At 41.1% G+C, this 576,716-nt stretch overlaps 1 protein-coding gene across 1 annotated transcript; it reads left to right on the top strand.

Moving 5' to 3' along the window:
• The first annotated feature begins 227,450 nt into the window (after positions 1-227,450).
• Positions 227,451-527,647, top strand: GRIA3 (glutamate ionotropic receptor AMPA type subunit 3). Its single transcript, XM_059050062.2, is given in 17 exon segments — positions 227,451-227,704; positions 228,870-229,028; positions 308,412-308,455; positions 308,457-308,652; positions 375,698-375,885; positions 412,775-412,828; positions 432,051-432,212; positions 436,689-436,856; positions 441,753-441,857; positions 442,674-442,781; positions 444,402-444,608; positions 457,913-458,289; positions 468,360-468,558; positions 503,849-504,096; positions 504,659-504,773; positions 521,252-521,499; positions 525,514-527,647. Coding segments are annotated over 16 exon segments (2,667 nt in total). The 5' UTR covers positions 227,451-227,613; the 3' UTR covers positions 521,498-521,499; positions 525,514-527,647.
• The last annotated feature ends 49,069 nt before the right edge of the window (positions 527,648-576,716 follow it).

The raw sequence follows: 576,716 nt of genomic DNA, 5'->3' as shown, positions 1-576,716 counted from the left end.
AGAAATAAAGAGCAAACAAACAGTGATGAACAACACAATAAATGAAATAAAAAATTCTCTAGGGCTTCCTGGTGGCGCAGTGGTTGAGAGTCAGCCTGCCATGCAGAGGACACGGGTTCGTGCCCCGGTCCGGGAAGATCCCACATGCCGCGCAGTGGCTGGACCCATGAGCCATGGCCGCTGAGCCTGTGCGTCCAGAGCCTATGCTCCGCAACAGGAGAGGCCACAACAGTGAGAGGCCCGCATACCACACACACACACAAAAATTCTCTAGAAGGAATCACTAGCAGAAAAACTGAGGCAAAAGAACGGATAAGTGACCTGGAAGATAAAAGAGTGGAAATAACTACTGCACAGCAGAATAAAGAAAAAGGAATGAAAAGAACTGAGAACAGTCTCAGGGACTTCTGGGACAACATAAAACACACAAACATTGGAATTATAGGGGACCCAGAAGAAGAAGAGAAAAAGAAAGGGACTGAGAAAATATTTGAAGAGATTATAGCTGAAAACTTCCCTAATATGGGAAGGGAAATAGTCAGTCAACTCCAGGAAGCACAGAGTCCCATACATGAAAAACACAGGGAAAAACAGGCCAAGACACATATTGATCAAACTATGAAATATTAAATACAAAGAAAATATATTAAAAGCAGCAAGGGAAAAGCAACAAATAACATACAAGGGAATCCCCATAAGGTTAACAGTTGATCTTTCAGCAGAAACTCTGCAAGCCAGAAGGGAATGGCAGGACATATTTAAATTGATGAAACGGGAAAACTTACAACCAAGATTACTCTACCCAGCAACGATCTCATTCAGATTTGAGAGAGAAATTAAAATCTTTGCAGACAAGCAAAAACTAAAAGAATTCAGTACCACCAAACCAGCTTTACAACAAATGCTGAAGGAACTTCTCAAGGCAAGAAACACAAGAGAAGGAAAACACCTAGAAAAACAAATGAAAACAATTAGGAAAATGGTAACAGGAGCATACATATCGATAACTACGTTACATGTAAAAGGATTAAATGCCCAACCAAAAGATAAAGACTGGATGAATGGATAAAAAAAACAAGACCCGTATATATACTGTTTACAAGAGACCCAATTCAGACCTAGGGATACATACAGACCGAAAGTGAGGGGATGGAAAAAGATGTTCCATGAAATGGAAATCAAAAGCAAGCTGGAGTACCAATTCTCATATCAGACAAAATAGACTTCAAAATAAAGACTATTACAGGAGATAAAGAAGCACACTACATAATGATCAAGAGTGCACTCTGGGCTTCCCTGGTGGCGCAGTGGTTGAGAATCCGCCTGCCGATGCAGGAGACGCGGGTTCGTGCCCTGGTTCGGGAAGATCCCACATGCCGCGGAGCGGCTGGGCCCGTGAGCCGTGGCCGCTGAGCCTGCGCGTCCGGAGCCTGTGCTCCGCAACGGGAGAGGCCACAGCACTGAGAGGCCCGCATACCGCAAAAAAAAAAAAAAAAAAAAGAGTGCACTCTAAGAAGAAGATATAACAATTGTAAGGATTTATGCACCCAACATAGGAGCACTTCAGTACATAAGGCAAATGCTAACAGCCATAAAGGGGAAATCGACAGTAACACAATCATAGTAGGGGAGTTCAACACCCCACTTTCACCAATGGACAGATCAGCCAAAATGAAAATAAATAAGGAAACAAAAGCTTTAAATAATACATTAAACAAGATGGACTTAATTGATATTTATAGGACATTCCACCCCCCAAAAAACAGAATATACTTTCTTCTCAAGTGCTCATGGAACATTCCCCAGGATAGACCATATCTTGGGTCACAAATCAAGCATGGGTAACTTTAAGAAAATTGAAATCGTATCAGGTATCTTTTCTGATCACAAAGCTATGAAACTAGATATCGATCACAGGAAAGAACTGTAAAAAACACAACACATGGAGACTAAACAATACACAACTAAATAACCAAGAGATCACTGAAGAAGTCAAAAAGGAAATTTAAAAATACCTAGAAGCAAGTGACTATGAAAACACGACGACCCAAAACCTATGGGTTTCGGCAAAAGCTTTTATAAGAGGGAAGTTCATAGCAATACAATCCTAACTGAAGAAACAAGAAATATCTCAAACAACCAATCCTTACACCTAAAGCAAGTAGAGAAAGAAGAACAAAAAAAGCCCCCAAACTTAGCAGAAGGAAAGAAATCATAAAGAGCAGATCAGAAATAATGACAAAGAACTGAAGGAAAGCATAGCAAAGATCAATAAAACTAAAAGCTGGTTCTTTGAGAAGAGAAACACAATTGATAAACCATTAGTCAGCCTCATCAAGAAAAAAATGAAGACTCAAATCAATAGAATTAGAAATGAAAAAGGAGAAGTAACAACTGAGACTGCAGAAATACAAAGGATCATGAAAGATTACTACAAGCAACTCTATGCCAATAAAATGGACAACCTAGAAGAAATAGACAAATTCTTAGAAAAGCACAACCTGCTGAGACTGAACCAGGAAGAAATAGAAAATATAAACAAACCAATCACAAGCATTGAAATTGAAACAGTGATTAAAAATCTTCCAACAAACAAAAGCCCAGGATCACATGGCTTCACAGGTTAATTCTATCAAATATTTACAGAAGAGCTAACACCTACCCTTCTCAAACTCTTCCAAAACATAGCAGAGGGAGGAACACTCCCAAACTCATTCTACGAGGCCAACATCACCCTGATACCAAAACCAGACAAAGATGTCACAAAGAAAGGAAACTACAGGCCTATATCACTGATGAACATAGATGCAAAAATCCTCAACAAAATACCAGCAAACAGAATCCAACAGTACATTAAAGGACCATACACTATGATCAAGTCAAGTTTATCCCAGGAATGCAAAGATTCTTCAATATATGGAAATGAATCAATGTGATACACCATATTAACAAACTGAAGGATAAAAACCAAATGATCATCTCAATAGATGCAGAAAAAGCTTTTGAGAAAACTGAACACCCATTTATGATAAAAACTCTCTAGAAAGTGGGCATAGAGTGAACCTATCTCAACATATTAAAGGCTATATATGACAAACCCACAGCCAACATCATTCCCAATGGTGAAAAACAGAAACCATCTCATCTAAGATCAGGAACAAGACAAGGTTGTCCACTGTCACCACTATTACTCAACATAGTTTTGGAAGTTTTAGCCACAGCAATCAGAGAAGAAAAAGAAATAAAACGAATCCAAATCAGAAAAGAAGAAGTAAAACTGTCACTGTTTGCAGATGACATGATACTATACCTAGAGAATCGTAAAGATGCTACCAGAAAACTACTAGAGCTAATCAATGAATTTGGTAAAGTAGCAGGATATAAAATTAATGCTCAGAAATCTCTTGCATTCCTATACACTAATGATGAAAAATCTGAAAGTGAAATTCAGAAAACACTCCCATTTACCACTGCAACATAAAGAATTAAATACCTAGGAATAAACCTACCTAAGGATACAAAAGACCTGTATGCAGAAAACTATAAGACACTGAGGAAATAAATTAGAGATGATACAAACAGATGGAGAGATATACCATGTTCTTGGATTGGAAGAATCAGTATTGTGAAAATGACTATATTACCCAAAGCAATCTACAAATTCAGTGCAATCCCTATCAAACAACCAATGGCATTTTTCAGAGAGTTAGAACAAAAAATTGCATAATTTATATGGAAACACAAAAGACCCCAAATAGCCAAAGCAATCTTGAGAAAGTAAAACGGAGCTGGAAGAATCAGGCCCCTGGCCTTCAGACTATATTACAAAGCTACAGTCATCAAGACAGTATGGAACTGGAACAAAAACAGAAATTCAATGGAATAGGAGAGAAAGCCCAGAGATAAACCCACGCACATATGGTCACCTTATCTTTGATAAAGGAGGCAAGAATATACAGTGGAGAAAAGACAGCCTCTTCAATAAGTGGTGCTAGGTAAACTGGACCTCTACATGTAAAAGAATGAATTTGAACACTCCCTAACACCATACACAAAAGTAAATTCAAAATGGATCAAAGACCTAAATGTAAGGCCAGACACTATAAATCTTAGAGGAAAACATAGGCAGAACACTCTATGACATAAATCACAGCAAGATTCTTTTTGACCCACCACCCAGACAAATGGAAATAAAAACAAAAATAAACAAATGGGATCCAATCAAACTGAAAAGCTCTTGCAGAGCAAAGGAAACCATAAACAAGATGAAAAGACAACCTTCAGAATGGGAGGAAATATTTGCAGACGAAGCAACAGACAAAGGATTAATCTCCTAAATTTATAAGCAGCTCATGCAGCTCAATATCAAAACTACAAACAACCCAATCCAAAAATGGGCAGAAGACCTAAATAGACATTTCTCCAAAGAAGATATACAGATTGCCAACAAACACATGAAAGGATGCTCATCATCACTAATCATTAGAGAAATACAAATCAAAACCACAATGAGATATCACCTCACACCAGTCAGAATGGCCATCATCAAAAAATCTACAAACTATAAATGCTGGAGAGGGTGTGGAGAAAAGGGAACTACCTTGCACTGTCGGTGGGAATGTAAATTGATACAGCCACTATGGAGAACAGTATGGATGTTCTGAAAAAACTACAAACAGAAGTACCATACGGTCCAGCAATCCCACTAATGGGCATATACCCTAAGAAAACCATAATTTGAAAGGAGTCATGTACCACATTGTTCACTGCAGCTCTATTTACAATAGCCAGGACATGGAAGCAACCTAAGTGCCCATCGACAAATGAATGAACAAAGAAGATGTGGTGCATATATACAATAAAATATTGCACAGCCATATAAAGAAACGAAATTGAGTTATTTGTAGTGAGGTGGATGGACCTAGAGACTGTCATACAGAGAAGTATGTCAGAAAGAAAATAACAAATACCGTACACTAAAACATATATATGGGATTTAAAAAAATTTAAAATGGTTCTAATGAACCTAGGGGCAGGACAGGAATAAAGACGCAGACATAGAGAATGGACTTGAGGACACGGGGAGGGGGAAGGGTAAGCTGGGACGAAGTGAGAGAGTGGCATGGACATATATACACTACCAAATGTAAAATAGATACCTAGTGGGAAGCAGTCACATAGCACAGGGAGCTCAGCTCACTGCTTTGTGTCCACATAGAGGGGTGGGATAGGGAGAGTGGGAGGGAAACACAAGAGGGAGGAGATATGGGGATATATGTATATCTATATATGTATATGTATATATATCTGATTCACTTAGTTATAAAGCAGAAACTAACACACCATTATACAGCAATTTTACTCCAATAAATATGTTTTAAAAAGACATTCATCAGCTAAATACTCTAATATACCTAGCACCTGACAACACGAAAATAGGAAATCTGTTGCCTTAATGGGAAAAACAAAAAGGCATTTTAATTTAACTTGTAAAAATAACTTAGTAGCCAGTGAAATACATCTGAACCATGAAGGGAAAGAAGTGCATCTATACTAAATGGAGAAAGAAAAAAAAAAAAAAAACACTTTAAAGATTAGACAGCACCATTCAGAATTAGACCAATGCTGAATACCATTTCATATTCAAACTAACGGAAGGGAACTATTTAGTAACGGCATTTGTTTCTCCCTGTGTGATGCTCCTACATACTATTAGAGCTTACAAAAGAATGGGGAATGCTGCAAATGAGTGCATATCTGACAGACACTGTTCTAGAAGTTTCTGGGGAAATCTGATGATGTGTTGGAGCTATCCAAAGATAAAACTGCTGAAGTAAGGCAAAGAGGATCCAAGGAGTTTTGAAAACTGCTTAGTGAAGAAGGGGTAGAAGGAAAACAAATAATACACATTATCTTATTTAAAACTCACAATAACTCTGTGAGATAGGTACTATTATTACTTTAGAGATGAAGAAACAGAAGATAAGAAAATCATGGATGACTAGAATTATAAGAAAATTTTATATTATTTAATTTTCCCTATTCATTGTATAAATGTATAAAGTAGGATCAGAGAGAGAAGGTGTTTTTAATAAAGTCGCATAGCTGCTAAGCAGCAGGGTCAAGACCAGAATGCTTGTGACTCTTAATCTGGTGGTTTACCCACTATTACAACCTCCCTTCCTCTCTAGCTCAAATCCAACCCTTCCACCTCACATATATCCCTTTACTCTTCTCTCTAATTTGTCTGAAGAATGAGATTTAATATTTTTATCTTGTATTCATCTATTTTTAAAAATAGTATATAATGAGTGTCAGGACTGTTCTAGGCACTGGGCCCTAGAATTGAGAATAAAATAGACAAAACAGAATTCTAATTCTGTTGGCATTTAAAGTCTAGTGAACGACACAGACATTAAAGAAATTGTCATCATATAGATAACTACCAACTCTGACTGCTGTTAAGGAGTACTACAGAGTATATAACAAGGGGAATAATTTGATTTGAATGGGCTAAGTTCAGGAGGGGCTTTTCAGAGAAAACGACTATTAGTCAGAGATCAGAAATACAAGAACTTGGTCAATCAGAGTCCTGTGTTACCACTCTGAGGCCTAATGTGTTTAACAGTTTTACTCATTCAATAAAATTTAGTATTTAACCATTTAAATATACGGCAGCAGTCATTTCATTTTCAACCATCTAGTATAGTATCATGAGCAACTGGATGCTTCAGAAAAGTGTTCTGATGGTAATTATGGAAAAAGAGTCAAAGTCAGTCTCAAAGAGCATAGGTGATTACTCAAACATTGATTAGTTAGCTTCACCTAAAGATTTGCCAGCAAAAAGTTTACAGAGTGCCTTTAAAGTAAGGACATGACTTGAACAAAGGCATTAAAATGCCCCTTCACAAATCCCAAGTGAAATGATCAAACAAGTCTGCCTAATGGCATTATCAATAATCTCAGTTCCCTTACCATAGATTTCTGCCGATTGTATCACAGTGCTAATTTAAACTTATAAATGTTAGCCACTCAGGTTAAGTTAGGATAAGATCATTAAAATAGCACACAGCTAAAGAGAGAATGCAAGAGGCATTCACCCACATGTTTGAGTGACATACACTAAGATGAGATAAATCCTCCTCATTCAAAAATGAATGAAATGGACTTGAAACCAACACTAGGTCAATGAAATTCTGCTGCAGCACAAAAAGGAAGGGGGAGAAAGTGAAGCAAGTGGTGGAAGAGGAGCATACTTTTGAAAAAGATTTGCTATAGGAAAGAGAAGTTAATTTAAAATAGTATCTGCTTTGTACAGAATAAAATTCAAGGAAATTCAAACTCGACTCATTGCAGATTGATTAAAAGACAAAACAATTAGATTTTAAAAGGAAATTGGTTCAGCCAAAGAACGTAAGGAAGCAAATAATCATGTAACAGATTTTTAAATGATACTATAAGATTTTGCTTTGGCATTTAATAAAGAATCTACTCTTGAACATCATTTTATGTTACTTACATAAACCTATGCAAAGAAAAAAAAAACCCTAAAACTAGATAGAGATACTTTCCTGACTAGCAAGAAAGGGAAAGGGAGAGAAACTAGATTTCTTTTAATGTACCTTGTTTTTGTTTTTACTTTGGAACAATGGAAATGTTCTACATAACTATAAAACAAAATTAAATTTAAAAAGCAATTGTTAAAAAAAACAAATGAGGGGAAGAGAGAAGATGGCGGAAGAGTAAGACGCAGAGATCACCTTCCTCCTTACAGATATATCAGAAATACATCTACACGTGGAATTGCTCCTATAGAACACACACTGAACACTGGCAGAAGACCTCAGACCTCCCAAAAGGCAAGAAAACCCCATGTACCTGGGTAGGGCAAAAGAAAAAAGAAAAAAGAGACAAAAGAATAGGGATGGGACCTGCACCAGTGGGAGGGAGCTGTGAAGGAGGAAAGGTTTCCACACACTAGAAGCCCCTTCATGGGCGCAGACTGCGGTGGCAGAGGGGGGATGCTTTGTAGCCACGGAGAAGAGCGCAGCAACAGGGGTGTGGAGGGCAAAGCGGAGAGATTCCCGCACGGAGGATCGGTGCCAACCAGGACTCAACAGCCCAAGAGGCTTGTATGCTCACCCGCTGAGGCGGGCGGGGGCTGGGAGCTGAGGCTCGGGCTTCAGTCGGATCCCAGGGAGAGGACTGGGGTTGGCGGTGTGAACACAGCCTGAAGGGGGCTAGTGCGCCACGGCTAGCCGGGAGGGAGTCCGGGAGAAGTCTGGAGCTGCCGAAGAGGCAAGAGACTTTTTCTTCCCTCTTTGCTTCCTGGTGCGCAAGGAGAGGGGTTTAAGCACGCCATTTAAAGGAGCTCCAGAGACGGGCACAGAGCTGCCAAAGAGACAGGAGACGTTTTCTTGCCTCTTTGCTTCCTGGGGCACGAGGAGAGGGGATTAAGCGCACCGCATAAAGGAGCTCCAGAAACGAGCGTGAGCCATGGCTGCTGGCGCGGACACCAGAGACAGGTGTGGGACACTAGGGTTACTGCTGCCACCACCAAGAGGCCTGTGTGCGAGCACAGGTCACTCTCCACACCTCACCTCCCGGGAGCCTGTGCAGACCACCACTGCCGGGGTCCCGGGATCCAGGGACAGCTTCCCCGGGAGAACGCGTGGCACGCCAAGGGCCGGTTCAACGTCACGCTGGCCTCTGCCACCGCAGGCTCACCCCACATCCGTGCCCCTCCCTCCCCCCGGCCTGTGCCAGAGCCCCCATATCAGCTGCTGATTTAACCCCGTCCTGTCTGAGCGAACAGCAGACGCCCTCGAACGACGTACGCACAGAGGCAGGGCCAAGTCCAAAGCTGAACCCCAGAAGCTATGCAAACAAAGAGGAGAGGGGGAGGTATCTCCCAGCAGCGTCAGAAGCAGCGGATTAAAGCTCCACAATCAACATGAAGTGCCCTGCATGTGTGGAAAAACTGAATAGACAGCGAAATATCCCAAGCTGACAAGGTGGACTTTGGGAGCAAGATATATTAACATTTTCCCCTTTTTCTCTTTTTGTGAGTGTGTATATGTGTGCTGCCGTGTGAGATTTTGTCTGTATAGCTTTGCTTTCACCATTTGTCCTAGGGTCCTGACCAACCCTTTTTTAAAATAATTTTTTTCTTAATAATTATTTTTTATTTAATAACTATATTTTATCCTACTTTATTTTGCTTCCTTCCTCCCTCCCTCCCTTCCTTCCTTTCTTTTCTTTCTATTTTTTCTCACTTTTATATTGAGCCGTGTGGATTAAAGAATCATGGCGTTCCAACCAGGTGTCAGGGCTGTGTCTCTGAGGTGGGAAAGCCAACTTCAGGACACTGTTCCACAAGAGACCTCCCAGCTCCACGTAATATCAAACAGTGAAAATCTCCCAGAGATCTCCATCTCAACACCAAGACCCTGCTTCACTCAAGGACCAGCAACGAACAGTGCTGGATACCCTATGACCAACAAATAGCAAGACAGGACTATAACCCCATCCATTAGCAGAGAGGCAGCCTAAAATCATAATAAGGCTACCATATCCCCAAACACATCACCAGACATGGACCTTCCCACCAGAAAGACAAGATCCAGCCTCATCCACCAGAACAAAGGCACTAGTCCCTCCAACCAGGAAACCTACTCAACCCACTGAACCAACCGTAGCCACTGGGGACAGTCACCAAAAACAACGGGAACTAGGAATCTGCAGCCTGCTAAATGGAGACCCCAAACACAGTAAGATAAGCAAAATGAGAAGACAGAAAAACACACAGCAGATGAAAGAGCAAGATAAAAACAGACCTAACAAATGAATAGGAAATAGGCAGTCTACCTGAAAAAGAATTCAGAATAATGATAGTAAAGATGATCCAAAATCTTGGAAATAGAAAAGACAAATTGCAAGAAATATCTAACAAGGACCTAGAAGAAATAAAGAGGAAGCAAGCAATGATGAGCAACACAATAAATGAAATGAAAAATACTCTAGATGGGATCAATAGCAGAATAACTGAGGCAGAAGAACGGATAAGTGACCTGGAAGATAAAATAGTAGAAATAACTACTGTAGAGCAGAATAAAGAAAAAAGAATGAAAAGAACTGAGGACATTTTTAGAGACCTCTGGGACAACATTAAACGCACCAACATTCGAATTATAGGGGTCCCAGAAGAAGAAGAGAAAAAGAAAGGGACTGAGAAAATATTTGAAGAGATTATAGTTGAAAACTTCCCTAATATAGGAAAGGAGATAGTCAATCAACTCCAGGAAGCACAGAGAGTCCCATATAGGACAAATCCAAGCAGAAACATGGCAAGACACATAATAATCAAACTGTCAAAAATTAATTACAAAGAAAACATATTAAAAGCAGCAAGGGAAAAACAACAAATAACACACAAGGGAATCCCCAAAAGGTTAACATGTGATCTTTCAGCAGAAACTCTACAAGCCAGAACGGAGTGGCAGGACATATTTAAAGTGATGAAGGAAAAAAACCTACAAACAAGATTACTCTACCCAGCAAGGATCTCATTCAGAATTGATGGAAAAATTAAAACCTTTAGAGACAAGCAAAAGCTGAGAGAGTTCAGCAGCACCAAACCAGCTCTACAACAAATGTTAAAGGAACTTCTCTAGGCAAGAAACACAAGAGAAGGAAAAGACCTACAAGAACAAACCTGAAACAATTAACAAAAGAGTAACAGAAACATACATATTGATAATTACCTTAAATGCAAATGGATTAAATGCTCCCACCAAAAGGCACAAACTGACTGAATGGATACAAAAACAGGACCCATATATATGCTGTCTACAAGAGACCCACTTCAGACCTAGGGACACAAACAGACTGAAAGTGAGGGGATGGAAAAAGATATTCCATGCAAATGGAAATCAGAAGAAAGCTCAAGTAGCAATTCTCATATCAGACAAAATAGACTTTAAAATAAAAACTATTACAAGAGACAAAGAAGGACACTACATAATGATCAAGGGATCGATCCATGAAGAAGATATAACAATTGTAAATATTTAGGCACCCAACATGGGAGCACCTCAATACATAAGGCAAATACTAACAGCCATAAAAGGGGAAATCGACATTAACCCAATCATAGTAGGGGACTTTAACACCCCACTTTCACCAATGGACAGATCATCCAAAATGAAAGTAAATGAGGAAACACAAGCTTTAAATGATACATTACACAAGATGGACTTAATTGATATTTATAGGACATTCCATCCAAAAACAACAGGATACACATTTTTCTCAAGTGCTCATGGAACATTCTCCAGGATAGATCATATATTGGGTCACAAATCTAGCCTTGGTAAATTTAAGAAAACTGAAATCGTATCAAGTGTCTTTTCCGACCACAATGCTATGAGACTAGATATCAATTACAGGAAAAGATCTGTAAAAAATACAAACACATGGAGGCTAAACAATACACTACTTAATAACGAAGTGATCACTGAGGAAATCAAAAAATACTTAGAAAAAAATGACAATGGAGACATGACGACCCAAAACCTATGGGGTGCAGCAAAAGCAGTTCTAAGAGGGAAGTTTATAGCAATACAATCCTACCTTAAGAAACAGGAAACATCTCGAATAAACAACCTAAATTTGCACCTAAAGCAATTAGAGAAAGAAGAACAAAAAAACAAAAAATTTAGCAGAAGGAAAGAAATCATAAAGACCAGATCAGAAATAAATGAAAAAGAAATGAAGGAAACGATAGGAAAGATCAATAAAACTAAAAGCTGGTTCTGTGAGAAGATAAATAAAATTGATAAACCATTAGCCAGACTCATCAAGAAAAAAAGGGAGAAGACTCAACTCAATAGAATTAGAAATGAAAAAGGAGATGTAACAACTGACACTGCAGAAATACAAAGGATCATGAGAGACTACTACAAGCAACAATATGCCAATAAAATGGACAACCTGGAAGAAATGGAGAAATTCTTAGAAATGCACAACCTGCCAAGACTGAACCAGGAAGAAATAGAAAATATGAACAGACCAATCACAAGCACTGAAATTGAAACTGTGATTAAAAATCTTCCAACAAACAAAAGCCCAGGACCAGATGGCTTCACAGGCGAATCCTATCAAATATTTAGAGAAGAGCTAACACCTATCCTTCTCAAACTCTTCCAAAAGATAGCAGAGGGAGGAACACTCCCAAACTCATTCTATGAGGCCACCATCACCCTGATACCAAAACCAGACAAAGATGTCACAAAGAAAGGAAACTACAGGCCAATATCACTGATGAACATAGATGTAAAAATCCTCAACAAAATACTAGCAAACAGAATCCAACAGCACATTAAAAGGATCATACACCATGATCAAGTGGAGTTTATCCCAGGAATGCAAGGATTCTTCAATATACGCAAATCAATCAACGTGATACACCATATCAACAAACTGAAGAAGAAAAACCATATGATCATCTCAATAGATGCAGAGAAATCTCTTGGCAAAATTCATCACCCATTTATGATAAAAACCCTGCAGAAAGTACGAATAGAGTGAACTTTCCTCAACATAATAAAGGCCATATATGACAAACACACAGCCAGTATCATTCTCAATGGCGAAAAACTGATACCCTTTCTACTATGATCAGGAACAAGACAAGGTTGCCCACTCTCACCACTCTTATTCAACATAGTTTTGGAAGTTCTAGCCACAGCAATCAGAGAGGAAAAAGAAATAAAAGGAATCCAAATTGGAAAAGAAGAAGTAAAGCTGTCACTGTTTGCAGATGACATGGTACTATACATAGAGAATCCTAAGGATGCTGCCAGAAAACTACTAGAGATAATCAATGAATTTGGTAATGTAGCAGGATACAAAATTAATGCACAGAAATCTCTGGCATTCTTATACACTAATGATGAAAAATCTGAAAGTGAAATTAAGAAAACACTCCCATTTACCACTGCAACAAAAAGAATAAAATACCCAGGAATAAACCTACCTAAGGAGACAAAAGACCTGTCTTCAGAAAACTATAAGACACTGATGAAACAAATTAAAGATGATACAAATAGGTGGAGAAATATACCATGTTCTTGGACTGGAAGAATCAGCATTGTGAAAATGACTCTACTACCCAAAGCAATCTACAGATTCAGTGCAATCCCTATCAAACTACCATTGGCATTTTTTACAGAAGTAAAACAAAAAATTTCACAAATTTGTATGGAAACACAAAAGACCCTGAATAGCCAAAGCAATCTTGAGAACAAAAAATGGAGCTGGAGCAATCAGGCTCCCTGACTTCAGACTATTATACAAAGCTACAGTAACCAAGACAGTATGGTACTGGCACAAAAACAGAAATATAGATCAATGGAATAGGATAGAAAGCCCAGAGATAAACCCACACACATATGGTCACCTTATCTTTGATAAAGGGGGGAAGGATATACAGTGGAGAAAAGACAGCCTCTTCAATAAGTGGTGCTGGGAAAACTGGACAGCTACCTGTAAAAGTATGAGGTTAGAACACTCCCTAACACCATACACAAAAATAAGCTCAAAATGGATTAGAGACCTAAATGTAAGGCCAGACACTATCAAACTCTTAGAGGAAAATATAGGCAGAACACTGTATGACATAAATCACAGCAAGATCCTTTTTGACCCACCTCCTAGAGAAATGGAAATAATAACAAAAATAAACAAATGGGACCTCATGAAACTTAAAAGCTTTTGCACAGCAAAGGAAACCATAAACAAGACCAAATGACAACCCTCAGAATGGGAGAAAATAGTTGCAAATGAAGCAACTGACAAAGGATTCATCTCCGAAATTTATAAGCAACTCATGCAGCTCAATAACAAAAAAACAACCCAATCCAAAAATGGGCAGAAGAACTAAATAGACATTTCTCCAAAGAAGATATACAGATTGCCAACAAACACATGAAGGAATGCTCAACATCATTCATCATTAGAGAAATGCAAATCAAAACTACAATGAGATATCATCTCACACCAGTCAGAATGGCCATCATCAAAAACTCTAGAAACAATATATGCTGGAGAGGGTGTGGAGAAAAGGGAACCCTCTTGCACTGCTGGTGGGAATGTAAATTGATACAGCCACCATGGAGAACAGTATGGAGGTTCCTTAAAAAACTACAAATACAACTACCATACAACCCAGCTATTCCACTACTGGGCATATACCCTGAGAAAACCATAATTCAAAACAAGTCATGGACCAAAATGTTCATTGCAGCTCTATTTACGATAGCCAGGACATGGAAGCAACCTAAGTGTCCATTAACAGAGGAATGGAGGATAAAGAAGATGTGACACATATATACAATGGAATATTACTCAGCCATAAAAAGAAATGAAACTGAGTTATTTTTAATGAGGTGGATAGACCTGGAATCTGTCATACAGAGTGAAGTAAGTCAGAAGGAGAAAAACAAATACCATATGCTAACACATATATATGGAATCTAAGAAAAAAAATGTCATGAAGAGATTAGTGGTCGGACGGGAATAAAACACAGACCTACTAGAGAATGGACTTGAGGATGTGGGGAGGGGGAAGGGTAGGCTGTGACAAAGTGAGAGAGTGGCATGGACATATATACACTACCAAACGTAAAATAGATAGCTAGTGGGAAGCAGCCGCATAGCACAGGGAGATCAGCTCTGTGCTTTGTGACCACCTAGAGGGGTGGGATAGGGAGGGTGGGAGGGAGGGAGACGCAAGAGGGAAGAGATATGGGAACATATGTATATGTATAACTGATTCACTTTGTTGTAAAGCAGAAACTAATGCACCATTGTAAAACAGTTATACTCCAATAAAGATGTTTAAAAAAACAAAAACAAATGAAACAAACTTAATTATTTATCAAATTGTTGGCATAACTACAAAAATAATTATTTCAAGAGACTTTAAAATACAGTGCAGATAGTCCCCGACTTAATGGTGGTTCGATTTATGATTTTTCAACTTTTTGGTGGTGCAAAAGCAATATGCATTCAGTAGAAACTGTACTTCAGATTTTGAATTTGGATCTTTTCACAGGCTACCAATATGCAGTGTGATACTCTCTTGTGATGTTGGGCAAGCTGCAGCTCCCAATAAGCCATGTGATCATGAGGGTAAACAACTGATATACTTACAGCAAGTCTGTACCCACACACCCAGTCTATTTTTCACTTTCAGCACAGTATTCAATAAATTACATGAGATATTTCCGTAACTTATTATAAAATAGGCTTTGTGTTAAGTGATTTTGCCCAGCCGTAGCCTAATGGAAGTGTTCTGGGCACGTTAAAATAGGGTAAATGCATATTCAGCTTATGATGTTTTCAACTTATGATGGGCTTATCAGGATGTAACCCCAGCGTAGGTCAAGGAAGATCTGCAGTTTGTACATCACTAGTGGGATTTGCTCTAAGGATAAAATTTTTGTTTAATCTGCAGAGTATTCTCAAATTGCTCTCAGTAATCAATTTGTTAGTAATAGTATCAGTTGGTTTCAGTAATCACTTTATTAGTAATATATTTATATTGTTTTGAAAGTATAAATACCAAAGAAGCAATTATATTAGTGTAATAATGACCCAAGCTTTTAATATAGGATAAAATGAAGCATATAATTAAAAGCAGTTAAGTAAAACTCATAAATTTGAACTGAAATATGATAGTAAAATCATGATATGTTATTTTAGCTTGGTCCACTGAAAAGTTTTAAAAGATGATGGCTATGTTCTGAGTACAGGAGATACAATAGCAGACAAGATAAGATGGTCCCTGCAATGCCCAGAGAGGAGCCCAGTGAAGAAAGCATACAAGTAAAAATGCACATACATTTCAGTAGTTCAGTAAGTGGCACTCAGTAATATGGACAAGTACCATGATAAGCAGAGTTTCTCTATAATGCAGGGTAAATGGAAATGTAAAAAGAAGAATGAATTAAAGTTGCTCTATATAAAGGATGGCAAACATGGAGATAATTTCCATACCTAAAGAAGAGGTGGAACAAATGGAAAAGAAGCAAGAGGCAAAGATATAATCTTGAGATGGACAAAGACCAATTAGTGAGGAGTACTGTACACCAATAAACACATGGGAAATGGAAATGAAAAAACAATTCATAAGGTAGAAATACATAAAACAAAACACAAATTAAAACAAGACCAATTTGACAGTTGAAAAGCCCTATCACAAAGGTTGAAAGTATAATATCCTATAATTGTGAGGGTTTAATGAAATAGGTAATAACACAACTATTGGTAGGAAAATAAATTGCCCAATATTCCTGAAAATATATTTGTTGTATGCACCCACCTACTCCCTACAAAAAATAACAAATGCAAAAAAAATCACATACCTTTGACCCAGCAGTGCAATCACTAAGAATTTATAAAAATGAAATAATGAGATATTCTTCTTATATTATAATAATAGTAATAATACTCAACATTTATTGAGAGTTTTTAATATGACAGACACATTTCCTTGACAACCCAATTGGCTGTTAATATTTTCAATTCCATTTTACAATTGAAGAATATGGGGGTTAGAGAAGTTAAGTAACTTGCCAAAATCACAAAGCCAGTAAGCATCAAATCCAGGATTCAGATACCGTGTACCTCTACAGCCTGAGCTCTTGCACTATCCCCCTGTTGTTGTAAATAATATAGTGGTTAATAAATTATGGTATATCCATATGAAAGACTGCCATACAGCCATTAAAATCATAGTGCCTCGTATTTAGTGACAGGAATATGTTCATAATTTGCTAAGTGAAAAATGTTTTACATTTTAGAGCACGTGTCCACATATTTTAAAATGTATGCCATCCTAAGGGTACAAAAACAAAAAAGTGTCTACATCTGTGCCAACAGAGGATAACGGAAAAGGCAGAGACAGAAATAAGAAATAAGCTTGCTCTGTCCACCTTTCTCAATACAGCAGGCTTATGCTTCTAGTTCAATGCAGGCATTTGAGGTCATGTCCATTGTGAGCAAGCAGCTGATAGCAATGGTGGGGGTTTTCCTGGTATCCCCACACATCCATGTTTCCTGAAAGCCGTCTCCTGACATTCTTTACTAATGGTTATGAAAGCAATGGTCTTTCCAATGGTTATGAAAGCTTTCAATTCCCTGAATCACTCTATGTACCTCTTCTGAATGGACATTGATTGATACAGGATTTAGTATCAGGAGATGGTGATACATGCCTACTAAGAGATGCCAAAGGCAACACAATCTCTTGAAAGGAATTGCACTGCTCTTCGTTAGCAGTACCTCTGTGCTTCAGTAAAAGAGCTCTGTATGAATATCTGCAAAGGAAAAACAGATTACTAGCACTAATCAACCCTATGAACTTCAAAAAATTCACCCAGCAGACTTGTACCTAAATAGAGATGTTGAATTTGAGTGTCTTCAGGACCCTCCTTGGGGAAAATTGGTCTTCATCTACTGAGGTCTGCAGTAAATAGATCTGACTTGCTTCTTATAAAAATTTTTATTGTTATTATTATTTATAGACAGCTTTATTAAAGTAGAATTAAATTGAAGATTTAATTAAGTCAACTAAGTCAAGTTGAATGCCTAGAATAAAGGGCCAAAAGGGAACAGCAGTGAGAGAACGTAATAATAATAATACCTTGGATTTATATAGCTCTCATCCTCCCACAAGCACAATGTGAATGTGAACTGCATATATAAGTGGATGAAGAATTAAGTGCAGTTTGGGTTTTTCAAGTCTGCATTTAAAAAGCTGTGGCAGGGCTTCCCTGGTGGCGCAGTGGTTGAGAATCCGCCTGCTGATGCAGGGGACACGGGTTCGTGCCCCGGTTCGGGAAGATCCCACATGCCGTGGAGCGGCTGGGCCCGTGAGCCATGGCCGCTGAGCCTGTGCGTCCGGAGCCTGTGCTCCACGCAACGGGAGAGGCCACAGCAGTGAGAGGCGCACGTACTGAAAAAAAAAAAAAAAAAAAGCTGTGGCAGAAGAGACTAGCAAATGGAGAGTCAAGATCTTAAGACCAATTTGAAAAAGCTTCTCATGGAAACACAAAATCCGTGTTTGCTATTCCTGTTAAAGGGGCAGCATCCTCAAATAAAGCCAAGACTTATATGTCAAAGACAAGGGAACCGGGCTTCCCTGGTGGCGCAGTGGTTGAGAATCCGCCTGCCGATGCAGGAGACACGGGTTCGTGCCCCGGTCCGGGAAGATCCCACATGCCGCGGAGCAACTAAGCCCGTGAGCTATGGCCGCTGAGCCTGTGCGTCCGGAGCCTGTGCTCCGCAACGGGAGAGGCCACAACAGTGAGAGGCCCGCATACCGCAAAAAAAAAAAAAAAAAAAAAAAAAAAAAAAAAAAAAAAAAAAAAAAAGACAAGGGAACCAAAATAAATGAACAAATAAGAGAAGATATATCAGTGGCTGTCCCTCAGATATGGCAATTAAAATACTACTTTTTCCATGAACTATTTCTCAACTGCCCAGCTACAAGTGATCTCAACTCCCCAAAGGGTTTTGCACTGGTTTCATGTGGTGCACACTTAGCACATTTTACCTTGTGTTGGAATTATTTATGCATATTCCTGTCTCATTCACCAGACCGTTAGTTCCCAACTTAGCGCTCTTTAGAATCACAGTAGGCATTAAAATCTAGAATTTGGTCACCTTATTCTCAGAGTCTTATTCAATGAGTCTTGGGTGGGCCCTAGAACCACTATTTTAGTATGCACTTCTGGTAATCCAGTGTGGGTAGTTTATGCCCAGTCTGTGACTTCTTTGAGGCCAGGGACCTCGTTCCATATTATATACATCTGGATTTAATTGAAGCATTTTGTATAATGCTATGCACATAATAGATATCTCAGTAGGTATTCATAAAATGGATAAATGTACATGAAATAACTAAATGTATCAGGTTATCTATTTAAGGGATAAAAGAAGAAGTATAATGTTCAAGTGCTGTGAAGTTCAGGAGAAGGTAATCTTATGGGCTAAAATGACATAAGTGCTCCTGGAGGTAGGTGTTCCTTAAGTTGGTCTCTGAAAACAGGGTATTTGGAAGAGGCAGGGGGAGGTGCGGGGGGGAGGCAAGGAAGGCAGTAGAAAGAGTAAGCAGTGGTACAAATGTAGGACTATATGGGTTATGTTTAAAGAATAGTTATTCGAAGTTCCTGTCTATATTTCTTCCTTTTTCAAAGTCAGAAGTTATAGATTCCCTTTAATTTAATGCATGATCAACAGATTTTGACTCTGCTCTGCTCCCAAAAGAACCAAATGACTTCCCTTTTTAGAACATGACTCCCAAGTGTCTTCAATTTAAAAATCCCAACTCCATACACAGACCTTCAGGATCCAGCCTTTCACATATTTATCCTCCTGAATACACACGCGCGCACACACACACACACGCGCACACACCGTCTTTTCCAATTTTACACAACTGCCTGCAGTTCTTAAAGATATAGTGTCTCTATGCCTTTCTCCCTCTTGTACCACATTTTCTAGCCAGAGTAACTCTTCACCTCAAAACAAACATCAGCTATCACATCTTCTAAGACATTCTTTGACTACATATGAAGGTCCCTCCCAGCACTGGATTAAAGTACCTCCTCAATGCTACCATAGCTTCCTGTGCATTCCCAGTCATATCACATATTTACTCTTTTTTTTTTCTACAAATGTATTATCCTCCACAAGCATAGTCAGAAAAGAGAAGAGAATATCTATAGCCTAGGAAATCCTCTCTGTGGCAGGCAGCCTCTGAGATGGCCCCTAGTAATCCCCACCTCCTGGTATGCATACCCTTATGTGATTCCCTGCCCTTGAGTGTGGGTGAAATGTTTGGCTCTTTGTAATCAGTAGAATATCGCCGAGGTCATGGGATTCTACTTTCAAAAGTAGGCTACAAAAAGACTATGGCTTCCATCTTGAACACTCTCTAGTAAGCTCTCCCTCGTGTCTCTCTCAGTCTCTCTTGCTCTCTCTCTCTCTTCTCTCCCTCCCTCTCCCTCTCTCATCATCATCATCATCATCAGTTGCCATGTTTGGAGCACACTCAGATCCATGTAATGAGGAACCAAAGCCTGTCGGCCACCACATGAATGAGATGGAAGCTGATCTCCTCAGTCCTGTCCACAGCTATGTGAGTGCGATTAGAAGCAAATTCTCCAGTTCAAGCTAAGACTTGCTATGACTACTACTGCTTTGACCAATGACTTGGCTGTAACCTCATAAGAGGCCTGTATTGAGAAACACCCAGCCAAACTGTGCCCAGGATTCCTGCCCCACAGAATCTGAGAGTTAAGAAATCTTTGTTGTTTTAAGCAGCTAAGTTTGGGGAAATTTGTTATAGAGCAATAGATAACTTTTACATTTCTCCTTTGTTTCACTAATACTATTCTGGGTCACTCTGGGAGACAGAATATGAAGTTTGGTTTCCTTCTTTCTTAATTTTTTAAGACTTTATTGACATATAATTCACATGCAATTCAATTCACTTTTCTAAAGGTGTACCATTCAATGGTTTTCAGTATATTCGGAGTGGTGCAACCATCACCACAGTGCATTTTAGAACATGTTTCTTCATTTGCAGTATGCTCTTGGGACAATTTCCAGAATCCTTAAATTTTCAAAAAATAATTTCCACCAGTTTCTCTGAGGAGCAGGTCCAAAGAGCTCCTCACTCTTGTGCCGGAAGTGGAACCCCTCTCCCCTTTCTACAGATAATGAGGACCTAACTCAACCTGGCGCAGGCTCAGGATAAAAGATGCCAGATAAACTAGGTATTACTTTTTGAGATTTCTCTCCTGAAATATATCCCTTTTTGCATAAGTCCAAAAACAGCTACAAAGAAGAATTAAGGCCTTCCACAAAAAAGATGTGAGAAATATCCTGGTAGAGGATCCTCTCCTGGGGAGAGGAGATTTGCCTCTTTTTAGGCTAGAAAGGCTGTGCTTAAAGTACTTGTCCAATCACTTGGGGAAAAAAAAAATTCTTTCCCAGTAACAAAAACAATTCCCAGACTTCTGAGGCACCACTGGATCTATGCTCAAAATTTCCAGACACCATGGCCTTTAATAGATTAACATTAAATGAGCTTAGCAACTTGGAAATGCAGACTGCAATCCCAGGAATATTTATTGACCACCCACTATGTGTAGAGAACTATCCTTAAACATTCTGTGCTTATTAAAAAAAAAAATGTCAATGACATGCAGAGCTTGTGAGTTAGAGAGAAAATGGATATTCCTGAAACAGCCAGAAAGATCATTTAAAAACAGTATTAATAAGTTTAAGCAATATACCACTCTATAAATGGCAGAATAGGTGTGAAAACTACGTTCTGAGCATAGCAGTTTAGTAAGGGAAGTTACATAAGAGAAGGCATGTTCTGGTATGGGTCTTGAAAGAGGTGACATGGATTAAGGTTTATATGGTTAAAAAAATGCAATTAACACTATATATAGGCAGTTAAATAATCTAACCCTAATCTATCTATCTGCATTCATATTTACTCGCAGAATAGCAAATACAATGCTTTATTACAGAATAAATAGTAAGTTAGATATATTTTAGAATTTTGAAAAGAGAATAAGAGAAATGATGGTTTCATTAAGTATGTTAATTTTGTTTAATGACACTTGCCAGACATTTAATTATTGGATGTTACACAGAATGTGTAGACATTTTTTCATTGTAAAAGCTTAAAATCCTGTCATCTTGTCAACAGCCACGTTTACACTATGTCCCATTTTTTAAGGCAGAAGCTATAGATCCACCTCAATTTAATGCACGATCAACAGGTTTTCAATGCTAACAAATAAACTGGAACACATACCGTAAATGCCTAACACCGTCCCAACAATATTATAAGATTTCAACAGGCCCAATTGACTGCACAGTGAATTTGTGAAAATGATAAAGACTTTATCTTTGTAACAGTGAAAGAGGGAGAAATCGGTTATTTGAGTCCCCGTCTTCATTAAGCCTAAACAATTGTCCAAAATGTGAGAAATTCAATCAGTTGGTCTGAAATAACAGCCAGAATTCATGCTAGACTTCTTTCTCTCCAATCCTCACACACCCCACTCCCCCAGCCCAAGTTAACTTCCATTATATTAGTGTTAAAGAGCAGGGGATATGGGTGTATAGAGATCTAAGTTAATATCCCAGATCTGCCACACAGCAACTGGGTGGCCTTAGGCAAGTTATTTAACCTCTCTCCACTGTAGTCTCCCCACCTGTTAAATGGGAACATTAAACTCTATTTAATGGGTTTGTTAAATGGACTGAGTTAATATAAAGTATATAATGTTTAGGTACAGTGGTCAAACACACAATTAATGCTCAACAAATAGCATGAGATACTTGATAAGTAGTGGGTTGGCCAAAAGGTTCATTCAGGTTTTTCCATAGATGGCTGTGGTAGCGTTTAGTTGTCTAACTTCATTCGAAACAATTTCGTTAGATTGCATTGTGACAGCTGTCATATCAGCGTGCATTTTTAAAAAAACTTAGCAAAATTGGAGAAGTTTTTGTGTAGCCATTTTAATATTGAAGACAGAAGAAAAAAAGCAACATTTTTGGCATATTATACTTTATTATTTCAAGAAAGGTAAAAACACAACTGAAACACACAAAAAGATATGTGCAATGTATCGAGAAGGTGCTGTGACTGATCAAATGTGTCAAAAGTGGTTTGTGAAGTAGCGTGCTGGAGATTTCTTGCTGGATGACGCTCCACGGTCAGGTAGACCAGTTGAAGTTGTCAGCGATCAAATAGACATTAATTGAGAACAATCAATGTGATACCATGCGGGAGATAGCCGACAAACTCAAAGTATCCAAATCAAGCATTGAAAATCATTTGCACCACCTTGGTTACGTTCATCGCTTTAAAGTTTGGATTACACATAAATTAAGTGAAAAAAACCTTCTTGACCATATTTCTACTTAAACATAACAAAAACATTCTGTTTCTAAAACAGTTGTGACAGGTGATAAAAAGTAGACACTGTACAGTAATGTGGAACGGAAGAGATCACGGGGCAGGCGAAATGAACCACCACCAGCCACACCAAAGGCCGGTCTTCATCCAAAGAAGGTGATGTTGTGTATATGGTGGGATTGGAAGGGAGTCCTCTATTGTGAGCTCCTTCTGGAAAACAAGCGATTAACTCCAACAAGCACTGCTCCCAATTAGACCAACTGAAAGCCGCACTCACAAAAAGCGTCCGGAATTAGTCAACGGAAAAGGCATAATCTTCCATCAGGATAACGCAAGACCACATGTTTCTTTGATGACCAGGCAAAAACAGTTACAGCTTGGCCGGGAAGTTCTGATTCATCCACCATATTCACCAGACATTGCACCTTCAGATTTCCATTTATTTCAGTCTTTACAAAATTCTCTTAATGGAAAAAATTTCAATTCCCTGCAAGACTATAAAAGGCAACTGGAACAGTTCTTTGCTCAAAAAGATAAAAAGTTTTGGGAAGATGGAATTATGAAGTTGCCTGAAAAATGGCAGCAAGTAGTGGAATAAAAGGGTGAATACGTTGTTCAATAAAGTTCTTAGTGAAACTGAAAAATGTGTCTTTTATTTTTACTTAAAAACCAAAGGAACTTTTTGGCCAACCCAATATTTGGTGACTAGATTGAATAAATCTAAGTGTCCATAGAGATATCTTAACTCAAAATAATTCAGGTGTAAGTATTTACCTTAGAGTGGAGTCATTCATAAGTGGGTCTTAAGGACTTAACGTGTCCCCCCCAAATTTACATATTGAAACCCTACCCCACAATGTGATGGTATCAGGAGGTGGGGCCTTTGGGAGGTAAGTAGGATTAGATGGACTCATGAAGGTGTGAAGCCCTCATGGATGGGATTAATGTCCTTCTAAGGGTCACAGTAAAGCTTCTTTCCTCCCTCTGCTCTCTGCTCTCTGATACAACAAGTCAGAAGTCTGCAACCTAGAAGAGGGTCCTCACCAAACTCGACCATGCCGGCACTCTGATCTCTGACTTCCAGCCTCCAGAACTGTGAGAAGAAAATTGCTGTTGTTTATAAGCCACCCAGTCGATGGTACTTTGTTATAGCAGCCCGAAGACAGTGGGTTAGAACTCTAATAGCTATTCAGTCAGGTAAGAATTATAACAGACTGAGATTACAGGGCAACTTGTAGGGCTTCACAACCAGTTAATCACAGATTGCCACAATGCACTAATTCCAAGAGCTACTGCATCTCACTCTCCTTATGGCCCACTAGCATTTGTAATGTAAACTAAAAACTCCCTCCATGTAGCCCCCATCATAGTTAGCAGAACCTCTCCCTGCTACAGGCTGAACTTGTCCCTAGGGTAATGGGTTGGAGTTTCCAAACCCAAAGGGGTTTTTTAAAGATTTTTAATTTTGAGATAAAATTCACATAACATAAAATTCATCATTTTAACCATTTTAAAGTGTACAATTCAGTGTTTTTAGTATATTCAAAATCCTGTGCAATCATAACCAATATCCAAGTCTAGACCACTTTCATCACCCTATAAAGAAACTTTGTGCCCATTAAGCTCTCACTTTTAATTCCCCACTCCCTCAAACTCTGGTAACCACTAACTTGCTTTCTGTCTCTATGGATTTATCCATTCTGCATAGGTATGTATAAATGGAATCATACTGCCTTAGTCCATTTGAGCTGCTATAACACAGTACCACAGGCTGGCTGGCTTATAAACAACAAACATTTCCTTCTCACTGTTCTTGGGACCAGAAAGTCCAAGATCAAGGTGCAAGCATTCTGATGAGATCCCTCTTCCTGGCTCATAGCCAGCACCTCTGGCTGTGTCCTCACATGGTGGAAGGGACCAGGGATCCCTCTGGAGCCTCTTATAAAGTATTAGCTCTATTCAGAAGAGCTCCACCCTCATGATTTAAGCATCTCCCAAAGGCCCCAACTCCTAATGGCATCATCTTTGTAGGTTAAGATTACAGCATATGAATTTTAGGGGGACACAAACATCCAGACCATAGCACATATAATATGTGACCTTTTGTATCTGGCTTCTTTTACTCAGCATGTTTTCAAAGGTTCATTAATGTTGTAGCATGTATTAGGGCTTCATTCTTTTATGGGTGAATAATTGTCCATCAAATGCATTAGATGTAAAAACATTTGGATCATGTATACTTTGAGTTATTATGAATAATTCTGCTATGAACATTCATGTACAGGTTTTTGTTTGGACATATGTTTTCAATTACCTGGGTGTATGCCCAGGAGCAGAATCACTGGGCCACATGGCAATTTTATGTTTAACATCTTGAGGAACTGCTATACTGTTTTCCACAGTACCCTCACTATTTTACTTTTCCACAATGTTCTCACTATTTTACATTTCCGCCAGCCATGTGTGAGGGTTCCAATCTCTCCACACTCTCACCAAAAATTATTTTCCTTTTTTAAAAAATTCTAGCCATCTTACTTAGTGTGAATTCATATCTCATTGTGGTTTTAATTTACATTACCCTGATGACTAATGATGTTGTTGGGCATCTTTTTATGGGCTTGTTGGCAATTTGTATACCTTCATGTATTCAATTGTTTTCCCCATTTTTAAATTGGATCATTTGTCTTTTTGTTGAGTTCTTTATATATTCTAGATACTAGACCCTTATCAGATATATGATTTTCATTCTTTCAGTTGTCTTTTCACTATCTTGATACTGTCCTTTGATGTACAAATGCGTTTTTATTTTCAGTTTTGGTGAAGTCATATTTATGTTTCTTTTTAGTTTCTTGTGCTTTTGGTGCCATATTTAAGAAATGTTGACTAATAAAAGGTCGTGGAGATTTATACCTATATTTCTTTCCAAGGGCTTTTTAAATTTAGCTCTTACACTTAGATATTTGATCCAGTTTGAGTTAATTTTTACATGGTATGATATAGGATTCTAAATTCATTCTTTTGTATATGGATATCCAGATGTCCAAGGATCATCTATTGGAAAGAATATTCTTTCTCTCTTGAATGGTTTGGAGCGCTTGTCAAAGATCAACTGATCATCAATGTATGGGTTTATTTCTGAATTCTCAATTCTATTCCATTAATCTCTATATTTATCCTTATGCCAGGGCCACAGAGTTTTGATTACTGGATTAATTATTGAAATTGAGAAATGTGAATCCTCTCACTTTGTTCTTTTTTTCTGATTGTTTGTACAATTTTGTGTCCCTTGTAATTTCATATGAATTTTAGGATAAGCTTGTCAATTTATGCACAAAAAAAGGCAGTAGGAAATTTAATAGGGATTACACTGAATCCATAGATAAATTTGGAGAGTGTTGCCATCTTCCTATCCATGAAAATGGATGTCTTTCCATTTAATTTTTTTCAACAATGTTTTGTAGTTTACGGTATTTAAATCTTGCACATCCTTCATTAAAGTTATTCCTAGGTATTTTATTCTTTTAGATGCAACCAAGCTGAACTTAATAACGTTAAGAGTTTTTTGTAGTTTCATTAGGATTTTCTATAGAAAAGATCATATCAACTGCAAACAGATATAGTTTTACTTCTTCTTTTCTGATTCAGGGGCCTTTTATTTCTCTTTCTTGCCTAACTACCCTGGCTAGAACTTCCAGTACAATGTTGAACAGAAGTGGTGTGAGCAGAAATTAAGGGGAAGGCTTTCAGTCTTTCACCACTAAGTATAATGTTAATTGTGGGTATTTCATAGACTCCTTTTATCATTTTGAGGAAGCTCCCTTCTATTCCTAGTTTATTGAGTATTTTTATTATCAAAGGGTATTGGATTTTGTCAAATGATTTTTCTGCATCTAATGAGATAATCATGTTGTGTTTTTCCTTCATTCTGTCAAAATGGTGCATTACACTGATTGAACTTTATACACTGAACAAGCTTTGCACTCTTAGTATAGAGACTTAGGATAAAGTCCATTTGGTCATTTGGTATATAATCCATTTGGTATATATAAAGTCATTTGGTATATCATCATTTGGTATATAATCCATTTGGTATATATATAAAGTCCATTTGGTATATAATCATTTTAATTTGTTGCTAGATTTGGTTTTCTAGTATTTTGTTGAGAATTTGTACATTCATATTCAGAAGAAATATTGGTCTATAGTTTTCTTTTCTTGTAATATCTTTGTCTGGATTTGGTATAAGAATAATACTGGCCTCATAGAATTAGCTAGAAAGTGTTCCTTCCTCTTCTATATTTTTGGAGAGTCTGTGAATGATTGATGTTAACTCTTTAAACATTTGGTGGTATTCAGCAATAAAGCCATCCAGTCCTGGGTTTTGTTGTTGTTGTTATGGTTGGGAGATTTTTGATTACCAACTCAATCTCTTTACTTGTTATAGTGCTATTCAGATTTCTACTTCTTGTGTCAGTTTTGGTAGTTTGTGTGTCATAAGAAATTTTTCCATTTCATCAAGGTTATCTAATTTGTTGGCATACAATTTGTCCTAGTATTGTCTTATAATAATTTTTATTTCTGCAAGATCAGTTATAATGACCCCACTTTCTTTCCTGATATTAGTAATGTGAGTACCTCTCTATTTTTTATTGGTAAATCTAGCTAAAGTTTTCTCAATTTTGTTTTTCTTTTTAAAGAACCAACTTTGAGGCTTGTTGATTCTTTCTACTGTTTTTTATTATCCAGTTCATTTACATCTGGTCTAATCTTTATTATTTTCTTTTCTCTATAGAGACAGAAAGTAGATCAGAGGTTGCTTGGTAGTGGGTGGGAATGGGGAATGAGTTCAGATGGATTTGAGGGATCTTTTTAGAGTGATGAAAATGTTCTAAAGTTGTAGTAATATATGCACAACTCTGCACACTTACTAACAATTACTGAATTGTAGGCTTAAATGTGTATATCATACATTTTATAATATGCAAATTGTACCTCCATAAAGCTGTTTTTTAAAAATCCCCAGCTCTGTCACTTAGTAATTAGGTGATCCTGGGCAAAATATTTAATTTTTATGAGCTTCAGTTTCCTCATTTGTTAGATGAGAATGAGAGTTTCCACTTCACAAGTTTATCTTGAGAGTTAGACATAATGTACATCATGTATACAGAATTAGAAATGATGTATATAAAGTATCTAACACAACTCTTGATGCATCATAGATTTTCAATAAATATCAGTTACCTTTCCACTTCTGTTAAATGGTGGTGGTGATGATGATGATACTGATGAGGAGGAGGAGAATCTCACTCTGCTGAAGCAGATCTTTGAGGCACATACAATCCACATTCAGCCCAGATTCAGTTGGGAGAACATGAGAGTAGAACCAAACTGGTACTTAAAAAAATGGTTGATAAAGTGTATCCTGAAAAGCACTTAGATTTTTTTAAATGATTTGTAATGTAAAACAATCTTGAGGTAAAACTTAGTCTTAAAGAGAATACCATGTTTTATTTTAGTTACCAAGTTCATAGTTTGGTTCAGGTCTCTAGATTGGGGGAAGGAAAAATGTTATGGCTTGGGCCTGATTCCATAGGTCCTAAATTGTGAAAGACAATGAAGCCCTCAAAATTTTCACCTTGAGAGTACTTTCAAGACTTAAGTTCCCCCCAAATGGCTATTTTAGGGCTAGGGCCCAGACTACATTTTGCACTAAAATAGTCTCTACTCACTGCTCAAAGTCTACAAAGGGTAGGAAATGGTGGACTGTTGCAGAGCTCTACTCTGAGCAGTTTGGAAACTAGGCGATCACACTCAGCCTTGGGAGTGACTTTTCTTTGGAAAGATCTGATACAGAAGAATGCCAAGTACCATCCCAGGTTCCTGGAAAAGTAGCCAAACCTGATGAGTCTACACTGATGTAGTTCTCAATGGTTTCCCATATGGGAGTTGTTCCACTCCTCACAGAGCTACAGAGATATACAGTAAAGGCAAAAGAGAGACAGGAGGCAGGTCAGGGTACTAGAATGGCCCTTTCTCAACAACTGCTTGGAAAATATGACCACCATTTGAATTCCCTCTACCCTGGGGCTAAGCAATAGGGAAAGAAAATAAGATATAAATTCTTATAAAATCCAAAAGTTGAGGGAGAAAAGGAAAAGAAAGACCTGACACTGTGTGGCAATATAGGAAGTATATTTTCAGGGTGTCTCCCATTTCCACATTAAATCTCCTCTCAAGGACTTGCCTCTTTCCTTAGCTTGGCATTCAGTCATAGATGTACTACTAAGTAGCTGTGACTTTCAGCACATAACTTGAACCTCTCCGGGTTTCACTTGCTTCGTATGTAAGATGGGAAAAATAATAAAATTTCTCTTACAGAGTCCTTATAAGGATTCAAGGAAGTAATAAAGCAACTGGAAAACACCTAGTTCAGTGCCTGGCACATAAAATATGCTTAGTTAAATTCCTACTGAATTCAAAGTCCATCTGATTAACTTCTGTCACTTCAGATGATAATGAGTGCTATGTTTATGTGTTCTCCCCACCATATAGCATGCATGCATTTTAAGTCTTTTACTGTCTCAAGTTAGAAGATTTACTAATTACTAATGGCTAGTTCAGGGAAGACAGAGAGCAATAAAAAGATTTTTGGTGGAGTGTTGAGGAAAGCAAAGGGCCCTTTCACTTTCCTTTGGCCATCAAGAGAAACAGTAAAATAATCATCCCCAGGTGACCTGTCAGGGTCAAAGTTCTAAGTCCTTGCAAGGATGTGAATGTATGACATCACTACAATGGAGTAAAGAATTATGATCAACAATTCCATCTAACACGGAACAAAGTAAGAAAGGGCAGTGAAAACTGGAGCCTAGGTCAATGGTATACGTGGGGCATGGAGGTAGAGAGAGGGACAAGAGTTGTAGGGAGAGGAATTCACATAAGACATGTAACACAAGGCTACATTATGGGTGTTTCTGATTTCCAGGACAAGGTATTTGGAATAGTTGAGCTCTTCAACTGTTTACTTAAAAGAAGAATCTGAATCAATGTGAGGTAGCTCTATTTGCTTATATATGCTCTAACAAATCTTGAAAGACTAAGTGAGTTTGGCAAGAAAAGAATGAGTATTCGATGAGATGATTTTAGTGTAATTCCTGGGGCCTTCCTAGAACCATCGGTGAGGTGAGTCTTGGCAAAGGAGCAAATTAAATAATTGTGTCATTAAGCAACATGCATATTCATGCAGACGCTGTTGTTTACACATTCTTTTCTGTCATGGCTAAATAAAACACAGCACCATTTACGTGCAAATCACCACATAATTATTCTACCACACTTCTAAATGACTGGAGGGGGTGTTATTGGGTACAGGCTTTCCAAGACCCTGGGAATTATGGTGAGCCATCCAATAAAGGTCAGTTGGTGTGCTCCATCAGATCAAGAAACAAAGGATAGCAAGACTGTGAACCCAGGGAGGCAAGGCTTCTATAAATCACAAGGCCTGGGCAAAGAGGAATCAGAGGTGATTCTTCTCCACTGAGAAGAATGAGGCAAAAGGGAAGAGGACTGGTATTACTGTCTACAGTTTATCAGGTGCTATGCTAGGAGTTTTATACAAATTACTTCAAGTAATCCTCTTAATAACCTTACGAAATATTCAGTCTTATAGTCCCATGTTACAGATAAAGAAACTGAGATTCACCTGCCTTGGTGACACCAGCTAGTATGCCATAAAACTGAGCTCAGTTCTCTCCGAATCCAAAGTCCTTCTACCGCAGCATGTTATCTCCATACAAAAGGGACAAAAATATTGGGGAAAATGGCCAGGCAAACAGTACGCAGTGAGTTCACAGGAAATAAGCAAAGGTTGAAGTAGGGGGAGGTGAAGGTACAAGGGAACAAATAGGAGAAGCTAGAAAAAAAGTAGCACAAAGAACAAAAGAACAACCATAATTTGTCTTTCTATGTCTCTCCCTCAAGGTAAGAACCAATCCTGAATGAGACTGGCCTGAAACCCTGAAGAGGACAAATAGGACAAAGAAGCCTGAATGCTCAGCACCACTGGCTGGCCATCTGGACCCTGCATTCAGAGCATCCTCTGTCAGAGGCTCTTCCCTGATAGACCTTCATGTAGATATTAGCACCACTGGCTTCTTTGGCCTTTCAAACTAGTGAGTAGCCTGTGTAAATTTTAAACTGCAGAGAAATGCCATTGTGTGAACTCTATGTTTGTTCCTCTGCTGGCCCACTGAACATTAATGTTTGCAGAAAAAGCTGTTTACAGCTACTTACTCTGGTCTTCTAAGCAAAGAGCACTAGAAGATTAGTATTTGTATTAGGAAGGCACCATATCGAGACCCTAAGGAGAAGAGCATCAGATAGAGCTTCTCTTTCTCTGAAATCTGCGATGATTTTTGAGAGCACTGGCTTGGGGGTGTGGGGAGGAAAGGCAGCCCAGGATAATACCAAAAGATAAAATTTACTGTAAATTTTTGTGTGAACCTGTTTGGTGTCGGTTGGGAATTCTTGAATTACAGGAATTGGTGAGATAAAAGTCTTTTCTGTTTACTAGCATGGCTGACCACACATGTAAGCGATCTGATTTTAGGCATTTTCTCACAGAAACATAAAATTGGAAACAAAACTGCATCCTTAAGATTCAATCCATCCTACTGAAAAGCATTTTGATCCCTGTTAAAATGTAAACATCTTTGGGCAGGGTAACTCTTTTATACGTTAACTCTTTTATCAGCTGTACTTTTCTGAAGTTTTTCATCTAGAACAGGGTCAGCAAACTTTTCCCATAAAGGAGCAGATACTAAATATTCTGGTTTTTCCATGCCTACTCAACTCTGTAATCATAAGGAAAAAAGCAGCCATAGACACTATAAAAAGACAAGTGTGGCAGTATTCCAATAAAACTTTATTTACAAAAAAAAAAAAAAAAAAGAAAGAAATGGCCAGCCAAATTTTGCCAATCTCTGACCTAGACAGAAGTTTTTTGAGCAGGAAGGCTAAGGTTCCTGGTCAGTGGAAGTAGGAGAAATATGAGAGGTTGCTCTACAGGGCATCTAAGTGGGTTAAAGATGACATAGGCCATTATTAGTTTTTCAAATAACCAAAATCTAAAGGAAGATTCTATCTAGAGAATATGGACCGGTGTACAAAATGATACAAGAATGTACATTTTTCTGGAAAGAAAAAAAGGTCCTTAACTTTTATCAGATTTTCAAAAGCATTGATGACCCCATACAAGGTGAAACCCCACAGCATAAAGGGGAACATCTTGTCCTGAAAATCTACCTTCCCCAGTCCAGCCCCTAACCCACATCAATGACCACTGAAGTCATTGAAGTTCATTGAAGTTCAATGACCACTGTTATGTCCACTCACATATGTTTCAGCAATCATCCTACAGAAAACATATGTTTCACTACCTCCCCCTTCTGCTAGCTATTTACTTATAATAATTGCAAAAAAAAAAGCATATAGTCATCACTAAAAGGTTGAGTCTAGGACTCTACCCATTCTTAACCTGATCCTGGCTAATGAAAATAAAATGATATACTTCCCGTTAATGAGCCAATTAATGTTCTACCAGACACTGTGCCTATCTTTCATTTTCATTTTATTACGGGCCTAAATTGATTCTACACATAGAGCTATGATCATCAGAATCAGCCCTACTCAAAGTTAGCAGAAGTAGTGGAGTGAGGGTGAAGGTTGAGGTTATGGTTTGAGGCATAAAAAGGCAAGCTTTGGGTTCCGGTTTCGGATCATGCAAAGAGCTTGGAAATTGTCACTCTTGTCCTTGAAACAATAAAAAGCTGGACAAAAAGAATCATTAACCTTTCTTTGACCCATGACAGAGCTGAAGTTGCAGAGCATATACCACCTCAAAATCTAGAGAGACGGTCACATCCAGAGTGACATAATCCTTAAATTTGCTTACCTGGAACAAAACCCACTGAAACCCATAAGCTTGCAGGGACACTTAAATGATCATTTTGACAAAGTTCTGAAGGCTAAGTGCAAACTACCTGGAAAGTGAGAAACTCATGGGGGCTGCAGTCTTAGGAAGGCTCCTCACACTTTGTGGGCTTTCACTCCAGGAATTTACCAGGTTCTCACAGTGAGGATATGAAAAAGATCTCCTCGTGGCCCCGGCTGATCATTACTAATAAATAATTAATATAATTTTAAATGTTTTTAAAAAGTATAAATGATATGCTAGGAAAAGAGATAAAATGAAACCACATAAAATATTCAATTAAAACCAGAGAAAGTAGAAAAAGAGGGTAAAAAGAAATAGAGCAAATATGAACCTAATAGAAAACAGTTGCAAAGATGGTATCTATAATCCAACTATACAAATAATTAATTTACTTTTGAATCCTTTCAATATACCATTTAACAATATGGTGTGGAGTACAGGGATGTTCTGTAATATTCTTGTAACTTTTCTGTATATCTAAAACTATTCTAAAATTAAAGTTTATTATTAAATGTTATTTTAAAAAGGCAACTTCATCCCAAAGGATATCTCGCCAGCCCACTACCATAGAATCTGAAGTGCCACCATAAAGAGCCATCACTTCTAATTCTTATTTTGTAAAGGAAGCAGTCCTGGGTATCACGTTAAGCACTACTGCTGTCTTGATTAACACTTGAGACTGATGTTTTTCTCTCCTATAGCTGCTAAGGAAGAGACTGAAGGAACTAGGCTTCTCACTGAGAAGGGAGGGTTAGTATGGAGCTGGCATGGCCAGGAAGGCAGAAAGGAGTAGCGTACTCCAGCAGGGATTACCAGTCCTGAGGCCCCAGGACCTAGGTTTGTGAAAACCCATGGAAAAAATATGGTAAACAGGCAAATTGAAGCAGTTCAAACTAGCATGTGGAGAACAGGGTATGCTGGCTCCTGCTGACTCTTACCTCAAGGGCCTCAGCTTGGTGTAACAGTACTTCTTATAGTGGCACTCTCTCAAAGCAGTCCACAACATCTCAAATTAAAAGCAGGCTCTCCCCGGTGATTTATTACTGTAGAACTCTACACAATTGGGAATTGGGAATTTCAGTAGCACTTGAATGCCTATTTTGTCACAAGTTACACAAAGGCTAAAAAGAAATGGTAAAGGGAATGGATAATTATGGAAATACGTACATCTGACTTTGAATACAAAGTCAGATGCTTCGCCTCCCAGACATGTTCCAACTTGTGTCTGGGTTCAGCTTAGCATAGGTGAAATCTCACCTAGCCAAATCAACATGCTTGTGAAAATATCCAGGGGATGAGTGTGTGAGGATCAAATTTTTATCAAGCAAATGCTGTTTTCTCCTTGGGTTTAATATCACTTCAGGAATGTTTTATGTTCACATCTCCTAGATCCTCTAACACGAGTTACAAATCTCTCTGCCTCTTCCTCTAGTTTACCTGTCAACTAGTTATATGTAATTCTGTAAATAAAGAATTAAAAACAGTAGGAAAGCTTCTTATTTAATGGTCTGCCACTGTGAGTCCTTCCCCTTAATTCTTCTGGCTATGTCAATTATCCCTCCCTTATGCATCTGCAGGCCTTGGTTTTCTTAAGCAGAGCATGTCTGTCATCCCATGGGTTTTTCACAGAGGAGCGTTTTACAGGCAGAGCTGGACAAAAAGAGAAACAGCTTGCTCCAACACTTCCCAGGTCTAGATAATCATCAGAATCACGTGGAAAGCTGTTTAATATACAGATTTCCAGGCCATGCCGATCACCTACTGAATCCCTGGAGGGAGGGCCTAAGAATCAGTATGCTAAAAAGCATTTCAATTCTACATTTAATTAAATAAGGACACCCCTCCCCACCTCTGCCCAGTGATTCCAAAGATTAAGCACTTTTGAAAACAGTGGTCTAGTCCAAATTCCAACTAAAGGTTTGTAGTCAGGACAACAGAGCCACATTGAGCAACTACGTATGGTTGGGATATTTCTGAGGAGCTCAGTACCCTGTTGATAGAGGAGACCTAAGTAACAAATGGTTATTAGATCCTACTTATGTTCACAATTTTCCTACCTGGAGGACAGGACCAAGTTTACCATCTTTTCTACAATCAATATAAGGAGTGTATTTGCCTTTGCTTCAGTTCAAGCAAATTAACCTTCCTAGTTCTTAATTCAATCTTACCTCAGCCGCTATAAACCACTCTAGAGTATCCCATTTTTTCACCTTACTCTGCCACACAACATGGGGTCAGTACCAAAATTTAAATACCAATTCATAATTCACCAACTATAAACAGAAACATTCACAGGGAAGCACCTAGAATTTTCCAGAGCAGATGACTCTCTAAACTTGGTTAGGCAAATGCCCAGGAGGCCAAATCACTAGGCAAAGTATTATGGCGGTTGAGCTATAGCAATCCTTTCACTCTCAGCCAGAAGAGCTCCAAGAGAACAGGTTCCTCTACCCTATACAATGGTCTCCGAATGTAACTTCCAAGTATAGACCTTAGAATTTCATTTTCTGAGATGTACTATACTGAGCACTGCACTTGAAATCAGGAGACATCCAGTTAGGTGATCTTAGATAAATCATTTTTCCTCTTTGAACCTTAGCTTTCACATCTATAAAATAAAGGAATTAAACTGAACAAGCTTTTAGAATTACAACTCTAATTTTTAATTGAACCGAGTAGGGCCATTTGTAGTATGAGTTCTGGACTTCTCAGGGTTCTAGTTATATGTAAGCAATCTGAAAAGGAACTCTGAGAATTACTTGGTTGGTATTAAATTCAGCCCCGAAGAACTTCTAACTTTTCATCCCAGCTTACCTTGCATCGGACTCACCATCTTGGCCAGTCAGCTACCCAGTCACAAGTCAAGGGAGCCAGGGAAAAGAGTCTGTTAACAATGCTGCTCATAGCCTGAGAGAGCCAGTCAGGAAACCCTTGACTTTCAACATAATTGAGTTCCATGAATGTCAAAGGAAATGGTATAAAAGTTATTATCCCAATCCAAAATCCCCAAAGTGAGATAAAACCCTAAGAGTCTTTCAACTGGGACAAGGTTTGTTCAACTTTAGCATCTGGTGGTAGCAATCAAGACAGAGCCCCATGCCTACTGGAGCTCTTCAAGTTGAATGACCAAATTAACATGGTCAGTGGTTAGTAGGCTCACTCAAGCTCTATGGAAGGATATCTCTCCCTCTCCTTCCTATTTGGGTCCTTATTCTACTTGGTCTCGACTGGATGATTTCTTTGTTCTCCAGATCTTTGCTGCCAGTTTCCCAGTTATCTTCGTACTGGGGTTATCATTTCTGCTGAAACAATCCTCTCTTTCTGGCCAAAACACAGGCACAAATTTCTGTTTGGTTTGGGGGTAGTAATTCCTTCCTTCCTTCCCTTCCTTCCTTCCTCTGCCTTCCTTCCTTTCCCTTCCTCTCTTTCCTTCCTTCCCCCCTCCCTCCCTCCCTTCCTTCTTTCCATTTTTCCTCTGGTGTGGGTTGGCAGGAGGAAGCGAGGGTATTATTTTGGTCCCAAAGGCATAGCTCAAGTTTCTCACACTATAAAGCTAACCAGCCTCATAAAACATCACAATAACATCCTCACCTCTTCTACTGAAAGCCCATAAATAACAGAAGAAGCCATGGGAAGCCCATATCCGCCCAAAGCATACAAGTATCCTTTTATAATAGTGTTTCCAGAGGTTAGGACCCACACCCAAATATATCACAATACTGAATGACATGGTTAGGTTAGAGAGCCATGGTTCGATGGGTAGTGATGCAAACTACCTTCATAGCATGCTGTCCTTTATCTGAAAAAGGAATTTCCCATCACCAAATTAGGCTACCTTTCTAGGAAGCCATAAAGTTGCTGACTACCCACAGTGTCAGCACAAATTCACCATATATGTATTACCAAAATGAATGGACTATTTTTTTCACTGTTTGGGTCACCATTGCCATAATTATAAAAGTCAGCAAAAAAACCTCTGGTGCTTAAGGGTATGCTAGTTCTAATGCACATCCAAAAGGCTAATGGGACCTGGGTGGGTGGGAGGGGGATAGAATGACCCTGAAAATAAACTTTTCTCAGGTACAGACCTTCTCATACTCTAGACCTTCTCTGCATTCTAGGGACCCAGATTAAAGGGCACAATGTGAAATAGGAAATGGACACCCTGTGGAAGATGCCTCTATTCTCAGACTAACTGGGTAAGATGTGAATGAACCAATATAACCACTAACCCAGCTCCTCGTCCACAAAGACTTCCAATCCTCTCTGCAGGGATCATTCAGTCCCATGCTTCAGCCTCCATGCTGTTCCAACCTCTGGAATCAATCAGAACCCTAGCCAAGGAGAATTTAAGAAACTCATAAGCAGTATCCCCGGCTGCAGATCCTCCTCTGACATAAAGCTGGTTTTTTGGTTTTGTTCTTTATGATCAAGTTCTGTCTTATTTTTTTGCTCCAATAACTGGACCCTCCTTATATGTGTGCGTGCTTAATGTATCTGAGGAACAGCAAGGTGGCTGCTGTGGCTGAAATGGTGTGAACTAAGAGGGGAATAGCAAAGGGATGAGATAAGGAACTAGAGACCCAATGATAGTCCATTGTGAAGACTCTGGATTTTGCTAAAAGTGAGATGGGAAGTCATGGGGTTTTGAGCAGAGAAGTGATAGGAGGTGACATAGTTTAACAGCACCACTCTGGCTGTTCTGTGAATAATAGATTTCACGGGGCAAGGGGAGAAGCCAGGAGGCCAGTAAGGAGATTACTGCTCTAGTCCAGGTGAGAGGGGACAGTGGCTCAGACCAAGGACAGAGCTTCTGCCTTTGCCGACCTTACTGCTGCTTAGGTTTATAGAACCCATCCACTTCTGTGCTCTCTCCCAGCCCAGCCAGTTAACTGTGTCATTAGCTGAGGCCAGTGCCGCCTCAGGCCAGTTCTAGACACTTCAGGATTGGTACCTGTTCTGTGCCCGGAGACTGATGAAAAGGCTGCAATGGTGCTTTGTTAGCCAGGAAACTAGAAACGACCTTGCCCTCATAAGCAGAGGCACCAACCTATGAGATCTCAGGTAGGCCCCCAGAAATTCAAGATGCCACCCTCACTCCCACAGCACAGCTGAGTGTCCTTCCCTTCAGTAGCCCTGAGTAAGGAAGCTGTACTACTGTAATACTGTTCTGAATGCTTGTTATGCAGCAAAGCACTGTGCAGAATTCTCTACATGGATTATTTCACTGAAACCTTTCAACAAAACTATGACACCGATTCTCTTATTACTCACTCGTGATGGGTAGTTTTATGTGTCAACCTGACTAGACTACAGTATCCAGGTCTTCAGTCAAACACTAATCTAGGTGTCACTGTAAAGGTATTTTGTAGATGTGGCCAACATAGACAATCAGTTTAAGTAAAGGAGGCTCGTGCCTCATCCAATCAGTTGGAAGGCCTTAAAAGCAAAACTGATTTTTTCCAGAGAAGAAAAAATTCTGCCTCAAGACTGCAGCATCATCTCCTGCCTGAATCTCCAGCCTGTTCTACAGATTTCCGATGTGCCAGCCCCCACAGTCAAGTGAACCGATTCCTTGAAATATATATATCCTACTGGTTCTGTTTCTCTGGAGAACACTGACTGATAGACCATTGTGACAGATGAATAATGAGATTCAAAGCAGTTAAGCAAGTTGCTCAAGGTCACAATGGCTACTAAGCATAAGGGATCGGATGCAAGTAGACGGACTCCAAACCAAATACCCCATCCCCTGCTTCCTCTAAAATGTCTAAATCCATTTTTTTTTCTCATTGTTTGATCCTGAGACATCTCATAGTACTTCAAGGGTCTGTGTACTTATTATATTAGAATATTAATAGCTTATTATTATTATATACTTGTTATTATTATTGCTATCATTTACCAAGTCATTCCTTAATGCCAAGCACTGTGATGAGCATTTTGTATGCACTGTTTACCTTATGTAATCCTGACAACAATAGTGTAAGGTAGTTAATATTACCATCATTTTATAGATGGTAAATATGAAGATCAGAGACGTTATGTAACTTGTCCACAGTCACACAGCTAGTGGAAGGCAGAGTTGGGATTCAGTATCATTGCTCTGGCCTGACTTCTGAACTAGTGTGAGTAGAACCAGTGACTATCCAGCCTTAAATTTGAAGGAGCCATTGTTAACCCACTAAGTCAGTTAATTATTTTTATAGGGCCATGTCTCTACTTGCTTAGGGTCCTTGGCTCCTGACCCACTTCCAGAATCAATTAAATTTCTAGAACAGTCCCTAAAGGTACTGGATCTTTCATTTATACTCTGGATTAAGTAGCTACCATTACTGGACCCTGTCCTAGTTAGGCACGATTTATGAGGTCAATGGCTCTTATAAAGAGGCATTAAGAAATAGAAAGGCCAAGTCTTCTGACTCCATGGAATAAGCTTCGAAGTCAGAACACTTAGGTTCAAATCTCTGATCTCTGACCTTGAGAACATCAGGCAACTTTTCTGAAACTTAGTTCCTTCATCTGTAAAATGAAAATAATTGCTACAGGATTGCTTTGAGAATTAGAAAGGTAATATGAGGAAAACATTAGGCCAGAGTATAGGCTCACCAAATGTGAGCTATATACAACCAATTACAAAACCTTCAACCCTGGCTGTTGGGGGCCCAAGCTGAGCTGGGCACCTAAGCAGGCACCCTGGGAGTTCTGACAGGGCTCCAAACTGGAACAAATTGCTCATGCACAAACACAGCCACGTCTGTATAATTCACTGGGAAGATCTTATGCTCAGTAAGCGGTATTTTAAAGCCAAATAGCCCCAAAAACAGAGTTAGAGAAAAGACAAATGATGTGTTCTGAACATGATTCCAGTACTTTTAGTATTGTGTAGTAAGAGACACCATTCCATCATTAGTTCAAATCAAGTCTCATTTTGTGAGCGCCTACTCTGTGTCAGATCCTGTGCTAGGTATTGGGGTTATAGGAAAGAATAAGACATCATCTTGCTCTCAATCAGCTCCTAGTCTAATGGGTTCGTGGGTGTGAGAGAATGAAAATAGATAGACAAGGGTATTTTATGTAGTCAATACTTATGTGACACTTATTTTATGCCAGGTACTCTTTTAACCACTTATTAGTCTTATATTAACCCAATGAAGTAGTTATTATTATTATTCCTATTTTACAGATGAGGAAACTGAGACATAGCAACACAGAGTAACTCATCCAAGGTTACATTGCTAATAAATGGCAGAGCCAGAATTTGAATATACCACACTATACTACTGTACTCCAACAATACTTCCTTTTTACTTATCAGGACACCTCCTGGGGATGACTGGGAGAGCCCCCAAAGGCTCCAGAAACTCAAGAGGATTAGTGCAGTTTAATATCCTCTAAAAATTGATCAGGGCAAATTCCCTAATCACAAAGCAGAGGATAACCGGAACATCAAATAATAAATTTTAGTGTACCAACCCATAGAATAGGCAAAAACATGGGAAGTTGTCTCTTTATTAGTTATCTTTTACTGTATTAATAATTACCCCAGGGACTTCCCTGGTGGTGCAGTGATTAAGAATCCGTCTGTCAATGCAGGGGACATGAGTTCGAGCCCTGGTCTGGGAAGATCCCACATGCCATGGAGCAACTAAGCCCATGCACCACAACTACTGAGGCTGAGCTCTAGAGCCCGCGAGCCACAACTACTGAATCCGCACGCCACAGCTACTGAAGCCCGCCCGCATGCCTAGAGTCTGTGCTCCACAACAAGAGAAGCCAGCACAACGAGAAGCCCATGAACTGCAACGAAGAGTACCCCCTGCTCTCAACTAGAGAAAGCCCACACATGGCAACAAAGAATCAATGCAGCCAAAAAAAAAACTACCCCAAAATTCAGGAGCTTAAAATAATAAATATTTATTATCTCACAGTTTCTGTAGGTCAGGAATTTGTACATAGCTTAGCTAGGTGCCTCTGGCTCAAGGTCTTTTATGAGGTCACAGTCAAATTGTTAGCTAGGGTTGCAACCTCATCTGAAGGCTCAACTGAGGGAGGATCTACTTCTGAGCTCACTCATGTTGTTGGCAAGATTCAGTTTCTCACAAGCTATTGGTCAGTTGGCTCAGGTCATCACTGGATGTCTACCTCAGTTCCATCCTGGGCCTCTCCCACAGGGCAACTCACAACATGGCAGCTGGCTTCCCTCAGAGTGAGTAAACAGAGGGATAGAGATAGGACACTCCCAAGACAGAATTTACCATCTTTTTATAACCCAGTGGCATCCCTTTACCCCTGGCATGTTCTATTTGTTAGAAGAGAGTCAATAATTTCAGTTCATACTGAGAGGGAGAGGATTACACAGGACATGAATACCAAGAGTTGGGGATCTTTGGGGGCCATCTTAGAAGCTGTCTAGCACAGTCTTTAACATCATCCAAAGGCAGGAAGCTCCACATCAGCTCTCCCAACAGATCATTAGTCTGGCTTGTTGCCTTCAGGTACTAGAGTATCCTGCACCACTGAATTCAGACGAAATTCTTGTACTGAAAATCAGACACCAAATCTAATAATACAAGCTACATTAAGATTTTACTTGCACTTCTATGATCTTCATTAGTTTCACTCATGCCCTTACTTCTAGTTTTTGCCAGACATGCCTTTAAAAAGTGCTATAAAACTCGACTGTTCCTTTCTTAACTTGTCACCTTTTCTGTTTCATCCTTCAAAAGACACCTCTTGACTCAGCTTCAGGGAAACTTCCCTAACGAATCTTGCCTGGCATAAGGGGATTTTTTGCCTGAGACCCAAGTTAGTTCCTCTAAGAGATGAATATAGGCAGAGAGCAGCAGGTTATTTGTGGAATTTGGAATAGACAAGGCTGATGACACTTTTTCCCTGCCTCACATAGAAGCAGGGGTACCCACAAGTCTCTAAGTTTTTATTACATGCAATTAATACTTGTGGAAACAAGGTTACACTCACTGGCAAAAAGAACAAAGTGATGAGGGTTCTCCCCTAAGATAAGCGCTTACTTCAGTGTTTCTAGCTTATTGTTTCCAATATTTCCAATTTGGACTCTGGGCCTACATGGATCTCCTTAACTCTTCCTTCCTGTCTTAGCTAGCCTAACAATTATTGACCTCTAAGCTGCTTAGCTGTCTGACACTGCTGCCTTTGGTTAATTAAGCTTGCCTATCAGCAAAGTCAACCTGATATTCCTTAGTTTGCTGCTCCAAGCTGCAACTTTTTGCTGATTCCACTTTATCTAACCAAATTACAAGTTCTGGTCCCTCCTAGCCATCCTCTATCTTGCTGCCACCTATTCCATATTGTAAAAACTATCCTCGTTCACCTTGAGCAAATTATCTGCCTGTATCAGGAAACTGATGCCTTTAGGCAGAGACTCCTTGTTAAAACCTCACCCAAGCCTGTTCTGTCTAGGCTTTATATCAAACTTGAAAATATTATTTCCAATTCCCTGTATCTACCATCAAATTTACCTGTTTCCTGGCCAGTGCCCTCAGCACGCTCTACCTGATAAACTAACTCATGCTGAGTTGTTGATCATTGGGAATTCCTTGATGAATAACCCTATACAGAAGGATTCCCACTTTAGTTACTGAAAACAATGCCAGAGCACAAAGTTAATAGCAGTAGAATTTTTGGCACTCTGACAGAATAGTGGAATTATTATCATTATATAATGAAATAACAGTGGTACCCTTCAAGTTATACTACAGGTGCCCTCCTGCTCCACTTTTGCAAAGGGCAAGTCCTCATAGAATGTTTATAAGCTAGAAAGAAATTCTGTAAAAAGGCATCTCATCACCAACGTGATGATGAAGCTGTTTTTAAGCTACATACCTCTAAATATTTGGACGTATCCTTAGAAAACCAAGAGTTTCTCTGAAAGTCTTAATTTTCTTTGAAAAATTAAATGGCCAATAGTATACTGCATGGAAATGTATACAACTTTACCAATTTTCCAGACTGACATCTTCTGACTGGTTCCCCTTTTAGACCTTTGAAGGTACAATTACTGCCAGCTATCTAATTCCTATGGAACATAAAATTACCCAAAAGAATCATAAGTATTCCATCATCTCCACTGTAGAGAAAAATCAAGCACCATTTTTATTTGGCATTGTTTCCAAGGTGCAGTGTATTCCAAACTATGAAAAATTTCTTCATAAATGAATTTGTGGAAGTCAACTCATTTGCAAGTTAGGAACTGCTTATGTTACATATGTGGCATTTTCCCCAGTTTTTAAACACTATGCTAAAGAAGATCTCGTGGTTCTTGGCTAATCAAAAGAAATCAAAATCTTTTCCATGGTGATATTTTCTTCATCTCACCAACATGGAGTGAGAGACATAGACCACCAACTCCCAGACTGGGTATAAGGACGCTTGGTGCATTACAAAAATACCCTGGGTAGGTCAAGGCATATTGAACTGTCTCAATCTCTCTTGCTTCCCACATGTACACACTTTCCCAGAGGACCCCTAAATAAACAAAATCTACCTGAAAACTTTAAAAGGCATTATTAATATCATTCCCTTTATAAGAAAAGGGAAGAAACAAAACCAAAGCCCGGATTAAAAATTGAGTCAGAGATCACTCACAGGGGATATCTTAACACCATGCAAACTGATTCCCATCTCCTTTCCTTGGTGTCTGGAATTCAGAGACTGATCTCCTTAATCTTGCTTCCATGGCCCTTCAAAGTCAGGCTCCAGTTTAACTTTCCAGGGTCTTCTCTGTTTCTTCCTACACATAAATCCTCCATACCAGCCAGATGTCCCCTTCATTGGTCCCTGAACATCAGTTCTTATGTGCCTTTGCTTGCATCATCTCCCCTGCCTGATTGTCTCAAATGGCTTCTCTTTAATGACAGGAGGAAGTCTGGTATATTGAAAGGAGAATGAGTTCTGGAGTGTGACAAGCCAAGGGGTTCAGTTCCTGGCTTTGCCATTTAAGAGTCATATGCCTTTAGGTAAAGTTTCTTAGTTTCTCTAAACCTCAGTTCCCTAACCTGAAAAGTGAGGATGATAATGTTGCCTATCTTGTAGGAATATTACGTGGGTTAAATGAGATAATACACGAAAGGCATCTAGCCCATATTAGGGCTCCAACAAATAGGACAGATCATCATCATTTTTCATTTTCAAAGTCATAACTCATAGCTCAACCACCAGCCAAGTCCACAGGGATATCCATTTTCTATGAGCTCTAATATCTTACTGCATCTATATCTCATGTCTGGTACTTTAATATTATTAGTTTTATCATAGGTGCAAATATCTTATCTAGCCAAGTACACTGAAAGCTCATTTAGGGTTAGGATTATGTCAACCTCTCTATTCTCCCAGATAATCTTTTCTACAGACGTAGAATGCCCCAAATATTTGTTTCTTATCTTAGATTATAGATGCAGAGTCAGTAAGCACTGACTGGCAGGTGATGATGTAGGGCTTGAAGGATAATAAAATTAAATAATAAATAATGTCGCTTGCAACTAACATTTCATTGAACACTTATAGTTACTAAAAACAATATACAGGCACTTGACACATATGTCACTTCATTCTCGCAAAAGCACTGTGAAACAGGTATTATTAGCTCCATTTTACAGATGAGGAAACTGAGTCTCACAGACGTTATGGAACTTTGGGGGGATTACACAGCTTGTAAGTGGAGGAGGCAGGATCTAGATCATTTGACTCTGGATTCTGAAAAGTTCTAAACGAACCAACATATTGCCTTACTAAAAGACATATGCTATCCTAAGGACCTTTTACAAATTATTGAAGGTCACTTCGCTGTTGGTAACCAGACTGTGCTTTGCTGAGGTGAAAAAGTGTACATATAGGAAGATTTTTCGCATTCATCATTGGAAAAAAAAATGGAGTTCTAGTACACCAGACCATTCCCACACTCATCCACTGCTGTAATTCGTGATCATTCTTGAATTGAAGATCCAATCTATGTGAGAGAAGAGGGAAGGGTGATCAAGAGGAGGCAGATAGATGGGCAGATGGCTGGAGGAGTAGATAGCCATGTGGGAGATTACAGGGACTGTTGCCTGCTGTGTCCCAGGAAGCCTCAAGGTCCATCAAGGAAAGAAAACGATTGGGAGACGCTTCACAGTACAACACACCAAATGGAATAAGAGCCTATTCATCCGGTTGGAGCAAGAAAAAAGTAACAGTGCCCACTTCCTGTGTGGGTGTTCTTGGCCTTTACCAGCAAGGTGTGTGTTTAAAAAAAGATTAGTACAATAGGGCATGAACAGTCCTATTGTAAACAGCCGCCTGCATAGACTTGGCAGATTTTGTGGAACAGTTCCGTCTGACATTTAAAGTGTGGCAAAACTACTTAAATTCAATTTAAAAATAAGTTTTCTATAGCCCCTTATTTTCTTCTTATAAGCATGAGCTCAATGAAGATGGCATCATGAGCTTTACAGGATGCCCCTCAGAATGAATGCTTGTCAAAGACAAGAATATGTGGCACTAACGGATGGCAAGCTGATTAGGCTGCATTGATTCCCAGGCTCGTGCCTGTGAAGAATATTCTCTCAAGAAAGAAAACTTGTGGGTGGAATTTGGATTGTGGTTTGGACTGGGATGCAGCTCCAAACCACTGCAGCCAAGTTGACAAAAGGAACATGAACAAATGTTTTCATCAACAAATGGTAAAGAGCAAAGGGAACAGAGAGGGACATTTTTTGTAATGTCGCTGAGGGACTCAGACCTGCATCCTGATTTCTTCACAGCCGTTGAATTTGGTTAGAAAAAGGATTGCAGAACTCTGGTTGAATAGGTCATACAGCATAGCTACTAGCTTATTCTTGTTCCCCAGCATAAAGATTTGAAATGCTTCTTGAGGAACTCAATAGACAGACTTCTTGTTTTCTCCAGTGAGATACTGGCTCAAAAGCATCCATCCACGTCCTCCAAATTATCGCCCTGCTTTCTTCCTGATCCCTTCTGCTAGAACCATTGGCCAGGAGCTAGAGAATATACTATCACTATATAACAAAAGCTTCCTTGTTTTGAGTATTGCAGAGGGAAATTCCACCTTTCTCTCCAAACTTTTCCCTCTTTCTATCCCCTTAATAGCACCTTCACAAGGGAAGAGGACTTAATATGCTTATTGGTCAAAGCTTGAAACATAGGTCATGTTACATTTGAACAGTGGATATGGTTATTTTCCCAGAATCCATTTGTGGCACACTTTCACTTATACTTCTAGGAAGGATCTAAACTGTTGGTGCAGGTTTAATCACTCTCTTCTTCCATATCTTCCTCTTTCTTACATTCCTGCCTCAGGGACAAACTTGGCATTCTTTTTGTCTTCTTTCTGTACCTCTCCATGTAGCTGGTTGGGTCAATGGATTCAGAGCCTTTCTTGAGATCTGGCTTCTCTCTCATCCCTACTCACTCTCCACTTACCACCTGTCCCAAGCAGGCATATCTAAGTACACAGGTCCTAAGATTAGGATTAGGGAGTGGGGGTGAGTAAGAGACTCCATTAAGCCCCTAGCTTAAACCCCATCATCCCATTCAGTTTTTTTGCAAGGATTACTGAGTACTAGCCAGCTATCAATGAAGTAGTAATTAGATTCCCATTTGGTTATTGTTCTTTGCACATAGCTTCCTTGATACAGAACCCTGCAAGAATGAGGGCTCATTGAGAGGGCAGGAACCAAGGATTTTAGAGTCCGGGGCTATATTACCAATCTGAGACTATCAAAACCCATCTATAACTACTATTCTGGAATTGGAAATATATCTTGCCTAGATTACTAAAATAGACATCTCTCTGTTCCTCCCACCTCCATTTTCACTTTTCTCTTGCCCATCCTTCTCATTATAGCTAGAGCAAACTTCCTAATTAGAAAATCTTTTCATATTACTCCTTTCCTTAAACACATTTGTTTGTTTTTTTATCCTTACCGTGACTTTGAAGACTTGCTAATCTGGCCCTGGTCAACTCTAAATGAGTGGGTCTCAAAATCTGTCTCAACAAGAGTCACTTGGTATTTTTGTCCTACCCCAGAAATAGATTCAGGAAATCTGAGGAGAAGCCAGGAAATCTGCAAAGGGACAAATGCCTTAGGTTATTCTGACACAGAGCTTCTGAGCACCACACTACGAGAAGCACTTTCTTGTGGTGGTGACCTTCCCTCATCATCTTGTTCTCCGCCTTGGCTGACTCTCTCTGCTCTTCCTGAAAGACTGTCCTCATAGACGGATAACATCTTGAGTAGGAATAAACCTGAAAGATCACTGAAGTGCCTTTTACACTGCAGGTAGGCATCCCCTCCACAGCTTGTCTCACAGGTAGGTCTCCAGCATCTACACTTGCTCACGTTGTTGAATGGCTCTACAAAAGTCTAAATTTCGTTCAACATGAGGATCATCTTTGGACAGTGGAAAGAGCACTAGATCTTAAGTCAGAATTTCGATCCCGACTGCCCCTTTTTAGCTGGGTCATCTTAAGCAAATCACTGGATCTATCTTCAGCTCAGTTTCCTTTTCTGTAGAAAGCGCTAATGTGAAATTCAGTGCAGTGTAACAGTTAAGAGTATGGACTGGAGCCCAGACTGAGGGGAAGCAAAAATTGGCTCAACGAGTTGCTAGATGTGTGATGATGGACATGTTACTTAACCCCTCTAGGCCTCAGACTAGCCATCTGTAAGGTGTACCTGATAATAAAAATAATCAACTCATGTGGTGAAATGTAAATGAGTTTATATGTGCAAGGAGGTTGGCATACAGTAAGTACAAATTAAGTATTAGCTATTACTACTGTCTATTATTATATATCGGGGTAAAATTCCTTCAGTAACTACCTACCTCATATGGTTGATGCAAAAATAAAAATCATATGAGATAATGTATGATAAAGTGCTCAATAAACGATAAAACGCCATGTAAATGTTATCAGATTTATTTGGCATCTGTTCTAAAACTAACTTCAGACTGCACAGAATAAGTCTAATACCTATTCTACATAACAATATCTGAAGATAGCTTACCATGTATCCCCAGGCATGACAGCTTCAGTGTTTTCAACCATTCCTTATATCACACAGCTTTATGGCCTCTTCATCGTCTTGGTCATATTTTATGTATGCACTATATTTCATTATTTATTTTTATTCCTCAAACATTTCTTGAACACCTACTACATTCTAAGTACTATGCTACGTATTGGAGATATAACAATGACTGAAACACAGTTCCTACCCTCAAAAAATGTTGTCCAGTGGTCAAAATGCTTCTTAAAATATAACATCAGAACTAAATGTTACCAAAGGACTGACTGGGCCAATGTACCTCTCTTATTGTGTATAATACATATTTATCACTGTAGACTGAGGTTCCATTAGCATGGCTGATCAGTGTTGACTCATATTAAGCATAGCATCAAATAATCCTCCAGGATTTACACATTAAAACTCCTGTAGGACCACATCTTCCCCACCCTGAATTTGTACAGATGATTGTAAACCCAAGAGTTACGACTTGAAATTTATACATATTAAATGAGCTATTATCATTTTCATCCCATCCTTCTAGACTATAAAAGCTTTAATATCTACAGAGTTAATAGGCATGCTGTCAATAAATTCAGTCACTTCATTGATAAAAATGATGAGAACACGATTAGAAATTTCCTTTCTGATTCACATAAATTCATTAGCATGTTTGCATTAGAATTATTCAACTATGTATGGAATCCCCTAACACAATTTCCATAGAGCTCACATTCCAGGCATTCAAATAATAGTAGCTAATGCTTATTGATCAATTACTACATACTGCTCTAATGTCCTTAGATACTGTTCCAAAAATTTTACACGTATAAACATGCCTTACCCTCACAACAATCCTGTGAAATAAGTGCTACTTCTGTTTTGATTTTATAGATCAGTAAACTGGGGAACTAAGAGATAATGTCAAATGCCTGAGAACCCACAGCTAATAAGTGATAGAGCTATGATTTTAAACCTGAAGTCTAGTGTTAGAGCCCACATACCATCACTGTGATATTCCTCTTCTTGTTGTTGAACAAATGAAATGGAATTAACTAGGCATAACTTAACCCTCAGTGAGGCCATACTGAGAGCCCTCATGATCACTACTGCCTTTTTGTAACATTTGCAATTGATTTCTTTATGAATCCACTAGAGATTTCCACTAAGGATTGATGTCAACAGCACTAGAATGAAATTTCTAGAATCTGAACCCCCTCCTTTTAAAACAATCAGATTAACATTACTTTTGTAATTGCATTCAGTTAGAGACCTCTTTCATTTGATTAATATGGTGTTTCTCTGACCTATGATTACACAGCCTGCTTGCATGTCATAATTAAAAGTCAACTTCCAGAATTTCATTAAATATTTAATGAGTGTCCTTGGCAGAAAGGCAGAAAGCCTAACTAAAATCTGGAAAAATGGCTCTTTAAACCCATTCACTGAGAAAGAAAATGAAGCAGAATACAAGAAAGTTTATATTCCAAGCAGACACTGGTAATTATCACATTGGACCACGCATCTGTCTAGCTACCTTCTGTTCACAAGATGAAATTAAAACTGTTGGTGTGCTGGCTTCCTATTCCTGTTAGTTACAGTCTCCTCTTATGTGCCTGCAGGTAGGGATGCTCTGCAATGCTGTTTCATTTCACTGACATTTTAAGAAAGCAGAATGACCCTTCTGTTTTTATTTTCTTGTCCCTAATAGGGTCTGTTACCAGATCACCCCCAGAAAAAGCTATTTATTGCCATCTCTTATTGTTTTTCTTTTTATATTTCTGCTAACTTTCCGTGGAGAAAGTTTGAGCACTTAATTGGGTGGGGGGTAGAAAAATAGGAAAGAAGGAAATAAATTGCTGGCATTTATACTTGGATATGCACTGTGGCAGCATTTTGGCCAAAATTGTTCAAATTCTTATCAATTTTATGGGAAATTATTAACCCCCAAAATTGTAAAACTAAATCCTCAAAAAATTTTAGACCATCATTTTTCAACCTGTGTACTATACAACATGAAAACAGAGTTAACTTTTTAAAGTGTATTTGGGAGGAGGAAGTTGAATTCTCAAACTAGTTTTGGGAAATTAGTATAACATATTTTCTATATAAGTGAATATTATTTACAATTTCAATCAATTTTAATTTTTCAAGTATTTACAATTTCAAACATTATTCACAATTTCAATCAGGCAAATGTTTATTGAGCACCCACTATGTTTCTGGTACTCCTGCAGGATCTGGATATAGAATGGTGAATAAAGCAGATATGGTCCCTCCCCTAATGGAGCTAACATACCAGAGAGACAGAAAATATACAGCTCAATGAATAAATAAATGAGATCATCTTATATAATAATAAATACTTTGAATTTAATAAAACAGAGGGATGAGATGGAACATGGCAGGAAGATGTGTTGAACCCACCTTAGATAGAACTATGAGGGAAGAGCCCTCCAAGGAGGTGATATTTGATCTGCAGTTTATGGCTGTTCCATTGGAATAGCAAGGGGAAGAGTTAAGAATACAGAATGGTGGGGCTTCCCTGGTGGCGCAGTGGTTGAGAATCCGCCTGCCGATGCAGGAGACACGGGTTCGTGCCCTGGTCCGGGAAGATCCCACGTGCCGCGGAGCGGCTGGTACCGTGAGCCATGGCCGCTGGGCCTGCGCGTCCGGAGCCTGTGCTCCGCAATGGGAGAGGCCACAACAGTGAGAGGCCCGCATACAGCAAAAAAAAAAAAAAAAAAAAAAAAAAAAAGAATACAGAACACCTACTGAATGGTGGCAGAAGACCTGAGACTTCTCAAAAGACAAGAAACTCCCCCACATACCTGGGTAGGGCAAAAGAAAAAAGAATAAACAGAGACAAAAGAATAAGGATGGGACCCACACCTCTGGGAGGGAGCTGTGAAGGAGGAAAAGATTCCACACACTAGGAGGACCCTTCACTGGCAGAGACAGGGGCTGGGTAGGGGGGAAGCTTTGGAGCCACAGAGGAGAACACAGCAACAGGAGTGCAGAGGGCAAAGTGGAGAGATCCCCACACACAGGATCAGTGCCAACCAGCACTCAAGAGCCTGAGAGGCTTGTCTGCTCACCCACCGGGGCGGGCAGAGGCTGGGAGTTGAGGCTTGGGCTTCAGAGGTCAGATCCCAGGGAGAGGACTGGGGTTGGCTGCGTGAACACAGCATGAAGGGAGCTACTGCGCCACAGCTAGCTGGGACAGAGTCTGGGAAAATGTCTGGACCTGCTGGAGAGGCAAGAGACCTTTGTTTCGGGGTGTGTGAGGAGAGGGGATTCCTTCCCAGTGTGCCCACAGAAGGCAGAGCACCACCTAAGCAAGCTACAGAGATGGGCACGAGCTGCTGCTATCAGCCTGGAACCCAGAGATGGGCATGAACCGCTAATGCTACTGCCGTTGCCCACAAGAATCCTGTGTGTGAGTGCTACTCATTATCCACAACACCCCCAGGAGCCCTGCTCAGCACATCACTTCAAAGATCCCGAGATCCAGGGACAAATTCCCCAGGAGAACACATGGCACACCTCAGGCTACTGCAATATCACGCCGGCCTCTGCCACCTCAGGCAGGCCCCTCATTCCAATTATGACTACAGTACCCCCTGCCTCCCCCCGGCCTGAGTCAGCAAGAGAGCCCTAATCAACTGCTGCTTTAACCCCCTCCTGTCTGGACAGGGAACAGACTCCTGAGGGCAGCCTACATGCAGAGGTGGGGTCAAAACCAAAGCTGAACCCCAGGAGCTGTGAAAACAAAGAAGAGAAAGGGAAATCTCTCCCAGCTGCCTGAAGAGCAGTGGATTAAATCCCCACAATCAACTTGATGTACCCTGCATCTGTGGAATACCTGAATAGAAAACAAATGTTTCCAAAATTGAGGTGGTGGACTTTGGGAGCAACTGTAGACTTGGGGTTTGCTTTCTGATCTAATTTGTTTCTGGTTTTATGTTTATCTTAGTTTCATATTTAGTGCTTTATATCATTGGAAGATTTGTTTATAGGTTTGGTTGCTCTTTGTTTTTTTTACATGTATACATATTTTTTTTCCTTTTTCTCTTTTTGTAAGTATGTATGTGTATGCTTCTTTGTGTGATTTTGTCTGTACAGGTTTGCTTTTACCATTTGTCCTAGGGTTCTGTCTGTTCATTTTCTTCTTTTTGCTTTTTTGTTTTTGTTTTTGTTTTCTGTCTTCCTTTTCTTCTCAGCAGTGCAGCTGGCAGGCTCTCGGTGCTCCAGCTGGGTGTTGGACCTGAGTCTCCAAGGTGGGAGGGCCGATTCCAGGACACTGGACCACCAGAAACCTCCTGGGCCCACATAATATCAATTAGCAAGAGCTCTCCCAGAGATCTTCGTCTCAACACTAAGACCCAGCTCCACCCAACGGTCAGCAAGCTCCAGGGCTGGATGCCCCATACCAAACAACTAGAAAGACAGGAACACATCCCACCCATTAGCAGAGAGGCTGCCAAAAGTCATACTAAGTTCACAGGCACCCCAAAACACACCACTGGACGCAGCCCTGACCATCAGAAGAACAAGATACAGCCCCACCCACCAGAACACAGGCACCAGTCCCCTCCACCAGGAAGCCTACACAAGCCACTGAAGCAACCTCACCCACTGGGGGCAGACACCAAAAATAATGGTAACTATGAACCTGCAGCCTGTAAAAAGGAGACACCAAATGCAGTACATTAAAAAAATGAGAAACAGAGAAATATGAAACAGATGAAGGAGAAAGGTAAAAATTCACCAGACCAAACAAATGAAGAGGAAATAGGCAGTCTACCTGAAAACAAATTCAGAGTAATGATAGTAAAGATGACCCAAAATCTCAGAAATACAATGGAGAATATAAAAGAAACATTTGGGCTTCCCTGGTGGCGCAGTGGTTGAGAATCCGCCTGCCGATGCAGGGGACACAGGTTCGTGCCCCGGTCTGGGAAGATCCCACATGCCGCGGAGTGGCTGGGCCCGTGAGCCATGGCCGCTGAGCCTGCGCATCTGGAGCCTGTGCTCCACAATGGGAGAGGCCACAACAGTGAGAGGCCCACGTACCACAAAAAAAAAGAAACATTTAACAAGGACGTAGAAGAACTACAGAGCAAACGAACAATGATGAACAACACAATAAATGAAATAAAAATACTCTAGAAGGAATCAATAGCAGAATGACTGAGGCAGAAGAACGGATAAGTGACCTGGAAGATAAAATAGTGGAAATAAGTACAGCAGAGTAGAATAAAGAATAAAGAATGAAAAGAATTGAGGACAGTATCAGAGACCTCTGGGACAACATTAAATGCACCAACATTCTAATAACAGGAGTCTCAGAAGAAGAAGAGAAAAAGAAAGAGACTGAGAAAATCTGAAGAGATTATACTTGAAAACTTCCCTAATATGGGAAAGGAAATAGTCAATCAAGTCCATGAAGCACAGAGAGTCTCATACAGGATAAATCCAAGGACAAACATGCCAAGAAACATATTAATCAAACTATCAAAAATTAAATTCAAAGAAAAAATATTAAAAGCTGAAAGGGAAGAGCAACAAAAAGCATACAAGGGAAACCCCATAAGGTAAACAGCTGATCTTTCAGTAGAAACTCTGCAAGCCAGAGGGGAGTGGCAGGATATATTTAAAGTGATGAAAGGGAAAAACCTACAACCAAGATTACTCTCCCCAACAAGGATCTCATTCAGATTCAACAGAGAAATTAAAAACTTTACAGACAAGCAAAAATTAAGAGAATTCAGCACCACCAAACTAGCTTTACAACAAATGCTAAGGGAACTTCTCTAGGCAGGAAACACAAGAGAAGGAAAAATCCTACAATAACAAACCCAACACAGTTCATAAAATGTTAACAGGAACATACATATCGATAATTACCCTAATGTAAATGGAATAAATGCTCCAATCAAAAGACACAGACTGGCAGAATGGATACAAAAACAAGACCCGTACATATGCTGTCTACAAGAGACCCACTTCAGACCTACGGACGCATATAGACTGAAAGTAAGGGGTTGGAAAAAGATATTCCATGCAAATGGAAATCAAAAGAAAGCTGGAATACCAATACTCATATCAGACAAAATAGACTTTAAATAAAGACTACTTTTTCAGACCTTCAACATGGCGGAGGAGTAAGACATGGACATCACCTTCCTCCTCACAAATACATCAGAAATACATCTACATGTGGAACAACGCCTACAGAACGCCTACTGAACGCTGGCAGAAAACCTTAGACTTCTCAAAAGGCAAGAAACTCCCCACGTACCTGGTAGGGCAAAAGAAAAAAGAAAAAAACAGAGACAAAAGAATAGGGATGGGACCTGCCCCTCTGGGAAGGAGATGTGAAGGAGGAAAACTTTCCACACTAGGAAGCCCCTTCACTGGCAGAAATGGGGGGTAGGTGGGGGGGAAGCTTTGGAGCTACAGAGGAGAACGCAGCAACAGGAGGGCAGAGGGCAAAGTAGAGAGATTCCTGCACAGGGGATCGGTGCCGACCAGCACTCAAGAGCCTGAGAGGCTCATTTGCTCACCTGCCAGGGTGGGTGGGGGCTGGGAGCTGAGGCTTGGACTTCGGAGGTCAGATCCCAGGGAGGGGACTGGGGTTGGCTGCACGAACACAGCCTGAAGGGGGCTAGTCCACCACAGCAAGGCAGGAGGGAGTCCAGGAAAAAGTGTGAACCTGCCTAAGAGGCAAGAGACCACTGTTTCAGGGTGAGCCAGGAGAGGGGATTCAGAGGACCACCTAAACGAGCTCCAGAGACAGGCAAGAGTCTCTGCTATCAGCGCGGACACCAGAAACAGGCATGAGATGCTAAGGCTGCTGCTGCAGCCACCAAGAAGCCTGTGTACAAGCACAGGTCACTATCCACACCTACCCTCCCAGGAGCCTGTGCAGCCCGCCACTGCGAGGGGCCGGTGATGCAGGGGACAACTTCCCCGGGAGAACACACAACATGCCTCAAGCTGTTGCAACATCACACTGGCCTCTGCCGCCACAGGCTCGCCCCACTTCCATACCCCTCCCTCCCCCCAGCCTGAATGAGCCAGAGCCCCCTAATCAGCTGCCCCCTTAACCCTGTCCTGTGTGAGTGAAGAACAGATGCCCTCAGGCGACCTACACGCAGAGGCAGGTCCAAATCCAAAGCTGAACCCCGGGAGCTGCGCAAACAAAGAAGAGAAAGGGAAATCTCTCCCAGCAGCCTCAGGAGCAGCGGATTAAATCTCCACAATCAACTTGATGTACCCTGCATCTCTGGAATACCTGAATAAACAATGAATTATCCCAAAACTGAGGCAGTGGATTCTAGGAGCAACTGAAGACTTGGGGTTTGCTTTCTGCATCTAATTTGTCTCTGGTTTTATGTTTATCTTACTTTAGTATTTAGAGTTTATGACCATTGGTATTTGTTTATTGATTTGGTTGCTCTCTTCCTTCCTTGTTTTTTTAATATATAGATATATATTTTTTTTCCTTTTTCTTTTTTTGAGAGTGTGTGTGTCTATGCTTCTTTGTGTGATTTTGTATGTATAGCTTTGCTTTTACCATTTGTCCTAGGGTTCTGTCTGTCCTTTTTTTAAATTACTTTTTAATTTTTTTAATTTTTAATATTTTTTTTATTTTTCATTTTAATAACTTATTTTATTTTACTCTTTCTTTCTTTTTTTCTCCCTTTTCTTCTTAGCTGTGTGGCTGACATGGTCTTGTTGTCTGGCCAGGTGTCGGGCCTGTGCCTCTGAGGTGGGAGAGCCGAGTTAAAGACATTGGTCCACCAGAGACCTCCCAGCTCCACGTAATATCGAATGTCGAGAGCTCTCCCAGAGGTCTCTATCTGAATGCTAATACCCAGCTGCTCTTAACAACCAACAAAAAAAAGTGCTGGACAGCCTATGCCAAACAACTAGCAAGGGAGGAACTCAACCCCACCCATTAGAAGAAAGGCTGCCTAAAATCATAATAAGGTCACAGACACCCTAAAACACACCACCAGACACAGTCCTGCCACCAGAAAGACAAGATCAAGCCTCATCCACCAGAACACAGGCAGTAGTCCTCTCCACCAGGAAGCCTCCACAATCCACTGAACAAACCTTAGCCACTGGGGGCAGACACCAAAAACAACAGGAACAACGAACCAGCAGTCTGTGAAAAGGAGACAACAAAAACAGTAAGTTAAGCAAAATGAGAAGACAGAAACACACAGCAGATGAAGGAGCAAGGTAAAACCAACCAGATCAAGCAAATGAAAAGGAAATAGGCAGTCTACCTGAAAAAGAATTCAGAGTGATGATAGTAAGATGATCCAAAATATTGCAAATAGAATGGAGAAAATACCAGAAAAGTTTACCGAGGACCTAGAAGAACTAAAGGTCAAACAAACAATGATGAACACAATAAATGAAATTTAAAATTTTCTGGAAGGAATCAATAGCAGAATAACTAAGGCAGAAGGATGGATAAGTGACCTGAAGATAAAATGGTGGAGAAGGAAAAGACCTACAATAACAAACCCCAAACAATTAAGAAAATGGTAATAGGAACATATATATCAATAATTACCCTAAATGTAAATGGAATAAATGCTCCAAGCAAAAGACACAGGCTGGCTGAATGGATACAAAAAGAAGACCCATATATATGCTGTCTACAAGAAACCCACTTCAGACCTAGGGACACATACAGACTGAAAGTGAGGGGATGGAAAAAGATATTCCACGAAAAAGGAAATCAAAAAAAAGCTGGAGTAGCAATTGTCTTATCAGACAAAATAGACTTTAAAATAAAGACTATAAAAAGAGACAGAGAAGGACACTACAAAATGATCAAGGGATATATCCAAAAAGAAGATATAACAATTATAAATATTTATGCACCCAACATAGGAGTACCTCAATACATAAGGCAAATGCTAACAGCCATAAAAGGAGAAATCAGCACGAACATAATCATAGTACGGGACTTTAACACCTCAATTTCACCAATGGACAGATCATCCAAAATGAAAATAAATAAGGAAATACACACTTTAAATGATACATTAAACAAGATGGACTTAATTGATATTTATAGGATATTCCATCCAAAAACAACAGAAATACTTTCTTCTCAAGTGCTCATGGAACATTCTCCAGGATAGAACATATCTTGGGTCACAAATCAAGCCTTGGTAAAGTTAAGAAAATTGAAATCGTATCAAGTATCTTTTATGACCACAATGTTATGAGACTAGTTATCAATTACAGGAAAAAATCTGTACAAAATATAAACACATGGAGGTTAAACAATACACTACTTAATAACTAAGAGACCACTGAAGAAATCAAAGAGGAAATCAAAATATACATAGAAACAAATGACAATGAAAACATGATGACCCAAATCCTATGGGATGCAGCAAAAGCAATTCTAAGAGGGAAGTTTACAGCAGTAAAATCCTAACTCAAGAAACAAGAAATATCAAAAATAAGCATCCTATCCTTACACCTAAAGCAAACAGAGAAATAAGAACACAAAAAAATCCCAGTTAGCAGGAAGAAAGAAATCGTAAAGAACAGATCAGAAATAAATGACAAAGAACTGAAGAAAACAATAGCAAAGATCAATACAACTAAAAGCTGGTTCTTTGAGAAGATAAACAAAATTGATAAACCAGTAGCCAGACTCATCAAGAAAAAAAGGGAGAAGACTCAAATCAAAAGAATTAGAAATGAAAAAAAGTATCAACTGACAGTGCAGAAATACAAAGGATTATGAGAGATTACTACAAGCAACTATATGCCAATAAAATGGACAACCTGGAAGAAATAGAAAAATTCTTTGAAAAGTACAACCTTCCAAGACTGAACCAGGCAGAAGGAGAAAATATGAACAGACCAAACACAAGTAATAAAAATGAAACTGTGATTAAAAATATTCCAACAAACAAAAACCCAGGACCAGATGGCTTCACAGGTGAATTCTATCAAACATTTAGAGAAGAGCTAACAACTACCCTTCTAAAACTCTTCCAAAATATAGCAGAGGGAGGAACACTCCCAAACTCATTTTACGAGGCCCCCATCACCCTGATACCAAAACCAGACAAAGATGTCACAAAGAAAGAAAACTACACGCCAATATCACTGATGAACATAGATGCAAAAATCCTCAACAAAATACTAGCAAACAGAATCCAACAGCACATTAAAAGGATCATACACCATGATCAAGTGGGGTTTATCCCAGGAATGCAAGAATTTTTCAATATATGCAAATCAAGCAATGTGATACACCATATTAACAAACTGAAAGATAAAAACTATATGATCATCTCAATAGATGCAGAGAAAGCTTTCGACAAAATTCAACACCCATTTAGGACAGAAAGTCTTCAGAAATTGGCCATAGAGGGGAACCTACCTCAACATAATAAAGGTCCTATACAACAAACCCACAGCCAACATTGTTCTCAATGGTGAAAAACTGAAACCACTTCCTCTAAGATCAGGAACAAGACAATGTTGCCCACTCTCACCACTATTATTCAACATAGTTTTGGAGGTTTTAGCCACAGCAATCAGAGAAGAAAAAGAAATAAAAGGAATCCAAATCGGAAAAGAAGAAGTAAAGCTGTCACTGTTTGCAGATGACATGATACTATACATAGAGAATCCTAAAGATGCTACCAGAAAACTACTAGAGCTAATCAATGAAGTTGGTAAAGTAGCAGGATACAAAATTAATGCACAGAAATCTCCGGCATTCTTATACACTAATGATGAAAAATCTGAGAGTGCAATTAAGAAAACACTCCCATTTACCATTGCAACAAAAAGAATAAAATATCTAGGAATACACCTACCTAAGGAGACTAAAGACCTGTATGCAGAAAATTATAAGACGCTGATGAAAGAAATTACAGATGATACAAATAGATGGAGAGACATACCATGTTCTTGGATTGGAAGAATCAACATTGTGAAAATGACTATACTACCCAAAGCAATCTACAGATTCAATGCAATCCCTATCAAACTACCAATGGCATTTTTCACAGAACTAGAACAAAAAAATTCTAAGTTTGTATGGAAACACAAAAGACTCCAAATCGCCAAAGCAATCTTGAGAAAGAAAAACAGAGCTGCAGGAATCAGGCTCAGTGACTTCAGACTATACTACAAAGCTATAGTAATCAAGACAGTATGGTACTGGCACAAAAACAGAAATATAGATCAGTGGAACAGGATAGAAAACCCAGAGATAAACCCATGCAAATATGGTCACCTTATCTTTGACAAAGGAGGCAAGAATACACAATGGAGAAAAGACAGCCTCTTCAATAACTGGTGCTGGGAAAATTGAACAGCTACATGTAAAAGAAAGAAATTAGAACACTTCCTAACACCATACACAAAAATAAACTCAAAATGGATTAAAGACCTAAATGTAAGGCCAGACTCTATAAAACTCTTAGAGGAAAACACAGGCAGAACACTCTATGACATAAATCACAGCAAGATCCTTTTTGACCCACCTCCTAGAGAAATGGAAATAAAAGCAAAAATAAACAAATGGCACCTAATGAAACTTAAAAGCTTTTGCACAGCAAAGGAAACCATAAAGAAGACCGAAAGACAACCCTCAGAATGGGAGAAAATATTTGCAAATGAAGCAACTGACAAAGGATTAATCCCCAGACTATACAAGCAGCTCATGAAGCTCAATATCTAAAAACAAACAACCCAATCCAAAAATGGGCAGAAGACCCAAATAGACATTTCTCCAAAGAAGATATACAGATCGCTAACAAATACATGAAAGGATGCTCAACATCACTAATCATTAGAGAAAGGCAAGTCAAAACCACTATGAGGTATCACCCCCCACACTGCTCAGAATGGCCATCATCAAAAAATCTACAATCAATGCTGGAGAGGGTGTGGAGAAAAGGGAACCCTCTTGCACTGTTGGTGGGAATGTAAATTGTTACAGCCACTATGGAGGGCAGTATGGTGGTTCCTTACAAAACTAAAAATAGAACTACCATATGACCCAGCAATCCCACTACTGGGCATATATCCTTAGAAAACCTTAATTCAAAGAGTCATGTAGCACAGTGTTCATGGCAGCTCTATTTACAATAGCCAGGACATGATAACAACCTAAGTGTCCAAGGGCAGATGAATGGATAAAGAAAATGTGGCACATATATACAATGGAACGTTACTTGATCATAAAAAGAAACAAAATTGAGTTATTTTTAGTGAGGTGCGTGGACCTAGAGTCTGTTATACAGAGTGAAGTAAGCCAGAAAGAGAAAAACAAATACTGTGTGCTAATGCATATATATGGAATCTAAAAAAAAATGGTACTAATGAAACTAGTGGCAGGTTTAATAAAGATGCATTTGTAGAGAATGGACTTGAGGACATGGGGTGAATGGGAAGCTGGGACAAAGTGAGAGAGTGGCATGGACATATATACACTACCAAATGTAAAATAGATAGCTAGTGGGAAGCAACCGCATAGCACGTGGAGATCAGTTCGGTGCTTTTTGATGACCTAGAGGGGTGGGATAGGGAGGGTGGGAGGGAGATGCAAGAGGGAGGGGATATGGGGATATATGTATACATACAGCTGATTTACTTTGTCATACAGCAGAAACAATACAACATTGTATAGCTATTATACTCCAACAAAGACATTTTTAAAAACAAAAGAAAGAAAGAAAGAAACAGCAAAGAAGCCAATGTGGCTGCAGCCAACTGTTAAGGTCAAGGAGGTTACCAGATGATGCTGAAAAGGAAGCCAGGGCCAGCCCATGTAGGGCCTTGTGAACTGTGGTAGGGATTAAATGATTTTGAGCAGGAAAGTGGCCTAACTCAATTTACATCAAGACTTTGAGAAGTCCCACCTTAAAGAAATCTGCTTAGAATTTTTAATCCAGTAGTTCCCAAGCACATTTGATTACTAAAGACTTTTATCCCTATAGAGTACATTGTAACATCTTGCATAATAGTATCCCATAGGACACCAGTTTAGGAAACACTTGAGATAAGTCTGTGAGTGAAATAGCCATTTTGCAGTATTACGAATGTTTGAGGATGTACTGAGAATAGAGATATATAGATGAATACAGGCAGACAGATGATGTGGACAAATACAGACATTTTTGCTCTAGTTTTAGAAAGGATACTGAGTAGATCATAGAGTTGGGAAGAAGGAGGTTAGAGTTCTTATATTCTTACAAAATAACCATATTTTCTTTTCTCAAACACTGAAACTGTTATCAGGAGGACTTCTATTTTACCTGTCTTCTCTCCAACCTTTGCTCATAGAGGGTTCTGAAGGAAAAGCAGTTGGACCTAGAGCAATGTTTGTGTGGTTTGCTTTAAGAAATAAATCAGTAATGCCCATCATTTCTTACAATATGCATCTTTCAGGATAGGAAAGGAGAGGTAGAGGAGTAAGTAAGAAGAGACAGCTGAGTAGTAGGTAAGAGAAAGGGAATGTTCAAGTTGAATCTGTGGGGCTCACAACGTGATGGATGCCAGGGTCTTTGCACAAGCAATGTCATTTCCTCTGTGTCATTCGAAGGATGATAACAAGGTGAACTTGAAGAAAGAATCAGAAAGTGATGAGAGACAGTCTAGTTAAGTTGTTAAAAGCATGGTCTTTAAAATCAGGCTTGGTTTCCAGACCCAGCTCTGCCAGTTGCTAGCTATGTTTCTTCGGACAAGTTATTTAACCTCTCTGAGACTTGGCTTCCTCATCTATAAACTGAAGATGATAATTGTATCTAGCTCATAAGAATGTTGAAGGTATTAAGTGAGATTATATATGTAAAGAGCTGAGTGCAGTGCCTGTTATAGTATATATTATAAGATGTTTCTGTTGTCAAATTTATTAATGTCTAGGCCTTTCGGAGAGAGGAGATTGAAATGTAGTTCAATATTATCTGATGGAAGTTTCTGTAATAATGGAAATATCCCTTATCCGAACTGTAATAGCTTAGCCACTAGCCACATGGGACCATCGAGCATTTGAAATTTTTCTAGTGCAACTGAGGAACTAAAATGTTAGTTCCATTTAATTTAAGTTAATTAAAATTTAAACTTAAGTAGCCATGTGTATCTACTGGCTACCATATTGGACAGTGCAGCTCTAGGTGCTCAGAATTCTGAGACTGATGGAAAGAGATAATACTTGAAACACCTCTGCATTTGGAAAGGGAAGAAGTAAAGAGAAAAAAAAGAGGGTAGATTATAAAGGGGAGACAAAGCAAAGGAATGAAGCTTCCAAAAGAATTAAGATGCAAATATAAGAAATGCCATTCTTGCTTCTATCATCCAGTCAAATAGTAACTTTTATAAGATGTCACCTATGGCATCCCTTTAAGAAAGTGAGGACTAGGCCCACTACATACATAGCTTTTGCTTGGATCTAGAATTTAATTTTTTTTTCTCAGCCCTTCTTGACCCTTTTTCTATTTTCAGCCTGCCTCATTTCCTAAGGTAATGGGTTCCATATGTTTACCACTTGGTGGATAAAGTGGTATTTCTACTTTATTGCTTTCAAGCTACCTCCTCTAGCTCCAAGTAATAGTACTTGTCTTTGATGAGTTCCAAGTGCCTTAAAGATATCCCCAAAGAACCCAACAACAAGTGAATATGTCGATTCTTCCCCTGAGAGTCTTGGCTAATATAACTGCATTGGGTCCTCAGGGCACTCAGGGTCAGATGGGGCACTCTGAAGTGTCCTGGCTTGTCCTAGCCTGTCTTAGCACTTGAAACTCCTCTGATTACAGTTTTCTGTTGGGTAAAATCTTTGCTTTTAGAAACCCATTAAAATGCGAGAATGTCATACTTGAAGCCAAAAACAACCACTTAATACCTTTGACTTACTTTCTTTCCACATTGAATTTTAAGGACCTGGAACTATGTGAGTTTGGATTTGGAAAGAGCATATGAGGAAAGGCCCTGATCGTGAAGGGTCTGCTGCCTAGCATGGAGTACCACAGGAGAATAAGTTAAAAAGTCCTGTGCACCAGTACAGGAAACAAAAAGAGACAACTAAAGAAGGGCATCAAATAACACCAATGTCAACAAAAGTTAAGATTTTACCTCCTCCACAATGGGACTCTTTTTGTTACTTCATTGTTTCACAACAGTGAACCAAGTTACAGGGTTCAGAAGCCACAAGGCAAAGCTGTTCCAACTCCCTTCACAATCAACTGATTGAAATGACTCACTAGTGATAAACAGTAAAAAACAAAAAAAGTAGTGTTTCATTGGACTGATCATCTTCCTGATAATTTTATTTGGCCTTTGAGTATCTTCCAGTCAATCTTCTTTATGTGGAGATTTTAATTGACTCCAGGAAGCCCTCAGTTTGGCCTTTTTTTAACTCCATTCTCCCTGAATCTGTCAGTAAAATAGCAATACATCATTTTGCCTCAGGACTACATCTTGTTAATGACACTGGCCCAGTACAAACTGAGTTCAAAGATAATCAGTATTCAAGTAATGACACTGTTTATAGGACACTATGTTTTCCATTAAATTTAACAAACAGTTCTTGAGCATCTACTATGTAGGGCTATGAGGGACATGAACATAAATTTTAAAAGAAATTCTTGTCTTTGAGAAGCATATGAGATGGAATATGATCTTCCTCTTCTCTAGGTCATTCAATATTTATCACATTTTTATTTAGTATCTACTATGCCAAAAACTTTGTTAGGAATTGGGCAGTTAGTGGAGAACTAGATAGATACATTCCCTGCTCTCAGGGAGCTTTGCATTCCACAGATATTTGTGATGTATTTTGGTGTGAGACTCAGCTCATCTTAGTTTACCTACCATGAAGGTCATTTATTTGAGTATTTGCCTTATGTCTCCTTTAGGAAAGACAGCAAAGGTAGAGATGGTATTTAACATAGGGTTGGAGAGTTTTTTGAATGAAGAAAAGGTGTGATCAAATATGAACTCTCAGAAGCTTAATCTGTCATCCTGTATGTTGGATGGCTAGGAGATGAGAAAGAAAGTAGGGAGAATGTTAGGTTTCTGTAAAGTCCAAACAAAAGACAATGAGGGCCTTTATTAGGAGAGTGTCAATGGGCATGGAAAGGTGAATGAGTAGTTTTAGGTTGGAGAAATTGAACAGGATGCCAAAGTTGGGGTGGAAGAAAGAATTAATCATATTTTGCCCATCAGTTAGAGATTAAAGATTCGTAAACAAAATTTGTTTAAATTTCTGGGGGTTCTCTGGAGAGCTTAGCATTTCAGAAAGGGCTCAGCAGTGTTAAAAAGAAACTGGGAGTTCATTTAATCTTTACTATTATCTACTATGTCCTAAGCACCTTTCAAGGCACTGGGGATAAAATGGTAAAGGAAAGTAGGTATGGTTCCTGCTGTTAAAAACAGTCTTTTGATGTAGACAATAATAAAATAACCATTAATTCAATATACACTTAATGAGTGTGTACTCTTTTACAGACTCTAAGTGCTAAAAATACAACAATGAGCAAAACAGACAAAAATCTCTACCCTTATGGAGCATATATTACAGTAGAGGAGACTGACCCTTCAAAAGTAAAAAAAAAAGATTATTTCAGATAATGATAATTGCTATTAAAAATGTGACTAGGTAACAGGATATAGTGGCAGAGGTGATGAGGTTTACTTTAGATAGGGTGGCCAGAGAAGGGGTCTTTGAGGAGGGAGCAAATCATACAAAATATCCAGGGGAAGAGCATTCTAGGTAGAAGGAAGAGCAAGTATTAAGGTTCTCAGAAGGAAAATAACGTGGCAGGTCCAAGGGTCAGAAACAAAGCCAACGTGGCTGAGGTAGAATGAGCAAAAGGAAGAGAGGTAGAAAGGGGCAGGCTTTATGGAGGGTTCTATAGGTCATGGTAAGGAGGCCGGCTTCACCCTGAGTATATCAAGGGCTTTAAGAAGTAAGCAACGTGATTTAGTTTACAGTTTTAAAAGGATCGCTCTGGCTGCTGTGCTAGGAATAGACTCTAGAGGGGCAGGAGTAAAAGCAGGGAGACCTATTAGGAAACTATAAATACACATGTATATCTGTACCTCTTTTATCTTTTTATGGCAAAACAATGTTTCTCCCTTATAAAAAAAAGTGCACCCATAATATATTTCCTCATCACTCATCATTTTTTGTTCCAATGCAGAGCAATAAAACAAATCAGAAATTACATCAAATTTTGGCTATTTAGGCAATTCACTCATTCATTCAACATAAATTTATTGAGTGGCTACTCAGTGCCATGTACTCTGCTAGACCCTGGGGATACAAATCTGAACAAAACAGAAATAATAACTTCCTTCGTGGAGTTTTTGATCTTGTGTGGGAGATGTATATCTATGAGATAATTATACAGTCATAATCACAAACCATGATAAGTGCTATGAAGGGAAATAGGCTGCTCTGCAAGACATCTATTACGTGAATTTTTTGCAGTGAGCATGTGGTCATCTGCATTGCTATTTAAGACTAGGACACACGTGAAAGCAGAAAATCTATTTAGGCAAGACGTTAATTCAGATTTTTAATCTATCATTAGACATGCACTGTCAAGTTTTAATTATAACTGCACTTCCAATATCAGGAAAAGAATGAAGTATAACTGACTATATTAAAATAAGGGAGTAGCTCCGAAAAGGAATTACAACAATGCCATAGAAAGCCTCCTCAGCACATAGCACGGGACTGGAGGGTTCTGCAGGAGAACATTGATCAAGCAAGGACTCTGCCCTAAAGAAGCTACAGCGTTACGTCCTCCAAGAGGCCTTTCCTGATTGTCCCTACCATTCCAAGTCCTGGTAAGACACCCTTCTCTAGCGTCCAATAGCACCTGCTCTTTATGACTCCATGACTCTAGACTCTATGGCCATTGTTTTTTAACTTGTCTTTCTTCCCTGACTCGACGATGAATCCCATAAAGCCAGTGGCATTGGTCAACTTGTTCACTGAGGTGTCCCCACATTTCAAATAAAAATGGCACATAATAGGTGTTCCATAAATGATGAATTAACAATACAAGGTAAACAATACAAGCTAAAAAGTAATAAACATCATGAGTGACATATAGATAAGTTGCTATGGACATTCATTGGGGGGGAGTGGGCACTTCTAACCAAGATGAATTAGAAAAGGGTTGGTAGAGGATTATTTTCGAGCCGGTCTATGAAGATCAAACAAGATTGGATGTGGGCATGAGGGAAAACATCCCATGGGAAGCGAACAGTGTGAACAAAGGCATGGAAATGGAAAAAAATCCATCTAAAAATTGTTAAACTAAAAGGTTAAACAAAGAGAACATGAGAGGAAGTGGTGGGAGGTGATACTGGAAAGGTAGGTTAAGGGCTGAAGTGTGAAGGGCCTTGCTTGTCAGAACCAGGGGTTTGATCATCTGATATCTGGTCCAATCCACTACAACACTCAGGATTTGAAATCAGAAGATAGGGATCCTGGTTCTAGCTCTGCCATTTGTCAGCTATGTAACTCAAGGAAAACTATTAAACTCTGATGGTCTGAGACTGTGAATCATTGATATACAAAAATGGGAAATACAGCAAGGAAAAGGAGGAAGATAGCTCATTTTTATATCTGTCAAATTTGAGGGTACCATATGATACCCAAATGGAGATGTCCAGTGAAGAGTAGAGATATTTGGGGGAGGTTAGAAATATTGATTTAGTAGTCATAAAAGTAGAACTGATAGTTGAACTCAAGATTTTTAAATAAAGGGAAATAGCAATCAAAGTCAATATTTGAAAAAGGATTTTGTTCAAAAATGCTTTTGATCAATTTAGATTCATTTCAAAAAATATATTTGAAGAGCAAAAAATCTCAGACTATCCTTTTACTATTAGCCTTCTGCTGCTGTATACTCTCATAGCCATGGAGATAACAGCTCCCTAAACCAACTCCAGACATACACAATGTTTTAGGCCTCGCAAACCTATATTTCCTCTCATCACAGAAGCCGAACATCTCTAATGAGAGAAGTTACCAGATTATATATAACATCGTTCTTCTCATTGTCATCTGAAGCTCATCCATGCTTTTTGAATCCCAATACAAATTATTTTAGTCTCAAAAAAACTTCTTTAAAATACTCTCAGAAAGTAGCAATGTTCTCCCCATAACTCCATTTATATCAGGGAGTTCATCTTATCAGAAGTAGCTGAATAAAGGGACACTCAGCCCCCTTCCTTCACTCTATGCTCTAAACTCTCAGGAAGACCATGGCATATAAGTTTAAAGTGTTAGCTTCAAGTCACCTAGTCTATCTCTGCTCCTGGGGGTGGGCAGGTAGGTGCTAAACAATACCTTGCAGACACCATGTGAACCTCAGCCCCACGTAACTGGGATCCTGATTCCCTGTTGAACAATTGCCAACTTTTTTTTACTTAGGGACTGAATTTTGTCTCTGTACTTTCAGCTACAGCCTGGAGACATGCTTCAAACCTGAAAGATGCTTCAAACTAGAACCCTATCTCCTGACTCTAGTGTCACTAACTCCTGTACTATTGTCAAGTTCCACCAATGAGATCACCCTTAGGTATTTCTGCTGACCACCAATGGAGCCAAATTCCCCTGCACCAGATCACTTTGGACCTTGGGTCCCCTCCCAGAGTGCAGTTCTACAGGTGGGTCATTCATTTTAGGCCTTGGCACTGCCACATCCCAAGCTTCTTCTGTTTCCCCACTAGTCTGGGCTGCTGAAGTACCATGCACACCTAGCAACTGAGCCACTAGAAATTTGTCAACAAATGTGTCGATGACTCAGTGCAAATCCATTCCCCACTACTGGAAGAACAACATTATGTGCCACTTGTATTTTCCAGTTTATGAGGCTACGCCAAAATGCATCTTAATTGAATAATCAGCGGTGGATCAGCAATACAGACTTCATATAGGAGCCTACAATGAGAGACTTCACCCTTCACATACATACACAAGAGCTTGGGAATAAGGGAAATAAAGATTGCCTTCAGAATAAGAAAACACTTAATGAATTAGAATAATAATAGACAAAATCATTTTTAAGAAACTGAATTTTTACAGGCCAGCAGAATTAGACCTTAACCTGATTAACTTTATTAATATAGAGGAATAATTTGTCCACAAGAGGAGAATTGAACAGACTGAATAGGAAATATGATAATCGAACAAATTTGACCTTTGACAGTACCCATCCAAACATTGTCCAGGGGATAAAATACCTTAGCCAAAGGATTTTGCATTCTGATTGCATTAGCAAGACTCTCCATCTCAGTTATGATAATGTATAGAGAAAGTTGAAATCAAGTACGTTATTCCCATTGACAAGATCTCCCTTTACTTGAGATATGTCAGTCTATCTTAGTTGTATGTCATTAAATATTCATTTAACTCACCTTGACCTGATTCAAAGGTCATCACTTCACATTTAGGTGACTTGCTAAAGGTCTCACAATTTTTATTTGATTTCCCATATCCATATGTGGGTCATAAAGACTTTATAGATTCCAGTTCCTGTAAAATTTCTCATTGTGATTTAATATGTTGGTACTCTGATCGTGATTTGGCTTCCAGTGTAAATTGTCCTGAAGGCAGAGGATTTCTGGTCATGCCAAAACAAGAATTTTGGTCTGTAACAATCATGTTGTTCATCATTCATTAATACACTGACGTCCTAGTTTTATGCATTACTCTTGTGAGAGTAGTTAGTATGTATCTGCCTCTGAGTGATGGATCCATTCTCAATATGCTGACAACACCAGATGTTCAAGCAAACAGGCTGATGGCTAGGTCTCAGACCAAAGTACAAGACCCAGTTTACTAAATGCTACCCTGTGAGATATTTTGGGAGACAGTCAAATGGCATCACCCAGGCAAAGTACCAGCCATCTCCAATATCATTGTGCTTACTAGCAAACATTTTGTTGAGTCGCTATGATTGTTCATATTATAATTTTCCATAGTTTAAGTGCACGCATTGAGCACCATGTCAAGAGTCTTACATAAATTATTTCCAATATTTAAGTAACTATGTTATATAGATATTATTATAATTTTTCCAATTTACAAATGAAGAAACTGAGGCACAAAGAGGTCAAGTAATTTGTCTTTGGTTCCACAAAAAGTAAATGGTCAAGCTTGGATTTGATCCCTTGTCTCCAACTCTAAAATCCATACTCTTTCAAGACTATTATAATTGTTTTATGTCATCAATGCTGCTTTTGATTTGCTTACATATACACCAACTTATTTGCTCAAAAATCTGCTTTGCATCTTATTCCTTACTTCTCAGTTCAATTTCCTTCTTCCTGAAGTATATCCTTTAGTAGTTCTTGCAGTGATAGTCTCTTAAAAGTAACCTCTAAGTTCCTGTTTATTTGAAAATGCCTTTGTTTTATTCACACTATTTGTATTAATTAGTATTAGAATTAGCTGCAAATAACAAAAAAGTGTAAACAAAATAGAAGCATATTTCTCTCTTACATTAATGTAGGACATTAAGGGCCAGTACGGTAACTCCATGATTACCAAAAACCCAGATACAAATCTACCTTGCTGTTCTGTAATTCTCAACTTTGGGCTTCTACCTCAGGATTCAAAATGTCTGTGGCAGCTCTAGCCATCACAGAGGATTTGACAGCCTTATCTCCCTGTCCTTACTCCTGTTGGCTGGAATTTGGATATGATGGTAGAATTTCTCACGTGGAACACCTCGCAGCAAATGCCAGCACCTTGTATTATTGTTTTTTGCCTTATATTTCTGGACTATGCAAAGGGTTTAAGTTCAAATTCCAAGGCCACCTAAGGGCAAGCCCATGATTACAAATTCTCAGAAAAGACATTTTTCTCTGCCAAAACATTTTTCTTTGCCTGATACAGACGAACTCCCTTGACATCTTCTGCTAAGGAGAAGAGTTTTCCTAGTACATGCTTTCACTGCACATAAAATAATTTAATAGACCTAGTTTTATATGGAGGTCTCAGTCTCAACTCTGACACTATGCATGGGTGTTAAAACACAGACCTTGGTTACCAATATCCAAACTTCCAACATACCCAGGGAAACCAGTGCTAACCCATGGGTATCACTCTAGTTTATAGTTTCCTCTTTGTGTTTAACCCCTGGAAATGTATTTCTGTCTTGAAAACTCAACTACGCCTTGAAAACTATGTTTGTTCTATTCATCAAAATGTAAACTCCACAAGGTCAGGAACTTGTGTCTGTTTGGTTCACTTCCACAGCACTTAGAACACTACCTGGTACATAGGAAAGGTGTTCAATAATATTTGGCAAATGAGTAAGTTAATTTTAGCCAGCATTTCTGGTGTTTTGTAGCTAGGAGTGGGGTGAGAGTTTCCGGATTATCTAGTATATGATATTTATAGAAATGGAAGTCGAATCCATGCCCTTTCCACTGTGCTGTGTTATCGTTTACATTTTCAGTTACAGTGAGATTTTCAGAGTGTGTTTCCAAAGTCAACATATGACAACTATAGCCAGAGGGAAATCATCTTCTTCAGGCTCATCTTAACCATCACATTCTATTAAGAAATTGGATTCTCCAATTGCATAGGTAGAGTGCAACCAGATTTTGCCTATAGGTAAATTCTAATTCAGCACCAGCTGCGAACTAAGAGCTTGCCAGAAGTTTCCTTAGAAAGTTCTCTAGATACAGCTCTCTGTCATCAACAAAGCTTCATATGTTACCCATGAGTGATAACAGATCTATCTACTGAACACTCACTACGTGCCACGTACTCCTGCAAATGCTTTACATTTACTAACTCATTTACAGATGTAGAAACACAAAGAGGTTAAGTAACTTGCAAAGGCAACACAGGAAATGGCAGAGCCAAGGTTTCTCCAGGCATAATGGCTCCAAAGTACATGAGCTTAACAATTATGCTATGCAGCCCCATGTTTACTTGCATTATCTAGTCTCATCCCCTATCCCATTCTAACAGGAATTTTAACACTCAATGGTAAAATATAATTATAGGGCGAAATCCCTTTATTCTTTTTTCATGAAGACAGAAGTTACAGTCTATAGTATCACCTGTCACCAGCATTGCCACAATAGGGTTTGTCAGAGCAACTGAGGAGGTGTAAACAATGGCTAAAGTACACTTTTTTGCCTTCCAGCACATAGAATGACTCAGATTTCTATTGAGTGAAGGAGACGTAAGGGAAAAGTATCATATTAACTCTTCAAAATTGGGAGGGAAGGTGCAGCGTGAATACATATATAGTATCTATCACTCAAATGCCTCACTCAAAAAAAAGGAAAATCTGTTTTTTTTACTATAAGACTCTTTTTGGGTTCTTCAGTCAGGAAAATGATTTAGTCTGATACCCATCAATGAATATATTAGACTGGCTTCAACTAGCAGCTGCAGAGGAAGATTTAGAGAACAGTTAGTTTAAAGTCGGAAAATCACTAAAATATCCAGGCAACGTATCAACCTTGCTCTGAGTTTACTAAACCCAATATACGGAACTGTTTAAAGACATTAAGAATGATGCATGAATAATGCAAATCGATTCAACTTTATTACTTTTTCCATACTGCTTTCTTAATGGCCCAACTTTCAGCTGCACATTCACACTACTATATGAGGGTGCATTTCAGCAGTTAATTCTACAGTAATTACAGATAATAAGGATTCAGCACACTGAGGAAATATCTCAATGCGAGACGGGCTATGTGAGATACAATTAGAAGGTACCATATATAAACACTGGTCCCATTTTGCAGAAGAAACGGACACTGAGTGAAATAAGACAGAGATATTGGCTGCAGAGAAGAGGAAAATGCTAATATCAATAAAAACTTGATATGTTCTAGGCACTGGATATGAATTTTATTATATAGATTTATTGTAGCTAATATACACAAAAACCCTGTGGTGTAGTTACTATTGCTATTCCCATTTTATAGGCGAGGAAACTGAGATACAGAATGCTAAAGTGACTTTCTTAAGGTCATAGGATTAATAAGTGCTAAAACTGATACCTGAACTCAACCCATACTCCAGAGTATGCTCTTAGCCACTCTCCTATACTGCCTCATATAGCAAAAGAAGTAAATATTTAAAAATAATTCACCAAAATTTTATGAAGTGCCTCCTATGTGTCTCCCACTGTGATAAGCACTGAGAGCGTAAGCAGCAGCATAGAATTGAGGAGAATGGGTGCAAATGGTTTCCAGATATCTTGGAGATTAGTAAGGCTCCAAGATGTTCTCAATACAAGTTTCTAAAAACGTCATAGAAAAATTGGAAAATGACATTTATTGTATCATAAAGTCAGCCCTCCATGGGCTCTGCTCCAGCAGCAAGACGTCATCTCAGTCTGTCAACATGGCATGCAATGAATGCAGCCCAAAAAAGAATATCTGGACAGGTTCTAAAATCCTTAAGATTCCCATGGAGGTTCTCATGTTTGAGAAGCATTTCAGACCATGTATTCAAGAGGTGGTCATGTTCATTTTATTTTCATCAATGTTGTCCCATTTGGAATCACTCAATCCATAAGTATGTATGAGTCTCTACCACTGTCTCAGACATTATGAGTCCAATAATGTATAAGACACAGTGCTTAGCAACAAAGAATCTATACTCTAGTGAATAGACAATGAACTCCCATGAAACAATTACTAGAAAAGACATTCATGAGAAAATGCTCAGTTATTCAGTACAAAGAAACGCTTAAGGGAATGAAACTGAGTTGAATTGTTCAGAGAAGTCTTCATGGAGACTAAGACCCTAGCAAGGACTTGAAGGATTGAGGACTTGAAGTAATGGGAGAGGAGAGGAACAAGGCCACTCCTAGTCTGAAGGAACAGTCTGACATAGGCCTTATGTAGCAGTGGCATGATACAGGGACCTGAACAGAAACTAGAGCCATGCCAGATAAGGACCCCAGATCAACCAATACAATCTGAGAAGTAAATGTGTTAACTCAAGGTATTAATCAAACTAGAGAGCCCAGAAGCCAAAGACCAGAGATGGAGGCAAGTACTGGGAACCAGAGAGTGCCAACAGCTACCAGGACCCAGGCTATGTATTCTGTGGCCAGACTTACCTAGGTTTGAATTCTACTTTGCCACATACTATCTAGGTCAGCTTATATAACTCTTCTGAGCCGACTTTCTCATCAGTGGAATGGGGATAACAATACCTACCATATGGTGTGTTATTGGGGAATTGGTGAGACCGTATATATGAAAGAGTTTTAATACTGTAAAGTTCTGTATGAGTGTCAGTTATTATTAGCTAATGTTGTATGTATAGCTGTTGTTATATGTAGATAGGACCAAAATTTGGGGGATCTTCTAGTCAGGAAAGTTGACAATGATTCTCAATATGAGATGTGGGCAACTGCCTGTAGGAGTACATTAGAATTTCTGGGGGCTTGTTGTTTGTTCATTTGCTCTTTCTCCTTTAGAATCTGATAAATTCCTTTCCCCCAATAAATGTCCAATTATCACTACAACAGGGAACCACTTTACTGATAAGCTGATAAGAGCCTGTCATATCCCCAGTATGTTGAGACAGTAAAAAGGTTAAAATCCCATTGATCTAGGAACTTTTTTCAGTATTTTGAGTATGAGGTGATAAATGGTAGCAGTAGCAATGGAAAGAAAGGAACGAGTTTGAAAGATATTGGGAGAGAAGATGAAAAAAATAGATAGGAAACATTTTGGAGTACTAAATACATGATATTTTACTGTCGAGCAAAATGAGCAAGTAAGAAGCAGAGGCAGAATTTGAACCTAGTTCTGACTGACTCCAAAGAAAGAGAACTCTTTCCTCAGATCAGATGGGAAGGAAAAAAGGAGAATGAACGATGGCCTTTAGGGTATTTTAAACTGAAAGACTGCAGAGAACAGAAATCGACAAGCTTACTTAACTGTTTTTTTTTTTTTTTTTTTTGGCGGTACGCAGGTCTCTCACTGTTGTGGCCTCTCCCATTGCGGAGCACAGACTGCGGACGTGCAGGCTCAGCAGCCATGGCTCACGGGCCCGGCCACTCCGCGGCACGTGGGATCTTCCCGGACCGGGGCACGAACCCGTGTCCCCTGCGTCGGCAGGCGGACTCTCAACCACTGTGCCACCACGGAAGCCCAAAATCGACAAGCTTAGAAGGTAAACTTATCTACAAGAGAATGCTGTATGAGTTCTGAATTATATGACATCAGAATCTTAGTATTTAGAAATCAGTTTACTCTTAAATTTCAGTATTCTCAGCAATTGTCTCCTAAGTCAGCCTCCTCCTGATTCACTCTGTGATGTACAGACCATGTTTTTGCCCTTTCAGTCCCAATCAATAGTGCTTAGGGGTGATTGATTAGTAGCAAAGTTAACTCTGTGCTAAATCAGGCATGTCCTTTTTAACTGAAGGTGCACATTTGGGGGACAACCAGATAGGGGAAAAGGTGCCATCTCAAATCCTTGAGAATCTACCATATAGGCAACCAACAGAATTATCAATCCAAACTGAATGAACTAAATGCATAATGTCTGAATACTCGGTTTATAATGCATATGATTTTTTTCAGCACATTATTTGATTTTATTTGGTTTGATAGTTTTGAGTCAAGTTCAGACAAAGGTATGCAGGGCATCTTGCTGCTGTTCCTCTAGTTGGAATTTGTTAATTGATAATTCTTCACTTTTACTTTGTTTTACTTTCTGCCCCTGATTCATTAAACAGGGAAAGAAAGGTAAAACAGAATTGAGATTCAAATTATTCAACAGGATACAACATGTATCCCAAATGAACAGAGCCAAACTAAAGGAGATTCTGATGTACAGTTGACCCTTGAACAACATGGGTTTAAACTGCATGGGTCTACTTATATATGGATTTTTCTCAATAAATACTACAGTACCACGTGATCTATGATTGGCTGAATCCATGGATGGAGAACTGTGGATACGGTAGAATCACAGGTATAGAGGAACCATGTATGGGAGGGCCAACTATAAATTATATGCAGATTTTCGACTGCTCAGAGGGTCGGTGCTCCTAACTCCCTCGTTGTTCAAGGGTCAACTGTATATTTAAAAAAATCAAGTGAACAAAGGCAAACTGAGAGGAGACTTTCCAGAGATTCACACACACACACACAAAAAAGAACGGAAGTCTATGTTGTCCACAATGTCAATATGAGCCCAAATTATGGCATGACTGGTAAAAAGCCCAAAGGAATCTTGGGTTTATTTACTCAAAAATATTTGTTGTGCACCTACCATGTATTAGGCACTGTATCCTGGGTATGGCCAATAAGGAAGTAAATCATCAGGAAAGAATTTTAAAAGAATAATAAGACTGACTTTAGTAGTTCTCTTTTATTATTAATATGAGCTAGCAATTGTAATAATTTAGAATTATTTAATTCTAAATAATTTCTCTCCCTGCATGGGAGAATCACTCCTACCAATCTTCCTCCTGCCTCCAACCCTGGGTACACTTCTGAAATCCAGATTTTTGTGACTGTAAAATTCATGTTTCTCCCATTAGAGCTGTATCTTTCAAACTTTTTGGACCACAAGCCTCAGTAAGAAATATATTTTACATATGACCCAGTATAAACACACATACACACACACAATGATCACATAACTGACATAAAAATTTCATAAAATAATACCATTACTGTGGGCAATGCACTCTAATATTTTCTATTCTGTTCCAAAAAAAAGAAGAGAGAGAGAAAGAAAGAAAAGGAAGGAAGGAAGAAAGAGAGAGAGGAAGGAAGGAAGGAAGGAAAAGAAAAGGGGAAAAAAAGTGAATCTTTTCCTACTAAATTTCACAACTCATTATGTTACCCACAGTTTGAAAAATAAGGCACTATAGTGTAGTATACTGTTCTTCTGTCCAGATACAGGTGGACAGAATGCAGGATGGCAGGGAGATATCAGCCTGGGCTTAAGCATTAACCATAGGAATTCTCAAAGTAGAAAACTGCAGGACTGACCTTGCACACTCTGCCTCTGAATTGTTTCTTGATTATATTATGCTTCAAATAGCTTTTATTTACCTAACCCCCAAAACCTTGGGGGAAAAAAGTTGGTGTTTTTGTTTGGGTTTGGTGTTTTGCAGCCTACCTATAATATTCAAGTTATATTCTGACACAATTCTGGTCGGCTGTGACATGGTTAGCTTTTGAGGAAGAAGCAAAAATCTTAATTTGCTTCTCTTTGAGGAAGACAAAAATCTTTGAAATTTATTCAGGGCAGGAGCGAGGCAATGGGGAAAGAATTTACACTGTAATCCTCAAAGGAGTAGAACATGAATTGAATTAATGTTTCTTCAGGATATGGGATTCTTTTCTTATGAATAAAACCTTTTGAGATCAGGTAGGAAGTTGTAACCATTTTTCTCTTTTATTACTTTTTCTGATACGTTGCTTTGAATATTTGGTTTTATACTGGCAGTGAAGGATGACCAACAAAGTAGCCTGACTATTTAATACCATTTTCCTGAGTTGATTCTATTCAGCAGGGTCTTCTCTAGTATGGACAGCTGAAGGAAACAGATCAAGTTAGTTTCAAGAAACTAACAAGTTTAGTGTGATATGGTTCTTTCAGTAGTTAGTAATAATCCTTACTAAAGAGTTTTGTAATAGCCATTTAGTTCAATCATGTAACTGTTTCCCTTGACCATCTTAGAGGTTCATAGGACCCCTTATTCATGTGCTACCTATGTCCATGGTCCCTCGTTAAGTAGAGCTGAAAAATGTAGCCCATTCTAAGTGTGTTTCTTTATGAAACTATGAGATTGATGGGTTAATTCAGACAAAATGATCAAATAATTCAAAACGAATCAAAATGAAGGATGGATTAAACTTCACCAGGGTTGGATAAAACTTGGGTGTAGATTGACAGACCACTGTGACTGCTTTGCTTGATTTGCAGTCATGTCAGTCAAAGACTGCCTTTTTGTTCCCCCTGGTGAAGTTCTGTTAGGTCTCTTAACTAGCTTATATAGCTCCTACCTAGGATACATTAATTCAAACTACTTTTTTGGCTGGTTTCGACTGTCTTGACCAGCTGAAGAAGGTTTGAGTTAGTTAATAAGAACTAAGACTTCCCCGGTGGCGAAGTGGTGGAGAATCCGCCTGCCAATGCAGGGGTCACGGGTTCGAGCCCTGGTCCGGGAAGATCCCTACATGCTGCAGAGCAACTAAGCCGGAGTGCCACAACTACTGAGCCTGTGCTCTAGAGCCCGCGAGCCACAACTCCTGAAGCCCGCGTGCCTAGAGCCTGTGCTCTGCAAGGGGAAGCCACCAAGTGAGAAGCCCGCGCACCGCAACAAAGAGTAGCCCCCACTCGTTGCAACTATAGAAAACCCGCGTGCAGCAACAAAGACCCAACGCAGCCAAAAATAACTAAATAAATAAATAATTGATTAATTTTTTAAAAAAGAACTAAGATGAATAGTGGTTTGATTACAATGACTAGCTTGCCTGAACTACTTGGTTGTTGCACTACAACCAGTCAGCAATTTGACCAAATCAGTATTTGCCTAAGTTGACTAGTCTATTCAATCTGAAGTTGAAATAACTATGGCAGGTAGGAAAACCTGAAAAAAGTATTTTTAGTGAATTCTTCTAATTACACACCATCTTAACCATTTTTCAGAAAAGAGTAAACTCTCTGTATTAGATAAGGTTCTCAAGAGAAAAAGAACCAAATAGAAACCATGAACCAACAGGATTCTCAAGAGAAACAGAATACTGTAAAATTATATTTTACACACACACACACACACACACACACACATGCAGTTATGGAGGCTGAGAAATCCCAAGATCTACAGTCAATAAGCTGGGGATCCAGAAGAGCCAATGTGTAGTTGCAGTCTGAGTCCAAAGGCTTGAGAACCAGGAGAGCCAATGACAAAAGTTCCAGTCTAAAAGCTAGCAGGCTCTAGACCGAAGAAAGGCCAGTGTTTCACCTGAGTTCATAGGCTGGAAAAGACCAATGTCCCAGCTCAAGTAGTCAGCCTAGAGGAGTTCCTCTTACCCAGCCTTTGTGTAGTATTCAGATCTTCAGTTCATTAGATGAGGCTAATCCACATCAGGGAGGACAATCTGCTTTACTTAGTGTACCCATTCAAATGTTAATCACATCCAGACCCTCACAGAGACACCCAGAATAATGTCTGGCCAAATGTCTGGCTATTCCATGGCCCCATCAAGTTGACACATAAATTAACCATCACTCTCCCTGATTGTTTCTCTGCTGGCTGACTTTTAAGGGAGTCCCATGATACTGTCTCCTTAAAGGTTTTATTTACATGATATGAGTTGGCTTCACTTATAGCTGGAGTCTACGACAGTCTAAATGCTTTGGTATATGGAATATCAGGATGCCCCTCAGACTAAAGATATTCCCCATCTCTAACCTGACAGAATTCCTGAAATTTCACCATTAGAGTTATTCTTCTGGGATAAAGCAAAGTGGGTCACATGCACCAAAATGCAAACATCCATGGAAGGCAAACACAGTAACTCCTTATCGGTATTGACATAAATTAGTCTGTACAAGTTTTCAAGTGTTTTAAAAGAGGTCCCTTTGTAAATGGGAAATGGAAAAGGAACATTTGAAGACAGAATATCTAGGTTCTGAGAACAAAGTGCATGTGTGTGGGAGTGGTTGGTCCTGACGCATCTTAGGGGCAACTGGGGGCACTCAGCAACAGGGAAGAGATACATGAAACATGGAAACAGCACCCAAAGGACAAATGGGAAGGAATCAAAGATGTGTACTATTTTATCATTTTTTCTGAACCTGTTTTGATTGTATGACTAGGTAGGTCAAAAATGACCAAGCAATTCAGTCAATAACATTTCCTATGGTTATTACTATGGTCTGGTAAAAGGTAAAGACTGAGCAACAGTTTGCTATTTGGGGGCTCCAATGGAATCAATCATCTGGCCACTCACATGCAAATCAACTCTTATTTCCTAGACCCAGTCTGCGACTTCCAGCAACCCTGTCACCTTATCCATCTTTTCTCCACTGTCACAGATTTCCCTAAGGCTCAGTTATGTTTGTGAGGTCTTTATGTAAACATCTCAGTCTCTGTGCCTAAGAACCAAAAGACTCCCATGGTTAATACAGAGTCCTAGCTTTGGAAACTCATTCATGATGGGAGGGGCACACAGTAAAATTGTCCAAACCTCCTAAAACCATGGAACATTAGGGAAGCAGGAGGAGGCTGCTCCACCGGATCTATTTTCTGTTCTCTTTAATTCATCATTGTCCAAACACCAGCACTGTACAAGATCCAGCAAATCTTACCCAGAAGACCTACCACAAGTAAAACTTAACTGTTCTTTCTGCCTTTTTACTGGCCAGTTTAGAATGTTTTGCAGGTGGGCAAATGATATTAATTATCTGCAACAAAGGGGGGGATGTTCCTAAATGAACCTAAAGGTAGAACATAGCCTAATATATTATGTAGAATGAGTTATCAGCAAGCACTAATAGTCTTTATAACTGCACCAGCAGATGCTGTGTAGGTAAGTGCAGCAATTAGTTTGTGCTTACTGAGAGGGCCCCCGGTATGCTGACTGGAAAGTATTTGTATCTTTTTCCATTCAAAAATGATTGAGAAGAAGAGCAAAAATTGGGACAGGGAATAGGGACACAGTGACCACACTGAGAAATGCAATTCTGTGAATGCACTTCAAAATCATCTTGGAGACCACAGATAGACTGTGGCAAAATATTGTAGTAGAACCTGTGGGTATCTATTGACCTCATGAAAAGCAAAAATTAATCAATAATTTACATTGGCAAAATCATCTGGGCAAGATCCTCCCTTAGTTGAGTACAGTGTCAGTGCCTGGTGAACGGTTAATTTGGAGAAGAGGAAACATCGCCATTATATTGACAGAAGCCACCTCCTGTTTCCATCATGCTTTTGCTGCTAAGAAAAAACAGCCCTGATTTCCAGGAACAGGTCTGACACTTAGGCTTAAGTGTTGTTAGAACCTGGCCTGGTGCTCACGGCTAGGTCATGTTGTTCTCCTGCTGGGTATGAACAATCTCACAGAATGCCAAGATTAGACAAGGTCACTCTGTGACCACAGTAAAGAGAAAAAACTTCATAATTTTCATCTAAAAACAAAAAAGAAGAGTATTTCCAAAATCACAAAATACTTAATAACACCTTTCTCTCCTGGCTAATATAAGTGACCACTGCTTCTTCACCAATTACAGCTTGAGCCTAACTCTAATCTGTCCTCCCTGTAGATAAGATTTATTGAGATATCCACTGAGAGAACTGTCCCCACTTCCTGACAGCACCCACCAGAGAGAATCCTTGCTTCCTTGGACCCTCCCCCAAATCACCTAACCAAATCCCAAATCCTATAATAAGTCCTTTCTAATGCTCTCTCACTGAGACACCCCCATGGTTCTCCATGGTTTGTGTTCTCCCTACTTGCAAGGAGTATTAAACCCACCTTATTGAATTACAGGTATGTTCCAGGTGATCTTTGGCTGAACAACATGACACCACCTTTAAAAAGAAGTGGGAAGCTCGGTGGGGGGCAAAGTTTGGTAGGGTGGCTAAAGCAACAAACTCTGATCTCCCTATCTTTTGCTCTTCTCCCTTTGTAACTTCCAGTCAGTAAGAATCTACAAAAAATGAAATTAATACCAAAACTATAATAAATGCTTTAGTTATTCTCCCTTGGAGACTCCCAGCAGATAAGACCTCTTGGCAAACTTTCCAGCCATTAGTTTGTAGACTGTATAAGTCAGTGTCCACTTTCCAGGGGACTTTGGCTATTTCAGCTGTTGTACTTATGTCAGTTACTCACTATATGCAGGAAGCCTATCCCAGTAAGTATCTTTTCACACAGTGGTTTCAAAGTTATGGTTTATCTTCTGGTAAGATAGGCCAAAGAAACGTTCCTTGGGTAATTTTCTCTAAATCATTCCATTTTTATCGAACTCCCACTACTTACAAAGTACAATTTTAGGTTCTGGAAATACCATGATAGATAAGACAGAGTTTTTGTCCTCTGGAGCTTAAATTCTAGTTGGAGAAACAGAAAATAAATAAGAAAACAAGTAATTCAAGTACCACCTCCTCATTTTTCTTGACAACCCAGCTCAATTCAACTCTCCTTCCTCTGAACTCTTCTTATATTAATGACTGTGTCACAGATTTTTGTGTTTGCTTATTCATTGTCTTAGAATTGTTGAAGGAACAAGTTATGTTTTTTGAAAAATAATAAGAGAAGCTTCCATGATGCACAGCTGCTAATTTTCAATATCATGTGGAAGAAGTAGTATACTTGTGATGAGTGATCTTAAGGAAAAGAACTTGGTGGCTACTCCAGGAAAGCAGAGTTGAGCCCTACACAAGCAACTACCTTCTAAAAGTCAGCTCTCTGAATACCAAGTAGATGACCCCCAGAATTAATTAGATCCCTATTGCTATTGAGTATTCAAACAGATATCAAGCAACCTCTTGACTGATATGGTTAAGGAAGGAGTATTCAAGCATCAGAATGTAGGTTGAATTAAATGCTTTTTAAGGTCCCTTAAGTTTCTAAGAATCAATGATTTGTGCATTGTTCTCTATGTATATAAGGCACCTTCCTATTATACTGCAAGCTAATTGTGAGCAAGAATCTTGCCTTTCTTCTTATTATTTTATTCCCCAGATCCCTACTGTGTATAACACAGTTCTAGGTCTACCATGAGAGCATAATAATTACTTCCTCACTTTATTATTCCCACTAGAAGAAGGCCACTGCTAACTGGGCCACAACCCTCTGGGATTTCCAGCAGTAGTGGACAAGATGTGAGTTGAAAATATAGTGCTGAAGACATTATGCCACACTCCTTTTCTTTTTCTTTTAGGATTCTATTCTTAAGGACCAAGTGTTCCAAGATAATAGGCCATGTGTTTTCAATGGTCTATGTTTTCACAGACTCATTGCCATATTCACGCAAGTTGCCAAGCTCTCCAAGTATTCCTATCTTAACTACCAACCATAACCTCGAACCTGACAGTGGAGAGCCTTATTATTCTTTTCTGTACCTCATTTTCACCATCCTATATTCATATTTTATCATTTCTCCTACTTATTTCATCAGAAGAAATAAAGAGGGAGGCATGGTAGTTAGATTGATATTAACCCAAAGTGGCAGAGGACTACAGATGCACTAGGCTAGGTCCTCCTCTAGCTGATTGATGAGGTGACCACTAATTAGCAGCTTAAGGCTAACACCTGGGAAAAACCATGGCCTGTGAACAAAGCTTGTGATTCATGATTCCCTCCTTTTAACTTTACTGCTATTATCTCACAGGAGACCACTGTTGTAAGCTTGTTAAGCACCGAAAGGCCATTTGAGAAGGTAGATTGAAGAGTCAGTTATGAAGGGAGACCTAAAACTTGCTTGAGAAACAAATTATGATTAACCGAATGCAAACCTGAAGTCAAACACAACAGTCAGGACACAATTAAATGCAGCTGTGTTCCTTTCCTTCCGCCTCAGAGCATCAGCTACAATCACTCTCTTTCCCTCCTATTGACTTGTAATAAAATCTTGTTGGATGGGCATAATGGGAATTTGCAGAGTGGAGGGACTGTACGGTGTCTGGGTACACAGATGGTAATCATCTTTATTTATCTACGACCCTGAAGTCACACCTACCCCAAGATAACCACCAAAGAGACTATTAGCTTCCGTTCTGCCTTGAAATCTCAATGGCAATAACGAGTGCCTTCTGACACGTGATCAGTCCTCAAAATGATCCTCTTGCGCCGTGTTTTATCTAGCCTCATATTTTATCAGGGTCGATATTGCCTGGGAGTTGAATCCTTGAGTTGAATGAGCCAAGGCAAGATTTTTTTCCTGTTTCTACTTTGACTTGTTGAGAGTGACTCAAGCTATTCAACTGAAGTGGGTAGCTTGGGATATTTTGTTAAGCGTTACTTGTTTGAATACCAAAGGCTATGTCTACACGTACAAATCAGGCTGACCAAATTCAGAATGCTGACTGCTTGATTTCAACTAACTGAAGTCAGTGACTGGAAAGGAGCAGAGGTAATTCTAATAAATGCCCAAAGTCAAATTTTGACTGAATTGTTGAACCCATCGAACGCATGATTCAGGTGACTCATAGGCGAAGCTAATGTCTGCATTCTTTCTTTCTTTTCAAGAAAAAACAATGCAGAAAGAAATAAACTGAGGTGATCTTAATATAGCATTAACCACAATATTGGGCATACTAAAGGCATTCAGTAAATAACTGTTGACTGGGTAATCTGCCAGCATACCTTTTCAAAACAATAGCCTAACCTCTCACAGTCCCGCCCTAGCCGCTTTGGGGATTGGAAGGCTTAGTCACATTTCTAAGGATAGAACCAAAGTAAAATGGGTCTTTGCTGGCGAGGAGGTGGGGGGCAGTGTTTGTTTTTCTAGAGACATTTTATTATCTCTGCCTAGGTTTAGCATTTCATAACGCCTGTACTTTTTTGTTAGCCTGTCTGTTAGACTTCATGAAGAAGCAAATTAAAGGATCAAGAATTTTCTTTAGAGAAAAAACCCTATGGAACATAATAATAATATTTCACTTCAGCAGTGGCATAATTTGCCGAGTGTTTAATAATGTAACTTTCGCAGAATGAAGAAAGGTCAGACTTCTATCCCTAAATCACCTTCATGATAATGGCAGTTTTTGTTCTCCTTTACCACTGTAAGGTCAAGCCTAGCCATCAAGAGATCAATGTTTTCATTATTTAGTACTTGGATATGATTTAAATGCCTTTTCCCCTAAGTTGAGTGCTTTCTTCCAGATATCTCCCCAAACTTCAGATAACCTAATTATGGAAGAAAAGAAATTTGGAGTGCATTTCCCTCAGTTTATCCCTCATTGCATGGTACACGAAAATAAGGTGAAACTGGTATTCTGTCTGTGCTCACAGGAGCTATGATTAATGAATCTTAGATCCACTAAAAACAGTTCTTTAAAAAGATCCCACCACATTTAAATATGTTCTGCACTCAGAACATATTTAAACAAAAGTAAAAATGGGATTCCGAAATATATGAAAATTGTTTAAAAGCATCCAGACACACGGGTGTCATCCAATAGCAGTAAACCTACACTCACTGTGGGTTAAATAAATAAACCATATTTAATATGTCACACATGTATACTATCTACTCTAGGGAGGGAATCTATTTAAGCTGCTCTTGTTTATCACACCTCCTCTCAAGACTAGCCTCGATGAAGAAGCCGAGTGGATGATTTCACATGTCAGTAGTTTTCAAACTTGTGGATAAATATTACCTGGTAGGTATGTTACAATGCAAATTCCCAGGTCTTGCCCTCAAATATTCTGAATCCGCTAATTTGGTAGAGTGTCTGTTAATCCACGTTTTAAATATGGCCCTTCAAGTGAGTTCAACACAGTTGGTCAGTAGGCCACCCTTTGGGAAACACCAGCAAACATGGTGTGTGTAATTAAAGTATTCAAACATGGTCACTGACCTATCACTGAGCCTAGAAATTTTGTCATTTGAAAGTTAAAATGTCAGATCAGATCCTCCTGGAGTAACACAGCAGACATTATGGCAAAATGTGTAAGATTCTTTCCATTTGACACAGGGTCCCGGGAGCTAGGATGGCTATTCCTCCATCTCTGATTTTTTGATCCTATCTATGGCTCCTGATAGATGGTTTCATGACATCCCACTGGTCAGACCCTTGGGCTGCTGCCCCAATACTCTGAATCACAGCTATAAAATCACCACTACTTAGGATTCCTACCTTCTCTGCAAAGGCCAATAAACTTTTAAAGCTCCACATTTTCCTTGGAGACTATTTGAATGCTCCTAAGATTTGAAATGGTTGATCACTCCCTACTCCTTGAAATACTTTCTTCCCTTGGATTCTATGCTTTCTTGGTTAAAAAAAAAAAAAAAAAATGGAGTTCTCTGACTGAAACAGAGGTAGGAGTGAGGGTCCCTGAACCATGCCCCCTGAGCCTCCCACTTGCCTTCCCTTTCCCATAATGGCCTTCTAGTAAATCAATATAATCCCCAAGGTCTCTAGAAGTTTGGAAAGTACAAACCATGAGAAAACATGTTCCAAGAACAATTCTAGGTGATGGTGATACATGTATAGTATTTGCATTTTAGATCACTCAGGGATAAATTAAATTCTGTCACAATAATCAGATGACTATCACTAACCAAAGATGTGCATGTATTTTTCACACACACACAATCTGTGCATCGTTAGGAAGCTTATGTTTCCATTAGGAGAAGTGAATAATAAGAACAAAAATAATAACAACTAATATTTACAGGGTAAAGTCTATGTGTCAGGTACCATACTGAGTGCTTTACCTCCTGCACATCATTTATTGTTCCCAGCAACCATGTGAGATAACTAGGACTACTCCTATTTCACAGATGATGAAACGGGGTGGAGAGGTTAAGCAGTTTGCCCATTTAAGTGACAGATTTGCGCACAAGCCTCACTGACCCTAAAGCCTTTGCTCTTTTCAACACTCTATGCAGCACTGAAATACTGGCTCAACAGAATGTCTAAAAGCATTTCAAGCATTTCCTTGAAATTCTGTATTTATCACCAGTAGAAACAATACAGCAGTAAAGCAAAAAGATTTGAAAATAAAAGCTGAGCCAAGTAGCATTGGGAAACAAACTCATAACAAGTTGGGTGTTTCAAAGCAAGGGAGTCCAATGTGCCACAAATCTTTTCAATATTGAACCACTCAAATGCTCTCTCTAATCAGCAGCAGTGCAGACATTTTGGGTTTCACTTTTGATATGAATGTGAAAACTCTGGGTCTAGTATCTCAACACAGCTGTTCCAAGGCCCCTAGGGAAGGGCACTGAGAAAGAAGGCAGTGTGGGCATAGTGGAGATTTTGCCAGATGGTTCCTCTCCACATCAGACTCTTCTCAGCATATTTTATTTATTTAACCCTATCCTGCCTGGTCCCTCACAGAAAACAGTTTTCCTCTAAAGGCAAATTTTCCCCAGATCCTTGTAGAACTTGACTTTTTTTTTTTGGTACGCGGGCCTCTCACTGTTGTGGCCTCTCCCGTTGCGGAGCACAGGCTCCGGACCCGCAGGCTCAGCGGCCACGGCTCACGGGCCCAGCCGCTCCGCGGCATGTGGGATCTTCCCGGACCGGGGCACGAACCCGCGTCCCCTGCATCGGCAGGCGGACTCTCAACCACTGCGCCACCAGGGAAGCCCGAACTTGACATTTTAATAGGCACCATCATGCATTCTAATTCCATCGAGAATAGGTCAGCTTTTTTTCTTATACCCTCAGTCATTTAACAGCTTTCCCAGCAGGCTATTTCTTTCATGTAGTCTACCCCTTATTTACTTACCTAAGTTCTCAACCCGAGATCGGCGTGTCTCTCTCTCTCTCTGTCTCCCTCCCTCCCCTCTCCTTACTTCTTCTATCTGTTCCTAGCTCTTGGGGAATCTTCCGGTTTCTAACCTTCCAATGACTTGCCTTTTTCTCCTTTCCAGCATGTCTGTCCTGTCTGTTTGCCTGGTCTGGAAGGTTCCACTTACCTTAACCTTCCCTCTCTGTGGGAAGCTATGATTTAATTGCCTGTATGAATCTGCCTCCTTGTCATGTCCACGCTTCCCCCCAATACTTAAATGTTTCTATTCCAGAGTATTCCCACTATTCTGTCCCCCAGCTCCATTCTTAAACCATAAGTTTCTGAGCCCTACCTGGAGTGTTGTGTGCCTTGTACTAATCCTATACTCTTGTGATTTTCAAACTACTAGACGTCTTGGGGGTTCTACAGAGTTACTCCAAGACCACTACAGAATAAGGGGGAGACTCAGGATACATGTCTCTGGGACCCCCACCAAGAGCTTTAACAAGCACAGCTCCATTTTTATCTTTTTTTTAATACTGTTTCACAGAAAATTTCATTTGAAACAAATAATCTACCAAAAGTATGAGACATATATGTGTGTGTATATACATATATATATATATATACATATACCCTTTACCATTAGCCTAGACTTAGTAACTTTTCCATTAATTTATAACTCAATTAATCTACAAGCCTGGGGCTGACAGGTAACAAGCCACAAATTACTCTGTAAACAAGATAGGACAACAGTTCAAATCAGAAGATGGATTTGAGCTCCATGCTGTCAGCATTTGGTATTGTTGAATTTTTGGTTCATTTCAAAGAAAGAAACATAGGTATAGGTTTGAGAGTTCCAATAAATGTTGCATCATTGGGCAAAGGGTAAGCTTCAGGTACCTCTACAAGAAATATGAACGCAATAATAATATTAAAGATTTATTTCTGTAACCAGCTAAGGCACTAAAGTTTGAAGTATTGCAGAAAGGAACTGTGATTGACGATAGCATCCTCGCCACCCTGTAATTTTTTTTAACATCTTTATTGGAGTCTAATTGCTTTACAATGGTGTGTTAGTTTCTGCTGTATAACAAAATGAATCAGTTATACATATGTTCCCATATCTCTTTCCTCTTGCATCTCCCTCCCTCCCATCCCTCTAGGTGGTCACAAGGCACCGAGCTGATCTCCCTGTGCTATGCGGCTGCTTCCCACTAGCTATCTATTTTACATTTGGTAGTGTATATAGGTCCATGCCACTCTCTCACTTTGTCCCAGCTTACCCTTCCCCCTCCCCGTGTCCTCAAGTCCATGCTCTAGTTAAGTCTGCGTCTTTATTCCTGTCCTGCCCCTGGGTTCTTCAGACCTTTTTTTTTTTTTTAGATTCCATATATATGTGTTAGCATACAAAAGACCGAGATACGTTCGTTTTTAGGAAAACTTGATATGTGACAATTATTCTCTTGCTAATATTTGGGCCACGTACCTTAAATTGTCTGGTGTACTTTGTCTCTAAAAGGTTAGATAAATGGTGGTTGCTCAAGGATATGAACAATGAGGGCTGAGGCCTGGCGGCAACCAAACATACCTCAAGGCAGCTGGGAGAAGTCCTGCTCCTCTAACAGGGGTCATGACGATGTCCCAAATCAGCAAGAAGCAGTTACGGAAGAGGATCTGTGCCCCTCGGTGCCCCTCAAGAATGAGGAGCAGGACAAAAGGCGGAGGAGGGATTTGTCACTGGCAAAGGCCACTAACAATTACTGGGGAATAACAGTAGAATCTGGGTAAGCAAATAAAATCTGACCTTTTTTCTTTTCTCTTCGTTTGTGCGTAGTCTTGTTTCACTTGCTCACAGGGTGCCACGTGGGGACGCCTCGCACCAAGCACTTCACAGCAGAGTCCCTAGTGTGGAACTGTCGGCTGCACCGACACCTCAGTTCAAGATGGCTGCGGCGGCCCACGTGCAGAGACGCTGCGCCCACACTGTGATCTGGAGCCAAATGCAGCACAGCTGCGTCAGCCCTACAAGGACTCCACCCCGCCCCTCCCCCACCCCCTGAGAACCCTATAAAGCAGCCCCGCCCACAGCCTGAGGCAGGGGAGTATGTGCTCTTGAGTGCAAGCTCACACCTGGTCCATTCTTTCATCAGAGAATAAATCTTTCCTTTGTTTCTGAACTGACCTCAGTCTTGTTCTATTGGCTCAAATGACACCCCAGCAGGAGGGCACTCATTAGAGCCCAGCTCCGGAGGGTTGTCAATAGTTGATCTGATGGCTGGAGATTCAACAGAAATTAGGTTTTTGAAAAAGAAGGGAGGAGAAACCTGAGGAATGTGGGGTGGGGTATATGAGGAATAAAGAAAATCAGCTACTTGCAAGGGGTTCAAGGCAAGTAATACCTTCAAGGAAAGCCAGGTTTCCTTTAGGACAAAAATGAAAAGAGCGTTCATAGACACAGTTGTAAACATTCGGGATGTTGCTCCTAGCAGACCATGATATGCAAGTAATGCATTAAGGTGGTTGAGGGGATCAGGGAGGAGTGGGATATTGGGTCAGATTAAGGGAATCTGTGAAATGTGGTATTACCTGGGCTTTGGCCATCTGGGAGTAGCTGAGGTAAACAAATTCACAAGGTATGAAGTGATTAGTCCTGGGATTGGGTCCTGTTTTAGTCCTTCTGAGTTGCTATGACAGAATATCATGGACTGAGTAGTTTAAAAAACATTAATTTATCACAGTTCTGCAGGCTGGGAAGTCTAAGATCAAGGCAGTGGCAGATGTGGCATCTGGTGAGGACCTGTTTCCCAGTTCACAGATAGCCATCTTCTTGCTGTGTCCTCACATGACAGAAAGGGCAAGGGAGCTCTGTGGGTCTTTTTTATAAAGACGCTCGTTCCTTTCATGAGAGCGTCAGCCTTATGATCTAATCACCTCCAAAAGGCTCCACCTCCACATACTATCACATTGGGGATACAGATATTCAGTCTATAGCAAGTCTCTTATGGGAAGGTTGGTAATTTGATCTAATTATAGCTTTTTTCTAGGGGGTGGTCTCCTGTGGAATTTCTAGTATTGAGGCTGACAGTGTTGAGGGAGGCTATTACATTAAGCACAAGAAACAATACATATCACCCTTAGTCCTGCAGTGGATAATGTTGCCACCTTGAGAGGGGTGGGCTTTCATGCAGCACAAGGAAACTGGAGCCCCCCCTTAAATCCAGTTCTGGAAGGAGGAAGCGGTCTTATCAAGAGTCTTTGGAGCTTTGAAAGACTAGTTTAAATACAGAAGTCCTCAGGGGCTTTTTAAAATAAATTTTATAGAATTCATAAAGGCCTCCTTTACAAACTTCAGTGGCATTGTTGGAAAGGAGCATACCAGGAGCTCTTTGGACCACTTTTAAATCCTTTTAGATGTTTAGAGGTATTACAGTAAGGGGGGGAACTGTACAAGATGGCAGAGTAAAAAGACCCTATGCTCACCTCCTCTCACAAGCGCACCAAAATCACAACTATTTGCAGAACTACCTTGATGAATAAGGTATTACAATGAAAAAAAAAAAAAGAGATCATGTGCTAAAATAAGTTTGGAAACTGCTAGGCTCAGCAAGGTTAAAGAGGTTTCTTTTTTGCAGAACATAGTGGAATCCTTAATATGGAATTGTGCAATGTGAATTGCCTAAAAGGGAGATAGAATATTCAGGTAAACAGGAATATAAGCCATGAAGGGATTGATCCTCCAGAATCATCAACCTGACCCAGGTTTAGAGAAGAGGATGGGAGAGCCTTGGACTCTAATCCTGTGCTCAAGAGAGGAAACAGGGTCTATGTATAGACTTGTGCTACCAAAAATGCATAAATGAATGGGACTTTTGTCAATTCAATCCTATTTCTCATTGGTCTGCACAATCTCTTCTGAAGGACTTTCAAATGTTAGTGGCTCCCAACACTTTTGTTTTTAGCTTGACTTCCAGCAGTGAATCCCTTAATAAACACCTAAATGCATTTGGAAAGATAGGGACTTAGAGGAATTTTTTTCTTGTTGAAACACTTTGTAAAATGAATAATTCTTTTAACTTGTAAAGTAAATAACTCTCCTTAATTCGTGTGGTTTGTATGTAAAAACATAAATCAGATTTTACAGGACTAACAATTACTCTGGTACAAAATTTTAGAGAGGAAGAAATACTGATTGCCTATAACTGTCAGCTTTGCTCATTTACGTATCCTAACAATTTGACCTATTCTTTAGACTGGAGTCATCAAGAAAGGTTGATGTCCTATAGTTATACAACATAATGTAATGAGGCTTCTATAAAAGAAAAAAAAAGTAGATATCCCATGCTCTTGTATTGGAAGAATTAATACTGTTAAAATGGCCATACTACCCAAAGCAGTCTACAGATTTAATGTGATACCTATCAAATTATCCATGACATTTTTCACAGAACTAGAACAAATAATCCTAAAATTTATGTGGAACCATAAAAGACCCAGAATTGCCAAAGCAATTCTGAGGAAAAAAAACAAAGCTGGAGGCATAACCCTCCCAGACTTCAGACAATACTACAAAGCTACGGTAATCAAAACAGCATGGTATTGGCACAAAAACAGACATATAGATCAATGGAACAGAATAGAGAACCCAGAAATAAACCCACACACCTATGGTCAGTTAATCTTCAACAAAGGAGGCAAGAATATACAATGGAGAAAAGACAGTCTCTTCAGCAAGTGGTGTTAAGAAAGGTGGACAGCCGCATGTAAATCAATGAAGTTAGAATGCACCCTCATACCATACACAAAAATAAATTCGAAACAGCTTAAAGACTTACGTATAAGACATGACACCATAAAACTCCTAGAAGAGAACATAGGCAAAACATTCTTTGACATGAATCGTAGCAATGTTTTCTTGGTTCAGTCTCCCAAGGCAATAGAAATAAAAGCAAGATAAATAAATGGGACCTAATCAAACTTATAAGCTTTTGCACAGCAAAGGAAACCATAAACAAAATGAAAAGACAACCTATGGACTGGGGGAAAATATTCACAAACAATGCAATGGACAAGGGCTTAATTTCCAAAATATACAAACAGCTCATACAACTCAATAACAAAAAAAACAAACAACCCAATCAAAAAATGTGCAGAAGAGCTAAATAGACATTTCTCCAAAGAAGACATACAGATGGCCAATAGACACATGAAAAGATGCTCAACATCGCTAACTATTAGATAAATGTAAATCAAAATTACAGTGAGGTATCACCTCACATGGGTCAGAAGGGTCATCATCAAAAAGTCTACAAATAATAAATCCTGGAGAGGGTGTGGAAAATAGGAAAGTCTCCTACACTGTTGGTGGAAATGCCAATTGGTGCAGCTACTATGGAGAACAGTATGGAGGATCCTTAAAAAACTAAAAATAAAATTACCATATAATCCAGCAATCCCATTCCTGGGCATATATCCAGAGAAAACCATAATTCGCAAAGATACATGCACCCCAATGTTCATAGCAGCACTATTTACAATTAACAAGGTATGGAAGCAAACTAAATGTTCATCAACAGACGAATGGATAAAGATGTGGTATACACACACACACACACACTGGAATATTACTCAGCCATAAAAAAGAATGAAATAGTGCCATTTGCAAGGACCTAGAGCTTATCATACTAAGTAAATTAAGTCAGAAATAGAAAGACAAATATCATATGACATCACTTATATGTGAAATCTAAAATATAATACAAATGAACTTATATATAAAACAAACAAACTCACAGACATAGAAAACAAACTTATGGTTACCAAAGGGGAAAGGGAGAGGGGAGGGATAAATTAAGAGTTTGGGATTAGCAGATACAAACTAACATATATAAAAGAGATAACAAGGTCCTACTGTATAGCATAGGGAACAGTAATCAATATCTTATAATAAACTATAATGGAAAAGAATATGAAAAATAAGTAAATAATTAAAATCACCATCATTGCCCATTGGTCAGTGTCTTTGAGCTTCATTTTATATAGTACAAAGAAAGAATCATATTTGGAAAATAAATCACATGTTACTTTATGATACCATTTTCTTTCTATCCTTTACATAAAACAATGGCATAAAATAGAGTTTTCATATTTTAACATGTATTACCTAAAGAGAGACAGAGCTCTCTCTCTCTTTAAAATAGCCTTTAATTAATGTTCTGTAACTGGTAGGTGGAATGGAAACAAAAATTCAAAATACGTGATGTTATTTGCTGGTTATGACCCTATCTCCATTTCATCAGACCTCAGCAACTTCCTATTTCTCGTTGTTTAATGGAAGAGTTTAGTACAATGAAGAACACAGGGCTGGCATAACTGAAATTTTTGCTATTCTAAGCAAAAATATGTATACATCTATGAGCTTGGAGTTTATCAATTAGCTTAAGTAGTAATAACAAAACAAAGCTGTTTTAGAAAAAATTCTGAAAAAACTTGGGAGTCCTTTTATTGGAATTTTTAGGTTTTTCAGAAACTAATAACCAAAACCTACTTTGGGCTCTGCATATTGTTGAAAATCTTTTTAAAACATGGTGCCCACATTTCTGCCTGAAGAAATCCAGTCTAGAAACCACTTGGAACATGTGAATGATGACTGCTTACCTTGTAGGGACTCAGGGCCATCAATCTGCCAAAGCCTAGTATAAAGCCTAAGAGAGTAAAAGAAAGGGATCATTTGTATCTTGTTTCAGGGGTTGTGGTTGGCACTTTACATACTTTGTCTCATTGGATTCTCACAGCAACCATATGAATTAGGAGCAATTAAGTGATTTAGTAGAGGTAGAGCCAGGATGCAGTCCCAGGAATATTTTACACTGGTTGAATGTACACTCATTCTAGAATATTCTACAAGTTGCACCTCTTTTTACAAAAATCCTAAGTATAAGTTTATCTTCCAATCATTTATCTCCTTTTCTGTAAAGTAAAATGTAGCAGGAAAAAAAAAAGAGAATGAATATCTGCTTAACTGAGGGCCTTTGTTACCTGAATTCTGTTTAAACAAAATTTTATTGAAATTAAGGACTAAATGAAGCATAAACTCCAAATGAAATAACAAAATGCATACATACATTTCAAGAATGTATTACATAGGACATCTTCCTCTAATGATAAACATTTATTTAGAATCTAATGTGTGCTTGGAACTGTGCTAAGCACTTTGTATGTAGTACCTGTCAGGGTCCAAGTAGGAAACAGATGACACACTCAAATGAGATAATTAAGAGTTTAACAAAGAGACTATCTGCAAAAGAGTGATCAAGGTTAAAGGATGATGAAGTGCTTCTGAGATAACAATAGCCACAAATCCTTGACCATCTTTGCTGAAGAGACATGGAGGAGAGGGCATTAGGGTTGTATCTGTAGCTCTAGGAGAGGACCATCTGACAGAAGCTGTGACTTTAGGTAGAAGAACACAGCCACGGCCAACTCATGACAAATCACAGAGGAAACGGAGGGAATAAATCCACATACGCTCCTCCTGACCTCTGACCTCCTGGCTGGCTGAACCAACCAGAAGCTAGAAAGCAAGGGAGCCCCCTGATGAAGGCACTACAAGCCAGCCTCTCAGGACAGAGAGCAAGGAAGAGCAGGAATTTGGAGGGGAAATGAGAGTATTCAGCACACATGTTTTGAATCTCTACAATATTGACACAGGTAGGTCTACTATAATCTTCATTTAACCGATGAATACATACTGAGGTTTAGAGAGATTAATTAGCGCAAGATCCCAATGCCAGTAACTGGAGCCAAGATTCATACCAGAGTCTGTCTGAATCCAGAGCTCTTCACCACCACCCCAACTGCACAACAGAATCACCTGTGGAGCACTGTAAAATTGCATTGCCCAGGACCACATCAAGAAGCTACTAAATCAAACTCTCCTAGGGAGCCCTGGAGTGTGTATTTTTTTAAAGTTCCACAGTTGACTCTTATGTACACCAGGGCAGAGAAAACACTAGATTTGTTATACATTTCTTCAAAAGTGACTTTGGGTAAGTCAGTTAACCTCTTTGAGTCTGTTATGTCATCTGTAAACTGTGGATAAAATACTAGCATTATAGATCTATTGTCACAATTACATAGGGTAATATATATAAAACACCTAACGTGGTTTCTGACACATTGATGGTGCACGATAAAATGTCTGTTCCCTTTTTTTCCCATGTCATTTCCTTTGCCTTGAACGAAGCCTGCCTTTAGAATAACTGGCCCAATCACCCAAAGATACTATGGTTTTACAGTTAGCATTTATAAGTGCTAAATCTTTTAAAATCTTGATCTCTGACCCCAAGAAAGTATAGTATTACCCTCATCCAGCACCAACTAATCACAAATCACTGTCTTTATATTAAACCCAGAATAATGAAAATGCACAAAACACCTAAGAAATAAAATAGAGATAAGTAAGAACATTAAAAATGCTAGTGACCTTATAAATCATGTACGATTTTACCAAATAATATTGATTATTTTTCTTGCTCCATGGAAGTAATATCTTCAGTAATAAAACATGTCTTCAACCCCTCTTCTCTCCCTCAATATCACCCTATGTGTGTGGCTATAACTATCACTTTTATGCTGATGGTTCACACATCTATAAATTCAATCTTGAAACCTCTTCTGAGTCCCAGGCTCATATATTCAAATGCCTACTGGACATATCTACTTAGATGTTCCACAATCACCTCCTACACATGTCCACTGAACTGAAAAAAACCTGAAATCACAACCACACCTCCTCTACTCCCTTTCTTAGCTAATGGCAACAGCACCCACCCAAGCTAGAAATCTGGTAGTCCTATCTTCCATTCAAGTGGTTACCAAATCCTATTAATTCTTTGACTACATTATAATTTTATTATTCCTCCTCTACTTAATGAATATTTAGGTTTTCCCAATTTTTTGTTCATAAAAATGATACTGCAATGGGCATTCTTTTAACATTTCTTTGCTTTTTTGAAAGTCATAAAGTCATGACCTTGTTATTTTTACTTTAGTTTTTTGAATAAGATATTGACATGGCTCAAAAGTCCCTCCCACTCCATCCATCATCCACCCAGAAACCATTTCACCTATATTCCAGATAACTACTCTTAGTAAGTACTTGTGTATCCTTCCAGAGTGTTTTTGTATATTTTTAAAGGTATATGGATATTTATTACTTCCTCTTTCTATACAAAAGATGGCATTCTTTTTAATGTTAAAATTAATATTTTAATCATATAATGTATTATCAAAGTTTTATATGAGTCAAGCATGAGAAGCTGATTCTGGAGAATGGAAAACCTAGAGATGAGCAAACAAAAATGTATAAGATAGATATGACTGGGCCAATTTTACTGGATCTTCTTAAGTGAATTTAAATATCTTTTATCATCCACAGTGAAAGGCTTTAGAGACCTTTTCAGGTGCAAACTAGTAATGACCTTAGCATTTGATAGGAATATGTATGGGATTTTTATTAGGTTAGTTGTCTACAATTTATGATTGAAAAACATGAGTGGTGCAGGACCACCTAAATCATTCTACATTGTTACACACTACTGCCACGTGCACTGATTGGTAATATTTCTTAAATATTCTCGTTCAAAGGTTTTGTGAGAAAATGGTAGTCCAGGGAGACGGCGAGATAAAGAAAACCTTCAGTTAATGCAGGAGTCACTTTGCTCATTAACTACGGAATATCCTATCTACAAAGGAAAGAGCAAACTGCAATAACTTTTAGGGAAAGTCATTTGGTAAATGTATCAAAAGACTTTAAAATGCTGCTCCTAAAGTTTTTTGTGTTTTTGTTATCAAACATTTTTCTTTACTGAGATGTTATTCTTGCCTCATATGATTTTATTTTAACATCTTTATTGGAGTAAAACAACTTTACAATGGTGTGTTAGTTTCTGCTTTATAACAAAATGAATCAGCTATACATATACATATATCCCCATATCTCCTCCCTCTTGGATCTCCCTCCCACCCTCGCTATCCCACCCCTCTAGGTATTCACAAAGCACCGAGCTGAGCTGATCTCCCTGTGTGTGTGTGGCTGCTTCCCACTATCTATCTATTTTACATGTGGTAGTGTATATAAGTCCAAGCACTCTCTCACTTCGTCTCAGCTTACGGTTCCCCCTCCCCGTGTCCACAAGTCCATTCTCTACATCTACGTCTTTATTCCTGTCCTGCCTCTAGGTTCTTCAAATCCATTTTTTAAATTGGATTCCATATATATATGTGTTAGCATATGGTATTTATTTTTCCCTTTCTGACATACTTCACTCTGTATGACAGACTCTAGGTCCATCCATCTCACTACAAATAACTCAGTTTCGTTTCTTTTTATGGCTGAGTAATATTCCATTGTATATATGTGCCACATCTTCTTTATCCATTCATCTGTCAATGGACACTTAGGTTGCTTCCATGTCCTGGCTATTGTAAATAGAGCTGCAATAAACATTTTGGTACATGAGTCTTTTAAAATTATGGTTTTCTCAGGGTATATGCCCAGTAGTGGGATTGCCGGGTTGTATGGTAGTTCTATTTTTAGTTTTTTAAGGGACCTCCATACTGTTCTCCATAGTGGCTGTACCAATTTACATTCCCACCAACAGTGCAACAGGGTTCCCTTTTCTCCACACCCTCTCCAGCATTTGCTGTTTGTAGATTTTTTGATGATGGCCATTCTGACTGGTGTGAGGTGATACTTCATTGTAGTTTTGATTTCCATGTCTCTAATGATTATTGATGTTGAGCATTCTTTCATGTGTTTGTTGACCATCTGTATAACTGCTTTGAGAAATGTCTATTTAGGTCTTCTGCCCATTTTTGGATTGGGTTGTTTTTTTGATATTGAGCTGCATGAGCTGCTTGTAAATTTTGGAGATTAATCCTTTGTCAGTTGCTTCTCTTGCAAATATTTTCTCCCATTCTAAGGGTTGTCTTTTTATCTTGTTTATGGTTTCCTTTGCTGTGCAAAACCTTTTAAAGTTTCATTAGGACACATTTGTTAATTTTTGTTTTTACTACCACTTCTCTAAGAGGTGGATCAAAAAGGATCTTGCTGTGATTTATGTCATGGAGTGTTCTGCCTATGTTTTCCTCTAAGAGTTTTACAGTGTCTGGCCTTACATTTAGGTCTTTAATCCATTTTGAGTTTATTTTTGTGTATGGTTTTAGGGAGTGTTCTAATTTCATTCTTTTACATGTAGCTGTCCAGTATTCCCAGCACCACTTATTGAAGAGGCTGTCTTTTCTCCACTGTATATCCTTCCCTCCTTTATCAAAGATAAGGTGACCATATGTGCATGGGTTTATCTCTGGGCTTTCTATCCTGTTCCATTGATCTATATTTCTGTTTCTGTGCCAGTACCATACTGTCTTGATTCCTGTATCTTTGCAGTTTGGTCTGAAGTCAGGGAGCCTGATTCCTCCAGCTCCGTTTTTCTTTCTCAAGCTTGCTTTGGCTATTCGGGGTCTTTTGTGTTTCCATACAAATTGTGCAATTTTTGGCTCTCCTGTGAAAAATGCCATTGGTAGTTTGATAGGGATTGCACTGAATCTGCAGATTGCTTTGGGTAGTATAGTCATTTTCACAATGTTGATTCTTCCTATCCAAGAACATGGTATATCTCTCCATCTGTTTGTATCATCTTTAATTTCTTTCCTATATAGTTTCCTGCATACAGGTCTTTTGTCTCCTTAGGTAGGTTTATTCCTAGGTATTTTATTCTTTTTGTTTCAGTAGTAAATGGGAGTGTTTCCTTAATTTCTCTTTCAGATTTTTCATCATTAGTGTACAGGAATGCAAGAGATTTTGTGCATTAATTTTGTATCCTGCTACTTTACCAAATTCATTGATTAGCTCTAGTAGATTTCTGTTAGCATCTTTAGGATTCTCTGTGTATAGTATCCTGTCATCTGCAAACAGTGACAGTTTTACTTCTTCTTTTCCGATTTGGATTCCTTTTATTTCTTTTTCTTCTCTGATTGCTGTGGCTAAGACTTCCAAAACTATGTTGAATAATAGTGGTAAGTGTGGGAAGCCTTGTCTTGTTCCTGATCTTAGTGGAAATGTTTTCAGTTTTTCACCATTAAGATTGATGTTGGGGCTTCCCTGGTGGCGCAGTGGTTGAGAATCCGCCTGCTGATGCAGGAGACATGGGTTCGTGCCCCGGTCCGGGAAGGTCCCACATGCCGCGGAGCAACTAAGCCCGTGAGCCATGGCCGCTAGGCCTGCACGTCCGGAGCCTGTGCTCCACAACGGGAGAGGCCACAACAGTGAGAGGCCCGCAAAAAAAAAAAAAAAAAAAAAAAAAAAAAAAAAGATTGATGTTGGCTGTGGGTTTGTCATACATGGCCTTTTATTATGTTGAGGTAAGTTCCCTCTATGCCTACTTTCTGGAGGGTTTTTAATCATAAAGTGGTGTTGAATTTTGTCAAATGCTTTTTCTGCATCTATTGAGATGATCATATGGTTTTTATCCTTCAATTTGTTAATAATGGTGTATCACATTGATTGATTTGCATATATTGAAGAATACTTACAATCCTGGGATAAAGTCGAATTGATAATGGTGTATGAAAATATTTGCAAGAGAAACAACTGACAAAGGATTAATCTCCAAAATTTACAAGCAGTTCATGCAGCTCAATATCAATGGTGTATGATCCTAATGGACTGTCCAACAGCACAGTCCAACAGTGCTGTTGGACTCTGTTTATTAGTATTTTGGTGAGATTATTTGCATCTATGTTCATTAGTGATATTGGCCTGTAGTTTTCTTTCTTTGTGACATCTTTCTCTGGTTTTGGTATTGGGGTGATGGTGGCCTTGTAGAATGTGTATGGGAATGTTCCTCCCTCTGCTATATTCTGGAAGAGTTTGAGAAGGATAGGTGTCAGCTCTTCTCTAGATGTTTGACAGAATTCACCTGTGAAGCCACCTGGTCCTGGGCTTTTGTTTGTTGGAAGATTTTTAATCACAGTCTCAATTTCAGTGCCTGTGATTGGTTTGTTTATATTTTCTATTTCTTCCTGGTTCAATCTCAGAAGTTGTGCTTTTCAAAGAATTTGTCCATTTCTTCCAGGTTGTCCATTGTATTGGCATGTGGTTGCCTATAGTAATCTCTCGTGATCTTTTGTATTTCTGCAGTGTCAGTTGCTACTTCTTTTTCATTTCTAATTCTATTGATTTGAGTCTTCTCCCTTTTTTTCTTGATGAGTCTGGCTAATGGTTTATCAATTTTGTTTATCTTCTCAAAGAACCAGCTTTTAGTTGTATTGATCTTTGCTATCATTCCTTCATTTGTTTTTAATTTTTCTGATCTGAACTTTATGATTTCTTTCCTTCTGCTAACTTTGGGGTTTTTTTCTTCTTTCTCTAATTGCTATAGATGTAAAGTTAGGTTGTTTGAGATGTTTGTTGTTTCTTCAGGTAGGATTGTATTGCTATGTACTTCCCTCTTAGAACTGCTTTTGCTGCATCCCATAGGTTTTGGGTCGTTGTGTTTTCAATGTCATTTATTTCTAGGTATTTTTTGATTTCCTCTTTGATTTCTTCAGTGATCTCTTGGTTATTAAGTAGTGTATTGTTTAGCCTCCATGTATCTGTATTTTTTAGATTCCGTGCTTTAATGGATATCTAGTCTCATAGTGTTGTGGTCGGAAAAGATACTTGATATGATTTCAATTTTCGTAAATTTCCCAAGGCTTGATTTGTGACCCAAGATATGATCTATCCTGATCTATCCATGAACACTTGAGAAGAAAGTGTATCTGCTGTTTTTGGATGGAATGTCCTATAAATATCAATTAAGTCCATCTTGTCTAATGTATCATTTAAAGCATGTGTTTCCTTATTTATTTTCATTTTGGATGATCTATCCATTGGTGAAAGTAGAGTATTAAAGTCCCCTACTATGATTGTGTTACTGTCGATTTCCCCTTTAATGACTGTTAGCATTTGCCTTATGTACTGAGGTGCTCCTATATTGGGTGCATAAATATTTACAACTGTTTAATCTTCTTTTTGGATTGATCCCTTGATCATTATGTAGTGTCCTTCTTTGTCTCTTGTAATAGTCTGCATTTTAAAGTCTATTTTTCTGATATGAGAATCGCTACTTGAGCTTTCTTTTGATTTCCATTTGCATGGAATATCTTTTTCCATCCCCTCACTTTCAGTCTGTATGTGTCCCTAGGTCTGAAGTGGGTCTCTTGTAGACAGCATATATATGGGTCTTGTTTTTGTATCCATTCAGCTAGTCTATGTATTTTGGTGGGAGCATTTAATCCATTTACATTTAAGGTAATTATCGATATATATGTTCCTTTTACCATTTTCTTAATTGTTTTGGGTTTGTTTTAGGTGTTTTCCTTCTCTTGTGTTTCCTGCCTAGAGAAGTTCCTTTAGCATTTGTTGTAACGCTGGTTTGGTGGTGCTGAATTCTCTTAGCTTTTGTTTGTCCGTAAAGGTTTTAATTTCTCCATCAAATCTGACTGAGATCCTTGCTGGGTAGTGTAATCTTGGTTATAGGTTTTCCCCTTTCATCACTTTAAATATGTCCTGCCATTCCCTTCCGGCTTGCAGAGTTTCTGCTGAAAGATCAGATGTTAACCTTATGGGGATTCCCTTGTATGTTATTTGTTGTTTTTCTCTTGCTGCTTTTAATATGTTTTCTTTGTATTTAATTTTTGATAGTTTGATTAATATGTGTCTTGGCATGTTTCTCCTTGGTTTATCCTGTATGGGACTCTGTGCATCCTGGACTTGATTAACTATTTCCTTTCCCATATTAGGGAAGTTTTCAACTATAACCTCTTCAAATATTTTCTCAGTTCCTTTCTTTTTCTCTTCTTCTTCTGGGACCCCTATAATTCGAATGTTGGTGCATTTAATGGCGTCCCAGAGGTCTCCGAGACTTTCCTCAACTCTTTTCATTCTTTTTTCCTTATTCTGCTCTGCAGTAGTTATTTCCAATATTTTATCTTGCAGGTCACTTATCTGTTCTTCTGCCTCAGTTATTCTGTGATTGATTCCTTCTAGAGAATGTTTAATTTCATTTATTTTGTTGTTCATCATTCTTTGTTTGCTCTTTAGTTCTTCTAGATCCTTGTTAAACGTTTCGTTTATTTTCTCCATTCTATTTCCAAGATTTTGGATTATCTTTACTATCATTACTCTGAATTCTTTTTCAGGAAAACTGCATATTTCCTCTTCATTTGTTTGGTCTGGTGGGTTTTTCCCTTGCTCCTTCGTCTGCTGTGTGTTTCTCTGTCTTCTCATTTTGCTTAACTTACTGTGTTTGGGGTCTCCTTTTCGCAGGCTGCAGGTTCTTTGTTCCCACTGTTTTTGGTGTCTTCCCCCAGTGGGTAAGGTTGGTTCAGTGGGTTGTGTAGCCTTCCTGGTGGAGGGGACTGGTGCCCATGTTCTGGGGGATGAGGTTGGATCTTATCTCTCTGGTGGGCAGGACTGTATCCGGTGGTGTGTTTTGGGGTGTCTGTGACCTTATTATGATTTTAGGCAGCCTCTCTGCTAATGGGTGGGGTTGTGTTCCTGTCTTGCTAGTTGTTTGTCATGGGGTGTCCAGCACTGGAGCTTGCTAGTCGTTGAGTGGAGCTGGGTCTTAGCATTGAGATGGAGATCTCTGGGAGAGCTTTTGCCCTTTGATATTATGTGGAGCCAGGAGGTCTCTGGTGGACCCATGTCCTGGACTTGGCTCTCCCTCCTCAGAGGCACAGGCCTGACACCCGGCCGGAACACCAAGACCCTGTCAGCCACACAGAAAACAAGGAAAAAAATATATATATCGCTGCTCCCAACGTCCACCACCTCAATTTTGGGATGAGTCCTTGTCTATTCAGGTATTCCACAGATGCAGGGTACATCAAGTTGATTGTGGAGATTTAATCTGCTGCTCCTGAGGCTGCTGGGAGAGATTTCCCTTTCTCTTTGTTTGCATAGCCCCTGGGGTTCAGCTTTGGATTTTGCCCTGCCTCTGCATATAGGTTGCCTGAGGGTGTCTGTTTTTATCTCAGACAGGACGGGGTTAAAGGCGCAGCTGATTTGGGGGCTCTGGCTCATTCAGGCCATGAGAGCGAGGGGTACGGACGCAGGGTGAGCCTGTGGCGGCAGAGGCCAGCGTGACTTTGCAGCATGCTGAGGCGCACCGTGCATTCTCCTGGGGAAGTTGTCCCTGGATCACTGGGACCCTGGCTGTGGTGGGCTGCACAGGCTCCCGGGAGGGGAGGTGTGGAGAGAGACCTGTGCTCGCACACAGGCTTCTTGGTGGCGGCAGCAGCAGCCTTAGCATCTCATGCCCATCTCTGGGGTCCACGCTGATAGGCATGGCTCACGCCCGTCTCTGGCACTCATTTAGGTGGTGCTCTGAATCCCCTCTCCTTGGGCACCGTGAAACAATGGTCTCTTACCTCTTCGGCAGCTCCAGACTTTTTCCCGGACTCCCTCCCGGCTAGACGTGGCGCACTAGCCCCCTTCAGGCTGTGTTTGCACCACCAACCCCAGTCCTCTCCCTGGGATCCGACCTCCGAAGCCCGAGCCTCAGCTCCCAGCCCCCTCCCGCCCCGGCAGGTGAGCAGACAAGCCTCTCGGGCTGGTGAGTGCTGGTCAGCACCGATCCTCTGTGCGGGAATCTCTCCGCTTTGCCCTCCGCACCCGTCGCTGCGCTCTCCTCCGTGGCTCTGAAGCTTCCCCCCTCCACCACTGGTAGTCTCCACCCATGAAGGGGCTTCTAGTGTGTGGAAACCTTTCCTCCTTCACAGCTCCCTCCCACTGGTGCAGGTCCTGTTCCTATTCCTTTGTCTCTCTTTATTCTTTTTTCTTTTGCTCTACCCAGGTACGTAGGGAATTTCTTGCCTTTTGGGAGGTCTGAGGTCTTCTGCCAGCGTTCAGTAGGTGTTCTGTAGGAGTTGTTCCACGTGTAGATGTACTTCTGATGTATTTGTGGGGAGGAGGGTGATCTCTGTGTCTTACTCTTCCGCCATCTTGAAGGTACCCCCGATGCTCCTAACTTTAACCTAGTAAACTTATCAGTAAAGATATAAACCAAAATGCAAAAAAAATTGATAGAAAATGTTATTTCATAAGGGGAAGATTTGGATATCTATGAATGAGGTAATACATTTTGATACAGCTCTTAAAGGAATATTATTCTGTCATGAAAATAGTGTCTACAAAATTAAACATGAAGAACTAATCAAATGATTTTAGTGATAAAAGCAGATACTTGAGAAAATTGTGTTCTCATGGTTGATTCATGAAGAATGCTGACAAGTGCACATATGTTGATGTTAGCATTATAGGAAATTTTTATTTAAATCATTTATACTGTTAGATTTTTTTCAAATTTTTACAAAAAGCATGTATTATTTTACAACCATAACGAACGTATTTTTAAGTACAAACTACACACTCCTAGGAGGAAGTACTTTGCAATAGTCAAACAAAAAAGACTTCCACTTCTAGCTATTATGGACTAGTTTGTAGCAGATCGATCCTCCATCCCAGAACAACTAGAAATCTTGCTTCTCTTCTGCATTTGGCACTCTCAACCAACAACTTGCTCCTTCACTGCCTTGTTCATTCTCCTGGCTCTACTCTTACCTGGATTACTATTCCTTCTCTGTCTCCTTGGCTGTTTCCCTTTCTCAAGGTTTGGTTCATCTCTTTCTGTATACTCTCTTTCTTGAACAGTTTTCCCATTCCCTTGGCTTAGTTATCACTTTTATGAAGATTATTATCATCTTTATTTCTAAGTCCAACCATTTTCCCAAGCTTTAAAATTTTATATCTTCCTAATCTACTAGACAGCTCTACCTGGATTCTGCAGAAACCTCAAACTAAACAAATTAAACTCATTATATCTTCCATCAACCTAATGATTTCTTATTTCTGTTGAGAGTACCATTTGTCACCTAGACTTAAAACACCAGTGATTGTGGATTGTTCATGACTTTTCTCTCCCAATATCCAGTCAGTTGCCTCACCCTGTAAGTTGGCTATTTATGTATAATTTTTCTTTTTGCATTTTCTTCCTTGGCATTCTCGATGTGATGTCTGTAGTTTAGACCCCAATCCTCTCATGGACAGATTACTTCAGACTCCTAGTGAAACTGCCTGCTTCTAGAATCCTCTCCCTTGATCATCCAGCAAGTGTCCACTTGTTTAATCTTACTATAACTCCATTCAAACTTTATATATCTCTCTACCAAGGACTTTATATATCTCTCTACCAAGGACAAACTACTTTACTTGGCTTTTAAATTCCCTATAGGATAGCCTGGATTACCTTTTTAATCTTATTTTCATTAATCCCCAATATGAACCATAAGTTCCAATCAAAAATTCCTACTTACTGTTTACCCAAATACCTTGTGCCTTCTTGTTTCTATGACTTTGATTATGGCATTCTCTCTTCTTAGGTGCTTTTCCCCCTTGCTAACTAAACTCCAGGGTCTAGCTCAAATAGAATATCTTACCTGATTACCCCCTACCTGAAGTAGTCAGGCTCTCTTACCTGACACATCATTTATATTGCTCATCTGGCATCTATCCTATACTGCATTGTTTTGTATCTATATAAGTGTATATCTAATACCCCCACACTAAGCTATAAGTTCTTTGAGCTTATAATGACCTAACCAAGTGTCTAGGATAGGGTAGGATTTTAAGACATATCTGTTGAATGGATGAAATAATTTACTAAAAGTCAATAAGGTGGTTTTGATCTAGAAAATTCCCCTCAATGAGATACAACTTTTTAAAAACATCTTTATTGGAGTATAATTGCTTTACAATGGTGTGTTAGTTTCTGCTTTACAACAAAGTAAATCAGTTATACATATACATATGTTCCTATATTTCTTCCCTCTTGCATCTCCCTCCCTCCCGCCCTCCCTATCCCACCCCTGTAGGTGGTCACAAAGCACCGAGCTGATCTCCCTGTGCTATGTGGCTGCTTCCAACTAGCTATCTATTTTACGTTTGGTAGTGTATATATGTCCATGCCACTCTCTCACTTTGTCACAGCTTACTCTTGCCCCTCCCCATATCCTCAAGTCCACGCTCTAGTAGGTCTGTGTTTTATTCCTGTCCTACCACTAATCTCTTCATGACATTTTTTTCCTTAGATTCCATATATATGTGTTAGCATACGGTATTTGTTTTTCTCTTTCTGACTTACTTCACTCTGTATGACAGACTCTAGGTCCATCCACCTCACTACAAATAACTCAATTTTGTTTCTTTTTATGGCTGAGTAATATTCCATTGTATATATGTGCCACGTCTTCTCTATCCATTCATCTGATGATGGACACTTAGGTTGCTTCCATCTCCTGGCTATTATACAGTGGAGAAAAGACAGCCTCTTCAATAAGTGGTGCTGGGAAAACTGGACAGGTACATGGAAAAGTATGAGATTAGAATACCCCCTAACACCATACACAAAAATAAACTCAAAATGTATTAAAGATCTAAATATAAGGCCAGAAACTTTCAAACACTTAGAGGAAAACATAGCCAGAACACTCTATGACATAAATCACAGCAAGATCCTTTTTGTCCCACCTCCTAGACAAATGGAAATAAAAACAAAAATAAACAAATGGGACCTAATGAAACTTAAAAGCTTTTGCACAGCAAAGGATACCATAAACAAGACCAAAAGACAACCCTCAGAAAGGGAGAAAATATTTGCAAGAGAAGCAACTGACAAAGGAGTAATCTCCAAAATTTATAAGCAACTTATGCAGCTCAATAACAAAAAAACAAACAACCCAATCCAAAAATGGGCAGAAGACCTAAATAGACATTTCTCCAAAGAAGATATACAGATTGCCAACAAACACATGAAAGAATGCTCAACATCATTCATCATTAGAGAAATGCAAATCAAAACTACAATGAGATATCATCTCACACCAGTCAGAATGGCCACCATCAAAAACTCTAGAAACAATAAATGCTGGAGAGGGTGTGGAGAAAAGGGAACACTCTTGCACTGCTGGTGGGAATGTAAATTGATACAGCCACTATGGAGAACAGTATGGAGGTTCCTTAAAAAACTACAATTAGAACTACCATACGACCCAGCAATCTCACTACTGGGCATATACCCTGAGAAAACCATAATTCAAAAGTAGATACAACTTTTATGGGGAAATTTATCTGGCCAAGTGAGCCACTTGTTCAATTTTTTATCAAAGCACTAATTTAATGCCACATGATCTGACCCCCTAAAAATTTCAGGGAATTTGGCAAGAATTCCATCTGTTAATTTATAGAGATTTGGAGGAGGTCTCTCTCTCTCTCTCTCTCTCTATATATATATATATATATGTGTATATTTTTGAGAGTTTTCCATAAATAGCTATAATAATACAATAATATTTTAAATGCCTACATACCTACAACTTCTAATTTAATTAGTTTTAATTAGTTTAATTAGGATACTTAATTAGTTTTCTCATAATTGGCATAGGGGCTACAAACATGAGGTCTTGCTCAGGACTATCTTGTTCTTAAGCAAAAATAGGAGTAGGTTGATTCTTGCCAAAAAGACCTCTATAGACTGGAGTGCACATACCAACCCTTAAAAACCATGGCAGTCATTCTTGAGAGCTTTGTTCCTAGGCAGAACTAAATTTTTCCAATGCCAGTTATCTGAGTGTGCTATTGTTAGAAGCAACATTCTTATAGATTTCTGGGAAACCAATACTAATTACTCTTTCAAAATGTTGTCGACTCAGCAATATAGAAACTACAAAAGCACATAAGGCCAAAGTAACCTAGATGAATCTCAAATCATGAACTAGAGATGATATTGGTGATAGGAATTAGCAACACATCAGAAGATCTGGTGTTTCAATGTCAACTCCTTAACCCAACACTGCCCTTTAGTTTTTCCTAAGGTGGAGATCCGGGGATATTCCTCTGACTTGGAAGAAAATGAGATGAACAACTATTTCACAAACAATATTAGCCCTAGATGAGGGAAATTTGGAAGTGAGAGTACTATTAAAATTAGAGTACTACCAAACTAAAATTTATGCAGTGGAAAAAATCTTATCACTGCACTTAGGACCAGAATTTATTTAGTATTTGGTTTATTAGTTTGGAAGCTTCACAAGGAAGTGATGCTAGACTTTAATATTAACTAATATTGCTGATAAAATTTTCAGATAAAGCTTGGAACAACCCAAATGAAAAGGTTTCTATTTAAAAGCTCATGGTAGGGGGGAAATAATTTCTGAAACATAGTTGATTAATCACATATTGGTCTCTTCTCCTCTAAAAACTGAACTATAATTATGATAAACAGACTTTCAAAATAGATACATTCACAAGGACAATGAATAAAAGAAACAGTGGACTAGAGATCTCAATATAATTTTTGAAGATTTAAAGGAGATGAAGATGAGGTAATTAATTTAGCAGAGTAGAGGATGTTACAATCTAAGAACCTACATAGGGAGATGATATTTCTTAGAGGAAAATCAGGTTACCCTGAAGAACAAAGGAAATGACATGTCTTGGAGGCACCAGGTACCACAGAAGACAAGGATGTTGCACAGCACAGCAAACTGAGATTGATTCAAAGTCTCTCTACTGAGACCTTTATGTCCCAAACCTCTACCTTGAGCAGCCAATTCACCACACTTCCTTCCAAAGGAGACCAGAGGTTTACTGTTTAAAGATATTGAACCTGAGAGACTTTGAATATGGTAACACCAGACATCATGGAAGATGGAGGTGAGGCATAAGGCTGAAAACAGGGAAATTAAGTGAAAGTCTACCTTCCAACTGAATAGTGAAGTCTAAGCACAGAAAATGGAAGCTGTCATGAATCCCCCATGAGGGTTGAGTAGATCTCTAAGGAAAGAAGCAATCAAGAAATAATCTTATATGCAGCAGCACTATCTCCTAATCACCTTCTCAGTCATACATAGGTTAATTGACCTCCACTTGCCCAGCTAAGCACCTGGTAAGCTTCACGTTAGGTAGCAATTTACACAGTTTTACTCTCCCAATCATTATGTAAATGGTAAAGGCAGAAGGATAAAGTTCATGGGCTCTGGGTTCATCTTAATCTAGATTCTACTTCTAAATCTACCTTTCTCTAGTTGTATGACAGAGGGCAACTTAACCTCCCTAAGCCACAGTTCCCACCTATAAAATAGGAATGATAATAACAGTCTCACACTCATAACATTGTGATGAAGATTAAATAAGATAAAATATTTATCACAGTGTTCATCACCGTAGACTCATTAATGTAAGCTATGAGTATTATTATTGGCACATTTGAAAGAATTTATTAGTTAGCATTTTATTTCAAGATGGTGTACTGATCCACAAAGCAAATTTGCTGTGTATCTTGCTACTTTTTAGGCTTGCCCTTCAATTAGAGATATAAATTACAGTGGTTTTTCTGGCCACAGTCCCCTTCTGAGAAGAACCCCCACCTTTGAATCCCCCCCAGACCATGTGACATTGTTCTCCTTTCACTATTACCACCACCTCAACCATGGCTGACTGGACTGGGTGGACTCCTGGCCCCAAACAAACCAACTCAATGGCTTTCCATAGACTAATCAGAGTTTTCCCTATGGCAAGAATTTGAACCGAGAGACACAAAGATGGTAATTGGTGATGTGCGCTGGACTTGTAGGTTAGGCAGACAAAGGTCTGGCAGTGATACTGGGAAGTATACAAGCTGGGGACTGGGTGGCAGGGAGGGAGGGGGAAGGGAGAAGCAGAAATGAAAGACAATTTAGCCCTTGTTTCCATTATCTATTTGCCACAATATTGTTGTATAATAAATAACCAGAAAATATTAGTAGCATACAACAATAAACATCAATTTTTGCTCTTGAGTCTCTGTGTTGCCTAGGCAATTCTTTTGATCTGACCTAGGCTCCACGTTATAACTCATACATCTGTGGCCAACTGTGCATTGGTTAGGTAGCTTTGGTAATATTAACTGGACTTTCTCACATATTTAGAGCTTCAGCTGAGACAATTGAGCTGACCTGGATCTGCTCCATGTATATCATTGTCCCACAGGGTATCCTGGGCATGTTCTCTTGGCAAAGCCAGAGGAGTAAGACAGGAATTGTATGCAAACTTTTCAAGTCTGCTTACATCAGGTATGCTAATATCCCATTGGCCAAAGTAAGTCAAACGGCTGAGTCCCAGAGTCAGAGTGGAAGTGGGCTTCAAAGTTACAGGGCACTGGATGAGGATATAGGAAGACCATTGATTAGAGTCATAATGCAATTAATCTTCCACAGTCCTTGAGAAAAAGAGAATGGCTTGGCTTAGCACCTTCCCAACTCCACTTTCCAAGTGTTGTGAGTGTGCTCTGCTTCCTAGGTCTGTGACACTGGCTCTAGTTTTCTTATAGCAAATCCTCCTCACTTGAACTTTGAGTGGATTTCTTTTCTTTGCAATCAAGAGATCCTTTATTAAGAGTCCTAAATTTAGTGGAAATAATTTAGGGAAAACCAAATATATAGCATGGTACAAAATGACGAGTTGGACTAAAACAGAAACTTCTATCTTCTTGGTCAACTAAATCAAGTATTTCCATCATTAAGCACTGACAACAGTTGTTTTAAAATATCTCTTTTCTTTCCTCCTAATCTGTTGGATTTCAGAAGAATTCACTAATTTTACAGGAAATCACCAAGACATGGCACATTTGACAATTCCTGTGTGATTTTTTAAAACGTATGCTGCCCTACACAGACAAACCCAGTACTGCTGGTTATCTATTTCCAAACTGCCTGTTTCAGCTTCAAGAGGTATCTGGGAATATTTCACTCACTTCAGAACTTCCATAAATATTCAATGAGACTGAGTGACCAGAATAGATCTGCACATTTCTTCTCTTTGCAGAACATGTAAAGAGTGGGGAGACATTGTGCTGATTTCCAGCTTTGATTCAGAAAAATCTTGGCTCTCGCAGCCCTGAGCATCTGTAGCTCCACACCCACCTGAGCTAATCTTGAATCAGCTGCTAAGACACGTCCGAGGCTTTGAACACTCACATAGACTCACTAAAAGCTCTTCACATGGAAAACTATCACCATCAGCTCTTACTAATGTATCATTTAATAGAGACTGCTATAGGGCTTCTAAACACCCTCCACTGCTGTGAGTGATTGAAGTGTGATGATGTGAACCTTCTAAGGCATCTAAATCCTGGGAAATTTCACATGATTACCATTAATGAGACAATCTCAAGTAATTGATTTGGGTCATGACCCTTTCCAAACCTAAGTTCTAATGGGAATCATAAGCCACCATGAAATTAGTCTGGCTGTAACATAATATTTTCCATCAAGCCTAGGGTTCTCTCGCAAAAGAATTCCAGATTTGCTGATGGCTTTAGCTCTAATATCTGAAACTACAGCATCACGAAGTGCTGTAGATTCTTGCCTTTTCTGCTTGGTAGGCATCCTGTTGATTTAAGATCGGTTACCTACAGCCTCAGAGTACTAGCCAGATTGCATGTTTTTTTATAAACGATCTATTGACAACTATTTCAAGCCAATATGCAAACACAGTCCTTTCCTTTAGTTCACAGACTATGTCAATAACTTTGATCAGGGAGATAATAAGTGAAATCTCTGTGGTTAGTCACAAGATTTTGAAAGAAATTTTATGAGTATTAATCAAGTCCTTTTATCATATATAAAATCTTCTCTTGCCAGGATTAAAAAAATGCAAAAGACAAGAGGTACAAAGATGGAAAGAACACTAGAATCTTTATTTTTATTATTATTATCTGCTTTTATTCTCATGGAGAGAGAAAAAAGAGAGGATTCAAAGCAAGCACTGTGAAAAATCCTAGTTTCCCAAAGGGTCCAAGGGTTCTAGGAAAACCTTTGTGAGCAGCCTTTTCTTATTGCAGTAATCGTGGAAATGAAGTCCAAATTCTTGGAAGTTCTAACAGGCTTTCAGCAAACATCTGTGTCAGAAGCAACGACTGAAATTAACCCCTTCCGTTTAATAAGCAGTAAATGGAAGACAAATTGTGGGCAACGTTGACCCCACTTAAAGTTTTTATTGGCTGAAACAAAAGCTTTATTTTGAAATGTATATTACTGTTATATCAGCAAATGTCACTAATGACGCACCATAACTCCTCTAAGTTAAAAAAAATCTTCTGTGGCTCCCAACATACTTCAGGATGTAGTCCTTCGTAACAACATATAAGGTCCTTCACAATCTTGCTCCTTCCTACTTTTACAGCCTCATCTCCTGCCATTCGCCTAAACCTGGCCGAAAATACTTCACTCCCAACACCCTGAATACCTTCCACCCCTCAGACATGCCAGGTACTTTCAGCCCTGTTCACCTTCACACCTGCTTTTCCCCCAATTTTCCCCCCTTCTCTACTCATCATTTAAGACCTAGCCTTGCAAAGCCATCCCAGCATCACCAGGTGTAGTCATTCTCTTGGCCTTTTTTACCAACCTCTATAGAGATTCCAACATATTCTAACACTGTTCATATCACAGTCACTAGTGAGCCTACCTATGAGTTCAGCCATGTGCATACACATGCACATACAGACGCATACTTACACACATCCTTGGAACTAGAATCCATTTCATATGCATTTCAGACTTCCAAGGAGCCAGCAAAACGCCTGACAAAGAGTAAAGATTCAGAACGATGGTGGAATTTATGCTATTTGTGTGTGGACATGGATTTGAACTGAGTACACAGAATCTCTTGCCTGGACCTCCATGTGAGTGACGGATGACGTTTGCCAGATGGTGTTTCTATAGTAGGAATAGACAATGGACAAAACAAGAAGAACAAATGGTTTGTCTGACTGGCCCAGTTGCAAAAGAATTCCTTAGCCATAACTTTAGTCTTGTACACTAATCATGTCAGCCCATGGCAAGGACAAACTTTTTCAATATGAGAATCTACTTAGATACAAGCAAACTGCCATTATTCCCCACCCCAGGCTTCCTTGTTCTTGCAACACAAACCATGATTTTCATTAATTTCCTTTTTTAGATCTTTTTCTGAGCTTCTTAATCCATCTCCCATTTATAGAGTTATTTATGATGATTTGGCAGACACAAAGCTCTTTGCCATGACTCAATTGGCATTTTAAATTATTTTAATTTCAAAAGAGGCAGCAGTGACACAACCATTTTTAACTACTAACTACTTAGAAACTTCCCTACTTAGGCAAATACATTCTTGCAAGTAGAATGGATTTCATGATGAATTGAGTCACCAACACACTTGTCAAACCAATGAGACTTTCATTTCACCATACGGCATTGATATTCACAAGAGTCTTCAGGGGGGCTTTGAAATATATACTACTATTGTTAAAGGGAAAACTCTAAGTCGGTATTCAGCCCAAGGATGGTAAAAAGAAAACTAAAATGAACCTGTAGTTGTAATGACTGCCTCTCTCTCAAAAGATCACCCTGTAACCACTGAACAGACCCTGAAGAGCAAAGGGTAGCCCTGGGATTTCTGGAATCTTGTTTAAAAGTTTCATTCCCAGGGAAGTCAAAATACAACAGGAACTTGCCATAAAACCCACTGGACTATAATATGATTGTGTATAGTGACTACAACTCAAATAGAAACAACCTTCCTATTCCTGCCCCCACCCCATAAAGACTTAATTTCATCAACTAACACGTTTGGAAAATGCATGTAAAAGCATCTTTTAAAAAAAATTATTAGGCACACATTCACCCAAAATGCACAAGTACACACAGGTGAGTACACACACAGACACACAGACACACAGACACACACACACACACACACACACCCCTCACAAAAGGAAAAGCATTTCTCATTCCAGAAGCCTAGGTACAGATTCCAAAAGCAAACATCATGGCATGCTGAATTGGAAAGGATTGACCTCTTCCTTTCCCTGTATTTGGAAATTCACAAAAAACATAATGGGAAATTTAAACACTAGTTTAAAATGTTTATTTTATAGAGGGGAGTGGGATTTGGAGAGCGGTTGAAAGTGAGCTTTCATCATTTACTGTATATTTCTGTAGCCTTTGATGACTTGTTGTAAGTATGCATTCATATACTATTTGTGCAATACAAAATAAGAAAAATAATGAAGGGGAGAAAAATAGTGTGGTCTAAGCTACTGATATCTGTGGCACATATATCAGAGATGGATTGTGCCAAAGTTTCCACTCTTTGTTCAAAATTTTGCATACCTGTAATTCTGCTACGACTCATCATTTGACGCAAGAAATTTCCTTTATCCAGCCCATCAAACATCCTCTAGCATGGACGGCTATGCAGCCACTCTCTTCAAATACATTCTAACATACAGGCACATGTGCATGTGCACATATCCCCACATGCACCTGCCCTTGCACCAGCACCTTCAAGCCACTTATCAAAAAATTATCAGAGGAGAGTGAGAAAATCCAGAACCTTATGAAAAACCAAGGTCATCACTGTAACCAGCCAAACATCTAAGCAGTGAGTTAGCCAGTTAGAATGATTGAGTCTCTATTTCAAAACCTAAGTCTCACCATTTTGTGTATTCTGTGGTTTTGTGTGTATGTGTTTTAATTCATTTTTAAAACTGGGGTTTTTGTTGCTTCTTTACAGATACGTTCTCCTTCTGCAATACATATAATAATTGATACATCGATACTCACATGCATGCATACATAAATACATAGATGTGAAAGAGAGAAACCTCTAAAAATCTTTTAACTCTGAGATCCTAGTATTCCTAAAAGCCTAAAGCACCATTTCCATGCACAAATATTGGTCACAAAAAGGATATATCTTCAAAAGGCTTAGTCTGATGTTGCAGGAGTATTCAGATAGATGCATTTGATGTTACACACACCTACCATCTTCAGCAACGAAGCAGCAGTTTTCACATTTCAATCTTGGAGATTCTTATTTGTGACAATTCACACTTGGAAAACCCTCCTGGGTTATAACAACATAACTCCCTTCAAAGACTACCCGTTTCTTTTCCTAAACTATTGGGTTGACCAAAAAGTTCGTTCGGGTTTTTCCGTAAGATGTTACGGAAAAACCCGAGCAAACTTTTTGGCCAACCCAATACATTAAAAAGAAACTCCCAATATAAAGTGCATTTCACAGCATTCTTTGGATAGGTGGATAATGATGATTGCAATATTACTGGAAATTATGCAAAATGAAAGGGAAACTGGTGAGGGAGTATGGTCGCATATATTTTGGCAAGAAGGCTCGAGAACTCTTTGAGATTGAATTTTGGTCACCCCAACTCCAAACAACACACACACACTGATGCAAATTGCTGGAATATTTATATTTATGTACACTATATTCTTCCATCTAGAGATGACAGAGTAAATTATAACTGAATATCAAGAAATAACAGAATAAATAATAAGATGAGGGAATCAAGTCAAGTATTGGGTCGGCCAAAAAGTTCTTTCAGGATTTTCCATAATTAACATCTTATGGAAAACCCAACAAACTTTTTGGCCAACCCAGTATTTACTGTCAGCTCCTGGAAAGATAGGTAGAGGGGTGGGAAGTACAAAGGAGTTTGAAGATGAGCCCTGCTCTCAAGGAACTTCCATCTAGATCCAGAGGAAAGACTAGTCTACATGAAACATGTAGAGCAGTTAACTGCCAGGGCTCTTATTTTGGGCTCTTATAAAAATTCAGATTCCTAGGCCCACTACCAACTTACTGAATCAAAATCTCTGGTGGTGTTGATCAGAAGCCTGTATTTTTAACCACCTCTTCCAGTAATTCTGATCATCAGCACATTTGGGGAACCACTAAAGGAGAGACAACACAAAAGGGTACATAAAGAAATGCTAGATAATTTTTTTATTAATTAACTAATTTATTTTGGGCTCCATTGGGTCTTCGTTGCTGCGCGCGGGCTTTCTCTAGTTGCGGCGAGTGGGGGTTACTCTTCGTTGCGGTGCGCAGGCTTCTCATTGCAGTGGCTTCTCTTGTTGTGGAGCATGGGCTCTAGGCACGTGGGTTTCAGTAGTTGTGGCTTGCAGGCTCTAGAGCACAGGCTCAGCAGTTGTGGCACACGGGCCTAGTTGCTCTGCAGCCTGTGGGATCTTCCTGGCCCAGGGATCGAACCCGTGTCCCCTGCATTGGCAGGCGGATTCTTAACCACTGCGCCACCAGGGAAGTCCCAAAGTGCTAGATAATTTTTTGATGGGCGACAGGAGGGAGAATCAAAATGCTTCAGGAGGGCTTCCCTGCTGGCGCAGTGGTTGAGAGTCCGCCTGCCAATGCAGGGGACACGGGTTTGTGTCCCGGTCCGGGAAGATCCCATGTGCCGCAGAGCGGCTGGGCCCGTGAGCCATGGCCGCTGAGCCTGTGCGCCCGGAGCCTGTGCTCCGCAACGGGAGAAGCCACAACAGTGAGGCCTGTGTACCACAAAAAACAAAACAAAACAAACAAAAAACTTCAGGAAATTAGAGAATAAAAGGATCAATGAGGCAGCAGTGATCAGGAAAGGCTTCCCAGAGAAGGTGAGACTAGAGCTGTGCCCTGAAGGATGGGTAAGATTTGAATTGGCAAAGAGGAAAAGGGATGGCATTTCAAGATGAATTATATAACATCATCAAAAGAATGGATATGAAATGGAACAACTTCAGAGCACAGCAACAGACCAGCAGTTGCAGAGAAACCACTGCTGAGAAATAGAGTGAGAGAACATTGGACCTATATGAGGCAATTAGGATACTAACACTAGTATACCAATGACGCTTAGAGCAAAAATGATTCCTCTGGGCATCATAATTGTGATAGTCTTTGCAACCAGACATTCCTTTGATTGCAAGAAAGACAATGAGATATGGGATAGGCAGGGAACATGGGAGTAAATGGTAAATGCAATATCTTCTTTGGAAGCACAAAACTGTCCCACACTCCGCTATAACTCTCCAAAACCATCAGGTGATCGTTCCAAACCAAACGCTAAAAACTCTTCAGTGGTTTCCCGTTTCCCTGAGGGTAAAGTTCAAACTTTTGAACATAATTTACAAGGTGTTTTATGATCTTCCCCAGTTTATCTCTTCTACCATGTATGTTACCACTGCCTCATTGCACTCTATGCCCCAGTTATACTGAACTATTGAGACTTTCTACCTTTCTCCCCTCCCTGCCTTTCATCTGCCTAACTATTCCCTACTCTACCAACTTCTTGGCTAATTTTTACTTTCAAATTTCCTCTTAAAATTGATCTCCTCCAGGAAGCCTTCCCTGAACCTTAGATTCTGTATTCTGTGTCCCTCTTATTTCCCAGAGCACTTTGTACTTCCCCCATTACAGAAGTTACCACACTACTATAAATACCATCTGTTTGTATGTCTCCTGCTACATAGAGTCCTGACATCAATTAGGTCACAATATATCCTGTTCACTATGGTAGCTGCAGTGCCTAGAAGAGTGGCTAGCACATATTAGGTGCCCAATAAACATCTCTTGAATGAATTAGTGGATTTTTAAATTAATTTATCAGATTAACAGGTGAAAACCAATATCACTGGGACAAATCAAACTACCTTTACATGGCCCTCAGGCTGGACCAAACTGAGAAAATCGAACTTCCAGTTACTCTACAGTCAGCAAAAGAAATCCAAGCAAAAATTCTGTGCATTTGCTCTTTTCTCCAATGCCCCAAGAGTAATTCAGAACTTTCATTTCCCCCTTTATCAGTGGTATGAGTGGTCAGCAAAGAGATGGATCAAACTAGAAAAATTCTTTCATGAACATTCAGGCAATAAATGAACCCCAGTCCATGATAACTGCTCTCCACCACATAACCCAACACACAAATTTGCTTTCTCAACTATTACTGATCACTCAGGTGCTGTTGCCACACCTACACAGAAGGCTGTGGCACCCGTTTTTATACGAAAAGCCAACACTCCTGCAAGACCTGATTATTTTATACTCAGATGTTACAACACTCACCTGGTTCTGGTAATAGGGTTTCAATCTTTGGCCAAACTGAGCTCAGTTGCCTCTCATTTGATATAATGCTACAACGTGACTGAGACAAACCTGAAGTAATACTGTTTAGCAGTTTTAATCTCCTGTTAAAGATTCAATGCCCTCTAACATCAAATGAGAAACCGTTTGATATCACAGATGTGCCCTGATTAAGCTGAGGCAATACACAAAATATTTCAATTCATTGCAAAGATCAACTTAAAAGTGCGTGGTTATTTGCTTCCCAAAAAATGTTAAAAAAGAAAAAAAAATCTATTTTAATTGTTTTTCAAACAGATTTACAATAGAATGCTCAGATAGTATCAAACAGCATTATATTTACAATTGTCCTATGTAATTGTAGGTTCTCGGTAATAATACTGTTTGGGATGATGGAAAGAGCAAAGGATTGGAAGATGAGGTATTTAAATCCTCACTCTTGCACTTCTCTCTCTGCCATTTATGTGTGTGCAAGCCTGAGGTCCAAAAAGGTTAAATAAGATGGCTCAGTTTCCTCATATATAAAATGGGGGTCATATCAATGCCTACTTCATAGGGCTGCTGGGAGGATTATATGAGATAATAAGGGGAAGGTATCTGGTAAATGTGAGGCTCTCCATGAGTTCCACCTTTTGTGACTGGCACTTTATATTAATTTTTATTTTATTCATATTTTTATTTCTTAATGATTTTGTCATCAGCATGGTGGTGTAGGGTACATGAGCTTTGGCATCAGACAGCCCTGGATTCAAGTCCCAGTTCTGCTACTAAATGTTTTGCATTAGGCAAGTTATTCAACATCATTGAGCTTTCTCTTCTTTGTGTACAAAATGCATTTAGTAGAAAACCTACCTCCTGAAAGTTGTTGGGAAGAGTGAAGGAACATGTAAAGTATCTATTTATCACAGCGCCTGATACGTTGAAAACCTTCAGTAAATGGTAGCCATTATTATTTTTCCAACTACCAGTATTGTTTATTCCATAATGAGATACACTTGTGTTGAATTCCAAAAGCAGAAACGTCAGCCAAGCCAAAAAACAAAACAAAAACAAACACACAAAAAACCTAGGGTTATTTCAACAGCTGATTTGGGCCATCTGATTTTTATTAAAAGTCGGTTTAGTAAAACCAGTATGAACTAAAGCAAAACAAAACTGTCCATTCAACTCAATGATATTTGAGCAGCACAGACCAAAAACAATGTTGTTGAAGAAATTATTCCTGTTTGGCTGATTGTGTTATTACAGTGTATACCTAGCCTAGTGTTGACTCTCTCATTGACCTGAACTAATTACTTGATGTTATTCTATCTACAGTAAAGTAAGAATCCACATTCATTTTTAGGGCTGTATATTCCAATGAACAAAGAAGTCAGCAGGATGTATAGGAAAAAAAACAACATAACCTCTGAATTCCCTTCAAACTGATATTGTGTGGATCTCTGGAATCTCATCCACTGTGTGACCATGACCAAGCAACTTCACCTCTCTGGGTCTAGGATTCTCCATCCTTAAAATGAGGGAGTTGGCTCTAAGATTCTGGATTCTACTTTAAATTATAGTCATTCTAAAAAAAAATTATAGTCATTCTGCAATAGCCACAAGGGCAGAAAAGCTGAGACTCCTGCAGCTATCGCTCTTAGCAAAATCAACTCCAAGTAAAGCCATGGAAAAAATTCTCTCCTTTACCTTTTTTATTGCTTTCCCCTTGTCCAGGGCCTGAGTGATTTGTTATAACATCACTGTAAAGCGATTACTAACATGCTCACCAAAATTCAAAAAGGAATAAAAACAAATCAGAATCCTTGATAAATGCCTTTTACTCCAGAAAAGGAGTTTAATTTAATAATGATAATAATAAACCTCTGTTTCCAAGGAGCCTATGCTGATACTGCAGATGAGAAAAGTTACCTTCAGAAACACTCTCAAATACCATACAATTCAACACCTCTTAATAATCTAGGCAGGAGAGAACTGGAGACATATTTCATAAGAATGGTTTGGGGGAGAAAAAAATGTTGAAATTTCTACATTAAATATGAACCAAACACTTTGCAGGAGACAAGATGGGTGCTAGATTTTTTTTTCAGTGCTTTTAGTGATACCCAGTAAAATACTGATTAACCAGGACTCTGTAAATACAAACTTCATATTTCCAGAATATTCTCGCTACACTCTGCTCTAAAGGAAATACAGCCAGTTTTAGATCCTCTGATCAGCCCTCAGAGGGTGACAGCAATCAGTGACGGTGATGGTCTGGGCCCCAGAGCATTCACATGCCTCCCTGGGCTTCTTTATCTAACCAGAATAAACAATGTACAGATAATATTTCTATAGGTAATATTTACACCATTTACATAATATGTATATTATGTTCCGATTATAATATTTTATAGATAATATTTACTGCACACTTCCTCTATACCAGGGCCTGTGCTAAGTGTTTATGAAGAATGTTGTTATTTAGGAGACTGGTAATGAGGGAATCCCATCAGAAACCAGCAAGAGAAACCCACAGGGGTTAGCCAGGAGAAATAGGGGTGGAGCCATGAGGTGTAGCTGCTCTGGCAGAAAGGATTACAGAAACTTTAAGACAGGTATGACTACTTATATGACCTTAGACCTCTCCTGACTGCTACTCAGACAGTTTCCAGAGAATGCTACTACAGCAACCTTTTAAGCTTGGCTCCTACAACTATCCCACAGAGTTCCTGGACTCTCAGTCAGCCATGTAGACTTAAACTTTATACTTCCCGGGCCTTGCCCTGTTCCCTAGTCTCACAGTATCTAATGCCAGCCTGTCTTGCATTGAGCACAAGAGGGAACGGGAGACTATTACAGTAGTCCAGGTGAAAGAGACTTAAAATAGGGTGGTAGCAGTGGAGTGGAATAGAAATGAGTATATTTGAGCTATATTTTGAGGATAGTAAAATTGGCATGTCTTTCTTTGGGGTTTTATGTTCACAGCGAATGCCTAATTGTTCCATCTGATTTGGCTGCTTTCTTTGTCAAACTGGTGTATTTGTTTCAACACACCAACCAAAAGAAATCCCAGTTTAGAGACTGGATTTCTTGCTTTTCAATACTTTCGGTGATATGTGGATACAGCCTAAGGCTCAACAATTCTAAGAAAAGTGATGAAGAAGGGAGCATAAATATAAGTGACAATTCAATCCAAAGAGCAGAAAGGCTACAGTGTGCCTTTATCTAAAACCTTCTTTTATAAAATATTAATATTCTTAAGTGAAAATATTACCTATGATGCACATTGAGTGCCACTCAAATGGCAACTGGCCAAGAAGAGAATTTTTTTTTTTAACACTGATACGTTAAGCTCTCTGTAAAAATTTGTTTACTGCTGAAACTGGTGCACAAAAAATTAGAAATAGGATCAATGAAGCATATGCCTCAGCATAGTTTGAATCAGTCTCTTGCATACATTAATTTAACTCCCATTGTTATATTTTCATCCTTGCTGGAATGGGTTTTACTTTACCTTATTTGAGCCCCAAAGGCCAGGCATTTAGAAGTAATCCAGAGAACCAGAAGATGACCTGGTGCATGTAGCCCACCAGCTATTTTGATACCTAAACTGTATCTCTGAGCCAAGGGAAATCCAGAAGAATAGTAGAAAAGCCAAACAATCATTTAGATACTTGTACACGGTGGTATCAAGAAGATTTGGATGCTTCGTTATTTTTTTTTTCCATTTTAATCCAGATGTTTGCTGTTTCCACCACTGCTCGTAGATGTTTGCCTTTGGGTCTGGCTTGATTCAATTTGCCTATGGCCTGTTCAGAAATACTTACAGATACTTGACACATCTCCAGGAGATTTCTGGCAGATGAGTCAACAACAAATTCAATATTTTTTAAAGATATACTATCATGTAACTTGATAATTATTTATCAGACATTTATCAGGCAGTCATTAACTTAGAAGGCGACACTTCTAGACTCCTTGACAGAACTCTGCACTTACTTGTTTAGTCAAGCAACTGTTTTGACAGACACTTTCTAACAAATTTCAGTTGTTTTGATGCCCACCCTGGGTATAGACTGGCATAATTATTATAAACAGTTGACATGATTAGTCCTAAGGTCTGGCTTTCAGGGAGATTTCATTTCCAGATTTCATTAAACTAGCCAAAAGACTCACATCTTTTTGTGTTCTAATGTCCGCCTACAAACCCGTAGTTATAGTAACCAAGAGCAAATGCTCAGCCTCAGAAGATTATCAGATTTGAAGCAATGGACTAGATTTGACAGCTTCTCTGCTGTTAAAGATGCTTAGGGACTTATAGGCAAAATAGTCTCCTACTCTTTCTCTTCCTTACTTCGAAATGACAGTTGAAATGCCCACTTTCTGGGGAATGCCAGTCTGTCTTCCATGCACCCCCCAAAAGTAGGCAGCAGAGAGTCAGAAGAAGTAAAATGTCAGGTAAGAAGATGTACAGGGTTGATGGTTACCGTAAAGAAGAGTATAAAGGGAAGACTCCTTGTAGGAGCCAGGCCTGGAGCTAAAGCATGGGGGATGGGTAGAATCTGAATTGGCAGAGAGGAACACACAGTGAATTCAAGGTGTGAGCAAAGGCCTGGAGGAGAATATGAGTATCATGTGACTACAGAACCAGGCCAGGTGAAGCAGATGATCCCTATGGCTTCGAGCTACAAATGGTTGTAGTAACGATTTCTCCAGTAGGCCAAGATTGCAAAACACCTTTACATAGATCTGGCTTTCCATATCCATTTGATTCAGTCACTGGGATGTGAAGTTTGATTGAGGCAGTATCATAGACAGAATAATGGCACACAAAGATTTCTAAGTCCTAATACCCAGTATATAACTGTGAATATGTTACTTCACATGTTAATCGGCACCTGAAATGAGGAAATTATCTTGAATTATCTGGATGGACCCAGTGTAATCACAAGGGTCCTCATAAGTGAAAGAGGGAGGCAGGAGAGTCAGAGTCATAGGAGACGTGATGATGCCAGCAGAGGTTGCAGTAATGCGATGGCTGGTTTTGAAGATGGAAGGTGCTCATGAGCCAAAAAATGCAGGCAACCTCTGGAAACCGGAAAAGGCAAGGGAATTGGTGCTTCCCTAGAGCCTCCAAAAGGAATACAGCCTTGCTCACACTTTGATTTTAGCCCAGAGAGACCCATTTCAAACTTAAGACCTCCAGAACTGTAAGATAATAAATCTGTGCTGTTTGAAGTCATGAAGTTGGTGGCATTTGGTATAGCAGCAATAGGAAACTAACACAAGAGGTCTGATAAATAGTATCCAAAGGGGCCTGACCAGTTCAGGGTTTATGTGATCCAATATCCATCTCCTGGGCTCCATGGGTGGGGAACAAATAGGCACCAAAAGTGACATCTTAGGAATGGATGATCAGTGTATTAAGAACCAAGATCCCACTAAGTGACTGGGAGGTAAAAGTACAAATTTAAGTAGTATTAATAACAATTATAATAACAATGAAAGCACCTACCATTGTTCTACATCTACTCCATGCCAGCACTTTACATTTATTTTATTTGTTTTTTTTTTTTTTTTTTTTTGCGGTACGCGGGCCTCTCACTGTTGTGGCCTCTCCCGTTGCGGAGCACAGGCTCCGGACGCGCAGGCTCAGCGGCCATGGCTCACGGGCTTAGTTGCTCCGCGGCACGTGGGATCTTCCCGGACCAGGGCACGAACCCGTGTCTCCTGCATCGGCAGGCGGATTCTCAACCACTGCGCCACCAGGGAAGCCCTACATTTATTTTACTTTTTTTTTTTTTTTTTTGGCGGTACGCGGGCCTCTCACTGTTGTGGCCCCTCCCGTTGCGGAGCACAGGCTCCGGACGCGCAGGCTCAGCGGCCATGGCTCACGGACCCAGCCGCTCCACGGCACGTGGGATCTTCCCGGACCGGGGCACGAACCCGCATCCCCTGCATCGGCAGGCGGACTCTCAACCGCTGCGCCACCAGGGAAGCCCCCTACATTTATTTTAATCATCATAAGAAGCCTATATAAAATCTGTTTTCATTATCCCTATTTTACATAACCCTGTTTTACAGGTGAGAAAACTCAGTTCAAGGGAAGGGGTGTCAAGAACCAGGGAGAGTCAGGGGCCCATGAAAGAAGGCTGAAAATCAGGGCAAGCCTCCAGTCCCAGCAAGGAACTATAGTACTAAATCGAAAACTGAGAGAAAAAAATCCACTGGAGGATCGTAGGAGGAAAGAAGGGCTGCGATTTCGCAGAGTTGCGTGCGCTCAGCACTCATGCCAAATGTGCTGGGTCCAAGGACGTCGGGCATCATAAGTCAATCTAGCCTTTGCCTGTTCGTGGGTTGAAAGTTCAGGGTAGGGATAAATACAGCTGGCTTTAGGCAAAGGCTACTAATCTTCAGGCATTCCAGTCTGTTGGGCTTGCATAGGATTACCATGTTACCAGTCATCTCAAAAGCAAACTTCGACAAGAAACTCAGGATACTCCAAGTGCTTCAACTTCCTTCAGCCCCATGTCTTATCATATCTCCCAAAATGGACTCTGTGCTCCAGGCAAACCAAGTCTTTGGCCTTCTTTAAGGATCTGCCCCCAGAAGCAAGCAAACCATTTTCTAGTGAGCAGAGGAGAAGTTCTGGAAGAAAATCTCTAGTGGGTAATGGATAACTGTTCTTGCTGACCCCAAACCATTCCTACTGAGTTTTTGCTCCTCCCTAAAGTTTTATTCCTTTCATTCTGTTTAAGAACCAGTCCTGGTCCCCAGGGGGAGTGTGTCACCTCATTTAAGAATTAAAACCGGGCTTCCCTGGTGGCGCAGCGGTTGAGAGTCCGCCTGCCGATGCAGGGGACACGGGTTCGCGCCCCGGTCCGGGAAGATCCCACGTGCCGCGGAGCGGCTGGGCCCGTGAGCCGTGGCCGCTGAGCCTGCGCGTCCGGAGCCTGTGCTCCGCAACGGGAGAGGCCACAACAGTGAGAGGCCCGCGTACCACAAAGAAAAAAAAAAAAAAGAATTAAAACCAAATCCAAAAAACAGCAAATACCCTCAAACTAAACCTTTTCCAAACCTGCCTCACCCACACACAATCCTGTGAGTTCCAGCCTGAGGGCCATGATCTAATTCCAAGCTGACAGGAAGGCTGCAGAGACCGGCATCCCTGAGCCCAAATGGATCTACCTTCCTGACTGCCATCACCATCACCTAAGGGGCATCTTTGATGACCCATGCAGTTGCTTCCTCCATCACAGGGCAGAGTCGTCTTGTAAAAGTTTGCCCATTACAATTCGACAATACAACAATTCCATAGCCATGTACTAAGCAAACATGCACAGAAAGAGAGTCAGCACTAATTCTAAGAAGGCTTTCTTGCCCCTCAAAAGCCGGGTCAACTGTCCTTCCGTGTTCACTCCACCCGGCGGGACCTCGTTTGAGATAATGTGTAGTCACAGACATATACTGCAGGATTGGAGAAAACGAAATTCTTCATGCAACTTTAAATAGTATCTAATTACCAGACTACACTGCCTGTGGTGTACTATGAAATAATAAATTTAGAAATTCTGTGTAATTATCTTATGAATAGCTTAATTATATTACATTGTATTCTTTGTGTATGTAAAAAGGATTCATTTGTTAAATTTAAATCAACATGTTAAATCCTGTTTTGGCATTTCTTCATTTTTTTTTTTTTAATATACAAGGTACCTCAAAACCTGGAAGATGCTCAGCCTCTTAGAGACCCTGAATTATAATAGCACGTCTACTTGTCTAACTGCCTCAACCCTGGTTGTGCTTTAAAGTCACCTGGACAGCTTTGAAAACCACTGGTGACTGGGCCCCCCAGTCACCAATTGAAATGAAAATGCTGGGGGAAGGATCTGACATCTTGCACGTGATATGTCCCCCCCGGTGACTTGACCCACAGTGAGGACCTAGAACCACTGGTATAGATCTGGTATCTTCTTTTAAGGATGGGGCTAAATCTGTACCATTCTTGCCTCTAGCCAGTAAGCATTCGGCAAATGTTTGCCAAATGAATAAATGGTTCTTCTCTCCATGTTTCTCTGCCCTCAGTTTTCTTATTTCCTTGAGGGAGTCACCCTTCTATCACGTACTTTCTCGTCTTCCTCAAATCAGCGTTCCCCTGACTTGGCTGTGTTTCCAAATCAGCTGGGAAGTTTGTTAAAAATCCATGGTGCCAGACTCCACTTCAGACCACTGAAGCATAACCTCTCAAGTGGAACCCAAGAATTCGTATTTTTTTTTTAAAGCACTCCAAATGATTCTTTTTTGTGTGTGTGTGATACGCGGGCCTCTCACTGTTGTGGCCTCTCCCGTTGCGGAGCGCAGGCTCCGGACGCGCAGGCTCAGTGGCCGTGGCTCACGGGCCCAGCCGCTCCACGGCATGTGGGATCCTCCCCGACCGGGGCTCGAACCCGTGTCCCCTGCATCGGCAGACGGACTCTCAACCGCTGCGCCACCAGGGAAGCCCACTCCAAATGATTCTGACGCGCCATTTCCTTTGGAAATCACTGCCATGCTGCATGTCAATATCACTCACAAGGGATACTTCCTCTCAGTAGAAAGCCTTTCTGAACTGATCTTACTCTGCTACAATTCATTTTGTAACTATTTTTCTATAGGTGTTTGGAGTGAGGAGAGGGGAAAGAGAAAAGGATTTTCCTACATAAATTAAACCCTAATAGTGGGTATGAAATAGGTTTTCTATTTCATTTGTATGAACTACCTACCCACCCCACCATCTAGCGCAATATGAGCCCTTTGGAAAGGATAATGACAAGCAGTCAGATCTAAAAATTCAAAGATGGTAATGTTCAAGCTTCTCCCCCAGTACTCTCAGCCCTTTCCTTCTATCCAACTTGGAAAATTTGTGCCTTTATGCCTGAGATTAAACTAGATTCACCAGCTTTTTTTCTAAATTTCTAGTTTATTTTTAAACTACTCTTCTTCTCTTTTGTGCTAAGATTAAACATCTCTGATAAATCTTGACTACCATTCAAAACAGTGGCAAAAGACTGCGTGCAATTTTCTTCTAACTCCCTAACAGAACTCCTTTGGTCCTCTACATCACTTTCACAGGTTTGTTTGTTTCTTTGATCTGCTAACCCCTTTACCCCTAAGGAAAGAGGCTGCTTTTCCAGAGATCTTCCTTTGCTAGGCCCCCTGGGAGGCTATCACATCAAGACTAATGAGTACCTAATTTTTACACTTTTCCTAATTATTATAACAAACACATATTTAAGAAAACAAGAACAGGCTCAGGCCTGTGATTAGATGGCTACACAACGAGTAGGATTTGGAGCTTTTTTAAGTAGAGTGGAGTACCAGGTTGGGTCCCTTCCTCAAGAAACTCCCTCCATACAGTCAGTGCTACCTAAAATTCTACTACTGTGGATTTATACCTCTGTCTTATGGTCTTTTAAAATTATTATGGAGGGGATAATTATGTAATCAGTCATTTGCAACTTAGAGAATGAATTTATCAGCAATTGTGCTCTAGTATCAAGGGAATAAAACGAGATCAGGGGCTTCCCTGGTGGCGCAGTGGTTGAGAGTCCACCTGCCGATGCAGGGGACGCGGGTGCGTGCCCCGGTCTGGGAAGATCCCACGTGCCGCGGAGCGGCTGGGCCCGTGAGCCATGGCCGCTGAGCCTGTGCGTCCAGAGCCTGTGCTCCGCAACTGGAGAGGCCACAACAGTGAGAGGCCCACATACCGCCCCAGAAAACAAAAACAGAAAAAAAAAAAAAAAAAACGAGATCAGGAGGATACGAGATACCTAGGATTTAGGAGGATGAAGAACAGGGTACAAGGTTGGAGAAAAGGTACATAAATAGGAAGCTAAGTGTTCTAGAGACAAATCTACTACCTCCTTCATTTTGAGTAAGCTGGACCCTTACAAAACTCTTAGGTTAACAGTAAAAACTATTTCTGCCTTCAAATGCCAACCCTACCAGCCAACCCTCTAATCAGTAGCTGTTCTGTCATATTTCCCTACCTTTTGGAGCACAGGAGTCTCACCCACTCCTGAGAACTCTTGTCTATGAGGACAGATGTTGAGAAGGGATGTAAACTAGATGCTGCAGTTGCTTTTCTCCTGCTAAGCTCTCCATTACTCAGTTTGCCCTTCCACACCAGCAAGGCATACAGTCACATAAGGTTCATGAAACAAAGGAAGGACTCACAAAAGGGTATGCTCTCTCTCCCTCTCCCACCCCAGTGTTCAATACTTAAAACTGAGAAACAATTAATTTGCCTCTCCTTTTTAAGAAAATATGTAGATTTCCTGTCATAGGTCATTAGAGAAAACATCTTACAACTGCTTCATCATCATATATAATTTAAAATTTTTCTAGTAGCCACATTGAAATGTAAAAACAAAACAAAAACAATTTTAAAAAGAGGAAAGTAAATTTAATAATATTTTATTGATACTTAATCCCATATGTCCAAAATATTACCATTTCAACATGTAATCAACATACAATTATTAATGAAATATTTTACATACCTTTTTGTATTGAATCTTCAAAATCTAGAATATACTTTACACTTACAGCACATCTCAATTCTGACTAGCCCACAAGTTGCTCAATGGCCAATGTGGCTTGTGGCTACCATTTTGGACAAGGCAGGTTAATAGTATATCTTTCTAGACTTCTGTATGTATAATAAATAAATTTATTTGTATATTTGTTGCTTCACACAAATGGAAACATACTATTCATACCTTCATCAACTTTTCTTTTCTTAACAACATGGACATACGTCTGCACTAGCATCTGTAAATTACCTTAATCTTTTTAAACCACTGTATTGTCTTTTATTGGTGAGACTATCTTTTCCTATGATTACTGGCCTGAATTTCTTGTTTCTTTCTTTTGCTCATTTTTCCTTCTTTTTTTCTATTTGAGTTGATTTCTATCTCTTGTAACTGAAAGTATTCTGCCTGACACGAGGTGCAATAACTTTTTAATATATTAAGAATATTACCTTTTATCTGTCATAAATATTATGAATAGTTTTCCTAATTTGTTTCCCTTTCAGAATTATTATGCTGGTCTTTGATACAAAAAAGATGTATGTAGGGAGGAGTGTGTGTGTGTGTGTTTCAATAATGTTTCAAATCATTTTTCATTTTTCCCCCAGCCTTGACTTCATGCATAGAAAATCTTTATCAACCTTCAAGATTATGTAAACATTCACTTACATTTTTTTCTAATACCATTACTTAAATATTTAATCCTTCTGGAATATTTTTTGTGTGAACTGTCAATAGATATATAATTTTTTAATACATTGCCATCTAATTGTCCCCAAATCCTTTACAAAATAATCCAGTCTTTCGAAATGCATGAATATATACTAGATCTGTATGTTATTAGATAGATAGATATTTACTAGTTTCTGGACCTTCTATTCAATTGCATTGATATACCTAGTTGTTCCTATGCCAGTTTCACACTTCAATTACTTTATTTGGTAGGATAATTCCCCACCCCCACAAGTAGGTTATTTTTCCCAATTGTCTTGAGTATACTATCTCTTTCATTTTTCAAGATAAACTAGGATACAAATTTGTCAAATTTCCCCAAAATCTTTTAAGTGTTTTATTTGAAATTCATTTGGAATTATATGAGGATAATTGACATTTTGCAAATATTGAGTCTTTCCATCTAATTCCTCCCAAGGAATATGAAGGTGTCCCTCCATTTATTCTTTGTGACCTATTATATGTTAAATTGTAAATTATCTATGGCTAAAGTACAGCTATTTTTTATTTACTTTAACTACCAAATTTCAAGTGAGATGTTAAAAGTTCCTATTATAATTGCATATTTTTTATGTATTCCTGACTTTGCTGAATTGATCAAGTGTACTTTGTGCTTCTATACCTCTCTAGTTATTTAGAAATGCTTTACTATAGGTCCACTTTATTAATAAATTCTCTTATTTTTTTATGTTACATTTTTTAAATGCAGAGAAATAAAAAGAAAACAAAACAGCAATGAAAAGAATCTCAGAATCTCCCCCACCTTAATAACTCATATGAATTTTTTTTTTTTTTTTTTTTTGCCACACCATGTGGCATGTGGGATCTTAGTTCCCAGACAGGGATCTGACCCATGCCTCCTGCTTTGGAAGTGCGGAGTCTTAACCACTGGACCACCAGGGAAGTCTCAGTAACTCATATGAATATTTTAAAAACAAAAGTAATACATGCTAAGTTTTGAAAATCATATAGTTTTAAATGGCATAAAATGAGTATTGAAAACCTCTCTCATTCAATCTTGTACCTGGTTAACTATAATTTCTTGTGATTCCTTCAACAAAAACTTATATGCCCACGTGTGTATTTATTTACACATACTTTGTGAGGTAATACTAAACCTTGCTTGCATTTTTAAATTAGTAATATATTTCAGAACTCTTCTATATGTTCACTTCCAGAGCTACCTAATTCTTTCAACAGTGCATAGTATTTTACTATATCAATCAATCACAGCTTATTTAACCAGTTCTCTGATAGTAGACACTTTGGCTGTTTTTACTTTTTTGTTATCATGTGCTGGCACACACACACATGCACACAACTGTTACAATGAATATCTAGGCTAACATTTATGAGAACCTTTCTTAAAATTTTGCTAAAAATCAATCTGTTGAATCAAAACCCATAAGTAGTTTGTTACAGATATTGTAATTTTCCAGAAAGTTTGCATACATTTGCCCTCTAATCGACAAAGCAAAAATTGTTCATTTTCCAACATCTTTACCAACACTAGGTTTTAGCTAATATTTTAGTTTTTGCTGATCTGATAAATGAAAAGTAAATCTCATTGTTTTGATTTTGTTTATTTCTTTGGTTATGTATAATGTTGAGAATTATAACATATATTTATGGGTCGTTTTTATTTCTTTTCTTTTGTAAACTGCCTATTTATATCTTCTATGCATTTTTGTATTTGGTTGTTCATAATTTTCTTACTGATTCATAAATACTTTTTGGAAATTAGCCCTTTGTCTGTCTTATGTGTTACAATTATGTTTTCCCAGGTTTCAACTGTTCTATTTTTACTTTGTTTGCTGTATAATTTTAGTCATATAGAAGTTTTCATTTTCACGTAGCCAACAATATAAATCCGCATAAACTTCTGTTGCGTGTCTTCTGGGTTTCCCTTTTTATTTCAAAACACTCATTTTAACCTACATCTCTTTATCAATAGCAACACAAACATTATCTACTATCTCCTCACAAACTGATGAGTTGTTTAAAACCCATAATTTCCAAGACTATCTTTTTTCTTCTGTTTTATCCCCATCCTAATTTTATGGGGAGAGTTGTTAGGTGGGGACTATACTTCAGTACTTTGGGTTTCAGCAGTCTTTTCTTCTATTTGCTGCCTTTGTTGAGTCATTGTGTTTATTTTATATTAGTAATGGGTTTTTTTTAAATTCTAATTCATCCAGCAAATATTTACTGATTTCTACTTCGTATCAAGCACTATACAATATAAAATCGGGATAAGGTTAAAAAAGTTATCATGAATAAAACCGATATTATCATTGTTCTCATAGAAATGTATTTCAGGGAATTCTCTGACGGTCCAGTGGTTAGGACTAGGCACTTTCACTGCCAGGGGCCCAGTTCGATCCCTGGTCAGGGGACTAAGATCCCATAAGCCATGCGGCATGACCAAAAAATATTTTTTAATAAATAAATTTTTTTAAAAAGAAATGTATTTCAATAGAATACAGGGATGGAGGTAGAGGGAAAGTAAACAGAAAAATAAAAAAGGTTGCAAAATTTAGTAAGTGCTAGGAAGAATACAAATAAGGTACTAAGATCAAGTTTAGCAGAGGGTAGGCGGAAGACCAGAAAAGGTAAGTTTTATTCTGCAACTCCTCTTTGCCATGGCAGCTTGCTCTTATTGATGCAATAACCTCTCAAATGTCATTAAGAAACTAGACTGTAATTTTCTCGAAGTTATTTCCTGTTTCCTACACTAACTCTGTTTTAACGGGGCCAAATGTGCTGATTGTTCAGCTTAATCACCCTCTATCAAACTGTGGATTCTAGCCATATGTCTAGTAATTTTTCATATTCTGTTCATATTTATAAAGCAAGTCACAACTTCATCAATATCAATAGCTGGTGTGGATTTTGCAATGATTGTATGAAGCACTAATTACCCTGGGTAAGGTCCCCTCAGTTTGAAGCAGGGGTCTCCAGAGGGCTATGGCCAGCAGTGAATGCTCTAAACAGCTGCTCAGAGGACAGAATCTTGGTGGCATTTTTGAAAACCATTTATTTGTCTCCCCTGATACTCCCTAACAACTGCTCTGCCAGCTAAATCCTCTTTTGGCTTCTGCTGGTAGAACTTTACAGCTGGCTATATTCTGCCAGTGTGGCAGTTGCCAATGGGGACGAAGGAAGAAGTTACTGGAAAGATCTACCCTGTTAGAGAAGGGAGGAAATACCCTTCATACATTAATTTGGGGCTGCAAAAATATGGAGAGAAAATATGACAGATAGATGGGGTCACATTAGCAATGTCCATTCACATTACCCTGAGCCCTCTTTATACCAAGGGAAACCTGGAGGTTAATGTGCTTAGAATCTGAAGTCAGACAACCTAGGTTCAAGACCTGACTCTGCCAATTTCTAACTGTCTGATCTTGAGCACGTTACTTGACTTTTGAAATTTTATTTTCTCATTTTAAAGAAACAACCATAATAGTACTTGATTCATAAGGCTGGGTGGATTCATAAGGCTTATGTGAGAAAATACATGCAAAGTACATTACAATTCTCCAAGTCCTCTGATCCTCTTCGTTTGCTCCATGATCAATATGTCATTATCCAAGCTGAATGCTTCACTCTGTAGGATGACTATTGGTAACAAAACACCAACCGAGTCCTCACACTTTGTTTAGTCTTGTTGGCTAAACAACAAGGACTTTCGAGGACTTAAAAAAGCAGGTTTTGCCATGACAGTCTTTCTAGCTCAAGCTGAAAATGACATGTTTTCTCCTGAGTTACTATTTTCCTCAAAGACGTGTTATTTGGCCCTTTTCTCCCTTGAAAAGTCATAATAAATGTCAAATGTTCAGGGTTTCCATTTATCAAATCAGAATGCATGGCATAATCACAGAATCTTTTTCTGTATTCATTTTTTTTCTCTCAGATGAATCTAATTGCTGCTGTATTTAGAGTTATCTTGCTAGCCAGTACTCTCAAAGTTTATCATCTGGTTGAATGAATAAAATATCTGATTTCGTCAATATTATTTTGAGTCATTATTTAAATTTTTAAACAGTCTTTTAGTTTTCTTTATTTTAAAACTTTGCTGTAGGAAATACAGAAAATGTGAACAAAACTTAAAAAGAAAGAAGGAAAAGGGAACAATATTATTGGGAAGGGGAGTTTTCTTCCCTATTCCTAATGTTCCCTTCCATATGGCAGGATCTGCATTATCATAATAAACCTCACATATAGCTTATTTTCAAGTAAAATGTGACCTACCAAATTTTTATGTAAGAATAACCCCCAAAATTTATTACAGCAAAAAAGAGAGAAAAAAGTAGGTAAAAGGTTAAACATTTACTTAAAAGAAAAACACTTGGTGATTTTACAGGTATGTTATGTCATACATTCAAACGGTACATAATTCCTATGTTCTTTAAATTGTTACAAATCATTGAAAAGGATATAAAATGTTCTAACTCACTTTATAAACTTATAATAATCCCAACACTATGTGGTATTTTCGCATTCCCTTAACACATATGAGAGGTCTGTGGCTTGAAAATTAAAAAAGAAAAAAAAAAAAAACAAACAGCACCCCATGCCTAGCATAGTGTCTGAAATAAAATAGACATTCAACAAATGATTGTCAAATGAAAGCACAAGAAAACTGACAGACCAAACTCATTTATCATTACAAATCAAAACTACTAAGTACTAATTGTATTAAAAGAATGTTACAAAAGAGTTGTAATTATTACCAAGTTTCCATTTTCCCAAGAATTCATCAACCATTTAAATCTATATACTTCATGTCAATAATGTGCCATTTTACTGATGTGTGATAAATGTATTTTATCCTATCAATAGGTCAAAGAAGAAAAAAATTTGATAGAAATTCAACATCCATTCCTAAATAAAAGCAACTCCTAGTAAATAAGGACTATGTATATATTATCTTAACATGATAAAAATAATATACTTGACCATAAAACTCTAAAAGTATTATAACAATAAGGATGAAGGCAATATGAACAATATTACTACTATCATTTAATATTCTTTCCAGAAATTCTAGATATTGCAATGAGAGAGAGAGAAGTATTAGAAAATAAGAAAAAAAGTTTTATTTATTATAGATATTACTGCTTACCTAGAAAATCAACCAAAATTTTATTAGAACTAATAATAAAGCAAGATGGCTCAGTATGATTACTTAAAAATCTGCATCTTCCTTATAAACAAATACAAAATGATGAGTTAGACACTATTAAAAATATATGATTAACAATAGCATTAAATTTTGTAAAACTTGCAGAATGAATGTTTTAAAAAACTTTAAAAAATTATTAAGTGACTTAAAAGAAGATTTTATTAAATGGAGAGCCATACCATGTTCCTGAATGGAAAGACTCAATAGTATATAGATGTCAATTCATTCTCAAATTAAGCCTATAAGCTGAAGAAAATTCCAATCAAATTTTTGGAATTTGGAAAATTCCAAATCAAATTTTTCAGTAAAATTCTGTTTGGAACTTGTGACAGAATGATTATAATGTTTATCTGAAAAAATAAGGGGGTAAAATTAGCCAATTTTTTTAAAAAAGAGGATCAATGAGATGTTTTATTAGATCCAAACCGTACATTCATTCATTTGGTCATTTAATCTTTAATTCAATACCACTCAGAATAAAACAAACAGAAATCCAGGACTTAGTTTAAAAAGAAAATAAGCTCTAGCATATTTTCTGAGTTGAAGAAGTATTAAGGTCTACCCCTTACACAGTTTTCCTTCTCTTCCTCCATGTTCATCCCTAGACCTGGATATAAGTCATTAACATTAGCCCCAATTTATATCAATAGATGAGGAAACTGAGGGTGAGTGAAGTAATATGCCTAAAGGTTATACAGCTATTAAAGGGCAAAACCCAGCTTTGAACTCAAGATACCTGGCTCTACTGTCTACACTCTCTACCACTACACTATACTGCCTCAAGTCAGACAAAGACAAATATCATATAATATTGCTTATATGTGGAATCTGAAAAAAAATGGTACAAATGAACTTATTTATGAAACAGAAATAGAGTCACAGATGTAGAAAACAAACTTATGGTTACCAAGGGGGAAACGGAGGGGAAGGATAAATTGGGAGATTGGGACTGACATATACACACTACTATATATAAAATAGATAACTAATAAGGACCTACTGTATAGCACAAGGAACTCTACTCAACAGTCTGTAATGACCTACATGGGAAAAGAATCTAAAAAAGAGTGGACATATGTGTATGTATAACTGATTCACTTTGCTGTACACCTGAAGCTAACACAACATTGTAACTCAACTGAACTCCAATAAAAATTAATTTAAAAAAAGAAAAAGAAAAAGAAAAGCTCTCTAGGAAAATGCATGATCAATCAGACCCCTCTGGCACACAACCTTGAGCATACTCATGAATCAGGATTTTACTAAATTAAATTCAATAATTCGGCAAAATGCACAAAGTGTTTATTATGTACCAGACACTATGCCTGATATTAGCTTAACAAAAAAGTGATGAAAAAACAAATATGGTTCCTTATCTCATGGAACTTAGAGTTTTCTAGAGGGAGGTGTCTAGGGGAGCATTAAACATATAAACAAACACAGATATATAATGATTTATTGTGAATACTTTGCAGGCAAAAAATAGGGTGCTATGAGAAAGAAAAATGGGGGAGGACACATGATTTAAACTGGAATATTGAGGAAGGTCCCTTTGAGGGAAGAATGTATAAATTAAGCCCTGAGAATGAGTGAAGATGAAGCAGGTACTGAGGGAAAGTTATTTTCTATGTAATCAAATATATTGATATTATCTATCCTTTTTCAGGTGTGCCTTTGCTGTTTATTATCCCTTGGCAGGCTTTCCTCACCGCAAGGTGCTATAATTATTTGCTTGTGTTTTTTTCTAGCAATAACACTATACAACATTTGTATAGTGTTTACTATGTGCCAGAGACTCTTCTAATTGCTTTACATGAATTAACTCACTTAATCCTCACAATAACCCTACCAAGTGAGGACTTTTATTATCCCCACTTTATAGATGAGGAGCCTAAGGCATGAAGAGATTAGGTGACTTGGCCAAGGTCACAGAGCTAGTATCTGATGGAGTCAGAGTTTGAATTCAGACATTCTTAACTTCAATCAATACTGTCTTTAAAATGCTACTATTCAATGTTTACACTTAGATCTTTAATCCACCTGCAACTTCTTGGTGTGTATTATGAAACTTTTTTTCCTAAGTGGTTAGTGAATTGTCCCAATATCATTTGCTGAATAAGCATTCTTAATGAAAGCTTTAAGAAATACTAAATTCTTACATAATCTGCTTTCTTGGCTTTTTATTATTCTCTTTGATCAATCTGACTATCCCTGTACTGATACCATTCTGTCTTGAAATTACCACATCTTCTTTAAACAAAGCAAGACCTCAACTCGGATTTTTTTTTTCAAGATCATCTAAAATATCCTATTTTTCTTACTATATAATAGTCACTCACTTTTATATTAACACAAAACAACACTTCTATCCATGAGGGCTTATAGCACAATCATCAGAATTCTGCTATTTACTACAAATTGAATGATGCTTCAGCATTAAACATATTTTGAATACCTACTCTGTTCTGTGTTAGAAACACAAATGAATAAGATGTGGTCCCTGCCCTCAAAGGAGTTCATGTTCTAGAGGAGGGGGCAGAGAAATAACTCAGACATGATGGTACTACAGGCTGATAGGGGTAAGTGCAGGGTGTATCTAAATCAGGTGGGGAGAAAGTGTGCCATTAAGACTTGCACAGAGGACTTCCCTGGTGGCGCAGTGGTTAAAAATCTGCCTGCCAACGCAGGGGACACGGGTTCGAACCCTGGTCCAGGAAGATCCCACATGCCACAGAGCAACAAAGCCCGTGCACCACAACTACTGAAGCCCGCGCGCCTAGAGCCCGTGCTCCGCGACAAGAGAAGCCACCGCAAAAAGAAGCCTGCGCAGCCACCGCAGCGAAGAGTAGCCCAGACTCGCTGCAAATAGAGAAAGCCCGCACCCAGCAATGAAAACCCAACGCAGCCCCAAAATTAATTAATTAATTAATTTAAAAAAATTGCACAGAGACACTGTAGCTTGAGTTGTTTTAAATGGTACATGGGAGTTAGCAGAATGAAACAGGTGAGAAGAAGTCATTCCAGGCAGGAGAAATAGCTCGTGTGAAAGCCAGAGATGCTCAAGGAATTGCCAGTGGTTTGGCCTGGCTGAAGCATGCGGTTTGTACTGGAAAATAGCAATGTATAAAGCTTGAGAAGTAGACAGAAGTCAGTTTAGGAAGGGCTTCATATGTAATAGTAAGATGCTTGAATTTTATTCTGAAACTAGTGGGAAACTAAAGGGGTTTAAGTAAAGAAGAGACATGATCTGCTTCCACTCGTCATACCAGTCCAATTAACTTATGGTCCAAAAATAATAATATTTTATATAAAAGCATTGAAAATTAAAAATGAATAAAGAATAGAATAACCCAAGTCTGACTACAGAAGCTCACTAGCAGTGATCAGGGGCTAAGCTACACTTAGCTGATCCTGGTACATATAAGCCGTCAATCATTTCATCAATGTCCAGGACTTGAAGTGGACCTCTGTTTATACAGCTTCTGTATAAAGAGAAATAAAGGTCCTCTTCAGCACTTGGGCATGAGAATTCATTGAAATGGTCTATAGCCCGTGTACAAAGATTAGGGAGAGAAAGTGGTAGAGCTCAGGTGCTGATAACTGCTGAATGACCCTCATCTCTTCCTGTGCAAAGGTCTGCTAAGTCACACAGACACAAATGATATCACTGGAATTAAACAGTAGGTTCCTCTTGGGTCCAGGGATACTACTGAAGGAAGTGAAAGGATAACTTTCATAGACTCTTAAGTGTTAGGTTCTGTACTAAGCATTTTTTCAAACAATATTTCACTTAATCTTCACAGTCAGAGCCTCAGTAGGCTGTATAATTAGGACTATCTTGATTTCAATGGATAGAAAAGCTAACTCAAACTGGTTTTTTTTTTAAAAAAAAAAAGAGAGACATTTTTAAAAGGGGAAGGGGGACTTAAGATTCATATCAATGAAAACCTCAAGAGTGAATCTTGCTAACTTCAGGCAGAGCTTGAGGCAGGGACTCGACTCTCATTAATCTGATAATCTATCCATCCAAGAACCCATCCATGTGACTAGGTGTAGGATTGGCTGAAACTCTATGACTGAAAGTGAAAGCAGAGGGGAAGTGATTCCACGTATGGAAATTTAACATTGTTTTTTTTTAATAGAAAATGGTGAACAGTTGAGGAAACGGAGGCCCAGAGTGGTTAAGTGATTTCACCAAGGTTTTATAGCCAATGACTGGTAAAGGAATTAGAACCTAGTCTTGCTTAACACCAATGTCCATGTTCCTTTTACCATACCACACTGTCTTAATAAGTGCACCTTAATCGGACTTGTCAAAAAATCTCAAAACTGGAAAGAAATAGGTGAGGGATATTAAGAGATACAAACTTCCAGTTGCAAAATAAAACAACTATACCCCAATAAAAAAAATAAAATAAAATAAATGAGTAAAAGGTATGAAATGTACAGTATGGGGAATATAGTCAATAACTATGCAATACCTTTGTATGGTGACATATTGTAACTAGACTTATCATGGTGATCAGTTTGAAATGTATAGAAATATCAAATCACTATGTTGTGTAACAGGAACTAACATAGTGTTGTAGGTCAATTATATTTTTAAAACAAACAAAAAAAAACAGATTCATTGAAAAGGAGGTCAGATTTGCAGTTACCAGAGGTGGGAGTGAAAGGAGCAGGAATCGGATGAAGGTGGTCAAAAGGTACAAAAGTACGGTTACAAGATAAGTACTAGGGGTGTAATGTACAACATGATAAATATAATTAGAACTGCTGTGTGTTATATATGAAAGTTGGTGGGACAGGAAATCCTAAGAGTTCTCATCACAAGGAAAAAATTGTTTTTCTATTTTTTAAATTTTGTACCCATATGAGATGATAAATATTCACTAAACTTATCATGATAATCACATCATGATATACTTAAATCATTGTGCTGTATACCTTAAACTTACACAGTGCTGTATGTCAAATATCTCAATAAAACTGGAAGCAAAAAAAAAAAAAAAAAAACCAACCAGAAACCTCAAAACCTGAAGTTATACATGATATAATCAGTCACCCTAACAGAAGGGAACTCCAACCTAAATTGTCCCAGTCAGAGACAAATTCAGAAACCTTCTCTGTTTGCCTTTGAAATGTCTTTTTTTTTTTTTTAAGATCCCTGTCAAAGCAGATGTACCTTCCTATTAAAGGAAGTTCTTGGAGTCCATACTGAATGAACAGCAAGGGAAAGAATCTTAGACTATCTGCTGAATGATGTTCAAGGATTTCAAACCAGATTTATCCATGCAGGTGGCCTTTACTGTGCAGTATTTTTTCCTGAGTCTAGAAAAAAATGCACATACATGGACATTTTCTAAATCGATGCCATTAGCTTATAATGTATAAAAAGTACAATCCTTGAAGAGAGAAATGAATTTGAATCAGTTTCCCCATTTATGTACTGTACAACACCGAGCAAGCTTTGGTCTGTTTATCTGTAAAGCTAGTTTACAATTCAGACAGTTGATGTGATATTTAGATGAGATAACATGTGTAAAGTGCCTGGAACATAGTAAGCGCTCAAGAAATAGAAATGTAATGGCTTGCTATTTTGCCTATACTTATACTCCAATTTCAGAAACAAGATGACTCGTGCAGGTAGATCGGCCACAGGCAGCAATTCATACACTTTCTCTTAGCTTATGTCCACAGTGGTGGCTAAATAGGCAATACTCTGTCAATAAAAACTTACATGCCCTAAGAAGTGTTCCCCATTTTAAGAACTTTGTGGTAAGTCCCTTTGCAAAATGAAAATTCCTCTTATGGGATAGTAATCAATCATTAATTTATATGCTTTCTATGTTTATACATTTCTATGTTCGGACAAGTTTTGTACTTTCTTTCAATCCTGTATAAAGGGTTATTCTGTATAACAATTTACAGACTCTTTCAGAGACCTTTTGAACAGAAATGACTCAATTTTCTCAACCCTGTCACTTAAGGGAAATGTTCTAAATGCATTCTTACCACCTCTTTAAACAAAAACACACTATAAGAGGGGGGAAAGGCCATAGGCCTGAGATTGGGTTAGCCACTAATGTACTGAAGTCACAGAGACAACCCAGAAAGGGCAAACAATTCAAGAAGGGAGAAATGTTGGTAATTAGAGCAGCCCAGCTTTACGGCATTAGTAATACTTAAGGGACACCAAGATTTACACACACAACTCAATAGTCTAGTTAAGGAAGGGTACAGCATTTAATCATGAGGGGGGAGAATGACAAGGTCCCCTAATACATTAGGACTGTGATTGCATAGCAGAGACCCACAATACATCTGAAAGTCATTTCTTTCCATTTCATTACAGTTTACAAAATCCATGCCTAATTTTAGATATTAGCAATCAAGGCTAGTTGTATAATAACCTCTATCTAATCCTATGAGCCATTACAACACAGTTTATAGTATCATCCACAAGAGCCTGGTGGAGCCACATCCTGGTTATGAAATACAGGGCTATAAAGCAGATGGGGGTCTGGGGAAGGCTGCTGACAGGCTAAACTGAGAAAGCAGCACTGAAATATCACATTATTTGAAAGTCCATGACAGATAAGACACTAATTTATACAACTGAGACATTGTCATGACGTGTAAGGGGGAGGGCACTAAAAATGAATTTAAGAGATTAAGGACCAAAAGAGGGATGATGAATTGACTTTTTGTAACCCTTTGATCAAATAATAAAACATTAGAAAACAAATCTCATTGAAAAAAAAGAAACAGGATATCCATAATACCGAAGGCTCTGGGACCCTTAACAGATACAATTTTGGCAAATAAGTGCATTTTTTAAAAAATTGTGCCATTGTGTCCAAGGTTTTAAAATTCAGTTGGAATAGCAGAATAGTCCCTCCAGATAACTGAAGCATTAACAATAGAGGGAAACCAACAAGAAATATCAATCCAGTGACAATCAGAAAAAAAAAAAAACACAGGGCTTCCCTGGTGGCGCAGTGGTTGAGAGTCCGCCTGCTGATGCAGGGGACGCGGGTTCGTGCCCCGGTCTGGGAAGATCCCACACGCCGCGGAGCGGCTGGGCCCGTGAGCCATGGCCGCTGAGCCTGCGCGTCCGGATCCTGTGCTCCGCAATGGGAGAGGCCACAACAGTGAGAGGCCCGCGTACCGCAAAAAAAAAAAAAAAGAAAAAAGAAAACACAAAGAGCGATGAAAACCTCTTCCTAAATAAACTTGCTAATACTGAAAAGTCATCATTAATTTGGAGTACACTAACTTAGAATCCTTGAAAAGCTGGGACAGAAATAAAGTTATATACTGATATTATACTAATATTTTCAAAATATTAGTGAGCTAACTATGGAAAGAAATAGGACAGAGTAGCACTATAAAAATTATAGGGAGGAATTGGGAGACTGGGAATGACACACATACATTATTGATACTATGTATAAAATAGACATCTGACGGGAACATACCGTATAGCTCAGGGAACTCTACCTAATGCACTGTGGTAACCTAAATGGGAGGGAAGTCCAAAAGGGAAGGGATATCTGTTATGTGTATGGCTGATTCATTTTGCTCTGCAGTGGAGGCTGACACAACATTGTAAAGCAACCATACGCCAAAAAAAAATTTTTTTTAAAAGAATCTAAAGAGATATAACCAAATGCAGTGCATGAACCTCGGTTGAATTTTAAATTGGAGAAAAATCATATGAGACATTTTTTGTAAAAAATGGGGGAACTTGACTTCATATATTAGATGGCATTATGGAATTATTGTCAAATTTCTTAGGTGTGATAACAGTATTGTGGTTATATAGTAAAATGTCCATTTCTTTAGGTGATGCATATAGAAATAAAAAAGAATGAAATATCATAATGTATATGACTTTAAAATTGTTTAGCAAAAAGAGAGAGAGAAAGAATAAAAACAGTGTGGTCGGATCTCAATGAAGACTGTACAGATGTTCTTCATCCTATGTCCAAGTTTCTGAACATTTGCAAGTTTTTAAAATAAAATTTGAGGGGAAAAAAAGAATAAAATTATTGGAAGCTTTCTTTAAAAAAACAATTATATACCATAGCAGCACTAACTGTAATCAAATAATTGGCATTCTAATTACAAGTAATTCTTATTTTTATTAAAGTAGACTTAGCAGGACTTCTACTTGATGACATTGTAAACTTACTGTTTGTTCTTAAGAGTAACACAATTTGCCTTTTCTTTTTTTTTTTTTTTTTTTTTTTTTTTTTTTTTTTTGCGATATGCGGGCCTCTCACTGCTGCGGCCTCTCCCGTTGCGGAGCACAGGCTCCGGACCCGCAGGCTCAGCGGCCACGGCTCACGGGCCCAGCCGCTCCGCGGCACGTGGGATCTTCCCGGACCGGGGCACAAACCCGTGTCCCCTGCATCGGCAGGCAGACTCTCAACCACTGCGCCACCAGGGAAGCCCAATTTGCCTTTTTAAAACATAGCTTTCAATTCATTTGAATGGCCTTGATAATTGTTCCTGACATATGAAGCAGAACAAGCAGATGATAGACAGTACCATGAAAAACTGAGTGCAATAGATACACTAAAATGTAAATAATGGGGGGACTTCCCTGATGGCGCAGTGGTTAAGAATCCGCCTGCCAATGCAGGAGGCACAGGTTCGAGCCCTGGTCCGGGAAGATCCCACATGCCACAGAGCAACTAAGCCTGTGCACCACAACTACTGAACCTGTGCTCTAGAGCCCGCGAACCACAACTACTGAAGCCCGCATGCCTAGAGCCTGTGCTCCACAGCAAGAGAAGCCACCGCAGTGAGAAGCCTGTGCACCATAATGAAGAGCAGCCCCCGCTCTCCGCAACTAGAGAAAGCCCACATGCAGCAACGAAGACCTAACACAGCCAAAAATAAATAAATAAAATTTATTTTGAATAAAACGTAAATAATGGGTAAGACTAAGTGATTGAAATTGCCAGTGACTTTTTTTATTTTGTGCTTCTCTTTATGCTCTCAAGTTTCTATAATGAGCTTGCAATGCTGCTATAATCAGAGGGAAAGGGTTTTATTAGTTATTTCATATTGGCTTTCCCCTTTCAGTCCAGTCTACACAAACTGCTAGATTATTTTACCTGCAAAATCATGTCACTCCATGTGAAATAAGTAAATAAACGAATGTTTTTAAAATCTTTAGTGCCATCTCAACACTGCCTACAGAATTAAATACAAATGCCTCAGCATGACGTGCAAATCCCTCCTCATATAATTCCAAATTCTCTTTCCAGTCTTATCTCCCACCACTCCCTACAGGAACCCTGCATTGCAGACAAACAGCCCCTGTGTGTTTCCATCACAGGTGTTTGTTCTTAGTCCTTCCGCTTAGAAGACCTTCTGTGCATTTCTCCTTATTAAATCATACCTATTCTTCAAAGCTCATCTCAAGTGCCACAACCTCTGGGAAACCTTTTCAGATGTTTCCAGTTACATGTGCTCTCTCCACTCCTTCAAATCACTATAGCGTTTTGTTCATTCTTCTGTTGTGGCATTTCTCATATCCTATTTTATTATAATTACTTGTATAATTATCTTCCCCCCGCCAATACTGTAAGAACCTAAAGGAAAGGATTGGCTCTTACTCGTTGTATTGCCCACAGGGCCAAGCAGAGTGCTTTTGTAAAATTAAGCAATATTTGGTTGAATTAAATTAAATCCATTGCTGTTGCTACAAACATATCATTCAGCTAAATTACAAGGAGCCTAAGCCAAATATCTTGGACCAAAAAGGGAAGGTAAGAACGGTAAAAAATAAGAAGCTAATCTAATACAAGTTCAGAGAGGTAAACTGATTTGTCACACCTCTGACTTTTAGTTATCCATAGGGTTTGGATAAGAACTTGCCACATACTTATCTGTGCTCAAGGTTAGCATGTGAGTGTGAAAAACTGGAAAAAAAATGCCAACCATCTCCCAACCTAAGATTCTAGAAAAGAAGTTTTCACACATTTTGCTGATGAAAGAGAAGGAAGGAAGGAAGGAAGGAGAAAGAAGAAAGAAAGAAAGAAAGAGAGAGAGAGAGAGAGAGAAAGAAAAAGAAAGGAGGAGAGAGAGAGAAATGGAGGGGGAAAGGAAGGAAGAAGGGAGGGAAGGAAGGGAGGAAAAGAAAAAGCTTCTGTGGCCACAAAAACTGAATTAAGAAGAAAGGAAAAAGAAGGGACAGCTGGTGCCTTATTCGTATTTTCTCTGAACTCCCAGTCCAGAGCACAAAACCGATCACATAACTAAGTTGAACTCCTATACTGACAAAAAATAAAGCATATTAAGAGAAACAATTGTTCAAATACCCCTGATAGAATAAGTGTTTACTATTCTTTGTATTTGGCATTTACTTAACATTTCGTTTCTGCCATTATTATTCATGTAGTTCCATCATTTTATAGATGGCTACCTGTTCATTTGTGAAAAACCAACCAAAACCCTTAAAACCCAAGGCATCAATCAGGCCTAAGACTCCACCTCTTAATTAAATCTTCTCTGGGCAGGCTCTTCTCAAAGACAGCAGTCTCAAACCATGATTTCCTTCATGCATTTCTTCTTTAAGTAACAGGATTTTAACACTGACTCCAGAGCCAAAACAAATATCTGCAGCCAAAGCCAGGAGGAGGACTCGTGCTCTGTATGCCTGCATACGTGTGTGAATTTTTAAAGTGGGTCATAATTTTTAGCGAATTTTCTGGATAATGAAAAGGAAAAGGTGATTTTTCTCTCTAATGAAAAGAGGAAAAATAACATTTTCTGTACCAAGGTATGAAATGACTCAATAGACCCAAAGTGACATGTAGAACATGATTGGGTTACAGATCTCAGAAGATGAATTCAGTTCTTTGAGTGTAGGAAGCCAAATACTTCAAAGTTCTTTCACATTTGTCTTCAGAAGCCAACATTTATACTTCATCATAAAAAGTGCTCTCATGCCACAAGTAACTGAGCTTGAAATCAGATAAACAATATTATGGTTTAGGTATCATACGTGTAAAACAAATTAGCTTTCTTGATTTATCATAGACAAAAAGTGATAGTTTTTGAAAATCAGACAGACTCTGCTGGAAAATTGACCTTTCAGTCTACAAACATACTATTTAATTTACAAGAGAAGTAAACCCTTTTGAATTGTATTTACCCAGTTACTTTAATAAAGGTTAAACCTTTCAAAAACAATTGTAAATGTGGCATTTAGCTTCTCATATTTTCCAAAGCACTACATGAATCTTGAGATTCAAAAGAAACAACTAAGAAAATAACAATAAAGCAACACTCTGAGGTTCCCGCAGAGTGAAATTAAATGCACAATCTCCAGATTAAAATCACAGATTTAAACTTTACGTGTTGAAGACAGACTAGCCTCACTGGATTTCAGGAAATGTCATTAACATCTCCTTTGGGGAAAAGATGGCCGATACATTCATTAATTCATTCATAAAGCAGAGCTTATTACTGATACAGACTGGTATTAGTTACTGAAAGCTGATGATTATTAAAATGCAGAAGCACCATCGGGTAATGAAAAATACAATAATTAAAATCCAGGAGGTGAAATCTCACACTAAAATTCAGAAAGGTTTTATTTTATTCATAGTTCTACACAAAAGAAGTCAAATGTGAGCACTGCAGTTAAACCACTGTCTTTTCAAGTATTCAGCTTTTCACTAATGCAACAAACATTTATCATGTGTCTGCTGCATGTATAATACTCTCTTAAAAAATGAGTTGCACTTCTATTGTCATTACATGGGATTTAAATTGTCTGCATATAACCAAATCTGCTCAAGGATGCATCTCATGACAAAAGAATGTGGACCTTTGAGACAGACACATTTGCATTCTAATACTGGCTCTGCCATTTACTAGCTGTGTGACTTCAGACAAGTTACTTAACCTCTCTGAGCCTCAGTTGCCTCATTTCTAAAGTGAAGATAACAATTCATACCTACCTAGGTTGCTGAGGCAATGATGTAGGTAAACAGTACAATGCCTAGCACTTTTAAACGGTAAATAAACATTAGGATTTTATTCTTCCTTCCATACTTGTACAAGTAAATAAGAAAATCAAATCTGTGTGATTGAACTAAGTAAAAAGAATTAAAACTGTTGAATTCAGGGGAAAAAAAAACTTGAGAATATGTAAGTTTATTTCCATTCCCCTGGAAAACTATTAAAATATACAGGAACTTTCAATGCCAGCCATTCCTTCAGAACCAATGGCAAGATGCCATGACAACTGGATAATTTCCAAGAATTATGTTCTGGAATGCCTATAAGAAGCTCACTCAATGTCACTGCCTAAATTTGGTAAACTTCCTTCATTTCTGGGAAGACATCAACATTAGCCAATTTACATCTGCATTTACAGCTATCCCAGGTCCATTTCAGAATAACTGTCTTATGGGAAAGATAGGGTATTTGAGAGCCAGGTTTTTATTCTGGGTTGTACATGGTATCATCCAAGACATATGGTAGGAAACCAGGTGTGAAAAATACCTAATGATCTCAGTACCTCTGCCTTTGATCTATAGATCTTTGACTACACAATCACCAGCAGATTTCACAAATGCTTTGAGATAGCAGAGTGCCATCTGTCTCAGGATTGACACATCCAACCATTCGTATAGACGCCCCCTAGACTGTGGGCCTTGCCTACTACCCCATGGCTTAAGTTGGCCTTTCTGGACTTGATTCCATTTCTGCACTGATTTATGGTATCTGCCAGACCCCAGTATTTGCCTTTACTCAGCATCTGAGTGTCTCCTGGTCAGACCCAGTTCTAAATTCTGACAATCCTATCTTGGTTTCTTCTATATTCATATTCCTTAAACTGCTATTACTCCAAAACAATTCCAAAGGTTTTCAGAATAGATTACATCCCACAGCAGTATTGTGGGAGTAAGGTTGGGCTGGTAGCTATACATTTGGTCATCAAAGAGAGCATATTAAAGAATGAGGTAGAAAATTTGGCCTAACAGAATTAATAGAGAATTGGATGGCTCAATATATTACTGTCAGATTAATGCTAATCTTATAATGATTTACTAACATAAAGGCAGCTTAGAATAAATATTGCACTAAATTTTAAAGTAATACTAATACCTAACTCACAAATTATATTCTCTAAGAATTTATATGGATTTTAAAAATAATAGTCATGAAAATAGCTTAAGCTATCTCCAGCTTGGTTAGGCCCAGTGGACCCCAAATCTCTCCCATGTGAGAGTCAGTGAGAGAAGGATATATTTATTCATCAATAAACTTCCCAGGGCTTCCCTGGTGGCGCAGTGGTTGAGAGTCCGCCTGCCGATGCAGGGGACACGGGTTCGTGCCCCGGTCCGGGAAGATCCCACATGCCGCGGAGCTGCTGGGCCCGTGAGCCATGGCCGCTGAGCCCGTGCGTCCGGAGCCTGTGCTCCACAACGGGAGAGGCCAGAACAGTGAGAGGCCTGCATACTGCAAAAAAAAAAAAAAAAACTTCCCAGAAGACCAGCAGTAAACAAGCAACTATAGACTGGCCCCAGGGTAGCACCAGAATCCCCTGATAACATGCCAGATGTCTTCTCTGAGAATATTTTCCTGAGTCTTTCTTCAAATGAATATTAATGACCCCTCCCCACCTTTCAGCTATCCACAGTATAGCCATCTTACCACACTTCCCCAATTCCTAAACTTGGCCCCTAATCACCCTCGCAGTTATCAGTTAGGCAGAATTCAACAGTCATAAAACGTAGACCTGATAAAATGAAGACCAGATGCTGCCCTTAGACGTGTTTGTCTTGCACAGTATTTTTCTAAATTGTGTTTGTGAATGCTCTTAGATGGGTGGGTGCTCTCTGGTTTGCACAGTTGCCACAACTTCCCGTTGTAGAGTCAGCCAACATCCAACACATTATCTATTAGTCCAGTATTTTATTTTACCAGGCCCTGATGCTGGTTACTTTTTGTTGGTGGTTTCCTCTGCATACAGGCTTTGTAGCAGTCTCATTCCTTCTGTAGACCTCAGGGCAATCATAGAACCTTCTAACTAAACCCCAGTCATTCCATTCCAAAGGGCTCCATTCTCCTGTTGTTACTGATTTTCATTGCTAATTGCCTCCCTATATCTTAACACATAGTAAGCAGAAAAAAATGAATGAATGAACCATATCTCCTAAGGAAACTAATGAGCATATTATTATTAAATGTCCATATAGGCCAGAGTCACTTCCCAGATGTCACGCAACACCAGAAAGACTGGTGTGAACCAATCTCCAGCTTTTAGAGGGGAAGGTCAAGGTAGGAACCATTGAGGGTTGGGATACTCATCTCTAGCAGCTACAGAAAGTCAGGCAAAGGGACTAAATCAAAAGTTTCATGCAGGGCTTCCCTGGTGGCGCAGTGGTTGAAAGTCCACCTGCCGATGCAGGGCACACGGGTTCGTGCCCCGGTCCGGGAAGATCTCACATGCCGCGGAGCGGCTGGGCCCGTGAGCCATGGCCACTGAGCCTGCGCGTCCGGAGCCTGTGCTCCGCACAACGGGCGAGGCCACAACAGTGAGAGGCCCGCGTACCACAAAAAAAAAAAAAAAAAAAGTTTCATGCACATTTGGGCCTCAGAGGAGATTCAGAGAAGGAACCTTCACATCAGGAGAACCTTAAACTAATAAAAAGTGTACTGGGCTTGAAAGTGTGTTAGAGAGGCTGTGGTCTTGAATTATCTTATTCATGTATGTGTATTATTTTAAGTTAATTAAAACTCTCTACAAAACGATATTAATGTACCTTCTTTCCTGTCACATAATTGATTCAACACCCCAATGAAGACTCAATGCCTCCCCAAAGCCTCTCAGCACTCAGCTCAAAGTTATCCAACCGAGAAAGTTGCATTAGATATTTTCTTCTTACCCCTCCAGAGCCACTCTCTATACTTCTCCACCCTGCTCTCTGCCATAGGAGGGCCTCCTTGCCCTCTGGCTTTCAGCTGAGGCTCAGCTAAAGAACTTCAGTAGGAAATTGGAAGAGTACAAGGAGTAAAGGGACGACATTTATTCCCCTGGCTCCCTCCCTGCGGGCTCATCTTGACCTGGTTGCATCCCTCAACAGAAGGCTATTGTTTCTCTCAGCATGGCTTCCTCTACTCCGCTCTCCCCTTCAGGTTGCAATATACACTTCTCCCCCTCAGCTTGCAGGAGCTCTTCAACTATCAAACCCACATTGCCAACTAGCCCTTACAGTTCCATATACAACGTCCATATCGTTTTAGTTAGTCCCTTTTGTAAATCAACCCTCCTTAAATTATCCTAATATATGTCTATGCTCTCTTTTCTATGGGACCCTGCCGAATTCACACATGCTCCCCAAATATTTACGAATTAATGAATGAATCCTTTGGGGACTAACGTCCATAGTCTTCTCAAATGAATCCAGAAATTCCTCACCAGGCTTCCCTGGTGGCGCAGTGGTTGAGAATCTGCCTGCCAATGCAGGGGACACGGGTTCGAGCCCTGGTCTGGGAGGATCCCACATGCCGCGGTGCAACTAGGCCCGTGAGCCACAACTACTGAGCCTGCACGTCTGGAGCCTGTGCTCCGCAACAAGAGAGGCCGCGACAGTGAGAGGCCCGCGCACCGCGAGGAAGAGTGGCCCCCGCTTGCCGCAACTAGAGAAAGCCCTCGCACAGAAACGAAGCCCCAACACAGCCATAAATAAATAAATAAATAAAAATTAAAACAACAAACTTAGCCTTAAAAAAAAAAAAAGAACTTCCTCACCATTTAATCACATCTCTCTGTGTTGATTTACATTTGTCTTGAATGCCCCAGGAGAACGTAAACAGCTTAAGGACAAGGGATGGGTAAAAGCAAGATCTGGTAATGAATCTTCACGGTTGGGCAGAGACTTCAGGGGATATACCCAGGTGCTGGTTATAGGGGGAAATCCAGTATGGCAGGCAGAGCAGGCTATCTAAAGGGTGGGCAATAGGTAATGGGCAGTAGTCCGGATAATCAGTTGATATAAATATCAATACCAAAGTGGGCCCAATACCAAAGTGATAGCTGTCTCCTGATTGGTATTTCAATTATTAATTCACTTCCTCATTCATCATTTATTCAATTTCTCACCTACTGAACTTTACTTAGAAAATTGAGGTGAGTGAGACAGTTCTTCCTCAGATTTTTAAAATGGAAAGCAGCAACAGAAAACCTAAGACAAGCTGATAATTATATATTCCTTGAAGCTGGCTTTCTACTGACGTGTTAGCAGCTCGCAGGACCCAGACGCCAGGCTGGAATTCAGGGAGTCTTCACAATGTGGTGGGAGGGACAGTAGTGCTGACAAAATCAAGATCAGGATCAGCCCTAGGGGGATAAGAATGTTGGACAGGCTACCAAGATAAGGTCTCCAGCACAGGAAACAAGACATCAATCAGAACCAAGATACAAAGTAAGGACTGGCTATCAGAATAAGACAGCTGGCCAATTATCAGAATGGAAGGGAAAGGTCAGGGCTAGCCTGGCAATAAAGAGAACTGAGGATGTGTAAGAGAATATTGGTCTGGAAGTGCTGAAAGCCTCAGTCAGGGATGCATCCTAGTGTCAAAATGACCTGTCCCCCTCCTGCTGATGAAAGGGGTGGGGGAGGAAGAAACAGTGAAGAAAAGAGGGAGGCAAAGATTACCAATTAGCGTCAGGTCCATGTTGATGGCCAGGATGATGGCAACGTACCTCTCAGAGGGGTGTAAGACTAGGTGCGGTCTCTACAAAATGCCATATTTCCTTGGAACACCGCGCTTTTTAAGTTCAGAAATGCATCATCAACTCAATAAAGAGAATTCAAATATCATACATTCATTTAGTCATAACATGTACAGAGTTAATGCAAGCTTCTAGAATTTATCACTATAAAAGTCCTTGAAAACTGTAAATTTCTCTTTAGAAAATCAAATCATTTTATTTTTTTTGTTTGTTTGTTTTGTTTTGTTTTTTTTCTTTTTTCGGTATGCGGGCCTCTCACTGTTGTGGCCTCTCCCGTTGCGGAGCACAGGCTCCGGACGCACAGGCTCAGCGGCCATGGCTCACGGGCTTAGTTGCTCCGCGGCATGTGGGATCTTCCCGGACCAGGGCACGAACCCGTGTCTCCTGCATTGGCAGGCGGATTCTCAACCACTGCGCCACCAGGGAAGCCCGAAAATCAAATCATTTTAAATCCACTATGAGGACTTGCTATTTAAGTAAACCATGAAGTTAAACCTTTTGTAAAGTTGAAAATCTCTTGTGTTATGTGAATAATTTTCCCCTGATTATGTTTGTCTATTTGTATATTAGATCCCCATAAAGCGGGAACCTTTCAGGATGAGGGGTAATGTTGAACTGAGGCACTGTTCATGAGGGTTCAACATGCCCCACACTGCCAGGCTCAGGATGTGACATTTGAAGGGCAATGATTCAAGATTACATCCATTGCCTCAAAGTCCAAGCAATATATGTGGAATCTAAAAAAAGGATACGAATGAACTTATCTACAAAACAGAAATAGAAATAAACTTGTGGCTACCGGGGTGGGGAGGGATAAATTGGGAGACTGGGATTGACATATACACACTACTATATATAAAAGAGATAACTAATAAGGACCTACTGTATAGCACAGGGAACCCTACTCAATAGTCTGTAATGGCCTAGATGGGAAAAGAATCTAAAAAAGAGTGGTTATATGTATATGTATAGCTGATTCACTTTGCTGTACACCTGAAACTAACACAACACTGTAAATCAACTCTACTCCCATAAAAAAATAATTTTAACTAAAAAAAAAAAGTCCAAGCAAGAGTGACACAACTTTGCAGACAAATTCATAGACGTTCCTCAGCAAAACAAGGTCTTTCAAACCCAGAGCAACACTGGACAACAGAAAGACTGAAACCAGGGAGCATGGGAATTAGAGGAGATATGGTCAGAGAAACAGCTGTAACATCCATTCAGAACATGAAGCAAAGATAAATGATTCAGGATAAGGCCAGGATCAGTGTTGAAAGTATTAAGAGAAGCCACCTATGTCAAGCTGAGTTAGTGCTTGCACTGGAGCTAAAAAGTGGGTAACAAATTAAGAACATACACAACAGAAGAGGTCTCAGAGACGCAGCACCATAACTGAGACTAATAAAAGTCTGGAAAACTGGGAAAATGTAGGGTGACCAACTGTCCCTGTTTGCATGGCATTGAGGGATTTTGTGTAAGGTCGGACTTTCAGTGTAAACTGGGATGGTGGATCACTCCAGGTGCATCTGGTCCTGGGCAGTAGTTATCAAGCCAGGTGCAATTAAAGATGTGGAGAGCATTTTAAATAGTCCACCCTAGAATCTCTAAATACTGTTTGATCACTACTCCTAGTGCATTACTTTCCAATTGCTATAACAAAATACCACAACTGAGTGGCTTAAAACAACACAAATCTATTAACTTACAATTCTGGAAGGCAAAAGTCAGAAATGGGTATCACTGGGCTGAAACCAAGGTGGCAGCAGGGCTATCCTCCCTCCAGAGATTCTAGGAAGACTCTGTTTCCTTGCCTTTTCCAGCTTCTAGAGCTGCATTCCTTACAAGCCTTGGCTTGTGGTCCCATCTTCCAACTTCAAAGCCAGCAGCACAGCATCTTCAAGTCTCTACTTCTATCTCCATATTGCCTTCTGTCTACCTCTGAGTCCTCCTGCATCACTCTTATAAACTCTTGGTGTTTACACTGGGCCCACCCCAATAATCCAGGATAATCTTCCCATCTGGAGACCCTTAACTGAATCAAATTTGCAAAGCCCCTGTAACATTCACAGGTTCTGGAGATTATGACACGGACAAATTGGAGGACTGAAGGATCCGTTTGGGGCTGGGAAGGCAAGCTTGCCAGAGATACAGGATGGCAGTGAGGGTTGAGTGAGCATGGTTCAGTTCTCATTCACCTCTATCCAACCCTGCCTATATTCCCCAACACTGACAACTCTTAGGTGTGAGAAAGAGAGAGAGACAGAGACAGAGAGAGACAGAGACAGACAGAGACAGAGACAGAGACAGAGACAGAAATGGAAAGAGAGAGAAAGGAAAATGAAGAAGGGAGGGGAGGGGAGGAGAGGGGAGGGGAGGGGAGGGGAGGGGAGGGGAGGGGAGGGGAGGTGGGAAGATGCCCAGAAGAGGAACACAAGGGGCTCTAAGATCTATCTACCCTCACCAGTCTTGAAACTTGCCTATCACAACTCACCTCCAAGCTTTTCTTCAATTCTCTCCTAGTATCATGTTTGTACAGTGTTTTCTAGTGCATTAAGTTTTAAAAAATTTATTTATTTTATTTTACTTTTGACTGCACTGGGTCTTCGTTGTGCGTGGGCTTTCTCTAGTTGCAGCGAGCGGGGGCTACTCTTCGTTGCAGTGCACGGGCTTCTCATTGTGGTGGCTTGTCTTGTTGTGGCTCGTGGGCTCTAGAGCGCAGGCTCAGTAGTTGTGGTGCACAGGCTTAGTTGCTCCACGGCATGTGGGACCTTCCCAGACCAGGGTTCAAACCTGTGTCCCCTGCATTGGCGGGTGGATTCTTAACCACTGCACCACCAGGGAAGCCCCTCTAGTGCATTAAGTTTTTAAATTACTTTTTAACAATCCTCACAATAGTCCTGCCAGGTACTTAATATTAGCCAGATCTTGCAGATGGGAAAACAGAGGCTTAAAATTCAAGCAGTTAGTCAAGGTCACCCAGCTCCAAAGTATAGATCCAGAACTCAGAAGAAAGTGAAGAGAAAATCCTTAGAACACCTGGAATGGAATGGAATTTCCTATGCTTCTCACCCTAAAAAATGATGGCAGAGGAGACACACTTGCTAGTGGGTAAGCACAGAGGACACACAACAAACAACAGAGCAAAAGAACAGAGGGCAGGAATACTTGCTTCCTATTCTAATGGGCCCAATCCAAAGGGGCTTGGGGCTTCCCTGGTGGCGCAGTGGTTGAGAGTCCGCCTGCCGATGCGGGGGACGCGGGTCCGTGCCCCGGTCCGGGAAGATCCCATATGCCGCGGAGCGGCTGGGCCCGTGAGCCATGGCCGCTGAGCCTGCGCGTCCGGAGCCTGTGCTCCGCAACGGGAGAGGCCACAACAGTGAGAGGCACGCGAACCACAAAAAAAAAAAAAAGGGGGGGGGGGGGCTGGGCTTGGACTCTAGCACTTAGTTTCCTTATTCCTCACATCTGGAGGGCTAATAGTATATTATTTAGCCTAAGCTATAGGTAAGTATAGAAAACTGTCTTACAAAACATCAGTATGGTACCAAATTCTTGCTAGCAAATTAGTTACCTTGCTTTTCGAGTGGCCAATAAACAGTATATATGCACACAGCTATTCCACAAAGCCAAAGAGTCTGTAATGTAGAAAGAAGTTAAGGGAGATAAATGGTTCAAAGGAGATCCGCAGGAATATGTGGTACAGCTAAGTGAAGTAAATGACAGTCCAGTTGTGTTGAGGCTGAATTTGCATAAATTGGGAACATATCCCAAGGGATTGGGGTCTCTTAGCATCATAAGATTGGTCTACTTTCATTGTTTGTGTTCCAGAAAGGAATTAATCTGGCAAACATTTGTTGAGGCCCTACTGTGTTTCAGGCACTGTATTAAGCTTTTAATGTTAGCTCATTTAATCTTCCCAGAAGTTGTACAAGACAAGTGTTATTATTCCTAGTTGAAAAATGAGGAGTAGGTGAAGAAAGGTTGAATAGCTCACCTAAACATCACATGGTTAATAAGCAACAGAGCTAGAAGTTAAACCCAGGTCTTCTACCTCAAAGTCCTATGTCCTTGCTAGTACAGAGCAGGAATTTAATCACAGTGCCAACTTTTGAAACTATTAAGCTGCCTCAGTTCCCTTCAATGTTGCTGAAGAAGGATGGGGTCTGGGTTAAACATAGATTGAAATAAGCACAAAATTTATTAGGCTGCTTTATGTGTAGGAGTTAACTCTCCTCACCCTAGATCCAACCTACAAAGAAACACTCTTGACAGGTAGACAACTGTATTACAGGCATACTGCAGGTAGAAGGGACTAGGAAAGGGTACCTCTGGAAATTTGTTGCTCATTGCCTTACACCTACATCTAAAATTAATGTTTATAAATATACTTGCCAGAGTATGGACTGAAACTCAAAACCAAGTTACTCTGAGAAATTAAGTTATCATATCAATATTTATAGCTCTTTGGCACTTACTTTCTGAATGACTCCTTCATCCCCTTCTCTCCAAATGAGAAAATTAACTGTCTTCCTTCCAGAGGTGGGTACAGTAATGAAGATTAAGAAGAGAGACTAGGATTCCCTATGGACTGTCAGACCAGTCCGAATAACTTTCAGAGTTTGATCCACGTTGAATAGTAGCAAAGCTAATATATCCAGAATATTCCTATCTTCCAGTTACCATTCCCTCTATAGATATCAACCAGGCTATGTTAGCTTGCAGGAAAATAACCCCAAAAGCCTCAGGACAAATGCATGATTTGCCTAGAAAAGAGGCATTTGGAATGACACACATTATGGGCAAATAGGTAATTTCAATTGGAAGGAGAAAGACAGTCAAATTCAAGAAACAAATGGTCAAAGCAGTTGTCTCTCTGAATTCTTCAACCTACATAAGAAGAAAAAAAAAAAACCCAAAAAAACCTTAGCCTGAATAAGTGAGAACAAGTTAAGGATCGTTCAAAGGTTCGGAAATCAGATGGACTCCTGTGGTGGAATACAGAATGTCTCAAATACGGTGTCAGTTCCCTCTGTGGCTTTTTCCCCAGACAAGGTCAGCCCGCGCCACTCCCTTTCATCTTGAATCAGCCTTCTCCTTCCTGCACTCCTTTAAGGTTTCCAGTGCCCACCAGCTCCACTGTGCCCTGGGCTGGGGCATTCAATGGGCTTGAAACTGCCTCATGGTTCCAATCCCCTTGGCCCCAACGCACTTGGCAATGGCAATGCTTTAGTGATCAGTAAACAGCGAATATATTACCTGGTAAATTCTTCTGCTTTAGCCCAAAGGAATGTCACTAATGGGGACATGTCAGACAATGAGATTGACTGACTCAGAGTTGAGTTTCTAAGATGCAGTTTAAATAGTGTTAGTCACTAACTTAACTAATTGAGAATCCCTCCCACGTGTTTTCACGTTAGATTACTGACATTCCAAAGCTTCACCAGACAAAAGAGCAAAGCAAGCGCTTTTGCTGATAAAAGTGATGAGATTCTTCTAACACTGGCTTCAGTTTGGGTACAGATTTCAACTCTTCTGGCAATGTCAGACTTTGGACTGGTGAGAAAGAGACTTCAGTACCATCCCCAAAGCCCTAAGGCAGACTTGATTTAAGAAGAATTTGAAAAGAAAAAACAAGAGACAAACAAAACTCCCTGCAGGACCTCCAAATCACCAGCTTCCCCACTCCTTTGCCTTTATGAACTGAAGACCCCTATCAAGTGCCAAATGCCTAAGAAAGGGACAGCATTAAGACACTCATAGACATTTCTAAAATACAATTTTAGATCTCAAACTAGACATCCTGAGAGAAAAGGTCCAGCACCTAAACATCATGATGAGGAAAGAGAGTCTTGTTTACTTCCTGGGAAGAGTGCCCTGAGGTCCCCGGGGGTTCTGGACAAGAAGAGAGAAAGAGAGAAAGAGACGGGGTTGGGGGGGGGGTATGTGTGTTTTGGGAAGGGTGGATAAAGAAGATAGAGAGGAAGAGAGAGACACTGAAAGTGGAGAGGGCATTCAAGAAAAAGGTCACTGACTTCCAACCCTTTCTGGGTCTGGTCCAGGTGCCAGCCAATAGAGGAAAGAGGTGTTGACAGATTTCCCAAAGCCCCCTCCTTAGGCTTGAGGGCTCCCTCTACTACGCTATCACTAAAAATGCTATTTCAGTCAATTCAGCTGCTGCTGCCTGTTCATAGGAAAAGTCAGTAATAGATCTCCAAACCAACTGAAAAAGGGTTTGTGCTATATCTTAAACCAAGCTTCTGCCACGTCAAGTGTTTAGTCACAGAGAATGACAGCCTCCAGCCTGAGACTAGCGGTATCCAGCTGAGTCAGGTACCTTATGAAACTTCCACTCATCAATGTCCCCACCCCAAATATCAGCTCCCAAATAAAATAGGTCCTAACTATGGACAGGGAGTGAGGGAGGTGGTACTTAATTTCCATAAACTTAGACAAAAAGAATTTGAACAAATCAAGCCAATCTCAACGACATTCCCAGAATGAAGGCCTAGTTGGCTTTCTGCCGATTTGTTCTTTAATAATGGCAAGTTCTTTGAGAGTCCACCTGCCGATGCAGGGGACGCGGGTTCGCGCCCCGGTCCGGGAAGATCCCACGTGCCGCGGAGCGGCTGAGCCCGTGAGCCATGGCCGCTGCGCCTGCGCGTCCGGAGCCTGTGCTCCGCAACGGGAGGGGCCACAACGGTGAGGGGCCCGCGTACCGCAAAAAAAAAAAAAAAAAAGGCAAGTTCTTTTAAAGCAAGATCTATCGTTTACACAAGGTGGTGTCTTTGTTTAGAAAACTGTCTCAGTTCCGTGAGGGAAAAAATGACAACTTTTGGTAATGAAGGCAAAATGACAATTATTACCTTCATGTTCCATCATTACAAGTCCCCATATTCTTAAATGACCTGAAAAACTCAACAAAACATTTGCCTTAACCCATTAAATCTATTATTCTCTCCCTCCTTCCTTATGACTTCCACCTTTTACTCTTCACTGCCCTTACTCTCTTCTTCCTCCTTCTCCTTTCTCTCTCTCCCTCTCCCCCACCCCCTCCCCTTCTTCTCTCCCTCCCTGCATCCACCCTTCTCTCCTCCATTCCCATCTCTCTCACTGACTTGAAGGAAGTTCAGATCCAGACTGACAGCATGACCTTGGCCACTTTTCTCTTTGCAGAGGTCCAGGCCTCAAAAAAATGTGCTGCACTGGATTTGACATAACTAGAAGAAATGAAATTGGAAAAATAGAAAGGGAACAGTGTTCTGGCCAAGGGTAGAGTGGGGTGGCATTGACGAGTTAAGAAACCTAAAGAAAATGTTTCCATTGGGCTAGCAAAGGGCGAACTATATAATGAAGGCCTTTTGAAAACCTCAATGTGTAAAATCAATGGCTAGCTGCAAGACAGTAGAACAAACTCTTGTCAATTTGGATTCTAGTAAAGTACGGATGGAGACAATTGAGGACGTGGAAATATGATTTCATTGAGTAAACATTTTAAAACTATTTCTTCCTCCAAAGACTTTTAAAGTCTTAGACAGAGGAGACAGAGACAGAGAGATCATAAATCTGTGATATTTGCAAACCAAGAGTAAAGAGTATACACTTTTGAGGCTTAATCACCTCCTAGCCACATGATTTGGGGTAAAGCCTCAGTATATCAGTCAGGGCCCAACCAGGAAATCGAAAACCATTTTAGATATATAGTCTTTGAAATAGAGGGTACTTAAGATAAGAGATGCATTACGCAGTTGATTGAGGAGCCGAGAAGTCAAATAGATGAAAGGGAGGCAACCCAGAGATTAGCAACAGCAGGAGGCCAGGACCACTCTTAGGGCTGGAGAGGCAAGGAGACGAGACGGTGTTTCCAGAGTCCAGGGACCACAGTGTCCCCCAGAAGAAGCTAGAACCACAGTGGGCCTATCTGATGGGAGCTGGAGCCACAGAGGAAAGGCAACCACTTCTAAAGGTGCTCCTCCAGGCTGGAGAGTGGAGAAGGGTGATAAAAATCCTGGCTTCTTCTTTCCTCCTGCTCTTCAACCCCTTACTTGCATCTCCCTTTGGCTGAACACATCCAGCAGCTAGTTATCACAGGAGCCTGAGAAATATAGTCTGCAGGGGTTGGCAGGGAAAGTGAAAGGCAAGGAATGGACCTGAGGGCAAACAGGTCCAGAACTGGCACACTCATATCCCTTTCTATAAAGTATGAACAATAGTACTGACCTTCCTGTGTCGTTGAGATCATTTAGAGAGTATATGTAAAGCGCTGGACGTAGTGCCCAGTACAAAGCAGCACTCAATACATGTTCATTTCTCTTCTTAGTTCCAAAGACTCAATTCAATTTAAAAAAAATGCCTGGGTCCACCCAGAACTAAACACTGTTTGCATATTAAGAGCCCTTTGTTTCTAAGATAAAACTAGGTGAAGCAGAAAAATTTTGCTTATATTTTCATCTGTGCTAATTTTTAGCATTCCCTTTGAAAGGAATAAAACGATTTCCTCCCATATGGTCATTTCAGATTTTCCACTTTCAGACCAGACCTGTGTCCTATTTTACCAAATAAGCTATATTCTTGCCTGATTTTGATGTCTGATATGGCCCGATAAATTGATTTCTCTTAAGATATCAGTTTGTAATAGCAATGGTCCAGTTCCAAAGGAGTTAATGAACTCTACTGGTGAATAGTACAAGGGGGGTTTTGTGATGGAAGAAAGTCCCTCAACAAAAGGCTAACTGAAGATAAATATCCCCCAGTGTCAAACACCAGCTGGGCCCAAAGCCTCCTGTTTATGTTAGAGAGGCCTCTGTCTTATAAATGTGTCCTTCAGCCTAATAGGCCAGGCATGAATATTTCAGCAAAGGAATTTTGGAAAACCTTTGCTAGCCTTTCCAGAAAATAAAAATGCAAAGATTGGGCTTCCCTGGTGGCGCAGTGGTTGAGAGTCCGCCTGCCGATGCAGGGGACACGGGTTCGTGCCCCGGTCCGGGAAGATCCCACATGCCGCGGAGCTGCTGGGCCCGTGAGCCATGGCCACTGGGCCTGTGCGTCCGGAGCCTGTGCTCCACAATGGCAGAGGCCACGACAGTGAGAGGCCCGCATACCGAAAAAAAAAAAAAAAAAAATGCAAAGATTGAGACAGAGGGAATATTTAAGCATCATGCATTATTTGTAATTTGAGATGTCGATCATGAAAGGGAATTTGTGTCTCAATTGCCTATACTGCCACTTAGGAAATTCCGTCCTAAGGGGCTCGAAAACTACGAGATTTTTGAGCTGCCATTGACATTTAAGCTAGACATAGAGGAATGGGGACTGCAGAAACTATCGGTGAAGGAAATGCAATTTGCAGCAACAGAGAACCTTTTAAAACTATGTGTTCTTGGGCTTCCCTGGTGGCGCAGTGGTTGAGAATCCGCCTGCTGATGCAGGGGACACGGGTTCGTGCCCCGGTCCGGGAAGATCCCACATGCCGCGGAGCGGCTGGGCCCGTGAGCCATGGCCGCTGAGCCTGCGCGTCCGGAGCCTGTGCTCCGCAACGGGAGAGGCCACAACAGTGAGAGGCCCGCGTATCACAAACAAAACAAAACAAAACAAAAAAAACTATGTGTTCTTCCTCTCCATGCCTCTCCTTCTAGCCTCCAGCTCTCCAGCTGAGGGATAAATTCCCAAAGTCAGGGAAGTTACAGTAAGGAAACAAAGATCAAAACTAATTGAAGACATTTGGTTTTAAAAGCTGAAGATATTTTATAAATAATATCATTAATAATAATAAAGGTGGGAGAAATAAACTTTCTACCATGACTTGTGAATTTTAAAAGAAGTAGACATTCATAGAATATCAGCATTGGATTGGAGACCAGGGGATTTTTAATTTTAGCATTAACTAACTCACTGAATAAACTTTGCGCACGTCTTATCATGCTTCTTGGTTTCCGTTTTCAATCTGTGCATAAATGATGGTGGTAGCCAATGACTTCTAAAGTTTCTAATAATGCTAAGGTTCTATAGCCAGTTGACATAAGCTCTATTTTATAAATCTAATATGTAATAAGGAAGTCAGCCTGCAGGCAAAAGGAGCTGTGGGTAAGGGGAGAGGAGAGAACTGTTTGTATTACTGCTGAGCTAGAATAAATAATGATCTTCTTTCTGTCAACAGAAGGCTTAAATCAGCAGACTAGGTAGACAGTGTCAGTAAACTTACAAAGATTTGTCCTTGGGGTTAGCCAAAAGTTGACTCTAGTAAATATAGTCATTGTCCATATGGATTATTCAATTCCCAACCAGTTAGCCCTGCCAGGCATCAGAATTGCCTTTGTGAAGACAGTAAAATAAAATGAAATAAAATAAAATAATACATACAATATAGTGAATCTAAGTGTTACAACGACTTAGTATCGTTGCCATGTTTGAAACTTGTCAGCACAAAACACTAAGATATAACTAACTGATCTTGTCAGAGCGAGTTTTGATGGAAGAGTAGGGAATGACAGTGTCAAGTAACTTGGAGACCTACCAGGTAAGGTTTCAAAATCTTCCAGTAGATGGTGATCCGTTTGTTAAGGTTATTCCCGTTACCCCTGCAGAAGTCCCTTATTGAAATAGTCCTAACTTCTCAGTGTACCAGTTAGATAGATGAGGTTCAGATCCTTGCTTTGGACTATGCTTTGCTTCTTTTAACCGCCCTTTAAAACTCCTTTGCCCCGTGTACCATTAACTCAGGTCCATGCAAGATGAATGCTAGCTAATCTGATAAATCAATCAAATGGGTTAGTGAGCATTTAAGGCCTAATAGTAACATGAAAATATACTAAGACATAATGCCTTTGTAGTTTAAAATGTCAGCTCTGGAGTAAAACAAATATGGTTTCCGATTGCAGCTCTGCCACTTTTATAAGCTGTGCAACCTTGAACAAATCCTTTTACCCTTCTGTGCTTCAGTTTCCTCATCCTGACCAGTTGGGTAGTACTTATCCCACAGGGTTTTGTGTTATAGGAGATAAAGCATCAAATAGACGACCTGGTACAGAGAAGGTATTCAGTATCTGGTCTCTATCCCTCTCTTCCTCATCTCCTCTTTTTGCCAAAAAAACTTACTTGTTCTAGCTCTCGATGGTCTTCTGTTTTGGTTCCACCTGTGCAATTAACCAATGATCATGACAAAGGAAACAAAAGTCCAATATGTTGGCACAAAATATGTCCTGGGAGTCTATTAACTGGACTGCAACATGGCTCCATCTCCTACTCCAGAGATTCTGCTGGCTTTTGACGCCTTCAGTTTATCCAGAGTAGGTGGCAATTCAACATTTCCTGGTTTGTGGAACACTTTCCCAAAGGCATTTAGGGGAGCTAATCAACATCTAAGGAGCTGAAACAACAAGGGACAGTAGAGGAAGGGTCCTGAGCTTAGAGTAAAGTCATTCCAAGACAAATCCATTCTTATTTTAGCACTCAGGAAACATCTGGGCTGTCTTCCTCAATGTGGTAATAGCACATTTCCTACTTGCTTCAAATGTTGCATGAAGGCCTTCGCCCTCTCAGAATAGCTACTCCAGACATTTTCAAGCAAATTCATCCCCACCTTTGGACACTAATACATCTAAAGGGCAGGGAATAGAAAGGGTCAGACATTAGCTTAGAAACATCTTTGCTCATTAGGTCATTACTAAGACAGCTAGTTGAATCCTCCAGGGTTTAATTCACAGAAGAGCAAATTGTAATTTTTTTGACAGTAGCTGAGGAGCTAGCTGAGGCCATCACCTTCATTACTCTAGACAGCCAGGCACTCACAGTTGTCAGTGTGCCCTCATGCCACCCCAGGGGAGGTCCATTCCAATGGACAGCAAGGGGGAAATGGACTAGATTTTTGATGACTGCTTATTAAAGACATGCAACAGAATCAACCCAGGGCACAATGTTGACCTTTCGGTCTTTAGAGAATGACTTTGCTGAGAAATCTGGTGCCTTGATACAATTCATGTGACATCAGGCCTCTTCTGAGTGCCACAGTTGTTAAGACACTAGAAGGTTAGGTGCCAACTAAAGCTCTATCAGGACCTCTCTTGATAACAAGGAAGACCGGATGTAAGGTTGGGCTGACACAATCTTACCCCACTAATTTGAATAATGTGGAGACTACTGTTCATTAGCATAACTCTAAATTCCATATTTATGGATCTACAGAGCTTTAGAACATTCAAATATATCCAATGATTCAGGAGTCCATAAGCGAGGGATGCTTCCACGGGTTCTTTAATGCAGAAATAAATATTTAAAATTAACTACTAAGGGCCAAATACACAGTTAAGCCAAGAAGTGGTATAGGAATTGTCCAATCCTGAAGCAGCTGAAGTGGGCTTTGTTGGAACAGTAGGACTTGAGTTAGGTCACAAGGGAAGGGCAGGACTTAGAAAAGCAAAGAGGAGAGGTGATGATTTTCCAATTGTATCAGTTAGTCCCTTTAAGTTCAAGGAACAAAGGCTCAATCGGGTTACTTCAGAGAGAAGAGAAGTAACTGTACAGTGTAAGACTACATGGGGAAGTAGGAAATATAGAAAATGGTCTCAGCAGCCCCACAGCCTTGTGTGAACGTGAAATATCTTTTAGGATGTGCAGTCTTAGTAATTGAATAGCAAGTCTAAAAAATCTAAGTAACCAGACAAGTAGGCATCTATTACTTTCAACTCTAATCAGACTTTTACATCTTCCACTACTTTCACCTTGTCTCTGTTTTCCTCTCTACTTGCATCTTTCCATGTTCCTACTCTCCTAAAATGACTTGATAGTCTCTCTGTCAACTATGTCCCTGCTTATTTGTAGCTTCTGATTATTCTAACATCCTGTGTGTCTCTAGTTTCTTGCCCACTCTACCATCTACTGATACTGTGTTTTTCGTACATGTGACAAAACACAGAGAATCTAAACGGGCTGGACTGTCACTACTGAGTTTCAAGCACCACTTTTAGGAGAGCTCTTATGCTGAGCCACCAATAGATCACTGACCTGTCTGCATGACTGACTTTGGGTAAGGCCCACTCAGTTACGGCTGGGATGATAGGATATCTTGGCATAAAGCATGGCGGTGATCCATGGGGAAGTTCTCAAAAGGAGCCATGTGAATGACTTCTCACAGTGGGTAGTATATCTGGTCCCATCTTTCATAGTCTGCTTACTGAGCTGGAGATAAGTTTGCAATTTACAGACGACGGAGAAATAATGTGTAGATGAGAGTTGGTTTGCTAGGGCTGCCATAACAAAATACCACAGACTGGGTGGCTTAAACAACAGATAGTTATATTCCCACAGTTCTGTAGGCTGGAAGACCAAGATCAAGGTGTCAGCAAGTTTACTTTCTTCTAAACTCCTCTCCTTGGCTTACAGATAGCTGCCTTCTCTCTGTGTCCTCACTTGGTTTTTTTCTGTGTGTGTGCCCATGCCTGGTTTTTCTCCATGTGTCCAAATTTCCTCTTCTTAAAAGAAGGGTCAGATTGGATTAGTACCCACCCTAACAGCCTCATTTTAACTTAATTCCCTCTTTAAGGGCACTATCTCCAAATACAGTCATATTCTGAGGTACTGGAGATTAGGGCTTCACCATATAAATATGGGGGAGGGGACACAGTTCAGCCCATAACAATCAGCATGACTGAAGAGGAGGTGAGGAACGGGGGAAGAAAACAATGTTTGTTAAGCACCTGCTATAGGAGGTACTATGCTAGGTGCTTCTGTAAAGGTTTTCTTGTTTAATTCTCAAAAGAACTCCCATGAGATTAGCACTTTTTTTTTTTTTTTTTTCCTGTAGTACGCGGGCCTCTCACTGTTGTGGCCTCTCCCGTTGTGGAGCACAGGCTCCGGACGCGCAGGCTCAGCGGCCATGGCTCACCGGGCCCAGCCGCTCCGCGGCATGTGGGATCTTCCCGGACCGGGGCACGAACCCGTATCCCCTGCATCGGCAGGCGGATTCTCAACCACTGCGCCACCAGGGAAGCCCAGCACTTCTTAATTGAATTTTATAGAAGCAGAAACTGAAGACCAAATAGTTTAAGATTATATGGCGATTGAGCTGAAATTCAGCCTCAGGTATGAATTACCACCACTACAGCATTCTTGCCACTACACACTGCCACCTCCCAGGGCTACTTAGGTGCACTTGGAAATGTAAGAATTAACTGTATATTGCATTATATATTACTATATACTGAGATTCAGAGAAGGCTCTAAATGTCAGTGCAAGCAGTATGATAGAGAATCATTGAAGTATTTGAACTGGGAAGAGAAAATACTGGAAGGGAAATGATGTTCTAGGGAAACTTGTAAGAGCTAACTTTTATTGAGCGCTTATTATGTGTCAGACATTGTAATAAGTGCTTTACGTGAATTAACTTCTTTATTCATCCCAACAACCTTATGTGATAGATATGTAATAATATCTATAGTAAAGGAATATCTATATAGTAATATATCTCCATTTTACAGAGGAAGAAATTGAGACAGAAAGGTTAAGTAATTTGCCCAAAGGTCACGCAATTTGTAAGTGGCAGAGCTGGGATTTGAACACAAGCAGCCTGGCTCAGAAATTAACCTGACACATAGTGTGAAGGAAGAAATATAGGAAGAAGAGTCTGGACTAGGGTGGCCAATTTGGAGGTTTCTGTAAAGTCTCAGTTCAAGATGATTAGGCGTGGAGCAGAGTGATAGAGGTGGAAAAGAAAGGATCAATTTGAGAGACACTGGCAAAGAACCTCTGCTTCTCAGTATTAGGAATGGGACATCTGCAAGGCAGGAGAAAGACAGTGTTGCTTATCTACCAGTTCTCTGTAAAACCTAGGCCTAGGTCACCAGCCTATTCATCCATGACTAAAATAGAAAGAAAATAAATGAGACTCCTGCAGGTGTGTTTCTCTAAAGAAATAGCCTAAAGCCACATGACTTTTTCTTTCCAATCAGAAGGTAGTCATTTTCTAATCTCAAAGGAGAGAGGCACTTGCTCCCACTGAACAAGAGTCTAACTACCATCTACTGTATTTACTGATGATTTATACACAATGGTTTCCTTAGCAACGAGGAACTAACAACTTGGTTGTTTGGAATGAAAATGAAATTTCTAAGATTTCAGAAATTACATTCTAAAAGGATGCAGTATCTCATACAGAATCATGCATTTTGTCTAGTATTAAACAAGAAAATCGAATGTACTCAAAACAAGATATTGAAAGTGGTTTTTATGACCGTTGGCAACCTCTAGCCTAATCGAAGTGCACACATTTCACAAAATTATGAGATTCCGCTGAAAAAAAGTTTAAAAGCTAGTTTGTTAACTGACACTCTTCAAAATAGCTCCATTTGTCACAGAAAAATGTACCCTTATTTTTTCCCACATCATATTCATTCGTTTGAAGACGAAAGTGAAAAGGGAAGGCAACAAATGTCTGGCAAGTGCCCACTATCTAGGTACTTTCACAGACATGATCTCTTTTTAGTCTAGAGATTGCTTTTATACCACACATTCAACCTAATCATTTTGTTTCCTGCCTCCAGGAAAGACAATCCCTAACGAACACATTTTACTTTGGTAGAAAAAAAACTGGAGGTCAAGTGTAGCCAGTCCATTGGGTGACTGCATTTTGATTGGCATTCCAGGATGGATTCAGGTTTTGCAGCAGTTGATGCACTTGGGGCTCCAATGACCTAATGGCCAAAATGGTCATTGCTGCAAGGCAAAGTACAGACGGCAAGAATATCAGAAGAGCACCGAGTCAAACAGCTCTGCCAAATCCTGGTGCCATGCTGACGATACCCTAAGATAGAATGGATAGAAAGCAAAGAGCCTTCTATCTTCTCAGGCCTCTGCCGGAACATGGGAGTGGTGATTGAGGGCTGTAATGACTATGATACACAGCAAGTTATTTCAGATGAGAACCCTCTTTGCCTGCAAATACCGCATTTTTCAAATGTGATCCTGTGCAGAAAATCACAAACAGGACACATTTTATCAAACGTGTCAATTCCAAATGCTCGGAATCAGTACTTACCTGGATATTGAGGGAAGCCTGAAGACCAGCTGTGCTTTCTCTGATTATATATCTTCTTTATTTTCTTTACAAGAAAGCTATTACCAGGATAATTCATTGCAAAGCACTATTACTTTAGAGAGAAAAACTTGGCTTTTCCTTCCCCAAGCCAAGTTGAATGGGAATCACTGCCATCATCTTTAGTCTATGGGAAGCCCCTTGAAGAAGATCATCCATCCTAAAGCAACAAAGTGGCCCTCTCTCAACTTTGTTCTGCCCAATATCCCAAGTCCCCAATGAAATCGTAACTGGCCCTTCAGCACTTAATTTTTCTCTCCAGTCCTTCAACAATACTTGCTTCTCTTGCACGGAAAATCATTGCTAGCTATAAATTTCAAAATGCTACCATGCATTTAAGAAGCAATGTTTTGCCAAAATGAAATCAGATTCTTTGGAGTCGGGCAGTTCTGGATTTCAGCCATTTTATTCACTGCATGAACTGCATCTCAGTTTCTTCACCTATGAAATGGGAAAAAATATCTCTTACCACCTAGGTTATCGTAAGGACTAAATGAAGCAATGTATAGTGCTAAGTATTCACCTAATGTTAGGTGTTAAAATATTAATATTAATAGATTTAACCTACAGAAAATGTTATATTTTCCCTTTCTATTTTGCCCTTCATTATAGCAAAACTAAAAGAATAATGAGAACCAATTACAGGTGTCCCTATTTTGTCATGTTTCTCCAACTCACAGCAGGGCAACCCCTTTCCTGCACCTTGGAAAGTAAGTCAAAACTGAGTTTTACTCGAGTCTTCATATTTGTACATGAGTATAATGCATGGCTCTAGGCTTGATCATTCAGATACATCAGGTTCAATCTAGGGCATTAATACAGAAATACTAGGTAGAGCAAACATGGATTTCCCCGGTCACTGGCTCAGACATGCTTTAAAAACAAGTATCCTTCTCTGAGCCACCATTCTGCCTAATGCAGAAAATTTATGTCCAGGTAAGTTCAGTAGTTTCTCAGTCAGTTCAAGTTGTATCCTCAGTCATAATCACGATTTTCCCTTCTGTTTCCTTCTTTCCCCAGGATGAATGATCAGCTCTGGGTATGTTTGGGAGTGAGGAGGCAGCTAAAGGGAAGGCCACTGTGTTGGACTTGCTTCCTTACTGCTCCAGATATAACTCATCCTATCTGTTCCTGGGTACACGTGCTGCAAAATATTCCCCTGAATTCTGTAGCAGTTAAGGTTTGCTGTTTAACAAGCTACCTCAAAACTTACTAGCTTAACAGCTGCATAGCACAGGGAGATCAGCTCCGTGCTTTGTGACCACCCAGAGGGGTGGGATAGGGAGGGTGGGAGGGAGATGCAAGAGGGAGGAGATATGGGGATATATGTGTATGTATACGTATTGGCTGACTCACTTTGTTATACAGCAGAAACTAACACACCATTGTAAAGCAATTATACTCTAATAAAGATGTTAAAGAAAAACTTACTAGCTTCAAATAACAACCATTTATTTAGCTCACCACTCCTGTGGGTAAGCAATTTGGGCTGGACTCATTCACGCATCTACAGTCAGCTGGCAGTCAAGGACCTCATTCACAAGCCTGGAGATTAGCTGGCTGGCAGATGGGATGAGAGGGTAACTGGACCACAGGTCTTTCATAATCAAACAATCTGATCACACAGCGATCAGGTGTTCCAACAGAAGTAAGAAAAGGCAAACCCCAATGTGTAAGCACTCCTTCAAGTGTCTACTTGACGTCACATCTTATGTTGCCTCATTGGCAAAGTCAAAGACTATAGAAACAGAAAATCATGGATAAGTTAGCAGTCATTACTGCATCAACCCACCACAAATGGAAATTGCTTTGTAAATGGATAGCGAGCTCCCACTTAGCTCTCCTGTGCTGATAAGCCAGTGAGAGGTATTACATATCCCAAGCCATGGCAGAGACTGTTCATATCATACACAGAACCCTCTCATCCTGGATAAAAGTATCTTAGAAACACATTGGTTCACTATCCCTCAGATAACTTCCCCATTCAATTCAGGGAACCACAGGACCTTTTCATATGGTCTCCCGTGTCCCTGGAGGATTCAGAAAACTTAGGGGTTGAGGGTTGGCAGATGGTGAGAGTAGTGGAGACTTATCTTTGACCTTTTCTTGCCTAGCCTACCACACAGTACAGCTCTACTATAAGACTGCTGAATTGGATTGAAAGGAAGGAGATTGCTCAACCAGGCTTCACAGATCACTTCCCAGATCACCCAGGATGTAAAGCTTAAATCCTTCCTCCTTTGATTTCCTCAAACTTTAAGTGGAATTTCCATCATGTTTCACCATTCTTCAGATTTGACCCAACAGGATTGGGAGAAGAATACAAGGACCTCCAAATACATATCTCATCCTCTTCCTACCTCTCCAAAACCCTCTGCTCTTATCATTCCCTGCTTGAAATGTCTTGTATTGTATGTGCACGTGTGTTATGCATGCGATGGGCATGAGGAGAGTATTAAAAGGCAGGAGAAACCCTGTTCAAATTGATCTTGTATTCTTCCTAATTTTTTCTCAATTATACTTAAACCAGCTGCTTTTTTTAGCTCAGGGGCTAAAAATTTACCACCTTCATTTTTGGACCTTATCCTATTAACTACCCCTATGAATTCTGAATCTTTACAAATGGGACCTATTTATTCTTGATGCACAGATTCTGGTCAGAGACTTAGTTCCCCTCTGAATTCTGCCACAACCAAAGGCAGAGCCTCTGCAGAGCTTCAGTTAGTCTTACAATGGCCTTGTATAACTTGGTGTGTTGCGGGGGAAGCAGTGAGGGAAATACCTATGTAGAGGAGTCCAAATGCAATGAATTACTATGGAGAAAAATGTAGAGGCATAATATCTTGAAGTATTAACAGACGGGTTTTCACTCTTTTTCACCCCTCATTACCCCTCAACATTTCCCATTAAAATCAGACCTTGAGGCTGAGACTTATTACCTCGGGCAAGGGCCCAATGCATAAAACAAACAGTCACATTTTTGGAGTTTATTTTGGAATTAGACCTCTGAAACACTTGGCAGAGCCACTGTCTGAATAGATAAAGCTTTGGATTACTAAAACCCAAGATTTTTGAGAGAGAAAAAGGTTTTGAGTTTCAAAAGTTTAAAGACTTAGTGCAGAGACTTAGAGCACACAGGTTATCTTACAAGCAAGAGTGTTGGGAAGAATTTATGATAAAAGAAGAGCCCATTTTCCACATCCAAAATGAAATTAAATTAGATTGGCTGAGGAAGGGAAGAGAACTGAGACTAATTTCTGGGAAGTGGGGTGATGGAAACCCCAGAAACATTTGGGAATATTGAGAGCAGAGACCTGTGGAAGCTCAAGAAGGCAGCAAGCCTCGCAAAAGTGGTGGCCAGACATATCTAGATAGAGAAGACCAGAAAGTCTTCCAACTCTCCTAAGACCCCAGAGGATGATGGGAAGATATGCCAAAGTTATCTGTGCCTTCAAGAAGGCTACAAATGGCTGAGAGATATGTAGGGCCTCATAATTTTAACAAGGAAACAATGACGATGAATTCCATGTCAATCAGGCAACGTGTAGGTCTGGTAGAACTGTGGACATTAGGAAACACTGCAGCATGGATAAAGACCAACAGCCCAAATGTAATAGGAGCTAAATTTCCTTCCTCAGACACCAAAAGAAAGCAGAGAAGGAACACAGACAAAATACCCTGCCGTCCACTTTGGTACTTAGATACTACCCCATAGAATAAGAAGGGAGAAGAGGAAAACCTTGATTTGTACTGATTTTTTACTTGAAAAAAAATACTTAATCACTAAATTTGACTTGATTGTCAACATTAAGATTTCTGAGACTGGTACTTCCTTAGCAGTCGAGTGGTTAGGACTCCAAGCTTCCACTGCAGGGGGGTCTGGGTTCAATCCCTGGTCGGGGAACTAAGATCCCACATGCCGCACGGTGCAGCAAAAAAAAAAAAACTTTTCTGAGACTGAACAGAATGTGAGCTTCAAACAGTATTGGGGGAGGAGAATCACATCTTTACAAACTTGAATTGGACTATGAAAATCATACCTACAGGGTGTATTAGTTTTCTATTGCTGCTGTATTAAATCACTACAAATTTCCTGGCTTAAAACAACACAGATTTATCATCTTATAATTCTGGAGGTCAGACGTTCTGAAATCAATGTGTCAACAGGGCTGCTCCAGGAGAGAATCTGCTTGCTTGGCTTTTCCAGCTTCTAGAGAACCAATTTTGGTCCTTGGCTCATAGCCCCTTCCTCCATCTTCCAGTGGCATATCACCTTCAACTCTTTCCTCTTCTCTCCTCTCCTTCCATCATCACATCTTTTTTTGACTCAGACTCTATACCTCCCTCTTTGTCTTATTAGAATCCTTTTGATTATGTTGGGTCTACCCACATAATTCAAGATGGTCTCCTGAATTCAAGATTCTTAATCACATCTGCAAAAGCCCTTTTGTCATCTTAGGTAACATTCACAGGTTTCAGGGAATAGGGTATGGATATCTTTAAGAGGCCATTATTCTGGCCTCACAGGATAATCTGAGCTATGACCCAACTGAGGAAGCCTCACCCTTATATAGATCACCCATAAAGCCCAATGCCTAGGAGCACAGTCTTCTACACAAGGCTAATGGTCAAGGCTGATCTTCAGCCATTACGCACTGGTATGGCCCTACCAGTGGTTCACGGCCAGAATCTATACTGATTGGTTGGTGCCTGTGCTGTATTAGCTGTTAAATATTTTGACTATCACCCCTGATGACAAGGACAAGTTGAGAAGTATCACCCTTATGGTGAGAGCAATTAGAGCTAATCCCTTGAGCAAGGCAGCATACAGAGCTAAATGGGCTGAATAAGGCAGAGATTTTGATGATTACCTGGGTGAAGGAAGTAAATAAAAATGATTATGTCTTCCATACATATGTCCTAGACACCATCCAAAACAGACTAGTGTTTCCAGTAATCAAAAAGCATGTAGTACATATCTCCATGTCCTCTTCCCTGTAATTTCTAAAGAAGATGTAAGGTGACCAAATTCTCAGACCCCAAGGGACATATTTATTCAATCTTTCAACCATCTTTAGTAAGTGTTTCCTCAATGTCAAGACTTATTCTAGGCGCCGGAGATGCAGTGGTGAACAGTACCAGACAGTCTGGCACAGTGTTCTCAAACTTCAGTGTGCAACAGAACTGTTTAATAAAATATAGCTTCCAGGGCTGTGCTAAAAAGACAGGTTCCTGAACATCTCCCTGTCCACTCCACAAGAATCTTTTTTCAGAGGATTTGGGGCAACTCAGGAACTTGCATATTATAAATTATTGACAGTTGGAAGTGGAAATGTTCTGGTGAAAAGGACTCCCTTACAGAGAGGAGCTCATCATAGTGGTAATGGCATAAAAGAATGCTCAAGGTTAATCACTTACCATCTGTCTTCATTTCTGCTGACCCATCCCATGAGTTGGGTAATACAAAAACAATGAGACTCAGTTTATATAGAAGCTCACCTGTCTACCATCACCACTCGGAATTCCCATGTGGTCATTTGTTAATTTTGATCAACACTGTAAATCTTGTATCATTATCTGCTTATTTATTTCAATAACTCTTGGAGTAGTCTAGATCAGAAAGTAATTAAGTGACTAGTCTCTAGATTAGAAGATTCTCCTCATGGTTTTTTACTTAGAAGGCAGGCTGCTCATTCTGGCTTTCAACTATTATAAAAAAGACAGATTGTACTTTATTGTGCTAGAGGTCTTATTTGCATTGGTGACTAGGACACTCAGGAAGTTTGACATTTCTAGGTAAAACATGTTCCACTGACAGATTCTTCTAAGGGAAACTGGCCCCCCCACAATTCTTGTTAAGTTGACAGTGAAACACATGATTTCACCTTCCTAGCTACAGTTGTTTAGAGATGGACACCTAAACCAGGACAGTTCAGCCACAGACTTATAACTGGCCTATGGCACGGCCTGGCATAAAGAGATCAGCCCTAAAAGAGGTGAGCTAAGCCAATAATTTACTTTCTTGGTAGTTTTCAAAACAATGTCATGGTGGGAAATTGCAAGTTAGCTATAGGACCGAGCTTAAAAGTCATTAACAAGGCAGATCTAGGTTTTGTGCAGCATAGAGCTTATACCATTGGGGCAGGGCAGAAGAACTTGAAGAAAAAGAACATGAAATTTAAAACTAGGCACAAGGCCTTGGAAGGGACTCTTGCAAGTGCGGATCCATGGAGCTTAAGCTCTTTAAGTAGTAATGTACTAGGGTCAATCCATATGCATTTGTAAAAGACCAATGTTAAATTTTCAGGAATTTTGCAAGCTCATTCATGTCATATTGGTAACTTGAAATCAGCCATGGTGGGAATATTCAAACCTCAGAAATTGGCAAATGTGACAAACCAGGACATTTTCCCTCTCCCCCATCCAAAGAGGTAGTTATTAAATATCTACAGGTGTATCACTACATTATTTTTTGATAGGAATTCCACCTCTGGCCACTAGAGAGATTTGGTTGGTGGGACCAACCAAAGTCATTAGTAAGATGAGTAAGCAGAAGATGCCAAAAGAGAGGAGAAAATAGAGCAGATTCACAGAGATAGGCAGAGAAATAATGAGAGAAAATCCATGCCTGAGAAAGAATCCTCCTTTGTGGATGGTATTTTAGTTTAGTTACCAGCTCCAGTGAAGCCTGGCTGCATTTCATTTTCTTTATTTGGATTTGAGTGACACCTTCCTTTATCCCTCAAATCACCCTCCCTTTACTTGAATTAGCAATCAAAAGAGCTTTAACCCACAATATTAATGAGACTAAGAAAAATCAAGGATTCTTTATGAAATTGGTTCTTCAGTCACAGAGTAGAACTCTTAACCAGGACAAGAGTCTTGCAAATATATTTCAATGGGTGGGAAATTATGGATGGCTCATAGCAAGTCCACCCCTTTCTTGATAAGTAACTATTCTGAATATGTGAAGTTTGAGATGCCTATTAGATATTTTAAGATGGAAATTTCAAAGTTAACAGTTACAAATCTTGAATTTAGAGACGTCAGGGTTGGAGATGCAAATTTGGGGATCGTTGGAGATACAGATTTGGGGGTCATTAGCATATAGACAGTACTGAAAATCATAAGACTAGATAAAATCACTTAGAGAGTATAGAAAAAAAAAGGTGGGCCAGGACTGGGTCCTGGGCGCATTTCTACATTTAGAAATAGGGCAGAGGAAAGGAGTTAGCAAAGCAGCCACTAGTTATGAAGGAAATATGGTGTCCTAGAAACCAGAAAAAGAAGTGGTTTCAAGAATAAGGTAGTGGCCAATCGTGCCAGATGTTTATAAGAGGTCTATTAAAATGAGGATTAAAAAATGGCCACTGGATTTGGAAACAGAAAAGCTGTTACAATATTAAAGTCAGAAGCTCGACTGTGGTAGGTTGAAGAGAGAGGATGGGTGATGAGGAAATAGAGACAACAACTATGAAAAAATCTTTTAAAAAAAGTTTTGTAAATGAAGGGGATCAGAATAAATGGGGTGGTATCGAGAAGGAGAGATGTGAAATCACAGGAAATACAGGAACGTGTTTATATAGACAGAGGGAATATTCCACGATAAAAGGAGAATTGAGGAGACAGAACAGAGAGAAGACAATATCAGGTGAAAATCCTTGAGAAGTCAAGAGCAGATGAGATACAGAGCAAAAGTGGAGGGACTGCCTTTGATAGAAACAAAGAATACACAAGTTAGATAGATTTAATAGTAGAAAGGTGAGGTAACACTCCCGTATAACAATGTATTTTTGATGGGGGTGGAGTGTTTCAGAAGTTTCAGCAGAAGAAAATGGATGAAATGACTGTTTCAAAGAGCAGAAAGTCAAATGTGTGAAGATAGTAAAATAGAATGCCCAGGCAGTTGTTAAGTTTGAAATTTGAGGACATGAATTTGAAATGAAACCCGTTAGCATGTGGATTAGTTTTCTATTGATGCTGTAACAAATTACGACGAACTTAATGGTTGAAAAAAACAAGATTATCTCACAACTCTGTAAGTCCGAAGTCTAGCGTGGGTCTCTCTGGGCTAAAGTTAAGACATGAGCAGGCTGCCTTCCTTTCTGGAGGCTCTAGGAGAGAATCCATTTCCTTACCTTTTCCAGCGTTCCTTGGGCCACCCACACTCCTTGGTTCATGGCCCTCTTCCTCTGTCTTCAAATCAAGCAGTGGCACGACCCCCTCTTATGTTGCACCTCTCCTTCTTCCATGGTTGCGTCTCTCTCTAACCACAGCTGTGAAGGGTTCTCTACTTTTAAGCATGCATGGAATTAGATTGGGCCCACCTGGATAACCCAGGTTAATTTCCCCACCCAGGATCTGTAACCATAATCACATCTGCAAAGCCCTTTTGCCATGTAACATTCACAGGTTACTGGGATTAGGGCACGGCTATCTTTGAGGGGCCATTTTTCAGCCATGCACAGAATGTGTATTTTTCCCAGGAGTGTCTGGCTGCTTGTGTGCAGGCCTGGAATAGGCAGAGAACAAGATATTAACAGGGTTTGTGTTTTGCAAGCAAAGGACAGCTGAGTGAGAGACAGGCAAGAGTTGAATAGGTGTGCGAGGAAATGACTCGATAATCAAAAATAAGATTTTGGAAATGGTTCAGTTTTTGGTAAGGACAGTTCAAGGAGATGACCCTGAGATAGGGTTGATCAGGCAGGATAAGAAAAAGATCATTGGTGATGAGAAGGTCAAGGAACTGAAGAGCCAGAGTATTGGATGAGTCTTCTATGTGAATGTTGAGGTCACCAAAAATGTTATTAGGGTAGGGAGGGAGAGGAAGAAAGTGGGTTAAGTATTACAATGTTTATTGAATTAAAAGAAGTGACTGGGGCTTCCCTGGTGGCGCAGTGGTTGAGAGTCCGCCTGCCGATGCGGGGGACACGGGTTCGTGCCCCGGTCCAGGAAGATCCCACATACAGCGGAGTGGCTGGGCCCGTGAGCCGTGGCCGCTGAGCCTGCGCGTCCAGAGCCTGTGCTCCGCAACGGGAGAGGCCACAACAGTGAGAGGCCCGCGTACCACAAAAAAAAAAAAGAAGAAGTGACTGGTTTGGAGGATAACAAGGAGGATGGCAGTTAGTAGATTAAGATGGCATGACATGTAAAGAATCTGGGATGTCTAAAGGAAAAAGGAGAAATGGAAGCAAGGAGGATACCTACCCCACCTCTACTGAGAACCAGTCCTATAAACAAATGGGGAGTTCCTACCATACAAAGGCCTGAGGTATGAGGTATTTAGCCTACCACCTAAAACCCAGCATTTAGTATAGCTGGGATGAGACTCAAGAACCTAGATATTAGAATTGCAGCAAAGTCCAGCCTCAGTCTCAATATTAAGGCAAATTCTATTTGCTAAAGCTTCAACCCCAGCCTTCACAAGGCCAAATAGCCAACTATATACTTCAACATTATATTTAACATCCTTGAACTTGTGTTAAGATCATTAACCACGAGTCCATGAAGTTACCATCACCTCTAATTGGCACACCATTATCAGGAATAGAAACAAAGCACACCGTTTGGATTTATTGTCAATATCTGAATATTCACTTGCAAAATAGGTGAGCATTCTTGATGAAACCTGGAGTAAAAATCTTTGTGCTTTATATATTGAAATTCTCATGAACCAGTTGAAGTGTAAATATATGTGTATTATTGTAATAATAAAATGTTATAATAATTAGTGAAGATTGTGGAAACTATTCTTACATACAAAAGCAATATATTAAAGACTTCCAAATGGTTAAATCAACTGGGAAACAGGACAATTAATACAAATATTAAAAGAGTACCTTAGTCAGATAAATTTAGGAAGAATATATTTTTGAGCCACAAAATGTTTATAAATATTTATAATTATAAAGGCAAATAATGATATAATAATGTCATTATAAAAACGGAATAATGGATGTTATATGTTATTATAATTTTAATCTTTATAAAATTATTTGGTATGCTAGCTAAATAAAATATTTAAAACCTCTATTTGATTTACAGTTATTTAATTTCATTTATTCCAAGAAAAAAATCATAATTTAGGCATTATGCATATCTTATGAGAAAGAATTAAAACCAGAATGTCAATTTTGCCTTCTCAAAATTTCATGAGGAAAAGAAACTCCAAAATCACATGCAAAACCTCCATGATAAATCGTTTTGATCCAGACAGAATAAGGAATACAGAATAAGAATAAAGAAAGTATTAGACAAAAATGTGTTACCCTATAACTATCTTGCTCTTCCATAAACCTCAGTTTTAAATGATTATCTATTTAGGATCACCAATGTGCAGCAGAATGACCCCAGAAGTAATCTAGTATCAGACAGTACCAAGGAATTATTACTCCTACACTGCAATGTCAAACATTTTACTTGACTACCAAAGGTACAAAATAAAATTATAAAAATTAATTTGGGAGAAATTTTACATTTATTCTTGTATATTGCAAGTTCACTCTATTTTGGTAATACTTGGTTTTGGTTAAGCTCTATACTGATCTTTTACTATTGTTTATTTTTTTTAATTGAGGTATAATTCATGTGCCATAATGTTCACCCTTTTAAAGTGTACAAATCAGTGGTTTATAGTGTATTCACAAACTTGTGCAACCATCACCATTACCTAATTCCAGAACATTTTCATGAACCCCAAAAGAAAATCCATTCCCCTTGGCATTCAATCTCCACTTCCCCCTACCCTCAGCCCCTGTCAACCACTAATCCATTTTCTGTCTGTATTGACTTGCCTATACTGGACATTTTATATAAATGGAATCAAGCAATATGCAGTGTTTTGTGTCTATCTTCTTTCATTTAGCATAATGTTTTTAAGGTTCATATGTGTTATAGCATGTACCAGAACTTCATTCTTTTTTATTGCCAAGTAATAGTCTATTGCATAGTTATACCATATTTTATTCCTTCATTTATCATTTGATGAACATTTGGGTTGGTTCTACTTTGACTCAGGGAAATTAAATGACTTTGGGGCTATTATAAATAATGCTGCTGTATATAGTTGAGTATAAGTTTTTGAGTGGTCATATGTTTTCATTTTTCTTGGATCTATACCTAAGAGTAGAACTGCTGGGTCATATGGTAACTCTTTGTTTAATATTTTGAGGAACTATCAAACTGTTTACCAAAGTGGCTGCACAATTTTACATTTCCACAAGAAATGCATGAGGGTTCCAATTTCCACTTCTATCATGCCTTTTGGTATGGGTAGCTACTGAGACTAAACAGAATTTCATCACCTCTCCTGGAATATTCTACTTAGGCTACTGGTCACCACTTTCTGGGGCCAGGTCCAGTAGGTTCAGTGCCCACTAGGCCCAGTCCTACTTCCAAGTCATACTTTACTGCTATCTACCTTCTGACAGTCTTCTACTGAGACCCTCCTCATATGCTTCATGTCCAAACCTATATAATTACGACATATTTTAGATGGTTTCATTATTCAGGTTATAATTCCCTATAATTACTTGGTGGTAATTCATCATCAGCATTATTTATTATTGAGCAGCTCTTTAAAGTTCATAAGACACATTGTTTTCATTTATTTCTTACAACATGATAATAAGTACCATTATCCTCATTCTAGAGATAAGGAAACTAAAGCTCAGAGAACTTAAATGACTCACCTAATGTCACAGAGAGCCAATTAGTGGTAAAGCCAGAACCCAAACTTTAACTCCAAATCCTATTCCACTCACTGATTACCTAATACTGCTTCTTTACCATAAAATCATTTGTATAAATTGTATTATGAGGACATTTTCCCAAATTATTTTTGGCAGCTTTCAAGTTCTCCAAAAACTTTAAAAGAATTTTTCTAGCTTGTCTATGATGTAGCATTGTCTGGCGTCCCTGGCTATCATCAACCTCATTCAATTAATTGTTCTGAAAGAATCAGTTTAGTCTCTATGTGGCAACAGACAATGGGGCAAAAGCCTAAAAACACTGTTAATTTTTATAATATCCAACTAATGATTGCTATTGATTTCTCCATAATACTTTAGTTCTTAATCCGTCTTTCTGTTCAATTTTGTAATACCTGAGTTTACATCCTAGTTGGTTCAAATTCAGAAAAACTCCTCAAGCTCAGTATTCAAATTTTTATCAAATACTTTCATTTTCACATTACTCTCAGCCAAAATTTATTTGCCCATATGAGGAAATGTGTTTCATTACTATCCTCCTTATCTGTCATGCTTACTACCACCTCAACAGTTTTGCTCATGCCATTCCCTCAATTGGAAATACCCTTCATCTTTTTCTCCACAGTAGAATATCTACCTCCCCTTAATGCCTAACTCAAATCCACCTTGTCCATAGAACTTTCCCCTACAACTGCAGATCTCAGTGGCCTCTGTTTCCTTTGGATTCTGATTGCACCATGATGAAAAACAAAGAAAACATCAATGGGAGTGCAATCCATTGGTTAGAAAATGATGTATTCCTAAGGAGTCCAAGTTTCAGTACTTTTACTACCTCTGATATTCTTAATAACTTTAATTAAATCATCAAGATAATCTCACTGTATCTCCTTCTGATAATAAAATTGAGAGTGATGTAATCATTTACAGTAAAAAATCTATTTGAAATCAAACTAACCAAAACCCTTCATTAAGCAGAATTATTTTTTGCATACAACTTTTAAGATAATGAGGCAATTCTTGGATTGGAAGAATCAACATTGTGAAAATGACTCTACTACCCAAAGCAATCTACAGATTCAATGCAATCCCTATCAAATTACCACTGGCATTTTTTACAGAACTAGAACAAAAAATTTCACAATTTGTATGGAAACACAAAAGACCCCGAATAGCCAAAGCAATATTGAGAACGAAAAATGGAGCTGGAGGAATCAGGCTCCCTGACTTCAGACTATACTACAAGGCCACAGTAATCAAGACAGTATGGTACTGGCACAAAAACAGAAATATAGATCAATGGAACAGGATAGAAAGCCCAGAGATAAACCCACACACATATGGTCACCTTATCTTTGATAAAGGAGGGAAGGATATACAGTGGAGAAAAGACAGCCTCTTCAATAAGTGGTGCTGGGAAAACTGGACAGGTACATGTAAAAATATAAAATTAGAACACTCCCTAACACCATACACAAAAATAAACTCAAAAGGGTTAAAGCCCTACATGTAAGGCCAGACACTATCAAACTCTCCGAGGAAAACATAGGCAGAACACTCTATGACATAAATCACAGTAAGATCCTTTTTGACCCATCTCCTAGAGAAATGGAAATAAAAACAAAAATAAACAAATGGGACGTAATGAAACTTAAAAGCTTTTGCACAGCAAAGGATACCATAAACAAGACCAAAAGACAACCCTCAGAATGGGAGAAAATAATTGCAAATGAAGCAACTGACAAAGGATTAATATCCAAAATTTATAAGCAACTCATGCAGCTCAATAACAAAAAAGCAAACAACCCAATCCAAAAATGGGCAGAAGAACTAAATAGACATTTCTCCAAAGAAGATATACAGATTGCCAACAAACACATGAAAGAATGCTCAACATCATTCATCATTAGAGAAATGCAAATCAAAACTACAATGAGATATCATCTCACACCGGTCAGATTGGCCATCATCAAAAACTCTAGAAACAATAAATGCTGGGGAGGGTGTGGAGAAAAGGGAACCCTCTTGCACTGCTGGTGGGAATGTAAATTGATACAGCCACTATGGAGAACAGTATGGAGGTTCCTTAAAAAACTACAAATAGAACTACCATATGACCCCACAATCCCACTACTAGGCATATATCCTGAGAAAACCATAATTCAAAAAGAGTCATGTACCAAAATGTTTATTGCAGCTCTATTTACAATAGCCAGGACATGGAAGCAACCTAAATGTCCATCAACAGATGAATGGATAAAGATGTGGCACATATATACAATGGAATATTACTCAGCCATAAAAAGAAATGAAACTGAGTTATTTGTAATGAGGTGGATAGACCTGGAGTCTGTCATACAGAGTGAAGTAAGTCAGAAGGAGAAAAACAAATACCGTATTCTCATACATATATATGGAATCTAAGAAAAAAAATGTCATGAAGAGATTAGTGGTCAGATGGGAATAAAACACAGACCAACTAGAGCATGGACTTGAGGATATGGGGAGGGGGAAGGGTAAGCGGTGACGATGTGAGAGAGTGGCAGGGACATATATACACTATCAAATGTAAATTAGATAGCTAGTGGGAAGCTGCCGCATAGCACAAGGAGTTCACCTCTGTGCTTTGTGACCACCTAGAGGGGTGGGATAGGGAGGGTGGGAGGGAGGGTAATGCAAGAGGGAAGAGATATGGGAACATATGTATATGTATAACTAATTCACTTTGTTGTAAAAGAGAAACTAACACACTATTGTAAAACAGTTATACTCAAATAAAGATGTTAAAAAAAAAGATAATGAGGCCAAAAAAAAATAAGCTCATTTCATTTTTTAACAGCTTTATTGGAGTATAATTGCTTTACAATGGTGTGTTAGTATCTACTGTATAACAAAGTGAATCAGATATACAAACATCCCCATATCTCCTCCTTCTTGCATCTCCCTCCCACCCTCCCTATCCCACCCCTCTAGGCGGACACAAAGCACCTAGCAGATCTCCCTATGCTAGCTCATTTCATTTTTAATTACCTTCCAGGGAGTGTCTTGGTCTTGGTAGATACTCAGCCTCATGCCCAACATCTGTTCCATCCATTCTTGCAGAGTGATCACTGATTCTTGAGATGATGAGCCTGTGAATCTGTAAAAGTAAAGATATTCACTAGATTCTACTTGCTAAGGCAGGAAAGTAGACTGGAACTAAAAAATTTCCAAGAACATGAGGAAAAATGAAATGAGATTTCACTTCACCAAGGCAATCAAGACAGACTATTTAAAAGAAAGTGTAAGATCCTCAAAGACAAGGACCAAGTCTTAATCTTCTTTGTCTGCCTTGACATACAGTAGAGTCTCAGTAAAGTTTTCCAAATGGATTATTCACTAGAAACCCCCTACCCAGAGCTTTTCAAGAGATCAATTTGGATGTTTTATTTAAAATTTCCTCAAAGGCTGAAAATGTCTGCTGTGAATATTCAGTTTAACAGCTTCATTTTCATCTATCTCAACCTACTTTTTTTTTGTAGTTTCTTCCTCTTGTCCTCTTTCTCATTGGCAGCCTTTTGCTTTCTTTTCCAGAAGCCTATTGAGCATGGCACACTTTTGGTAATGCTCCATTTTTCTACTTGTTTTTAAATCAACCGTATGTGCCCCCATTAAGAAGCTTTGATGATTCTGCCTTCCCTCTTTAACAGAAGAGTTCTGTTGTAAAGAATAGAAACCATACTCATAGATCCAAGGCTCCTCTAAGAATGGTGATCCTTTATGCTGGTATTTATTAGATGCAATATTGTAAAATGGAATAGTGTGCATCTTCTTCCAAATTTCACCAGGCAAAAGCCCCAGTTCAGAATGCCTTTACATTAATCAGCTTTCCCGGCAGCATAATGATGCTGGAAATTAGGAAAGCAATGGAGGATTCCTAGTCGGATTTAATAGGCTCAGGCACTTTGCTAACACAGTGCAGTGGATCAATTGAAGTTAATTATTATACAAGATTAAACACCAAGTAACTACAGTACATCAAACCAATGCAAAAAGCTCTGGCCTCAGGAAGAAGGAAAAACAAACATGAATTCTGGAGGCGAGACTTTTCTATCCAGTCTTTAACTCACCACATTTTGCATATAAACAAAATAGACAAATACAATATGAAATACAGCACATTAGATTTTGAAAGTAAGATCTAAACTTCACCTACTGTCTCTATGGGATACTTAACCTAGGAACCTGAAGGATAGCTGTGAATTTTTTTAACTTTTCTATTTATTTTTGGACAGTTGATTTGTCTTCTACTGCTTACACAGATTTACATTTCCACCCACGAGAGACTTAACCTTTTATGATCGTTGACCATTCCAGGAAAAATAAGTATCTAAGAAAGCCACAGAAGCAAATAAATGGGATTTCACATTTATTCACTGCCTAAGTCACTTCAAGGGAGCATGGCTAAGCCTAGAATAGGTGTTTAATAAATAGTTCTTGATAAGTTGAAAGAGAGTTTTTAGGTTCTTTTCTTTAAATATTTATTTATTTTATTTATTTGGTTGCACTGGGTCTTAGTTTCAGCAGGCAGCCTCCTTAATTGTGGCTCACAGGCTCCTTAGTTGTGGCATGCCTGACCAGGGATCAAACCCAGGCCCCCTGCATCGGGAGTGCGGAGTCTTAACCACGGCACCACCAGGGAAATCCCCTCTTGAGGTTCTTCAGGGACTTAACTGCGAGAGAGTCAAAGGAACATACTATAAAGGAGAAAACAATGACAAGGCACTTGTATGCTAATTCATGGTCATTAAGTGATAGTGATGTACCTTTGGGGCAGGATATTTTTAAGATATCAACCATTTCTTCTTGAGAGTTCCTTTTTCTTCTTGCCCCTCCCCTCAACGAGCAGCTAAACAGTTCTGTGCTCATTTGCTTTGGCAGACAACAGAAACAGCATGAAGCAGTGGGGAGCAAAAGACACCTCATCTTGGCATTTGAGTTTCAAAAATATAGCAAAGGGCCCACAACATAGACAAATAATTATTGTGAGAAAGCAAAAATTACCTCAACCATCCGCCACCAGACCAGGAAAATATTTCCTAAGATGAGAGAACTAAGAAAAGGTGAAGAGGAAGCAAAGAGAATGTAGATGTCAAGTGTTCCAAGAGAGTGGGCCCGAAATAAAAAGCCACAAAGATTTTTTTGTTTCCAAGAGATAGGGAATTAATGCCCCACTTTCAGATATAGCCTCTGTGTATAAGATACGCAGGGACAAATGGCTCTTAAGTGTATCTAGGCAAAAGGGGACCTAGACAGCCTCAAAGAGCTTTACTACACCTCATTATGGTGCAAGAAGAGCTAGGTGATTTCTGTGAGCACAGGAGTGACATGGAAGTAGCAAAAAAAAGAAAAGGTCAACCTAATGGAGCCACGAAGATAAAAGCAAGGATCATCTCTTCTGGTGATGTCTATGGACCATTGATGTAGACTCAGATGGGGCCATGGGCATCTTGGCAGCTACCTACATGGGCAGATAATATTGAAGATACAATAGATCACCTCCCAATATCTTGGCACTATTTGAGTTCCCCACCTACCCCTCAATAACAGACACAAGTCAAAGGAAAGAAGGGTGAAGTCCCCAAACTAACTACAGTTAAGTTTCCAAACTCTGTTGGAATAAAGATTTTGAATTTAAATTTATTAGAAAAGATAGTTTCTTGTACACATGAGTTTATAGACTGAGATTCATGCCTGTACACCTGTAAGCATATGTGCAACAAAATACAGGCTATAGGAGTAGTCAAAATAGGACGGGTAAGTTATTTATTCTATAAACATTTACTCATTGTTTTAAGGACTGGTAAGAAGAACATAATGGCAGGGAGAGCTGGTAGAAATTCATAGAGCCCCAACCAAAGGGTTGGAGGTTCAAGGGCAGGACAAGGTAGACAAGGAGATAGGAAGGAAACTCTGGCATAGGAAAAAAATGAGAATCATCTAGTTACTTAACTTTGTGTTAAAATATTGGTTCTCAAACTCTGGTGCAAATAAAGACCAGCTTTGATGGATTTTTTTTCATCATATATACACCAAGCCGTCAGTACCAGACTTTGATTCCACAAGGGTAGAGCAAGGGTCAGCACACTTGTTCTGTAAAGGTCCAGATAGTAAATGTGTTAGGATTTCCTGGCCATATATGGACTCTGTCACAACTTCCCAATTCTGCATTGTAGTGTGAAAGCAACCATTAACTATATATTAATGAAAGAATGTGTCCATTTTCTAATAAACTTTTATTTACAAAAACATGTGGCAACTTGGATCTGGCCCACAGGCCACAGTTTGCTGACCCTTGTTCTCGAGCAAGGCCTGTATTTTTTTTAAGTTCTACAAGTGATTCAAATGCAAAGCAAAAAGTATTAGGTATAATACTGAATTAGAACACCATTTTCCAGAAAGCTTTGGTTTGTACACAAATATGTTACTTATGAGAAGGTAACACATTAATACTTTATCAATCCTTACCAAAATTTTATCTAATAATAAAATTTAAAAACACAGGAAATTGGGGTAAAAGACACATGGATCTCATTTATGAATGGCTATGTAAAAGTTATGCAAAAACCCTAAATTAAATATCATTAGATATAATCCTATAGAAGAATAAACTATCATAACTAAGTGAGACTAATACCAGGAATGGAAGAGCATTTCATATTTTTTGATCTAATAACTTCATTTCTAGGAATCATACCAATACACACACACAAAGAGATTTAAGTAGGGAAAGTATTTATTCATTGCAGCACTGTTTGTAATAGCAACAGATGGAAATCATCTAAAGGTCCATTAACGGGAGACTGCTTGGTACTATATGCTCAAATATGCATAGAATGTCTCTGCAAGAATATACAAGAAAGTAGCAACAGTGGTTTCCACTAGGGAGAGGAACTGGATGACTAAGAATTAGGGCCGGGAAGGAGATTTGCTGTATATATTTTGGGGCTTTAGGGTTTTATATAATGTGCAAATACTACATATTCAAATGAGTAATTATTATAATTTTTAAAAATTACATTGCATTAATTGATTCATTTAGCAAACCCTTAGTGACCTCTTACCTGAGGGTAGAGTAATAAACAAGATATCTAGCAGAAGAAACTATGCAGTAAACAATTTGGAATATGGTAGCCCAAGTGCCTAGGTTCTACCACCAAAACTTCTGATCCAATTGTCCTGGGAGAGGGGAGAGAGGCAGATAGGATTTTTCTTAATGTCCCAAGGTGCTTCTAATACCTAGTCATGTTTGAGGGCTAATTAGCTTAAATAAGTGTGGTTTGATGGTGAAAAAACCTAGAGAGAATTTTAATTGGATTAGAGGATGCCAGTCTCTAGAAAACATAACAAGTGCACAACATCATTTTTCAGAATAATAAAGGAGGGGTTGAGGAGGAAGTGAATGTTATTGACCAGTTCTTCCACTTTCCAGAGTAGTCCAATGAAGATTATTCATTATGCAGGCTGACCCCAGGCATCCCTGGAGGCCAATAGCTCCACTGTTCCCATTTCATGCACTGTTTTCTGTTTTTCGGGGTTTTTTTTTTTTTTTTTTTTTTTGCGGTACGCGGGCCTCTCACTGCTGTGGCCTCTCCCATTGCGGAGCACAGGCTCAGGATTCCCCTGCTCAGTGGCCATGGCTCACGGGCCCAGCCGCTCCGCAGCATATGGGATCTTCCCAGACCGGGGCACGAACCTGTGTCCCTTGCATCGTCAGGCAGACTCTCAACCACTGCGCCACCAGGGAAGCCCTCGGGGGTTTTTTTGTGCGTTTTTTTTGGCTGTGCCTCATGGCTTGTGGGATCTTATTTCCCTGACCAGGGATTGAACCCAGGCCCTTGGCAGTGAAAGCGCAGAGTCCTAACCACTGGACCACCAGGGAATTCCCTCATGCACTTGTCTACTTGCAGCTAAGGAAGACTGAGAACAGAAAGGCCACATACACATGCATACACACACACCATAGAGAGGTTCCATTTTTTCTTTGACTTGCTAAGGGAATACTGGAATAAAAATCCTTACTCTATCTTCGAATACCTTCCAGTTTATTACTGCCAGAGAGACCCCTAACAACCTGAACTACATGTGTACTGAATGAACCCACCGAATAAGCACACGCTGAAAATTCACAATCCAGCTAAGGAGACTCGGTAACTTGAGGGAACCGCTAAGCTGAAAAACCAGAATGCATGACTGTAATTGGGGCAGAACTAATTGTAAGGGAAAGAGGAAAACTTAAAATGATAACAGCGAGAACCCCAAGAAACATAAAGAGATGCAAAAAAGGGGGAACCAAAAACATTTTTTCACAATTTAAAAATTCAGTAGTGAAAATGGCAAGTAGAATAGCCAATGCTGAAAACTGGAGGATCAAATAAAATATTTTTAAACATAGAGAAAAATACATTGAAATGGAATTTATCAATAAAAAGATAAGATATATTGAGAGCAGGTCCAGAAAACTAATACCTAAGCAATAGTTGTACAGGAAGAGAAAAAAATAGATGGAAATCAATAATCAAACAATATAAGGAAACTTCCCTAAACTAGAAAAACTTTAGTTTTCAGTTTAAAAGTGATCCCAAATTTTAAGAACCACTAATGAAAAAAGAAGCACACCTAGAAAGCCTATTGAAAGAGCCAAGCTACAAAAAAAGGAAAATCTTATAGATATCCAGATAGATAAAACAGGTTGTCTATAATGGAGAATTAGACTAGCATGAAATTTCTCTTCTTCAACACTGAAAGAAGTATATACAGAAAAAGGATTTAAAGTAATATTCATATGTGAGAGTAAAAAAAATATTTGTGAACATGAGTGGGTTCAGAAAGCATACCACTCATGTACTCTTTATAAGTAAATTACTCAAAGAAAGAATATTTCCAAATGAAAATTATAGCAGAGCAAAGAACTCAAAATAAGGGAAAATGAAATGTATACAAAAGAGTGGTGAGCAGTGCCTTTTAGAAGTCTATCTAGAAAGGTAACATTTGAGCAAGGACTGAAAGCTGGTATAATGGTAAAAGATACTAAGAAGATATAGCAGTCACAAATATTTATTCACCAAACAATATAATAGCAAAGACTCCCAGAATTAGAAAGAGAAAGCAGTATAACTACATATAGTGAAGAATATTAATAGATGTCTTTCAGAATATGACAAAGCAAAAAGGAAAAAATGGAGGATGGGAGTCATTCAATCAAAATTTTCTGTCCCCTTCAAAGAAAGAATATACACTTTCCCCTTATGGTTATGGAAAATTTATAAAAATCAATGATGTCCTTGACACAAAGGAGCTTGAATATATTCATATAGTTTTAAAAAGCCATATTACCTAACAATAGTACAAAAAATTAGAAATCAATAACAAAAATATAACAATATCTTGGCCATCTGGAAAGTGATAAATGTTTGGACTTTAAAGAAGAAATTAAAATAGAAATCATGACTTATCCAAAATTTATCTCCACAAAAAAGTACTTTTTACTTTGTATTAAAAGCTATGGGCAAACTAGGAATGGAAGGAAACTACCTCAACATAATAAAAGCCATATATGAAAAACTCACAGAAAACATCATACTCAATTGTGACAGACTGAAAGATTTTTTTTCTAAGATCAGGAATAAGGCAAGAATGCACACGTTCACCACTTCTATTCAACATAGTACTGGAAGTTCTAGACAGAGCAATTAAGCTATCAGAAATTATTAGGCCATTAGTCTAATTAGACTATTATTTCTTATTAGAAAAAGAAATAAAAGGCATCCAAATTAGAAAGGAAAAAGTAAAATTATATGTTTGCAAATGATGTGATCATATATGTAGAAAATCCTACAGATTATACACACACACACACACACAAAGCAACTATTAGAACTATTCAGTACTAAATGAATTTAGCAAAGTTGCCAGATTCAAAGTCGACATACAAAAATCAGTTGCATAAGGGCTTCCCTGGTGGTGCAGTGGTTGAGAATCCGCCTGCCGATGCAGGGGACACAGGTTTGTGCCCCGGTCTGGGAAGATCCCATGTGCTGCGGAGCGGCTGGGCCCATGAGCCATGGCCACTGAGCCTGCGTGTCCGGAGCCTGTGCTCTGCAACGGGAGAGGCCACAACAGTGAGAGGCCCGCATAACACACACACACACACACACACACACACACACACACACACACATCAGTTGCATAACTATACACTACCAGAGAACACTCTGAAAAGGAAATTAAAGAAACAATTCCATTTACAATAGCATCAAATAATACTTAGAAATTAACTTAACCAAGGAGGTGAAAGACCTGTATAATGAAAACTACAAAACATTGATGAAAGAAATTAAAGAAGACATAAATAAATGGGAAGATATCACATGTTCATGTATTGGAATAATTAAGATTGTGAAGATTTCAATACTACCCAAAGTGATCTACAGATTCAATACAATCCCTATCAAAATCCCAATGATATTTTTTGCAGAAATAGAAAAATCCACCGTAAAATTTACATGGAATCTCAAGGTACCTAGACAAAGCTGGAAGACTCACATTTCCTGATTTCAAAACTAACTACAAATCTACAGTAATTCAACCAATATGGTATTGGAATAAAGACAGATGTATAGGGCTTCCCTGGTGGTGCAGTGGTTGAGAGTCCGCCTGCCAATGCAGGGGACATGGGTTCATGGCCCAGTCTGGGAAGATCCCACATGCCATGGAGTGGCTGGGCCCGTGAGCCATGGCTGCTGAGCCTGCACATCTGGAGCCTGTGCTCCACAATGGGAGAGGCCACAACAGTGAGAGGCCCGTGTACCGCAAAAAAAAAAAAAAAAAAAAAAAAAGACAGACATATAAACCAATGAAATACAATAGAGCATCTAGAAATAAACCTTTACATATATGGTCAAATAATTTTTTGGCAAGGATTCCAAGACCATTCAATGGGGAAAGGACAGTTTTTTCAACAAACGGTGCTAGGAAAACTGGATATCTATGTGCAAGATGGATGAAATTTGACTCTTAACACCGTATATAAAAATTACTTCAAAATGGATCAATGACCTAAATGTAAGAGCTAAAACAAAACTCTTAGGAGAAAACATAGGGAAAAAGCTTCATGACATTGGATTTGGCAGCGATTTCTTGGATATGATACCAAAAGCACAGGCAACAAAAGCAAAAATAGACAAATTAGATTTCATAAAAATTAAACATTTTTGTGCATCAAAGGAAACTATCAGCAGAGTAAAAAGGCAACCTACAGAATGGGAGAAAATACTTGTAAATCATGTGTCTAATAAAGAATTAATATTCAGAATATATAGAGAACTCCTAAAGCTCAACAGTAAAACAAACAAACAAACAAACAAAACCCAGCCCTATTCAAACATGAGCAAAGTACTTGAAAAGCACTTGAATAGATTTCTCCCAAGAAGATATAAGAATGGTCAGTCAATAAGCACATGAAAAGATATGGCTTCTATAAAAATTTTTAAAAAACAGAAAATAACAAGTGTTGGTGAGGATGTGGAGAGTTTGGAAACCTTGTGCACTACTGATGGGAATAGAAAATGGTACAGTCATTGTGGACAGAAGTATGGCTGTTCCTCAAAAAATTAAAAATAGAATTACCATATGATCCAGCAAATCCAGTTCTGGATATATACCCAAAAAGAATTGAAGGCAGGGTTTTGAAGAGATATTTCTAAACCATGTTCACAGCAACATTATTAACAATAGCCAAAAAGTAGAAACAACCCAAGTATCCACCAACAGACAAGTGGATAAAGAAAATGAAGTATAAATATGCAGTGGAACATTATTTAGGCTTAAAAAAGAAGGAAATTCTGACACATGCTGCAACACGGATTAGCGTTGAGGACATTATGCTAAGTGAAGTAAGCCAGTCATAAAGACAAATACTGTATAAGTCCATTTTTATGAGGTACATAGAGTAGTCAAATACATACACCAAGAGAGTGGAATAGTAGTGGCCAGGGGATAGGGGAGGTGAATGGAGAGTTATTGTTAAATGAATACGGATTTTCAGTTTTGCAAGATGAAGAGTTCTGGAGAAGGATGGTGGTCATGGTTGCACAATGGTATGGATGTATTTTTCACAGAATTAGAACAAAACATTTTACAATTTGTATGCAAACACAAAAGACCACAAAAGCCAAAGCAATCTTGAGAAAGAAAGATGGAACTGGAGGAATCAGGCTCCCTGACTTCAGACTATACTACAAAGCTACAGTAATCAAGACAGTATGGTACTGGCACAAAAACAGAAACATAGATCAATGGAACAGGATAGAAACTCCAGAGATAAATCAACGCACCCATGGTCACCTAATCTATTACAAAGGAGGCAAGACTATATAAGGGAGAAAAGATAGTCTCTTCAATAAGTGCTGCTGGGAAAACTGGACAGCTACATGTAAAAGAATGAAATTAGAACACTCCTTGGGACTTCCCTGGTGGCGCAGTGGTTAAGAATCTGCCTGCCAATGCAGGGGTCATGGGTTCAAGCCCTGGTCCGGTAAGATCCCACATGCCACGTAGCAACTAAGCCTGTGCACCACAACTACTGAGTCAGCGCTCTAGAGCCCACGAGCCACAACTCCTGAGCCCACATGCCGCAACTACTGAAGCCCACACACCTAGAGCCTGTGCTCTACAACAAGAGAAGCCACCACAATGAGAAGCCCATGTACCACAACGAAGAGTAGCCCCCGCTCACTGCAACTAGAGAAAGCCCACGCATAGCACCAAAGACCCAATGCAGCCAAAAATTAATTAATTAATTAATTAATTAATTAATTAAAGAAAAGAACACTCCCTAATACCATACACAAAAATAAACTTAAAATGGATTAAATACCTAAATGTAAGGCCAGATACTATAAAACTCTTATAGGAAAACATAGGCAGAACACTCTTTGACATAAATTGCAGCAAGATCTTTTTAGCTCCACCTCCTAGAGTAATGAAAATAAAAACAAAAATAAGCAAATGGGATCTAATGAAACTTAAAAGCTTTTGCACAGCAAAGGAAACCATAAACAAAATGAAAAGACAACCCTCAGAATGGGAGAAAATATTTGCAAATGAAGCAACCAACAATGGATTAACCTCCAAAATATACAAACAGCTCATGTAGCTCAATATCAAATAAACAAACAACCCAATGAAAAAGTGGGCAGAAGATCTAAATAAACATTTCTCCCAAGAAGACATACAGATGGCTAAAAAGCACATGAAAAGATGCACTAATTATTAGAGAAATGCAGATCAAAACTACAATGAGGTATCACCTCACACCAGTCAGAAAGACTATCATCAAAAAACCTACAGGGACTTTCCTGGTGGCACAGTGGTTGAGAATCTACATGCCAGTGCAGGGGACACAGGTTCGAGTCCTGGTCTGGGAAGATCCCACATGCTGCAGAGCAACTAAGCCCATGTGACACAACTATTGAGCCTGTGCTCTAGAGCCCGTGAGCCATAACTACTGAGCCCATGTGCCACAACGACTGAAGTCTGTGCCTAGAGCCCCTGCTCCACAAACAAGAGAAGCCACCACAATGAGAAGCCCATGCACCACAATGAAGTGTAGCCCCCGCTCGCCACAACTAGAGAAAGCCTGCATGCAGCAACGAAGACCCAATGCAGCCAAATATAAATAAATAAATTTATTTATTAAAAAAAAAACTTAACAAACAATAAATGCTGGAGAGGGTGTGGAGAAAAGGGAACCCTCCCACACTGTTGGTGGGAATGTAAACTGGTACAGCCACTATGGAGAACAGTACGGAGGTTCCTTAGAAAACTAAAAATAGAGCTATCATATGATCCAGCAATCCCTCTCCCGGGCATATATCCAGAGAAAACCATAATTCAAAAAGATACATGCATCCTAATGTTCACTGCAGCACTATTTACAATAGCCAGGACATGGAAGCAACCTAAATGTCCATAGACAGAGGAATGGATAAAGAAGATGTGGCACATATATACAATGGAATATTACTCAGCCATAAAAAAGTACAAAATAATGCCATTTGAAGCAACATGGATGGACCTAGAGATTGTCATACTGAGTGAAGTCAGACACAGAAAGACAAATATCATGTGATATCGCTTACAGGTGGAATCTAAAAAAAGAGTACAAATGAACATATCTACAAAACATAAATAGATATAGAAAACAATTTTCACAATAAATCTATAGATATAGAAAACCAACTTATATAAGGACTCTGAACAAAGACATTGTGCTACCTGCCATCATTTCATCTGAAAACGAAATGCAAAAAGGGAGTCCCTGAAGATGTTGCAGGAGACCAAAAAAATGGAGCCCATCTCACAAATAAAAGAGATCTTTACAACTTCAAAAAAAAAGAAAAAAGAAAACAAACTTATGGTTACCGGGGGTTAGGAGGGGAAGGATAAATTGGAAGAGTGGGATTGACATATACACACTACTATATATAAAATAGATAACTAATAAGGACCTACTGTATAGCACAAGGAACTGTACTCAGTACTCTATAATGGCCTATAAGGGAAAAGAATCTAAAAAAGAGTGGCAGCATGTGTATGTATAACTAATTCACTTTGCTATACACCTGAAACTAACACAACATTGTAAATCAACTCTACCCCAATCAAAAGTTTTTAATAAATGGTTAAAATGATAAATTGTATACATATTTTACCACAGTAAAAAAAGGAAAAAAAGAACATTTAAAAAAATGGGATGTGTATAAAAGATGCAAAACTCCCCAATTTATTTAACATAGTTTTATAACTTAAATATGAAACATTATAAACATACAAAAATAAAAATCATTTACCATACAAAAGTAAAAATTCTAAATAATACACCAAAAACTCCAGCAGTTTATGAAAGACTTTAGGAAATCTAACAACATAATTTGTATTGAAAATTAAAAAGAAAATCCATATAATAATGTCAACAAATAATAATTAAAAGATATTAAATTCTACAAGCAGTCCAGATAAAAACTCCAAAGAATAAAAGAATAGAGGTGATGTGGTGTTTAAGATCAAAAACATTAGAAACTAACTACCTGGGTTTGAATCTTAGCTCCAGCAATTTCTAGATGGAAGTTACCTTTGAAGGGGAGTGACAATGATAGTTCCTTTATGAGTTAATATATGTAAGGCACTTAGGCTAGTACCTGCTCTTCAGAAAGGCAGTATGGTATAGGAGCTGCCTGGATTCAAATCCAAGCTCACCACTGTGAGCTATGTGACCTGGGGTAAATTACTTAACCTCTCTGTACCTCCATTTTTCCTTTGTCAATAAAAAGGGATAATAATATATATACATCAGTAAAATAGGGATAATAATAAACCTACTTCTAATAAACCTTGTTCATAGGTTTATTGTGAGAATTAAATTAAAGCGAAAACCCACTGCCTGGCACATGCTAGGAATTATTATGACAACATGCAGCCTTCTGGGGTTTCCTCTCCATGGCTCCATCTCTCTGGCAACCTGCTCACAAATTCCAACCACTTTAGTAGGTCCAAACTAGATATAATTCCGGCCTCTTCTGCCCAGTGAGACAACCACTCTCTGCTTGGGCTCTGCCACCCTGGGAAATATACCCAGGGAGAACACCTAGGTAAATGTTCAGCTTGAATCATACACTTCCTCTCTCTCTCTCAACGATTGCAGTCCTCCATTGATTGCTGTCAAATGCCTGTAAATAGTTGTTTTGTATATTATTTTCAAGTTTTTATAGTCATTCATGGCAGGAGAGTAGCCTGATACCAGCTACTCTGTCATGATCAGAACTTGAAGTCATAGCAACATTTTTTAAAATTGATAATATACTGTGCTGTTGAGTTTGTGAGGGAAATAGGTATTCTCCAACACTGTGGGTAGAACTATAAATAAATTACAGGTTTTTAAGATAATAATAACAAATAACATTTATTGAGCTCATTGTGTGTCTCAATTTCTAAGCTGTTTATATAAACCTACTATGTCATTTAATCCTCACAACAGCCATATGAGATAGGTACTTCCTAATTACAGAAGAGGAAACTGAGGAAGGCAGAGGAGATTAACTAACTTGTCCATGGTTATAAAGTTAGTAAGTGGTGGAGTCAAGATTTGAAACCTGACACTTTTATTCTGGAAATCAAGCCCTCAACCACCGTTCTATACTGCCAACCTGGAAATATTTAATAAAATTAAAATGTACGTAGCTTTTCATCCAGCAATCCCACTTCTGAGAATTTATCCACCAGACATAAAAGCCCTAGTAAATCAAGATATATGTGTAAGTTTGTTTATTGCAGCATTTACAATACTTTAAAAAATACTGGAGCCAATCTAAATGTCCATTTGATAAGAAAATGGTTGAATAAATCATAGTACATTTGTACATACTATAGAATATTATATGGCTATTCAATGAGATTAATCTATATATATTGAATTGAAGATGTACAGGACATATTAAAGATGAAAAACAAATTACAGAATAATGTGTATAGTGTGACTCATAAATGACTCACGTAATTTTTGTCTCTAGCATAGACCTCTATGTTGAACTTCAGACTTCGTACTCATCATTCCCTTTTAAAGACTGAAAAGCACTGCAAATTCAGTATGTCCAAAACTGAACTAAGAGTTGTCTATCCCCAAACCTAACTGCTTTCAGTGTCCCCTTTGCTAGTTAATGGCATCATCATGCATCCAGATATGTGAGTCAGAAGCCCAGGATTTATCTGTGGCACCTCCCTCTCTCTCATGTCATTTTCCCACCATACACCTTTCCCACACTACACACATATATAACCCATCACCAAGTTCTGTTGATTTTAAAACCAAAATATATCTCCAGGCTATCTATTTTCATTGATCCATGGCCATTACTCTCTGGCAAATTACCAGCATCTCACTTGGATTGCTACAATATTCTCTTACTTGACTACTTTCTCCAACTCAATTCTAGCCCACCTTAATTCATCCTCTGCCCTGCATTGTGAAAGTAAAAAGGGATGTCAATTTGGAAAGCTTTTGTCTTAATCGCTCCTGATCAGACAGAAAACAATGCAGCATTATAATAATCACAGTCTAAAGAATTTGATTGTTCTTTGTTATTATTATTACTTTTTAACATCTTTATTGGAGTATAACTGTTTTACAATGGTGTGTTAGTTTCTGCTTTACAACAAAGTGAATCAGTTATACATATACATATGTTCCCATATCTCTTCCCTCTTGCGTCTCCCTCCCTCCCACGCTCCCTATCCCACCCCTCTAGGTGGTCACAAAGCACTGAGCTGATCTCCCTGTGCTATGCAGCTGCTTCCCACTAGCTATCTATTTTACATTTGGTAGTGTATATATGTCCATGCCACTCTCTCACTTCATCACAGCTTACCCATCCCCCTCTTCATATCTTCAAGTCCATGCTCTAGTAGGTCTGTGTTTTATTCCCGTCCGACCACTAATCTCTTCACGACATTTTTTTCCCTTAGAGTACATATATATGTGTTAGCATATGGTACTTGTTTTTCTCCTTCTGACTTACTTCACTCTGTATGACAGACTCCAGGTCCATCCACCTCATTACAAATAACTCAGTTTCATTTCTTTTTATGGCTGAGTAATATTCCATTGTATATATGTGCCACATCTTTATCCATTCATCTGTTGATGGACACTTAGGTTGCTTCCATGTCCTGGCTATTGTAAATAGAGCTGCAATGAATATTTTGGTACATGACTCTTTTTGAATTATGGTTTTCTCAGGGTATATGCCCAGTAGTGGGATTGCGGGGTCGCATGGTAGTTCTATTTGTAGTTTTTTAAGGAACCTCCATACTGTTCTCCATAGTGGCTGTATCAATTTACATTCTCACCAGCAGGGCAAGAGGGTTCTCTTTTCTCCACACCCTCCCCAGCTTTTATTGTTTGTAGAGTTTTTGATGATGGCCATTCTGACCGGTGTGAGATGATATCTCATTGCAGTTTTGATTTGCATTTCTCTAATGATTAATGATGTTGAGCATTCTTTCATGTGTTTGTTGGCAATCTGTATATCTTCTCTGGAGAAATGTCTATTTAGTTCTTCTGCCCATTTTTGGATTGGGTTGTTTGTTTTTTTGTTATTGAGCTACATGAGTTATATAAATTTTGGAGATTAATCCTTTGTCAGTTGCTTCATTTGCAAATATTTTCTCCCATTCCGAGGGTTGTCTTTTGGTCTTGTTTATGGTATCCTTTGCTGTGCAAAAGCTTTTAAGTTTCATTACGTCCCATTTGTTTATTTTTGTTTTTATTTCCATTTCTCTAGGAGGTGGGTCAAAAAGGATGTTGCTGTGATTTATATCATAGAGTGTTCTGCCTATGTTTTCCTCGGAGAGTTTGATAGTGTCTGGCCTTACATGTAGGGCTTTAACCCTTTTGAGTTTATTTTTGTGTAGGGTGTTAGGGAGTGTTCTAATTTTATATTTTTACATGTACCTGTCCAGTTTTCCCAGCACCACTTATTGAAGAGGCTGTCTTTTCTCCACTGTATATCCTTCCCTCCTTTATCAAAGATAAGGTGACCATATGTGTGTGGGTTTATCTCTGGGCTTTCTATCCTGTTCCATTGATCTATATTTCTGTTTTTGTGCCAGTACCATACTGTCTTGATTACTGTAGCCTTGTAGTATAGACTGAAGTCAGGGAGCCTGATTCCTCCAGCTCCATTTGTCATTCTCAAGATTGCTTTGGCTATTCGGGGTCTTTTGTGTTTCCATACAAATTGTGAAAAATTTTTTTCTAGTTCTGTGAAAAATGCCAGTGGTAGTTTGATATGGATTGCATTGAATCTGTACATGGCTTTGGGTAGTAGAGTCATTTTCACAATGTGGATTCTTCTAATTCAAGAACATGGTATATTTCTCCATCTATTTGTATCATCTTTAATTTCTTTCATCAGTGTCTTATAGTTTTCTGCATACAGGTTTTTTGTCTCCTTAGGTAGGTTTATTCCTAGATATTTTATTCTTTGTGTTGCAATGGTAAATGGGAGTGTTTTCTTAATTTCATTCTCAGATTTTTCATCATTAGTGTATAAGAATGCCAGAGATTTCTGTGCATTAATTTTGTATCCTGCTACTTAACGAAATTCATTGATTAGCTCTAGTAGTTTTCTGGTAGCATCCTTAGGATTCTCTATGTATAGTATCATGTCATCTGCAAACAGTGACGGCTTTACTTCTTCTTTTCCAATTTGGATTCCTTTTATTTCTTTTTCCTCTCTGATTGCTGTAGCTAGAACTTCCAAAACTATGTTGAATAAGAGTGGTGAGAGTGGGCAACCTTGTCTTGTTCCTGATTATAGTAGAAAGGGTACCAGTTTTTCACCATTGAGAACGAGGCTGGCTGTGTGTTTGTCATATATGGCCTTTATTATGTTGAGGAAAGTTCACTCTATTTGTACTTTCTGCAGAGTTTTTATCATAAATGGGTGATGAATTTTGCCAAAAGCTTTCTCTGCATGTATTGAGATGATCATATGGTTTTTCTTCTTCAGTTTGTTGATATGGTGTATCACGTTGATTGATTTGTGTATATTGAAGAATCCTTGCATTCCTGGGATAAACTCCACTTGACCATGGTGTATGATCCTTTTAATGTGCTGTTGGATTCTGTTTGCTAGTATTTTGTTGAGGATTTTTGCATCTATGTTCATCAGTGATATTGGCCTGTAGTTTCCTTTCTTTGTGACATCTTTGTCTGGCTTTGGTATCAGGGTGATGGTGGCCTTGTAGAGTTTGGGAGTGTTCCTCCCTCTGCTATCTTTTGGAAGAGTTTGAGAAGAATAGGTGTTAGCTCTTCTCTAAATATTTGATAGGATTTGCCTGTGAAGCCATCTGGTCCTGGGCTTTTGTTTGTTGGAAGATTTTTAATCACAGTTTCAATTTCAGTGCTTGTGATTGGTCTGTTCATATTTTCTATTTCTTCCTGGTTCAGTCTTGGCAGGTTGTGCATTTCTAAGAATTTGTCCATTTCTTCCAGGTTGTCCATTTTATTGGCATACAGTTGCTTGTAGTAATCTCTAATAATCTCTTGTATTTCTGCAGTGTCCGTTGTTACGTCCCCTTTTTCATTTCTAATTCTATTGATTTGAGTCTTCTCCCTTTTTTTCTTGATTATCTGGCTAATGGTTTATCAATTTTGCTTATCTTCTCAAAGAACCAGCTTTTACTTTTATTGATCTTTGCTATTGTTTCCTTCATTTCTTTTTCATTTATTTCTGATCTGATCTTTATGATTTCTTTCCTTCTGCTAAATTTGGGAGGTTTTTGTTCTTCTTTCTCTAATTGCTTCAGGTGCAAAGTTAGGTTGTTTATTCGAGATGCTTCCTGTTTCTTAAGGTAGGTTTGTATTGCTATAAACTTCCCTCTTATAACTGCTTTTGCTGCACACCATAGGTTTTGGGTTGTCGTGTCTCCATTGTCATTTGTTTCTAAGTATTTTTTGATTTCCTCAATGATCACTTTGTTATTAAGTAGTGTACTGTTTCGCCTCCATGTGTTTGTATTTTTTACAGATCTTTTCCTGTAATTGATATCTAGTCTCATAGCATTGTGGTCGGAAAAGACACTTGATACGATTTCAATTTACTTAAATTTACCAAGGCTAGATTTGTGACCCAATATATGATCTATCCTGGAGAATGTTCCATGAGCACTTGAGAAAAATGTGTATCCTGTTGTTTTTGGATGGAATGTCCTATAAATATCAATTAAGTCCATCTTGTGTAATGTATCATTTAAAGCTTGTGTTTCCTCATTTACTTTCATTTTGGATGATCTGTCCATTGGTGAAAGTGGGGTGTTAAAGTCCCTTACTATGATTGGGTTACTGTCGATTTCCCCTTTTATGGTTGTTAGTATTTGCCTTATGTATTGAGGTGCTCCCATGTTGGGTGCCTAAATATTTACAATTGTTATATCTTCTTCATGGATCGATCCCTTGATCATTATGTAGTGTCCTTCTTTGTCTCTTGTAATAGTTTTTATTTTTAAGTCTATTTTGTCTGATATGAGAATTGCTACTTGAGCTTTCTTCTGATTTCCATTTGCATGGAATATCTTTTTCCATCCCCTCACTTTCAGACTGTATATATCCCTAGGTCTGAAGTGGGTCTCTTGTAGACAGCATATATATGGGTCTTGTTTTTGTAGCCATTCAGCCAGTTTGTGTCTTTTGGTGGGAGCATTTAATCCATTTACATTTAAGGTAATTATCGATATGTATGTTCCTATTACCATTTACTTAATTTTTTCGGGTTTGTTCTTGTACGTCTTTTCCTTCACTTGTGTTTCTTGCCTAGAGAAATTCCTTTAGCATTTGTTGTAAAGCTGGTTTGGTGGTGCTGAACTCTCTCACCTTTTGCTTGTCTGTAAAGGTTTTAATTTCTCCATCAAATCTGAATGAGATCCTTGCTGGGTAGAGTAATCTTGGTTGTAGGTTTTTCTTCTTCATCACTTTAAATATGTCCTGCCACTCCCTTCTGGCTTGCAGAGTTTCTGCTGAAAGATCACATGTTAACCTTATGGGGATTCCCTTGTGTGTTATTTGTTGTTTTTCCCTTGCTGCTTTTAATATGTTTTCTTTGTATTTAATTTTTGACAGTTTGATTATTATGTGTCTTGCCATGTTTCTGCTTGGATTTATCCTGTATGGGACTCTCTGTGCTTCCTGGACTTGCTTAACTATTTCCTTCCCTATATTAGGGAAGTTTTCAACTATAATCTCTTCAAATATTTTCTCAGTCCCTTTCTTTTTCTCTTCTTCTTCTGGGACCCCTATAATTTGAATGTTGGTGCGTTTAATGTTGTCCCAGAGGTCTCTGAGACTGTCCTCAGTTCTTTTCATTCTTTTTTCCTTATTCTGCTCTGCAGTAGTTATTTCTACTATTTTATCTCCCAGGTCACTTATCCGTCCTTCTGCCTCAGTTATTCTGCTATTGTTCCCATCTAGAGTATTTTTAATTTCATTTATTGTGTTGCTCATCATTTCTTGCTTCCTCTTTATTTCCTCTAGGTCCTTGTTAAATGTTTCTTGCAATTTGTCTATTCTATTTCCAAGATTTTGGATCATCTTTACTATCGTTATTCTGAATTCTTTTTCAGGTAGACTGCCTATTTCCTATTCATTTGTTAGGTCTGTTTTTATCTTGCTCCTTCATCTGCTGTGTGTTTTTCTGTCTTCTCATTTTGCTTATCTTACTGTGTTTGGGGTCTCCATTTAGCAGGCTGCAGGTTCCTAGTTCCCGTTGTTTTTGGTGACTGTCCCCAGTGGCTACGGTTGGTTCAGTGGGTTGTGTAGGCTTTCTGGTTGGGGGGACTAGTGCCTTTGTTCTGGTGGATGAGGCTGGATCTTGTCTTTCTGGTGGGCAGGTCCACGTCTGGTGGTGTGTTTTGGGATGTTGGTTGCCTTATTATGATTTTAGGCAGCGTCTCTGCTAATGGATGGGGCTGCAGTCCTGTCTGCTATTTGTTGGGCATAGGGTGTCCAGCACTGTACGTTGCCAGTCCTTGAGTGAAGCTGGGTCTTGGTGTTGAGATGGAGATCTTTGGGAGATTTTCGCCGTTTGATATTGCGTGGAGCTGGGAGGTCTCTTGTGGACCAGTGTCCTGATGTTGGTTCTCCCACCTCAGAGACACAGTCCTGATGCCTGGCTTGGGCCCCAGGAGTCTTTAATCCACACGGTTCAAATTAAAAGGGAGAAAAAATAGAAAGGAAAGAAAGAAAGGAAGGAAGGAACGAAGGAAGGAAGCAAGGAACTAAGGAAGGAAGGAAGGAAGCAAGCAAGCAAGCAAGCAAAAAAGGAAGGAAGGAAGGAAGAGAGGAAGAAAGGGAGGAAGCAAGAGAGGAAGGAATGGAGGAAGAAAGGGAGGAAGAAAGGAAGGAAGGAAGGGAGGAAGGAAGGGAGGAAGGAAGGGAGGAAGAAAGAAAGGAAGAAAGGAAGAAAGAAAGGAAGAAGACAAAATAAAGTAGGATAAAATAGAGTTTATTAAAATAAAAAATAATTATTAAGAAGAAAAATTTTATTTTAAAAAAAACGAGTCAGTCAGAACCCTAGGACAAATGGCGAAAGCAAAGCTATACAGACAAAATCTCACACAGCAGCACACACATACACACTCAGAAAAAGAAAAAAAAGGGGGAAATAGTAATATATCTTGCTCCCAAAGTCCACCTCGTCAACTTGGGATATTTCGCTGTCTATTCAGGTTTTCCACACAGATGCAGGGCACTTCAAGTTGATTGTGGAGCTTTAATCCACCGCTTCTGAGGCTGCTGGGAGAGACCTCCCCCTCTCCTCTTTGTTCGCACAGCTCCTGGGGTTCAGCTTTGGACTTGGCCCCGCCTCTGCACATAGGTTGTCCAAGGGCGTCTGCTCTTCGCTCAGACAGGACGGGGTTAAAGGAGCAGCTGATTCGGGGGCTCTGGCACAGGCCGGGGGGAGGGAGGGGCACGGATGTGGGGCGAGTCTGTGGCAGCAGAGGCCGGCGTGACGCTGCACCTGCCCGAGGCGCGCCATGCGTTCTCCCGGGGAAGCTGTCCCTGGATCACGGGACCCCGGCAGTGGCGGGCTGCACGGGCTCCCAGGATGGGAGGTGTGGAGAGTGACCTGTGCTCGCACACAGGCCTCTTGGTGGCAGCAGCAGCAGCCCTAGCGTCCCACACCTGTCTCTTGTGTCCGCGCCGACAGCCGCGGCTCGCATTGGTTGCTGGAGCTCCTTTACACAGTGCGCTTAATCCCCTCTCCTCTCGCACCAGGAAACAAAGAGGCAAGAAAAAGTCTCCTGTCTCTTCGGAAGCTCCGCACCAGTTTCTGTGCTCTTTATTATTAAAAGTAACAAGAGCTTTAGTATCTGGGAAACATTTTGAGTCATAAATCCCCTTCCCCTAATACATTGTATCTTGTGTCACTGAGCAGAGGAAGAAATGTAACAATAAAATGCACTTTAAATTCTTCCCAAAGAGATATCCTTGGGGGGAGGGGGGATTGAAAGAGTTTCTTTCTAGGGAGTTCCTCTAGCAACCGTGCCCCCTGTATTTTCTCTCCACTTTGGCTACCACCTCAGAAGTATTGCGGTAGGAAAAAAATTCTTACTGCATTCTATTCAGCCTGTGTAAATTTATAGCCTGAAAGACCCTAAGAACCCAAAGGTCTCTTCCAACTAGCTGGGCTTCTGACCTGATTCCTACTTCTTAATTCTTCCAGGTTCTCCTGATTAGGGCCCCAATACTCCTACTAGGCTCAGTTCCCTCCCCTGGATCTTCACCCATTGGTTAGGATTCTGCTACCAAGGGACATATCTCCCCAATTCACCTGCCTGCTTGCTGAGCTCGGAGACTAATACCGAGCAGGACCCTGTGGGGTTCCTGGGCACAAAAACCTTTCTTGTCCCCCACTTCTTGATTATAGGACATAGGATTCATTCAGCCTCCATGACCTTCCCTGAGTTCCAATAGGCAGGTTCAAATAGATGCTAATTAGGGAAGGGAGGGGTGGAGACAAGGGAGGAATAGTCAAGAAACAATAGTACAGCCTTGGGGCAGGGTCCTGGTTCCCCCTCAAGGGATATACATAACAATATCTTTGAGCTGTTTTGCAGATACTGAAACTCCCACCAGGTGGGAGAAGTTAACTGCATGCTGCCCACAAGCACTGAGACCCCAGACCAGTTGGAACCAGAAGGTTGATGATGCTGACTCCCGATGACCTCACCGCCAACCAATCAGAAGAATGTCCATGAGCTGATCGTGCCCTCTTTGAACCATTACTATAAAATTCCCCACTACCCCCTCCAGGTCGGGACACACAGTTTTGAGGACATTAGCCTGCTGTGGCCCCCTTTGCCTGGCAAAGCAGTAAAGCTATTCTTTCCTACTTTACCCAAAGCTCTGTCTCCGAAATTTAATTTGCTGTTGGGATACAGAGGCTGGATTTGGTTTCAAGACCTACCACCATGTGTTGAGCCCTACCTTTCTACTATACTGACATAACATATACCCTGGTGTTGACTGTTGCTTGAATCCTATTGAGATAGTTGTACCTCCAAGCAAAACCCGGCCTCTGAATCCTGGAAAGTTTCCTCAGCAACTATCCTCTCCCAATGGGTGGGTTTCATGCCAGGTCTCAGGACTTGACAGTAGTTTCCAAATGGGCAGCACTTCTCATAACTCCTTGAAACAGTGGTAAGCTCTGGGGAAGTGGGCAGGGACAAGATGGCAACTAACACTTCTCAATCGACCGGATCAAGCTCTGTAAAACAGCCTCATTCAAACTTTAAGGAATCTCTGATCTTCTGATGCACTCACTGAAATATTAATGATAGTTCAATGTGTATAATATTATTTTTAGTTTCTATGATTTTTCACTTCTTCCAAACATTTTTACATTGTCATTCTTTGTTGCACCTGCTATTTTACTGGATCTCATTGGCATCTTAGAAGGTCAGTAGGGTGGGTATTAAGTGAATTATAGACCTTTTAAGGACAAGGAATATCTTTTATATTTGAATCCTCCTTAATATCCAGTAGGGTGATTTTATACAAAGTACTCAATATGCAACTATCAGGTTTTTTTTTTTTTTTTTTGTGGTACGCGGGCCTCTCACTGTTGTCGCCTCTCCCATTGCGGAGCGCAGGCTCCGGACACACAGGCCCAGCGGCCACGGCTCACGGGCCCAGCCGCTCTGCGGCACGTGGGACCCTCCCGGACTGGGGCACGAACCCGCGTCCCCCACATCGGCAGGCGGATTCTCAACCACTGCGCCACCAGGGAAGCCCGCAACTATCAGTTTTATATTTTCCCCATTTTATAGATTCAGAAAGTAAGGCTCAGAGATGTTACGCAACATATCTAAGGTCCTACATCCGGTTAGTTCCACTCCTCATTCCAGGGCCAGTGCCCATTCCATTAGACCAGTAGTTTTCAAACTGTATTCCATGGAAATCTTGAATTGTGCAGGAAGCATGATGAGAAGGCCAAGTAAAAAACATACAACTGCTCCAATCAGAGCATCTTTACATTCACCCGTTTTACATATTGAGGTTTTGTGTCAGTCTTTACTTGAATCAATTATTGTGCTACTATTTTTTTCTTAAGAATAAGCAGTCATTTGCTTTTGTTAAGTGAAAGTAAACAAATAAACCCAGAAGGAAATAAAAATAAAGAAGAATAAGCAGTCATTTACCCATAGTAACATATAATGTCCTTTATGGTGAAAAATATTATTTGCTTGATGGTTAGAATTGATGTGAAGGAGGGGAAAGGAAGTAGAAAATGACAATATTAGAATCAGAACTAGTAGTTAGGAATAGGACCCATGTCCTCAGACCTTCAGGCAAGCACATTGCACAACTCCAGGTGGTGCCATTCACATAGAATGTAACAGCCCTGCCCTCAAGATAGAGATTCCATATGCCTAGAAAATCACTCATGAAAAATGTCTCTGTATCCCTGATAGACACTCAGAATGTACAATACAATTTTGTTTAGACTACACACAGTTAATAAAAGCTATTGTTGAAGGTTTCAGGATGATTACTGCTACTATTTTGGAGTCCAACCACCTAGCATATTTTGTTGCCTTAGTTACTATTAAGCATTTTAAGCTCAGAAGGAAAGAGGGTAAAGAAGTATGTCTATGAGTAGGGGCTGTGCAGGAGGGAAGTGTTGACATTGGTGTGTCACCCCCAAAACAAGTGCAGAAGACACAAATAGGCAACTCACAAAATAAGAATGGCCAAAAAGCATATGAAAATGCTCAATCTCACCATTAATCCATGAAAATCATAAATAAAATCAAGGTGATTTTTTGATTGAGAAAATTAGCAAATGTTAAAAAAAATGGATAATAGCCAGAATTGGTGAGAGCCAGGGAAATGTACACTCTTGCACATTGCTTATAGGAACATAAATTGATAAAACTTTTCTGGAGGAAAATTTAACAATAAATACCCAAAGACTCAACATTTTGCATATCTTTTGACTCTGAAACACTATATCTAGGAATTTATCCTGCAGGAAGAATCATGAATGAGAACAAAGATACACGTTAATTGTGGGAATTCCCTGGTGGTCCAGTGGTTAGGACTCCAAGCTTTCACTGCCAAGGACCCGGGTTCAATCCTTGGTCTGGGAACTAAGATCCCACAAGCCATGTGGCATTAATTGGGCTTCACTGCAGCATAATTTACCATAGTGAAATATTGGAAACAGCTTAAATAGCCAATAATAAGGGATTGATTAAATTGTTCTATATCTATATATGCAGCTATTAAAGAGCACATTATATGAGAAGACTTAATAGCATGGAAAAATGTTTAAATATGCTATTTTTAAAATATATTGAGCTAAAAAGCTGGTTGCAAAACAGTATGTAGAGGACTTCCTTGGTGGTCCAGTGGTTGAGACTCTGCGCTCCCAATGCAGGGGGCCCGGGTTTGATCCCTGGTCAGGGAACTAGATCCCGCGTACACAACTAAGAGCCCGCATGCTGCAACTAAGACCCGGTGCAGCCAAATAAATAAATAAATTTTTTTAAGTATGTAGAGTGATATGATATATATATGTATATATAAATCATTAAGGCTATTCATAAATATTTTCATGCTCTCCTTTAAGGCACATAGTGTGACTGTGGTTCCCAATCCCTTTGATTTGAGGCATGTCATGTGACACAGCTGGACAAGTGAAATGCGAGTGGAACATTTGAGAGCCAGCGATCAATTTGCCACATGCCCTTTTTTCTGCCTTGAAAATCATGGAAGCATATGTTGAAAGGGTCTTCTATCAGCCTTGTCTCTAAATAACTATGATGTGTAGGGGATCCCTGCCCACATGTATTGGATATAAAAAGCTTTTATTGTATAAAGCCACTGAGATTTGGGGTTGTTTGTTACCACAACATAGCCTAGCCCATTGTTGCTCATACTGTGTGTGTGTGTGTATGTGTGTGTGTGTGTGTGTGTGTATGTATGTGGAGGGGGTGGAGAAAGAGGGGCAAAGGAGGCAAGAAGGAAGACTAGATAGTTATACATGAAAATAATAACAAACGGGATTTTCATTTTCATATTTTTATCTCTCTTCCAAATTTTCAACAATGAATATAGTCTGTCCCCCCGGTATCTGCAAGGGACTGGTTCCAGGAAGCTCCCCCCCACCCCCATAGATACCAAAATCCACGAATGCTCATTTTATATAAGTCCCTCATATAAAAGCCATAGTATTGCGTATAACTTATGCACGTCCTCCTGTATACTTTAAATCATCTTTAGATTAGTTCAAACACCTAATATAATGTCAATGCTATGTAAATAGTTGTAAAAAAATGTAAATGCTCTGTAAATAGTTGCTGGTGTGCAGCAAATTCAAGTTTTGCTTTTTGGAACTTTTTGAAATTGTTTTGGAATATTTTTGATTCAAGTTTGGTTGAGTCTGCAGATGCAGAACCCGCAGATATGGAGGGCCGACTATATGTATAATTTTCATGATAAGGAAAAAATATTTTTTAATGTGTGTAAAATTATTTCTTCATTTTCCTATCTACCTTGTCCCTTCAAAGACTTCTATACAATTCTCTTGATCCCTTAAGAGAGAGGTTCCCTGTGTAGCCCTAGGGAAATCATGTACCCTCAGCCCTCAGTATCCACAGATTCAAGCAACTGCAGGTCAAAAATATTCAAAAAAATTCCAGAAAGTTCCAAAAAGCAAAACTGTAATATGCTGCACACCGTCAAATATTTACATAACATTTACATTGTATCAGGTATAATAAGTAATCTAGAGATGATTTAAAGTATAAGGGAGGATGTGCATAGGGTATATGCAAATACTATGCCATTTTATGTAAGCGACTTGAGCACCCTCAGATTTTGGTATCCATGAGGGACCTGGAATGACTGTAGTCTCTTTTGATTTTCCTCTTATCTCAATGGCTTCTACTCCACAATTTCCTTTGCAGACTCCTCTTCATCTCCCCAATGTTTCAATGTTCATGTTCTTTAGGATGTGGTACTAAACTCTCTTCTCTTCTCTTCTCTCTCTACCCCTTTTCCCTCAGTGAGCTCATCTAAGCCTCTAGCTCTGAATGTCATTTATACACAAATGGCCCAGACATCTCCTCTGGTCTAGTCTCCTATGCAATTACCTACTTGACCATTCCACTTGGATATTTCACAAACATCTCAAACTTAACACGTCTAAGCAGAACTCTTGGATCAACACTCCCACTTCTGCAAAAGCCTGCTCCTCACCTAGACTTTCTCATCTCAACTAAAAAAGAGGACAAGGAAGAGGAAGAAGAGAAGGTGGAGGAGGAGGTGGTGATGATGAAGGTGGAGGATGAGGAGGAGATTAACATCTACCCAGTCTCTCAAGGCAAAAGCCTAGGAAATGTCTTTGCTGCCCCTCCTGTTTCCTCCCTCCCTACATCTAAGCCATTAGCTATGTCAGTTATACCTATAAAATTTACTTACCCTCTTCTCTCCACCTACATTGCTACCTCCCTATTCAAGCTCCCAGCATTTGTTGCCTGGATCATTGCAAAAATTTCCTAACTGGCCTCCAAATTCTACTCCTGCTCAACCTTCAATTCATTCTCTATATAGTAGCAAGAGGGTACTAAAATATAGACCATGTCCAACAACAATTTAAAACCCTTCGGTGGCTCCCTACTACACTTAGAACAAACCTTAAATCTATACCATGCCTTACAAAGTTGTAATTATTCCAGCCCCTTTCTTGCTCCCAAACTTTATTTCATGGAAGTCTCCCCTCACTTGCTGTATTTCAGTCACACTGGTCCTCTTTCAGGTCCTCAAAGATGTCAAATTCTTTCAATCTCAGGTACTTTGCACAGTCTCTTCCCTCTGCCTGAAAAGCCCTATCTCCCCCACTTCATTTGACTGAATCTATCTCAACTTTCATGTCTCGGTTAACATGTCAGTCCATCAAATGAGCCTTTCCTGACCACCCTATCCGAGGCAGAAAATACTGAGGTGCCCCTACAGCAAAAACCTCCATCTACCTTCTTCTTTGCTAACACGATGGTTGTTTTGTTCAAGGATATGGCTATCATGTGGTCAGGGGAGGTTGGCCCCTTCCCAGTCTCAAATGGTGGATCAGAATTGTTCTTAGATAATCATGATCATATACTGCCCTTTTGTCAGGGACTGGTTGAGAAATGGCCACATGATCCAGATCTGACCAAGGCGACATAAAGGAAAGTCTGCTTTGGAAAGGTCCTTGCTGAGAAAAAAAAAAAGAGAGAGAGAGAGGAAGAGAGAGACAGAAAAACAAAACACCAATCCCCTTTAACTACTCATTGTGTGTCTACGTGTGATGCTTGCAACTGTGTATCTGAAAAGACTCTGGATCCCTCTACCTCCAGAGTTCTTATTCACTGAGATAACAAAACCCATATTATTTGACCTAATTTCAGTTTGGGTTTCCATTACTAGCTGTCAAAAGTTGGTTCTCATCTTCTATTCTCTATTGCAGCATCCTATTCATATCCTTTTTCTGAACAAATCAAAATGGGTTGTTACTATATTTGTTACTTTTTTGCTTTTTTCTTTGTTTAACTTCCATGAGAGCAGAGTCTATGTCTATCGTGGTCACCAGTGTCTACCATAGTACCTGGCACATAGTAGGATCTCAAGAAATATTTGTTCAATGAATAACCAGATGTCACATCCAGGGGGAGAACCAACTAACTGGTTTAGATGGTGTTTGGTAGGATAGAAGGTATATACAAACACTAAGAAATACATTATAATTGTCTTGAAAATGATTTCCCAAAGAATCCTAATGAGTGATGTTTTAAACTTTAGTTTCAAAGGGATGCAGATGGGGAAGATACTAAAATAGAAGGCTGGGAAATTTAGCTCTAAGAGCTCTTGTCCATCTTCCACTCAATCTATGTCTCATCAGCCCACGAAAACAAAAGACAAAAGATAATCATCTCCAAACCTCTACCACATGTTCCTGCCTGGAACAGATCAGGCACATAACCTGGATAATTTTATTTCTTTCCTCTTTTATCAACTTTGACTCTTAATGAAAAGCATTTTTATTGCCTTTTCACAAATTCAAGTAACTCTAAGATGATAGCACAATCCCACAGAGCATGTCATCTGGATGATGGCAGAAGTCTTATCTAGAGGCATTATAGCTTATCCAACTTTGAAAGCCCTGACCAAGGCAGGCCTTATGTGGTATGAGTCAGGTCATACTGAGAGACGGTACCTTCTAACCAAAAAGAAGGCCAGTTTGCTAAGTTTTCTGAATTTGTACCATTATCATTGCTTCATTGGACGAATACAGTTATGTCTCCAGAAGTCCCCTATTTAAATACAAATATACTACCTAGAGAGGCTAATACGTTAATGTTTCAGCATTCATTTTTGAACAGAGAGCAAAGTCCTGAGGGAATGGAATACTGTAGAGAATAGTTAAGCTTTAGTGGATGTAAGAAAAGAAAGAAAATTCTGGACATGGGAGGAAACCTAGGGACTGGGAAGCTTAGAGAAAGAGAGATGTTGAAGGAGAGGAGGAAAACACCAAAAGAGAAAGCTAGTAAAGACTTGAATAGCACGATTTGCCTCAAGGTCCCAAATGACCCTGGTGCTACCTGATTGCTCTCTTCTGATAGAAACCTAAGGGGAAAAACATCATTTAGTTTCTTATCTGTCTCTTCATCTGTAAAATGGAGGCTGAAGAAAAACACAATGATAGTAGGTGGCAGCAGCTGTATAAACAGAAAGGCAGATAAGGAAAAGGACTAATGGAAGAAACAAACAAGAAAAATACACATTTCAGAGGTCTGAGATCAGTAGGGCTAGTCTGCAAAACTAACCTGGGTTAAAGTGTAATTGACTATCATGACCAAATTTCCTAGATTATACAGGTTGCCTGATGTCCTGGTTTAATTATTACTAGTGCCCCCTTCCACTCTCAAAAGTGTCCCAGTTTGGGCAATAAATGATAAGGTTGCCCTTCTGCAAGATTGGTGATGGTATGACGTGATAGATGACAGCTGTGCTGAGTTACTAATTGCCTTCAGATCTCAAGGCCGGGAATGGCCAGAGTCCCCAAACTTGTTGACTCCAGTTCCAAGGAGCTGTCTGTGTGCCATGATGTAGAATTGTTGGGAAGTGTGTACCAAGCACAGGCAGCACTGCCATTTTAACAGAGGGCTTCCCAAAGGAGAGGGTGAAGATGGGAATTTCAGAAAGCACAAGGCCAGTGGTGAGGATACAAAGGGGTGAAGTGGAAGTGAAATAGAGCAGGACCCTATGGTCCTTGCTGCCCATGTCCTCCCCCAGCCTTTTTTCTGTGGAAAAACTTTAGCCACAGAATAAGTTTAATCAGAGAAGTGAGAAAATGCAAAAGCAAAGGAAAACAGTCAAAGGAGACCACATAATAATAGTTTAGTCATTAAGCATAGTCAGGGACCTTTAGTTCCTTCTCAAGGGCTATAGGTAATATTCTGAGCCATATCCTGTGAGTTGTCTTGTAGATACTGAAACCCCTACCAGGTGGAAGAAGTTAACTACATGATGACCAGACTGTAGCCATGACATAAGCTGCCACAATTCCGAGAATTGGCCTCAAGGATATGGGAACAAAACGACCCTGCAACTGAAGATTAACTGTACCTAAAACAATCAAGGGACTTCCCCGGTGGTGCAGTGGTTAAGAATCCACCTGCCAATGCAGGGGACACGGGTTCAATCCCTGGTCTGGGAAGATCCCACGTGCTGTGGAGCAACTAAGCCCATGTGCCACAACTACTGAGCCTGTGCTCTAGAGCCCATGAGCCACAACTACCAAGCCCATGTGCCACAACTACTGAGCCCATGTGCCACAACTACTGAATCCCAGGTGCCACAACTACTGAGCCCATGTGCCACAACTACTGAAGCCCAGGTGCCTAGAGCCTGTGCTCCGCAACAAGACAAGCCACTGCAATGAGAAGCCCACGCACCACAACAAAGAGTAGCCACGCTCGCTCGCTGCGACTAGAGAAAGCCTGCATGCAGCAACAAAGACCCAACACAGCCAAAAAATAAAAAATAATTAATTAATTAAAAAAATATCAAGATGATGCTAGTCAGACCACCGATGACCAATTTCAAGATGACTATCAGAGCTGACTGTGCTTTCTGCATGTAGACCCCCCCCATCTATAAAAGCCCCTGCCCACTGGTTTGGCGGGGGGTGGGGGGGCGAGGAATTGGCCTTTGGACAAGCATCCACCCTCCCCCCTCACCCGCTGGTTGCCAGCATCCAAAATAAAGCAAACTTTCCTTTCCACCAACCTTGCCTCTTTATTGGCTTTTGAGTGGCGAGGAGCCGGACCCCACTTCCGGTTACAGAAGCACTAGAAGCCCCTCAAATCACACTCAGAGGAAGCACTTCCTCACTGCCTAAGGATAATTCTGGACCTGACCTCTGTATTCAAACAGTTGTCAAGGCTTCCACACATAAAGGAAATAATACTTGCTCTAGACAGTATCACTCAGCCCTGAGCCGGGCTGACATTCATAGACCAGTCTGGCCATTCGCTTAGCCCTCCACTTGTTAGAAACAGATCAGTACTTGTGCAATGCCAAGTCCAGAACGGCAATTACAACAATCCCCCCAAAATTAATACCATGCACAGAGAAAATACAATATGAAAAAAATCTGCTCCATCTGATGTAGAAGAAAAGAATCATTTGATTATAAACATTGGATCTCAGTTCTCACAGCACCAGAGAGGAAATTGTTCCAAAATTGATAACTTGTGTTTTTCCTTCCCAAAGTTCGTGTTCCCATTCAAATTGCACTAAATCTTTAGAGACATTGCCTTCTGAGCCTAAAACCTATTTTCCCACCTAATTCTCATCTCTTGGTAAATACTTGAAATGTATCCAGGAAATCAAAGACATGATTTCTTTTTCAATATATGCAAAGACATTTGTCTCCTGTGGTTGAGGTGATGAGTTAAACACTACAGAGAAATCAGAGGAGAGCGGATGGGGGCTTCTGTGTCACTCCTTTACCCTCTGGCACTAGTTTTATTACTCTGCAACAGCACCGATGTATGGAAAAAACCCCAAGGTTCTGGCCTCTTGGCTGCTCCCAGGAAAAGTCAGCGTTATCTCAGTGTATACTGAGGAGCAGGTGAGGAGAGAAAAATAAAAAAGATAATCAAAGCCCTCCTGCTGCCCCCCTTGCCTCTAAAGTCTTCACCAAGAGCCCCAGACTCGGTTATTCTATCTTCTGCTGTGTGCATAGAGAGCAGGTAATCAGCAAAGCTAATCAAAAATGCATTCATTACCGCACAGCGGCAGTGGGTGAGAGCGACTGCAGCTTTGATTTGGCAAGTGGTTTCTGGACTGGCACAGTCCAACCTGTGTGGCTTGCTGGCAAACCTTTTGCACCTCCTCGCCCTCCGCACCTCCCCCACCGCCATCCCAGCCACCTGTGCCACACTCAATTCTGCTTCTCCATTAAAAGCAATCCGATTCATACACTTGACAATGTTTTCCCCTCAATCACCACAGTGTTGCTCTGTAAAAGCTGTTTTCTGTCTAATAAGTCTTCTGAGTATTTTTAAAAAGGTGTTTCTTCACTTAAAAAATACCTTTTTTTCCCCTTTGTTTCCTAAGCAGGAAGCCATTTCTTGCCAGGGTGTGAACAGACTCAAATGCTGACACATTCTGCAAATGCACAAGCCTTCCCTGCTTTCTCCAACTTAGCAAAATGGACTCTCTCAGAGCCCCCCAAAAGAACCAAAAGAGGCTCATAGGGAACTGTGCTAAAATAGGCTGATGGGCCCGGAGCTAATAAAATAATAGCTAATATCACTGAGCATTTATTATATTCCAGGCATCATTCTATGCACTTTAATTACCTCATTCAATCCTTACAATAGCTTTGTGGGGTATGGGTTGCTATTATCATCTCCATGGTCCTGATGAAGACAGTGAGACCCAAGAAAGTCAAATCACCCTAATACTAGTTGTGGATGGAGGATTCTGAACTCAAGGAGAGTGCTCTATCCTTGCTTAACCACTCCCCATGGTTCCAAAGGAAGAAGATTAGTAAACCACTAGACACATTGTCTCACCCCCTCAGACTACAAAGTTAACCCTTCCAGGGCATGTGATTGATCACCATTCAGTAAATAACTATTGTCTAGGACACATAAACAGTACTCTCTCCATCCCCTGAAACAAATAAATCTGCTTTGGCTAAGTTGGAGAGGGAAATTTATTAAAACAAAACAAAACTCTTTCCCAAGTCTTCGTTTGCCCCAGTCAGTCTACAATGCAGGTTGAGTGGTGACTGAGTTCGTGTGGCATAGAGGCAGCTATCTGTTCCCTGCCCTTTGAGAACACACAAACTAGTAGGGATGTTAGAACACACACACACACACACACACACACACACACACACACAAATACAGAGTGTGATGTGGAGGCAGGTGGCATAGAGGCTTCCTGGATTCAATTTCACTTCTATGACTTAGAGCTAGGTGACCCTAGGCAAGTCATTTAATCCCTCTGTCTCTGTTTCCTCAGCTATAAAGTTGAAATAATAATAGTACCTACTTCACAGGGTGCTGTGAGGATTACATGAGCTAAACTGGCACATAGTAAGTACTTAAAAAATACTAGCTCAGATTGTAATTTCTTTCCCATTGACATGAAATTTATAGCTTATGTTTTACATCCAAGGTTTCAGTGAAGAAGTAAATGGTGGTCATTTGAGGCAGAGGAGAACAGTACTATATATGTTTCATTAAATACTTTGACTTGGTCCCAGATAATCTGGCAGATTTCTGACCCTGCTCCAGAAGTATACTATGAAAGATATCAGATTGGAATATTAGCATTTTGAGAAAGCCAGATATTTCCCAATTTAAGCTTTGGCCAAAGAAAAGGTCTAAAAAATAAACAGTCCCTAACTACATATTTTTATCCGAAGGAGTCTGCCCTCTAACTTCTATGGGATTGTGTGGGACTTCCCTGGTGGCGCAGTGGTTGAGAATCCGCCTGCCAATACAGGGGACACAGGTTCGATCCCTGGTCCAGGAAGATCCCACATGCCGCAGAGCAGCTAAGCCTGTGCGTCACAACTACTGAGCCTGAGCGCCACAACTACTGAAGCCCACACACCGAGAGCCCGTGCTCCGCAACAAGAGAAGCCACCACAATGAGAAGCCTGCACACCACAACGAAGAGTAGCCCCCGCTCGCCGCAACTAGAGAAAGCCTGCACACAGCAACGAAGACCCAACGCAGCCAAAAAATAAAAATATAAAAAGTAATAAAAATTTTTAAAAATAAATTATATGGGACTGTGGTTGTTTTAGTACATGTAGGAAACCACAAAATAGCCAGTTTTTTCACTTGAAAAAAATGATTTGCTTCAGGGTTCCTTTAAGTGGCAAGCACATGTCCTGGATTTAAAATAGGATTCAATTTATCTGAATTCATTTTCCACAAAAATTTTCAGATGCATGCCCATTGCATAAAGCAAGATTTGCCCGTATTATAAGGTATAGCAGCAAATTGCTGATGTCCATTTCCACTTTGTCGGCATTTGCCACCCAGCCTCTTATCATGCTGTGGACAGCTACAGACATAGTCAGTCAATTTTCACGTTCTTAAGAAAGAGGAAATGTTATACTGACTCAGACCTTCAATTCTTCTCAACTATCATCCATTCCTTAATGGTAACACAAGGACTGCTTTCCTCCAAGTACTTTGTTGAATATACCAACCACTTATCTAACAGAATTCTGAAAAGAAGATGGAAGGATGGGTAAGTTTTGACCATGAGCAGGCAAGGAGAGAGATTACTCTCCTTTTCTCCCAGCAGATCCACCCTCCATTCTTCTCCACTGTGCCCTGCACCTCAAGAAGGCTTGTCCTAAGCATAACATATGGCCGTTGCTCTCGAAGAGTTTTTCAAATCTAACCACCCAGACAAAAGGGCATTTGGTCCCCTCTTAAATAATCTATCCCTGAAATCAGATGGACTTCTCCCTTGTATTCCTTCTGACTCATGAGCCATAACATTAAACAGAGCACCATTGGATCTTGCTTTTGGTTAATTCATGCATTCATTCATTCAGTTGACAAGTATTATTTATCATCAGTTACATTCCAGTCATCGTTCTGGGTGCTGGGATTACAGCAATAAACAAAACAGACCAAAAAAAAAAAAAATCCCTGTGCTCATAGAGCTCACAATCCTAAACAAATGAAATTAGTAAAATATCTAGTTAGAGTTAAAATATAGAGTTTCAGTGTAACCCAATATGAAGGAAGTTGGTTTCCTCAAACTTCACTCTGGTTAGAGGGACAATAAAATGTTTATAATTTTAAAAAATCGATTAGTTTGGAAATGTAAGCATTCCATTCACTCAGGTACTTATTAATCACACTGCTCTAAATCCAAAAAGAATTTGAAGTATTCTACAATAAAAGACATAGAAATTTATTGTTTTAAGTTATTATCCATAAATCTAACTATAACAAAAGTCAAGTAATGTACTCAAGAAGTGTAAGGTTCAACAGTCAAGACAACTCTCGCTTTCTGCTTGGATCATTTGTCTGCAATTACTGGAAACATCCACAAGGTGGTGGTAATGATGCCTCAGTTCATAACCACATCGGAAGGGCAGGCTGATAATTATAGGTATGATTTACCTAAAATGAAGAGACAGTATACTTCTCCAACCACAAAGTTTTGTTTCTCAGAACTCTTGTGGCAGGACTTCCCTGGTGGTCCAGTGGTGAAGAATCTGCCTTCCAACGCAGGGGATGTGGGTTCGACTCCTGGTTGGGGAACTAATATACCACATGCCGCAGGGCAACTAAGCCCTCACGCCACAACTACAGGGCCCACGCACCCCGGAGCCTGCACACCACAACTAGGGAGAGAACACCCGCACGCCACAACTAGAGAGAAACCCGAGCAGACCGCGCGCCGTAACGAAAAGATCCCGCATGCCTCAACAAAGAACCCGTGTGCCACAACTAAGACCCAACACAGCCAATAATAATAATAATAATAATAATAATAAGGAAAATAAATAAATAAAAACAAAAACATATTAGAAAGATACCATTTTTTTAAAAAAACTCTTTTGGCAGACTTCATGATTAAAGAACTTAGGACGTTTTCATTAAACTGCTTAAGAAGGCTCAGATCTTGAGTCAGCTCATGAAAGCCCTCATTTATTAATTCATTCAGCATACCTTCACTGAGAAGCTTCTGGGTACTAAGCACTATGAAAAACATTTTAAAACAAACTTTGTGTTCACAAAATACACAATAAAGGAAACATCCTAAATAAAAGGGGAAAGCAATGATAATTTTCACACTCGAACCTGTTAATAATGGGAGCTGTGCAATTACTTTCCATTTACCATCCCTTGTTTGACAGATGCTCCTCAGGGTCTCTTTCCTTTAAAGTTTGTATGAACTATTTCTAATTTTGGTTTGCATTAAATGTGGGAATAATAATAGTACTTACCTCAAAGAGTTGCTCTAAGAGTTCGATGAGACCGTACAGTTAAACCATTTAGCAGAGTACCTGGCACGTGGTGAGAAATATATGTTACTTATCGTCACCATTGCTGTCATCCTCGTGATCGTTATCTTCATGGTCACCATCATCATCATCACCATCAGGGTAAAATACCAAATTTATCTGCATATACCAGATATTTGAGTAAAGGCAATTCAGAATTGGGGGAGCAGTCACTGCTTTCCTTTCATTAGCAAAATGTAACCGTGTTCTAAACTCTTAACCAGAACCTTAAAGGGGAGGGGATGTTTGTTTCGTTTTGCTTTGTTTTATTGGAATTGAAGGGGATTGCCTTACAAGGACTTTCCCAGCGTGGAGCCTCTGGATATAGAATGATCTTCCCCTAGGGAACTCCATTTGAGTTTAGATAGCAGGGTAGCTAAGATTGCAAGACCACTCTTTGACTGGCCTCCTGCCAAGATACAGTGATTTTAAGTGATTTTTCACTTCCCTTGTAACATGGAACTTCTCTTGGGACTGAGGCTACACACTGAGGGAGGCCAGGAGAAGCAGCTGAGGAAATGTTTGTGCCCTCCCTGGAGGAAGCCCTTCATTTCCTTTGGATCTGTAGGGCCCTTAGTGAATGCGCTTTCTCCCTGAGGCCCAGAGAACTCCATACTGCCCATTCTCCTCTAGAGCAGGCACTGCCCTCCAGGGAAGGCTTCGTAAGTGTGACCTGTGCAGGCGCACAGGGAACCTTGCTAGAAGGGTCCTGTGCTTGGTGTAATGCTCTGCTGTCTCTGTCTTGAAGTTCCTAATAACGTGTGAACGAGGGCCCAGCATTTTCATTTTGCACTGGACCCCACAAGTTACATAGCCACTCCTCTCTGCCCTGGAGAGTTTCTAAACACTGTGTGGGCTTCGTTCTTCGTCTCCCTCCTTCCTGCTGCTGCTTAGCAGAGTCCATCTCACTTCCCACCCTTGAGTCAAAGCAAGAGATGGTAGCTCAGTGGAAACTAGCTTTCTGCCTAACCCTGAGCCCTGAGGATCACAACAAAGATATTTGCATAACTGCTGCTTCCTCTCCTTTAACATTTTCTCTAAGCTTAAAAAAAATAGAGCCATAGGGGCTTCCCTGGTGGCGCAGTGGTTGAGAATCCGCCTGCCGATGCAGGGGACGCGGGTTCGCGCCCCGGTCCGGGAAGAACCCACGTGCCGCGGAGCGGCTGGGCCCGTGAGCCATGGCCTCTGGGCCTGCGCGTCCGGAGCCTGTGCTCTGCAGCGGGAGAGGCCACAACAGTGAGAGGTCCGTGTACCACAAAAACCAAAAAAAAAAAAAAAAAAAAAAAAAAAGAGCAATAATAACAATAACAATGATATTCCTTGAAGCACTGATGACTAGTAACAAGCACTATAGGTACCGTGCAGTGAAGTGAGGCAAATGGGGCAGCACAGGAAGTCAGAAAGCCTTGGATTCTGTGTTAGATTTGAGGAAGTGGCAAACGTTCTGTGCTGCCTCAGTTTCTTCACCAGTGACCTATTGCTACAGAAGGCCTGGCACTGTAAAAGCAGTTAGAAATACACTCGGAAAGTTTACATTTCCTTACTTCTATAGTTTGAGCTAATCAATTTTACCTACCTGAATGCTCCCATATTGAGTGGACACCTCTCTCTCTCTCTGCCTCTCTCTCTCTGCCTCTCTTTATTATCTTATATAGAGAGGTAGGCAAGATATATCCCCAGTTCACAGATCAAAACACTGAAGCTCAGAAAGTGTAGTTTGGGCAGAGCTGCAACTAGAATTCAGGTTTTCAAATACTTGGTTTCCACGTTTCTGAAAAAGCGTGTGTAAACCTTTTGGTTTTTTAAAAACTCCTACCTTGAGTACATAGGGGTCGGGTTTCTCAACAGTGGCACTGTTGACCTTTGCAACTGGATAATCTTTTGTTGTCAAGGGCCGTCCTGTGCATTATAGGACGTTTAGAAGCATCCCTGGCCTCTACCCACTAAGCACCATAGCAACCACCAACCCCCTATCCCCAGGTGTGACAATCAAAAAAGTCTCCAGGCATTGCCACTTGTCCCCTGGAGGGCAAAACCACATCCAACTGATAACCATTGACCAAGAACGGTTCACTGTTTAAAGGAGACTTGCTGTGAATCCTTTAGTAAACTATAAAACTGTCTCCAAATTTGTACTTCCACATACTGGATTTTCTTAAACTTGGAGATACCTTATTTTCAAAAGAGAAAAGCACTAATTTTGGTCGTGCTGGGTCATCACTCAGAAAAAAATGAGGAACGGTTCTTATGCTTTTCTTTTCCCTCAAAATATTATGATGTTCATGGAAGTGATGTCATAAAGATTTAACAGAATATGCTCACGGCACACAGATTAAAGCAGATTAAATTTGAGGCAACCCAGAAATTCCTCTTTAAGAATCAGCTACCATCAAGTATCCTAAAATTCAACTGTTTCCAGTTATCTTTTCATTCCTCTAAATACTCTGAATTCATTTTTAAAGCAGGAAACAGAATTTCCTACATCTAAAGGAGTGTTAAAAAGGCCTGATTCTTCAAGATGGCTACAGTCAAAGCCCCAGTTGACAGATAAGGAAACAGAAATTAAGAAGCAGAAGTAGGAACTTCCCCGGCGGTCCAGAGGTTAGGACTCTGTGCTTCCACTGACAGGGGCCCGGTTTCGATCCCTGGTTGGGGAACTAAAATCCCACAAGCCACCATGCAGTGTGGCCAAAAAAAAAAAAAGAAGCGAAAGTGGCAAACAAGCAGATAGCAAGTCTTTCATCTGGCCCTTAGAGTAAGCCCATAAGCCACACACGGCCTCAGCTAGATGGACCATAGAATGTATCACCCAAGCTGCGATACTTTTGAGAGTGAAAGGGGAACTTACGCCAGGACAATGGGCATAAACTGAATTGTCCTGGGCACACAAGGATTCTTGATCGCCCTAGCCTTAGATCACTCATAGAAACACACCACTGCTGGATGTCTGCTGTATTAGTTAGCCCCCAAATCTTAATGGCTTAAAACAATAATCATTTATCATTTCTCACCCATCTGCAGGTTGGCTGTGGCTCAGCTGATCTAGTCTGAGCTCAACCGGGCAGCTCTGCTACAGATTGTAGTAGCTGAGATGGTACTGTTTCTCATTTCAGGTCTATGAAGTCACCTGGGGCAGTTCTGCTCCGCATGTCTTTCCATCCTTCCTGGACCAGCAAACTAGCTGGGACCTGTTCTTCTCATAGCGCTGACAGCGGTGAAGATGGCAAGCAGAACTGCATGAGGTTTCTTAAGACATAAGCTGGCAAAGGTATACTGTCACTCCTACCCACATGCCAGTAGCCAAAACAAGTCACGTGGCCAAATCCAAAGTCAAGGGGCAGAGAAATAAATTAACCACGATGGGATGGGGCCATGAGAAAGGTAGGGATGTGGGAAGGAGGTACTAATTGGAGCACTCATTCAATCCAACACATGTGCTTTATCCATCCAAACCTCATCATCACCACCCCGACACAGACACACACCTTAAAAGTGAGGAAACAAGCCTGTCTGCCTTCATATGATATGGCATAATGCTGACTCGGTTCCTGACATACAGTCATGTGAGTTTCAGAATACTCAACTTTTCCAGTTGAGTATAAAAGCATAACTCCTCAACCAATTGACAACCAGAATTCCTCAATTAAATTCTCAGATCTGCTTGAATATGCAGCCCCTTCCTAACTAGGACCGGGGTGCAGAGCCAGTTTTAGGGTGGGGATAATTTCCACCTGACTTGCCTGTGTTATTTCACAGTGGCAGCTTCTACCTTTCCCAGAGGGGTAAAAAAAAAAAAAAAAAAAAAAAAAAAAAGTGGACATTAATAAAAATGTCAACAATATCATCTGTGGGAGGTAACCTGGAATAATTCACAATAAATTAACACTTCCCATCAGAGAAACATTGCAGCCTATAAGAATGTCACTTTGTGAGAAGCTGGAGTCCTGAAGCCATGTGATTTCCATCTGCAGTTTTCAAGCCTATTCAGAGCCCACCAGGGGATAATTACTTGCTAAGATGTACCCATCCTAGCAGACTATATTCGTTATGATTCAATTCTCTCACAGAATTAAGGATACTCTGGTCTGGTGGATAAAGCCCTAGAGAAATAAGAAAATCAATTCCCCACCACTTGGCTGTGTGACCTTGAGCTGTTCACTTAACCTCTCTGATTCCTCAGTTTCATAGTCTGTGGAGTAACACCCTAGACCTCTGCTTAACCTGAGAAGGACATGGGGACGAGTCACTAGGTCCCTATCTGAAAAGATCTGGAAGCCTATTTGCCTCTACCCCTAGGAAAAGAAATTATTTCGATAATAGTTTCTCACCCTGGACGCTCAATATAACATGGTTCTCTTAAGAGAAGAATTAACTAGCAAGCAGAAGCATCATGAACTGAATTTAGGGGACTGAACTGCTAAAATAACAGAAAGATCTCACCATTGAGCAGTCTATGTCTAATGGAGCAAAGACAAGACCATTTCAGCAAGTCATCAGGGGCCTGTAGACATTTCAAGAGTAAAATTACTACGACTCACAATTCTCTGGGAACTGGCACTTGGGAAGATAGGGATTTTAGTGGTTATTGTGGTTGGTTCCCAACCTCCATCTCTCCCTCCTCCCACTGTGTCAGTCATGTGGCTTGGTGAGGGGTGGGGAGGACTGACTCTACTCCCTACTCTCAGCTCTATAGATGGGGCATAATCCGCCATGCCATGGTGATTGGCTCATGTGGCCTAAGCATGACATTGCTAGGCCAAAGGATTAGATCAGGACTGGTCATATGATTCATTTTGAACCGAGGATATAAAAAGATGCGATGCAGACGTGAAGACAAGAAAGACTACAGACATTTTGCCATCATGTGGAAAGCAGAAAGGAGAGAGGAAAAGAAATTAGGTTTCTGATAAAAAATTTTGAACTATTGAGTCCAAGCAAACCTCAAGCCAGCCCTACCTCTGTCCCTTCCAGCTACGTGAGCCAATGCATTTCCCTTATTGTTTGTACCAGTTTTTGTGGGTTCTGTCTTATCTGAAGCATGAAGCATCCTAACTGATATAGGAATGGAAGGGGTCAAGAGCATGCTAAAGGAGGCAGTATGAAAGCGTTTAGTCCAGAGAGAAAAGGTTGGAAAAGGGATACTAAAAGTGAAAGATCACCTCCGAGTAACAGTGCCCCAAGACAGCTCCTGGCGATGTCTTCAGGTCAAAAAAAATAATGAGTTCTAAACACCCCTACCATCTATTAAAAAACAAGCCAATCTGAAAACCATTTGAGATAAACAATTGCTTCCATGACCACTGCTCACTTGGTGTGACTGTCTCCTGGAAGTTGCTATGGATCCATTCCTGGGCATATTAAACCTGAGTTCAAAAGGCTCCTCCAGTGGCTCACATATATGCTTCCACCAAAAGCAGTTCCAACCAGGCCCGTGCCTGGAATTTCAGATCATCAGGGCTGTGGATTTATTCAGCAGCACCTAGGTTGATACCTACATGGAAGATTTCTACAGACGTTTCTGGAGGAGGTGGTATAATGGAGAAGTCTGGATGACAGAGAAGTAACATGCAGAACCCAATCTTTCTTAGATGTCACACCCAACCTGAGTCTCCAGATGTAGCTGGACTTTATTCTTCCCAAAGAATCCAGGAATGGAAGTACAAAAGACAACTATAAAGAATCAGCAGTACCTAGATTCGTTCCTTGATTAGAGTGCAGGCTAAAGTTGGGACAGTTTTTCTGACCCTGAGATCATCCTGCCTCATGGACTCGTAGGGCCATAGAACATGAGAGCAGGAAGAGTCCTTAGAAATCATGTTGCTCTGTCTTCTCTTTTTAGTGGCATGGGATTGAATCTGGGATAAGGGAAGTACTTTGTTTCAGACATTTAAACGCCTCCCTCTATACCGCCATGGTAGCTGGTACTTACTGTTTTCACAGCACCTACCAGGTCAGATTGTCATTCCCAGTGAATACATCCGCTCCTCTTTGAACTTGAAATTCACTGGAAGCAGAAACTGTCTTGCTTCCTTAAATCCCTGGTGCCTAGCGGAGCCCGTCATATAGCAGGTGGTCAAACGTTTGTCGAAGAAATCAAAGTTTCACGTCAAACGGTGAGAAAGTTATCATCCATTAGGCAAAGGATATAGTATCTTGGTTTCATTCACTTTAAAGGGTAGAGCAGTTTCCTTCCAATGACTCAGAATGATTTTCGTCATTATTTTTCTTATTTGCAAAGTATCAAGTTAATAAGTATGGAGCTTAATGTATAATATAGACCCCGTCTCCAAATTCCACTGGCTGACGTCTTCTTTTTGCTTACCCAAGTGTCCCATCCCAAGCCTAAAACAGAAACCTCAAGAGGGAAGTACTATTTTCAGTTTTGTGTTGTAAATTTTAAAACGTATTATTACTATCATTATTTTTGGCTGCCTCAACATCCCCACAAACAGTCTGTGAGCACCTGGCCACGTGACCAGGCGCCTCGGTGTGGTAAGGCTGGCCCCTGCCGCAAGATCCCATTCTTGCTCGCCCTTGACTGTCACCTAATGTCAATCCAATATACCAATGAAATTCCCTCATGCCTTTTGCTTGTATACTCTATCCTGACCCCCAATAAAGGCACTTTCCCTGGGTCTCCGTTCCTCTCTGTCTTTCTCTCTGTCTCTCTCTCTCATCTTCCCACTTGCTTGGTTGAGCCCCTTCCCTTGGTGCCACGCCATGTGGTCCCCCTTTGCGGTGTACTTGACTGTTTCTCTAGGATGTGTGAGTGTAATAAGCTTCATTTCCCTATGCCTCTCCCGTGTCCCCTCTTGTGACTGCACCTGACCAACCATCTCGTGAAAGAATACAGAACAACGTCTCAATAAGAGCTGCAGCAAATTATTTTCTTGCTGCTTAAACTGTATCATTGAGCTCATTTAAAAGTGCAAACCTCGGGTCCTAAGTCTAGCACGTACTCCTGAGTGGAGCAGGGGTACCACTTAACCACAGAGGGAGAGCTAGATTTGGGGCTTTGTTGGCAACTTCCGGTGGCTCCGATGCTTATAGTACAGTCTCTAGCTCCTCATTGGAAAACCAGAGATGAAGTTCAAATAGCGTCTCACTGCTCTCTTGGATGAGGGATCGATTGCAAAAGTATTTGCTTGTTATTAAGCAGGCTTTTCCACCAACAGCAATATGCCTAGTCCACCACTGTGTCCCTGCTGGCTCAGAAGGGACTAGTCCAACTCCGCCAACAGCTGCCGCTGACAGCGGAAAGTTGAAACGGTGGCAGCAGATGAAAGAGAGGAGGAAGGTAGTGGAGAGGGGAGACTGCAAATGGAAGGGATGGGTGCCATTTACAGAGATGAATTCACTGGAGAATTTCAAGTGCAGAGACACAGATGCCTTTCCTCCTCTCATCTTTCGTTACCGACCCACCCGGTTACTCTTCAAGCCAAAGGACCGAAGATGGCCACAAATCTCTTCATTCGCTGCTGTTCAGTGTCAGCCAAGCATGGATGGGGACCTGAATGCCTTCAGGAGTGAAGTGAGGTGTGCTGAAAGCTGCCCGCCTCCGTCCAAAATATGTTGTCCATGCACGTGAAATCAAACTGAAACTCCTCACTAGCGTTATTCCTTTGGGTCAAGGCACTGAAGGCTCCTATTAAAATGCAACTATGTTATCTAAAAGGAGGAACATATAGTGCCTGGCACAGAGTAGAGGTTCTCTAAATGTGTCATTTTTAAATTGCCACGACCTGCCGTTAGAACCTTAGTAAAGATTTATCTACCAGATTCTCTCCTGTCTCCCAGGGCCCTTGAGGATCTATGATGGGAAGACCGATGTGGAACACTGGCAAAGATTGGGTAGCAGAGTCTGAGGTTTGGCGGATGGTGGAGAAAGGGGGGGGGGCTGGCAGCATGAGGCACTTTGGGGGAGAAAAGGGCACTTTCAAAAGGTGAGAAAGAGGGAAGAGAGTTTGGAAATTAACATTTATTGATTTTTTCCTAGCCAGGCACTGAATTAGATGCATTTACATCCACTATCTTATTTAATCCGCAACCATTCTATCAGGAAGGAAATATTAGTATTCCCATTTTGCAGGTGAAACTCTGAATAGGGGTTCGGATTAAGAAAGTCGCTCAAGGTCACACAACGCCGCTATATGATGGAATATAGATTCGAACCTGGACCTGTCTCCTAAGCCTATGTTCCTGAACCACGCTATCTCACACTCCACACTTGTCAAGGGGTAGCCAACCTAGTCTCTGCTACCCCTTCCGTCCTAATACTCCAACCACTTGCAAATGTAGGCTCCTGTGACTCCCAGGTTTCTCCCTCACCCTTTGCCATGGACTATCCAAACGGAGACAGAAGATTTCCATGGGTGGTGGGGTAGGAAGAGATTTTACATGATCAGAATGGATAGAAATTTGGGAAGAGTCTAGTATCATTGTTCTGGTTGCCCAAGGGTTTGGAAACTATCTGTTCCAGGCTCCAACATATGTCACGTCAAATCCAAAGTTCTGGCGTAATCAGTGTGCCAGTTGGGGGCCCCTGCCTTGATATCCCCTGCCCCATGTGTGCCATTTTGCTGTAGCCTGGCAGGAAGATTCATTTTCCACGTGGACCAGGAGGAGAAGATATGAAACAAAAGAACAGCTGGTGTGGGGAGGGACAAAATCCATCTCTTCCAGAGTAGCTGGGGTAGGTGCGAAAGACTTGGGAGATAAAGAGTCTTCTTTTTTCTCACCAACTACTGGAGAAAGGGGCTAGGGAGAGGCATCTCCAGCCCAAGAGGTTCATCCATGGGATTTTGCGGAGGGTATCACCCCCAACAGAGATCCAGGCTGCACTGCCTACTTCCAAGGTTCTTTCCTCCCCTTAGACAAGGAAGAGAAGTGGGGGGGAATTAATGGCCTCTGCGGTCATCAATCAGGGGCCTAGGCTGCTATGTCCAAAGGCAAGACCAAGGGAGCAAGGCAGCCAGGAACAGTTTCCTCTAACCTGAACTTTCAATCCCTACCATTATCCCAACTCATTCCCACACCTCTCTCCTCCTTCGTTGTTGGGACTGACTGTCCTTTTCATTAACCTTTTAGTTAACCCCTCCACGCACGTACTTCTCTACGCCCTCCAAAGCTGTCAGCCCCTCGCTGCCCCACACCGCCCTCTCCCCCCTCCCCCCTCCCCCATAAGCCCGGCTCTGCGCTTGGGTCCGGGGAGGTCTCGCCTCCCAGAGCTGCTGGGGTGAGGGCTGCTTTACTCGCTCTCGGATCTCCGCTGTAAAACCTGAGCGGCACGACCCGGGCATGCGCAGCATCTCCGGGCGCATTGTGATGGGAACTGCTTCTCTTGAGTCTCTACAAAGACTCCAGAGTAACCACTCACTGCCCACCCCCCGAGACCCTCCTTCTTTAAGCCAGACGCACAAACGCACAGACAATGCAGCTTCTCTTTCTTCTTCTCTTTAAAAAGCTGGCTGTAGCTTGAAAGGCTGGCCCACGTGAGGACTAGTGTATTTCTATCGATTCCATCTCCCGTGTTGACAAACGCCAGCGCTGAGGCTTTGCAGTCCGCGGCTGCAGTTTGCAGTGGAGCTAAGCGGTGTGCGGCTTTAATTCCACGTCAGATCAACTTTGATCAATATCCCCCTACCGGCCCAATTGGAAGAGCCCAATTCACCGCCGCTGAGCCTTTTCGCTCTTTCCTTCTTTTTTCCCCCTCTTTAGACCCACCATCTTCTGGGGGAGGAAAGTCTCGGATTTTCTTTTAATTTCTTTCTTTCTCTCTCTCTCTCTCTCTCTCTCTCTCTTTTGTTTCTCTGGGGGATTTGTTTGTTTTTCTGTGTTTTGTCTTTTTTTGTTTTGTTTTGGGTTTTGGGTTTTTAATTCTCTCTCTCTCTCTCTCTCTCTCTCTCTCTCTCTCTCTCTCTGTCTCTCTCTGTCTTAGAGATAGGGAGGGAGATCGCTTTGGCGAACCGAGCTTGCAGCCAATGAACCCGCCTTCCAGATTGGTGTGAAGACAGAAGTGAGGTGGGGGGCGGGGAGGGGGTGTGAGAGAGCCTGGAAGCGAGAGAGAGAGAGAGAGAGAGAGAGAGAGAGAGAGAGAGAGAGAGAGAGAGAGAGAGGAGGTGGTGGAGGAGGAGGACCAGTGTGGGGTGTGGAAAGGAAGAGTGAGCGAGAGCAAGTTGAGGGGAGGGGGTGAAAGAGCCGGTGAATTCTTTTTCTTTTTCTATTATTATTTTGAAGACTCCCGAGTTGCGCCCATGCTCTTGTCAGCTTCGTTCTAGGCGTAGCACGGCCAGGCAGAAGAAAATGGGGCAAAGCGTGCTCCGGGCGGTCTTCTTTTTAGTCCTGGGGCTTTTGGGTCATTCTCACGGAGGATTCCCCAACACCATCAGCATAGGTAAGCGCGAGCCAGCCCGCCGGTCGGGCTGGGCTCTCTTGCACCCGAGACCACTGCCCTGGCGTGGCTACTGCGGCCGCGGGTCCCTGTCCTGCATGGCCTGGGAAGGGACGGGGGACGGGGATCGGGCAGGAATCTCAGGAATCTGAGCCTCAGAGAGCTGGCTGGTCTGGGGAGCATCGGGAACCAGGGAGGTGATCTCCTGGGGCTTGGCGGGGTGGGCTGCCGCGTTTTCCGAGCTGAGCGGAGCAGGGGAGGCATGCCAGAGGCTGGGAGGCTGCAGCCGGGCGAAGAGTCACGGCTTTTCGGCTCGCTGCTCTGGACTTTGCCATGGCGTGCGTGCCGCCGCTGGAAGTTGTCCCAGGGTGATGCCGCCTGTCTGGCTGCGCCAGGGCGCGTAACCCGGTCCGGGGCGCCCTGTCCCGCGTCTCCGGGTCCCGGGAGACCGGCTAGCGCTGGGGGAAGTGGAAGCCCACCCTGGATTCCCCCAGACCCGGGCAGCAACCGAGGTCAGTGGCGGATGGGGTAGGAGGCGTGGGTGAGACTAGGAGCTGAGCCAGCGAGCGGCGAAGTCACGCAGACCACGAATTCATGAATTGCCTCTGTGTCTGTCTGGAGCCCGGCTCCCGGGCGCTGGGAGGGAGTTCTCTCGGCTTCTCCCTGGATTTACTAGTCAAGAAGTTAGAATTATTGCCATTACAGAACCAAGCCCCTGTACTGTCATGGGGGAGTGGGGGCCTGTGGGGAACAGGATGGGGCAGCAGGGGGAATGAAATTGTTTTTCTTCCCAACCTTTCCCTTTGCGCCAGGAAAAGATGAACCAGCTTGTGGAGATGGGAGGTAGCGGAGGAAGAGGGGAGAGGAAGCTACTGCCTGAGAAAGAACCAAGTCCCACTCTTGGTTCCATCGTCCTACCCCAAAGCAGCCTCCTCTTCCCTCTTTCCCCTTTCCCCCTTCTCTCCAGCCTCTCCTCCGACTCTTTAGAGGAAAACTAGGTTTCTCTTGGCCAAAATTTGAGTTCACAAGAGTCTCCAAAGACACACAGGTTGAAAATCAATCATGATCATGCATCGGGACTGAGAGGTTATCGCCTATCTGTAGCTCCCCAATTTCTAACCGCTCCTGGCGGGGACACAAGCCAAATCTTGGTTCCCTTTGCTTATAGGTGGACTTTTCATGAGAAACACGGTGCAGGAGCACAGCGCTTTCCGCTTTGCTGTGCAGTTATACAACACCAACCAGAACACCACCGAGAAGCCCTTCCATTTGAATTACCACGTAGATCACTTGGATTCTTCCAATAGTTTTTCTGTGACTAATGCTTGTAAGTAGATCTGCTTTTCCTCCTTTTGGGACCTGGGAACCTCATTTGCATTTTGCTTGTGGGACTTGGGGTCTGCTAAGTGCTGGGGTGGCGATTGCCTTAGTAGACATTTTAGAGGCTCTAGTCAATCCAGGTTTCATGTGACATAAATCAACTCCAGAGGATCCTGCTGAGGGAGGGACTTAAGGCAAGTACACAAAACTCTGTTGTGAATAATGTTTCATGCAAAAGTTTCATTTTCCTCCCTGCTAAACTGGCGCTCCCTCCCCGGCAACCCCGTCCCTTTTTTTTTTTCCCCACTTCGGCTGGAAAAAAAAAAAGAGAAAAAATAGCATGGTTGTTCAGGGAAATTTCTTCAGATGAGATTAAAGAAAGAAGCCTCTTGATTGAGTCAATTCAGGATGTGCATTACTTGACTGGCTGTAGGAATGAGCTGAATTTGACAATCGCTTAATATATAGGAGCCAAATATGAGAAATTCTGCAAACAAGTGACCTTGAGGGACAGATCAGGCTCGGTTCCCTGGCCTCTTTCTGTTCTAGAATATCACCTTTCTTACCGAGAGAGCTCTGATAGGAACTGATAAGACCACAAACTGATTACAAGTGATGAACGCCTGGCAAACTGAGGGGAAGGGAGAAAGCGCTCAGGTGACTCTTTGGAAAGCTACTTCTGTTCTGTCTCCCCTAGTGTTGTTCAACTCCCCCCTACCCGCCATTGTTAAGGACAACACAGTTCTTAACTTAGAGCAAAAGGTGGAAGGCGGAGGCTTGCAGCAGGAAAACCTGAATACCAAAAGGGAAGAATTTCATCAGCCCCCAAAGCAGTTTCTGAAACAGCTAGTTGTGCCCTGTGATTGTTCCTGTGGAAAGGGGACATTTCATGTTGAGAAGTAAAACCGCGGGAACTTAGATGGCTAAAAGCCTGTTGGACACAGGTTTTTCTTGAATGCTTTATGAGAAAGACTTAATTCTTCATCTGAGCTTATTTCATGCAAAGTTTCCCAACAATGAGGGTGAGGATGGCATAAATATGTTTTGCTTTTATGGCTGGCGTAGTTGGGAATTTTTGATTTTTGATTTTCTTTCAGGAGAGAAATGATGTTTATATTTGGTTGGGTGAAACTTTGTATATGATTTTCTTCAAATTCTTCTGCCTCAAAGGCTATGTGATTTCCAAAAACTGTTGAAAGGGTCTCCAAGGGCACAGCTTCCTTGGATTTGAAGACGTAGGTCAAGGGGATGGAGGTGAATTACTTTGCAAGAAATTGTGACAGTTATCAGCTTTAAGAAAATTTTAGCTGAAGGTACAGATCCTTATATGAACATGTTCTGAGGTACTCTGTATTTGACATTCTTTGGCTTTCCGACATTGACAAAAATAGGAGCTTATTAACTCCAGCTAAGTGTGAAAGTTACAAAATGTCTGTCTATACTTTGCATCTGATTTTGGTAATCCTAGCCTGTATTTTACAACACACATCTGACTCTTAATCCTGCAGCCCCGAGATCTTGTCAAGAGGCAGAATTCCAGAGGCAGCTTCCTAAATATCAATTAGAACAGATTTAAAACCAAATACATGAAACTACCCAGATTTATTATGAATAATGTTTATTTCAACTCACTTTAGTGTCTTTCCACTGATGTTGACTGAGATAAGAGTGCTAATTGACTTCTCAGGAATGATTAATTTCCAAGGTTTTTGGTCTTGCTGTTTATGGTCAAATCAGGTTGACACTAGCCAGCCCAGGGGCTACTCAAGGAGCAATCAGGAAATGATCCTTGCCATGTGAAAAGCTCAGGTTTAAGAACAGGCACTAAGTCATCTGTATTGGTGTTGAGTTGCCTTAATGCCTTACCTCTCAGGGCAATAAAGGGACAACCATGAAAGGAAAAGAAATTGATCAACGCCCCTGCCCGCCACTGCTGTTAAGTCCACCACACTTTATCTTACAAGCTTATAAGGCTGGGTTATGGCTGGGGGCTTGAAAGTGTGGCATAAGGGGTGTGGCTTACTGGGAAAGAAAAGAACAGGAAAGAAAAGAACAAAAAGGAGACCTTGCTCTTAGTTATGCCAAAGACACACATATGCACACACTGACCCACACGGGAGAGATTTCCAGAAACCAGTGATGTGTACCCAGCTGCCTGTTGCACACTCAGACTTTACAGCTCAGAAGACAGAGGAGGAAAGCTGTCATCTTCTCCAGTCCCCGAAACAGTCCTCTCTGAATGTCACAATCATTGAATGGGGGCCAGATCTCAAAGCTGTCTCCTGGCAGCTGCTGCCTACCACTGTCTGATAGTCTTTGAATGCAGAAAACAATCATTTCATGGGGGCCAAGGAAGCCCTGCAGGTGTATCTTATTTCTTTCCCTGGCCTTGAGAGTTCTTTTTCTCATGGAAGTGAAGATCACATATCACAGATGTCGGCACACAATACCAGTTCAGCGCTGGAGCCTGGCAGGTGACCCCTGGTTCCATTCTTACAATTGATTGCACTATTGCACAGAGAAAAAAAAAAAAAAACCCTGGATCCTCTGGCCTGCCCCTCCCTGAGACCTAGCGAGAATTTGAGAAAACCCCAGGTGAGTCCAAACCTGCTTTCCCACCTCTCCTGTCTGCTTCAATATGGAATCGAATGGCAAAAATTAAAGAAACTTTCCCCTTTTCCCATTCAAAACTCCTAATTTCAGCTTCCCCTAACACTAGAATTGATCTCTTTTCATGATCTTTCCTGCACCCTCAATCTTGCGGCAGGCACACACTTTTGAGGACACGGGTATGCAGGTAAACAAATATGCCCCAAATAATCAAACGGTAATGCCTTCTGTACGTGTCCCTGCTCTCCGCTCTCCCTCTGCATCCCCTCCCCCAATGTATTCAGAGAGATTCCTTGCAATGAATCCCAGGCATCAGTTATTTAAAGACTCTTCTTCACCAGCCACCAATTCTTTTCTGCACAACCCCCAAGAGGTTTGCTTAAGACAGACTCCGACTTCAATCCGCATCTTAAGAGGCCAATAAAAGCATCTCTGGGTGCTTCCCTGGTGGCGCAGTGGTTGCGAGTCCGCCTGCCGATGCAGGGGACATGGGTTCGTGCCCCGGTCCGGGAGGATCCCACATGCTGCGGAGCGGCTGGGCCCGTGAGCCACGGCCGCTGAGCCTGTGCATCCGGAGCCTGTGCTTCGCAACGGGAGAGGCCACGACAGTGAGAAGCCCGCATACCTCTCTCTCTCACACACACACACACACACACAAATAAATAAATAGTTGCCTCTTGTTTAAAAAAAAAAAAAAAAAGCATCTCTGGCTTTGAAAGGTGGTTCATTTGGGATCTCAGCTCAGAGGTGAATTGAAGTTCATCGAAGAGACTCAGCTGATTTGGAGCACATGTTCTTATTTCGTAGGGATTAACTGAGTTTGCTGCTTTACTTTTCAATTTGGCTAGGTAGCCCCAGAAAGAAGCATGGTGTGAATATTATGATTTCAGGATACATGCATTCATACACACACACACAGGCACCCATACACCCATAATCAGTATTTATGAAAAGAAGTGTTATACACGTTTTAAGTTGTATACACGTCTGTTCTTTAAAAACCAGATTTGATCATCGTAGGGCTCGTTTTAAGTTGTATACACGTCTGTTCTTTAAAAACCAGATTTGATCATCATAGGGCTTTGGGGAATGTGGCAACACCAAGGGACTGCTGAGTCCCACTGGTGTGGCTTTGCTCCCCTGGTTCCTCAGGAAATGCCTCCGATTCCCTTGAAGTCCCCTCCTGTGTCTTTCTGCTGTGCACTTGTAGTGTACTCCACACTACATCACCCCAGCCTCTGCAGTGTCAGCTCATTAGCACACAGATCTCATATTCCCTCTCTGCACTGTCATTGCAAAAATTGCTGTTGTACACCTTTACAGCCAACAAATGTGCTTGTGGATTACGCGCTGTTTGCAAGAAGCAAGGAAAAGGCAAATGTAACCTTAAAGGTTATTCACCGCGGAATTGTGCTCTTAACGCATTGGCTTAAGTAAAATCTGTTGATGGAGGGACTGAGAGTGGGACTTAGGAGCACAGGCTCTCACGGAGCCCCAGGCAAAATCCCTTTTGCTGGCTAAATGTAACTCATCAGCTGCAAATTTTTATTCCATTCATTTTTTTCAAGCTATTTGAAATATACCTGCTAACTGAGAGCTCGCTCCTTTTATAACTGAGCGCGTTTCGCTACCAAGTAAGTGTCCTTAGCTGAGACAGGTTTCCCTCTCTTGCCCACACAGTCACAATTTAAATTATCTAATTATTCTAACTGCCAGGATCCAATTAACTGTTTAAGTCCATTTGGGAAAGAAACGTCTCCCCTGATCCTATTCTCTGCTCTTTGGTGGGGTTTGTTTGTTCTTTTCATGTAATCTTTGGAAGCTGGGTGAAGACCCACAGTATCACGGCTCCTGCCTTCAAACAGATCTTCACACACTAACCAATGTCAATAGCTCCAGCTCCACCTCCCACCCCCCAATTCCCCCATCTTTGTGCCTTTGCCGCTCTCCCTCTCTCTCCTGGCCAGTCTTCCATAAGCTCACTGGCTTAGCTCACTTCTCAGCCCCTCTGGCCAGCTGGCTTAGACTACTGAAGCACGAAGAGGTCGCCAAAGATTTAAGTCACCTTCTCACAAGGTTTATTATGGTTTTTTTTTAATCTGTTTTTTACGTGGCGAGGAGGGAGGAAGGTGATGCTGTTCATTTGGGCCATAAAAATAGATAGCAATCAGCAGGCTGTAAAGGTGAGCTTCCAGCAAAGTGTATCACCTCCCCTAGAAGGTGGCTTCCTGGTGATCTACTAAGGGGAGGTGGCGGTGGGGGGGGGGGGGGGGCAAGAAGGGTCTGAGGGGAAGGAACAAAGAAAACTACTTGTTTCTCCATCTATGCCTACTGCAAAATGAGCCACGGTTCTTCTTCCTCTCAGCAATTTTAACTTTTTTCTTTAAAATGGGACTAGTTTCTCACATCCTCCACTTCTGCCTCTATCCGAGGTCGTTTTCTTAATTCTGCATTTCCCTCCCTACTTGCCAAGACTGAATGAGAATAGTGGGAGCTGGTTGAGGTTTCTATTATATGTTTTTGGCTCCTGGTATATTTTTAAATTTCATTATTATGGGTAGTCAGAGGTGATTGGCTGGTTTCATTTTAACAGATTGAAAAATAAACGAAGCTTCTGAGGCATCGTTATTAGTCTTCCTTTGTGGCTGACAGATGTGTCATTTTTATACAACTGGCTAAAGGATGAAAAGACAGCATGGATTTTAAGAGAGGGCCAGAATTTTAGAAGGTAGAATTCATACCTTCAGGGGAGGAGGATAAATATGCTAATTCAGATGATTTAACTTTTAACTTCTTAGATTGAGACAGGAAATGTATTTGAAGGACCTTTCAGAAAACTCTTCATCTTCTCCAAGGTCAGGGAAATTATCTGCATACTTTACCTGGCCCGTTAAAAAAAAATCAAGTTTTGACTTTGTTCCTTTGGCTTTGATACTTTGGGTCTAATTAGATGACATGTCCACAGGAGGGTGCAATTCAAACCCCAGGTGGGAGGCTCCGGGCATTTTTCACCAGGAGTGTGGGAGTTGTGCAGACACAGAGGCAAGTCCCTCCCTGCTGGGGAAATGTCTGGGCTTCAGTCAGAGAGCGACAAATAGCCTCAGCCTGTGCGTGGGGTGAGCCTTGAGCCAGGGCAGCAGTCCCCAGAAGGGGTCGGTACTCGGCAAAAGGTTAACATGGACAGAATTTGTCCTCTTCTCACTTCTACCTCTTCTCTCACCATCGTTTTCCCCTCCTGCTGTCTGCCCAGCCCAGGCCCTTTTGCTGGTGTCCAACTGGCCTGTGATCCTGGTATCCCACCCACAATAAACTGACCTAGGGACTGTTTCCTGCTCTGGACTTTTCCAGACCGAATGCCCTTTCTCCATCAGAATATCTCTGTCCTTAGTCCATCCTGCTCAGGGCCTTTACTCTCCTTTGAGGGTGATGGCTTTTCATCTAATATAAGAATCTTGCTGAAAGTGGCTGACAAGGGGTTAATATACCTGACTGGGGAGTGTTTGCTTTAAAACCAGGGTCTATGGGAACCATAATGCCTCAATTCCAAGGAAAGATACTCAAAGGGGGGTGTTTCTGGACATGAGGTGCAGAAGAGCTGTTCACTCTACCCAAACCAGAGATCAGCTGCCCCTGGTCAGGGAACACCTCTATAGGTCAAAGTCAAAAGGTCCCTGTGTGTGGTAGGTTTGGTGTAAGTACACCCAAGGCATAGGGGAGGTACAGCTTCACCACGTTGAACTCAAAAGTCTTTGTGGTAATTTGGGAATCAACCAAAGGTCATAGGGGTTCATTTTATTAAAGAAGTAAATATCTACAGCTTTTTTGTAGGTTAATCATGCCTCAATAAAGTGGTTCTTTAAAAAGTGTAAACTTTTTGCATGTACTACCAAAAAACAAACCAAAAAAGAGGCTGCTGGAGAGTCTGAAGGTGCCTATGTGGGCATTGGCAGGGGATGCACTGGCATGGAAAGGAAGTCGTAAGAGGGGAGAAAGGTGGTGGCAAAGCTGGGCCTCAGACTGAAAGCTTTCTTTTCCTGGGATGGCACATAGAATGCAGTGATTATGAGGCAGTATCTACCTCTGGAGGGACTTGGAAGCCTAGCCGAGCAGTGTCTCCGCCCCACTCCCTCCATCCCTCCCTATCCTTTTCTCAAGTGTACACTCTGGCTTCCCCCCCAGTGGAAAGAGGCAGAATACAGTTAAGTCCCCTACATACGAACCTTCAAGTTGCAAACTTTCAAAGATGCGAACATATTATAAATCCACTACAGTACAGTACTATATAGGCGATTATGTTAGTTGGGTACCTAGGCTAACTTTGCTGGACTTATGAACAAGTTGGACTCGTGAATGCGCTCTCGGAACGGAACTTGTTGGTATGTAGGGGACTCACTGTGCTCTCTTCTGGATTTCTGTTTGAGCGTTGGTCAGAGAAGTAAGTGTTTACAGCTCTCTGTCTGGACTTCCCTTCTCCTCAGTTCCTAACTACCACTGGCTTCTTAAGCACTCGCCCTCAACATGACCATCATTTGTCCTTACTTGGAAGGGGGCATGGGGTTAAGGATAAGGATGAGGAAAAGAAACACAGTTGGTCATGACCCCTTAACCCTACGGGGCACAATTCAGCCTAGAACAGCACTTCTTTCATGTGTACACCAGTGACCCGGGGATCTTGTTCAAATGAAGACTCTGATTCAATAGGACTAAAGCGTCCTTGCATTTCTAGCAAGCTCCCAGGTGACGACAATACTGCTGGTACTCAAACCACTCTTTGCAGGGAGACTGTAATTACCAAAGAAAAAGTCTCTCCCAGACAAGCTCTTACCCACATACCTTTCAAAGAAAGCTCTATAAGAGACACATCCGGCTCAGTCTGACTCTGTGATGTCCCTATCATACTCCTAACCACCCTGTGTTCGTTTCAGCCATGTCTGTAGGTGTCTGATGAGAGCATCTACTTAGAGCTGCTTTTCGTAGGGAATTGGAACGGAGACTGGAAGGCAGGCTGAGAGAGGAGGTAGCTCATGAGCCAGGCTGACAGTACCTTGGCTTCTTGCCACACCCCAAAGTGTCCCTTTTAGAAACAACCTGCCCAAGAGAGCTACGGTTGGCATGCAGTTCCAACTGCCTTTCCACTTTGCTTCTCTGGGTCAAGGCATGCTCCTCAGCTGTCTGACGGCCCTTCAACAGGGTTAGAAACATGTACAACACAACCCGAATTCTGTCTGGTTCCCTCAGAACCTGAAAAATTGACTCCATTTTCCAGGCCAGTGCCAGGCACTCACTTGAGAGCTAGAGGGAAGGCAGGGGAAGTGGTGTCACTTTCTAATACATCTGAGCTGAGGACTGCTCCAGGGTAGCCAATGAAAGCTTACCCAGTGTCATTTGAGGACTGCCAAATGGCACCCTATTACCCCAGATATTGCCCCCCAACAGCCTGCCGTTAGTCTGAAATTCCACAAATTCATTTGTTTGTGTTACGGCACCGAAGACCCGTGCTAAACTGCAAGCATGCTATCTCTGGAAGGGGATGAGTTAAATCCTTATCAGCCATTACTATTTCGACCAGAATTCTTTGTTGAGATGGCCACCTGTTACCCTGTAGGATCCTCAGAGGAGGTTTTGCAAGACGGGTAAGTGACCCACAACAAGGGACCAGCCCAAGAGAGTGGGGCGCCAGATGGATGGTGGGCATTCGGGGGACAGTGGGGGACTCTTGGAGATGAGGAAGAGTCCCTCAAATACACTTCACCTGCTTTGCAACATTTGATCTCCATAGAGATAAAATGGAGATATCTGTGGAGATCTATGATCTCCATAGATAAAATCTGGTAGTTTATTCGCTAAGATTTTAGTTGCTTTGGACCCTCCAAGTCACAACTTTCCGATGGTAGTGGGCTTGCTGCCTCTTCCGTGCATGGGTCTTTGTTGCAACAGATGATCTCAGTCTCTGGATTCCCCATAATTACTGTGCGATATTTTCAGAAGTATAATCAGTTTGTGATGGGGGGGGGTGAGGATTCTTTTTAACCTTTTAAAAAATGTTACCATCGGGGCTTTCCTGGTGGTGCAGTGGTTGAGAGTCCGCCTGCGGATGCAGGGGACATGGGTTCGTGCCCCGGTACGGAAGGATCCCACATGCCGCGGAGCGGCTAGGCCCGTGAGCCATGGCCGCTGAGCGTGCGTGTCCAGAGCCTGTGCTCCGCAACGGCAGAGGCCACAACAATGAGAGGCCCAGCAAAAAAAAAAAAAAAAAAAAAAAAATGTTACCATCAAAAATAGTGCCCTTTCAGTTATCTGTGATTGGCTAATCTACCTTGCCAATTACTCATTGCAATCAGGGCCCTCATCCTTGCTGCTACCCAGGAAGGGATCTGGCTATCAGTAATGGATGAGACAGGAAGAGATGCAGGACCCAGCCCACAGAGGAATCACTGCGTGGATGTGGGTGTGGGTTTCTGTATGGATGAACCCCTTTGTAAATTTAAGGTAGAAAGGCCACTAACATCCACATTCAGCCAGAACCTGTCATAGATTCTCAAATATTCTTATACCTTATTGCTATTTCCAAGGCTACTTGGTTATTTTAAAACAGGTTTTCTTGAATTAGACCACTTGCAGCAGAATCACCAGAGATGCTTTTTAAACATATGAATTCCTAGGTTACACTCCAGATATATTAAATCAGAAAATATAAGGATAGGCCTTTTTGACGAGCTCTGTGGGTGGTTCTAATGCACACACGATTTGGGAATCACTAGTTTAATTAGCCCTGGTAGTGCAAACAGAGATATATAGATTCATACTGAATATCTGGTGAGCACCCACTAAGCACCAGGCATTGTACCAGGCACTTTCACACACGTTACTTCTGTAAGTAAGTGAGGTGCTATCAGCCCATGCAAGCATTAGTGAGTTTGGCTTTCAGATTGGCAATTCAAGACTTGAAAGAACTAAGAGATTAACCTCAAGTCACAGTCTCTGAGGTGAACAAAGCAAAAATGTTCTTAGAGATGGTAAGTAGAGACAAGGAAATGATTTTCATCTTGACAATGCTTCTTCCCTTCTTTGCTTGTTAGCTAATGACTGGTCCTTAGCCATGCTACAAACTAGATGTCATGTCAAATGCCAACCCATTCGTTAAAAATAGATGCACTGCAATCAGTTTATATAGCATTCATTGTGCCATCCTTGCTATCAACAAATTTAACAGTAGGGCTGAAATAATAACTACCATTCACTGAACCTATGCCACATGGAAGACACTGCAGTAAGCATGGTACATGCCTTATCTCATGGAATAATCACAACATTGCTAGAAAGGAGCTACTCTCATCCCCGTTTTATAAAAGAGGAATCAGAGGTGGTTCAAAAAATATAGAAGCAACTAGCTCAAGGTCACACAGCTAGCTAATTAGTGGAGTCAGGGTTCTACCTGAGATCTTCCTGTCTCTAGAGTCTGGACTCAATTTCAACAGCGGCTGAAATCACAGATGATGACAGAGGCTAGTTGGATCACGTAAATGTGGAAATTGGGCAGGTATGGAGTGGTGGGGCCTGTGGCAATCTGGAGACTCCAGGTCGCCGCCTGAATACATTCAAATGCAAATGTTGTAAACCACCGTGGGACAAACAAAACATCTGCAACAGGACTTGGGGTGGTAGGAGGTGGAAGGTGCAAGTTTCAGACCTCTTCACCACACCGCCCACCTCCCTCCGGCAGCTAAGTTACTGGCTGAGGGAAGCTCTATTAACTGAAAAACACAAAGAGAAAAATCTCTGCTTAGTAAAAATCCTATTTTGACTTTTTCTTCTTCGTGTTCCATCAAGGTACCTCAATATGGCAGAACTTTCCCTCCTTTGTCCTTTTGGCCTTACATGCATACACTGTATATCCAGTGGCCTTTCACGGTTGAGTGCCAGCTCAACTCTAATCTTCTCCCAGGCAATGCTGAGGCCTGCAGCAAGGTCAGAACGCTGGCACAGAGTCATTAGCAAGCGCTCGGCAGGCCAAAAGAGGTACTTCTGGACGGTGCTAAGGGGGAAACGGCTTAGATTCTGGTACATGCAAATCCCAGGTCACAACTGGGAGGCCGCTGGGTCAAGTAAGGCTCTGTCAACATTCACCCAGGGTAGGAGCCCCCCCCCCATACACCCCGGGACAGAGGCTCACCAACTTTAGACAGGGGTCCAAAATAGAGATGTATAGTTAGTTGCTTGGAGTTGTAAACTGACCTAAGCCAACTGGTCATTCACAATCGTTAGGTATATTTCATTGGCTACCAATAGCCAGTCATTGTTAGAGTGAGGGCTGTAGGTCTTCTCCCCATAACCTCACTACCAGGTGTAAAAGTAACTACAAAATTCATACAAAATTCTTTTTCTCATTAAAATAATGAGAATTCTTGGTTAGCTGCATCCTGCCACTAGGGTATTGTTTTGTCTTCCTCAAGTGAACCTTCGTGCAAGGTGTTGTTGGCGCACCTAAAAGGAAAGGGAGCTGGACTTGACTGAGCCTACAGGACAGGCTGTCCAATTATTTTTATGCCTGCTTGCCATTATTTTAATGAGAAAAAGAATTAAAAATTAAGTCTAGGGTACCGTTCCAAGGGATAACACTATAGAGCTTGTCAGACCCTTCTATCTTCTTTCTGCTAGTTTGGGAACACCTCTACCATATGTCTAGCCAACCCACATACGTTAAACGCTACTGATTTCACCAATGAGAAATTTAATGTTAATTAACAAAGTCTCTGGTGTCCATTGAAGATAAAGATACGTGAAGTGCTTGTAGAACCACTTCTTGATTAGAATTATTAAATGCCAGATAACCACTCCTGCACTTTGTATTTCCCAATAAGGGTAACTGAGACCACCCCAAGGGTGTCGATTCAGACCAAATAACCCACATATATACCACACAAGTTACGTTGAAGTCTTGTAAAATCATTTACAGAAAATATAACATTTGAGATACCATGTTTCTTAGGGCCTTGGGAAGCAGTTAAAACTGCAGGGGGGTATGGGGTAGAGTGGAATGATCAATGGAGCAAGAATTAGGAGATCTGGGTTCCAGTCTCAACTCGGCCACCCACTGCCTGAATGACCTTGGACAAGCCACTCCGTTCTCTGGTTCTACTTTGTATCATCTCTAAAATGAGGAGATTCATCTGGATGATCTCTGAGGAGGCTGCCATTTTGTACATCCCATCATTCACTCTTGTCCAAATCCTACCACCTCCGTTTCCAGTAACAGTCTCACTTCATTGCTTACTGAGGAAAGACCATCCAAAGTGAGGCCCCCTCAGATTCTTCTACTACATCTGGAAACTTCTCATCATATTCATCTATTCTCAGCCTTTATAAGACTGTGATGAAACTATTGAATCCTTGAAACCAATGGACAGTACCTCCAGCCAGTTGTGGCTTATTCTTGCTTGCATCCTAGCTCTTCCACTTACTAGATGTGGAACCTTGGGGCAAGTTACTTAACTTGATTGTGCCTGATTTCCCAATTATAAAGTGGGGATAATAATAATCCTCACCTCATAGGGTTATTGAGAGTTTTAAATGAGATAATTCGCAAATCCACATAAAGTACTTAGAGTAATGCCTGGCACATATTGGATATTATTGTTATCAACATAATCATTCGTTTAAAATCCTTTGGGCTTTCTGTCCTAAAAACAGAAACGTAGTTTCATTTGAAAAGTAAAATCTCTTGTCACTTTACAGACCAGATTTCCTTCCTGAGTAGCTGCCCTCTGAGGCCTTTTACAGTTCTCAGCTCTGCCCCAAACCCACGATTATTTTCTTCTGCCAAGAAAGGCATCATGGCACACCTTCAGATCAGCAGCCCACCACCGTGACCCCCTACACCTCTCACCCATGCATCCAAATGTGCCCACCCAGTTTGCCTCTTGTGAGCGACAGCTCTTCAGATATTCTGTGATCAAAAACTCTGAGATGCATTTTTCTGCGTACTTGAAGGACTACAGGTTCAAGGGAAGACTTAGAGTCTTCTTTCCCCAATAAACTCTTCCTCTCTAGTCCCGTCTGCTGTTAATCACACAAGGAATCATCCTTTGTGTTCTTTTGTGACCATCCATTATCCAAACAGTACACAAGTAGGCCCCCTGACTTCTGGAAGGCTCAGGAGGCATCCACACGTCCTCTGACGGTTGATTCAGGAGAAAACACTTGGGCCAAGCACCCAGTGGACTGGCTCTGCAGCAAGGCCCTGGAGCGTCTCTTAGAAATGGAGCTGCCCACGGAGGGACACAAGGAAGGGCAGCAAGGAACTGCTCAGGGCCTCCCCAGAGGAAGCGCCTTCATTTCCTTGGGCATCAGTGAGATTTCTTCATGGGTCCTGGAGTCAAGCGCCCCCAGGGAGCTGAGGGTTGTTGAGGCACTTCATACGGCCCACTCTCCTCGAGAGCAAGCACTGCCCTGGCACATACACATGGCACACATCTTTCCCCGGGCCTTCCCATTTCCTGGTGACACTTAGCATTTGACAATCACTTTAGTATCTTGCCATTCAGATGGTGACAACTCACTGGAAATCCACTTCTGACACATCTCGGAGTCTAGTCCCCCCTTGGACTAAATATCACAGCCTCCTACAATAGTTCGATCCACTTTGTGCAAGAGTTACTAAGAGTGTCCTTTGATCTCCTGGTTTCTCTCAGTCCTAACTCTTACTGTCCCCAGTTCTTCTCTCTACTGCCTGTAGATCTGTAGAATATAAGGAGAAGTTGAGAACAATGAGGAAAGTTGAGCTCTCTCCTGGGTAAAGAGACCTGGAGCTGCCCAGCTCTTTATATACTCACTCCTGGCCCTTGGGTTTGGCACCTAACTCTCTGGAGCAAGGTGTTGCCATTTGACCCTTGCCTAGTAGAAGGCTGTGTCTCCTACTTAGTTTGGGAGCAATCAGAGGGCAAGGAATGGCTCTAAACTGGACTGTCTGCATTTGAATCTTGGCTCTGTCGCTTACTAGCTATGTGACCTTGGGCAAATTACTTAACTTCTGTAAGCCTCAGTTTCCTCATTTGTGAAGTGAAGGTGATTATAATAGTAACTACCTTATAAAGTTGTTGTGAAGATTACATGAGATTATCCACGTAAAATATTTACCATGATGCCTGGCGTATAGTAAGTGTTCAATAAATGGTAGGTGTTATTAACACAGAGTACTGAGGTGGTTGGTAAGTGGAAGAAAGGAATAGAATTTATCAAAACCAAACTGAACAATAGATTCTTCCCATCTATGGCCATCCCTAAAGCCCTGAAAACTAATTTTTACCCTCTGAATCTGTAGCTGGAACCAGGCCAGATGGGGTTATCTTTGAGTACTCACAGTGCTGCCTCAGGCATAAAGGATTCGCTTTGGGGCAAAGTAAAGCAGAAAGAAACAATTGACTTGATGCCCAAAAAAGCCAGAGAATACACACCACTATGTTTAATCATGCCGTCATTGAGTGAAATTGTCTAGAAAGACATGATCTCTTCAATTTTTTTTTTATCTGAACAAGATATGCTTGGGATAAAGCAACATGGATATGATAACCTTGGCACTTGCTGGCTGGAAGGAAAGAACAACCTTTTTTCGAGTGTAAAGTCTATTTTAATGTGTTTGAAAGTGGGAGAGTGGAACAGTGGATCCTGGAATCTTCACTTAGACAAGGAAAAATGTGAGGCCAGTTGAGCTCTCCCAGCCATGATTTTTCTGAGTTCTCTTAATTAAGGATGATATACGGATGGTAGTTTAGAGCATATCAGTTTGAGTGGATGGATTTTCTTCTTTTGATATTGCTTGCCTAAGTCAGACCAAAAATAGCATAGGAAGGAGATATGCAAAAGGTTAAAAGAGAAATTTTGCTAATGTGATTTTCCAGCATTTCAGTCTCTATTCTCTCCAGAGCAGAGGTTAAGTGCTCTCCTCCATAAGCACAGACTCACTAGGAAGGATCCTGCTGAGGACCACTAGGCAATGCAGTCTTTTTCTGGCCCTCTCCTCTGTATGCTGGCCTGATCTACCAGCATGCTGTCTCCAGCTGGCCCAAACCTGGGTGATGACCCAAAGCATTTTTTTTCCTTCATATCCCAGGGTGCCCTTGCTTCACCTGCATCACCTTCTCTTCTCCTTTCCTATCTAAGCCCACTGCTAGGTTGCCTCATGGGATCACTGACTTTTTTTCTCTCAGGTGAGGAAACTGAGGAACAGAGAGGCTAAACAACTTGCCCAAGGTCACACAGCCAGTAAATGGCTGAGCTGAGATTATGATGCAGGCCATCTAACTCTTGGCACTTCTCTAAGATGTCTTCCCAACATAATCCTTCTTCTTTTAACTTTCACTGCTACATAATGATGTTATATATGACAATAATGTCAGTCCTGTCTTTTTTAAATAGGTGGCAGAGAGGAAGAATAAATTCACAGCAAGTGAATTGGAAACGCAGTATAAAGCATGAGTTTTAGGGACCACAGTTAATGGTATCTTCCATTTAGTGCCTCCAACGTTAACCTGTCATTTTCCCATCCTCTGATTTACGGTCAGGATGAGCAAAACAAACTCTTGAAATCCTGTTATAGATCACAGACTATTGGAGATAGGTCAGGTAGCTCTAGTCCAACTACCTCATTTTGTGGATGAGGAAAGTGAGGCCAAGAAAGGAGAAGAGGTTTGCCAAAGGTGATGCATCTCCCTAGTGGCAGAAACAAGATAAGAAACTAGACTGCCAGATTCCCAGAGCAGGGTCTTTGCCACCATAGTTTGTAACAGCAGGTGTTGTACTAAAGCAACACTACAAATCGTATTATGTTACCATTTACTCATATCTTCTTCTGCTCTAATTGTTTCATGTATATAAGTCATAGTACCTGAACTAGATTTTTTAAATGGAGAACATTTTTATGATTATAGAAGTTAAAATGTAAAATTAATTCATGCTCATTGTAAAAAAAAATTCAAAAAAATAAGAAAAATTGTCCAAGTAGAGTAAAAAAAATCACCCCAAATTGGGTTTTACCATATGTACAGATTTGTATCCTGCCTTTTTACTTTATATTATAATAGGGAACATTTTTCTGGACCTCTTAAATGTTCTTTGAAAATTTGATTTTTTAAATGTCTATAAATTATTGTATCACAGTGTCATTTTATTATATACATATATATATATATATATGCAATGATTTATATAACCATCACCCAATTTTATGCATTTAGGCGGATTCCAGTTCACTGAGGTTTATAATTATGCCCCAACTTCCTGTCATATCTGCATCCTAGCACATGTCTGAACATACAGTAAATATTTAATAAATACTTGCTTACTGATTTGTTGCCTTGACATTTCTGGAATGACCATTATTATCCCAGCAGATTGGGCAACCAAAGTGAGAACTTGACATTCCAACCTCTTTAAGGTACATGTTATATAACTCAAGACAAGCAGTATAGCAATAGTGGTTATGCTCAGACGTCAGACTCTCTGGGCTCAAATCTTGGATCCATCACTTTCTAGTTGCATAGCCAAGGGTGAGGCGCTTAACCCCTCCAAGCCTCAGTTTTTCTGTCTGACAAATGGGGGAAATGGTAGTGCCCACCTCAGGAGGTTGTGGTAAAAATTAAACGATAAAATATGTGGAAAGTGCTTGGTATATAATGAACACTCAACAAATATTAGTTGCCATTATTAATATTACATAATATTATATATATTACATTCCTTGCCAAAGGAATAAAGCACCAGCCTTGTAGTCAGAATACCTGGCTTCTCGTTCCCTCTCTGCTGTTTTCTGGCCCAAGGACCTTGCATGAGTTCTTTTACTTGTCTAGGTCTCAGTTTCTTCATCTACAAAATGGGAATAATAATACCTGAGCTGTGTACCTTACAGGGATTCTATGAGGATCAGATGAGAGGATGAATGTGAAGGTGCTTTGAAAACTATGAAGTCAAGTATGATTGTTAGATATGTAAAGTAAGATGTATGTATGGTTGTTGTAGGTAGGACTAGCGACGCAGAAGGTACAGGAGACCAGGCTGAATATCCGGAGCCTGGAAAGATGTTTCTAAAATTGAACCCCTGGTATGGGAAATAGTGACTATTGGAGAGAGAAGGAAACTTATAGATCATCTAGCCCAACATCTTAATGTTATAAGAAAAATGATTCAGAGACGAGAGAGCTTGAGGTCACAGAGCTAGTCCCAGAAATGGGACTAGGACTCAGGTCTCCTGATTTCCTGAGCAGAGTCCTAAAGCGGTCGCTGCAGCTCTTTCTTTATTGACCTTTGTCTAAAAAGGGATAAGGAAAAATTCCGGTTATTTGTGGAAGTCATGTAGGTAGCAACTGATTAATTGGGGGTTTACTGCAAGGACAAACCCTGAATAGCATAGCTCTACTATATTTTTAAATGCCAACCTTATTCCAGGTAAGGGAGAGAAAGGGGGCAAGAAGGTGATGGGAGGGGGCATCTCAGTCAGGTGGGTGAGTGCCCTCAGAGTTGGCCAGGTTCCCAAGGGACTTCTGTTGTCCCCAGGATGACTGGAACAGCAGATGGCCTTTCTTTGACTGTTAATATTTATCTTTGCAGTCAGTCCTCAGTTGTGTGATTTTGAAAAACTTGGTAAAGCAGATGAAATTGCCAGTTGCTTGAAAATACAATTGCCAATTGTTTGAATGAAGTAAATTGATTATGGCCAGAGGACTATTTGTTTGATGCTGGCAGGCATACAGCCCACGTCAAGCAGGAGCTGCAGCGCTGATGGCAGCTGAGATATCGCTGCATCCTCTGAATTATATCCCTCCAGGTACTCGGTAAATATATGTGTTGGATACTTTCATCTTTACGCTATTTTAGCTGAGATGAGAGCACATAAACACTTCCATCTGACAACCTTTTCAAGTTCAACACCACAGAAGGTTATTTTAAAAAGAAACAAGAAAGGAGTTTTTCAATAGCAGGCTCCAAAGGTGACTAAAAATGCCATCCAACAAGGCAGCCCGTTAAGAAATGTAGTGTGAAATGTGTTAATACGATAAACCCAAATGAGGTCTCACTATTCTTAGCTGCAGAATTTTGGCTGCCTTCCCCAGCTGCCACTGTGGCCCGGACAGAGTCCGTCAAGGTTTACTCCCTATACCCCAATCCTCAAGTGCAATCTATCCTCCCGTCAGCTGCAGGAGACCGTACTGCCAGAGGCAGCTGACCCTCAGCCTGTCCTCCACACAGCTCCTGCACAGAGGGGCTCCCTGCCTTGGCCAGGAAGCACTGGGGGAAGGGAGAAGAAAGCTGTTAAAAGCTCTCTATCCTGCGGCAGCGATCGCTGGCTGCTGCGCGTAAAAGGTTCACCAGGTGAAGGCCAGCCAAAATCGGGCCTCCTGTGTCTGGAGTAAGTGGCCATAGTATGAAATCAGTAAGAGGGACGGAAAGGTGAAATGACCTTGCTTCTCAAGCCCTCTTATGCTAGAGCAAGGGGATCCCCTTGAAAACTGGAAAGGAACACATTTCAGACAAGTCAAAGGCAGGCCTACTTTTTACACAATGGGAAGTAAACATATGGAACCCCTCAGCCCAGAGTTGGTGGCAGCTGAAAATACAAATACAGTCAGAGAAGGTTCAGTACATTCCTGCTGTTTGGGTACATCTTTAATCTCTGAGCTCAAAATCAGTCAGGACAACCAGATCCTCTGCCAGCCTTAGTGAATGAGTCCTGAAGATAGGGCCTCAGAATTGTGATTGTGTTTTCCAATTAAGCTAGAGGAAAAAAAAAAAAGTGATATTTAGGGTTGGTTGGCTCAAACTGAGTTGCTAAAATCTCTGGTTTGTTCAGAGTTAAATTCTTCCACACACATAAGGAGGCAATATGTTATGGAAGAAAAAACCTTGCCCTTGCCCTGTCACTACTAACTAGCTATGTGATTGCCTCTCTCTGGGCCTCTCCTTTTCCCATTTGTAGAATAAGGGCATTAGACGAGGTGACCCCCCCACCCCCGCAAAGGTCTCTTCCAGCTTCAAATACATTTAATTCAGATGATATCACAATGTTCCCTTGGAGGGTTTGGGAGTGGCTCTGCACCTTGCCTTGCCCTCCTTTGCTCAGGAGCTCAGGGCCTTCAGGATGTTCTGAACATGCCCCAGACTCCACCAAGATGTCTCACTCAGGACACTGGCATCCACAGCAGAGAGCGGTGCAATGGGATTTATATCTCCTGGCCTCTCCCACTCCTCAAGCCTCCAGCTGCCTTGTAAGGAGGTAGAACCGGTTCTGTATGGGGCTTTGGTTTGGTTCAGTGCAGCAGGCGAGTTTGGGTTCCAAGTGTTAAAGGCAACATCGCGTGGGCTTTACAGCTAGAGCTGACCTGAGTTCGAATTCTGACTCTGCCACTTCCGGCTATGTGACCTTCAGCAAGGTACCTAAACACTCTGTGCTTCTGTTTCATCTGTGGGCTGACAGTTACAATACTACCTCCCTCCCAGAGTGCCTGTCAGGATTGAAGGAGAGAATTCACATCAAATGCTCAGCACAAGGCCCAGCACGTAGTAAATGCTGCCACCGGTGGGCATACTTCTCTACTGTCCACTAAATCGATGTTGAGGTAGAAATCAAAGCCAGGAAATCCATCAATAGTGAGCTAGTAATCAAGGCCATAACGTTTAAGCAGTGGCAAATGATTGATTCGGCTTTTCAGAGCCCCCATGTTTTGGGCCCTCTCACAGCATAGTTGCAAATGAACAGGGGCATTCCAGAAACTTCACAGGGCAACGAGAGAGCTATTTCTGGTAGCATCTGGGTGACCCTCCAAATCACACTACTAGGATGGATGGTACTTTCAACTCCCTGCAGAGCCAGCCGGGCTTATGGGGATCCTGCAGGGAGGCTGACAGAGAGGGAGGGTCCAAAAGGTGACTCCTTGATGTGGCTCGTTCACTCACAGTGCTGAACAATGTGTTACCTTTCCTGTTCAGGGTGTCAAGTTAAACTGTGAGGTAAGAACAAGGCCGCTAAAGTTGCCACCGTCTCCTCCTTTTTCGGGTTCTCACTGAGCGAGCCCCATGGAGAGAGGGACAAAGAGAGAGGCTCATCCTGGCTGTGTGCAGCTGGAAGATGGCAGGTGGAGACCAGACTCCCTGTAGAGACAGGAGGAGCTGCCCTTTTGACATAAAATAACAAGATGAAGTCGAGATGGGGGGGGGGGGCATCAAAGACGATGAAATATGTATAGTGGATTCACTTAACAAAGTGATACAGCGGAGACGAACACACCACTGTAAAGCAATTATACTCCAATAAAGATGTTTTAAAAAGATGATGAAATTACAAGGAATGTTGATAAAGTACCATTCCTTTCTTCCTCAAGCCCTGCCTTCTGCTGTGTGGCTGTGCATTTGGGGGATGACAGGGAGGTGGGTGCAGATGGCGTGGAGAATCCGATTCTCTTCGTACACTTCCACTTGACCATGGTCAAGAGTGTCAACTTTGACCTGGAAACCCCATAGCTCATCTTACACAGGTTACCTGTTGCCCTTCTGAATGAGAAGCCCTCAATCTTTGGGGGGAAGGACCCAAGTAATTAATTGGGATACATGCATGAACAAAGCTATGTCTTAAGAGCTTAATGGACCAAGTAAGGAAGTAAAGAGAAAGAGATCATCCCTCAAGGTTTACCAGGCATGCAGGAGGGTGAGAGACACGGTGGCCTGTACTCACAGGTGGCACTTTACCAGGATGATGGCTGGTGGAAAATCCACTTCACAGTAAGGTAGGCAAGGTAGCCATTATGACTATACCCTTCACAGTTAAAGAAACTGAGGCTCGGAAAACTTAAAGCACTGTCACCAGTAAGTGGCCGGGTCAGGACCCAAATCTGTCTCCTAATCTTACACTCTTCCCATTCACCATGATGTCTCCATTTAACTAGCATTGTAAAGGTTCCATCTAAGCTATTTTTCCAGATAATTGAAGCACACATCTTCCAGCAGTGCAAGTGCTATTTTTATTTTAACCAGTTTTAAAGAAACACTTTCTATAATGCATCCCACACCTCCACGCCTTAGAGGATACAGATTACTGTGCTTTTAATCTTCTATTTTCATAGCCTTCTATCTCCTCTCTCACTGTGAGGCTGACAGCGTTCAATACTTCTTAGGTTACTGAAGATAACATATTAGAAATGGGGTGCTCCTAGAAGCAGGCATACTGAAATGTGACAGTTGACAGTGAGGGAACAGGATGCAGGATCACCTGTCATAAAGGTACAGCAGCCTGGGGCTATTTAGTGCAGGGACCCGAGGGCCTGAGAGGCCAAATAGCCTCACGGACAACACAGCCAGCATCGGAGCTGGAGCTCCCGATAAAGACCCAGAATTATCGATGGAAAATGGAATTGTGTTGATTCTACTGCACTGGTGTACCATGGGGGAAGGATGATGGGAGAGGTACATCCCAGCTGGGAGGAGAATTCTTTTCACTAATACTGTGTAGAACTGCCTGTTCATAGTGATAGTGAAAGGTACTTTTAGACAATTTATTACTCTCCTTAAATTCTCTACACGCAGTGCACCCTCTCGTTTGCACATCGGGCAGACCACTCCCGCCACCCTCACCTTGGTGTGCCCCTGCTCTACTGTGTTTAAAAAGTCAGGGAGGAGGGCTTCCCTGGTGGCGCAGTGGTTGAGAATCCGCCTGCCGATGCAGGAGACACGGGTTCGTGCCCTGGTCCGGGAAGATCCCACATGCCGCGGAGCAACTAAGCCCGTGAGCCATGGCCGCTGAGCCTGTGCGTCCGGAGCCTGTGCTCCGCAACGGGAGAGGCCACAACAGTGAGAGGCCCGCATACCGCAAAAAAAAAAAAAAAAAAAAAAAAAGTCAGGGAGGAGGGTTTTCCGTTTTAGAAAGATCTTCATCTCAAATGGCTCAGGAGCTGGTGTGTCTAAAGGGGCAAATCTTCACTGATCTGGAAAATGTATCCCACGTGAGATGCATGGCAAATTACTGTGCGTTTAGCCTGTCACTTTCCTTTCCTTGCCCCACCTGTAATTTCAAAGAAGAAAAAAATCCCTGTGAGGGAACCCGCCACAGATTGCCATCCTATTGGCCTGCTGCAATTACTTGGATCTTTTCAAGTTCCAATCAGAATGGGCTCTGCTTTGCCTTTTCCACCTCTGTCTCCTCTGACCCAGCAAAGTTTCCCATCTTTCATCCTGTCACTTAGCTAATGGTGTGTGTCCCTCCTGCATACATTCCAGAGTCGCTGGCTTCTTTTGCTGGTGGAGTCGTCAGCGAAATGCTCGGCAGATGGCTTACTGGCTGCCGTTCTTGTCCCCTCACTGCAGCAATCTGTTGTTCTAAATCAAAATGTTAATGAAAAATAAAAGAACACAGTGCCAGTGTCTGTCTGATTTAAATTAATATAGAGTCATACCTTTTGAGGCAGATTTTACTGGCACAGGGCTCTCCATACAGGCTACCCATGTTGGCTTTTTCTTTCTCTCTTTAATTAAAATTAAGCACTTTCATTTATCTGAATCTCTCTTGGTACCCCCAGCCTGTTCTCTTTAATAATAACAAAGGCCTAACGAATAGTCCATTTCGGTGTTCCAGGGAAAGGCATCTCACCCGGCAGAACATAATTTTGAGAGATATTATATGTGATGTCTAATTATAAAACATACTTTGATTAGATACTGTTTTCAAGACTGGAATGACATGTTTACTAAATGCTTCGAGTGCAGCTCTAAGTTAGGCATGTGGTTAGTGAAATCTCTTTGAATCCATTTGTTTTAAAACTGCTGGCAAAATCATTGCTAATTTACTACCTTATTTACAAGGGCACGTCACGTTCTCCTTACTCAGCACAGTATTCATTTCTGCTGCAGCAACAGGAAGGACCACTGCCCTCTTTGGGGAAAATGTGTGCGTCTGCAGGATTTTCTATGCAACACAAATTTCAACTTCAGTTTAGAGAAGAAGGGATCACAATGATGGTGGTGCACGTGGTCGAGGGGAAATTGCCTCAATGTTTTAATTTGCCCCAAATTCTAGAAACCAAAAGGACAGCAGTTTCAAAGGACTGCAGAAGACCACACCTTCATTTGTTCGTCCTATGACTCCTTTGTAGATACTGCTAGGAAGGGGATTGGGAGTAATAAGAGCTAACACAGTGCTGCCTCCAAACCAGGCATCCTTGTAAGTGATTTATATTTATTTACTCTTTCAATCATCAAAACAACGCTCCGATTTCCGTCTATTTCACAGGTGAGGAAGCTTAGGCACAGAGAAGTTAAGTAACTTGCCTAAGCCTGCAGCAGTAGTAAATGACAGCCAGAGATAAGCAATCAGCCTGGCCCCAGAGCCTTTGCTTACAACCACAGTACCGTGCTATACTGTGCTGGAGGAGCCGCAAATTCCAGTCTCCTTGGAAGTATTGTTTTCTCTCAGATCCGTAGGAGGTTTTCTTTGCTCCAACTGCTGTGCAAGTTCGAATTAGGTTTTTACTCCAGTGGGGCTTGCTCCTTGCTAAATGCATGTGCTATTTGCATGTGTCACTGCCATTAAGACTAAGGTGAGTCAGGCGAGTCAAGCAAAGGCAGCAGGCAGGCAGGAGAAAAGCCTGCTTTTCAGGAGGGAGGTGGGGTGCTGATCATTAGGTCAATAATCTCAGTGCTGTGCACTCATCCACCCAACAGTCCTGACAAGAAAAGGCCAAAAGACGGCACGGCCCACAAAGCCCCCATCTGCACCAGTTGACCAGGTAGGGACTCCGCGGAGACTCACCCTTTGGTCACCTGGCTTCTGGCTCAGCCCCTCCCGCTACCTACAGGGAGAGCCACCGCACTGCAGTCCGGCCTTTCTCCTGTTGCTCAAAAGCCATTTCAGCTGGAAACACAAACAATTCGAGTTGGTTCTATTTAAATATATTCATTCTGGGCCTACGGATTTACTGGGGTATCAAGTTGTTCAAAAGATAAAAGCCCCTAGTGGGAAGGGATTGAGTAGAGAGGCAGTTGTTTCCCTTGCTAAACCTCACTTTTGTACTTGTATTTTCCCGGCCTTACCAGGGACTAAAGGAAAATATGAGTTTGGAGAAGGATATTACTAAACAGCAGGGTATGTTAAACAGAACTCTGGACTGGGAGCCAGGAGTCCTAGGTTCCAGCTCCAGCTCTATCTCTAACCAACCCTTCATAAAATTAAAGGGTTAGAGTGAATAAGTTATGAGGGCTTTTCCAACATTAAATATTGACTGATTTTAGATCCCCTCCCTTTTAATGAATGAAGATTCCCCCTCGAGACAGAAGGATACTCAGAGGAGGATTTGACCAAATGAAGCAGAGATCTGAGCTATTTTGGGGGTGTTTCTGAGCATCCAACCCAGGCCACTGGAGTCAAAAAGTAGATTCCCTTTTTGGCCTCATCTCTTCAGTTGATATCGCTGGGTAATTGCTCACCCCCGCTGAGTCATTAAATCATAGGCTCGTTGAATCTCTAAGGATGGAAAGGACCTTAAACGTAAGCTTTCGCCATCTCCCTTCGGGGCTAGGCTCCCCTTTGTCCAAACACAAGCAGTCTAAGCATGGGACCAATGCCAGCTTTATACATAAGCAGAAGAGATGCTGGTTACCTGACTGGATATCACAGGTGCCGGCATGGGCCCCCTGACCCTCACCCCCAAGTACCTCTTCCTTCCACTCACTGATGCCAAAAGCCCTTTGAACAGAGGGCCTAGACTTTTATTCTACACTGAAAATATATAAAAGATACACATCCCTTTGGAAGAGCTGATGCTGTCTAAATTCATAGTCTGGTGCATGTGACTCACATAGATTCTATCAGGAAAGCAGATTTCAATAGGAAAGAGAGCCCAAAGATATAGAATTCTTGAAGAGAGTGAAACAGACGTCAGTGACAGGGAAAAGTTATATAAACCAGGAATGAAGGGAAGGGTGGAGAACCTAAAGTGGTAGCCTAATAGAATGTGTAGCAACTTGGAGTCTGACTTGGGTTTACATCTCAACTCTGCCACTTACCTGCTGTATTACCATGTACAAGTCTCTTAACCTCCCTGAGTCTCAGTTTTCCAAACTGTAATATGGGGATAATAATGCCTACTACACATAGCTGTTGTTGAGAATTGAGATGATCAGGCAAAGGCATAATTGCAGCATACTTGATTTAAATATGCTTTCAGCCCTAAACCCACAGTGTTGCCATAGATTAATGGCCTACGATGTGTGTGTCCTTCATTACACCTCTGCAGCACTCACAGGTATGAATGTGGTTGATGCTCTGGTCTGCAGCCACCGGTAACACTGTCTTAACCATCCATGGAGCTGACTGAATATCTGATTCAAGCATCAGCCAGAATATCCATTGTTAAGCAACTGAAATGCCAGCTTAGACCTTGGTCAAGATTTACAACCACAAAGAGACCAGTTCCATGCTCATAATTTGAGGGGAGCCATACTTTTCAAGCTTTCCAACTCAGCCCAGTGAATAGAAATTCAAAGTGGTTTCCATATGAATTAGCTGCACCCAGGAGTAACCATACTCAGTGGATTCCTTTTTTTTTTCTAACATCTTTATTGGAGTATAATTGCTTTACAGTGGTGTGTTAGTTTCTGCTTTACAACAAAGTGAATCAGTTATACATATACACATGTTCCCATATTTCTTCCCTCTTGCGTCACCCTCCCTCCCACCCTCCCTATCCCACCCCTCTAGGTGGTCACAAACCACCTAGCTGATCTCCCTGGGCCATGTGGCTACTTCCCACCAGCTATCCACCCTATGTTGGGTAGTGTATATATGTCCCTGCCACTCTCTCACTTTGTCACAGCTTAGCCTTCCCCCTCCCCATGTCCTCAAGTCCATTCTCTAGGAGGTCTGTGTCTTTATTCCTGTCTTATCCCTAGGCTCTTCATGACATTTTTTTTCCCCTTAGATTCCATATATATGTGTTAGCATACGGTATTTGTTTTTCTCTTTCTGACTTACTTCACTCTGTATGACAGACTCTAGGTCCATCCACCTCACTACAAATAACTCAGTATCATTTCTTTTTATGGCTGAGTAATATTCCATTGTATGTATGTGCCACATCTTCTTTATCCATTCATCTGTTGATGGACACTTAAGTTGCTTCCGTGACCTGGCTATTGTAAATAGTGCTGCAATGAACATTTTGGTACGTGACTCTTTTTGAATTATGGTTTTCTCAGGGTATATGCCCAGTAGTGGGATTGCGGGATCATATGGTAGTTCTATTTTTAGTTTTTTAAGGGACCTCCATACTGTCCTCCGTAGTGGCCATCATCAAAAAATCTAGAAAGGGCTTCCCTGGTGGCGCAGTGGTTGAGAGTCCGCCTGCCAATGCAGGGAACACGGGTTCGTGCCCGGGTCCGGGAGGATCCCGCATGCCGCGGAGCGGCTGGGCCCGTGGGCCATGGCCGCTGGGCCTGCGCGTCCGGAGCCTGTGCTCTGTAACGCGAGAGGCCACGACAGTGAGAGGCCCGCATACCAAAAAAAAAAAAAAAAAAAAAAAAAAAAAAAAAAAAAAAAAAAAAAAAAAAAATCTAGAAACAATAAATGCTGGAGAGGGTGTGGAGAAAAGGGAACCCTCTTGCACTGTTGGTGGGAATGTAAATTGATACAGCCACTATAGAGTGGATTTCTTGAAAAGTGTCCCCAGTGTAAATTTCAACTTTACCATAAAAGGAAAAAGTCAACAAATGAAATGATGGTTTCAGTATGAGTTTTAGGTGTAGGGACAGGTACCGAATCAATATATTTATCAAAGATAATTACAGGAAGGTTGGGGGTTGGCCTTTGGTCATACTGCTGGAATAGTCTTGAAGTCGCCATCGCCTGAGTTCTGGCCTGTACCCTTCCTTCCACATGATTAGCTTGAATGCTGTCAGGTTTGGGGTTGGGTTTTACTGTGTGTGTTCATTTGGGAGGTAGTGCTGATTTAGAGAGGTTGATCACAGTTTATTCTTTTCTATCATAGAAACATGATGATTTTGGGGCTCAGGGATCCCTTTCTTCCTTTTATAGAGAGGCTAGAGCTCTCTATACAGAATCACTCCTTCAAGCTGCTTTGTTTTTGTTTTTGTTTTTGTTTTACCGTATTCCTCCTTTTGCTCACTTCTAATCTGAATTGCCTGCATTTTCTAACCCACGATCTGCCTCCATTTCTATCCCACAGTCTGCTTCTATTCTCATTGATCTACCAACATTTCTCTTTTGAGTTCACCAGTGATCTCCTTGTTGCCAAATCCAAGGACAGTTTTTCAATTGTTCATCCTCAATCTCTTTGCAATGATGCACTGAAGTTCCCTCTTTCTTTAGCTTCTGCTGACACTGAAGTCTCTGGATCCCCTTCTGATTTTCTGCCTATTCCCTTTGTGGAATTAGGGGAGTCACTTCTCCCTTCTGGGCTTGAATTTCTTCATCAGTAAAATGGCCTTTGATGTGTCTGTCCTTGATTACACCTTTACACAGGGGTTTAAACAGGATAATATCTAAAGTCCCTTCCAAATCTAACATTCTGTGGCTACTCCTGTCTACTTTAGTGTTCCATTAATTGATATGAGTGTACAAACTTCGTAAAACTGGGCCTTTGCTGCTTTATACATATTTAATCTGTGTTTGCTTTCCATCTTTATCTAAGAATATGTATGTTTGAAGTACCTGGATACTACACTATACCTTTCTTGAAAATAGATACAAGGTACATCCTAGAACAATATCCTGTTGCTCATGCTTAATATTAGTCTTTCAAAAACGTACGCATGTCAGAAGTCATTCACCTTGTTCCATTTAATTTGGATATTTAGAAAATGAAACAATTCTTTAAGCCAAGTGAAGGCATTATGACCAACCATAAGAGCCAGAATTCACCAATGTCATCAACAAAGAACTACAAATAATATATGACAGTTTAATACTAAATTTATGTGTAGACTGTAGGGGTGTAATGAACCCTGTGAGTCTCCATGTAACATCACTTGAAGATATTCAAGGGGATATAATATTACAGTATAATTTCTACTGATATTTTTTCCTTCACACACACTTTAGGTGCTATACGTGACACCTTCAAGAGAGTTGCCCGAGACCCCAGGGCAAAAGATTGACAATCCATGCCTTAAAAGCAATCTCCACAAGTCCTCTGAATAAGAAGTTTCCCTTGTCCCAATTAAAAGGCAATAATGCAATGCCTGAGTCCAAAGGAAACACAGTAAATATGCATTGGTAACGAGAGGTGAAAGAATAAAGCAAACTTTGAGTGTACAAAGTACAAAATGCCTGTCCCAGCTAAGGAAGCCAGTCCAGGGTGGGGATAAGGCTCCTCAAGTTGCTCCCCTTGCGAGCCACATTTTAAAAAGCAGCTGAGGTCTTGGTTTGTTTGTTTATCACCAAAGAATATGTGAATTTGAAAGACCTTGCACACTTCTCTTGATCCATGGAACATAAACATGTCAGCGTGTCAGCAAGGCATGATATACTATCACAGGAGAAATTCAGTGACATGCCCAAAGTCGTAAGAGTCAGTGGCTGAGTTAACAGGCCCCCAAATCTCTGTCCAAAATTCAAAAACTGTCAATTTACGCACACTATGACAACACTGGCCTCCACTCTTCCTTTGCTCTCTTCCTCTTCTCTTCCCGCTCCCTCCCTCTTCTCTCTCTTGCACACATACACCACAGACCACCTCAGTGCTTCTCAAAAATCTGCTTAATGGGCTGATTTTTATGGTATCATAGGGTTTTGTACAAGCATTATCAGGGACCAAAACATTCAAATTAATAGACTTGGGTATTCAATTATAGGTTATTATAAGATATAAGAATCTGAAAAAGAATCTATGTATATGTATAACTGAATCACTTTGCTGTACACCTGAAACTAACACAACATTGTAAATCAACTATACTCCAATAAAAATAAAAAAAATAAATAAATTTTAAAAAGCAAATGACAAGCAAAAAATATAGACTTGAGTATTCAAGTTACTAGAGAACTACTACATACACCATGTAAGGTTTACCAATTTTTGAGTTAGAAGAAAATAAAAAATTTACGCATGGCTACAAATATACAGCACAAAAAGTTATCTTTCACTGATGGTTCAGGACTGCCCTGGAAGGACTTCAGGTCATTAAGGAAAAGGTACCATCTTTGGAATGACAGGACCATGAAAGTCTGTTCTAAGTAAAACAACTGATCCTAAGGTCTCTGCGGAAAGAAACAACCTAGATTATTTTAAAAGTAAGTAAACATTGCCAGAATTCTTATATAAAATGCAAAAAAAAAATCCTACCTTGAGATTGCAAACCACCCTGCCTTTCCTTTATTTTCAAATGAGAAATCCCAATGTTCAGCTCTTAAAAGGAATAATGTGGTACCTCATTTTGAAATTCAGAATTTGTACTTCTCTAGCAACATCTTCATCTTTGGAACCTTTATGATATTACCCTTAGAGGTAATTTGTACTGTGTTGCATTGTCACAACGTCAGGCTTAAGTAAGTTTGACAAAATGCCAATTTAGCTATCAAGAGCTCCAGGTGGTATGGTGCCAGTGACGGAATTTTCGGTTATGTGCCAAAAGTTATATTTAGGTTTCTGGCACAAGTTAATAATTACTTATAACATTTTATAAAAATAAGAAATCATCCTCACCGTCTTCCATCCAAAGCAACAACACCGTTTGTTCTATTAGTTTGGGAAATTTTTGCAGCATCAAGGAAAGAATGATGGAGTAATACTACTACTACTAATGATAGGCAGTAACATTGACCTCTTATTCTGTGCCAGGCATTCGCTAAGTGCTTTTACATATATTATGTTATTTAAATTCATACAACAAACCTATGGCATGGGTACTTTTGTTAGCTCCAATTTACAAATAAGAAAACTGAAGCCTAGAGAAGTGGGGACATCTACGGGATCTTTTGCTCAGACAAATGACCTAGGTGCAGAAACACATTTAGAACTGCATGAGTTGTTTCCTGTGAAGGAGCATGAATATTTAGTGAGTATCTACCATGTGCCAGGAACTGGGCCAAGTGCTTACATAAATTGCCTATTTAATACTCTTATCAACCTTATGAGACTGATATTTTTAAAAAGCATGTTACAGATAAAGGGAGGAGAAGTCTCAAAGAAGTTAAGACATTTTCCCAAGGTCATGCTACTAGCAAGGGCAGAGGTGGAATGTTAATTTAGTTAGGTTCAATCCTGAAGGCCATGCTCTTTCCACTATGAAGTAAAAATCAAACCAGCAAAAGAGAAAAAATAACTTTAGTTTAGTAATGAATTCATAGTCTATTTCCTTGGAACTAAAGCCTTAGTCATGAAAGCCAATCCCAAAGTCAATGTCAACAGTGATTCCATTTCTCTTTTACACAGTGCTTTTTATCCTATATGGAACACAGGGTAACAGCATTCCCATCACTTTTAGCTTTCAGAGCAATGAATGGGAACAGGTTAAAGCCATTCTCCAGAATTACTTCAGGCCAAATAAAGAAAAAAATAGGCACTAAAAGTAAAACTATCTAAACTTATCCATATGCAACAGGACAGCTTCCTCTGAGATGATGAATTTACTCTTTCATGCCATTAGATCTACCCCTTAGTAACAAGAAGACAGTCCCTCTACTCTCAGTGGCTTGAGAGCTTTAACAGCCTCTCCAAAGAGAAAAACTCCATCAGCATCTCAAAAGAATCTCTCGGAGAGATTGTTAAAAATGCAGATACCCAAGTACAACCCCTGAGAGCAGGACCTGAATGTGCATGTTAACAAATGTCCCAACCACTTGTATATTCAGTAAAGTTGGAGAATCACTGTGCAAAGTGACAAAACTCTTCTCTCTCAGGCCTTACTAGTTCCAAATTTAGGATGCTCAGACACAGATGAGCTGAATTTATTTTCACCCTCTACAAGGAGGGAGAGTTTCCTTTGAGTTAAATTAATATTAACCAGCTACTTAACGTAAGATTTTAAGGTACTTTAGAAGCACTTATTGGCAAACAGAGGGTTAAGGTTAGTACACTTCCACCTATTCATTACAACAGGACATAGGCTCTGGAACATATCCATGCAGAATATCTTAAGCAGCCCTCCTTTAGCCTTTGAAGGTCCCCATGTAAAGTTCAATGTTCACCTAAGAATACTCTGTAACTCAGACTTTACCCTAAGACTGATCTTAACTTCAGTTTGGCCCCAGATAATGAAACTGAACTATAATTTTCTTCTCACAATTGAGATCTGGTCTAAAAAGCAAGAAGAGAAGCCTCTGTAATACTGAACAACAATTACTTTAGTGTATACTGTGTACCGGGCACTGTTACAGACATGAAATAGTACTGGATTAAAAGGTTCTGTCATGACACAAATGAACTTATCTACGAAACAGAAACGGACTCACAGACATAGAGAATAGACTTGCGGTTGCCAAGGGGGAAGACAGGTGGGAGATGGATGGATTGCGAATTTGGGATTAGCAGGTACAAACTTTTATATTAATATATAGAATGGATAAACAACAGGGTCCTACAATACAGCACAGGGAACTATATTCAATATCCTATGATAAACCATCATGGAAAAGGAAAAAAAAAAAAAAAAAAAAAAAGCTCCCGTCATGAGATAATTTTGCCTAGTGTAAGCTCCTCTTAAACATTCACAATGAATATGAACATATTAAGTCGTCCAACAAGGGCTTTAGGGAAAAAATCAATTTCTTTTCCTTAACTCAGAGTTACCAAAACCTATTTGGCCATATGCCCCATCTCTGTTGGGGTAGGGGGTGGGTTATAAGAAATCTGCATTCTAGGTAACTCTGAGGTATAATGCTCTAGACTATACCAGAAGAATCAGTGGTTGCTCCAAAGGTGACAATTGAGGGATGTCTTTATAGCTACATTGAAAACTTGACTGAAAATTAAATTCTAAATATGGAAACTCTGAGGTGACTACACTTTGACACTTGATATTTCACCAACTGACCAGTCCAAAAAACTGGGCTATTGTACAGGGGGAGATCCTTGCCCTTAAGTAGCTGGGGTCTGGAAACCATGCACAGAACAAGCCCGATTAAATGTTCCCACAACTTCTACTGCCACTTTGGGGTATAATAAGAGAATATATGTAGGCAGATCTGCTCCACCACGTGCTAAGCTGTCAGATTTGAGGAAAGTCACTTTACCTCCCTGACTCTCAGTTTCGTCATCTGTAAAATGAGAGTGATTTATCCCTACCTTAGAGAGCCAGTGTGAGAACTAAACCAGGCCGTATATATGAAGTTTCTGTTACAGACTGGAAGCTTAAAAAATGTTAGCTCCTTTCTCCACTACTCTCTCCCCTCCTCCTCAGATGTCAGCTTAATTAGTGTAGTGGGGACAGGAAATTTGGCTGTTGGTTTTGGAGTATCTACTTTCTTCCAAGGGAAGTTTTCTTTAATGAGCCCCTATGCCAGTGAGACAAGGTCAAGTGCAAGGTACTGAAGTACCCACTCAGTTCAGTTAAGTAGGAGTCAGCGTACACTGGGGTACACAGAGATGAAAAGACAAGTCCTGCCCTCAAGTGGCTCATGGCATAGTGGTGAAAATACCTCCTGTGGCTACTGTGGCATAAGATGGGAACTCTTTTACTGGGGTCTAGAGAGAAGAGTGCAGCTGGTCACAGAGGCAAGCCAAACTAACGCAAAACACATTATGGCTGAGTTAAATCAGAGAGTCCAAGGACACCCAATGTCATCTTTATCTCCGCAGAAAAGCTGAGAGCTGACCTAACCCAAGGCTGCAGTTCCAGGGCTCGGTTCCAACAGCCAGCACAAAACACAGTCACAGGCTGCTTTGTGCCTGCTGCTGTACTACATATAGGACAAAGCCAGTAATGCAGAGGTGACCCCTGCCCTCTGGGAGGAAAAACACTGATGAAGGCAAACCTCCAGAGCACACGAAAATAATCGAAAAGTTAGCACCGAGCAAACAGATAAATACCACATTCACTCACATCATTCTCTTCCAGATTCCCGTTCATTTTTCTCTAAGATAGAAAAGCTTAGATGAGACCAGAATAAGTCAGCCTCAGGTCCCCAGCCAGCCCTACCTCTGCAAGCCGTCAAGAGAGTTCGAGATTCCTGCCATTATTATTTTTTGAAACGTTGATGTCACCAGAATTGCATGACAGTCAGTGGTCAGCCTAACTGGAATATGCTTTTCCTAACATGGCTCCCTCCTTTTAGCAACTCTTTGTGCTTTGTCTCTGAGAGAGAGAGGGGTGACATTCCCAGCGATGCTTGCACGGAGTATCTCCTTTCCTGTCAAGGCTCCTGTCTGGGCCTTAAGCTTCTTTGGTCAGTGGGGCAAACGACAGGCAGCTGCTGCAGGGCCCCTCTCCACTTACATCTCTTCGGATATCTGGCAGGGCTTTCAGGACTGACAAGGTTGGCACCTCTCGGAGATGGGAGGAGTGGGGGCAGTGATGGAGAGGTACAAGTCGAGGAGGAAGAGCAGACTGGACCGGAAGTCTCTTGCACCTTCCAGTTAACCCTGTGCCAAGGCCTTCCCCGCCACCGAGGAGCCGGCGCACCGTAATTGAAGAAGGCTCTATGAGTGGCACAGGTGTGTTTCTAAATAGGAAACACAAGTGATGGGAGGAGGAATTATATTAAGCAAACATTTTCCCCTTGATTTTCTTCCAGAGATGTGTGTAGAAAGACACTACATTGAAGAACCATATCTGAATAAATACTTAGAAACTGTGTAACACCATCTCGAAGGAAAGCACAAGTGAGGTTTAAGCCGCAGCTGGTCTGGTCTCAGCTGTTCAGCCTGGATGTGTCTGCAACGCCTGCCCCCCCCCCCGCCCCGCAGCAGAACGAATAGTGTTCAGATCTTGCAAAGCCAACAAAACCGCAGCACAGGTCAGCTGCAAACTGTCCCACATCAGAGAACTCCCTGAGCCAGCAAAGTCAAGGCCGGGAGCTCAGGGCCCTCAGAAGGTCGCTAGAGAGGACAGTGAGTCTGCAGGATGAGTCAGGAGAATTGAGAAAGCCCAGACAGTCCCCAGAGCCAGGCTTCTCGTAAGGCAGCCAAAGACAAAGCTCTGTAAGAACCTGGAACACCCTGATAATGAAGGAAAGGGTGGAGGAAAGAAGCAACAGAAAGACAAAACTACCTGTCCTCAGCATCGGGAGAAGGAAGCAGGCCAGCTTTATCCCTGACGTGTCCCTATCCCACTTTCAATATCCTCTCCCTCTCTAAAGCATCCATGCTGATGCTAGCTGACCAGGCATTTCCTACCACCCTCAGGTCTCCCCCTCTCCAAACAGGCCCACCTTCGTCAGACCCCTCCCCAATATCCCACTGTTTGTCAAAGCAGTTTCTTGTTCCCTCAGCACTTCTGATTTGTCACTTCATAACTGATCTAGACCAATGCACAAATGGCTACTCATGAGTTCATGTGGTCCCCACCAGGGTCACATATTGGCAGTTAAACAGCTGTCTCTTAGCAACAGGAAACCTCCACTCCAAAGAATATATGCAGTGAAAGGATTTCCAATGCGGGGGTGCTCAGGCAGAGACCCTGGAGGGTCCCACATTCAATTCCATGTGAAGGAATCGTCGCCTACCTCCTTATTTAAGTATAAGCCAGCCAGCCCAACAGAGAGCTACCTGGTCAAAAACCTAAACCAAATTAGGGCCCAGAACACCAGGATACCTCCTTATGTGAGTCCCAAGATACAAGAACTTCATCTGAACTATCTCCCACAGATTGCAAGCTGCTAATTTGTGATATCATTGCTTGGGGGGAAAAAAGCAAATAAAGGAGTTAGAACTGGCCCTATTGTCAAACCGTGAGGAAGAAAAAAATTTCAAGCAACCCACAGTATGACAAAAACTGCCACTTAGAAGTTTTTGAAACCTTACGTTTCTCCAAAGGTCTAAATAAGAGAGTGTGGAACCTGGCAGGTCTGCCTATGGCATCCACTTGTGTACCAGCGCTGGAAGTGAGGGGCAGGGGCTTTGCTGGAAGGAAGCAGGTGATGTTGGCAGTAGAGGCCTTTTCTAAGACGACTGAGCATGAAATAAACACCTGGCGTTTACGTTACACAGCTTATCAGAGGCCATAGACTATTGAGCACGCCATTTGACTTGTGATGGGTAGGTCTGACTTCCTAGCATGCTGTGCTGAGTCACAGCTGAGTTTTCAGAATAAAAGCATCTAGTGAAGAATTCAGAGTTCCCGAGTATCTAGCAAAGCACCAGGTGATGCTGATTCCAGATGAACATTACTGTCGAATAATGAGACTTCTCTGGACAAAGAATGTTGTGATCTCAGATTGCTTATTACACGTGGACTTACCTGAGCAGTCCTAGCAAATGGACCAAGCTTGTGTTTGGTTTCCTTCTTCCTTTTCCATAGGTCACTTTTCCCCTACCCCTGGAAACCACTTCTCCCTGGCAGCTTAGGGCTCCCCATGACTATACCCAGTCCAGGCTTCTCATGAGGCCTCCACAGTCTCTAGTACTTTCTCTCCCTCCTGCCTCCCATCCCGAGGTCCTATCCCAAGTCCGTCCTATGAGAACCAAGTTGCCTACTTTCAAAAGAGACATCTGGGGGCTAATGAACTATCGTGTGTTAAAGTGGTCATAACTGACAATGAGTTGCATTCTTGCCCCTTCTAATTACAGTGGGCTGGTTGACAAGAAATGAATTTCTGATGGTGGAGATGGTACTTGAGGATGGGGACACCATTTGCCACACTTCTCACCACACAATGGAAATGACTTCCTACTTTGCCTTAAACATAGGACAGAGGACGTGCCTTGGCTGGTTCAGGGGATGGAAGTAATCAGCTTAATTCACAAATAACCTATTAATGATGCCAAGAATCAGTTCACAGGCAGGTGTCTGTCCCTATTAGGCTGTGTATTTTACCCATGATTTTTGCTTTGTCTTTTGGATCTCTGCCTTTTTAAAAAAAAAAACTGAGTCTTCCTGAGGCAAAGCAAGGATGCCAGATTGGTTTTGCATTTTTTCCTGGGTCATCTAAAAACTTGTTTTCCTTACCAGTCCCCATTGCTCACCTTCGTTTAAGGCTCTAGAAGTCGATCTCACTTTATCCAACAACTGTGCTACTGAAAAGAGGTGTCTATAGGAAGGGCAATGCCGACAGGCACACCTCATTAAATCAATCTGTAATGTAAAGAATTCCAAATGAGCTGATCTGTTCATTCAGTAGAAAAAAAAAAAAAAAAAAAAAAGCACAAGACTGATCTTTGGCCAGATTGACCAGCAAGGCACACCTGTTGTTAAAATAGTAAATACCCCCATACCAGTTGGTAAATAGCCACTACCCCTTGCCTTGACTGCTAAGACCCTACTCTGAGATCCCCAGACTTGCACAAGATCCAACTACTAGGTAATACCTGGCGTAGCAAAGGGTCTTCAGATCCTTGCTCCAGGACTATAGCTGGAACCTATTCTGATTTGCTGTTTCCTGTGCCTTGCCATGTGAATAGCAACCACAATATTGAAGCTACTGTGGACCATGTACTGGGGTTGACCCTGAAGGTAGACCACAATCACTTTGCTTAAAGCTCTAGGGGTGACACTGAGGTCTGTCTCCGTCGACTCTGCCACATGCATTCCCATAGAGCAGAACGTCCCCGACCTTCAAAAGAGGGACGATTCGAGCCGTTTCCAAAATAGCACTTGGCAGGCAGCCTAGACTCGGCTGGGGACAGCAGACACAGACTGTGGGCATATGATGGACCAGCCCCCTGTCACATCACCTCAGGGGATCCTCAGCCCCATGGGACTCACTAGAAAATCCTTTACATTTGAAAAGCAGAAATCATCTAGTCCGCCTGAGCGCCCTGGGAGCGGGTCTGTACTCTTAGCCTCAGGCTTCAAGTGCTGAGCTTAGAACAAAAGCCTCCGTTCAAGGTCGTATGATGAGTCAGCTACTGAGTGGGGACTGAAAAGAAAGGGAGAACGAACAAGCCACAACAGGGTTAACTTGAGCTGCCTCAACCTACGAGAAAGTCCTGGCCAAAGCTTTCATAATCTTTATTTATAGGCAGCTTGAGGAATCGCCTTGGAAAGATGTTAATGCACGTAGGAGAGGAAGAAAGATGATAGTGCTAGGTCTCTCTTTAATCAGCTGGCCCGGAGACCCAGACTTGCGGTAGCCTCGTGATATAAGGTGAACGTACACGGGGCTTGTGCTTGCTGTCTTTATTTGTAGCTCAGGAAGGATCTCATTCATTCTGCCTGAGATAAAAGCTCACTCTTTCTCCCAATGCACCTTGGCTACCGTTAACCTTACAGTAATATAGATGATCAGCTCCCGATTCATTCTGATTTTTGTGCACTAACTAATGAGATTAGTGGTGTACATCATTACCACTGCAGCGAGCTGACTTGTGTAAAAGGGAAGCAGAAAGACCCCAGGTCTGAATTTGTACGGTCTGAGTTCTAGTGTTGACTCTGCTAACTGCCTTGGAGGGAGGCACATTCTCTCATCGTGTTTTCCTCATTTGTAAAATAGGGACGATGCTACTACCTGCCTCATGGGTCGGCATAGGAAGAAAACGTTATAGATAAGAAAGAAAAACATTTGCACTTTCCAATGTCCGCCAAACATGTAAGGAAATATGACTGTCTTCAGAAATGCTCAAGGGGTATGTGGAAACCAGCATTAATCAAACACCTACTATGTGCCCAGCGCTTTCACATCCATTAGGTTCATTTATCCTGACAACAGTCCTATGAAGTAGATATTAGTTGTTGCATGTCAAATGACGAGGGATAAAAATGACAATAAAATATATCAGTAGGTTCAAATTCTAATTCTCTTTTAGAAACAAGTAGCTTTTTTTTTTTTTTTTTTTTTGTGATATGCGGGCCTCTCACTGTTGTGGCCTCTCCCGTTGCGAAGCACAGGCTCCGGACGCGCAGGCTCAGCGGCCATGGCTCACGGGCCCACCCGCTCCGCGGCATGTGGGATCTTCCCGGTCTGGGGCACGAACCCGTGTCCCCTGCATCGGCAGGCGGATTCTCAACCACTGCGCCACCAGGGAAGCCCAGAAACAAGTAGCTTTGATCTTAAAAACAAGCTTTCACACATACACAAAAATAGAATCCAAAGGACAAATGACAATGATACAGCAGGTCAGTTTAGTGTCAACTTGCATCTCTAAGATAAAATTGAAAGTAAACATGTGATACTTTCCATAGTTTATAACACAGAAGTACAATATGGTTTGCAGAAACTGGGAACACATTTAGAGTAAGGATTATCACCCTGGAAGGAATGCATAGGTGCTCAAAAGGTAGCCAATAAGTCCAAACAATTACCCATGTTAAAATAACATAGAATATGGAAGTAGAAGTATCGTACAAATTTATACTGGGCTTACAGTAGCACCACTGCGTGGCCTCCCAGGGGAGCATACAGTACCTCCCTCCTTTGAGGGAGGTACTGTGGAAACCCAGGTAGAGATAAAGAGGAGCAGGGGGCAAAGAAAGGAGAGTTGATCTATATAAATATGAAAATGAAAGCACACATGTGTGAGAATGTCCGGGACACTGCAGACCTGTAGTTTCTTCCCTGACTAGTGACAGGCTAGTGCTATAGCTAAACCTCGTTCCTTATAGCAAGCAAAGGAGGGATGAGATGCCCGAGAGTAGGGAGCAGAAAGATGGAGATTGCCAACATTTTTATCCTCATTTTAAGCATTTTTTTTTTAAATTATTTTTTTTATGGTACGCGGGCCTCTCACTGTTGTGGCCCCTCCCGCCGCGGAGCACGGGCTCCGGACGCACAGGCTCAGCGGCCATGGCCCACGGGCCCAGCCGCTCCGCGGCACATGGGGTCTTCCCGGACCGGGGCACGAACCCGCGTCCCCTGCATCGGCAGGCGGACTCTCAACCACTGCGCCACCAGGGAAGCCCCTATCCTCATTTTAGACAAAGAAAATGGGGCTCAGAAAGTTGTTTTCCCAGGCATGCAGCTAGTAATCGGGGAAATTAGGATCCAGACCAAAGTATATATGACCTTCCCATACCCATGTCTTTTCCAAGAAGAGGTACCACTTCCCCAAACCACACACCCTCTCTCAGAAATGGTGCCAAACTCCTGGGTGATAGTGAGACACTGCTCCTGGTCCTTTCTAACCTAAGCACACCTCACTATGACCACCCCACTGGTCATACATGACAAACTTCTGCGAGCATTCCTACAAGCACTAAACATCACTCTTTCCCTGTTCAACGGGAACAGAATGTGGGACCAAGAAACAGTGTTGTTCTCCATTAACGAAGCCAATGACTCTCCCACGGGATCAAACTCACCCATGGCTATATCTTGTTTCCCTCTTCTTTGCTCAGCCTCTCAAGTACAGAGATGCTTGAAAGCCAAGATCCTATCTGAAGCATTCTATCCAAATAGACCCCATAGCATCCAGCACAGGATGTGATACATAGCAGACACTCCAAATACTTGATGGGTGAATATAAACTGTGCTCTCACCATGTGCAATGCTAAGAGTATGTCCTAAATGTCTCAATTTTATTTTAGAAGCCTTGGGAAATTTTATCAGAGATTATACACACAAAAAAGATGAAACTAATGATTAGCTCTTGGACTTCCCTGGTGGCCCAGTGGTTAAGAATCTGCCTACCAATGCAGGGGACACGAGTTTGATCCCTGATCCGGGAAGATCCCACATGCCGCGGAGCAACGAAGCCCGTGTACCACAACTGCTGAGCCTGAGCTCTAGAGCCCACGAGCCACAACTCCTGAGCCCACGTGCCACAACTACTGAAGCCCATGCGCCTAGAGCCCGTGCTCCGCAACAAGAGAAGCCACTGCAATAAGAAGCCTGTGCACCGCAACTAAGAGCAGACCCCGCTCACCGCAGCTAGAGAAAGCCCGTGCGCAGCAACGAAGACCCAACACAGCCAAAAATAAATTAAATAAATAAATTAAATAAATAATTTTTTAAAAAAGACCCAAAGCAGCCAAAAATAAATACATTTATTAAAAAATAAAATAAAAAGTCTACAAATAATAATTCCTGGTGAGGGTGTGGAGAAAAGTGAATCCTCATACACTATTGATGGGAATGTAAATTGATACAGCCACTAATGGAGAACAGTATGGAGGTTCCTTAAAAAACTAAAAATAGGGGACTTCCCTGCTGGCACAGTGGTTAAGAATCTGCCTGCCAATGCAGGAGACACAGGTTCCATGTTCCATCCCTGGTCCGGGAAGGTCCCACATGCCACGCAGCAGCTAAGCCCGTGTGCCACAACTACTGAGCCTGTGCTCTAGAGCCCACGAACCACAACTACTGAGCCCACGTGCCCCAACTACTGAAGCCCATGCGCCTAGAGCCCGTGCTCCGCAACAAGAGAAGCCACCGCAATGAGAAGCCCACGCACTGCAAGGAAGAGCAGCTCCGCTCGCCACAGTTAGAGACAGCCCGCGCGCAGCAACGAAGACGCAATGCAGCCTAAATAAATAAATAAGTAAATAGCTCTTCCTCAATCGCTAACCAAAAACACTTGTTCTAGTCTTAAATATATCACCACTATCCAGAGGAACTGGAAGAAACCATCTCCCCTCTTTAAGCCTCAGACTGCCCAGTTATAAATGAACGATGTTGGGCTAGATCAGTGGTTCTTATCCATGACTTCACACTGGAATCACCTGGAGGGCTTTAGAATTACTGAGCCTAGATCCTCTCCCCAGGGTGTCTGATTTAATTGTTGCGGGGTGAGGCCTAAGTATCAGTATTTTTAACATGCTCTCCACTGAGCCTGATATGTTTCCAGGGTTGAGACCTACGGTGCTAGATGACACATAAAGTCTCTTCTTCCTCTAAACATCAATATGCTGACTACAGCTGGGTCTCTCTTGACATCAGGGCTGCCCTGCCTATTCTCCACTTTCCTCTCTAACACCACACACCACAAGATCTATCCACTGAATTGCTCAACAGCCTACCGTCTTGCTTCACCCCATTTACCTATTGACTTAAAACTTTGCGTGTACTTTTGAGACTCCTCAGCACTGCTGTTGAGATCTGCTTTTTAATGTTATAAGGGTTATTTTGCCCTCAAAGGAGGTCCCGGGATGTATCCCTAAAGCACTAGCCAGCCTGCCCTGCTTCCAGGCTGGGAAAGCCCAAACAAGCAAATATGAGCAGCCTGGAGCACGCTTGCCCATCTGGAAGGAATCCAAAAGCACAATGCACAACTTTCCATTTCACTGGACTTTTTCATGGCACTGAGCCTACCCATTCCATTCAGCCCTTTGTCAAGAATGTCCTTGACACTTATGGAATTGATTTGTTCTTCCTTTGCTTTAAATAATAAGCCAACAGTTACGCAGGAGTTTTATAAGGTATCGATTTAACATACAAACCACATAATGGCCTTTGAATGCTACAGCAAGAACCATGCCTCATCAGCTGGGAAGACCAATATCGTGAAATCCTAGCGTTTTCTTAACCTGTCAAAACATTTCTGAGCTCTGGGCTTGCCAAAGAGCAGACATGCCAAGGATTCAGAAATGTCAAACTAAAATATTCTGGGTTATTTTCAAAAAGACATGAGCCTTTTTAACCACTAGCATTCTATCAACAATGCTTTTTCAGGGCATAGGAAGCTGGAAATGTGTCAGGATAAGGGTGGAAGGAAACACAGGGCAGGAATCTGAATAAAGTATTTCCCAACTACCAAGATCCTAAAATACGGAATCTGGCATGGCCTTTGAGTGACATAAAGCTTAGGTGCCCTTTAAGGGTGGGAAAGTGCAGAGGTGCTTTGTTGTAGACCCTTGGTCAGATTGCCAAAAGTACATGAGATCATTTTCCCTTCATTGCCAGATGCCTGGGAAGAGTAGTCATCTATTTACCTTGTGTCTGCTTCTTCAGCTTCCATTCATTCTTCAAGTTTGTTTCCTATATTCATCACCCTGCTAAAACTACTCTCATTCAGTTATCAGTGATCTCCTACTAGCCAAATCCTGTGGGCAGCTCTCAAGCTTCATTCGGATTGAGATCTCTACGTTATTTGACACTGTTGACCATTCTTTCCTTCTTTAACCTTTGTGACACAATCTCTCTCCAGATTCTCCTCCTATTTCTCCTCTTTTGTTTTCACTTGCCTCCTTGGGCTATTCTTCCTGTTTCCACTCCTTAAATGATGGACAATTTTCCTGGCCCTTTTCTCTTTTCATTTTATAAGTGTTCCTATCATATGACTTATATGACTCTCAAATCTTTATCTCTTGTACAAATCATTCTTCCAAACTCCAAACCCATATAGCCAACTCTCTTTTGGGCATCTTCACCAGGAAGTCCAGTCGACTCACATCCCTATTCTCAGTCTGCTTTCTCTTGTATTGTTTTAATAATACAATAATTTTCTAATTGGTCTCCTCTTCTCCAATCTCCTTCTTACCTCTATTCTATCCTCCTCATTGTCTCCAGACTTTTCTCTTGAAAACACACAGACATATCTGATATTGCGACTCTGTTAAAAACTTTTAAGCTTCCCTCTACTTGGAGAATAAATCCAATACCCCATCATATTCAAGGTATCCAATGATCTTGCTCTGTTTTACCTTTCTAGTTTTGCTCTGGCATTCCCACCACTCTCCAACACGTCAATCCCAGCTATCCTATGCTCTACTGCTACTTAAATATGCTTTGCTAGCTCACGTCTATGTCTTGGTCCATACTACTTCCTCTAGCTGAAGGAATCTCCTTCCCATTTCCAACTCATATTTTTGAAATATCACTTTGTCCAACTGTAATGTCACCTACGTAAAATCTCCAGGAAGAATTAATTGTGGTCTTCTCTGAACTCTGAACTTTCTACAGACCATAACTCTAGCACTCATGCACATTATTTTACAATTAGGTGTGTGAGGGTTCTTCAAGGGCTGGGATTCTACCTCAGCCTTCGTGTTTGATACCTCAGATTCTGAAATCATACAGACCTGGATTTGAGTATCAGCTCTTCTACTTACTGTATAATCTTGGACAAGCTAACTAATGTCTCTAAGCTTCAGTGTTCTCATCTGCAAAACTGAGGTAACAATAGTGTTTCAGGAAGAATAAATGAGATGATGCATATAAAGCACTTACATATAATAAACCTCAATGAATATCAGCTGTTACTATTTTTTGCTGTGCCTGGCACATGGTCTTGCAGAAAGCAAGTACTCAATAAATGGTTACTGAATAAATTCATCACATCATGGAAGACATAAGAACACTTGCTAAATGGATAGTTCCTTCCTTTGTTGGATCTTGGGATTCCTATCAGAGGCACAAAAATTGAATTATATGATGAATTTCTTTCTCTGTAGTCAGATCATTACAGTAGCAATTGGGGAAACAAAAAGCTTTGTGTATGCATTTTATCTTTTGAACCAGAACCTGTTACATGTTTTTTTTTTAATTAATTTATTTTTGGCTGCGTTGGGTCTTCTTCGTTGTGGTGAGCGGGCTTCTCATTGCAGTGGCTTCTCTTGTTGCGGAGCACGGGCTCTAGGCATGCGGGCTTCAGTGGTTGTGGCGCGTGGGCTCAGTAGTTGTGGCTTGTGGGCTCTAGAGCGCAGGCTCAGTAGTTGTGGCGCACGGGCTTAGTTGCTCCGCGGCATGTGGGATCTTCCCGGACCAGGGCTCAAACCTGTGTCCACTGCATTGGCAGGCAGATTCTTAACCACTGCACCTCCAGGGAAGTCCCAGAACCTATTACATCTTTATTCCCAACAAATACAAGTTTTGAAGTGTACCTTTCAAATGTCTTTTCCCAGATAAATCCAAAGACTTCTTTTTCTACTTTAACATTTGACAAATAAGATGGTTCAATTAATGTGGTAATTATTTAATACAGCAAGCAATAAGTTTTAAGATGTAATGGTAATTGAGCCCAGCATGCTTGAAAATACCATTCCGTGATTCAGGTTCAGCAACATGTCTTGAAATTGGAACCTTAGAGGTTTAATTCATCCCAAACTCCTCTACCAGTAAAAATTCAAATTAATGGCATTTCTGATTCTTGCCCCCTTTCACTTATAATCCATCTTAATCTCTTGACCTCCGTTTTAGTCACATGAAATCCTAAAAGATTACCTTTCATTTTCAACCCAGAATAATCTGTTTAATATCCCTTGATAAAGAATATCCTTTAAAAATTCCAAATTCTGGCATGTTTTCAATAGAAGCCCTATTGTTTGGGGGAAAGACAAACACTATATATAGTTTTTCCCTTTACTTAGTCCTAGAAAAGGCCCAGAGGAAAACACTTGTGTCAAGTCTATTGTAAATGAGTGACATTTGAATGTGGCCATTATTATTATTATTTTAAAGACAATATAAGAACAGTACAGGGACTTTAGAAAATGAGGGTAAGGGTTCATCCAAAACTCCACTATCCACATACAACTAGAATTATTTTTGTATATATATATATATATATATATATATATATATATATATACACACACACACACAAAATATGTATATATATATATATTTTTTCCATTCTTTTCCATTTTCCTGAATTGTTTTCAAAGCTTGCCTCCCAAGCATCGCAGGTACACTAAGGAGATTTTAAGAACTTCAGAAAATAATGTCCCAAATCTACAAAAAAACACATTATCTTTGTGTACACAAGCCATCCATTCCAAGACAAGGTGTTAGGGATCAGCTAATGAGCTGATATTTGGTGTCTCTCTGATGATTAACCATGCCTATTACTAACTTGGACAAAGACTACGACTAGCACTTTTTATTTCAATCTGGACTCTGAAAGATGCAATGAGACGAGAACGGGATTCCCTAATGATAATGACTTCAATCTTCATGATATTAAAAAAATTAAAAGGCATAGAAAATTTTTAAAATTCCATTCCAATCCAAAAAGAGTAATAAAATATACAAGTAGGCATTCTTGTATGCAGTAAATCACTGATTATCTATTAAAACAGAAAAGAGCTGATGCTTTGGGATGTGTTAAATGATATGTATCTGAAAGTTTTAACTGCCTGTTCCTCCCCCCAACGCACACACACATATTTGTTTCAGATTACATTTTGTTCATGAAAACCTGATGTTGGAAATAACGAAAGCCTAGGTTTAGGGCCTTCTTACCTTTGTTTCTGAAATTGATCTTCCTTCAGTAAGTCTTCCACACCTCCTGAAACCCACCCAGCGTCCCCCTCTTCTGAACCCTTTTCCCCATTTAATTACCTAGGCCACATGTTTTAATGCTGGGTTTCATTTCTTATGTTGTTCTTGAATCATTTAATGTAAGTTTAAGGCTTACCTCCTTAACTAGATCATGAGTTATATGACAGTTCATACTAGTACTTCCTTTCTACCTGCTGTGGTCCTTGTCATGTAGATTGTAGCTACTTGAGGCAGGGAGCATGCCTTGTTCACCTTTGTCTCCCCAGCACTTATTACAATAACTGATAGTGGATATACTCAATAAAGGAAACATTGAATGAAGAAATAAATGAATGGATTAATGAATGGAGAGGTGGGAAGACAACACCCAAAAGAAATGTTACCTAGCTGATAAATGAATCTCAGAGCACCTGCCAACAAGAAGAATGGCCTGCAAGCGTTAAGTCGATCAACAATTACTTACTGAGCACCTACGATCTGTCAGACACAGATATTCTGGGGGAACAAGAGAAAGTAGGCCTAGAATTGGAAATCAGTTGTGTATAAGTCACAAAGTGGAACACAATTGCCTGAGTTTTTGTCACTGTTTTCTGTGTGCAGCATGGTAAAATTTTTTCTCTGCTACATCAGGTAAACTAATTTGAGAGGCAGAATATTTCTGCCTTTTGCATGATTCTCTTAAGTTGAGTTGAATGGTCCAAGTATTGGGATGTGTAGTCGCATCTATGATGCCTTCCTTGCTCTGTCATCATCCCTTTCAGCCAATGAGAACATAAGTTGAAGTGACTGAAGTCAACTGGCCAATGACTAATAGGTAAAGATGTAGGGTCTGCAGAAGAAGTCACATTCAAGGCTTTTGTACTTTCCCTGTTTAGCCTTTGCTTCCATTTTAGAGACTGGAGGCTTCCGGCTTCTCCTGCTGTCCCTCTGGCACCTCTTAGGAAAAATTTGCTCTAATAACAATAACAAAGCACAACAAGCAAAAATAGAAATTACAACAATAGCATGGGCTTCTTGCCCTAACATTGTCAGCCTTTCAGCAGTCAACCCCTGTTGACTGGAGCAGCCCTGTGCTTGTCAATGAGGGGATAAAAAGGAGATGGAGGAGACATTTCATGGGGCCATTTCAGCTGTTCATTTTAAACATCCCCTCCATCAAATATAGTGAGCTGGGACTTGGAGATCACAGGCAGCTGGGTTACTTGAAAAGAGAAAGGACATTATAGTAAATTGTATTATTGTACATTGACTGAGTTCTAGGGTGTCTGGGGGGGCCTCAAAGGGCCAAGGGAGCATTTCTAACCAGTGGCTTGAAACACCACTGTGCTGGGATTGAGCCCAAGGCTAGCTAATGGGCCCAATGACGTTGGCGACTGAGAATTTGGTTAGGGGCTATTATGGACAATTTTTTAGAGTAGAAGCACTTGGCAGGTGAGCCAAAAATGAATATTTTTTATGGAGAGAGTTAATAACACCATTGAGTTTACTGCCTGGCCTCAGTGATGCCTTCTGGTATTAAGGATCCATTCAAAAGCAGATGTCTGAATCTGAGGTTTTATGACAATGCCTGGCCTCAGTGATGCCTTCTGGTATTAAGGATCCATTCAAAAGCAGATGTGTGAATCTGAGGTTTTATGACAATGCCTCATCATGTCCAAGATCATTTACTTTCACTCCCACCCCTCAGCACTTAGGCAAGCACATGTAAAATATATCCAGTCCAAGGGCACAAATCACGCAATTGTTCTAGCAAGGCTGGGGAGGGAAGGAGGCTCCTTTGACTGGCCAGAGACCATCCTGGGGAAATCAGGATGTTGCTGATGGAGGGAAGTTAGGGTTGCCAGAGAAGGAGGACAGTTCAACACAGAGGTCAGCAAAGCAGTTGGTTTGATTACCTAACACGTTATGAAATGAGGCACACACTTTCTTGAAGCCTGATCACCACAGGCAACATACTTGCTTAATTCAAAAGGAGGAATGTCTCACTGAGGGCGAAATGTTGGAAACTCTATGTTCAGGCAGTCAACCCACTAGGACCTTGCCCATCTCCATGCTGTGTAGTGAAAATTAGTAGTGGAAAAATCGGAAAGCTGAAAGATTCCTTAGAGAGTCAAGACTGACCTCTCCTCTTTGCAGATGGAAAAACTGAGGCCCAGGGGCGTACCCAAGGTTGCATTGCTAGGACTACAACTCAGGCCCTCTGATTACCCAAATGGATGCACTTTGCACCATACCACCCTCCCTCTCACTCTTTATAATACATTCATAATGATGACCCTGAAACTGTAAAAGATTCTGAGGTACCTTCTGAATTATTAGAGAAAATCATAATCTGTTCCTTCAATTGCCGGCATGCCATGAATGTCATTGCATTTACTTTTCTGCACTTTTGTACCTATAAGGACTCTCTATTAAACACAATTTTGAATTAATCTGAATAACCTATTCCCGAACCCTGCCAGATTGCATATTGTGTCAGGAAATGAAATATGCACATTCCCTTGGCATCCATCTCCTGGCTTTTCTCAGGGATCCACATCTCTGTCCAAAAACTAGAGAAAGGAAACTGGGAGTAAAGGACAGAGGCCAGCTTTCAGAGTGAGGTGTTTGTCTGGGACTAAATTTTCTCCTCTGTTTCCTCCGTAGCACTTAGCACAGTATGTGGCACACAGTAACTTCCATAATTGCTGATTGGTTGATCACAGAGGTCCCCAGTCTGTGATGCTCTACTGAAGATGGAAGAGAGGTCCATGGGATTAGTGAGATGAGTCATTACAGCTTAACAGAAAGATCATACATTTTGTTACTTAAATGGACCTGACAGTTGAGATAACGCATGTAGGGGTCTAGCGTGGTGTCTGGCAAATAGCATGGTGTCTCATCAAATGGTATTCATTATTACTATTATTATAAGCAAAAAATGTGTGCCTTAAGGACTAAAGCTGCCCAGGGGGTCTAAATCAGTCATCAAATGCTGAGAGGGAAGTGGGGATACTAGAATGTAGGAGTCTTTGCTAAATGCATGAAGTCGGCGGGGGCGGGGGGGGGGTTAGGGAAAAACTAAAGAATTCCCAGTTCCTATACTCAAGGACAACTTGTCAGCATTTTTGCCTGAGGTGCTCAAGCTCTCTCAAGACAAAATGCAAGGTCCCTCTCACCACTGTGATGTAGCTTCAGATGGTTTTCAGCACCCACTGGACTTTTGGCGCCACTCCCAACTGGGGGAGTCCAGTGCCCTCAAGCTGAACGTTAGCTACTTGAGGGACACTTATTGTTACGCACCTAAGCTCCTGAAGAGTACTCCATGCTCTACAGTTTTCTTAATTCAACCCTAATGTCCTAATCAAAACTAACCCACCCTTGTCCTATGCCCCCAGGACCCTGGCATTGGCTAATACGAAAAACTAATTCATTCCGAGGTATTAATGATCACTAGTACCTCACTTATTCCAGCTGATCCAGACGTAATACTTTCATTTTAATGAACCCTCCATGCCAACCTAAAGCAACTTGGTAGAAATTTCTGGCACCTATGAAAGCTGGTAAGGGAGCAATTCAAGGGCATATAGCACCATTTTTTTAGTCCACAAACTCTACCATGTAGGCAGCTCTGCTTCAGATCATTCTGGAAAGTCGACTGGGTACAAATTATTAAAATAACAAAAATATGGGCAATTGCCTACTCAACCTATGTGTTGGGCCTCCCAGCTGTCACCTTATCTAATTCTGTAATCATTTTGAACACCTACTCTGAACCTGGCACTGTGCTGGCTGTTGTGGATACAGGGATAGCTATGACACATCTTGAAGCTCCTAATTCTATGGTCCAGCTGGGGCCCCTAACAAAACTTAGAGCTGCTTAGTTTGACGGAAGAAAGAACACAGCTGTTTGCTTATAACCATTTACCATCAGAGACTTCCCTGGCTAGTTTAAGTACTTCCTTTTGTTTCAAACACAAAGAAGATGAAGATCTCCATGTGAAAGCACCTAATCTTAGAGGTAAAACTAAACAAAGAGCAGTTGAGCAGAGAAGTGAAGTCTGCAGTGGGCAAATTGCTAGTCTTGTCCCAAACAAACCAATGTTGTCCCCACTACAAGGCCTTTGAAGAGGAATCCACTAATTAAACCTGCTTTTACCATGCCAATTCAAGTCATTAGCATACTGGAGATCCCTGGAAATAAGAGGCAGCAAATCCTGGGTAGTTTAACTGGAATATTTCCCCCACTGGTAGGAATCAAACTCCTGACTTCAATGGGATGACAAACTATTCAAGCTAGAAAGAACCTTAGAAATCACTGAATCCTCACTTTTCAGGTGAGGAGACTAAGGCTCAAAGTGGTGACATACCTAAGGGTGCACATTCAGAAAAGGGCAGGGCTGGGCCCAGAATCAAGAGCTCTTGAACGCTACTTATTCCTTCATCTAGTCAGCTAGTCAATGACGTTTCTTGAACACCTACTATGTCCCAGGCATTATGCTAAGTTTGAGGGGGGTGGGGGCTACACAAGCGGCCTCTATACCCATCCTTATAAAGCCTGGGGAGACAGACAGCGAACAAATGACTCATCGTTATTTATAAGTACGATCCATGCTGTGAAGGAGAAGTACAGGATATGCTGAGAGTGATCTAGCCTTGTTGAGGAAGTAAGAGAAGTCTCCTTGAGGAAATCATGGTTTAGGCTAAGAAATAGAAGATGAGAGTGAGTCCACTAGTGAGGTCAAAATTATCCATGTGGTTGGGGGTGGAAATGTGAGGGAAGAGAACATTCCAGATAGCATATGGAAAAAGTCTAGACATCCTGCCCTTTAAAAAAAAACCCAGCAGGATCTCCACTATATTTTATTTCTTCAGAAGTATGGGAGTAGTGGAGAGACAGGCACCGTAGCCATCTGGACCCTATTAAAATAATTATTAAATCACTGCTCTGAGGAAACAGTTATTTTTACTTACCAGTGCCATACACCAAGGCAGATAATCAGTGTTTCAATTTTCTGAAAAGGTCACATCCTCATCTTTTTGCATGACACCTGAAAAGGAAACAAACCTATATTCAAAGAGTAGGTTTTAAGCGATGCTCACTGAAAACAAGTGCACAGTTTGAAGCAGAAATAAGGAATGGTGGCATTTTCACATATGTACGTAGGAAAAGATATACACAGCAGTATGTCAGCAGGCAGAAACCGGACCTTAACCCCTTCCAGCTCTCACTGGAAGTGCCCTGTCCATAACGGTAGGCGACTAAAACATGTAGTAGGTGCTCACCCCTCAAGGGGTTTGGAGCCCTACAGCCCAGATGTGGAAGGACAACTGTGATTCTCTCAGAGGTCCCCGTTTCTGCCCTGTCACCTTGAATGTGTGTACAATCCACCTCCCCACGCACCCCCTGCCAACAATTTCACCTCAGGTTACAATAAACCCTTAATATTAAACTGTGATCAGTCACACACAGCACAATAATAAAAGCTACTGTTTCAGGCACTATATGTTCTATATGCATGGTATCATTTAATCCTCACAGCAGCCCTTTGACCTGGGCTCCGTTCTTGCCATTTTGCAGGTGAGCAAGCCGAGCCTCTGAGAAGCTGAACGATTTGGCCCAGGTCACACAGATAATAAATCTCCCCCAACAAGAATATCAGCTCCACTGGGGCAGGGATTTGTGTCTGCCTCGCTCACTGCCATATCCCCAGCATCGAGAACAGTGATTGGCACACAGCAAGTGCTCAGTAAATATTTGGTGGAGTTGGCGTCCAAACAAAGCAGTCTTCTAGATTCTACTTACCCACTGGATGAGCTGCCTTCAAGGGCTCTATCCTTTAGAGTCCACTCAAGTCCTTATAATCTCTTATCTGTTGACCACAGTGTGCTCCGAACTGCTTGTGTTCACCGCCATTCCCAGGCTTCCCAAGTTTTGTAACTCTTCCTGCCATAACACTTAAGCTTAGGGACAGCCCTCGTGAATAGACTTCCAAATGTCATAGGCTCTGCTTAGTCACTGTGATGGCATTTCAGAGAGCTCCATGTTCACATCCTAGCTTTGACATGTTCTACTGTGTGATGTTGGTCATATTATGTTACTTCTCTGAGCCTCAGTTTCTTTATCTGTGAAATGGGGAATCACTTGGTAAATTGCTTACCTACTAGAGCCTCAGTGTCTTGCTTCTCTCCCAGACCTCTTCTAGCTCTCAGTCCTTCACAACTAACACACTGATACCCCAGATCTCCAGCTGTCCCACCCCTAATGCCTTCCCTTCTCTCGCCAAAGTCCTGCAAAACAGGTCTGGTGCCTTGCGAATTTGCCGGACCTTCTTCGATGACTAAGGAATCTACCTGCACTTACCAAATATGCAGAATTCGAGGATTTCTTGCCCCTTTTGAAGAGCCATTCCTACTATTTCTGTCTTTATCCCTGCCTAAGTCTTTTTAATGCTTAAGATCTAGAAATGAAAGAATGAGCGGGATGTCTTCTGCCGGGGAATTTGATGATCAGAGGTTGAAGCCGTGAATAGTAAGTATTAGAGGAGAAGTATTAGCTATATAAAGCTGTCAGCTTTTTGATAGGAGCTAGAAGCACTCCTATGAATAATTCCTACATACTTACCTTTTTCCATCTTTTCCTTTTCTGAAAGGAAAGACTACACTAAAATTAGGGAAATAACAGCCCCTGTTTTATAGCCAGAAACATTCCACTCATTTTCTTCTTGCTTCCTTTCATTTTCACGAGTAACACCATGGGGCCCTAGAAAAATAGTGCTATCCTCGTAAATGAAAATAACACTGTTTTCCTAGGCTCTCCTTTTTATGAGCAATCACCCTCATAGGTGCTATCCCCCGGGGGCCAGGGGTCTGCCCGGTGGTAGAAGTCTAACTGGTCCCTTTAGAAACTGGCCTGTGACTTTGACCTCAGCAGGGCAGGGGGTTTCCAGCCATTTCCTTCTCTGTCTCTGAGCCCATCAATTCCACAAACAACAACAGAGTCACCCCCACAACAAATACCTTCCTGGTCCTCATGCTACTGAAAGGATCTCTATTTCCTCTCCTGGAATCCAATCCACAAACGTTTCTGACTCTGAAATACCGATGGTAGTATTATAGCTGAAGTGGCAAAGTGATATGCAGAGGCAATAACTATGTGTAGGATGGGCCAGTTCAGGGTGAGCCTCTTAGAGGACATTATAATACATTCCAAGCAGGCGGCAAGCGGTGCCATCGTGGCTATCTGCAATTGATTCTGTGACAATCCAATTACAAAATGTAGCTGATCACTTCATACACTGTGGCAACACATTGCGATCAGGAGACCCTTCCATTCAGGGGAGTGGAGTATTCCCCTGAATGCCTGGCCTGTTCCTCATGGGAGCTTAGAACATACATAAGGCGATGGCAGCTAATAAAATAATACCTCTGTTCATTAAAGGGTAAGGTATTCACTGGCAAATGTGTTACGTCACAGCAACAATATACCAGGAAATAAGGCAAGAGGGTTCAAATGGCAAAACCTCTTCTAAAGACGCCTAACTGGATTGTAAGCTCAAATAGGAGATATGCATTGAGGCCCAGGATAATTGGTCCTTTATCTTCTCCTTATAAAAACAAAGGGTTATTTGCCCTTTAAATGGACCAATAAAATTAAATCAACACCCTGTGGTGTGTGCTGAATACATAATCAGAAATTTGAAGCGATAAAAAAGAAAAGGGGGAAAAAGCAAAAGCAGAAAAATCTAAAATTCTGAACAGTGTAGAAAAACAACCTGGGAAAATAATGCAGTTCCAAGTAATCACTCCTCATTGTGTAGCAGATCCCAGAGCAGTCACTTCTGCTCCTGAGAGCTAAGCGTCACCAGCTGGCTCCGCAGTTCCTCAAAGGCAGAGGCAGCTTGGCTTTGGGGTTGCCCCAGAGGAGGAGAAGGAAGGGATGGGGTAGGGCAGGGCCAGAAAGTAGGTGACTCTCCACCAAAGAGAAATTCACAAAACTTTAAAAGCAAAAGCAGTACTCCTGAAAAGGAATGTTTCGTGGGACTCAAAATGTCTTTTTAAAGTATATTCCCTGTAATCCTTCCAAAGCTGCTCATGTTGAGATCTTCAGAGAAAAAGCACAACAAAAACCTCATCGTATATAAGCATATAGCACCTCAACCTTCAGAAAAGAAAGCCAGTGCCTGCTAACTGATGAACATGAAGCACGGTAAAAAAAAAAAAAAAAAAAAAAAAAAAAAAAAAAAAAAAAAAAAAAAATCCAAAAAACTATCTTCCTCCTGATTTCTAATTTTGATGGCCAGACAGACACATAAATATTTGTTCAATGAGTGACAGCACATTGATAATACTTTTCTGTATTAGCTGGATAGATGAAAGATAAGGGAAATTGTGTTATCATTTAATTATTTTTTTGCATCAAATATATTCGTATGCTCTATTCAGAGAAATTATTAATTATGCACAAGAGAATTTTGACTGAGAAATCTCAGAACACTTTAGAGAACTGCATTGTGTAGAATGATTCAGGTGGTCAGATAAATAAGGAAAAAGATAGGCACGCAGGATGAGTCCCAAAGAATACGTCCTTTTTTTTTTTTTTTTTTTTTTACTGTGTCATAACATTTATATAAAATACAAAATACAGGTAAAGTGATTATTTTGTTAGATACCAGAACAATATTAAACCTTAAGGGGAGTCACTAGAATGGGACCAGAGAGCCTCTGAGTGTCTGGCAATTTTCTGTGTCTTTTTTTTTTTTATAAACATCTTTATTGCAGTATAATTGCTTTACAATGGTGTGTTAGTTTCTGCTTTATAACAAAGTGAATCAGCTATACATATACATATATCCCCATATCTCCTCCCTCTTGCGACTCCCTCCCTCCCTCCCTATCCCACCCCACTAGGTGGTCACAAAGCACCCAGCTGATCTCCCTGTGCTATGCGGCTGCTTCCCACTAGCTATCTATTTTACGTTTGGTAGTGTATATATGTCCATGCCACTCTCTCACTTTTTTTTTTATTAACATCTTTATTGGAGTACAATTGCTTTACAATAGTGTGATAGCTTCTGCTTCATAACAAAGTGAATCAGTGATACATATACGCATGTTCCCATATCTCTTCCCTCTTGCGTCTCCTTCCCTCCCATCCTCCCTATCCCACCCCTCTAGGTGGTCACAAAGCACCGAGCTGATCTCCCTGTGCTATGTGGCTACTTCCCACTAGCTAGCTATTCTACGTTTGGTAGTGTATACATATCCATGCCACTCTCTCACTTTGTCACAGCTTACCCTTCCCCCTCCCCACATCCTGAAGTCCATTCTCTAGTAGGTCTGCGTCTTCATTCCCATTTTACCCCGAGGTTCTTCGTGACCCTTTTTTCAAATTAGATTCCATATATATGTGTTAGCATACGGTATTTGTTTTGCTCTTTCTGACTTACTTCACTCTGTAGGACAGACTGTAGGTCCATCAAATTCACTACAAATAACTCAATTTCATTTCTTTTTATGGCTGAGTAATATTCCATTGTATATATGTGCCACATCTTCTTTATCCATTCATCTCTTGATGGACACTTAGGTTGCTTCCATATCCTGGCTATTGTAAATAGAGCTGCAATGAACATTTTGGTACATGACTCTTTTTGAATTATGGTTTTCTCAGGGTATATGCCCAGTAGTGGGATTGCTGGGTCGTATGGTAGTTCTATTTGTAGTTTTCTAAGGAACCTCCATACTGTTCTCCATAGTGGCTGTATCAGTTTACATTCCCCCCAGCAGTGCAAGAGGGATCCCTTTTCTCCACACCCTCTCCAGCATTTATTGTTTCTAGAGTTTTTGATGATGGCCATTCTGACCGGTGTGAGATGATATGTCATTGTAGTTTTGATTTGCATTTCTCTAATGATTAATGATGTTGAGCATTCTTTCATGTGTTTGTTAGCAATCTGTATATCTTCTTTGGAGAAATGTCTATTTAGTTCTTCTGCCCATTTTTGAATTGGGTTGTTTGTTTCTTTGTTATTGAGCTGCATGAGTTGCTTATAAATTTTGGAGATTACTCCTTTGTCAGTTGCTTCTCTTGCAAATATTTTCTGCCATTCTGAGGGTTGTCTTTTGGTCTTGTTTATGGTTTCCTTTGCTGTGCAAAAGCTTTTAAGTTTCATTAGGTCCCATTTCTTTATTTTTGGTTTTATTTCCATTCCTCTACGAGGTGGGTCAAAAAGGATCTTGCTATGATTTATGTCATAGAGTGTTCTGCCTATGTTTTCCTCTAAGTGTTTGATAGTTTCTGACCTTACATTTAGGTCTTTAATCCATTTTGAGCTTATTTTTGTGTATAGTGTTAGGGAGTGTTCTAATCTCATACTTTTACAGGTACCTGTCCAGTTTTCCCAGCACCACTCATTGAAGAGGCTGTCTTTTCTACACTGTATATTCTTCCCTCCTTTATCAAAGATAAGGTGACCATATGTGTGTGGGTTTATCTCTGGGCTTTCTGTCCTATTCCATTGATCTATATTTCTGTTTTTGTGCCAGTACCATACTGTATTGATTACTGTAGCATTGTAGTATAGTCTGAAGTCAGGGAGCCTGATTCCTCCAGCTCCATTTTTCATTCTCAATATTGCTTTGGCTATTCGGGATCTTTTGTGTTTCCATACAAATTGTGAAATTTTTTGTTCTAATTCTGTGAAAAATGCCAGTGGTAGTTTGACAGGGATTGCATGGAATCTGTAGATTGCTTTGGGTAGTAGAGTCATTTTCACAATATTGATTCTTCCAATCCAAGAACATGGTATATCTCTCCATCTGTTGGTATCATCTTTAATTTGTTTCATCAGTGTCTTATAATTTTCTGCATACAGGTCTTTTGTCTCCTTAGGTAGGTTTATTCCTAGATAATTTATTCTTTTTGTTGCAGTGGTAAATGGGAGTGTTTTCTTAATTTCAATTTCAGATTTTTCATCATTAGTGTATAGGAATGCCAGAGATCTCTGTGCATTAATTTTGTATCCTGCTACTTTACCAAATTCATTATTTAGCTCTAGTATTTTTCTGGTAGCATCTTTAGGACAATCTATGTATAGTATCAATGTCATCTGCAAACAGTGACAGCTTTACTTCTTCTTTTCCAATTTGGATTCCTTTTATTTCTTTCTCTTCTCTGATTGCTGTGGCTAAAACTTCCAAAACTATGTTGAATAAGAGTGGTGAGAGTGGGCAACCTTGTCTTGTTCCTGATCTTACTGCAAATGGTTTCAGTTTTTCACCAATGAGGACGATGTTGGCTGTGGGTTTCTCATATATGGCCTTTATTATGTTGAGGAAAGTTCCCTCTATGCCTAATTTCTGCAGTGCTTTTATCATAAATGGGTGTTGAATTTTGTCAAAAGCTTTCTCTGCATCTATTGAGATGATCATATGGTTTTTCTCCTTCAGTTTGTTGATATGGCGTATCACGTTGATTGATTTGTGTATATTGAAGAATCCTTGCATTCCTGGGATAACCCCCACTTGATCATGGTGTATGATCCTTTTAATGTGCTGTTGGATTCTGTTTGCTAGTATTTTGTTGAGGATTTTTGCATCTATGTTCATCGGTGATATTGGCCTGTAGTTTTGTTTCATTGTGATGTCTTTGTCTGGTTTTGGTATCAGGGTGATGGTGGCCTCGCAGAATGAGTTTGGGAGTGTTCCTCCCTCTGCTATCTTTTGGAAGAGTTTGAGAAGAATAGGTGTTAGCTCTTCTCTAAATATTTGATAGAATTCGCCTGTGAAGCCATCTGGTCCTGGGCTTTTGTTTGTTGGAAGATTTTTAATCACAGTTTCAATTTCAATGCTTGTGATTGGTCTGTTCATGTTTTCTATTTCTTCCTGATTCAGTCTTGGCAGGTTGTGCATTTCTAAGAATTTGTCCATTTCTTCCAGGTTGTCCATTTTATTGGCATATAGTTGCCTGTAGCAATCTCTCATGATCTTTTGTATTTCTGCAATATCCGTTGTTACTTCTCCTTTTTCATCTCTAATCCTATTGATTTGAGTCTTCTTCCTTTTTTTCTTGATGAGTCTGGCTAATGGTTTACCAATATTATTTATCTTCTCAAAGAACCAACTGGTTCTCAAAGAACCAGTTTTATTGATCTTTGCTATTGTTTCCTTCATTTCTTTTTCATTTATTTCTGATCTGATCTTTATGATTTCTTTCCTTCTGCTAACTTTGGGGTTTTTTTTGTTCTTCTTTCTCTAATTGCTTTAGGTGCAAGGTTACGTTGTTTATTTGAGATGTTTCCTGTTTCTTAAGGTAGGATTGTATTGCTATAAACTTCCCTCTTAGAACTGCTTTTGCTGCATCCCATGGGTTTTGGGTCATCGTGTCTCCATTGTCATTTGTTTCTAGGTATTTTTTTAATTCCTCTTTGATTTCTTCAGTGATCACTTCGTTATTAAGTAGTGTATTGTTTAGCCTCCATGTGTTTGTATTTTTTACAGATTTTTTCCTGTAATAGATATCTAGTCTCATAGCGCTATGGTTGGAAAAGATACTTGATACAATTTCAATTTACTTAAATTTACCAAGGCTTGATTTGTGACCCAAGATATAATCTATCCTGGAGAATGTTCCATGAGCAGTTGAGAAAAATGTGTATTCTGTTGTTTTTGGATGGAATGTCCTATAAATATCAATTAAGTCCATCTTGTTTAATGTATCATTTAAGGCTTGTGTTTCCTTATTTATTTTCATTTTGGATGAGCTCTCCATTGGTGAAAGTGGGGTGTTAAAGTCCCCTACTATGAACATGTTACTGTCAATTTCCCCTTTTTTGGCTGTTAATACTTGCCTTATGTACTGAGGTGCTCCTATGTTGGGTACATAAATGTTTACAATTGTTATATCTTCTTTGGATCTACCCCTTGATCATTATGTAGTATCCTTCTTTGTGTCTTGTAATAGTCTTTATTTTAAAGTCTATTTTGTCTGATATGAGAATTGCTACACCAGCTTTCTTCTGATTTCGATTTGCATGGAATATCTTTTTCCATCCCCTCACTTTCAGTCTGTATGTGTCCCTAGGTCTGAAATGGGTCTCTTGTAGACAGCATATATATGGGTCTTGTTTTTGTATGTATTCAGCCAGTCTGTGTCTTTTGGTGGGAGCATTTAATCCATTTATATTTAAGGTAATTATTGATATGTATGTTCCTATTCCCATTTTCTTAACTGTTTTGCATTTGTTACTGTAGGTCTTTTCCTTGTCTTGTGTTTCCTGCCTAGAGAAGTTCCTTTAGCATTTGTTGTAAAGCTTGTTTGGTGCTGCTGAACTCTCTCACCTTTTGCTTGTCTGTGAAGGTTTTAATTTCTCCTTCAAATCTGAATGAGATCCTTGCTGGGTAGAGTAATCTTGGTTGTAGGTTTTTCTCCTTCATCACTTTAAATATGTCCTGCCACTCCCTTCTGGTTTGCAGAGTTTCTGCTGAACGATAAGATGTTAACCTTATGGGGATTCCCTTGTGTGTTATTTGTTCTTTTTCCCTTGCTGCTTTTAATGTTTTCTTTGTATTTAATTTTTGACAGTTTGATTATTATGTGTCTTGGCGTGTTTATCCTGTATGGGACTCTCTGTGCTTCCTGGACTTGATTGACTATTTCCTTTCCTATATTAGGGAAGTTTTCAACTATAATCTCTTCAAATATTTTCTCAGTCCTTTTCTTTTTCTCTTCTTCTTCTGGGACCCCTATAATTCGAATGTTGGTGCGTTTAATGTTGTCCCAGAGGTCTATGAGACTGTCCTCAATTCTTTTCCTTTTTCTTTCTTTATTGTGTTCTGCAGTAGTTATTTCCACTATTTTATCTTCCAGGTCACTTATCTGTTCTTCTGCCTCAGTTATTCTGCTATTGATCCCTTCTAGAGTATTTTTAATTTCATTTATTGTGTTGTTCATCATTGCTTGTTTCCTCTTTAGTTCTTCTAGGTCCTTGTTAAATGTTTCTTGCATTTTCTCTATGCTATTTCCAAGATTTTGGATCATCTTTACTATCATTATTCTGAAGTCTTTTTCAGGTAGACTGCCTATTTCCTCTTCATTTGTTAGGTCTGGTGGGTTTTTACCTTGCTCCTTCATCTGCTGTGTGTTTTTCTGTCTTCTCATTTTGCTTATCTTACTGTGTTTGGGGTCTCCTTTTTGCAGGCCTCAGGTTCGTAGTTCCCGTTGTTTTTGGTTTCTGTCCCCAGTGGCTAAAGTTGGTTCAGTGGGTTGTGGAGGCTTCCTGGTGGAGGGGACTAGTGCCTGTGTTCTGGTGGATGAAGCTGGATCTTGTCTTTCTAGTGGGCACGTCCACATCTGTTCGTGTGTTTTGGGGTGTCTGTGGCCTTATTATGATTTTAGGCAGACTCTCTGCTAATGGATGGGGCTGTGTTCCTGTCTTGCTAGTTGTTTGGCATAGGGTGTCCAGAACTGTAGCTTGCTGGTCGTTGAGTGAAGCTGGGTGTTGGTGTTGAGATGGAGATCTCTCAGAGATTTCTGCCATTTGATATTATATGGAGCTGGGAGGTCTCCTGTGGACCAGTGTCCTGAAGTTGGCTCTCCCACCTCAGAGGAACAGCACTGACTCCTGGCTGCAGCATGAAGAGCCTTTCATCCGCATGGCTCAGAATAAAAGGGAGAAAAGAAAAGAAAAGAAAAGAAAAGAAAAGAAAAGAAAAAAGAGAGAAAATAAGAAAGAAAGAAAGAGAGAAAGGAAGAAGGAAAGGGGATACAATAAAATAAAGTTATTCAAATAAAAAATAATTATTACAAAAAAAATTTTTTTAAGTAAAAAAAAACGGACGGTCAGAACCCTAGGACAAATGGTGAAAGCAAAGCTATACAGACGAAATCTCACACAGAAGCATATACATACACACTCACAAAAAGAGGAAAAGGGGAAAAAATAATATATCTTGCTCCCAAAGTCCACCTCCTCAACTTGGGATGATTCGCTGTCTATTCAGGTTTTCCACAGATGCAGGGCACTTCAAGTTGACTGTTGCGATTTAATCCGCTGCTCCCGATGCTGCTGAGAGACATTTCCCTTTCTCTTCTTTGTTTGCACAGCTCCCGGGGTTCTGCTTTGGATTTGGCCCCGCCTCTGTGTAGGTCACCTAAGGGCGTCTGTTCTTTGCTCAGACAGGACGGGGTTAAAGGAGCAGCTGATTTGGGGCTCAGGCTCACTCAGGCCGAGGGGAGGGAGGGATACGGATGAGGGGCGAGCCTGCGGTGGCAGAGGCTGGTGTAAGTTTGCACCAGCCTGAGGTGTGACACGCGTTCTCCCGGGGAAGTTGTCCCTGGATCACGGGACCCTGGCAGTGGCGGGCTGCACGGGCTCCCGGGAGGGGAGGTGTGGAGAGTGACCTGTGCTCACACACAGGCTTCTTGGTGGCGGCAGCAGCAGCCTTAGCGTCTCATGCCTGTCTCTGGGGTCTGCGCTGATAGCCGCGGCTCGTGCCTGTCTCTGGAGCTCCTTTAAGCAGCGCTCTTATCCCCTCCCCTTGCGCACTAGGAAACAGAGGCAAGAAAAAGTCTCTTGCTTCTTCGGCAGGTCCACACCTTTTCCCGGACTCCCTCCCGGCTAGCCGTGGTGCACTAACCCCTTCAGGCTGTGTTCACGCCGCCAACCCCAGTCCTCTCCCTGGGATCTGACCTCCAAAGCCCGAGCCTCAGCTCCCAGCCCCGCCCGCTCCAGCGGGTGAGCAGACAAGCCTCTCGGGCTGGTGAGTGCTGGTCGGCACCGATCCTCTGTGCCAGAATCTCTCCGCTTTTCCCTCCGCACCCCTGTTGCTGTGCTCTCTTCCATGTCTCCAAAGCTCCCCCCTCCGCCACCCGCAGTCTCCACCCGTGAAAGGGCTTCTAGTGTGTGTCCACTCTCTCATTTCGTCCCAGCTTACCCTTCCCCCTCCCCGTGTCCCCAAGTCCATTCTCTAGTAGGTCTGTGTCTTTATTCCTGTCTTACCCCTAGGTTCTTCATGACATTTTTTTCTTAGATTCCATATATGTGTGTTAACATACAGTATTTGTTTTTCTCTTTCTGACTTATTTCACTCTATATGACAGACTCTAGGTCCATCCACCTCAGTACAAATAACTCAATTTCGTTTTTATTTATGGCTGAGTAATATTCCATTGTAGAACCTAGGGGCAGGACAGGAATAAAGACGCAGATGTAGAGCATGGACTTGAGGATATGGGGAGGGGGAAGGGTAAGCTGTGACGAAGTGAGAGAGTGGCATGGACATATATACACTACCAAACGTAGGGTGGATAGCTAGTGGGAAGCAGCTGCATGGCACAGGGAGATCAGCTCGGTGCTCTGTGACCACCTAGAGGGGTGGGATAGGGAGGGTGGGAGGGAGGGAGACGCAAGAGGGAAGAGATATGGGAACATATGTATATGTATAGCTGATTCACTTTGTTATACAGAAGAAACTAACAAACACACCATTGTAAGGCAATTATACTCCAATAAAGATGTTTAAAAAAAAGAATACATGGAAGCCTTCCTGAATAAATCAAGTGCATCTGCTTTCTAGAGAGTAAGATTCTTCCATTTTTCTAAGGGCCTCTCCTCGTTTTTCTAAGCCTCTTACAAAGCAAACACCCTTTCACTGCTAAGGGAATACATGTTTTGTTCCCTCCATGTTTCTCCCAGGTACGTGTCAAAAGACTCTGCACTTGGTATGCCCTCATATGCCACTGCTGCCTGGCCAACACCAATGTTCAGTACCCCCCATACCACTCTGGAGCTGAGACTCCTTCTTAAGGACAGATGGAAACCAACATGGGAAAGAATGTTGGCCACAGTGGGAGCTTCCGGGGTGAAGGACAGCAAAACATAGTCCTAGAGTCATTCAGTGGGTCTGTGGCGTTGGTTTGGGGAGCCTAGGCCCCATAAAGATTGATCTTTAACCAACTTCATCAGAGGTTCCATTTAAAAGGCAAAAGAGGCAACTAGGCCCCAATTGTGCACAGAAACAAAAATCACAAGCAATAAAATAAAATTAAATATTCATAATCAACTAATTGCTGGTACAGTTGGCTGCTTTGTCCCTCCAGAGAAGGCATCTTCTATATGATTTCTGGAGCCTTTAAACAAGTGCAGCTCTAATCATTATTATTCCTATAATAATAGGGTTCCTACAGATCTTCATATTTTTACATGTTTTATACTCATTATAGCTAATCCACAAAACATCTCTTTGGGGTATATAAATACCGTCCTTGCCGGTATGCTGGAGGGGAGTGAGAGCTCAGAAAAAGGTAAAGTGAAGGTCACAGATTCAGTCAGCAGCGACTTAGGAAACAGAACTGGAAAATACTGCTTTTCAGCAATTATTCATAAATTCTTACCAATTTATGTCATCAGCTTATTAAATGCTTACAGTATAAACCACATATCCTGATCCTGATGCAAAACTAGCAGAACGTGTGTTACATGCTTCCTGGCTCTCTAAAACCTTCTCAGCCACTGGTAGAAACTCATATTCACATATATGTGGCAAACAGGCCACAGCTTTGTTGAGGCAAGTTATGATCAAGTGCCAAAATGGGGGCTTCGACCCAAGTGTTGCTGCCACTCAGAGAAGGACTAGGTCTCTTGGGGGATGAAATGGGCACTGCAAGCTCCATGGAAGAGGGAGCTTCAGCAGGTTTTGAAAGGTGGGCAAGAATTGGGATGGTAGAGATTTGGGAAATGGCATCCCAGGATGGAGACGCAGCACGAGCAAATGCTCAGCAGCAGGAATGAAAGAGAAGGATGTCAGGAATAGAAAGACCAACCAGGCTGGGGTAGAAAGTTCCTGCTGGAGAATTGTGGGAGACAATTTTGGGTAGATCATAAGCCCTAATGATGGAGGACCACAGGGTAGAAAACAAATATGCACTATTTACTGAGCACCTACTATGTACAGCTCTGTGTACCATGTTTTTCTTTTCTTTTTTTTTTTTTTGTGGTACGCGGGCCTCTCACTGTTGTGGCCTCTCCTGTTGCGGAGCACAGGCTCCGGATGCGCAGGCTCAGCGGCCATGGCTCACGGGCCCAGCCGCTCCGCGGCACGTGGGATCTTCCCGGACCGGGGCACGAACCCGCGTCTCCTGCATCGGCAGGCGGATTCTCAACCACTGCGCCACCAGGGAAGCCCTGTACCGTGTTTTTCTAATGTGAATTCCAGGCTGAAGGTTTTGGACTATCTCTGACAGGCAATAGAGAGCCAAGGGCCCAGCGACTGGGTCCCAATACCTAAAATCAGACAGAGTGTGCTCACTTACCTCACTCACATGTCCCTGGTCAACAGCTGAGGACTTACTGGAGTGTTTTTATGACTAAATATGTAGCTTCTCTCGGGCAATGCCATTGTCATCCAAAACTATGAAGCCTTTAATGTTGCATGGCATTGCACAAAGAGAATTACAGAGGCCTGATTCCTCTTCCTCTTGGAGCAAATGGACCACTCTGACGTGGTCAGATGTACGCACTGGCAGCACATGAAAGTCACAACTTCAACACATGACTCTGAGCAGCAAAGTGCCAGAGGGGGCTACGTACTCTGTCTACAGCTGAAACTGCATTCTACAAGTTACACGTGCTTACTTGATTCTAGCTATTTCTGGCTATTTTTAGTCATATTCTTCCCCGTGGAGCAAGTTAGACACTTCGGGAGACACAGTCTTCCTTTCAAACCACCGAAGGAGCATCTGCAGGGTCTGCGAAGAGGACTCAGCTGTTCTGTGTTACTGCAAAAGTTAGAGTCGATTCCATTTGAATGACACGCTGCACCAGTAGTTTCTCTTCTCCGCTGACACATGGATTGAGTTCCAAAAGAAGACATGTAATGGGACCGGCGTACAGGTGGCCTGGGTACAAGAGCTGTCCGGTAAAGCACATAAGCTCCAGGCTGGAGCCAAGGGCCTGGCCAGCACTGCTAACCACCAGGTGTGCCCATGCTTCTCACAGTGCCAGCTCCAAATTTCAGGGACACATGTTCCCTCATCACTCCCATCTGAGATACTGGCAACGGAGATTCCACCAGCTCCATCCCCAGATGGCAATTCAATGGGACTCCAGCTGAATGGGGAGGAGGTGAGTTCAGATGGGAGGCTCCTAGGGTCTAGAGAAGACGGATGAATTGGGAAAACAGAAGAGGGAATAAGATGGGACTTCTGCAGGAGGCGATAAATAGTGAGGACAGGGCTCCCCTGGTGGCACAGTGGTTGAGAGTCCGCCTGCCGGTGCAGGGGACGCGGGTTCGTGCCCCGGTCCGGGAAGATCCCACGTGCCGCGGCGCGGCTGGGCCCGTGAGCCGTGGCCGCTGAGCCTGCGCATCCGGAGCCTGTGCTCCGCAACGGGAAAGGCCACGGCAGTGAGAGGCCCGCGTACCGAAAAAAAAAAAAAAAAAAAAAAAAAAAACCCAAAATAGTGAGGACATAAACGTAGATCAAACCAGTTCTAGACTTGGGACAGGGCACAGAGCTACAATGGTGTAGGGAGTTAAAGAAATACATTTGATTTAATGACTCACAACATATATGCATATATTTGATAACCCAAACAAAAGTCTGATGAAACAATATTTCCCCTACCTGGATACACTTTGGCATTTTTCTATTTTATTCCATTTATTTTTTAAAGGCTAGGTCATGACTCACTACATTGATTTCATAAGCCACTACGTTCATTTCATAAGCCACTAGTGGTTTGTGCCCTGCAATTTGCAACACACTGCTGTAGGGAAAGGAAAGGAAGATGAGTTTGGCTTTATCTTTCCTTTCTCCCTTTTCAGTCATAGCTTCTGGCCTGGAACAAGTCAGAAGTGAGGTTGAAAAAAACGGGGACTGGGATAAGAGTGGTGAAGGTAATACACAGGGCGAGGACAAAAGTGAGGAAGAAAGGTGAGGTCTTGCTGTCACTGGGCCAGCTCTGAATGCCCGGGAAGGAGGTCATATGAAAGGGAACTTGAGAGGAGAACTCCACAACTCTGGCGTCTGGCACAGTACTTGGTGCTGTTCAACATCATGACAAAATACCTGCTGAATTGATACGCATAAGTTGGAGGCTCTTTGAACATTAATGTCTGATCGAAACACGGTGAAGATCAGAACCTACCTTTGGCAAATAACAGTGCTGACAAGGTCTGTTGTTAGCAACTTTACCCCTCCCCTTCGTCTCTGCCCTAGTAGCGTCCAGCACCACCTTCAGATGGCAAAAGGCCCCCATCCTGTAGTGGTCTCACGTGGAGAGGCAGTCTCTTGGGAGATAACCAAAGACTCAGATCTTTCCTGCCTCCTACAGCCCTCACAATTTGCCTGACCTGTGTCGTGTTGCCTCAGTGCCTGGTTCTCGGTTAGAATTAATCTGATAAACCACTCCATATACGTTCCCCTTCCAGGCCACGGTGATCATTTAACAGGGAATGTCACCATCCTACCCTAGAGAGGTGGGTGCGTTTCAAACCTGGCAGCAGGCAATGGAGAAGACAATTGGAGGCAACTACCTGCTCTGCCTACGCATTGGCCGTTTCCATGAACTGTTAGACAACGCCCCCCACCCCACCAAAATAAGTATGAAAGTTGCTAGTATGATGCCTAGAACAGAGTAAGTACTGAATAAATGCAGGTTATATTAGAATCTAAAACATGTAGTTGGGTAGGCACAGCAGGCAACTTTACTAGGACCTGCTAGACCAGCACTGTCTATGATCATGGAAACGTACCATGTTGCACTCACTGGCCAGTACCTGTAGCCGTGGAGTACTTGAAATGTGGATAGTGTAACTGAGAAACAGAATCTTTCATTTTACTTAATTTCAAATAATTTTAATTCAAATAGCCACATGTGGCTAGTGGCTACCAGATCAGACAACTCGGGTCGAAGACAATCGCTAGACATAGGAAACACATTTTGAGCGAGTGCCCTGGTTAAAAAGTTGGGTCTTTTTCTAAATTAGCCTCGAGACCTGAAATTCCTCTCTTCAAAGAGATGTTCTTTTTTTAAGGACAAAGGAGATTGGGGGGACTTATGGGTGCGGGTATCAGAGGGCTTTGTTCTCAGATTCTAGCTACAGTACCTGTAGTTCCCAATCAAAGTGCCCTTAAAATAGAGAGTAGCTAGATCCTGTAATGTCCTGTAAGGGCCACTGAGAGTTGCCTGCATGTCAACCATATGCTTGACAGGACAGACACCTCTGACTGGACTTATTTGGCACAATGTTCCACACAGATCCAGAATATCCTCCCAAACCAAGAGCGGAGAATTACTGTCAAAAATCCAACCAGTTGAATTCAAATTAGAAAAAGTGCCTAATTTAAACTTGCCCTTTTTTCCTACCCAAAGCAGGCTGATCAAAATTTGTAGATGACACATAACTGGAAGTGATAGCTAATAAACTTGTTAACCAAATCAAGATTTAAAAGAGTGGCTTGGTGCTTTGTGACCACCTAGAGGGGTGGGATAGGGAGGGTGGGAGGGAGACGCAAGAGGGAGGAGACATGGGGATATACGTATATGTATAGCTGATTCAGTTTGTTATACAGCCGAAACTAACACACCATTGTAAAGCAATTACACTCTAATAAAGATGTTAAAAAAAAAGGATAGAGATTTTAAAAAAAGAGTGGGTCAAAACCATAAGGACATTTTATTTTTTATTTTATTTTTTTTTAATAGTGTGTTAGTTTTCCCTCTACAACAAACTAAATCAGTTATACATACCATAAGGACATTTTAAATGGGAAAAAAAGTGCAAAAAAATTAACAGCACATATCCAAAGTTAGGGGAAGTCTGGCTTGGCTGAAGTCCCTTAACAAGATACCTGGGATATAAATTCAAGACTACAATATAAGAGTAGGCTTCATAGAATTCTACAGTGGACTGGTTAAAAAAAAAAATCAATGCCATCCAAGGCAGAACTGATAAACACATGATGTCCAGTCCCAAATGGGCAGTGAGAAAGCATCAATTCACTGTCTTCTGGATGGGTTCAACCTCACTCGCAGTGCGGTGCTCAATCCCAGACACCAGACTCTTAAGAGTGACATTTAACAGACTGAAACGTGTCAAGAGGAAGGTGGCCAGAGTGGTGAAGGCCTGGGATCTATGACATTCATCTGAAGTGCTACGAGCGATTAGCCTGAACAAGAGAAGGCACAGACAGTTGGGATATATAGCTTCAGATATTTGAAGGCCTGCCATTAGATGACAGAGTAGATATTTTGGTAAGCCTCAGGCAAAAAGAAGGAACTATTAGGTGGTGAAAGTTACAGAGGCAGATATGTGCTCAATATAATAAAGAAATTTCTAATAATTAGAGCTGTCTAAAAGTAGAATGCACTGCTTTGGAAAGTGGTGAGTTCACCATCATCAGACGTGTTCAGGAGGAGATGGAATGCCCACCTGTCAATCAAACTATAGAGTGGATTTTTGCATTGCTTAGGAGGGGGTGACCTAGGCCATGACACTCAACATTAAGAATGTGATGCTGAGGAATTCAAACAGGATGGGAAATAAAAGCACGTCTTCCTGACTGATAATGAACCGAAACATTTTATTATGTTTATAATGTTTTGGTTTTAATTACGAAATATTTCAAGCATACATAAAATAACAGATAACCATTAATTAGCTTTTAAGAATAATTTTTGCTTAGGGGCCCAGCTCACCCTCCCTTCATCCCAGCATGGGCTGCAAAATGAAAGAAAATGGCTCTCAAGTTCGGTAAAACACAATATCAGACTTGAAGCTCTTATCTGTCAATGACAAATCTTAGGGCTGATTCAAAGGCATCATAGGAGTTCATCACTTTCCTGCCCAGCTTTAGAAACTGTTTCATTTACTGTGACTGGATCACTGGATCAATTAGTTTTGCAATTAAGAGTTGTGCTAAAATCCTGTGTAAAATCAGTGGCAAGTCATGACAGGCCCCTGACAATTTTAGATGATTGATGGAGATACGTGGGTGAACAGCAGAGATGGAGGCTGGGAAGGAAGAATGATGCTTCTGTGGAGTTATTTGTTTATGAAGATGATGAGGACTGAGAGTCAAGAACCAATAGCACTTCCTCGGTGACACTTAGATAGCAGCTCTTGTAAATTTTCAAAGGAGAGTTTCAGCTATTATTTCCATTTATTCTCGGTGACTCCCTGTGAAGTGGCCAGGACAGGTGTTAGTTCTGCTGGCTTACAGATGACAGATCTGAAGCCCAGTGAGGTAACTGGCCCAAGACCACACAGCGAATTAGGGACTGAATCATATAAAAACCCACTGCAGTGCAAAAGCACTGAGACATAATTTTAAAAATAATATTAAGAGCAGATAACATTTATCAATTGAGCACAGACTTCTATGAGAGTCACACACTTTGGACATATTTAATCCACACAACAATGCTATGGGGTAGGTACTATCAACCTAACAGTTATAGTTATGGAAATGAGGTTTGAGGAGTTTAAGTAACTACCCCAAGGTCAGTAGCAATTTGACCTCAAAAATAAACTCCAATTTTTTTCCACATCCACTGCCACAACTCAAATCCAAACTACTATTGCCTGTCACCTAGACTGCAGGAAAGTATCCCAAATATTGTCCCTGCTTTCATTGATGCCCCTTTAAATCTACTGTCCATACACCAGCCAGATAAATCTTTTAAAAATATAAATCAGCTCATGGAATATACATGATAAAATCCTTCCATGACTTCCTCCCATGGTCCTTAGAATAAAATCTAAATTCCTTACCAGCATCCTACAAGGTCCTTCAGGATTGGGTCCCTGCCTCCTGCCAGACTCATCTTGTCCCCCTTCCTTATTGTCCACATTCCAGCCAGGCTAGTCTTCTTTCAGTGCCTCAAGTACATCAAATGCTGTCCATCTGGGCCTTAGCAAGTGCTATTCTCTCTGCATGGGATGCTCTTCTACTCTCAGGCATCAGCTCAAATGTCACATGGTCAGATAACTCTCCCCTGACCTAATCTAAACTAAAGTCACCTTGTCACATAGCCTCATAACACCCTAATACCTCCCCTTCTTAGTACTTAGAATGTGGTAGTCACGCACTGGCGTGATTCTTTTATTACTCTTTGCTGCCAATACTAGACTGTAAGCACCATGAGGACAGAGATCGTGTCTGTTTTGCTCACTGCTGTATCCCAGCACTCAGACAGCGTTTGTCACACAACAGGAACTCAAGAGTTTATTTGATGCATCAATAAACTGAGGAATGAATAAGCAAAAATTTTAAACTCCTGAGCTCCAGTCCTTAACCGTATGTCTTGATATAAAAGGGCCTAAAAAGCCCCTCCTTACCCCAATCCATCTCACCACTTCTCCTGCCATTCCTGACATTGCTATGGAAGGGTAGTTTGCACTTAGAATTGCAAAGACGAATTTTCCAAAATATGTGTGTTCATATGGTAATGCGTGCATTTGCAAGCCGCTGTATTCAACTTGGATCAAATGTTAATAATGAGTGTTTTCTTTGCCAGCGTTTAGATACATGCCACGTAATTGCAAAAATAACTAGTTAGACTGTCGGAAGGCAGTATACTCCTGTGAGCAGAACAAAATGTTCAAGGGAATTAACCCAAAGATGGTAATTAAACCATGGAATCGTCAGCTGGAGAATGGGGCTGACACCTTGTTCTGACTCTGGAACCTATAAGCATCCACTGCGGTTACTAGAACCCAAGACCAAAGGATGTTCAAGCAGATGGGGAGGCCGATCTGTATGAACCCAGGGGAGGTATGAACTGGCTTCTACCCCACACCCACCCCACCACCTCTATCCTCTATCTGATGTTTCCTCTCCTACATCCCCAGGTTAAACACAAATAGCCAATTTAAGAGCAAGACCAGGGAAGTACCTGCCTATATGGTGGGCTTTGAAGAGTCCACTCTTCCTAACTCTTCATCACTAAAATAACTCCTTTGGGATTACCTAGATATGTATGCTTTTTCACTGAGATAAGGCCTTGTTCTCTGTGGAGAGGAAGTCGTAAGCCAAACCTGTGGTTATCAAACCGGGTGGAGGAGGGAGATGGGAACAGGAAGTCACGATGCCCCCGGGGGATATTTGCCACTGTTTTCAGGCATTTGGGGTTGTCACAACTGGCGGGTGGTGGTGGTGGTGCTACTGGTATCTAATGCGTAGAGGCTAGGGATGCTGCTAAACATCCTACAATGCGCAGGACAGTCCCTTACAACAAAGAATTATCCAGTCCCAAATGCCAACAGCCCCGAGGCTGAGAAGCCCTAAACTGACTCATCTGCAAAGATTCATTTATTAGTCCATAAACCACTCATACACAGAGCAGCTTCTTGCAGCAACGGGAGCTGGGATGGGTGTATTTTGATCATACAGTTGGAACAGAAAGGAGAGCGGGTAATCGGATAGCAGTGTCAATGACAGATTGGGGAAAAGACCAGAAGCAAGCGACCCACTGTCACAGTCTGAGAGGGAGGGCCTAGAACCTGACCTGAAGATGAACAGGAAATAGATACCCGCCCTCCCACCATTCTGTAGAGGTAGAATTGATGAAGCACCACAAGAGAATGGTGTAGGGGAACGAGACAAAGATAACCCTTAAGACTCTAGCTTGGGCGACTGGAAGAAGGGTGATCTGCAGATCTGCAGGTGGAGGGTGGGAACGGAGAAATAATGCGCTGAGTGTGGGCCGCCATGGAGGCCTCTAGGTGAGGCTGTGTCATTAGCGGCCAGAAATGTGGATCTGGAGCTCAGGAATGTGTCTGAAGCTAGAGGCACCGATTTCGAATTCATCCACGTGGAGGTAGTGAGGTGAGACCCCCTGCCAGGCACATACCAGGAGCTCCATAAATGTGTGTTGAATGAAGAAAAAAACAACAAAACATTGAGAGTAAGAAGAAAAGAGGACAAAGACAAAAATCTTTGGACGCATTTTAAACAGTAAGGAAGTTAGGTTGCTTCCATGTCCTGGCTATCGTAAATAGAGCTGCAATGAACATTTTGGTACATGACTCTTTTTGAATTATGGTTTTCTCAGGGTATATGCCTAGTAGTGGGATTGTGGGGTCGTATGGTAGTTCTATATGCAGTTTTTAAAGGAACCTCCAACTTAAGTGCCCATCAACAGATGAATGGATAAAGAAGATGTGGCACATATATACAATGGAATATTACTCAGCCATAAAAAGAAATGAAACTGAGTTATTTGTAATGAGGTGGATAGACCTGGAGTCTGTCACACAGAGTGAAGTAAGTCAGAAGGAGAAAAACAAATACCGTATGCTAACACATATATATGGAATCTAAGAAAAAAAAAATGTCATGAAGAGATTAGTGGTAGGACGGGAATAAAACACATACCTACTAGAGCATGGACTTGAGGATATGGGGAGGGGGAAGGGTAAGCTGTGATGATGTGAGAGAGTGGCAGGGACATATATACACTACCAAATGTAAATTAGATAGCTAGTGGGAAGCTGCCGCATAGCACAGGGAGATCACCTCTGTGCTTTGTGACCACCTAGAGGGGTGGGATAGGGAGGGTGGGAGGGAGGGAGACCCAAGAGGGAAGAGATATGGGAACATATGTATATGTATAACTGATTCACTTTGTTGCAAAGGAGAAACGAACACACCATTGTAAAGCAATTATACTCAAATAAAGATGTTTAAAAAATAAATAAATAAATAAATAAATAAACAGTAAGGAAGGTAGAGCCAGCAGAGTTTAGGGCTCTTGAAACAGGAAAGAGAAGGTCATCAACTTGAGAGACCAGGTTCAGTAAAGTGATGGGGGCAGAAACTCGGTTGCAGATGCAGACTGCTGCAAGGTCCTCATCATCTCAGCATTAGTGATGCTGGTAAAGGAGGAGTTAGAATGATAGCTTATGGAGGTGGCAGGGATTCAGGGGGAGATGGAATGTTTTAGCAGATTTTTAGCCTGACTGGAAGAAGGCAGCATAGTGAGAATAAAGGCACACACTTGAATAGCGAATAGCCATCATGTATCTCCTGAGTGTGTCAATTGTATTTTTGAGCTTCCATAAAAGTAAGTGGAGGGCATGTGGAATTGGGATTCGATGTATCATCTGGCATTCAAGAGGCCCAAGAGGTAAACTTAGGTTCGATTTAAGGAAGAGCTCCCTTGTTATCAGAGCTGCCCTGCAAAGGAAGCGCTGCCTGTGAGTAATGAGCTCCCATATCGCTGGAAGTATTCAAAGAGAGGTAATATGACCTCACAGGAGATGGTTCCTGTACTGAATGGGAAATTAGATTAGATCTTTAGTTTCCAAACCTTTGGACTTCTCGGATCAGTAAATGTTTTAAGCAGGGAAAAAAAAAAAGCGAGTGAAGTATAGATCGATCTAGAGAGTTAGCAACTTTCAACTTTTGCTATGTTAAGTACCTTAGTTTTCTATCTACTACGGGAACAAATTACCACAAATTTAGTGGCTTAAAATAGCACCAGTTTATTATCTTCCAGTTCTGTAGGTCAAAAGTCTGGGAGCCATCTCACTGGGCTCAAATCAAGGTGTCGGCAGGGCTGCATTCCTGTCTGGACGCGCTCGCAGGGAGAATTCACTTTCTTGCCTTTCCCAACGTCTAGAGACCACCTACTTTCCTTAACTCATAGCCCACTCCACCTTCATTCATAGCAATGGCTGCTCAAGTCTTTCTCATATCACATAACTCTGATACTGACTCTTTTTTTTTTAACTTCTGTCTTCCACATTTAAGGACCCTTGTGATTACATTGGACCACCCAGATAATCCAGGATAATCTCACTATTTTTATTTATTTATTTATTTATGGCCGTGTTGGGTCTTTATTGCTGCACGCGGGCTTTCTCTAGTTGTGGCGAGCGGAGGCTACTCTTTGTTGCGGTGCACGGGCTTCTCATTGTGGTGGCTTCTCTTGTTGCGGAGCACGGGCTGTAGGCGTGCGAGCCTCAGTAGTTGTGGCACAGGGGCTCAGTAGTTGTGGCTCGCAGGCTCTAGAGCACAGGCTCAGTACTTGTGGTGCACAGGCTTAGTTGCTCCGCGGCCTGTGGGATCTTCCCAGACCAAGGCTTGAACTCATGTCCCTTGCATTGGCAGGCGGATTCTTAACCACTGTGCCACCAGGGAAGTCCAAATCTCACTATTTTAAAGTCAGCTGATTAGCAACCTTAACTCTACCTGCGATCTTAATTCCCCTTTACCATGTAACCTAATTCACAGATTTGGGAGATTAAGACATGGACATCTTTTGGAAGGCCATTATTTGGCCTACCACAAAGGGGGCATATATAAATATGATATATATATGTATATATAATATATATATGCGAAGTCATATATATATATGAGTGGTATCATCAACATCATCATCATTTCAGAAGAGAAAGGACTCTATATACAACACCCAGACAATAGAAATGATATAGAGAAAAGGACTGTTTTTCCTAAAAAAGAACAGTTGTCAGCCTTACCCTAACACACACACACACACACACACACACACACACACACACACACACACACACACAGAGATATTTCACCAGACTGGAAACTTCACCTTGGACCAACATCACAGCTTTAGAAAACATTGGACTGCATGATCTTCCATCTCCAAGCTTCCCTGAACCCCTGGAATTCACTGTACTATGCTATTACCTGGAGAACCTTCCTGTGATATATCTCTGTTGGTTCCTCCATAGCTATGTTTTTCTCCTTCCTTCTTGTTTCAAATGTGATCATTATGTCAGCAAGAGACTTCAGTTTCCTTTTTTCCCCCAATTCAAAAGGCTATGAAAAGTGTTCTGGAAATGATATGGAATATTGTTATTCTGATCTTTAGGGTAATCAAGTTCTTTGACATGTTTGTAATGATGCCTTTTGGAATATGGGTGATATAATTAGCTGCCACACTGTACATTAACAATACCTGTCCTGACCCTACAGACTTGGGCACTATAAATAAAAGTGTGGGCTTCCCTGGTGGCGCAGTGGTTGAGAGTCCGCCTGCCGATGCAGGGGACGCGGGTTCGTGCCCCGGTCCGGGAAGATCCCACGTGCCGCGGAGCGGCTGGGCCCGTGAGCCATGGCCGCTGAGCCTGCGCGTCCGGAGCCTGTGCTCCGCAACGGGAGAAGCCACAACAGTGAGAGGCCCGCGTACCGCAAAAAAAAAAAAACAAACCAAAAACGTGTGACAGCTGGCTCCAGGCTTTCTTGTCACTCACCACTGAAGGCAACATAGCCGGGGAGGTACACTAGAATCCCCAGGAATCCAGAATGTGGTCAGAAATGACATCTTCAACTAGAAGAATTTGGTGTTTTGCTAGTAAGAAGAGATGGAGACAGGCACTCTTAGGAAGCAGACAACCGTGATATTTCATGCTGGGAAGGCACAGAGGCCTCGAGTGGAGACAGCATGTTACCAGCACAAAGGCATTATATAGGGAGGGGTAGAGTGAGAGGACAAAGTCCAATTAGCAGGTGTTCTTTCTTAACCCATTACTACCCAGAAGTGACCCAGGAGTGAGAATAAGAAAGAGCATTGAAGAAATGTCTAGGGAAGGTGAAAGAGAAGAAAAGCTGTGATACCTGGGTACTCAGTGTGAAGTCAAGGGCAATGGTTGCCATGGGGAGGGTAAACTGATGGGGTCAACAGAGGGCAAAGTAAAAAGAGCTGCCAAGAGGAAAGAAACAGAGAAAGAACTATTTCGTTGCCAAGTTATAGGTTAGGCACCATGTATTTTCCATGTATCATTTCATTTACTCCTCACTCCATGACAATAACCGAAAGCCACAATTATAACTAAGACATACTTTACATTTTACTTATCTCATTTATTATTGTCTTTTCCCCTCACTAGTACACAGGTTCCTGGAGGACAGGATCCTTTTTCTCTCCTGGATCTCCCACTACCTATAACAGTGTCAGCACATGGTAGCTGTTCAATAACTATTGGTTGCATGAATAAACAGCTAGCATGAAGTGCCAGGCACTGTTATAGATAGAAGCTTCCCATGAATGAACTCATTTTAACTTTCACGACCAATGCTGAGACAGGCACTATTATCCCAATTTTACAGATGAAGAAACTGAGTCAGCGACACAGAGACATTAAGTAACTTGCCTAAGAAGTGACGGATTCAGGATTTCAACCTGCACGGTCTAACTCTAGAACCTGCCTTCGTAACCTCAATTTTATACTGAGGCTCAGAGAGGTTAAGTCATGCAGCTTAAGACAGGCAGAGCCGTGACTAGAAGCCAAGTCCGCCTGTCTCAGAAGCCCACCTGCCCCTTCCTTTACACTTCACGGCTTAATAGGATTGCCAAGACAACTATTTCTTCCATCATCCTTTTACCAGGGGCTAGTCTCCTGAGGTAAAGAAATGGGTGTGGTTCATTAAGGATTCAGATAAAGATAACACACATCGGCCCAAAGAATCACGAGTCCCAAAAGATCACCCAACAATCTGCCACCTGTTCTCATTGGTATTTTTGTTTGGCTTTTGAATTTTATTTTATTTATTTATTTTTATTTATTTATTTTTTTTGTGGTACGCGGGCCTCTCACTGTTGTGGCCTCTCCCGTTGCGGGGCACAGGCTCCGGACGCGCAGGCGCAGCGGCCATGGCTCACGGGCCCAGCCGCTCCGCGGCACGTGGGATCTTCCCAGACCGGGGCACGAACCCGTGTCCCCTGCATCGGCAGGCGGACTCTCAACCACTGCGCCACCAGGGAAGCCCTATTTATTTTTTTATACAGCATGTTCTTATTAGTTATCCGTTTTATACATATTAGTGTATATATGTCAATCCCAATCTCCCAATTTGAGGCTGGGGGGAAGTGAGAGCAGTAGCTGGCAGATGAGTCGTGGGAAACCCCTGGTGGCTCCGTCTATGCTGAGAGCTAGGCATTGAGGGTCAGTCACTTTCATGCCAGGCAAATCCCGACCCACGCTGCCCTAGATAGCGCTGGAGTGGGGATGGTGTAGAGATACCGATAAAGCATTTCCGGGAGACCGGTTCATAATTCATTGTGTGACCTTGTGTAAGACACTTCCTCTTCTTGTGTCAGTTTCTTTGGGTTAAGTGAGGCGTCAGTGGAACTTTGTGTCGAATCATAAGAGCTCCACTTTATCTCTTATATATTGGACTTTTCCCCATAAAATTTCATTTGGAGAAAGGCTTCTGCACTAAAAACTATGCTTGAAAATCCACGGAATGAAATAGTATTTAAATTCCTTCTCGCTCAAACATTCTAAGGACTTAAAAACATAGACACCGTCATTTGGGTCAGGTCAGTGTTCCATGCAGCCCTACTTTCTGCAGCCAGGAAGAGGCCCCGGGGATCGGCTGTGAGAGGCCATTCACAGGTCCCTCTTGCCCCAGCTTCTCTCAGACGCTAGTACCCCTGTCTTCATGTGGCAGTTGCCTTCCCCATTGGGCTTTCTACTTATGTTACTTGCCTACGTTGAGATGGAGAAAGTGTAACTACGCACAATAGTACTTGCAGGACAGCCGCACCTCTGTTTTATTCGAAAGGAACAGAACACTTACTGATTTTCTCCTAACACGCATTTTGTTGACGTCCACCGCTGTGTGTCTGCCTGTTAGACCACAGTAGCCGAGTGTTCCCTGAGGGGTGCTGCTGATCTAGAATCCTTCTAAGTCCCCTGCCTGAGCTGTGACCGAAGCTGTAAGCTCAGTTTGGAATTTTTTAATTTGCACTGGGCTCCCTCACACCTGCGCACTCACTCATTTTTATAAGTTCTTCCTTAGTCTCATTCTGTTTGCCATAGTAAATAGGCTTCAAGATTTCACTGGGTCCTCCTACCTGGAGTCTGGGTTTCACATATACAACATGACTCCCTTCTTATAAAGTTTTAAAACAAGCAAAAATAACGTTAAGTTGTTGAGGTGTGTATGTTTGTACATTTTTTTAAAAAACCAAGGTAATGATAAATAAAAATTTCAGGATAGTAGTTACCTCAGAGGGAGAGAGAGATCAAAACAAGGAGACAGGACAGAGGAAGAAGACATAGGTGACATAAATCAGGTGACCATATAAGTGTGAATTTCTTGCTGGACTGTTTATTGTATTCTATTTGTCTGTCTGTCTATCCTTGCACTAATAACACATGCCTTTTCATATCAACTTTAGAGTCACTTATCAGTTCTTCTTATGGTTAATCATTTTTGTATCATGTTTAAGAATAACCCGAGATCATGAAGATATCCTCCTGTATTTTCTTCTAAAGCCTGCTTGATTTTGATTGGAATTGCATTGAATCTAAAAATAAATTTGGGGAGAATATTTTTGAAAAAAAAGAAGACATAGGTAAAACTAAATTATTAGTAATGCTATAGTTCTTGGGTTGGGTGGTGGTTCTATGAGTGTTCACTGTATTTTAAGTAAATAAACAAATAAATAAGAAATGTCCATATATAAACTAGTAATGATGAACTCTGCACCCCTGAAGTTCAAAAACAATGGTTACAAGAGCAATGCGAGGTTTTTTTTTTAAAGTTAACCAGAATCTATAATATACTTTAATTTTCTGTTTCTTTCCAATACATCAAGGGCTTTTTGAAACTCTAAGCGGATCATAGCTATAGGTTTGCCTCTCTCCGAGTTTACTTCTCCCTCAATTATTGTCCATAATTTAGTCAGGTTGGAATTTCCTTGTTGAAAAATATGTTGCATTTCCCCACAGGTTATTTTTATATAGGATTCGTTGATCCTCACCTTTATCTTGGGCCTTGCATGCTAGTTTGTATAGATCTAAGAATTACTGGCTACCTCCTGAATCATTTTGGGCAAAAGGCCACGATTACTTATTCCAGTCTTCCAACCCCATGACCATTAATAAGATTAGGTTCTGTCTAGGGTTGCCAGATAAAATTCAGGATCTTCAGTTAAACTTTAATTTCAAATAAACAACAAATAATTTTTTAGTATATGTATGAATTTGAGGCATACTTATACTAAATAATAATTTTTTATTTATCTGAAATTCAAATTTGATTGGACATTCTATTTATATATTTTCCATTTATGTAAATATATATTCAATATATTTTTATTTGCCAAATCTGGAAACCCTATCTCATTCGAGCCAATAAGTACTCTCCAATGTCACTGTTGGTTTTGGGTCCCAGGGAGTGTGAGTTTGGGAATTGGACAGACAGCCAGGTTCAAATCCTGGCTCCTCCACTCAAGAGACAGAACTTTTTTTTTGCCTCAGAATTCTTATCTATTAAATAGAAATGATAGCAATACCTCATGAGGCTGTTGGGAATATTAAAAGAGATGATATTTGCATAGTACTTAGCACAGGGTCTAGTACCTACTAAGCACTCAATAGCTGTTATCATTATTATTGTCAATTTTATACAGAACATTATGTGCACCGGCCAAGATTTAACCTAGTACTGTAAAATTCTACATTTGCAGGATTAATTTGGGAATGGGACTCAGTGTCTCCTTTGGTGAGGACCAATGCAAAGTGGCATCTAGCCCCTTCCTTTTTGTTTTTGAATACTTCTTTTGGCCCCGTGTCATGAAATGCCCCAGATTCATCCTCTAATTGCTTTTTCCTTTTAATATAAAGGCTTTTTTGTGCATGTGTTTGGAGGTCACTTAGAATTCCTCAAGTTGGAGCAGCTGCCTTCCCCTAAGGAGGTGCTTGAGTGATTGAGAATCGCCTTTGAAATGCTACCTCAAGCCAATGAGTAATGAGTTTGGCTGATAAAAGGGCGCAGACCCTTTACATTCTCTTCTCTGACCCACCCATTCCCATCAAAACTGACCCACCCACTTTCCCACCCAGGAGCACTTGGGTGAACATTCTATGTGAGGGCTAACAGATCGAGAAGATCAGTGCAAAAGGATCAAGATAGAACTTTGCGAATTACACGTGGGCATAATAGGCCCACCTACCCCGTGGGCACTGAAAAGCCAGTCTTGCCAATGGCCTTCTCAGAATCTGAAATTCTCTTCCTTAATAGCCTACATAAAGGGTGGTAATCACGACATAACTATAGTTAAAGTGTTATGTAACCTAAGAGGAGTAACATTTCCTAGAAGACACATTAGCAGTTCATCTGACTAAATCATCAGTCACTATTGTCACCTCATAGAAAAAGCACTGAAGGGGTGAGACACAAGACAGTTCTACCTCGATGGGGCCTGGGTATACTAAGAAGCAGCTATGGTGGAAGTACAGGAGCACTTGGGTGATTTGGGGGGTGGGCTGGAAGGGTTGCTGAAGGAGGGTTAGACAACTTTCACCCCTTTCCTTCCCACGTTTTTCTTAGTTTCCTGCTCATGGCAGACATAGAGAATATGCAAATGTTTCAGATAAATTCTTCCCTTTCTTATCCTTTTCCTGCTGGGCAACTGGACTTTCAAGGGCTCCTAGAGATTTCAGAGATCATTGGTTTTCTTTTCGTCCTTTAGAGCCTAACTGTACATTGCATTTCCAACCGTACAAGCTGCAGCAAGGGACCATGGAGCTATTGACATTTCTTTCTCTTTTTCTCATTGCAGTCTGCTCCCAGTTCTCGAGAGGGGTGTATGCCATCTTTGGATTCTAATGACCAGATGTCAATGAACACCCTGACCTCCTTCTGTGGAGCTCTGCACACATCCTTTGTCACACCCAGCTTCCCCACTGATGCAGATGTGCAGTTTGTCATCCAGATGCGCCCAGCCTTGAAGGGCGCTATTCTGAGTCTTCTGGGTCACTACAAGTGGGAGAAGTTTGTGTACCTTTATGACACAGAAAGAGGTAAGAAGAGGCATCTGCTCTCCTCTTTGAATATTCATGTGACAGTGGTGTTCAACCTTCCTCAACTCGTGTTTGTCCCCTTCTCTTCCAATAAATGTCATATTCTTTTTTTAAAATTGTAATTAATATTCAAAATGAATTGAAGAGTGAGGCCAAAAAAGAATCAAAACCACAGCAACTTTAGAATCTAGTTTTCAAATTATACACGTCCTCCCACCCCAACTTTGACAAGGGGTTTTGCATTATCCTCCTGGTTGAACCACTGTTGTCGAAAAAGAACCTTCCCCCTCCCCAAAATAATTTATCTGGTTTACATACACAAATTAAAAGCAGCTTAGTCTCAAATAGAGAGAGGCCTAAGCTGAAAGGTTTTGGAGAATTAATCCTGCCAGAGACTATAATTATCCTCATTTCATAGGTGAGAAAACTGAAGCCCAAAGAGGAAAAGTGCTTTTTCACACAGTAGTTTAACCACACGAGCTGGGACTGGTGGCAATGTCTCTGGCTTCTGGATCACATTGGGTGTTCAGATTATAGGGCTTCAACAATTATCTGATGGAAATAATGAATGGAGACTGGCTAAACCGGGTTTTGGGGGTGGATAGTTTTTCTAATAGTAAGACATTATATTGAATCTATTGAGGACAATTATATTGAAACAGTCTCAAAACGTAGGGGTCTGATCTTAAATAGTATACAGTTAGTATACACATCATAATGCAGCTAAACAGACTCCTCTAAAACCCAGTTATCTTTGAGGGCTTCCTCAGTAAAACCAGGGGATCCTATCACCATGAGATTCCAAAAGATAACGTTACTTTATCGCTTGTTTGCTTGTAATCCAGGTTATACACAGGGAATGGCTCTCTCCTGACTCAGGACTTTCTGACTCAGAGAAAGAAGGAGCAATGGAAGGCCTATCTGCCTGAGGGGTCCCTGGAAATGACATTCTTATAGGTAACTTAACTGGAAGGGCCATTTTGTTTTTAGGAATCCAGAGCACTCTTCACTTCACTCTCATTTTATTTTTTTGCGGTACGCGGGCCTCTCACTGTCGTGGCTTCTCCCGTTGCGGAGCACAGGCTCTGGACGCGCAGGCTCTGTGGCCATGGCTCACGGGCCCCAGCCGCTCCGCGGCACGTGGGATCTTCCCGGACCGGGGCACGAACCCGTGTCCCCTGCATCGGCAGGCGGACTCTCAACCACTGCGCCACCAGGGAAGCCCTTCACTCTTATTTTGATTCATCATCAAACCCTGTCAGGAAATGCTAAGGCCTGTATTTGCTTATGGTACTTACCTCCAGAATATTATCAAATTTCATGAACCTGAAGCAGGAGAGCAGAATTCCAGTCCATGCTCTGCCACTAACTAGCTCTCTGACCTTGACCAAGTCATTCAATCCCTCTTGGCCTTGATCTCGTCACCAAAGCTATGTCCCTTCTTAATGTAATATTCTATGATTTTTTTAAATATTATACTAGACATAGGACACTTTGTATCTTATTACTAATCCTAACTTACATCTTAACAGTTAATTAGTCAACCAATGTACAAGGCTGTTATCAATCCTCAAGGGTTTATTCAAATCTTGTGATACAGGCTTATATAATACTGTTCTAGTGGGGGTAGACAGAAAAGGACGTTCATGGAACAATTCATGAACAACTTTCAGAGCAAAGTATCAAAGAATCAAACTCAGTATCAAATTGAGTGCTACACTACAGATTCTGACTGCTATGAGAATTGTGAAAAGGTAGCACTCCAAGAAATAGAGGTTTTGAAGGCTGGCTAGAGGAGCCAGGCCTTAAAGGATGTATAAGCTGTGGGTTGAAGAGAAAGAAGAAGGAAATGGACTTTGGGAAGAGGAAAAGAACATGAACAAAGGGGCAGACTCAGGAAGGAGTGCTGTGTGTTCCTACAGATCTTTGCCTGACTAGAGTACCAAAATAGTCTGAATGTTCTAATTCACAATTTGCTAATTTTATTTTTATTTATTTATTTTGTGGTACGCGGGCCTCTCACTGTTGTGGCCTCTCCCATTGCGGAGCACAGGGCTCCGGACGCGCAGGCTCAGCGGCCATGGCTCACGGGCCCAGCCGCTCCGCGGCATGTGGGATCTTCCCGGACCGGGGCACGAACCCGCGTCCCCCGCATCGGCAGGCGGATTCTCAACCACTGCGCCACCAGGGAAGCCCCACAATTCGCTAAATTTTAATGCATTTCATTTCTTTCTAACACTGAGGATGAATTAGCCTATTTCCATGTACTATATACAGTGTAATCTGGTGCATAAAAATCTAATTTTCAGAACTGAAAGTTGTAAATTAGACAGCTTCTCTCCCTGAAACTTTTTAAAACTAAATATCGGTTCTGCTAATGCTGTAGCCTCTCATTTATTGAAAAGCAGGAGACACAGGTTAATGTATCCTTTCCTCATCTCCCATGACCCTCCTTTGCCCATGAGCTCTCTATTAGAGGAAAGGAAGCAAAAGTCCGATCTCTGTCTGTTTCTTAATCTGCATTTTTTTTCTCAAATCATCTCACTAAATAGTTTGTTCAATTCTATGGTCTTAGAGCCAAAAGAAACCTTTCTGACTTGTGTGTGTTCATATTTCTTCCTCTATAGCCATTTAGCTGGTGGGATTAATCTGCTCTGCTTAAGTAGTACTTTCATAAAGTTTTATACTAATTTCCTCCTTGGAAAGCCTCTTAAAACACTGCATATTGTGACCCTGTTCCAAAAGCTTCAATGGTTTCTATTACCTACATTGAAAAATAAAAGCAGTCTGTTTCTTAAGACTCAACATAATTATGCCTCAACCAACCAACAAACCTGTTGTCTTTATGTTACTAATGAGAAACTTTCCACTGCAGGCAGCTCCCATTTTCCACTGTTGCCCAAATGTGCCAGAACCATACTTGCCTCAGCAACTGCACTTCTACTACCTGAATTCTTTCCATCTTGATTATGAAAATCCTTCCCGCTATGCTTCCATTTTTCACAAACCCACTTCAAACTCTACCTCTCCAAGGTAGCTTTCCCTGACCACTCCAATGCACAATGATTCATCATTCATTCATTTAATAGGTGGCAGGGTTAAAATGATGAACAAGATAGACATGTCTCCTGCTGTATAAAGCTTACATTCTAATAAAGGAGAGTAGAAAAAAAATAAATAAGCCAACAAATAAAATAATTATATATTTAGGTAAGGTGCTATGAAAAGAAACGAAGAGACAGATACTAATGGATAGGACCTAATTTTAAAAGGATTCTCAGTGACAGCCTCATTGAGAAGGGGCTTTAAGCTGAGAACTAAAGAAGTAGAAGGAGACAGCCATGTGAAGAATAGAGAGAACGAGTTTTCAAGCAGTGGAAATAGCAAGTGCAAAGGCCCTGCGGCAGGGAAGAGCTTGGTATGTTGAGGAACTGAAGAAGACAAGTTGTGGCTAAAGGGTAGTGAGGAGGTTGAGAGTGGCCTAAGATGAGACTATAAAGGTAAACAGAAGCCAGATCATAGCATGGAGTACAGACAGGAGCCAAGATAAGGAATATGAATTTTATTCTAACTGCAATGTGAAGTCATTGGAGGATCTGAGCAGGGGAGTCACATGATCTCATTAAGTTTGCTGTTGAGAATGGAGTGTGGTGCAAGAGTGCAGTAAAGAAAATGAATTAAAAGGCCATTGTGGGGCTTCCTGGTGGCGCAGTGGTTGAGAGTCCGCCTGCCGATGCAGGGGACACGGGTTGGTGCCCCGGTCCGGGAGGATCCCATGTGCCGCGGAGCGGCTGGGCCCGTGAGCCATGGCCGCTGAGCCTGCGCGTCCGGAGCCTGTGCTCCGCAACGGGAGAGGCCACAGCAGTGAGAGGCCCACGTACCGCAAAAAAATTAAAATAAATAAAAAAGGCAATTGTGGTCATCCAGGTGAGAAATGATGGTAGCTTAGACTAGACTGGAGATGGAGAAAAGTAGACAGTTGAAGTGTATCTTGGACACAGAATCAACAGAACTTGGTGACAGATTGACTGTGGTACGTGAGAGAAAGAAAGGATTCGTGGGTAAACTACTAAGCTTTTGCTTGAGAGACTGGGTAGGTGGTGACGCTATTTACTGAGGTGATTGAGGGCAGTAGGTGAACCAGTCTTAAGGAGCAGAGATTTTGCCCACCTCTGAATGCCCACAGGACCCCTTTTGTCCATATCATTCACTTGGCACTTACCTGCTTTCTGTTGTTATTTCACTGGGTCTGCTATTTACGTCCCAGGTGCTTCTCTCCATTATGATAGTCAACAATTGCTTAGCCCCTAGGCTTAGACTTTGTGCTTCCTCTGGTTTCTAGCACAGGCCTGAGTCCATACTTAGTGTTTTCCCAATTCCATTAGTGATTCATCCAGAATAAGCCCACGTCTTTTTTTTAAATGTTGGACTGAAAGAAAGAGACAGAAAAACCAAGAAGGGAGGGAGGGAGGATTAGAGGGAAGGAAGGAAGGAAGGAAGGAAGGGAGGAAGGGGAGGGAGGGAGGGAGGGAAAGGAGGAAGAGAGCGAGTGGGAGGAAGGGAGGAAGAAAGGAAGAGAAAACCCAATTTATAACTCAAACTACGTGGTATGGTTCTTTAAAATATTCAATAATGTATCTATTCTGTATTTTCTCTTTTTCTACAATGATCATCTCTTGCTTCAGTAATAAACATTATGGGGAGAAATTACAACTGCAGAGTGTAATTTTAGAAATTTTTAGATTACATAAGAGAGAAATGAAAGACGGAGAGAGACAGAAGGGAGCACCTATATTACATTCAAATACGCTAAATATACAAATGATGTGACTCCACTGCATAAGGGCAGGGATGAGTGAGGAGCTGAGAAATGGGTTAAACATTGGAGGTCATTTAAAAGATTTACAGCACAATCAGGGTAATTTTATCTCTGAAATTATGAAACACTGAGTGGATTTCAAGGCTTTGTTAGTTACGCTTTGATTTCTGTCTGCTGAGTAAGGTCTGATTTGTGTTGCAGGTCATCACTTTTGCTTAGGTAACTAAAAATCACCACCCTGGCTTGTTAATACAAAGCTGAAATTTATGCTCTTGGTGCTATATACATCAAAAGTCAGCTCTTGGAAAAGTCACGAGGCTTACCAAGTGTGATATCTGCCCCCTTTGTACCCTCTTCTCTTTATCGACCCCCCTTTTTTTTTTTTAACTTGTCTATGCCTGCCCTCCCTGGCTTGACAGCTCTGTCCTAACGTGCCTCTACAGCTCCATAAAAACTCTTCCACTTTGCTATTAGACCTATCTTTTGGGTGCAAGTGACCTAGCTCTCTGTGGCGCTAACATTTCCCTCCAGAACAGCAGCATGCTTGAGAACTGCAGCCAGACTCTCTCGTGCACCTGCCAACTCTCCACAGAGATGAAAGAATCTGGCGCAGCCTGCGGCTCTCGGCTTAGATAATGAGATAATAGCTCCAAGTGCCCTTTGAGGCAACTGGTCCCACCTTCTTGTCAGTGTTCAATAAAACTCCTGCTGCTTCCTACTCAGTTCCCAGGTAACTCTCGGGGAAGTCACCTGCGTCTAACACACCTTTCTGTTTGCCCTAGAAGGTTGTGTCAGGAACGTGGCAGTGACAACAAGTAGTCACTTGTTGTCAGTCAACAAGCAATGACTGGGCGTTTCCTAGTGCGGGCTTGTGCTAGGCCCACTGGCAGTGTTCCAGCAGAATTCGGGTCCTGCCTCTGAGGAGCTGACAATCCTGTTTGCTGAAGCAGTGATTTATCTCAGGGGCCTGGAAAAATTCATCTTTAAACCAACTGTTGCCCCATCCACCCGACGAACCTTGCATTCATTAGAGCGGGCACCTTGTGAAATGATTAAAGTGTTGCCAGAGAGCCCAGGAAGGTGGGAAAATTTTTTTTTTTTTTTTGCTCAGGACGCGCAGGCTCACGGGCCCAGCCGCTCCGCGGCATGTGGGATCTTCCCGGACCGGGCACGAACCCGCGTCCCCTGCATCGGCAGGCGGACTCTCAAACCGACTGCGCCACCAGGGAAGTCCCGGGAAAATGTTAAAATATCCTGAAGGGCTTAAGAGGTAAAGAGATTCTCCAAGACAAGGAGAAAGGGCCTTTCCTCAGAGGACCGGGAATGTTTTCAGACTGGCTGCATTTCAACTCTGCTGAGAGGCAAGCAGAGCTTCAGTCCCCTCGCACCTTCCTTCATGCTGCCATTTACCACCTACTTACATAACCTGGCTTCATCCCTTCCATCCAGTTTCTACTCTCCCAAATAAGGCACAGATTCGCTCTCTGCATCTCTCTCTCTGCCTGTCTCCCTCCCTTCCTCCATGCCTCATCCTCTCTCTCCCTTTCTACACACACACAGTACCAATCAGGGGTACAAGCCAACAAACCCCTCTGATTGCCATTTTATTATCTTAGTTTGATAAGAGCAGCTGCCATTTTTAAGCACCTATTATGTACTAGACCCTGAGTTTATGACTTACACATTTAATCCTCACCGCATCCCCGTATCTTTACAACAGAAGGAAACCAAGGCACAAAAAGATTCAGTGATGGCTCCTAGGGACCACAGAGCTTAGTGTGCCAAAGCAATGAAAGCCAGGAGTTCAGCCAAGCCTGCCACACCCACGGTCTGTGTGTGCCGTCCACTGGGCTGCCATATTGCCTCCCACACTTTACACATCGAAACTGCGATCAGCTCTTGCCTTAGTCTTCCCTTCAGCCATTCTTCAAAGGACCTGTTACCTAGACCCTCCCCGTCCTAGTTGCCTTCCTGTGGATGCACGCCAGTTGTCCATTTCTTTCTTTTTTTTTTTTTTTGTTTGTTTGTTGTTTTTGCGGTACGCGGCCTCGCTGTTGTGGCCCTGTCCCGCTGCGGAGCACAGGCTCCGGACGCGCAGGCGCAGCGGCCATGGCTCACGGGCCCAGCGCCTCCCGTGGCACGTGGGATCCTCCCAGAACGGGGCACGAGCCCGCGTCCCCTGCATCGGCAGGCGGACTCTCAACCACTGCGCCACCAGGGAAGCCCCAATTTCTTTCTTAAAGCCTGGCGTTCACAGGAAGAACACAAGAGCCTTTGGTTCCAGAGTCCCCAGGGATCCAGATAGGCAGCAGGTAAAAAAAAACATCGAGGTTAAGGGTAGACGGGGAGCAAAGTAGAAAATGCAGCCAGACAGGCCGGTTTGCCCCATAGTGTGCACTCGTGGAATATGCTGTGTTGTGGATCTGACTCTGAGGTGAATCTGAACTCGTAGATTCCTCTCTGGGGCAAAGCCGCTTCCAGAGCCCAGAAAAATCTAAACCTGCAGGTCGTCATCACTACGGGACTGTTTTTGGTTGCAGAAGAAGAAAGCAAGGAGAGACTGATGATAGGTTCTACCATGGCTACTTGGCAGGAAGTTTAAAGAAAGTAGCAAGTAATGGTTAAAAAAAAAAAAAAGACGCATTATCACGGATTTTTTTTTTTTCTCCTCCACTTTAAGAACTGATTAAAGGATTGTGAAGGTAACAGATGGCTACTATTCTAGTCATGTCTAGTTGCCTTTTGGGAAAAACGAAGCCCAAAGAATTTTTATTGAAATTCAAGCTACTTTTTACATCTGAATGAATCAGGAAGACCCAGAGAGTACATTCTCTCGTGAGAGACAGATACTAAATTCCCCTGTTTCAGCAGCAATAATCAGGGTTGACAGTACCTGAGACATTTGGTAGTTTCTGCAGCCTGTCTAATCTATTGTGACGATGCTTCAACTATGAGAGCATCTCAAGAGCCTGGACGACAATAATAATGAATGACTATTTGGACTGGATTATGAATAAAAGACTGTACATCTGTCTATAATGAGAATTTCATTGAAAATGAAAATACTAAAGCTGTCATATTTTTTAATACTTCGATTTGCACATCCTCGACTGCTTTGGGGCATAAAAAGAGAAACTGCTGAGAAACTTGTTGTCAGCTCTTGAAATAAATTATCATTTAAACACTTCCTCTCCACAAAGGTTATTAGCTTAGTAGTTTGTTCCTGGGGTTGGACCATCAGTTGGGGAAAAAAAATCACTAGACATTAAACTACTCTTTCAAAAGCTGAATATTAGTTACTGTGGAAATTGTTCTCTCAACTTAACATATTCCATTGTATCTCTGCAATGCTGCAGATTAGACTGAAGCGACTATTAATAAATACTATCATATTTTACAGCTGTCATGCAAAGCTGAAAAAAGGCTTTGCTGTGATTAGATCCTGTTTACTGTAATATTTCTAGCTCAGACTCGGAAAGGCAGTTGTCCTATGAAGGTATTTTTCATAAGTAGAATATTTCTCCATCAAATGACATGACTAATTTTAATGTATCGTTAACTCCCTGGTGGCAGTGAATTTGAGGTTGAATTGACTTTACAGCCAGAGATACATCCCTCTCCAGAGACACACTAAGCTAAAATGTCAAATTTTTTCTCTTGGGTTGTCCTTCATATTCAGAGATGTTGCTTTGATAGTCCCCTCCTCCACTGAAGGACAAATTTGCATTGGTTTATCCGCCTTCTTTTGCCCTGTCCCTCTTGTGACTGATTGCATTGTTTGCAAGGCAGCTGGTCAGGATTTAGGCTAGGAATGACACTTCAGTGGGCTAGCTAGTAATTCTGCTTCGTGAGCTAAAATGCCACTGTATGAGTGAAAGAAATAGATCTCCAGCCCCCCTACCATGCAGTAGCTGTTTGTAATGGTATTCACATCTCTGAAAAAAGGAGATGACAGCTGGCAGGGTTGTTTTTGCCCTGACCTTCCTTTGCTTTTCATCAAGCTCCTTGAGGAATTAACCCTCACTCACTAAGCTGAATATCTAGTTTTCAATGAATGGGTGATCGTTACACCATCAAAGAGTAGCTGATGTGTCCCATAAATTCACGGGGGAGGCTGAGCTCAGTCTTTGAGAAGGCTCTTCTAAATGTTCCCTGGGGAAGAGACAGACTGTGATGTAGATCTACAACTGTGACTTTGAGGTTCCTCTCCTGGAGCCCCCTGAGACAACAATTAAAGCCAGGGCAGGTGTGCTGTGGAAGTGAAACAAAAGAATGCATGTAATGTCTTTCGCACCAAGCTGAACACGGTAACATGCTCAATAAATTTTACCTCTTATTATTTTAACAGTGGTCCTCCATGCGGAGGGAGGGTGATTTTTCCCCCTGCAGGAGACATTTGGCAACGTTTAGAGACATTTTTCGTAGTGGGTAGAGGGCAGGAATGCTGCTAAACATCCTACAGTGCACAGGATAGCACCCCACCCCCAAAGAATTATCCAGACCAAAATATCAATAGTGCCAAGGTGGCAGCAAGGTCAAATGACAGATGGTTGCAAGAATTCCTCAAGGGGTTGTAATGAACCAGTGTAGTAGCATTTATTGAGTGTCTCTTACTGTGCCTAAATTGGTGCTAAGAGTTATGTTAAGTAGAAGGTGGAGTCTTTTTGTTTTGTTTTGTTTGCGGTACGCGGGCCTCTCACTGCCGTGGCCTCTCCCGTTGCGGAGCACAGGCTCCGGACGCGCAGGCTCAGCGGCCACGGCTCACGGGCCCAGCCGCTCTGCGGCACGTGGGATCTTCCCGGACCGGGGCACGAACCTGCGTTCCCCGCATCGGCAGGCGGACTCCCAACCACTGCGCCACCAGGGAAGCCCGAAAGGTGGAGTCTTTAGCCTTGAAGAACTTACATTATGGTCAGAGAGACGGGATAAGATTTATGTACGGATTTGAAGTACTGTGCGAGTCCAAATACAAAAGAGTTCACAATAAGCAACCTGGACCCATCAGGGAAGGCTCCATGGAAGAAGTTAAACATTTTTCTGAGCCCACTACCCAACTGCCTTCCCTAGCAATGACCTTGCTTTGATGGCTACGGCCAAGTGGTTATCTAGAACCAAAACAATGTGGCATTCCCATCAATGTTCCCAAACGTCAGAGCTTAGGGCAAGAGACACAATTAAAAGGAAAACCAAAAAGGGAACAATGTTCCTTTTACTAAATGTAAAAGAAATTACAGAGCTGTTGAAAATAGGCAGTAAACAAAAGGAGGGAGGGAAATACTGGCAAAATTCTATTTTCCCAACTAATCCTGTAGCAAAAGTGCAATTTGCAACAAAATCAACAGTGCCTTCTCCCTCTCTCTTGCAGTCAAACACATTGTCACCAGCACCGCTACACGTGATGCCTTAGTAGTAAAGTTTACAGAAGCTAGGAAGACAGAATATGATTGGCCGGGGCGGGGTGGGGGGGGGCGGCAGAGGTTAAGGTGCAGCACAGCTCACTCCTTCCCCCCTCCTCCCCCCACAGTCTCTGTGGAACACCCTCATTCAGGGGGAAAAGAGGGGCACAAATAAAGACTACAGCACTCCCAGTCTTCCTGAATCCTTTCCAATCAATAAGTTGCCAGTGTCAACTGCTGTCCTGCTTTGTCGACTCCACGAACGATCTGATTAATTCTCTGTGCTAACTGCCTCAGCGGGCTTTCTCTGCAGTAGAACAGAGGCTAATTAAGATCATGTCAGGCGAGGAGGCTGACAGGTTGTGTTCCTGGGCCGCACTGAACTTTTAGAGGGTGCTTCAACTTCACCGCAGGCAGGCAGTGCTTGGCCAGGCACCGATTCCATAGCAGGCTTCTCATTTATTTCCCCGATTCCTGAATCAACGGGCCTCTGTTTTGTCAAGGATTTACACATCCTTCACCTTGGGGTAATTAGCTGCCACTGTGTTCACTTTGAATTGCATTATTTCAGCTTACTTTCATTTGAATTTTTAATATGTTTGTAAACAGAGATCACAATTAACAGTGGGGTCATTTTCCCTCCTAAATCAAGTGTGTGTGTGTGCGTGTGTGCGTGTGTGTGTGTGTGTGTGTGTGTGTGTGTGTCTTACCAGCATATAGCCCATAGAGGTGAGTTTAGGACAGATAAAGGAAGCCTTACTTCTCACAGCAGGTAGAAAATGGAGGAAACATATGGAACTCATTACACCAAGTGGTGGATTAGACTGAAAATATAAATAGCTTCCCTCTCCCCCTAAATAAAGGCTTAGATGAATTCATGGATGACAGACCCATAATGAGTTATTAAGGGAAAGAGATGTTCGGAGATTTCTCTAAACTGAGGTTGACACACTTTGCAAAGTAGACTTAATGGGCCACATTTGCCTTCCCATAGGCACATGGTCACACAGAGTACGGGCATCTATGTCCAGAGTTTTTAAAGACAATTTCAAGAGTCTGTTATGTATCTAAGAAGTGGGGAGGAATGCTGAGAAACAGAACGCTCTCCAGAAACATTCTGTCTCTTCTCATATGATCAGAGCCTCCAACCACACATCAAGAACACCCGGTTGTGAGAGGTGACTGGCTCAGTTAAGGATGTTGAAGAAAAGCACCATCAAACCATATCCTCAGTTCCATGCCCAGCTCTTCTACTAAGTAGCCATGTGATCCTGGGCAAGTCATATAGCCTTTCTGGTCCTCAGATCCCACATCTGTAAAATGAGGGCGTGGACTCGATCGTTCTTCAACTAACAACTCCTGAGTGCAGGGATTCTGTGTCAGAGACATTACTGGGATTATAGAAGTGAATGAAACAGAGTGCCTGCTCTTAATAAGCTCACAGTTTAGAAGGGGAGCCGAGACAGGTTAATAAGTAAGTAGAATCTAGAGTGATTCTTTTAGGTTCTAAAATTTTCTGAGCTATTATAGCACTTCCATTTATAATGAAGCCAGAACTCTTTTTCAAATGACCACTCTTAGGGAGGGTTATGGAGACACAAATAATCACCCACATTGGCTTTGGAAATTAGCCAGAGACCCTCAGCACACTCTTGTTTTTTCTTGCTCATCCCTTAGTGCTCAGCCCTTCACCTTTCTAGGACCCTGCTAGGTAGAGGAGAAAAGGAGACAATGCTTCATTGGTAGATTCGGATATCCCAGTAGATCTTAAAACCCTTCCTGGCAGATCTCCAAGTTAGGGGCTGCCATGACTCACTTCTAACAAGGTTTGCTGGGATTCTCAACAGTGCCTCCCCTCCATTCAACATCTTTGAGCTACTACCCTTCACGTTCTTAAAATGACAATCTCATCTGCAATCTCAAGGCTTCTGTAAAATGCATGCATTGTTTCCTCCCCAAAATGATACGAATTTCTAGCATAACAGATAATGCGGTTTTGTTTGTTTGTTGAATATATCCAGTTTCTCTAAAGATTCGAAATGCTTCACTAGGCAGGACAGTTACAGTTTTTCATGGGCTTTCCAGAGGCTCTCCCCAACTCTAGATCCACGTGTCTAGTTTTTCCCTAAAACCTTTTCCTTGATGCTCCACCACTACCTCAATCTCAACCTGATGAACTTTGAACTTCCATCTCCCCAGAAAACCCTCTGCTCCACCTCTGTTCCCAGGCTCAACGAATGGCACTGCCCAGCTGCCTGACTGAATCTTGGAACAGAATCCTTGAATCTTCCTTCATCATCCCTCACATATCATCAAAGACCCTCTTCTACGTTCCCACTACTACTGACTCAACTTCAGTCTACCATCACCTCCCGCTCCATCCTCCTAACTGATCTCCCTGATTTTATGCCCTCCACCACTGCCAGAGAGCAGTCTTCCCATCACAGCACCCCCCTGCCCAAAAGCTTTCAGCGGGGCCCTGTTACTCCTAGGACCATGTCCTAGTTTCTTAGCATGGCACAGAAGGGCTTTCGCGATCCAATTAAACTCTGACCCATTTTCCTAGCCTCATCTCCTCCCAGCCCTTACCCACTAGTTCTCTATGCTCTAGCCACATGGAAGTATGCCACTTTCAATGAGCAACATGTACTATGTCTTTGTTGGGTTTTTTGGGGGGAGGGGTTGCCTCCACGTCTTTGCACATACTGTTCCAACTTTCCAGCACTCAGCCCCCTCACTCCACTCTCCCACCACCACCCCCAACACACACACACATAGATGTGCTCCCGCTCTATCTGGTAAATGACATATCCTTCAAAACTGTTCAGATATTCTCTTCCCTAGATCTAGGTGTCCACCACTGCCTGCCCTGTGTCCTTATAGTATTCTGTATATGCCTCTAGTATAGCACTGAGTATACTATAGTGTTTTTATGTGTTTATGTCTTTCTCTTCCTCACAAGACTGTGAACTTCTTAAAGACAAGATTGTCATCTTATTCATCTCTGCCAGCACTCTGAGTATAGTACAGTACCTGGATTATTATCATTTGTAAACTGAACAAATGAATGAGTGAATGTCAGACCTTAACTAAAAACAAAATGGGAGATTTCAGGGAACTTGATGAACTGGAGGAGATGGATTTGGGTAGATTATGTCCTCAGATCCTATATTAGATGCTCAACTACCTCCTATATACTGTGCTAACCTTGATTTTGAGTTCTTCTGTGACCCAGCCTCCTTACCAAAAATATCACCTTCCTGATCCAACCAACTTGGAAGCAGAACAAATATTTGAGTGCTGGGAACTTTAGTTATGAGTTTCTAGCTAAAGGACAAATCTGCTGTGAACTAGATGCTCCCTGAATCTCGGCCAATACAGAGTCATTAACATTTGAGGACTCTCAAATGCTAGGGTGTAGATATTGCACTATTTCATACCAAGCAATGGTATTTAGAGATCCACATGTGTTCTCTAAAGACTAGAGCAGCATGATATTAATTTCCACAGCTCCCAGTGAAAAAGTAAATAAGGCAAATTATTTCAAATTGTTTGTGTAGGCAATGTGACAAGGATGAAAAGTGACGCGAGAGCAGGTGCAGTCAGTTCTCAGTCATCTGTACCAGACGAAGCAAGCCACTCACCTATAATCCAAAGGGCATTTCCGCAGGCTTTCCATAAGCAGATTTTTCCTTCTTGCTTCTATCATACTTAGGTTTGGCTGGGCATGGGCATAAAAGGAGTTGCCCCCAGGGAAAGGGATCTTTAAAGATGTCCCCTCAATTACAAATTCCCAAAAGACAGGAGGAATATGATACAAAATCGCTGTGTGGAGAAATAGAAGTGGGTGCAGGAGGACACAGAGGAGTGGGACCCTGAATTCAGGGAGAAAAAGGGTGGTGTCAAGGCCCCCAAAACAAACTTTGCTGATCTTACAATGACCAGCCCTGTTCCTGAAACCATAATTACTGACAGACACAAATCAGGAACAAAGATAATCAACAACAAACATCGTAAACCTGGTAATTTTTGCAAAAGAGATTTGACGTGAGGCTTTATATTGCTTAAAATTTTTGTTGCTTGAAATTAAAAAGAATTGCATCAGCTATGAAATGTCCAAGATCCAACAAGCAAACTATAGAATTATTACACAGAAGCATTTTATACCCCCGAGAGACTGAGAAAAGGCTTCTAAAGATTAGTCAGGTCTCTTTCTCTCTTGGGAAGCTCTTGGCGGAGGTGTATTCCTCCTGAAAATACTGAAGAAAGAATAACTGGTTTCTATTTGGTACAGTGTGGCAGGAAGCAGTGCAATATTATTTATCAAAACTACCCACTGCCTTCCATCTTTTGACTTTTTCCCATAATATAAATGTGTTATGTTTCATCAATAAGGTGGTAACTTTCAAGAGGAGGGACTAAGGCTTACCTAAGTGATGCTTTTCTCCCACCACTTGTATCCACCTAGAACAGCGCTGGATAGTAGCATAAAAAAAAAAATCTTAGATATGTCAAGCTGGAAAGGTCTTTAAAGTTCTTAAGTCTGAGGTTTCAGCTTCCAAAAAAAATGGACTGGCCCCATATTTTCTTGAGTTGGTGAATTTTCTAATCTGTAATTCTACTTAAAATGTGGGATTCCAAAAACCTAAAGGCTAGCCACAGATTTATCGTATTAAGTCTTTTCTACTCCGTCTCAATTCTTTTATCAACATAATGGTAGTAATATACTTTGCATCCTAGCTCACAGGAATAAAGAGGAATGGCATAATGACGTAAGCTCAAATCAAATGCTGAATAAGACTGAGCAGTTGCCTATGGCTAAAAGAACTGCTCTGCAGATAAGTGGTTAAGGTGTAAGAAGACAGGCTCACCCTACTGTGCCCACAGAGTCACAGTGCTTTCTTTAAGCCTTTACCCAACAGAACTGAAAGCGTTATGTACCTTTCTACATTCCTTGGGTATTCACCCGCCCAGACGATCCAGCCAGTTCTGTCTATTCCTTCTCTTGATTAGCAAGTCACTGCGTTAAATGGGAATAGTCCACAAATGCTAATCAGATCAGTGGCTCCTATGGTATACTCCCTGGGCCATACCATGGCTATAGCAAGAATGGGTTCTGGGTTCCCCGCCTGTTTCTTCACCCTTAAAGTGAGATAATTATTGTACTTAACTCATAAGATTGTTGTGTAGACTACATCCATGAAAGGCACCTGGAACAGTTCCTGGCACCTACTTAGCATTCTGTAAGTGTTAGCCATTATTATTATGCGCTTATGAGGGTCACAGGACAGGAGTGACCACTGAGACATAGAATGAAGATACTTAGCTGCCCTGTCATGTCTTGTCCGTGCCTTGGGGCCACCCCGTTCACTTCTCCAATGTGCTAATTTTGGTCCTCCTCTATCAGAATCAGAAACTGTTCCCAGGAAAGGAGCTGGGAAACATATTTACATTATACAGAGGTAGAAATGGCTGATGCACAACCTCACTCAAGACATCTCTGTGTTTTAGTCAAGTACAGAAAGCCTCGGGCCAAAAGAAGGAAGCCTTGCTTTTGGAATTGCAGTACTGGTGATGGGGGAGGGTCATTAGTTGCCCACAATCCTAACTTTTCCAGCCTTAACTAGACCCATGGCTGAAGAGAAGGAAATGATTGGAAAAGCTAGAGCAGTGCATTTTTGTGGTTTTACTGGGCACATGTTCTGGAGACTAATAAAACAGAAAATGGCATTCTCTTCGTTCACAAGCAAATACAAATGCCTAAAGCCAACTTAAGCCGAACAGACAAGCTCTTTGGAAAATCTTGAAGCCAGTGGCTCCACCAAAACTACATCTATGTTTTCATTTTTTAATAAGCTGACAGAAAGCAGAGCATATGTCTTTTCTGACACATTTTAGGCTCCCTTGGATTCATAGTATACATATTGAATCCTAGAATTGTGAAGCAAAGCTCAGTTTATCGTCTTACATTTGTTTGGCTTAAGGTGGCAAATATTGGAAAAGGAGGCGAAGGACCGTGTCTCTAGTTGCAAGTTCCCTTCCACCTGCAGGCCTCATCCCCTGCAGCCATTGCCAGAGGACTGGGTGGACCATCATTTGAGTGGATCACCCACTCGGAGGGCTATGAAAAGAAAGCAGAGGACAACAGGTGGAGGGCATGGGGAGATTGCTGGTAATTTTGTGGGAAGTCCTGGGAAGAATCCTTTTGTGGTCTTATAGATGAACAGAGAAGACATAACAAGTACCCTCACTGACAGTCTTCAGAAGTCCAAAGTCAGCACCCCCCAAACTCCAGTTTCCTCATCACTTTATCTTAGGGGCTATCTCCACCAAGCAGATGTTCAAGATTCTCTGGTACAGTGGCCTGTCTTCTGAACATAGAAACAGGGCATGTGGTCTGGTGATGTGTTTTCTTTCTGGTTTATTCCAAGACAGGCCTGGAGGATTTCAATCCCAACTCTGACATCAATCTGCTGTGTGACCTTGGGCCCAAATCTGAGTATCTGTAAAATGGAAACGGTTATAGTATCTACGTAACTAGACTGTTATGGAAACTAAATGAGATGTGGTGGAAGTGCTTAGCACAGTGTCTGATAAACAGAAATGTACTCAGTACGTATCATTAAATCTTTTCTTGTTGAAGTATAGTTGATTTACAATGTTGTCAGTTTCAGGTGTACAGCAAATATCATTAAATCTTGCTTTTTCTTAGCTAGACTGGTCATTTGTATGTTTGATTGAAGTCTTTAGTGCATTCATACTTAATATAATTATTGATATTGTTGGATTTACATCTGTCATTTTGCTGTTTGTTTTCTGCTTGTCTCATGTATTTTTTCCTCCTATACCACTTCGTTTTGTGTTAAGCCAATATTTTTTTAAGTAAACCATTTTAATTACTCTCTTGAAAGAAATGTACTCAATACATGGTAGCTATTATTACTTATGATAATGATTAAAATTTTAGAAAAGCATCAACATGAAACCACATTTAGTTACTAACTTCAGGAATCACCTTTTTAGAGAAGAAGGAAGAATACGTGAAATTTGGACTGCTCCAGAAAATCCTGGATGTCTTATCACTGTACCTAAAGGCACTTCTTCCCCTTCAGTTTAATAAGGCATCTTAGAAGAAGAGATGGAAAGAAGACAAAAATAGGAGGCGAAAGCAACCTTCTCACTGACCCCATAATTCCTTATAGCTGCTACTAAGCTATTTCGAGCTCTGGGATCTGACTTCTGCTTCTAGCCCTCATCCTTTCTACTACTCTCTGAATGTTCCAACTTGAAATTAGAGAAATATTTCCATCAACTATTTGCCTTCATGATCTTACTTAATATGTCATTGAGATCTCAAAATTATTGCTTAACTCGAAGCGTCTAAAATGGAAGGGCAGTCAATTATTCTAATTAATATTGTTCAAAAGAAAACCTACCACTTTATACTTCCAGACACTTTTTCCCCTGTCTTTTATCGTCATTCATACCCAGTGAGGAGGGCAGTGTACGTGTATCATTGCTGGCTTACAAAGGAAAAGGGGGAGGTGACTTGTCCAAGGTCACATAGCTAATGAGTAGTGAAAGCAGGACTAAAGCCTGAGTCTCCTAACACCGAGTCCAACAATCTTTCCACTCCACCAGACGATCACACGATTTTAGGTCAAGGGATTGTCTCCTTACTGACTATGAAAGGCTCAGGCTTTTGGGGAAGTTTGGAGACTAATGAGTAATCAGTTCCTCAGACTAATACCCTCCCTTGACTGAGCACCCGCTAAGTGCCAGGCTCTGCGCTGAGCCCTTTAATGCATCATCTCCTTTAATCTTCACAACAATTTTACAAAGGAGGTACTGTCATGATCCTCATTTTACAGATGAGGAAGTAGAGGCATGGTTAAGTGATTTGCTCAACGACACACTCCTAGTAAGTGGTGGAGCTAGTCCTAGACACCATGTTTCTTCCTAACTCCCAGTAAAGTGTTCTTTCTACTACTCCACACAGATAGGAACTTTCAGCTCGATTATTAACAAGGAAGGGATACTATCTTTAAAGATGCTTTAGGACAAAACGATAAGCCAGTTCTGTCTCAATTCCTCGGACTGATAGAGGAGAAAAGTATAGAAAGCAGGCAAATCATGCTTCATCCACAAAGCCATGACTGTGCAGCTGTGGAAGGACAGTTAGGGACACGGAATCCAGCAGAGAGAACTCAGGGGTAGGAGAACATCTTCTCTCACCTGCTCACACCCTGAGCTCCAGTCACAGCTGCTTCTCGCCAAATAGAAGGGTGAAGTGGGAACAGTCGGTCTGTAGCTCCCTTAGGGCCCTGCTCGTGTTTCAGTCTATCCCACATCCTCATCAAAACTGCCCTGTTCCCTTTTCCCTTGAACTCTGCTAGGTGCCTGGAGCCAGGTCCAAGTTCTTGTGGCTACGGAGGACAATGGTTGCATGGCCCAGTGACATCTGCTTTTTTAGGAAGTGCCTTGTAGACCTTCCCCTTTGAGCATCTGAATTGGGGGCTGCAGGACCAACTCTGCTCATTGCCCTCTCCCATCGCAATCCGAGGTGGGGATAGCCAGTGAAGAGGGGCATGGGGTATGGGTTGCTACGGCTAACTCACTCACTGATCATTGAAACTTGACCATTCTCATTTTCTTGCCTCCAAAATCCTCCCCTGAGGATACAAATGAATGCAAATCACCCTAAAGGCAGGAAAGGTGAAGCTCCATGTGCACAGTTAGACTGGGAAAGCGAAAAATCAGTTCATTATTTCAAGACCTCTTGTGATGCTGTAAATACACAGTCAACACAGAACAAAGATCCCTTTTTACCCCCTTACATTATTTATGTGCCATCTAAAAATTACATGCCGGTTCTCTTTCCAGCGCTGAGAGGGAGAAACATGCATATTCATGATCTGATAAATATTTAAGTGGGATTTATTTAAATGAGAGAGTCCATTTACAAACATTCCCTGGCTCTGAGATCTTATCCTGGGCACACAGAGGGAGGATAATTTCCTCTGGTAGATTCAAAACCTCCGCTGGCCACCTGCCCCCCTAACTTGGAGCTCTTCCTTGAGAGCTGGTGAATGCCGCCCGCAGTATTTCAAGGCAGTCTTCCGTACCTCCTTCCCTCCAGGCCTGCCTTCCTGCTCTGAGCTCATGCCATAGGATCAGTTGTTGGCAAGATGCTAGAGCCGGCAGTTTATTTGGGGGCAGGGGAGGCAGTCACAGCTTCCTTTGCCTGGGCCCTTCCTCTTCACGACACTAGCCCACGGCAGCCAACACCCCTGCTATCCCTGTCCTTCCTATGGTCCATCTCTTCCCCTCAGGGAGGACAGTTTTGTGATACACCAGATAACCAGGACTGTGCTACCCCTTCCAGGAGGATATGCATTTCAGTACTGCTAAAGCATTTTGTCAGTGCTTCTTTGCAAAGCATGCATGCCCACGGTGTTTCATCGGCTCCTCCAACAATCCTACGAGACTTCAGAGGCAAGAATCACTTTTTAAAGTCATAGAGATGAAGAAATAAAAGAGGGGACACCCTGCTTGTCCAACCGAAGTCACACAGCTAGTAGTGGCAGAGTTAAGACTCAAAATCAGGTCTGACTCTTCAATCGGGGATCTTTTCATGATGCAAGGCTGCCTCTCCCGTGGGAGGATGCCTGGAGAGAAAGCATTGGTAACCCAAGGGGAAGGCTAATGGTGAGCTACCAGGCATTGTGCCTGTAGGTGGGGGAAGTATTGGGGGATGCCTGAGGCTGTACCCAACACCTCTTCTATCCTATCATACAGGTGACTATCATATAGTATAAGGTTAACTTTGGGTTCTCCATTCTGATGCCATTATTGGGCACCACCCTGGCTCTAGCCCTAGCTCATCATCCTCTCCCAAATTAAATTCACCTGTTTGTGTCTCATTTTTATGGAAGCTTTATTGAATGATCAGTGAATTCACCTGTAGAACTGATCTGGGCTAGGGCACTAATACTGGTTACGGGCTCAACGTACAACGTCTCCTGGGTCAAATACACGTTTTGACAGAAGCTTCTAATGCCTTAACTCGAAGACACTGTGTATGCAAGGATTTCAAGCAATGAGCCAGGCCAGTGAGGGCAACGTCACTGAGCAAATGGACTTCTTAGGTCTCTAACCTGTGCTACCTAAGTGACCATCTAGTCTACCTAATTTAGGGTTAGCAGGTAAAATACAGGATGTCCAGTTAAATTTGATTTGCAGATAAATAAAAAATTTTTTAGAATGAGTGTGTCCCAAATATTGCATGGGACATACTTACTCTAACAATTATTCGTTGTTTATTTGAAATTCAAATTTACTGGGCTTCCTGATTTTTCATTTGCTAAATCTGGCAACCCGGGCTTAATTACAAGACCCAGCCCGGTGAGAAGTACCATCAAAAAGTGCCTGTTGGGCATCTGCTTGCTTGTGACACTTGGTTGTGATTGAGCCCATAGCATGTAACACTGTACGGGAAGGGCTGGAGGTGGCGAGGGAGGAAGAGAGAAGGCAGCTGTGAGAGAGGGAAACATATCATCCAGCCCACTATGAGACTGGTCTTAGTTATTTGTACGTGACATAAAAGTAATGTTACTAGGCCTTTTTAGAAAATATAAGTACTCCTATTTGCCTTTCATCGGCAACTCCTCCCCCTGCACCCATCTGCTAGGCTATTCTGCTCTATTCTATTCTGCTCTTTGATAAATGAAAAAGGAACAAGTTATGGCCTTGTGTTCTCCGAGAGTGATCCGGGCCCCAGAAGGCATATTGCAAGCAAAGAGCAAGGCGGGCTGGAGGGGCGTGGCCGGGCCACTGCACAGACAGCAGGGATGCCCAAATGTAATTAAGCACCAGGCTCAGACCCCAGGAGTAACTGTGGGAAGAGTTCCATGACCAAAAAATATTAACGAAGTGAAGTGGAGAATGTTTACAAGCCTAATTAACAATTTGCACAACTCCAGAGTTAAAATTTTTGCTAGTGCCAAGCAGCTTTGTGAACTGACGCTGAGTTGGACCCAAGGGAGGGGGTGATACTAGGCTCTAGCTAGTTGGTGAAGTCCGGTAGCTAAGGCACCTACTAAGACGTTCGAATTGAGGAAATGACCAAATGAGAGCAGGAACAGTGGGCTGACTCATTTCCAAGACAATAATGAAGGCTAAGGAATGCAAACTCCAGAAACTAAGCCTTTGAGTAGGAATAATAATGATGATGATAAGAAGAATAGCAAAACTTTAAAGCATACATTTCCCCAAACACACATTATTGAGTGTTTTAAACAAAGAAAGCTAGTCTAAGCCATCATTTTACAGATGAGACAACAAAGGCCCAGAGAGGGGAAGTGATTTACCTAAGGTCACACAGCAGGTCAGTGGCTGCATCTTGACTCCCAATCCAGTGTTCCATTTACTGTCCAAGGATGCTTCTCTGAAGATTCTAAAGACGTTGAGTTTTTCTCCTTCATATTCTTTTTTTTCTGATGCTTTTAGTTTTGTTTTACTTTTTTTTATTGAGGTAAGAACACGTAACATCTACCCTCTTAAAATATTTTAAGTGCACAATACCATGTTGTTAACTATAGGCACAGTGTTGTACAGCAGATCTCTAGAACTTATTTGTTTTGTATAACTGAAATTTTATACTCTTAAACAACAACTCCCCTATCTCCAGCCCGGGGCAACTACCATTCTACTGTCTGTTTCTATGATTTTGACCCTTTTGGCTACCTCATTATAAGTGGGATCATGCACTATTTGTCCTTCTGAGACTGGCTTATTTCACTTAGTGTAATGTCCTCCATGTTCATCCATGGTGTCACATATGGTAGAATTTCCTTCTCTTTTACAGTCGAATAATATTCCATTGTAAATGCATACCACATTTCATTTACCCATTCATCTGTCAATGGACGTTTAGCTATATCTTGGCTGTTGTAAATAATGCTGCAGTGAACATGGGATATCTCTGCACAATCCTGCTTTCAATTCTTTTGGATGTATACCCACGAGTAGGATTGCCAGATCATATGGTAGTTCTATTTTTAATTTTTTGAGGAACCTCCATACTGTTTTCCCTAACACCTGCACCATTTAAAGTCCCACCAACAGTGTACAAGCGTCCCAATTTCTGTACATACTTACCAGCTCTTGTTGTCTTTTGTTTTTTGTTCTTGTTTTTGCTTTGATAATAGCCATCTAAAAGGTGTGAAGTGACAATCTCACTATGGTATGGATTTGCATTTCCCTGAGGGTTAGTGATACTGAGCACCTTTTCATATACCTGTCGGGCATTTGTATATCTATCCAAGTCCTTTGTCCATTTTATAATCAGGTTATTGGCTTTTTGCTATTGAGCTGTAGGAGTTCCTTATATATTTTGGAGATTCACCTCCTATCAGAAAAATGGTTTGCAAATACTTTCTCTCATTCTGTAGGTTGTCTTTTCACTCTGTTGTTTCCTTTGCTGTACAGAATTGTCTTTTTTAGTTTGATATAGTCCCACTTGTCTATTTTTGCTTTTGTTGTTTGTGCTTTTCATGTCATATCCAAGAAATCATTGCCTAGGATTTACAGATTCAGTGCAATCCATATCAATCCCTATTCTTTACAGAAATATTTAAAAATTCTAAAATTCATATGGAACTACAAAAGACTCCAAATAGCCAAAGCAATCTTGAGAAAGAAGGAAAAAGCTGAAGGCATCACACTTCCTGATTTCAAAATATATTAATTATAAAGCTGTAGTAATTAAAACCAATACGGTACTGGCATAAAAACAGACATATAGACCAATGGAACAGAATAAAGAGCCCAGAAATAAACCCAAGCATATACAGTCAACTGATCTTCAACAAGGGTGCCAAGAATACACAATGAAGAAAGTTTCTCCATCCATAGTTTCTTCAACAAATGGTGTTGGGAAAACTGGATATCCACATGCAAAAGAATGAAACTGGACCTTTATCTTACACCATACATGAAAATCAACTCAAAGTGGATTAAAGATGTATATGTAAGATCTGAAACTGTAAAACTCCTTGAAGAAAATATAGAGGAAAAGCTTCATGACATTGATCTAGGCAGTGACTTCTCCTCTATGTTCTTGCTCTTCAGTACATTTTCTTTTTACTTCCAGAACCTGCTGGTTCCATGCTTTTTTGAAGTTCTTTTGGAAAACAGTCAGTCTGTTTCCTCTCCCACCACCTACTCCTTTCTCTTGGGATCACTTTTCCATCCTCTCCATAAACTCCCATATCTGGATGAGGATTTTCTGAATATTATATTTTTATTTATTTATTTATTTTTTGCGGTATGTGCGCCTCTCACTGTCGTGGCCTCTCCGGTTGCAGAGCACAGGCTCCGGACGCGCAGGCGCAGCGGCCACGGCTCACGGGCCCAGCCGCTCCGCGGCACGTGGGATCCTCCCGGACCGGGGCACGAACCCACGTCCCCTGCATCGGCAGGCGGACTCCCAACCACTGCGCCACCAGGGAAGCCCCTGAATATTATATTTTTAATTGACAGAAATGCAGCTGAGTCCCGTACAATGAAGAACAACACAGGACCCCTCCCCCTTTCCTCCTTCACTCAGCCATGAGCCAATGAAAATTCTAAAATTCTACTCAGGTGCACCTACTGTGTGCCAAGCACTCTACTAAAACAATGCATGAATTTTATTTTATCCTCACAATAACACTATCATGTAGGTGCTATTATTGGTCCTATTTTACAGGTGAGAATCCTGCAGTTCAGAGCTTAAGTGAAGATCCCAAGGTTACACAGCTAGTAAGTGACACAACTGGAATTTAAATCCAGGCAGTCTAACTTTAGTGTCCATGCTCTTAGTCTTTTCAAGATCTCCCTTGGAACATCTGACCCACTGCTTCCAGAGTGCTTTTCTTTTCTTTCTTTTTTTTTTTTTTTTTGTGCTAGGCGGGCCTCTCACTGTTGTGGCCTCTCCCATTGCGGAGCACAGGCTCCGGACGAGCAGGCTCAGCGGCCATGGCTCACGGCTCACGGGCCCAGCCGCTCCGCGGCATGTGGGATCCTCCCAGACCGGGGCACGAACCCGCGTCTCCTGCATCGGCAGGCGGACTCTCAACCACTGCGCCACCAGGGAAGCCCCAGAGTGCTTTTCTTAAACTATGTCATTATTATGTCCTTGCCTACTGCCTCTAGATATTTGCTGTCCACTATGGAAGATACTAGACACATGTGGCTGTTTAAACATAACTTTAAATTAATTTAAATGAAATAAAATTTAAAACACAGTTCCTCAGTCCCATTAACCACATTTCAAGTGCTCAAAAGCCACATGCAGAAAGTGGCTGCCATATTGGCCAGCACAAATAGAGAACATTTCCATCATCGCAGAAAGTTCTATTGGACAGCACTGCTCTAGAGACTAAAATTTGAACACCTCTCCCTGGTGTTTCACATGTTCTGCAATCTGATCTCTACCAACTTTTCAACAGAAAGGCAGTAAATGGGGAGTACAAACTGAGACTGGAGGAAGGAACAGGAGCCTTCTATGCCACACGAAGGAAGTCAGGCCCCAGCCTGTAGGACACAGTGGACTTCCTCCCTAAGAATAGATAGAGCCAGTGCATGTTGAGACCTGACTCAAACTCGTCTCTTTCAGGAAGTCTGATTAAATAACCAGAGAGGGTCAGAAAAGTGTGTCACCCTGTTGACTGGGTGCTCCCCAGCAGTTAGAGGAAGGGTTCCAATGGTTACAGAAAAGAGAAAGATCTCACATTTGGAATGGAGTCAAGGACCTATGCTCGAATCACAGCACTGCCACTTATTAGTGTATAATATTGGGCACGGCCACTTAACATCATTGAGCTTCTGTTTGCCTCTCTGTAAAACAGAGCCAATAATACTTACTCTCCAGACTTGTGTGACGATCAATTACGATAATGAGGAAAGTGAGATAATGGTCTAGGGTAGGACCTGGGCTTTAAAATCCTTCGTGTGATTTTAGGGAGTAGCCAGGGTTGAAAGTCATTGAACTACATGATCTTTGAGGTCCCTTCCAGCTTTGAACTTCAATCCTTGACCCATAGTAAGAAAGGTCAGAAGTCAGTTTGGGCAAAACCCTTACCTAGGTCCTCACAGCAGGCTGCAGGCTTCACCAGTAGCCAGTGGTGCATCCGTCACAGCGAGCCCAGATTTCCAAGCAGCCGCATTGATGAGAGTGCAGGGTCGGTGTTGGTTTCTTGGCAGAGTCTGTCTCCACCAAGTGACAGATGCACCCAGAATCTCCAGCCTGGTACTATACCACCATGCTTTTTTTTTTTTTTTTTTTTTTTTTTGCCCGTGCTGGGTCTTCATTGCTGCACGCGGGCTTTCTCTAGTTGTGGTGAGTGGGGGCTACACTTCATTGCGGTGTGCAGGCTTTTCATTTTGGTGGGTTCTCTTATTGCGGAGCAGAGGCTCTAGGCACCTCGGCTTCAGTAGTTGAGGCACGTGGGCTCAGTAGTTGCGGCCCATGGGCTCTAGGGCACGTGTGCTTCAGTAGTTATGGCTCACGGGCTCAACAGTTGTGGCTCATGGGCTCTAGAGAGCAGGCTCAGTAGTTGTGGCTCATGGGCTTAGTCGCTCCACGGCATGTGGGATCTTCCCGGACCAGGGATCGAACTCGTGTCCCCTGCATTGGCAGGAAGATTCTTAACCTCTGCACTACCAGGGAAGTCTCCCACCATGCATTTTGATTGTCCTTAAAATAAGTCATTTAACAGCACCAATGGATTTAGACTTTGGATGTTGGTTCAGAGGTTTCTCCTGTCACACAAAATGGCTTAATTTCAAGGAAATGGAAGTTTCAAAACAGCAGACAGATGGAAGTAAGAGTATACAAGGTGAAGACAGCTGCAAAAAGCTGGCAGAGGGAAAGAGAAATGGAGGGGAATATTCTAACTAATTCAGACAGCATCCTGTTGTGCCCCGGTAGAATAGCACAGCAAAAGCTGATTTCCCAGCGCTGTAATCCCCCAGAGACCTCTGTGTTAGCCAGCCCTTCTTCACATCAACAACACATGGAGACCTGACATTCCACCTCATGGCTCAGGAATCCTTCAAGGCCTTGAAGTACTTATTCAAATTACCAAAGAAAGATAGAATTACACTCAACCTGATGCAATATTATTAATGATATTTTGCCTTATATTCACGCTTTAAAAATCAGAAATTCCTAAAGGATGACTAGGGGAGCATTCTGTTAAACTAGAATATTTGATGAATCAAGGAACCCCATTCCCAACTGCATAAGACACAATTTGCAGGATTGTGGGTGTTTGTAATTCCATCTTACAACCAGAGGAAAAGAATCAAATGGGGATCACTAGCTCTCACTTCACAAACAAATGTCACAGCTCCAAAAAGGGCTCCCAGGGCAAACCAATCACCACTGCCTGGATCATGAGTCAAAGCCACACTCCTGAGTCAGTCTCAAAAAGACACCCCAAGGTTTTGGACACGAAAACCAAAACGGATCCTGCAGATGTTTCTTCTTTCCACTATATGCTCACCTTATTTCTTGTTCAACTGTTGCCCCTAAACTGTGCAAAAACATTTAATCTTTTTTTGTGGTGCTTCAGGGTTTGGCTATCAAACCATTTCTATGGCAGAAAGCCAAATTAAATACACTTATATTTTTATTAAAAATAAGGCAGCTGAGGATTAGTTAATCAAAATTCTCAGAGAATGGACTGTTCTAATTAACAGAATCTTCTGATACACTGTTTGGCTGAAATTAAAAGTATGTTGAAACAATCCATTTAGTTTGGTCTACTTTCGGCAACTTTTCTGAAATGTCTGCTTTCATGTCCCTGCCTTAAAGATATTATTGAATGTTTTTTTGGTATTTGAGGCTCTTGCAGGGCTTTGGGGTTATCATTTTGTACATCTGTTCTCAATGTCCAGGAGGAGAAATGAAGATAGATACAGCGACAACACAGACTGAGGTCAGGACATAGCTTTGATGAAATCTCCAATTTCAAAGGTTTATTATCTATTGCCTCTTTTAAATCAAGGGCATAGGAAGAGGAAAATCCTGTTAATTGAAGGTTCTGGTTAGACAAAATTAATGTAACAATACTTTCACCTTTTCCATAGACTTTCACGCCTGGATCACATTTGACCTCCATTACACTCTTAGGAAGCAGATTCCTCATTTTATAAACTGAGGCCTAGAGAGGCTCTGGGGCTTGTCCAAAGCTCAGATTAGTATATCAAGCATCTGAAGTCTCATTCAAGTGCTCCTGTCAGCTCATCACACTGTAATACACATTTTAATTATACTTCCACTATATTTGTATTGACTTCCTCCCAATCAAGCCACACAGGGCTCAGCTAATCTCACCACAGTTGGAGAAATACCTGAATGTGTGCTCAACTTTTGTAGCACTCAGAATAGCTTAGGTGGAAGTCATAGCTAAGATAATAACAGTTGCCATGATAATAGTGTCCTTAAGCATCCCAGTTGAGAGCTATTTATTTTGCATAATATGATCTTGGCATACTAAATACTATTTGCATCCTTCTGTGGAGGACCCTTTACTTGTCTGTAGTATCACTGTCTGTGGGGATATATTTTCTTTGGAAAGGTTTTGATGTCTCCAAAGATACACTGCTTGACTTCTGAGTGGCAAAAAATAAATGCTAATATTTAAAAAGAAAGGAGAATGTATGATCTGAGATTCCTTGTATGTCCTTTAAGTAACAAAAATAAATCATCTCCATTGATCTTTAGAGTAATCTTATGAAGTTGGTAGAGCAGGTATCATGGTCCCATTTTACAGAGTGGGTCCTGAGATTCAGCTAGGTCGTCATGGTACCCCAACCCTAGCTGCACATACCTTTCCCCTATGGTGCTCACCAAAGCTCACTTTTCCTCACAATGCCCTGGGAGCTTGTTACCAACACAGCTTTCCCGGCTCCATCTCAAACATACTGAATCAGAATTTCCAGGGATGAGACTCGAAATGAAGAGGATATATCAATTGATTGATTGATCAATTTATAAAACTGTCTGCCCTATCAACCTCATAAGATTATTATTCAAGATCAACTAATATAATTTGATTACTGACAATGAAGAAAATAAGACCCTAGAGAATGGCAGCTGCTTAGAGCAACAATTTCATGACCATACTCTATGATCAGCACCATATCCCTTGTTGGAGGTGGAGCAGGAATGGGGACACACAACATGCACAGGACTTCTACTGGCCTTGGAGAGTTTACAAGGTAGTTTGTTGCTAAGTCAATGGTTCTCGAGCTCTAACAAGCATCAGAATCATCTGAACGGCTCGTTAAAACACCAATTACGGGTCCCTAGCCCTAGAGTTTCTGCTTAAATAGGTTGAGAAGTAGAGATCAAGAATCTGCACTTTTTTTGCTGCACCACATGGCTTATGGGATCTTAGTTCCCCGACCAGGAATCGAACCTGGGCCCTCGGCAGTGAAAGCGTGAAGTCCTAACCACCAGACAGCCGGGGAATTCCCAAGAATCTGCATTTTAACAAGTTCCCAGGTGATACTGACGCTTCTGGTCCAAGGATCACACTTTGGGAACCATTAGCCTAGGCATCCTTTTAAATCTTATGGTTGTCTTAGAGTTTAAAAGATATTTTAGAATATATCTGTGAAAGAAAAATAGAACACAAGAAAACAAAATTCTCTGTGGTGTACTATTGCCTCCCTGGTGCCCTCTTCATCTTTTCCTTCACCTACCAACACAAGGCCACACATCCACACACCTCAGTCACAGAAAGAAATGTTCCCGACCCCTGAAAAACAATCCCCTTTTCTTACCACAAATGCATTGGCTTGGCACCGTTTCAGATGGAAGCATTTGCTTCCTTCACGGCCTGTTTTATCAAGAAATACAAAAGCCCCTGCCTTGGAGTCCAGAAGGAGGTGGCAGAGAGAATCATCTGTCTCCCCACTGGATAAGGCAGTGCTTCTCAAAGTCTGATCCCCAAATCAACAGTGGCAGAATTGCCAGGGGTATTTATTAAGAATGGAAATTATAGGACCCACTGCAGACCAAGGTAAGACCTGGGGACATGGGGCCTTATGCGCCCCAGGTCATTGGCATTTTTGATGCACAGGAAAGTTGGAGAAGCCCTAGAAAAAGGATTTACCCAATATTAGGTTTGGACAAAGACCCTAAGGAAGCCTCACTTCCCTGAACTGACCACTACTACGACTTTCCTGGACCTACATGTCCCATGAGAAACCACGTGAGATGGGGAGAGACACCAGCCCCTCCCTCCTTCACCTTTCCACAGAACACACCCCCAAAACCCACATGAATCCATTTGCCTGGGACATTTCTCAGGTAGCTAAAGCACACACACCTAAGTCCCCGACAAATTCCACTGAGTGAGGAAAAGATTCTTTTATTTTTTAAAGATGCTTTTATTTTATGTTTATACCTCTCTCGCTTTAAATTTTTCTCCCTCCTGCTTCTTTATGACACATCCTGGAACTGTTTCAAAGCCATTTATATTCCATAGTGACTTTAGTCTTTTTAATGTTCTGAGAAATGCCATAGCTTATATTGAAATGATGCAATAAGATACGAGAGAAAAAGAGAGCGAGAGAGAGCGAGAGTGAGAGAGAGCGAGAGCGGGAGAGAGAGAGAGGAAAGTGGGGAGGAAAAGAACTGAGAGCAACGTTGATTAGAAAGACAGTCAGACACAAGGGTTGGAACTCTCCTTCTATCGCACTAAAATATCGTCAGTCCATTACTTGGCATGTTCCTCTTTCTATCTTCCTAGAACAGGGAAGACTTGGAAGTTTGGGGGTGAAATGCAATCCTTTCATTTGCTTTGGCAGCCAGTGTTTTTGCTTTTTGGTTCATTGTTGAGTTAGAGCAAGTATATCTTTTGTGTCTCCTGGGCTAGTCACTGTATAATTTGTGTTTTGTTCATTATGGTTTTCTCAGTACAGATCCACACACAGTGGATTAACTAATGAAGGTCAGAAAACACCATTGAGGGCATAGGTTGCTAGGACACAGAGACATAGAACCAAACAAGAGAGTCCTTTGTATGGGAGGGTGTCCCGCCACATGCAATTCATCAATGCTCAGCTTTAACAAGTTTCTAAATTCTGTTTCTCTTGCTCCCTTTCCTCAAGGTGTGTGTGTGTGTGTGTGTGTGTGTGTAAAAGAGAGTGAATGTTTGGGAAAATGTATTTGCATTAGACATCATAATCATGTTCTCAATTTATACAGCATAGTAACTTCACAATTCTGTAGAGAATCATATCCAGTGCTCTTTTTTGCATTACTTTACAGAATCATGCAAATGTTATTGACAACTAAATAAAATCTGTGAAAGGAATAAAAAGTCATCCCCACAATTGTTCCATATGGAGCCAGATCTTTTGAAGATGACCATTTCCAACATGGGCTCGATGGACACCCAAAGTCTTTCTCTGGCCCAAAATGTGTCCTTTGATGTCCCTGCAACAACTATCCAAACCCAATTGTTGGAAGAGAAGGAGCCACCCTTTGAGGCTAACACAGTGGAGAACTATAAGTTAAAGCTTTAACACATAGGCATTTATTTGATTCTATCACTTCTCAAGGCCCTGAGGAAATAGGACACAGAACATGTTTTAGTTTTATTGGTGGTAGTGGATAGAGGTCAGGAAAGGCCTGAAGCTGGGCACACTGGGATAGCAGGCTGACCTGGGTGAAATGCCCTAGTGAGGCACACTGAATAGCCAAGAACTGACTTTAAGGTCCTGGAAGCCAAGTAGTACGGAGATATGTTGGGCTTGGCCAAAAAGTCCATTCGGGTTTTTCCTTAACATCCTACGGAAAAACCCGAACGAACTTTCTGACCAGCCCAAATATATCTATTAGGATCGTATTAGGCTGCAAGTAACAAAACCCTATCAGCGGTTTAAACAAATAGGGATTTAAAAAATATATAACAGAGGCCTCCAAGTAGGTAGTTGCAGGCATCAGTTCTATAGCTCAAGAATGCCATCAGAGACCTAAGCTTTCTCTCCTGCTTCACCATCCTTAGCACATTGGCTTTAACCTTCATGATTGTTACCTCATGGTCACAAGATGGCTGTGACATCAGAGCTCCAGAGAGGCAGGAAGATGAGGAAAGAGCAGTACCACCATATCTATTACCTTTTATCAGGAAAACAAAATCTTTGCCAGAAACCCCCAATAGACTTCCATTTAAATGTTCTTGGCTAGAACTATGTTACGTGCCCCACCTACCCAACACCAGTTGCAAGGGAGACTGGGAATGGGAATCTTTAGCTGGGCACATTGCCACCTTAAACAAAACCAGGATTATGCTAGCAAAGAAGAGGGAAATTGATCTTGGGTAGACAACAAACAGTGCCTGCCAAAGACCAAAGGAGAGCTTTGGCTACTCTCATTCAGTTCAACCAATACTCACTGGGCACCTATGAGGTGCCAGACACTGTGCCATGTGTTTTGACATCTGGCTTTTGCCGCAGGCTATCCAGAATTCAAAGAATGAAGCTTCTTCACAGGGGTGAATTACTAAAATGAACATCTAGCTATGTGTCAAGATTTATTTTCTTCCTAGCCATCAAGCTACGCTGAGCTTTGAGAACGTCATTTCATCTAATCTTTCAGATACTTTGGGGCAGAGACTCAAACATCAGCTAACCCGCTCTAGATATGGACCTTCACAAAGAAAGACCTTTGAATTTTAGCTATCAGGGTCATTTTATAAAGCTGTGCATTGGAGTTATTTTATGCATGCAAATCTCTTTCTGCTCTTTAATTGGATTTGTGCCTGGATATACTGCAAATTGCTTTTGAAGATGGGCTGCAGAATAGGTTCCAGCTACGGACAGCAGTAAAATGGAACAGGCACCTTAGGTGCCAGCTCGCCTCCCTACGTTTACCCACACAGCCTCCAATTTCATCCTACTTGTTGACTGGTCAGTACAAAAGACTTCTTGTAACCTGAAAACGAGCTTTGAAGACCTCTGCCCCTCAAAAAAAGCAAAGGCAAAGTGATTAAGAGCTCTAGAATGATTTCAATTAAGGGTCTGTTCCTTGGGATTCTCTCCCCCAGGAAAGATGAATAAATGGCTCTCAGGAAAGAAAGGATCTTTGCTGCTTTGATGAGGATGGAGCCAACCAGCTAATCCCTGCAGTTTGAAACCCCAGCTCGGTAGCATTTGTTTTTAGCTAAAGGCAGAATTGAAACGGACTTTGGGGAAGTCTGGGAGAGCCCAGTAGTATCACATTGCATAAACTCTACAAAATCAACCTTCCTGCAGGTTGGCAAAACTACCTACAGGATGTGATTTGAAAAGGAACTTCTTGCCCACAGATTTCATTTTCCACGGTCTATTGAGGTGAAAGTCCCATTAATGTTGCTTCTTAGGGGCCTTCTGGTGACAGGTGCATTCCTTTTTCAGGTAAGGATAACATGGGATTCGTTTATCTGATTGGCCCGCTGTCACCCAGATGAGATGAGGGCTCCAAAGTTCAGGCACACAAAATGGACACTTTTTTTTGAGGAATAGGAAAGAGATGGTTTGTAAGTTAGGGCCCAGGCAGAACTCAGTGAGGTGTTAGGAGGAAGTCTAGGACAGGCACGAAGAGTGGGTGGCCATGGGACTCCTGGGGAGAGAGGGTGCTGAGAGAGGAGCAGGAGAGTGGCAGGGGCCTGGAATGAGTAGACAGTCGTGACACTTGTCCTTTTGCACATTTTCTGTTTAAATCAGAGAAGTATATCCATACTGGGGTCTTTAGGCCATTTCTTAAGTGAAGCAGAGTGTAGCAAAGCAGCCAGCGCAGTGTCTTACTTTACTTACAGAAAGGAAATAAATAAAAGCGTACATTCCTACTCTGTGCCACCCAGTGCGTCCCCTGTGCTTTTGCTTGCCCATAACTGGTATGAAATCCCACTCAACATAGCATCTCTATGGATAGAGGCGTTGGAATTTGTGGGTGGAGAGGGTGATAATTACTTGGGGAGTAGGATAAATAGAACAGGTAGGGAAGGGACATAGGGAGGAGAATAAAAGAAGCAGTCGAGGGCAGAAGCAAAAGGGAGAAGGGATGTCAAGAGGTAAAGGGGAGACAGAAAGAAAGGACGTTGGATATTAAAATAATAATAACGACAGTAACACTAATAATAGTTAACACCTATGTAAGGCCTGCTATGTACCAAGTGCTGTTGGAAGCACCTCACATGCATTCACTCATTTAATCCTCAATGATCTTATGAAGTCGATTTATTATTATTATCACCCCATTTTACAGACTGAGATGGAGGCACAGAGAGTTGAAGTCCAAATTTGGTATCTGGAAAGCAAAAGACAAGCAACAAAGAAAGAGACTGAGTCCTGGTGTCATTTGATCTCTAGACTTTTCAGTTACTTAAGCCAATAATGCCCTTTTTTAAAATAGTCATTTCAAGTCAGGTTTCTGTCCCTTGTATCCAAAGAGTCTTTACTAATTCTTTTAAAAAACCAACATCTATTGGCTGTGTTTAACATGGAGAAGACACTCGCTTAAGTGCTTTATAGACATTGTTTTATTTAATCCTGACAACCCAGTGCGTTAAGTACTGTTATTATTATCCCTGTTTTGAAAATGAAGAAGCTGGAGCACAGACAAGTTAAATAACTGACCCAGAGTCATGCAGCTAATAGGTAGCAGAGCTGGGAGATAAACCGACACCAGACGCTGCTCGTAACAGCTATACCAATCTTTGGTGGACAAATAGACAGTAGAAAATGTCACCAATCAAGAGTGAATAGCAGAAACTGAGGGCAGCTGAATTGCAAGTGTCCTTTTAATGAGTAACCTGACAAAGTTATAGACACCCTTTCATATTTCCAAGAAATCACCTGCTACACAGGTGAGCATGTGTTTGGAGGCTCCTTAATCTTGGGAAACTGTTATTTCTGATGCCTTGCAGCCTTGAGTCTCCAGTGAGGAGTCCCTTAGCACTAATAGAAGTTAGCTCTAGCGATTCCTGTGCCCAAAGAGACTCCCTTTGGGAGAGGGAAGAAGCCATGATGAAGGCACGTATCTCTGTAGCTATGGCCTGGAATATTTCCTGGAGCGGGAGACCAGTAGCATCACACCCTGGGAAGCACCATCGCAAGGTTCATGAGCCAGCATCCATTGAGCAAAGCCTACCTCTGTTCTTACATGCCTGCAGCCTCTCACTACAATGGAGTCTGGCATCATCCTCAGGGCTTTCGGTCAATCCCTATGAGCATTCCTTCTTCTGCAAGGATCTCACATACAATTAATTGCTGTAGCTTCACTGCAGAAGGAATTGTGTTTATGTTTTTGGTGATTTTCTTGTTTTATTTTTAATGTACGTAAAAGTCTGTCTTCTGGGAATCAATATTGGCCAAAGAATGATAGCCTATCCAACTGGGATTCAAACGATTAGAGATTATGAATGGCTTTCATTGTTTTTATAACTAGTAGGAGGCTCCCTTGATAATTTCCAGCTGATTTATATTTTGGTCTCTATTTCTGCATAGACACCATAGAAATGCTATGTTAAATAATTTCATATTAAAAACAAAACTGGAACTTAATCTCCACTTAAGAGGCAAACAATAATTTTTATCAGCCTTTGCGAATGGGCCTTGCTTCCCATTCATTAAATGTCTATAAATGTTTGCTCGTTCGTAGAGGTTGAATGATTAAAAGGATAGGAGAGACATGAATTTTAAAAAATCAATCACTGTTTGTAGCTCTATTCCAAAATATATCCTTCATGACACGGTAGATCTTCTCCGTGAGACTAGTTAATAACAAGCATTCTGCATATTTTATAATTATGTGCACCGCCAGCAGGGTGTAGTCGGATTTATTATACACTTGAGTCCCCAGAATCAGAGTCGTGCCTCACAGCACCTATCATAACAAATGGCATGGAGGGATTCTTTATAACGCAGGATGCTGCGTTGGATATTTAAATAGCATACCCAGGAAGGGTTCTGAGTTACAGCCATCCCACGAGAGGAGCACAATTCCAAAGTACAGTATAATTTAAGCTGGAGCCAGACGCCCACTGAGTCAGAATTAGGATCTTTAAGAAAGGAAACGAGGGCTTCCCTGCTGGCACAGTGGTTAAGAATACACCTGCCAATGCAGGGGACATGGGTTCGAGCCCTGGTCAGGTAGATCCCACGTGCCGCGGAGTAACTAAGTCCATGCACCACGACTACTGAGCCTGCGCTCTAGAGCCCGCAAGCCACACTACTGAGCCCGTGTGCCACGACTACTGAAGCCCGTGCACCGCAACGAAGAGTAGCCCCCGCTCACTGCAACTAGAGAAAGCCCGCGCGCAGCAACGAAGACCCAACACCGCCAAACATTAATTAATTATTTTGAAAAGAAAGGAAACGAATAATTCTTCCAGTAAAACCCAAGTTGGCTAAGGAGTAGATTGATCAGAAATATTTATTAGTGCTGATTGGGTCTGTGGCACATTCCAATTTTTAGACCTAAGAGGGAAATCACACACAGGCACACGTTAAGGCTCATATTACCATTTGTTTTTTCTGATCAAGGACATATTTGGCAGAAACTTGAGAGAGGGTCCAATCTCCTAAACCTCTTTTCTATCTCCATCCTTAAAAGTGTTGGAATGTGTCACTAAGATAAATGATATGTGGGTAGAGACCCTTTCCTTCTCTAGCATAAAAGGTACTCTGTAAGTGAAACAGTATTTCTCCCACTCACACCTTGGAATAAAGGGAGAATGGGCTTTGATTTTCCATCATATATGTAGGAAGTTTGAAGAACAAATTCTGATTTAAATGTATGCACAATAATTGCTAATGCTACCTTGACTTTTTATGCCACTTCTGCCTGGCAACAGAGCTGACCACTAAGACTGGTATGATTAACTCTACTTTGCTGACTTGAAGAGGTAGGGCAACTTACCCAAGGTCCCACACTAGATCAATATAGAAAACAGACTAGATTGTAGGTCTCCTGACTTCTGGTCCAATGTTCTTACTACTGAACTATGCTATCTATAGCCTGTGCCGCCCCTGGTTAATTTACTTTCAGAAAAGTATGTACATAAATATCTAGGATGTTGTTTTCTTACCCTGTGCTCATGAATCAAACTGGTTCGTCTCCCCAATCCTGTTAACCAGCACCCTCCCCATCTCCCAACCCACCTCTACATACCATTTAAAACCCCGTGTCTCCCGCTACTATGCAAGAGGCTGAAACATCCAGATCATCTAACTGGGACTTGAGATAAAATTACACTATGTTCCCTTAGAAATTACTTTGACACAAGCAATAATTCCAATAATAAACAGTGGAAAATACAGTGTTAAGTACAATCAGGAAATTTAAATGGTCTTAATTGGCATTACTAATTCTTGCACACAAATCAATAATTACACTACTTCCCTTCCAAATTTCAGTTTGGACACGCAAAGTCCACTTAGTTCACTGGAGCAGAAAGCAGAAGAAGCCTTTACCAAAGTTAACAATCCACATGGCAATACATAGCCTATGCCTCAAACTCATCTTTATATGGTCTATGGTAACTATTTGCACAAAACTTTGCATGTAGTAGGGTTTTTCATGAGGGCTTGTTAAATGAATGGCCGCTCGTGACCAGCCTCACATTTCCCTATTATTGTTTATTCCATGAGAATACAATGCTTGATTTCACCTTATACTGTGATATGTAAGTCTTTATATGCCCTAGTTTATTAGATGGATTCAAGCATGCCTCTACCAAAACATAGCAGTTATGGAGAAGACCCTAAAGAAGCCGTACCCTATAGCCTTGCTACTTTAAAGTGTGGTTCATAGACCAGAAGCCGCAGCATCATCTGGGAGCTTGTCAGAAATGTAGACTCCACTACAGACCTATGGAATCAGAATCCACATTCACAGGATTCTGATGTGATTCACGTGTACATGAAAGCTTGAGCAGCACTGCACCATGGGAACAGTTGTTGGTACTGTCACCACACACCAACAGTCACACCGAATATTCTGGTGCACAAACACTTCTTGAGCCCCTCTGGGTTTATTAGGCTCTATTGAGAATATAGAAGAAGGAAAAGACATGGCTTTTACTCAGGACAATATATAATCTAGTCCTCAATTATGAGCTTTATATTGCAATAATGCAGTCATAGGGAAGAGCAGGTGGGTTGGATTATTTAGGGAAGGCTTTCTGGAAATGGAATTATCCACAGGTTACCAATCGATATTTGAGGCAGTAAGGAAAACTGGTAACAAGAGCTAATGCTTATCAAGTGCCTCTCTTTGTCAAAGCCCTAGGTTTCACTTTTTAATATATTATCCCACTTATCCTTACATTAACTCAGTGAATTAGATACAGTGCAGTGGCTGAGTGCCACCACCTCTGAAATCAGATGGTCTGGGTTTGAATCCTGCCTTTACTCTTTGCTAGCTATGTGATCACGGGCAAGATATTTAAACTCTCTGTGCCTTAATTTCCTAATCTATAAAATGGAATAATAGTAGCTCTTACCTCAGAGGATACCTACCTACGAGGATTCAAGGAGCGGATATGTATGAAACACTTAGAACAAGGCCCAGCACATAGTAACTATCCAATGAATGTCAGATATTACTATTTTTATTTTATACATGGGGAAACTGATTCGCAGAGAAATTAAATAACTTTTCCAAAGTCCCACAGCTTATAAGGGGTAGAGCTAGAACTTGAACACTGCTTTGAGCGACCAGAGAGCCCACATTCCTAATTCTGTTACATACCTTTAAATGTACCCCTGGAGGGAGAGGAAAACCATTGTAAATCCAAACTTCTGAAATGACTTGTGAGTCAAGTCCTGCTGTGGGTGCTGGACGTACGCAAGAATTAGACAATTAGCTGGAACTGTTTGTTGTGATGTCTTCATATAAGTTTTCAAGCAGATGTCACTATTTGCAACAAAGTTCATAAAAACTTTTGTTTTCTGGCTAGTGGGTATGGCTTCACCCAATAATTCACACCCTTCCACCTGGATAACTTCATGACCAGTGGCAGGGACTTCCTAGATAGCTGACAAGAGTAAGGGACACAGGCTGTACCCAAGGCCAAGAATAAAGGTATTGGGCCCTGATGAGCCCATTATGTAATTAACAGGGTTTCTTTATAAACCACACCTTTAAAAAGACAGATTGAAAAATGTTCAGGATGGTTTGGAATCATATTTTAGCCATGGAATCAGATGTCACTGGATTAGAGAATAGATTTGGGCTCTTTTTAACCCAGGTTCTTGTCCAGAGAAGATGAATTCAGTGTTAAAATTTTGGCTTGAGCTCTCTTCTCTGTGACCTTGAGTCAATCAATATCCTTCTCTGGACCTTGGTTTCCATATCTGTAAAGGAAAACCGATTGGATGGTATTTAAATTCTTTCCAACCCCAATATATTCTGTACAGTTTTGAAAGCATCTTTCACCCACACCAGTTTTCTCCTCCTCGGTCTCCAGTGAGGTGGAATGAGCTCTTAGAAGCTGGGTGACCTTGGCCAAAACATGCTCCTCTCTGGGGCCTCAATTTCCTCCTGACATCTTTTCCTATAAGCCAGAAGTTTCCACTGAGGAGCTTTAATCTTTTGAAAAGGTCAGAGGAAAGCTGGGGAAGTAGCTATTTCAAAGGTCATGGCTTTCCCCTTGGCGATTCCATCCTCTGTCTAAACCTAAAAGGACAAGTGTCCAATATTACATACCTGCAATAGGATTACTGTCCTATGGCCTGGGTGCCCAGGGACTGTTTCAAATTCCAGTTTTCAAGCCTGAAATTTCTACTGCCCATCCTTTCACCATTTTCTCACCTCTGAAGGGTCTCCTCCTACTTTCAAGGACTACTGCAAAATTTCTTTAAAGTCCAACTAATTTCAGTGCATTGAGATTGTTTTCAGATAAGCTCTGTGGCACCTTGATGGAAAAGTAGGCTGTGGGATCTAGAAAGGGTGTGTCCAGGCTCCTGACCAACAGGAAGCAGTTTCTCAGGAGTGGGAAGGATCCAGGTTTGTCATTTGACCGACCAAACATGCCATAAAATCACTCGTTTTTAGAGAAGCGCTTTGGTCCAGGTAGGAAAGCCTAGTTCTCCCTAGTCAGGGACGATCCGGAGAAATAAAAGGACACTTCCAAGGAGTATTTGTCCTCATGGTTTGGGTGACAGTGTGCTGTAATATGGGAAAATATATTAAGTTGAATTCAAATGTGTAATGTATCCAGTGGCACATCTGCGGGGAATGGTCTGTTCCTCCACTTATGAGAGTCACATGCTTTACGATTTAAACATTTTAAGGGAACGTGTATCTGGGAAGGCACTGTGGTTAAAAGGTCCATCTCTTTCCCTGAAGTTGGCTACGCTTAATGCTTTGCATTGCTGATTTCAGGCAGGGTCGGTCCTGATTTAGTGTCTCTCTTTGCAGTAAGGCCATGGCTCTTCAGCCCCACAATCTTGACCATTCTACCCCAACTTCCAGCTGCCATGCCCCAAGAGCATTCTGGCTTGCTCCAGGCATTTCTTCTGTGGGGAGGGTCTCCCATAACCCCAAAGGCCTCAGTTTTCGTGCTAAGCCCAAGGAGAATCTAATGAACGTATACTGTGTATCTGCCCTAATTTCAGGTTCCAAAATAACTTTTAGATATCTGTTGATAGTAAAATCTGATCAGTCAGAGTCTGATGGGTCAGAATCTTCAAATAGCCAGAATTTCTGCCCAGAGCTTTTAGAAAAGAAACAAGTGATTTAAAAAAAAAAAAAAAAAGAGCCAGTGATATCAGAGATTTAGTGAACGTGACAATTTCTTTGGGCTGCTCCAGGGTCAGCACACATTTGGCCAACTGCTTCCACGTTCGACTTCCCCAGTCCTGGGCAATGAATATCTATGTTCAGAATGATGACCCTGAGATATTGCAAGATCCTTGGGCACCAAGAAAGATTCTGCAATATTCACTTGGTTATATTTATTAAGGAAGAAGAGTGGGCTTACGTGCATTCAAGACATTTCAACAGCATTTCAATAACAGCAACAAGGACTTTCTGTCAAGTGCTCAGGTACCCAGAAAGTTCCATACACGTTAGCGGAAAGCACTTCTCCCCTACCCCTCCCTTTACAATTCTCTGAGCATGCCACACTCCCCTCTGGCCCTTAGTGTGTGCATCTGTAAAATAAAAAGCTTAGATTAGATGACATCTAAGATCCCTTTCCATTCTGATGCCCCATGATTATGTCATCTCTATGATCTTTTGCATGGCCTCTATATTTTTGGCATTATGTGTAATTCTAGCAGGGCCTACCTCAGAGGAAAATAGTTCCTCCGAGGGTCCCACTCTCATTCAGTGACTTTGAAATACCAAAGGCCAGGGAGGACCATTAGCCTAAGTTGACTAAGGACAGAGATTTTGCTGATCCCATCTGTGGAAGTCTATCAGAGTCCCTTTGATGGCTGATGAGGCCACCTCCCATGTAAGAACAGAAATCCATCTGACAAGCATAGAAATATTAAATAAGAATTAAAATTTGGCAACTGTTTCCAAGAGGGTATACTGGCCTGGAGCTAATTTGAAATTAAGTTTGTATTATTAATTGAAAGGCAAGAAGAGGGCCTTGGAATAAATCAGATAAAATAAATAAAGAGAAGATTTTACTTATTGTCAATAATGCTACAGGCACTCTTGGGATTTGGTGGCAGTCTTCACAAAAAAAAATGCCTTAACTTTTTAAGATTTTCTCTGCCAACTCTCAGCAGGTTTGGAATGCATTTCTGGTCCTCTCTTCCCTAAATGGTGATAGTATAAAGCTTCAATGACAAAAAAGAGAGAAACTTGAAAGTTCTAGAATATTAAATATTTCTGAGGACATAACTCACACCCCCCCAAATAAATCTAGCATCTGGATACTTCCTCCCACAAGAAAAACTTGCTCTCGGAGGCTTGCCTGTACCACAGTCATCAAACTTGGGACTTAAGCTTCTAGGAGGCTAAGAAAAACTTTTTTCAAATGAAGTTTATACCCGATGACCTAATTTTGAACTCATGCCCACCCAAACAACAAAGTAAAACTCTGCTGCCAATTCTGACTACTGGAGGGTGACTTGTTCCAGTTACTGAAGAGTGTGATGCCAAGACTTAGAAACTAGCAAAACAGAGCAAAAAATGAACAAGACCAAGACATCAGAAAAATGACTGTGCGAGTACTGTATTATCTGTATAAGTTCTATACCCCCACATATAGATTTTCTACACAGATCCAAAAGATATTTCTCATACCAACAATAAACACCGCGACTTCAGAGGACTGGTCTCCTGCATCATCCTCATCCAGTTATAGGGAGTGGTTATCCACAATACCAATACTGCTTTTGAGAATGACCATCAGCATCCATTTTTTAAAATTAATTAATTTATTTATTTACTTTTGGCTGCGTTGGGTCTTTGTTGCTGTGTTTGGGCTTTCTCTAGTTGCCGCGAGATGGCGCTACTCTTCATTGTGGTGCGCGGGCTTCTCATTGCAGTGGCTTCTCTTGTTGTGGAGCACGGGTTCTAGGTGCACGGGCTTCAGTAGTTGTGGCTCGCGGGCTCAGTAGTTGTGGCTCGCGGGCTCTAGAGCGCAGGCTTCAGTAGTTGTGGCGCATGGACTTAGTTGCTCCGCGGCATGTGGGAATCTTCCCAGATCAGGGGTCGAACCCGTGTCCCCTGTATTGGCAGGCGGATTCTTAACCACTGTACCACCAGGGATGTCCCATAGCATCCATTTTTAATTACTGTTTTCCCCAAAATCTCAAACGTCCCCTATTTACTGTCCACTTATCTTTTAAACCTGACAGCCATCCCCTCTGCACTAGGGAAGATTTGAGGGAGGGCAATGCTACGTGGGTATCTTTCGAAGTCTGAGAGCTGAGCATGGAAATAGCTGCGAGTACAAAACGCACAAGTGATAAGTACTATAAGAAACTGAGATGGTTCCCATTTCCTCTAGCACCAGGCCTTTATATTTAAATTAAATCCCATTATCATGCAGACACATATTCAATTACAAAGTATAAAAAAGATTCTAAAATTAAATACAAGTCAATTGAAGTGTATTCATTATTCGGTACTATTCACACTTTGGATTCACACCCTTGGATTGAGAAGAGTAAATTTAAAGAGCACGTAGACAGGATGGCTGGAGTTCGGAGGCCAGGGGAAGCGGGGCTGGGTAGACTAGACGGTCTATTGAGACCTCCACTTATTCTATCATTTTGTTAGGAGTCATTGATGTTAATGTTCTTGGAATATTCCGTATGAATAAGGCAAATGGTAATAGATCCACAGATTTGATCATTCAACAATCTGAGGCCTATTTTGAAAGATGGAGTTTAAGTTCTTTTTTATTCATCCCTTGGGTATGTGAATATTTCAAAGGCAAATGCTAGACATATCTGTTGGGCAGTCAGGCTAACTGGCCAGTTTGATCTTTAATATTATACAGTCACTACTCTCTGGCTTTATCTAAGGCTTTATGCTTCCCTTTGTCACCAGATCACAAATTGACCAGATATCATACATCAAATACGAGGCTCAGAGAGCAGAACAAGTGACTATTGTGGCTGTGTCCCAGACACTTTTCTCTATAGGAAGAAAGGGAGTAAACTAACATTAAATGAGACCTACTATGTGCCAGACACTGGTAAGAACTTTCACATACATCATCTAAAGCAAGTTCTATATTGGGAGCAGGATTGATCTATTTTGAGAATAGAAGGTTTCGGAGAGTGGAGGAAAAGGAAGGTGTTACATCTGGGAATCAATAAATCCAACAGCAATATATTGACCCAAGAAGGACCACCAGAGTACCAGAGGAGTTTACCTTCCAGAAAGATACCAACATCCTGAGCCAGCTAAACATAGGCTATCAAGAGGCTTGGGGAAAGACGCATATCTTTTGAAATAACCACATTTCAAGCAAGCTACATTGAGCTTGCTTGGCCCTACAGAGAAGGGAAACCCGGGGTTGAACCAACACACATGTACCCATCCAGCTGTGCCCACATATCTACCACCTTCAGATAACCCTCTCTCGGGCCCATGGGCACAGGCTTATCACACACGATCTCCTGAAAAGATTTCCTCTGTCTTGCTCTGGGGACTCTGGCAGAAGATTGGGAAGGATGCTTTGTGTATCCTCCGGCATTCAAGTGACGAGCTAATGCCCCAAGCTTGGAGCCAGGGGAGATTTGTCCAAGTGTCTGACCCAGAAGGGCCATGACTTTACTTCTTTTCTAATTAGGATAATTAACCTCCCCTGCTTGTTCATTCTGTTCCAATCCAAAAAGATCAAATTAAAATGGCACAGGGAACTGTTAGGCTCTAGGGACAGGAAACCGTTTACAAGCCTTTCATCTCCTAGCAGCCACCATCAAGGCAAAGTCAGGACAAAGACCTCACAGCATCTTCACTCTTGAAGCAACCTTGGGATGCCTTGAGAACCACCTTCAGAATTTTAATCAATTGACTAAAATCAATTTTAATCAAACATCCCATCAGCTATCAAATTTTGCATAGCTCCATAGCTCTTGCTGACTAAATTGGCGTCGGGCTAAGGGTGGGGGATGCTAATAGGATCTGGCATTTCTCTTTGTATCATCATGGTTTTATGGTTGGTTCAAGGAAAACAAAAACTGAATGGCTCAAGCTGGTAGGATTTGATATGGGATTTATGGAATTTGTTGTTTGACAACAACCACTGGAGGCAAAACTTCAGAAGTATTTTGAAAACTGGAACCGAATCATGGCCTTTCACATAGGACAGAGACACAACTGAGGGGTAACAATACTGCAGCACTTCCTCTGGTGGCTCTAAACTCCCCATTCCCCACCTCTGAGCACATTTGAGTTTCCCATCAGGTATCTACAACCTCCATGCTGCCTAGGCAAATAGGGCTGGGTACCATCCTCTGGATCTTTTTTACCTCCTTACTGCAGGATTCAGTCCGAGGTCTGCCCTACATGCAGCCCTTCGTACCTGTATGGGAAACCACTACGCTCTATAGTCTCCCTTCCAAGAACTCTTTGGCTACAACCCTTGTGAGCCACCAAAGCGCACAAGGGAAAGAGAAGACAACAGAGTCACAGATGAGATTAGGCTGCCCATTTGGACTGAGTACTAAAGAGTTCCTTCCAGCCCAGTAATACTAGGATTTTCCCTGGGTCTGCCCAGTAGATAAGCACCCTGACTTGCTACTCAGTATGTCACAGAGCCATCAACATAAATTTCTCAGCATGTTGTCAAGAGGCTTGTCCTGGGCCTAGGTTGAGTAAGAGAGTCAATCTCCAACCTTTGTCAGTTCATTCCCTTGTCCCCTCCTAGCCCTACACTCTTCACTTCCCATCCATTACCTCTACTGAAGCCTGGGCTCTCCCTCCTGAATCACCCATCTGTGCTAACCATCCAACGTGTGGTTCTCAGCAGATACATAATAAGGACCAGGCTAATGCTTCTTAAATTGTGATGTGGTTACAAATCACCTGGGAACCTTGTTAAAATGCAGATTCTGATTCGTTTAAGTCTGGCGTGGGACCTGAGAGTCTGCATTTTGAACAAGCAGCCTTGGTGATGACCCGTGTTGCTATCCATGGACCATACTTTAAGCAGCAAAGGTGTCAGTACAGCATCTTTAGGATCTTCTATCATCAATATGCTCATCCAGGAGCCACACTTTAAGTAGCAAGTACATATACCATCTTCTGAATGAGCTACACCCAACTGTGCTGTTTGGAGAAAGAGATTGTGACCTCTCTTCTTAGCAGTTAACGATAGCATCCTTTTATATTGAGGCTAAAAACATCCTTTAGTGTAACCAGAGCTGTGCAGAGGGTGTGGCAAATGTGGACCTTGGCATAGACTATTTTTCTTGGGAGCCGGCTTACTTGAATAAGCCTTCCTGGGCACCTGCCCTGCTTCCTGCAGCCAACTGTGCAGGCCAAACTTATTTGGGGTCCAGCCACTCCATTCATAGCATCCCCTTTCACAGCGGCTCTGGATGGCTGCTACTGCCACATCACTCATGCTGTGATCTGCATCAGTGGTTAAGACAACAGAAACAGCTCCATCATCAAAGGCACAATCCATTTCTTTCACGCTGAAGAAAACAATCTTCTACCCAAGTGGGGCCAGCTAAGTTCTGGGCAGTTGCGATAGCTTTGAGGTTATAGGAAATATGCCTTTTGCACTATTTAGCTCCTCAGTGGAGAGCAATGTACCCCTCGAGGAGGCATCAGATGTCGTTAGCGCATCAGTGCCATGCTGGACAGAGCATGTCCATTTCTCCTCTGAGGCACAAGGTGTATAACTCCTGGGGTTGTTAAAACATAAATTTGCTGGAGAAATTCACCACCTTGTTTCTCCCTCTCCCAAAATAATTCCTAAACCCTTTCCCCTTCAGCATTGCTGCTGATTGTGTTTGTTGCTCAAAATAAACCTTAAAGAATATTTGTATTCGGTTTAGGGGGTGCTCTGTTACATTGATATTTGCAGAGTTAAACACTGCAGATGGGAAGGTTCCCCTAAGAAGATTTCAGAGCATTATGATGATGTGGTTTGATCCAAAATATAAACATGTTTTATGGCCTAAGGGGGTTGTCAAACAGTGTTTTAAAACACGCTGGCAAATTTAAGATGGTTTTCAAAGTAGGCCTACTTGAGGGTCCAGAACGGTCCCACAGCTACACTCCCTGGTGGCTGCATGGGCACGAGTCTTGCTGGACTGGCCCATTGCTGGCTCTGGTGGAGTCTCCAAGCTAAAGAAATGTTTATCATTAACTGTTTCCCTCTTGTCCACTGCCAGTGCTCTCCTAAGCTGGTTACTTACCTCTTCTGGAGAGTTTAATACATACTTTCATCTGCACAGGACTCTAAAACTCCACTTTTCCTTCCAAATCATATGTAAGACCTAGCACACTAGCCAGTGGGATCAAATTCCCAGCCAAGAGGAACTCACTTAGCCATTTTGATAGGTTCTGTCACTGAGAACTTCGTCTAAATGAACACAGAAACTTTCTGGGCATGGTTGACTAGTCCCTCCACTAACCCAATCATTTAATGACTAGCTACATGGTTCCTAATTAGATTTATTTTATTCAAATAAATGTTTAGCCGGTGCAGTTCCCCAACAGTTCATGACTAGGGTAGGCATCGTAACTCTAAGTGATTCAGGACTCTCTCTCTGTAAACCTCCCAGATTCTAGTTTGCTGAAGCACTCCCAAATTCAGTCATAGCCATATGCTTGTTTGTCCTTTGCAACTAGTTAACTCAGTTGGGTAGATCTTGTGGCTAAATGAAGCCACAAGGCCATGACTTTGATGGCTTCTTGGGCCAATTAGCTTTCCTCTAGTCCACAGGTCCAGACTTTTTCCTCCATCTTGGCCAGCCAACGTTCTTAGTCATCTGTACCATCGGTGGCAAAGGAGGCTGGGCCCAATAGTGGTGCTGACTTTGTTTACATCTCTTTGCTTTATGCTTATAGCTCTAGCCAAAGGATCAACTTCCAAGTGAAACACTAATTAGGAACCATGAGGTTAAGTGAGCAGAAATGTTTAGAAAGAAGTTTTCTCTATCTGTCCCTCCTTCAGATTATCTTTCCTTTTCTATCAGTCCTAGCCTCCATTTGCCTATTATCAGAATAGAATGTTTTTGATCCACCTTCCAAACTGTCTGACAGTACCTATTTATACAATCCGAAGGAATGCCTCAAAATAGAATATTGAAGAAACTGAGTCCCAGAATGGGAAAGGAACCATCACATGCTCATCCAATTTAATAAGCCTCTCAAGACTTTCTTAGAAGATAAATCCTAGATTGCAAGCAAGTTGAAACATTTATAATACCTCCTCTGAACTTTATCCTATGGGCAAAGAAAAACTTTTGGAGATTTTTGAGAACGAGCATGGCTATTACATAATCAAGACTGAGAAGGTTAAAACTGGTCTTAGTGAGCAGCTTGGATATAAGGGGAAGGACTGTTGCAGTAGCCCAAGCAAATACCAATAATAACCTCAAAATAACTGGTAGTAATGGGAATGTAAAGAAAGGGGAAGACACAGAAAGGATGAACTAATTTGACTTCATGTTTGCCTAGGGCAATGGAAGAGTCAAAGATAACGCTCAGATTTGATAACTGGGAAACTTGACAGAAATAGGGAAGTCAGGAAAAAACAGCTGCTTTGGAGGCAGAGGGCATCTGAGACAGAGTGAGAAATAAGGACACAAGCAATGATAAAACCCACCCAGTCTAGTAACTCCAGCTCGGCTCCCAAGGTGGTGATTAACTGATGAGAGATATGCCATTATCCAGAGAACTCTGTGTTTCTGCTAAGCATTCACATGCATCCTACTGGGGCTGAAAAATCCTGGGGTGCCTTCAGGTAGTTATACAACAATGTGTTCTAGAGTCCTCCCTGTCATGGAGAAACATTTAGAAAAATGTATGAGTTCATCTTTCCTGGGCAACTACACATATCAGAGTAATTTCAGCCACCGATGAGGAAAAAGAAGTCTATGAGCTTGGAAGCCAAACCTGGGTGTAGATCCCAGCTCCGAAATTTACTAGTTATGTGCTTTTATTCATAAACCTGTACCTCTCTGAGACTCAATTTCCTCCTCTGTTAATTGGGGATAACTACCTATGCTTAGTGTTGTTGGGAGGACTAAATGTAATAATGTGTATAAATGCTTAGCACGGTGCCCAGGCCAAAGCAAGCATTCAATGAATGTTACTTTATACTTCTGTCCCAAACTTGACAGTGGAAGGAAAGGGGCTTTAACATAAAATCTGAGTAATGAGAATGAAAAATTTATACATAACAGTACCAAAAAAACTCTATTATTCCAACAATGATTTAAAGGTGTCACACCATAAGCCCTGAGAGACAATGGTCACCCTCTGTTGCCTAAGTTTCCCAGGTTAATAGAGGAGGGTTGTGAGAGCTTGGGACCTTCATTTCCCTCCATCTCAATCAGGAGATCTGTTTGGTGAGATATGTTTTGAGCTGAGTCTTCTTTTTTTTTTCCCTTTGCAACAATGCTCTTTATTGCTATATTTTTAAAATTAATTTTTATTGGAGTAGTTGATTTACAATGTTGTGTTAGTTTCTGCTGTACAGCAAAGTAAATCAGTTATACACATACATATATCCACTCTTTTTAAGATTCTTTTCCCATATAGGCCGTTACAGAGTACTGAGTAGAGTTCCCTGTGCTATACAGTAGGTTCTTATTAGTTGTCTATTTTATATATAGTAGCGTGTATACTTGAGCTGAGTCTTAATGAATGAGGAGAGGTTTATGGTATGGGAGGGAGGCTTTTCTAGGTGTCAAGGGCAGCCAGAGTTAATCACTGGAGACTGAAGATGCTGGAGAAGGCTGTGCCCTGGCGAGGATGAGCTAAGCCATGTGTTTGAAGCCTGTATAGATTAGAGTGGGCCCTGGTAGCAAATGGGAGTCCCAGCTAGATTTGAGGAGGAAGATGTGCTCTAATACACAAACTTACTTGCGGAATCTTGGGCTCCTCTATGCAAAAGTATTGAAGGAATGAGCTGAGCCCTTAAGGAAGTCACAGAAGTCTTATAGGCAAATCTGCAAGGGATATTCATAATGATTTTCCTGTTGGAGTTTTACTTTTACTCAATACCAAAATGAATCTTTATCCAGAAAACACAACCGAAACATCATTTTACATTAATATTGAAAGTTAAAACACGAAAAGCGTTGTGGTTATATTCAAGTTGAGATCTACCACTGGGTGAACCATTTTCTCTCTCTGGACTTCAGTTTCTCATTTCTACAATGCAGAGACTGGGACCATCACTAAATTCTGGCTCTCACGTTTGAGAATCCTAAGAGACTTAGGAGAATTCTGGACACCTGAGACAACCTAACTTCTTTGCAGCTTAGGCAAGATTCAGTCATTCTTCCTGGAGCCCAAAGCCTGCACAACGTGAAACATTAGCCTGTAAGCCTCCTCCATACTTCTGAAGCCACTCTCATATCCCCACTGGAAAAACTCAACTGAAACAAAACAACTAATCAAAATGAGTTGATCTTGGTGAGGTCTTTAGATGTGTGCTTCCTTTTTTTAGTATGGGGGAAGGCACATGAAAATTCTTACTTACCTTGTAAATTTTGCACATCCCACTTTGGATGTTTCCCAAACAGTTTTTAGACTACAGTATTAAGTCAAAGGAAACTTTTTTCCTCAAGGGAAAAGTGTGTTCTCCATTGTCCTCAGGACTGTATATTTCACCCCTCTGTATCCTCCAGGCAAAAGCTTGCCCTGAATATTACCTTTGACAGCCTTCTAATAGTATCAGGATCAAGAAGCCACAGTCCTTTGCAGTCAGATCCAGACCCCTTTAATCTTTGACATAAACTCACTCCCACTTTCCACCGCCTTTTTTTTTATTTTTAATTTTTTTTATTTTTTTTGCGCGGTACGCGGGCCTCTCACTGTTGTGGCGTCTCCCGTTGCGGAGCACAGGCTCCGGACGCGCAGGCCCAGCGGCCACGGCTCACGGGCCCAGCCGTTCCGCGGCATGTGGGATCTTCCCGGACCGGGGCACGAACCCGTGTCTCCTGCATCGGCAGGCGGATTCTCAACCACTGCGCCACCAGGGAAGCCCCACCGCCTTTCTTTATTTCTGTTAGTCATCATCCATACCTCCCCCTCCCCAAAGCTCAGAAATGCTGAGAGGTTTGGTTTGGCCTTGCTTTCTCAAAATTGAGAATACTGAAGAATGTTTCCAGATAAGTTACTTTCCTGATATGAAGCCTTTTGCTTAATGGAAAGCAAGCACATATTTTCTGAACTCAAGTCCCGGCTGGGTCAATTCACTTTACTACTCTATACACACAGGCCACAATGTAAATAAATACTGTGTACAAAGGGAAGCCCAGGATGTGAAAGCTCAATGCCAAATATACCCGCTTCTGGGAACCGACTCGCAGTTCTCCCCTGCTGAAGGAGGGGTAGCAGGGTGAGGAACCATCTTCATAATCGTGGCCACTAGGTTCTATTCGGAATAAATCAGACCTGGGAAGAGGGTAAAATGTGGCTGACTGGTAGCACTTCTTCCCCCAACCTGTAAGTGGGGCCCCTTTTTAATCAAGCATAAGGCCTTCTCCCCACCACCACACAACCAGGGCTGGCAAGTGCATTCTGTGGTTGCGATCTGCAGTCGGCTGTCTCTTCCAGGTGCCCATAAAGTGCCTGCTGACACCCAGACTGCTCACTACTTGCTTGGCTGGCAGATTCGGTCACGTGATCTGTGCTGAAAATTACTGATTTCAAGGGGATTAAAAGCCAAGCGAGGAAATGTTATATAAGAAACCCCGTTAATGGGCGTGATCAATCATCCCATGACATCTATTAAGTGTGCAGCAGTCCGCAGAGCAACTCTGAGCTGACTCGTACCCCTCGGTGAGTTTGCACTGCAGGTAGTCTATTCCAGGACAATTATCTACATACCAAACAGAAACGTGAAGAAGTTGTGCCCAAGAGCTGCAGTAGCCCCTTTCACCCAAACTCCAGTGGCTCTCGGTTGTTTTTATTCTTTGCTTTTTTATATCAGATGCTGTGTGGTTGAGGATCAAAAGGCTTGCCTATTCTGCTTTTCCCAGACCTTCAGCAAATCTATTCCAGACGGTCTTTTAAATTTCCTTTCAGCTGACAAGACAAAGCAAGTTTACTTTCACTCAACGAAACTGACATAACTATTTGCGTATACCTTCTCAGCTTATGGTGTGGAGAATGGGGCCACATAATTCACCAGCAGGGAGACAAAGTTCATAACGAAGAACTGGATGAAAAAGAGAAATGGAAAAGGCAGGATTACATGCACAGCTAGCTGCAGGGCCAACTTTAAACTTGACAAGTAGTTGGAAGTTGCCTCCTCTGTGGGATATTTGGAATCAGGAATACCTCAAGCTGCCAAACTATACTCGCCTACCTACTGTAGTCTACAATTTCTTCCATTCCAGTTGCCCTTTTGCTCTAAGGCTTTGATCCTAATTTAAAGCATACATTCTTCATGGAGGGGATCACAACGGAAGCTTTAATCAGCCATGGACAGTCTAGTATGAGTAAAGGGTTGGATTTGGAATAATGGAGGATTTGTATTGGGGGAAAGGAAAAGGACACAGAACTGGGACACTGAGGGCACTTTCTGTTCACTGACTCTACAAATTAGCTAAGGCCCCATCCTAATAATGCAGCTGCAAGGAAGAGAAGATTTGCAGAGGGTCAGCTCTTAATTAAAGGGGAACTTAAACAAACACAATTATGAGGAATGAAGACCTCAGGGAAATCTTAGTTTGCCATGGGTAAATCGGGCTGGGTGTGGATGAATATTTGTTTTTTATCCTGTTCCATAAAATCCACAGACTGACATCCACATGCAAACACAGAGGGTTTCTTGATCTTTCATCTCAAACGCCTCACACACAGAAGAGTTTCTGCGCTAGCACCTCAAATTTAGACAATCACTATATTGATTTTTGTGGAAAACAAATGTTTAAAACAAAACAAACAAAATGTGGATTCAAACGTGCTATGGGACTCTTTCTGTGAATTCTTTTTAAAGAAAAGTACATTTTGTAATATGAATAATCGTATCCTGAGGTATTGCATTTGAGTTTAGGTTTTCTTAATATCAGGTTTCTTAGATATGGCAAAATATAACACGAAATAACTGGATTGGGCTCGCTATCTCTCTCTTCCCTCTGCCTCTTTTTCCGCTCTTCACTGTATCTCAGCAGTCACCTTCAGATTCCATATGTAGCTTCTGTCAATCCTTGCCACAATATACAAGAGAAATTTGTCTGAAATTCCATGGAGACCAAAGCAGTTGCAAGAAACGGAGAGAGTGGTTTGCATAAGGTTTGGGTTCAAAGCCCAGGTGAGCACAAGAATAAGATCAGGAGAGGAATTTGCATTTGCCTCCTTTCATCTCACATAATTTTTTTGATGAATAAGAATATTAATTTCATAAAATGTCAAACTTCTGTTAATTACAGTATATCACAAACAACATTAAATGTCAAATAAACTGAATTAAAATATATGTGACATATATTACAGACAACATCATGAAGATATAAAGACTCTTATAAATCAATAAGACACATCTATTCTAACATCACAATCGAAATCTGAATGAAGGAAATAAACAGGAAATTCTCAAAATAAAACATAAATATGGACACAGAAATGAAAAAAGTCACGAACTTTACTAATAATAAAGGAAATGCTAACAAAAAAGAATCTTTTTACATTCCCCTATCAAATGGGCAAATATATTACTCAATGCTAGGCAGGGGGCAGAGAGACAAGTACTCTCATATTCTGCTGATGGGAACGTAAAGTGATATAACCTTTCTGGAGGGCAAATTGGCAATATATATCAAAAGCCTTGAAAATGTTCACAAATGTTTGGCCTGACATTCCTACCTCTAGACATTTATCCTATGGAAGTAATTAGAGATGCTGTATGTGTGTTGTCATCACAGCATTCTTCAATAGGTAGAGATTAGAAACAGTTGAAATGTTCATGTTGGTGAATGGTTAAATAAATTACAGTATGTCTGCCAGGGAGAGGGTGGTGGTTGTGGGATGAATTGGGAGATTGTGATTGACACATATACACTAATATATATAAAATAGATAACTAATAAGAACCTGCTGTACAAAAATAAAATAAAATAGGGCTTCTCCGGTGGCGCAGTGCTTGAGAGTCTGCCTGCCGATGCAGGGGACACGGGTTCGTGCCCTGGTCTGGGAGGATCCCACGTGCCGCGGAGCGGCTGGGCCCGTGAGCCATGGCCGCTGAGCCTGCACGTCCGGAGCCTGTGCTCCGCCACGGGAGAGGCCGCAACAGTGAGAGGCCCGCGTACCGCAAAAAAAAATAAATAAAAATAAAATAAAAATTCGAAAAAAACAAAAATAAAATAAACACAATTACCTATAACAGTCTTCAACAAAGGATTCTGAAAGCTGTAATTATGTAGTTAAGTACACTTGGAACTTTCCTGCATATTATGTGCATGTTATAAAAAACAATTACAGTATGCCTAATGGATGGAATATTGTGTAGCCACTAAAATCACATTCAAAAACATTTAATAACATAACAAAATGTCCAAGATATAACATTAATTTTTTTAAAAATAGGACACAAATTGTTCAATCCATTTTACTAAAATAAAAACTGTGCAGTATATTTCTTTTAAATAGAATGGAAAGAAATACATCCAATGTTAACAGTGGTTATCCCTGAGCAAGAGTCACCCATACTGGGTTTTTTTTCATTTTTGTGTCTTCTCAAATGTCCAAAATGAGCACATGTGGATTTTGTACTTAGCAAAACACAGATGCTACCTCCGAAGAAGAAAGACATTTGCAAAGTGCTTTGAGTCCATTAGAGTCTGCTTCCCACACAATGTTCCCAGGTTCCTCATCTACCACAGTAAAAAGCAATTTGTAACCCTGGCCTGAGCCTTCCCGCTAGACTCTGTGCCTTTGTCTGCATATTTCTGGATGGTACATGGCCCTTCTTGGATCACGCTTTTCTTACCCAGAACTTTACTGCCAGTCATGAAGCACACCTAAGAAAAGAGACCTGCTTCCATAAACCTCGCTTGTATTGGGTAGCCATTACAATAGGTCAGTGGTTCTCAACTCTGACTGTACATGGAAATCACCCAAGGAGTTCAAAATAAAGCAAAACAAAGCCGGAAATCACTTTCAGTGATACTGATTTAATTGGTCCAGGGTGCAGCTTGGACATGAATATTTTAAAGGTTATTTAAAGGTGATTATAACGTACAACCAGAGTTGAGAAACACAGGGGTAAGTGAAGATACAGAAAAATAGAGCAATGCTTTCTTCAGCTGGATTCAGTTGAGCAAGATAGGCAGGATTGACACTGACCCTCAGAGGATCTTTTACAGCATACCCACAAGGTATCAGTCGTTCATTTGTTAATGCCATAGCCTAAAGATCATAAAGCACATCACCAACTTTGACATTCATTATCTGAATGTTGCCGGGAGATGGGCAGACCCTAAAACAATGCTCGACATCCTCTTTTCCTTTCCTTCCCAGCTCACTTGTGTTAAGGCCACCACTGAAAGGCAACTGTGTTACCTGTAGGGGTAACACAATAAGCCACTAGCCATTCTTACGCTGGCACCTGGAAGAGGACAGAATGCTGAGAGAATGGGACATGGGACAAGGAAGTTTTGATGTGGGGAAGGAGGAAAGAAAAAGCCAGAAGTGGTGGTGATAGGTCCAGTTGGGGTACTGGGTAGACAGGGAACATCAGGATCTTGTGTGGCATCAAGAAGATGAAAGGGCTCTGTCCACTTCATAACGGTGCCAAGGGCATCCTGAAATGAGACCTATAAAGTAGGCTTAGCCGCATCACATACTTGAAAGAGCACTAAATTCGAGTGAAGAGACTTGCTTCTAGAGCCAGGACTACGGTGAGGCAAGTGAGGATATACTTGCACAACCCTGAGAAAGTGCCTTCTTGGGGGGGTGGGGGTAGTGAGGATATGTTGGTCAAAGGGTACAAAGTTTTAGTTTTGCAAGATGAAAAAGTTCTGGAGATCTAAGGTACAGCATGGTGTACATTAACTACAGTTAACAATACTTTTTGGTGACTACAGTAAGCAATACTGTATTGTACACTTGACATTTGCTAAGAGGGTAACTATGAAGTGATCTCACCACACACAAAAAGGACTAAAATGGTAACTATGTCAGATGATGGATATATTCATTAGCTTGATTGTGGTGATCATTTCACATGTAGACGTATATCAAAACATCAAGTTGTACACCTTAAATATATATATAATTTCTATGTGTCAATTATACCTCAATACAGTTGAAAAAAAAAAGACAAATTAAAAAAAAAATCTTTGTACCCTAGCTGCTTCTCTTGCTTTACTCTAGTCCTGGCCCTGCCTACTTAGTTTCTAGTCTTGCTTCTGACTCTACACTAGCTGTGTGATCTTGGGAAAGTCACTTCTCTCTAACCACCACCCCCCAAACCAGAGTAGCTCCACTTTTATCTGTCTCACACGTTGGGCTTCCATGAAAATTTCATTTGAAAAAGGAGTTCCAGAGTTTTAAAAATTCTGTATGACTTCTCTGAGTCATCTGTAAGAGTCCATCTAGCCCGTAATGCTGTGATTCTATGACTAAAAAATGCAAACCACAAGAATTTATATGGGCCATTTTGAACCTCTCTTTTTCAACCTGCAAATATTGAAAAGTCAGTTTCTATCTCAGGCCAATGGGACAAATATTGAATTACCCTATGGGAAAGATCAATTTTCTTCTCTAGAATATTTCTAGAGGGTCACCAATCCCTTTGGGGGCTTTATGAAGATTCCAAGAATTCTAATCAGGCACAGAATGCTATAAATGCCAGCACTCGTGTGGAGCCCATTTGTCAATATCAGAGACCCCCATCATGTGGGGACTGCTAGAGACCATGTCAGAAGTACAGATGGTATGGCTCAGAGAGACCTGGTACAGGTTCATAAGGAACAACAGCTGTTGCTAGCCCTTGCTGGAAGACATAAAGCAGAAAGGAGAAAATTATCCTCAGCTATATTTCCTTGGCTGTCTTCATTACCAACATCCATATGTCAATATCCTATTTCTTATTTTTCTATGTTTTCAGATCAAATACTAAATTTCTTCAGCATAGAGCAGCTTTTCATTTTGTTTGTACATTGAACAAAATCCTGGCCTTTGTTCCCCCTGTGAAAATGATTTTGACAATTGTAGATTTGAGATTTTTTTTTTTTTTGGTATCTGCTGTCATTCCTGTCATGAGGTCAACCTAATAGTCACAGATTGAATTCCTTAGGAGTAGATTCTGAGGTGGAAATTTGCATGCAAACTTTTACTGGGGAGTAATCTCATTAAAAACACTTGTGGGAACCAACAAGGACCTACTGTGTAACACAGGGAACTCTACTCAATATTCTGCAATAACCTATATGGGAAAAGAATGTGAAAAAGAATGAATACATGAATATGTATAACTGAATCACTTTGCCATATACCTTTAACTAATACAACATTGTAAGTAAACTATACTCCAATAAATCAAAATTTAAAAAAAAAACACTTGTGGGAGGAAAAGAAGGAAGCAAGTTTGGGCAGAAGGGGAAGATGGTGCAGTCCTAACAAGACCTCAACCTACCCTTCAGGGAGCCCTGAAGTTGGGATGGCCCATTAGACTTAACCCATTTGGAGTGAAGAGGTTATGCCTTGATTCCCCGTAACAACCAGTCACTGGATGCAGGCTTCCCTGGGAAGGGAGTATTACTCTCAGCTAGGCAGCTCTCCTCAGCCAACAACTTTCCCAGAAGCTGAAGGAATAAGTCCTTTGGTGCTGAAGGGGAATCTGGGTGGTACAGCACAGCATCCCGACACTAGCCTTTACCAATATGGCCTCCTTGTTTAGCAAGAGTAGCCCAACAACCAGTCCAGCGCGATTGGGTTGGTCATAGCTGTGGCCCAACTCTTCATCCATAATTACCTTGCCACTCCTCTATTGTCATGTTCCTATGTTATCTTGGTTGAATGCAGATGACAATCTAGCATTCACCCAGTTACCTATGTGGTAACTCCCATTCTTTAAACTGAAAAAGAAACAGAAGTTGGACGGCAGCAGTGGTTTGGAGTCAGGCCGAGAGAATGTGCTGCTCAAATAAAAGTAGCTTTCAGTACTGCAAAGCTGGGCACGTTAAAGCTCACACAGAGCAAAGGACAATTCTGAAGCTGCTAAAGCAGCAGGCTTATTTTTTTCAAAGCCAAGGCTGTTACACACCTTCAGCACCAACGCCTGCTTCTGTTCTGCCTCCAGAGTCAAACTTTTCTTTTTTCTTTTTTTTCCTCCCTCAAACTCATATTTACTCTCTTTGGTCAGCTGTAACAGGAAACAGTCAAACTATAATAAATTAGGTATGAAAACAAATGAAAGCTCTTTTCTTTGTGGATTGCTCACTGACATGTACTGAACTGAGGTGACCATTTCTCCCCAGGGTTCTTGAGTACACAGCCACATGCCCTAGCAGACACAGAGAAACTCTGCATGGTAAGAAGATACTTCAGGGCTTCCCTGGTGGTGCAGTGGTTGAGAATCCGCCTGCCAATGCAGGGGACATGGGTTCGAGCCCTGGCCCGGGAAGATCCCACATGCCGCAGAGCAACTAAGCTCGTGTGCCACAACTACTGAGCCTGTGCTCTAGAGCCCATGAGCCACAACTACTGAGCCCACATGCCGCAACTACTGAAGCCTACGTGCCTAGAGCCCATGCTCCACAATGAGAGAAGCCACCACAATGAGAAGCCCGTGCACCGCAACGAAGAGTAGCCCCATTTGCCGCAAGTAGAGAAAGCCTGCGTGTAGCAACAAAGACCCAACACAGCCAAAAATAAATAAATAATAAATAAAATTTTTTTTAAAAAGAAGATACTGCAGTGTTAAGCTACAGTTCTGACTTGCTCAGAAATGTGAGCAAGGCTCATAGCCCAGAAGGCCCCAGACCCAAGCTCATTAAGAAATCAGTATGCTTTTTCTATTTAATTTTTGAACAGGTAATACATTTACATGGCTCAAAGAACAAAAGTATAAAAAGATCTATAAAATCAGTGTTTATTAAGAGGCCTCACATTTGTGGCAGCAGGTAGCATATAGAGGCAACACTCAATTGTCATCCATGTCTTCCAGGAGCTTACACGCTGAGAGGACAGAATGAGTTGTATTTTTAAATCTCTACTGCTTTTGTACTTACAGAAAATAATACCTGCTTCTTGTAAAAAAAGAAAAAAATCAAACATTACATAAATAAATGACAGTACAAGTAGAAGTTCTTGGTAATTCTACACCTCTGACATAACTACTGCCAATTCCTTCCAATTTTTTTCTATACATATACAAGTATTTTTTTACAAAAATGGAACTACACTATAAATGCTATTTTGCAGCTTTTTTCTATGTAACAGTATATTGAAGAAATGTTTTCTTCTGTTATATAGAGATTGAGCTATCTTTTTAACAGTAGCATAGTATTCCATGTATATGTGCTATAACTTATCCAGTTCTATTTTGAATTTTTAAATGTCTGTCATACAATTCTTAAAATTGGTTTCTCCACTGCTTGTAACTGATTTACCTTGACTTAACTCTACTCATCTCTGGAGAATTTATGACTAGTCAGTAATGGAAGCTTCATGGAAGAAAAGGTATCCACAAAGGTCTATAGGTAGTAGGAGATGCCAGGAAAAGGGACAGACAGGTGCAATTGCCTTGAGTAGGTAACAATGAGAGCAGTGCATAAGTGGGCAAGACAGTGTTCCAGATTTGAGCAAATGTGAACATAGGGGAGAAATGGAGATGGGGCTGGGGTGAAGGATTTTAAAAACAAGGGAGATAAAAGCAGGTTGGAATGGAATGAGTCTTGATACATGGATGGTGAGTTGTTATAGAGCAAAGGTTTTATGAAGAGAATTGACATGCTTTAGGTGAATCCAAGCTTGAAATTAATTAACAGTATAATGTGGCTATTTAGAAATATTAGCAATCCTAGGCTGCTAAAATAACAGCCCATATCCAAAGTAAGCAATAATCAACATTGGTTAAATCACATGTGAAATATCAGGATCAATAAAATATTGACAGATGTCCATAGGAGAGAGAGAGAACACTGAGGGAACCTATTATCATGTCATGAACTAATTGTTGAAGGACTGGGACATGTTAAGCCTGAAGAAAAGAAAGATAATCGGAGATAGGCATATGCTGTTTTTAAAAATGTGAAGGACTGTCACATGGAAAAGGGGTTAAATTTGTCTCTTTGGTTCCAAAATGGTAGAACAGGACTAACAAGCAGACATCACAAGAATGTAGGTTTTGACTCAACAGACAAAAACTTGTATTTTGCTAAAGGGTGTTTTTTTTTTATTTAACAACTTTATTGGAGTATAATTGCTTTACAATGGTGTGTTAGTTCCTGCTGTATAACAAAGTGAATCAGCTATACGTATACATATATCCCCATATCTCCTCCCTCTTGTGTCTCTCTCCCACCCTCCCTATCCCACCCCTCTAGGTGGTCACAAAGCACCGAGCTGATCACCCTGTCTATGCGGCAGCTTCCCACTGGCTATCTATTTTACATTTGGTAGTGTATATATGTCCCTGCCACTCTCTCACTTCATCACATCTTACCCTTCCCCCTCCCCATATCCTCAAGTCCATGCTCTATGTCTGTGTCTTTATTCCTGTCCTGTCCCTAGGTTCTTCAGAACCTTTTTTTAAAATTCCATATATATGTGTTAGCATACAGTATTTGCTTTTCTCTTTCTGACTTACTTCACTCTGTATGACAGACTCTAGGTCCATCCACCTCACTACAAATAACTCAATTTCGTTTCTTTTTATGGCTGAGTAATATTCCATTGTATATGTATGCCACATCTTCTTTATCCATTCATCTGTTGATGGACACTTAGGTTGCTTCCATGCCCTGACTACTGTAAAGAGAGCTGAAATGAACATTGTGGCACATGACTCTTTCTGAAGTATGGTTTTCTCAGGGTATATGCCCAGTAGTGGGATTGCTGGGTCGTATGGTAGCTCTCTATTTTTAGTTTTCTAAGGAACCTCCATACTGTTCTCCATAGTGGCTGTATCAATTTACATTCCCACCAACAGTGCAGGAGGGTTCCCTTTTCTCCACACCCTCTCCAGCATTTATTGTTTGTAGATATTTTGATGATGGCCATTCTGACTGATGTGAGGTGATACTTCATTGTAGTTTTGATTTGCATTTCTCTAATGATTAGTGATGCTGAGCATCCTTTCATGTGGTTGTTGGCCATGTGTGTGTCTTTGGATAAATGTATATTTAGGTCTTCTGCCCATTTTTGGATTGGGTTGTTTTTTTGATATTGAGCTCCTTGAGCTGCTTTTATATTTTGGAGATGAATCCTTTGTCAGTTGTTTCATTTGAAAATATTTTCTCCCATTCTAAGTATTGTCTTTTCATCTTGTTTATGGTTTCCTTTGCTGTGCAAAAGCTTTTAAATTTCATTAGGTCTCATTTGTTCATTTTTGTTTTTCTTTCCATTTCTCTAAGAGGTGGGTCAAAAAGGATCTGGCTGTGATTTATATCATAGAGTGTTCTGCCTATGTTTTCCTCTAAGAGTTTTATAGTGTCTGGCCTTATCTTTAGGTCTTTAATCCATTTTCAGTTTATTTTTCTGTATGGTATTAGGGAGGGTTCTAATTCCATTCTTTTACATGTAGCTGTCCAGTTTTCCCAGCACCACTTATTCAAGAGGCTGTCTTTTCTCCACTGTGTATTCTTGCCTCCTTTATCAAAGATAAGATGACCATATGTGTTTGGGTTTATCTCTGGGCTTTCTATCCTGTTCCATTGATCTCTATTTCTGTTTTTGTGCCAGTACCATACTCCCTTGATTACTGTAGCTTTGTAGTACACTCTGAAGTCACAGAGCCTGTTTCCTCCAGCTCCGTTTTTCTTTCTCAGGATTGCTTTGGCAATTCTGGGTCTTTTGTGTTTCCACACAAATTGTGAAATTTTTTGTTCTAGTTCTGTGAAAAATGCCAGTGGTAGTTTGATAGGGATTGAAGTGAAACTGTAGATTGCTTTGGGGAGTAGAGTCATTTTCACAATGTTGATTCTTCCAATCGAAGAACATAGTATATCTCTCCATCTGTTTATATCATTTTTAATGGCTTTCATCAGTGTCTTATAGTTTTCTGCATACAAGTCTTTTGTCTCCTTAGGTAGGTTTATTCCTAGATATTTTATTCTTTTTGTTGCAATGGTAAATGAGAGTGTTTTCTTAATTTCACTTTCAGATTTTTCATCATTAGTGTACAGGAATGCAAGAGATTTTTGTGCATTAATTTGTATCCTGCTACTTTACCAAATTCATTGATTAGCTCTAGTAGTTTTCTGGTAGCATTTTTAGGATTCTCTATGTATAGTATCATGTCTTCTGCAAACAGTGACAGCTTTACTTCTTTTCCGATTTGGATTCCTTTTATTTCTTTTTCTTCTCTGATTGCTATGGCTAAAACTTCCAAAACTATGTTGAATAATAATGGTGAGAATGAGCAAACTTGTCTTGTTCCTGATCTTAGAGGAAATGATTTCAGTTTTTCACCATTGAGAATGATGTTGGCTGGGGGTTTATCATATATGGCTATTATTATGTTGAGCTAATTTCCCTCAATGCCTACTTTCTGGTGGGTTTTTATCATAAATGGGTGTTGAATTTTGTTGAAAGGTTTTTCTACATCTATTGAGATAATCATATGGTTTCTCTCCTTTAGTTTATTAATATGGTTTATCACATTGATTGATTTGCATATATTGAAGAATCCTTGCATTCATGGGATAAACCCCACTTGATCATGGTGTATGATCCTTTTAATGTGCTGCTGGTTTCTGTTTGCTAGTATCTTGTTGAGGATTTTTGCATCTATGTTCATCAGAGATCTTGGTCAGCAGTTTCCTTTCTTCGTGACATCTTTGTCTGGTTTTGTTATCAGGATGATGGTGGCCTTGTAGAATGAGTTTGGGGGTGTTCCTCTCTCTACTATATTTTGGAAGAGTTTGAGAAGGATAGGTATTAGCTCTTCTCTAAATGTTTGATAGAATTCGCCTGTGAAGCCATCTGATCCTGGGCTTTTGTTTGTTGGAAGATGTTTAATTACAGTCTCAATTTCAGTGCTTGTGATTGGTCTGTTTATGTTTTCTATTTCTTCCTGGTTCAGTCTTGGAAGGTTGTGTTTTTCTAAGAATTTGTCCATTTCTTCCAGGTTGTCCATTTTATTGGCATATATCTGCTTGTAGTAATCTCTCATGATCCCTTTTATTTCTGCAGTGTCAGTTGTTACATCTCCTTTTTCATTTCCAATTCTTTTGATTTGAGCCTTCTCCCTTTTTTCTTGAAGAGTCTGGCTATGGCTAATGGTTTATCAATTTTGTTTATCTTCTCAAAGAACCAGCTTTTAGTTTTATTGATCTTTGCTACTGTTTCCTTCATTTCTTTTTCATTTATTTCTGATCTTATCTTTATGATTTCTTTCCTTCTGCTAACTTCGGGGTTTTTTTTTTTTTTTTTTTTTTTTTGATCTTCTTTCTCTAATTGCTTTAGGTGTAAGGTTAGGTTGTTTATCTGAGATGTTTCTTGTTTCTTGAGGTAGGGGTGTATTGCTATAAACTTCCCTCTTAGAACTGCTTTTGCTGTATTCCATAGGTTTTGGGCTGTCATGTTTTCATTGTCATTTGTTTCTACGTATTTTTTCATTTTCTCTTTGATTTCTTCAGTGATCTCTTGGTTATTTAGTAGTGTATTGTTTAGCCTCCATGTGTTTGTATTTTTTACAGTTTTTTTCCTATAATTGATATCTAGTCTCATAACATAGTGGTCAGAAAAGATACTTGATATGATTTCAATTTTCTTAAATTTACCATGGCTTGATTTGTGACCCAAGATATGATCTATCCTGGAGGATATTCCATGAGCACGAGAAGAAAGTGTATTCTGTTGTTTTTGGATGGATTTTCCTATAAATATCAATTAAGCCCATCTTGTTTTATGTATCATTTAAAGCTCGTGTTTATTTATTTTCATTTTGGTTGATCTCTTTTTTTTTTTTTTTTTTTTTTTTTGCGGTACGCGGGCCTCTCACTGTTGTGGCCTCTCCCGTTGCGGAGCACAGGCTCCGGACGCACAGGCTCAGCGGCCATGGCTCATGGGCTTAGTTGCTCCGCGGCATGTGGGATCTTCACGGACCAGGGCACGAACCCGTGTCTCCTGCATCGGCAGGCGGATTCTCAACCACTGCGCCACCAGGGAAGCCCTGGTTGATCTCTTAATTGGTGAAAGTGGGGTGTTAAAATCTCCTACTATGATTGTGTTACTGTCATTTTCCCCTTTTATGGCTGTTAGCATTTGCCTTATGTATTGAGGTGCTCCTATGTTGGGTTTATAAATATGTACAGTTGTAATATCTTCTTCTTGGATTGATCCCTTGATCATTATGTAGTGTCCTTCTTTGTCTCTTATAATAGTCTTTATTTTAAAGTCTATTTTGTCTGATATGAGAATTGCTACACCAGCTTTCTTTTGATTTCCATTGGCATGGAATATTGTTTTCCATCCCCTCATTTTTAGTCTGTATGTGTCCCTAGGTCTGAAGTGGGTCTCTTGTATACAGGATGTACACGGGTCTTGTTTTAGTATCCAGTCAACCAGTCTATTTCTTTTCATTGGAGCATTTAATCCATTTACAATTAATCCATTTACATTTAAGGTAATTATCGATATGTATGTTCCTATGACCATTTTCTTAATTGTTTTCGGTTTGTTATTGTAGGTCTTTTCCTTCTCCTGTGTTTCCTGCCTAGAGAATTTCCTTTAGCATTTGTTGTAAAGCTGGTTTGGTGGTGCTGAATTCTCTCAGCTTTTGCTTGTCTGTAAAGGTTTTAATTTCTCCATTGAATCTGAATGAGATCCTTGCTGGGTAGAGTAATATTGGCTTTAGGTTTTCCCCTTTCATCTCTTTAAATATGTCCTGCCACTCTCTCTGGCTTGCAAAGTTTCTGCTGAAAGATCAGCTGTTAACCTTATGCAGATTCCTTTGTGTGTTATTTGTTGCTTTTCCCTTGCTGCTTTTAATATTTTTTCTTTGTATTTAATTTTTGATAGTTTGATTAATATGTGTCTTCGCATGTTTCTCCTTGGATTTATCCTGTATGGGACTCTCTGTGCTTCCTGGACTTCATTGACTATTTCCTTTCCCACATTTGGGAAGTTTTCAACTATAATCTCTTCAAATATTTTCTCAGACCCTTTCTTTTTCTCTTCTTCTTCTGGGACCCCTTTAATTTGAATGTTGGTGCATTTAATGTTGTCCCAGAGGTCTCTGAGACTGTCCTCAATTCTTTTCATTCTTTTTTCTTTATTCTGCTCTGCAGCAGTTATTTCCACTATTTTATATTCCAGGCCACTTATCCGTTCTTCTGCCTCAGTTAATCTTCTATTGATTCCTTCTAGAATATTTTTAGTTTCACATATTGTGTTGTTCATTATTGTTTGTTTGCACTTTAGTTCTTCTAGGCTCTTGTTAAACATTTCTTGCATTTTCTCCATCCTATTTCCAAGATTTGGGATCATTTTTACTATCATTACTCTGAATTCTTTTTCAGTTAGACTGCCTATTTCCCCTTCATTTGTTTGGTCTGGTGGGTTTTTACCTTGCTCCTTCATCTGCTGTGTGTTTCTTTGTCTTCTCATTTTGCTTAACTTACTGTGTTTGGGGTTTCCTTTTTGCTGGCTACAAGTTCTTAGTTCCCGTTGTTTTTGGTGTCTGTCCCCAGTGGCTAACGTTGGTTCAGTGGGTTGTATAGGTTTCCTGGCAGAGGGGACTGGTGCCTGTGTTCTGGTGGATGAGGCTGGATCCTGTCTTTCTGGTGGGCAGGACTGTTTCCTGTGGTGTGTTTTGGGGTGTCTGTGAACTTATGATTTTAGGCAGCCTCTCTGCTAATGGGTGGGGTTGTGTTCCTGTCTTGTTAGTTGTTTGGCATAGGGTGCCCAGCACTGGAGCTTGCCTGTTGTTGAGTGGAGCTGGGTCTTAGCGTTGAGATGGAGATCTCTGGGAGGGCTCTTGCCGATTGATATTACGTGAGGCCAGGATGTCTCTGGTGTTCCTATATCCTGAACTGAGCTCTCCCACCTCAGAGGCTCAGGCCTGACACCTGGCCAGAGCATCAAGACCCTGTCAGCCACATGGCTTTTGGGAAGTCTGAGGTCTGCTGCCAGCGTTCTGTAGGTTTTCTGTAGGAGTTGCTCCACATGTAGATGTATTTTTGATGTATTTGTGAGGAGGAAGTGATCTCCAAGTCTTACTCCTCCACCATCTTGAAGGTCCTCCTAAAGGGTATTTTTTAAAGTTTAGTTTAAATATAGCAAAGATGCCCTGAGTGATTTCATTACCAGTATTGTTCAGCCAATGATTTCTTCATAAATAGAAGTAAAATTCAACCTAGTCCTTGCTGAATTTTCATAAAATCTTAATTACTGGGATTCAAAATAATGAGTCCTCATTGCACATTTCTGAAGAAAGATTTTCAAATACTTTAATCTTTTCCTTCCTATGTTTATTTCTTAATCTCATGCTTTGGCCCACCATGTGCCCTCAACTCCCACCGAAGCATAGAGCACATTGAAAACCCTCACAAAAATGTAAATCTGAGAAATAAATATGTGTGGTTGGTTTAAAAAGAGGAAGAATTAACATTTTAAGCAATGGTAATTTACTCTGATCTGTAATTTTGAGCTCCTATGCTGAAATTGCTCATCTGGAAATTACCAAGTGCTTGGGTCTCATTTGTGATCTTCTTCCTGCATACACCCAGCACACAAAGGAGTCGTAATGACCGGCTGAGTCACTGCTGCCATCTCCCCGAAGCGTGTTCTCCAAATGTCAACACCATTTTCTATGGTGCAGTGAAGAAGATTCCCAACCATAACCTGCTTAAAGTACAGGGTGAGCCTGAGGTGGCACAGAACCTGGAAAGTGTTCAGAGGGCAGCACAATCATCCTCCATTCTCTACTCCTCCAGATCATTTTGGTCTTGGAAAGCATCTGCATTACCCACTCCCATTAGTCATTACCTAAATACAAATGGAAAACAATTTAGATTTAATGGGGCAAAAGGAGCTGCTTTTGACCATATCCCAATAAAATGATGTCTATACCTGATGAAATTATACTCGGATTATGAATTCATACCAGAAGCAAAACTATAGACATGATGTAATATTAGAGACAGGAATACTCTAAAAGACCAGTACATACGAAATCCTTGTGATCTTCTGTGGTTCATGCAGATATACTGTTCTTTCCAACTTCTCAAACCCTGACTCCAAAAAGGTTACCCAAAACTCGAGCATCAGATCTTTTCTCTTTCCCATGCAGCATACATCCAGAGTGTTAGTAGTTAATAGCTGTCTGATATAAATTAACTAAAAAGGAATCTCTAATCAAGTGAATTGAGAAACGGGAAGAACTTAGGAAGACTTAATATGATTGAACTTTTTCATAATACTGTGAACAAAGAAACAGTATGATACCTTTGTTATAGACTGTTTTTGTCAGGTTTTCTGAGAGTTATATTGCTTGGGAGACATAATTTACCTTGTTGGATAGTCATATCCATGTAAGGATAAGTCATATTATAATCAGGTCCTATCTCTACTAAAGCTATTTCTAATTCTGAAGATTGTTGTTGTGGAAGATGAAAGAAATGAGCTTCAACCGCAATAGGACAGATTGTGGCCAGAAATAAGAAAGAAGCTATTGGCATTCATTCCATAAATACTTTGATAATGCCTGTCAATAAAAACAATTAGGTACTATAATTCAGTTGTGATTGCTTAAGTACAGGCTTGATAAACACCTAGCCCGGTGCCCACAAGTTGAAGAATCTTCTTTCTTTTCAATCAGGATAGAGATGCCAACTGTCTGGAAGGTTAAGGCTGAGGTTATGCGTAAGCCTGCTGTCCACAGTGGATAAGGTTCCAGGGGACCCAATAGACTGTGCATAAAAACTCAGTAGATCCTTTAATACGTATGGAAAGATTTTTAAAAGAAAAAATAATCAATGTAGCTGTTTTCTCTTCGTTCAGGATTTTCCATCCTCCAAGCAATTATGGAAGCAGCAGTGCAAAACAACTGGCAAGTGACAGCACGGTCTGTGGGAAACATAAAGGACGTCCAAGAATTCAGGCGCATCATTGAAGAAATGGACAGGAGGCAGGAAAAGCGATACTTGATTGACTGCGAAGTTGAAAGGATTAACACAATTTTGGAACAGGTACGTTTGAGAATTATTCCATGTCCAGCCAACCTGTTAAATCATCAACCTGAGGCAGTTGCCATATCTGCTAATAAATTAAGTAGCCAACAGACTAAACTTGCCAACAGTTTTGATAGTCTCTCTAATCCTTTTTTCCTCCCCAGTGGCTACAGAAAAGGAGAGAGAGAAATAAAAGAAAATCTAAGCTGTTGAAAATTGCATACCATGATTAATCTGGTAGTCTCTGCAATTTAATGCTACTTATCAGATAAACACACCCTTCCACACCTCTGTTTCATAGATAGCTGACTATTTCAAAGTAATCCCCTTCCTTTCCGCACCTTCCTCCCAGCAAGGAACAGACAAGGGATTAGGCAGGGCAGAAGGCTAGGGTTTTTGTTTCAGGGGCCTAGTTGCAAAGTATCAGAGCAGTATTCACTAGGTTTGAATTTGTGGATATTTTTGAAGAATATCCCTCTGGTTTGAAAGAGAGAGCAAAAGAGAATGAATGAGAATATGTATATATATAATTGTAGAACTTTTTAAAGTAAGATGGCATATGAGAAAAAAATGTCTATGGTTTTTAAAATGTGAAAAAAAGTGAAAAAGCATCAGACTGGGGAAAAATACAATTCAATGGACCAAAATATATTCATTATTAATCTTGGATATTTAAATTTAAGACTGAAACATATTAGAAGAGTTGTTTTACCCTAAGCCAGATGGATATTCTGTTTGGAGTAAAGAGTCAAATAGAAATGTGGTGAAAGTTTATTATTTTCCTTAGAAGTCTCAGTTTGCCAGTTAATAACAAAGTGCCTATGCTGCCATAAACAAAACTGTAAGGGAAACATTTCCATTCTAATTCGATCCCAGTGTACCTAGGGGCCAAAACAGCTTCAGAGATTGAAATTATAGTGAGCAGCCATTGCTTGGGAGAGCTGTTTTATAGCAAATTAAATATTAACAATTTGTCAGATATGCCCCCATAAGAAGAGAATGCAAAGAAAAAAAAAAAAACACCACTAAGATAAGGGAAGAGAGGGGATGGGAAAGAAGAAGAACAAGGAAGGAAGGAAGGAAGGGAGGGAGGGAGGGAGAAAGGAAGGAAGCACTGACTCTGCATCACAGAGATACAAAGCTGTCCCCATCTCTAGTGAATCAACCTCACAAAAAATCTAGAGCACTAGCCTGGCTAAATCAAATTTCCCAACTAACATTGTCTTAAGCTCCTCAAATGATACACCCCTCCCTTCCAAAAGAAAAAAAAACTGCCTTTGATTTTCTTAGATCTTGAAAGTGAAGAATCAGGTCAGTGATGTTGGTGTATGTACTACATGCCCTCTAAAATTTTATACCAAAATAGCCTTAGTGGGTGACCTACTTACTAGCCTAAAGCAGAGGAACATCCTCCTTGTCATACTTTGTTTTCCTTCTTTTGTGCTAGTGACTTAGGCTTCTTGAATAGTGTACATTATGATAAGTCTTTGGGGTTTTATAGGATCTTATACTGGAGACTGGGATTTTTCAGCATGATGTAGTAGAAAAAGCAGTGGGTAGAGCTGTGAATTCAATATAGCTGTGGATATTGGGCACTTAAAATATCTATTCCTCATTTGTGTCATCTACAAAATGGGCAATACAATCCTCTCTTTCTCACATGATTGGTATAATTGCTTTGAAAAGCGTAAAATGTTATAGAAAAAAAATCATTATTACTAAACATTTTCAGGAAAACGAAACTAACATTATAACAAATTGAATCAGTTATACATATACATATGTCCCCACATCTCTTCCCTCTTGTGTCTCCCTCCCTCCAACCCTCCCTATCCCACCCCTCTAGGTGGTCACAAAGCACCTAGCTGATCTCCCTGTGCTATGTGGCTGCTTCCCACTAGATATATATTTTACGTTTGATAGTGTATATATGTCCATTCCACTCTCTAGCATTGTTCCAGCTTACCCTGCCCCCTCCCCATATCCTCAAGTCCATTCTCTGGTAGGTCTGTGTTTTTATTCCCGTCTTGTCCCTAGGTTCTTCATGACCATTTTTTTCTTTTTTAGATTCCATATATATGTGTTGGCATACGGTATTTGTTTTTCTCTTTCTGACTTACTTGACTCCGTATGACAGACTCTAGATCCATGCACCTCACTACAAATAACTCAATTTCATTTCTTTTTATGGCTGAGTAATATTCCATTGTATATGTGTGCCACATCTTCTTTATCCATTCATCTGTTGATGGACACTTAGGTTGCTTCCATGCTCTGGCTACTGTAAAGAGAGCTGAAATGAACATTGTGGTACATGACTCCTTCTGAAGTATGGTTTTCTCAGGGTATATGCCCAGTAGTCGGATTGCTGGGTCGTATGATAGCTCTATTTTTAGTTTTCTAAGGAACCTCTACTGTTCTCCACAGTAGCTGTATCAATTTACATTCCCACAAACAGTGCAAGAGAGTTCCCTTTTCTCCACACCCTCTCCAGCATTTAATGTTTGTAGATATTTTGATGATGGCCATTCTGACTGATGTGAGGTGATACCTCATTGTAGTTTTGATTTGCATTTCTCTAATGATTAGTGATGTTGAGCATCCTTTCATGTGTTTGTTTGCAACCTGTATATCCTCTTCAGAGAAATGTCTATTTAGGTCTTCTGCCCATTTTTGGATTGGGTTGTTTGTTTTTTTGATATTGAGCTCCATGAGCTGCTTGTATATTCTGGAGATGAATCCTTTGTCAGTTGTTTTGTTTGAAAATATTTTCTCCCATTCTGAGGGTTGTCTTTTCATCTTGTTTATGGTTTCCTTTGCTGTGCAAAAGCTTTTAAGTTTCATTAGGTCCCAGTTGTTCATTTTTGTTTTTATTTCCATTTCTTTAGGAGGTGGGTCAAAAAGGATCTGTCTGTGATTTATATCATAGAGTGTTCTGCCTATATTTTCCTCTAAGAGTTTTATACTGTCTGGCCTTACATTTAGGTCTTTAATCCATTTTCAGTTTATTTTTCTGTGTGGTGTATGGTGTTAGGGAGTTGGTGTTAGGGAGTGTCTAATTTCATTCTTTTACATGTAGCTGTCCAGTTTTCCCAGCACCACTTATTCAAGAGGCTGTCTTTTCTCCACTGTATATTCTTGCCTCCTTTATCAAAGATAAGGTGATCATATGTGTGTGGGTTTATCTCTGGGCTTTCTATCCTGTTCCATTGATCTCTATTTCTGTTTTTGTGCCAGTACCATACTGTCTTGATTACTGTAGCTTTATAGTATACTCTGAGTCAAGGAGCCTGTTTCCTCCAGCTCCGTTTTTCTTTCTCAGGATTGCTTTGGCAATTCGGGGTCTTTTGTGTTTCCACACAAATTGTGAATTTTTTTGTTCTACTTCTGTGAAAAATGCCAGTGGTAGTTTGATGGGGATTGCACTGAATCTGTAGATTGCTTTGGGCAGTATAGTCATTTTCATGATGTTGATTCTTCCAATCCAAGAACATGGTGAATTTCTCCATCTGTTTGTATCATCTTTAATTTCTTTCACCAGTGTCTTATAATTTTCTGCATACAGGTCTTTTGTCTCCTTAGGTAGACTTATTCTTAGATATTTTATGCTTTTTGTTGCAATGGTAAATGGGAGTGTTTCTTAATTTCACTTTCAGATTTTTCATCATTAGTGTACAGGAATGCAAGAGATTGTTGTGCATTAATTTTGTATCTTGCTACTTTACCAAATTCATTGATTAGCTCTAGTAGTTTTCTGGTAGCATCTTTAGGATTCTCTATGTATAGTATCATGTCATCTGCAAACAGTGACAGCTTTATTTCTTCTTTTCCAATTTGGATTCCTTTTATTCTTTTTTCTTCTCTGATTGCTATGGCTAAAACTTCCAAAACTATGTTGAATCATAGTGGCAAGAATGGGCAACCTTGTCTTGTTACTGATCTTATTGGAAATTGTTTCAGTTTTTCACCATTGAGGATGATGTTGGCTGTGGGTTTGTCATATATGGCCTTTATTATGTTGAGGAAAGTTCCCTCTATGCCTACTTTCTGGAGGGTTTTTATCGTAAATGGGTGTTGAATTTTGTCGAAAGCTTTCTCTGCATCTGTTGAGATGATCATATGGTTTTTCTCCTTCAATTTGTTAATATGGTGTATCACGTTGATTCATTTGTGTATATTGAAGAATCCTTGCATTCCTGGGATAAACCCCACTTGATCATGGTGTATGATCCTTTTACTGTGCTGTTGGATTCTGTTTGCTACTATTTTGTTGAGGATTTTTGCATCTATGTTCATCAGAGATATTGGCGTGTAATTTTCTTTCTTTGTGACATCTTTGACTGGTTTTGGGATCAGGGTGATGGTGGCCTCATAGAATGAGTTTGGGAGTGTTCCTCCCTCTGCTATCTTTTGGAAGAGTTTGAGAAGGATAGGTATCAGCTCTTCTCTAAATGTTTGACAGCATTTGCCTGTGAAGCCATCTGGTCCTGGGCTTTTGTTTCTTGGAAGATTTTTTTTTTTTTTTTTTTTTTTTTTTTGTGGTATGCGGGCCTCTCACTGTTGTGGCCTCTCCCGTTGCGGAGCACAGGCTCCGGACGCGCAGGCCTAGCGGCCATGGCTCACGGGTTTAGTTGCTCCGCAGCATGTGGGATCTTCCCGGACCAGGGCACGAACCCATGTCTCCTGCATCGGCAGGCGGATTCTCAACCACTGCGCCACCAGGGAAGCCCTCTTGGAAGATTTTTAATCACAGTTTCAATTTCGGTGCTTGTAATTGTTCTGTTCATATGTTCTAGTTCTTCCTGGTGCTGTCCTGAAAGGTTGTGCATTTGTAAGAATATGTCCATTTTCCAGGTTGTCCATTTTACTGGCATAGAGTTGCTTGTAGTAATCTCTCATGATCCTTTGTATTTCTGCACTGTCAGTTGTTACTTCTCCTTTTTCATTTCTAATTCTTTTGATTTGAGTCTTCTCCCTTTTTTTCTTGATGAGTCTGGCTAATGGTTTATCAATTTTGTTTATCTTCTCAAAGAACCAGCTTTTAGTTTTATTGATTTTTGCTATTGTTTCCTCATTGTTTTTTCATTTATTTCTGATCTTATCTTTATGATTTCTTTCCTTCTGCTAACTTTGGGGTGTTTTGTTCTTCTTTCTCTAATTGCTTTAGGTGTAAAGGTTAGGTTGTTTATTTGAGATGTTTCTTGTTTCTTGAGGTAGGATTGTATTGCTATAAACTTCCCTCTTGAACTGCTTTTGCTGCATCCCATAGGTTTTGGGTCATTGTGTTTTCATTGTCAGTTTTTTCTAGGTACTTTTTTATTTCCTCTTTGATTTCTTCAGTAATTTCTTGGTTATTAAGTAGTGTATTGTTTAGCCTCCATGTGTTTGTATTTTTTACAGATTTTTTCCTGAAATTGATATCTAGTCTAATAGAGTTGTGGTTGGAAAACATACTTGATATGATTTCAATTTTCTTAAATTTACCAAGTCTTGATTTGTGACCCAAGATATGATCTATCCTGGAGAATATTCCACGAGCACTTGAGAAGAATGTGTATTCTGTTGTTTTTGGATGGAATGTCCTATAAATATCAATTAAGTCCATCTTGTGTAATGTATCATTTAAAGCTTGTGTTTCCTTATTTATTTTCATTTTGGATAATCTGTCCATTGGTGAAAGTGGGGTGTTAAAGTCCCCTACTATGATTGTGTTACTGTTGATTTCCCCTTTTATGGCTGTTAGTATTTGCCTTATGTATTCAGGTGCTCCTATGTTGGGTACATAAATAAGTACAATTGTTGTATCTTCTTCTTGGAATGATCCCTTGATCATTCCATAATGTCCTCCTTTGTCTCTTGTAATAGTCTTTGTTTTAAAGTCTATTTTGTCTGATATGAGAATTGCTACTCCAGCTTTCTTTTGATTTCCATTTGCATGGAATATCTTTTTCCATCCCCCTCACTTTCAGTCTGCATGTGTCCCTAGGTCTGAAGTGGGTCTCTTGTAGACAGCATATATACAGGTCTTGCTTTTGTATCCATTCAGCCAGTCTGTGTCTTTTCTGGGAGCATTTAATCCATTTGCATTTAAGGTAATTATCAATATGTATGTTCCTATTCCTATTTTCTTAATTGTTTTGGGTTTGTTATTGTAGGTCTTTGCCTTCTTTTGTGTTTCTTGTGTTTCCTGCCTAGAGAAGTTCCTTTAGCATTTGTTGTCAAGCTGGTTGGGTGGTGCTGAATTCTCTTAGCTTTTGCTTGTCTGTTACAGTTTTAATTTCCCCACTGAAGCTGAATTAGACCCTTGCTGGGTAGAGTAATCTTGGTTGTAGTTTTTTCTCCTTCATCACTTTAAATATGTCCTGCCACTCCCTTCTGGCTTGCAGATTTTCTGCTGAAAAATCAGCTGTTAACCTTATGGGGATTCCCTTGTGTGTTATTTGTTGCTTTTCCCTTGCTGCTTTTAATATTTCTTCTTTGTATTTAATTTTTGATAGTTTGATTAATATGTGTCTTGGCGTGTTTCTCCTTCGATTTATCCTGTATGGGCCTCTCTGTGCTTCCTGGAATTGATTGACTATTTCCCTTCCCACATTAGGGAAGTTTTCAACTATAATCTCTTCAAATATTTTCTCAGTCCCTTTCTTTTTCTCTTCTTCTTCTGGGACCCCTATAATTTGAATGTTCGTGCATTTAATGTTGTCCCAGAGGTCTCTGAGACTGTCCTCAATTCTTTTTTCTTTATTCTGCTCTGGAGTAGTTATTTCCACTATTTTGTCTTCCAGGTCACTTATCCGTTCTTCTGCCTCAGTAATTCTACTACTGGTCCCTTCTGGAGAATTTTTAATTTCATTTATTGTGTTGTTCATCGCTGTTTGTTTGCTCTTTAGTTCTTCTAGTTCCTTGTTAAACATTTCTTGTATTTTCTCCATTCTATTTCCAAGATTTTGGATCATCTTTACTATCATTACTCTGAATTCTTTTTCAGGTAGACTGCCTATTTCCTCTTCATTGGTTAGGTGTGGTGGGTTTCTGCCTTGCTCCTTCATCTGCTGTCTGTTTTTCTGTCTTCTCATTTTGCTTATCTTACTGTGTTTGGGGTCTCCTTTTCGCAGGCTGCAGGTTGTTAGTTCCCATTGTTTTTGGTGTCTGCACACAATGGCTAAGGTTGGTTCAGTGGGTTGTGCAGGCTTCCTGGTGGAGGGGACTAGTGCCTGTGTTCTGGTGGATGAGGCTGGATCTTGTCTTTCTGTTGGGCAGGTCCACATCTGGTGGTGTGTTTTGGGGTGTCTGTGACCTTATTATGATTTTAGGCAGCCTCTCTGCTAATGGATGGGGTGGTGTTCCTGTCCTGCTAGTTGTTTGGCATAGGGTGTCCAGCACTGTAGCTTGCTGGTCCTTGAGTGGAGCTGGATCTTGGCGTTCTGATGGAGATCTCTTGGAGATTTCCGCTCTTTGATATTATGTGGAGCTGGGAGGTCTCTTGTGGACCAGTGTCCTGAACTTGGCTCTCCCACTTCAGAGGCACAGCACTGACTCCTGGCTAGAGCACCAAGAGCCTTTCATCCACATGGCTCAGAATAAAAGGGAGAAAAGAAAGAAAGAAAGAAAGAAAGAAAGAAAGAAAAGAAAGAAAGAAAGAAAGAAAGAAAGAAAGAAAGAAAGAAAGAAAGAAAGAAAGAACATAAAATAAATAAAATAAAAGTTATTAAAATAAAAAATAATTATTAAAAAAAATTTAAGTAATAAAAAAAGAAAGAAAGAAGAGAGCAATCAAACCAAAAATTAAATCCACCAATGATAACAAGTGCCAAAATCTATACCAGAAAAAACAAACAAACAAAAAAACAGTACAGACAGAACCCTAGGACAAATGGTAAAAGCAAAGCTATACAGACAAAATCACACACAGAAGCATACACATATACACTCACAATAAGAGAAAAAGGGAAAAAAAAAATATATATATATATATATATTGTTGCTCCCAAAGTCCACCGCCCCAATTTGGGATGATTCGTTGTCTATTCAGGTTTTCCAGAGATGCAGGGTACATGAAGTTGATTGTCGATATTTAATCCGTTGCTCCTGAGGCTGCTGGGAGAGATTTCCCTTTCTCTTCTTTGTTCACACAGCTCCTGGGGTTCAGCTTTGGTTTTGGCCCTACCTCTGTGTGTAGGTTGCCTGAGTGTGTCTGTTCCCACTCAGACAGGACGGGGTTAAAGGAGCCGCTGATTCGGGGGCTCTGGCTCACTCAGGCCGGGGGGAGGGAGGGGCACAGATGCGAGGTGAGCCTGCGGCGCCAGAGGCTGGCATAAGTTTGCACCAGCCTGAGGTGCGTCGTGCGTTCTCCCCGGGAAGTTGTCCCTGGATCAAGGGACCCTGGCGGTGGCGGGCTGCACAGGCTCCCGGGAGGGGAGGTGTGGAGAGTGACCTGTGCTCGCACACAGGCTTCTTGGTGGCGGCAGCAGCGGCCTTAGCATCCCATGCCCATGTCTGGGGTCCACGCTGATAGCCGCGGCTTGTGCCCGTCTCTGGAGCCCCTTTAAGCGGCGCTCTTAATCCCCTTTCCTGGCGCCCCAGGAAGCAAAGAGGGAGGAAAAAGTCTTTTGCCTCTTCAGCAGCTCCAGACATTTTCCTGAACTCCCTCCAGCTAGCCGTGGTGCACTAACCCCTTCAGGCTGTGTTCACACCGCCAACCCCAGTCCTGTCCCTGGGATCCGACCTCCGAAGCCCGAGCCTCAGCTCCCAGCCCCGCCCGCCCCGGCGGGTGAGCAGACAAGCCTCTCGGGCTGGTGAGTGCCGTTCGGCACCGATCCTGTGTGCGGGAATCTCTCCGCTTTGCCCTCTGAACCCCTGTGGCTGTGCTCTCCTCTGTGGCTCCAAAGCTTCCCCCCTGCCACCACCCCCCCATCTCCGCCAGTGAATGGGCTTCGTAGTGTGAGAAAACCTTTCCTCCACAGCTCCCTCCCACTGGTGCAGGTCCCCTCCCTATTCTTTTGTCTCTCTTTATTCTTTTTTCCTTTGCCCTACCCAGGTACGTCCCTATTCTTTTGTCTCTGTTTTTTCTTTTTTCTTTTACCCTACCCAGGTACCTGGGGAGTTTCTTGCTTTTGGGGAAGTCTGAGGTCTTCTGCCAGTGTTCGGTAGGTGTTCTGTAGGAGCTGTGCCACATGTACATATATTTCTGATGTATTTGTGGGGAGGAAGGTGATCTCCATGTCTTACTCTTTCGCCATCTTGAAGCTAACTCCCTGTCTTCTCTTTTAATGTCTCTCTATCTTCCTGTCTTCCATATGCACATTCACAGCATCTCTCATAATACTTTCTATACAATTTTTCAGGGAACATTGCTCAACGAAAAGTTTTAACAACACTCAAGTAAGGCTAGAGAGTTAATTTCACTTATTCTTTCCCCTCTTTCAAAAAATTGTCATAAAACTATCTACTCATGATTGCTTTCTTCACCATTTAAGGAATTTCTACTAGGCCATTAAGTACTGTGAGGTAGGAATCATGTTTCTCTTGTTCACTATTGTATATTCAGTGTCCAGTAGAGTGCCTGGCACACCGTGTTGTATGGAAAGATGGATGGGTGGATGAATGGATAGATGGATGATTATGAACAAGCACATTTCAGTAAGTTCTACTGTGATTTTGCTGTGCTTCCATCAAGAGGCAAAATGGTGCCTACTGCCACATGATGTGATTATTAAAGTACACATTTTCTCAAAGATTTAAGATGGTAGCTCTGTGCTCAAGCTTGTTCTGATATCATGAACTTGCCAAAATTTATTTCTTTATATAAAAATAGATTATTCATTAAATGAATTCTTAAAAGCAACAAATTTAACATAATATTTCTTTAGAGTAAGCATTTTTTAAAAATAAATTGACTAGTAAGATACAGAGATACCCACTTTTTCTTATTGGTTCCCAACCATTCTTGGCAAACATCGTAATTCACTCTACAGATTCTAGTTAGAAAGATAACATTTATAACTCAAATAGTATCAAGTTCTCCCCCGAAATGCGCCCATCCTCCAAAGGTATTTTCAACTTTGAGTTTATTTTCATGGAAGGAAACTTCTATAGTCTCTCATAAAATGATACTTTGTGCCACTATTTGAGGTAGAAGAACCTGTTAGACCATTACAACCCTATTCCCTATAGATGAGATTTTGGCATAAAGTAAATTCATAGTGTATTCTATATCTAATGGTGTTAATGCAAAGACCTCAATATGGTACAATTTTTCAAATATAAGCAGGTTTTCAATATATCACTATATAGCATAACCTCCCCATTTCATGATTTAAGTTCTAATTTTCCCTATGAATGTTCAAACCTTTATGGGGTAAATCAAAATTATTCCAATGTTTCTTTCCAAAGCTCTTTTTTTAATCTCTTTCAACTCTTCAGACCACAGCAGGAAAAAAAGATTCAATTAGGTGCTATTCTGTCTTTAATATTTCTCCTTAACAGTTAATCTATGAGGAAAGTATTCCAAACTTATAGCTGCAAGAATCAACACACAAAAAGGCAGAGCTTGAGACAGTTGAAACCATGAAAGGTTGTCAGAACTCAGAGAGAATACTTAGAAACTGCAGATCTTGAATCCAAGAATTAAGAACACTTTCCATAGGAAGATTTAGGTGTCCTAGGAAGAATGAACCATTGACCTGACCTGATACAACATTCCTATTACTCTGTTGTATTCATGAGGCCCTCCCCCACTGGTGGCCAGCTGCCCTACTTCAATGACCGACCTAAACATTCACTTTTGAAAAAGTTGCCTCTTATAGAGTTATCTACCCATGACTGAATAGATTCTCCATCCCAGTGCTGTGTCTACCTGTGGACTGCTTTTGAAGGTCAGGCCCCCTAAAATGAATGGCTCTGTTGGATGTTTAATATTTATCTGCATGGATTCTGTCGCTTACTAGCTGTGTGACCTAGAGCCAGTTGCTTAACTCTCTGAGCCTCCATTTCCTGGTTGTAAAATGGAAATGATAACTGTACCTCAATGAGTTAATATATGCAAAGCATTCAGAAAAGTTCCTGACACGTAGTGTTTACGTCGTGCTTTGATGCTAAACAAAGGGTTTTCACATAGATTATTTCATTTGAGCCTCACTATGGGAGGCAGGCAGGGCAGATGTGTTTATCCTAAATTTACAGATGATAAATTGATGCTTAGAGACATTTAGATGATTTGTCCTAATGTGGCTCTCTGCCCAATCCTAGTAAGTGGCAGAGCAAGGACGAAACTCAAGTCTTCTGACTCCTAGTCCAGTGCTCTTAGGCCTGCACTAAACCACCTTCCTTAATTTTAAGTCATTTATTAAATATTTAGCCAATGCCAAACCCTAGATTAGGCCTGTTCATCAAGTTACATCTTAGAACAACTGAAAAGCGATTGGACAAGATCCTGAGAAGCTCAGCAAAAAATGATAAAAGCATTAGAAAATAGGGCCTATGAGGAAAGGCTAAATGAGCTGGGGTTGTTTAGTCTGGTGAAAGAGAGCCAAGAGGCAGTTTAATCACTATTCTCAAGTATAAAGAGTTATCATAAAGAGAGCACTGACCAACCATTCTGCAGGCCTAAGGACAGTACCAGAGCAAGCGAGCTTAACTAGACTAGGGAGAGAGTCAGCATCAGAAAGTACTCATTACAAGGAGAGAGGAAACTGGAGGCAAGTAAAATCTCACCAGCTAGGGACGAAGTGAGAGTGTCATGGACATATATACACTACCAAACGTAAAATAGATAGCTAGTGGGAAGCAGCTGTATCGCACAGGGAGATCAGCTCGGTGCTTTGTGACCATCTAGAGGGGTGGGATAGGGAGGGTGGGAGGGAGACGCAAGAGGGAGGAGATATGGGGATATATGTATACGTATAGCTGATTCACTTCGCTGTACAGCAGCAACTAACACAATGTTGTAAAGCAATTATACTCCAATAAAGATGTTTAAAAAAAATATCTCACCAGCTAGGGCTATATGAATGTCAGGCCATTCTGAATTAGAATAGTCAGATCTAGAATAGTTTTAAGATTGTTTTCAGGAATATCCAAGTTAATCCTCTGTGTTGATAAGTAAATATCCTTATAGAAGACTTATTTTATTAAATAGGTAACAATATTTCCTAATTGCCTATTCACTGGATATCTTTTCCCTGGTTTTTTTTGGCCGCACCACGCAGCATGTGGGATCTTAGTTCCCCCGCCAGGGCCAGGGATGGAAACCGTGCACCCCACCCTCACCCCCGCACCTGCAGTGGAAGTGCAGTGTCTTAACCACTGGACCACCAGGGAAGTCCCCCCCCCTTCGGTCTTTACCATGTTTTTATTTTTTCCATAGATAATGCAAAGGTAAATCTCAGCATAGCCCCTGCTTGAATTATAGCATATGCAAACTTAATGGAGTCCAAACCAACATGTTCCAATGTGCTGTGCAGAAAGAATATAGAACGTCTGATTTCCCCTAGAAATATTTCAAGCTAAAATCACCTCCTCATGGAAAGCAGTCCTTCTTAAGGACAGAATCCTGAAGCAGGTCAATCTCTTAGGTACCTTTCATTTGACCTTGACTGTCACTTCAAAAACAGTCATTTTAAGAAACGAAACATCCAAGTTAGTAAGTCAAGTTTCTAAAGATAACAGTTGAAACAAGATGAACAAAATTAGGGGCCCTTGTAAAGTATGAGGCTATAACACAAAAGACACACTGCTCACTCCAAAATATGTCTGGCACTTTTGGTCACTTACAGCACTGTTGCCAATGGCTAGACCTCAGTCAAGTGAAACAAAAACGTTAGAGGCTTATGTCCTCTCCTTGTTTCACCCTCCACTCAGCACATACTGGTTCTGTCCAGTTCCTCTCCCCTCTTTGCTCCCACTCTGTCTCAGCCCTTACTCTCAACGATCCTTGTACAACATTGAGCTGACGTGCCAGTCCGTGTGACAGTTTGAGGGTATCATCTTCTCTTCTTGGAACATTGTGTGGTATGGTTGAATAAACACAAACTTGGGAATCCAACAGACGTGACTTCAAATCCTAGCTCCCTCACCTCCCTGTTGCATGACATTGAGGAAAGCGACAATTTTTTGAGGCTCAATTTTCTCATCTTCAAAGACTATTATTCCACTACCTTCCCTTCGTGGGATCCTCGTGAATTGGGAGGATCAAACGAGGTAACATGCGGAGAGCACCTAGCACGGTGCTTGGCATCCAGTAGGCACCTCATAACTGGTAACCATAGCTATTTGCTCATGAGTGGTAGGTTTTTGTGCATATGAAGATGAGTTATTTAGGGACTGTTGCTCAAGAACAGTGTCCTCATGGATCTTCCAAGATATCAGTTCAGTCTAACGTCTTATCATGAGACCAAAGTCTAAGACTTGAGCTATGCTGAGTTCACACTAATATGTTTAGCATGCTAGACAACCTGGTTTTTCTCCAATGTAATATTGGGTAAGACACATTGATTGATAAGCCCAAGGACTATCTGAGAATTAACTAGATTTTTCAGCGTCACTTAAAATAATTAAAGACACTACAGCCTTGAGCTACATATGACAACTGGGCATTTTTAATAACAAATATGTATCAAGTGCTTACAATGTTCCAGATACTATTTTAATCAATGTGGGTGGATATATGCCTGTTTCTATATCTCATGTGAGTTAATCCTCATATTAGCCCTAAAAGGCAGATGGGAATATTATCTCCATTTAACAGATGGAGGGATTGAGACTTAGAGGTCATACGGCTAATGATTGGTGGAGCTAGAGTTTGAACTCAGGGAATCTGGCTCCAAATGCTGTTAATCACTACATTTACCAGCCCTGCATCTGACAGAGGTTTTCAATCGGAATAGATTCAGCCAGAGGTTATAAGAGATAAGCATCCTGATGAAGCCTGGAGCAGCAGCTTTGTTTACAACAAGCACTGTTAAACAACAAGAATTTCACAGATGTTTTCTCCACTTGACAAGGATCCGTATTCCATTAACACACGGAATTGGAAATGTGCCCCTTAAACCTACCCAGGTTCATTTACTTGTGGCTCCAAAACAATCTAACTGTGCAATGGGCTGCCCAAGAGTAGGACTAAATTGTGAGGGGCGCTTTCTCAGAGTGATTTGTAAGTACAACTAGAATTTCCAGCTGCGTGCATTCATTCTCAGATAAAGAACCACAATCTTCATTATTTTAGCAAAAACTGCCCTAGGGGTTGCGCATTTCCTCCTTCCCTTACTAGGGAATAACTTGAAGGTAACTGGCAAAGTCCGGAAGGTACAACTCCCCTTCCCTCCATTAACTCCTGGAAAAGCAAGCATAAAATAAGACTGGTTCTGGAAAAGCATAAATGCCCATAGGATACGCATGCGGGGTGGGCGCTCAGCTTTTCTGGGCCACTAGACTTGAGCACCCAGTATCACCCCTAAACCCAGGTGATAACGACTACTGCCCCTTCTATCATAAACACTGGAACGCAAAGACATTTTTTTTTTCCTTTTTGGTCTTCAGAGTTTTTTGAAAGGTTAGTAGCTGGTTGAACATCATGGGGAGAAAGGAAAAGGACACATAAGCCAAACTGGGCTCCCAGATCAGAGCAAAAAGTCACATGGGGCCAAGGGCAGGGGCAATGAAGGAGAAAATGACAACTCATGCCATAGGAAACCAGAGAAAAATGGCTAATTTTGTTTAAAATTGGCCTCCCCGAATGACTCTAAGTGAAGGGGTTTGGCAGATAAGTTTTTTCAGATAACTGCACTCCCTCCCTGTATACGTTTTGGAAGACACGTAGAATTGCTCGGCAACTCCAAGTCAGAAAAGTGAGCCGTTGGGATTGGGGAACTTACTGTCCTTGGCTTCTTGGAGAACTTGACAGGTCCACCCCATCCTGGTTTCAGGTAGATCCAGTGTCCACCCAGGAGTTCTGAGCCCTGGGCCGAGCTTCCACCCCACCCTGCCCTACCCTGCCCCAACAGGGTCTATGAGATAGAGAATCTCATGTGTGTGTCCTCAGGAAAATGAAACTCAAGAACTGAGAGACTGATTTCCCATAAGTGCCTAACTTACAGACCTCCAAGCCTTATCTCCCGTCAAGGATCTCCTACCATCCTCAAGCCAGTGAACTTACTCCTTGTGCTGTGGTTGGGCAAGTTCCCCTCCCGTGCTCCCCTCTTTGTGCTCCTTGCCCATACCTGCAGCCCACCCCAAACCCTCAACAGAGTCCTCTGTAGCTTGCTACACTTTGTATTTCCTGAACTGCAGTTTCTCTACTACTACCAAAGAAGCTCAATTTCTGGTAGTTTGAGCTTAACCTCAGTTTATCTCTTTAGTTAGGTTGACAGGTGGATACACAGACCAGGCCACGGCATATCTTGCTTTTGGACTTTGTCACATTTAGGTGCATGGTATACAGTCCTCCATTTGTACTCTTGCTGTGGGCCCCCAAAATGTCAGGGGTGAGCCTGCTCCTGTCTCTCTCATGGCCTAAAAACATAAACGCCCCTGTCAAAATGTCCAATTTATTCCTGGAGAGTAGGTTTTTCTGAATAGTCTCATTCGGTGTGAATGTAGCTCTTCCGATCACCTACCGTGATATTTGCCTGGTGAGGCAGGGTTGAGGAGGGTGCTTTTGCACGGTAATGGAATCTCTGACTAGTTTAAATGCTAGGGAAAGTTAATCAAGTATCTGGTGGAACTGGGATAGAGAGTGAACCCGGAGATGTTTATCCTACTTCCTCTCTCTCGGGGGTGGGTACAAGCTACTCCAGAGACTCTTCCTGATGCTCTTGCATTCTTTGCTTTATTCCATAGATATTCCCTTTCACCCTATCCAAAGTCAAAACAAGAAGATGGACATGGTTAGGGGACATGGTTAGGATAAATTAGAGGTCTGAAGGGGCAGCGACAGAGAAGTAAGTTACTCGAATTTCTCCTCCTCCTTTCTGTGCCCATTGCCACAACCCACCATATGTCTGGTCAGATCCTTTTCAACACTAGAGGTTGTCTAAGAAAGAGTCTCTATACTTAGCATGCCAAAGTTCTTCTAGAGATCTGCTTTCAGAGGCATGGTTAGAAGCTGAGACTTAAACACTTTTCCACCACCACGTACTAGTGGTTCTATACTTCACACTTAGGTCTATGTCCTCCATGATATTCACATTATATGGTGGGCTGCATACTAGATAGGAGACAGCACAGCTACACTGGAGACCCCCTGAACCAAAGCAGGATGCCATTTATTTACCAGCCTGTGTCTACAGGTGGACTGAAGGAGGCGTCTTTCAGAGTCTTCAAAAGACAAACCCAGGTCAAGGATTTGGCAGGTGTTACTTACCTGGATTTCAAAGGGCAACGTGAGGCCATACCCGCATGATAGAGAAACAAGATGCCATACAGAATAGGACCTCTCGGAGTGGATAAAATTGCCTAGCTACCTAAGAAATCACTGCATAAATAGGCAACTCACGAAAAAGAAGGAAGGCAAAGGTATCAGACCTCTAGAACAAGTATTGTAATTTACAAGGAAAATTTCCCAGACAAGGGCCAGTCAACTGTTCTGGGATTAACATCACACAAGAGCTTATATTCAGAGTACTGTACTGGGCACTGTTAGGAGAAACAAAATTTCTCTTTCTTTCCTTTTGAAAATTCGTAACAGCCCCTAGCAAGGTGAATCAAGTTAGAGCACAATACCTCACCAAGTGTAAAATAATGTAATAAAGTCTAGGTACACATATGCTGTAGAATAAAAGGAATTAGAAAGGCCTGCAGCTTATTTTTGTATATGAGTAAACTAATCATAAAGTCATAAAATGTGAGGTCAAAGGCTTTCTAAGACCTATGCCTCTCCATCTTCTTCTGCCAGGCACGTGTTAAGGCCCATATGTAAAACAAGAGATCCCGTTCCTCTTTGCTTTCCCTGCTCCTCAGTCTCCTAATAGACATGCTTCCAGACATAGATGAATACATAGCCAAGCATACCCACTGGCCTTCCTTCATCTCTTACTGTATGTAACTAGATGTACCATTTCCTTCCCCCACCTCCAGCCATTCCAGGTTTCTCTCTATAAATTGGTTGCCTCATTCATCCCTTTCAGGGGCCCTTTTTCTTACCTCACCAATCACGGTGTCCAGTGGTCTCTATGTCTTACCCTAACGACATGGTGATTGAATCCTATTACTTAACATATCTCAGACTACCCTAATAAACATTTTGAAGCAAAAATGCACCCCCAAATGGCAGCAGTGTCCCCAAAGCAAAACCTATGGTTGGATTTCTTTTTTTTTTTTTTTTTAACATCTTTATTTGAGTATAACTGTTTTACAATAGTGGGTTAGTTTCTCCTTTACAACAAAGTGAATCAGTTATACATATACATATGTTCCCATAACTCTTCCCTCTTTTGTCACCCTCCCTCCCACCCTCCCTATCCCACCCCTCTAGGTGGTCACTAAGTACAGAGGTGAACTCCCTGTGCTATGCTGTAGCTTCCCACTAGCTATCTAATTTACATTTGGTAGTGTGTATATGTCCCTGCCACTCTCTCACATCGTCACAGCTTACCCTTCCCCCTCCCCATATCCTCAAGTCCATGCTCTAGTAGGTCTGTGTTTTATTCCCTCCTACCACTAATCTCTTCATGACATTTTTTTTTTTTAGATTCCATATATATGTGTTAGCATACGGTATTTGTTTTTCTCCTTCTGACTTACTTCACTCTGTATGACAGATTCCAGGTCTATCCACCTCATTACAAATAACTCAGTTTCATTTCTTTTTATGGCTGAGTAATATTCCATTGTATATATGTGCCACATCTTCCTTATCCATTCATCTGTTGATGGACACTTAGGTTGCTTCCATGTCCTGGCTATCGTAAATAGAGCTGCAATAAACATTTTGGTACATGTAGTGGGATTGCTGGGTCATATGGTTCTTAAAGATGCTCACTGCAGATGTGGTTTCTCTCAAGTCCAGCCTACCATTCTCCAGACCCTAGGTGAGTAGGACCCTGTACTTGCAGTAAAAACCTTCAACATGTTAGGTGATTTTAACACTCCCTAGCAGCCTTAAATAAACTTGTTCCCTAAAATGCAAAGATATTTATCCTAAGAGTTAGTAGCAGACGTCAGTATTCTATATTTAGAGATTTTAATCTCTGGCTTATTAAAAAGGATGGTCTAATTCTCTGGTCATACTTCACACGAGACTGGCTTCGTGAATATTTAGAAGCAAATCCCCTCTGGGAAAATAAAGAGAAAAAACTCATTCAAGATCGTTACTTTGAAACAGCAAGACTCTTGTTTATTTTAGATGCTAGACACTTTGTGTCAGAAAGGAAATGCTCCCGTTCAACCAACAGTTCCCTCCCCTTCTCCCATTTTTAAAAATTGTGATACCTCATTCTTTGCTTGATTATTTCCTATGAGGTTTGGAGGTTTAACTTTAAAAAATAAATGCAAATTCAAATAAATTTTCATTAGGGAACCTCATGAGAGTCCTTGGGATGACTGGAAACATCCTGGAGTTTTATTTTTTTTTTATTATTTTTATTTTTTTTGCGGTACGCGGGCCTCTCACTGTTGTGGCCTCTCCCGTGGCGGAGCACAGGCTCCGGACGCGCAGGCTCAGCGGCCGTGGCTCACGGGCCCAGCCGCTCCGCGGCACGTGGGATCTTCCCGGACCGGGGCACGAACCCGTGTCCCCTGCATCGGCAGGCGGACTCTCAACCACTGCGCCACCAGGGAAGCCCCATCCTGGAGTTTTATAAAGCAGAGTACGGAAGTCTCGAGGCAGGAGACCTAGGTGCCAGCCCCAAGCTGTATGAGTTTGAAAAGTCACCCTATCGCTCTGTGCCTCCATTTCCTAAATTGTAAAAATGAATGTGTTGCATATGATGGTCCCTTCCCATTCCAACAGGCTATGATTCCCAGCGCTGTGAAAAACAATTCACTTCAAGAACTACTGATTGAGTCCTGACCCATTTGACCATACCCAGCGCTAGATACGGTGGGAAGGGGAAAGGACAGGTCTGCCATGCTACGGTAGTAGGGGTGATAAGGCAACGCGATAATTCTGGAAGGTAGAATACGATAAGTATCTAAAAATGTGTGAATCAACTTTCCTGCTTTCTCAGATTTCCAGGCTAGTGACCATCACTGAGTGCTTCTTTGCTGACTGAGAATCTTGCTCGGATGCCCTGTGCACATAGAAAAGTATAGTACATTGCAGTAAAGATTTATTAAATCAAAAGACCTTCTCTCCCACCCATTAACACCAACATTTTAGGACCAAGGCTGGTACCTTATTCTAAAATTATAAAAATATGAACCAATTCAAATGGAAAAATAAAATACAAATACCCTCCTTCGTTTTGAGTTAATCCCATCACTTAGATCAAGAGAGACCTCAGATCCATTCTTTAAAAAAAAAAATAGAAAGAAAGGAAACATTAACCATAGATAACTATTTTATCCCTCCACAGGCAATGAATATGTTTTCAATTAGCACGGGCGGAAAACACCCCGACACCTGTTCCTCTGTATGGCTGACACTGTGAGTGTCCCCGTTAAGCCTCTGCAGGCACCGAGAGATTTTGACAAGGTCCTGTGGGTTAGAGTTACTGGCTTGTAAACATTAATGAATTTTTTAGAATCATCATCCAGCTTTATGAGGAAAATTTCCCAGATTAAGAGCAACAAAAATATAGCAATTAGAAGGTTCATCACACAGCTGCCTGATCACAGGAGTCATGTCCTAGATTCCAACAGATGCTGTAACAAACAGTTTCATAAGGGCTTCAAGAACCACAGTTTACAACAGCGACACAAAAGCGACTTATTATTCAAGCTCACATTGCCACGGGACCCTTATATTTTCAATAATTTAGACCTCTAGACTCCCTTACAGAGAGACGCCAAGCCGATGCAAAATAAGTGCAGTATCAAAAAATAAAACAAAACGTGCAGACTCAATTTCTTTACTGCACTAACACTGAAGGGCAAAGGCCATTGACTGATCCATGCCAAGGTCTGAACTTTGATGAGACTGAGGGTGGGAAAGAGCCCTCGATCAGTTTGATGCCTTTGTTACCAACAACCCACCTGGATCTTTTAGTCAAATCAATCCCACCCTTGTTGGAGCAGCTTGCTTTCTGTCCAGACTTGACAGAGTCAGACTTGTCTCTGCCCCAAGGTTATAACAAATTGACAAGTGAGGGTCACAGTTCAATGGGCCAGGGCTTGGGGAGACTGGTGGCAATTAATGTCATGTCACCAGAGGTAGAGCTAAAGTGGAAGGGATTAGTAGCCAGACACCCCTGTTCTCTCTCCAACCTTTTGAAAAAGATACATAACTACCAAGCAGCCTTCCAGATGTACACATACAGCCAACACCCTACTCTGAAAAAGAATAGCAATTGACAGATATCTTCTGAAGTCATCTAGCACTACAGGCCAAAGACCAGAAAGGCGGCTGAGTTCTATCTCAAGATCCCTGGGTGACCTTGCAACCGCCAGAAAAAGCCTTCCCTGCCTTACCAGAATGACATTAAGATGAATCAGACAATTTCTCTAAGGTATTCGAAGATTCCCTGGAGAGAATCCCTGGCAAGTCCACAAATATCAAGCATTATAATTAGAGTCACTGCACCTCATTCTTTAAGGAGGAGAAAATGAACAAAGAAAGGAATGTGTAGTCACTGAGCCTGAAAACTCAAAGAGCATTTAAGCTCCTTCTATAATCTGAGGCAGGTCTCAAGAGAGGGGGACTGACGGTGGTGGAGTAAGAGAAGAGTTTGGTGGTTAGGACATGCTCCCCGAATATTTGGAGCCTTCATATTGTCTTTGACGGTGTGCTGTTACTTTTCTATGATCTTCTTAAAGGTTTGGATTTGTGAGTGCTACCAAGAGGGTGGCAAGTGCTTTGATTATGGTTTTGTGGGCCAAACAGGACTGTCCTACCATAGCGGGGTTAACTGGTCATAAACAAGGGTACTGTATTCAAACTTCTGTGCTTTAACTTACATTGTTTTCATGCTTTTCATTGTCCCAACAGTGGAAAGTTTGGCTCTAGCTATAACTGGATCATTATTGAGGACAGGGGCAGGAAGGGTGCCCACCCATCTTAAGCATGGGGACATAGAAAAGGGAAAACTGGATGAACTGATTTGAAACAATGCTATCTAAAAGACACACACACACACACACACACACACACACACATACTTGCAGACGTAAATAAGAGGGCAGAACCAAATGGAGTGACATCTCAGTAATACTCGGTGTTAGATTAAGAAATGAGGATCTAGGGACCCTGAAGCAATGGACTAGACAGTCTAAGAAGGTCCTATAGAAAGCTTCTTAATGGCAATTCTTAAGTGCCTTTCCATCATTACTATCTCTTCAGCAGCTCTGAGAGCCCTTTTCACTTCTCTTGACCTATTTCAAACTACTGCCTGTGCTTAACTTGAGAACCTCCTACTCAATAAATTGCTTCTCCTCCCTCTTCCCTGGCCAATATAAAATCAATTGTTGCTTGACAGACTGCTTTGTTGCCATTTTCTCAAAGGCACAAAGGAAAGAAACACATCTTATTTGTACATACATTAACTTAATTTCAGTCTCACCCACTCAAGCACAGCGCAATCCTTCAAACTCTGACCCTAGCCCATTTGCTACTTGGTGTCCATGGCAACCACCACCAGCTGCTCAGAGAGAGTTGCAAGGAGTGGCGGGAAAGTGCATCTCCCAACAGAGCCATTAACTCTTCTACATTAGCTCCCTTGATAACAGGTAGCACAAGACCCACCCCTGAATCCTCAGGCACTTGCTTTCATTTCATGCTCCTCCCCAGAAGAGTTAGGGGCTGCTTCTCACACCCAACCTGTTGAAGCTAAAGCACCCATTATGAAATGTTGAAACTAAGTAGGAGGGCACTTTTTGCCCGGGACAACTTCCCAGTAGTATTCTTCCCCAGCGACTCAGTCCACTGCAGCCTCCACCACCACATCTTGCTTGCTGAATTACAGGCAGTGACCTCAACACCCCCCCAAAAAAACAATACACGTGAAATCCTAGCCACTTCCTTTTATGGTCCCTACCACTCGGTGACCTACAACTCATTCTCTTCACTTTCTTAACTCATGTCAAGAATGTATGCATGATCATCTCACCATCAAACTATATTTTTAAAGAAAAAGAGCAATGTTAATAATGGTCCAGGTAGTGGAGGATTTAGGAGCCAAGAGAAAATGGTGTGGTTTCTCCACATATAAAAAAAGCTGCTCAGTCTTCAAACTGTTCATGAGTTCCATATTACTGGCTTTGCTCAGAGCTTAGCTGAACAGTTGTCAGATGGAGATGAATTTCCCTTTTACCATACTCCAGAGGAAGATGGGGACGGTTTCGTTTGCAATCTCATTGCAGCAGAACCCAACACATCTACCAAAGACTTTTTTGCATAAAGAGGACTAGTACAGAGTCGATTCTTTGTGGAAACTGGAAAGGACCCGTTACCCAAATGTCCTCTTCATAGAATCTACATAAATAAGAATAATATTTGAAGTGGCAGAAACAAGTGAATGGTTTTATCTTCTCAACTGCATGAAAAAAAGGAAGCAGAAGGCTCTTAGGCACAATCCTTTCCAGCAGAGCTGCTGAAATGTAAAGAGACTGTTTTAAGCTGTCCTTGAAAGTAAGACATTCCTATCCATGCTATCTGTGTCTGTTGTCCTGGATAAGAGCTAGTAATAAGTTGAAAGGAAAAGTGAAAAGCAAATAAGACATTGTTGCAGCCCTCAAGGAGCTCGTGGGGTTAGTAGGGAAGCAGTCAAGTGAACAGATGATCGGGTCTAAGTGCAATGACAGAGGGGGAACACAGATCCTAATGGGAATGCACAAGAAACATGCGTGACTCGGAGATCAGGGAGGCTTTCTCCTGATGATTTGTTGAACTGAGGCTTCAAGGGCCAATAGTTCACCTGGTGTGGTGGAAATTTATCTTTGCATAGGTATGACAAGCTCACTTGTCAGAGTGAATGCTAATAAGCAGTGCTAATTAGGAAACTGAGAATAACTCAGATGTCATAAAGCAGAATGGTTGAAACTTGATACCAATAAGCAGATAGGCTATATTGACCAGAACACGACTCTACCTTTCATCATGACTTTGGATCCTCAAGAAACAGAACTTTTTGCACTAGGGAATACGGTGACTTGATATCTGAAAGGAGGAAGGTTCTGCTTAGGGATTAAACTATCCCATCATTTTACGATGAAGAAACTGAGGTGCTGAGAGAGGGACTAATACATAGTGGCCATACAAGTAGTGAGTGAAAAAACACAGATTTAAACCCAGATCTGATTCCAATGTCCATCTTCCTTGTGCCACACCACCCAAGACTACGCCAATACAGGGACCAAATAGATATCTACATATGGGTTCCCCTGAAAAGGCCACTTGCCTTCTCACCCCCATCCCACGTCCCGCCCAACTGCCTGGAATTAGTGTTTAGGTCAAGAGTCTGGTAAGAAAACATACTAAACCAGAAAGATAACATTTGAAGTGAATATAAATTCTCACCCTTTTTCCTTGTATTTGGAGTCTTCTTCTTTCTCATCATCCACAAACACTGACTGAACATCTGCCTACAGGGCACCGTGCTGAATGATATACACACTAATGAGTTTCAACTGGGGTCCTGCCCCCAAGGACTTACTGGGATGGCCGGACACATGCCTAGTTTGGGTAAATACTTAGTAGTCTGAGGGAAAGATGAGAGGTAGAAACAATATACGAATTCACAGGAGGGAGTGATCACCAGACAACCAAACTAGAATATAGATAGGCTTCATGAGGGCAGGGTGCTTTGTGTTTTGTTCACTGCCATATCCCCAGCACCTAAAACAGTTTGGAACCTAGTAAGTGCTCAATAAATATTTGTTGAATTAAATAAATAGCTTCTTGACATTTTCCAGGGGGAGAAAAGTCCGGACGTTTATCACTTGGGGGATAATTCCCAGTCGTTTATTTGTTCACTATGAACTCAAGCTCTTTTCAGCAAAAGGCACAGCCCTTTGATAGCAATGCAATTCTGGGAGACATGACTCCATTATTTGCTTGGCTCATCTAACAAGGCAGAACACAGATTCTGATTTCAAAGCAAGCTCCTTTAATGAGTTTTGGTTAGGCTTAAATGATAAACAGTTGTGATAACTGTCCGTTAAGGGGAACTCAAGCGGGCGTCACAATACAATTCCTTTTGAAAAGTAGAATCCAGAAAGAAAAACAGCTTCAAGAGCAGTCATTTGTGCGTCCCCAAATGGTCAAGTTCTTGGTCTTCCAAGGCTCTGTATTGGGTTATGATTTTGTCACTTGTTTATCTTTATCATTGTACAAATTCTTATTGCCTTTGGCTTCCGGAGCTTGGGAAGATATGTGTAATTGGAATGTATCAGAACAGTGAAGGGAAACCAAGCATTCACATAAAAAAATTAGTGAAGATAAAGCCAACCTGCTCTCACTGTGACTTACACTAACCTCGTGGTACCACAGTGCTGCGCCAGCATGTAATTTCAAGTCAAAGATTTATATTAACATGAATGGAGAAGGATCCGATTTTGTAATAAAAAAAGAAATGCTAAATGTGTGTGCTCTCTGACTTCTTCCTAAAGCACACAAAGCTGAAATCATTTTCAGCTCTGCGGGCGCACCTCCTAAGATATTAGAACATCACGTACCACCACACAGATACGGTGCTGAACATACTGCCTGCTGTGATTCTTTCACCCCTCAAGGGGTGCAGTTCAGAAAGCACTAGGTTTATGGCAGAGTAGAAGGAAAAAAATAAAAAAGAGAAACACACCTAGAGTAGTATTATACTCTAAAATCAAAAGTCTCTGATTATGAAACTTTCCTGGATTAAAGCAAGAATAAATACAGCCTTGTAGAGCTTTATATATTTTTTTCAAAGCAGTTTTGCAAAGTATCTCCTTCCATCCTCTGAGGCTGGTAGGGTTAATAGTGGTTTCTCCATTACATAGATGAGAAACAGACAGAAGGAGGTTAAATAACTTGCCTGAGATCACATCGTTAAGAGAGCTGAATTCTAGTTCTTGTTTCCAAAACAGCTACACCCATTTTACGCCTAGAAGGACGCATTTGGAAAGCAGCAACGGAAGTCTTGCTATACCATAGTAACTATGCCCTAACCCAGTGAGCTCCCCTGCTTTTGAAAGATATGGCAAATAACATTTACTTGGGGCTTGGGCATTTCTCCTTCCCCCTTCCTCACTCTGTTTCCTGAAAGAACAATTAAGATCCGTCTGGGACTAATTATAGAGATTCTTGAATTTGAACTTGAAGCCATTACCCAATTGAGGTCACTTATTTTAAATTAACTTGCCTGGTCAGAACACAGTTTGGTTATCTTCAGAGCCCAGCGCGGAGAGGCACCAGCTCACTCAGACTTTTAATTAACTAGCTAAATAACCTGCACTGTAACGAACTGCCTATGATTTGATGGAGTCATTCATTTGCATTAAGACAAGGATCAAAATGCATTGTCCGAGCTTCAGGGACTGAGTCTTAGAAACCTTCACACAGTCTCTTGTTCAAGGCTGTGAGCCTCTTCCCTTTGGTTCCCTCTAATTATTTTTCCTGTGCTTTTGTTCTGATTATCCAACATTTATCACAAGTGCAGCTTGTGATTAAACAATGACAACTCATGTCATATGCTGATAGGGAATCGAAAACGGGAGTCATGATCATAGGAACCAAGCCCAAGGCTTTGAGAAATACTTAGGGGAAACCAAAGGGGAATTTCCCAGGATGCGCCACAATAAAGGAGAATTTCCAAAGATTGAGGCTATAACTGCTCCGTACTTAGGTAATAATACATAATAAAAGTAGGTACTCAGTCTTTATTGAATTGAATCCACAGTGGGAGCTGATCATTCCACAGAAACAATGGTAGTTCTTATGATTCGTAAGTATCATTATAGCCGCTAACACTTAGTGACTGGGCTTGGAGTCAGACACGTATGATTTTGACTCCAGGCTCCATCATGTTCTGCCTGTACGGCCTCAGGCAAGTTACCCAACTTCTCTGTGCTTCAATTTCCTAACATGGAAGATGAAATTAATTGTAGTGCCTAACTTGCAGGGTTGTGTAAGGATTCGATGAAATAAAGCACGTACCAAAATCACTGTACACGGTGCCTTGTACACAGTAAGTGCTCAATAAATGTTAGCTTACGTTTGTCTTCTGTCCCACCACCAGGCCTTTGTCCAGAGCATTTTCTCATTCAAAATCTAGTCTAAAAGACATCTTCCTCTCCAGGGCGGAAGGCTCCCTTGCATCTGAGCTTGTTCAATGCCCATCCCCGCAGTACATTTTTCTAGATTTTATGTTATTTTAAATGGCACCTTCAGTCTACTGCCTCATAAGCAATGTGGACTTTTCTTCAGGGTGTACCGAAGCCTTCTGTGTTAGAAACATTTATTAAGCACCACCTTGGTGCCATACACCGGGGCTGTGTGCTGTGGGGAAAAAGATGAGTAAAGAGAGAGAGGGGTAGAAGAAAGGGAAGGAATATTGGTTGAATCCCCTAATATCATGGGCATTGTGCTGAGAATTCTGCATTTCTGCATTTAGGCCTTACAATAACCTTAAGAAATAGCTGCCATTATGATCCCTACTTTATAGATGTGGAAAGTGAGCATCGGCGAGGGAAAATGACTTGTCCAAGGTCACTCAGCTACAAAGAGGAAGAACTAGGTGGGTCTGACTCCAGAGGCCACTCCCACCACCATCATATTTTACCACCCACCTCATTTTTTTTTTTAATCAGTTGCAGTGACGCATATCAAAGCGATATGTAAACGATAAAGTACAATATATGTGACATAAAGTCACTGCAGTTACAGCAGATGCTGTTGGTGCCCTACCCATATTTGGCACTAGCCTTTTTCATACATGCCAGTGGCATCCTATTGTAAGCACATGCGATTCTCCACTTGAAGCCTTTCTCTCAGCCTGAGAGTCAGACAAGTCAGAAGTGTTGGGGAGGAATCAATCCTCCTGACAGAAGCTACCAGCCGGTGGTGAATGGGAATCGAAAGACTCAGACTTCAGCTTCCTGGCTTCTTTCCCTTTGCTGTCCCACGTCCTCATTCCCCTACCAACACACGCTGGAATCAACTTCCAATTAAACCACTGGCCCTCAAATCTCTGTCTCAGGGTTTACCGAGAAATTCCGCCTGGGGCACCTCTGCCAGGAGTCTGGGTGGGTGTTCTCAGGCTGCCCCCTGCCTGCCCACAGCTTCCCATGGGAGGTCCCCAAGGGAGCAACCCCGTAAACTCAATATCTCCCTTCCTACCCCCCTCATGAGAATCCATCGTTGACAGTCCTGCTGTTAGCTTTTCAAAGTGCGTTTATTATCACATGGAAAGGCAGTTCCTTGAGTTCCGTGTGCATCAGAATCATCTGAGTGCTAAAATGCAGACTCCGTGGCCCTAACCCAGACTTTGTGAATCAGAATCTCTAGAGAGGGGTGCCCAGGTGCTTGCACCTTCACGGATACTCCAGCTGATCCACACAGCATCCACTTTGAGAAATACTGTCCTAAGACATTCCCAAGGTTGAGCTACCAAGGAATGTGAATCGTGTTCCTTAGTGTTCTGTCTACAGCCAAGGCCTCTGTGGATTCAAGTGAGAAAGCCTGGAATAGCTGTGCCTCCTTGCTCCCGAAATGAAGCGTAGACGAGCCAAGTCCAGTTGTTACTGTCAGAGTGGGGCGGCCCGAGACTCCTGAGCAACGGTGTATAATGCAGAGGAGAGATCCATCTTCCTGACCCTGCCATATTTCTGCTCTCATGCCTCTCACCACCCGGCCCCAGCCCCTGTTCTCTCCTGTGGTAGAAACACTGTGATGACTACACATGAAAAATTAGGTTATGGCCTGTGCTCCTTTGTCTCTGGGCAGAACAGTCCCCTACCTCCCCACACACATCTTCAGAGCCACAGTTTCTGTGTGGTTTGAATTCGTGGTTTTGATCAATGATGCAGGCAGGAGAGGAAGGGGCGGTGGAGGGTGGCAACGTGAGTTACTTTGCTGTTGATTGACCCTCCAGTTCAGCTTATCCCCCTGAACTCCAAGTGCAAACCTCAGCTCCTTTCCTGTACCTCCAACCCAGTGCTATCCTAACCAGTGGCCTCAACACCCCTCTGCAACAAGCTCTGATACCTCTCCAAATCCCTCACCCCGTAGCAGCAGGAAACTGCTTCTCTACATTTGAAGAGTGAGGACATAAAATCAGGGAAGGCTTCATGGAAGAGGCTGCATATAAGCTGGGCCTTGAAGGATAGATGTGATTGCCGCAGGAGAGGATAGAGGGAGGGAGCAGTGCAATAATAATAAGTCAGGGAAGACCTAACTAATATAGGTAGGATAAGCATCAGGCACTGTGTTAAGAGCTTTAGATACATTATTTCATTTATTCCTCACTGCACGTCTGTAAAGTAGGTGCTAATGATAGACCCATTTTACAAATGAGGACATTGAAACAGATAGTTTAAGTTAACTGTCCAAAGTCACACAGCTATAAAAGGGCAAAGTAGGGACCCAAACCCAGGTAGTCTAGCCTATACTCTTGACCACCCTACTTCGCTGCCTCTCAACTACTGTGTTCCCTGTTTTACAGATGGAAAACTGACACTGAGAGTTTAAGTGACTTGCCTAAGGTTACGTAGCTTGTAATTGGCAAAGCTGGCATGCATTGGCCCTGGCAGATCGCCTTTTATTTACTGTATAACCATTTATACCCCTTCTAACTTAGTTTTTCCAGTGGATCATTTCAGTCACAATTTCTTACAGAGCCAGCCCTGGCTTACCATCACAACAAATGCCAATAGTTGGTCCAAATAAAAATCTTCCCTCTAGTGTGTGAAACAACAGGGATCTCCTGAAATCAAGAGAAATAGCCCTCTGAAGTACATCTCTCTTTGTTTTCAAAGTAGCATTCTCTTTAAGTCACCTGTGTGTCAGGCTCCCACTTATAAAAAACCACAGGAAAAAAATTCTTGACGTCTTTCGTCGGAGACAAAGTACTTTCTATCTCAAACAGGTTATGAGTTAATCATTCTCTCCTCAGTCTTCTGTACATATTTCTGTTCTCACACTTCTCCTGATGGGTTATAGTTGTCTGTTAACTTGGCAGTCGTTCCTACCCTAATGGTGAGATCCTCCAGGCAGGGACCAGGTTTGGGTGACCTCTGTCTCCCCTGTGTCTGGCCCCAGGATTGACACAGAGCAGGCATTCAGCAAATGTTCATTGAAAGAAGAAACGAATGGGGTGTGGTTAAGAGAAACAACACTTGCATCCACTATGGACTTCAGTCTATATTCCTTCTGAATCCAGTGGTATGCAGGTAAACTGGCTCTCAAGGTGAGGGGGGAACAGCCCTGATTTGTAGTGTTGGCTGATTTCTGTGGTGTAAATGCTTCCACCATGGCTGACTTCAAGCTGCCAGTGGTTTATCGTGTCAGTGTGATCACAAAGGTGGATGAGCTATCCGATGAAGAAGAGAATGGAAATTCAAACAGCCAGAGTGAAAGACCAAACCAAACATTTGTGAATTGGGAGACTTCTGTGTTTTACCTCCCGGGAACTAAGCCTCTATCATTTGTCGTCCATTTGCAAATTGAGATAAACTTAAATGACGTGGCTCCCGGAAGAGGGAGAAACCTGCCAAGGAAGCGACTATCCTGAAAACCAAAGGCCCGAGAAACACACTGGGTTTCTGAGAGATATTTACTTTTACTTGAAAATAAAAACACATTCACTGGCTTCCCTCGGCCATCAGAAAAGTGCACAGATTAGGGTGTCAAATGTTGGAAGCATCACACAGACAGAAAGTGCATTCACAGAGGCAAAATCGGGGGGTTCTAAGGAGAACATCTCATTCGACACATCCCCACACCATGTCTCTCTTCCTCTCCCCTCCTGACTTGAAGTCCTCAACATCCTGGGCTGAACCTGGGTCGCTAAAACTCTACCCAACTGCCCGTGGTTCAGTTTTGCACACAGTAACGGAGCTAGGAAGTAAATGACACGATTTGAATCCAGAACCATCTGACTTCAGTGTTCACGGCTCTTTCTAGTACATCACCTTTAATAAATACCTATTTGTTCAAAGCTTTAAGGGTGATTCAGATCACATCTATAAAGAGTTTTAGACTCTTACAAGTTTCAGTTCCATAAGGTGTCATTTCAGGTGAGATACTAGAGTTGTTGATCCTGATAAATATCTAAAGATGGGTAAGTGACTCCTGGGCCAATGAAGAAATCCCGCGTGATCTCACCCATCCCCTAGTGGTTGAGGCTGGAAAAGACACGTGTTGGAGTGACCACTCAGCCTTATGCCAGATGTTGCCTTTCCTTTTTTTTTTTTTTCTTTAATACAAATAATGAGTCTAGTGGCACTGCCAGGCCTTCTACTTACCACCCATACAGTCCTTCAAGTAGATCTTGAAATCCAGGATTATAGTGCTTTGGGCCCAAACAATTTTGTAAGATCTACAGAGAAAAGAAAAAAGATACAACTTGATATTTAGAATAAAGTTGTAAATATTAAAGCAAAAGTTGCTATAAGTGTGAACATAAACTAGGTGACAGTAAATTTCATAAAAGTATGCATAAAGAACACTGTTATTTAAAATGTATCGTTTAAAATAACTTATTGCTGATTTGGGGGGATAGCCAATGCAAACTGCAGAGACTACAAAAGTCATACATATGGCTATGTTGAAGAGAAACTAATGTTCTTTTTGCTGTATTATTCTAGGTTGAATACTAGTTAAAATCACCCCTACGTCACCTCCCGGAAAAAACATCTAGAGTTATTTCCAAATAAAAATAGGGTGCTGTGAAAGGTCTTCTAGATGAGATACTCCAAGAAAAGACCCAGTGTTTGGAAAGGCATCGCATTACAGGAAGTTAGCTGATGGAAAGGTCCAGATGTTTTAAGGATTTATTATTGGCCCTATGACCAAGGACTCTAGCTGATCAAAGCTGCTGGGCTTTCTAGGTGGGGCAGTACACGGAAACTGCCTTAGGAAAGGCTTTGGAAGTTTCCACATTTGTCATCTGCAGTCCCAGGCATTATCTGCTATCTCCCAAACTACCCGACATTTTGCTCCCTTACAAGACTCGTGAGCCTTTGAAAGTAGATGGGGATACTCTTAAGATTTGAACCATAAGGCAAATTAACCGTATTTTATCTGGACAGGAAGACATGATCTTTATTCTCGTCCCTAAAGACACAACTGCATTCAGGCAATATTACCCACCACTCCTGATGGCACACCAGAGGATTTTCAGTGACATCTTGATGAATAGATTCTATTTTCACACAGTTGTATTTATTTTCTTGTATGTAGTTTCATGGATGTTATTGCTTTGGACACCGCTAACTTTAAGTAAATGAGTAGCTATAAAGATAAATATGAAGAAAATAATAGTATTGTGGTATGTGGATAGATCAGAAGTTGTTAAGGAAGTTTGTAAGGAAATGAAATTCGAGAAATGATGTTTAAGGGCTAATACCATGAGGTGTTCCCACCAAGATCAACACGCATTGAAATGGTCCCTTATTCCTACGAGCAGGAATAATCTGTTGCTCCTTTAACTTACTTGTGGCCATTTACTGCCTCTTACTTGTATGTTCTCGTTGCCTCTCCCACTGTTTACATCTTCGGCATATTCCATTCATCTTAGCGAATGCAATATTGAAGTCTGGGAAGTGGAACTTCCCAAAGACATGTTCTTTGGTGAAATCCTTGTCCTCTAATCTTCACATCCTAGCATTTTAGTTGATGATTTTAGATTTGATAAAATAGATTTTATTTTCTATTCAGTTGCCTTCTCTCTGCATAACCTTCCCCTGAAGACAGTATACACAGTGATGAGATTTCTCGGTTATACTTCCATTTTCCTTCTTTATGAAAAGCTTCAGCCTTTCGTTTTCCATCTGTACCACCCCCACTATTGGGCTGACTTTGGGTGATCGGCTCTTCTCGGCCTCGCTAATCCAGCACATTTATTCAAGTCAGATGACCGCAATATGAAGCACTGTCGTTCGGTTAGAGAGCACGTGTGTGCAGATTGAGATTATTAGAAAAATAATTCTAAAGGAATGGACTTCTGATATACGTTTACTACGACTAAAGCAATTTAGTAGCTCGGGGTTTTCATTCAAGAAGATGAACGGCTTTTATCATATCTGATGGAAGACTTCTTTGGGGGAAGTCTGGCATATTCTGAGGCTGATGTCTATAGCTTACCACCATTTAACTCCCAACACAGCTGAAATCAGATAGGTTGCCGGAGGACAGCAGTATCTTTTTGTAACTGAGAAAGTAGAAAAGGGAAGGCGGGGGTGAAGAAATGTCTTCTCTTTGAACACACACCAAAAAAATGTGGTCTAATAGCTTTTTCTTAAAGAGAAAATACCTACATAACAGGTAAATCTGGGGAATTAAAACCAGAAACCTCCCTCATTTCTCCCCCCAGCCCTCTACATGTTCTCAGGGTACCTAAATCAAAGAGAAACAGATTAAGGTGAACGGCAAGGAATGTTCTGTACTCAAAGCAAGATCAATCTTTATACATAGATCCTTTTTTGGCACCGATGTAGAAAATCCAAACATGGAGATACTTAGGTCTGCAAATAACCTAATCTGCATACCAGATGGATCTAAGGGAAAAAACACAGACACTTTTCCCCACACATATTTTTTTTTTAAATATGAGCATAGAAAAACAGATGCTTTTGCTCCCAAAGGGTCTGTGGGCCTCTCTCGAGTAGTCTTATGGAGCAATTTAACTTCAGATTTCTAAAAGTATGAAAATGTCTCGATTAAGCATTAAATTGGAGGAGAAAGGGCCTCTAGAAAACCAGCTGAACATCTTCTGAATTATTTGTAACTTCTCAGTGATATCCAGCCCCCAATTTCGCAGAGAAGTGGATGGAGGAGTCAATAAAGGGAGGTGTCCCCCAAATTTAATGCTCTGTCACCTGCATGGTTCAGTGAGTGAAACTACTGTTTAAGTTTCAGTGAACGAGGATTGTGGCATTCTTCCTTTCAGCTCCTATTTGTGGGCATAAAAATAAATCTCCTTAAAACAATGAATGTTATCTACATTTCACACATCTTCCCTTATTGCATGTATCATATCTGCCATCGTATCAAGCTATCCATCTTCTCCAACAAATCTTACAAAGGCACAGTGAACACACGACATGGATTCGGGAACTCGATATTTCCTCCTTAAATTTCACAGTAGATGGTAAAACGGCTTTTATACTCGAAGTTCTGAAACTAGTTCAGAAGGAGCGATTATAATTACTGTAAAAGCAAAGTTGAATATTCTCCTGGTTACCAAAGTCATTAAAGAACTGAGGGTACAATTTATGCCTTGTTCATCTGTAACAAATGGAGAGAAAAAAGATTTAAGACTAACTGAACAAGAACTGCTCCCATTAGCTAGTTCCTTTATGCATAAGCATAAGGCACAAGCCTCCCATCCCACCCCGACTCCTATAAGCCCTGCACCAAAAACTCAAAGAAAGGAAAGATCTGGAGCAAAACATGACACTTTTGCCAGTGAGGCCTCACTTAGCTCACATCCGTAGGATCATTGCTGCCCTACGTGAGTAACATTTCAAGATAATTGAAATGTACTCTCTTAAGTATCGGGAATTTGAGCATTTCTGATGGAAACCTTCCCTCAGATGTATTATAATTTCCCTAGGTTTTTCAGCAGAAATTACTGAACGCAATAAGCCATACCCTGATGACTCAGGCACTCAGGATGATTATACTGTGCCATAGTACACTGTTGTCTGCTTTTGGGGGGGGACTCCTCCTTCCCCTTTAAGTCAGTTTGTCACTTCCTCTGCTGCAATATCACCACACCCCTCCCTATACACCCCTCCTCATTTGCAGCTTCTCACTTCCTGTGAACTGGAAAACCAAAATTGGTAAGAACTGTATGTTAAATAAGAGTTAAGAAGGCACTGAAAGTAAGGACGAGGAAATCATTACGGCTTTTAACGCAACAGCTTTGTGACACCTAAAGGTTCCTATCTTTAGATAACTTTCCCATCTCGTCCAGTTTAAGCTAAATTTTGAAAGGGTAGTGCTGGGAGAGGAACTACCTTCAGATAAGTGAGTTTGTTTTGCACAGACCACCTGGGCATGGATGAAAGCGGATATTCTAATAGCTTCAAGTTTTTCTGAACCTGAAAAACACTATCTTAGTGAATGACCTCTCTCCACAGTTATTTAACCCCACATAATTACATAAAGGCACATCCCAAACACTTTTGTAGATGTTATTCAGTTTGATTCGGACAACAGTGCTGACATAGGAAAGGCCAGGCTCATGGTCCCAGATTACAGGTAAGGAAATGGGGGCTGGAGAAAGTTGAGTGATTTGCCCACAATCCAACTGAGTACGTGACAAGGCTGGACTCCTGGATTCTCTTTCGGGGCTCGTCTAACACTTAACGTTTTCTGTGGCTTCCTGTTGCCTTTCTCATGCGCAGAAGAACACTAAACCCTGCCTCTGGTGAGACAGACTTACTCTGTTTCCTTTGGGCTTGCTTCCTTATTTCTCTCCAAGCTCTGCCAGATGTCCTTAGGAATCTTGCTCATTTTTCTAACAGAACTCAAAACCCTCTGATTTTATTACGTTGAAGGTTCTCAGGGAATTAAAAATTCAACAAATGTATGGTCCCAACTTGCCCTCAAAGTTAACAAACGTCACCAGGAAGGATGTTTCTCACAAGCGGACACTGAAGAATACACATCCCAGCCGATACCTAACAGCTCATTTTGTGTCACAGTGGTGTGAGAAATCACCTCCTCAAGACATTCATTAACCTTCCATTTCCTCCGTAAATAATCAGTCAGATACGTGGCTCATATTTTAAATTAATCAAAAATAGCGCTCTCGCTCTCTCTCGCGCGCACGCGCACGCGCACATGCACGTGCGCAGTACTTAAAATGAATTGAAATAAGCATGATATTTAAATATGTGGTTCCACACCTCTGGGCCAGTTTAAACCTCATCTCCTCCAGGGAGCCTTCCCTCTCCATCCCAGCAGGCCTTAGACATCTCTTCTTCCTCTTCTCCAAGACCCTAGAGTAATTCTTGATGTTTGACATTTAGCACGTATTAAGAAACCATGCAATGTACTGCCAAGAGCGTGGGTTCTAGAGGTACACAGACCTACGTTCTAATTCCAGCTTTAGCATATCTTAGCTGTGGGGCCTTGGGTACATTACTTAAATTTTCTTTGGTTGAGATTCCTCATCTGTAAAATGAAACTTATGATACTTAATCTGTTTAATTGTTCTAGGGATTTAATACAGCACCTAGCACAGTGCCTGGCATATACTAGGATCTCAATTAAGGGCAATTGTTTTTAATATTATCGTTATGACCTTTTATATAGAGTTCTGGTTTGATATGTGTACAACATTGTTTTCTCAAACTGTTTTTAGACCCTTGACAGCTGTGTCCATAGAGGACTATATGATGAAGTTTAACGGTCCCTTACTTGCACAGGTTCTTTCTGAGGCCTTATTCCAAATACTGCATTCATAATTTTGTATTATGTGTCTTAAAGAGGGCTCTTAAAGTGATATTAGCTTCAGGCCTGCACAAAACCTCTGTTTGTGTCTTTAACCTCTATCATATCCCCCTCCTCACACCCACTCCTGCATACAGCCAGTACCCAAAACAATGACATTTTATACAATCTTCAGTTAACCAGAATTTTTGCTGTACTTAACTATAAGGAAATAAGCTTATGTCAGGTATGTTGTGAAAACCTTTCAACTGCCAACCAGTACATTTAGTTGGAAAACATTCAATCCACTTACATATTTTGAGATTAATAAAAATGCGCTTTGTAAACTGTAAAGCTTAGTATTAATCCAGTGCTACTCCTGAAAATTATGATAAGAGTGATGCCCTTAAGGCAGGGTTTCTCAATCTCGGCACTACTGACACTTTGGGCTGGATAATTCTTTGTTGTGGGGGCTGCCCTGGGCATCAGAGGATATTTAGCAGCATCTCTGGCCTCTACTCACTAGACGCCAGTCACCCCTCCTAGATGTGACAATGAAGATGTCTCCAGGCATTGCCAGATATCCCCTAGGGGAAAAATCCCTTCCCCCACTACCTTAAGGCACATTCAGCACCAAAAGATGTACAGATGTTCACAGGTCTTTCATATTAAGGTAGGAAAAGGAAGGCAAGCATTTTAGAAAAGTTTTTTTTTTTTCTCAACTGCTTCTGCTAGAAAAGTTTTCAATAAGCAAAAGCAACCTCGATTAACCTGAAAATCACATTAACCCCGTTCCTTGAGTGTTCTATTCCCTAAGCATTCCAGATAAAGAAAGAAAAATGTACCATACATTCTATTTTCTAATTTGTATGCAAAGTTCAGCCCATTTTCCAGCTCAACAGCTAAGTACAGAAATCCAGTTCATGGGTGAAGGATCATCAGTTTCATCACTTTTGCCATCTATTTTAAGTGATAACGATGCCACTGACCCGGAAGTTTTGAGAGCTTTTTCCCTTGCTGTTGACATTTCTAACTTTCATATTAGCAATTCTTCCTGTATCCTATGCCTGAAAGTAAACTGCAACGAAAAGAAATCTGGCCCAGCTAACTATGATTGACTACATATAAACGACCTAACACTTTGTCGATTATTTAAAAGTAATTTGCTCTAGCCATCCCAATGACTGTGCAATTGAAAATGTCCTTGAATAAGCAATATTTCTTATTTTTTTATTTCTGCAGGTTGTGATCCTGGGAAAGCATTCAAGAGGTTACCACTACATGCTTGCTAACCTGGTAAGAACAAGCAGAGTTTAAATTTCCAGGGCATTATATTCGATTTAGTTTGTGTCGCCTGTAATTATCCCAAAAAGAAATGCAAGAAGAACCTAATGTGTTCTCTAGACACTTGGAGAAATGAGTCAGTAAATACTAAAACCTGAATGCAATAGCCTTGTTTTCAATTATGCTGTGTCTGTTTTAGCTGTGAAGCTTATATCCTCTCCTCGTTGAAAAACTAATAATTGGATATGATTCTTCACTGATTATTCTTAGATTTAATTTGGAGTTGAAATGTCAACCATTTAATCAGGTTTAAAATATAAAACAAGGGACAGGGGACACAAGAAACTGACTCTTTCCCCAATTAATCCAAGTGTATATGCACATTAGTATTGGATTTGTCTTTCTAGAAACAGGCCACCACCAAATCTTTTCAAACCAGATGTGAGCAGCAGGTTTGAACACAGAACATTAAGTAATCCTGTCAAAGTGTATAGCCACCTTTCTACATCTACTGAAACACAACTTGAATCTTTACCTTCAAACTCCCCACGCCTTTAAAATTTGTGACATTCTAGAAATTACTTTTTACTAAAGTTGGTTTATAGGTCTTCTTTCTCGAAAAAGACAATTGGTTTAGGAATTAACAAAGTGGCTTCTAAATCCGTAATATATGTTTGGTAGAGGTTCTGAAAAATACTATCTTCCTTTAATGAAAGAGGAATGGTAAATTATCACTATGATACTAAGAATCTATTAAATTATTACATAACATGAGTTCTAGACCCAATTTTATTTCATTAGCACAAGAGAATCATAATCATTCTAGAGCTCTTAAACCAAAAGAATAGCAACAAAGGTGAAAGATTATCATCATTATATTCTTAGATTTCTTAAATCAAAGAAAAAAATCTTATTTTGTTTTAATAATGAATATTTTTAAATGAGAAAGGAAATGTTACTTAAACCTCCTTAAGAAGTGTGTGCACTCAAACACGTTATAAGATGAAGATTAGAGCTACTGCTTTGAAATGTTGTGTGCGTCTTCTCCAATAAATTGCTCAGAGTGGAGCGCTTCGGTCCATTGTAGGGATAAATGAATTGACTCTTTTAGGAGAAGAAATCTTGATTCTTAATTCACATCGGAGTACATCCAGTTTGTTTGTAGACAACTGATAGGTAAAGGATGTTTGTTGACTCGCTGGGGGTTAGACCAGGCTTTGGCAGGAAACATGGAGGTTATAGCAAGTTATCTGAGGCAGTTATTGATGGAGTTTTACCATTTCTTTCTCACCCATAAGTATTTTGCTCTCCTTCCTTCCTTCCTCTCTTCCTTCCTCCTTCCCTCTCACTTTCTCTTCTCCTCTGTCTAGGGTTCTCTCAGCACTGATGGTACACGAGACAACTTTAGGTAGCGCACACACGAACTTTTTTTATTACGATGGTAAATGTATTTATTTACTATGTATTAGAAAAACATAAAACTAGCACATCAAAACCCAAATCTTATGGATGTTCTTACTTCATACAGGGTTAGAGATTTAACAACAAATGAAATAATTGTTTATGTCAAATGTGTCAAGTAAACAATGGCATGTTGCTACGAACAGATACAGCAAAATCTGTTTTGGGTATATGCAGTTGTGGTGGTACATGGATGACTGAAGTTTGGGGTAGAGCATTGAACTCGGGGTCAGAGACTTTGGGTCGTCCTACTGACTTTGCTACTCACTAGCTATGGGATGTTGGATAAGTCACCTCACCTTTGAGGACCTCAGTTTCCATACTGTAAAACTCAAATGGGAGTGGGGAATTCATTGATGTATTGGTTGGATCCTTTAGAAGCAGATGCTGAGATAGAAATAGGAGTGCAAGACATTTATTGGGAGTAATGCCCGGGAAAAATAAAAGGGAGAGGGACACAAGTAGAAAGGGAGCCCTTCAGACCACAATACAGGTCTGATATCAGCAAAGGAGGGGAAAAGGAAGGAAGTTTGAGGGATAGTTAGGGAGTTTGGGATTGACATGTACACACTGCTATATGTAAAATGAATAACCAACAAGGACCTACTGTATAGCACAGGGAACTCTGCTCAATGTTTATGTAGCAACCTAAATGGGAAAAGAATCTGAAAAAGAATAGATACGTGTATGTATCTAACTGAATCACTCTGCTGTACACCTGAAACTAACACAACACTGTTAATCAACTATGCGCCAGTATAAAATTGAAAGTTAAAAAAAAGATCTTCAGACCATGGGATAGCACACCTGGGAGCTACAGTGCAACAACTCCACCTGGAGGAGGCCCATACTGCCCCAAAATGGCGAGCCACTGTACCCCGACCTTGCTCAGCCATTGCTAGCAGCTGCCTGGGAAGCACCCACCTCCCGCTTGCGAGCTGGAGTAAATCCTGAAGGCACCGGAAGCTGGAGACTGTCGGCTACCTCACGTCCTGGAGGCAGGTTCAACGTTAAAAGATCTAAGCCTGAGCCGTGCACATCAATGGCTGTCTCAGTTGGCGTAAGGTGACCAGATGATCTATAAAGACCTTTCCCATTCTGGATTTCTAACTGGGCCTCTCTAATGCTACTGACAATCCTTCAGAACTTTGGTTTCAATTTTGAGACCCAGACCGGACAGGAGTGAAAGCTTGTAGAGTGACAGAACTGCAAGAGAAAATCACTAGGACAAGGTTGGGGAAAAGAATGGTAAACTGGATGCCTAACACAGAACTCAGAATTATGAAACCTTGGAAAGATGCCTACTACAGAATAAGCAAAGTCTGTTCCCTCAGAAAGAATGTAATATATAGTGTCATGTCAGTCTGGATAATGAAAACATGAATTCATTTACCATGCTTTGAGCGGCCACCCCTTCTCTTCCTCTAGTGACCTTCTTTCCATTTGAACACAGCCATGTGTCTCCATGAGTCCCTGTTCTCTATATCAAATTGCATATGGGCAATACAGATAGCAACTGTTACTAACCTCTGATAAAATAATGAGCCACATTATCCCTTCCGTGGTTACCAGATTATTTTAAGCAGCTAAAAATACCCCCAAAGACACACATACATATATACACACAGCAAACCAAAACTATTTAGAAGTCATTTAGATGATCAAAAATGGGTAAGTGGAGCTAAGAAAATGTTTCCTTTCAAGATGAGCCAGCTGGATGAAAGCTAAGGACACATACACAAGGGAAGAAGTTCTCATCTGAATCTCGGTGTAACAACAGCACCGAACCACTGCCTTCTTCTACAGATGCAAAATCAAAAACACTCTCACTGCCTACCTAAGCTTTCTGGAACCACCTGCACCAGAGCCCCAAGTGTCCCCTTTGCTACTAAGTCCCATCTATCTGGCAATGACTTCTATGTGCTTTTACATGGACCTTCCCTGGTAGCAATCCTAAAGTGACAAGACCTGGATATTCTGTAAATGCTTCAACAAAGACCTTTCATAGGTCAAGGTGTACATTTCAGAATGGACACCAAGCTGCAGAAAGTTCTAACTTGTTGAAATCCCTGGAAGAAACAAAAGATTTCATCGGGAGCACAGGCCGGAGATGTGATCTGGTCAGGCCAGAAGTGGACATGCTAATAACCAAAGAGCAAGTAAGTCTCTTACAAATTCTGTATCAGTCGGTGGTGTCATTTCTTTTTAGGGGTTGTTCCACAATTGATTGTTATTTCCTCTTCCAGAACTCTCTCTAAGGTGGTAATGTGTCTCTACTTTAGTACCAGAGGTAACCAGCAGGTATACAATTTGTCAGTCAAGCAACCTCTCTTTCTTTCTTGGTAAGGTCCTGGAGCAGGATCCTTTCCACTGCATTCCCAGGAATGTTGTGTATTGTGATTTAACTGTTTCATGTATGTCAATAACAGTGTGTAGAACCCTAGACTAACCCTAGGCATAATGAAGAAAGAAAGCACTAGACCAGGAGCTAGGAGATAAGTTCGAATCCCAAGAATTGATCTAACTAAGCCTGTGACAAACCAAACCTCTCTGAACCTGTTTCTTAATCTGTAAAATGAAGAGACAGACCAGATCAAGGTTTTCCAAAGTGTGCTATGTGTACATGAGATGATTTTAGGTAGGATATGGCAAAACTTCTTAGACTGATTAGTTTTGAATTTATATTAAATGTGTATTCGAAAAAGATAATTCTCCCGTCAATTCTATGAAGCTAAATTAGATATTTAGATTAAAAAACTTAGTCGATATAAAGAAAATATATGAGGTAGAGACTAGTTCAGATGATCCACCCATGCGGCAAAAAAAAAAAAACTGTAAAGGTGGTATATTAGAGGCTAAAGTTTGAAAAACACTCCAAGGTGACTTCCAGCTCGACATTTCTTCCCTCGTGGAGGGTCAGTTTGGACCAGGGAAGGCCAGGAGTGAGAGTGTAGGCACAGCAGCTGGGTGAATATGGAGGACATAAGTGGGGGAACACAACCAGATCCCCCTTAGCCTTGGGAAACTGTCATAGAGCAGACTTCAAATCAGTCCAGGGGGGCAAAAGCCAAGCAAGGTGTTGAGTGCCCTTAGCTACATTCTAAACAGAGCTGCAGCTCTAAAAGATCAATCAAAGCCGTTTAATAGTTGACACAGAACAAACTGGATCTGGGTGGAGATGATCCAACAACAGATGTTCAGTACCCAGCCCCCCAAATAAACCAAAAATCTCCAAGCATTTGAGGCGCCCAGGGGAAACGGTAAGCCACGGTAGGACTCATTCAGTGCTGCGCCAGTTAACCTCTGCCTTAGAAGACCCGACGGTTTCCTTGCCTAGGCTGAGACTGGTCCCAGGGTTGGGGACACTTGTGGACCCTACAAGTGGAAGTTAGGTCATGTCAGCTGCCAGCGGGAGAGGGCCGTAGGAGAGGTGATCAAGTTAGCCATTGTGCCAGGAGAGAAAGGGGGGAGAGAGCTGACTATCTGAGACTAGCTGCTGTGCTAGCTGTTTTCTGTAGGCTTTTCCTTTAATGTCTCCAATGAGGAGAGACTTCCTACCCACCCATTTTCCCCAAGCTTTGTAGAGATCAGGAAACAGGCTCAGAAAAAAATACATGACTTGTCTGAAGTCTCACAGCTAATCCATTGCCAAGCTAGGTCTCCAGTCGAGGTTGGTCAGACACTTGACCAAGAGCATCTCGCTCTTCTCATTTTACCCACTCAAGCATCTCAGTGAGACAGAAGGCCAGCCCCACAAAGGTCACATAAGAACATTTGCAAAGACATAAATGTATATGAATGACGTATAAACTATAAATTTATGAGGGTGAAGTAATCAGAGAGAAAAAGGCTTTAAAAAAACAAGGACAGCTTTGTGAATCTGGGTTTGAAATGCGTCCAATGGGCCAATATGAAATGTATCTTAGCAGGCACCAGTTACATCTCCATCACTGTCTTCTCCCCTGCTACATTCATATTCATCCCCTCTCTCTCTCTCTCTCTCTCTCTCTCTCTCTCTCTCTCTCTCTCTCTCTCTCACACACACACACACACACACACACACACACACATTCCTCTCCCCTGCTCTCTCATTCCCCTTCTTTCTCTTGCTCTCTCTTCTCTCTTTCCCTCGCCATCTGCCCCATTCATATGATTTGTATGCCAGAAAATAACAATAGAATATATCTAATGTTTCTAAAATTTTACTAAAACAAAAGCATTAGTCAAGAAATAGAACTCCAAAGAAGCATCCAGGAGTAACCGGAGCTTGGAGAAGTGAACTCTGCAGATCTAGGGATGTATCTGAAACAGAGAGGGGCCCACTTTGTTTAAAGAGAAAACAAGTTTGAATGAGATTGAGTCATGCTGTTTTGCTTGCGAATAACACCTGCTCCCTTCCCCTCCCAGGTCTTCTTGTTCTGCTCTCTACTCTTTCCCTTCCTTTGTACTTCCATTTTTAATGTTCTAAATAAAAAATTCAAATGCTCAAAGTCACGTGTTGCGATCACTGACACCTCAGCAGATGGCATGTAAACACAGAGTTCACGGGGCTGGAGCCCAGCCTTACAGGCAAAGGAGGTGAGCCTGAAGGGAAAAGTCCCCCCTGGTCCCCAATGCCAGGAGCCCAGTCACCTCCCCTGGGTACACAGCTTCTTTGGTGGCTCAGGATTCACTTTCTTCTCCAAATGAGGATAGGATGCAGCAGAGTATCAAGGGAATAAGGAGTGGGGACTGGGCAGGGGTCCAACGTCCTACCATGCATTTAGAGAGGCACAGGCAATTGTCAGCTTAAAGTAGCCAACTTTGAGACTCTCATTCCCCCTCTCCAAAAATGCCTCCATTATAGTCAACCATCCCTGCCTCCCACCCCCCACACACACCCCCGCCTGAAATTAACAAGGAAAGATCACTTCCTACTCAATGTTCTAGCAAGATGCATTGAAAAAATTCTGTTTTCTCCCCCAGGCCCCTCCCACATCATATCTGCTAAAACAGTGCTTCTCAAATTATCTGTGAAGAAGGGCCAGATTTCCTCCCAAATATTCACATGATAAAAGCACAACAACAATAAGTTACTAAAAAACATGAAATAAACAAAACAAGACATATAAAATACAAGCCCAAGTTTTTTTAGTATTAGATTCAACAGCCAAATTACTCTGTCAACTTGCTTATAAACTAAAGGCTTCTATTCAGTTTCTCTCCTTCTATCATCTCTGACTGGTAACAAACAGCAGACCAGCACCAGTCCACACATACTTCGGTTAGTACTACTCTAAAGATTTTTATAACAAGTTCGTTTTTCTATATACCACGTAATATGGCCAATACCTTGTTCACTCTACTACAAGGAAGACAGACGGTGGTCTCTTTATGAACCGTATAAACATATCGAACGGACCAAACTGGCACAACTTAGGATCACTGGCATGGAGGTAGAACAGGTGCTGGTACCTGCGCTGGGAATGAAGAGAAGGCAGAGGGTGGGGAGTCAAAACTCTGCATAGTATGGCCAGAGAAGGGCTTTCAGAGAAGGTGACTTTGAAACAATGATCTGAATGGTGAGAAAGGTCCAATTGTATGAAGAATCAGGGAAAGTTCATGTAATGCATAGGGAACAACATGTGCCAAGGTCCTGAGGCAGAAAAGAGTTTGATACCTCTCTGAACTGTTAGAAGGCAATTTTGGCTACAGCAGAGTGAGTGACAAGATCTGGATTATCTAAGGCTTACTTCCTGGTTAAATTTTAGCTCTTTTCAACAGCATCAGAAAGCCACTGAAGAATTTCAAGCAGGGGAGAGACATGACCTGAGAGCATGGATTTGAGGGTACGGGGAGAGGGAAGGGTAAGCTGTGACGAAGTGAGAGAGTGGCATGGACATATACACACTACCAGATGTAAAAGAGATAGCTAGTGGGAAGCAGCCGCATAGCACAGGGAGATCAGCTCGGTGCTTTGTGACCACCTAGAGGGGTGGGAGAGGGAGGGTGGGAGGCAGGGAGATGCAAGAGGGAAGAGATATGGGAACATATGTATATGTATAACTGACTCACTTTGTTATAAGGCAGAAACTAACACACCATTGTAGAGCAATTATACTCCAATAAAGATGTTAAACAAAATCAGTGTCAAATGGATGGATCTTATGGTATTTAAATTATACCTCAATATAACTGTTAATAAGAAAGAGATCAGTGCCTATTTTTCCCCCTAATAGCTTTTATGTCAATTTGTAATTATTTGTATATTCATACAGATAACTCCCACTGGACTAAAGTGTTGTGAGGTTAGGGACCAAGTTGGATATGGCTTGCCATTGTACCAACAGAGAGCACTTAGAAGGTTTCAAAGTATGTTTGTTAATTGGATTAGAGAATAAAACAGTGAGTGAACAATACAAGCAACCTGTAATCGAGTGCTAATTTATATGGTGTAATCTTTAACTCTATGCATTACATCCTCCCAGGAGGATGGATCTGCTTCTAGAAAAAGACTTGTGTCTCTCATTAGCAATCTGATAACTTGAGCCACCACAATTACCGTGCATTTCCCCATCAAAGCATCACCCAGGTGAACAATTCAGATGGCACTAAAGGCAGAGCCAGCCTTCATCCAAATTGAAACAGATACTCCTCCTGGTAGCCTTCCACCCCTCATTCTACTGCTTTTGTCTTCCATATAGGCAAGCCACCTATCTCATTCCTCACCCATAATCTACCATCAACTCAATGAAAGTCACCCAACTTATCTTGTCTCTGTTTTCCTCTCTGTACAAAATGTACCCTAACAATAATATTATATGAAGGAAATCGCCACATAATATCTTAAAAATAAGTGCTCTAAAAGTAAGCCTTGAGTATATCTATTTCCAAATCTCAGTTATCTTACCAGAAGGAAACTGAATTGCGGTACTATACGTATGAATCAAGGGAGACAGGATGATACCAAAGTCATCTGGAGCTTTGGAAGACTGAGTTGTCTGGCCATTCTCAAATCAAGGACAATCTCTCTTTGGATGCCAGTTGTGTAACTAGTGTCTGTGTAAAAGATGGCCTTGGAGAATGAATCAAAGGTAGCTTACAAGGCCTTGCATTAGGCACAGAGGTCATGGTTGGTTTTACACTGTTGGGTTCAGATGTGGGCAACAGCCACTGGCTCAAACAGATGTGATGTGACTGAGAAGCAATGCAATTGATGAAATATAGCAGAGCTTACAAATGTAAATGAGTAGTTTCGCTCTCAAAGGAATAACTTCTGGAGATTATATTCATATTTCCAACAAATGCTGCCATTGTTGCATAGAGGCAAAGAGTCAAGTGTACAGATACTTAGAACACAGAAAGTGAGGAAGCAGAGTTTCAACTCTCCCTATCTGTGAGCGCTACGATTGCCTCCAACCTTTCTCTGCCTTCTCGCATCTCCTTTAATCTCTCCCTCTGCATACAGTTTACTGGACCAACCAGAGGAAAGGAGACAGTCATGGCAGTGAGCAAAAAACAAAGCAAACAAAACGCAATTTCAAGCAAACCAAATTGGTGAAATGCAAGGAGCACTAGCATTTGATATCTAATCTAAACACACAAAAATCATTGCATATCTGATCATCACTTCTAGTTATTAAAATCCCTATGAAATAATAAAACGGGCTCAAAAGAAATTCCACTCAGTACAGCAGGGGATTTGGAACCTCGGAGTCACTTAGCAATAATATTGTGGAGTTTACACATAAACGTATTACATGGAAAGCACGGGAAGGCATGCAACAATGAAGGAGGACAAGAGCCCATAAGCAGTCAACAATGTGCAAGAGCCTATGTAATAATTGGCAAAAGGGGGACACAATTGGCCTTATTACTATCTGGTAGAGAATACAGAGACAAATTTAATATAGATGTTTCTTAGTCATTATTTTACTAATTGAAATGGCTCTTGAAGAATGAAATTTCAGTAGACACCCAGAGCTATAAGTGATGAAGTGAGGGCCCTTTCTAGACAAAGGAAACAGAACAAAGGTACCAAGTTTTAAAAGGGAGCGATGTGGTTAGAGCATGAGGTCTCTTGAAGGAAAAGGTGTGGATAAGGGCAAGAGAACAAAAGGTAACAGATAATGGCAATCCTTGAAGGTCAAGTCAAGATATTCAGCTGTCAGTATGTCTGTAGAAAGTAGGGAATCATTGCAGTGATTTGAGGAAAGGTGTATTATGCTCTAACAGATGTTTTAGGAAGATAAATTTATCATGCAAAAAATAAACTGGAAAGGTAAAGAACTAGAAGTTGGAGCACCAACTAGGAAGTCAGGACGATAAACTAGGCTGGTGGTCCTCAAACCCACTTGTGCTTCAAAGTCACCTGTTGAATGTATTAAAAAAAAAAAAAAAAGACAGGTGCTTGGGCCCCGTACCCAGTGACCCAGTTGAATTTATTAAAAAAAAAAAAAAAAAAAAAGACAGGTGCTTGGGCCCCGTACCCAGTGACCCAGTTGAATTTATTAAAAAAAAAAAAAAAAAAAAAAGACAGGTGCTTGGGCCCTGTACCCAGTGACCCAATAAGCTTAAAGCACCATTAAATGAAAGAAGGGATACAGGAAAAGGAAGAGATTTTAAGGGAAAATAACAACTTTGCTTTGGGGCACATTCTTTTTAAGGCACACATGGAATAAGAAGTCAATTTAGTTGGTAGACAGTTAGAAAACGGGGTTCTAGAGTATAAGAGAAGTTCTGATTGGAAACTCATTGGTGTCTCATTCAAAGTGAATTCGAGTTGAAAATTCCAAAAGAAAACAAGAAATTAATTTGTTTTATAGACTCTAAGCCTTAAAATGTAACAAATTCATTTGGCTGAGGTATTTTATGTATCATACATGTTATTTATCATAACCGAGTAACATTTAGGTTAAAAAAGTTGATTCTCAGAGCCCAGCTATGTGAGAATCACGACTATCTACTGCCCCCCCCCACATACACACACACTCAAAATTTTAAATGGAAAAAGGCGAAGAAAAAGAAAATGAAGAAATTCTGATATCTTTGGTTAAATGGGAGATGCCAGAAGAAGAAACTGATTTTTAAGCAACAGATGAACTGCTATGATTGAGTGAAGCAATAGAGCAGTTGCTATAAAACAGCAACCTGCTGAAACAAAATGAACCGTCCTTTCGCACAAAAATATCAAAGAAATCTACTGGAATGCATTTTGTCTTCAGTCAAACTATATTATTTTAAAGTATATAATTTTTAATAGTAGATGAAGCTCAGTGAGGAAACAGAATTCATGATACAGACATTTCCTTTGAAGTCAGACATGTTTATTAAATGCATGTATTAAATAAAAGGATATGGGTTTTCTGTCCTTTTTAAAGCAGTTGCTATTGGAAGAAGTGATTGTGTCAGGCACTTAAACCCTGAAACAAAAATGAGAACAAACTAAAAAGACTTAAAGAACTTTAAATATTACTTTTGTTCTGAGCCAAGGGCATGAGTTAAAAAGTTAAAACTTGTAAACTTACTTATCACATATTTAGATTGGTAGTCAAACTTATACTTTTTCTAAAGACAAGGGTTTTGTGATAATAATACAAAAATCCATCTGTATTCACATGTATTACTGTCTGGTCACTGTAACACTTCTGTTCACTGACCTTCCCCCTTTATTTTCCCCTTTACCACCCACATGTTTAGCGTTCATTCCTGTTGTGCTAGCGTCTTACAGAAATTTTGGAGAGACTCAGTGCCAGTGTTCTCAACTTGAGGCCCTTCTGTGACCAAGTCATAAAGAGAAGACTAGCAAGAGTTGTGAACAAATGCAATGCCTTAAAATAATGAGATAAGAGGTGACCATGGACCAAGAGCCAGCCAACTCCTGCTCCATAGCTAGAACTTGTATCCCAACTTCAAATTTCTATAACTGTCTCTCATCTTCCATTTTCCCCTTTATCATCCAGATGGTTGAAGGTCATTTCTGTTGCATTAGTTCCTGCTCAGAGTTTTTAGACAGACATCTCCTACCTCAGGGTCTCTACGTAGCCAACTCAAGCAGTGAATTCTGGCAAGAGGTATGGACAAGTGGGATGTCTTAAAATAATAACACAGGTAGAGAAAGTGAACCAGGAGCCAGCCAACTTCTCCCCTGAATCAGGACATTTCTCCTAACTTCCATCATCCTACCAGGACACTCCCTGCCACCATTATTTTAGTTCCTTTTCTATACACTCTGCATGGTTTGTTTTCTTGTTCTGCTTCAGTGTCTTTACATGGGTTTCAGGGATACATGAGGGGGTGTGACCAGCACAACAACTAAAATCAAGCAACATATTCTAGAAAAGTGCAGTGTCTTAAATTTAGATATCAGAAAAGGAGGCCCAGTACCCTGGCACCTCTTACTTTTGAGTCAGAATCCATCTCACTTCCCTTCCTTTTTTCCTGCCTACCTGTTGTGTGTTTGCTGGTCAGCTCTGTGGTGTTGGTTACTTCAATGAAGCTATGGGTAGACTTAGGCCCCAATTTACAACTTTCCCAATTATGGTTGTACATGATCATAGACTCTAGCAACTTCTTCTAGAAATAAAAAAACAACGGGATAGATATAGGAGGTGGACCAGGAACCAGCAAAATCTCCCTTCTTAACCATCTCCTCTCTCCTAACCTCCATCTTTCTACCACTGACCTCTCCCCTTTTATTCTCCCCTTATACCATCCATATGTTTGGTGATCATCTCTTTGGTGTCAATGTGTTTTGAGAGGTTTTAAGAGACTCAGCCTCAATTTTACCACCTTGAAGACTGTGGTTCACCAGCCTAAGGAGGAGATCTAACCAGAGGCTATGAATGGATGAAATGCTTTAAAATTATGGGATAATCTGTTAAATCAAAATGTATTATTATAATCTTCCCATTTCTGTGTCTTTGTTTTCTATTTGCTTTGTCAATAATTGAGAAAGGTATATTAAATCTCCATTTTGATTTTTTTTAATATATCTTTTGGCCACACAGTGCAGCATGTGGAATCTTAGTTCCCCGACCAGGGATTGAACCCGAGACCCTGCAGTGGAAGCGTGAAGTCTTAACCACTGGCCGCCAGGGAAGTCCCTCCATTTTGATTTTTAAAAATAAATTTAGTGCTGGGAATTCCCTGGTGGTGAAGTGGTTAGGACTCTGGGCTTCCACTGCCAAGGGCCTGGGTTCAATCCCTGGTCAGGGAATTAGGATCCCACAATGCTGCATGGGATGGCCAAAAAAAAAAATTGTTTTTAATAAATTTAGTACCATTTGTTTTAAAAATAATAATAATAATGGGATAGGAGGAGGAGGAGGAACAGGAGCAGGCCAGCTCCTGCACCTTAGCCCATACTTCTCCCCTAACTTCCATCTTCCTACCGCTTACTCCCTGCTCTTTCATTTACTCCATTTTCCTTTCTGGATGTTGTATCATCACCTGTGCTGTGTTAGTGTCTTTACATAAGTTTGGGGGGGGTCTTTGGCCTGCTTTTAGGGTTATAGATGTCATAACGATAAAAATCCATCAAAGATTATTATGGGAGGTGTAATGCCTTAAAATGGTGGGATAGGAGGAGGAAGACTAAAATCCAACCAAACCTGCCCTTAAATAGAACGTTTCTCTGAATTGCCATCGTCCTTCTCTCTCTCTCTTTCCTCCTTTCCCCTCCTACCTGTTGGATGTCAGCTCTGCCACATTACTGTCTCTGAAGAGGCTGTAGAAAGAATCAAGCTTTAAATTTTACAATCTTGTAGACTGTCAGTGCCACTTGAACCATGGAATTTAGCCATATTTGATACAAAAAGATAATTCTTTTTGAAGAAAAGGTATCAGAAATAGAAGGACAATCAAGAGTCAGCCAACTCCTGCCTTTTAGTCAGACAGTTTTCCTTATATCCCCTTCTCCACCATTCACCTCTTTTCTCCTTTTCCCTTCTGTGTCCTTGATAATTGTTGGTTAGCTCTGTCACATTAGCGTTTTTTCAGAGGGTTTAGGGAGAATCCAGCCTTGATTATCTCAACCTTGAGAACTGTGACTTGCTGCATCTAAATGCTGGGCAGCAGGGCAACATTCAAGCCACAGAATCTGATTAGAGATTACAAACAAGCAAAATGTATACAAATAGGCAAGAGGGAGAATTAGGGCCAAGAGCCAGCCAACTCTTGCCCTTTAGCAATAAGATCTCTCCTTTCATCTCCATAAAACCCTATTACAGAACATAGGCAGAACACTCTGACATAAATCACAGCAAGATCTTTTTTGACCCACCTCCTAGAGAAATGGAAATAAAAACAAACAAACAAATGGCACCTAATGAAACTTCAAAGCTTTTGCACAGCAAAGGAAACCATAAACAAGACCAAACGACAACCCTCAGAATGGGAGAAAATATTTGCAAATGAAGCAACTGACAAAGGACTAATATCCAAAATTTACAAGCAGCTCATGCAGCTGAATATCAGAAAAATAAACAACCCAATCCAAAAATGGGCAGAAGACCTAAATAGGCATTTCTCCAAAGAAGATATACAGATTGCCCACAAACACATGAAAGGATGCTCAACGTCATTAATCATTACAGAAATATAAATCAAAACTACAATGAGATATCATCTCACACCGGTCGGATTGGCCATCATCAAAAACTCTAGAAACAATAAATGCTGGAGAGGGTGTGGAGAAAAGGGAACCCTCTTGCACTGCTGGTGGGAATGTAAATCGATACAGCCACTATGGAGAACAGTATGGAGGTTCCTTAAAAAACTACAAATAGAACTACCATATGACCCTGCAGTCCCACTACTGGGCATATACCCTGAGAAAACCATAATTCAAAAAGAGTCATGGACCAAAATGTTCATTGCAGCTCTATTTACGATAGCCAGGACATGGAAGCAACCTAAGTGTCCATCAACAGATGAATGGATAAAGAAGATGTGGCGCATATATACAATGGACTATTACTCAGCCATAAAAAGAAATGAAACTGAGTTATTTGTAATGAGGTGGATAGACCTGGAGTCTGTCATACAGAGTGAAGTAAGTCAGAAGGAGAAAAACAAATACCGTATGCTAACACATATATATGGAATCTAAGGAAAAAAAAGGTTCTGAAGAACCTAGGGGCAGGACAGGAATAAAGACGCAGATGTACAGAATGGACTTGAGGACACGGGGAGGGGGAAGGGTAAGGTGAGACGAAGTGAGAGAGTGGCACGGACATATATACACTACCAAATGTAAAACAGATAGCTAGTGGGAGGCGGCCGCATAGCACAGGGAGATCAGCTCGGTGCTTTGTGACCACCTAGAGGGGTGGGATAGGGAGGGTGGGAGGGAGGGAGACGCAAGAGGGAAGAGATATGGGAACATATGTATATGTATAACTGATTCACTTTGTTATAAAGCAGAAACTAACACACCATTTTAAAGCAATTATACTCCAGTAAATGTGTTAAAAAAATAAATAAAGATAAAAAGTACAATTTTATTGGAAAAACTACTTTTCATCAGACTTCTTACTAAAATAGAAGGGGTTCCTCATCAGCATTATTCCCATTTTACAATTATTGCTGTTACAGTTGTTGTAAGCACTGTGAAATCTTTGTCGTGAAAATAAATATATGAGAATGAAAGGAAAACCAAAAAAAGCCTATTACAGTATCTCCTTCCTTTTTCTACCACACTTCTGCTCACTCCATTTTGTCCACGGGGCTGTGTTAGGCATTCTGCACATGTGGACGGGTAAATCTTCAGGGCAGTTGGTAGGAGCTAGTGTCACGGAGGTCTTGCTAGACACAAGAGCCATTTGAGGTGACCTTCCCCTGATTTGATTTGTGCTGCTGTGGATGCATTTAATCTCACGAGGACAGCCAGGCTGGTTCCAGTCTGAGGGGTGCCAGAACTTAATCCCAGATTTGGCTGTCATGAAACACGGGTTGACTGAGAAACTCCTAGGTCTTCGGCGGTATGGTACGCTGCTGGAGAGGAAGACAGCCAAATGGCAATACAAGAGGCCTGTGTGGCCGACTGAAGCCTCCTGGAAGGAAGCAGAGGTGACTGGTGAGGTAAATTTGAGTTGGACCCCTCTAGTATCTCTTGTAAGAAAAAGGTAGTGAGGTAAAATATTTCTGGAAAGCAGTGGTATGGTAAGTAAGCAGACCGAAGTGCTGGCTCTTATGGCTTAAGGCAGACGTGAGACTTCTGGGATCCTTTCTCTTGCCCTCCTTTTTGTTAATCCTGTGTTGCCATTTTCACGTGCTAAGGTATGAGGTAAACAGGGGTGTGATGCTTATCAAAGTATAAAAGACACAAGAAGTACTACTTCCTAGTGCAGACTGTGGCCATTGATCCTGGGGGCCAACATGGTGGCCGAAGCATTCTCAACCCCTTTCTTTCAAGGAAGGGGGCTCCACCTCCCAGGCCAGGCTCTTAGGACACAGGAGAGCCCCAGAGAGTCCACTCTTCACCCCCGCCGGCAGATAGATGGGTAGTTGCTCAATGCTCTTGTGTAATACTTGTTAACTGGAAAGTATGGTTTGGCACAGTAAACGACTTCAAGCCATTTGTTAAAGTTTTGCCCACAGCTCTTTATTTGTATATTTGTCTAGGGGGTGAGAGTTGGGGGTTGGATAACAGTTAGGCTTAAGCCCCATCTGGAGCCTCTGCTAGGCTTTACACACAGGGAAGCCTCTCTGCTGATTATAGTGCAGAGGGGAGCGAATGGGAGAAAACACTGAGTCTTAGTTTCTTTCAGGAAGGAGGCCTTTAGGAGAACACTCATCCTAACAAGTTAATGTTAATTTTAAAAAGTACTTTGGGGTCACTGGAAACGAGGAATGGTTCTCAGTGATGCAAACTACTTGGCCCTTTGTCTGGTCTCCATTGGCTCATATCCCACTTATGAAAGGAAGAGGAATGGGGCTGAGAGTAATAACTAAAAAAGCTGCTTCACTAGCAACCTAAGTGTCCATCAACAGACGAATGGATAAGGAAGATGTGGCGCATATATACAATGGAATATTACTCAGCCATAAAAAGAAATGAAACTGAGTTATTTGTAATGAGGTGGATAGACCTGGAGTCTGTCATACAGAGTGAAGTTAAGTCAGAAGGAGAAAAACAAATACCGTATGCTAACACATATATATGGAATCTAAGAAAAAAAAATGGTCATGAAGAACCTAAGGGCAACACGGGAATAAAGACAGACCTACTAGAGCATGGACTTGAGGATATGGGAAGGGGGAAGGGTAAGCTGTGACGATGTGAGAGAGTGGCAGGGACATATACACACTACCAAATGTAAATTAGATAGCTAGTGGGAAGCTGCCGCATAGCACAGGGAGTTCACCTCTGTGCTTTGTGACCACCTAGAGGGGTGGGATAGGGAGGGTGGGAGGGAGGGTGACACAAGAGGGAAGAGTTATGGGAACATATGTATATGTATAACTGATTCACTTTGTTGTAAAGGAGAAACTAACACACTATTGTAAAACAGTTATACTCAAATAAAGATGTTAAAAAAAAAAAGCTGCTTCACTAAAATATTTTCTACAACTGCCTTGTTGACCACGTTAAAGAAATGCAGAATTAAAAGAAGCAGGCGTAGGGATGGTGACTAGAGAGAGAGGTGTACAGGATATTGATTACTTTCATGTGTTCAGGTTGTGAAAATTCACCAGGCTGTATTTAAAGATGTGTGCACTGGGACTTCTTCCCTGGTGGTGCAGTGGTTAAGAATCCACCTGTCAATGCTGGGGACACGGGTTCGAGCCCTGGTCCGGGAAGATCCCACATGCCGCAGAGCAACTAAGCCCGTGTGCCACAGCTACTGAGCCTGCGCTCTAGAGCCCGCAAGCCACAACTACTGAGCCCGCACGCATAGAGCCCGTGCTCTGCAACAAGAGAAGCCACCGCAATGAGAAGCCTGCATACCGCAAGGAAGAGTAGCCCCTGCTCGCAGCAACGAAGACCCAACGCAGCCCAAAAGAAAAAAAACCTTATCATTCTAAAAAAAGAAAAAGAAAAGATGTATACACTTTTCTATATGATTATTATACTTCAATGAAAACTTAGAATGTAAAAAAAAGTGAAAACGTTAGAGAAATAGTAGGGATTTGAGTAATATAGTGTATGCATTTATCAACTCATCAAGTGGTACATTTAAGATTTGTGCATTTTATTGGATGTAAATTTTACCGAAAGATAGAAGGAAAGGAAGGAAGGATGGATGGAAACTGCAAACACTGAACTCTAGTTAATGGCCTGCATGCTGAAGTCTTTGGGTATGAAGTATACTAATATCTGCAACTTACTTTGAAAGGTATCCAAAAAATGGATTGATGAATGGATAGAAAAATATTAATTGTAAAATCTGAAGTGATTATTTGTTTTTTTAAGATGTTGGGGGTAGAAGTTTATTAATTTATTTACTTATTTTTGTTGTGTTGGGTCTTCGTTTCTGTGCGAGGTCTTTCTCTAGTTGTGGCAAGCGGGGGGGGTCACTCTTCATCACGGTGCGCGGTCCTCTCACTGTCGCGGCCTCTCTTGTTGCGGAGCACAGGCTCCAGACGCGCAGGCTCAGTAGTTGTGGCTCACGGGCCTAGTTGCTCCACGGCATGTGGGATCCTCCCAGACCAGGGCTCGAACCCGTGTCCCCTAAATCGGCAGGCAGATTCTCAACCACCGCGCCACCAGGGAAGCCCAGACTATTTGGTTTTTCACTGTACAATTCTTTCAATTTTTCTGTATATTTGAAAAATTTTACATGTAAATGTTGGGGAGGAGAATCTAAAGGAAAGAGGAAGAATTCTTCCCATTTCTTTATGAGTATAAATATTGGCTCCAGCCCATTGAAGACCCAAGTGCATCAGCAGCAATTAGCAAGAGACAAAAGAAGAAGAAAACGGTGGATGCTATGAAGTAGATGTCAAAACTCATGCATGGGGCTTCCCTGGTGGCTCAGTGGTTGAGAGTCCGCCTGCCGACGCAGGGGTCACCGGTTCGTGCCCCGGTCCGGGAAGATCCCACGTGCCGTGGAGCGGCTGGGCCCGTGAGCCATGGGCCGCTGAGCCTGTGCGCCCGGAGCCTGTGCTCCGCGCAACGGGAGAGGCCACAGCAGTGAGAGGTCCGCGTACCGCAAAAAAACAAAAACAAAAATCTCATTCATGGACACACGTGAGACATACCCCCGGGGTTTGTACCAGCATATACAACCAAGCTGTCAGTTTCGCTTTTGGGCATTTCTGTAAATTACAAATGTTGAAAGTACTCATTATTAGAGTCTGAAGCAATCGGCCGCATTCGGCATGTTAAGCTGAAGAAGAGTTTTTGATACCTCTAGCTAGGGTCAACTTTTTCATCATTTTCCAGCTCTATGAATCATTGTATTTGTACTCAATGAAGAAAAACTAAAAATACAGGTAAATGAAAGAAATAAAAACATTTGAACTTGACACCTATGTTTGTCATCGCAGCAGCTACACTAAAGACACGGGCACTAAAATAGAAGGATGTATATTTTCTCCATCATGCCTGTAGTTTCAGAGCCAGAGTGCCCTAAGAATCAGTCCATATCAGGGTTGGTTGTTTGTTGTGGGTTTGGTTTTTATTGAGATATAATTGACATATAACAATGTGTCCAGGTTTTCCTTGATTGCTAAAGAAGGATCCTGGGGAAGGAACTTTCCTTTCCCCCTTAGCACTCTAACCAACGGCTACAATGAGTACGAATGCATGACCTCCCACAATCATTATTCTCTTTCAATCTCTTTCTAGGGTTTTACCGATATTTTGCTAGAAAGAGTCATGCATGGGGGAGCCAACATTACAGGATTCCAGATTGTCAACAACGAAAACCCTATGGTTCAGCAGTTCATACAGCGCTGGGTGAGGTTGGATGAAAGGGAATTCCCTGAAGCCAAGAATGCACCTCTAAAGGTAATGTTCCACGACATGTAGAAACCTTAGGCCAGCTTTTCAGAGCATCTCAGTATGGCCTTTATATATTTACGGCCATCCAGTGATCAAGTGGTCATCCCTCAGAAGTGTTTCAAGGATGCTAAAATACAACTGCAGATAGTGCTGCTACACTTGAAAACTAAATTCCCAAATAAAGAAGCTATCGAGAAGGAGGTCTTTAAAAACCCAGCATTTGGGAAGGTTAACTTAATTTTTTAATGAATTTCATTTTTAATATGCTCATAATTTACAATATTGCAAGAACCTGAATCAGGCAAAGAGTGGGTGCAGTGGGAATAGGTAAGGAAGATTGATAGTCTGAAACAGAAAATTAGATTTTACATTATTTATGTGATTGCTTTGTGTTAATAAGTTTCATGAATCTCAGTACACCCAAGTGAATTAGGCTCTAATACAGAGTGCATGTTGCCTATACATATATTGAATGGGAATGTTTTCCTGCCTGCAAAAGTATCCTTAAATAATTAGATTACCTAAGTTGCTCATTTTTATGAAATCAAGATAAGAACACTGAAAGCAGAAAGTCATGCTTAAAGTACACATTTTTCATGTGTTCCCCTATGGCTAGAAACCCTATTATTTTAAAATCAGGAATTAAAACAGATAAATGGGGGGAAAGTTATTCATGTTACACAAAGAATCCTTCCAATGTATTTTTTTTTAAGTAACCCATTCCCTCAGTGTATTGATTCAAGTATGAAACAGACTTTAAATTCTTCCTTCCTGATATGTACGTGAAAGTATGTATGTACCATGGCTGTGGGATCCTTGAGATCAAGAGGAGGGATCAAAGCAGAGTCAAGGCTCAAGGCCCTTCCCTAAAAAAGGAAAGGGGAGGGGACATTTCCCTTCTCATGGTTTCAAGATACCCATCCTCATATCCTTCCTCCCTGGCAAGAATAGAAGAAGGAGGAACAATGGGACATAGACAGAAAAGAGACACATTCTGAATCACCTATGCAGGTCCACCCTGAATGGGTCACATCAACAAAATACAAGTGGGACCTTACTTTATGCAATTGGTATGTTCTAGAAAAGTCGTAAGTTAAACATCTTTTTTACATCTTTTTGTATTAATTTAAGCCACTCACTAGCTAAGTGGTCCTCTGTAGTTGTAGTGATTACATTACACATGCCAGATTTTTCCAGGTGTCCTCATATGTTTCAGTAAATAAGGTCACAATTCCTATGATGAATCCTTTGTAGTCAAATCCTTTTTTTAAGATAATGATTTTATTTTTTATTGTGATATGATTGACATAGGACATTGTATTACTCTTAAGTATACCACATACTGATTTGATGTATGTATGTATTGCAAAGTGATCACCACAGTAAGTTCAGTTAACATCTATCACCACCACAGCTACAAATTTTTCCTTATGATGAGAACTTTTAAGATCTACTCTCTTCACAGCTTTCAAAAACTACAGTGCAGGATTGTTAACTATAATCATGATGATATACATTACATTCCCAGAACTTATGACTGGAAGTTTATACCTTTTGACCACCTTCATTCATTTTCCCTATTCCCCAGCCTTGACCTCTGACAGCCACCATTCTGTTCTGTTTCGGAGTTCTTTTATTTTTTTTTGGATTCCACGTATAAGTGAGATCATACAGTATTTGTCTTTCTCTGTCTGACTTATTTCACTTAGCATAATGCCCTCAAGGTCCATCTGCGTGTCATTAATGGCAGGATTGCTTTTTATGGCTGAATAATATTCCATGTATGTGTGTCTGTGTGTGCATATATATTTTTATTGAAATATAATTGACATGACTTTATATATGTATATATGTGTGGGTGTATATCACTTTCTTTATCCATTCATCATTTGATGATTGGATGAACACAGGTTTGTTCCATGTGTTCGCTATTGTAAATAATGCTGCAATGAACATGGGGGTAGATATCTCTTTGAGACAGTGATTTTATTTCCTTCAGATAGATACCCAGGAGTGGAATTGCTGGATCATATGGTAGTTCTATTTGTAATTTTTTCAGGAACCTGCCTATTGTTTTCCACAGTGACTGCGCCAGTTTACATTCCTATCAACAGTGCACGGGGGTTCCCTTTTCTCCACATCTTCATCAACGCTTGTTGTTTCTTGTCTTTTTGATAATAGCCATTTTGACAGGTGTGAGGTACCATCTCATTGTGGGTTTTTTTTTTGTTTTTTTTAAAAAAATTTTTTTCATCTCATTTATTTATTTATTTTTTGGCTGCATTGGGTCTTCGTTGCTGCACGCGGGCTTTCTCTAGTTGCGGCGAGCGGGGACTACTCTGCATTGCAGTGCACAGGCTTCTCATTGCGGTGGCTTCTCTTGTTGCAGAGCAAGGGCTCTAGGCGTGCGGGCTTCAGTAGCTGCGGCTCCCAGGCTCAGTAGTTGTGGCTCGCGGGCTCTAGAGCGCAGGCTCAGTGGTTGTGGCGCATGGGCTTAGTGGCTCCGCGGCATGTGGGATCTTCCCGGACCAGGGCTCGAACCCGTGTCCCCAGCATTGGCAGGTGGATTCTTAACCAGTGTGCCACCTGGGAAGTCCGTCACTGTGGTTTTGATTTGCATTTCTTTGATGATTCAAATCTTTTTGTTTTATGGACTAAATCTGCCCACTACATTTAGGTGAGCTTATGTTAATTTATATTTTCATACAACTGCCTATCCACTGTTTTGCCATCCTTAGATTTAGCAGGCAATAGGTAGAGGAAAAAACCTCATTTATTCAGTATTTTATGGGTTACCTACAAAATGTCAGGCACTATGCTAGACACAAAAAAATGGACAAGAGTAAAAGTATGAAAAGGGTGCTACAGAGTCATTTATGACTATTCAGAAGTTGTAGAGGTGTACAAAAGAGAAGGAAGACAATCTCAGCTCTGGATTATTCATTGGTAACTCATGATATGTGTAATGTAAAGTTCTTAGAACTTACTGAGAAGAACTGTTCAGGCTTATAAGCAAAACCCTTCAAATAACTTAAGAAAATGAAATACTTAAATAGGTGGTTACAACTTTCAGATTACTTTGACTTGTACTAGTCATTATGGAACCTGTCTCTATATCAAACAGACAAAAAGCCCATGTTAAAAAATTACGTACAATATTTTTGATTAGGAAATAAAATTGTCTAGAGATTAAAATCCTGATGCTTCATCTATTCTATATTTTATGAACATTTCCTTTGGGGTCTTTTTTTTTTAGATGGTCACACATTGGTCCGTAGAAGCTGAAAAAGTAGAAAATTAAATAGCTATTTTGGCATGGCTTGGAAAGGACTACATTAAGACTGCTGAAAATTTATGCAGTCAGCTGGAAAAGAAATCACCACCATGTTGGCTTTATGTAGTACTAGCACGGGCAGACACAGATTTTTTTTTTCATGAAAGAACATATGCCCCCTGTTACACTCACACTTGATGATTTGGCCCTGAAAGAAAAGTAACGTGACAAAAGTCAGAAAAGTAAATTGATAGTTTTAAAGATGACAATGCGTTCACTCAACAATTGTATTGGGACATACTATATAGACAGAAATTTCCCCCCAGGGCATTTTGCTTCATTTTTTTAGAAATCAACAGAATTCTATATTCTACCAGTATTTGTCACCCCTGCAAAACAGGGGCCAGCTAATTTTAATCACACTTTGTTGATTCATTTAATGAAAAGGCATCCACCATGTCAAATCGCAGATAATCAAATCCCTTGTATTAAATGACTGGCCTCATCCTTAGTGCAGTGTATCCAAGAAATAGAAAGGAAGTGTTCTTGCCTGAAAAAGGTAGCATCACGAAGTATTGCCTATGAATTGTCAATGTTATCAGATTTAAAACTCAATAACAATTGTAATTTTCTACAGTCAAAAACCAGCTTTGGATTTTGCTCTCCCAAGGAAACAAAAACTGATTTATTGCTGGCCAGAGGTCCTAGTTCACCAGAAGCGTGGTCCAGACAGCAATGATTAATGTTTCCCTCCAAATTAATTTCAAGCTGTCTAACTTAGCTATTTCCAGTTTCCCCTAAGTAAACACCAGATCTGAATTTTCTATTACAAACAGCAATAACTTGCTTTAGGATATGCCGTTTCCTCTCCAATCTACATATGCCATCCTTTAACTTCCCATATATTTTGCTCTCTATAAAGGAGCCGGCCTTTGAGTAGTCAGTCACTCAATACGAAACACAGTATTGAGAGCGAGAGAGAGATTCCCTTGAGCCATTTGATCTTAATCATCTTAACACGTGCACACATGAGGTAAGATGCATTCTGGATCAAAGTCAGGCTTGCCCAGAGAGATCTCTTGATTCAAGTAATTAAGAGGGTGAGTTCACAGAACAAGAGTTGGAGATGAATGAAAATTATAAGAAACGAGGCAAGTTTTGAGGGCATGATTTGTCATGATATCTTGTTTTCCATACATCCATTTCAGTACACATCTGCATTGACGCACGATGCAATACTGGTCATAGCAGAAGCTTTCCGCTATCTGAGGAGGCAGCGAGTGGATGTGTCCCGGAGAGGCAGTGCTGGAGACTGCTTAGCAAACCCTGCTGTGCCCTGGAGTCAAGGAATTGATATCGAAAGAGCTCTGAAAATGGTAATGACCACAGTGGGTTATTGGGTTGGGGGCACCTTATAAAGACACAAAAAGAGTAAGACCTCAATCTGGAGAAAAGACAACCTAAAGGGAATAGGATCAGAGTCTGCAGAATGTTCAAAGTGTACAGAAAGATAAGCAGCGATATTTATTCATCAAAATCTAGAAATCTAAAACTAGAAGATTCTTCCTTGAAGCTTGAGAAATGGTAAGTTTAGGGCAAATGAATATTTAGCTCTGTACTAAAGTGGGGATAGTAAATCAAACTCAGTACCCTTGAAAGTTATGGATTGAACATGTAAATGGCTTCCAAAAATTCAGACTTTCCAGAAAATGATGTTGCTTAGGGGGACTGGGATATTCTCTAGGAAAACTCCTAATTTCAGGGTAGACATTACCAGCATCCTCTGGCTCATCAGACAAATTATTAGCCTGGATGGACTGTGGAACTGAGCCAGTGTGATACTATTTCTATTTGTCAAAAAGAACCTTTATACTATTCTACATGGTGAAATGCAGGAACACAGTCCATTCTAGGCCTACTTAAGAGTTTTTTCCCCAATGCCCTAGAGAAAAAGCCTGACGGAAAGTACAAGGAATCAATGGGCAGAGAGTCAAATAGGTCACTTGTTTTTAGTATTTACTGGGTGGGAGAGCATTTAAGGCTTTGAGCAGTATCCTTTGAACAGATTCCATTATTTACACTAGGAGCAGCATCACCCATTCAGTGTAGCTTTCCAAGGAAGAGCTCTTTCCTGAATATTTTGCTTTAAGCTACATACGCCTGCATGCATTAAAATAAGCCTTTGAGAGTACAAGACTCTCTTATTTCTACTTCTTTAATTATCCTGATGTTTAGAACATCCAAATCAACAAAGAGATAGGCAATAATAAGATAATTCTGTGCACAACCCAGAAACTAGGAATCTGTAATGGCCTCATAATGTACATCATTTTGTGTAGCTGGCTCTCTTACTGCTGCCTTAAATTTGCCAAGTTGGAAGCATTCAATAGAAAGGGGTTAGTAGCCACTGTGTCTCTCTCCAAGAAAGAGATATGACTCATTCTCCCATCATGCAGATTTTTACGTCATTATGTCAGTTCCCTAACAAATGCCCTAAGTGTCATTTTATGGAGGTAGAACTGCACAATTTTTGAAGAACAGTTAATTAAATTCAACCTTCATAGCTGTTACAAGATTTGTATTGTCAGGTGAAACATAATGATGAGTGAAATATAAAACTCCCTCAGTGAACCAAAAGGAGTTTTCATCAAAACCTCAAGGGGCAAGTGCCAGCATCTTCGATTGACTTCCCATTCATGACACAAATGACTCTCTTCCCCAAATACAAAACTGGCTACCAGAGTGAAGGACGAGAAATGAATTTGACAAGAAAAACATTAGATTGATCGTATTATTGCACAAAGTTTCCACATGTCTAACTCACTGATAAAGCTCAAGCTGTAAGCCAGGTAAGTAACCTTCCTCCCCAGGCCCTCATGATCAAACACTCAACAGAAAGGATGCTTTCCCTCTTTCCATAGGCCAGCCTCTTTCTAAGGCTTCAGAGAGGCTGGAAAGTATCAGCCTCTTCCAAAAGTACATGTTGCCTTGTGACAAATGATCAGTGAAACTCCACGTTTCAGAGGACTGCAAGAGAGGGTGGTCTGAAGTACTAAAGGTTTTTACCATATTAAAAGAAATCCGGCTTCCCTGGTTGCGCAGCGGGGACGCGGGTTTGTGCCCTGGTCCGGGAAGGTCCCACATGCCGCGGAGAGGCTGGGCCCTTGAGCCACGGCCGCTGGGCCTGCGCGTCCAGAGCCTGTGCTCCGCAACGGGAGGGGCCACAACAGTGAGAGGCCCGCGTACCGCAAAAAAAAAAAAAAAAAAAAAGAAATCCCATTTTATTTAAGTTAACTAAAAGTAAGGATGCATGATGTAAAAGCACCCCTCATTGTTGACTAGCGCATAGTTGCTGCTCAATCATTCTCTTCCTTCAAAGAAATCTGGCAAACAAAATCATTGCCTGAAAGAGTCTCCTAAGGGGCCTGTTTTAATGAATAAATAATCACACCATTCATTAAACAAATATTTACCGAGCACCAACGACTATGTATCAGGCTCCAAGTTAAAATGCAAACATGAAATAAGATGAGGGGAGCTCATATTTAAATTGTTAATATGTAAACAAATGCTTTTAAAAACCTTAAAGCTACTTGCAGATGGGGTAATCATCATCCTTACAATCTATCGATGGTGCAAAGATTAGCCTCAACCTGGTCTACTGAAATATGTCACAATTCTAAGTCATCGACACTTGTCAACTTGTTCAGTAAACATTTATTGAACACCTGCTCTATCCCAGGCTCTGGATTAGTTGCTGAGAACACAGAAAAAGAACGTCTTTCATCTTGAGGTGCTCCCAATCTAGCAGGGGAGCTGGAAATACATAGATGATTAAAATGTTATGGTGAAGCTCCACGCGGAATGCTATGGGAACCCAGAGGAGAAGCACCTAATATAGACTGAGGTGCGGGGTGGAGAGGATTAAAGAAGGGATCCCAGATGGGATGGTGGGAAACTGTCACTGACATTCACATCCTTAAAAATAGACTTCTCTCTGAGTGGTAGTCCAATTCAACTTCTGCTCACCAAAAGTTCTAATCAGCTCAGGCTATTGTCCAGTTTGCAGATCATGCTCAGATAGGCCGAATCTTTAGAAATATACAATTCTTAATGAGACTGAAGACTTTGCTATTTTCAGTAACGAAGGATTTCCTTAGTAATTTCCTCTGCCAGTGTCTCTACCCTGCCTATCTCCTCTCCTAGAGTTCAGTGCTCAAAATAGAGTGTAAAGAACCCTTCATGCATCACAGTATGCATCAGACCCATCCTACTGGATAAGCAATTTCTATCTCAACAAAGGACCTTTTCTTTAGCCAGAAGCATGACGTCACCTTCTCTGCAAGCCTAAGCTGACAGTAGTGCTTAGGTCTGTTCATTTAGTAGGACAATCATCTTGTCTTCAGGGACTCACACTGGAGCATTTCTCCTTCAACAGATATTCCATGGTCTCCTACTGGTGGCCAACAAGCCCCGTTCCCTTTACAAAGATGCTCCCTACTAATTGCCATCAATTTTCTCTTCTGCAGCACAAGCCCATTACCGCTTCTCACTCGCTTAACAAACAGCTTGTCGCTTTTCTATAAGAGATGAAAAAGTATTCCATTCTTTCATCTTGGGAGAATGACAGATTCTTTTTCTTTGAAGCAAATTCCTTGACCCATACTCATCAGATAAGTAATTCAAGTGGGTAACAATAATGACATATTTATAGAGGGTCTTTCATCCAGTGTCCTTGAACTGTAAGACAGGTAAGGAAATCTCTCCACCCAGTAGAGATGGCCTCTTATTAATTCATAATACAGGGCCCAGACCCAGGAAAAATTGTGGCATACATGCATCTGCATTTGGCCCCCCAACTAGGTGTCTGGGCTATTCTAGTACCTCTATCTGTTTTATATAGTATTCAATACTCCTGTTTCCCTAGCCTTAACAAATTTCATCAGTCTATGGATTATCCCTCCATGGCCTAGCTCTCCACTACCTGTCTGGAACTGGGCATAGGTTAAATAAGAGGAAAAACTCATCTCTGTTACTATGGTAGCTGATAAATGTATAAACCCCTCAAGAAACAGAACTAAATTCATTTTGATTAATAATAATTATTATTAATAGAGCTAGCATGTATTGCAATGCTCACTACATGCCAGACACTGATCTAAACACTGCATATGTATAACTCATTTAATCCTCCTAACATCTCCGTGGGATACGTACTACTAGGATTTCCCATTTTACAGATTAGGACACTGAGGTACAAAAGCGTTAAGGGACATCCCCAAGGTCATACAGTGAGTAAGTGATGAAGTTACAGTATGAATCCAGGAGCTCCAGAGCCCACGTTACTGAAGCTGGTTTATGTTTGGATGTTGGGAATAGTGGATGGAACTCAAAGTTCAGAAGAATGCATTATCCTAGCTAAGAATACTCTTCAGGTCACTCCCTTCAGAAAAGATGAATGGTAGAAATTTCAGGTTCCTTGGAATCTAGAAAAATAGTATAGGTGATCTTAATTGCAAAGCAGAAATAGACACAGACGTAGAGAACAAATGTATGGATACGAAGGGGGAAAGGAGTGGGGTGGGAGGAATTGGGAGACTGGGACTAACACATAGACATTATTGATACTATGTATAAAATAGACACCTGATGGGAACATACTGTATAGCTCAGGGAACTCTACCTAATGTACTTTGGTAACCTAAATGGGAGGAAAGTCCAAAAGGGAGGGGATATCTGCATGTGTATGGCTGATTCATTTTGCTGTGCAGTAGAGACTAACACAACATTCTAAAGCAACCATACTGCAATAAAAATTAATTTTAAAAAATCAGTTTCAAAAACAAGGATTGAAATACACAAAATACATTTAAATCTATGAGTTGATAATAATACTAAAAACATGGGCTACCTTTAGACAATTCTATGAAAGATTTTTATTCTGAAAACCGGTAAATAAAGAGAAAGTTAAGTATTTTTTAAAAAAAAAAAGAAATTTCAGGTCCTCGAAAAAGTAGTGGTAGGGCCCTCACTGGATCATATAAGAAACGGCCTGTCACACCCACTCAAAGCTTCATTAACTAAAAGGCATACTTAGAAAATACTGGAGAGGAAATGAAGATCTGTATAGGCTGATCTGGTGGCTATAGCTCAATGGCTCAAGATAAACATGCTCCAAGATTCCAAGATCTGTCCGCGGACCTCAACGCAAAAACCAAAAAGGCAATAATGTGGTGCTATTTTAAAATTTTACATTTTTCCCTTTTTACCAGGTGCAAGTACAAGGAATGACTGGAAACATCCAATTTGACACTTACGGACGTAGGACAAATTATACCATCGATGTGTATGAAATGAAAGTCACTGGCTCTCGGAAAGTAAGTCACCGAAACAGGTATCCAAATAAAAAAATCTCTCAGAAAGTAACAGCCTTCAGATGCAAGGAAATAGGTATCGGGAAACACACCCAAAGCAAATTCCCACACATCATGTTTGCCTTTCCATTTGTAGATACGATGCAGAGCTGTTCTGTAATCAAAGTGTTCCATCTACAAATTTTAAAAGTTATTTCCCTCTGAGGCTGGTCCTTTAAAAGTGGTAGACTCAAGATTTATTAACAGCTTCCTATAATACAGGGAAGGAATTACACATTTTGGGCATGTTATTTAAACAGAAGCTGCCAAGATACACATGATTTTAGCAAAAGAATTGGAAAGTAGGTAATCTCTCCATTTTGCCAACTCACCCACCAAAATGACTCAACAAAGTACCTTTCCCTACAGCTAAATTTCATAATAACCACTTTGCGTCTATCATACTAACAGTGAGTTAGTCAGGAAGTGGGAATTTAGTAGTTACTTAATAAAACCTTAGAACGTAAAATATCTTGTACCATTTCTACGGGGTACTCAACGGATTGCCCACCCAGCTTTCCCACAGTTTTTAAGGAAAGAATTTTTCTGCTATCTGAGTTGAAAGAATCAAAAAGGCTGATCATTCTACAGTGGGCTAACTTATTTTTACCAAATATCAGTAAAAGCAAGGTGGAGATGGGAACCCCCCATGATGAAGGAACAGCACACCTGTTGCTCAAGCACCTACAAAAAAGTTTCATTCTACTACAGCACTTGAATTTCGTGCAGCACTTTTTGAGTGAAAAATAGGCAACCAGGTCAAATGTCTGCTCTTTCTAGGCTGGCTACTGGAATGAGTATGAAAGGTTTGTGCCTTTCTCGGATCAGCAAATCAGCAACGACAGTGCATCTGCAGAGAACCGGACCATAGTAGTAACCACCATTCTGGTAAGTATGGATGGAAGGTAGGTGGGCTTTCTGTACAGCACGACTTCTGTCTTCTGAAAAGCATTATTCAGCCAGTAGGAAAGACCTCAAGTTCAAACAGTGGAAACTTCCAACAGGTCAGCTTAGGAACCTTTCAAAATGTCTTGCCATGGTGGGGAATGGAATGTCATTTAAATAAAGAAAAAGAATAGGAATCCGCAATAGTTTCAGGTGTTGTTATCCTCTTTGTTACCCTCATGGACTGATGCTTCATCTGGACTTGAAATGTAATCCTTCATTGTGGGGGAGATAGCGTTATATGGAGGAAAGAGCAGGTCAGGGTTCTAATAGTAGGTCTACCACTAACCTGAGTTTAATGGTGCAAATCACAACTTCTGAGGCTCAGGTTGTGTTATTTTTTAACTTATGGAACGGTCATAATAATAATCTCCTATCCATGTCATAAGACGTTTCAAGGCAATATTCACCATGCAAAGCTTTTCTGAAAAACTAAAAGCACTACTGAGATGTGAAATAGTACTTTCACTTATTTTCAAATGCTTTTCTAAAAGCTGGTATGTTTCATTACTGAGTGAAGTACAAACCCGGGTTAAAAATGAGTATGCCTGAAAATGAGTAGGTCTGAAATTGTGATTAATTAAATGGAGATTCAGCTGAAGTTTATCGTTCATTTAAACATGCCTATGGGCTTCCCTGGTGGCGCAGTGGTTGAGAATCTGCCTGCCGATGCAGGAGACACGGGTTCGTGCCCTGGTCCGGGAAGATCCCACATGCCGCGGAGCGGCTGGGCCTGTGAACCATGGCCGCTGAGCCTGCGCGTCCGGAGCCTGTGCTCCGCAATGGGAGAGGCCACAACAGTGAGAGGCCCGCATACCGCAAAAAAAAAAAAAAAAAAAAAAAAAAAAAAAAAAAACATGCCTATCAAATACTTTGTCCTACGTACTGTACTAGTCCCTGAGGATATAAAAATGAATAAGCCACAGACCCTGACCTCACAAAGATCACAGTGCTTCCCTAGGGCTTGCCAGGGCTGGCTGTGGTTCTTACGTAGTAAATCCCAAGAAATCAAAGGCAGTTCACCTTTGCATAACTAAGAGAAATACCGCTGCCCAATTTGACTAAATCAAAGACTTTACAGGTGGAAACTGGTTCTCTCAAACTCTCAAAAAGAACTTAAATTCTTCTCTATTTCCTTAAAACATCAATTAAGGACTCCAAGGAATATGTGCCCCCATGAATAGTCGATTGAGGCTCTTCTGCTTATTAAGCAAACATTTGTTTTGTTTTGTTTGTGTTACGCGGGCCTCTCACTGTCGTGGCCTCTCCCGTTGCGGAGCACAGGCTCCAGACGCGCAGGCTCAGCGGCCACGGCTCACGGGCCCAGCCGCTCCGCGGCACGTGGGATCCTCCCGGACCGGGGCACGAACCCGTGTCCCCTGCATCGGCAGGCGGACTCTCAACCACTGCGCCACCAGGGAAGCCCTAAGCAAACATTTTTAAAGGCTCTCTTAACACACCAAACCTCAATAGCCACAGGGGAACAAAACTTCATTATTACATTTATTATGTCTTAGAAAAATGTATAGGAGTAAACCTTTGATCTTGCTTCTGGTCCCAAAGGAATCACCATATGTAATGTATAAGAAGAATCATGAACAACTGGAAGGAAATGAGCGATATGAAGGCTATTGTGTAGACTTAGCCTATGAAATAGCCAAACACGTAAGGATCAAATACAAATTGTCCATTGTCGGTGATGGAAAATACGGTGCAAGGGATCCAGAGACTAAAATATGGAACGGCATGGTTGGGGAACTTGTCTATGGGGTAAGTTCTTTTCAACTCTGTTTTCATTTATTTCTATGCCTTCCAACTAATAAAGAAAAGAGGAATTTAATTTTCAAGTGCAGTATTCATCCAATTGTACAGTTTTCATATGATCTGTATGAAAAACATTTTATTCTACAGTTGAATTCTGTAAAGGTAACTTGTCAATAGCATCCTTTGGACGACAGGATTATTTTACTAAAAGGAGAGTAGAATTGGAGAACTTTATCTGGCAACACTAAGTACAGCCTGCCCTCTATTGAAAATCTGTTCCTTCAGGTTCCCTGTCTCAGGCAGCAGAATCACCACCCACCTAGTTGCCTAAGTAACCAGGTCATCTTTCCTCATCACTCCCCTCACATCCAGTCAGTCACCATATCCTATCAATTCTACTCTTCTGTCTCTCAAATCCAGATCCACTCTTCGTTCCCACCATCATCATCTTAGTTACGCTTCTTACCATTTGACAGTCTTTCCTTGGTTTCCCTGCCTCTGCTCTTGCCCTGGCAAATCAAATCCACATTATTGTAGTTACTCACTTTAGAAATCAGGATAAAATTCAAATTCCTTAGCATGGCAAAGAAGGCACTTTGTCACCTGGCCCCCACCTACCTCTCTAGTTTCATCTGGTCCTCTTCCTCCTTCACACTCAATGTTCCAGCTACAGCAAAGCATACATTGTTCCCTGAAGGCAGGCCTGGAAGTACCTTCACCTCTCTCCAGCTGGCTAATACCACCTACCAGTCCTTCAGAACTCAGCGGTGTCACCTCTTTCAGGAAGCCTTCCCTGATCCCATTTACCCACCTGCAATCTGGTTAGCTGCCCCTGCTTTTTGCTTCCTTACAGTATTTTTTTTTTTTTGCTTTCTCATAGTACTTTTGAACCTCTATTATAACGATCTGTTTTCAAGTTTAGCTGTCCCAGCTGGTCTATGAACTCCTTGAAAACAGAAGCCATATCTGATTCATTTCAATATGCCATGGCCTAACACATAAGGGAAGTCCAATAAATAAGCAGAATGGCTCTGCCAAGGGCTTGCCCATGGGTGAAGTACAAAAGAATTATACTAATAGTTAGAGCTTTTTAAAAGGGGTACAGTAGTATCTTCAGAGCTCCTCAGGGGCTTAGCTTTAAAAGGTTTTGGCCTCTGATTGGGAAGGTCAGATCTTGGGCCACCCAATGAGGCATATGGAAATAAACAAAACTGGACATAAGAACCACCCATTGGGGGAACCAGTCACTAGAAAACTAACCCAAGTGCAGGTGGCAGTGGCAGAGGTTTAGTTCTAATAGACAGAGGTTACTTGCAACCACCAGTCCCTGTCTAAACAACAGGTTAGGGGAAGGAGAGGAATTTAGGGGGTGGATATATTGAGAAGAGTCTGGCAAGAAGCAAATGTCCACAAGTTAGCTATTGGACTGAGGTTTAGGATAAGGACTCTAGCGCTTGAGACAGAAATTAACAAGAATAAGGTATGGCTCTCCAATCGTAAGATAGTACTGGGGTCACTAAATAAGTTTTGAGAACAGGTCCTAAGGAACAAGCACAAAGGCAGAAGCTCATTTCTAAAAATAAGGGCACAGAAAGGGAATTAAGGCTTAAAATGAGACTGGACCTCAAGTATCAAAACCAAGGCACCATCTTCCAGTCACACAAGCTGCAACGTGATTTGAAGCTTAGCCCCCAGCTGTGGGGCTGGACCCTGTCTTGGGTCAAGGCTGGTCCCGGGAACTGGGGCAGGGCTGAATTGCAGATAAGATGCAAGTGAACCCAGTTATGAGAAAGAAGAAATTCTAAGGCCAGAGAGAGGGGCTGAAGAAGGGACAGAGCACCCAGCATGCTTTCTGAGAAACCTGAGAAGCTTGGAACCATCTTGACACAGCTGTAACCTCTTACTTTACAAGTTGGTGATCAAGTCTTCTTGTATTTCCTGTCCTTAATCTGCCCAAAACTCAGGCTCTAAGAGGTCCTGTCTTGCTCACAGCTCTCCCCTGCTCTTAGCACATTACCTGGTACATAAAAGATACTCACTTTTCGCTTTAATGAATGAATGCCTGGCACATAATAATGTCCAGCCAATATCCATTAAATTGAGTTCATGGTGAGAGGTAATCCTATAATATTTTTATTATTATTAGCTGCCATTTGTTGCATATTTACTGGTCACCAGGCATTGTGCCAAGCGCTTTACAAGCATTATGTAACTTAATCCTCAGAACACTATTAACACATCATTCTACAGATGAGAAAAATTGAAGCCTAGAGAGGTGAAGTCTCATATCAAGGCCAAACAGCTCGTACTGACACAGTGATTTGAACCCAGGTCTCTGACTATGACGTTTGTGTCCTTTAACCATTGCCCTATACCACCTAACAGTAAAGTGTTGCAGACCCATCCCATCCTAAAAGATGGTTGAAACATACTGCAAAGGCCCTTGGTGCCTTAGCCATTCTGGGCGGTGGGGGTGGGGGTGGGGCGAGTATTTGGCCACATAAACCTGACAAGGAATTTAGGGGCTGTTTCCACTAGGGGCAGAGTAACTGGCATGGGCTCTACCAGCCCATTATGTCTCAATTGCCAGAGCGCTCTACTGTCTCAAGAGAAAGCCTGTCACACTGTGTAAATAGCTCAGTGCCCTCCTGTCACCGCACAGGACATTAAACACAGTGCCAAAGAGCAAGGCAAATTTCTTGACATTGTTCAGACAAAGACCAGCTTTCTCAGTGGATTCTGGTTTCTCCTCTGGCATGTCCTCTGTACTGCACCCACTTAATCTCCACATTCTCTTCCTCTTTCCAGTTTGTGTATGTGTGAGTGAGGGAGCTTGAGAATTAGCAAGTCCCATTATTTGTTTCGTAATTTAGAAACCAACTCTTCACTGCTGAATAGGTAAAAATTCTCCCGGAGGAGCCTACCCATCTTTTTCACCCAGTTCTTTCTACTAAAGATAAAAGCAATAGCCAGGGAAGGCTCTTACAGAAATGTCCTCCTCCCTCCCCCGACCTAGAACAAGTGTCTGGTGCTTTCTGAGATGATAACACAAGGCGATTCCCGTGAACTGAGAACAAGCCAACCTATTTGAGTGGACTGCCAAGTGCCACTTTCCTCTAAGATGTGTGGCTATGAAAAATGGACGTTCTTCTCATGCTTGGAGTGAGAGCTGTCTGTAAGGGAGGATTATCTAAACTAAGTGAATCTTCCTCTTCATTTAGAAGTTTTCATCTTTCAGCATTGGGAAGTTTGCAACTTCTCTGTCATTGATAGAAATGGAGAAAAGTGAAAACAGGCATTCATTTCTGGCAGGACTGGTCTCCTATGGTTTGCAAGTTGCTTAAGAAAAAGAAGGGCAACCCCCCCCCCCCCCCCGGTGACTTCCCTAAGTGCTTAATAAGCAAAAGGATGGAGAACATGGAAGTGTTTCTTGCAATAACACGAAAACTACACAGATAGACACAGCTTTATCTTTAGGGCATTTCCTCTTATACTTTTAGTATGTACAACAGATCAGAGTAGGAAAAAAAAGAAGAAAGGCAGAGATGAAAAAGCTTTGCAAAGGAGATTTCAGTATCTGCCATACAGTCTCAAGAAAGAGTCAAAATAAATTCAACTTGTTAAAGAAGAAGGAAGCCAATCAGCCTCTTTTCAGAGGAGTCCTAAATGGTTTCTTTTTTTTTTTTTTTCTCTAAAGAAAATCAAATCAAGGTTGATGTTTGGGCCACCTTGTATCGCTAAGAAGGCTATTTTTGAAACAAATGTCAGTAGGACACAATGTGCCCCCATTATATAAGCTCTTCAGAACATTATGGACTTGAAACTGTCCACCTGCTTTCAGAAGTTTTGATTTTGAGCTTAACGTCTGTAACATCACCACATGGCAGTTGTCCTCAGACCACAAGTTTTTACGGTTCCCAAATAGCATGTGTTTTAAGAGGACGTTTAAAAACATTTTGTTGCTAGCAGGGCTCTTAGATATTCTTTAGCCTACCTTTTCATTCATTTTACACATAAATGTGGAGACTGGCCAGGACTGAACATTAGAACTGCCCATTGGGAAAACCAGGAAACCAAGTCCTGCTACAGGACAGGGATGACAGGAATAGTGGCAGGTATTGTGACAAAATCACACAGCTTGGCAGAGCTTAGACTATAACTCAGGTTTCATGATTCCTGGTCCAGCGCTCTGTCCACTGAGTCATTGGTTCAGTTTACTAAGCATGTCCAATTATGGGAAGATAATCCTACTTGCCTTCAAGGGGCTTACAATCTAGTTGGATTATGAGCTTTTCCATCTGAGATACCCATCCCGTTTATCTGTGGCCTCCAGAATAATGTAATACACATCTCTAGTTATCACTTGAGATATCTGAAAACCCAGGCAGGCAGCTGAGGGTTTCTGCCCTTTGAGAGGAGATATGATCTAACAGAAAAAGAGAGTCAGGACAAGGGCTGGAAGGAAATTGAGGTCCTAACTGACAAAAGGACACCTCCCAGTGGGCAGCTGCCACGTTCCTTATGTTCCTAGCACTTAGAGCTAAGGATAGGAAAGGACAGCCAAAACACTACCCAGATTGGTACCTCTGGCTTACAAGAGAGCAGAGAGCTTGGGGATGGAGATGAGGCTGGAGGACAATTGATTCCGGGTCACATCCCCTGGGCATCCTCAGACTCCTTCACACTCCTGGAACAAATGGCAATTTTACAGATGCTATTCACACTGACATTTCTCTACACAGAAGAAATCGTCTCTTAAGTTGTCACTATCCTAAGATAGATTCATTTTCCATTAAGAAAGACAGAAAGTCGATCTGTCCTTCCAGCTAAAAGGCAGAGAGGCAAGGGTGAAATAACAGATGCCAAATAGTCTCTCCTGTTCTTCAGGTGATTACACTGGGCTTTGGCAGGAGGGCTGATGGTTTGATAAAAAGCACCTCTCTCTTTCAAATGAGGCATATGAATTCCAGGAAGGAGCATTAATGATGCATGGAAGTCTGCCATTCTGAGCAGACACGGTGGGGAAATATTTCCAACCAAATTTAGTCTCATGAGGCCTTTACCCAGCTCCAGGGACACTCCTTTATCTTCACTTTGTCTTTAACTCTCTCAGCTCCCCCAAAAACAGGGAGCCCTAACCAAGAGGTCCAGACTGGGACATCTGTTCTGTATAAAGAAACGAGGAGATCCTGTTGTGACACTGCTTGTTGTTGCAGAGATTTAAATAGACCTCATCCCTTTCTCCAGATCCAAACAATTGCAGACATTAAATATCCCATAGAGTACCGCCAATAAAGCAGTTTAAGTCCAGGCCCCCAACAGGCAGCAATTATATTCCTATTGTCCAGCTTGATTCTGTCCCACTCCTTTCTCCAACACAGTTAAACTTTCCAAACAACATGTCTGCCAAAGGCTACTAGAACCTTATGGTTGATACAGGCATGAGGGGTCAGGTCACGTCTGCCTCTTCTCTCAGATGACGTATAATATCTTATGCACTACACGCCAACGCATTGCCTACCCACTCTCTCTCATCCTCCCCCTTGCTTTCAACAAGTGCTTTAAAATTGTAGCTGACAAGCTCCTGCTCACGCAGTCTCCAGGTGGGTTACCTTTTGCGTCAGATCATCCGATGATTAAGCTATAACATAAGCCTTTCAGCTCAAAAAACAAAAAAGTTTTAAATGACATTTAAACTAAGCGTCATGGCTGAAGCTCGGGCATCAGAGGTCAGATCCCAGGGAGAGGACTGGGGTTGAACACAGCCTGAAGGGCGCTACTGCACCACAGCTAACCGGGAGGGAATCCGGGAAAAAAGTCGGGACCTTCCTAAGAGTCAAGAGACCATTGCTTCGGGGTGCGTGAGGCGAGGGGATTCAGAACACTGCCTAAACAAGCTCCAGAGGCGGGCGCAAGCCACGGCAATCAGTGAGGACACCGCAGACGAGCATGAACGCTAAGGCTGCTGCTGCGCCACCAAGAAGCCTGTGTGCGAGCACAGCTCACTCTCCACACCTCCCCTCCCAGGAGCCTGTGCAGCCCGCCAGTGCCAGGGTCCCGGGATCCAGGGACAACTTCCCCGGGAGAACACGCGGCGCGCCTCAGGCTGGTGCAACGTCACGCCGGCCTCTGCTGCCACAGACTCAACCCACATCCGTGCCCCTCCCTTCCCCAGCCTGAGTGAGCCAGAGCCCCCGAATCAGCTGCTCCTTTAACCCCGTCCTGTCTGAGCGGGAAGAGACGCCCTCAGGCGACCTACACGCAGAGGCGGGGCCAAATCCAAAGCTGAATCCCGGCAGCTGGGAAGCTGTGCGAACAAAGAAGAGAAAGGGAAATCTCTCCCAGCAGCCTCAGGAGCAGCGGATTAAAGCTCCACAATCAACTTGAAGTGCCCTGCACCTGTGGAATACCTGAACCGACAACAAATCATCCCAAATTGAGGAGGTGGACTTTGGGAGCAACCGTAGTCTTGGGGTTTGCTGTATGCAACTGAATAGTTTGATTTATACGTTTATCATAGTTTAGTTTTTAGCACTTGTTATCATTGGTGGATTTGTTTATTGGTTTGGTTGTTCTCTTCTTTCTTTTCAAATTACATTTAAATTTTTTTTATTTTAATATTTTTTAATTATTTTAATAACTTTATTTTATTTTATTTTATTTTTCTTTCTTTTTTTTTTTCTACCATTTCTTCTGAGCCGTGTGGCTGACAGGGTCTTGGTGCTCCAGCTGGGAATCAGGCCTGAGCCTCTCAGGTGGGAGAGCCGAGTTCAGGACATTGGTCCACCAGAGACCTCCCGGCTCCATGTAATATCAAATGGCAAAAGCTCTCCCAGAGATCTCCATCTCAACACTAAGACCTAGCTCCTCTCAACGACCAGCAAGCTACAGTGCTGGACACCCTAGGCCAAACAACTAGCAAGACAGGAACGCAACCCCACCCATTAGCAGAGAGGCTGCCTAAAATCATAATAAGGCCACAGACACCCCAAACACACCACCAGATGTGGACCTGCCCACCAGAAAGACAAGATCCAGCCTCATCCACCAGAACACAGACACCAGTCCCCTCCACCAGGAAGCATACACAACCCACTGAACCAACCTTAGCCACTGGGGGCAGACACCAAAAACAACGGGAACTACGAACCTTCAGCCTGCAAAAAAAAGACCCGAAACACAGTAAGTTAAGCAAAATGAGAAGACAGAGAAACACACAGCAGACGAAGGAGCAAGGTAAAAACCCACCAGACCAAACAAATGAAGAGGAAATATGCAGTTTTCCTGAAAAAGAATTCGGAGTAATGATAGTAAAGATGATTCAAAATCTTGGAAATAAAATGGAGAAAATACAAAAAACGTTCAACAAGGACCTAGAAGAACTAAAGAGCAAACAAGCAATGATGAACAACACAATAAGTGAAATTAAAAATTCTCTAGATGGGACCAATAGCAGAATAACTGAGGCAGAAGAACAGATAAGTGACCTGGAAGATAAAATAGTGGAAATAACTACTGCAGAGCACAATAAAGAATGAAAAGATCTGAGGACAGTCTCAGAGACCTCTGGGACAACATTAAATGCACGAACATTCGAATTATAGGGGTCCCAGAGGAAGACGAGAAAAAGAAAGGGACTGAGAAAATATTTGAAGAGATTAGAGTTGAAAACTTCCCTAATATGGGAAAGGAAATAGTCAATCAAGTCCAGGAAGCACAGAGAGTCCCATACAGGAGAAATCCAAGGAGAAACACGCCAAGACACATATTAATCAAACTATCAAAAATTAAATACAAAGAAAAGATATTAAAAGCAGCAAGGGAAAAATAACACACAAGGGAATCCCCATAAGGTTAACAGCTGATCTTTCAGCAGAAACTTTGCAAGCCAGAAGGGAGTGGCAGGACATATTTAAAGTGATGAAAGGGAAAAACGTACAACCAATATTACCCGGCAAGGATCTCGTTCAGATACGACAGAGAAATTAAAACCTTTATAGACAAGCAAAGCTAAGAGAATTCAGCACCACCAAACCAGCTTTACAACAAATGCTATAGGCGGGGGAAAAAATGGTTCTGAAGAACCTAGGGGCAGGACAGGAATAAAGACACAGACGTAGAGAATGGACTTGAGGCCACGGGGAGGGGGAAGGGTGAGCTGGGACGAAATGATAGAGTAGCATCGACATATATACACTACCAAATATAAAGCCGATAGCTAGTGGGAAGCAGCCGCATAGCACAGCGAGATCAGCTCCGTGCTTTGTGACCACCTAGAGGGGTGGGAGGGAGGGAGACACAAGGGGGAGGGGATATGGGAACATATGTATACGTATAGCTGATTCACTGTTATACAGCAGAAACTAACACACCACTGTAGAGCAATTAAGACATTTTAAAAAATAAAGACATTTTAAAAAATAAAATAAGCATCATTTCTGTCTTCAACCTCTCAGACTCTTACGTGCATCGTCCCTATACACATGAGTTTGTTGGGTTTTAAGTTTTATGAAATTTACGACTTTGGCAACCCACCTATGAAAAGGATTATATATCCCCTCAAGCTAAATCCCCTCCAATAGTACAGTTACTCCGGGTTTGCCACTGGTGAGTGGAAAAATCAAACCTAATTCTGTGTGTTTACTGAGCCCACACAGCCACTCTTAAGCCGCTTGATGAAAATCCTTTAAGTAGTCAAGATGGAAGCAAAATCGCTAGCAAACTCTTACCCTGAGCTCTTTCCATTTGCTGGGTTTTGTCCATCACCCAGAGCACCGTCACACCACCTACTTCCCCACCAAGGTTTCTGAAAATGGCCTGCCGACTGCTGTTACTGGCACAGGCAGAGGCTTGAGGACAGAAGGCCGCTGGACTGACTCAGGATGCCACAAATGAGATACTTCACTACCGCGTCCGAATTTCAGCTGCTCCCTAGCCCTACGGAGAATTCTTAGCACTCTCTCCCAGCCACAGCTGGTTTTCATAAGGAGCCGAGACCAGGAAAGGAATGCCGTTTGGGGAGTTGCCTTTTTCACTGTTGCATCAGTGTTGGCCCCTGAAATCTTTAACTTGACCTGACGATGACCTTTCCGCTCATCTGCATGCTACGGCGGTCCCAGGAGAGCTAAATGGGTCTTTTCTGACACTAGTTAGTTACCTGCTACTCCCCATTTCCTCTAATAAGTGTGTTGATTGCGTCACAGACATTATGCCAAGCAGGCCTTGAGCTCTGAGATAAGAGACCATGACAAGAGCCTTTTCATATGGAGGAAGGGATAGTGGTGGCAGAGGGCAAGGGTTTCTCCAAGGCTGGCTGTGAGCTGATATGACAGTTCTGCTGCGTTGGCCTCACCAAGCATACAAGAGATGGGAGGGGCTGCTCCCCTCCCCTCTACCAGTTCAGCCTTCTTCTACCTGCTCTTTGCTATCCCTTTGTCTATTTCTGTCTGTATAGGTCTTTTTTTCAGGTTCAGCATGGTAATTCTCATTCTGTGAGCCAGGTCCACATCAATGAGGCTTAATTGAGCACAGATTTAACACTGTTCTTCATTGAAGAAGCACCCTCCAGAAAAACAAACTGCTATCTCTGTAAAAGCTCCTTAGAAAGAAACAATTCAGTAAAGGTAGAAAAGCCTGGCTGAAGAGCAAGTGCCTGAGGGGAGCAGCTTCTTCCTGTTGTCTTGTGTGACTTCAAAAGTACTTCAAACTAAAAATGGCTTTCTTTTTGGCTGCGTTGGGTCTTCTCTTCGTTGCTGCGCACGCGGGCTTCTCATTGCGGTGCCTTCTCTTCTTGCAGAGCACGGGCTCTAGGCACGCGGGCTTCAGTAGTTATACATCAGTAAAAAAAAAAAAATACAGATGCTCAGGCAGGCAAAAAATAAATAAAATTTTAAAAAATAAAAATAAAAATGGCTTTTTTTAGGAATCTGTTCTTTTGCTGCACATTCCTGGGAACCAGACAAGAAGCCCCACTCTGTCTTTCTAGCCACAGCTTGTTAGCATTTAGCTGTGCTTATCACCTGGTGTTTCAGTTACTGAGTTAGGTTTTTTTCTCTTAAAGGTTGTCAAGATTCTCAAAATCCTTTCTTGGCCTGCTTGAAAAAGAACCTAATTCCCCTAAACTCAATCCAAAGTGATTTTCTCACACACGTGTCCCTTAGTTCTTCCTTCCATAACAAAGAAGTGGCAATTTCTTTTAGAACTATCTAGTATTTTGACTTTAAAGATAAAAAGCTAGTTAAATGAAGTAATTAAATCAAATGAGATCACATGGGAAATGCTGCTAGCAGGGCATTTGCACGTTCTAAGCAGGAGGTAGAAATACGTTGGCAGGGATAGAAGGTGGCTTTATCTGTGAATTCTCTTGGCATGACAAGGTTCTTTCTAGCTGATTCAGACTCTCTGTGCCAAAAACAACCCCACTAGCTTTTGGGCCAATTCCATTCTCCTCAGTTGCTTTTGTTTCTACGACCTGATCTGGCCCCAGGCAGAAGAGTAAAATAGATAAAATCTGTGTTTGTCTCCCCTCCGGTTAGAAATGTGGAACTGGTGATTCAGGAGTTAGCGCAATGAGGGAAGAGTCGAAGCCATAGGTAATAATACTGAGGGGAGAAAGGAAGAACCGAACCTTAAAGAGACTTGCTTATTCCACAAACCTTCATAAATTACCTACCAAACCAGGGCCCGTGAATAGACTCTGGAGGCACAAACGTACATCTTGACTGAGAGAGCAGAACTAGGGAGCAAAGACAGAAGATGAACATTCAGAAAGGTAGGAGAAGAACCCATAGTCTTCGGCATCAGAGAGCTAAGGAAGGAGGGTATATATAGTGCTAAGAGCCAGTGGTATCATATGAGTGGTCTGCGGAAAGGCCTTTGAATTTGGTAACCAAGTATATAGTTCAAGAAGCAATTTCACTAAATTGGAGGGGAATGGAAGTTAGAGCACAGGTGTATAAGGGAAGCATTGTGTTAAAATCAAGAGATAGTAAAGACGAATTTTTCAAGAAGATTGGCGGTGATAGGGAGTGATGCTGTATGGTTAAGAGGGTAGTAGGATCAAAAAAAAGGAGGAAGAAGTGGTTTTTTGTTTCATTTTTCTTTGTCAGTAAACGGAATTACCTGAGTATGAGGTAATTATTAAGTGAATAAGATCTGTCAGTGGTTTCAAATTACAGCAAGAATTAGAATCACCTGGAGGGACACCTTGCCCCCCCCCCACCCCCCACCAGTTTCTTATTTAATAAACATGGGGTGGGGCCTGAGAATTGGCATTTCTAACAAGTTCCCAGGTGACTCTTGCTGCTAAGTCTGGGGAATCACACACTGAGAACCACTGGAATAGACTGAGAAGGAAAAAATAGTAAAAGAGACTAAACAACGGAATTTTAAGGAGACAGAAGAGTATGAGATGCAAGGAGTATGAAGATTAAATCTTAAGAAGAAAGAGTTCTTTTTCTAAGCGATGGGATAAAGATACAGCAATATATTGAGGAAGAGAAGAAAGGCACTGAGGTGATAGAGCTCCTATCAGATGGCTTCCATCTTCTCAGTAAAGGAAGAGGTAAGGATTAGGGGTCGGGAAACGTTTGGAATAAGCATCATTCACAGACTTAAAGGAGAATCAACCTCACGGTGATAGAGGATGGATTTAATTTTAGAAATGGTGAGCTTGAGATGGTAGTCAGCCTTCAAGGTAGATTTGGTCAGCAGGCTGTTGGCTTCAATAAATGCATACATTCTGCAGCAGATTTTTGTCTGTTTTGTCTAGCTCACTGCTTCACCCCTAGCACCAAGAATAGGGCCTGGCACAGAATAGGCACTCAGATATACACTGGAATGAACCCGAGAGGCGCTGGCTGAGGTTGATTATTGTACATAAAGTAATATATAGTAGAAACCTGCAAGTATCTCTGGAGTTAGAATATTATGGTGGTTAAGAGAGTGAGTTCTGGAATCTGAAGACCAGGGTTCTAATCCCAGCCTCTCAGTGCCTCGCTTCTTCCTTCTCTAACATGGACCAACCTCAGGTTGCCGTGAGAATTAAATATATATAAGGGGCTTAGCACAACACCTCACACAGAGTAAGCACTGAATCAATGTTAGCTGGCTGTTTATTACTGCCTTTCCCCTTCAATTAATTAAGGAGTGTTTCTTAACCAGTTTGAGTCACCATGTGTAAATCAAAGTACTAAAACATTAAAAAAAAAAATACCCTGTCTCAGATTTCATCATTCTTCCCCTACCGGTAGGGATATTGAGGCATAACTATTTAACAAAGAAAAAAATGATCATCAAAATTGATGTTTTCACTTTATACCTGATATACCATCCAAAGCCTTTCCTTAGAAGCATTTTTCTAAGTATGCATTTTAAGGCCTGGCTCCAGACTAAAACCTACTACTGACATAAGGGAACTATCGTGGAAGACAAAAGAAATAAGTGTAGACGTTCCTAGTGCCTATTTTCATGGGACTAATATAAAAACATTGTCTGCCTTTGCCTGAACTAATTATGCAGTGCACTACTGACACATTTATTTTATTGATCCAATACATGTGAGTGCTACACTGATATTTATCACTAGAAATGATGGCTTACTATATAAATTAATATGTATTGTAATAACTGCTTTGCCCTTGTTATTACCCATGCAGAATTCTTTCATGTTTGCATATTTCGTATTCAATAGTCAAGAGCTTATTTTTTAGGCATCTACAGTTTCTTTAGTTTAGGATCTTTTGCAGTGATAAGGAGGAAATTGAACCCCTGCCTTCAAATAACTTATGTTTTTATAGACATACTCTCAAAGAAATAAGTCCAGAATAATGGCAAACACTCAAGTGTTAAACTGAGCACTGCAGTCCTGTGTTTCACCTCATAGTGGGGAGGGAGGCACATATCAAAAGTATAGACTATTTTGCTTTTCCCACAAGAATTTCTGGTCAGGTAAGGGAGATATGACATAAGAGCATGAAAATTAAAATAAGAATGTAAGAATTAAACAGTGGTATGTCACAGGAGAGTAGAAGTTGAGTTGCAAGGTAGCAAAACAATTTTAGGGAAAAAAATTGAATCAGTTGCCCTAAGCCAACATGCCTCAGAGGACGAAGTGTCTTTTCCTTAACTTATCATCAAGTTAGAGTATTTTAGGACCCACTGAATGCTACTACTTTTCTAACCAAAGCATTGACAAATCAGTTGGTTATAGTGACTTAAGACTTAATATTTCTACCAAAGAGGTATATAAAGTGGCAAATGACTAATGGAAATACTGTCTCTAAAAATCAAAAAATGTTTTTTTTTCCCAGAGGGCTGATATAGCTGTTGCTCCACTGACTATAACGCTGGTCCGTGAAGAAGTCATAGATTTCTCAAAGCCGTTTATGAGCCTGGGCATCTCCATCATGATAAAGAAGCCGCAGAAATCAAAACCAGGAGTATTCTCATTTCTGGATCCTTTGGCGTATGAAATCTGGATGTGCATTGTCTTCGCTTACATTGGAGTCAGTGTAGTTCTTTTCCTAGTCAGCAGATTCAGCCCTTACGAATGGCACTTGGAAGACAACAATGAAGAACCTCGTGACCCACAAAGCCCTCCTGATCCTCCAAATGAATTTGGAATATTTAACAGTCTTTGGTTTTCCTTGGGTGCCTTTATGCAGCAAGGATGTGATATTTCTCCAAGGTTTGTTTCCATGTCATACCCAATGCCTCCTTGCATGTTATGGCCATTCATGCACATCTGATATTCACCCATCTCAAGTCCAGATTTCTTTCATTTAACATTCCATCCAGTGACAAATTATCATCAAGCCATTTTTGTTTGCTTGCGTCCATGAAGTGAGTGTGTTATTGGTGTTGCTTTGAATGTCTTTCATGCATTTCTATGGTGTCATCAATTTATACACATTGTAGCAAACATTTGAACTCTGGATAAAGACAACATTGCCAGCTAATATTGATATTATTCAGATAAAGCTAACACTAAATCTTGATCAGAACAAACAGGCATGGTTTCCTCATTAACTGAGCTAGAACATTTTCTCATTTGTCCAGAGACTGGATCTAGAAAATATTTAAAAGACAGAACTCTTCTTTAAAACCCTCCTACCTTCCCCTTTCCCCTCCATTTTTCATTTTGCTCTCTGACTGCCTAGAAGTATTTCACTGTAGTATCTTGCCCAAGTTTTATCACTAAAACAATTAAACTTCTAGAAGAAAATATGGGAGGAAGTCTGTGTGACCTTGGATTGGACAAAGAGTTTCCAGAATGCAAAAAGCACAATCCACTGTAAAAATTGATAAACTGGACTTCACCAAAATTCAAAACTACATTTCAAAAGACATCATTAAGAAAATGAAAAGATAAGCCACAGTGGGAGAAAATATTAGGAAATCATACATGTGATATAGGACTTGTATCCAGAATATATAAAGATCTCTTGCAACTTAATAAAAAGAAGATAAACAACCCATTCTAAAAATGGATGAAAGATTTGAATAGATGTTTCCCCAAAGAAGGTATACAAATGGTTAATAATCACATGAAAAGATGCTCAACATCATTAGTCATTAGGGAAATGCAAATTAAAATCACAGTGAGACAGCTCTACACATCCTCTAGAATGGCTATAATCAAAAAGACAGATAATACCAAGTGGTGACAAGGATGTGGAATGACTATAGCTCTCATCCATTAGTAGCATGAATGCAAAATGCTATACCCAAATTGGAAACTGGTTTGGCAGTCTCTTATAATAAGACATTCACTTACAATATGACACAGCAATTCCCCTCTTATTTACCTAAGAGAAAAGAAAACATATATCCACACAAAGACTTATACACAAATGTTCATAGGAGCTTTATTTATTATAGCCAAAAGTGGAAACAACCCAAATGTCCATCAACAGATGAATGGATAAACAAAATGTGGCATATCCGTACCACATTTGGAATGGGAAACTATTGAGCAACTAAAAAAAAAGGACAACTGATACATGCTACTAAATTAACTTTGAAAACATGATGCTAAATGAAAGAAGCCAGATGCAAAAGGCCACTTACCATATGATTCCATTACTTGAATTCCATTTATTGACTATCCCATATTGTATTATTCCATTTGTCCAGAATAGGCAAATCAATAGAGACAGAAAGCACGTTGTTGGCCTCCAGGGCCTTGGAGGGAGCAGAGAAGGTCTGATCAGGATCGGGATTAGGGTGAGGCAAGTGAAGCTGAGTAGAGCAAGTACAGGGGTCAGATCCAGTCTTTATTTTAAAATTTGCTATTTTGTTAATCATGGATTTTTTTGAATTAATTTTGATTTTTTAAAAAAATTATACTAAAATTCTCTTTAGTTTGATTAATGAGATTTTGGCACCCCCTTAAATTTTGTGTGTGGGGCAAATGCCTCACTTGCCTCACCCTAGTCCCATTCCTATCAGGATTAACCACAAAAGGGCACAAGGCAACTTTTCAGAGTGTTGGAAATTTTCCAAAACTGGGTTGTGGCAATGGTTGCACGACTCTAAATTTACTAAAATTGTTAATTGTACACCTGTTTTGGTGAATTGTATGGTATGCACATTTCACCTCAGTGAAGCTACTGAAGATATTGAATGTGAATATCCTAGACCTTACCCACTTAAAGTGTCGACTCACCTAAACAAAAATGGTGGCAAATTCATAATTATAAAATACTGTAAGCAAATGTAACATCTTTATAATCAGAAAAAAATGAAATAAAAAGTTGTAGCTTTGGTAAAATTGAACATTAATCCAAATACTGACCAGAGTCAATTATACAAACATATAGGGATTTTCACTTAGACTAGAAGGACTCAGAAGGTCACCTACCATGTTTTTATAGCATACTTCATTTGAGGTTATCCACTTGGAGCACAAAACATTTAAAATGAAGTTTTGCAGTATAAATCGCTGGTAACCATCTTCAGCAGCTTTTTAGTATAACACGTGTGGGGTAAGCCTCATTTATCTGTCATTCTTTTTTGCCACCCTCAATCTGCGTGGTCAGATTCTCCAAATTATTTCACTGCCTATTCCTTTTGTGCTTGGAATGTGTGTCGTTTTGTGATATCATCTGGGAGTTAACTGTGTTAGTTTCTTTCTTTTCTGATTTTTTTTTAAATGTTCACTTCAAGAGATGAGGGTTACTCAATGATCCTGTAATTGAATGATTTTAACATGGCTGGTAATCTGTGTTGAGACAATACTAAAAACTTATTAAGGCTGGAGATTTTATTGGTTTCTGTAAGTGAATTTTCAAAACTAAATTTGTGATATCCCCACTGGAGTGCTACATACTACTGTGCATACTCAAACAGGACTCTTAAAAGGCCATTTGTTTTTAGAAGTATTTATGCATATTACCTCATTAAGTAATAACTTTAAAATGATGGCCTGAAAATAACAAGCTGGAAAGATTCTTTATTTTCATTTTTTGTAGCAGAATTTAAGCTGTGGCTCTTCTGTGGCGCTGAAATACAGCAAGTGCATTTTTCAAGGTACAGATTTTATTATTCTGCACTAGACACTGTCCTAGAGAGTGATGGCTTTCAAATGTTTTGAGCACGACCCTCGGTCAGAGATAAATTTTCCATCACAACTCAGTACACATATATGTACGTAACAAAAGTTTCACCAGAAATTACCCTTGCGGTGCGCCATGCACTCTGATATTCTCTATTCTGTTTCTTTTCTTTTTTTTTTTTTTCTAAATGCTGGTCACAACTCAACCCAGCAATGGGGCACACAGCCCCATTTCTGTTCAATGGCCATCCTTGGAATGCAAACTCTCCAGAAAGCCCAGAATGTGAGCATGCATTGTACACTCTGCCTTTTCTCAAACTTGGAGCAATTCAAGGCGTTATAAGAGACCACGTTTTAAAGTAGAGTTATCAAATATCATAGCAGGAGGAGATGTCAGAGAGAAGTTAATCCAGCTGCAGCCGTTTACTGAGGGCCCAGGAACAACCATTTTCTCTGAGTTCCCACTGTGTCTGGGCACTTTACCTCTATTATCATATAAATTCTAATCCTCAAAACACTACCACAAGGTGGGCATCGTACTTATTTTTTAGGTGAAGGTGATGCTCAGGTGAAGTAATTTGCCCAGTCACACAGCTAATGACAAAGCCAGTATTCATACCCAACTCCAGTTCCAAAACCTGTGCTCTTTCCACTTCATACTGCTTTTCTCATATCACAGAGAAAGGAATAGTACCCAGAGAGATAATGTCATGGAACCTGAGGGCATGGAAGCTTAAGAGCCAGCAGTACAATTACTTCCACTACCACGCACAGCCTCCCACTACTGACCTAAAGGTGCACTGTTTGTTCCATTCTTTTCCAACAGATGTTTTCCAGTCTCCCCACCTCCGATGAAACAGTACCTTTGCCCTGCTGTTTAAGAAAATAGGCATGGGCTTCCCTGGTGGCACAGTGGTTGAGAGTCCGCCTGCCGATGCAGGGGACACGGGTTCGTGCCCCGGTCCGGGAAGATCCCACATGCGGGAAGATCCCACGTGCCGCGGAGCGGCTGGGCCCGTGACCGTGGCCGCTGAGCCTGCGCGTCCGGAGCCTGTGCTCCGCAGCGGGAGAGGCCACAGCAGCGAGACGCCCGCGTACCGCAAAAAAAAAAAAAAAAAAAAGAAAATAGGTAGTGAGCATTTAAGAATGCTGCTGAACATGTGTTCACTCAAAGTTAAAGACTGGGAAATAAGCAACAAGACATCATGAGGAAAACCGGGCATGATTCCATTGCCATCAAATAAAGCTATGAACAGTAACCTAGAAGCCTCAAGAGTCTATGTCAATATTGGGTTTGATATTTTCAACTACCCCAATTGTTCAGGGTAACCAATTCAGGTGTAGACTGAGTAATCAATGTAATAAGACGGAGGTTATATTCATACACGAACTAATTTGTTGGGGGGGGGTCAGGAGAAGAAAGTATGAGGGGATTGCATTCAACCCTCTTCCCCTTGGCTGGGGGATGGGGAGATAGCCAGTGGGTGTAGCCAGATGGAGGGAACATGGTGATTAGGTATGCGGGTCCTGGAGTTCATCTCACTAGATTCACAATCCGCTTAGCTGTTGTGTAACGTGGGGCGAGGTACTAAATCTTGCTAAGGCTCAGTTCCTCATCTATCGAATGTAAAGCACAGTGCCTGACGTATAGTAAGTTCTCAATACACGTTACCTATTATCATTTTTAAACTGGCTGCTGTTAACCATCCTGGCTTCACAAATACTAATCGTTCATGTTGCACTTGCATTTTAGTTCCTAATCCTCCTTAGGAATACGGTTAAAATTTTAGTCAATGCCAAATAGCTGATTTCTGATGAGAAATAACCAACATTCCTTCTTGAACCCATAACGTGCTTTCCTTAAGGATTACACCACCTGCAAACATTTTGATTGTATTATTCCACGATGTCTTGCTGATACTGACAGGTGGTTGGAATTTTTTTTAATCTGAAATGTATTTCGTTTGTAAAACGTTGGCAGAACTGCTAAGCAGGCCAGAGCCCAAGTCCTTCCAGACAAATGCTCCCCCTGCTGACTTTCTCTAAAGCTGCAGGGACATCTGAGGGCTAGCCAAGTTGAAGATACAAGGTTCCAGGGAATTGCAGCAGAGAAAATGGAAAGAACACACAAACTTGAACCTGGTTACTGTGTACAGATTATTCCGTGGGCATTATTTCTCCTGTTAAGTTTTCCAGAGAGCAAACACTTTGGAGAAGCAGGCAGGGAAATCTGTCCAGGTTAGCTGACACATAGATCCTCCTTTTTTAAATGGAAAGTATGTGCAGAATAATAAAATATACGTAGGGTAAAAAAATGAATGGGACCAAAGACAATAGGAGAGTTTGGGGCTCCGTTTAAAGCAACAATAGCCTTTCCTTTACTGATGTATGACCAGTGTCTTCATCTTACTGCAACTGCGAATTCACTTCAAAGCAGTAGTGGTGTGGTAATAAGTTAATTGTAGTAGCAGGATTTTTATTACGACTGTTTCATGACTTTTCTGGCTGAAAGCCGTAGTTTTCAGTCTTTGGGAGATGGTTAGTTATTCCGATCAGAGAAGACTATAAGAACCAAAGATTGACTCTGCACATTTTTTAAAAGTCTGTCATAGTCACAGCATTGAATGCAGTGTAGAAATGATGCCTACTGTGGAAGAAAGAAGAGGGAGAAAAGGAATGATATAGGGTTTGTGCAAAGGAGAGGCAGTTTGCAGTTCCGGGTCTTCATCTTGTGAAGCTAGTAAAGTGCCGATTTCAAAATTTACTTACAGGATGAAGGTTACAGCACATAGCTTACTTTTATTATCATTTCATAGGCCATAAAATACATTTTATTATTAACTCGGAAACTCTAGTTTCTTATGATCACAGATAACATGAGCATTGTGTATTATTTTGCAATGTTATGTCTGTTTTTCTCTTGTTGCTAATTTACTTTCATTAACTTCATGCCTCCTCTTACATTTCTTCAAAAGGTATGATATGTTCCTTTAATGCATTTTTTTTTTTTTTTTTTTTTTGTGGTACGCGGGCCTCTCACTGTCGTGGCCTCTCCCATTGCGGAGCACAGGCTCCGGACGCACAGGCTCAGCGGCCATGGCTCACGGGCCCAGCCGCTCCGCGGCATGTGGGATCTTCCCAGACCGGGGCACGAACCCGTGTCCCCTGCATCGGCAGGCGGACTCTCAACCACTGCGCCACCAGGGAAGCCCTAATGCATTTTTTATAAATACTAAATGGCAGCATTTTACGGTCATTTCATTATGCTAACCTCAAAATCTGTCTTGTGCAACAAAACTACTTGAAATGAATGTTAAACATTTTGAAGCTGCATTAATGGAAGAAAAGATACTGGGAAATGACAGGTCTTTCTAACTCAACTATAAAGTCTTGTCTTGTTTTAATAGATCCTTTTAAAAATGTGATGGGGCTGACCCATCAGTCGCTTTTCATATAGCCTCCATGTGAAATGTGGATTTAAAAGGCTATAGTTTCACTAATGAGAAAAGGGAAATGTGAAAATTCTTATAGAGCTTCTTCCCTGTGAGTTCCACTGCACATTTTCTCAGTGAAAGGATTTAGGCATCCATGACATACAAGGGAAGAAAGTGGTAGAAATTCCACCAAGACTCTTGTCAAAGCTACCACTGTCTTTTTTTTTTTGATGAACAGAAAATTGTATTTATATTTTTTTAAAAAAATCCATTCCTTTAAAAAACATCTGATCCCCAGAACGTATTCACTTAATAACTAGAAGTTTGTACACTTTGACAAACATCCCCTATTTTGCTCACCTCCCATCCCCTGAAAACCTATATTCTCTTCTGTTTTTCTATAAGTCTGGCTTTTTTAGATTTTACAGAGGTCAAATTCTTACTTGAACTGGCACAAAAGCTACTAGTGTCTTGAAGGGAGAATGCTGAATGCAAGCTTGTGCATTCAACGCTGATTCCAAGGAAGCTCCTTTTTCCATCTATGCTGATGCTCGTGGATACTATTTTACTATTTCCATGTGGATAGTCACCAAAATTCTCCATGATCATAGATCTATCACAGTATTAACCACATAACTGCCCAAATCAACAGCCATGTAGACAAGGGGCCACAAAAAAAGACCATTTTGCTTTTAGGTTTATTTTCAGTCATGTCAACAGCCAATTTCAGCCGAGTCATACAGATCAACCACATGATTATCTGAGTCAGCCATTAAGGTGGCCAAAATAACCAGATTATGATGTGCAGCCTTGATTTTAGATCACACAGACACAGCCACAGTCCATTAGCTGCAATAGAATGGCACAAATGTAATTTCCATAAATTACTGTGTTGTTCTCCACATTTCAAGCAGATAATACATAAACTACCATTAGTATTCACAGCAGCAGAATACACCCTTTTCCATACCAAACCATGATTCTGGAAATTCTCCAAAATCCGTTTTCCCCTTGGTCTCAGTAAAACCCCATCATCCCAAATAAGGATGACATTCACAGTTCCATTCCAAATGAACAACAGATAATAAACAATAATTATCCAAACATGTTTGGTTTTCCTGCAGCTATATTTCTCAGTGTTTGTAGGAAAATTGCTCCTTCTATAATTTACCCACCATTTTGGGTTTTCTTATACAAAATATGAGTATTTTATACTACAGAAATGTGGGCATGTCTTTCCGATTGCATAAGTCTAGATGATTTATTTCCTATTTCTCCTCTCTGTGCCTCAATTTCTTTATCTGTAGAATGCTCCATTTTCTTATCCGTAAAGGGATGGAGGATTAAAGGAGTTGACACATATAAACAATTATAACAGAGTCTGGCGCATAGGAAGTGCTCCTTAAATGTTAGCTATTATTATCATTTTTATTACTACGAATGCTACTTTGAGCATTCGTCTTTTATACAGTAAAATTATTTCCAGAGTCAGATCAACCCAGAATAAATAAAATGTATATGTTAACAATGAAGAAAGACTATGAAAGTTTCAAATTCATAATTGAAATATGCTGTACACTTTTAGCATTCAGATGTGACACTCTTTCTGACTCCAGATGTTTTTACGTCTTCTGATTAAAAGGGAAATGTTCCCAGGTGAAATCCTTAGAGAGTGTAAATATCAGTTAGAAAATCTGTTGCAAAGCAGATTTGCACATCCGAAAAGCTAAGAGTGATTATGTTCAGAAATAAATAAATAAGGGTTATTTGAAGCATCCAGGGCCCAATAGGAATTACAGGCTTTAAAAAACCAAATAGTTTTGTTACAGGTAATCAATAAAGAATACTATTTATCAAAACACCTGCCAAAATTATTTGATCAGGGTGTAAAATCTAAAACAACTGAATTTCCCAGAGGCTAAGAAAAAGGTTATCTTGGGACACAGGAATTTAAATTTGCTTCAAAGTGGTAAAATGCGAGTATAGACAGAGAAGAGCTTGACTTGCCAGCATTCAGCCCAGAGCTGCCCTCTTCCCACAGAGCCTGGAGATGTGCCAGGCTCCTACGCCTATTCTTGACTCTATGACAGAGTGGGTTCTTTTCCTGTGAGCTTTTCTGGGCATGAGAGAACACAGCCTAACCAAGATGGAGCCCCACCACAGAGCAGAACTATCCTCGGGCTAATGTGGCAATGTTTTATAAAACCTAGTGACCAGATTTCATTTCTGCAAACAGAGCAGGCCTTCAGCAGCATTGTGAAGGAGATGAAGTTTCCTCACTACAAGCCCTTACCCCTTGAACATTCAGTGCCCTCACACTGCCCCCTAACTGCCCGCAGACCCCCTCCCTGAGTAGCATTCACGATGTAGGACCATGACTCCCAATCTTGGCTGCCCCGGAGTTTTATAAAAATGCTGCTGCCTAGGCCCAGCCCTCAGAGATTCTGATTTAATTGGCCTGAGGTGGAGCCTAGACATCTTTTTGGTCAGTGTGTTTTGTTTTGTCTTATCTTGTCTTGAGCTCCCCCGATGATATTGATGTGTAGGCAGAGTTGAGAATCACTGATGTAGAAGAAGAACAATATTTCTCAGTTTGGGCCGCAGACCACTGCAATCACCAGTGATGCTTGAGAAGTCCACATTTTTGAGCACTCATATTCTGAATCAGCATTTTAACAAACACCCCCAAGTAATGCCCATGCACAGTTACATTTAAGAACAAAATTTTCCCTGATTAAAACTTACCCATCTTCTGTCCCATTCTCCACTAATTGCATAGACTAATCCACGATAATATGATGATAGATGTTGAAGTAAAATGTTACATTTTGACCAAGCCTCCTGAAGAAAGCTCAGAGGATAATTCCAATAGTAAGAATTTCTAGGGCGGGCCAGTGAGGATGGTTTTGTTTGCTTTGATTATTTTGGTGGGGGGGGGGGGTACAGACAAACCTTTTATTGGTAAAAGGGAAGAGCTTTGATCTCTGGATCTAAACTCCTGAGCCCCACTAGCCATTTATATGAAGACAATAATAAATATTATCTCATGGCCCCTTGCCTTATGGGTAATCAGCTCCACAGAATGGCTATGTCTATATTAAATTTGCTAAACTCGTAGTGCGTAGTGCTTGTTTACTAGCTAGCACCTAATCATTTCTCTTCAAATATGTAAAGGTTTTCGACTCTGTGTTTCTCCCATGACATCACCTTACATCAGTGTTTTTCAACCTTGACCGCACATTGTAATCGCCTGGAGAGACTTTTAAAATACATATGTCTGGGTCCCACCTCTCAGGTTCTGATTTCTTTGGTCTTGGCTGGGTCTGAGCATGAGAAGATTTTTTAAAGATCCCAGGTGATTCTAAGGTACAGGCAAGGCTGGGAACCACTTGCCTTAAAGGAAATAGAGCAGTCTTCCACAGGTGTGCCCAGAAAGGCTCACAGGAGGACAATCAGGTAAGTACAATTATTACACCTAAGCAGGAACTGGCAAAAAGAAGGTATTTTTTCCCATGATTAAATAAATAATCCTGCTTTGAAGCCCGTATAGGCCTGAAGAGCATTATGCATGTACCATCATCACATGCCATCATGACGCATGGTGATACTGTCAACGTGTCACTTTTGTTTGATGTGTTAATTCCCTGACATCATTTACTTCCCTCTTTCATCAGCTGCACTGAAACCATTCCTCTTTCCAAGTAAAGATAAGGATTTCTTAAACTGAAATCCGGCCCCTCTGGGTCTGGATTGGTCTTTGTTTTGTAGATCACTCTCCGGGCGCATTGTTGGAGGGGTTTGGTGGTTCTTCACCCTGATCATAATTTCTTCCTATACGGCCAATCTCGCTGCTTTCCTGACTGTGGAGAGGATGGTTTCTCCCATAGAGAGTGCTGAAGACTTAGCTAAGCAGACTGAAATTGCATATGGGACCCTGGACTCCGGCTCAACAAAAGAATTTTTCAGAGTAAGTGCTTTACAGTTAATTGGGCGTGCTGGATTTTATTTCATCATCTGCTCACAAAGGCAGATTCACAGTGTTTTAGGGGAGGATCGGGGAAACGGTGGGAATGTTATCAAAGCAGAGCATCTTAAATACAGAGCTACTTGCTTGGTGACCTAATTCATTGTCCTTTGAACTAAGGCTCGTGTGCGACATCACGGGGGGCATGTCAAGAGCACTGAGTTTGAACTCACAGGTTTGAATCCCAACCCTACCACAAAGTGATCGTCTGTCCTTGGGCAAGTCATTTAACTTCTGTCGGCCTTGGTCCCCTTACTTGAATAATGAGGGGATTGAACTAAATAATATCTATTCTCCTTTTGAGCTTTTACAAAAGCAGTGATTTTATGTCTCAGCAGTTCACAGAAGTTAGGTAATTAACTCTAAGCATCTGAGGAGTGATGAACTATAAAATTACATATTCTATTTTAGACATTGGTTTTCTATTGAAATGTATTACAGTTGTTTCAAGTATTCATGTACATGTTGATAATTCAATTTTCTGGGAAGCTGATAATTGTTTGAATTTCTTGAGTAGATTTACTTCCCCCTCACTACCCGCACATAGGCCAAATCTTGGTGGGGAAACAGCAAGTTGTTCACTAATAAAAGTAAAGTGTAAGTACCATCAAGGAGAAAGAAGAAAGGAGATCGGAGGAGAATATTATAGAAGGATAATATGATGAACAAAACCACTTTTACATAAAATACCAATATCTTTGTTCTGTAGCAACTGGTCTATAAGAAAGGCTACTGATGGAGTGTTTAAGAACTCACATGATTTTTCAGTTGCCCCAGCCAGGAAAATATGGTGGTTTCAGTGAGAAAATGGACCCATTCTATCCATACCACTGCCTGCTACCGTAACCCATGTAACTGGTTGTAGCAGTGATCAAGAAGCCACTTGTGTAGTAGGTAGAGAAGAAAAGTTTAGTCATTCTCTCCAACCAATAATCAAATTATTGGATGGCAGGTATAATTACTGACTTTTCCTCAAAGATCCACAGTAAACAAATGTTGGTTCTAAACCAGCTTGCTTTAAGAAATCAGTAAGAAACATATTTCTGCATGTATCATCATGGGATTTGTCCAGTTGTTTCATGGGAAAGCAGGAGGAGTGTGTTTCTTGAAATTATAGCAATTAACTAAAAACTGTTTTCATTCCCTGAAGGAAAAAGGGTTAATTCTGAGACCCTTTACAGAAATCTCATTGGCTCAGGATATCCCTATCTCACCTCTACCGCTATTTATCGAGCAGTTCATAATCTCCAACCGGGGACAGGGGCCTAGTACTAGAAGCATCAAAATGATATGAAGATCCTCTGGAACTAACCTGGCCTTGACCCTCACACATTGGCAGTTCCGGAAGCTTATCTGGGAATAATCCCCTGCCCTCGTGAAATCACTCACACATTTCAGGGCAGGAAGCCAGGGATTTCCATCTGCTGAGTATTCAGCACATAATCAGCTCCATGGAAATCTGGTTTAGTATCAACCTTCAGCAGAGCTTATGTTCACCAACCCAACAGGCATCAAGTTGCTAGAAGAAGTAATTGACCACCTAAGCTATCAAGACACCAGACTTGGACCCTCCAATTAGGGATACTTGTTCCACTGGAAAGCATATTTCCTTCAGCGATGATTGGAAGTTAGGAAGGTGTGCTTTAAATGGTAATCGATAGGTGGCATCAATTCCCATTAAGCTCTCAAAGGCCATTCATCCATATTGCAGGCAAAGGAGGCTCTCTGGGAAGATTTACTAACACAAAGGCTTGAAATTGTGACCAAGTAGTCATTGTCCCCATGCCCAGACCACATCCCCCACACATATTGTATCTTTCTCAAAAACCAGGAAAGCATCTATCAATCCATTCAATGATGGTTTCATTAAAGAGCATCTTATTACCAGAGCCAATCTGAATCAACATGCAATTCTGAACAAATCTATTGCCACATTCTAATTGGTTTGAGGTTTCCAATGCTCAGCAATTCCTAGTGACCTTTACAGCCAATGAGTAATTCGTATGGAAATGGAACTGTTCTGTTAATCTGATTAGAAAAGGAGCCAGATGTTTCTAGGTATAAAGAAGTGCAAATCATTTTCTAATTCCCGCACACCACTTTCCTTTTTCCTCCATTGGTTGCTAGTGACAGCAGGAAGGACTCTGGAGAAGTTCTTTAGGACAGCACAAAAAAGTTGATGATCTAAGAGTGGAACTGAGCGGTATAGGACAAGTAGCTCCTAGCCTGCTTGTACTGAAAAATGTTCTGTACACCCAACAAAGGGAATGCTTGGTATTCATAGAATACAGAGGGGCCCAACCAATTGGTCTCCAAGCCATCTGTCCTCTCAAAATCCTCTACTTTACCCCTCCTTGAACCCCATAAATCAGAGAAGGCAGCCAGCAAGAACACATCATCTCCTACTCAGGAACTTAACGGCCATAGCATGTCACTTTCCTCTCAGTCCTTCAAGATCTCAGGGCAATTTCAAGAGCAGTAACTCCTCCACATGCCAAAAAAAAAAAAAAAAACGAGGACCCCTGATGGCATGCCTTCTGAACTTTAGAGGATAAAACAAGATCACATGCAACATTTACAAACATAACATGAGCTCATTTCTTCCCATTCTCACTCCATATTAAAACCACAGGGACCAAGTAGTAACACCATGAAACAGCCCCCGGGGCCAGCCCTCTAGAGAAAAATAAATAAAAGAAAATTCTTTTCTAATTGCCCTGCAGATGTTTTTACTTGTCCTGGGTAAGGCTGCCATTAAAATGATGACATCTTTAAATGATTCTTTTCTCTCATTTTCTGAACTATCCTCGGCTGCTATCTTACAATCACATAAAGTCACTGGCACAGAGGGACCTGTTCCATCAGGAAAGGCAGGGAGGGACCAAACAAAATGCATGCAGCTGGAAGAGACATCTGAAATATTACCATCAACCCTCTTGACTTGAAAACTGATTTCCTTAGACAGCAGCTCCAAAACTAAAATGTCCCAACCAGAGGTGGAGGCACCCATGCTAAAAAACAAGTCGACAGCTTCATTGTCATTGCCCAGAGAAATGCCACTATGATTTGGAAAGCTACACCGAAACGATCATTCTCCACTAGGTTTGGAAATTTTTTTAAACATCTTTATTGGAGTATAATTCCTTTACAATGGTGTGTTAGTTTCTGCTTTACAACTAAGTGAATTAGGTTTTGAAATTTTAACCTGATGCAGATTCAGGTTAAAAAGTAGATCTGGGAAAAAAAGCAATTCCAAAATTCTCTCTGCCTTCAGACCCCTAGAAATATTAGAAGACCACTACGATGCTTGACTCTTTTTTTTTTAATGTTTTTATTGGAGTATAATTGTTTTACAATGGTGTGTTAGTTTCTGCTTTATAATGAAGTGAATTCTTTTCCAGATACTTGGCCATATCCCCACTGAAGATAGTTCAGGGTATAAAAGGATGTTGCTTTTTAAACTGAAGTATTAATGCTAATTTAAACCCCTTTAAGAAAATAAATATAAATGGAATGGGGAGAGACGTGCCTTGCTCCAGCACCCCAGGCAGGACAGAAAAACTGAACTTTATCTGGAGACCACCAAGGGAACTGCCCTGTCTTCCGAGTTGCAGACATTCTAAGCCACATGAAGCACAGTTGAATTACTCATGAAGAATGTTTTATCTCAATGCTGTTACTGTTGTCATGGCTCACTTTAACTTTTAAAGTTTTTTGAAATGCAGGCAGCAAAAAGAAGAGCCCTGCATTTCAAAAAAATTTATTTTGGGGGGAAGTAGTCCCTCCAAGAGCATGTAGATTCTCCGTATACATTCTGAATCCCTCTCTCTCTCTCTCTCTCTCTCTCACACACACACACACACACACACACACACACACACACACACACACATTTTCAATCAGACTTCACATTTCAACATTTATTGGTTATTTATTATAGGGCTTTTGAACTTTATGGGGAGAGAAGAACAATCTCCCCACAAATTCCCCTATGCTAGGTATGGTGACATTTGGACATGATTAAGAAAACTAACCATTAATCTTCAAGCTTTACTACAACAGACCTCCCTTACCCCTACCCATCCCCTCACCTTAGGAAACACATCAAAATATAAAAATGTTTTTGTTAAAAATTTTCTCAGCAAGTACCATGAAGAATTTGAGAGCTTGACACTGTACCCGGACAACTGCCACCACATTTAATTAGTTTGAAGACATACAGGATGTGACCGAATGCTTGCGGACACAGCCAACTACACACTAGGGAACACATAATAGCAGCAACAGGAGATGAGTTGATACCAGGGAATTGTAGGTCAGAGACATTTATTGTATGTATTACTTAACAATTTTAAAAAAGAAATTGCTTTTGAATTATTTACATGGCCCTTCTGATGCCGCCTTATCCTCCCCCAAACTCTTATTTTCCTAGGTCATATAATACATAACACAGCAAGGCTCATAGACCTCCAGGTTAAGACTGGAGGTAGAGCAGCAGGTCCAATGTGAGGGTGCTGAGGCCTGGCCACATGGTACATTCAGGCCGCTGTCAGCCCGTCCCATCCCTCAGCTGTCAGGGATCTGTGGTTTCCTGGCTCTTCCTTGCAGGCAAGTCTCAAGCTGGGTGGAAAGGACACTCCCCAAGGGAGTAGAGGTCGACCTGACAACTGGGAACACAACACACCTAATATCTGTCTCTGAGAGAATGGAGGAAATGTGGCAACAAAGACAGGCTAATAACAATGCCCTAGATTCTATTACTTATTCATCACTCTTTCAATAACTTCTTTCTAGGTGCCTACTATATGCCAAACTCCAGGCTAAGCACCGCAGAGCCACCATCTCCATAAACGAAATTAAACTTCTGCCTTTTGCCAAATCGCATGAAAATACTTAGATAGGTTTTTTCGCCATATTTGGAGGTTATCTGGGGGAACAGATTGACTTAAAATATAGGCATCTCAGAGAGCTAGATGATCATCCCTGCAGGGTAGCTGATGGTGTTTATTGCTATGGAGCGACTTCCCAGCATGGGCCAGTCTCTGGGTATGCTTCTCGGTGAACAAGAGTAGGGTTAATGATCCTCTGTAACCCCAGCAGGAAGGTCAGCTAAGTGATGAGCAAAACAGAAGTGGCCTCTACCCCCTAGGAGCTCACAATCTAGAGGGCTAGATTTTCAACACATATTCACATACATTACCATACTCTATTCACACGACAATCCTGCCACGGGACCAGAACAGGTATTATTACACCTCCTTCAGAGAGGAAACGCCTGAGGCAAGATGACCTTGTGACTTGCCGAAAGTCCCTCAGCTCAGTGGGGACAAGCTAGAATGCTGGGTCCAGATTGGGTCCTCTTCCCATTTCATCTCAGTGCCTTTCTGGTGTGAGTGTTCATGGAAACATGGGGTCCTATGCAAGAATCCAGCCTCTAGAACAGCGCATGTTAAGGCATCTGTATCATCTCCTGGTTGATCTTTATTTTTATTCCTCTTGATGGATCAATTAGAAAAGGAAACCGATACGCACTGTTAAATGACATTTTTCCACGCCCTGACAATCTCAAAAGGACCCAAGGTAAGAAGGCAAAGAAAAGGAAGGCGTCCATAAAACTCGAGTGAATGCCACAAACGCAGCAATCCACATCCACGGATGCCTTTCTTGTTTTTCGTTGGGTAAGGGTCATTTGGTCTCAGTTTCCTCATCTATCAAGGGAAATATTCCCTGCTCTACCTTCCTTATGGGTTTAGTTAGAAGATAATATCCGAAAAATCTCTTTAACGCTATGAAGGGTTCTACAAATCCCAGGAGACTTTTAAGAAAAGGGCCCAGCAATAGAGCAATTGAAGCATGGAGGCTGTCCAAATAAGGCTCTCTGGAGACATGAGGGAGGGGTATTTCTCAAAAATAAAAGAATATCTGCTTGCTCAATGGAAGAGAGGTGGGGTTTTTTTCTGGCTTTGGGGGGAGACAGAAAGCTCATTTATATCCTTCCCACATCCCCCTGATCCCATTCCTACCCGTTATAAAATATGACTACTGACCTCATCTCTTAGTCTATCTTTAGCCATTCCTTTGTGGTCTGCAGATTTGACAACTTCACCATGCACAGTTTAAAGCTGCCCTTAAAGACCACCTAGAAACTTCAGGTGCTTCCAAGGTGGCATGCAGACCATCTGCCCAAAGTAACCAACCATATGGATTTCATTAGCCTGTCTCCGTTAGTTTTCCCAGGTAGCCTACTTGCTTATGAGAGCCTTTCGCAGCTCAGAAAGCCTAAGGGGGTTAAGTCTTTCTTATCTTTGAGGCTGCCAAGTTTCTCAGACCACACCAAGATAATTAACATCACACAGAACTCCCAGATTTTTGTGAGAACTCTGCAACTCTCTTCCCTAGACGAACTCATCTCAGGACCTCACTTTCTTTTCTTGTCTGACAAAGTCAAATCACCTAATAGCCTTCCAATTAGAGGACACGGACTCATCTGTTCAATTAGACTTTCCTTGAGTTCACCTGGCAAGCCTGAGCAGGTTGATTATTTACAATTCCTTTTCATCACCATGAGAAGCCTAACTTGTTGACCATAAGGATCAACTAAAATTTCAACTTACTGAAACTCAACTCACAACAGCATTCAATTAACTAGAATGCTTGGTTGCACTCCGCTTTTGAAAGGAAAAGGAAACTCACAAAAACAAAATCTTGATGTGAATTTTTTTTCAAAAAGGCAGTAGCAGATGCCTGTGGTCAGGTTCATTCTAGTCTTCAACATCTACATTTTTAACCAGTGAATAAAGAAATATTCAGTGTCTACAGTACCAAGTTAGGCAACTGGGATACAGTAGGGGAAACATGACCGAATCCCTGCCTTCAAGGAGCTCACATCCTGTTGGAAGGAGAGAAACAGTAAGCATGTAAACAAATAGATGCATAAAATAATTTCAGGTACCAATAAGTGCTCTATGTATTATGATAGAAAATGACTTAGGACTGTTCTAAGTGGGAGCTTGGGAAGGAGGGGTTCAGGGAAAGTCTCTTTAAGGAGGTAATATTTAATTAAAGACCTGAATAAGAGTTAGCCATGTGAAAATATGGTGCAAGAGTATTCTAAACAGAAGGAATAAGAAATGCAAAGGTCCTGGGGCAAGAACAATCCTGGCATGTTTAAGGGACAGGAAGACAACCTGGGTGACTAAAGATTGGAATTACAGGGCTTCCCTGGTGGCGCAGTGGTTGAGAGTCCGCCTGCCGATGCAGGAGACACGGGTTCGTGCCCTGGTCCGGGAGGATCCCACATGCCGCGGAGCAACTAAGCCCGTGAGCCATGGCCGCTACGCCTGCGCGTCCGGAGCCTGTGCTCCGCAACGGGAGAGGCCACAACAGTGAGAGGCCCGCATACCGCAAAAAAAAAAAAAAAAAAAAAAAAAAAAAAAAAAAAAAAAGATTGGAATTACATGCTAGAGTTATAGTGATGGAGATTGCGTAAAGTGGCCAGGTTTAGGATATATTTTGGAGAGAGAGTCACAGAATTTGCTGATGAATTAGATAACATTTGTGAGCAAAGTGGAAGGGCTCAGATTTTTGGCCTTCCTTTTCAGTGGTCACTAATGAAATCTGTAAGTCCTACATTCGTTAAATGATCCAAGGATACTTGTAGTAACTGTAAACTGCAAACTATAGTAACAAAGTAAACTGTAATAACAAGGGCTGAAAAGGTACACTTACACTAGGGCTGGTTAGGGAATTTTTCCAAGTAAGAAAATAAGAAGCCTTAAGGTTAATCATCAAAAAATTGTAGAAGTCCAGAAGCCCCTAATGATTCATGCCTTGGCTGTGTCTTATTGCGGTCTTCTTAGAAGACGGTTTTATGGTAGGGGTATATTTTCACAGATGACTAACTCCACTTCGCAAAAACATAACTTTCTTTCTATTCCAGTTACTGGTACCTGATTTTTGCCACATGGCAGAAAAGATACACCCAGATAAGTTCAGGCAAATTTAGTGATTTCCTAGTCATTTCAGGATTTTTCACTCCCTCTTCATGGGATAATATCCAAGTTCCAGAGACTTTACATGATAAGAGATAGCCATGTGAAAATGTATCATGGCATCCGGGGCAGCCATCTAACCCCAGATCCTCAGGATCATTTCCAGGCATCCATTGAGCTGTACCACCCCGTTTGGATGTCAAGCAGTCTTTCCCCTCCACACTGACATTGGCTGCATCATTCCCCTCTTCCAGGCCACAAGACCTCTGCAGACCAACTAACCCTGCACTTATTTCAGCTCGCGATCTCTCTCTCTCTCTTTCTCTCTCTTTCTCTCTCCCTCTCTCTCCCCCTCCCTCTCTCTCTCCCCCACCCCTGCTTGCACTGTTATAGGGCTATTGGAATAGTCTCCTTCTCTCCTTCCACCAGTCGAGGACAGCGCCTTCCTCCTAGAGATCTCATAGATCTCACGTAACCATTGCTATTCTACAACGCCAGCACCGAGCTAGACATGGGCTGTTCTCTTCAATTTATCATCACTATGCTACACCCTGGGAAGTAAGGCCTCGTTACTTCTGCCCTGGGAGTCCCATCCTCCCTCCCCCTTTTGGAGAGCTGGGGTTGGGGGTGGGAGATGGGGGGCAGGGCACAGAGACCTTTCGCAGAGTCGTATAGCCCAGTCTGACTTGCCTTGTACTCCTCTCTGCCTCAGCTCTTTTTTTTTTTTTTTTGCGGTATGCGGGCCTCTCACTGTTGTGGCCTCTCCCGTTGCGGAGCACAGGCTCCGGACGCACAGGCCCAGCGGCCATGGCTCACGGGCTTAGTTGCTCCGCGGCACGTGGGATCTTCCCGGACCAGGGCACGAACCCGCGTCCCCCGCATCGGCAGGCGGATTCTCAACCACTGCGCCACCAGGGAAGCCCTCTGCCTCAGCTCTTATCTGGCTTCCTAGGGTAGTTAGTCTGGCTCTTTATCCATCTGCTTTCTTTCTTTTTTTTTTTTTTTAAACATCTTTATTGGAGTATAATTGCTCTACAGTGGTGTGTTAGTTTCTGCTTTACAACAAAGTGAATCAGTTATACATATACATATGTTCCCATATCTCTTCCCTCTTGCGTCTCCCTCCCTCCCACCCTCCCTATCCCACCCCTCTAGGTGGTCACAAAACACCGAGCTGATCTCCCTGTGCTGTGCAGCTGCTTCCCACTAGCTATCCACCCTACGTTTGGTAGTGTATATATGTCCCTGCCACTCTCTCACTTCGTCCCAGCTTACCCTTCCCCCTCCCCATATCCTCAAGTCCATGCTCTAGTAGGTCTGTGTTTTATTCCCGTCCTACCCCTAGTCTCTTCATGACATTTTTTTCTTAGATTCCATATATATGTGTTAGCATATGGTATTTGTTTTTTATTTGCTTTCCAATTTATTGAGTATGGCATAAACTTCATATTTCCCTCTAAAGGGAATTAGAATTTGGAAACTCAAAAACCTTTCTTTTTTATCAGAAAGCTTGGTTCTTACTAATTTAAAACTTGGCTTTCAAGATAGTGTTGTCTCTGCTATGACTTTTTAAAACAGTTTAATTAAGATTCAATTCACCCATTTAAAAGGTACCGTTCAATGAGTGTTGGTATATTATGTTATTAATGTTTAAAAATTATAATAAAATATATAGGGCTTCCCTGGTGGCGCAGTGGTTGAGAATCCTCCTGCCGATGCAGGGGACACGGGTTCGTGCCCCGGTCCGGGAAGATCCCACATGCCGCGGAGCGGCTGGGCCCGTGAGCCATGGCCGCTGAGCCTGTGCGTCCGGAGCCTGTGCTCCGCAACGGGAGAGGCCACAACAGTGAGAGGCCCGCGTACCACAAAAAAAAAAAAAAATATATATATATATATATATATAAAACATAAAATTTGCCATTTTTAAGTATGCAATTCAGTGGCACTGATTACACTTACAATGTTGTGCAACCATCCCCACTGTCTATTTCCAAAACATTTTCATCACCTCAAACAGAAACTCTGTAACCTTTAGTCAATAACTTTCCATTCCCCTACAACTTCCCCTTCCCCCACTCCCTCGGCCCCTAGTAGCCACTATTCTACTTTCCATTTCTATGAATCTGTATGGAATCATGCAATATTTGTCTTTTTGTGTCTGGCTTATTTCACTTAGCACAATGTCTTCAGGGTTCATCCATATTATAGCATGTGTCAGAACTTCATTCCTTTTTATGGCTGAATTTATCTATCTATACCACATTTTGCTTATCCATTCATCTTTTTTTAAAAAATATCTTTATTGGAGTATAATTGCTTTACTATGTTGTGTTAGTTTCTGCTCTATAACAAAGTGAATCAGCTATACGTATACATATATCCCCAGATCTCCTCCCTCTTGCGTCTCCCTCCCACCCTCCCTACCCCACCCCTCTAGGTGGTCACAAAGCACCGAGCTGATCTCCCTGTGCTATGCAGCTGCTCATCCATTCATCTTTTAATGGACACTTGGGTTGTTTACATCTTTTGGCTATTGTAAATAATGCTGCAATGAACACTGATGTACAAACCTCTGTTCAAGTCCCTGCTTTTAATTCCTTTTGGTATATACCTAGGAATGGAATTGCTGGATCATATGCCAGCTCTATTATTTTCTGCTCTAAGTTTTTGAAAGTCTGTTTTGAAAGAAAAGGTGAGGGAATTTTCTGTTCCATTGAAATTTTCTTCCTAATCTTCTCTTAGGCCATGGATGCCCCCATCCCAATAGGAAGATCACTGGGTGCCTGGTATTGGGGACAGAACTTTAGTTAATATCACAAAGTTTTATCTTGATACATGACTGAAGTTGAGAGGGAGGTATGCTATGTATGTATGTGTTGAAAAAGACCTAAATTCCTATCTATACCGCACACCACACATATGTACAGAGGGCCCTGGATATTTTAGCTACTGATTTCAGCTTGGTGCAAAATCTTAGAGGAGCATGCTTCCTCTTTCTGTGCTTGGGCTACAATTCTGATACCCCAGCAAGACTGCACTAGAATGCACTAGAATGCAGGTGAATGAAACCCATCGCCCTCCTGTTCTAAATGGTTTAGAATGTTACCTGTCTGAAGGGAGGGATTTGGATAGAGATGATCTATGGTATTTTTCTTTCCAGTTCTGATTGTAAGTATTTGTTTGTATGTTATCCCCAAAACTGATCTCCTATGTGTACACTCTCTGGTGTCCTAAATGAAGAAGTTCCTGAAAGTAATTAGCTGCTATGCTTAGAGGAACCTGCATTCCGGAACTGATTCTTACTTCCTACTTTTATCAAAATTCTTATGTGATCACAGCCTGATTTATTTCGCTCTCAGTTTAATTTCCATGAGTCTGTGGTCTGGATTATAGACTATTTCTGGTATCATATAGTAACATTGATTTTCCCAGCTCACTGGATAAAGAACTCTGTCCTAGACACTCTGGGAATGAATAGGAGATGCCACCCAAACCCCTGAGTTCAGTATGCAGATAATAAAGGAGTCAGGTGACTTAGTCAGGAAAGGTTTCTGGAAAAGGGGGCATCTTAAAAATATCTGGAGGGAAAATAGAATTCAAAAATAGTTCAAAGGATATGTAAGAATGTATTTGTAACCAAAACAACAAGACAGACCATGACCTTATATCATGTTAAACTGTGGCCACTATTGACTGAAGAACTGTTAGTTCTCCCTAGTGTTCACACTACGATTTGTTTGCACAAAATAGTGTATGTATATGTGTTTGGGGTGGGGTGGGAGTTTAGGATGAAAAAAAACAGTTTCCAAGAAAAAATCATTGCCTTGAAACAACACTATCATAGTAGAAATCAATAGACTGCCAAGGGTAAATTGGAAATCACTGCTTAAGGCCAGGGTGCTCTGAGCACTGTCTTATTTCTAGTTTCATAATTTACATCTCACACGTGAAAATGGGGTTCATTAAAAAGAACATCAAAGAACACCTTGCTTTCTCTGAAGAATACTTTACTTCTTTTAAATGAGTTTGAGGAACCAGTGTTGAAAAGCAAAATCCATCTATGCTTTGGCAAATAATATCAAATTGAACTGTAAGAACCTTTCATCTTTAAAAACAACCCCATGAGGGGCTTCCCTGGTGGCGCAGTGGTTGAGAGTCCGCCCGCCGATGCGGGGGACGCGGGTTCGTGCCCCGGTCCGGGAGGATCCCACGTGTCGCGGAGCGGCTGGGCCCGTGAGCCATGGCCGCTGAGCCTGCGCGTCCGGAGCCTGTGCTCCGCAACGGGAGAGGCCACAACAGTGAGAGGCCCGCGTACCGAAAAAAAAAATGATATTAGACGTTATTTCATCTAAAATAAACAGCCCCTTTCCTGATGTGGTAGTATTAATAGGGTAATCATGAAGATAATCATATTAAAGCCCCTTTACACAAAATTTTGCAGTTTGATTTCAAAATATTTGTATCTTGTCCCTTTCCTCCAGTCACACACACACACGTGCAGGTGCACACATGTACACGCCCCACAACTTGGGTAATTGTGATGAGCAAATAATTAAAGTTTATTATATATGGAAGTACCAGGGGGTAAACTGGCCAGATCCTGAAGAACACTTTTGCTTTATTTTCTTGGCCTGGGGTTTCAGCCAATTATACAGACAAGAAGGTTGAGAATAACATGGTCAATGATTGAGGAGAAATATAAATAAATTCAAGGAGGCTTGGATATATTCATGCAAAATGGATCCATAGAAAGTTGTTAAAGGTAAAGGACACGTCCAGATTTTTAGAGTTGACATCAAGAGGACAAACATGGCTTCTCATAGTTCTCTACTGGTCTTGCCTTAAAACATTTCTATCTGGAATTGCCCAAAGAGCTGACCTATGAGGACTGGTCTGCAATTTTTTACAAGATTGTTTCCCCCATCACAAGAATTGAGACTATTCAGCCTGAAGAAAATATGCAGGAGTAGAATATATTAGGATTATCTTCAAATATTTGAGGGGTAGAAACTTTGAAGATGGATTGTACTTCTTCTGTGGGGCCCTAAGGGATAGAACCAAAATCAAAGGGTGGCTATTACAGGGATAGAGATTTTAGCTCATTGTAAAAAGAACATTCTAATAAAGGAATACAAAAATAGATTGGGCTGTCTCCAGAGATAGTGAGCTGTTCATCTTTGAAGGGCTATAGGCCAGGAATAGGCAAATGGCCACTTGTCAGAGATGTTCAGTAGGGGACTCAGTAATCTGATGAATGACTACACTAGACCAGTGTCTTCTACCACTGGTTGCACAGAAAATCATTTGGGGAGCTATTTTAAAACACAGATTATTGGTTCTCACACGTCCCCCGCCAAGATGCTTATTCCATAGGTTCCATTAACGTGCATTTTTAAACAAGCACCCCCAAGTGATTGCAACACAAATGACTAAGAGCCACTCTTTGAAGAACATTTGACAATACAACGTATCAGAGGATTTCTGCTTTGACGATTTGGATTTGCTTTTTTTTTTTTTTTTCTATTAATCCTATGTGAAAGATGCAGGGAAGAGGCTAGAGGCTGGGCCTGTGGGACAGAGGGAAGTCTGAACAGAAGTATCTTGAGAGTGGTCACAGCTGATGGCTGAGTTGTAGCCTCCTCCTCTGAGCGTTCCTGTTGGGGTGGGAGAGAAAGGAGAAACCTTCCTCTGATCAACAGGGACCAATGGGAAATGACTGTTTCGGGGACTGGAGTCTGAGGTTGAGTTGGCACTGAGAATTGAGGGTGCCCCAAGTGCAGGGAAGCTCAAGTAGAGGTATCGGGCTGGAGACTAGGGTCAATAAAAGTCCAAGAAAACTAAAAGCGGTACACACTGCTATATTTAAAATAAAATCCCTTTCCATGAAAAAAAAAAGAAGAAGAAAATTAAAAGGAAGAGTGAAATGAGACTGCAGGGGAATAATACCCAGAAGCCTTGAAGTGTTTACAATTTTGACCTAATTTTTTTTCCTATGATCCATATGACACCATTCCTTTTCCATTGCTCAGCTACAGGATGGGGCCTGGGTGACTAGGACTCTTGGGTTAATGTCTTTAGGGACCCTTCAGCAAGCCGCACGATTCAAACTTCCCATCCTATAGGACTGGAGGTGGCCAGGTCCAAGTGTCGGTTATCAGTGGAGATTTCCAATCAGGATGTCCTAGGTTGTGGTTAAGAAGAATTTCTTAGGAAAAAAATGGGACGGAAGTACTAGGCTAGGAGCTGGAAACTCCTACCCTTTAGAGAGAAGCTCTCTCCTAATTTCCTTTAACTGCCCTTGCCTCCCTTTCTCTTTCCTTCTTTTACTTGCTGGGTCTTGGGTGGTCAGGGCTACTGCATTAATGCTTTTACAGAGGCTTCAGAGAACCTCTTGCCTCAAATGTCCCTACCTGGAAGAACTTAGGTGAACATCCCTAGGTGCTAGTCAGCATGGAAAAACAAAGGCAATAGAACCTGGAAAGAAGGAGGGGCACAAAAAATTTCATAAGGAGAAAGAAAACAATAGGACAGAAGGCAGAGATTGCTCAGGAGCTTGAAATCTGCCAACGTGACAGAAGCTGTCCTACCAGCCCTTCTTCTAACTTTCCCCCATTTGACCTGCAGGGTCTCAGGTGGCCAGGACTGCGGTTTCAGTGTTTTTACAGAGGCTTCCAGGAATCCCAAGCTTCAAAATTCCCCAATCTAGAGGACAGTAGGTAGACATACAGAAGAGCTGGGCTTCACATGGGGAAGTTCAAGTATTAAAATATGGCTGGTATTTACAATAGCCAAGACATGGAAACAACCTACATGTCCATCTACAGATGAATGGATAAGGAAGATGTGGTACAGATATACAATGCAATACTACTTAGCCAATAAAAAAGAACTAAACAATGCCATTTGCAACAACATGGACGGACCTAGAGATATCATACTAAGTGAAGTCAGCCAGACAGAGGAAAGACAAATATTATATCACTTATATGTGGAATCTAAAGACATAATACAAAAGAACTTATTTACAAAACAGAAAGAGACCCAAAGACATAGAAAAGCATATGGTTACCAAAGGGGAAAGGGGGGATTAACATATACACACTACCATATATAAAATATATAACCAACAAGGACCTACTGTATAGCACAGGGAACTATACTCAATATTTTGTAATAACTTATAAGGGAAAAGAATCTGAAAAAGACTATTATATATGTAACGAATATTTTATATATATATATATATATATATATATATATATAAAACTGAATCACTGTGCTGTATACCTGAAACTAACATAACACTGTAAATCAACTATATTTCAAGTGTGTGTGTGTATATATATATATATATATATATATATATACACACACACACATATACATATAGTTGGAAGCTATGGGCAAGAGAAATGTCCTTTAAAATGAGAAGGGGCAGGATGAGAAATTACAACAAGAGCTTTGAGCTCTTGGACACTAGCCAAAGCTCTCTCCTCCTATAACATTACCCCTCTCTTCCCTCCCTCTTGGTCCTTTTCCATGCCTTTTATTATGAGGCCGCTGTACTGGGTTACTGCTCTTCAGAGGCTTCAGGGAGCCTCATGGCTCAAAGGTCCCAACTTAGCTGGGTAGACATGAACCCGGCCACCAGGAACGGCTCAAAAATGAAGAGGACATAAATGCTATCAGGAAGAGGAATGTATTCTAAAATTGGTACAGAGGGAAAAGACAAACCTTGGGTCAGGAAAATCCCGCCCTGCAGCCGGAAGCACTTTTCTCATGTACCACTCCCTATTCCTTACCCTGTTCCCTTTCCCCATTTTACCTGCTGGGACTGGGCATCGGGCAACCAATGTAATTGCATTCATTTCTTACGAAGGCATTAGGGAGACCGGGTGTTCAGCCTTCCCCACGTAGGAAACTCGTTGAATGGCCAGCCCCAAGTACCCGGATGGCAGGGTGCCGCCTCCTGAGAGTAAGTGGAGGTGATGGGTGAGGGGAATTTGAGCTGGACCCATCCTTTTAGTATATCTACCAAGGAGGGTTAGTGAGAGCTTATCTTTCTAGGAAAGAGTGGTGTAGTAAACATTTATAACCAGACTGAAACGCTGGCTCCTGAGTCCTTAAAGAAGGAAGTGAGATGGCTGTGATCTTTCCTCCCTCCCTCCTTTTGTTAATTCTACAATGCCATTGCCATTTTTTTTTTTTTTTTTTTTTGCGGTACGCGGGCCTCCCACTGCTGTGGCCTCCCCCGCCGCGGAGCACAGGCTCCGGACGCGCAGGCTCAGCGGCCATGGCTCACGGGCCCAGCCGCTCCGCGGCACGTGGGATCCTCCCGGACCAGGGCACGAACCCGTGTCCCCTGCATCGGCAGGCGGACCCTCAACCACTGCGCCACCAGGGAAGCCCAACCATTGCCATTTTTACATGCTATGGGCATTAGGTAAACACAAGTGTGAGGCACCAGGGTGGTAGTGGGGAACATTCCAATTCCCAAGCAGGACAGAAACGCTTTCCAGCCCCGAGGCCAGATTGCTCAGCCTTCATCCACAGCATCGGTTATAGAGGCAGTTGATCAAGTGCAAGCTGTGGGCATTGATTAGACTCACACAGGGTTAAGCTGGTGTGGGGAACTGTTAACAAGGTAGGTAGAGTTTTCCCCAACACAAATATTTGCAATGCTAACAAATACTTAAGAGGAACCATTCCTTCTTTCTAACCTCCTCTGGGGTGCCATCATCTCCCCAATAGAAATGTGGATCCCGATTGCTACAGAAAAGAGAACCCTTGCTGAAGAGTCATTTCTCTTTTTTATGAAGACCAGATCAGTTTGGGTAAGGCTAGTGTCTGATCTTTTTCCACTCTGTTCCACTAGGACCCTTGCTGTTACCATGGATACCTCTTCCAGTGGCACTGATGGGACGCAGCATATTATGCCTTATATCAGGACTTCCCACCTTGAACCACTTTGGACTGGCTGTTTTGTCTTCCCAGGCAATTACTGGGCTTGCCCTTCTGCCAGCCCAGAGATTAACAAGGACTAGTTAAAACCATTTGTCATCTTTAAGGCTTCCCTTTTATTCCAAAACCTTTGGGTACAAAACACAGCTGGACCCTACCTTAAGTAACCCATATACCAGAAAATTCACAACTGATAAAAGCAATAAATAGTAATTCCTCACATCAGAAACATATTCGTTCCTGGAAAACAGAGATCTCCCCTGTGCCTTTTGGTGTTTACAGATCATTAACTGCTTGTCAGAGAAACCTAAGAGGAAGGCTTTCAGAAATAAACATAAAACAGCCCATGCATCGATAGAGAAATAAAAGTTGATTTTCAAAACTGAATCTAATTCATGGCACAGATTTTTCTAGGAATTTATCTGCTACATGATGGAAGGCATGCTCTTAATGTAGGCAAAGCGGCGCAAACCGGGGGAAGGAAAGTTCAAAGGCATTGGAAAACTTACTTGTTGAGGTTGAGCCATTCTACGCAGGTATAGTTACAGCATTCCAGAAGCCTGGTAGCTAATCTTGGAGTCTCCCTTACAGACATCAGTCATTTTTCAATAATGTGAGTCCATGTCTTCCTAACGCCGTACTATATATTCAGCATGTCCCATGTTGCCAGCGCAGAAATGATGAGAAACTTTAAAAGTTCTGCAGTCCCTGATTTTGTGTTTAAATTTGTAACCTTAATGTTGCATTAATGGCCTATTTTGCATATCCACTTGATTGTACCATCTTAAAGATTCATTTAAACCTGGGGAGGACAGCATGACTCCTACCTGCTTCTCATTAATAACATACTCTTCAGTGAGTGAATAATGAATGCCCTGGATAGAAATCAGTAGAAAGGCAGATTGCCATTAGGTGGAGAAGAGGGAGGAAAGCTACTTTGTCTACCACACCGACAAGCAATTTCAAGGCGGAAGGTAAAGAAAGCAGGCCTTAAAAAGAGAGGACTGTCTAGGAGGGTTCTTAATTAAATATTGCCTTGTCTTTACATGTAGGACTGTGACAGAAAAGTCCTTCTGATGGAAATTAAAAATTTGCAAATAACTTTTAAAATCCTAGGTTAATAGAAACAAGCCATTTAATTCTGAAGAAGAAAACCAGATATCTCTTAGCCACAGATTAGCCTTAAGAACTCTGAAAAGACATATGGATCTGCATAAGCATTCTTAATTTGTTGTGTTAACTGCTGTTTGTAGCACCCTGGTGAGGATGGAGGTCCGGGAGGTACTGGGTAGTAAGCAGTCCAGCTGACGAAGGTCTGCCATTGGCTGATCAGAGTTGGAATAGAAGGCAGGCTGGAGAGTCTTCAAGGAATATACATAACTTCTTTCTAACGGAAAATATTTTTTCTTCTTTTTTTAAATTGAAGTATAGTTGATTTAGAATATTATGTTAGTCCCAGGTGTACAACATAGTGATTCAGTATTTTTACAGATTATACTCCATTAAAAGTTATTACAAGATAATGGCTATGTTTCCCTGTGCCGTACAATATATCCTTGTTGCTTATCTACTTTATACATAGTAGTTTATTCCCCTTAATCCCATGACCGCATCTTGCCCATCCCCCCTTCCCTCTCCCCACTGGTAAACACTAGTTTGCTCTCTGTATCTGTGAGTCTGTTTCTGTTTTATATATACATTCATTTGTATTCGTTTTTAGATTCCACATATAAGTGATAGCATATGGTATTTGTCTTTCACGTTCCGACTTACTTCACTTAGTATGACGATCTCTAGGTTCATCTGTGTTGCTGCAAATGGCATTATTCCATTCTTTTTCATGGCTGAGTAGTACTCCATTGTATATATAATATATACTACATCTTCTTTATCCATTCATCTGTTGATGGACAGTTGGGTTGCTTCCATGTCTTGGTTATTGTAAATAGTGCTGCTATGAAGATTTGGGGTGCGTGTATCTTTTTGAATTAGTGTTTTCATTTTTAAGGAAATACATAATTTTTTAAAGTATTATTGGCCTATTGACTTCTCTGAAATAGCAACAAATAATAACAGTCTTGCTTGAGATATAGAAGCCTGTCTTTAAGTTACTGTATTTCTTTGGTAATAAGGTCCCGGGAACTTAAGAGAAATGCATTTCAAACTAACAATTGTTAATAAATTATCCCACAGGCCACAGATTTCACGGGTTCTAGAAAATACATGAAATTTGGAAATGCAAACTAGGCTTTCCATTTCCCTTTACTCTTCTAAATCTTTTAGGATTCAACATGGCTTCCTTCTGCAATTTGACTATTGACCTTTACTGAATAGAAGTTCAAGTCTATCCTAAATTCAAGTGAGAAAGAAGACTATCAGAAATTCAAGTCAATTGAAATAATTGTCAGATTAAGTTTACTTTAGAGAGTTTTCTTGTTTTGGTTTTGTTTCTGTTCAATAGTCACAGTAAATACACAGGCCTGAAAATAAAACAACCTAGTTTTACGGATGATTTTTTTAAAAACAACAACTTTGCTGCAGCTCATGATTCCGTTTGCTTTTTTAAAAAATTTCTAATGAGTTTGATGTACAAATAAGCAATTTGGCAGCACTGGTTTCAGTGTAGGGCTTTTGGTATACCTCGGTTCAAGCCCCTGGTCACTGTATGACAGTAACCAAGCTGAATGACTGTAACTTTCAACCTAATTCCCCCAGTCTTAACTCTGTACCAAATGCTGGTCCCATCCTTCCTTTGGTGACTCAGAAAAGGCAAATTTATATCTGTGACCTTAATGTTACTATAACACAGTTTGAAAATGCTAGGCAGAGGCATTTGGAGTGAGTACTTGACAAAGTTATTTGGAATTTTTAGAGGAAAGCATCTCTGGAGATTCTAGCTCTTTCAATTTTGATTATATTCCATCTTTCTACCCATCTATCAGAGCTGACACAGGGAAGTACTATTTCTCAAAAACCAGGGGAAATTGTGAACGTTGTCACTTGTCTGCCCACTGCTGTTGTAATTCTTCCCTTGGAAAGGGGAATCGGAGAGTGGGAGTCCAAACAACTTAATGTAGCAACTCACAGAGCCAGGAAGAGAAAAATCAGGCTGGGTGGAAATTTAGGGAGCATACTCTATTTTTTTTGCACAAATATTTCCTTGGATAATGATCTTCTCTTTTAAAGAAAGTATGGTTCTCAGACAGCAATAAAAAGAATATATTCTTTCATGGTGTACCTAGACCCAGGAGTTCATTTATTTTCAATTTTGCACAAAGAGGATAAATTTAAAGGAAACAGTTCCTATGTACACCCAAGGGATTTTTGCCCATGCGAATAATATAGCTTACCCTTTTTCTAGAGGAGGCCTTCCATAAACACAGGCTGGGTAAACTATCCCAGAGTTACAGAGTAACCCTGAATAAGGCAGGAGTTATTCCCCCTCCTCCCCTGCACCTTGACCTAGGCTACAGCCAACCCCTCCAACTGGTGCAGGCAGGACTTCCATTTCATGCAGCCATCACTTCAATCATCAGGGAAAATAAGAAAAATATTGTGAAGCAGGCAAAACAGTTCTTGGTGCCCCTGCGCTGCCTTTTGGTACCTCTCTGCCTTCTCCTTTACTTAAGCTGTAGACCTGCACTATACAACATGGTGCCTACCACCCACATGTGACTATTTAAAGTAATTAAAATTAAATTTAGAATTCTGTTGCTTGGTGACACTAGCCATATTCCAAGTGTTCAACAGACATGTGTGGCTAGAAGCTACCATATTGGAAGGCACATAGAATATTTCAGAACGTGCTATTGGACAGGGTTTCTGACTGTTAGTTCCCTTTGCTTCTTGAGCATAAGGACCATGTCTTCCAATATCTTCATCCCCTACAGCAGTCTTCCACAGTGCCTGATACAACTATTGAATGAGGGAGAAACTTTACTAAGTTTCTAACTTAACTTTCTTAACTAAGTAACTCAGTGCTTACTATGTTGTCAAGAGCTATGCTCAATTCACTATAAGCAATCTCTCATTTCATCATTGCAAGAACACTATGAGGTGGGTCCTATTACCATCCTCATTTTCCAGATGAGGAAACTGAGACTCAGTGAGGTTAAATTATTTGCCCACAGTCGCACAGGTAATAAGAACCAAAGCCAAGTCTTTATAACTTCAGAACCTATGCTCTTAACCACTGCTCTGTGCACCCAAAGAAAACAAGTCGCTGAAAATGTCACTATAGACAAGCAAGCCTCTTGCACAGCAAGTGGTGCCTGGGTGGCTTCTCCACAGCCCTCATGCTGACCAAAGCAGAATAAAGACAGGTTGGGACCAAGGCCTGAGCATGAAGAATACGGGTGTAAAGTACGTTGATTTGTGTTTGAGTGTGCGTATCAAATTAAGTGGCTATCTGACTACTTCTCTAAATTAGGTAACAGTAAATTAGTAGTTTTATCTGCCATTTTGCCTATGGAGACCATTGCCTTGGTCCCCAGTGGTGAAGGTCAGTGAAACCTAATCATTTTGTGAAGTCACCTCCACATGCCGCACTTTCCAGAAGGTTCTATACCTTGAGTTTCTATACCACAGAGCTTGTGCCAGGACATGCAAATGCCAGAAAATCCATTTTCCTGTAGCTTTCACAGTCAGTGTGTTTGCCAGACAAAACCCCAGCCAGCCACGTTTTTTATTCAGCATAGCGCCTTTAGAAATAATACTTACCGGAAGACTCCTTGCATATCAAGAAGGAAAAGACTTAAATCTTAAACCCAACTGTTCAAAAATTGAGAGCCACAGGGGAGGGTGAAATGTGATTATATTGAAATTGAGCATTTTAGTAGCCCCATTTGGCCTTAAAAGGTATTCTCTGCTAAATACCTAGTGAATTAGCTTTGATTCTAGTCTGTGCCTCAGGGTAACACCTAATCTTGCCTGCCCTCCCCAAGAACTATCTTGATTCTCCTTCCCTCCAGTAGTCCTTTGGCACAAATTCTCTAACAAACCAAGTCATATAAATGTGGTGGTAATGGGTTGTGTGACCCTTCCATTCGCCATGATAGCATAATCTAATTTATTGAGGATTTACTACATGCCAGGAACTGTGATGAGTGCTTTAGATAAATCATCTCATTTAATAGTCTATCCCCATTTCAGAGATAATTATTAGAGTCTTAGAGAAATTTAAGTAATTTGTCTAAGTCAAATAAGGCATGATCTCTAGCGGTAGGATTTAGGGCCTTGTGACAGGCTAGTGGAGTATTATATAGTTGCCTTTTACCTCATAGCATATTGCACAGGCTTCAAAGTTGAGCCAAAGAAGATTAAAGCTATATAAAATCATGTCAAAATGACAGGTCAAAGAAGTAAACCTCAATCAATTCACGGACATTTTGGTTCATGTCGTCCTAGCAATTTCTCCACTGGAAGGCAGTATGGAGTAGTAGAAAAAGCACAGGCTTTGGAAGCCAACATACCTAGATTTGAGTACTAATTCTGCCACTTCGCATCTTTGCAACCTTGGAATTGCCACTTTACTTCTCTGAGGTGTGAAACGGGGTGGGAGGGAGACCAATGAGGACAGTGTAATTAAGAATATAGACTTTGGTGTCAAATGATCCGGGTTTAAATCTCAGCTACTCCAGTTAATATTTTCAGATAATTTATTCATCCAGTTAATATTTATTGAGTATATTCTATGTGACAGCCCTTGCACTCACTGCAGTGGATGAGACCAAAAACAAGAAATATGTAAATAACATGTTTCAGTTGGTGTTAAGTAAAATGGAAAAAAAAAAAAAAAAACAAGTAGGTAAGAAGACGTATTGTTGGGAGTGCTATTTCGTCTCAGCTGATGGAGGAAGACCTCTCTGCTGAAGTGACATTTGACCAGACACCGGAATGAAGTGAGGGGGCCAGCTACACAAATATGAGTTGGAGTAGGGGTGGGGAGAAATGCATTCAAGACGTTACAGCATGAGCAAAGGTCCTGACATGGGAATGTGCTTGGTAGGTTTGACGCTAAAGGCCCATGTGGCAGGAGTGAAGTGAGAGAGGGAAACAGTGCAAAGAGATGACAGCAGCAAAGACAACCCAGAGCCCGTTGTGATGGGTTTCTAAACCCTGGTAAGGACTTTGGATTTTATTCTATGTTTGATAGGAAGTCATTCTGAGGGCTTTGAGCAGAGGATGACATGATCCGATTTATGTGCAAAAGGATGCTGCAGACTGCTGGTGAGGGTGAAAGTTGAGGAGCAGGGAGACCACTTAAGAAATGAGTGCACGACTTCAAGTGAAAAGTGACTGGCTCGGACTAAGATGAAGGTGGTAAGAAGAGGTTGGATTTTGAATATATTTTGAAGATTGCACTGACAGGCTGTGGAATGTGCGACCAAAGAGAAAAGTCAGGGATGACTGCGAAGATTTTGGCCTGCACAACTGGAAGAATTGAATAGTAGCGCCATTTTCTCTGATGGAGAACCCTGGAGGCGTAGCAAGCGGGGGTGGGGAAGAAACAAGAGCTGCATTTTGGCCACGCTAAGTTGGAGATGCCTATGAGATCTCCAAGTGGGGATGTCAGGTAGACAGGTGGATAAATGAGCCTGGAGTTTAAAGAGGTCAGGGCTAGAAATTTTACCAGCTGTATCATCTGGAACCAGCAAATTAACTTCTATAAGCATCAGTTACCTCATCAATAAAATGGGGATAATATTTGTTTCACAGGGTCATTTTAAGGATTCTCAATAATGTATGTAATGTGTGAAGCACTGTTCCTGTACGTGTAAGTGCTTAATAAATGGTAGCCCTCTGTCAGTATTCATTGCAAATAACTGGCAGTTAGTTGTTGCTGTTGTAGAATCTTTGTTGATTGTTCTAAACCCAAGTTGAATGTTAGAATCACCTAGGAAGTTTTTTTTCAGTGTAGGCCCCACATCACGCAATTAAATCAGAATCACAGGAGCAGTGATCAGTAGCTTCCCAGGTATGTATTACCTACAGATAGAGAACAGATGAGCTGGCTTTAAGAGAACTCTTCAGATTAGTTCCAGCTCACCTTTTGGGAAACTAACTCTTCCAAAAAACTACTAAGTGGAAAATTTGGGCTCTTCTTGATATCCCTGAGCAAAATTGCTTCTTTTTTTCCGTTGCTTTTTTTTTTTTTTGGCTGTGTTGGGTCTTCGTCGCATGCAGGCTTTCTCTAGTGGTGAGCGTGGGCTACTCTTCATTGAGGTGCACGGGCTTCTCATTGCAGTGGCTTCTCTTGTTGCAGAGCACGGGCTCTAGGTGCATGGGCTTCAGTAGTTGTGGCACGTGGGCTCAGTAGTTGTGGCTCACGGGCTCTAGAGCGCAGGCTCAGCAGTTGTGATGCATGGACTTAGTTGTTCCGCGGCATGTGGGATCCTCCCGGACCAGGGCTTGAACCCGTGTCCCCTGCGTTGGCAGGCGGACTCCCAACCACCGCACCGTCAGGGAAGCCCTTTTCTGTTGCTTTTTTTCCCTTAGCATGAAAACAATTCTTGTTCTAAGGACCTGGAAGAAACAGCCACTGTGGAAACTCAAAAGACTGCAATTCCAGGATAGATTTTTCTCCTTGATAGAAGAGAATTTGTTCCTCTCATTTTCTAGGCTCTGCATTGTCAGGTTTGCCCTCTGCATTACAATTAATTGATTCAAGAATAATCAGAGTACTGAACTTCTCTTTTTAATATCTTACTGATAGAAAATAAAAACGCAGTTGGAAAGTGAAGTCCAGTTGGTCAAGGGTTATAGGCTCCGGATTGCTGAAGATGAAATTTCATTGACAGATAGAACTCCAGCAAGCTGAGGGAAATGGCCCTTCAGTGTTCGATAGTGATGGCAGCCCTAGAGCCCATCCATTGCTTGGGAGTCATGGAGTTTGAGAGTTTGCTCTAATTAGTAGTGAAGGGGTGTAGCGGGCACACATTCTCTGTAGCCACAGACTCTGCAATCTAAAGGTGAGGGTATGTAGTTTGCAAAGTCAGCTTTTCAACACACATGCACACACCTCTCCCTTAACCATTGATATGTCCATCACTGAAGCTATCATTCCTTTAGCTGTGTTTTGCTTTTTGCTGAAATGCAAGTTCTCCTGCAAGGGGATCACACTTTTGATTGTTTTCCATCGTTTATTCCTCAGTGCAGATGTTTCCAATCCTTTTCTGTGAGCAGGAGAGAGTAGGGGGAGGGCATCTTGTACCTGGTAAGGTAAATGGGGAAGAGGTGGTACTGCCCAGGTGGGGAAGTGACAAATGAAGTGTATCAGAAACAGTAAAAGTTAATTCAGTCTTGCTTGATAACAGCCCTAGTAGTACGTTTTTGTAGATTTTCATTCTCAAAATAAAGAGAAAAAAAATAACTTGTTGACTTCTTTTAAAAAGTGGGGCTTTCATGTGGGTTAAGGGCAAGACATCCTGGTCTCCAATCTCACATTTCAGGGAGGTATTAATAGAAATATCATGCCCCTTGAAGTTATGCTAAAGTATAGGCACCATTTCAAACCAAATTTATGTGGATATGGTCCAGCCCTAGCATGCAATTTACAACCACTACCTAACCCACCTGGGAACAGTGTGCTGTTTGCGAGCACAGACTCTGGAGTCTGCGTGAGTGAGTTCCCAGCTCCTTCACCTACTAGCTGTATGGCCTTGGGCAAGTTACTTAATTTCTCTGTTTCTGCACTTTGAAAATGGGATAATAATATAATCTATTTCATGGAGCTGTCATGAGTATTACATGAGTTAACACATGTAAAACCCCTAAAAGAGAGCCTAGAACAAAGTGTGAGCTCAATTAAATGTTAATTATTATTGTTTTGCCCACTTAATGGTGGCTTTATCAAAACCCATAAAACAGGGTTTCTCACCTGGGTAGCACTACTGATATTTGGGGCATTGTTGGTTGGTCATTGATCTGTCGTTGGTTGTAGGGGCGTCTTGTGCATTGCAGGATGTTTAACAGGATCACTAGCGTCTATCCGCTAGATACCAGTAACGCCTCCTCTTCTCAAGTCGTGACAATAAAAAAAAAAAAAGTCTCAAGATGTTGCCAAATGCCTCCTGGGAGGCAAAATCATTGCTGATTACGAGCCACAGGGGTAGAGGATACTGCGTCCCTTCCTATATTCCCTCAGAATAGAGCAATAGGACCTTAGAACCTCTTTCCCCAAGAGTTTGTTGACTCTGGCTTTCAAAGTCATAGAGCCACTGATGCTACCTTCAATCCATTGGACTATTCTTAGCCTGACCTGACCAGAGAAGCAGAAGACGAATCAGAATAATAATCTGACTTTGCATGCCAGGGAGGGGCACGAGGAAGGTGACCGGAAACTCATGTGGGTTTTCACCTGCACCTTTGGAAAGGAGACATCTGAAATAGTATTCCTCGAGGTAGAAGGACACCTGTCCCCGGACTTTAGAGCACAGCATGAAAACGTCAGGCAAAGGCACGTGGGATGTGTACCTGACGTTTGCAAGCAAAACTCAAGTGTCTAGGCAAAAGGTGACCTCGCCTGCACTGAAGTTGTCTAAAAGCCCAGCCCCCCAAATAACTCAGCCAGGATCATAGCACACCAAGAGAAAAACAAAGAACAGAAACCAGTATTCCATTCCCTTCCTCCCCCTACTTTCCCTAAAACACAGTCACAGCGCAGCCACTGATTGTCTGAGGCAAAAGGAAACTGACAAGCAGTCTGAATGTTTAGAAAGGTGTGAACCCAAGTGAAGGAAATAAGGACAATGAAATTGGGGCTTCAGTCATGCTTTAGAAATGAAATCATTTCCTGCGTGCCTTGCTCCAAGTCAACATGGAAACCATTTCCTTTGCTTCAGGGAAAAAAAAAATGTGTAAAATTCAATGATTCCTTTTCCCAAATGCACCACATCAGAGCTACTGATTTCTTTAAAGCGTGTGTCAGATGCATTTGGCAAGCCAGATGTGCTCTTCCTCTTCTGCCCCAAATTGCTCTGATCCTTTCGCGTGGTGAAGTGTGGACACCAGGGGCCTGTAGCAGTGTTACAGTGTGTGACAAGAACGTTCACTTATTCCAGTGCCTCAGTGGGAAGAGATTGCGGTTGATTTACAACTGGCCCCGACTTTAAACAAAACAAAACTTGAAGAAATAAACGTTTTTGAAGGTGAGTTGTTCTCTTTCACCAGAAAGGATATGGTCAGTGTTAGAGCTGAAGAGGCTGGGCTTGTAGTGGGAAAAGTGTGTCTGTAGCCTTGAATTCAGCAGACTTGGATGGGGTCTCAGCTTGTTCCTCATTAAGTGTGTGACCTGGGGCAAGTTATCGAGCCAGTGGCAATCTCCGAATTTCTATATAGGAGGCCCTTCAGGGTGGCATTCTGGTTGGGATCTATCTGGAAACTGTGTTCGCATAGCAAGCACACAGTTTTTCCCAGACTTGTTTGGTGACTTTGGGGCGGATTGGTGGAAAAGAGCAGGTAGGATAAAAGCCCTCTGTGGCCCCTCTTGACATCACCGGTATGCACAATACAAACTAGAATCTGCAGACAGAGACCCAAAGCCACCTGTTTTTTTCATTTGTACCACCTAGTGATGCCACCTGAACCTTTATTAAAAGCAGAAATTTCAGAGGGGGCTAAGTAATTCAGAATAGGAAAGCAGATTATAGTTTTTAATGATGTTCTCTGAATTAAAGGTATGATCTAGAGAAGAAATTGACCAAATTGTTAAGCAATAAATAGTCCACCATAAAGTTAGAGAAGGCAAAAATGAGTGAGGGGAAGGCATTTTTGTTGGAAACTCTCACCATTTTCCCCTTTCTTAGTGTCCTGTTCATAGGGCTGGTCTTCTCCAGCCTCTAGAAGGCACCTTATATGATACCAGGAAACCCACTCTCCTTTTTGGGACGTGAATCCCCTATTCAAACAAAAATTATCCCTTGCTCAAGGGTAGCAGAAGCCCTTATAACATCAGTGAACACCTCCATGAGGATCAAGACTATTGATACCAAAAAAAGGGGTACAGGATGGATAAGGAAGAAAGACAGTGAAATCAGGGGAGACAGAGGCTGAGGATCCAAAGCTAAATCTAGCCTCTTTTTGACATGTCTGTACAAGGCTAGTCTTATACATACAGTGATGCAAATGGACAATATAGGCATGATGGCAACAGTGGCCAAGAAAAGTTAATAAATACCTAAAGCTAGACCATTCCCCTTTGAGGAACAATGGAGTACAGAGTAACTAAAACCATCTTCCCCTTACCTTTCTTTCATTCTGCCCTCTCAAATTATTCACTCAGAACACATTGTACACATTTGAGGCCTAGAGATGTCACAAGCACCAATACTATCTTCACAAATTATGTAATACTTTGCCTGCAAGCTGACAGTAAATTAATACCATAAAGTGAATTAGCAGATTATGCCTCTGTTGACACTTATGCTTTGAAATTTATTGGTCTGTTTTGTGAATGCAGTTAATTCTCAACTATCAACATATCTAAATACGCCCGTTGAATCCTGTCAAAGTGAAAAATTGTGCTCATGTCCAGATCGTGGGAAGAAATGGTCTCACTGTCATTTGTGCTAGTGCCATTATATCAAGGATATTGTGGCCAATTCTGGGGGCCACATTTTAGGAGGGACTTTGAAAAATTAAAAAATATATATGTCTGGGAGATGGCGACCAGAAGGGGAAGGGGATGGCTGGAATTCACGTCATACAAGTAACAAGTGAAGCCCGTTAAACTATTTCGCTTATATAAGAGGCGATTAAAAGGTGACACGGTGGTGATAGTTTTCAAGCTGTCCATCATGTGGAAAGGAGAGCATAGTTATTCAGTATCACTTCAGAGGGCAGAATTAGGGCCAGTGGGTGGAACTACAATTTTAACATTCATTCGTTCCACAGATACACGTAGCGAGTTTCCTGCAGGCCAGGCATTATGCTCGACCATGGGGATACAGAGACAAAAACAGACGTAATCCCCACTCCGAAGAAGCTCAGAGTCCACTGAGGATGACCATTATAAGGCAGTAGAATCAGTGCTCCAAACAGTGGAGAAATGGAAGCCGAGAGATTGCCCAATTCAAGCAAAAGGCAGAAGTAGGATTGGAGGGTCGAGACGCTCTCATGAGAGATGTCAGCCCAACCAAAAGAACTTTCTATCCACTTGAACTGTCCCACCATGGAGTAAGCTACTTGCTGAGCCTCTTGTGAGCTAGGGAGTGCCTGACCGCTAGAGACATCTGAGCAGAGAAGCCATTGCAACACTGGGTGAAAGGCTGAACCAGATGGTTTTTAAGGTCCCTTCTGTCCCTAAAAGTCCATGAGTCTACTGACTCCAGCTGGATGTTCTGTTGACCAAGTGAATATTCTGATTTAACTCTCAGGGAAGCAGAAAATTTCATTCACCAGGGCTCCCCAGTAGCAGTGTTCTGGCTAATGAGGATTTTAATGTATGAACCTCAACTAAACCACAAAACTTAAATTTAAAAGGAAATTTGCTAGATGGCTAGTGGGAAGCAGCCGCATAGCACAGGGAGATCAGCTCGCTGCTCTGTGACCACCTAGAGGGGTGGGATAGGGAGGGTGGGAGGGAGACGCAAGAGGGAGGAGATATAGGGATATATGTATACATATAGCTGATTCACTTTGTTACGCAGCAGAAACTAACACACCGTTGTAAAGCAATTGCACTCCAATAAAGATGTTAAGAAAAAAAAAGGAAATTTGCCATTCTACCCATTTTTCCTCCACCAACAAAAATTTTTAAATCCAAATCACATGATAATGATCTTTGCTGATGGCAGACCATGGACATTCACCAGGAATATGTCTGAAGATCCAGCTACGTGAATAATACTTGCACATATAATTTCCTCTATAAAATGAAGTAATGTTTCTGTAAATATGGGACTGAAGTAATTTATAGTGCTATTAAATTCTGCAACTAAAACAAATTACGCTTTCTGTACCATAAAAATACGTATTGTTTTTCAGCACTTCCTGTGTGTCAGGCACTGTTCTAAGTGAGATGCTTGTGTTAACTCATGTAATTTCTCTCAATAAACCTTTGAAGTCGACACTTTAAAAAAAAATCAACCCATTTTATGGATGAGGAAATTGAGACACATAGGGGCCAGATCATTTATATACTAGGCAAGTGGGATTATAACACAAGCAGTGTGACTCCATACTCTCATCCACTGCACCATACAGTTACCTTGTACTGACCTGGGCCTACAGAGGAACACTTTTATGCACAGTGACAAGGAGCGACCAACACCATTGCAAAGAAAGCCAAGGGCTGAGTGGTGGGCTGAGTGCCCTCACTAATCACTTGTTTCCACACACCAGCCTCACAGAGCCCAAGATTCAAATTCTCACCTCAACAAAAAAGCAAACTTCTCCATATCATTGACCTTCATGGTCTATCACAAATAGTCAGAACAGTGACTGTGGAATCCATGAATGCTAGTGTGCTACTTTATCTACTGTTTTGGGTTAATCTGTTCCTCCCCCATTCATGTATTTCTCTTTCTGGATTTCATTTGCTAATTATCTAGCCATTCTAAGAGAATTTCTTATGGCCTCTCTACATAACCATTGTTTGCTCCTTCTTAGGTACAAAATGGTGCTCTGTGGGATAAAATAAATGAAACATGGTGGGTTAGTGAAAAATGAATTTGCTGTTACACATCCTGCCCATAATTTTTAAAATTTCTTCCAGATGATTGAGCTAAGATCCAATACCTTTTATTGCCTTCAATATTTCAGCCAAAATAAGACAGACTGCAAAGTAAAAGAATGCTAGCGATATTTTTTTTCTTTTTTTCTCAATGTTATACTGTCACTTAAATACTAGTTAGGAAGATAAACATTTCAGCTTAATTTTTCTCACTGATGAGCCATTTCTTTTTCCCCTTTCTAACGTCCTTCAGAAATCAGTCATCAACCAGGACCCAATCATTTCTGCCACTAACTAACTTTTCATTTACTGCATTCATTAATATCTGTTGCATGTACACCACACACATTTAAAATACACACTTCAAGTACTGCCATTTATTCTCCTAGAAATACATCATTACCTAAAGGAATAAACCTTTTAACCTGTATCAGCAATCAAAGAGCTCAAATAAATGATGAAATACATGAGTCCAAATTATACTACACTCAGAGCAAAATTCATGGACGCCTTTGCCCTTGCCTTATAAATTTATCTTTGGAAGCAATGGCCTATTTGCAAATTGTGTAAGAGACAAATTGTTCTAACCCCCCCTCTCCCTTTCACTCAGATTTGATTGGGCCAAGACGAAGAAGACAAAATGCCTCTTTGTAAGTGAACAAAGGTACATACCCACCACAGTGTTGTCTATAATAGCAAAAAATTGGAACTGGCCTAAGAGTCCTTCAGTAGGGGATTGGGTAAATAAGGTATGATATATTCGTAGATTAAAATGCTATGCAACCATTACAAAGGAGAAAAATATAAAGAGATGCAAGGGAATGATAAAGACCAAATTCAGTACAGAGATTACTTTTGGCCCAGAAGGAGGGGTATGCAATTAAAGAGGATACATAGGCACACTTCAACTAACTTCATAATATTTTATTTCTTAAGTTTCGTGGCAGGTACACAGGTGTTCTTAACATAATGTTTTATATCTTTCTGTGCATCCGAATTATTTACTACTTTGAAAACTTCTTTGAGCAACTGTCTAGGAAATTCCTACTGAAATAAAATAAAGTCATTGAGAATATTTCATTGTGATGCTTAGAAATTGTTTCATATGTCAGATGAGGATAATGTGATGTGAAATGAGCATAAAAGTCAATGGATGAGATTTCATTTCAATCTTAGGAGGTCTCGATTATTAGGAGGAAAGTTATTAGTGTGGACATCAAAGGCAGGCTAAGTGGCAAAAAACCAAACAAACCATGGATTATAAAACATATATCCCTAGTGGTTTAGCTGAGAAAGATCCAATGATCATTTTTTAAATTAACTTTTATTGGAATATAGTTGATTTACAATGTTGTGTTAGTTTCAGGTGTACAGCAAAATGATTCAATTATACATATAATTGTAAAGCAATTATACTCCAATAAAGATGTTTTAAAAAATTATACATATACATACATCCATTCTTTTTTTTAAGATTCTTTTCCCATACAGGCCATTACAGAGTATTGAGTAGAGTTCCCTGTGCTATACAGCAGGTTCTTGTTAGCTATCTATTTTATATATAGTAATGTGTATATGTCAATCCCAATCTCCCAATTTATCCCTCCCCCCCTTTCCCTGTTGGTAAACATAAGTTTGTTTTCTAATGAACCTATTTACAAAAGAGAAAGATCCAATGATCTTTAGAGTAACTTCAGCTCTAGAATTCTACAGTGCTATAAAATTAGTGCTGGCAGCCATTTTCACCAACCTTCTGATATCTTTGACCAAGAATCTTGTTGTCACCCTGATCAGGCCTAAGGTCAGTTATTAAATATATCTTGAGTACCTACCATGCATCAGGCATTATGCTGGATTCCAAGAGGGCTACCAAAATGAATAAGGCATGGACTTGTCCCCAAAATCACCCAGAAACATAGAGAAGACAGACCCATTGCCAACTCACCTTAATGCAATTTAGTAAAAGCTCTATAGCAAACGTACGAACAAAGTACTTTGGGAGAATAGCTGAGGAAGCACTTCTGTGGGGACAGAGGTGAGTCAAGAAAGATTTCACAGAAGACATGATATTCATTCTGGATCTTGGAGGGTGAATAGGGATAATTCAGGCAGAAGCAAAAGCATAACCAGAGGTAGAAGACATGCAAACGTGTGGCATATTTCAGTGAACAGTGAGTAGTCCATTGTGACTGGCTTCTAGGAGAGTAGTCAAGATCATAAAGACTCTTGAGTATCATACGTAAGAGTTTGGATTTTGGGCTGTAGCTATTAGGGAACTATCGGAGAATTTTAAAGAATGAAGTAACTTGATGAGATTTACATTTGGAAGGATCACTGGAGGATAAATTGAAGAGAGAGGTGAGGCTCGGAGACCAGTTGGGAGGCGATGCAGTCTAGACCAAAAACCGAGGAGAACCTGCCCCAGGACAACGGTGATGAGAATGAAAAGAAGACAAAAGGACAGACCCTACAGGCATTTCTATGTTAGAATAAACATGGCATAATGAGAGACTGAAGAAAGAATAAAAACCAAACTTTCTAGCTTGGACGTTAGGTAGTTTGCTGATGAATTTCGAAGGAGAACCAGGCTGTACAAGGAAGACAGTAAGTTTGGTTTGGAAATGTTTAATCTGAAAGTGTCTCTAGGTCCATCAGGTGAAGATGTCCATCAGCACGGCTTGTTTGCTATCTCCCCAAAGCATATCCTGAATCCAACCTTTCCCCTCTACCTCCATTGCTCCCAGCCTAGTCCAAGTCACAACCATCTCTCCCCTGGTTCATTAGGATAGCCTCCTAACCAATCTCCTTGCTTCCCCTCTGGCCCACCTCATAGTCTAGTCTCCGTACAGCAGCTAGAGTAATGCTTTAAAGTTTTAAATCTGATCTTCTCACACTCCTCCTCAAATCCTCCAATGGTTTCCTATCACATGTAGAACAAGTCCAAACTTTTTACCGTGACCTACAGGGCCCTACAAGATCTCACCTCTGATTATCCTTCTCAGCTCTTTGCCTACCTTTCTCCCTTTTGTTCATTCGGCTTCAGCCATATTGGCTTTTTTTTCCTGTTCTTTAGGCAAATCAAGCACATTTCATCTCAGTGAATAATTTCAGTGACTCAGTGAGGATCTGATTGCCATAAACACAATGCTTAATTTCCATGGTGATAGTTCTGGGAGTGCAAATAATTCTGGAATTATTTGAGCAGGTCCAAGGAAGCCTCGAGAAAGACACAATGCAGCTGGCCAAAGTCCAGAGAAGAGCAGCTAAATAAACAATCCAAAAAGCTGAGGTAGAGGCCAGAAAACGCCATAAAAGGATGCTTGAAAACATGGCACGTGTTTATAGTTTCTACCAGGCTATCTCACTTCTGGTCAAAGATTCTTTCTAATTTTTCTCGAGGGTTTTCACTCCTAAGGATCTAGCTCCCAACTCGATTGTAAGTCATGGGGTCACTGAGACCACGCTTCCTTTATAGTCTCCAAAATGCCTAACGTAGACCTGTCAGTATTTAGTACACATTCTAAGGACCACCTGAACTGAATTGAAATTTAATGGAATTAAATTCAAAAAGCTAACGATGAGGGAAACTTGGCATGGTACAAAAAACTAACAGTTTGGAGGGTTTGACCTCAATCTGAATTGAGGGAAGGACTCTCATATTCTTCACACCCCCAGCAGAGTGGTTTGTGTATATAGCAGGTGCTCAATAAGTATTTGTTGAAAGGATGGATGAAAGACTAAATATGTTAATGAAAGCTCAAGCCGTAGTGATAGAAAATAATGCTCCAATGACAGGAAGCAGTTTTTTTCATTCTGTCCTTGTCGTATAATAGGGATGCCATGCTTATTTCTAGACACTCCAGTTTACGAGAGACACTGCTAGCTAGAACCCCATGGGAGGAAGACCCATGGGGTTCTATGAGGCTTCCGGGAATAGTATTAGACATCAGTGGAGTTTAACCTGATGAAGAGATGAAGATGGGCCATAGCAACAACCTTGCAATATCTGAAGGACCCTCATGTAGAAGAAGGAACAGAATTACTTTGCATAGCTCTAGCGGATAGTAGTAAAGGGTAGGAGTCATAGAGAAACAAATTTCAGGTCAGAATAAGGAAGTACTTTCTTACAATAATTAATGCCCCATACTGGGGTATGCTAACTAAAATGGTTGTACACTCCCTTCCAATAGTCGTTTTTTGTTGTTGTTGTTGTTGTTTTCAGGCAGTAAAGGGTAATCACATAGCAGGATAGTGTACGAGTGATTTCTGAATTGCGAGAAAGATTGAACTCAGAAAGGGGTTTTCAAAGTGTTGCAACCCATCAGTGGAGCCATAAAATCAATGTAGTGGGTCCTGACGGGCATCTTTCTAAGTGAATTCAAATAGAATAGAAGATATCAGAGAGCATCACGCATAGCAAAGATGAGTGTGGTTTTGAGAAACCTGTTTTGGGACCACGTTTACGTACGTATGAATGTACTTACTGGGTTGCAGTGTAACGTGCTCTTCTTACCGTGGATGGCGATCAAAACTATTTGAGAACCACCGCACCGAGGCCTCTTCCAGTTTTAATATCTGGTAGCTCTAAGGATTCGCATCTCTGTTGCAGAGATCCAAGATTGCTGTCTATGAGAAAATGTGGTCTTACATGAAATCAGCAGAGCCATCTGTGTTTACCAAAACAACAGCAGACGGAGTGGCCCGAGTGCGGAAGTCCAAGGGAAAGTTCGCCTTCCTGCTGGAGTCAACCATGAATGAATATATTGAGCAGAGAAAACCGTGTGATACGATGAAAGTTGGTGGAAATCTGGATTCCAAAGGCTATGGTGTGGCAACCCCTAAAGGCTCAGCATTAAGGTGGGTGGAATAATATAACAATATCCGTGTTGTTATAGTATTCCACCTACCCTGATGCATTTTGTTGTCATTTTCTTTCTTGTGGATTTTGAGGTAACTTTTAAAAGTTTAAAATCTACAATATTCCATGGAGTTAAATAAGACGGTAAATTATGGTCTCATCTATTTAATGCATCCATTTTTTTTTTTAATGTTCTCTCTGTGTTGTCCTCTCTGACTGTTTGTTGCTGTTTTAATTTTACAGTTCAACGGCTTTTTCAATTTAAATGGTAAAAGCCAAGTTATGGTGCCATATGTGACGAATGTTAATTGCATGGATGTGGTGTTCTTGTTACTTTCTTTATCAAAGACGATCTCCCCATCCCGCACACTTCAGTTTTGAGCAAATGTTATCCTCCATGCCACCTTCCAATATTGAACCCTGTATTTGCTGTACAGACATTTTTATAGCTCCACGTTCTGTGAAATTTAGCCAATTTGTCCTCTTGTGCTCCTTTTTATACGTTAACGATTTCCTAAGCATTTGTGCATTTTCTTACAAGTTATGTTTTATCGTTTCAAGAAATGCTGTTAACCTGGCAGTATTAAAACTGAATGAGCAAGGCCTCTTGGACAAATTGAAAAACAAATGGTGGTACGACAAAGGAGAGTGCGGCAGCGGGGGCGGTGACTCCAAGGTCAGCCTCAATGTCACCACAACCGGGTACCCTTAGTGACGAGTAATCGGCAAGACTGTTATCTTATTATTGAGGAGAGAGCACGAGACTCACACATAGAGTGGAATGACCAGGTTATTCCCCTGCCTGGCAGCTTTGGGACCTGGAAAGGCTCCAGGGCACCGCCCGCATTTTTGATCTAACTTGGGTCCCTTCTTAAACTCCCAGACAGAGGCTCCTCATCCTCACCCCTTCCCTCCCCTCACACACCAGACCACTTGCCTTATGAGGGCCGTGGCGTAGGTTTCAAAGCCCTAGGCTTTCCAGAGCCCGAGGCTTTCCTTAAGACTGTCCCCACCTGCCTCAGGTGAGTGGTGTGAGAAATCAAATCCATCTACTGAAAAGTCAGGTTACAGCCCTTTTTCCCCTAAGGCATGATGGTATGATGGTTGCTTACAGTGGCTGGTTGGCTTCTTCAATCATGTGTATGAGTGATGAGACGTTGCTCTCTATATGTGATGGCCTATTTAAGCTGGCCCCACTCAACTTGAAAGCCAAAGAACAAGCTCAGTTTCAAGTTAAATGGGGTCTTTCTTCAATAAGTCACCACATATATAGACTTTACGAAGATATTTTGTATATTTAACCCAGCGCGTCACCTGATACTCTATGTGTATGAATCCCTGATGTGGCTTCTCATTAGCTGTGTTCTTAGTTCAGGTAGGTCTAATGGTTATCCAGGCTGCCGTTGTGAGAAAAACCATCTTACTTGGCATTCCTTTGGCTCCTTAATGCTCTTCGGGGCTAGAAAGAATGACTAGCCTTCAACCAAGCAACAAGAAATAGGGACAAGCTCAGAAGCCACAATACCAAATGATGGAAAGACACATTGGGTAAGTACAGGAGAGGCCCTGAAAACAGAATCCTCCATGGCCCAAAGGGCATGAGAATTATATTGAAGCATGTAAGATCGGCTCTTGTACGACCAAGATACCATGGGCGTCTTAAGGTGAAGCCTAGTGTTTCCCCATCAGAGACCGACAGACAGGCAAGCCGAAACGTTTCTCCTTCAGAGACAATGGTTACACCCCGGCTCCTCTCCTTCTCTCTCCACTCCTCAGGACCCTGACGGAAAAGTTAGTTTGCCAGTCTGCAGGATAATATGGGTTTGGAAACACAGAGCACTTTCCAAGAAATAAATTTAAAAATGACTTTCTTCAGGACATAATCTTCCCAAGCACTGGTGAGGTCTTTTATTGTAAAACCTTGATTAACCAGAGCTCACCTAACCAGTACCCCCAACTAACTGAATTGCCCCCCCCCTCAGTACTCCACGTTGATGAGAAAGCAGCAGTAGTACCAAAAAAAAGAAGACTGCAAGGAGTTGATTTTTTTTCAATCACTTGCCAAGATATGACCTATGGTTGGGTCACACTCAGCTGTCTCCTCTATCTTCTCTCCATCTGGATTGACCCTCAAACATTAGAGGCCGCTTGCCAGAGGCAAGAAAGTGGATACAAGCATTTTGAGGGGAAAAAAAAAGTGTGATTGGCCAAGAATGAGACAAAATGAGTATTCTGATTGAAAATTCCATCCATCCCTTATGGATTCCAATTAATCAAGGTTTTACTATGTGTCAAAAACCAGTAACTTCCTCTCCCACCAGTGTGAACTGATGCCATTGTCTTGGCTCATTTGAGTTTGGTAGTGGCTCACCTGATGCCTAGAGTATTTCGAACCTTCTTCCTGGTCTTTTTTCTCATATTATTATCAGGCCACAGAGAACCTAATTATATCTGAGTTGCAGAGTGAAAAACTGAGCTGGATTGGATACATGGCTGTCACGAATTCATCATTCATACCCAGCATGGTTAAAAAGGAGCCATGGACTGTATCAAGATGACTCTAAAACAACCACAGGATGCCAACTGCCCAGAAGTTTTCAAATAACCAGATGTTTGATGTTCCATAAACAAACAAAAAACCCTGCACACATCTGGCTGAATTTTTACTTTTCACCCAGATATTTCCTCAGCTAATACTGCTGCAAAATTATCAAGTAACTTTGTTGCCAGCCCCACGATTTCCAGATTATCTGATTTTTGATGTGCAAATAGAAAAATATTTCAGTAGATCCCAGATATTTCCAACTTCTTTGACCATAGTGCTACTTGCCAGGCAAATTTCAAATCACTTTTTTTTTGTCATTCCTCCAGACAACCTTTTGAAATAAGTGGACCCCTTTCTCAACTATGGATAATAGTATGATCAGTGTTGCATATCCAAAAATTGCTTATTCCGTTTCTGGATTACCAAGGAGCTTGCCTTTATCTCCTTCCTTCTTGCTACCTGCAGTTTTCTGAGAGTGAGGGGGCGAGAGATGAACTTGAATCTGTGTCACCACTATTTAGTGGTGATGCCAAAACCAAATCAATGGAGAAGGTACAAAAGGCAGTGGAACCTCATTTTTTGGAACCCTCTAATTTATAATTTGATATAAACTGGACAGGGACCAGTCTACAGTCTAAGAAAGGTCATGAGAGGTTTGTTAAGCAAATGAAGAGTTTAGACCAGACTGCCAGTTGAATTTTTCCTTAAGAGAACAAACCTTTTTCAAATGTCGGAAGCATTGTTTTAGATATAATCATATTCATTACAAATGTATCTGCTAAAGCAGTTCTCATGAGGACCTCCACTAAGGCAAGTTTTACAGTGAGTTTGAATTACAAAACAGACTTAAAGTAATGAAACTGTCATTCTTCGAACCTATTTTGTAATTCAGGACTTTCTTCTTCAGATAATCCTTCCCCTCTGTTAGTCCAAATCAGTGAGTTTTAACTGTATTAGTAAAATGGCTTGAGAATTACATTTCTTTATTGTATTCCATCCCCAGTTAACATGACAATTGACAAATAGACCATCATTTCATAGAGAAAGTGAGACCCAGAGATGGTGGTGACTTTGAGAAGGTCACACAGCTAATGCTGTCACAAATCTCTGCTGACTTTCAGGGTCACCTCTGGTGATAATATTGTAGACAGCAATTTGTCACATCTACCCATCCAATGAGCAATGTGAATCTGATTGCATGTGATATATTTCCATAAAAATCAGGTTTATTCTCAACTACCTTGGTTACAAGGCAAATAGCATATTTAAGCCATTCCAGCCCTCAGTACTGATGACTAAAAATGACAATAATCACAAAGCCTGACATTTATGAGTGCTTTTACTTTTTCAAAAATGCTTCTACACCTATTATCTCTGAGACCAGGAGACAAAGAAAAGCATGTATTACTTCTCTCTCTCTCTCTCTCTCTCTCTCTCTCTCTCTCTTTCTCCCCTGCAACCTTTAAATAATGATAAATGGGCAATTATGTTAAATTGTTGACTTTTCCCCCCTGACATGAGACATTGCACATTCTAAGCCTTTTCTCAAAATGTTACTATTCTATGGAAGAAACAAGCAATGATCAGGCTGTTTTAAAGGTGCACTCACTTAAGCTAATGAAATAGAGTTTTTTTTTTATTTTTCTGATACAATGAATAAAGACAAGGTCAGTCACCAAGGTAGCCCCTGCACCAGACCTACAGGTTAGAACTAAAATACTGCTTGGTTTTACCAATTTCCTAAACCTGGGCTAATTGGGCCTAAACAAATCAGACTTGATCCTTCCATGATGGACTATAAATGCACAGTCAAGGATCATGGAAATTAGAGCTGTGGTTTGGGAATTTTTAACCTGCAAACCACCCTTCTGTGTTAGTGCTTTATTACATTGTGTGTGCAAATGCAGTAATTAAGAGCCAATAGTTTGTTTCAGCGATAAACCCCAATCACCAGGGGTTTGTGACACAGCCAGTGAAAGTCTGTCGCTGTAAATCACAGCAGAATGGAGATTCAGCTGCTGAATTACCACATCAGCCTCCCTCCCGAGCTGCTTGTCCCCTCAAACTTTCAAATTCTTCTGATACCCCCACCCACCCTGCTTCACTCCCTTAATCTTGGGTAAAGGGCACCAGCTTAGCTTCCCCAAGTAACCTTACCTTACCTGAAGGGGGCTGGTCAATGAAACAATCTATTTGTGATGGGTGATAAGGCATTATAAACTCTACCCCACCTCACCCTAGAATTGTCCTGGTTTTAGTTCTATCCAGGGATTTAAATCGACTTCCAGTGTGCATATTTTCCAAGGTGAAAATCAGCACACTTTGCGTGCTTTGGGGGACATTGGAACAGAATGTTTAAAGGAGACCATTCTGAACTACTTGACTGCAACGAGAGTTGCCTTAACTTGGAAGGCCCATAGGCAATTAAGGGATAAGGATAGGATAGGAACTTAAATTTCCATTAATTAAAGAAATGGTTGGATGACCATTATGATTTATAGAGTATTGATAGAGAAATGCAGTTTTATTATCTTCACAAATATATAGGAACTAGAATAAACTAACCAATGTGATGCTAGGAAAGAACTTAGGGAACTTGTTTTAGTAAATTCCAAAAATGGCTTGCAATTAAAATTAGTTGTGCTTCCTTTCACATGGGTGCTTTTAAAGTACCTAAAAAGAGTTTGTTCTCTTAAGAAATTCAGACATGTTCCTCCTCCCTATCACTAACAATCTTTCTTTTTAATCCCATACATTTGCTTAGCAAGTGTCCTATTCAGAGATAGAAAAAAATTTATACTTTAGGACAGCACATTTCCAAATGTCCTCGGCTTCTGTTTGGTGGTACAGAGATGAATGATGTGGTACTGTGTTTCCTGTATATATAAATGAGATCCTCAGTTTTGTGTCTATTTCTTCTTCTTCCATGTATGTCTACAATTCTCCTCTCCTATGCCACCATCTCTTAACCACTTCTCTTCCACACCCAGAATTCTTTGACATTCTTGGGCCTTGGGTAATTGATGTGAATCTGCATCTGTCTTTTACCTGCAACAAGATGGACCTTTTATTGGGAGGAGCCATCCCTAAAGGTAGACATTTTGGATACCCAGGGTTAAGATGGATCCCAGTGACTATTGACACTGTTATGTGTGTAGTCAAGAATCATTACAGATTGATGGCACTTCCTGGGTCTTAGAAGAAGTTCCTGTGAATCACCGAGACTGGTTTGGGATCAAGGAGTAGGGTGAGTATATTATGCTCTTCGTTGGTTTGCATGTCTCTATGCTGGTGCCGCCTCCTGGAAGTATGAAGAAACTGACAGTTATCTTTCCTGATAGTGACTAAATTTGCTCCTTGAACTTACTCAGGTTTTCTTCCCAAGAGCAAACCCTCACTTCCTTTCAAGTGGCTGCTTCAAACAAGGGACCTTTTTGCCTTAAGAACTGAACCAGTCCAGGGACTACCAAAACCATTGATTTTACCAGATGGTGTTAAAGAATACATTCTACCACCGGAAAAAAAAAATTGTAATCCAGAAAGAAAACATTTTTAAAAATTAATCCATTCTAGTGATTTTTTTTTTTTTTGAAATTGACTGTGTGGCCTTAACATGGTTTCTATGATTAGGATGTGATTATTTGCCTTTGGTATTATCCTGATAACTTGAATGTGTTTCTTATTGACAAATAATGAGCAAATGTCCAACACCAGAGCTACAGAAAGGGCAGCAGGACTGAAAAGCCTGAAGGTAAGAATGCTGTTGAACAATTGCCAAGAAGAAAGACACCGCTGCAGTACACAGTTAAATGGTACATGTCTATGCCCTTTCTGCCCCTCTAAGACCAAATCATTTGGTTTCCTTTCATTTGGAAAGAAGATTATAGAACTACACTCTCTGAAAGGTAGGACAGCCATGGAAAAGAAACACAAAAGATTTGAAATGATTGAAATACATTCGATGAGGGTGGGAATTGAGGTTGGTGGAACAGGGTGGGGGCAGATTTCTTTTATGGAGAACAACTGAAATCCATTCTCTTTTGACTTCCTAGAGAGCGGTATAGCATCTGGCCCTTGGCACATGAGGCAAATCTCCATTTGTCAAAGGTGGCAAAAGTGTGGTCCAAGTGCTAGATTCACCATAAAGCTTACTTTCATCTGGCTTTGAAGCAAATATTTCTCAAAATATAGACCTAAGACAATAGCATATGTTACATTAAAAAGAGAGAGAGAGAGAGAGAGAGAGGGAGAGACTGACTCTGCTAGTGTGTCTTGTCTAGCACCACTGCTGGAAATGCAGAGAAGTGGATGCTAGCATGCAAGCTGGAAGAGGGTGGCATGTACCCTGGAGCAGCAACCAGAAGTCAGCTTTCAGATCTGATATATAGACCCCCATTTGTTGCAATCTATTGGAGTGTAAGCTAAGACTGATTATTTTTCTATGGGTCATGGTCAACGGAGGGCTATTGGGGGGAAAATAGGATGCTGGCACCCATCAGATTAAACTCTCAATGAATATTTTGCCTAGAATCAGGAGAATGAACTAGATGTCTTCAGAAACATTTGTCACGTGACTTTCTGGTAAAGCTCGGTTTCTGTCCTTCTCAATCTACGCCTCTCTTTCTCAGTACCATTGGGATGAACAAAAGAAAATACCCTTGTATGTGATAAAACCCAACGAAATGTGATAGTTTGAATTTTTAATGGATCTCAAAACAGAGTTTTCAAGTGAATCATATGAATTATGTACTTGGGAAATTATCTGTGGCCACATCTTAAACAAAACTGGCTTCTCCAGAAGCTTAGCATCTTCCCTGAGCCCCTTCTCCCTGTCAGGGACAAATTGAGTAAGAAGTCTTCCCAGACAAATTGGGTTATGTGAGACAGTCCACAACCCATAATGGTTTAGGTTTCCTGTTCTAGAGGGAGAGATTGGACAAAGGCCCAGTTTGGCAGAAATCCATCCGTGAAACTCACAACTTGTGTAATCAAGGGATCTATCACTGTGAATTTCAGAGGTTATCATATGGAAATGCCCTGGCTTTATCCACATATCTCCAAGTGACTTTGGGGACTGCTTCTCTAGCACAGATGCTCATCAATAGGTTTCAATCACTAGCATTGTTGGGCCCTCAGTAAAATAACTCACAGCTTTCAACTCCTAATGTTATATGCATGCATTATTGAATTTGCTCTTTGCACTTATATTAAATTATGATCTCATTAGCAAGGAGTTAAATAAGTTTGAGCTACATCTGTGAACGACATGATATAAACACTGTCTCAGAGGAAGCGTCTAGCAGCTAAGCACTGCACAACTCTGCAAATCATTGTAGCTGCCCCTGTGGCCTGAGGGTCACTTGGGCGGCCAGAGTCCAGTATGGCCAGCAGTCATATGTGCCTGCTCCCAGGTTGTGAAGAAAGCTCAGGCTGATCCGTGGGTAGAAAGATTAAAAGAACTTAAACCTTCATTCTCCTAGAATGCTGCATCCAGAAACCCCTGTGAAAAGAAATCGATCAAGCTTCTTTAAAAGGGTCCAGGTACTAATGTAGTCTAGGGCACATCTTGAACTTCCACAGCCTCCAACAGCTACTGTAGAGAGGTAAATCCCTTTACTACACATATCCCAAGGTAACCTATGGAAACGAATATAAAGGACTGTAGAATAAATCCTTTCATCCAACAAAGAATCTTCTCTTGCTTGGTTATCAATTGGCTTCAACTTAATAAATCAAGCCCTGCCTGGGCAGAGATGTCTGTAACTGCCTTCCTGCCTGAAAAGGCTAGGGAAGCAAATGAGCAATTCGGAAAGGTGACTTGTCACCATGAAACCCTGAAATATCTTCAGTAGAAAAGCCAGTGAAAGATGGCTTTTCTCCCTCCACTGGGCCGAAGATAATTTTTAGACGTTGTTCAAAAAAAATCACTAGGTACCAAGAAACAAATGCAGTAACTTAGAGTGAGCTTTGGATGAAGCATAGCATGAGGGATGGGCTTCCAGCTTAGCTTGGGATAAGTTTCTGTTATCGTCATTCAGATATTGTGTTCTTAGAGCAAGTTTCTAATTAACTATGCAGATACACCATCCTTGCTCGCATATTTCTTTTACTTCTCTGTGATCTCCTTGTCTTTCCCCCCATGACCTACAGATTTACACATATATCCATCCCTCCTAAGGGCACCATTGATGATCTCTCGGCATCATTTAGTAAACAGACACTTGCTCTTTAGGTGTCCCTGCTCAGAAAGGAGAAGTGAAGCCATTTTTTTTTCTTTCCCACTATGGGAAAACTCAGCACCCTCACGCCACTCTGTCCACATGTCTCTCTTCATAAAGAAAGAATCCAATGTGGCTCCAAACTACCTATTTTAGGTATTTCCTGAAGCCAAATTGAAAACTAAATTGGACCGTTCTTTTGAAATATATCAACATTTTTCGTTTTTTTTTTTTAATAAGCAGTTTCCACTTTCACAGGGAAAAAAAACAATGGTCTTCTTATCCTAAAACTGTCTTCATATGTAACACTGGCCATCACTAAGATGACATTGAACTTTGCAATGGCTGGTTCATAGCTCCCAGGAACGAGCTGGGAACCTAGACAACCGCCACCCGGGGCTGGATGCCCTGGATTAATGATCCCAGTGCTTTGTCACTGAGTTGTTGCCCGGTGTCGATGGCAGAGATAAGCAGAAATTTGTATCAGCCAGTTATGTTTTCTTCAAAAATAGAACTCATTTTCAAGGCATTATGAATTACATTACTATCGCAATTAAAAAAAAAAAAATAGATGCTACTCCATGACTGTTGCCAGCACTCAGAAATAGTGGTCCTGCCACAGGTCTGTGCTACCTTCACATACTGTTAACTGACTATCTAGTTCACATTCGCTCTCATCCTCTCCACCTGATCAACAATGCATATACATTTTTATGACATGGGAGCAATTTATACCCTTTACATAGGAGAAGTTTACACCCTTTCCCCCCCCCCGAACATTTTTTAAATGAAATGGAACAAAGAGTTGGAGTTTGGAAACAGTTACTCTTTGCTTCCTTTCCCATTTCTCAGGAAGCTTTGTATTTTAACAAGGAATGCTGCTCAAACTTAGAGGTGTGAAATTCTCATGATGGAATTTCAGGCACCAGTGAGGAAAATTTCTGTGGACAGCGGGATGTTCCCAGACCCCCTGAAATTACATCACAAAGCCCTCCTGTTCTCTCCCTAAGCTTGCCAACCTGTGTTTTTGTCTTACGCGGGCTCTACTCAACAAAACGTCCATAGCAAGCCCTTCAGAGGGGAGAATGCCTGCCTAATTTCCGTGATAGGAATCTGAGCTACTTCGTTTAATTCTTTCTTTTCTCTACTGAAGTGAGTACAGTAAATATTTCTGACTTATAATTCTCTCAGGTACCAGTTAAGGGCCTCCAGTAATCGCTCGGAAACATTCCCCTGGAAACGTATTGCTGCATCACAGTGAAAGGCCCCAGCTGCTAGATATGCCCTTGCTAGGCTGATATTTAGTGGGAGTATGGTGATCCCGCAAGAAAAAATTCATTATGAACATCCAAGCCCTACAAACGAAAACAATGAGGACTGCTACCCCTTTTTTGTGTGTTCCATTGGAGAATGTACAGTACTGAGTTGGATGCATGTTAATTTGCCTTCTGGCCTGCCCCATAATTTGCTGTGCAGTTTTGAGCAGATTACTTAACCTATCTGTGCCTCGATTTCTTTACTTATAGAGACCATAAATCTACCTTCTTAAAGTGATTATTAAACTTGACCAATAATAATAATAACTTTATTATGTGTGAAGTACTAGGCTGAAAAACAAAATGCTAAAAGAGAGTTTCCCAATCAAGTATTTATTGAGAGAACTATTCTAAGCGGAGAATACAAATACATAAGTCAAGTTCCCTCCCCTTGAGAAACAGCCTAGAGGGAGACACAAGACCTGGGCCCAAATAATAAGGCAGAACAGGTAGAAGAGGAAGGAGGGAGAGAAATATTGGGTGAGGAGCGAAAATGGCATCGTGAGGAAAGTGACATTTAAAATGACCCGATGTCCACCTAATTCCACTTCCCTTAAAATACCAAATTGTGTGTGTGTGTGTGTGTGCGCGTGTGCGTGTGCGTGTGTGTTGGGAGGAGGGTGTCAATACATTTGGTTGATTTGAATTGAGTTTGGTAATACATCCAGTAAGGTACAGTAAGAGAGAAAATTATGTGGATAAAAGCAGTTTTTCTCTGCCATCTTGGGAATCCACCCCACAGCAACGTACGATTCTAGGAGATTTGGCCTTTAAAGTACTTTCTTTTCTTGGCAGCTATCCTAACCTTGTTAAGTGGTATTATCTGTGATTTCTGATTACAGCTTTTTATGCTCCTCAGCTGTGCTACTTCTTAAAATGTTTGTTTTTCTCCTTCATTTTTATTTAGAAGTTCCCAAACGCACATTGGTTCCCTGCCAGGTTCCTTAAGCCCTGCGATTTTTTTTGTTTTCCAATCAAAGACTAAACGTCTCAGGGTATATCATTTGTCAGATTTCTCTAAAGCCCTGGGGCAGCAAATGAGGTCTGGATGCTCTAAGGCAGGGTTTCTCAGCCTCGGTAGGGTGTTCAACAGGATCCCTGGCCTCTACCCACCAGATGCCTGTAGCATTCCCCACCCTCCCAGTTGTGACAGTGAAAAATGACTCTAGACATTGTCCAATGTCCCCTGGAGGACAAAATGACCCCCGATTGAGAACCACTGCTCTAAGGTAACCTCCACTGTAACTCTGGAGGCCATAGGAGTAGAGAGCAGCTACCAGCCGTTCTGTGGGAGCCACCCGATGGCCTAAGGCAGCAGTAGGCCATTTGTCAGAACAGTAGGATGTTAAATTGCTGACCTGGACGCTTAAATGCTCAGCCTGGGTTTTGGCAAGAGTGGAGGGCGGCAGCCCAGACTAGGCCCCAGCAGGGGAATAGTCTACCCCCCTCCTCTAAAACCAGTGCTTCTCAAACCTTTTTATCCCAGGACCCCTTTACACACTTAAAAGTTATAGGGAACCCCCAAAAGATTTTGTTCATATGTATTAAGTCGATTAACACTTAACATATCAGAAATTAAAACTGAAGAATTTTAAAATAATGGATTAACTCACTTAAAAATAATAACCCCAATGTATATTAACATAAATAACATACTTTTTATGAAAAATAACTTTTTAAAAACATTAGTGAGGAGTGGCACTATCCTATTTTTGCAAACAGCTTTCATGTCTGGCTTAATAGAAGAGAATAGGAGTCTCATTTCTGCTTGTTCATTCAATGTGTTGTGACATTACATGTCATGTCGCCTCCAGGAAACTCCACTGTACATCATGAGGGAATAAGAGTAAGAAAGACAAAGAATGCCTTAGTATTATTACAAAAATAGTTTTGACCTCACAGACCCTATGATGAAAAGTTTTCAGGGATCCTCCAGGGGTCCTTGGACCACACTTTTGAGAACCATTGTTCTAAACTAACATGTCACACTTTTATCCACCTAGCTCACTTAAGGGTTGACAAATTTTTTAAAACCCAGGATCTCTAGGGAGAGGTCTCTATTTGGACCTTAGTGTGAGTGCCTTTAATCAGACTGCTCTGTTCCTGAGATCTAGTGAGAGCAGCTGTACTGAAGAAATTGAATGAAATAATTTGAAGAGTATAGTAGCTGGAGGGAGGTCAGGGCCTGGTAAGGGCTTAGAGAGCAGCGTGAAGACACTGGGCCCTTTACAATAAGAAAAGAGGAAGCACAGAAAGGAAGAAAAAATGCTTTGTGATTTTTCCCGAGGTCCTGATGGAATCAGTCACCCATATACCATTGGGAAGCATCTCCCCTGCAACTTAAGCCAACTGTCCTAATCCTGAGCCGGGGTCCCAGTGCCTAGTTTAAGGCACAGCGTTGGAGGAAAGGCGGCGGTGATAAAGGAAAGAATAATATGGGGAAAGGAGAGAGAAGGAGGCCAGACAGTGGGGATGAGGGGAGAAGGCAGTTCCAGCACTGATCTCAGGGGCCATAGATGGCCTGTCTGTCCTTTGAAAGTCTAAGACTTAACTTTCACTGCCAGTAATATCCCAAAGAGGCTCAAATTTTTATCTGAGCATCTTTTGTTGCTTTGCATTCCAAGCAAGTCTGGCTAGCATTTGAGAAGCCTCAGCCTCTGAGCATTGATTGAAGGAATTGTTTAAAGTATAAGATTGAAGGAATTGTTTAAAGTATAAAAGGACCTCAGTTTCCTGGTGAGAAACAAAATGCAGACATTCTGGCTGCCAAGCTCTGCACTAACCAAGAAAGTGTCACCTCTGTGACACTAAAGGTTTACAGTGTTTCAAATCCCAAGCACTCTGCAATCGCCTATTATTTTTAAATGATGACATGTTTCTCAGAATTCTCAAGATGAGATGGTCCTGCTCTCAACAGCAAAGAGGAGAAGAAAGGAAATAGGCTTTGGGGACTTGGACTGATAGAGGCCAGATCTCTGTGACAGTAGAAGTCTTGTCAATGACCGGATATGTTAGTGGGTCCAAGTTACCCAAAATAAGCTCAGAAATTCTATGGGATGCTCATAGTTACATAAAGATATCCGTTTTCCTCCTGGTAAACTGGTGGCATTCAGAAAAACATGCACTAGTATTGGCAATATTGTTCACATGAATCTGAACACACAGTGGTTTATTGCCTCCTGATAGAAATATGCCACCCTCTGTAAATAATGCATTTTTAATCTACAGTTATTAGAGATACTTTATTTAAGATTCATTAGCTCTAGAAAGAAGACAGAGTAAAGGTCATTGTTCCCATTTTACAGCTGAAGACATTTCTACGAGAGAAAATCGTTATCCTAGAACCAGTAGTAGGGTATCCTGCATTTGCCCAGTGGCTCTGAATGAAGTCCTCACACTTTAAGAGTGGAGGACGAGGGAGCAGTGGGCTGGCCCCCTGAGGACTTATTAGCCTCTCAGTCGAGGAAGTGTCATCTCACTACAACAGCTTATCTAAACTTCCTCCACCGCGCTACCCAGAGGGGCAGGCAGCTTGCCATTTTAGGTCACGCCATATTAATAATCCATCTCTAAACAATCTGGTTCACCTTTTGGTGATCTGAGCTGCCCACAGACATATGACCATATCGGAGAGACAGCTAATCAGTAACTCAAAAACAATCCGTAGACCGGTTCTCCCATGGTTGAAAGTACTCTTATCCAAAACTCAGAGGTCCACGTTGTACCTTTAATACTAAGACAAGTACGTGCATAAGAATTCAGTTTGTGAAGACACGTATGCAGTACAGTTCGTTCTGAGATCATTTTCAGCCGGGCAACAGATATGTGTAATAAACGACAACTCATCAGAAGGCATGTTATTCACGTAGACTCCATCTTCTATTCTATTCCGGTCATCCTTTTGTCTCCACGTGTGGAAACGCCTCCCTCTCTGGTCCCCTTCCCTTCCCCGCTCCATAAAACCTGCTTTCTGTCTGGAAGTACAAGACACCCAGTTAGATCAAACCTAACACAGCTCCGTCACAAAGCTACTGCAAGCTGCCGCCGACAATTGTCACTCGAGGGGAGACCCTCCTCACCCCACACAGCCTATCTGAGGAGTGCCTTTTTTTCTATCCTCATTACTTAACAGTGTGTGCCGATTACTCAAAGCGATATGGGCAGGCCCTGGTAAATATAGCGTTGCTGTAGTGTTAATTTTTCTAAGGTAATGTTCAGGTTGCCTGCAGTGTCTAAAATTACTCTGTGGCCAGGGCCCCCTGCTTTATCGCTTTCTATAGTTTTAAAGTAGTTTGAAGCTTGAATAACATAAAATAACATAATATAATGTTATTTATGTTATTTCCCACGTGAAGAACGCCTGTAAACCTTGCAGTATTGAAACTCAGTGAACAAGGCATCTTAGACAAGCTGAAAAACAAATGGTGGTACGATAAGGGGGAATGCGGAGCGAAGGACTCTGGGAGTAAGGTCAGTCGCTGAAGGTCTTTTTGTACTGATTAGCAATCACATTTTGAACCACTGTTTATTTTCTACCCTAAATCGGCTTTCCTTCCCAACAGACACTCCCTGACACAGTGGGACCCCTTTATAACACCAGCGCTGAGGGAATGAGGCAAACACCGGTCTCAGAGGCCTGCCATGTGACATCAGTCATCGACTCCGGCGAGCTCTCCTTACGATTAGGGAACCCAATCTGACCCACCGTGTTCCCAAAGCAGTAGAATCACGAGCTGTGTTATAAGGGGGTTTTACTGTATTTCACATATTCGCCAAGTTCAAAGAGAAAACAGAACAACAATGACAACCCCAAAAACAAAAAAAAAATGATCCAGTTGTGACAGTACTTTTTCTTAACCTCTTACAGTGTCAGAGACTTTGTAGTTGTAAATGCCTTTGGTTATGAATATATTATGTCGATCCCACCTGAAAACAGTCAAAGAAATCAATAACAAAGACTGGTCTCTGTAAGCAGAACGATTAGCCAGCCTCCTCTCAGCTGCTGTCGTATTGAGTTCAGCATCTATTTGGATCTCGAATCTCATTAAGTCTGTCACACTTCTCTCTTCCAAAGGTGTCATTTGAATCTCTGTACGTAATACTTTTAAAATTCAGTCGCATGCTCCTTAAGGGTATACCTTCTCAGGGTAACATCACATTGATAAGCATGAAACACTCTTCCCCGCCTTCCTGCCCCCCTTTGCTCCCCTAAGAAAGTTCTTTTTTTAGTTTCAATGTTTGCCTTTCCTTTTCTTGAACTAATATTGTGGTATCAGTTAATTCATTTCATGAAACGCCACTCATTTGCCTTGTGCAGTGAACCATTTTGCTACTGGTTTTCTACATCCCACAGCAGGGAATTCTTTGACACTTAAATACATGGAACTTGAAACTTTTGTTGCTACGGCTTACATGGGTGATATAAAGGACACTTTTTCCCCCACCAAAAACCACATACATATAAAAATCTAATGGGAGAGGGCAGGTTACCAGAAACTGGTCCTTTTCCTAATGGACTTTGGAACATCCTTGCAGATAGCTTCGCCTGCCTCCTTAAGGAGAGGATCCGTTGTTTCCTAAGTTATAGAAGTTCTTACCACTTGTCTAGCTAACTGTCACTCATCCTAGAAGAGTGACTATTTGCAAGGTTGCCGTAGACACGAGGCATGTCCCTACCCCCCTTCCCGACGATGCGACTTAATTCCAATTGGCCTTTTCATTCAGGTAAACAAGGGCAGGACTGGCTCCTATGAAAACAGAATCAGGACATGGCCATAGTGTCTTTACATTTAATTCTTTACATGATACCAGGACCGGCTGAGCCGCAGAGTGTGTGTCAGCCGTGGCCGTCATCTGGTCACCGTGCTATCATTTGAATAAGATACTCAATTCACTGGCTTGACGATTTGGGTATTCCATTCCGTTGTATTCAGCAGCAAAATGGTTACATTCCCTCTAAAAAGACTACAAAACGCTACTTTATTTTATTGTTTTCAAAGAAAGGCTCCTGGCCCTTGCTGTGTCCTACCTCAAGGTAGGGCTCAAGGCACCAACTTTTTTCTTTCCGTTGTTCAGCAGTTCAGTTTCTGCTTTTTCATACAGGCAGATAGCTTAGTCAGATCTGCAGTTTGACCTGAAAGTCACTGGCCGGCTTCCTCGATTTTCCCCCCACTTAAAATAGAGAGCAGATGAGTATAGGGGTGTTTTGTTTGGTTTTGTTTTCCTAATTACTCTCTACATTCCCTGGAGTAAAAGCTAAAAATGAGCTGGATTTTTTTTTTTTTTTAATCATCAGCCTCCTGGAAAAGTTTTCTGATTTGCATGGAGCCAATTCAGGACCCAGCGGGTCCTCCTGATAGTTTCCTTAAACTCTCAGGAAGAGGGAACAGAGCCAATTCTTTGTGCTGTGCCCTTGTTCCCGCAGCACAAAGACTCGCTGCGCTGAGGATGAGGCCTTAGCAACCAGTCCCCAAGGGAGCAATTTCTCAGCCACTGGGTGAAAGGGGAGGGTTAATCCTTTTAAAACAAACCCTTGTGAAGTAACTCCCCAGATATGAATATCAGGAACCTCTACCATTCTCACCTGTCATCTTAAAGACCAGTTGTTGACAAGAACAAGGGGGAAAGAGGTGTTGCGGGGCAGAGAGGGGAAAGAGTGCTTCAAGTTCCCACATGAAAAGAGTGTTACATTGACAGAGATGATGTCACAGCTCAACTCTGGCAAATGGTGTTCATCGAAGCTGGCAGAGGAATAAATTGTGCTTATTTTCCACCTTTGCTCCCATGGCCGAGTGCTGTTTATTTAGTTGTTGACACCACCTTGAGGTACTAATGGATTTAAGGAGTCAAACTAAAAGAACATTTAGGGGAGGATCGCAACTGTCAACAGAAGCACAGTCTACCATCTTGCTGGCCATTGTGAAACATCAGCCAGTTGCCAGAGTTGAGTCATAGCATTTACATCAATGTTTAGCTATTTTACAACCTAGAACTATCCTATACTGTTGCAATGCATTATAATATCCCATTGTCTCTGTTTTCCCCAAGAACTAATCGCCTTGTTTATTTCTCTTAGGACAAGACCAGCGCTCTGAGCCTGAGCAATGTGGCAGGCGTTTTCTATATACTTGTCGGAGGTCTGGGACTGGCCATGATGGTGGCTTTGATAGAATTCTGTTACAAATCACGGGCAGAGTCCAAACGCATGAAACTCACAAAGAACACCCAAAACTTTAAGCCCGCTCCTGCCACCAACACTCAAAATTACGCTACATACAGAGAAGGCTACAACGTGTATGGAACAGAGAGTGTTAAGATCTAGGGGTACGGTTAAGGTCTAGTAAACTAATCAGCTTATGTGACTGTCTGTCAATCTCTTTTTCTTTTCTTGTTGTCTTTCGGTTTGGTTTATTGTTTCAAGAATTGTCTATTCTTTGCAACCATTTGATTCTTTGAAAATAATGGTTGTGCTTTCTTGTCAGACAGTGGTGCTTCCCTAATAGCATAGTTGGGATGAAACTGTGGTCTGCGACCCAAGAGGAAAAAACATTCTCTAGAGCAGCACTGTTCAGTGCGAATATTTGCAAGCCACATGTGAACCACATGTGTAATTTTAAGTGCTCTTCTAGCCATCTTCTAAAGTAACACAAACAAAATTAATTTAATGACATATTTCATTTATCCCAGTATATTCGAAGTATTATCATTTCAACTTGGTATCAATGTAAAAAGTGAAGGAGGTGTTTTACATTCTTTTCTTCATGCTAAGTCTTAGAAATCGGGGGCATCTTTTATACTTCTGGCACATGTCAATTCACGCTAGCCACATATCAAGTGTGCAGTAGTCACGTGTGGCTGGTAAGTACCATATTGGACAGTGAAGCTCTCGAGAAAGCAGCTCTCTGGAACTGATGTTAAAATGAGGAATGGAAACGGAGAGCTGCTACCTTGAGAAAGGTAGTGCTTCTACAGGGGTGTGGTGGATCTCTTACGTGTAAGCCTGAGACAATTTCTTTAATCTTTGAGTTCCTTTGTCGTCCCTTCCTTGGAACTGATGTTCATTGAGGTAAGTGTCTCGCAAAGGACAGTCTAGGTTCCCTGCTGCTGGCTGTTCCCAAATTCATACTTAAATGAACCTGACTGATGCCACCTTGATTCTGGCAGCTATAGCCAAAACTCACCAATAACTCAGACATGTTCAAAGGCAAGCTTGAGTTAGGATAACATCTCCATTCTGGAAGTGTTTAAGAGAAAATCGTTTTGTTACCTTCAAGTGCATCTGTCATCAGTAACACACCTATGCGAAGTGGAACAGAGCAATTAGCAACTTCGTAGCCCTTATTTTAGGTAGATTTTTGTCCTCTTGAGTCAACGTCCATGTGTTTGAATTTCTACAAATGCATTTGTGTTTTGACCTCCTTATATTTCATGGTGCGGATCTAAATGCAGCCAATTTTTAAATAATATCTCATCCACATAAATCACTTGTCCTCACCATGGAAGGCATTATCTTGTTTGACGAAGTTGCTGGTTGTTCTTTCCTGCTGCAGGCTGCAGCCTTGTGCCACCCACTAACCCACTAACAAAGTGTTCCCCTTGCATTGTTGAATGGACAATACATGGATTCATCTGCAATTAGCATTGTTTGCATGCAAGCATTTCATGTTCCAGTGTGCTTAAAATATTTTACTCTTGAGGAGGTTATATAGGCCCATTACAATTGGGGGCATGTTATTTGCTTTCTCATAAGAGAGTACATGGGTGATTTCAGCCTAGCTTACTTATCCCAAATTCTGAGATATTGGCATCCAAAGAAATAATACACCTGAAATCTGCATATCAGTTTTCCAAGTACTCTCACATCTATTGCCTCAGTTGAGGTAATGGGGCAGAAAATATTTCCCCTTTCAGGTAACTAAGTGCCAGCCACATCAAATGACTTGCTCAAGGCAACACAGCTAGGCAGTGGCAGTTCTGGGACTAGAACCCAGCTCTTCTTCGTCCTATAGCTGTATTCTTCACGAAACCACGCCACCGCTCTCTACACATGGCCCGGTGGTCTCCAGAAACCTTGAAACCCCAGTGGGATCCTGTCAAGTGGAGAGCAGATCCTAAGTCTATGTCTCATTTCTTTACAAAAATGTCTCGAGAGACTTCACCAAGCCTCCATTTGCCCTCCTTCTCATGAGCCTGACATGAGGGTGTATATATTCAATTGCTCCTGCGTTCCCCAAAAGGAGGCTTTCTGTAACAGGGCTTAGGGTCACACAGCCTCCAGACCCTCCTTATTATCAGCCATTGCATCTGAGAATCTATGTCCCTGCTCCCCAACTCCTATAGCCTCAGTCTCGCATTAAAGGCCCAGAGCAGTGCTTCCCAACTGGCAATATGCATGTGAACCCCCCCGGGGATCTTATAAAAATGCAGGTCGTGAGGCAGCTGCTCTGGGATGGGGCCTGAGGTTCTACAGCTCTCACAAGCTCACAGGTCTTGTTGATGCTGCTGGCCCAGGGAGTAGTAAGATTCTAGAGAAAGTTGTCTCCGAGGATGTCACTTAAGGAATTGAAGGAAGGGGGGAGGGAGAAAGGGAAGGAGAGAGACAAAAAGACAGACAGACATAGAGGAGGGGAGAGAGGGAGACCAAACTGGGGTCAGCAATTTGGGCAGAATGCTACAGTCCTGAAGTGGAGGCCCAGGACATTAAACCTGGGGGAAGAGCATAAGAAATTAAGTTGCCACAACTTCTGGTACTCTGGCTTTCCTTTCATCATCTTGGCTGATCCATTTTGTGAAGCAAAATTCAGGCTAACTGAGGCAAAAATCCCACTCGAATAGACATCGATGCCAACGTGGTTACAGCCCAGTTAGCTAGCACCTTGGCAGTCATCCCTAGGATGCAAGCCTGGGGAAAGCCTCTGCAAGCAAGCCATTGCAAAGTTCAATGTCATCTTAGTGATGGCCAGTGTTACATATGAAGACAGTTTTAGGATAAGAAGACTGGTTTTTTTTTTTTTCCCCTGTGAAAGTAGAAACTGCTTATTTCAAAAAAAAAAAAAAGAAAACGAAAAATGTTGATATATTTCAAAAGAACGGTCCAATTTATTTTTCGATTTGGTTTCAGGAAATACCTAAAATAGGTAGTTTGGCGCCACATTGGATTCTTTCTTTATGAAGAGAGACATGTGGACAGAGTGGCGTGAGGGTGCTGAGTTTTCCCATAGTGGGAAAGAAAAAAAAAATGGCCTCGTGAATTAATGACCAATAGAGAGAGAAGAGAGTTGATCTTTCTGTCATAGACATAAGCTTTCCCCAAACTTCTGAGATAGATATGACTCTGGACCTTAGAGATTCCAAAGAAGGGGTTTACCCACTTCCATGTTAGTCTTATTCTGCTTCCTTGGGGCTTTTGGCCTTCAGATGCATCTTTGACATTCTTCTTACAGATACTTTTATTCCAGGGCCAGTAGCAGATAATGATCATGTCATCCCTTTGGGATAAAATTCAGTGTTAGCTCATGAGAAAAAGAAGGGTCCCATTAGTGTAGAGGGAAAGGATGGAGAGGATGGATGTGAGCTTGAAAAGGAGGCATAAAGGTGGCCTTCAGTTTTCAGAGTCGGGGGCAAATGAACTCCCTGCACTAGTTAATGCCTCCAAAAGGAGGGCAGCATCAACATCTCAAACAGGCCCATAATATCAGGGCAAACACCCCCATGGAAGCCAATCCCCTTCGTGGGTATCACTGTTCTGGCCTCTTCCCGGAACGTGCTCTTTACAGTCCATGTGCTACTTTCTGACTTTAATAACTAAGGTTGTAAATATGAAGAGAAACAAGCTGTCACCTTTCTGGCAATGAGCAGCAAAATTTCTTCCTCCAGTCAAATGGATTTCAATTGAGCAAGCCATAGAACACTGCTTCCACTCTGTCCTAGGTAAACAGTCCTCTGTCACAGGTTCTGCAATCAGAATACATTCTACAGTGTCATTGTCCTGAGTATCTATATTGAAATGCCACGAAGGCTTTCTAGTATACCTACACCCTAAGTGATTAACGCTTTTTGAGTTAGACTTCATGCAATGCCCACGTATTCCTTGGTACAATGCACAGTAAAAAAAAAAAAAAAAAAATGAACCTAATTTAACCTACTGCAAAGCATTTGCTTCAAGTGAAAGAATTTAAACAGACCTGTTGGCTAAAGCCAGTCAAGCAGGGTGCAGCCTCAGAGATGCCAGTGTGAGAGAACAGCCGTGGTTTTTGTCCAGGATAGACTGAGCCATAGTAAACTTTGATTCCCAATAGAAAGCCCATTCAAATTTAAATTTCCCCCTTGCCTTTGCAGATCCCTTCCCACTGGAGGCAAGTGACAAGAGGAATCACCGAAAACGTGGCTGCTTCAAGGATCCTGAGCCAGATTTCACTCTCCTTGGTGTCGGGCATGACACGAATATTGCTGATGGTGCAATGACCTTTCAATAGGAAAAACTGATTTTTTTTTTCCTTCAGTGCCTTATGGAATACTCTGAGACTCGCGACAATGCAAATCATCATTGAAATCCTTTTGCTTTGCTTGAAAAAATTAAAATAAAAATCAACAAACAAATGGACGTGCAAGATTCCAGTATGCGAAAACTAATCTTATTTTAAAAAAAGTCAATTCAACAAAAGCCATTCTTTGATACCACTGCACAGTATACAAACACCATGTTCTTTAACACACACACACACACACATTTAAAATTCCAATTCAGCAAATCGGCCCATCTTAGCTAAAATAATTAATTCCTCCTGATTAAAAAAAATATATATATCTGACTCCCTGTCTGGGAGGACAGACTGGCATTTCTTCTAGGATCTGCTGACCAGATGTTTTTGGTATTTCCTGTTGGTGGTGATGTTCTGTGCACCCTATTTCCTTTCAACTTTACTGAAATGTGTATATCTTTAGAATGTAAATGCAACACTCTTAAGAAAATTGAAACACTTTGGAAAAGGGACTGAACAGTGGCTTCTGTGTTTTGAAATGGTTTTGTGAAAAATGCTTTGCTAACTTCCCACTCGGTGGAGGGATTCACATAGCTTTCGAAATTGACTTGTGTGTAGCAAGGGTCGGTGCTTTTTCCTAAAAACGGATCCCGGGGCTTTCTGAGAAGCCTGGAATTTCAGCTCACAGATCTGTTTTTCTTGCTTCAGTGTGCATTTTAAGTCAAGATAGCCGAGTACTTAGCGTTGAGGTGAGGGAAATGCTACCGACACTCCCAAATGTGTCTGGAATATCTTTCTCAGAAACAACACTGTGTTTAGCTCCGCTTTCTCTGCTAAGTATGCCTTTCAAGCGTACACCACGGGGACAGGACCGCATTGCAAGGCGGGCCAGTGGGTTCAGACCACAGTTCTCATCTGACTTTTACTCTTGCTAGGTCTGTCTTACCAGCTGTTGCCTGTGATTGCCCGTGGCTCTCCGTAAGACTGCATGTGTCCTTTTCTAGTTTGCAAAGCCTAAAAATGCATTCCCAAACCTACTGCTAAACCGAGGGCCTCAGCGTCATTCCCAGGTCCATGCTTGGAGCAGTCTCTCGACTGACTCCGAAGATCGTTCCACTGCTCCACGGGCTATCAAGTAACTAACTGCGTAGCTGCCATTGGCGTCATCAGAACAGGCAGAGGAAATAGTCTCCGCTCACTAATTACCTCCGATATAACGACGTATGCTTTCTGTAGTTCTGTAGTTTGCTGTCATCAGTGACGTGCGTTGGGACGTTTCCAGACAGTAAAAACTGGGAGCTCAAATTCATTTCCCAAGTGTGACCCTTAGATGCTTTAGTTGACTTGCTGCACATTTGCTCATCTTCAGAAACGAAAGGTACAAGTCTCATTTCCAACGAAAAGGTTCCGGAAAAGTGTAATATAAACTTTCATTCCAAAAATTGTGTCATAAGCAAACGACTCACCTGTCAAATTTTAAATGGTATTGAACAAAAAAAGGAAAGCTGTTGTGTTTTTGTTTTGTTTTCACGAAACTGTGATTTTTCAACTTCTGAATGCTATGACGTCCCAGCGCGGGAAGCTAGCCAACCTACACCCAAACTTCTCATAGGCACTGTTTAAAGAGAAGTGGTTAGTTGACTCAAATCAATTTTTCAGAGTGGAAACTTCACTGGGAATGAAGAGGCGGGTAAATTGGTTTGTTATTTTTTAAAAACTTGCATGTTTAAAGAAACATTGATTGCTTCAAATTTCTGCTACTAACTTCAAGCTACGGGAGTTTGGCGGTAGTCACTTGAAGATTTTTTTTTTTTCCAATTATTTTCTTTTTGTTGTTAAAGCTGTACTTCAGTGAACAGAAACATTGCCAAGCAAACTAATGGCCGTAAAAGCATAAATTGCATGTGTGGGCATAAATTACGGAGCCTCATTGCCATGAGGTATTGTACAAAGTTTTAATACATTTTGTAAATAAAATTGTAAAGAAAGAATTCTGTTTCTGGGCTTGGACTGTTTAAACTTTACTTGGATGCAGGTGCCAAGAAGTTATCAGTCACCAATTTACTTCCCACCAGAAGCCTTACCAATGATGTACAGTCACGTTACAGGTGACCTTCACAAAGGATTATGCCTCTCCCCACCCCAACTGCAGGATCACCAGCAGTGATCATCTCCTCCGCCCCCTGGGACCCTCTCCTCAAACATCTGCCTTGACCCTAACCCTGATCTCCCATCCTCCCGTTGCCACATCTGGCCTCCTGAGGGAGTGCCCAAACTCAGGATTGATGATCTTCAAAAACACTCCCAATTGCTTTCCCGTGTCATTACAAGTATGTGTCCTAGTCCTCTTAGTTAATTGGCTGCGTTTTGTGCTGCTGCCTTCGTTACTGATAATAATCTAATGTCCCAGTGGAAAATCTTTAGTCCACCCAGGGCCACTGATCTAGAGTGGAGAAAGAAATCCTGAATTTTGGATTACACTTGATCTTAGAATGTTTCTGAGAGAGAAACAAAAGGCTAATGATCTCATCTGAATTATATATACTGAGCATGGAATATAGTTTTATCCAACAAATAAAGCAAGTGTTTAAATATAGACCAGTTTTAGATGATGATCACCAAAGAAAACGGGGGGTAATGCTAGGAGAAAGAGAAGGGATCATTTGAAACTAAGCCAGAAAGGAAGAAGAGTGCAGCTGAGCTGCTAGGGAGATAAAGACATCTGGGGTTAGGGAGTTAGCGGAGCAAGGAACACAAGGCCTTGGCCTTGGTGAGAGAAAGATAGGAGCGGGAAAGGAAAACTCTCAGAAGATTAGGAAGTGTAGGCTGATGTAAACCCGAGGCAGTCAGTTTGGCCTGTAGGCTTCAGCATATTACTATCATTTTCACTGTCCTCTGAAATGCCATTTATCTGGTGAAACACGCACACTTTGTAACTCAACTGCTTTCCTTTTCTTTGATTAGGATACCCGTAGCAGTCCCCCAGAAGAGACTAATTCTCTAGGGAGCAGATTCAGTGACTAGATTACAGCAGTGGTCCCCTTGGTGGCTGCTGAAATCAGTTCAAGTACCAAATGTCTCCAAATCTCACAAAATAACAGATTTCTATTTTAACAGGAACTCCAGTTCCTTTCCTCAAAAGAGAAGTTCATCTCAGGTGCTGTGGCAGGTGATAGTGGAGCACAACTTGGGTTTAGGTGGGGTTTGAGTGTTTCTCTCCTGGGAGGAAGGGAGAGGCAAGAGGTGCTTTTCGTGTTTCTCAAGTTAGACCATAGGTAGCTATATATCTTGCTTACACATAGGGTCAGACTCGCCAACCAGGTCTGCCAAAAAGTCTTTGACCTTCAGATGTCACACTCCCCCTGTGCACAAGAGGAGAATGCCTCTTGGTCTCTGCGTTGGTTTTCTTGCCCTGTTAACTCTCACATCCGATCACACTCTGTCTATAGGACAGTCTCCAAACAGGAAGGGCAAATGTAGTTAAGGAAACCTTGGTAGGATCGTGGAAGAAATGGTCCTATAAATCACCTTCCTGGTATTGGGTGGTGAGAAAAGGGCCAACTGAGACTTGGGAAGATGAACATAGAAAAGGATGAGAACAAATGGAGAAGCAAGAAGCAAAACCATTATTCCTCAGAGTCCAGACTCAGTGAAGCAGAAGATGCACTGACATGTTGTCTCATAGGGTCATAAACCACCAAAGCCTATTATCAGTTGGAGAGTTTACTTTCAAAATCTGAGCCAGCCATTCAGCTACTGTCGGCCATACCCCCCCCTCATATCTTCACCCTATTGGACTGGGCTTCCTGGGCATCCATTTATTATCAGATCACTTGGCAGATATAAAACTCAGCAACAATATATCTGCATTCAGTTGTGGGAACACACAGAACTTAACGTCCCATCAGGAAATTTCTTTTGAATCTAGGGGTACTGGGAGGACTTACAGTATCACCCCTATCGATCTAGACTAAAGAAAAGGTAGGTCGGGCTTCCCTGGTGGTGCAGTGGTTAAGAATCCGCCTGCCAACGCAGGGGACAGGGGCTCGAGCCCTGGTCTGGGAAGATCCCACATGCTGCGGAGCAACGAAGCCCGTGCACCACAACTACTGAGCCTGCACTCTAGAGCCCGCGAGCCGCAACTACTGAGCCCACGTGCCACAACTACTGAGCCCACGTGCCACAACTACTGAAGCCTGTGCACCTAGAGCCCATGCTCCACAACGAGAGGCCACCGCAATGAGAGGCCCGTGCACCACAGTGAAGAGTAGCCCCCACTCAACGCAACTAAAGAACGCCCGTGTATAGAAACAAAGACCTAATGCAGCCAAAAATAAATAAATAAATTTATGTTAATAAAAAGGCAAGGTCTTGGGAGAGAGTGGTTGGTGGCACTGAGAATTCATGAAACTTGCCTCCAGGCCTGAATGTGAAAGAATGAGGTTGCTAGGAGACTTCCCTTACATCTAAGACTAAGAATCATGGACAAACCATTTATATTCAGTGAAGATGGTGCAACTGGACTTTCTCAGAAGGCTCCCTGGGAGGGCACTGTTGTTAGGACAGGATGGAGGAAGGTATTAGGAGTGTCTGTCATTGTCCCAACCTACCGCCACTTTCTTAGCATCCTCAACACTTGAGAGTTCACAAACCCATTTGAATAGGCAGGATACCCAAGTTCTTTGACAGCCATTGTTGTCCTTGTAACCAAACATCACCTGGACAAGACAGTTGGGGGAGAGCCTACACTCTCTTCCTCTCCTCTCCAGGCTGAGGGGAAAGCACACTTGGCTCCTGACCTCAGGGGCTTGCAGTCTCTGCAGCAAGGTAGATGATGACTAGAAAGAATCTACATCCATCCATGCCCAATCCTGTGCTCAGAGAAAGAACTAGAAAGAGCCCCAAATGAAGACTTTCCCTCTGCCCCTTCACTTGGATTTGCACTTCCTAAATGTAATCGGGTAGAATCGAACTGAATTTCTCTTTGTGCCTCAGAAGCTGTGAGCCTTTTGAACTAAGGAGTCACACTGGCCCCTATTAGCCTCTAGCTGTTGAAAACCTCAGAACGACCACTTTCCTGCCAAACTGCCCACCCTCCAAGCAGGAGGCATTTGCTTATTTACTGACTCACGATGCCCTAGCTATAAAAGTGTAAAAGAACCTGCAATGACAGCCTCAAAAATAATCCTCTCCCCGTGACAGCAGCTTTGGCAAAATTATCCCTGCAGTGGTTTCACTGAGCTTCAATCCTGTAGCAAAATGGTTGATTTAAATTTTTCTTAATAAATATTCATTAAGCCTGAACAAGTCAATTAAAGCTCTGGTGGCAGCTCTCAAGGAGCTTGAATGCAAGGCTGACCGGGTGAAACAATTTTACAAATATTTCCAAATATTGCAGTCTTCCCCTATGAGATTGCTAGTTTTCCTGAAAGACGGGAAACCCTCTCTAAACCTGGTAAAGCCCTCTAAGGCCCACATTTTCCCCCAATTACAGTATAGCTTCAGAAAAGCTTGCTATACCCCATCACCTCTTCCTTAATGATGGTACTATGGCTTCTGCCCGACCACTCTATAGGAACTGCTCTTGCCAAGGTCATCAATAAACTGTAACCCTAATTTATTGTAAGGGATGACAAACTGTGGCCCATAGGACAAATTCGGCTCACCACTTGTTTTGTGAATTAAGTTTTATTGGAACATAGCCACATCCATTCATTTACCTACTATCTGAGACTGCTTTTACCCTCCAATGGCAGAGTCGAGTAGTTACAAGAATATTGCCCACCATGTCCAAAATATTTACTTACCTACTCTTTGCAGAGAAAGCTTGCTAACTCCTACTTTACCCTACTTGTTAGTCATTATCTTATTTGATCTCGTTTCAGAATTTGGTGGTATTAACCTCTCCCATCTTGGAAGTCTCTATTCCTTTGACTTCTGTGACTTCACTCTTTCCTGGTTTTCCTCCTACCCTGCAGCTAATTTCACTCCTGCTTCCTGCTCCCCTCTTTCTCTTAATGTCAATGTGCTCCTGAGTTCTACAGCGTTCCTTCCTCTCTTCTCACAATGTGCGTTCTCCCTGGGTACCATCCCATGGTTTCCATTTCCACCTATATTAGGTCTCCCAAGTCTTCATTTCCAGCTCAAAATGCTCTCCTGAGCTCCAAACCAGTATATTCAAGGGTCTAGTGTGCCTCCTCACTTGGATTATCCCATATGCACAAACTCAACATTTCCAACCTCACTTGGATTATCCCATATGCACAAACTCGACATTTCCAACCTCACTTGGATTATCCCATATGCACAAACTCAACATCTCCAACACAGAAACTATCATCTCTGCTCTTACCCTCAACCCATGGCTAAACCAGAGATCCCTCCAAGAGTCTGTATCTTGATTTAAAACCACATTGACGTAGAGTAAAATAGAATATAAGAATAAATCTAATAAACGTTAAAATTGGTAGATGTGACAATCCGAGAAAAAAGTAGGCTTGCGCTCAAAAATAGAAACCACAGCACAAATGACAACAAAAAAACAGATGAGTCAGTTTACCATCAGCTTGTACAGCTGTAAGATGTAGTGAAAAGCGTATGACTCTTCTCATCTTTTTGGATCCCAGAGTCATAACATGGTTTTCTTCCACATGAGTGCAAACCAACTAGTATTATCACCAAAGAAGGAATATGCAAACTAGGAACAAGCTACCCAAACCACTCCCTGAAACATAATATGAGATGATTCTGATCACTGTGAGGGAGATGCTAGGTGGAACCTGGATGGAATCAGAGAAAGAACAGGCAAAGAATGGGCGGATGTATTCAGTTTACAGAAAGCCAAGTCTGTGTATTTGTGTAAGCGTTCAGAGCACCGTAAGCAGCCCATTCTTCTGATTTCTTTCCTTTACTCTCGCCATCACCACAGAGGGTTGGGCCACACAGAGAAGACAGTAGGACAGGGGATCAATCACCACCATAAGCCTAGTCACCCAATCCAAAAACCTAGTAATCAACCTTGTCTGCTCCTTCCCTCATCCTTACCCTCAGCCAAGTCCTAATGACTCTACTCCCTCGATCTCTCTGAAATCCATCTACTTCTATGAATCTCTACTTTGGTTTGAGCTTGAAACACTTTCTAGATGGCTTAATGCAATAGCCTCTTAGTTTTTAGTTTTCCCTCCTTTTTCTAGTTTTTAAATCCCTTTAATTCACCCTCTGCACTGCAGCCAGAATAATTTTTCTGATCTCATCACTCCTCAGCATCAGTGGGTCCCTATTGCCCTATGGCATAAGAGTAAATTACCTTAGTTCATCATTTAAAAAGCCCTTCATGATCTGCCTCCTGCCCATTTCTCCAGTCTTATTGTTTACCACCTCTTCACCTCCATTCTCCACTTGATCACAAATATCCACTAAGATCCAGTCATAGTCAACTACTTAATTTCTGGCTTTGGCATGTCTTTTCAGGAGTCCATGTTTTTGACCATGCTTCTCCATCTGCCTGGAATTTCCTTCCCTTCACTTTTATGCTTGACTAACTCATACTCTTGTCTTTAAGACTAAATTGGCATCCTTTCCTCTTCGAAGACTTCCCTGACTGGCCTCTGGCCTCTCCCCTCAGGATTGAGTTAGAGACCCTACCTCTGTTGTCTCATCTCAGTAGTGCTTGCCTCTTTCACAGCATTACAGTGATATATTGGTATATATATATATATATATATATATATATATATATATACAAACACACACACACACACACACACACACAGATATATTCTGTAACATCTTACAGAAAACCCAAATGAACTTTTTGGCCAATCCAGTATATTGTCTTCCCTGCTAGACCATGGGCAGATTCTCTCTTAATCATTTCCATAACTGAAACAGAGCTGTGTCTGTTGAACAAATGAATGAATGAACAAATGAATGAATGTGTGAGTGGAAAAAAGACCCAGAGGCATAACTTAGGAAGTAGTGTTGAGAAGAGAGAAGAGATGCCACTTTATAGTGTACTCATCCATAAAAAAAAGAACAAAATAATGTCATTTGCAGCAACATGGATGGGCGTAGAGATTGTCATACTGAGTGAAGGAAGTCAGAGAAATACAAATATCATATGATATCGCTTATATGTGGAATCTAAAAAATGGTACAAATGAACTGATTTACAAAACAGAAATAGAGTCACAGATGTAGAAAACAGACTTACGGTAACCAAGAGGGGAAGGAGGGTGGAGGGCTAAATTGGGAGATTGGGATTGACATATACACACCACTATATATAAAATAGATAACGAATAAAGATCTACTATATAGCACAGAGAACTCTACTCAATACTCTGTAATGGCCTATATGGGAAAAGAATCTAAAAAAGAGTGGATATAAGTATAAGTGATTCACTTTACTGTACAGCATAAACTAACACAACACTGTAATCAACTATACTCCAATAAAAAAATTGTTTTAAAGAAAATGAAAAAACGCACAAGTTTTCTGTCCAAAGAGGTCCACCCTTCACATAATCAGTTAGCCAAGGCAGTTTCCCTTAGCCTGACATCTTTTCAATGTCTCCCTTCTCCCAAAATAAGCCTTACCTCATCCCCCGCCAGACAGGCAGCCAAGCCCTCAGGTTCCTTTGGATGTGGCATATCTCCTGCGCTAGCCGTCATCACCACCACTGGGTGCCCTCCCTGGCCAATGCCCCAAGCCACTGCACTCTATGAAGGTCATACATTCACTCACAGGACACTCAGATGTGCAAATCTAATCTCCTTTGTGAGACCCAACCACTGGATAGTGGGTGGGCAATATAAACTTTAATCCAAACAAATAAATTTCGCTCATACACAATGGTATGAGGCTAGTCCATCAGCAGACCATAGTTAACGCACCCCTTGTATCTGCATCAAGAAAGGACTTACTGCCATCTGACTCCTCGTAGGTAGCTGACAGCGTCCAGCTGTTAACATGTTCAGCATCTGCCTGGGCTTTTGCACCGAGGTCACACTCTTGTCGGGGTAGCCCACAGCCAATGACAGAGCAAAGTGGTGACAATCAAAGTCACACTGTCTCAGGGTCACCCCCAACTACTAACCAAGCAAAGCAGTAGTACAAGAGCCTAACTATTTGTACCCAATATAGGACTTTCCTTGCCTTGGGCTGGCAGAGGCTTTGTCAGATTCCCATCACAGTCTGCTGGCTCCGCCTCTGCTCAGTCCTGCTCCTTTGTCCCTGTCCCTTCACGGGCATTAGTCCCTAAAGTTGGGCTGCGCCCCACAGGCCTGCAAGCCTTGTGGTTGCCCAGCCTGAAACCGAAGAGCCAGGGGACAGCAACAGAGACACCCGTGGTTTGTTGGACAGGGGAAATCTTACATGTCTGAAGCAAAAAGTCCTGGAACGACACCCCTACTGCGTACCGCGGACGGGCCACAACAGCCATCCATCTTCACCACTCAGCGGAGGAGGCAACCATTTATAGGGGAAATTGACATCGGGTTGGCTCATCAGTTACCAGGGAAACCAGCAGCTAGGGTATGTCCCTCGCAATCCCTCAAGTTAATAACCATCACAAGGGCAGGTGTTTCCCTTTAATAAGCTAGCAGGTGGAGTCATTCTGGTCTAAACATTAGAACAATCACTAGCTGGGGCAGGGGGCAAGCACGTTCATGTGAGGAGGGGGAAGGCGAAGCAGGCACTGGTCAAGCAGGGGAAGTACAGACAGCAAGAGAGCAGCCATCTTGAGTGGCCTGACCATACACCTAATAAAGCTTTTGCACTGTTAACTCTTCTCGGCGCCTGCTTCCCTGAGAGTCCAACCTGTAACATTATCATGATAACAGAAGTGGTCCACGAAAGGAGGCCATAGATGGGGCTTGGGGACCAGATCCCTCACCACTTGCCTGGTAATGAGGACCATCTTCCCGGTGGGAGTTTTTACACAGACAGCCCCTACTATCAGGTGACCGAATTATTAAGCTTTCACCTGCGGTATTCTGGAAAAATGTGCCAGTGGAGAGGATGCACTAGCTGGGAACGATCAGTCATTTGAAATCTATGGGAGATTATAAATATAAAGAAAATAGAATTTGGTGCTTATTATTAAGTGACCTTGATGCCCTAAAAACAGATACTAAAAAGCTGAGGGCCAATAACAATGAAAAACCGTACATGAGAAGCCAACAGTCTCCAGCGTACAAAGAAGCTCCCATTTCAAGCAGTGGGGAGCATAAAAAAGCAAAGATCTAACCCAGGATTCAATCATTAAGGTGACTGAACTTCCAGGATCGTTGAATGCTCAGCTGAGACAGGTATGTTCTGCTGAAGTCAAGGTCCTAGGTGCGAAAACTCAGCACACTGACACATGGGATGGGGACATGTAAATGGGTGATCCTGAAGGTTTTGACTCTCCAGTCTTCTCTGAAACTTCTCAGCCTGTAGAAGTGGCCCACTCTTCCTGAAAAACAGCTAGTGCTTCCTCTGTATGAGAGACAATACAGAGGGGTCGCCCACAAAGCCATAGGTCTATAAGCAGCATTATCCTTCCACGAAGAAGCTGGACCTGATAAGGAAGGAAAGGGACTGGAAGGAACTGGAAGACCTGACCAGCACGTGCAGGCAGGAGTCAGGGGAGTACCTATGAGACTGGATTCTGAAGGTGCTTCATCAAGAGGTGTTTTATCTCAAAACCAGACAAGGGACAGTTTGTTGGTTTGGAGGCACTTTCTTAGGATACGGGACTTAACACCCTAGCAGGGTCCCCAGAAGTGGGTGTAAACTCATAGTTAAGGTAGCACATTTGTTCTTACTCTTTTGATTATATTCTACATGTTAAGCAATACCCTGTTTGCCTATCTAGTTTGCCTCTAGGGATGTTGTGTATTATTTTTATTTTTTAGAGATGCTGTGTTTTATTAACCATCTCTAGCTCTCTACTGATCGGGCCTACATAGTAGCCACTTTAATCTTGCCTGTTGCTACAATATTTACAAATCCCTGGCTGCTGGTGGTTAAGCTCTATCGCTTTGACTCTATTGCTGAGGGCTGGAAAGGGTTGGCTATCATTTTACTATTTCTTTCAACAAATCAAGGAACAACCTTCACTATCATCTGCCCTGGCCTGCGGAGCAGAGCAGCATTCCCCAAAGAGACCGATGAGCCACTTGGTAGCAAGTTAACTACAACGGGCCATATCCATCTTAGAAGGGCCAACAGTTCATTCTCATAGGATAGATACCTATTTGGGGGTGTGAGCTTGTCTTTCCTATCTGCAGAACCTCAGCGGGGACCACTGCCCAGGGACTTATGGAATGCTTGATCCACAAGTATGAAATTCCACACAGCATGGCATCCAACATCCCACTTCACAACAAAGGAGGTATGGGAGTGGGCCCATGACCGTGGGATTCACTGGTCATACCACGTGCCACACCATCCAGAAGTAGCTGGCCTCACAGAACACTAGAATGCAGGAAGGACGGGTTGTCAGGAAGCAAACACTGAGATTTATTGGGGAGTGACATCCGTAAAGCAAGAGTGAGGAAGCAGGATTGGGGTAGGGGGAGCCATCAGACTCGATGGAGCTCTGAGAAAGTTTCTGCCAGCCCCACAGGGCAATTCTGAAGCAGAGATTCCCATTTGAGGAGTCCTACATTGGACAGAAGTGGCTAGGCTCTTGTACCACTTCCTTGCTCAGTCACTGGCCAGAGGCTGCTCCAAGAAGAGCAGGACCTTGACTCCAAAGCTGAGACCACCCCTGAAGGTGCTAGCAGCTGGGCAGTGAGTCCTTTTGGAAGAGGGGTCTGAGTAACACATCTGTAGGTCTGCCACAGCCCCTCCCTGTATCACGCTGATCCACATCTCCATACATGTTCAGGGAGAAGCCCATCCAAGGCTCTTGTGGGCCTAAGAAGAGGGAGATGAGTGCGGTAAACTACAGCCTCCCGATCCCCACTGCAGCTGGTCTTGGACCGCAACTGGTATTCAATGCCCCCCTCTTCCACTATTCATTCTAAATTCCCGTCACCCTCAGCTTTTACTTTGGAAGGTTTCGGTGGCTTATATGGTAGCTTAAACCAAACCCTCATTCCTGAGAGATCAGAAGCCCCGGTAAGTCATACCCTCCTCAGACTGGGGTTGCTGCATGTGTTCATTCAGTTACAATGGACTGGGGGATAGTGGGTGGGGGGCACCTGGGTGGGTCATCTGAGTTCCACACATATTCCTCTCTATTCTCATGGAACATTATCCCTCTATCCTCTTGCTGATTAGGCTCAACGATGCCTGTTAGGATGGTGAGTTTTCTTGGCTACTAGTCATTGAACACAAAGAACCCAAAGGGGCTAAGTGTCAGTCGTAGCTTGTAGGTCAATGGCATCCATGTTATGGCCCCTGGTGGGAGTATAACCCCTTGGTGGACCAGGGTCTCTGACACTGTAAAGCTTAGTTGCAGGGACAGGAAACAAAAAATCTCCAGCAGGTCAGTCAGAGTGATGGTTAGCGGGGACATTCCTGATTCTACTCTTTGTTCCCTGAACCCTCTATTCTTCCTACGGAGGACAGAGCACCATATGGAGGCTTCCCATTTAATTCATTCTTTCTGAGTGTTGCCTCTGAAACGGTGCCTTTAGGAGAAAGATTTGACAATATGATAAATCAATCATGCCTTGACGTGAGAGGCATATTTGCACATCTAATCATCATAAGCCTGTGATGTAGGTACTCTTAGTCTCTTCATTTTACAAGTGAGGAAACTGAGGCACAGACATGCTAAGAAACCTCCTAAACACTACTTACAAGTGACAGAATATTTTAATTGGGCCATCCCACAGAGGTCATACTACAAACTAAAGGGATGAATGGCTTAGTAAAATTTCAAGCCTGCCGATTGGCTAATTTCTAGAGACAGTGAAGCCAACAACATCCCACCCAACATTTTTTTTGTTGTTGGTTTTTTTTTTTTTTTTTTTTTTTTGCGATACACGGCCCTCTCACTGTTGTGGTCTCTCCCGTTGCGGAGCACCGGCTCCGGACGCGCAGGCTCAGCGGCCATGGCTCACGGGCCCAGCCGCTCCGCGGCACGTGGGATCTTCCCGGACTGGGGCACGAACCCGTGTCCCCTGCATCGGCAGGCAGACTCTCAACCACTGCGCCACCAGGGAAGCCCCCACCCGACATTTTTGAACACTCCTTCCAAAAGGAATTGCCATTCCAGGATCTTCCAAGGTCTTGATTGGAAGCTCTAGCCTTAACAAACATCTTGATGAAATACGAAGCTCCTCTGAAACGGAGCTCATTACTCCTGGCCCATACCTGACCCTCATTTAGGGACCTTGACTTAATGCTGATCATTTCATTGTGGAAACATAAAGCCCAAAAACAATCTGAGAGAAACAGTTTGCAAGTTTTAATGTGGCTTTCTCCTCTTCTATTTTCTCTGGTAGAATTTACTTACAGGCATAAATATGAAAAATACATATCACATATGATGATTTACAATTATTAAAATTAAATAAGAGAAAATCCTTGGCATTCACATTCATTTCCTTATTTGGAAGAGACATCGCATTCTACTGATTGCTATATAAATAAGTTTGGAATAATGATTGTGATAGTCTAACAAACTAATGGATCCAACCTCATGAGTCATTTTTATGGATAAAATTTTAAATACTAAATTCCAAACAGAATACATTTGCAGTTTGTTCCAGGAAAACAGATTACTACATGTAATGTCAACAGTCATTACTTCCTGGTGTTATTTACCTGATCCCAATTTCCTAGCTAATACCACCTTGTGTGTAATGAATAATGCACTCTGTGAAATGTACACACTGCAAAAACACATCATATATAGCACAGTTATTGGTATGTACATCTCCCAATAGAGAATTTGTATTTCTTCCCTGCCTCCCACCCCCTTCCCACTATTTTTTAATAATTTTTTAAAATACTTATTTATTTTTGGCTGCACTGGGTCTTAGTTGAGGCTCTCTAGTTGTGGCACGCGGGCTCAGTAGTTGTGGCGCGTGGGCTTAGTTGCCCCGCGGCATGTGGGATCTTACTTTCCTGACCAGGGATCGAACCAGTGTCACCTGCACTGCAAGACTGATTCTTAACCACTGGACCACCAGGGAAGTCCCCCCACTATTTTTTTTACCTAACATATACCTAGAAGAAACATTTTGCAGGGGCAGGGGTGGAGGATGTGCAAAGTGAGCAGCTTTTCATGATTGTTTATTTATTATTGAGATAAAATGAACATATAAGTAATCATAACCCAGATCAAGATGTGGAAAGTTTTCAGCACCCCAGAAAGCTCCCCTGTGCCTCCATCCAAAGAGCTAACCACTATTCTGATTTGTATCACCATAGATTAGTTTCATAGTGAGCAACTTCTTAAAAATGTACATTCAATACTTAAAAATCTCCTAAAGTAAAGACTGAAGTTATTTGTCACAACTGTCAAGGCAGCTCAGAGAGAAGTCTAGCACCTTTAGCAGTGCAGCTTAACAATAACTCCATTTTTCAGGAAGCTGATTAGGTAGTTCAAAATTATCCAAACCTCTGACCTTGCTTCTTCCTTTAGAGTTTTTAAAGCCATTCCTTTGCTTGTTTACATCCCTGCCCACCCTCATTCCTCATTCTGCCTCCCTCCTCACCACTCACAACCCCCCCAGAGTGGTGTGCTGGGGGACCTGCTTGCAGGGGCTTTTGAAAGCTGATTGTACACATCACTTCCCAACTCCACATCCAGTGATGTTCAATTGGTAGTTTAAGATTGGCCATGGTGGAAGTTTTTACACCACAGCAATTGGCAATCATGGTCCGGCAGACCCCTAGGATAACTGCTAAACATTGATCACCACTGACCACTACACCACACATACAATATATTCAAATCATGTCAAATGGCTTCAAAGAGCTTTGGAGATTAAAAATGCTACCTAGTCACAGAAAACCTAGTAGAAACAAGTTTCAACTCATCCAGTGTTTTCAAATTCATAAGAGCGTGCCACGGGTCATGGATTGGTTTTACAACAATCATGGTTCTGTGAATTGCTCCCTCTCCCTAATTTGAAATGCATGACAAGTTTTTAATTGAGGTAAACTGTCACTAATGTTGCTTGAAAATTTCTGCAAGAGCCTTAGAGATACAGTAGCACATTGCAGAAATAGTTGAACATTCACTGTCTGGAACAGGATTTTAGTAACTTCAATCTGTACTGTAATCTCCACTGGTTTTGTATGCCTTCGTGCATATAAAGCTTTGTCACCAAACCAGAGGGTAAATTCATAGGGGTCAAAAAATAGTGTCTTCTTTCTAGAAATTCTTCACAGTGCCTAGCACAGTATTAGGCTTTGAGCAGATGCCAGGTAATAATGCATTAATTCCATTGTTCCCTCCCCTATTTCCTTCTGCATCCCATCCCCCTAATGAGTTACCCTACACTTTATCAGAGCTGCTCCCTAACCCACCCAGTCACATAAAACAAACTTGACTATTATTCACAGTAGTCAAGGTATGGAAACAACCTAAATGTCCATCGATAGATGAATGGATAAAGAGAATGTGTGTGTGTGTGCGTGTGTGTGTGTGTGTGTGTGTGCGCGCGCATAATGGAATATTATTCAGTCTTAAAAAAAAGAAGGAAATCCTGCCATTTTCAACAACATGGATGAATCTGGAGGGCATTATGCTAAGTGACATAAGCCAGTCTCGGGAGGACAGATGCTTATATGACTCCACTTATATGAGGTATCTAAAGTAGTCAAACTCGGGCTTCCCTGGTGGCGCAGTGGTTGAGAGTCCGCCTGCCGATGCAGGGGACACGGGTTCGAGCCCTGGGTCTGGGAGGATCCCACATGCCGCGGAGCAGCTGGGCCCGTGAGCCACAACTACTGAGCCTGCGCGTCTGGAGCCTGTGCTCCGCAACAAAAGAGGCCGCGATAGTGAAAGGCCCGCGCACCGTGATGAAGAGTGGCCCCCTGCTTGCCGCAACTAGAGGAAGCCCTCGCGCAGAGACGGAGACCCAAAGCAGCCAAAAATAAATAAATAAATTTTAAAGTAGTCAAACTCCTAGAAGCAAAGATTAGAATGGTGGTTGCTAAGGGCTAGGGGGAGGGGGAAAAGGGGAGTGATTGTTCAATGGGTATAAAGTTTTAGTTATGCAAGATGAACAAGTTCTAGAGATCTGCTGTACAACACAGTGCCTGTAGGTAACAACCCAGTACTGTGCCCTTAAAACTTTGTTAAGAGGGTAGATCTCATGTTAGGTGTTCTTATCACACACACACAAAAGGAAACTGCTGGAAGTGACAGATATGTTTATTACCCTGATTGTAATGATAGTATCACAGGTATGTGCATATGTCCAAACTCATCAGTTGTATACATTTAACATAGGCAGGTTTTTTGGCTATCAATTATACCTCAATACAGCTATTCTTTAAAAAAAAAAAACCTACAACAAAAATTAAGACAAGTATTATAATTATCCTGTATTTCAGGAACAGAGTACACTCATTTGACAAATATTTAAGCACTAACAAGATGAAGGGCATTGTTCTAAACATTATAGATGTATACCAAGATGATTTAGACACAAGCGCTGACATGAGATTCCAGGCAAACAGAGTACATAAGACATATATATATAAGAAACTCTGATATAAATAGGAAAATGATCCAGATATTATGCTTATGGAAGTCTAAGGAGGGAGAGGTTGGTTTTGGACATGCTGAGTTGAAAGCAGAGGTGGAAAAGCAAATAACCGAAGCAAGAAAGCACGAGAGCACATACCAGGAACAACAGTTTGGCTGGAGCGTAGGATGTGGGGAGAGGAATAGTTTAAAATGAGGTTGGAAGGTAGAGGTCAGATTATAAAAGATTATCAGTATTGTGCTAAGGGGTTTGAGCTTTACTTCAGAGCGTGCCAGATTCTGCTGCAGTAAAAACTCCAGTCAGTGACTTAAAACAACAAGGTTTATTTCTTACTGAAGCCACATATCTATTGTGGGTAGTCTGCGGGCCCTTCACTTGTGGACTCAGACCAACAGAGTAACTACCACCTGGAACCAGAGGGACAGAAAATAGGGCAAATTATACACCGGCTCTTAAAGTTTCTGCCCCAAGATGCCATGCAACACTTCTGCTCACATTTTACTGACTAAAGCAAGTCATGTCCACACTTAACTTCAAGAGGGCGGGGAAGTGCGAGCCTATGTGCCTAGAAGCGTGGAGAGCCAGATATATTTAGTGGACAGCTCTAATGGTCAACACAATTTGTCCTAAGAAGGAAGATAGGGTCATATTCAGATGTCAGAGAGATCACTTTAACAGTGCGTATGGGATGGATTGGAGGGAGGTTAACTTGGCCGCAGGGAGCCTAGTCAGGAGGCCAGTGCAGTGCTGCAGGCGAGAGAGAGTGGTGGTCTGATCCAGAGCAAGGTGGGAGAATTAGAGAGAAGGGGACTGATGCATGAGACATTTAATGAGATATTAAGGAGAATCAACAGCACTAAGTCAAAAGGTTGTGAAAGAGGGAGTCAGAGTAAATAGGGCTGCTGCTGGCAGACATAACAGGTGGGCAGAGACTGCGGTGGTGACCAGGGCTGCTGGGGTATGGCTGGTGGTGGAGTGGAGCTAATGGACAGACCTAGTAAGCAGGGCTTAATGGGGGTGGTTAGGGCTGGTGAGTGTGGTCAGTGGTTGTTGATTATTGGTGGTGTGCCGTGGATGGGTGTGGGTGGTGATATCCAACATGAGCTGGAGAGTAGCAGGAGTTTAGGCTGGGTGGAAAGGTAGCAAAGAGCCAAATTGGAAAGGCCTTGACCACCATGGCAAGAGGTGTAAGTTTCATCATAAAGACAATAGGAACCACTCAGTTATTTTAAATGCATCTGCCTGATGATGCTTCAAGTACAAGGACAAATAAGAAGTGAGACAATTACGGGTAGGGTAAGGCCAAGGGTAGTGGACCAACCAGTGTATATTTGACAGAGCACAAGAGCAGAGGGGTGGGTTATCTAATGCAGATTGTGTCGTTACAACTTGACAACTTTCTAGACAAAGGTGAGTAGGAATGCTTCCCAGTTTCTTGTACAGGATTTTTTCCCCATTTTTGCATTTCATTCTCACTTTTCCAATTCCTTTCCTACCACTCAGTGGCATTATTCAGCGTTGAGCAAGCCCATGGGAACACCAGATTTAGAGAAGGTTCTTCTAGCCAGAAACTGCCTTTGTGGATGGACCTCAAAATCTGGCCTCAGTGGAAAAACTGTCTGAGTTCAGAGAAATGGGAGACCATCTGGTGACTGCTGCAAGGAAGTCTGAGAAGTTAGCCAAGACTGGCGGAATGAAAATCTCCGATCTGAAGCTGCTTTCATGAAGAAATTTAAATGCTACTGTCATCTCCAAGATTTATGTTAATGCAAACTTCATGATACTTTAAAGCTCAGAAATTTGAGCAACAACGACAAAAAAAAACATAGTAATGAAATGAAAGTTCGTCATTGGGATACTCATATTTAGTAGACTTCAACAACTAAGTTGTAGACAAGCAGCAACTCACATGTTATAGCCATGGGAGCAAAGTGAAATATGTTAAAAGCTGCTGACATGCTATATTTACATTGTTAGGACACATTATAAGACAAAAATTTTAAAAATCTACTTCTGTCAGCTAAATATTTTGAAATAGATCAGAAAATATTCTATATGGAGCTCTTAATGTAGTCTAAGAGAGGATAGGAAGGAAAAAGAAAAACATTCTAGTTTGTAAAGAACTATTTAACAGAGGCAAGGTAAATACATTTAAAGTGACTATTATGAACATGTATTTATACCCACAAATACACATAGCACTACCACTTTTTTAGTGTTTTCTATGTGCCAGGAACCATAATATATGCAATTTGTACATAATATCTCATTAATCATTTCAACTTCCTTTGAGATAGGTACTTATGTCAGATATTGTCTGTGGATACTTAAGTCCACACCTAAGTTTCTATTTTCTTCCCTGTACTATCGGAAGCCAGAAAACCTACATTTCCAGGAGTCTCTTGCCAGCTAGGTTCTGGTTAGCTTTTGCCAATGGAAGACCCTTCCATGAGATAATGAAGTAGGAGGCAAGGGTGAAGCCATTCTGCATTTGGATCCACCCTTCTCTCCTACTTCACTGCATAAGTGACCCCAGGTACAACCAGCAAAATAACTGCTCAGCCAAAATCACTGACCAACAGAACTGTGAACAAGTAACATGATTATGACTTTAAGCAACTACATTTTGGGGTGCTTGGTTATGAAGCCAAGCAAACAGAGACATCACCTAACTATGACCGGACAGCACTGCTCCTCTAGTCTCCAAAGATGTGAAGTAACAGAAAGTTCATGGCATGCAAATCTTGGTTACTCCACACCTGAGAGAATAGCATTCACTGTCAGGAAAAATATACACAAACATTCCCCAACTAATTCAAAATACTTTCTGCCTAGTTGAAAAACTTCAATCAACTACTTATTACCACCTGGTGCTTAACAGGTGGTAGATATTTTTTCCCCTTGAGAGACGTGAAAAGTTATTTTCAGACTTTTTTCAAAGAAATTTTTATGATTTATTGCTTCAATCTCCTTTAGGAGGCAAATAAATATTTAATTCTTACATGGGGTTAATTCTTTGTGTGGTTTCACCTCCTATTCCCCCAATTATAAAGAGGAGTAAATCTTACTTGCTAAAGAATTACATTTCTAAGATCACCCTTTAAACTTGCAGCTAAAATAATTCATACTCTACTTCTTTCATGTTTAAAGGGGGTACAGGGCTTCCCTGGTGGCACTGGTTGAGATCCGCCTGCCGATGCAGGGGACGCGGGTTCGTGCCCCGGTCCGGGAAGATCCCACGTGCCGCGGAGCGGCTGGGCCCGTGAGCCATGGCCGCTGAGCCTGCACATCCGGAGCCTGTGCTCCGCAACGGGAGAGGCCACGACAGTGGGAGGCCCGCGTACCGCAAAAAAAAAAAAAAATAAAGGGTGTACATGTCTCAGTGTCTTCCAGGAGGTGACACAGCTGATGTTTCTTAAACCCACAATTCTGCTTTCATGAAACCAACAAAGGCCTTCTGTGGCTTTCTAGGCAGACAAAAGATTCCATTCCTAGCCACCTAAAGAAAGGATACCTGTTCTGTACCATAAAGATGCAGAATACCTTGTGCCTATCAAGTGTCTTTGAGGTTTGGCAACTCTTTGACAACACTACTTTTCCTTGGTCAAGAAAATCTGAAGCTCTAATAAGCCATTCAAGTGAAATTTCTCACAGAAGACAGTCTTTAGTAACCGTAGAATCAAGTTAGAATGAAAAATGTGACTTTCCTCTTCCATGTCTAGGATCTTTTATCAGAATTGTAAAGGTTTTGTTTCACTATTTTTCAAGAAAACAACTTACCATACTCTCAGGCTTTTTTTCTCCTGGGATCATTAACTCAATTGATTTGTGCTTATTGTTAATGAGGCCAAGGTCTTGATGAATTCAGTCTCAGTGTGGGCCATTTGGGCTTTCCACAGGCAGACTGCACCCTTGACTCCAACTTCAATCTCACATCTGATCTTGGCCAGGTCATTTTCCACTCCAGAAGGACAAGTGCTATTATAGCCATAATATCTTCTGTGCAGACATTCCCACCATGGGAACAACTCAATCTCTGTTTACAGGTGTAATGAGGCTTGCCTTTACCTGTGCAAGATTTAACTGCAGCAAAAAGATACTAACTTGAATTTGGGGCTCTGGGATGAGTCCATACAGAGCACATGTACAGTATTTGAGGGCAAAATGATGAGCTGCTATAACAAACAGCACTAACAATACAGTGATTATTTTAAAAGGTGATATATCTCTCTCATAATATTTGGAATATAAGTACATAGTTCAGGTAAACAAGGTAGCTCTGATCCAGTGATCATTTAGGAATCTGGTTGCCTTTTAGGAAGTTGCCCCTTTATCCCTTAAATCATGGATGTCATCTATTTGGTTAAAGTTAGATTGTCATGAGTTGTAGTATGGAAGAGGCATATTTACTTTCTTAAGGCCTGGATGCGGCAGACATCACTTGCATTTGCATTCTGTGGGGGAGAACTTAGTCAAATGGCTAAAACTATTGCACAAAGGACTGTAGAAGGTGTAGCCATGAACCATGTTCCTCGGAAGGAGTGAAGAACGTGTTTCAGTAATCGACCAGCAGTCTTTGCCACAGGTGGAAAGTCAAGGCCATCCCTATTCTGCTGTTTGCATACTCAAAACAACACTTGGAAGAAGAGCTGTCTCCAGCACAAGTTCTATGATAGCATGTCATGTTCCAAATCAACACCCATCACCCAACTGAAGCCACAAACTAGAGGAAGGAAGCCAGCAGTCTAGGCAAAGTTACAGACATTAGGAAGAATAAGAATGAAAAACTGCATCATGCATCTCCCAGTGTATCGATGCCACGACCCCATGGAGGGTACAGATTGTGCTGGGGAGAGCTTGCACCTTTCCCTAGCTCCTTTGGAACACAGAAAAGAAGAGCTATGGAGGAACAAAGGGAGAACTGCTAACACTGTCAAGTTCTTCCTCTGGCTTAACCAGAACAAGGGGCCTGGCATTTTCATTGTGCACTGAGTCCTGTAAATTATGTAGCCACTCCTGCATGAGGGATAGGGAGCTGATGGAGAAATGCTTTTCCTTTCCTAACCCCCAGAAAGTGGTGCTGAGACACATTTCATGAGTCTTCTCAGATATCCTCCCTTGTCGCGCTTTGCCGTGTCCCTCATTCCTGCTTCCTGAGATCACATTCCCAAAGAAAGGACTTGCACGAAAGCTGTTGTGGTCAGTGTTTAAGCAGAGGCCTTAGGTGATGAGCGATCTCTGCAGTTATGTAGGGGAAGATCATTGCAGGCAGCAGGAACAGTCAGCAAAGGCCCTGAGGTGGGAGCATGCCCGGTGTGTTTGAGAAACAGCAAAGAACTCACTTACGTGGCTAGAGTGCAATGACTAATAATACGTGAGAGATTCTGTAACAATCTATATGGGAAAAGAATTTGAAAAAGAATAGATACATGTATATGTCTAACTGATTCACTTTGCTGTACACCTGAAATTAACACAACATTGTAAATCAACTATACTCCAATAAAAAAATTTGTTTAATTAAAAAAGAAATAATCAGGGACTTCCCTGGTGGTGCAGTGGTTAAGAATTTGCCTGCCTGCCACAAAACACCAAAAAACTAAATAAATAAATAAAACCAAGAATCCACCTGCCAATGCAGGGCACACGGGTCCGAGCCCTGGTCAGGGAAGATCCCACATGCCACGGAGCAACTAAGCCGGTGTGCCGCAACTGCTGAGCCTGCGCACTAGAGCCCTTGAGTCACAACTACTGAGCCTGCGCACTACAACTGCTGAAGCCCGTGCGCCCTAGAGCCCATGCTCCGCAACAAGAGAAGCCACCGCAATGAGAAGCCCACGCACCACAACGAGGAGTAGCCCCCACTCGCTGCAACTAGAGAAAGCCCGCGCGCGGCAACGAAGACCCAACGCGGCCACACACACACACACAAAAATCGGTGAGAGAAATAGGAGATGAAGTCAGTGAGCTCACTGAGGGGCTTAAAGATCCTCGAAAGGACTTTGGGTTTTTCTCTGACAGAAAGGGAGAGTTGTTGGGGCACTCAATCAGAGACATGATATGATTTAAGTTTTCGAAAAGGACATCTGGCTGCTATGTTGAGGATAGACTGTAGAAGACAAGGGTAGGAGCAGGAAGAACATTTAGAAGGCAATATATCCCTCTCAATATTGTGAGAGAAGATGATGGCTTGGATCAGAGTGGTAGCAGTAGAGGTGATGAGAAGAGGTCAGATTGTGGATGCATTTCCAAGTAGAGTCAAAGGATTTGCTGATGGATTGGATGAAGACTGAAAAAGAAAGAGGGGCGTTGAGGATATCTACAAGAGTCACAGCCTGGAGACTTAACAGAGAGCAGGTCACCAGGGAGGGGCAGACCAGACAGAGTGGGGATGGTTCAGATAGGAAACAGGATGATCTGGAGAACAGACGAGTGAGTGACCAAGGAAGGTGACAATGAGACTCACGGTTCAGGGTAAATCTTTCTCTATTTTCCCCTTTTCCCTTGCTGAAAAAGGAATGACTAATGAGTAAAGTAATAGGCTAAAGAGAAGGGGGTCAGTACCATAGAGGTAGCCACTCTGTGTATACTTGGGGGTGACTTTACACAGAGTTGCATTTGGTCTCTGAGGCTCTCAGATATCAGGACAGCCAAGTATGACAGGCCTGTGTAAATAAGACAAATCAGCTTTCCTAGAAAGAACATGGAACTGAGAGGCATGTGTGCTGGTCTACCATAATCCATAGATTAGCAATTCCCCATGGGAAGCAACTATTTTGCCCCACCGACCTTGACACTTCTTCACATACCCCCGAAAGAAAAGCTACTGACAAAGCACTGAAATGTATGGTGAAGGTTGCATAGGGAAGATAGAGGAAACATGTACATCACACACAACTTCATCAATCCCCTCTTGACATGTCTCTTTGTCTCAGCCTCTCTCTCCAACCATTCTACCAATGGGATATTTTTTCCTTCATCCTCTTAGAGCTGCTTTGCTTCATTAACCTTCTGTACTCCTGGACCTCTCATTCCTGCCCCTAACCCAACTGCAGCTTCTCCAAACTTGTAACTTAGCCCATTTGGGGGGGGGGGAGGATTTTCTAGTTACCATGATCCACCCCCTTGGGTGGGTGGGGGATGGGAGAGAACAGGGAGGAATTAGAAAATCTCTTTTCTTGTGCAGTAAGTGCTGAGGACTGTATCAAAAGACATGGTCCCTAGCCTCCAGCATCCAACCAACATGTCAGTGGATCACTGTAACCCAAAGTCATAACTGTTATGACAGAAGTAAGCACAAGTACTCTGGCACCATTAAGGAGGGGCACCTAATCCAGAATGAAGGGGTGGTAGTCAGGGATGTCATTTCAACTTTTCTGAGCACCTACTATGTGCTAGACCCTGTACCACACACTAGTGCTATGCTGGGGTCCCAAGTAGGTGCTTAGTCTGCCTATTGGGTGACACCCTTCTATCCTCCACTGTTGAGCTCAGTTTCCCCATCTGTCCACTGAAGGAATCTGACCAGGGCTTGGCAGAACCTGGATTACAACCTGAGGTTTCTGGTTCTTACTATCAATACATGGGACTTAGAAAGTCTTAGACTTGACTAAGAAAGTGTTGACTGAAACACGTTGTTCTCATCATTCATTCATCGGCCCAGATGTATTGTTAGTAGCAATAGGAGGCTGTAGGCATTGTGCAGGCCTCTAGAGAATTCTAGGGCTGATTTGCCTATTTATTTTTCCTGCCCCAGTCTCCACGGTCATTACCGGGACCAAAGAAGTCGGATGTTCACTGCATTTCCTTGGAACCACAGTGACATTCAGTGGCCATTGGAGGTTGAAAAACAAGTGTCAGAGAAAGCACTTGTCTTTGTGCTGCAGGATGGAGTGAGGCAAGTTTCCCAGCAATTTTTCCACTTAAACCAGCACAAGCTGATCGGCTCCTGCTATTGCTCATGGCAATTTAGCATAGGGCTAATAGGCTGGACCTGGCCCAAGACCACTACCTCACACAGTCTATTTATCCTCATTCAGTTGCCTTCATAGACAAAAGAACAAACCAAACCAAAAGAGTTTACATTGCAATACCGATTTTTAATTTTTCTTGTAGATAATGCTTCCCTAATGCAAAACAAAAGGGAATAAAAATTTGAAAAACACAAAATGTTACAATCATCCACAACCTCACCACCCAGAAATAACCCTCATATTAACATTTTAACTTATTTTCTTCCTCTCTTTCTATGAAACATACATTGTTATCAATGTATGTTATACACACTCATTGCCTGCTTTCTGCACTTACTGATATATTGTGGACATTTTTCCCTGCCATTCTTCTATACCATTATTTATAATGGCCGAATAGGAATCCAACATATGGATGTACTGTGATTCACTTATGGATGTATCATAATTAGTTAACCAATTCCATATTGTTAAAACATACAGATGGTATCTAAATTTTTTAACATCTTTATTGGAGTATAATTGCTTTACAAAGGTGTGTTAGTTTCTGCTTTACAACAAAGTGAATCAGCTATACATATACACATGTTCCCATATCTCTTCCCTCTTGCATCTCCCTCCCTCCCACCCTCCCTATCCCACCCCTCTAGGTGGTCACAAAGCACCGAGGTGATCTCCCTGTGCTCTGTGGCTGCTTCCCACTAGCTATCTATTTTACATTTGGTAGTGTATATACGTCCATGCCACTCTCTCACTTCGTCACAGCTTACCCTTCCCCCTCCCCATATCCTCAAGTCCATGCTCTAGTAGGTCTGTGTTTTATTCCCGTCCTACCCCTAGTCTCTTCATGACATTTTTTTTTCTTAGATTCCACATATATGTGTTAGCATACGGTATTTGTTTCTCTCCTTCTGACTTACTTCACTCTGTAGGACAGACTCCAGGTCTATCCACCTAAAGATTTAGCTTTGAACAGTGTGACTTCCTGATGAGCCAGCCACCAAAGAGAAACTAGTTGAAAAAGGTATGCGCAGGTAACCGAATGAATTGACTTACTGAATAAGATTGTTAGTGCTGAACTTGATAAATGTTGGGGAATGTCTACCCAAAATGCAGATTTGAGCAGAAGAAGGCAATGTGAAAAAGCAAGAAAACGGATTCTCCTCTAGAGTTTGGGAGGGGTGTAGCCCTGTCAGTACCTTCATTTCAGCCCAGTGACACTGATTTCAGACTTCTGACCTCCAGAACAGCAAGAGAATAAATATGTATTGTTTTAAATCACCATATTCATAGTAACTTGTTATCAGCAACCCTAGGAAATCAGGAAGTGACGCCAAATGGTGCTATAGTCACCGTGTTCATCACCACCATATGCAGCTTGTTTTTTAATGTCAGTTGCACTTAAGGATGTCTTTATGGAGATGTGAAAATCATTGTTACAAATATTGACCTTTGAATACATGGGTTTTTAATATTTTGTATGACAAAAATGACACGTATGCATAAAGCATTTCCACTGCATCCTGAATTATAATAACTGTCTCAAAGACAAACACTTGTGCAATTTAAAAGCAACTTTTTTCATAAAACACTACTTTTACATGAAAGACTTACTGACAGTCAAACTTTACTTATTCAGACTTGGGTTCTTGGCAGACGTTTTCTCTAACATTAACATTAATTTCTTTAAAATTAACAAAGTGAGCCTGTCACTTCAAGGAAAACAACTGACAGCATTTTTGCAAATTATAAAATACAAGTTTTCAAGTAAAAATTAGAATTTTAGAAAACTTGTATCTGCCACCATGAGGTTGACAGCTTTCCAAAACATGAATACTTTCCCGATGAGATCAATGGTTAGAGTAACAATTGTAATATTTTCACATTGTATCATGAAATGTGTCGATATTTGGAAGATCTGCATAACTCAGTGAAGCAATATTTTTCAAATGATCAATGCATGATGTGACAAAATCTTTCATGGGTAAAAAAATCCATCAAAGTGAGGATATACTAATGGATTTTTCTTATATGAAAACAAAAAATTCACTGATATGGTTTCAGATTGCATATTGGAACTAACCTCTAAGAAACTTCCACCTGTCAAATTTTGGTGTATTACCAAAGAATATCCACAATTACCTGAAATGACTAATGAAATACTCCTGGCTTTTCCAACTACATATATGTGTGAGAAAGGATTTTCTTCCTGTATTTCAACCAGAACAGCAGAGTGAATGTAGAAGCAGCTCTCTTCTATCACAACAGACATTAAAGAGATTTGCAAAAATGTAAAGCAATGCTACTTCTTTCACTAAATGTCTGTCAATATAGTTCTTTTCACAAAATAAATAATTGTGCTAACTTGTAGTTGGATATATTATCATTTTTTAAAGAATTCATAATTGACTATTTTTACATTTCTGAGTTTTAATTCCTAATACAATAAATACTAATAGACATAACGCACATAAACAAAAGCTTTTTGGGGTCCTCAATACTTTTTAAGAGTAAAACCTAAAAGTTTGACAACTACTGCCCTAGAGACACTCTTACACATACCCTCAAGAAAATATGCCTATTGCAGCTCTGTTTGAAACAGTGAAAAACGGAACGATTTTAAGTATCTATGAAGAGGTGAATGGAGAGATAAATTGTGTCTATTCATACAGTGTAATCGTATATCGCTGTTAAAATGAAAGAGGAGGGGCTTCCCTGGTGGCGCAGTGGTTGAGAATCCGCCTGCCAATGCAGAGGACACGGGTTCGTGCCCCGGTCCGGGAAGATCCCACATGCCGCGGAGCGGCTGGGCCCGTGAGCCATGGCCGCTGAGCCTGCGCGTCTGGAGCCTGTGCTCCGCAACGGGAGAGGCCACAACAGTGAGAGGCCCGCGTACTGGAAAAAAAAAAAAAAAAAAAAAAATGAAAGAGGAGTTACAAGTTTTAACATGGGTGAATATCAAAAACATAATGGTAGGGAAGTTGTAAATTATATGTACAGGATGATAGATTTATACATTTTTTGAAAACACATATAAGATTAAAAATACATGACGGTACTAGCTTTTGTCTAAGTATATATGCATACAGTAAAATCATATACATGAAAATGGATGAGAAGAATGCCCACCAACTTCAGCATGCGGTTCCTCTGGGAATGAATGACTAGGAAAAGGTACAATTGGACTTCGACTTAATCCATAATGTTTTCTCTCTTTAATAAAATTTAAAACTCCGAAGCAGATAGGATGAAATGCCAACGTATGCTAATTCTGGGTGATAAATACGTGGTTGTCTCTTTTATTCAACCCTCCTCAAAGACATTCGGCCAGTGCTGCCCTCTCCCAGTTCATGTATTACATAGTCCTGAGGGCTCCGGAGAGGAGTGAGAGTTCCACAGGCGGAGGGGTTCTCAGTGGCATCCTCACCTCTTCATTCTCTTTCAGAATTTTGCAATAAATTGTTGTTCACCTCTGACTCATTAAGAGGATTTTCATTTATGTTATCTAGCTTTAAATAAACTATCCTTAAAACATGGACAAGTGGCTTGAATAGATTCTTGCAAAGAACCTCAATGAAAGTAACTCTGCAAATTGCAAATAATTGCGAACTGAAAATAAATCTAATAATGACACAAGCACAAGCCAGTCATAAAAATATGGCAGAGCTGACATTTCTCCTGCTCTGAGGACAAGCTCTTCATCGACCACAATGAGCAATCTAGTCACATCAGACAATGTCAGCCCCCAAAATTGAAGTAATCAAGAAGAATATCCAAAATATTTGTAAATCTATATACTGCATTAATGATGAACATCTTCCCAAGCTTATTATTTTCTTGAGATAATAACTTATGATCTTATGAATTCATAAGATATTTTAAAGTGTCTATTTCTTCTTTATCTCATTCTCTTTAATTTATATTTTGTGTATGTTTATAATATGTAATATAACAATGCATACATACAATTCATAAATATATGAAATTGTGGAGATAGAGAGAGATATACACACTGCTTGTTCCACATTTTTTTACTGATGGGGTGTACAATAAGAAAAACTAAAATCCACTGGTCTATACCAGGGGTGGATCCAGGCTTTATGGGGCCTGAAGTTCGGAACAATTTGGGGAGCCCTCTTTAATGAATAGAATACAAAAGAATGAATACAAAATTAGACAGAAGTGAAAACTTAAACTGAGAAAAGCAATCACAACAAAGTATAAAATTGTAAAGGCTCACAAGTACCATTAGCATCGCAAATGGGCAATCTAGAAAAGCAATGTAATGTTTTATAATTAACTCCCTGGCACCACTATCAACCCCCAAAATTCTACAGGCAGGGAATGGGCTAATAAAACTTCTCAGCTGCAAACACATGGTACTCTTCCTGAAAAAGGAAGAATGATTCAGAGGGTGGAGCTGCAGGCCAAGACGATACAGCCATGGGTCCAGAAGGCAGAACCTCAAACCACAGAGGTTTATCCCCAGGCTTTGAAACCTAATGTTCGCTTAGCTAGATTTCAAAACTGCTTAGCACTGGTGAATCTTGCCTTCCATTTTCTTCTATTTTGAACAGGAATGTATATAACTGGTATCCTATGTTCATCCTACCATTGTACTTTTCAAAGCAGATAACTTGTTTTCTACTTTCACAAGTCCACAAAAGATCAGAAATTTTGCCCCAGGATGGATCATACCCAGAGCCTCACCCATACCTATTTTTGATGATTTCTGTGATATTTGGGACTTCTGAACTGATGAGACTTAGATGAGATTTTGGATTTGAGCTGATGTTACGATGGGGTGAGATGTTGGAGGACCTTGGGATGGAGTGAAAGTATTTTGCATGTGAGATGGACATGAATCTTTGGGGGCCAGAGGGCAGACTGTGATAGACAGAATAATGTTCCTCAAAGATGTCCAGAGCTTTCCGGGCGGCGGGGACGGAGGTGGGCCTGGAGGGTCCGCGCGGCCTCGGGGCCAGAGCCCAGGTCCCCGCCCACCCCAGCGCCCCGCGCCTCCGTCCTGGGTCGCGGGGGTCGGAGGTGAGCCCCGGTCCGCGGGGCGGGCGGGCGCAGAGGTCGTTTGTGTTTGGGGGGGCGGGGGTGGGGCGAGGTTCCGGCGGCTCCGCGGAGCATCGCGGGTCCAGGGCTGGGGGCGCCGCGGCTTGCTATGCTCTCCGCACTCTCCCGGCTCTGCAGCCTCGAGGACACGGCTAGGCAGCAGTAGTTCAATGGAGAGTTTGCCTGCTGGGAACTAGGGGCCTGCTGGTGTCTCAGTTCTTGGCTGGCCCCGGGACACGAGGTTGCCAGGCGCGTGACGGCAGCAGGTAGGAGTGACCTGTTGGTGCAGCGATGAGCAGGGAAGGAAGGACACTGGCTGTCGGCCTGTGAACCTAGGCAAGAACGAGCGGCCAACACAACCCAGACCAAGGTCCGTGGGCCCAGCTCGGTCCTGGGCAGCTGGTCAGTGGAACACAGCTGCAGGTGTGGCTCCTGTCACTCTAGGACTGGCTTCGGGACAGATCCTGCTGATGAGCCCAGGGCACCGCCCTCAGTTCTCCAGGAGAGCGCGCCGGAGTGGAGCCAGGCGGGTGTGCGCGACTCAGCACGGCCTCCCTGCACCTCCAGTCTGCCTGCAAGGGCAGTGGGGAGCCGGGGCAAGTCATGGCCTTGGGAATGTCCTCTGATGAAAAACCACCTGCAGGCTCATAAAATAACTTTCGTGTGGAACGTTGGTGTGTTGAAAAGCAGTTCTGTGTGCTGTTCCCCCTTGGTGTTGGATCAGCAGTGCTGAGGCAGCAGGTGCGATACAGAAGTGTGAGTGGAGACCGTCTGGAAGCCCCAAACTCCAGGGAAACTAGAGGTGACAGCCAGCCTAGTGAAGAGGACAGGAGGTGGGGCTGATGGCGGTGGCGGCAGCCCAGCAGGCGCCCCTCGTCTCAGGGCCCTAATCCTGGCTCCAGCCGGGTGGTCAGGGAAGCTGCAAGGTATTCTGGGAGAGCAGAGCCCACAGTCCTGAGCTGTTCTTCGCTGTGTTTGGGTCATCTCCCCCCATCCAAGGGGAGAAATCTAGATGAGGTTTAAGAATTAGTGCTTTAAGAATGTGGATCTCATAGGTGAAACCTCGGAACACGTGTCTTCAGCACAAGGTGTTAAAGTCAACAGAAGGATTCAACGCCTTTTCAGGGAGGGTGTCTCCATGTGGGCAGAACTAGAGAATAAATGGGTCTTGGATAAACAAACAAACAAACAAAAGATGTCCAGAGCCTTAATCCCAGAACCTGTGAATATGTTAATTTACATGGCAAAAAGAACTTTCAGATGTGATTAAGTTAAGGATCTAAATATGGGGAGATTATCCTAGATAATCTAGGTCAACCCAGTGTAATCACAAAGGTCCTTATAAAAGAAAGGCTGGAGAGTCAAGATCAGAGGGAAAAGATGTGACAATGGAAGCAGGGGTCATAGTTAGAGATTTTTGAAGATGTAATGCTGTGGACTTTGAAGATGGAGGAAGGGGCCATGAGCTAAGGAATGCAAGCATGCCCTAGAAGCTGGAAAAGACAAAGGCTGAATTCTTCCCTAGAGTCTCTGGAAGCCTGCCAACACCTTGAATTTAGCCCAGTAAAACTGAATATAGACTTCTGACCTCCAGAACTGTAATATTTCATTGCTTGTGTTTTTTAAGCCACTAAATTTTGTGGTAATTTTTTATAGCGTCTGTAGGAAATGAATACAGTACCCCAGAAATACATCTCTATCAGGATTCAGAAATTTCTCACTTATTTCACCGAGATGTTTCAAAATTCCTTTCCATACGGCATTAACACTTTATCAACATTTTGAATAGTTTTTGTAGCTCATTCGTGTTTGGATTTTCCTTCCAATTTTCACAAATATATTTTAGAGTTCTTAAAATGTCATTATACCCACGTTGAACAGCCTTATAATGAGCAGATTAACTTATTACACTTAGACTCTTAAAAGAAGAACCCAAGTTGGCACGTGTATTTAAACTACGACACCTATGAGATAAGCCCAAAGACAAAACATAATTATGACAGTATACCAAAGCAGTAAAAATGTCAACATTATGGAGGCAGCTTTGTCTTTGATTATTAAGAGAAGGAGCTGTGCATTTTGCATACTACTTCTTAATGCCATTAAAGAGTGCTTGCAGCCCTTTGTCTTAACCTTCCTTAACAGCTGCATTGCCCTACTGACTTCAAATGTTGTTCAATGGCAGTTTATGACCATCCAAGGCCCTGTTTCAATGTGTTGAATAAAATCACTGCTAGATGGGTTTCAGTTAGCGAAAAATATTAAAGTAACTGTAGTACCCAATAATCACCACCTGATTGGTGATTTTCACATCTAATGTAGAATCTACAGTAATGGGGTAGTATTTGGTGTCTGGTCTATTAACTTAATTTCCCACTTCATTTTCTCATTGATTCCATTAATTCTTATAAACCAGCTTGGATCAATACTCCCATTTTTAATTTTGATATTTTTCCAAGTGCTTGTATGATAAACGATCACATCCATGAATTTTTTTAAAGATTCCCATGAAATTTGTTTTTTGAAAAATGCCACTTTCCTTTCTAACCTCTGACACGAAAACCTCTTTCACTTAATTTAATAGCTGAAAATATTCTTTTTTTTTTTTTAGCAATTCGAAAGAAAACTTTTCCTATCTGTTCTTCAAGACATTGATTTAGTTCATTTTCATTTGACTTTCAGGTATTCTCAAGTTAAACATAGCCTGCTGGTGCTCTGTGGAGTCTTCGTGGATTAATATATCCATCCAGTCTGTTTTGCTGAAAGAGTTTATAAGCAAAACAATGAGCTTTCGTCTTGGGATAGGCTAATGAGGATCTCATAACAGCTTTTATAATGTCCATTTTATATTATGTTTGATTCTCTGTAAATACTATTGAGATAATAACGTGGAGAAAAATCTGTCTTTTGTTAAACAATATTAAATGAAATTATTGTTCATCATAAAGACCACAAGGAAAATTCACAGTCCTTATTGGAGTCAATGAATTCTAACCTTCAAATGTGCTCTGTTGACCCTAAAAATTATGTTTTATTTTATTATCCACTGTTTCGGTTCCTCTAGAGGTGTGTCTAATACTTATAATCTTCTTTCCTTTCTTCTTTCATCATTTTCATTATCTATATTTTCTGGGCTAGAGTGGTTCCTTTCTTCAATTTTGTGATTTTTGATCTTTAGAGTGTTTAGTTTCTGTTGGGATATAATGAAAGTTTTTAACATGTTGAAGCTTCTGCCAGTCTGCTTTTTTTCAGCTTTTGGTTTTGGCTTTCACTAGGATACTCTCTTCCTGTCACATCTAAATTTTGGTGGGTCAATATAATATTGAATAAACATATACAGAATTAATAAGAAATTAAGGCATTTACGAGAGCAATTCACATGCTACTGAATTACACTGAGCTACATAATTGTCCATTATATATCAAATTACTCTTATGCTCCATACATTGACATGCCGATCACTACATGCAGGCATTTTGTCACTGGAACATTTGTTTCTTCGAGCCATTTTGTTGCATTAGTGGCAATTTTACATGCTGTTCCATGAAGAACTGCCAGACTCCATCTGGACAACATGGATCATATATACTAACACACAGTCCAATGCATTGGGATGCATAAAACATGAGAATTCATACACATATGCATTGCTGGTAGTACTGTCATAGGTTTGGGCTTGCAAACACAGGAATTCTGATAAATTCTCTTTAGTTAGATTTCCACCAAAAAATAGAGAAAAATGTTCATGGTACATTTATAATCGTTCATCATGAATTATTGATTTTATTGATTTTACTCAGGCAAGAATTTATGTTTTGATTAGGCATTGGTAAGAACCAAACCCTCCACATAAAATCTTCCATGGCTGGTAGTTGAAAGAACTTTCCACACACTAGCTTCTGGCTCTGTACTTTTCAAATTTTGCTTCTCTTCCATTAACTGTGCTCTCTCTGTGCCAGACACCAAAGGTATATTTGTTATTGTGGCGCAACCTCTGGCCTTGCGTGTTGGGCAGATTGGGTGGTAGGAGTATTCCTGGAAAAATATTCCTACGTTATCAGTAATCTAACAATACACAGAAATTATTTTGAATCTCGTAAATAATATCTCACTAAACCCAAATTCAATGCATTTCCATCAACTGTCCAGTAGCCAGATCCCCAAAATTCCCACAGCCAGTCCAAGGCCAACAACCAACAACAGGGGAAATCTGATGGAGGGGAAGGTGGAATGGAAAGAGATGGAAGCCATAACTGGTTGCTGTTAAAACATCTTCCGCAAATGTTATCAAAACATATGGCCACAGGAACACATTACTAGGGACCCCTGTAGGCCCTTAGAAGGGGCCCATTAGTTTCATGGTAAATTCATTCACCTCTAGTTCACACAGCAGTCAGAGTGGTTTTTTTCTTAAGTATAAACCAGTTGTGTCACTCCCCTGCCTAATACCCTCTGATGACTTCCTATTGCATTGAGAATGAAATACAAACTCCTCACTGGGGCTTACAAAGGCCTGTATGATCTGATCCCTGTCTCTCTAGAGCCCCATTTTACATTCTCCCCCTTACTTGCTATACTTTATCCACTAAGACATATTCCTGTACCTGGAAGAGATCAAACTCTTTTCCACCTAAGGGATTTTGCACTTGCTATTTCTTCTACCTAAAAGGACTTTTCCCCAACAATTTTGCTTTATGGGCCACTTACCATCCTTCAGATATCAGCTTAAATGTCACCTCACTAGAAAGACCTAGCCTGATTATTGCAGTCTGGTAACCATATATCACACGCCCTACTTTAGTTCTCCACATAGTACTTACATCTAGCTAGTAGTTTTATTCATGTTTCTGTTTATTTGTTAACTATCTGTGTCCCCAAACTCCAGAAGCACAGGGACTTTGTCTTATGAATTACTGAATCACCATGATTTCAAACAGTGCCTAGTATACAGGAGGTCTCATTCACAGAAATATAGGAAGAACAAGAGTGAGAAGGAAAACTGATGAACTCAGTTTGGGACACGTAGCACTTGAAATGCGTGTAGGACACCCAAGTGGAGACATCTAGTAGGCTCCAATTTTAGATGAGAGGCCTGGGTGGGAGACGGAAGTCTGGGAGTTGTCATGCCTAGAATAAGGATCATGGATAAACCAGGAGACATATACAGTTCTCAACCCAGGCTCTGGATCAAAGCCACCTGAGAGGCAGTTTTTCCTCACTCAAATGTGTTTCTTCTTGCAATAAATAAAGTTTTAAAAGTCAAAATCACTTTTGTATATGATCTTATTCATGATAGACATTCCATCTTTTTACTTCCAACCTATTTGTGTCATTAAATCCAAACTATGTTTCTTGTAAACAGCATATAGTTAGATCATGTGCCCTTAATTCATTCTGCCAATTTCTGCCTTTTAATTGGAGTGTTTAATCCACTTACATTTAATGTAACTGCTGGTAAAGTATGACTTATGTCCATTATTTTTTAAAATAAATTATTTTATTTTATTTATTTTTTGCTGTGTTGGGTCTTCATTGCTATTCAGGGGCTTTCTCTAGTTATGGCGAGTGGGGACTACTCTTCGTTGAGGTGCGCAGGCTTCTCATTGCAGTGGCTTCTCTTGTTGTGGACCATGGGCTCTAGGCATGCGGGCTTCAGTAGTTGTGGCACACAGGCTCAGTAGTTGTGGCTCATGGACTCTAGAGTGCAGGCTCAGGAGTTGTGGCACACGGGCTTAGTTGCTCCAGGGCATGTGGGATCTTCCCAGACCAGGGCTCAAACCCGTGTCCCCTGCATTGGCAGGCAGATTCTTAACCACTGCGCCACCAGGGAAGTCCCAATCATTTAATTTCTATATGACTTACATCCTCTTTATTTCTCTATTCCTCCATTACTGCCTTCTTTTGTGTTAAATAAATGTTTTCTAGTATACCAGTTTATTCCCTATTATTTCATATATACTTTTAGTTAGTTTATTAGCTGTTGTCCTGAGGATTACTATTAACTACTTAATTTACAAAAATCTAGTTTGGATTAATAGCAACTTAATTTCAACAGCACACCAAAACTTTCCTCCTATATATAGCTCCTTATCCTCTCCCCTCCTTTGTGCTAATATTGTCATATAATTACATTTTTATACATTCTGTGCCCACCAATGTTATACATATGTTAGTATGCTTGATGGGGTCCCACAGGTCCCTGAGGTTATGTTCATTTTTCTTCACTTTTTTCTTTCTGTTTCCCAGACTGGATAATCTCAATTGACCTACCTTCAAGTTTGCTACTTCTTTATTCTGCCAGTTAAAATTCTCAGTTGTACCCACTTGGGAATTTTTCACTCAGTTATGGTATTTTTCAACTGCAGAATTTCTACTTAGTTCTTTTTATGATTTCTTTTTATTGATATTTTCTATTTGGTGAGATTTTATTCACATACTTTTCCTTAGTTGTTTAGACATGGTCTCCTTTAGTTCTTTGAACATATTTTTAATAGCTAATTTCAAGTCTTTGTCTATTAAGCCCAATGTCTGGGCTTCCTCAAGGATAGTTTCTGCTGATTCTTTTTTTTTTTCTTTCTGTATGGCCCATACTTTCCTGTTTCTTTGCCTGTCTCATAACTTTTTGTTGAAAACTGGACATGTTAAATGATACAGTGTGTCAGCTCTGAAAATCAGTTTTTCCCCATCCCCAGGGTTTGCTGTTTTTGTTGTTGTTGCTGCTATTTGTTTACTTAGTGACTTTCCTGGACTAATTCTTTAAAGTCTGTATTCCTTGGTAGGTGTCATCCCTGAAATCTCTGCTTTGTTAGATTAGCAATCAGTTAATTATTTGACATAGATTTCCTCAAATGCCCTGAAGCTAGTCTCCAAGCCTTTTCCAAGAGGCTCTGTGTGTGTGTGTGTGTGTGTGCGTGTGTGCGTGTGTGTGTGTGTGTGTGTTAATGCATTTCTTCAACATTCTGGCAGGCAATTTACAACTCCGCTTTAGCCTTGCATGCACACAGCCCTGAATATGCATGTGGCTTTCTAGATTCTCAGGAATATGTCAGAGCTCTTCAAACCTCCCTATGGACATCTCATTCCTCAGTTTTTCTGTTTAAGTTTTTTGGTCGGCTTCTTATTAGCCTCTTATTAGCAGTCCTCTTGTTAAAATGTATCACCACCTCAGGCAGCCATGATTTTAAACAATTGCCACTGATTCTTTTCAACGCATATCCTGGAGATAGAGTTCATCATACATTGCAAGCTCTGAGTTAGGTCAAATAAATTAAAACCTTAGGAAAGGATCTTTTCAAGAAATTTCCAGACAAGTCAAATAGTGACAATTCCCTGAAGATGGAGTTTTGGGAGGAGCTCCAAACCCCTTCTTGCCCCTCCAGTGGCTTCTAGGCTTGCAGGTTTTTACAGCTACCATAGTTTCAATAGCTGTTGACTTTCAAGGGTATCACAGAAATGGGAATAAGGGGATGGGATTAGGGCAAGTTGAAATGGCACAAATCTCAGTGTTCTTGCTAGGATTAAGATGTTTTCCTTGAATAAATGCTCCTCAGATCATTGCAAGCTTTGGTTAATTTCCAGAGTTCCCAAAAAGTTGGTTTTGACAATTTTTGCCAGTGTTCTTGTTGTTTTTATGATGGAGCAAATTTTCAGATGTACTATTCCATCATTCTGGAAATGCCTCTACTTTCACTTTTTTTTAAGCCACCATATGGACTTATATTGAATTTAAAATTAGATTTCAAAAGGATAATAAATGTTTATGTTTAGCAAAAGAGAAGCAGGATAGGAATTTTAACAAACACCTAACAAACATGAATTTTGATAAACTAGGCATGGAGGGTTTCCAGATGTTGTTTTTAGAATCTGTGGTGGCTCTAAAAGAGTGGATTATTTTTTCACTTTATGAATGTGATGACTCCTCAGGAAATGCAATGTCAAATAACTTTTAACATCAAGTTTAAGAATCCTTAGGCTTTCCTCCAATGAAGCAATTATGGGGGTATTCTGCCATCTAAAACCAAAGTCAAAGCATGGTTCTTCCTTTATTTCTGGTTGCCTGTAGTCTTTGTCTTAACCATTTCAGGCTGAAGCCCATGTCTCCTATCTACTTTCTTAGATTGCAACTTGACAACTCTTCCTATCCTTTGTCAGTAAGGTACTCTATACATGTAACTTACAACCTCAATTTTAATTGCTAAGGATCTCATATTTTGTTTGTAAGGCAAGGAGTCCTAACTCTTTTCAAGCTAATTTCTCAAGTGATTAATCTTTTCCTAAAGTTAAAAAGACTTTTTAAAAAACTATTTTTCTGATTTTTTGTCATTTTCCCTAAGAGCAAAATAATAAAAAGCAGCATCATTAAGTTCTTACTACAGTTCAGGCATTGTGCTAGGCTCTTTATATATAGGTTGCTGAATGTAATGTTCACAAACATCTGCTGATAGTGGCCATATAAGTTGGGATCCAAATCAGGACACTTTGAAGAGAAAGCACATACTATTAACAATTATGCCTAGATAAAAGACAAAAACAGGACTGTCCCAGGCGAACTGGGACATCCTACCTATGAAACAGGTAGTATTATCCTTCTCATTTTACAGATAAGGAAATTGAAGCTCAGAAATGTGAAATAACTTTCCTAAGATAACACAGCAAGTTAAATGGCAGAAATGTGTTTCAAACCCAGGTCTGTTTGTTCCCAAAGCTCGTGCTCTTTTCATACTACATGCTATAAATCTGCATTTGTTGTATCAAGAAAATGGTTTCAACAGCTAAATATATACAACCCTTAGTGCTCCATAGTGGGCCCCTAGTACCCCCAGAAAAATCTCCTGGAAAAAAATGCATCAACAACTTCATGTGGTTGTCCTACTATGTTGGTTTTGATTCCTAGGACACTGTAGCAGAAATCCATTCCCTCCCAAGAGAGGTATTTTGAAAGTTATAACTAGTGTAAACTGGCAGCCATTTTAGCATTCAGTCTATTTATATTTTAGGCTGGAACCTAGATTTGGTTGTTTCTCAAGAGCAATTGAAAATGGATTTGCAGTGCCAGCTGTTGATCAGCTTTCTAGAATTCTGTAAGAGGACACTGCCATTATTAATATAATACGCAGAGGCCAAGGCAAAATGAATAAATACAACCCATTATTAAAAAACAGCTACAGGTCATGTAATTACCACAGCCTATATCCTCTAGCTGTATTTAGCATGTAAACACCAGTATTTTAAAGGTTCAAAATCAAACAGAGAAAACTTCCCCTTTTTACCCCTAATGAGTCAGAACAGCCACAGCGTCCCTCTTTTTTATAGCTTTCAAAGATGGTTCTGAAGAGAGGGTATCAAGAATCCCCCCACCTACGCACTCCACTGGGGCATGGTCTATCAGTTGGCCAAGGAGAATGGTAACTATAGGTCAAATAACTTTGATCTCCTTGGATATGAAGGAGAATTACTGTGAGAAAACATGGCATTGGGATCAGAAGTTCTTCAGACTACAGTCTCTGTGGAACGGAAGCTTCCGTGATAAATGCCCAGAAATCAAGATCAAAAAGCACACCAACAAAAGTGTAAACAGTTGAATGCCTCATCCAGAAATGTTTCGTGAAGCTGGGAGATTCATCTTTTTTCTAGACTATGTGCACTCATTTCACTTAAGGAATAGTATCATGATTCAACCTCCAATGCTAGGACAAGAGCAGTGACAGAAGAAGATTACAACCCAGGCTCCAGAGAAATCCTCTAACCTCAGAACAATAAGGGAAAATAAACTCCTGTAGGGTCTTGCTGCTTCCAATTCTCTCCTCTCCCATCTAGAGCGAAAACTTAGATTTGCAAGACATGATCATCTGCCACTTAGAAGCTCATGAGGCCTAAGAACCTCGTCTGGGCATCAGAAGTCATGATGGCAACCAGATTTCCAGGGTGAAAACCTGACAGATACGATTGGACACCTTTCAGTTTAAGACAATAAGTCTGGATATGGTGTCCTAGCTGTGGCAAGACTGTATCTGTAAGTCTCTAAAGTTTCAAAAAGTTTAAGTAAACTAACAGACTTGCAGGGGTTTTGTCATAAATCCTATGAGGAAATGGAAAGAAGCCAGGGGTTCACAGCAGTATGTCATATGGCTGAAGAATGGTGAATGTCCTATAAAAATTATTAGGATGGGCATTTTTGTTTCTCTTTCCACATAGTGAATTTCACATATGTATCTGTCTCTGTTTTCTTTTTTTCCCTGGCTAAAGACAATTCTGTGTGTGTGTTTAAGTGAGAACAGCCTTTACTCCCTCCTCAGAGAAGAATTCAGTCATGTACGATAATCTATTTGTAACTGTAATTTGTCTGTATCTGGCTTTGGGTGAGCATTTTCAGAGATTAACTGATCATAGGAATCTGTCATTTGCGCACACTATATAGATATCTAATCCAAACAGACAGACCTATTGTCAAAGTTGGAGAAATAGACTTGAAACAGGCGTTGCATAGCTTTAGGAAGCAGAGAGTTTTGACCTCTAAAGAATTTACCTAGCTTGCATAAAAATGACATGCGTGAGTTTGTATATGTGGAAGTGGGCTATGTCCATCTACTTTTGGCTTATCCGGGTTCTTCATAACCTCCAATTACCTGAGAAATCAGAAGAATTATTGAGTGCATTCATTTTCCTTTTTTCTCCCTTTTAAGAAGTGAGGAAATCCTATAGACGTACATAAAGAAGCCAATTCAAAATGTTAACTAAAAACAACAACAACTTTTTGTGCTGATGTTTAACCTCTGGCTCAACTCACATATTGACTGGATAATCGCTACAGAAAACAACACATAACAAAATAGAGGCGAAAAAACCCTTCAACTATAAACTCCAACTTGGGCAAATTCTAGCATGTCCAGGAGTGTGACATGATTCTTCCACTATATGAATGTGAAGTATTTTCTAAGGAAATAATTTAGAACACTTCCTCCTACTTCCAGAGAGAATTAATAAATTTGATTATAAAGTCTTAAAATTAAAAGACACTCTGTTCTATTTAGCTTATTGAGATAAACAAGTGCTTATATCAACCTAAAAGAAAAGAACTCAAGATTTCCCACAGAAGGAAGAAATTGGACTTTTGATGCTTTAAACGTACTGACTCTTTAAGAAAACCCCTTCACACACAGAAACTTCCAGCTCAGAAATTGACAAGCTCAGGTAGTCAAATGGTTGGATTCTAGGTTCCAAAGAAAGAAAGAGAGAAATGAAAATAGATATCAAGCTAGCACCAGTAATCATACAAAAAGAAATTCTGTGTAGTAGTTTTAATATTTTAAAATAAATATAAAAGAATTAATATACACTTCTAAGTTCACCTAATATTCCTAATCAAGGTGAATCCTCCCCAAAATCAGAGTGATTTGATAAGTTTGGTTTAAAAAAAAGCTAAACCTCAACTATACTTCAATTAGAAAAATTTTTTAACTTATTTGATATTCAGAACCCCGCAAAAAAAGCTAAATGTCTTCTCCCTGATTTTATTACAGTGAGGAATATAATGCAATTGGAATATTGCATTATATAAGTGCAACAATTTTTAAAGAAGTTAAAATGAGGAGATCCATAAAAAGTGAAAATACTTGGTCACCATAAAAGTTTATTTTAAACTATTATCAATATATGAATGTATTTATTCTTCATAACATTTAGATTATGGAAATGGATTAAAGAAAAGTCCACGCAATAAAAAGTCTTACGCTTATAAGCTTAAGTTTTAAACTAATCTTTAAAGCTTAAGTGTGGTCACCTGTCATTGTTTAGTGTATGTGCCTGCATCTAGATGTGTACATAGGGACTTCCCTGGCGGTCCAGTGGTTGAGACTCCACGCTTCCACCACAGGGGGCAAGGGTTCGATTCCTGGTCTGGTAACTAAGATCCTACATGCCATGCAGCGTGGCAAACAATGTGTGTGTGTGTGTGTGTGTGTGTGTGTGTGTGTGTGTGTGTGTGTACATATTGTAATGTAAAATTAAAAAATTAAAATATATAAATGTGTACATATTGAAATCTATTAAAACTATTTCTCTGATTTTAAAAATAGAGGCTAGGTATATTAGAGGACTGGTAACTCAGAAAGAAAAGTGGTCTTTAAGTATATGCTTTGTTCTCAACCATGAGAGTATAAAAATGTTATTTACTTTCTGCATGTACTACCCAGATGGCAAAAATTTGTTTGTTTTTCTCACCCTGCACAAATACAATCACTCAAAAGGGTCTGTTAACTTTCTTCTTTTCATGCTGATTTTGCATACTTCAAAACTGTAAACGATTGTAATTAAACAGAACAATAAGGGCTTCCACAGTTATAAAGTGGCCAAAATTGTTATTAATCTTCTTCACGTTACTTTAGTTATTATAAAGTATTTTTTCCTGATTAATAAAACACACAAGGCTGTGGCCATTTCCTTTTGGGGGCATCTGTGTTATTAACTGGAAACTCTTGTTGATGTTTCCCTTCTCTGAGATGGGCCACAAATACGAAGATTCCAAGTTATTACTTGGAATCATCAAGGTGTTCTTTTATACCCAAATTGTTGTCGGCACTTCCTAAATGACCACTAGGTAGCACCAAAGGCTTTCTCCTCCACTTTGTAACCTATTGCAAAGCACTCACAAAAAAGAGGACACCAGAAATAATGGTGTATTTGATATCCTTTAAATTTTTCAGCCTCTATTTTTTCAAATGTTTTTTCTGCCTTTTTTTCTCCTCCCCTTCTGGGATATCAATTACATATTCATTGGCCTGCTTGATATTCTCCCACATGTCTCTCTTCATATTTCTGGTCATTTTTTTCTCTGTTTTTCAAATTGATTCTTGAAATTGAGTCCACTAATTCATTCTTCTGCCATCTCCTATCTGCTGTTGAGCCCACCTAGTAAATTTATTTCAGTTGTATTTTTCAGGTCTACGATTTCTATTTGTTTTTGTTGTTGTTGCTGTTGTTATAGCGTCCACATCTCTGTTGCAATGTTCTCATTCATTGATACCACATTTTCCTTTAATTCTTTGAAAATTTTCCTTTAATTCTTTGAACATATATACAATAGATGTTTTTAAGTCTTTGTCTGCTAAATCTGATATTGGGGCTCACTCAGAGTCAGTTTCTATTGACTGCTATTCCCCTATCCCAGGGTCTCGCTTTTTCTCTTTTTAACATCTTTTTTGGAGTATAATTGCTTTACAACGTTCTGTTAGTTTCTGCTGTATAACAAAGTGAATCAGCTATATGTATACATTTATCCCCATACCAGCTCACTCTTGAACCTCCCTCCCACTCTCCCTATCCCACCCCTCTACGTGGTCACACAGCACCAAGCTGATCTCCCTGTGCTATGGGGCTACTTCCCACTAGCTATCTATTTTACATTTGGTAGTGTATATATGTCAATGCTACTCTCTCACTTAGTCCCAGCTTACCCTCCCCCTTCCCAGTGTCCTCAACTCCATTCTCTACATCTGAGTCTTTATTCCTGTCCTGCCCGTAGGTTCTTCAGAACCATTTTTTTTTCTATTCCATATATATGTGTAAGCGTACAGTATTTGTTTCTCTCTTCCTGACTTACTTTACTCTGTATGACAGGCTCTAGGTCCATCCAGCTCACTTCAAATAAACCAATTTCGTTTCTTTTTTTTTCTTTTTTGAGGTACGTGGGCCTCTCACTGTAGTGGCCTCTCCCATTGCGGAGCACAGGCTCCGGACACACAGGCTCAGCGGCCATGGCTCACGGGCCCAGCCGCTCTGTGGCATGTGGGATCTTCCCGGACCGGGGCACGAACCCGCGTCCCCTGCATCGTCAGGCTGACTCTCAACCACTGTGCCACCAGGGAAGCCCCTTGTTTCTTTTTATGGCTGAGTAATGTTCCATTGTATATATGTGTCACATCTTCTTTATCCATTCATCTGTCGATGGACACTTAGGTTGTTTCCATGTCCTGGCTATTGTAAACAGAGCTGCAATGAACATTTTGGTACATGACTCTTTTTGAATTATGGTTTTCTCAGGGTATATGCCCAGTAGTGGGATTGCAGGGTCGTATGGTAGTTCTATTTGTAGTTTTTTAAGGAACCTCCATACTGTTCTCCATAGTGGCTGTATCAGTTTACATTCCCACCAGCAGTGCAAGAGGGTTCCCTTTTCTCCACACCCTCTCCAGCATTTATTGTTTCTAGATATTTTGATGATGGCCATTCTGACTGGTGTGAGATGATATCACATTGTAGTTTTGATTTTCATTTCTCTAATGATTAGTGATGTTGAGCATCCTTTCATGTGTTTATGGGCAAACTGTATATCTTCTTTGGAGAAATGTCTATTTAGGTCTTCTGCCCATTTTTGGATTGGGTTGTTTGTTTTTTTGAAATTCAGCTGCATGAGCTGCCTGTAAATTTGGGAGATGAATCCTTTGTCAGGTGCTTCATTTGCAAATATTTTCTCCCATTCTGAGGGTTGTCTTTTCATCTTGTTTATGGTTTCCTTTGCTATGTAAAAGCTTTTAAGTTTCATTAGGTCCCATTTGTTTATTTTTGTTTTTATTTCCATTTCTCTAGGAAGTGGGTCAAAAAGGATCTTGCTGTGATTTATGTCATGGAGTGTTCTGCCTATGGTTTCCTCTAAGAGTTTTATAGTGTCTGGCCTTACATTTAGGTCTTTAATCCATTTGGAGTTTATTTTTGTGTATGGTGTTAGGAAGTGTTCTAATTTCATTCTCTTACATGTAGCTGTCCAGTTTTCCCAGCACCACTTATTGAAGAGGCTATCTTTATTCTATATTCTTGCCTCCTTTGTCAAAGATAAGATGACCATATGTGCATGGGTTTATCTCTGGGTTTTCTATCCTGTTCCACTGATATATATTTCTGTTTTTGTGCCAGTACCATACTGTCTTGATTACTGTACGCTTGTAGTATAACCTGAAGGCAGGGAACCTGATTCCTCCAGCTCCATTCTTTCACAAGATTGCTTTGGTTATTCGGGGTCTTTTCTGTATCCATACAAATTGTAAAATTTATTGTTCTAGTTCTATGAAAATGCCATTGGTAGTTTGATATGGATTGAAATGATTCTGTAGATTGCTTTGGATAATATAGTCATTTTCACAATGTTGATTCTTCAAATCCAAGAACATGGTATATCTCTCCATCTGTTTATATCGTCTTTGATTTCTTTCATCAGTGTCTTACAGTTTTCTACATACAGGTCTTTTGTCTTCTTAGGTAGGTTTATTCCTAGGTATTTTATTCTTTTTGTTGCAATGGTAAATGGGAGTGTATCATTAATTTCTCTTTCAGATTTTTCATCATTAGTGTATAGGAATGCAAGAGATTTCTGTGCATTATTTTTGTACCCTGCTACTTTTCCAAATTAATTGATTAGCTCTAGTAGTTTTCTGGTAGCATCTTTAGGATTCTCTATTTATAATATGTCATCTGCAAACAGTGACAGTTTTATTTCTTCTTTTCTGATTTGGATTCCTTTTAGTTCTTGTTCTTCTCTGATTGCTGTGGCTAAAACTTCCAAAACTACGTTGAATAATGGTGGTGAGAGTGGACAACCTTGTCTTGCTCCTGATCTTAGAGGAAATGGTTTCCATTTTTCACCATTGAGAACGATGTTGGCTGTGGGCTTGTCATATATGGTCTTTATTATGTTGAGGTAGGTTCACTCTATGCCCACCTGCTGGGGAGTTTTTATTTAAAGTGGGTGTTGAATTTTGTTGAAAACTTTTTCTGCATCTACTGAGATGATCATATGGTTTTTATCCTTCAATTTGTTAATATGGTGTATCACATTGATTTGTGTATATTGAAGAATCCTTGCATTCCTGGGATAAACCCCACTTGATCATAGTGTGTGATTCTTTTAATGTGCTCTTGGATTCTGTTTGCTAGTATTTTGTTGAGGATTTTGGCATCTATGTTCATCAGTGATATTGGCCTGTAGTTTTCTTTCTTTGTGACGTCTTTGTCTGGTTTTGGTATCAGGGTGATGGTGGCCTCGCAGAATGAGTTTGGGAGTGTTCCTCCCTCTGCTATCTTTTGGAAGAGTTTGAGAAGGATAGGTGTTAGCTCTTTTCTAAATGTTTGATAGAATTCGCTTGTGAGGCCATCTGGTCCTGGGCTTTTGTTTGTTGGAAGACTGTGTGTGTGTGTGTGTGTGTGTGTGTGTGTGTGTGTGTGTGTGTGTGTGTGTGTGGTACACAGGCCTCTCACTGTTGTGGCCTCTCCCGTTGCGGGGCACAGGCTCCGGATGCGCAGGCTCAGTGGCCATAGCTCACAGGCCTAGCCGCTCTGTGGCATGTGGGATTTTCCCAGACGGGGGCAGAAAAGTGTTCCCTGCATCAGCAGGCGGACTCTCAACCACTGCGCCACCAGGGAAGCCCTTTGGAAGATTTTTAATCACAGTTTCAATTTCAGTGCTTGTGATTGGTCTGTTCATATTTTCTACTTCTTCCTGATTCAGTCTTGGAAGGTTGTACTTTTCTAAGAATTTGTCCATTTGTTTCAGGTTGTCCATTTTATTGGCATATCATTGCTTGTAGTAGTCTCTCAAGATCCTTTGTATTTCTGCATTTCTGCAGTTAGTTGCTACTTCTGCTTTTTCATTTCTAATTCTGTTGATTTGAGTCTTCTCCCTTTTTTCTTGATGAGTCTGGCTAATGGTTTATCAATTTCATTTATCTTTTCAAAAAACCAGCTTTTAGCTTTATTAATCTTTGCTATTGTTTCCTTCATTTCTTTTTCATTTATTTCTGATCTGATCTTTATGGTTTTCTTTCCTTCTGCTAACTTTGTGTGGTTTTTTTCTTCTTCTTTCTCTAATTGCTTTAGGTGTAAGTTTAGGTTGTTTATTTGAGATGTTTCTTGTTTCTTGAGGTAGGATTGTATTGCTATAAACTTCCCTTTAGAACTGCTTTTGCTGTATTCCATAGGTTTTGGGTCATCGTGTTTTCATTATCATTTGTTTCTAGGAATTTTTTGATTTCCTCTTTGATTTCTTCAGTGATCTCTTGGTTATTTAGTAGCGTACAGTTTAGTCATCATGTGTTTGTATTTTTTACAGTTTTTCCCTGTAATTGATATCTAGTCTCATAGCATTGTGGTCGGAAAAGATACTTGATACGATTTCAATTTTCTTAAGTTTACCAGGGCTTGATTTGTGACCCAAGATATGATCTATCCTGGAGAATATTCCACAAGCACTTGAGAAGAATGTGTATTCTGTTGTTCTTGGATGGAATGTCCTATACATATCAATTAAGTCTATCTGGCCTAATGTGTCCTTTAAAGTGTGTGTTTCCTTATTTATCTTCATATTGGATGACCTGTCCACTGGTGAAAGTAGGGTGTTAAAGTTCCCTACTATTACTGTATTACTGTCGATTTCCCCTTTTATGGCCGTTATGTATTAAGGTGCTCCTATGTTGAGTGCATAAATATTTACAATTGTTTTATCTTCTTCTTGGATTGAACCCTTGATCATTATGTAGTGTCCTTCTTTGTCTGTTGTAATAGTCTTTATTTTAAAGTCTATTTTGTCCAATATGAGAATTGCTACTCCAGCTTTCTTTTGATTTCCATTTGCATGGAATATCTTTTTCCATCCCCTCACTTTCAGTCTGTATGTGCCCCTACATCTGAAGTGTGTCTCTTGTAGACAGCATATATATGGGTCATGTTTTTGTATACATTCAGCCAGTCTGTGGCTTTTGGTTAGAGCTTTTAAACCATTTACATTTAAGGTAATTATCAATATGCATATTCCTATTACCATTTTCTTACTTGTTTTAGGTTTGTTTTTGTAGGTCTTTTCCTTCTCTTGTGTTTCCTGCCTAGAGAAGTTCCTTTAGCATTTGTTGTAATGCTGGTTTGGTGGTGCTGAACTCTCTTAACTTTTGCTTGTCTATAAAGGTTTTAATTTCTCTATAGAATCTGAATAAGATCCTTGCTGGGTAGAGTAATCCTGGTTGTAGGTTTTTCCCTTTCATCACTTTAAATGTGTCCTGCCACTGCCTTCTGGTTTGCAGAGTTTCTGCTGAAAGATCAGTTGTTAACTTTATGGGGATTCCCTTGTATGTTGTTTGTTGCTTTTCCCTTGCTGCTTTAATATTTTTTCTTTGTATTTAATTTTAGATAGTTTGATTAATATGTGTCTTGGCATGTTTCTCCTTGGATTTATCCTGTATGGGACTCTCTGTGTTTCCTGGACTTGATTGACTATTTCCTTTCCCATTTTAGGGTAGTTTTCAACTATAACCTCTTGAAGTATTTTCTCAGTCCCTTTCTTTTTCTCTTCTTCTTCTGGGACCCCTACAATTCGAACCTTGGTGCATTTAATGTTGTCCCAGAGGTCTCTGAGACTTTCCTCAATTCTTTCCATTCTTTTTTTGTTATTCTGCTCCTTGGCAGTTATTTCCACCTTTTTATATTCCAGCTCACTTATCCATTCAGTTGTGGGCTTCACAGGCCCCTGGGGGGGAGGGGTTGTGGATAGTGACCTGTGCTTGCACACAGGATTTTTGGTGGAAGCGGCTGCAGCGTTAGCGTTTCACGCCCATCCTGGGGTCCGAGTTGATAGCCACGGCTTGCATCCATCTCTGGAGCCAATTTAGGCAGTGCTCTGCCTTCTGTGGGCAGACAGGGAAGGAATCCCCTCTCCTCGTGCACCCCAAAACAATGGTCTCTTGCCTCTTCAGCAGGTCCAGACTTTTTCCCAGACTCTCTCCCGGCTATCTGTGGAGCACTCTGGGTCTCACTTTTCTGTTTCTTTCAATGGTTACTATTTTGGATTGAAAATTAGACATTCTAGAAAATATGTTGCAGTGATTCTGAATTCTGGTATGTTCTTATGATTACTGAGTTTTTATTCTAGTAGACAGTTAACTTACTTGAACTGAAACTGCAAACTTTGTGTACCTTGTGGTATGCAGCAACTGATCTATCTGCTTTGTTCTTACAGCTATCCACTTAGATTTTTAGCCTGGGCCCCTGTGCAGTCTCCCATGTGCCTGTGTAATTAGGACAGAGATGAAGCTCAGCCTTTCTGTGGTTTCCTTGCCTCTAAGGTTTTACACTTAAATACCAGCTGTCCTGCTGGCCTTGAGCTCTGTCTATTGGCACTTCCAGTCCTTAGGCTTCAGCTTTCTGCTGCTCCATCGAAGCACAGATGGGACTACATTCAGTTTAAAAAAAAAAAAAAAAGCACTGCTAACTACATACCCGAAACAACTGAAAACCGGTGCTCAAATAAGTACATATGCATGCATGTTCATAGTAGTACTGTTCACAATAGGGAAGAGGTTGAAATAGCCCAAATGTCCATCAGTGGATGAATGGATAAACAAATTATATACCCAGGCAATTGAATATTATTTGGCCACAAAAAAGAATGAAGTACTGGTATCTGCTACAACACAGATGACTGTAAGTGAAACATTATGGTAAGTGAAAGAAGCCAGACAAGAAGGCCACATATTATAGGAATCCATTTATATGAAATAATTGGAATACATAAATCCATAGAAGTAGAATACAGATTGGTGGTTGCCAGGGGCTGCGGGGGAGGGTGGACTGAGGAGAAACTGCTTAGTGGGTAAGAAGTTTTACTTTAGAATGATGGCAAAGTTTTGGAATTAGATATAGGTGGTGGTTCACAACATATATTAAATGCCACTTGCAAATGATTAATTTATGTTGTATGAATTTCATTTCAATTAATTATTTTTAAAATTATTTTTCAACATCACTAGCCATTAAAGAAATGTAAATTAAGACCACAGAGAGATATAAATACATACTTATTAGAACAGCTAAAATAAAAAATAGCAACCATACCAAACGCTGGCAAGGATATGGAACAACTGGATGTCTCATACATTACTGGTGGGAATTCAGAATGGATGATCATAGTTTGCCAGTTTCTTATAAAACTAAACATCCAACTAGCATATAACACAGCAATCATATTCCTAGGCATTCATCCCAGAGAAGTGACATTTTATGTCTACACAATAAACCTGTACACAATCTTCACAGCAGCTTCATTTGTAATAGTCCAAAACTGCAAACAACTGAAATGCCCCTCAGTAGGTGAATGGTTAAATAAACTGTGGCACATCCATTCTATGGAATACTAATCAGAAATAAAAAGGCATGAAATATTGAAAACACATGGATCTCAGGGGCCTATGCTAAGTGAAAAAGAAAGCCATTTTCATAGGGTCAAACAATTCACATGCTGTATGATTCCATTTATATAACATTCTAAATGTGACAAAATTGCAGTGATGGAAAACAGATTCGTGGTTATCAAGGGTTAGGCATGGTGAGGAGAGGAAGGGTGAATATGACTATAAAGGGGTAGCACAAGGAAGATCTCTGTGGTAACAGGATTGTTATTCATCTTGATTGTGATGGTGGTTTCCGAAATCTACACACATGACAAAAATGACATAGAACTACGCATACATTCTATCCATGCCAGTTTCCTGGTTTTGATATTGTACTACAGTTATGTAAGATGTAACCACTGGGGGAAACTGGGAGAAGGGTACATGGACCTCTCTGTACTATTTTTTAACATCTTTATTGGAGTATAATTGCTTTACTCTGTACTATTTTTGATACTTGCTGTGAATCTATAATTGTTTCCAAATTTTAAAGTAATAAATAAATAAATAAAATATACCTCAATAGTTGGTTCTCCCACCTCAGAGGCACAGCCCTAATGCCTGGCTGGAGCATCAAGAGCCTTTAATCCACACGGCTCACAATAAAAGGGAGAAAAAATAGAAAGGAAAGAAAGAAAAGGAAGGAAGGAAGAAAGGAAGAAAGGAAGGGAGGAAGAAAGAAGATAAAATAAAGTAGGGTAAAATAAAGTTATTAAAATAAAAAATAATTATTAAGAAGAAAAATTTTATAAAAAAAAACAAACAAAAAACGGGTCGGTCAGAACCCTAGGACAAATGGTGAAAGCAAAGCTATACAGACAAAATCTCACACAGCAGCACACACATACACACTCTCTTGCACATGCATACTTAAGCTGACAAAAGGATTTGGGTAGAACTTATATCCACAATTTGAGTCTCACTCCTTCTATAATTCCCTTGTCACGAGGATTTCCCTCTTTAAACTTCCAGCAGATTTTCCAGCCCTGAAAGGTACCTTGAGCCAATAAGGCTGCGCTTCTCCCCTGTTTCTTTAAGCCATAGTCATGGGGGTTAGGAAATGGCTTCAGACCAGAAAGTCACAAACTAACTCTTACCCCTTGCATTTGCAGTGGTTTTCCTTCTGTCTGATTTTGTGCACTTTCCAGTGTCTGTA

Source organism: Kogia breviceps, chromosome X (assembly GCF_026419965.1).
Source record: "Kogia breviceps isolate mKogBre1 chromosome X, mKogBre1 haplotype 1, whole genome shotgun sequence".
Taxonomy (NCBI): domain Eukaryota; kingdom Metazoa; phylum Chordata; class Mammalia; order Artiodactyla; family Physeteridae; genus Kogia; species Kogia breviceps.
The sequence above is the reverse complement of the archived record's forward strand: the minus strand, read 5'-3'. Positions and strand labels throughout refer to the sequence as shown.